Consider the following 478,686-nt stretch of genomic DNA (forward strand, 5'->3'; position numbering starts at 1 on the left):
CACAGCCAACATTGAACACAACGTGTAAAAAAAATTTGCAATTAAAAAGCAATTTTCCTTTCATACCTTGCATCATGATAAGACTGAACTACACTGCAAACAATGAAGCGTTAAACCAACACACCCAAGGTGTTAACATTACACCCTAGAAAATTAACACAAAAGGGTGTAAAAATATAAACAAAAGGTGTTTAAGAACACCCAATATGCGTTGAATAGCACCTAAAATTTAACACCAGTGTAAAATTCATAAACCCATCCATAATCTCTGTTTGGCTCACAAAATCTTCTCTCTAAAATTACTTTTAAGACCAAATCATCTGGGGATCAGGCTTTCCAAAAAGCTGCACCAACACATTGAAATGCTCTACCACTGACATTACAAAATATTACCCAGCTTGAGCATTCAAAGTACAATTAAAAACCAACCTCTTGTAGAATGTTTAACTTAGTTTGGTTCAATTGTTTAATCTTCTTTAATGTTAATAATGTATATTGCTAATTTTTAAATCTACAATTCTAATCACACTTCAGGCTTTCCTCATGCATAGATACCTGTAGGTGTTATGCATCTACTAAGAACTATACTATTATTATTATTATTTGGTGTTGCCCTCTATGTACAGCAATCCAACTCCACAATTTTTGCTGCATAATGACAGAAATAACACAGACCAAAAAACGGACGACTGTAATCTGTTAATGGGGATAATGCTCGATCTTCTCCAGAAGGTCGCGATAGAAAGTCAACATGACGAGTACAGAGCTTGTTTTAATTACAGACGGGAACTGGTGCATGAAAGGACCTAGCTCATACCAAGTCAGAATCCGACCGCCTTGCTTTTCAACGCTCATCAACCTAATGTACACCATGGATATGTAATGCAATTATTGAGGTATGTGTACTTTTGTGAATAAAGGTTAGATTCCATTTGTGACTGAATCTTTCATGGGCATATTCTGAAATGCAGAGTTAACCAATTAGAATTTGGTTTATTCATATTCTTGAAATGCGACTTCTTTCAGAGCTCAATTCCCAGCAAGAGTGATGTTTTGAAAATGTACTTTCTTGTAAAAAAATTGTAGCAACTAGTAAGAGTGATTCTTTACCTGTATATGCTCACTTGAAAAACGCAAACAATTCCAAAGAACTTATTCCAAAGAAAATATTTGGTAATTCATTTTGCAAGGTGACATTGGTTTTTCTTTCCATTTGAGCTGCTTGTGTCTATCCACTTTTTAGAATAAGGAATATATATCGATTGATTTATTTATTTATTTATTGTTTTCTTCTGCATCCATAAATACATTTTTCATAACATAATAAACATAATATGTTAGCATTTTTGGCATGAATTATAAATAAAAAGAGTACTAAAAAGATAATTCCAGACAAAAATGATTAACTATATGATATTCATAATTTGCAGGAGAAGGATTGTCATAATAATAATAATAATATAGGTATATTTACCCAGGAAAGCCGCTTCAGTTCCGAAAACTGTTCTCCCAGCGGGCCCTGCTATTATTATTACCCCGCTTTAGCTGGGCTGCCTAGGCGCTCAAAGCATTCAAGGAATTTCTTCCTACCGGGTACCCATTCATCTCACCTGGGTTGAGTGCAGCACAGTGTGGATAAATTTCTTGCTGAATCATAAGCAGATTGCTTGAAAAAAATGACAATTCAATTGCTTGAAAAAAATGACAATATATAGATATGGATTGCGATATGGAATCTCATGTTAGATCTGTTTTCTTCTTGAACACATCAAATGAGGTTCACCCAGAATCAAAAGCTATATGGTCAATTCCAGCGTAACGGACATGACATTCAGACAAATTTTTGTAATTCAAAGGTTTATACAGTAGAATAAGCTGTCTTGTGATAATTGTCACTAAGCTTATCAGACACATTTAAGTATCAGTTACATACACATAAAATTTCAAATCGTTTCATTGAACAGTTGCGGAGAAATTGCACTCTTTGTGAGCGTAACGGACATGACACGAAATGGACGAAGCATTTTTACCTCCTATTGCTTATCAAAATTCCTGTGAATTCTTAGATTGCATGCACCTGACGTTGGTGTTAATTTAACCTTAAGATCATGTTCTATCCATAAAATGGTGTTTAACAACAGTTTTGCAGTGCATTCTGTATTCCTAGCTCAAAATGTAGCGTAACGGACATGACACACGAAGCGTAACGGACATGACAGTTTCGTCCACTTTTTGTAAACGAAAGTAATTATTTTATTACAAGATATGGTACAAGTCTAATTGTTTACATGTTAAGGCTAGAGGTTAGAGACACATATCATAACTGGTAATCTGTAATATCTCCTATTATTTTGCAATTTGAGAGGGGGTCTTTTTGTACAATATTTATAAAACAAAAAAATATTTTTAAAAATGTTATTTTACACCGGTTAACAACAGTTAATGAGTATTTTCCAGTTACTACCATCCACCACACCTAATTAAAGGAGAAAAAGTGGATAGAAAAGATTATTTTTTATTCATGCCCTAATATTTGATAATATACTAGCGTAACGGACATGACACCCTTACGAAGTGAACTTCATCAGCACTTCTTAGTTTGAAAATGAAAGAAATATGAATAATGAATGTAATTACGTAACAGCAAAGTACCTTTACTAACACGCTAAAGAAAAATATGTAGATATTATTAGCAGGTATCATTAATTCAATAGCTATAGCCTAAGTGATAATTTTATATTGAATACAATGTTTATCATATCACTACGGCACACTGAGAAGACCAAATCTCATTTTTTTGTGAGAAGAAAACAAAATGTACCAGACCTGTATAAATCCAAGAAGAACATATTATGGAATGTATTTTATGATAAAGAACGTGTACTAGTATAAATGTGAGTTTTAAGATTACAAAAAATGGTATTAAAAAGTATTTTAATAAAAATTTAATAGCAGTACCTGGAAACCGGTCTTTCATTATCGATTATGAGTTGAACGATAATCGGAATGTTTGTAATAGCTTCTGAGATTTTTTTTCATTCAAAATAACTATCATCCTGAGTATAATCATCCTTTCATCAAATCTTGGATGTTCTAAATCTTATGATCTTGCTTGCTGACAAATGTGGCTGTATCTAATTTTGTTGTATTGTCCACGCTGCTTGCTTGTGTACAATTGAAGATAAATCATTCAAATCGTGATTATGGCTGACCAAAAATACTGTGATGACATAATTATTGATCGCGCCACATTCTTTCAACGGCTCCTTTGCTTTGTGATACTGCAAAGAAGTGCCACTGTAGATTCATGGATTCATAGAGCTACATCATGTAACACAGATATCCGAATACAAACTTGCTTTTAATTGTGAGCCCATGTCATCACTGAAGAAGTATATGTTGAGGTTGGTGAAAGTCAGATACTTTGAAGTAATATCATCAATGATCATGAATTCACAAGTTGGAGTTTTATCATGCTCCAAACTGTCAGTGCAAAAACCTTAAAGAGAATCAAATGTTTGTTCAAACACAAATGATGCAGATTGTGATCTGAGTATGTTGCCAGATCTAGCTGCATCTTATCCTAATATTATGTGGCATACCGTTAATTCTCAGAAAAATCTACCAGAACAAGAGCTGAACTTTCATCATTCACCAACTTCTAAAAATAGCTTGAATGACATGCAGATTCTAGGAAATATTACATTCAGCTATCCTCAAACAATTGAAACTGACCTCAGTCCGTGACACTGAGCCTAATATTTTGTTTTTGTGAATGATGCCATTTGCCATATACAAGGCGTCATGTCCGTTACGCGAATTGTCATGTCCGTTACGCAATTTTTATGAAAATGAGAAGTGGTAAGGGAAAATGATTGCTACACATGGTAGGGGGTTTAATTCTAACATAGAATCTGAATCTGCAGTATATTTAGACAAATTTCCTGTAAGCTGTGAAAACTTTAAGTGAAAAACGTAACGGACATGACACTGATAATGGTAAAGAAATCACACAAATCTGAAGACAGATTTCTCTAAAATTGATAAATGGCATAAAATTTAACGATTATTTTCTGTTGATTTAAACATTAATCAACTATTCAAAAGTTAAAAGAGACCTCTGGGACCTTGTTTGCTTTTAGTAGAGACAGAAAAGATGAATTGTTTAAAAATAGCCACATTTTTTGCATTTTGCAATTTACTATTCTATATTTTTGATGATGGAAAAAACTACAAAATTTTATCAATATTGCGATTTTTCTATTGGAAATTGAGACTTTAAAGATTACTTTTTAAGAAAATTTGACTGCTTAATTGAAATCTGAAACTTCATTTTTTCTGTAAAGTGAACATTTTCCATGGAATTGCCCATATGTAAAACTACTTGTTATTGCACAATAATAATTAATTAATCTCAAGATCAGGACAAGATTCTCATCATGATTAAACTGGGTCAGAAGTCATATTGGCAAAATGATGAAATTGTTAACCCACGGTTGGGGACATGGCCTGACATTTGAGATGTTGTCAAGAACCATTTTCATCTTGTGTGACCAACAGAGCAGGATCAAAAGGGTGAGGGTTGGATGAATAAAGATCAAAATAGTGTATGGTTAAATTGGGAAAATTTTGCGCTGAGCAAATGTTTATTGAGCAAAGTCCTATGGATATGAATAACTGTAATTATAATAATGATGATGATGATGATGATGATGATGGTGATGAAGATGATGATGATAATGGTGATGAAGATGATGATGATGATGATGATGATAATGGTGATGAAGATGATGATGATAATGGTGATGAAGATGATGATGATGATAATGGTGATGAAGATGATGATGATGATGACGATGATGATGGTTAGATGATAATGGTGATGAAGATGATGATGATGATGATGATAATGGTGATGAAGATGATGATGATGATGATGAAGATGATGATGATGATGATAATGGTGATGAAGATGATGATGATGATGATGATGATGATAATGATGATGAAGATGATGATGATGAGATGATAATGGTGATGAAGAAGGTGATGATGATGATGATAATGGTGATGATGATGGTGATGGTGATAGTGATGGTGATGGTGATGGTGATGATGATGATGATGAAGATGATGATGATGAAATGATAATGGTGATGAAGATGATGATGATGATGATAATGGTGATGAAGAAGATGATGATGATGATGATGATGATGATGATGATGGTGATGGTGATGGTGATGATGATGATGAAGATGATGATGATGATGATGATGATGATGACGATGATGATGATGATGACAATGGTGAAGAAGATGATGATCATAATGATGATGATAATAATAATATTTTATTTACCCATGGTAGCTACTTCAGTTATGAAACTGCTCTAGCAGCAGGCCCTTCATAATAATAAAAATAATAATAATAGGCATTTGTATAGCACCATCTATCTAGAAATATTCTATTCCGAGGCGCGATGTTATCATTATTATTACCCCGGCTTTAGCTCGAGCTGCCTTTCAGCGCTCATGTATTCAAGGAATTAATCCTGCCGGGTACCCATTCACCTCGCCTGGGTTGAGTGCAGCACAACTTCATAACAATATATGTCATCATCCCCTTCTACAACTTAAAACTGCCGAGCGACTAGCAAGAAGACGAAGGTCCATTTTCATTAAGAAAACAATAGAAAAGGGGAGAGAGAGGGAATAGGAGAAGCATAGAAAAGGGGTAGAGAGGTGGAGAGTGAGATAGCATGGAGGACAGAGAAAGAGGGTCAAAGACGGAGAGAGAGATTCAAAGAGGGACAGAGAGCAGAAAGAGGAAGAGAACAGAATATATATATATATAGAGAGAGAGAGAGAGGAAGATACAGAAAGACAAAGAGAGATATACATTAGGAACGGGTAGAGTGAAACAAAGGTGATATTAGGAAAGGAGAGATGTAGAGAGGACGCTGGAGATCTCATGACATAGAGAAAGAGAATAAAAGCATCATTTGGCTCCAATTGATATCGACTTACAAATCCTCACAACATCCAACACCAATCACGTGAAAGGTTGTCTCTTCTTTTATCACAATTTTTCCAAGTACTGAAGTCATGCAGAATTCAGGGTGCATGAACAATGGTTCTCTCTGAAGAAAGTAAATTTTGTCGGGGAAAATCCCTTTTGTCTCCAAAATTCCCAGTGTCTCATCCATCTTTATCTTCCATCCGGGGGGGGGGCACTTACATTGACGAGTGGATACCATGCGCGACCAAAAACACATGTAAAAGGATGTCTTTTTCAGGATAGGGCACGTTACGTACGTAACATAATAAGGGTGTCAAACACTAAAATAATGAAAAAGGTATCTATTTTTGCTAGGAAAGATACGTGTTTAGGGTCAAATTACATTGACGAGTGGATACCATGCGCGACCCAAAAAACACGTAAAAAGGATGTCTTTTTCAGGATAGGGCACGTTATGTACGTAACATAATAAGGGTGTCAAACACTAAAATAATGAAAAAGGTATCTATTTTTGCTAGGAAAGATACATGTTTAGGGTCAAATTTTCTAGGGTTTAACAAATTAAATGTTTTATAAAGGATGTACCTTTTGCCCCAGCAGTCAACAATACGTGTTTAGAGTAGGATTTATGATGATCTATTCACCTACAATGATGTAGGTGAAGGTAAAACCGTCGACCGATCGACGTCTGGAACAATTGAAATGTCACTGTACTTGTTTAGGGGTTCCATTCAAAGAATTCTTGCCAAGAGTATCGTTTTGTCTCTAATACTTGTTAAGGGTAGGGTTTTACACGCCAATACTTGTTAAAGGGTGCATTTTCAGCATATGGAAAATACCTGTTTAGGGTGCTTTTTGAGACCCCATGGTCGCGCATGGTATCCACTCGTGAATGGAAGTGGCCCCCTGGGTTTCCATCACCATATTCATGCACAGCGATTTGTGCCATAACAAACCTATAACTTTGTTTTCCCATTTAGGTACTTTTTTCTATACAGAAAATATTAGGGTTGCAAGTGATTTACAAGAAACCCTTTTCAAAATCATCAAATAAGGCATGGAAAGCATTTTTAGTTGCATAACTATATGCAAAGTACAAAAGAAAATAAAACTCTGAATGCCCATAGAGATATTCTTTTAGAAAATCATATTGAGATGTTCTGTGAAATGTGTAAAAACAAACATGCAAATCAAAACTGTCCCACAGATTTCCCATAGCAGACGACATCTTTGTTTATCCTTGGTTCTAAAATCAAGATATAACCAAATATGTTGTAGAAATTGGAGATGAGGAGGAATCCATTTCTGCTTCAGACAGCTGAAAAAGTATCTTGACCTGATCTTGAACTCTAAACTTGTTAAATTTAACAGGGGGACTCGTATCACATATCACCTAATACACAGACCTTCTAAATTGAATCTCCTTCCCTGACCATGTTGTGAAATCATTGCTGGTCTTTATCCCACTAAATGTAAGTGTCCAATCTCTCTTTACTGGTGATTTTTTTTCATTCTCACTCAATCTCTACCCCCCCCCCCCCCCCCACTTCCTCTCTTTGTATCTCATCCTCTCCCACTAATTCCCCCAACCCTTCATACCTCATAACTTTATAGTTTCTGCTATTTCATAAAAAATAACAAAGTGGCTTATTTCATTGCACCTAGTTGTAAAAACTTAATATAAGTCTACCGAACCTATCTGCTCAGTAACAAAAATATTGGAATAACTGATTTTTTTTTAATCATACTAAAAGTCACATGTGCTTGATAGTTGGAAATTATTGGCTGTCATCCTTAAGTGCATAAGGATTCTTGTAATCTTAATTTCTCTGACTTCCTAAATTTTGTATCCCTTTTTTATATTGGATGAGAGGAGAAATTAAAAAAACAGAAGCACCCTGGCTGTGATTTCAAAAGTTTTCTGTTTAAAGTGGGCTTCAGAATACTAGGTTAAACAAACAGAAATTACAATTTGTTATAGATCAAATTATTCTTTTGCACAGTAATGAAAAAATATTTAATTTTCAAGGCAATATTTCATAACTAAAATACAAAGAAAAATATCAAATAATAATAACAGCCAATTTTTATAGAGCATTTTTCCCAGGCTCAAAGCGCTTTACAGCGAATTATTACCCCAGTCATTGGATTAATTTCAATCCCACACAAAAAATGCACAATTTTCACTCCCTGGGGAGCATTCCTTGCATTCATTGCAGCCTTATGGTGCTGGCAAATTCAAATACCTACTATTAGTTATAATTATCACTTATAAGTTTGCTTCTAAAGACAATTTCCTAGTATATTAGCACATATTTTCAAATCAAAGGATGAACTATGTCAAAAACAATCTAACAAGGATGCAGACATGGATTCCATCTCCCTGGGAACGAGATGAAATAAAAATGTCATATTTCATGAACCCTTCCCTCGCTGGCTCAAAAACTGAGAACTTCACCCGTATTCAGCCGCATAACCCCTCTTGTTCCCCCCACAGGATTCATATTACACATAACAGTCTGCGTCCATAAATGACAGATGATTATTCAGAATCGCAAATGTCACATTACCATACGAGGACGTGTTCGATGATGAGCACAAATCCAAAGCAGGATGCACATCTGCAAATTACAAACCTGAAATCTGTAATGCATACCCAATTTGACCCAATCTTCTTCGTCTTTGCTTGAAAATTTCACGAGAACTGATTTTCGCATCATTAGCATGCGCTGCTGGAACCGACAGACGTGTGGTTTTTATTAAAGGTCCAGATATTTTCCACTCGCTGCCCTCCCGTTTTTCATCTCCAAAGCTTTTTATGTAAGCAGTTTACATCTATGTTTAAGCAAACCAGCAAGGCTTGAAATTCTTTTCATCAGGAGTGACAAAGAGCAGTGTCCAGTTTCTTGAAACGTCCAAGACTACCAGTTCTTCTAAGAACTATCCATCCATCTTTCCATCCATCCACCCACCAATCAATCCATCCTCCCATCCATTCATCTATCAACCCACCCATCCATCCCTGTCTCCCTCTCTCCTTCCTCCATCCATCCCCTATCTACCCTTCAATCCATCCATCCTTCTTATCCATCCATTCTTCCATCCATCCATTCATCTAGCAATCCATTCATCTAGCAATCCACCCATCCATCCCTGTCTCCCTCTCTCTATTCATCCATCTATCCACTATCTCTCTATCAATCCATCCATCCTTCTTATCCATCCATTCATCCATCCATCTATCAATCCACCCATCCATCCCCGTCTTCCTCTCCCTCCAATATCTCTCCATCAATGCATCCATCCTTCTTATCCATCCATTCATCTATCAATCCATCTATCCATTCCTGTCTCCCTAAAGATTTAACAGTCCTTTTCAGGACCATCTTACATGGCAAAACCAAAAACTTTGTCATCTAATCAATTAATGTTCTAAACCTTTTCAAACTATATCTATATTTGACAGACACTGCTGGCAAAAAAATCATGGAGAGAAAAATATTTTTAAAGGAGAATGAAACCTTTGGACCAAGATAGCTTGTGTGAAAACAGAAAAATCAAAGAAACAGATCAACAAAAGTTTGAGAAAAATCGGACAAATAATGAGAAAGTTATGAGCTTTTGAATATTGCGATCACTAATGCTATGGAAATCCTCACATTGGCAATGCGACAAAGATGTGTGATGTCACTCTTGAACAACTCTCTCCATTACTTTAGTATATATTTCACTTAAATTGCCTCTTTTATTACATCTATCAGTAGAACATGTATTCTTTCTATAGGAGGGCATGTAATACAGATTTTTAAAGAATACATCATGGATAAAGAGTTTGTATCACCATACGAAAAAGCAAAAAGACACATTTTCAGGGTATTTCATAGTCCATCAAAGGGAAAGTTGTTCATGTGTGACATCACACATCCTTGCCATGTTGCCAATGGGCGGATCTCCATAGCATTAGAGATTGCAATATTCAAATGCTCAAAACTTTCTCATTATTTGTCTGATTTTCTTCAAACATTCTTTGTTCTTATTCTTTGATTTTTCTGTTTCGACACAAGCCTACTTGTTCCAAAGGTTTCATTCCCCTTTAAATAAAATGTCCATGTTAATCGTTATAGATTTATCATGTTGTTGATATACACAATACAACCGATTCTCAAGGAATAAGGTCGTCTTTAACAGGCATGGAAATATTTGAAATTCATAGCATGCCGTATCTGTCGTCTTCTCAAATTAAAATTCAAATACAGTTGTCAGATTGGAATGAATCATCCTCGTTTAATGCGCTTATCCACCTACACTTAATTTAATTTTATCACAAGCGTGCATAATCAAGTATTCAGGTTTTTAAAAGGATTATTAAGAAAATGTACTTGAATTACCTTAAGTCTGCAATGAAGTGCTATAATTAGTGGTATTAAATGAACTCCACCTTTAAGAAAGTTGTAAAAGTAGCGGGCATGCTACTATATTTTATTTACCAATTTTACCAGGTTTAATCTGTATGCGAGGCAAGCAATGGTGCCGTATGATGATATAAGAACAAAATCATTATCAATCGGATCACTATCATCAATGATGGTGGTGGTGATTGTAGTGTTGTTGGTAGAAGTGGTGGTGTTGATGGATGTATTAGTAGTAGTAATAGTATAGTACTAGTAGTAGCAGTAGCAGTAGTAGTAGTAGTAGTAGTAGTGGTAGTAGTGGTAGTAGTGGTGGTGGTGGTTTTGGTGGTGGTGGTAGTAGTAGAAGTAGTAGTAGCAGTAGTAGTAGTAGTAGAAGAAGAAGTAGTAGAAGTAGTAGCAGTAGTAGCAGAAATAGAAGTAGTAGTAATAGAAGTAGTAATAGTAGTAGTAGCAGTAATGGTAGTAGTAGTAGTAGTAGTAGTAGTAGTAGTAGTAGTAGTAGTAGTAGTAGTAGTAGTAGTAGTAGTAGTAGAAGTAGTAGTAGTAGTAGTAGTAGTGATAGTGAGAGTTCAAAACTGAAATGAAGAAGCAACAAGAATACTATTCACAGCTGTTACATCATCTCAGTCTACAGTCAACAACCGTTTTCAGTACTGCCTTATTCTATCCTGCTCGTTATGGACAGTATTCTCACCATTCTGATCAGACAAGGGTTTAACCACATGTATTCATGTCACGCATGCTCTATTAAAATGCTATAACATACTTCCAGGAGGCTGGGGAGGAGGGTGACCGAAGCATGAAAAAATGCATCTCCTGTATGTATGATCTGAACATGAATGGTGAGTGTGGCGACCCCATGGGGAGAACATGGATGGACTAGGACTTTCATTCATATCATGAATTCACTCATTGTGTATCGAGTTAGAAGTGCTTGGGTGATAGCTATCGGTACCAAGTGATCGGTCTGATCCATCTATTCATCTATCATTCCATCCATCCATCAAATCCTCCCTCTGCCCGTCCGTCCATCCATCAACCCCTTCCTCCCTCTCTCCCTTCATCTATCCATCCATCCATCTATCCATCCACTTACCTATCCATCCATCCACTTACCTATCCATCAATCCATTCACCTATCAATCCACCATCCATCCTTCCCCGTCTCCCCCTCTCCCTTCCTCCATTCCGTCCACCTATCTTTCAATCAATCCATCCATTCTTCTTATCCATCCATCCTCCCATCCATCTATCAATCCACCCATCCATCCCTGTCTCCCTCTCTCCCTTCTTCCTTCCTCCATCCATCTATCTTTCCATCAATGCATCCATTCTTCTTATCCATCCATCCTCTCATCCATCCATCCATCTATCCACCCATCCATCCGTCTCTCTCTCCCTCCCACGATCCATCCACCTCGCTCTCCATCAATCTATCCATCCATCCATACACACATACATATATATATATATATATATATATGTATAAATATTCACATACCTACGAATATCCATATCAACCAATCTATTTGTTTGTCTCTATTCTTTCCGTCTACCAAATATATTACATCTTTGAATTACTTTCACTATCACCAATATTAATCAAAACATCTATGTATATTAATATAAATTTGTTGTTCCCATTCATTGTACGCAATGAGATTGTATACATCAATGTGTTCATATCTACTCAAGATATACTAAATTGTAAAAAATGCTTTCAGTTTTATCCAAAGCTGTTTACTACATCAACTTTACAGACAGTAGTTGTTCAAAAGTTTAAACATTCTTGCTTAATAATCTATCGCAAATTAAATATTGAAGAGTGAACTCGGTTGTTTATGATTTCAAACACTTTTTAAACTATTCATACAAAATTTAACAGTGTTTTTACTGTATATGTATGTGGTAGAAATATTGCATAAAAACATGCCATGCTCCATACTAGTTCTTTCTTCCTCCAAGCAACTTAACATATTTTGATTTTCTCACTCCCCTGAAAATTTTTGTTTCGATTTTATTACACCTCTGTCTTGTTAATATTCTCTCTTTCTAACTCCCCATCTCTTCAGGATTTTCACCTCTCTCTGTTAACCTCCTCTCCTCTTTCTCTCCCCCCCCCCCCCCACTTCATCTTTCTAACTCTATCTGCCTCTCTCCTCCCTTTCTCTAACTCTCTCTCACTTATACATACTCTCCCTATCTGCATCAATTTCTTTTTGGTGAACACTTTCCACCATCATACTCCATCAATATTTTTTGGTATACGCTGCTACGGGCCCGGTAGATTGCAAACATCATCGCGGTGAGCATAGTTCGACTTCAAATCCCTTACCCAAAGCAGCCACGAGAATGCTTTAACTTCTCTCGGTCTGATGAGCATAATTGAATTCCACCAAAATTGAAGAAACAGATTTGCTCGCTCAAATCTCTCACCCTCCCAGGCTGAATGTCAGTGCGGTTAAACTGTTTCGTCTGTTGAATCAAATCACCAGATACAAGCGTATGCTGCGATTAGCATTTAGATTGCTTGCACTCCGAAACCGGTTTGGTCACTCTAGATATTTTGCGTCGATGTAAGTAACACTTGATAGGGAGGTGATCTTTCAGGTTCATAAAACTCAGATGATTGAATATTGATCACACTTGTCACCTAATCTAAGGGTTCATGGTCTGAGTAAGTTTTTTTTTTTGGGGGGGGGTTGCCATACCATGGCAATGCAAGAACTCCGTTTGTAAGAAGTTGAACCATTTATTTCACAGCTGTGCCTCTGCTATAGAATTTTTAGAATTTTCACCATTCCTATTTTGTTGAATACCTACGCTATATTCTCCCCCACATATAGCTAGTATAATCTTCCAGATATAAAAAGGCATAATATTGGGGCTATTAATGCTATCAAGACTTGTTAACAAAGCACTTAGTACTTATCAATTGATCAACTCATCATTGATAATAAGTTATCTTGTATGGAATGCAGGCGGGGTGGAAGGGTTACACACCTCTCTATATTTTGAGAATCATTTCACATTCAAATTAAAATATAGCTACATCGAAGAGCAGCGCCATCAGAACCTCTCTAATGATATTCAAATTTGGTCTTAGCATCCTCCCTACTTCAGAATCCTTGATCAGCCACTGAGAGATCACGCATCAGAAGGAATTAAAATACTAGTAAGCTGTTTGATCATTCTTAAAACCTTGTGTTGCTTCTGACACATATATCAAGGATTGTTCGGGCTTCATTTCTTCAGTAATGAATTCGATTTCATAGAGAAATTCTCATGCCATCCATTTCATGATAAAGATATAGGTTTTGGTACAATTTGTGTAATCATATCTTGTTAAAACAGAGGCACGCCACATCCAGACAAGGGCCCCGGTACATGTTTGAGATTATGGAGGGGTGCAAAGGTGACAAAAATGTCCAAAGTTTTTGGACTTTGAAAATTTGTCAATATCATAAGTTTTCATTCCAGGTTTAATCTTTTTGTACATGTAGTGTTTTCCATTGATTATGCAAACATGAATTGCTATTGAATATCATAAACATTTCAAATTGTCAACATGTGGAGGATATCTAAATATTTGCCCCCCCAAAAAAAAATTATTGTGGGCTTACTGAGTTGATACCTCCATTGTATTGCTAAATTTTTGAAAATGTATTAATGCTTTTATCTTTGTAAATAAATGTTGAATTTAGTTGAATTTAAAAATTCTGGATAAACAACATATTTTTCAGTGTGAATATGCGCACAACCTAAATGCCCTATATTGGTGTTATCATCATTTTTATAATTATGGTATACTACATAGGCTGTCATATAATCAACATTGTCAACCGCTATGATGACCTTTTTGCGGTTATAGACGGAAAAATATTTCCAAGAAATTTGTTGTAGAAGGCAAATTGTCAGTAAAGCTGGCAACCTCTCCGAGGAAACAACGTTTAATATAACCTCAGGCCGTTATAAGTCAAGACTCCGAACATCAAATCAACGTTCATTAACAGTGCTCATCGTCTTTAAGCCTCGTCTAATACAATAGAGATTACCAGCCCTATGTTGATCCCACAGTGACCTTTATCTCAGGAGTATTCTATGTGAAGAAAAAAAAATAGTTTGGATAGCAATGAGTTCTTCATTTTATTTTTTTCTCATTGGAAATTGTTTTAAATTCAAAGTATTTTCATTCTAGAATTCAAGTGAGTTGAGTGCTAGTAAAAAGAAACTGAGGGCGTAATTCCTACTGTAATGCAATTAACTATTTTTTTTCCAAGGGCAGCTCACTTGTATGACTTTCTAGAAAGTAATAGTCATGCATGTATTCTCTTATCAGGACACCAAATTACAACAATTGCTCTCAATAGATGTAAAGTTTTGAACACACAAATGTTGGAAAAGGGCTAACAGCATTTTTTATTACCTTTAAAAAACAAATGCTGTCACCCCTCGGCCATTCTAAAGGGTGATGTTGTCCTTTCCACTCTATCATTTTCTAAAGTATTATTTCACTATTATGGTATATCATGTATTTAATGTTGGCTAAAAGAGGTGGAAAAGATGCCAATACTGATGGGCTTGCATTGGTTTCTAAATAGGCATTAAGGCTTGGAATCAAGCTACTCCAAGCAGTCTAAGAAAAGCTTGAATTCTGATCTCTCGATTGCCTGGAAAACAGATGGGTCAAGAAGTACACTTCACCTATGACTCTATACCATGAACCAACCTATTGATTAAAGTAGTAACCTTAGTCCCACACAGTCAGAAAAAAAGGCGGTTTAGAATTACCCGCTCACTGTATGCATGCTGGGGGTTTTAAGGAGATTGCTTTGAACGATGGCGTATCCTTTCCGGCCATAGATTTCTTTAAACTTTGATTTTCCACGCACAAAGCTTTCCCATCTACACTGGCCCATGTTTTCTGCATTCTGCGTCCTCCTGAACATTTTTTTGGGGGGGTTAGAGTTTTAAATGCATTTATCAACAATAAATCTGAGGATAAATCAAGTTAAGAGTGCAATAAACTAAGCAGAAAGCAACCCGAAAGGTTTTGAAATCAAGGATTTACTCAGTAAGTTGCTGATTCTCTTTAATATCATTTCTATCAATGTTCTTGTTCACCCCATTGTAAACATCAAATCAAAAATGCAATCAGCATCACAAGGGAATGGGCCATGTCGATTTACTAAGAGACTTTGGGAATACTGGACACAAGTCAATCATGAGTCCATGCACATGTAATAAGCTTTTAAACTAGATACCTGATTGCCTAATATCCCTTGTGCTTGGGAATCCTTTGAATAGTTGATGAGAACGACACACTGCACTCTAATTTCATTAAACTAATCACGCTAGCTGAGAGGACCATCAAGGGCCCTTCCCATCATCAAAATACTGGCTCACGCCGTACAGAAGCTTGGTTTCATTCACAAGTTTTGATCACTATGAGCAGAAATGGATGCAAGCTCAATTTCCACTGAGGAATCATCATTCTGAATTGAATACAAAACTCCCAAATACCCTAAGGCTTAAAAGTAACATAAATTGGGTTGAATCTGAAATAACGTCCCAAAGAAGCACTTTTACTTCGTTAAAGTGAAAATAAAAATCAACTAGTTTTCACAGTATTTCGTCTCCTGTCTGGCACAAGGGCATTAGGATTTATGCAAACAGTCATTCCCATTCCTGTTGGTCAGGCAGAAAGGCCTCAAAAGCTACGTAAATTTTGTGTAGTACCGCTTATACCAACACCCTTATTCTAGCTGCGCAGGAATTAAAATTCATTGCGTATGCACAACGTAACAACCTTTTGCAAGGCAGATAAAACATGCACAAAATATCTGTACTATCTAAATATATAAAAATAATATTCATTACATTCAATGCACTAAACATGTTCCTGTCTGGCAAACATGAAAGTTGTATGTCATTGAAAAATGTTGAAATTCCATTGCTTGATTACTATTAAACAGGAAAAAAACATCTTTTGGGGGAATTTATTTCAAAATTTCTGACATTAGACTACCATTCCAAGTTATGTAGCCAAGAAAGTTCATTGACACAACCGATGATACAGAGACTGAAGCTTTTGGTTTTTATCAGTATTTATACACGGTATTCTCAGGACGGTTCTTAACAATTAACATTTATTTTTGTATCATGTCCACTGCAACTGCAATGCATGCAGTCACACACATTGGCTGCAATGAATAATTCAAAATGGCTTGCCATCTCCAAGTCTATCTGATACATCAGTCAAACAGTCTCCCAAGGTGGCTGTTGCTAGGCAACCATCTCAGAACTCTTCAATGATGCATTCAGGAATGCCATGTCAATACAATGTAACTTACACCTTGCTCCTTCCTCACTCAAAATAATCTAATCTCGAACTGAGCGCTACAGGCATAATGTGAGAAAGTAAATCAAATTATAAAAAGGTCAAACATTATATTTTTTTTCATACCGAGATATAAGTTCAGACAGGACACCACCTTAGGAATTACAAAGCAGGGTGAACGAGAAATACGGATATAAAGAGAGAGGTTTGATGCAATTCGTGTCAGTTTTCAAACGTTCAACTTCACAATAAGTGATCATTATTGTGAATGAATTAATAAAGTTGTGATGACATGATTGTATCCTTGACCTTTCCATGTATTCAAGGAATTGACTTGAGGTTTCTTTCTTTTTTTCCTTTGGTGTGTGACAGCTTACATTTTATAGGAAAAAACATAACAAAATAGCTACTAATTCTCAAAAGAAAGATCTTTTTCTGGAAAAAGAAAATGTTTAATTTTACAAACTGACACATTAGTAATCAAGTATGCCCACTGTTAAAGCAAGGGTATCACCAAAAAATCCCATTGGTTAAGATAAAATGCATCACAATATAACCATATGCGACATCTGCGCTTACTAATTCAGGGATTGGGGGCTTAAACACTCGATTGATTGGCATGTGACAAATGAAATTGACAGACAATGGGTGAACGCGAACCTAAAAAATACTAGACTTGTTTCTTCAGACCCCAGTGTTGATAGCGTCCTCAAATCGTGCATGTTGATCAAAAAGAACAATATTTAGTCATTGAGAGTAGTAATAGGATGATAGGTACTCTTTTGCTTATATACTTTAGCAACATCGTAGGCAATAGGTAAAAGGGGTAGATTTCAGATTATGCACTATTTTCAAATTAGATACTTTGCATTAACAAAAAGTTAGTTTTAAATAATAGGAAGTACATGTTTGTTAATTAAGCTCGGAAATGATTATATCTGCTTCTTTTTAGCTTTAGAATGGGAGAAGTATGTATATGTCAGCATGATCTAAACTATCCATACTTTAATATCTAATTCAGATTTCAGTGGTGAGAGCTCGGACCACACGGGTCGTGTGGTCCAGTGGTTAGAGCATTGGACCCATAATCGCAAGGTTGTGAGTTCGAATCCCAACTCTGCCATTGTCTCCACTTTGATAAAAAGGCCCAAGCGTGATATCTGTCGTCTATTACGTCAGCCACTATGACTGATTAACCTAGACGTAAAATGTTTCCAAGGTAATTGGTTATATACCAGCTTGGCGTTTACCAGTAAAAAATGCTGCCCTGCCGAGTTCCTACGGGAGTTACCACCCTGGGTTACCGGGGTTGCCGGGTTAAATCACTTCGGCAAATAACAAGGAAAGACACAGTAACAGACATCTGTCAAGATATTCTGCAACCAAGATCATTCAGACCCTTACATTTCAATTGAAGATCTAAATATTTTTCATGGGCAATAAATCAAAGAAATTAAATGCATTATTAGATTATTTGATTCAAACAATCTACTGACTTATGAACCATTCCCATTTCACAGCTTAATTAATTAGGAGCTTAAGACATTTCATCCATGACATGTAATCTCCTGATTTGTGGGAAGCTAGCCTTACACATGTAGGAGAAGGAGAGCGCAGCATTCAAGGAGAGAAAATGACGTCATGACTAGGTTTTGAAAATACTATTATCTTTTTTTGCAAAGTAGTAATCCCAGATAAGGTTATCCTACATCATTTTGAGACACCCAGGAATATACAGCTGAAAATGCAATGAATTTCTTTTCAAGCAGCCGATTTCCTAAATTCATGATTTTCTGAATTCAAACAATGCTTTTGCACAGAGTTTCATAGTCCGAGGCAATTGATTAAACCATTTGAAGAGACACCATCAAAAGGAAACAAATGACTGAAGGAATAACAAAACAAACAGAAGGTCTGTAAACTGATATGTTGTGCAATAAAAACACAACTTCTGTGACATCACATATCCAAGCACTGTTGGCGGAGCTCTCCCAGTTCTGCGTTGCCTATGCCTCCTCCATGTAATTATAGACAAGGCAAGGAAGGAGATCTCGGGCTTTTATCTCAAAGTCCCCTCAATATCATTTCACATAAAGTTGGAAGTATTGAATTATCTAATAAATTGCACTTTGTGATTTCTTCCTACACAGCAAAACCCCTTACCCCTTTACACTTAAGTCAGACATAAGGTGGTTTCAAACCGCCTTGATCACAAGAATCCCCGTTAAATTACGAGAACTTTTTTGGCTAAAAATACCCATTAATTATTCCTGCATTCACACCGCCCCAAAACATACCTTTTTGGGATAAGTTCCCGAGGTTACGAGCATGTGCAGTATGGTCTGATAAGCAGGCAAGGCGTGAGATTCAAATTCACTAGCCCAGCAGCCACCCACGCCGCCACGCCCAACAACACGCTGGGCTAAAAGTTCCCGTAATTTGCTTTCACACTGCCAAAATACCTGCGACCTTGGAAAAATCCCCATGAAAGTTCTCGTAATTTCGCCAAGTACCTACTATTTAGCGGGTATTTTCTTTCGGGGATATTACGCGTAGTTTGCTTTCACATTACCAAAATACCTGGTATTTTCTGATCGGGGTAAATTTCCAGATCAGAGAATACCTGGAACTGACGAACTGCGAGGCGGTCTGAAACCACCTATAGCTAGCTATCTATTAAAAGTTTGAGAGAGTTTACGAGATGCCAGGAGAAGCCCACTTAAGCCTGGTGGTAAGAACTAGATCTTCTCAGAGGGGGTGCGGAATGCATTCTAACCCCTGGATGTGGGATGATTGTAACCACAGTATAGCATCCAAAGAATGCAGATTACCCATCGCACGGCGTGCCAACTTCCACATCCGTTAACAGAACGCACCCCCACCCCTGCTTCCCTCCACCCTCCTTCATCGGTTTCATTCTCCTCCTTCGTGGAATGTAAACACAGCATGTATGAAGAGATGATACAGTCTCACCAACGAAACAAGCTCTAGGGGGGTGTTTCACAAAGATTTAGGTATGACCTAGAGTTGCACTTAAATGCCCACGCATACGTGATATGCAACGCGCAATCTTCTTGATCAATACGCAGTAGTGGGCATCCTCCTTGCATGATCTGACCAATGCAGTCATTCATTTTATACCGCACGCAACTAGACATTTCAGTGGGACTCTTAAGTCATACTTAAATCTTTGTGAAACACTCTTTGCCATTATAGCAACTACCATGGTAACAGGGCTCAGCAGCCAATCAAAATCATGGTTACCATGGTAGTTGCCACAATTGCAAAGTTACATCAGTTGCAAGTCCTTTATGAAACGGTCCCAGAGCTATTTTGAATGCCACATTATCGGTTAGTTTGGAGTCACTTTCATGAGTGTGAATATAGAGCATTAAGAAGAGATACTGTGGTTATTATATAAGACAAGTATACTATACCAACTCATAAATCAGTCAACATATTATTTCAGGGTCTCTACAACTGGTAGCACCCTACCCCCTGAATCTTCTCCAAACCATGTCTAGGATATCTACATTCTACAGTGAGATTATCTGGCGACAGTGATAAAAATATGTTAATTTCTTCATTACGTGGAGCGTTGTGGCCCAGTGGATTAGTCTTCAGACTTTGAAACAAAGGGTCGTGGATTCGAATCCCAGCCATGGCGCAATTTCCTTCAGCAAGAAATTTATCCACATTGTGCTGCACTCAACCCAGGTGAGGTGAATGGGTACCCGGAAGGAAGAAATTCCTCGAATGCTCGAGCGCCCGATCAAGGTAGCCGTGCTAAAGCCGGGGTAATAATAGCAGGGCCCGCTGGGAGAACAGTTTTCGGAACTGAAGTGGCTACCCTGGGTAAATATGTCGCTATTATTATTATTATTATTTTAATTATATATCATTATTACTGTTGCCCCTTTCCTCGACTACCCCTTTAATGTTTCTCCTGGATTATCCATCCCCTTCCCTTTTCTTCTTCCTTCTACTGACTTAATTTTTCTCACTGTTATGGCAAAACAAACATGGATGGCAATTGGTGACTTAAGCACAGGAAACACTTAACTCTGTCCTTCTCTTTCAACATGGAGTGGGTGAAGCCTTATATACCAAAGAGATACCCCAGGCTCTACTCCTAGCTATGATGAGACAGTCTAGGTCCTGGGGCTCACAGCTGGAATGACTGGCTTCCAACACTTAATGGGATCACTACAAAAATACCAACATGCGGGACTGACATTGACAGGGTAGCTAGCTATAAATAGATATTTCTTGGTAATAGTCAAGCAGGACTGGTGTGTGTCATGATGGTAATACCATTTGAAATTCTATTCTAAAAGCTTTGGCATACCCCATCCCCCCCTTCCCTACAACTGGCTCTACATGTAATGTAACACATTGATAACCTTTTAATAGTAGAACTTATATCATTTTAATATTGATTTTTTTTAGCATAGAGTCATAGACCTATTCAAAACCATAAATCAGTCACGGCACCCCCCCCCCCCCCCCCCCGCTTGTAAACTAGTGACAATAATAGGATTTAATTTCCATCAACAGTGTCAGATACAACTCAAACCTAAACTAAAGCAGGGAGTTTTGCTATCAATACTAATTAACCCCGCCAATGTTAATGCTAAACAACCATGGAACAAACTTGAGAGAAATCCATGTTGATATATAGCGGACATCCATTGTTTACTCGTCTACACTCAATTTAAATATTTACAGATGGAACATCTGCTTATGTTTGAAGCGGAAGTATTTTCCCCCTCTCTCGGACCATGCAGGACAATTTAGAATCACCCATAAATTAGGCTCTGTTTACAGTGATGGGAGATTTGGAGCTACAAATGGGGTCATTAATTTACATTGGATATTTGGTACAAAACAGGAATATTGTTTGTTCAGCTACATTTTGCACTATCCTCCTCCATTCAGGCTCAGCATTTTATCCAATTATTCCATCAAAATATAAATAACTAAATAAACAAATAAAAAATAAATATTGTTCTCATCTTCAGAAGATATGAATACATTTAGTGGATCAGGGGGGTGTTTCACCAAGATTTAAGTATAACATAGAGTCGCACTTAAATGCCAACGCATATATGATATGCAACACGCAACCTTTTGATTAATATGCAGTAGTGCGCATCCTCTTGGCATGATCTGACCATTGCGGTCATGCATTTTATTAGGCACGCAACTAGGTATTTAAGTGCGGCTCTTAAGTCATACTTAAATCTTTGTGAAACTCCCCTACCTGGGTCTGATAAAAAGAAATGAATGAACACTAAACAGTAACTACTACTATTGATTAAGCATTTAAATAAGAAATTGGATGATTGCATACGTTGTAAGTATGTATAGACTATTTGGATTTTTTAAAAAAATGCTTGGGGTTTTCTAACCCAAATTTAATGATCATGATAATAATTGTTATATGTACATAGCACTTCGTACGTTGCTTTCTAAGCGCTTTACATTGTAATTTTTTTTATTAATAATTACCCAGGTCATAAGATCCATCACTGGTCCACACATAAAGTGCACCATCTCCACTCCCTGGGGAGTATCCTGGCTAGGCAAGCACACATGCCAATCTAATCATATTGACAATCACATCCCATTGGGTACCCATTTAACACCTGGGTGGAGAGTGACAAACGTGAATAAGTGCCTTGCCAAAGAACATTAGCGCCTGGTGCATGGGATTTGAACCCTCGTCCCTTGGTTAAGGAGTCAAGTGACTGAACCACGACACCTCCATGACATAATGAACATACTTAAAGGTCAAGTCCACCCCAGAAAATAGTTGATTTAAATAAATAGAGAAAAACAATCACGAATAATGCTGAAAACTTCATCAAAATCGGATGTAAATATGAAAGTTAGTAGTATGACATTTTAAAGTTTTGCTTATTTTTCACAAGACAGTTTTATGCTCAACTCAGTGATATGCAAATGAGAGAGTTGATGATGTTACTGACTCACTATTTCTTTTGTTTTTTATTGTTTGAATTATACAATATTTCAATTTTTACGAATTTGACAATTAGGACCCCTTGGCTTGCTTGAACCACAGAATATTAAAAGTAATGGAATTCCATGTGTTCAGGGAGGTATGAACTTTGTTTCACATGACAAAGACAAGAAAATCAAAATATTTCATATAATAAAATTCAAAAGAAATAGTGAGTGATGTCATCAGTTCCCTCATTTGCATAACCAACAGGATGTGCATATAACCGTTTTGTGAAATTAAGCAAAACTTTAAAATCTCATAACTTTCTTATCTTATATCCGATTTTGATGAAATTTTCAGTGTTATGCTTGTTGGATTTTTCTCTTTTTATTCAAAATGAAAATCGACATTTTGTTGGGGTGGACTTGTCCTTTAAGGGCTATCAGATTAGCATTCACATTAAACCACCTCAATGAAGCAGTCAATAAACTCCACACACGCAGGTAATGATCAGGGACTATAACGAGGTCATAGATGTTTCTCAAAAGCACCCGCCCTAGATTGCGCCAATTCCACCGGGCACCCCGACCTAATTTGCCCGTGATCATCTCGACTTGAACAAAGCCGGATTGGATTTATCACTCAAATATCACCTATTATTCCTCTTCTTTTACCAAAGTCTGACCTATTTGTGAAATGTCACAACTCCATGAGTAACACAGAGCTTGTGACTGGCCATTGCAACAACAACAACATCTGCATCCAGGCAGTCAGTCCCCCCACCCACCCCTCCCCCCCCCTCCCGAGAGAGAACAGACTTGCATTTTTGCATGTGACTTGCTTGGTTGTGGGCATATGTCAAACAAAATCAGCATGTTCAAAATGCAAGTATTTGAGAAGAATATATGTTGCTGACAGAATCTCTCAGCCACACAACTTGGGGTGACAGAGCCTTCCAAATCTCTGGACCAAAGCTGTGGAATAGCCTTCCCCAATTTATCAGGAGAGCAGAGACCCAATCAACTTTGGAGTCTTACCTGAAGACCTTTCTGTTCCCCACTCCAACATTTTTGCAAGAATAACTCAATTGTAGCATTACTAGGACTTGAACTGAACAGTACGACAATACGCCAGACGGTGGCCTGTACTTATAGAGAAGAATGATGGTCCTAAGCACTGTTTGAAGACATTGAAATTTGTGAGATATTTCCTATTTTTGAGCAAGCGCCATGAGCGCCCAGCTGAGGCAGATACCGGCGCTATACAAGAACATCATCATTTTATATATGATATTTACCACAGCTTCCAATATTAAAATTTTCTGTGCAAAAAATGCTTAATAGATAAGAGATTGTATAGCTGCAATTCATAGTCAGCCCATGGATCATATACATGTCAAGAGCTGTTTAAAATAACATGACCCTAACTATTCACGAAGGCCCTCAGTCAGATGGACTAGACCAGTAGTCAGCTGGGTGCAACTGATAAGTCTATCCACACTTTTGAAATATATTCTAGTCAGAAATAACTCTGTTCTAGTAAAATACGATTAGAAAATAGTCAAATATGACTAGAATAACAGTTGCACCCAGCTAACCCTATTAACTAGCCTTTTTGGACTAATTTGTTTTAAAAGTGGTCAATACTTGCAGAGGCGGAAAAGAAGTCTGCTACATCTTTATTTTGAGAATTACCCAAATAAGCATAATGTCACCTGCACCCATTTTTTCAAAATGTTTCTATCGCACTCACTTTGTCTTGAATTCCTGCATCCGTCACTGGCCGAGATTCATGTAAAAGAAATTAGTGTCGGTCAGGAGAGAACTCCATCGTAAACACATAAGATTTCACTTGTAACTGAATTGATATCAATCTCATCAACATGCAATATTTGGATACTTTCATTTGATTTGATGATGATTTGATTTGATTGATCATAAAGCCTTTTCTCATTTTAAAAGAAATATATACAAAACCATCAGACCTCATACATCTCTGATAGATAACGTCCTGAAAGAAACACTAGTTCCCTTGTCCTACCCATCCATCAGAGTGATGTGCCTATTCATGGTGATGATGATGGGGGCATAGGGTAGGGGACCAAGGAATGTTCGGTAGTATACAATCTGTCAACTCAAGTTATCCAATCTCGAGGAGCATGTCACACCTACTCAGGGGGAAGCAGTATTAGCAGAAATTGAACAGAATCAAATATGGTAGATTAGAGTCAGTAAAGCTACGTTGGCCTGTCATGAAGGCCTGTCACACCTATTCATATTCAGCAGAAAGACGTAACAGCAGGAATTAAACAGAATTAACATTGGTAGTTTACAGACATGTGCAACCCAGTTTAAGCTGTCATGAAAACATGGTCACACCCGTTCAAGAGCAACCAAAATGGGGGCACTTTCAAAATTTATGCAACTATTGGTAGAGAACTTTGAAAAAGCAGAAACATTTTAGATGTTGACAAGGCAACACCTTGATACTGAAGGCGGTGCTGCACCATCCCGAGTTTGCTCGATCTCGAGATTTTGGCCCGATCAGCCAATCTCGAGATTCAAGAAACCCCGTCTCCACCATCGCAAGAAGAGCGATTCCTGCTCAAGCAAGGCGTCGATGCATTATGGTCTGACGCCGTGAATAAATAATCCCGAGTACACCTACGAATTTGCAAATAATCCCAAGTTGACTTGGGATTGCAATCTCCAGATTAATCCTACGAACTAGTGCAATAATTGCATCTCCATTGCAAATAATCTCGAGATAATTTGCCGGATCAGAAATAGCGCGCTAATTTGACAACTCGGGATGGTGCAGACGGCCCTTGAGAGACTGACCTCTAGCATCTGATGGATGGTCTGCAGGCACTGACCTTGATAACAAAAGGGCCTTCACACAAGACTAGCACAAATGCAACATTCTGTTTCTGTATGCAACTCATTGGCAGGCAACTTAGGCTGCATACTCAGACCACTTTCCTTTTTATAGTGAAGGGTTTGTAAAGCAGACATGGTGACAACTTCATATTACAGATACTTTCTCTTCTTGAAAATTCCAGATTCTTCCTGGAATACAATCAAAATGTTCTGAACACTGTTAGAACACATTACCAGTATCCAATCTATATTCAGTATACTTTCTGAATTCTCCAGGAATGGCAATGGACCTTATTCTACTCCGAATTACACTTTTTAATGCACGTACAAAGTCTTCAGCATGTGCAAACATTCAGGCCATGCTCATGAATGCACTTGAACATTTGGAACATACTCAGAATGCAATATAAGTATTTCGAATGAACTTTAAAAAACTGGAATATCCAGGGTTGCTTTAAAACAGGAAGCTCATCATTTGAGGATATTTATATAATAAAAGGGTTTGTGCTCCTCAGTGATGGTACTGAGCATTCGTCAGCACAGAGGAAATAAAAAGCTCCTGACATACTTGAACAACCAATTTGAATAATCTTCTTTTTTTCTTTTTTCAACTTCAACATGTCCACAATAAAGAGATAAAACACATTTGGAGCATGCTAACCAGATGTTGCTTCCACAGAAAAGCATAAATCCTAGCTCTTAACAGACAAACCTTATCTAAACTGCTGTATATTCAATGAAGGAATCAGCATATCTGCTGCTAACTCTCTAAATTCTATATAAACTGAAAGTCAATCTAATAGACTGTGGTCAGGACAGGAACAACTCCAAAATTGGATCAAAAGTTTCCATTGAATATTATTAAATTCTTAATCTACTCAAACTAAGGATTTAGAGAGAAGTTTCTACCAACAGCATCAAGACTTTCAACTCTGTCCATCTTCTGGCTATATCTGCCTTTGCTGCGATGAGGGTATGTCATGAATGCAATGTCGGATCACTTTCTACAGTGGCAGTATAGGATGATACAGGTGTCAAAGAAAGTGAGAAGGGGAAGAAGAGATGGACAGTAATATGAGGAGAGGAGTGGGGGAAGGAAAGAGGGAAGATAAAAAGGGGGTGGCCGATGTACATGTAGACCAATCCATATCATGTGCCGTGTTTCATGATCATCTCTAACTGGAAAGTACTTCTGAAAAGAGATCATCTATGCACCGACATAGAAACACACCTTACACATCTTATAATTGATTGAAAATGCTTTTGATCCTCTTTGGAAGCACCCCCCTTAAGTTATGGCCACCATATAATTCAGTGTTATGAAGTCAATTTCATCTGTACAGAGTGCAGAGGAAATAATGGGTAACAAAGACTGACAACAAAAACAGCTGAACATAAGAAATAGAGGCAAACATTAAGTCATTTTTTTCTTAACTCATGAGATAGGAAATATTACATTCACAGGAAATCTGTAAGGCGTTATCATAGAGCAACAGATGGGCAAATTAATAGGAATTTAATTGTGTGCATATTCTATTCATGCAAGAGTCACACCTATGAATCCGACTCCAAACGGACCCATACCATTCGATATAATGTAAAAACTTTGATCAATCTAGAGTCGGTTTCATCGTTCTCACTGTAGCACCGCAGTGGACGCTTAGCCCATATTCTGAAGTCAGGTTTAACTTAGACCACGGTCTAACTCTGTGCTAAAATTATGGGAAGCCAAAAGTGTCAACATTTTCATTAAGTTGTATGTTTCTTACGTTTACTGTGCTCTTTCCTGATTCATCGATATTGAAGGCAATCATCTCTTTAAACTTCCTAGACAATTATGAATGATTTGAGAGCCAAATGAGCTGAAATATGATATCTCTAATGTTAGTGATTTATGTAACAATTGGCTATCCATACTTAAACCACAACTTTAAACCTGAGTTTTAAGTTAAACCCGACTTCAGAATATGGGCCCCTATGTCAATATTTTGTTATAATCTTCTCTTCATAGATACTAATCTGGAAAAAAAAATCAAATTTCCCAAACATGCTACATGTGAATGTGACTTTTTTATCATATGAAACTATAGAAATTTTAATAAATGAAGATATTTTGGAAGAGGAATTTTCCTCTAAGGGAAAGATTGGATAAAGATCACAGCACACATGACACGCATCCATCCGCTGAACCTGTAAGCCATCTCATTTGGTATTCACTTTCCGATGCGACTCACATTATGACTACTGAGTATCCTTCATGCATGCTTAAGAGTCATTCATGTAGCACATAGAGCAGAGTGATACGCTTTCCTCCCTCGCTATATATCTCCATTAGCAGCCGGATATCTCCCATATTGATGTCTCCCAGCAGAAGACCCCCCTCTGAAACACTGCAAGATTTAGACAGCACACATATATATTGACATTATACGAGCAGCAAAGTGCAGTGCTCTTTCCGGTGTCAAAAGTGCTAAACCCTGTCTAACATTATTTAGGAAAGTAAAAGCGTTCCCCTCTCCAGCACTGCAAGTTTTAGAGAAAGCATATATGCACTGGCGTAATATAGTGGCAAAGAAGTGCAGTGCTCTATCCAGTGTCTATGGTGCTAAAATCTGTATTACATTATTATTTAGGAAATCATAAGCATTCCCCTCCTCAACACTGCAAGTTTTACATATGAGGCATATATGCATTGACATTATAAGAGCAGCAAAAAGTGCAGTACCCGGTCCAGTACCCGGTCCAGTGCTTATGGTGTTAAACCCTGTCTTAAAGGAGAATGAAACCTTTGAAACAAGTAGGCGCATGTCAAAACAGAAAAATCAAAGAATAAGAACAAAGAAAGTTTGAGAAAAATCAGACAAATAATGAGAAAGTTATGAGAATTTGAATATTGCAATCACTAATGCTATGGAGATCCTCCAACTGGCAATGCGACAAGGATGTGTGATGTCACTTGTGAACAACTTTCCCTTTGATGGACCATAAAATACCCTCAAAATGTCTCTTTTTGCTTTTTCTCATGGTGATACAAACTCTTTATCCATGAAGTATTCTTTAAAAATCTGTATTACATGTTTCTGTTGTATTTTATTATATGAAATTAGGTTTATTCAAATTTTTCCTCTAAAAACTAGAAAAATTGAATTGACAACTGATTAGATATTTATTGCTGCAAATTATCTCATTATAAGGGAGACATATTATTCACACTAGTATGAAATAATGAAAAAAAAATATGATTTTATGTAATAACATAAGAAAACGGAATGTGGAGATGTGACATCATCAGCTCACTTAATGAATATTAATGACGACTGTTTTCACCAGCTATTGCAAAATTTTAAAATTCAATAACTTTTTTATTTGTTATCCGATTTTGATGAAATTTTTGGCATTTTGCTCAGTGAATTCTACTCTATTTATTAAGCTATGAATGCTTTCAGCCCAGACCATCTCTTTAATGTAAATAATCTTTTCTAATGTATCTACTAATTATTCATTTTCTCAATGGACAACTAAGTAATGTAGAAAAGGTCTGATTTCAAATGTCATTTAAATGAATGTAAGTATAATGACAATTATGTAGATGAGATGAAGGCACTGCCAGGGTATTTTGATGGGGTGGGGGTAAGATTATTACCTGAAAGCGATTTCATTTAATTTTCAATTATATAAAAATATAGATTAATTAATAGTTTTACACAATGCATACATCTCTTTTTATATACTTATTTCAATTTTTCTCTTTTTCTTCATTTTGCATTCCTTTCTACCCCTTTTTCCACCTCCCGCCAAATATAAAAGGGGCAGTTGCCTCCCCCCTCACTGTTACACAGCCTCTGATATAGGCTGCTAAATGTATTACAGCAAAACATCAGAGCATCTAACCCATTGATCAAACCATATCGAACCCTTTAACCTGGTAAGGATATGTTACCATGGCAACAGGATGTAAAAAAGCCATTCAAGCATGACATAATGAGCTTCATGCTGAGTTGGAGGAAGAAGAGTCAATAGTCACTATCTCCCGACAATTCCACAACCATTACACGGCAAAGGCTAGATACATAAGACGTCATTTCTGAAATATTTACGGCCGGGGGTTAGGCATTTTGGCCCGTTATGACAGTCAAAATGAAACGTTTAATGGGGCATGATTAAGTGGGTAGGCTGTGTGATGGTAAATACTTAGCAAGCTGTTAGTCTTATGCTAATTAAGGTCTACTGCTCACCCACGAGCAAATGAACCGCATCATGCTCTCATACATCACAAAACACAAATGTTGAACAGCTAGGGCATTTTTCATCAATGTATAGGGCGAGTGTCAGTACGCACTATTCGCACAAGAGAGCATCAAATTAACTTTCTTTGACATAAAGAAAATATATTTCTTTGGTTATTCTTAGTAATAGTGGAATTCTAAATTAATAATACTGGGATCAACATCGTGAAAATTTGAAATAACATAGGCCTACTTGCATGATCCTTTGTATATTTTGTTTATTTCAAAGTTTGTTGATTTTCGTTTGAACAAATATGTACATTACATTTCCGACAAGATTCTAGATTTGTAAGATTGTCTGACAAACTTATATATGGGAATCAAAAGTGTGTATGATATATTTTTAGGTAGATAATAAACCCAAAATACAGATCACATTATCATTCTATTATTTCATTATGAACTCTTCCTTTATTACTACGTTTTTTTATTTTTTGTCATTTTTTTCAATATTCTGATCTTATTAATCCCGTCCCCCTAAATATAACTATTCTGAATTCTCTAGAATAAAAACTAGGAGAGAAATTACCAACAATGCAAAATGAGCTACACCTGTTTTACCAAAGCTCATTGATTGAATCATCTAAAGTAGATATGAAGTAATTATAACACATAATACATAAACTGCAGTTTCTCTATCGAATGATGGTCTCATTCCATTATTTCATAATTTGGTTAAAAGTGGTTTACAAATTTGTCTCCTAATCCATGGAAATAAAGTACTCGGGGATAATAAGAACAAGAAATATATGAGGAAAATAATATCAACGATGGGAAAACCACAACATGGGCTTGCCATATATACAAGCATAACAATCTGTAGACTGGACTCCTGCTTCTTTGGTTTATTAGTGTGAATGTCAGAGTATACTCCTGGCACCTGCGTATGGTCAATTATGAATTCAAACTATTCAAACCATCATCGATTGATTGATGCAAGCCATACACTGAACATCTATAAACTAAGGTGGGCTGTAAAGAAAATACTCCTGAAGATGAAATGAATTGCCCCTAAAGCCGGGGTCCCTGGGTCAGAATTTGACGCCTCATGCAGGAGAGCAAATGAAAGAGGAGCAGAATCAATAATCAATCATTATTGAATGTGCAGAAATTTAGAATTTCACATCTAGGTCGTACTGATCGATCTTTGAGTCAGTATGGACAAGAGAAATAAGTTTGACTTTGAAGAAGCCACGAGGTGTAAAAAATAATATCTTAGTTCATGATGGCAAATTATGTAGAACAGTTTAATATTGACAACATTGACCTCAATAATTTCTTTGGTTACTCTCTTTGTACCTTTCTGTATAACATACAGATTATGAATATAATCTACAGTGTATGTTATTAATAATTAAAGAAATGTTTACTGTAAAATGGTAGCAAAATGAATTTCAACACTGTAGACAATAACATGAAATTAAATTGAATTGAATTGAAATTGCACATTAAAAAGAAAAGACATTCACCCATTTCCTTGACCCTGAAACTGCACACGTGCCCTTTCTACATAAGCCAATCGTTCTATCTAGTTAAGCCGTCAGTAGAGGTTATCCTGATCTATTTGGTTTGATTGGAGTCAGACTATTGACTCACATAGCATGCCTTATCTCCATCGGGATGCATGCCTTCAATGCCAGCACAGTAAACAGAGGATAAAGCACTCATTTTCACAGATAACTCCTGCATCAGCATCGTTTGATAGACGGAACTAGATACAGAGAAGGAACAGCTGGCCTGCCCTTTGAAGCAGAGCGTGAAATAGCAAGGAGCTTCAAAAACACTATTAATTTATTAGATCGAGGATATTAACCCAGAAAATGAAATTACAAAATAAAAATTATAATTTAGAAAGTACATTGTAAATACCAACAGAGAAGTTGAAGAGTGCTGGACTTAAATACCCACCTATTATACACTGTTTTCATATCTCTTCTTACCCCCCCCCACAGAAAATAGTAGCTTGGAGAAACATCTAACGAGCAGAAAGGGTAATATCAGGAGTAAAAAAAAACAATGAAAAATTCTTTTATCTATCTCTCCATCCCCCCCCCTCCCGTATTAAATATCAAAGACCTTTTCAGAATTCAAAATTTGATTTAACCATACATGTACATACTGCCACAAAACGGACATCATCCTAAACTTGACAGCTGTTTCCATTCATCTGCATGTAGACTTTAAAGGCTTTGCCCCACATAGCAATATAAACTAATTTCCATTAATGGGTTATTGCACTGCATACCTCATCAAGGTTAGGATACCAATAGCTTAAATGATCTCCATCACATTTGTCAATGGTCGTGCGCAGGTGTTGAAGGCGCTATAACCAATCAACGACCTCCCTATCACCGCCGTACTTCTTTCGCACTCATATTGCCTGGTGATGAGAACAACTCGTAGCATCACTGCCCCACCCCTCTCCCTTACCCCCCCTCCCCCTTCTCTTCTTCCATTCCTTATATCCTTATCGTTACGTATGCATGTACGGTCGCGGGTCAAATTCGCTCTTGCTTTTCAGGCAAAGAGCTCTTTGGTAAATGTCAAGCATTGTCCCTGTAAAAATGGAGAGCAAGGGCAAAAGGATGAATTTCAAGTCAAATTCCTCTCTGGGACATTTTTTCTTATCGTGTAGAAGGTAGGCCTACATTGATTTTATGCTTTAAGTAGGTCAGGTCCATGGATTAGAATAGTTCCACAAAACAGCAATCACCGCACTACAATGACTTACAACAGCAAGCCTATTGATAAATGAAAACACTTTCAGTATAAGAAAACAAGATAAATTCTTTATCATTTAAAGAATATATATATTGCTTTACACCTGGAATAGTATTGTGTGATTCTCAGAAAAGGATAAATCATCCCTTCAAAAACAATTATTTTACTGTAAAGCTCAGCTTAACAGCGTTTAGCTCGAATTCTGAAGAAAACTAGCTACACATGTATATAGAGACAGAACATGTAACTAGTAGCATGGGACAAATACAAACACCATATGCACCTAATTAGTGTGATCATTACCATACAGGCGACAACAAAACAACAACTTTTTCAAATTACAGTGAAAAGGGAAACAAACCTGCCGCAGCAAGGTATGCAAATGATAAAAGCTAACAGAGGACAAATCAACACCTCTCGATTCACAATGCCTGTCATGAAAGTTGTTATTTCAAAGTCCTTATTGAATTGGGCAATGATGCAGTAGATCGAGTGTATCCAAGGTTTGGTGCAGGCTCTATCAATTAACCTCTGGCCATCATATTACATACCCTAACTCAGCTTACATTTTGAGCTTGGTCTTTATCAAATCAAATGTGATTTGTAGGTTGAGGTGGGTTGTTTGGGTATATAATCAAATTCCTTCTGATGAATTCATTTTGACTTCATGAAATTATCTTTAAAAGGGCAAAAAATTTTGTCAAAATGGAAGTAAAAGAATGAACTTTCTTTTATTCAGCTGTTGTGAAAATCTTGGGTCTCATGAATTATCAACCAAAGGACTAATTACTTACATCGTCTTCTAAGAACTTTACAAAATAAGAACATATTAATATTTCTACAATAATCAAACTTATCACACAATGTTCTAGTGCACATCATCATAGGCGGCGGAGCAGAGGATTAGCTATTGTGTTTGGGGGGGACGCAACAATGGAAATCCTCTGCTCCGCCGCCAATGCACATCATTAAGAATGAACTTTGGACTATTACTCAATGCAAGGCCAGACATGTGTCTGAAGAAAAATAATTCAGGGTTTTTTTTTTACATCAAGTATTAAAAGGTAAAACTGTTGCCACTATTACAGTTTGGTTCATTTCTGAAATTTGAATATATTTTGGCAAAGCTATATAGGCCTAAATAAACACATGTACACCACTGTCTCTCCCCATCTACAATATTGTTTTTAGTAAACAGATATCAGATCATTGCCTGAAACAAGTCTGCACCCTCAATCTATTGCCCTAACTTGCCTCAGTACACGACAGACAATATTTGAAATCAGATGGCATGTTAACATCAATTTAGAGGCCTGCTAGGTTTCATTCACAGCCCTCTTTCCAATGAGAACTACATGGGCCCAGTGACATGAAGCTTAGAGATTGATCATAGGATTGATTTTACGATCAATCATACATAATAATCAATGCAATTACTCGCTGAAATCAGCCAAATTATCCGATTACTGGGCTCTATGTTACAGGGTCCTCGGGACCATTTCAGAAATAGTGGCATTCATCGCAACTCATATCTTTAAGCGCAGGTCCTCAAAACGCACGTTTGATTGGTAAAAAAATCAAGTTGTGTTTGATTTAGAGTTGCGTTTGATTGGAACTTTTTGTGCAACGGGCCCCGGTCTGCTACCTGGTCTCTGTCAATTTGTACTTGTATCAGATTCTGTCAACATATATTCATTCTACAAGGCTTGCTTACATATGAAACCTAAATTCCCTCCAATCCATTCCAACAGACTGCTGAATGTCATCAATGTTAAATTTGTACTTTGATCCAGTTTGCCCGCTGCTTGCTTGAACATTCTCTCTCAGGCACTCTGCCACCCCCCCCCCCCCTCTGATTCTGCCTCTCTTTCTCTCTCTCTCTCCCGGGGGGGACCACTTACATTGACGAGTGGATGCCATGCGCGACCAAAAATACATGTAAAAAGGATGTCTTTTTCAAGATAGGGCACGTTACCTACGTAACGTAATAAGGGTGTCAAAAACACTAAAATAATGAAAAAGGGTATCTATTTTCGCTAGGATAGCTATGTGTTTAGGGTCAAATTTGCAAGGGTGTAAAAAAAATTAAGACAAATGTTTTATAAAGGATGTACTTTTTGCCCAAAAGTGTTTATAGGGGTTTATTGCACAATTTGCGCGAGATGTGGGAGGTGGGGCTGTACTAAACCCAATGATATAGGTACCGAAGACCCACGTCCGTGACATAACAATAAAAATATTGCTGTACTTGTTTAGGGGGTCAATTCAGGGAATACTTGCCAAAAGTATCATTTTGTTTCCAACACTTGTTAAGGGTAGGATTTCACACACCAAAACTTGTTAAGGGGCGCATTTTCAGAATATTGGAAATACGTGCTTAGGGTGCTTTTCGAGACCCCATGGTCACGCATGGTATCCACTGGTCAATGGAAGTGGCCCCTCCTCTCTCTCTCTCTCTTCTTCTATCCTACACTCCCTCCTTCACTCTTTCTCAACCTCCACTTTCTCTTCTCTCTTTAATAACTAACATGTTCTTGATCCACCTCTGTTACAATATTTCATTTCTTTCTTTCAGAATTCAATCTCCTACTCTCCCCTATATTTTCTGAATATTTCCTTTTCTTCACTTTACCTATAAATCTGTGCTTACAAAATACATCTTTTGCAGCTAATCACAGCTCACCATTTAGCATCCATTGTCTCGTTCTGTTCATTCGTGTGATTCTACTCTAATGAGTGCATGTCGAAAAGCTTCAGTATGGCCGTTTTTAAGGCTACTTTACTAAAAGGCATCTTCATCTACTGCTTTCTTGTTATTTTGCCTTGATTTGTTGTACTCAATTTCTTCATTAATCTTACCATATCAATGTATGCCATTTGCATATTAATCATCACAAACAATCAACAATAATAACTTATAGAAAACTTTGCAATATGCATCCAAGGAGAGAGAGATAAAGGCAAAAGCATAAGACTTAGATACAAATCCTTTATATCACACTACTAAAACAACCTTCCAGAGCTCAAACACTTTAAAAAAAATAAAATTGATGATTGAAATATAAAGAAACAGCAATACATCAATAAAAGATGCCCATTTCATGCCAGAGGATAGTGTGTTTTAAGGAGACAAACAGGAGAAAATGTAAATAAATACAATGAGTATCAGATGAAGAAAGTTTTTAGATGCTGCGTGAAATGTCATGTCTAGTTAGAGGGGGTCATTAATGCACCTCTATTTGTAGCAAGAAGCGTACTTAGTGTGAAATGCATTCTCCGCCCCATTACCCCCATTCCTCCTCGCAGACCCCTCTAGCCCTCAGCCCATATTCCTGTAAAAATAGCTCCGAATCGAGGCAGGTACGGAAACCGGGGCTCGTTTAGAGTCTTAAGAGCTTCTCCTATTATTGTTTCTTCCAAACTAATTTCACGGTGCTAGCTACCTGACAGTCCCCCACCGATCCCCCATATCGGCTTGACCGAAGGGACATCTTGTAGAATCCCTGAGTAAATTACTCTCAGGCAATTAAATGCCAATTTGTCGGGGCGGGAAGCCTGATGGGTAAATCTTTTATGAGGGATGGGAAGAGGAGGGTAATGGGTAGGCAGTCAGGCGAGGGTCTGGGTAGCTGGCTGACCTTAGCGGTGTTAATAAGCTTCTAAACATGGATTCACGTCATCAATAATGTCGGTCTTGTAAAAAAAATAATAAAGCTGCAAAAGCCTGCAATACTAAATAACAAAAGAGAGGCCAAAACATTTTCATTAACACTCACTCTAAAATAGCAAACTAAAAATATACATGTAACTACCTCACAAAGATATGTACAAATCTTATGAAAACAAGGGTTGACATCTCGTGTTAAAAAAGGAAGATTTTCATTTTTATCGAATTTTATTTCTGAGAAAAGAAGAAATAGATTTCATATCTAAAATCAGTCAAAAATTGAAGGCAAAAAAATTGTCTCAAAGGTTTTTTTTTCAATCTACACGTTGCTGCAAAATTAGGTTCAAGAAACTAACATTTCAAATAATAACTACACTCATTATGCATGCTCTCTTGAAGGCTGATGAGGAGAAATATGCCCAGCTAAAGCTTGCAACAAATCATGAAAAAAAAGATGCAGTGAGAATAGAAAACAGCTAGAATAAAAACATCTGAAACAGAAAACAAACTACAATCTTGACAAAAGCAATGACAACAATTTGTTTGAATACTTTCAAGAAATCTATGGTGTAAATGTCAAAAGCTATATAAAACCATTTGACTATGTATATGACTTGAAATCACTCATCACTTAACAACTAAATAAAAAAAAGAAACTATTATTTTTTTACAATACATCTCCACTTCTGTCTTGCGTGAAATTTACATGTATGCGAGCCTTGTACAATTTTTGGATGAACAAGTATAAAAGACATCTAATTTTCCTCCTGCAACTGATGCGTGCCTAAAGTCTTTCAGATAAAAACCACTATACGTGGAATGAAATGAAGCATTTCCCTCTTCTGATAATGCATGTTACTTCCACCAAGAAGTTTCTATGACTGGACTTCCAACAGGCAACAAATTTATTCAAGCAGCTGTTCATTTCTAAAGAAGCACAAAAGAAAGAACGGCAGTTAAGACCTTTTTGATGTCCGCCTTCGAAGCCGCCAGTTTCAATAAAGAAATCCGAGGAGTGAAATTTAACAAATATCCATTTGGATCAATTTTCAATATTTTATATCAATAAACAAACAGAAATTTGTACGCATCACAAGACATCAATAACCAAGCACTATTACGCTGAGATATTTGCCCAGATTATATCAATTTACCTTTAATATGTGGAAAAAGTAAGGATTTGACCTTTACTGAAACCAGATTCTAACACTTTTCTGATCGTTTGTGGCAAATGAAAATTTCAAATGTGGTCAATGGAATATTGCCATTCATTATTGTATATGCCAGATGAGTGCCCGCGCATGCCCAGTCAAGGAAATTTGAGTCAAATTTCAGGATGTATTGCATAGTTTATTTTCGCATGCCTCCGAATTATGTACTACACATATAACCAGACCAGATGCGGCGAAAAAGTAATTATCATCACAATAGCATATTTCCCTTTATCAGTTTATATATGACCTATAGCTGCAGAGTCACGCAGGAATCATTTGTCTACACAATTGCAAGAGATGTTGAGCAAAGTGCATGCCTGACATACTTTCTGCTGGCGGTTTTTAACCTTGTTCAAAGGGATATTATTTGCTGTTACTCGATCTAATTTGAAACCTCCTTGCTTCCACCAAAGAAACACCAACTCAAAATCTATTCTGACTTCCCTTTCATTTGCACATTCCCTATGGTGCATTAAAAATTTCTTCTGAACAAAGGAATCACATGTACCATTCACAGACACAACAGTAGACCATACCTGGAGTATCATTTCTCATGCTTGAAATGTACTGTTCTTTCAAAAACTAGCTTTCAACCTTTTAAAAGACAGTACTTGCAGAAAGCATATTTATTTCAAATACAACCTATTTCCACTCACCGCCCTGAAATAGTTCTTTTGAGATAAATATATTTCATACGACAATTACCTAGAGAATTTACAGTGATGAGAATCAAGTTCTTGTTTTTTCTTCAAAATATATTGATGACAATTAAATGATAATTTTTCTTCTCCCACAAAACTCCCTGACAGTTGAGATTTTAACATGTATGATTTCTTTCAGAATTAAGCCATTTGAACAGAAATGTAGCTTTGTAATTGATGTAGAAATGGTACCACAACTGAAAGTAAACATTTTTCTCAAATATGCATGTTGCATCTGTGGACTTGAACACATACTATCTTCTTCAGCTTTGATCTTGCTGAAGTTTCATTGCAAAATGGATATGATTTGCTTATGCAAAATCAATTTTTCTACAAAATCTACAAAAGGTTATATCTTTTGTACAAATATAGCTGCATTTTATACCAATCGTTTATCTCTTACAGTTTCCGATGCAAATAATCTCTCAAGAGCAAATATCTAGAAGAATACAAAGATGCCATTATACTTTCCAGATGGGTGATTGATACTGAAAAACACCATTTAATTCCGGAATATATTTTGCATGATATCAGATACTAGATACAGAAGTTGTTATCATGATAAAAGTAGAGATTCTATATTCAAATCTTCATATCAGTGGAATTGATGAGCACAGTTTGACATTTATGAAAAGAAGAACGTCAATAATCCTTCTTTAAGAACCTTAAAATGAAAATGAGCAAACAGTTTTTTCTTCGATCATGCACAAACGATTCCATTCAAGGAACAACTCTCCTGTACATTTAGACATGATTCAGTTTGCATGTCTCTCACACTTCACTTCTTCAGTTATAAACAACAAGATATTCTCCTTCACAAACACGAGTACACCCCTCCTTTTTTTTGATAGATGAAACAACAAGGGAGCCTTGTAAGAAAATACATAGAATAAAACCATGCCTGGACAATAAGAAAGGGAAGGGCTGTCACAATTGTTGTCATGGAGGCATCGTCGCCATGGCGATATCTGCCTCGTTACCCTTGACGCATTAAGTGCACGTTTGTTTCAGCTAGCTTGTTAAAAAGAGTATCCCATGCCCTTTAGCAAGTAGTCCTGGTATGTTCATTTATAGTTGTGTGTGGTTTGGGGAAGGAAATAAAGCAGTTATTCCTTCTATATTCAATATCCAAGCACGAGGGTTTCGGTAAATTAATGTCAACATTTCCTCCCTTGAAGCAAATGTTCAACTATGTGATCGTGCATCTATGATACTCTCAACAGAACAAATGAAGAACTGGCGGTTGTATGCGAATGAGTATAAGAAAATAAATTACAAACTAAGTAAATATATAGCACTGCCTTGAATAAGAGATGCATTATTTGAAGTGATATTTCTATTCCAAAGTCAAAAAGCATGCATGTACTCAAAGCTTATGAAAGAAACCAACTAAGGTGTTAGCTGGTATAATGGAGACCCATGAAAACACAATGAATTTGATACTGGTGTAGTGTTGACACAATAGTCTAGTAAAATATCAGTAGACAGTGAGGTATTATATAACCTTAGAGTTGGTTTTTACAGATGCACTTATCAAGACCTAAAATCAGCTGTAGATATGAATGTGTTGGGTATCAGCATACAGGTGATTTAAATGGAAAATCTATTTTTATTGCTATTTGTATGCTCTTTTAAGCACTGTCAGTACTTAAAAATGGTGTGAAAGACAACAAAAACCCAATCTCAAAAATTTGAAATTTCAATAACAAACGTGAGAAATACAATAAATGCTGCACTTTATTCAAAACCCATGTCATTCTCACCAAACTTTGCATAGTTGTAGAGGAAGGTATACTTAACAGGTGTAAACATTGAAAATGGGGGTTAATGTGCTTGTTTTCAAACTATCAGCACTTTTATTAGAGCAGAGCATTGCTTGCAGTTAAAATATTAAATAAATGTTACATAACATGTCACTTTCTACACATCTGCTCTTAGATTGAACAGTTTTCTTGTCTAATTAATTGTTTGTCTGTTTATGTTTGATCATATGTTTTTATTTTTATTTTCTTATATTTGTACTTTCCTGGAATGATTTTCTATAATCTTATAAGATGCCTAATATCATCATAGCCATAAATATTCATCATTGCATTTTTTTTCTAAATCTAAAAAATAAGTACATCATTGTTAAATTAACAATTTTTCTATCAGAACAAAGCATTACTACATAGATTTACATTAAAAGTATGCACAGTATGGTATAAATTGAGATTCCTGCTTATGAAAAAAAAATCTGTTCCAATTCATGAATCCGTTTTTGTGAATAGGAACTAGACATTAACCTACATATCAAAACCACACAATACACATGCCCAATTACTGGAAATGACAATTTTTCCCCAACGAGGACTCTATCAAATTAATATTCAGTCATTTTGTATTTCATTATTTTGTCTGAGACTTAATTTCCCATCCAAATGCACTTTTTTCAATCAGAATGAATGCATTAACATTTCACAAGAAAAAGATATCTCTGCTGTTTCGAAAGCAGAAAGGGATGAAATTGCATTAATCATGAAAGTAACATTGAAAAAATAGATTATCACTGCAGTGAAAAAGAGAATGGTTTAATTCATCTGATATTTCTTTGAAATTTAATGCATTTCAATATCTTAAAAACTACCCTGAATTAATGCACATTGATTTCATGCTTTTAATATGCATTATTTTACAAAAAGAACCAAAATATGTATTATTATCATATGCTATAGTCTATGAGTTTCTGATATATCTTATTTCACTGTGCCTGATACTAGTAAAAAAAAGATTTCATCGATGAACTTATTACATAAACCATGGCTCCACTATTTACCTTAAAAAAGGAAGGAAAATTTTTAAAAAGTGAAAAGTAATACTCTTTCAACACTACATGAAAATATTGTGGGATATTCCTTCTAAGTGAGATATGATGGTTTTTGTTCTTATTATACCATTTACATGTATATGGTCAGTAATGGAGTACAAGTATCATTAACATATAAAGTTGCAATTATCCTCGTTTCTTACTTTGTGTATTCATGAAGAAATACATCTGACTCTTCAAAGTTGTTTGAAGTAGTTAAAATCACCAGAATAGCATGAATGATGGTCAATTTCCATACCCTGTACTTATACTCTCTACAGAGGTATTTTTTCTTCTTCATTTATACAAAAAATAAGGGCTTGAAACATTACCTAGTCAATTATCAAAGATTCCAAATATAATTTTGATTTAATCCAGGCTCGAAGCCCTCATGATTAGCAAGTTCTCAGAAGATAATGCTCCCGTGACATTTATCTATATTCTATGATGCTGGCGCCACTCTCAAGCATATGCATGTAGATCTATCAAAATTGCCCTTCTTGCTCCTTCATCACTGCTTTTCTCAACTCTCCATTCCTTTATGTTGCATAGAGATTCAAAAAGAAGAATAGTCTAGCTGTAGCCCAACAGAGATGATTGGTACAGGACAATATATAAAATTGGAGGGAATATGGAATTTCATATTGATCCCACAAACAAAAATGAGTAGAATAGATAACTTTTCAAGAGAACAGTTAAATGATATAAAAAATATAATTGTCACTGTTTACTACTGTTGGATTATTATACTAATAAAAACTTATAGTTTATTATTTTTCTTATTGATTTTTTTGTTAATATTGTAAATTGAGTACATGTGTGATTGTAATAAAGTGCATCTTCAACTAGCTATAAAAATCATGAATCATTGAATACATATTTTGCATTATAATACTTTCATTCATGTAAAATGCTGCAAGATGTAATTAATACGGCCTAAAATGTAGTTATAGCCAGTGGCGTACCTGGGATTTTCCACAGGGGGGCGGGGGCGAAACCGGTCGAAAAATTTGACAAGCAAAAAAAAAGAAAAAAAAGTTCTTCAAGCTCGTCAGGGGGGGGGCAAAATAGGTATTCAAGTTCGTCAGGGGGCAGGGATATGTCTTTTGTATGGGTTGTGACTCGTCAGGGGGGCAGACTGCCCCCTCTGCATAACCCCCCCCCTAGGTACGCTAGTGGTTATAGCACTATGATGTAAATATTGAGACTATTTCAAGTGCACTGTAAAAAAATACGAGTTAAATTTGAAAAGGAGTAAAATCTCTTAAAACTGAAAAGTAGTGTAGTGACTGCATTAATAGAAAATGTAACAGTCACTGGTACTCCTCTGCCCATTGTGTTTTAGAAAAAAAAAAAGATAAATCTGAATCTAAAACTGTTCGGCCAAAGTATGAGTATGAGAATGGAGTTAAGACCTTTTTGCAATGAACTGATAAAGTTTATAAAATATTAAAGAATTGAATGTACAAATTAATTCAGGAAAGTTACTATCAATCATCCGAGAATGCAACAATGCTGGATTAACCCTGTGGAGTCTCTGGTGTTGAATATTAACATTTGATGACGTAAATCACAAATGCATCAGCAATTTGCTTCTAAATAGAAATAATCCCAAGTGAATCAATCCACAATCTACTTGTAGATATACTTTAATTTGATTGAAATTCCATCAAAATTGTTGGAGATCCAATTTGTGAATTTTGATATGAAATGTACCAACCTGTCCATTAACCCCCACCCCCAAGATTAAATGATTACACAAAAATCTCTCTTTTGCCTTCAAATTCTGTATTTCATCATTTGACAAGAGCCAGAAAGACATATTAAGGGCTACTGAAGAAAAAAAAATCCTTCTATCTCTCAAGAATCAAATAGATCTCTTCCCTTCTTAATCATAGGCTTGACCACCGTAATCCACGCCCAAGGCACGATCTTACAAGATAAACTTCAGGTGCTACAAAATGGAGGCCAAATATGTATTATAGCTTTGGCTTGCCTGGAACCGATCAATTCCCCTTCGGCTGGGGCAGTCGGTCGGTAGATACACAATCATGGGCAGTGCCAACTGATTGATGAAAATGGGCATCGTTGGGACACGAAATGTTTGACGACATGTCTGCTTCTGTGCCGGGTTTGTTTGAAGGAGGGGATGGTTCGTTTGTCGCCCTCGTCCAGGCAAGAAGGTGGAGGGTATGACGCCAGCGCAAAAATGGATATCATGGGCCGACATCTTCTGTGCATAATGTGATGGGATATTGCCGGGTACACTGCACTCTTGCCCTACAGAAATCAACCTAAAAATGGCAAATCTACAGCTGCCACAGCTGTATTCAAAAGGATGCGTAAACACTGCCAAAATCACTCCTATTTTAACTAAAAATCTAGATTCTTGTTGTTTTCAGTAAATCCCATCAGTTATATTTCTAGATATGGTAAATCTTATAATTTAAAGAAAAATTGCACCAATGATATCCAAACAAATTTCTCAACTCTAATCATCATAAAATCACTATAATACTCACGAATTCCATAAAGCTACAATATTGATGGATAAAGAGTTCATACATTTCTAATTACAATCCATGTTTCTTAATATCAACAGGGGATAGGGATACAAATGAATTTGATTAACATTTAGCATAATGTTGCAAATTAGCCCCATCAACCTTGTAATCACTGCTAGAGTTAAGAGCAAATATCATCTACATCTCCCAGTTTAATTCATTCTCCAAAGATGAAAGAGGAAATTCTCAACGAATAACACTCAAGGGAGTTGTCAGTACAAAAACGAATGTCTACCAACGTGCCAAGCATCAATTAGAAAATAAACCTACTTAATTATATATTTGCTGATTCATCACCCAGATATTCCTCATCCTCTAGCCCTCCCCCCCCCTTATACTTTCATGACTCTCTCTTCAACACAAATGTAAGTCAAATATTTTCATTCCCACTCCTTACCTTTGAAATGTTATTCTCATTCGAATTCATATCAACTTTGATTCCCTTTATTTCAAGTTTATTTCCTATGTTGTCTGTCTGTCTTTCTCCATCTCCCCCTCCCCCATCTCTCTCCCTCATTCTCTCTCCATCTCTCTCTTATCATTCAGCACAGACAGACAGCTAATACCCCTGTGCATGCCAATAAAACGTCGTCAGGTGCGACAGACAGAGGGGAGGTAGAGGCTATAAGCACACGTGAATATGTTAATTGCATCTTGCTGCACTGTACATCATAATGCTTGTTTGCCTTCCTTTTTTCCCCTTTTAAAATCTCTCCCGACTCCAATATCACGGGTGTCTTATTGCACGAAACGCAGTGAAGACGACAGCACACGTTGGCACGGAGATTCTTCTTTTCATTACACCCATCTGGCTGCACTGATATGATCTCTGATATGTTCTTAGATTGCTAGTCTTCTTATTCTTATCCTACATCATGGTAAAACACATGTAACTATAATGTAATGGAAATTACAGTCTTAAATCAATATGATACAACATTTATATGTATAACACTCTGAAAAATGCTAATTCTCTCAAGTTAATATGAAAGATTTTTTTTTCCTGTTTATTTCATGTCAATTTTCATCATTCTGCCTTACAAATGTGTGTTTTATCATCTGTATTCATTTTTTCTCAAGGATAAACATTTTTAGAAGCACCAATAACAATTAAATTTTGGGAACATCCATCATGAGCTAGCTTTATATTCATAGTCAATGTTGTGCAACATTAATCATCGAGCATTCTCATTAATCAACTTAAATTAATTATCCTTGACTGCATTTTATTGACGCATTCTTTTTCCAGAAGAAAATCAAAGAAATTTCCTAATTCTTGATTTACCTCTCAAGATTTAAAACTCAAAACATTATGCCCATATACCTTCTCGTCATCTTGATTGTTGACTACATGTATATCAATTCCAAACAAATATGCAAATGCACCTGACACAAAATAAAGAGCAATTTTGTTTAAATTTTATTCAATAGTGGAAAAAATCATGTTAAACGCATGTATAGCCCAACTTTACCATCTCTAAATGTAAAGATTATTTCTTATATTCTGAAAGATGATTAAAAAATCACACACTGGCTGATCTGGGTCATGTTTCACGAAGCAATGAGTAACTATCATATTTGCTCTTAACCAATCACATGCAAGGATTTCAGTAGCTTATAACAGTTGCAAATGAATAATACACTTCATGAAATGCTTCTCAGGAATAGCTAACTTCATATCAGCAACCTTTGTCCCTATGGGATATTTAAAACATGAGTCAAAATCTTTATCTCTCTTGTGCCAATAATTAGCAATTTATTCTTTTGTCGCTGTTGACACAGTCACCATGGGTTTGAGAGATTATGTGATAATGACCTATAAGGATACATGCATAGAGACCAAGATATTATTCAATACATTTATTACAATGCATTCTAATCTGTGAAAATCTCATTTTCAGGAGGGCGGGTCTAAGAAAACTTGTGTGTGGGTGTGTACTTTAGATTATCTCAGAAAGAAGTATTGAACATGCATCACTGACAAATTTAAAGGTAAAAGTAATACATTTTCATGCTTGAAAAATAAGCTTCATGCAGCAAAACTCATCTCATCAGAATATGATATTGGATATTCTCCAATACAACCTCCCATTACTACCCTATACTTGGACTTTATTTCTTTCTAAATTAAATTTGTATGTCTTATGTTACTATTTATTTTCTTTAATTTTTCAGTTGTAAGATTATTATGAAATTACTTTTGTGAATACAGTATCCATGATTCAAATTCCCCTAAAAATATGTAATAAATTAGTTATTTGTTGATAAAAGACATTCTAAGTTTCATAAAGAATACTTAAGATGTTGATAAACCCTCCATATTAAAAGTATATTGACCTATTACTCTTGGTTGAAGTCGGTTCAAAGAAATACTTGTGTAACATAACATGATGACATGTAACAAGTCGTGTATTCCTGCAGCGGCCTTTATCCCGAGTCACATATTCAACATGCAAGATCGAAATATCTTATTGTTCAATATGATGTGTAGCATTCATTGGGCAGACAGACCATGCCGGATCCAATCTATGTCTTAATAGTTAGTGTGACACGTAGGGACAGATGGGCTTTGCAAGACAACCTCTCCCAGCTGTGCCTATACCATCAAAGACAAAGGAGATTTCCGTCCTTGAAGGCTCGGATCGTAATCACGCCTAGAATGCCGGATGCAGGATCAGAAGCGAAAGCGACGGTATGGAATAAACATGTGCGTGAGCTGCTCGCTGACTTAAGCGCTTAGTAATTCATCCTCAATGTTGAGGAGTTATACAAAGGATAATTTGATTAACTTTCGTTTTGCGATGTTCATTAAAAATAATTAGTCATTAAATGGCTTCATTTCGTATGGCGGAGTCATCAAGCTTTTACTTCTTCAGAATCTTCCTTCTCTACATACATGTGTATTTCAACCTAGGCCCCTAGCATCTGCATATATTCCCCATTATTATCTAAGGCCTTTTTGGGAGCAATCAAAATGTGTGTGTTGGTTTGCGTGATTTGCCGTGCAATATTACAGCGTCTTGTATGATGTGCCAAAATCTGACAAATTCCCCATAGGCTTATGCACAAAACTTGCTGAGCAATATTAGCCATATTGCATGATTTAACCAATGAATAATGATCATTAAAGATAATGATAATTATATTGGATGCCTTTTCTTCATGGGATACCTGACACATTCCACTCGTTAAGGGGATTGCACTCTTAGTTGGCTCATGCAACATTTCCTATAAACTCATTCACTATTCTGAGCAGTGCTTCCACTTTTAAAATGAAACTTCCTGGAATTTACTCTAAAAGTTCCTGGAATTTTACAAAATATCACAGAATTTTACAAATGTTCTCCAGTCTTCCATAGGATGTTACACTTCTCTTCTATACACAAAAGAGGGCCCAGTGCCATAATGAGCCAAAAGTTTTGAGGGGGAGAAATATAACGTATCATGCAAAATTTATTAAGAGTTGCGAGCGAGCCAAAATTTATGACATTTTTAATTACAAAGATCCAATTTTGTGATAGAGTTTGACATAATATTCAGAAAATAATTTCATTCCCAGAAATGATGACTTCCTGGAATTTCTCACTTCCTGGAATCGTCCTGGAAAATAGCAGAACTTCCCAGAATTTCCTGGATTCCGGGAAGAGTGAGGGTACCGATTCTGAGCCATCTTATATCACATAAAATTATAAATATCATTCCTGGGATGGTGTTAATTAAAAATTTTGCATCACCTGAGAACAGTTTGAGGGAATATAAAATCATGTGTTTGGATTCACGTGACTCTCGATAAAGCACTCTTTAACTCTCCTGCAAGTACCTACTCCACACATTACATGGGCCATGATTCCAACATCATGCCTCGGTTAAAAAGGGGGTGAGAGCTGGCAATAATTGGCCAAGGATGCTCTGTTCATTCCGCCACCCAGCCCCTCTACTACCAAGGGCAGGGGTAAATCAAGCTGAAAAATAGGTTCAGCTCCATATATGGGAAGACCAAGGGTGTGGGATAGTTTACCATCTAACCAGACAGCTGGTATTAACCCTTTTGCTGAGCACTGTAGTGCGGAAGGATTGACTGCACAATGTATACTTGCCACACTTGGTGCATAAGCATGTCTACACTAAGCAGCAAGAATGTTTGAGGAAGCTTTCTATCATTAACAGAACAATGAATGTAAATGATTAATTTGAAACAAAATCATCTGTCATTAGTGTAACAGAATTACTCTTCAAGTTCCAGTTCAAATCTATTTCTAAGAATTTTTTTTTCCTCTTCTTAAGCAATTATAACCAACACCTTCAACATCTGTTTTTTCTTTATTTCTTCTTGTACATCTTCTCTCACCCCTCATTATTCTAAAGCTTTATTACAATTTTTCATCCCTTTTTCCTAGATAGCTCTCTTCTGTCTACTATATCTTGTATGCCTTCATTTTTCCTTAATGTTCTATTCTAATACATTATTCTGCTTTATAAAGCACTCAACACATCAAAACATGTCCAAACGCTTTTACACATACTGGCCCCTGCCAGTGATCCTGGCAGACCCGCACACATTGAATGCACTTTCTTTACTCCCTGGGGAGCATTTCAACAAGAGCTTGAAGACTTCATTGCAAGGCATACTACACAGTCTTTCACATCCTATTGGAAACTCATTTAACACCTCCGTAGAGAGTGGCAAAATGTGGAACGACATGTTGCCAAATGGACGCTAGGCCATGGTGGGTTTTGAGCACATGACCCTCTGATCAGAAAAGAGACAGTAAAAACCCCTACACCACAACGTTTACTCTTAATATCTAAGTACCCCCTCCCCCTCTTTCATACAAATAGAAACTCTTTTTAAACCAAAGTATGACATTCCGCTTACCACCCAACAGATTACCAACAATCGTATATCTTCCGGGCTACAATCAATCATTTCTTAGGTATTTCCGTCCACGTGTCATGACTATCTAGAAGGGTCACTATTATGCTTTTCACACTGCACTTTTTTCCCCAGGAAATTGGTGGGGCTAAGGGGGGGGTCTTAGCCGGGTTAAGCTTAGCCCACTTCGTTTTCACACTACGTTTCAGCAGAGTGGGCTAGCACGGTAAATAGTAGAGTACTATCTGGCCCTGCAAAAAAGCAGGGTTAGCCAGCTTATTGTGGTGCTGGCACCACAATTGCTTTGCTTATAGATGAAGTGTGAAAACGAAACAGGGCTAAGGAAAGTGGGGCTAAGCATTAGCCAATCACAGAAGTCGAATTGCACGTTAATCACGCTCTGTATGGTAAAATCATCAATATTCATGAGCTGAGGGATAGTCCGGGGTTAAGGCATTAACCCCGGCTGAGCAGATAGTATGGGGTTAAGAAAGACAGTGTAAATCGAAAAAAAAGATAGTATGGGGTTAAGGATAGTCCGGGGTTACGGATAGTATGGGGTTAAGGAATGCAGTGTGAAAAGCATATCTGTGGTATCGGACTGTCAAAGAGGGAGACGGAATGGAAGTGTATTAATGAGATCCCATCTCAGTGTTGAGTACAGGGGTAAGAATTTCTGACCTCGATTGCTAAAACAGTAGAGCAGGATCGGTAGCAGGATTTCACTGGGTAAGCCATAGAGATTATGAATGGTGGTGGGAAGTGGAATGGCGTGAGGGGGAGGCAGGAAGCATAGACATGACAGTGTACTTTAATGGACACTGACAATGAATGACATTGCGGTGCTAGCACCACAATGGCATTGCTAAGAGATGCAGTGTGAAGTGAAACAGGGCTAAGGAAACGTGGTGCTAAGCATTAGCCAATCACAGACGTCAAAATTGCACGTAGTCACGCTCACCAATATTCATGAGTTGTGCGATAGTCCGGGGTTAAGGCGTTAACCCCGGCCAAGCAAATAGTACAGGGTAAAGAAAGACAGTGTGAAAGCAAAAAAAAAGATAGTATGGTGTTAAGGATAGTAGCAGTGTAAAAAGCATAGGAGACAATGTACATGTATGATCAAAACTAAAACTAGTGGAGAATACGAAGGGGATCGATGATGGCAAGGAGTAAAGTCTCTTTAGCTGGACCCAGAGGAAAAGCAGCTTATTGTTGATTGGGTAATCTATTGAAATATTGTAAACAAATAATTGAAAGCATGTTGAAGTTTGGTTGATTATGCTTTACATTTTCCATAAACTTCATCCCATGTTTGTGTTGGCTTAGTATCTAGAAATTCACAATACAAGAGACTCTTGTAAAATTACTCTTTGTTACATCTCTTGAATATTACAATACAAGATACTCTAGTAAAAAAATATTGCTCTTTAGAATATCATCTCTTCTCTAGTTTTATGAAACATTCTGCTAATTGGAGAGGAGCTCCCGATTAAGTTCATTATTCCTGGCTCCCTATCGGAGGCCTCCCCGTCATTCATATCAAATCAATGGCTTCCTGTCAGAAAGCAGCTCGTTTCCTGTCCCCCGGGGAAAGTCTCTGGTATTGAACAATGTGGATCACTTTGTTCATATCTTGACGAGATATCACCAGAGCGATCAGCTGCTTCTATCGTCCAGGACAGCTCAGAGAGACCCTTTTGTTTATGGCTCTATTTCTGGTGTCGTTTATGACACAAGACCTTGATCATAAACCAGTTTTACGGTACAACTGGTCGAAAGGAACCAACGGTAGAGCTGGGAAATGTGACAGCCTATCTACATTCTTTGTAGAGCTTTATGGCTTTTGTAAGCACTGAAAAGGCTTTAACCTACCGCATTATCACACCAATTAGAAACCATTGACAGAACACAGCATTGAATCCATTGCCTACTAAAACCTGATAGTACCTGTACAAGCCTATGGGAATTCAGGAATTTAGTAGTCAATAAGTTAACCAAGTACCGCAACAGTACAGACCTATATAGCTCTACAGCGCAATGATAACATTGATGTTTCCATTAAACAGCTATTATCTAACACAGACAAAAGCAAATCAATATTCTTTTGAGGAAGTTGCATTGCATATCATCAATATGAATATGTTCATCAGGTATGCTTGTTCATGGGAGAGTCACACACTTGAATGTTGTTGAACATTGTTGCCGTGCGATGAATCAAGTTCATTCAAACATTCCCTAATCAAGGCCAACAAAGAGTCAACGCAAAGATCAATATGTCTGTATGCTTGAATCGAGCCACAGAAAAAAAAATGAGCAGTAGCAGATCTAGGATTTCAAAAGAGGGGGTGCAAATGTCAAATTAGGAAATACAGGGGCACAGATTGCAGTTTTCTTTATTTTTTGTAACATATTCGATGGGCAATTTTCAAAGTAGAAAGGGGGAGTCCAACCCTTGCACCCTGCCTATATCCGCCATTGCCATACCTTTTGATCTACCTAGATGCCTGCTTTGGAATCTGGTGAAGCATTCTCCCTCAACCTAAAAAGGGGCCTGAAACTTCCTTGATGGAAAGTCAACTATTCTCCTCATCCATTACATGGATGATGTACTCTGGGATGCTCTCTGTTGCCATGGATACTGCCGTATAATCCCATCCTTGGAGGATGTGATACAGGAGCCAACTTGGAGACTTGTGAGAGATGTACGGAGATGGCGAAAGAGAGCACTGTCAGCTTTCTCCTATCTATATTCAGGATTAACATTCAACACACTGTCAGACCACATTAATATTTTGGATAGTACACTGCTTCTCCATTTTTCAAGGCTCCCCGACCACAGGGAAAGGAAAGAAGGCATTCTGATCATTCTCAGGAGTGATACTCTCTCTCCCTTTTCTTTTCTTTCTCTCTCTCTCTATCCTCCTATCATCACTTTTACCACTATCTCTGCTACAACTATCACTTGTGCTCTAATTATGCTATTACTACTACTATTACTACTACTATTTTACTCTTACTACTACTACTACTACTACTACTAATACTAATACTACTATTACTCCTACGACTGCTGCTACTCCTACTACTACTACGACTATTGCTACAACTACTAATACTTATACTACTACTACTATTACTACTACTACTACTATGACTACTGCTGCTGCTACTTCTACTACTACTACTATGACTATTGCTATGACTACTACTACTTATACTACTACTACTATTATTATTACTACTATTACTACTACTACTACAACTACTTCTACTACTACTAAAGCATTCCAAATTCTGATACTAGTACTATTACAATTAGATACTCATATAAAAATGTTCACAATTCTACCACCATGCCTCCAACCTAACCTATACTTCTAAGAACATTAATATTAGTTTAACTATTATACAGACACTTTTTATTTCATGGCTATTAGTATACATTACACTCAAATCATACCACAATAAAGCTGGGTACTTAACGCATGGCTATTGATTTCAATACAACCTGACAATAAAAATAATGATGAATGACAATAATCCACTCTGCATTTCTACTGGTACTTAGCTATTATAGAAAATTTTCTTTCATTTCAGGGTCACACCCGATAGTGCTAAAGATACGTTTACAAACTTTACATCACCTTCTACAAGAGTTTAAGCTCTCACTTATCATGATTCCTGTTTAAAGAAAGAATAGGTCACTATCTCAGTAATCTAATTGAATTCAACATAAAGCCAATGCCTATTTAGCTCTCAATTCCATCAACATACATTCACTCTAAATTGCATTGATTTGAAACACATCCAGATTGACTGTGGTCACGGATCAATTACATTCTAGATTTTATTTGAATCCTTGGATTATCATTCATCTCAAACTTTGATTTCAAATCCAAAGTTATAAATCCCTCCACTTTGCACAATTTAGTGCATTTCTGAACCTTAATGGGGAAGTTTAACCTGAAGAAAAGTTTGTCGGAAAAATAGCAGAAAAAATATAGGTGAAGGTGAGAGGAAATTCCATCAAAGAATAGAAAGATTATTAGAATTTTAGTTATTCATGCATTTTGTATTCCATAACATAGGGGGCAGCTGCTTGTTTATCACATCACAAATCCAAAACTTAAAATTCTAATAACTTTCTTAATCTTTAACGGATTTTGCTCAAACTTTAACCAATATTTTTTTTATTAATTTTTCTTCTATTTTTACAATAAACTTTCCTTCAGGTTGAACTTCTCCTTTAAAGAAGAATGTTGCTGCATTTTTTTTCAAATTTTGTATTTATATTCTTCTGACTCTAACAAGGGAGATAAAAAAATAAAGCATTGTGAAGCTATTTAAGAAAGCATAGAAAATACAGCAAAAGGATTAAACCTCTTTAATGTTAACTTCCAACTGAAAAGAGTGAGAAATGACACTCGTTTTTAGAGTGGGCTCTCAGCTGATTTATATATTCAACACCTCTTCTGCCTGGCCCCATCTATCAGAGACAAGGGGGGAAAATGTACTTTGGCCTTTAATTAAACCTCAACTACAAAACAAACGTGAATGGAATCATTTTTAGAAGTGATTACAGACTGCTATAGTCACAGCTATTGTAACTTGTCCTTGTGAAGCATACAAATTCTTTGCATGGACAAGAGCACATCGGACTAAAGACTCCATTAGAATGTAATATTAATGAGGGCTCAATGACCATATAACCTTTACCCAAAAGAAGACTCTTATATATATTTTACTGCAGGCCATACACTAATGGTGACATAATGGTCATGCATTTTACCTTAATACTGTTTATGATTTTTTGTCGCTGCTTCTCTCATCCAAGTCATTAATAATTCAGAATATTCTTCAATTATTAGTACCCCTCCCCCCCCCATAATAAAAAAGCAGAAATTCATAAAAGGAAAACTATAATAATATAGCATACATGTAGGAATACATCATAAATAGGACTATAGATTTCACCCACCAGACAGACCTCTATCACATTTATTTTTTGCTGCCAGCACCTTTGCAATAAAGCTTTCCATTTGCAGTTTATTTCCCTTGTGTAAACAGAATAGGTTTTGACTCATATGCCATAATAATAGCACTCTAGACCCACACCGAGGTGAAATGTATTAAAATGACTTCAATAGTTCATAAAACATCAGTTTCATTTGTTCTTGCTCTTCAAGTTTACAACCCATGTCAATAACTGTAGGGTTTGTTTAGTGGGTGAAGTGGAAATTGATAGGTATGAAACCTATTAATGGTTTCCTGAATTCTTTGAAGACCGTCGTTAATAAAAATTATCCAAAGTAACAGATATACAAATCCAAAAGTACTTACAAGTATAATGAAACTGAATGTATTCAAGCCTACAAATTCACAAATACATGTAAAGTCAATAATTTGTAGGGCCTACATGTATACAATTTGACTAGAAACCTACCCAAACATACCCATCATAATATTAAAAAGTCAAATGCCTCAATGGGGACTTTGGGATCAATTATTATCTACTTCCAAAATGACATGCAGTTTAATACATCGATCGGCATTGCCTCATTGCCAGCCGATATCCTTGGACTTGATTGCCCTTAGTAACTGGGCTGAGGGAGACAAACAAAAGCATAAATTTCTGTTTTCTAGAGAGTTAAAGCTGCCAGACTCCTTTTGAAGGGGGGGGGGTACAGAGCTCCCCCTACTTTCTTTCTCTCTCTCTTCTTTTAATACAAATTTGTCAACCTGACAGTATGCTTTTTCTCTGTCTATCAGTCACTGTCCCCCCCCCCCCCACCCTGCCCCGAATTTATCTCCCTTGATCTCTCACCCTCATTTTCTCACTAGATGCTTTTCTCTTTTTATTATTAAGGACAAGTCTACCCCAACAAAAAACTTGATTTGAATAAAAAGGGAAAAATTCAACCAGCATAACACTGAAAATTTCATCAAAATCGGATGTAAAATAAGAAAGTTATGGTATTTTAAAGTTTTGCTTCATTTCACAAAACAGTTTTATATATAAATATGAAATATTTTCATTTTGTCATCATTTTCATGTGAAATGAAGTTTCATTCCTCCCTGAACACATGTTAGAATTCCATTTTTTAACATTTTGTGCTTCAGGCAAGGAGGTTCTAATAGTCAAATTAGTAAAAATTGAAATATTGAATAACTCAAACAAAAAACAAAAGAAACAGTGAGTGAGTGAGTGACATCATCGACTCTCTCATTTGGATGTAACTGGATTGTTCATATAACTATTTAGTTAAAAATAAGCGAAACTTTGAAATGTCATAACTTTCTTATTTTACATCCGATTTTGATGAAATTTTCAGCATTGTGCTTGTCTGATTTTTCTCTATTGATTCAAATCAACATTTTTCTGAGGTGGACTTGACCTTTAAACAATATCTCATAGACATTTCCTTCTTATGTTGATCCAGCTGAATATTTTTTTTTACACATTTCATACCCATTCTGCACCACCTACATGTATAGAGAAAATGGTAAAATCTAATTCAGTAATAGGATGTGCACAAAGTCAGCTCATGCGATTAATATGAAGACAAACAACAATGAAATGGCAGTAACCTTCATGTTGATGTTGCTTACTGAACCATGGAATACAAATAATGATCTTTTTTTAACTTTTAGCCATATGCATCTATGCATCTATAGGCTATACAGTATATTATATCCTCATGGAATTGAATATTGCATTATCTCAAGAATTAATGACATATATGGTGGTGGAATAAATGAGTCACCCTATAGATGAATAGGCTTATCATTACATACTTTTATTATTAGGCTATGGAAATAGTATGATATTTCAAATATTGCATCTCGAGTATTATGCCTATCCAAACAATGAAAACATAAGATAGGTGAATGGGGGAATACCAAATGTAAATAGCTCATGAGAGATTATTGGGTAAAAATGCTCCATGAGGGTAATTACGTGTCCAACCAACATTGGGCATTTTTATTTATCCAGCATGATGAAAATTTTGCCGATTCTATAGTAATTGCTGTTCCTTTTTTAACCTTACTGGACAATAAGCTTCCTGCATATGGTAAAATACTGCCCCAAATTTGTTGGACACATATTGAGGACACCTCGTGCTGGTTAAAATTTTACTTAATACTTTTAGTGTTACAGGCCGACGTGTATATGTGGCGCTCTTTGATAGTGTTTATCTATGATAATCTACACAGTATTGTGATAATATACCCCAAAAATAGGCATCGTTATACTTAATATTCCAACAAAAAATGGACATTCTAAACATATTCTCAGCTACATGTATCTGTCACCGATCATTTGGTGCAAATATGGAGGCGGAATTCTCTCAACGCATAAGTTACCATTCATATCAATCTGTGCATATCAATTTCATTTAGATAATGGAGTGTATTCCCCGTGGTACTAACGATGAGAGAGCAAAAGTTTGAAAGATGGTGGTACATGTAGGACATATATTCTGATGAGCATCATGATATGAAGCACCAAAATAGTCCAGTCATGAACTATATATAGCCTTGAAGAGATGATGAAAGCTGATATCATAGAGATTAAAGACCTGTCAAAATAGTGAGTGAAATGCATTTCATACAGTCATGTCCGTCCTTTGATGTAACATCCCACCTCCTTTTATTCTGTATGGGTGATAGGAGTGGAACTGGTAGTGCAATATAAACTACACCCCTACTATCCCCACTCCCTTACCCCCCCCCCCCTCCTTGTCCCCCACTCTGTAATCTGAGCATTTGTCACTTGGTCTACACGCGGTAGGTCTACTTATCATTTGGCCTAATTTGCTATTGAGCCCATTCACCATTTTGCTGAAATCCAGAATAGGCTATCACTACATCTAACATCAACTTGGTCTGGCACAATTTAGTCTAAATGGTTTATAGAGGAAGTGTTTATAAACTAAATATTCATTGGAAAAAGTAAGAATGAAGTATACAAATTTAAAATAAAAACACTTGAACATTTCACTGAATGTGTATTTGACCAAGAGTTTCACAGACCAAATGGTAATTAGAGAAATTGACAGTAGACTAAAGAGGTTTAGATGGTGTGGTATTAGATCTGAGAAGTATATCACCTGCTTGAAGACCCAGAGAGAGTAAAATGGACTTGAAACAATACACCCGTGCTGTCCCCCCTTCCCCCATCCCCCACCGCCCTTCCCAGTAGCGTACCTATAGGATTTTCCACAGGGGGGGGCAAAATCGTCCGCCAAAAAAATTGACAAGCAAAAAAAAAAAGTCCTCAACAGGATATAAAGGACATTTCGCACCAGAAAAAAATTTTGACAAGCAAAAAGAAAAAAAAAAGGTCTTCAACTTCAGGAGGGGGACACTGGTGGCTTGTCAGGGATCAGCTGTGATTCATCAGGGGGGGGCAGGGATATGTCCCTTGCATTGGATGTGACTCATCAGGAGGGGCAGTCTGCCCCCCCCCCCATAGGAACGCTAGTGGCCCTCCCCTTCTCCTCCCCTGCATCCTTTCCGATCACCAAGGCTACAGAGATGAAGAGAAGAGCATCCCCGGCTCTTCCTTGATCTCTCCTCCCGCCTCCTGTCATGACCGGTCACACATCATCTTGGATTGCATAGATCTATGCAGATTAGAAAACCATCAAAAATACATGTCAGGGGACAAGCCCGACTGCACAGCAACTGCAGATGGACTGTTGATCACGCACACTTTCTCGGTGACATGAAAATTTCAAGCATATTCAGTTCTGTCCTGTATTTTTTATATATGTTCATATAGTAGTCCAGTATGGTCTCATCATCATGCACCCATCAGGACATTCTCACAGTTTCCCCACCACAGTTCCAGGCCTTCAATTTCAATATTCTTACAAGGGCAGGGGAAAATTCTAAATGGACATTCCTATTACATTACAGCAAAAAATACAAACTCATTTTCTAGGGCACAGTAAACTCTCCGAAGACAACAGGAGGGTATTCGTGACCAATAAGAGGACAGTTTAGGGCAAAGCAAACTTTTTAGGGCACATACATTTACACCACAAAATTTCCAAATGGAAATAAAATATAAAGGACAGATCAAATCTCCAAGGCCAATATAAGAGGAACATTGATGCCAATCAAAAAAGGTACCAAAGGCCAGGGCCGTCGACATATTCTTTCCAAAAGCCCCATTTGAGAATTAAATCAATTTATTGAAGATTCATTACCATGAAAGAAGTATGAAGCACTCTAGATCTAGTAAACACAGATCTACAACTCATGATACACTACCAATTGAAAGAATATGTTTTTTTATGACAAAGGAATCAATACACAGACAATATAGATTTCACATATCCATAGCAAGCTTGACACAACAGTTTTCCATGGAAATTGCGTGCAATACATATTGACTCAAACAGTTCATCGATTGCAGTCTTACACAATAAGCACCTCCAAAACAAGCTCAGTACAGCATACCTGTACCTAAACACGCTTTTCAATTCTATCAAATAGGATAGAGTAAACAAAATGGACAATAGTTTAGGTATCAACTGTATACATAATTTTGTTTATCTTCCTCATATGTAATTAACATTTTTCTTCCCCTTTCTGATTATTCTCTTCTCTCTTCTTCTCTTTGTCACTCTCTCCCCCTCCATTGTATTACCAATACTCGTTTGATTTATCAGCCTCAAAGTATTGCGTTGAAAAGTTCAAGTTCTACTCTAGACCCACTGCAAGCTTCATACCTCCTCCAGCTGTTCTTAATCAACTGAGCACCACCTCACTCCTCATTTGATCTCTATCTCATTTTTTCTGTTCTTAATTTGTCGTTCAGCAAATGTCTCTCTTCTTCTTTCACATCTCTATCTTAAATTTTCATAGCCCCCTACTGTCCCGTCTCCCTCTCTCCCCTCTCTCTTTTTCTTTCTCTCCATCCCTCTCCATCTTTCTCTATATTTTGTCTATATTTTGTCATTCAATCTCTCCTTATTCAATCTCTATCTCATTTTTTCGGTTCTTATTTTGTCATTCAGCAAATGTCTCTCTTCTTCTTTCACATCTCTATCTAAAATTTTCAAAGCCCCCTACTGTCCCGTCTCCCTCTGTCCTCTTTTTCAGACACACACTCACTCTTTCTCGCTCTCTCTCCCGCTCTCTCTCCATCTTTCTCCGTATTTTGTACAATTTTCAATCAAGCTCTCGATCATTCTTTACCTCTCATTCTCTCTTGCTCGATCCCGATTCTCTCTCCTTTCCTTCTCTTAATATGTATTTTGATGATATTTGCTCTAGTGTTATGTCCACAGCGTTGACGAGAAAGCAAGCAAATCGGTACTGACCAAGGTAGAACAAGCAATTAACATGTGAACCAAATGATCGTCGCTTCATCATTGCTTGCCTATGGGGAAAAGGCATGCACAGTGCGCAAGACCGAATTATAAACAGAAGAGCTGCTAAAATCAATCATTTGACCTTTTTAAAGTCTCATTTGCATGTATTCTGTAATGAGCTATAAAGAAATTCTGAATAGAAAACATAATCAGTCCTCATGACAAACAGTATGTCAACAAGATATATATATAGGCCTATATGGCATAATTTTTATAAATCGCCTGATTCACCATATAACATCACATCAAATCAAATCAATAGTGCTCCTGAGTGTGGGGAGTCTGGGGCTCGGTAAATGTAAGGTTAATTTCATACCTTCAATTATCAAAATACCATTTTTAATTAATTTTCACTCAGAGACAGCATGTGCGCATAACTAATTATCATTACGAAGCCTGGATATGCAGTGCACACAAACCATATATGCCAAACTTCCTCTCTACCAGTGACATAATGAGATGCGTCTCTTACACAATGGCAAACGGCTCCTGATCTTTCTCTACTGGGCAATATTTGTCATTTTCTAATTCATTTCGCAGACCTCAGGTCCTCGGCATTAATTGATCAAGCACACGATCTACGAGCGGTCAGGCGCACTGTTTCTGACCTCGTTCATTCCATGCCTTTCATTATATCATACCCTCCAAACCGTTTCAAGATCATTTACATTATGGGCCAATTTATGTCCGGCCTTGTTCATCTGATACCAATGGCATGGTTCTTGACGTTTTTGTGATCAATAACATCATCTCCACCAATGCCCCTTGGTAAAATTCAAGTTGCACTTCTAACATGCTTCAAGATCAAACATTATTGGAAATTTGTTATCGACCTCAAAAACGTTAATTGGTGTTCATCAATGCATTATCATGCGAACAACATACAGGACATTTTTCCGATATCTGTGTCAAAGTATGCAGCCTTTTCATAACCTGGGTAATGCTCGATTCTGGCTGAGCTGGTATCTTCCATGTCTTCCTTGATAATTTGAAATTGTGAAAATGAAAGCTGTGACACCCACCCCTTCCACCACCACTCCTTAGCCCCAATTCCACTACTGATAGAATGATGTGCATTCCTATAGAAATCTACAAATTGTAACAATAATGTTCTCTCTCTCTTTCCCTAAATGTATATGTCATTTTGGTGTTTATTCCACCATTGCTTACTATGAATATAAGCCATGGCATAATTTTGCATTATCCTTCAATATCTTCTAATTGGACATTGTTTTCAAGCTCTGAAAGATTACTATGATGATACATTCATGATATTCTCTGATTTATTGTGTACTAATTAATGATTTATATATGAATACAAAATAAGAATTGCAACAGTTTTCCTTGTAATTTTCTGTTAAAAAGCACATGCCAACATCCAGGACAAGTAACATAAAAAGCAACCTTTGCCATGGACCATACAGGCAGATGGGCTTATTGACTGTCGTGGTTATATATTGTGAACTTTGAACCATAAGTTCCATCATTAAACAACCCATTATTAGTGGGTTCCACTAATTAAAGCAATTCGGCTAGCACAGGACCCAACAATTGACATAGACACCACGAGGACAAATATATTTAATGGCAAAGGTATTCAGAATGGCAGTATGATTCCCATGACCGATTATCCATTCCTAGAGTATTACTAGGTAGATTATACCAAAGGTAGTGCTTTACAGACAAAGGGAGACTTTATTAATGATTGAAGTCCCTCGATAGCCTGGTATGTTAAAACCTAAGATAGTATATTCACAAGGTGCATTTGTAGTTAAAGACAGGAACTTGGATGAAGAAAAGCAATGGAAACCATCACAAAATAACACAAATTTTAAAAGCTTTACAATGAGGATGTGACTTCATCCCTTTGACAATGAAATATGACCTCATTAATTATTTCATATTGATCAGTATTACTTGATTTTTGCTGAACCATCATCTTTATGGTCTCTTTCAACCAACAATGGCTTTATTCTTTACTCTAAGATTGAGACATATGATCCATTTGACCAATTTTTTTTTACTTCAAAATTATTTTATATTCTTTGGCAATGCTAAAATCACATTGTGCAACCATGTAGACATGTAATCTACTATATCCAGGATGGATAAAATTGTGAAGAGAAATAGGTCATGATTAAAATGTTATGATCTCAAATATTCTTTCAAATTATATGGTTGCTATAAATATGGAAGAACACATTGTAGAAAATTAGAAATACAGTTTCAATCAATATGACATTTCTGTTGTTATTTCTTACTGGCACATTGAAAACTTAAACTAGAATTACAAAGCTTTGCCAAAAGAGACTAAGTACTAGTAAGTGGTCAAGACAGCTTATGTGCCATTCATCTGATTTCAACCAAATTTCAGAGCAAGTAATTAAAATGTTTAAAAAAAATCAGTATTCATTGCTCATCATTCCCATCTATTTCTCAAAATCAAAATCAAAATTGAATATAAACCATAAAGAAAGGGCATGGTCTAGATCATCATGAATAAGAGATCAGGGCCCTGTCTTACAAAGGGTTACGATTGATCCAATCAGTCGTGACTGGAAATCCATCATTGTCATACTTTTTCATACAGGAAATTTGCAAAATGTCCTTTGTAAGCAAAGGATAACACACCACATTGTCAAGAAATCAATGAATTTATAGATATACATTCATATCTAGATCATATTCATATTTTTGAACAAACATGCATTTTATATGTTGACTTTGCTGGCTTTCCATAGTTGTGATTGATCGGATTAATCACAACTCTTCGTAAGATGGGCTACAGAACTATGATTAATCTCAGACCATCTAAGACCATAAGGACACCAACTTCCTTTTGATTTCCCTCAGTGCCTCTCTCATAGGCAGTGGAGATTTGTTGCCCCGTTTTTATTTCTTCCATTTATAGAAATATACCTTATAATAAAAAAAGAAGAGGCCTTGTTCTAAAAAAAATATTGATATCATATCTAAGTTACGGACTATTTCTGCAACTTGTATACGATTTATTGGCCTATTATATTATTAAAGCTTTATTTCTTCTAAAATCAACATAAAAAAATAAAACATAAAATCAATTGGTACTAGGGTAAACCAGGTACGATTATTAAATTAATGCTATGTATTGATCTTTCTTATCATATTGTTGGATCTTGATTTCAAAATTTGGCATTGTTTGATAATAAAATAAAAATAGGCCACAGCACAGAGGGGGGGGGGGGAGAAATAACGAAGGGTGTTATGAATACAGCTTTCGTTTTGTGAGTCAAATATTCCTTTCTATGCTTGGCTGGACCTATAGAAATCTCAGTGAATGCAATTCATACATCGAATGAATATTTCAGAAGGAAGCAACCTGCAGTGTGTGTTGCAGAACATACTGAATTATGTCCTATACAGTGAGTTTACTATGGTGATGCACATTGACTTTTTAAACTGCTACTCGATATTAAGGAACTTGTACTGAAGGCAAATGCATTAATAGTTAGGTACAAAAAGTCTTTGTTTAACTGGAAACACAATAAAACATATGATGGTCCCATTGAAGTTAGAACTAAAAGAATAAAATGGAAAAGTAAGAAATGACTTAAGGGAGTTCAATTTTGAGAATACTTCCTGCAATTTACATAATTCAGGGTGCAATTATCTTGCAATTTTGTCAAGCGATTGTTGTGAAAATGAACATCATTTGTAAGAAATAAATAATTTGAAATAAATGTAATTTAGAGGACCACCTTTCCCTTTTTTTCCTTTTCTTGTTTGATAAATCCTTCCTCCTCTCCCACCTCCTATATCAGTTTCTCTTCCCGGCTTACCCCACCTCTCTCTCTCATTCTCTCAGAAAATGTTTTCCCCTCTCCTCTTTTCCTGTCTTATATAAATGTATTTCTGTACCATTTCTCTTCTATATGTCCACATTGTGCTGAACTCAACCCAGGTAAGGTACCGGTCATAATATTAATAGCCAATTTTTTTATACAGCGCTTTTCCTAGAATGGCTCAAAGCGCTTTACAGCATATCATTACCCCGGTCATTGGATTCATTTCAATCCTGCACGAAAAGTGCACAATTTCCACTCCCTGGGGAGCATTCCTTGCATTCATCGCAGCCTCATTATGGCGCTGGCAAATTCAAACATACAATATCTTTCGCATCCTACCGGGTTCCCATCTAGCACCTGGGTCGAGAGTGGCAAAGTGTGGATTAATGCCTTGCCAAAGGACGCTAGATCGCAGTGGGATTCGAACATATGGCTCTGTTTACAAGGCGAGAGTCAGAACCACTACACCACAGCTCTTCCACCGGTAGTAGGATTCCAGCAGGATTAATTCCCCAAATGAACTGAGCACCAGAACTAAGCAGCAGATCGAGCTAAAGTCAGGGTAATGATAGTTTCTTAGAATGAAAAAAATTAACATTTGCCTTTTCTTTGCTATTGTCCATTAAATCATGTAATTACTCTTTTGATATGGTCTGCCTATTAATCCAGTGTATACCCCATCTTGCATCCCAAGATGGACAATTCTCTCTACAACTGCAAGCTTATCTCCAACATCTCCAGCAATCAGCATACGTGTTACGTGATGGCTCCAAGTCCAGATTTCAAGCCGGCCCCCTAAATCGAGATATGTTTCAGTAGAGGAATGACACGCCAAGGTGGTGACTGAAGTCCTCAGTCCACACCACACGGCCATGCCAAGCACGCCAGTAATGGTCTACAAACAGTTCCCCTCCTATTCCTTTCACTAGATACCGACTTGGGTTTCGATATACCTGCTACAAATATAAATACAAATGAGGGCCAACCAGGTAAGGTACTGGCATGTTGCCGGGGAAGATCTCCTGCACATGTCTCCTCTCTGTATCAGTAAATTTGCATAGTCCAGTATGCTAATATTCATGTGGTAGAAATAGCTATCTAGAGAGCCAACAGCTATTAGTAATTCCAATGAGAAAATGGAGCTCTAAATCAGTTTAAGAAATTGTTTGTTGATGAAAAGATGCAATATGTAAATAAATGTTTGTAATATTCCTTTCTTGCTGTCCCTCTCATATTCAATCCAATGTTTATTTCTATTTGTTGTTGTTGTTGTTGTTTTTCTATTTTGTTAATATGATGCTTTGTATATGTTGTGTTTTTGTATGGATTTTTATGAGAAAATAAATTGAAATTGAAATTGAAATATTAATAACCAAAATATATTTGTACATTTTGCTGCAGAATCAACATCATTAGTAATAACATACAGAAAGATGACTTCATTGCAGTGCACCATAGGCCCTGCCTGTTGAACCTTAAACATTTTTGGAATAAATATCAAAACTCCACAATACTAATACTTCAAGCCTTTCAAGGGGTCAAATTAGATCAACAGAGTTTAATCAATTTACCGGTCATTCACTAAAAATAAGGCCTATACACATACATGTCCGCTACATGAGGTCAAATCCCATTTTAACCAGGTGCATCTTCAAGTATCATCAGATTCCAATTGGCCATGCCAATGGAAACTAAATACGCCTTATAACAAATGACCACTTAAAACTAGCAAAATTGCTCCTCCCAGTAAAATGAAAAAGGGACCAGCTGGTAATTCGACGACACAAAATCAATTTTAGATGCTGTAGACAAATTAAATTATCAGAAAAATGCATTCATTTCTCACTACGAAATGATTTCAGCTATTTGCGAACCCCCCCCCCCTCCCTCCTCCTCGTAGCATCAAAGAAGGCACATCCAGCTCTGAGCTAAGCATTGATCGTATGATCCCTCCTTTCACAAACCCCATCATATAGGGTCTTATATTCCAGGTTCGATTACCCCAAGTATGCTACAATGTGCCAGGCCAATGGTGGGTCATTTCCGATTTAGCGCACTATGCTTTCAGTGGGGACTATCTGATTATACTGGGGGCCCTGCACATAGATGATAGATACCTGTGAGAAGGGTCTAAAGAGCTAACCAAAATCGCAGGAAATATGTGAGGGGGATGGGTGACTTTGTCTGTGTGACAGACTAAATTCAGAGTTGCCAACCTGAACAAGAACATTTCAGTATTTTCAAGGATGAAAATCAGTATTTTGGTGTGGAAATTAGTATTTTCACAGGAATACCATAGGACAACACATAAACTGAAACTTTAAACATCAGTATTTTGCATGAAACCATCAGTATTCTTCTCTATTTTCAGTACTAAATACGGAAAATCAGTTCTACTTGGCAGCTCTGTAAATTGCCCCATCAAATTGTATGCTTTGGGGAAGGTCTTTTCAAAGGGTCCCAAAGATCTAAGATCTGCCATACACTGTCAACAGTATTTATTAAAATATTTAGAAAATCAATATTCTACATACAGCTAAATTGTAATAATTGCATTTATTGTATAAGTGCTCATTGCACACAAGTTTCCCTTAATTCAGCACTTGCTCCAATGTGAAGAGAAAAAAGGCCCCTAAAAATAACAAATATGTCCTATTCTGCTCAGCAAAGAAATACTAATTTCTTTGGGATGTGGTCTAGCTGCTGCTGTCAGTCCAAACTCTGGATGCCTGAAGTAATTAATGATTTCTCAACTGACCTAGCAACACAACAGGCTAATGATCATTTATTCATTTTCTTCCAGAAACCTCAACACCATGATTTGAACTAATGAACTAATATTGAAACTAATTCGGTAAATTTCAGATATGAAATAAATTCTGGTCAGTACTTGACCATATAACTAAGTTCAAATTGCATATGTCTTATTCATTCAAATCTTCAATATTCTTTGGCTGTTCACCGAGTAAGAGAAATAAAAACTGTGTAGTTCCCGATAATTATAGTGCAGGCTGACTAGAGCTCATTTTCAAGTTCATAATGAAAAAAAGTTTTTATTATTACAGAGGTCCTTCTTATTTCCTTTCAAATCACCTGTTGCATCTTAGATCTAATGAATGGCATGCACATTTAATCGTTTATTTCATATTGCAGCCAACTTATATATTCCTTCCATTTCTGTTCAATAATCGTTTAACTTGGACTTTCTTTCCTATAGAACCTGCCAATGACTTATTCTCAGAACATATGCTGTATTGAAACAGGAATGAGCAAGCATAAATGTCCATCCATGACAAGAACTAAAACACAAAGCAATGTCAATGTGTACCCCCTCCCTACCACTCATAATTTTCACAAAACCCACATTACATATTTCAATACAATCCCTCACACACATCCTAAACCTTGTTTTTCATCCCTCCTTTCCCTTCAACTACCCTCCCCCTCCTACCCCTCCTCCAGACAATTCCTAGCATGGACATTTTTCTAATTTTTCTGATTCCCCTCTAACCCGTTGCTTTACATATAACTTGATAGTACATGTATACAGAAATATAATACTTCTATCAGGAATGGGGGAGGTTAGAAGTCTGAGAACCTCCAACTTGCCTACATTTATTATATACTACCCTTTGTTTAAATATAAACAATATAAAAAGTGTATGATGGCATGCAATTATGAAGAAACTAAAGGTAAAAAACTACCTGTAAAACTAATTTCAAATATATGAAACACATGTTTTGAAAAGGATATGGCCAACAGATGAGCTGTATACACCAAAGCCTTGGGTACCAGGTCTGTTTGAAGCAATAGAAGATCTTGTCATAGAGTCCAGGAAACAGGACCCCATCTCCTCCATCGGCCTCTGTCTCGTCACTGATGGTTACCCCGTCCCTCTCCGTTCTAGGGGAATTGGAACTCTGGTCCTGGGAGCCCTTTTTGGTGCTCCCGTCTCGTTCCAAAATTTGCTCCTCCGGTGGGGTGCGAATTCGCACGTTTCCTCTGGATTCCTCGCTCATCTTGGATTTAGACTGTATACTTGCCAAGGAAAGAAGGAGTTTGTAAGGTAGATACAGCCAAAGACAAGTAAATACCACCAGGCTCAGGTCTTCTTCAAACTAGTAGTAGTACTGCTTGTCCATGTTTGTTCCAAAATCTGCTATGTCTACCTTCACAATTCTTCTGGTGATCGACCCTCACAAGATGAACCCAAGAATAGCAGAGATGAAATTTCTGAAATGATCCAAATTCATAACATTCCTCTCACTCGATTCATAAGCAAACCAATAGTCGGGTCCACAGGCAAACCAAGCGGTAGCGAGCGAGCTAGCGGAGGTCAAAAGAGTCAATTAAGTGATCGGATAAAATCAGTAGAAATGACAGCGTTCGCGTGCAGGGCGTGCGGTGGGAATTGGGTTGGTCATATTGCCATGCCTACGACCATGCATCCACCTGGGGAGAATATAGGCATCGAATAGATGAAGACCGCGCTGCTGCTAGCATCGTCACCGGCGAACCATCATTTCGGAAGTTGAAAATGATCATCACCTACTCAGATTGTCACAGGATTCTAATACGAAATTATAGTTTGAATGCAAATGTGTCAAATAAAAAAGAAATAATGCTGAATGATAATGCTAACGACGAGATTGGGAGAAACAGATCAACTTACGTGTGTACCGGTTGCATGCATTAATAATTGTCTCCAGTCGCCGATTATGCCGGGCGATTATGATACCGTCGCATTAAAATTATCCCTTGTAAAATTTTGATAAAGATATCGTAGTCCTGGATTTAAATGGAATTTAGAAAGGAAACAATCTTCATAAATGACCATGATATCCGGGCATGATTTCCATCCGTTCATTGCTCAAACAAAATACAAATTTGTTATGTCTTTTTCGCCGTCAGCAACTGATGACTGAAGCTCTGATTTACGAGTCATCCCTCTGCACACATGCACCGCGGACTAGACTCCAATACCAAAATCCACATCGTACCTCTCCAATCTCATCTGGTGCGACGGGCTGCATGATCACAATTATGCGTCAATGCGCTGCGTGAAGATGTTAGTTAATTCACGCACCAAGTGCATTGTGCCGCAATATTGCTTAAAACAAGAGAGGGGTTTTTTTTAGTACTTGCATTGAAGTTAGCATGAGAAAAATCAGGGGAAACAGTAGATATCGAAACTATACACCGAATATGAAGCGGAAACCTCTCACCATTTAGAAAGTTTCACCAGGGAGTTAACAGTTACTCCATGGTTTCACAATGATAAAATGGCCAATTAAATTTACCGTTTTTATTTATTTTGTTTCATTTGTTCTATTGAAATGGCCTATTTCAGTTTCGAACATGCAGGAATTGATAACAGGACGTTTTATCTGATATCATATTAGTCATGTTAGTTCTGATTTCTCTTCTTTTATTTCTTACGAAATAAGATCATTCGGATTTGTTTTTTTTTTTGGGGGGGGACTTGCTTCCTCCTTGATTTGTTTTTGCTCCGGTTTATTGTAAACGTGACGATTTAGCAGAAGGGTTAAAGGGGTGGTCCAGGCTGAAAGTATTTATAACTTAATGAATAGAGTAGAATTCACTGACCAAAATGCCGAAAATTTCGTCAAAATCGGACAACATAAATAGCGAAGTTAGTGAATTTTAAAATTTAGTAATATTTTGTAAAAACAATCGTCATGAATATTCATTAGGTGCTGGGCTGATGATGTCACAAGTTGTTATTTTGTATTTTATTATATGAAATTAGGTTTATTCAATTTTTTTCTTCCAAGAACTAGAAAAATTGGATTGACAACTGATTTAGTGCATTAGATATTTATTGCTGCAACTTATTTCATTATAAGGGAGACATATTATTGAATAATGAAAAAAATATGATTTCATGTAATACTAGTAACATAAGAAAACGGAAAGTGGAGATGTGACATCATCAGCTCGCCTAATGAATATTCATGACGACTGTTTTCACAAAATATTGCTAAACTTTAAACTTCAATAACTTTATTATTTGTTATCCAATTTTGACGAAATTTTCAGCGTTTTGGTCAGTGAATTCTACTCTATTCATTAAGCTATAAATACTTTCAGCCTGGACCACCCCCTTTAATCTGTTTGTCAATCGCCCAATCAGACATTGTCAGAGATTCGGAGACAAAGGCCCGTCTTTCAGACTGATAAGAAAACAGAAATTTATGGAATTACATCAAGACCCTAAAGAGGGTAAATTGTTATCAGGCCTAAAAAACTAGTTTACTGATTCCCGGAATAAGACTAGTTTATCCCAGGAAAACATCCCCTTTCCTATATCCAATGGCATACATAATACATGCCCCCCCCCCCTTCAAAAGTTACACGTCCAAGAAGAAAATAAAGAAAAGGAAAACGAAAGAGTGCAATACTGAACTTAAAAACTCTAACAACGGTCGAGAAAACGTCATACTTTATCATAGGGGAAAATTAATGTATTTCTGTTATTATTTTTTACAACTTCTGCAAGGAATAATATACATATATATTTATATAGTTACAATGACAAAATAATTCGTGTTAACCAGAATCATAGTCGTTATTTTGCATAGAAATACGAAACACTCTCGTAGATTATATTCAGGAAATTGCAGAATGCACTTTTGGAAGAGCCTTGGTGTAGTGGTCCTGACTCTCACCTTGTAATCAGAGGGTCGTGTGTTCGAAGCTCTGCTTTGTTATATCCCTCGCTTCGCTCGTGAAGCAGCCACCTGGGCCTCGATAAGAGGCTAACTTAGACCATGATACCTACATGTACCTAATGACATGAAATTGGATATTTGTCATTAGGCCTACTCCCCCCCCCCCTGTTTCGCTGTTACAAATTTCTTTTTTTTCCATTCTTCTTCTTCTCCTCTCCTCTCCTCCTCCTCTTCCTTTCCTCCTCCTTCTTCTTCTCCTCCTTCTCATTCTTCTTCTTCTCCTCCTCCTCTTCCTTCTTCTCCTTCTTCTTCTCCTTCTTCTCCTCCCTCTTCTTCTCCTTCTTCTTCTTATTATTATTGTTGTTGTTAATATTATATTATTATAAATATTACCTTTTTTCGCCCATCGTTGATTATTCACTTTTTAATCTAGAACACGAGAGGGCGGTAATCCAAATCAAAGTAAGATCGTATCTCTGTGATCAAAGTCAAAGAGCTTCGATCTCACACACAATAACCTCCCGAGTGGAAGCAGATACAGCAGAAGAATGAAAAATAATAAGTCCCATTTCGCCACGTGATTTTCGGACGACGCCACTTAAATAAGTAATACCTTGGTCACATTTGTTCTACGGCGGCCGTACGGCGAGTCGAAACCAGCCGTTTTAACATTTTTTGTACCAGCTACATGTCGGTGTTTATAATAAAAATGGATAAAACGACTGTTTCCGACTCGCCGTACGGCCGCCGTAGAGCAAATGTGACCATGGTATAAAAGACCTATAAAATGTGACGTCGTTTTTATCTTTCGAATCAATTAATAACAGGCATGATAGGGGTAAAATGAAAGCTTTTGGAGACCTTTTTATTGGGGGAGGCATTTCCCCCAGAATAGTTTTTTGGGGGAAATGTGCCCCCCCCCCCACGAAGTGACGCCCATGCCCGATGCATTTTTTCAGATATTTTATCTTCTTCAAGGATCGACCGAGGAGGGGCACTGATAAAATGTTAACTTAAACATAAAGAAATAGGAACCATTTAAATGGATGAAAACAAATAAGACATTCCAATGAGTGACAATATGCAAAGAAGGCGTTTACCGTTTACGCCATTTCTTGTCAATTGATATGACAAGGGAGAAATTGAGACACGACCCAGGTTATCTCTTTTAATCCTATTCTTTCTTCCTTTTCTCTGCCTTTATTCTTCCTTTTCTCTGCCTTTATTCTCCCTTCTATTATCCTATTCTCTATTCATTCGGACTTTACAATCACACTAACCCCCTAAAGTTCATCACTAGTAGGAAAGTCACACCATAGAAATTGATCTTAGATCGACCAAAACTATTGCATTATTTCGATTTATATTATTCGACTGATTTGTGGTTGGTTTGATTGATGTAACTGCAACAACAAGCACGTCAGAAGTCATTTCGCATAAAACAACCAGATAGAGCTGAGAAGTAAAGTATTCAAAATATGACCGGGTGATGATCATAATAGGGACCCAAAACACAAGACATCCATTAATCGGTATACGAATTAAATCACGCATGGATCGAGGTAGCTTTCGATTTATAAAGAAGAACAAAAGAATACTCATGCAGGTGGACTGTAGCATTTGGTAGCGACTTGTAATGCCGCCAATATCATGGGGAAAACTGAATAGTGAAATTGTGTTAAAATGATTTCCAATGTTTCCAATTTCACTTGATCACAAAATGTGCGTATTAAACACAGGACGAAATAATTTATATCTCAAAGCCTTATTATGTCCTGAAATTGGTCGAAAGGCAAAAGTAATTAACATTACAAAGGCATATTTCTTATTGTATCATCAAACGTGGCTAAAGATAAAATGAGTGAGTTGGTATTCCTTCTCCTTAACCTCCATGATTCACGCAACAACCAGGCACTGTCGTATAGATGGGCGGGGTGGCTGGGACACCCCTCCCCCCCAAAAAAAAAACGGGGGGAGGGGGAAAGGGGTGCTTTTTCGACTCGAGGAAGACATTGAAAAGAAATGAGAGATGGGAACTTCATTTAAAGCAAGTAGATTTTATTTTCCTCCCTCTGGACTATTCATCAACTTCATCCAAGACCGAATATTATCCCCTTCGATTTTGACTCATTATACGCCATTCCATTGACTATTATATTGCAGTTCAATTTGCATACATTCCATGTTGTCATATTAGCCGGCATATTAGGTAAACTTCGGGTACGACGACCTTTGTTTAGAAGCCTGGCTATTTGCATTTGTTTGGAAACAGGAACGAGGCTCACGATTGTCCATTTTTTTAGGCCGATCACCATTTTTTCCCCTGGAATGTTAGTTAAAATAGCTTGCATGTTCGCTGCCTTTTTAAATCGCGACTGGTGTTACTCGACTTGGGAAGGTTTTTAAGTTATTTCATCATGGCTGTATCTTCATACTTGATGCTGTTTGCGGTTATCTATTCCATCGTGTCTACATCATCACTCAAGACCAAGAAGGATGAGGTCATCAGAATCAAATCGAATCCCTACACGGATTTCAAACGGAAAGACGGTAAGATATTGGTTAAAATTAAATGTCGGTGCATGATATTTCAAAGAGTACTTGCAAACATTACTGATTGATTCGTTTTTAACTTTTAAGACTTAAGATCTCATAGTCATATCTTTTAAAATGAAAGTATTTTTGACAAGATACCGTATTCCCGAAAACGAAAATTACGAGACAGAAGAGAAGTGGGAACGGTGATCGCTTGGCATAAATTTGTAGGTAGGAAGGATGGATTTTATCAAATTTGTTCATGTTTCTTGATAAAAATTAGTGGAAATCATAAGCGAAAGGTATCAGGACATGAATAGTGGCTTCACGTAACTCAATCCCGTCACTTTGTCCTCTCTTCCTCCTACCAATCCTCATCCTCGATATAACTAATGTCCTGATCGTCATCATGCCCATTATCATCATTCCATCATCGTAATCATCAGCATCATAATAATCACCACCATCACCACCACCGTCATCATCACCATTATTGCCATCATCATCATCATCATCATCATCATCGTCGTCATCACCATTATCACTATCAACATCAACATCATCATCACCATCATTGTCATCACCATCTTTATCATCATTACCCTCTTCGTCATCATCATCATGAGGCGCGTTTCCAGCATCGAATCCTACAAAGCATTTCATGGGCCCAATTTCCTGGGGAAAAAATAATGACTCTATTATACACGCTTGTGCATGCATGGGCCCATACATTGCTTTGTCATAGTTGATGCTGGATAAGCTAGTGATCATCATCATTGTTACGATACTGCAACAAATAAAAAAAAAAATAAGTTTTAATTTTGTTTCCTTGTCTTTTATTACAAGAAATATAACAATCATAAACTAACAAAACATAAATAAATATTTATCTTACATCTCTTGAAGTGACAGTTCTGAATTTATCCCAAATGATAATATCCAGGTTGGCTTGGCTGGCAAAGGTTCCTTAAATTAATGTCGACAATGCTGGCGATGATGAAATTGATGTTGAAGCATCATCATCATCATCATCACTCTTTCTCTTCCTCTCTCCCCTTTTTTCATGATTTCTTAGTAAAAATGGGACCTTCGTCTTCTTGCTAGTCGCTCAGCAGTTTTAAGTTGTAGAAAGATATGACATATATTGTTATGAAGGGCCTGCTGCTAGAGCAATTTCATAACTGAGGTAGCTACCGTGGGTAAATAAAATATTATTATTATTATTATGATCATCATTATGATCATCATCATCACCATCATCATCACCATCATCACCATCATCATCACCATCACCATCATCATCACCACCATTATCATCATCATCATCAACAACATCATCATCATCAACAACATCATCATCATCACCACCATCATCATCACCACCATCACCATCATTATCATCATCATCATCGTTATCATCATCATCAGTGGCGGACCGTGACCCGGAGGAGACAAAGCATTGGGGGGGGGGCACAGTTTTGTTCACAGACAATGCAGTGCCCCCCCCAATGCTTTGTCTCGTCCGGGTCACGGTCCGCTACTGATCATCATCATCTGCTGCTGCTTTGGTTACTTCCAATCGCTTTAGGTTTAGGCTTAGTACTCTGTCTGTTTTTATCTTTTATTTTCCCTCAACACATCTGTCCTTTCTTGCGCCCAGAATGTCGTGCCTCATTTTCCATAGCCACTGCCGATATTTTGATTTAAAAAAATTGGTAATATCATCTTCAGGAATGAAGAAATCTTTCTCATTGTGTTGTGATGAGTATCGTCGGTACCTCCTTGAATGTTATACAGCACCCCCCCCCCCCCCCGAAAAAAAATAAAATAAAAAGATCACGATATCGCAGCAGCTGCACGAGTGTAACAGCTTATACTCACGGACTTATTTTGCCCAAGTAATTGTTTGAAGAACTTTCTTGTTAATATGAACATATATGATGACAGTTTCAGATATCAATTTGGAAGACGAGGTTATCGATATCGCTCTTGGAGACCAAAGGACAGAGGTTTGGTCAGAGATCGTTATGACACCGGAACTAAAAGCAAACAAGATGTCACTAAATAAAAAGGTAATCCTCATACAGGTTGGTATGGTTTGAGTCGTGGTTCGAAATACACGCATATAGTTGTGTTTGTTTGTGTGCTATATGTGTTATATTAGAGTGTAGGAAAACAAATTAAAACAACATTTGGGAAAAATCACTCTTCAACAAGGAAAAGGAGTTGTGACTTTCAAAATGGTGTCGTTTTGGAGCTTTGAAATATATTCTTTGCATACCATAATCATAACAACAACGGTACAATATTTAAACGAATTGACCGGTTGCCTCCTGAAGAATGTGACATTATTAATTTATGTTAATTATGATACAGCTAGGGCCATAGGTTTTGTAAGGGGACCGCCTGGTTCCATGATTCAATGCATAATTTAATGTGACAAGTGTTTTGAAGATACATGTATTATCACCCTTTGAAGACTACAAAGATGAATGATTAATCAAGGTCAGACCGATTTTCACTTTGTAGAGGTTTATCTTTATTTTATTTTATTTATTTATTTATTTAATTGTTTATTTATTAATTAATTAATTTATTAATTAATTAATTTATTTATTTATTTATCTATTTATCTGTTTATTCATCTATTTATTTATTTGTTTATTTTTATTAATTAATTTTTTTTTTTTGGGGGGGTCATCACATTTTTAGCATCTCTTCAATCTATCTCTTTTTTTGCTGTTCAATTCACAGCACAAACCTGCCAAAGAACGTAAAATGAAACTCCACGGGAAGAAAGGACGCCCTCTGGATAAGAAGCAGAAAGAAACACCTTTCGAGAAATATCTACCTAGAAGAAACTCCAAAGTTTGAAGGAGGATCAATTTTCATTGGAGAATCTTATCCTATCTTGCATTTGAAATAGCCCCAAATCTGTAACTAATAATGCATTCATGTAAAGTTGTTGTGAAGCCCATGAATAAGACTACACACAGCAAAAAATGTGGTGTTAACCGTGTACATAGAGGACCACACCAGTTATTTTACACCGGTGTTAAATTGGTGGTGTTAGTTTTACACCTATAGGTGTCATTACAACACCTATTGTTGTTACATTTACACTCTTTGGTGTTATATTCAATCTCTAGGGAGTTATTTTAGCATCTCAGGGTGTGGTCCTATATTAACACCAATTGGTGTCAGTTTTAACACCACAATTTTTACAGTGCACGTTTGCTTGCGTGGTATGTGGAACTTGTATGAGCAATTGTGGTATTCCAGGTTGTTCCCGGATGTCGTTACCATGCCAATCGATGACTTTTACTAGTCTGATTGGACACCCGTTATACCCATCCGTTATTCGAAGATTTACTACTTATATGGAATCTAATCATCAACCAAATTTAAGAAAAAAATGAAATAGACAACTACATCATTTTGCATTTTTTTGTTAAAAAAAAAAAAAGAATGATCAATCATTTTGTCTGTTGTATACACACACACATAGATCAGAAAAAAATTATCAAGTTTATATATACATACACAATTAGGGAGGGGGAGATTCACGTATACTTGAGTGGGGGGGGGCGGGCACTGAAAAAATTGTGAAAACAAAATAAGTATGACCGAAAAAAGGTAATCACTCCATTTATATTTCTCTTGACTCTTAAGACATTTATAAAAAAAAATTGTGTATTCCAAAATCGTCACTTTTTTCTCTCTATTGGTTCACCACTTACATGAAAGGGTGTCACATTTTGGGTTTTTCATCTTGGGGATCCCATTATCTTCCTTTTTTTGGGGGGGATCGGAGTGGCATTTTGAGTGCATTCGGGTAATATGTGTATTAAATAAAAAAAAAATCATAGTTCATCGAATACAGGCCTATGCCAAAGCGATTGCCCCTTTTAAGCATGCATACAGTCGTCAACATGATAGGTTTTTGCCCAATTATTTATCCCTTTACAATAATATTGCCCATAGTGTAAGTAAAATTGTCACAAACAATGATAATAGCTAATCCAACTGTCTAATTCGTTTGAATTCTGATGTATATTTCGTGAATAAAGTAATATACTCTTGTCATAAACTTGTGAATTGTATTGCTCTCTTGCTTGTATTGTGGTGTGGATGATAAAAGATCAATTTGTCACAAAACAAACAATATTGATCTGCGACTAAACATAGATTAAAAAAAGTAATTTACCCCTTAAATAAACTGGTGTACCCCCCTTTTTTAAGAAAAGAATTCTAGCAAAATACACTTTAAAGACACAAAAGGCGAAAAGGGTGGAAGGGGCTGACGAGAGACTGTTTTCCACACTGCAAAAACTCCGGTGTTGATTTAACACCAGCCCGGAATCTATATATGTCCACACCAGAGAAGTATATTAAAACTCCAGTTTAGAATCAAACCAATGCTGTTTTAATACTAATTGGTGTATACACACCTGGTCTTAGACCAAAATGAAACTGGTGTTGTTTAACACTTCTCTGGTGTGGACATATATATAGATTCCGGGCTGGTGTTAAATCAACACCAGAGTTTTTGCAGTGCACCCCTATCAAAAACGTTGTCACTCCTCATCCCTTCTAAAGGGCACTCTTATTCCTTCTTACCCTTTCATTTTTTTAAGAGTGGATTGGAGCTATACATGATATTATCTATAAACGAAATTCAGTCAGTGAAGCTCGGGTCAGCACAAATTGAATAGAAAATAATACATTACAATATTCATTAGATGATTTGTTGTATTATTGAGAGTGATTTCCAGCAATTCTTTTAGTTAATTTTCTTCTCAATAACCATGATATTAAAATTACCTTTGCCCCGCCTTTTCTGTTTATTGGCCAAACACCAAGAATATAATATTCAAGTTAATTCCTCATGGATCTGAAAATTCCAAATTTTGAATTGCTAAACAGTAGAAGTTTCCGTAGTCTTGTTTTGCAAAACAACATTATTAAATAGTCATATGCACATTGTTGTAGCGAGGAATATTTAATAACTTCCACTGCATGCAGGACTTAAAAAAGAAAAAGAAGACGATTGGCTCTTGCGATAAGCTGAAACTAGCATTTGATATTCATATTTGCTCACTCGTGCATGTCCCAACGGATATTTTTTTTATTCAAATTTTTGTTTGCACTGAAGTTATTGAGATTGGAACACATTAGTTTAGGCCCATACTGCACAAAAAAAGAAGAGCTTCATTTTAAAAGCTAAAAAAAAGCAACCATGGTAATTACGCCCTTTCTTGTTAGGGATATATTTGTTGTGTGTGTTTTGACTTAACCGTTGTAAGAGCTGAAATGCATTAAGAGTATATTTTTCGGGGGGGGGGGGGGCTGTAGGAGTCGACAGAATAAGCGAAGGGAGAGGGAAGGTCTCCCCATATAAAATGATGATAAACAAATTGAGAGGGAGAGAGAGAGAGAGGGGGGGGGCTGGGGTATATAATTTTGTGTAAAGGGCCTATAGGCCTACTTGAATATGTGTATCACGTTGTGAAAGTTTGGAAAGGTATAATGTTTTTAAATGCAATTAAACATAATTCTAGAATCAGTGGCGTTATGAACCAAATATTCTGAGGGTGACAACCATGCATATTATTACAGCGGATTGAGCAAAAGTTAAAGAAATAATCTAATCTAATTTTTGGATAGATTTTGACACAACATTCAAAAAATAGTATAATGTACATTTTACTCCTTCCCATCCGCGTACGGAGGGGCGGTATTTTAGTGCACAATCGTGACGACATTGCAGATTATTATAGCGGATTGAGCAAAAGTAAAAAAAATCATAATCTTATCTAAGTTTTGGATAGATTTAGACACAAAATTAAGAAAACAGTGTAAAGTACTTTTTTACTATTTCCGAACCGCGTATTTTTGAGGGGCAAATCAGTGCAAAATCATGCCAATCATGGTGCCCGACACTCAGTGCAAAGCGCGCTTCGCCTGCTCCCTATAGGGAGAGGGCGCAGGGAGGGGAGGGGGTCGATGTCTCATCAAAAAGAGTTTGATTGTGTCTCTAGTGTGCTTATCAGCTCAAATTCAATTGACTTGCTGTGATGAAAAAATATAGCTACTTGTTTAAAAAATAAATTATGAGCATCCAAAAATGAGAAAAGATTGAAAAATATGAAATAGCCCTTTTCCCGCGCAAAGCGCAGAAGCATCAACGTTTAAAAAAAAACTGAGAAAGAGAAAACGGCACTAATTGAGTGATCGAATTCAATTGACTTGCTGTGATGAAAAAATATACCTACTTGTTTCAAAAAGAAATTATGAGCATCAAAAAATGAGAAGATTGAAAAATATGAAATAGCACCTTTTCCCGCGCAAAGCGCGGAAGCATCAACGTTAAAAAAAACTGAGAAAGAGAAAAGGGCATTAATTGAGTGGTCGAAAATGCCATCTTTAGTCAGATGAGAGTAGCCAACTGAAAATCAAATTAACCACATTAATTATCTTTAACTCACGACGGGTTTGCGGGGAGAAATTAATCCTTTCCCGCGAATAAAGTTGAAGCTCTGAATTTTCTGAATTTCTCTGAAACCTTTGCCTGTTCCAATTCATTCGATTTTCGTAGATTATTACACTCAACTAAAAAGAAAAAAAAGAGCTCAAAATGGGGAAGGAGGTTTCTTTTTTTTTCCTTTCCCATGCACGCGAAGCATGGAATCCTCTGTGAATTATTAAAAAAGGTGTAATTTCGCTCATCTTATAAAGCGCTTCCTTTTGTAGTATACAAAGAAACTCGGCCCGTGGTCCAAGTTGTCCCCACCCCAAAATGAGAAATAAAATCATTATGAGCTGTAATCTTCTTTCGTCTTCTAACTTTGCTTTCGGTTGTTTTTCTCCCTTTTCCCCTAAATTCTTTTTTTCTTTTTAGGGACCCCCCTTTTTTTTTTTTGGGGGGGGGGGTGCCCCCATCGCCAACTATCTATGCGCCTGCTATTTCCCTTTCCTTTCCTTTCATTTTTTTTTTGGTGGTGAATCTTTTTTTTTTTAGAGGGGGGGGGCGGGGATAGTCCCTATATTATAAGCCCCCATTTGCGTCGCGCCTCGGAGATTGCCCAGCTGGAATGATGCAAGCTGGTAAAGTTTGCCGTGACTTGCAATTAGCGAGGGTAATAAAGCTTTATACCGCATCTACTGGAAAAATACAGTTGTTTCTGTAGTCAATTAAGTTTTCAGGTCTATCTTGTTGTCTTCCTAACTTGGATGAATTAAAAAAATAGGCGGCAAGCTGAACCCCCAGGCTAGGCTCTTTTCCTCTTCTGACTCGCGATCACGCCTCCTTCATTTAAATATTTGAGTCTCTCTTTTTATCCCGCTTTTCCCCTCTCTTTCTCCTTCTCTTACATTTATTTCATCAATCATTACGACATATTGTACCCCGATTGTACACAATAAACATGATAAGTCTGAACCCGGATTATGAATTAATTTGCAGGAGTTTCTGCATTTTATTAATAAATCAACAAATGAAAGTAGAATGATGCAATAACAATGACATAAATGAGTACACTTTGTATGACAATCGAAAATATAAATAATGAATAAGGCTGAAAAAATACATAAATGAAGGATGTAAAATAGTGAAGTGGGTAAAAATGCAGGGGGCAGCTATAATAAGCAGGTAACTGCTTGAAGCAATAGCAGCCATGAGGGAGTTCTACATGGGAACCGTAGTAGGTTATAAATAGAATTAGATAAAATGTCGCAAAAGAGAAAGTAGAAAAGTTTAGATATTTAGTGGGGAGAGACAAGATAATTTTTTTTAAAAGTGCGAGTGAGTGCTAGTGGGTGAGTGCAGGTGATGAAACAGCTATGAATCTTATTTTACTGTAGGCTTTATATCAGCCCTATTTCTATCATAATAATTAAAAGAGAGATGTTCCACCCAAGGCGAACCAATGTAAACAAAATGAAAATGAACAGTTACGAGACATCATGACACAAGTGCGATGAATTTGGCCCAGGCAATACAGAAGTACTCGAAGTTAGGCTGAAAATAAATACTGACATTTGGAAACCACAAGTGAGTAAGTTGGCCTATATGTTACACGTAATCATGGTAATTGCAATAATTAAGCCATCATTTATATTTTCTACTCGGAGTTGGTGAAGGATCAAGTACCGGTACATTTTCATTGGACCATTACAGGATTACAGCTAGCCAATCACAGATACATTTCCAGGCGCCTTGGAGCGAGCAAGCGCAAAATACTGAACGAAATTGGTTACTACCATACCACCAAGGAGCTCCTCCTTGGGCAGAAATGCGGAAAGAATTTTCTTTGAGAATAAAGCTAATTTATTATACGTTTGGTAAGTTCATGATCTGCTGCCGTTAATGTGAAATAAATTTGTTGTTCCCGTTTTCGCAGGTGAAATTCTAGCTAGATAGACTAGTCTACGGGAAATGTGTGTGTCCCACATGCTCACTTTCGAGTTTCGTGTCTGTTTTTTTATCGATCGTTTTTTAGTCTGACTCTGTTTATTCTTCTTTACTCTAGCTTCTTTTGGGTTAATATGCCTTCTTCAAGATTGAAGATTCTTGCAGATATGGTTGATGCAGCGTGTGTGAGTAGCTGGGTTCAGGTGCAGTGTGCGTATTTACAAGATGCAGTGTAGTGACATGACTCGGTCAACTTCAAAGTTTGAGTTTTGACTGTCTTTTTATCTGTTGATGTCCACAAATGAAGCGTTCATCAGTTGTATTCAAACGTGTAAATTGGGGTCTAACGTTAGATCTAAGTATACTTCAGAAATTTGGTAGTTCTGACTTCATGTTTACATTTATTACTTAATTTCTTCGGCCATATCGTGAATGCTGACTCCGGAGCCATAAAGTATACAGTACCTGAATTTCACTAAGCACGACTACGCCTCGTTGACTTTCAATAGATTTATTTCGTTCAATGCAAGCTCACTCGGCTTGCTCTCCGCGGACAAGACTCTCGCACGTGGGACAATTTCTCCGTTGACACGACATTGCATGATAACTCTCGCATCATCACACCCCCAAATCATAATGGATCATCCCAGATGATATGATATCATACACAGTCACACACAATAATTTTCAGCGTACTATTACTTTATCTTCCTTTTTGACTCCAGCGCGTGTTATCGCGTGGCCAAAACCCATAGACGGAGCCAAAAAGAACGATAAAACTAAGATTCTAGGTTTTATCCTCCTTTTTGGCTCCGTCTATGGGTTTTGGCCACGCGATAACACGCGATGGAGTCAAAAAGGAAGATAAATAATAAGCTTGTTGAAATTGTAGTGGATGGATAGCCAACTGTCTAAAAGTGGCAGAGTGGTTTTGAAGAGAAGGGAAAAGAGGGGTTGATGGAATATATACAGGTTAATTACCGTGCGTATCATTAAAAAAGTGGAGTCAAAAAGGAGGATAAAGATATAGACAGTTTGAATTGATTTATTTAGTGGATAGCCTACTGTCTAAAAGTGGCAGAGTGGTTTTGAAGAGAAGGGAAAAGAGGGGTTGATGGAATATATACAGGTTAATTACCGTCCGTATCGTTAAAAAAGTGGAGTCAAAAAGGAGGATAAAGATATAGACAGTTTGAATTGATTTATTTAGTGGATAGCCTACTGTCTAAAAGTGGCAGAGTGGTTTTGAAGAGAAGGGGTTGACGGAATAAACAGGTTAATTATCGTGCGTATCGTTAAAAAAGTGGAGTCAAAAAGGAGGATAAAGATAAAGACAGTTTGAATTGATTTATTTAGTGGATAGCCTACTGTCTAAAAGTGGCAGAGTGGTTTTGAAGAGAAGGGAAAAGAGGGGTTGATGGAATATATACAGGTTAATTCCCGTGCGTATCGTTAAAAAAGTGGAGTCAAAAAGGAGGATAAAGATAAAGACAGTTTGAATTGATTTAATTAGTGGATAGCCTACTGTCTAAAAGTGGCAGAGTGGTTTTGAAGAGAAGGGAAAAGAGGGGTTGATGGAATATATACAGGTTAATTCCCGTGCGTATCGTTAAAAAAGTGGAGTCAAAAAGGAGGATAAAGATAAAGACAGTTTGAATTGATTTAATTAGTGGATAGCCTACTGTCTAAAAGTGGCAGAGTGGTTTTGAAGAGAAGGGAAAAGAGGGGTTGATGGAATATATACAGGTTAATTACCGTCCGTATCGTTAAAAAAGTGGAGTCAAAAAGGAGGATAAAGATATAGACAGTTTGAATTGATTTATTTAGTGGATAGCCTACAGTCTAAAAGTGGCAGAGTGGTTTTGAAGAGAAGGGAAAAGAGGGGTTGATGGAATATATACAGGTTAATTACCGTGCGTATCGTTAAAAAAGTGGAGTCAAAAAGGAGGATAAAGATATAGACAGTTTGAATTGATTTATTTAGTGGATAGCCCACTGTCTAAAAGTGGCAGAGTGGTTTTGAAGAGAAGGGAAAAGAGGGGTTGATGGAATATATACAGGTTAATTCCCGTGCGTATCGTTAAAAAAGTGGAGTCAAAAAGGAGGATAAAGATAAAGACAGTTTGAATTGATTTAATTAGTGGATAGCCTACTGTCTAAAAGTGGCAGAGTGGTTTTGAAGAGAAGGGAAAAGAGGGGTTGATGGAATATATACAGGTTAATTACCGTCCGTATCGTTAAAAAAGTGGAGTCAAAAAGGAGGATAAAGATATAGACAGTTTGAATTGATTTATTTAGTGGATAGCCTACAGTCTAAAAGTGGCAGAGTGGTTTTGAAGAGAAGGGAAAAGAGGGGTTGATGGAATATATACAGGTTAATTACCGTGCGTATCGTTAAAAAAGTGGAGTCAAAAAGGAGGATAAAGATATAGACAGTTTGAAATGATTTATTTAGTGGATAGCCTACTGTCTAAAAGTGGCAGAGTGGTTTTGAAGAGAAGGGGTTGACGGAATAAACAGGTTAATTAATTATCGTGCGTATCGTTAAAAAAGTGGAGTCAAAAAGGAGGATAAAGATAAAGATAGTTTGAATTGATTTAATTAGTGGATAGCCTACTGTCTAAAAGTGGCAGAGTGGTTTTGAAGAGAAGGGAAAAGAGGGGTTGATGGAATATATACAGGTTAATTACCGTGCGTATCGTTAAAAAAGTGGAGTCAAAAAGGAGGATAAAGATATAGACAGTTTGAATTGATTTATTTAGTGGATAGCCTACTGTCTAAAAGTGGCAGAGTGGTTTTGAAGAGAAGGGAAAAGAGGGGTTGATGGAATATATACAGGTTAATTACCGTGCGTATCATTAAAAAAGTGGAGTCAAAAAGGAGGATAAAGATATAGACAGTTTGAATTGATTTATTTAGTGGATAGCCTACTGTCTAAAAGTGGCAGAGTGGTTTTGAAGAGGAGTTGACGGAATAAACAGGTTAATTATCGTGCGTATCGTTAAAAAAGTGGAGTCAAAAAGGAGGATAAAGATATAGACAGTTTGAATTGATTTATTTAGTGGATAGCCTACTGTCTAAAAGTGGCAGAGTGGTTTTGAAGAGAAGGGAAAAGAGGGGTTGATGGAATATATACAGGTTAATTACCGTGCGTATTTAGTTGGAAAAGTGGAGCCAAATAGAACGATAAATATATAGACAGTTGATATACTGTGACTTATAAAAAGTTGAAGAGTGAAGAAGAAAAAACGATGGGTTAATTAAATGACAGTGAAATTTCTATGAATAGTGGAGTAAAAATGTAAACTTGGCTTAATTATCGCTGACTAAATAAAATGTAAGATTGCATATGATAGGGTTATTTTATAATTCGATTTTTTTTCCCTTTCCTACATTTAAGATAGATTGTTAGTAGGTTAATAAAATTTGTGGCACTGACTAACTAAATAGGCCGATCATTTTATTCAGTCAGTCATGAGTCCTGACTTGGCTGACAAAATAAGACAGAACTATGAATTGGGAAGATCATCAATGTGATTTTTGCTGACTAAATAAATTTAGGACGATTTTGATTCTATCAACTTTTAGTAGACAACTGTAAATTCTGCTTTCTGTCAATCAACAGGTGTGCATGAGAAATTAACAAGCATGCATGTGGCACAAGCACTTCAAGCCGTGAAATTTACATGTCTATTGAATTAGGCATTCCTGCACACTTGTAATATACATATCATGTAAATATCATTTTGGGGAAGTAATTATTTTGTGAAAGCTGTGTATCGAGCTGCAGGGATTATTGATATTCATTTAGTTTGTTGAAAGTCAGGAATGATTTGACAAAGTGTGAGGTATATTCCCAAACACGAATTTTATTTTTAGTCAGTATTATCCCGTCAGTGAAAACAACGTTCTGAAAAAAAGAGCAGAATCAAACAAACAACTTTCCAATATGTTTTTCTTTATTTTAGTCCAAGCCAACACTCGAAAAGCGAAAAAGAAAATGAGATATTTGAGAGAGAGAGGATAAGTATAGCCTCGATCGTGCGCGGACGCACATATTTTGATCGTGAGCATATAGACTCTATGATCGTGAGCCAACTCGAGCGCGGATGGAACTTCAGACCCTTTGTCGAGACTATAGGCGTTGTAAGAAATTTTGGACCCCAGATCTTTTTTGTCTCCGGAGTCAGAAAGCACGATAATGCCATTTCTTCAATTAAGGAACGTTCACTCTGACAAAAAAAGTTCAAACAAAGCAAGTAGACTACAATTAGATCGAAGTATGAAAATGATGAATGTGTCTGTGAAGAGTTAGCAGATTCTTCATTCATTGGGGTTGGATCAGGCCCCCGAAGCTACCGCCATTTTGTTTAATCCATTAGAAGCTAAAATAAGCCCCCATTAATATTAATTTCGTACGATGCTCCCTCGTCAACTGTGGTTTTGTACGTGTATTAGACAATACGCACACCAGCGCAATGACAAAGGTCAACTTTGCAAATTTATTAATGTATTCATTTTGTTACGCGCTCGTGACGCGAAGGATTCAGCGAATCAAGCAAGCGCAAATCTGAGACGATACGTTGCGCTTTATAAAGTATCGATATCACAAGCGATATCACTTAAAAACAAAACAATGTTTGTATTGCGTCTTATAGGCCTATGCTAATTCTAAAAGGGAAGATGAGAAGAGTAGATCAAGTCGCGATTAGGTAAAAAGGTGGAGGTGGGTGGGGGCAAATCATGGTTATTACAATGATAGTATTCATTTTCACTGGTTGAGTATGAATACTGAAAAAAAAACCTTCACCACTAAAAGAGTCATTTCTTGTTACAAATTTAATTTGGAGAAGTAAAAAAAAAAATCTTCATGGATCCCCGTGCCTGCTTTCTTCTGGCGTCCTTTTCATAATGAATTACACTGAGCTATTTAAACATCGCTATTATTGTGATAACCGTGGGAACCTTGATTATGATTGGTATTCGTAGTTACCATACTTGTAACTCATGATGAAACGGGCCCCAGTTGATCATGCTCAATGTTTCCTGTCCCCTTTATTCTCTAGCATTTCTTACTCTGTTTTTTTTCCATTTAACCATTTTCCCACTCATGTTCTTTTGTGCCGCCTTTCTCCTACATATGAAGAGCTCACTTTTAAAAGGGGTTAGGTCCATTTTTAATCAAATTTGATTTTTATGTCTTAATTGATTTTTAGTAGCTCTATAAGATGATACCATAGAAAAGTTGAAATTCCCATAAAAAAGTAAACTAAGAAAAGAAAATTCACTTTTTTCAAAAGGGGTTAGGTCCATTCATAATTTTTCTGGAAAATAATATCTTAAAAAAATATGAAGATAAGTAGATTTCTTTTATACCCAATTTTGAATTTCTAATGGTAGGGTATCATGAAAATTCATTTTCGCATAAGAATATTGCAATATGGGAGAATAAAAAAAAAAGATTTTCTTGGAGTGGCCCTAGCCCCTTTTGCAACTTAACTTTTCATATATTTCCTTCTTATTTTCCCACTTGTTATCTGTCTCCTGGTTTCCAAAAATCTCGTCTTATTTCTCTTCCACCCCTTTTGTTCCTATTTCCAACACCAGCTCTCTCACCACGCCCTCTAAATTATCTCTTCATAATTATGTGCCCCTCCATTTCTTTCTCATCTCTTTTCAACCCACTTCTCATCACTCTTTCCCTCTCTCGATCTCCGTCTCACTTTGAATTTTGCCAATTCAAAATCCCTTTCATTTTAGCTCGGTACAAATACTATATGAACACAAATGAAAGACATGAAGGAATTTTCTGGTTAGTGGTGAATTTTATTAATTATCCAGAAAAAAAATCACATTATCAGAGGATTAAGCTTTACCTTTTTCTTAAGCGTATGTTAATAGTTTGAACCAAAATAAATATGTTTCTGTATGCTCGGGGGGGGGGGGGCACAATTCCCCCTACTTTTTGAAGCACTGAAAAGTGCCTTTTTATGCAAGAAAATGCCCCCTCACGAACTAATTAGTGCTCTTCCTTATATGCAATTTTTCACCCCAAAATGCCCCCCACGTGTTCTGTGCCCTTCCATCTGAGAGCCCGTTTCATGTAATACAAACTTACAAAGTGCCCCCTCGCCTTCTTGAAAGTGCCCTTTCTTGAATCACTGCCCCCTTTTACCCAAGAGCGCTTCTAAAGAATTTGTTCTGTGCCCCTTTCACTTGAGAAGGATCTGTTTTATGGTCACAATGACGAGTGCCCTTTGAAACAAGAAAACAATATTTTCATTTCTATAATATACTTCTGAAGGAAATCCTGTGTGCATTAAGTTTAATAATTCATGTGAGTGGGGTATATAAGCAGGTTCGTACAGATGGAGGGGGGGGGGCTTGAAGGACTCTTGCCCATAGGCGGTGGAAGCGGTGGGATAGGGGGACCTGCCCCCCCCTAAATTTGAGGTGGGGGACAGTCCCCCCTCCTAAATTTTTTGTTGAGAATCTTTTTTTTTGCTCGTCAATTTTTTTTCCTGCGTCCCCCCTAAATTCAGGTAGACCCCCCCCTTAAAATTGTTGTGCCCCCTAAAATTGTGGTTGACAACCTTTTTTTTTTGCTGGAAATTTTTGTGGTCCCTTCTAAGATTTAGGTGGATAAATTCAGGTGGACCCCCCTAAATTTTTTGCCTTCCGCCGCCAATGCTCTTGCCCCGCCAATGCTCTTGCCCCCCCCCCAAAAAAAAAATCACGACCAAGGGGAAAAAAAGAAAAAGGAAAGCAAAGGGTGAAATATATCATTTTGAATATTTTGTCGAAATCTATCACAAAATTGGATATTTGTTTTTAAAATGTCAAAATTTTGCTTGCTCGCAACTTCTTAAAAATTTCACATAAAACAGCATTTTCCCTGTGCCCCCCCCCACTTTCAAGCAACTTCAATCCGCTGCTCCTATTTGTATGTTTATAGCTTCTCTTTTTGCAACCAATTTTAATGAAAATCAATAAGAAATTTCATACGTCATGCATTTGGGTTGTGATAATAATTTTTTTTTTTTAATTGGACTTGGAAAAAAAAAACCTTTTCCATCTTCATCACGTGGTTCCTAAGTCTTCAATGTTGAATAGTTGGATTTCTTGAATGAAAACATCTGTTACACCAGTCCTGCAGATTGAAAAAAATAGAGAAAGAAAATCAATTAAATTGTCATGATTTATAAAACAAATGTTTTAAGAAAAGTGAGACTATGCATAGGTATATATGTTTCTTCAACACGTACCATAGGAAATCTTACTTCTAATTATAAAGTTGTACTTCTATAAAGCATATCACTTAAACATGTTCTCTGCAGTTTACATACCACTCTCCATTCTAACTACATGTACTCTTCGAAAAAATGACAGAGATTTCTTGTAAATATGAATATATAAATTAACATATGTAAATTATATGAATAGTCAGAATTAAAGTTGATATGTTTTGTTGCACAGAATATTTTGATCTGTAATTAAAAACGACACTAACTATAATCTAGAAACAAAATTGAAATGGGTTTTTTCAAAGGCAGGTCTATTTGTTGCCAAAAAAATGTGAACAACCTCCATTATCAAAAATAATCACTAACTAACTCACTCACTCACTCACTCACTCATATAACTGCAGCTGTAGTTTGTATTTCTCTCTGTGGTCCAGGCACTGTTCTATTAGGCCTACTTCACCAATTATTTATCATCATCAATCACCTCCATGGAAACTGTCAAATTGCATCATCCTATTAGACAAAATGTAAGACCAAAAAAAAAATCGTAAATCTACAAATATGAAATAGGAATATCACACTAAAGAATGAATAAAATGAATTTTATAAAATATAACTCATGAAAAATAAATATTGCTTTGTTTATAAACAAATATGAAATAAAAAGGCAATTTAATTACTAGTAGATCAAGGACATGTCCTAATTTTATAAATTTGCCCAAAGTACATAACTTTTGACATTGGTTCTACTTTAGACTCGAGAGCCTGTATATTTAAGAAGTGTATGTTCCGTACAGATCCTACCTCTTTGTGGCTCAGGTTATTTTTATTTAATGTAAACATGGTTAACATTCAATGCATGTAATGTATCTGTAATTTTGAATGGGTTAGTTTAACTTTTATACCTGGATGAGAATCTGCAAAATGATGCATGCACTTATGATCATCATCTTGAACCATATAGGTAGACCTCTATACTGTTTTTCTTGTCCTTCAAACTCAACCTGTTTTTCTTTTTCTTCAAACTCAACCTGTTTTTCTTTTTCTTCCCTGTTTTTCTTTTTCTTCAAACTCAACCTGTTTGTGAAAGAAAAGAGAGTACAATAATAAGAAGTGATATTTTTCATGGCCGTATGTATAGGGGAGGGATTTGGGTAAGAGATGAAATGTGAAAACCTTCATCAAAAAAAGAATTGCATGACATCCTTCAATTTTATTTTAGAAAATGCACAAAACGGCCATAGGTAATATTGGTTACTTCTGGCCCTCGCTTTCTGAATTTTAGGTTTCTCTAAATTTTTTCAAATGTCTGCCCTCCCCCCAAAAAGAAACATCTGCATCTTTTTATTTCCGAATCTTATTTCATTTGACTTTAACATAATTTCATCTCATGCACTAGGTCTAGATCTATTTGTAAGAAAGTATAGATCTAGTCCAAGACTCAGAGCTGTGCAACAGCATTCGCATATCTAAATTACTCGTAGGTCTAGATCTAGATAGTAACGATGGGCTCTCGATCTATCTAGACCTAGAAAGTAAAGCTTTGGTTCTAAACTGAGATCTAGGCCTATATGGATTTGATGTCTTTTATTCCTGGCTAAAAGTTTAAACTTCATTGCCATTATTGACCAAGATTAGATCTAGTCCTTGGTCCACTGACACTGACAGGCATACTCGTACATGTAAATGGAGTCGTTTAGGCCCAGACCTACTAGATCTAGGCCTAAATTACAGACCTAGATCATAAGCCCTGGGCCTGGGGTAAGTGTCGCGGGTTGGGAAAGTATAATTTAGATGACTCGATTTGAATTAGGCCTACGTTGGCCTAGAATTAGAAAGCATCAATGAATAAAAGTGAAGTACTGTAGGCCTAGATCTAAGTCTAAAATAACATTATTTTTAGAAGCAACAGTAACACTAGGCCTAGATCCTCTGTTAATCAAGTTAGAAATTAGATCTAACGTTAGGCCTATCTAGATCTAGGTCCTAGATCTAGCCTATTGATAATAAGACAAACATGCAGAGCAGCATATTATTTCGTATACAGGAATAACCATCGTTTCTGGGGATTTATTCAACAATTTCTGACATTTTTTTTACTATTCGTGAGTGAGCCAACACAGTTCAGCGGAACAACCAAAATAGAGAGACTGAAGCTTTTGGTCTAGGAGTCTAACTATAGACCCTATTTATAAATAACAATAAGTTATAAAATGGGTCGGGGCTAAATGAAGAAGCCTGAAGTTATGCAAAATAAATTTGATATCTGAAACTGAATTCTGAAAGTGAGGATTGACACAATGACAGGCAATATATCTTCATCCACACTCCACTTCACAGTTTATCCTGACTGGGTTTCGATCTACTGAAGATAGATGCATCTCTCCCTCTAGATCTAACGTTACAGTGTACAAAAAAAGCTTCATTCTTCTTGCTTTAGTTTAATCAATCGTGGGTTGGTCCTTGTTAATTGGAGGTGAACCAAACCGGCCCGAAATTCTCTCGATGCCCAATCGGCTAGAGCCCGTACAAAATACATGTGGTTAACACAGCGGCATAACCGTAACACTGCAAGCAACATACAGGCTGCACTGGGCGACGATGACAATCTAACTTCAATTTCAAAGACCAAATTCTGCTTTCCTTTAACAGAAGAATGATAGTAAACTCTCTAATTTGGTAGAGAAATAACCTAAGATCACAAAATACAGTGTGAAATTTGTAAATAGTCCACTGAATTCATGTGGTTATATCAATTTATACGTACTCACCGGAGTGTTCGTAGGTCCATTTTTGTGTGGAAAGAAAAGTTTCAGAATGAATAAATTAGATGACGTAATGAGGTCAAATGAATAATTACTTCTGTAACACGATACCACTAGTATCGATGACAAAGAATCGGGGAAATCGCGTATTAATGACGCTCTTAGCCAATGACAAGGCCGGAATATGAATATATTTACGCTCATGAATGTCAATGGGGGCTTATTTTTGTCTTCAAATGATCGCGGTAGGCGGAGTCTAATCTCATTTGTTTTGTGCTGAACGCGCGCGCAGCTTTCGGTCTAGTAATATATTATAAGGTCTTTGGGTTGGATACAAAAAGTGGAAAAGTTACAGCCTACAGGGAAAGTTCACCCTAATTTGTTCTAGAAATAGCAGAGAAAAAAATATTGGTGAAGGTTGAGGAAAATCTATTCAAGGACAAGTCCAAAAGAGAAAAAATCAAACAAGCAAAACATTGAAAACTTCATCAAAATCGGATGTAAAATAAGAAAGTTATGACATTTGTTTTGCTTACTTTCACAAAACAGTTATACACACATCCTGGTCGGTATGCAAATGAGGAGACTGATGACGTCATCCACTCACTATTTCTTTGTATTCTATTACATGAAATATTCTAATTTTCTCCTCATTGTCAAGTGAAACAACGCTTGTTTTCTCCATGAACAGATGGAACTAGCATTGCTTAAAACTATATGATCCAGTTAAGTTGGTCCCTATCTGCCTATTTTCAAATTTGTAAAAAATGAAATAATGTATAATTCAAATAATAAAAAAAGAAAAACAGTGAGTGACGGACATCATTGACCATAGTGTATTGGTTTTAACGTGCATGGGTTGACTCTCCTACACAAAGGACCAACATTTGTTTTCCAACTGCATTCACACCTGCACTGAATACAGTGGTGAGGCACGCTAACACACAACGCTATAGCATCAGACTTTTTTGTTCTAACCTACCTACTTTGGTTTACTTTGGTGTTTGAAGCTTCTGCTTATGTGCCCCTTGTTACTTGGTTAGATGGGGATTGTAGCCAGGGTTGTACTTAAGTGGATGTGATCTCCAGTGTTTCTCAAAGTTGATTCTTAAAGAGCTCTGTTTATGGTTGTGGCACTAATGGCATTAACTTGCTCACCCTTTCGGTACTTCCCGATCCTTTTTACTGCCATGAGGAAGCCTTTTTTTTTCTTCAAAATGCTAGTTGTCATCTTGAGCGGTACCTCACCTATAATTTCTTGCTTTTTATTAATGCTCAACTCATGATGATCTGGATTTTCTCCTCGAAGTAACATTACATTTCCACATTGAATTGCACTTTTCCAGGCTTTGGTGTAGTTCATCTTGTCTTGTTCAACTGATTTTTTCCTCCTTTCTGGGCAGGCTGTATTTCATGATAGCCAGCCTTGTTGTGCAGATGTCACGGATCTTCTTCTCTTGGCGGTTTTGTGTTGACTCGGTCACTCGGTAGCTGCCTCCATTCTGCACCCATAATCACTTTGTAATTGTAACACAATTCTTGGTTGGCAGGGATATTCTGAATTGCTTTTAGAAACAAATGTGTATTTTTGTTCACCATTTGTTGTTCCATTTATGCAGTTGTGGTGAAATCACTCGTCGTCTGCATATCTGATGATTCCAGAATCAGGATCAGAAGCATCAATGCCATAATCTTTGCCATTTTATCTATGAACATGCAGATACGTATCATCATCGATTCCTTCTAGATCCTTGCCCTCAAGGATCATCCCCCTGCAGCGCCCTATGAATTCTCCAGCTTCTTTTTTTTGTGTGTAAACTATCCCCTTGGAACTTCCTTGCTAACATACCTCACTTCTAAGTATGAAGCATCACTCTCCTTTAGGACTGCTTGTGGCAATCATTTTGGCCGTTTCCCATGTCCTGATCAACACTTGAACTATGGATGCCTCACATGGTTAGCAGGTTGCTTGTAGATCGTGGTGCCGGGTGCAGGAGCAGCTTCGGTTGCAGCATCGTTGGCATCTTGGGGTCTTCTCTATCTATCCAATACTTAGGTAGGTCTCTGACCTGGCACCAACGTCTGTGCGTGTAGTGTGATGCACGGGGTAGTGGGGGATGCGGGGGTGCAATTTTATGGAATTCATATCACATGACCAAGGCTAGGGGGAGCTGCGTTATACGTCACAAAAGTAATTAAAAAAAAATCCATGGAACTCTCTTAAACTTTACTGGATTTTTACCAAGATTTTATTGATATGTTTATTTTCCTTCTTATATTTCCAACCAAGGAATTAAGGCCAAGTTAATTCCTGATTTAATGCATTTCTCTATTCATAATATTTTTCTGCATTATACGTAGTCTAGATAGATCTACATGTAGATCAATCAAGTCATTTTTGTTTTCATTCCTTGCATTCTCAGAATGAAATCCAGTAGTCAAGAATGGAAGAAATCATTGCCAAGTTGGAGGTCTGCATGGCCACCCTAGACAAGATTGCTACCAAGTACGATTCCCAGGCAGAGAATGAAGAAAGAGGGCGTCCTTTACATACATCCATGGTCAGGGTCAACGGAAAGCCGATTCTTCCACCTCTGGTAAACACGCATAATTAAGTTCAGTCTTTGATTTCTTTTGGTGCAATCATCAACATGTATGAAGGGACAGTGATTTTCTGTAAATAGTGGTAAATCGAAACGAAAAATCTGTCTTGGTTCTTTACTTTTCATGTGAAAATACTTTAGATTTACCTTTGCAAAACGAAAATCGTGTTGTCGTTATGTAAAGTTTACATAGCAAAAACAGAATTTTTATTTTAGATCAAGTTTGAACGAAATTACGTTTTCATAAACGGGAAAGACAATATTTTAAATGGAAAACTGCTTTTGCTACTTCTTATGTATGCTGAAAAATTACTGTTTGTATTGATTATCAATCCATACATTAAACCTTGTATTGATTAATAATCAATACAGAATTTGTATTTTGTATTGGTTTATTTGTATCTTGTGTCAATTTGTTACTTTTGTAGATGACCCCAGACAAAAGGTCGGAGATGATACAGTACCAGGCACAGGCAATTGAAAGAGAAAGGGAACGACAGGAAAGACGGCGACAGCATCTGGTAGAGAGGGTGGAAACCATTGTAAATAGTTACGAGGTATGCAGTGTATTTGTATTGTACTGATAGATTCATACTGTATTATAAAACCATGATATGGATCCTAATCAAATGATTGGCTAAGATCTATCACATGACCTGTCATTTATTTCAGCTAACAGAAAAAAAAATTGCCAAGGACTTACCAGTCATACATGTAGTTTTAAGATGAGGATGGTTTAGCTCTTTGAGATGTGATAAGAATGAAAATGTGTTTCAGAAAGTGGGATGAGAACCAAACCACCAGTTCCTATATAAATCATGTACTTTAAATTTGTTCCAGACAGTACAGAGTCGTGGTAGAGATTTATCTGGCTCTAATCCAAATTGCTCGCTCTTTTTCCTCGGATCCTCATCACATCACTACCACAATGTATCTTCAAGGGGACTGACATCTTTCTTTTGTTTTTGGGCATATGCAAACATCGTTCATAGAATTAAAAGGATTATAATTTGGCCACTTACATGTATAATTTTATAATGGTATATCAGGCCCAAAAGATCAAATAAGAATACATGTAAAAATGACTGGTTACCTCATGTAAAGTCTGTGTACTTTGATTTTATTATAAGGTAGAATTGATTGTCTTCCTATCATCTTTCAGGATAGCAGGCAATCTTTGGGTAGCAAGGACAACAGTCCCCAGCAGGCAGCTACTGCAATACCAGACCAAACCATGCAAGTACTCGGCATGCAGTCGGTTGACTCGAAGCAAGTCCCGCATGGCATCGGCAACCCATCATACTCACCGCTCAAATACATGGAGATGGATGAAGAGGAGTGGAACGTAAGACCAGCCACGCCTTGGAGAAGAACAAAGCAAGCGAAGGCAAAGACGGTCATAGCAGCCAACTTTGATTCAAGAGGACACCAGCCCATCTCATCTACCATGAGGATGGACCACAGTCAGGATGTGAGAGGAACCACACCGGATGTTTCTGCCATCTCAGTGGCTTCCTCACAAGCTGGTAACTCATTGCCATTCAATTCCCTGATAGATGCCGTTGACCCTACCCTCACCAGGAGTGTGCAGCCTGTCCTGAAGGAAGTGTTATCATCCTCTCCTCCTGGGCTGGCAGATTTGAAAGCAGTGGCTACCGATGGAACTGCAGCACCCCGGCCAGTGGATGTCTCATCCAGTATCACTTCAGATGTGAACTCAAATGTAAAGAATGACCCTTCAGAACCTCAAGAGGTCACATCGTCTGAGAACTCTACTGTTCGGCCACCTGACACAAGTGCAGTTATCGACAGTGCTGTCATAAGTAGACTTAGTCCTATACCCAAGATGAATGCAGTGCAACCTTTGAGCACAGGGGTAACTGGTAGCACTGGAACTCAGTCGACAAATAGCAGCACCAATAGTGCATTGAACCAAACAGTCATTGACCTGTCTCAGATGTCACTGGCCCAAGGTCAGTCAACTTTGGAAAAAGCAGGGGACTCTCCCAAATCTGAGAAGAATAAATCAGATTCTCAGTCGCATTCATCAGCAGAAGCAAATTCTAAAGTAGAACCACCAAATGATGATATAAGCACTAAGGACGTAAACAATGTTGTCAGCAACACACAAGAGGATAATCATGTGGCAGGATATTTGAGTGATACAGAGTCATACATGAGCCTGCTGGGGGAGTATTCATTGCTACCAACACCAGGATCTAATAGGGGAACACCAGACCCTATTCCTACGAGAAATGCTAAAAAGGTCCCTTTCTTTGCAGATCCTACATCACCCGATGCAACTAATGTCAATCCTAAAGCAGAAGTGCCAGTAAGAACTAGTGAAATGATTGAGGAAAATAAGAATGGTCTTCCTGCTGCTGATGCCTCTGTTGATCCGTTGCAATCCCTAAAGTCTGTAGATGGTTCGGAATATTGTGGAAGCTCCTTGGGGACGTTGGGCCAGTCGGTCACCCTTCCCATCAGCCTCAGCGTGACATCTGAATCTACCCTTCATGGGGTCGAAGAAACATGGGACAGAACGAGCCAGGAGATGACTCCTACCGGGACAGAAGGAGCTGCGTCCATCGCCAGTGATGAACTGACAAATGCAGGAATGGTAAGAGCAGCACCTGTTGGTCAAGAAAGCAATGCTGCTGCTGCTGAGATCATCAAAGAGACAGTAGAGAAATCTGAAGAATCCGCAAGGCAACCAAGTCCAAGTGTAGGAAAGCCTTCTGCATTGCCATCGGGAAAGACTTTTTGTGATGAGAAAGAGAAAGGAGGGGTCAAAGTTGAGAGGTCAGGGGTTAAGATTGACAGTGACTTTCAAACACCACTCAGACACCATGCTAGGAAGTCCTCCTACACACTGGATTTTCCCTCACCTGCACTCCTAGACGCAGAGGCTCGTCACCAGGCTCCACACATAAGTGGACGGAACGTGAGCTATAATGAACCAGGCAGTAAGTCCAATGATGCCGATGAAGTTGCTGTAAAGAAGGCTGAGGCAGAAGAGATGACAGCAAGCGATGAAAAGCAGCCTTGTGATCTTTCATCAGAACTGAATGATCTCAAAATAGGTGAGGAAAGAAATCAAATGGATTGATTTATTCAAATATAATGATTGGTATTCACAAACTTTAACTATGGTTTAAAACCCAACCTCACATTGGAATTTTCATGCACCCTTTTATGGAATGCTAGGTTTTACCTACATACATATTCATAAAAAAGATATATGCCAAAATCTATTATGATAATTCCTTGAGTTTAAGTTTACACTTGTATTATTGCATGTGTTTCCTATTTACTGCAAAGTTAACATTTTGACACTTTCACTGCAGGGTAAGATTTATCTGGGGTATGTTTCTTGAAACAAATTGTCAGTGATTTTCAATTGACAAATTTTTCTCTGAGCCAGTAGAATGCAAGGAGTTTGATATCTTATAAAAAATAGTGCAAATCACTGACTGAAATGAAGTGAATATACTGGGTAATATTAATTTAGGATAATGATAATTATATGGGATGGCTTTTCATCATGGGATTCCAGAAATATTTTACAAGTTAAGTCCAATATTGCACTCATCTGCAATTCATGCAATGTTTCAGTAGTTATCCTATTCTAAGTTATCTAATAATATAATTTATTGAATTTAAGATGCTAAGGAGCTATATTTAGTAGCCAGCATAAAAAAAATTCTTGTAGTCTGCAAAGAGAAATGTCTGCCACTTCAGATTGGAAAACTTGCTACTCCTTGTTGATATCTTTCCTTTGACATCCTTGTTCAGATGATGTTACTGAGGCGAAGGTGCTATCTCTCCAGTTGTCGTGCCTGGAGCAGATGCAGCAACGTCTCCAGCGTCAGCATGAGGAGCAGATGAAGGAGCTGATGCTCCAGCAATCCCAGGAGATAGTTCTCCTTCAGAGTGAGATGGAGGGGATCAGGAGACAAGCTGCCCAGTCTGCTCTTGGACATGTACATGACCAAGATTCCAATGAGGTAAAGATCGTTGTTTTGAAGATGGACAGGGTATAAAGTTGTGTTGGAAAACCTCAACGAATAACAATGACGAAAGGTATCTCCTGATGAAAACCACAGCCAAGATACAGAACTATTGATTATAAATATACAATAGAAACAGATTTGAAATGTGTAGACTAGAAAATGTACTTATATTTGTTTTCATAGTTGTAACGGGATTGCAGATTAGCCATGGAATTTGTAGTGAAAGTGCTGTATCAGTTGAAATCTAGTAATTTTATATGATTGACTTGATGTTTTCAATATTTCCATAATGTCAACTCCTGCATTACTGCACTTAATGCACATGCAAACAACTTAAGAATTTTGAAAATAACAATTTTGTGCTCCTACATATGAATAAAATGGTGAAAATAACTGTATGCCATAATATTAGCTTATCCATATAACTGTTTTGACTTTAACAGAATTCTGAGAGCTACATGTCATGTCATGTCTTATTTTCTTTGATAGATTTTATTGATTTATTGTTTTTTTCCTTGAAATTTAATATCTGTTTTATTTTCTTTCATTTTATCAGACCCCCAACGAAGTCACAAATAAACCTGAAGAAATCAAGCAAGAGAGAGAAGATAAGTCGTCCAGTAAGGAAACTTCTCCCAACATAACATCAATCAAGACATCTCCTGACAAGAATGACAAGAGTGCTCAGGATCCTATGAGTCAGAGGAAGGGTCCACCTACCAGTCCCAACAGCAGGAAAAGACGCTTTGAGGAATCCTCGGAAGCTACCTTGGTGCAGGTTCCTCCCTCCTACATCAAGCAGTCCTCACTGGTAGGCAAGGGGTATGCCTCCCCTGGTTTCTTCTCGCCAGTTGGTGACAAGCCTCTTCTCAATGCCAAGAAGAAACTGACTCCTCAGGACAGTCTGGATTCCGATCATGGAGGATTGGTGGAAGTTCCGCCATCATACATCAGATCTGGTAGCTACCATAGACCTGTATCCAGAAGCCCTACCCATCAGAGAGCTTCAACCACACCCAAGGACACGACTGCAGCTTCTGCTCTTCTGGGTCCTTCAACCATCCCTGCAGAAGAGTCATCCACTGCCGACTCCTCGCGCCTTACAACTTGGGGCACTCCTGTCAGAGAAACCCATGACAGAGATTCCACCAGGCTGTCAACACAGCCATCTCCTGCAGAGGACACTCCTAAAGGTCCAGGCCATCTTCCTGGAGCTTCAGTGTCAGATCCTGTTTATGTGAACAGTCTTAGTGATTCTTTCTTTCTGAATGATGGACAGACTGGAGAAGCTCCAGATAGGAATCCTGACCACCACCAACAAACATCAAATTACTTCAGACCATGGGTAATTTTCCATTAAGATTCTCTGATATTTTATGTTTAAAATAGAGACAATGGACAGTGTCATATTTTACTGTTACCTTTCCAGTGTGGGTCGATGATTTTATTTTTTTAGTTTTTCATTTTCATTTTTATTTTCATTTTATTTTTTAGGGGGGGATTGTAAGTAACCTTATTCATAATTCTTTACTGACTTGCCTATATATGTGAATACTTGGATAGGTTTTATTTGCTTTGATCATGGACCTATCACAAATGGACATTCAACGAATCCCCTCCTTTCGACCAAAGACCGTCACTGCTAATCCTTTTATAAACAGAGCGCTGGCAGCTGACGCCCATCAAGCTGGTCGTAAAACACGCTATCACTGATGGACAGCAGAAATCAATTGTGCGCTGCTCCTACCCATTGCGATGTTGTTCGTTCACTTTATCAAAAGCAACGCACAGCAGCGAACGTTAGCGCTATGAAAATGATTGCAGAAACAAGAAAACAGGCGTGCATAAACATTTTTTACGTACATTGCAAATAACCGCACATGAAATGCATTGACATCACCTTGCAGATTAGTATATTTACGGCAAAAACGCAGTTGAAATTCGACGGAGAAATGTGCGGAAAAATGCATCTTTTTCGGACAATATTGATGTCGATAGTAACGCTTACTTTCGGTCAGAAGTTGATTTTCATTTGGGCGTAAGAGGATGGGCGAAATTTAATAGGATTTTTTGTGATGATCAGACGACATTTGCAAAATATTGACAGCGTGAAATAATATATTGAAAACCGGAAATAAATTGCGCATTGCATTATAGGTAATGCAGGGACTTTCCCTGATCGCAGGCAATCGAGCTTACATGACCGCATCTGGTCGAAAGAGGGCCAGAGATCGGGCAGTGACTATCAATGTCCGAGAAGGGATTGAGTAAACAACCGCCCCGGGCGCTCGTCGTAAAAAAAGCGCAAAGAGAAAGTAAACTGTGAGACAACAATTTTGACAGCTGGAAACAGGTGGTGGCCATAAAATGCTCTCGTTGAATGTCCATTCGTAATAGGTCCATGCTTTGATGAGATTAAGTTATTAAGAAGAACACCATAGATCCAGTTATGTACTGTTTAAGTTGCAATATCTCCTTCTGTATTCATGATACTGCCTTTGCTGCACAAGCAAAAGTCACAAAAATTAAGAAAAATAACAACTCTTGATTATTCTTTGTAAGTAAAAATTAACAAAAATATGAAAATATGTTGTGCTTCATTTTTATAGCTCATAAATCCAATAAAAAAATTTGCTCTGATAAATAATTGGCTAATGCATATAAAATGTATTATTATTTCTGTGAAGAAATTGTTCAATTTAGATGTTTTCCGTGTATCAACATTTGTTTTTACAGACTATCACTCCAAGTTTACAGATGGACAGCAGGTTTGACAAGATATCCGCAAGGGTCAAAGGTCATCTTACCCGTGCCCTCATGAGGACACCAAAGGTCAAAGCCTTGGTCAAAACCATCAAGGCAAGTACATATGGAGGATTTTGACGTGGAGGGCGCTATCATTACTTGATACATTTGTTGTTTTCCAGATTATTTGAAGCCTGAAATAGTTTGTTTAATAAATGAATGAATGTATTAATAGATGAATGAATAAATAAAAGAGAAATTAATAAGTGTCAATAAAAATAATTACATGAATAGATGGATAAATAGATGAGGGAATAAACTAGTATGGAATAAATGAATAAATAAGTACATGCAAAAATAATTCCATGAATAGATGGATCAATAGATAAATGAATTCATAAATTATGATACTTTACTAGATGTATACATATACAGAGCTGCCAAGTAGTACTGATTTTCAGTATTTAGTACTGAAAATAGAGAAGAATACTGATGGTTTCATGCAAAATACTGATTTCTTAAGTTTCAGTTTATGTGGTGTCCTATGGTATTCCTGTGAAAATACTAATTTCCTCACCAACATACTGATTTTCAGCCTTTAAAATACTGAAATATTCTTTTTTAGGTTGGAGGTTGGCAGCTCTGCATATACAACTAGATAAATCAATGACAAAATGATGGATGGATGATTTGAAATAAGTATAATGAAAACAAATTGATGACGAAAGTAATAATTAGTGGAAAACTGATGAATATAGGTTTTTATACTCCTCTCTTTGGATTTACCATCTCCAGGATACTCGAGTATTTCTGTACCAGTTTCAAGCCGAGACTCCTGTTAAGAGAGGAAAGTTATCTGAACAAGACATGAAGCTGGCTCATAGAGTTCTTGCACAGGTAAATGTTTCAATCTTTCTGTGATGTAAAAAAATTGGGTATACGAATATACGGCACAAGTTCATGATAATTCAATTTAGGTAAATCAAGAAAAATATACCATAATGATGTTCTGTATGTCAATTAAGGATTTTGTTCAGTTTTTCATCAACTTTGTGCCTATTTGGATGGAATTCCAGGATGTAAGTGACAATATATACATGATGATGTACATTAGTCAGCCCACCTGTGCGCTTTGAAACACCCGTATAAAGCACCCTATAAATGTAATTATTATTATTAATGAGCTCATGTATAAGCAGCAGTGTCTTAGATTCACTTTGGTTAAGAGTTGGAATAGGGTTGTTGTTCATATATTCATAAAATCAACTACAGTGTGTCGTTCTTTATCAAGATTGCTTTGTATTTCTTCTTTTTTCTAGCTGAGGGCAGCTCAATATGAACTGGATGATATCTTCCATGTGTTTCCTATCTCTCAGAGAATGGCCATATTAAGACACGCCAGAGAACAAGAGAGAGAAAACTACTTCAACAAGAAGGTACAGCTTCAGATGTAGGGGGTGTTACCATTAACATTTTTGCAATCATATTTTTGTGCAATCAATTGCATATATATATATATATCATTAATTTTGACTTTAGGGATTTATTATCATTGCAACTCAATCATACTTTCTATTGCAAAAAAAAAGTTGACCAGTAATCAATGTCAAATTTGCAATCGATTTCAAGACTCATTATTGATATAAGAACATAAAATTGAGGGCAAATTTCTTACAATGCTACCATTTGATGGTGTAATCTAAAAATATTTGCTGTCTTTTTGAAGCTGTTAAAAGGAATTAAGTTACAATTTAACAAAAGTCATTTAAATCTGAATGTTAATAAAATAAACAATATGTTGCCTCATGTATCGCCCACCAGGACTAATAGGCATGTTGTTTATAGTGAATATGGATTTTGAGAAAATGAATTTCAAGAAAATATATATTCATGAAAAGTGTTCAATTATAAGATTCAGCTCCATACAGCATCAACTCATAAAGCCAAACCCTTGTTGGAGAGGCAACCACACCAGCTCAGGGCTTTGCTGCTGTTGTAACAAATTCCCCGTTGAAGGAACCAAGAAATTTCATTCCCAAGCGCTATCAACCCTGAATCGCCCGATAAGCCCACTTATGTAAGATGTCTCCTCCGCAGCTAGGCAAGCCCGAGGGTTACTCCATAAACAACAGCTGTGATATTACATAAGAGCAGCTCTGCCTGAAGTAGGCCTTTCGGAATTGAATTATTGTATTTGATTGTTAATTTAGTTTTCAAAGGCATATTGTATTTTGAAATCCAATGTTATTTTGTTTTCAGTTCCGAACATAGAAAATCGGCCCCGAAAGATACGGAAACTATTTAAGAGAAATAAAAAGGACTGCATGCGATGTCAAGCAAGTTTGTTCGAATCGGCACGCTGCGTGTGTAATTGCAGTTTAGTTTTTGTCGGACCCATCGAGGTCAAGAAACACATGTTTAGATACTTAAATAACTGGCCCGGGGTAATTTAGGTTTTCCATGGTTCGTAACGGGGGTTTGCCTTCTCCAACGATGGTTTTGCCTCATGTGTTTTGAAATTGACTGGTTCCTTTGATAGTCATTTCATTCCGTGTAATTAATCAGCAGATGTTTTTCTTTTGTACACCAGAGTTTATTCTTATCACATGGCAATTTATTTTATGTAATTTGTCTCATGTCTGCGAGCTTTGCATGTGAAGTGATGAAATGGTATTCCTCACCTCAATTCCATCTTTGATCTTTGAAGGTTTCCATGGTGGAGAGAATAATGGAGTTTTTTTTTAAACGGTAAACACCATGTATGTAGTCCTGAAAAGGACCGTTTGTTATTCTTTCTTGAAAAAAGAATAACAAACTGTCAGTTTCAGGACTACATACATGGTGTTTACCATTTAAATAAAAAAAAGAAGAATCCTCCATAATTCCATCTTTGTTGGCAATTTTATTTGAAGGTTTCACCTCCATCTGCTGGCCAGAAATCCAAACTTTTATCAGCAGCTACCAAGAAAGCAATGGAGAGAAGGCAACAACAGGCAAAGTAAGTTAAACTGCAATCTGGGATAGAGAGGGAGGGGGGGGGGGTGGGGAGTACAAGGGACCCCATATGATTTTCTAAAGTACTACTAAAGAGAGAAAAATATGGGGGGGGGGAAGAGGAAGGAAAGAAATAAGAATGTAAAAGGAGAGGTCAGTGTCTATCAAGGGGACTTCAAGTATGTTAAATGAAAGACAATTTATTTACTGGCATAGCACTTGACTCGTTGCACAATCTTTTGAAAATATTTCTTTTCTTCTATTGAAGCCTCTCCCCCCCAAAAAATAAAAAAATTGCCGCCGTAATATACTGTGGTATGAAGGCCGATTCATCTATTCCAATAACTGCAGTTAATATTGTACTAGAATTCTGTCTTGTGATAAATCATAGGCATGATATGCATGTATTCTAAGAAAATATTCATTAGAGCAATTATTTAGTATAAATGATTATAAGGCATTTTGTTTAAATTTTTAGTAGGAAACATAATTAGTTTTGAAATATATGAATATAATGATTAAAATCAAGTTGCTTTTTAATGACAAGTGAAATTAATTTGCTGAAATAAGATAAAATTGGTTGTGATCTTTTAGTTTTAGCGTTTTTTTCATTTCATTTGATGTTTTAGAGAAGGTGATATCGTACAGAGTGGACCTAAGAGGCAGAAATTAGTCCCATCAAACCAAAGGCCTAAGAGTGCAGCTGAAACAAGGTATTCTTCTCCATATAACCACTTTCACAGCCTTATAATGATGATGATGATGATGATAATGATAATAATAAACAAAAACTAAATTAAACAACACTGTGCAAACCTTGCACATTGAGGATTTATTGCACAAAATGTTGAGGGGGAGGCATCTTTTAATGGTTCCATTACATTTGTTCCAGCGGCCATTGCACTGATTGGATGAATTTACCCGTTAAGGCAAACATAAATTTGAATCTTTGTCTTCACATTATTCTGAACCCAAAACTATATTTACAATCCTAACTCTAACCGTATGTCCTCTGAGATACGAAGACCGGACCGAATGTCCCAGGAGCAAATGTTGTGTCACTCTTTTAAGGTCTACCTGAACAACATTCTTCCTCAAGAACGGTTCAATGAACAGTTCCCTTGTAATTAAGTTATGGTCATTCTTTTCCATATCTTCCTTCTTGTGTGTGCAGAGTTCTTCGACCGCTTCAAAGCCAGAAGTCCCCTGCCAGACCAGCGACAGCTGCTCCTCCAAGGTAAGTTACATACTTATTTTTAAAAACCAAGTAGCAGGAAATCTGTCATTTTTGTCTCACCTGCGAAGCAAAGTGAGACTATAGGCGCCGCTTTTCCGACGGCGGCGGCGGCGGCGGCGGCGGCGGCGGCGACGGCGGCGGCGGCGGCGGCGTCAACATCAAATCTTAACCTGAGGTTAAGTTTTTGAAATGACATCATAACTTAGAAAGTATATGGACCTAGTTCATGAAACTTGGCCATAAGGTTAATCAAGTATTACTGAACATCCTATTAGAGTTTCATGTCACATGACCAAGGTCAAAGGTCATTTAGGGTCAATGAACTTAGACCATGTTGGAGGAATCAACATCGAAATCTTAACCTGTGGTTAAGTTTTTGAAATGTCATCATAACTTAGAAAATATATGGACCTAGTTCATGAAACTTGGACATAAGGTTAATCAAGTATCACTGAACATCCTGCATGAGTTTCACGTCACATGACCAAGGTCAAAGGTCATTTAGGGTCAATGAACTTTGGCCGAATTGGAGATATCTGTTGAATTCCCATCATAACTTTGAAAATTTATGGATCTGATTCATGAAACTTGGACATAATAGTAATCAAGCATCACTGAAAATTTTGTGCAAGTTTCAGGTCTCATGATTAAGGTCAAAGGTCATTAGGGTCAATGAACTTTGGCCGAATCGGGGGTATCTGTTGAATTACCATCATAACTTTGGAAGTTTATTGGGCTAGTTCATTAAACTTGGACATTAGAGTAATCAAGTATCACTGAACATCCTGTGCACATTTCAGGTCACATGACCAAGGTCAAAGGTCAATGAACTTTGGCCGAATTGGGTGTATCTGTTGATTTACCATCATAACTTTGAAAGTTTATGGATCTGATTCATGAAACTTGTACATAAGAGTAATCAAGTATCACTGAATATCCTGTTTGAGTTTCACGTCACATGATCATGGTCAAAGGTCATGTAAGGTCAATGAACTTTGGCCATGTTGGGGTTTTTTGGTGAATAACCATCATATCTCTGTAAGTTTATTGGTCTAGTTCATAAAAAGTGGACATAAGAGTAACCATGTATCACTGAACATCTTGTGCGAGTTAGAGTAGTATTCAAAGTCAGCACTGCTGCTATATTGAACTGCGTGATGCAGGTGAGACGGCCAGAGGCATTCCACTTGTTATGTTGTATCAGGCCATGCACAGGCCATCTGTATGTCATTCCTTTGCCAGAGTTGAAGCAATTTTAAGACCAGATTATGCAGAACTACGGTTATATATCTATATGTTGAATTTCTCGTTTGTCAAGATATATGAGGTCTCAATAGATTGGACTAGGGCAAAGGTAGATGTATTTTGAAAGGGTGCATAATAATAATGATATTGTACACCCGGATAGTGCCTTTGTACTGAACTAAAAAAATATTAGATGTTTGCACTCCGTCTTTAGGCCAAGCAACTTTAGTGCCTTATGCATGACCAAATACATTTGTTATTATTTACTATAAGCTAAATCAGTTCCTGCACGAGTTGAACACCTGACATTCCAATCGAAAGCTGAAAGTCAGAACCACTACACCACAGTGTTTTCAGATATTGAAAAAAATTTTTTTTTATCAATTTAGAAATATATGTAGAGAGTGTAGTAAGCAGTGAAAGGGAACTCGTGTTCTTACACTTTGTCAGTTATATGTTGTTTTTGTAAAATGTTGCCTTTGGGGATGCAACCGTGATTATGATTGCTGATATGGGCTTATTCAGGCTGGCACCTGACAGGCCAAATTGTCCATTTTTATTTTTTCGGCATTTAAGTAACATGGGTTGATTTGTTGTTATTTCCTCTTTTTGCCCCAGGACCTCTTCATTTTCTATCACCACAAAAAGCCAGAAAGGGAAGCCATCTGTACTGAGCAAACCTTTTCCAACCAAACCTGTCATGGTTTCCAGACATACTAGCAAGGCAACAAGGTCCCCTTCAAGGTCATCATCAAGGTCATCATCAAGGTCAGCTGTAAATAGACCAGGATCCACAAGACCTACTTCTAGACTATCTCTAGTGTCAACGGGTCAGGCCAAGACCAGCTCGGTAAGGCAGGGCAAGTCTCCAGCGAGAGCAGCTACTGGTACCGGTTCCCAGACCAAGACTAAGAGCGTCAGGAGATCGCTTTATCCTGCATCGGTTGGGACTGGTAAAAAGACTATGCAGCGTAAACAGACAGACACTAGAAAGCCGTAAAAGAATGGTGTGTAACATATTGATCACCCGCGATAGTTCGAAATCACATAGGGGCGATTCTATGCTAGAAAAATCAGCCATTTTCACAAAATTTTTCTAAACAGACGAGGAACTTCAGTTTGTTTTGTGATAATAATGAAGTACTACTGGGTAGTTGTATAATAAAATGACAAAAATATGTTGTCCATGGCTGAATTAGAGATGAAAACGTCATACGGGACATTTCTGATTCCCATACGACACAACATTTTCACCTGTTATTCACCCATAATCAAACATTTTTTGTTGGTAATCAGTTTTTCACATGACTACCCACTATAACCTTGTTATTGACAAAAAAAGTTTTATTGCTCAAGCAATTGGCTAAGAGACTAGAAATCGTTGTCTAAATGTCCCGTACGACACGTAAGGAATTGCCCATGGGATAGTTTGAAATCTCATGGGCTAGCTTTGCATCAAAAGGAGATGTTACCTATATGGACTAATGAAGATGAAATATATTTCCCTTTGGCACCCCATAAACTAATAGCTTACCGATTGATCGATGGGCTGGGACTTGCGCTTGATTTGATCAATCGCAATTATGGAAAGCCAGCAAAGTCAACATATAAAATGCACGTTTGCTCAAAAAATGTCTAGATATGAATGTATATCCATAAATTCATTGATTTCTTGACAGTTCGGTGTGTTCTTTTTTTGTTTACAAAGGACATTTTGCACATTTCCTGTATAAAAAATTATGACACTGATGGATATCCATAGAGTTACGATTGATTGGATCAATCGTAACTCTCTGTAAGACGGGGCCCTACTCATGGATCACATTGCTTATTGTGTATGATCAATCGTAAAAAGCAGCTCCACAATCAATTGCTATGCTTTATATTATCTGGACTTGAAACAAATTTTAACTGATTGAAATGAATAACAGGAAGACTGTTAACTGCTGTTATAGAGTATACCTTTCGAGATGGACCAAAAATATTTTGTTTGAATGTGGATATGTTTTAGTGTGCCTTATTTATTTAACTCTACCAGGAATAGAAGCTTTCTAATTATGATTGGCATAATTGGCATATTAATGATTAAAGCCCATTTACATCATTTGTTGTACAGTGAATCCTTAGGGATGTATCCTAATAATTAAAGCCTGACAAAAAAAATCACACTTAACTTGTCAGTATATGACACTTTACCACATTGGTCACGTCACACTCATGGGAAATGATTTACTACATATAGATAAATAAGTTTACGCATTTGCAAAAATGTGGAAAATTGTTATTGTCGTATTGCCCCAGATTTGTTGTGTTTGAGGTAAATACTTGTGAGAGAGACAACAAAAGTCATTTTTGTTTGTCATTTTGAACATAATATCTTAAATCCCAAACCTATAGTGAACTTTGATAAGATATGAAAGATTACAAATCCTTTTTAAGAGCCGTGTAAAGAGGAATAAGGAAATAAAGCTCTTATAGTTTGTATATATGTATATATATATAAATTATGTCCACAATATAACGCCAATCGTATAAAAATCACAATTTTTTATTCACTTAATCGAGCATACATTCCAAACAAATTTTTTTGCTTGATGCAATGTGCCGGATTTGTTCTGATGTGTTCATTAAGACCAAAAGTTTGCTGTTAATAAAACTGAAAAAGTGCATTCCAATGTTCCCTAATGAATTGTAGAGTATGATAAAGATTGGTATATGATCCTACATGTAGTTGGATGGTGTATATTCATGAATTGTACTTTATTCTTTGTATGGACATATATGTTACCTGCTATTCCTAGTTGTTTTTTTACAAAGCATTTGAGAAATATACTCTCCCCTTTCAAATGATTTCAATCATTTTATTAAATATAGAATATCTCAATGTTTGCAGATTTAATTGACAACAAGGAAGCATCTTTAAGAATCACAATAGGTTGTAAGAATGGCAGGGGAAAAATCAAACCATGCTTCAATTTAATATGAGCGAAAAAAAATTAAGATACTTCACATTTCTTATGACAAAATAGAAAAGAAATAGTGAGTGGGTGAGGCCATCAGTTCCCCCATTTGCATATGGACCAGGATGTGATTAAGTTTGTAAAATAAGAGAAACTTTAAAACATGACAACTCTCCTATTGTAAATCCAATTTTGATAAAATTTTCAGTGTTGTGCTACAGTAGTTCGATTTTTCTCTTTACATGCAAAGCAACTTTTTGCCAGGGTGTATTTCCCTCTACCATTAAGTGTTTTTAAGATGGAAAAGAAACGATAGTCTCAGTAGAATTAAATTGAAATTGTAATAAACAGCAAAACGAAAAGTAATATGTACATAAAAAGTATTCTCTCTTTTAGCATATAAAATATTTAAAATGGAAAGGTTGTTTAGAAGACCGTTACTTGTCATACGAAGTGTTTGGAACATAAGTAGTCAATATTTCAAAAGGTGAATATTATGGACTCCCATGCCCTTTTTACACAGGATTTTCTTAACCCCGGACTATCGCTAACCCCGTACTATCCTTAACCCCGTACTATTTTTTTTCCTTTTCACACATGCCAAATTGTTATTGCTAACCCCGGATAAGGAATGCTTGCTTTTCACACACGAAACTCGCTAACCCTGGACTAGTGGTTTTTGTCGATCATTCGTAGTACAAGTACTTCACTCGTACACTTTTTACACACGCTACAATTTCCTTAACCCCGTACTATAGGTGGGGCCAAATTGCCATTTAGCCCCACCTATAGTACGGGGTTAAGCTTAGCCCACTTTCGTTTTACACATGCGATCTTAACCCCGTACTATTGCTCTTAGCACCGCAATTGGTGGGATAACCCTGCTTTTTTGCAGGGCCAAATAATCCCGTACTATAGGTGGGGTTAGCCCACTTTGCAAAAATGCTGTGTAAAAAGAAAGTGGGCTAAGCTTAACCCCGTACTATAGGTGGGGCTAAATGGCAATTTAGCCCCACCTATAGTACGGGGTTAAGGAAATTTTAGCCTGTGTAAAAAGGGTACCAATGTAAACAGTTTTGTGTTTTACTACTACCACTGTGCAGTTGATCAGATCACATACAATGTATATTTGTACTTCTATAAATATCTGTAATTTTTGTACATTTTCAGCATTTTGTCATTTATTGATTTCATACATACCAGATTTATGATTTTTTTTTTGCAATCAGTACTTGCTTGACTATTCTATGAGAGGCTTATTCCACTTTCTGTTTACATCTCATAATACTGTATTCTGAGTGATGTGCCTTTTATATTTTTGTGCAATGAAAGTTTATGAAATTATGGGAAACATTTGTATGTCCTAGTACTGATTTATTTCATCATTTGTCATTTAATTCTACTCTGTCACTGCTAAATGATTAAAGGAGGTGAAAAAATGAGACTCAAGAAGCAGGAGGATAAGAATTCTTAATCAAGGGGAAGTTCATCTTGAAGTAAAGTTTTTTTGTAAAAATAGCCAAAAATATGATAAAAAATATTACTGAAGGTTTGAGAAAAATCCACCAAAGAATAAAAAAGTTATTAGAAGTTTTACTATTTGATTCGTGACGTCACATGTAAGCTGCTTTCCTACATATCAATGGTAAAAAAACCCAATGAAATATCATTTTCTCAGAAAATTTAAAAGAGATTTTACTGTTACTTCAGTATATCAATATACAAATCATTTCACTCCTGTTCCTACAAAGAAAACAAAAAAATAAGTCATCAAGTATCATTAAAAATTGAAATTTATGCATTTTATATTGCATAACATATGGGAAAGCTGCTTGTTTATGACGTCACAAATCCAAAACTTAAAATCCAATAACTTAATCTTTAATGGATTTTCCTCAAACCTTTAGTAATATTGTTTATAAATTTTTTTGCAAATTTTACAAAAAAAAAAATTCTGTGGGGTGAAACAAATGTGAAGGAAAAGGTGTGTGAGAGAGGGAGAGAGAAAGAGGTTAGAAATGTGGAGAGGGGGGGGGTATAGAAATAGGGTAAGGACAAGCAAAAAAAAAGTTTCCGCTACCAAATGAAAGTCATTTTGGTATTAAGAATTTTTTTAAAAAGCAAAAAAAAAAGGGTGTACTATAAAATAAAGGTAATAGGTAATTTGAGGTTGGCTTCAAGATGGAGATCTTTTTTTTTTACTTGGCAGCCCAAGGGGGTGGGGGAGATGTAAACCCCCTAACCCTCCCCCCGTAGATCCGCCACTGCATGACTTTCATGATGACATGGGTCAGAACATGCACAAGTCATGTGCTGACAAAAACATCCAGAACGAACATACACGTGTGAAGCGTGATATTACGTAACTTCACATACATGAAAAAATCCCATATAGTATTGCTTTTCAGACATTCAATCTTATGTCTCCTAATTAATAGTTCAATCTCAAAGATGCTTCTGTTAAAAACAGGATAGAGTGAACAAAAAATATTCAGGTTCGTGTAGTGATTATATATTCAGATGCGAATATTTGTGAAGTAATTAAAGTTTTTGACACGCGGCGAGTATTCTTTAAGATTAGGAAAATAGTGTTTGCAATTAATTAGAGACTCATCGCTATTAAAATAAAGCTAAGCAAGCCTGACTATTATTGCGTGTATACGGTACACAATCGCATCGCAGTGTGGTCTGCTAACGCCGTGATGCAAGGCTAGGGAAGTTTCTGAATTCCTGCCGATTCTGATGTGAATAAACACTAAATATTTCAATTTCCCATATTGAAAATAAATGGGCAGGAATGGCGGATGTACTATCAACAACGGTCGAGCCCAGGCGCCAGATCTCGAGTTTGATCTCAATTCTTCAGATAGCAGATTCTGGTAAGCAGTTGTTGCGGGGCTCTGGCATCTGCCGTCAAGGATATACGGTACATAACACAGGGAACTCCCGCCCGCGTAGCGGGCGGGAGTTCCCTGGGTTGCGGTAGTCTCCCCTGTGTGGCAGTGGCCAGTGCTTCCACTCTTCTTGGAATCTAGGAAATTCCAGAAAGTTTTGCTATTTTCCAGGATCATTCCAGGGGGGGGGGCACTTATATTGACAAGTGGATACCATGCACGACCAAAAAATAGGTAAAAAGGATTTCTTTTTCACGATAGGGCACGTTACATACGTATTGTGAAAGGGTGTGCTCTTTTCACCCGCCTGAACTCCCGAAAGAAAGAGCACACATACGTGGCGCCTTATACAGCAACGGCTACCCACGCCGTTTTATCAAGAACACTTTCAAGAAAAAACAAACACCAAGGGATCAGAAGGTTTTCAAGACTTGTACAGTCTTGCCATACATAGATGGCCTTTCACAACAACTTAAACGCCGATTAGAAGGTCACGGTATCCGAACGGTTTTCCGCTCGGACACCACCTTACGCAAACAGCTTGTACGCCCCAAAGACCCTATCCCTGATCACAGACGTGATGGCGTAGTATACAACATTCCTTGCCAGGGATGTGACGGGTCTTACATCGGAGAGACAGCCCGACCGATAGTTGAACGCATTTCTGAACACAAGCGCGATGTTCGGTTACAGCGAACCGACACATCCGCGGTGGCAGAACATGCTTGGGAGAAGCAACACCACCCAGATTGGGAGGGTGTACATTGCATTGCCAAAGAAAGACATTGGTATACATGCAGGATTAAGGAGGCTATTAGTATACGTCTTTGTCCTAACAACTTCAACAGAGACAGCGGGATCGACATCCCCGATTTCTGGATGCGAACCATCCGACAGCACAATACCCCCTTACCTGGCAGTGCACGCCGACCCGATCGTTCCCGGCCCCGATCGAGGGACCGCTCAGCCAGTCAACCCCCGCCCACGGGAAACTAGCGAGCCCGCCAATTTTGGTCTCATTTGCATATTGCCGACCCACGGCGTATTTGCATATAATTTGCATAACTCCTGACCAATCACACAACGGATCAGTGCCCACCTATTGTTCTCGCGCTTGTGCGTACGGTCTTGGAGATTAGTATAAATACAGTACGATATCGGACAATCCTTGTCACTTGATAAAGAGTTGCAGCGGCACTCGAAAGCTCGTGAACTTGTAAGCTAGTGAACACTTTTTGCGAGAGTGATCACGAATTTCCTAGAAAGCCAGTGAACACTTTTTGCGAGAGTGATCACGAATTTCCTTGTTGACCATAGTAGATTGTGAGACAAATGAATTCACTTATGTTGTCGAAAAGTTCTTGTGTAAAGTTACTCGAGATGATGCAGCAGTGCGCGCAGAGACGTGACGTCATATAGGCTATCGATAACACAATCGGTATTGTTCCTTTGAACCCAGCTTGGTGTTGGAGCTCGGTTCAGCAGCCTTTTCACGCTATCGAACACTGTTCTTCAAATCACCCAATATTGTGATTTGTCGTTGAGTCTGCTGTACGGCTTTGCAAAATTTATTTCTTCAAACTTTAGGCCAATATTTTTTTTTAAGCTGACCTTTTGTACTTAGTAAATCTCTCAATGTCCAAGTCATACTAGCAACTACAGTGTACAATACACTTTCTATTCATTATTAATTACACCCCGGTCTTGTCTCTCAGCTCATATATTGACCATGATCATTCCCTTTTCACGAAAAAGGGGTGTACATGTATCTTGATGTATGTTCACGAACATAAATTTACACATGTTTTTAAAGGGTCTTTTATATCAATGATGTACTTTATGAAAAAAAAATTGTGAATATGAATATAGATGTAATATTCTAAGTTATAATTTAACAGTTATAAATAAACAGACAAGAGGAATGCCTCTGGCAGCCTCGTCCAAGGGGGGGGGGGGCACTTACATTGATGAGTGGATGCCATGCGCGACCAAAAAACACGTAAAAAGGATGTCTTTTTCAAGATAGGGCATGTTACGTACGTAACGTGATAAGGGTGTCAAAAACACTAAAATAATGAAAAAGGATATCTATTTTGCTAGGAAAGTTACGTGTTTAGGGTCAGATTTGCGGGATGATAAACCAAAATTATTATTTTTTTTATAAAGGACGTCCTTTTGCCCCAAACATTACGTGTTTAGAGTCCGATTTGCGCGAGCTGTGGAAGGTGGGGGCCGTACTAAACCAAATGACGTGTAGAGGTAAAACCGACGACCGACGGACCGTGACATAACAATTAAATATCACTGTACATGTTCAGGGGTTCATTTTTTTTTTAGGGAATACTTGCCAATACTTGTTAAGGGTAGGGTTTCACATGCCTATACTAGTTAAAGGTGAAGTTCACCCTGACAAAAAGTTCATTGTAAAAATAGCAGAAAAAATAATAAAAAATATTGCTGAAGGTTGGAGAAAAATTCATCAAATAATTAAAAAGTTATTAGAATTTCTATTATTTGATTCGTGACGTCATATGCGAGCAGCATTCCTACATAGCAAATGGTAAAAAATTAATGAAATGTCATTTTCTCAGAAAATTGAAAATGGTTTTCACTGTACCTTTTGTATATCAATAGACAAAGCATTTCACATCCGATCATGAATAGAAAACAAAATTAATTCATCAGGAACCATCAAAAATGTGATATTCATGCATTTTATATGACATAACACATGGGGCAGCTGCTCGTTTATGACGTCACAAATCCAAAACTTTGAACTCTAATAACTTTCTTACTCTTTAACGGATTTCCTTCAAACCTTCACCAATATATTTTACTATTTTTTCTGCTATTTTTACAACAAAGTTTTCTTCAGGGTGAACTTCCCCTTTAACGCCTACATTTTCAGAATATGGAAAATACGTGTTTAGGGTGCTTTTTGCATGGTCGTGCATGGTATCCACACGTCAATGAAAGTGCCCCCCCCCCCCGGACGAGGCTGCCAGAGGCATTCCTCTTGTCTGTTTATAATTCTCATGCATGGAATGGGCTGATAATTTCAGGATATAACCTTTGTAGTTTTCTAAAGAATACATGATGCTGAATTTTTGAGAGATAGGGTGCTAGATGCCAAATGAAAATTCCAACAGCTAAAAAAGCGCCAAATTTTAATATTCTAAATCTAATGACACAAAAACTATTTTGATGTAAAATGATGGTCTATTATGGATTTGTATTATTGACCCTGTTCCAAAGCTTTAGATGGGTTAAAAAACAACAACAAAAAACAAAAGTTTAAACTAATAGAGGATATATGCTAAAATAAATACAGATTTTGAGTGCTTGAGTGCTTAAAGATAAATGAAAGTAGTTGCAGTAAACACTGATTTCACGAGAAAGTGTGTGAAACCAAGGTTAATTGTCACTATATCATTGAGGATCTAGATCTGGTACAGTTACATAAACTGAACTCTGTGAAATCTTGAAATCTACACTGAAAAATGTTCACACTGAAGATCACCAACACAGGTAAGCACACATGGGACAGTGTATTATTATTGCTTTGAATGTCGGCCCGACGCTGGACCCGAATCCTGTGCTTATTTGCTAATTTCTCAGCAATTACACAATTTCTTCCAGAATCCTTTGGGCTTTGGCACATATTTTTTATTTAACACAAACAGACACTTTGGTGGTCATTTCATTGTATTCTGTACGAACTCATTTTGAAATCCTTACCACAACTGGAATTTATCTTTAAGCTTTTGTGAATTAAAAAGCTAACCTCCAAGATACATGTTTAAAATGAAAGATAATTAATTAATGAATGTGATTTTTTTGTTATACTTTGGTTTCACTATTTTGTTTTAATGACTTTTTAAAAATGTATGTTGTGTGTTGCATGAACTCTACAAGGCTTTGGATAGTTGTATTTTTACATTACAGGAGGGTAATGCCCAATATGGCTAAAGCCTTTAAAGGAGAATGAAACCATGGGAACAAGATAGCTTGTGTGAAAACAGAAAAATCAGAGAAACAGATCAACAAAAGTTTGAGAAAAATCGGACAATAAATGAGAAAGTTATGAGCATTTAGATATTGCAATCACTAATGCTATGCGACAAGGATGTGTGATGTCACTGATGAACAACTCTCCCCATTACTTTACATGTAGTATATATTTCACTTGAATTGCCTCTTTTATCACATCTATCCAGAGATCATGTGTTCTTTCTACATGAGGGCATGTAATACATATTTTTTAAATATACATCATGGATAAAGAGATGTATCATCATAAGAAAAAGGAAAAAAGAGACATTTTGAGGGTATTTTATAGTCCACCAAAAGGAAAGTTGTTCATCAGTGACATCACACATCCTTGTCGCATTGCCAATGGGAGGATCTCCATAGCATTAGTGATTGCAATATTTAAATGCTCATAACTTTCTCATTTATTGTCCGATTTTTCTCAAACTTTCTTTATTCTTATTCTTTGATTTTTCTTTTTCTACACAAGCCTATTTGTTCCAAAGGTTTCATTCTCCTTTAAAAAAATGTCTCCCTTTTGTCTCTCGCTCTCCTTCAGGTTTTCCAACGGGAGCATTCTCACATAGTGTTGGCTTTGAGGCAGCCATGAAGCAAGGTCATATCTATGACCAACAGTCCTTCAAGAACTTCATCGTTGGGGCGATGGAAAATGCAGGTAATCGATACATCACTTCTTTCGCACTTTCCGCCAAGTATGATTTGTAATTTTTTTTATTGATTACAGTCAAACCTGTGTTAGTGGCCACCTGTCTATAGTGGCCACCTGCCTATAGTGACCACTAAAACCGATTCCCATGGAGGCAGATTGTGTGTATAAGAACCTGTCTATAGCAGCCACCTGTCTATAAAGGCCACATTTTGTGTTTCCCTTGGGTGGTCACTATAGACAGGTTTCACATCTCTTTATGTGCCTCTCTTGCATATCATTTTGTACCACTCAGTGAAACAGGCCTTTACAGTGCATATCAAAATGAAAGTAGACTCTAATCCACATTTAGACAGCTAATTAGAATGAATCATTGAATATTAATTTTTTCAAGCTTATGGAAGTCCAGCAACATACATCAGAAATTGGATTAGCCCTTTTTGACACGCACTGTGAGAGCTCTGAGAGTAGAGATTTTGATACTTCCATCATCAATTAAAAAAACCCAAGTTACCCCATTACAGATAATAACAAAATAATAATTTTAGATATCAAAGACATTTATTCTGTTGATACAATAATGTTGATACAATAAGGAAGTTCAGTCGAAGAAGGGGGGGGGGGGGACAAGCTAAAACCACACAACCATCAGAAAATGGTTTAGAAAACTAGCTCAGTATTCATGAATATATAATATTTCAAATGCAAGATGATCTTATAAATTCAAATGATAGATTTTACAATTTCAAAGCGATAATTACATGTAGATTATTTGTGTTGATATCCACAATTATCTGTTGTATTCGTATGTCAATATATTCTGTTCTCTTTTGTACTGATCAGGGTCATTTAGTCTACCGTTCGTCAGAGCTGGATATGAGATGAGTGAGAATATGACAGCAATCATCTCTTTGGATCGTTATTGTGATGCCTGTATTACCAATCATGTTGCTAGCAGGGCAAGCTCGCAACAGGTATTTTCAGTTTGTTTGGTTCTCGAGGATCTAGTGCTTTAAACTAAGTCTGAGTCAAAAAGGTTGATGCTGTTCAAACGACCATTAAATCCAATAATCCATATTTCTAATTGCTTTAAAAAGAGATCAGAAATAGAAATCCTCCAAAACTTCATTTTTCCAAATACAATGTAGATCGTGGTCATGGCAACTACTGAGCAGCACCAGATCGACGTTGCTCTATCCCTTAAATTGTTGAACACCAAACAGGGCAGCTGCAACTCCCATCTCTTAAAATTTTTGGGTCTGATGTGGCTGGGGTTGGAACTCCTAACCTCTTGGGGCAGGTAACACGAAACTTAGTAATCATCCTAGAACATTTTTCTAAGATTGATTGAATTGACTACAATGTATAATCAATCGTGAAAATCAAGCGTACATTCAATCGCTAACCTTTGTGTTTCCAGACCCTGATTATATTATGCTCTACCAACAGAGCCAACACACTGATACATGCAAAAGCACAATTGTGTTCCTATTTTGTCAACCGTTTCACCATATGGGGGAAAAAAACTTCCCAAAAAGTTGCTGAAATTTCACATTTCTCATCTTCACATCCATAAAATGCCCATCTATTTTCCATATATCTTTGCTTTTTTTTATTTAGTTGGAAGCTATAAAGAAAATGAAACATATTTCCTTCTTTCACGACTCAGTTGATGTCACATTTGGATCTGAATATTCTACATATTGATGTATATCATTATGAAATTTTGTGTCATTTTTATCTGAGTCACGGTGAATTCTCTTCTTTCAACAGGGAAGATCCCTCATATTAACATCTAGTGAAACATTTCCTGATCAGAGGATCAAAAACCTAATGGTAAGGAAATCAAATCAATAATGATCATAGCAACATAATAGGCCGACAATTACTTCCCGTTCCCAAGTGCATTGTTAATAAATATATTCTTATAACAGACAAAGTTGAAAGTAATGAAGAAATATGTAATGCTACTTATAACTCAGAAACAATTATTGCTTGTTCATACAGTTCATTGTAAAAACCAAGGGCAGTATTCTCCAAACATTAATTAAATTATAATGTTATGTGTTAGCTGTTGGGTGGGTGGGGATTTTTTTTACCTGATTGCTATTAAAGAAAGCATGAATGCTTGTAAGCAAGCAACCAGAGGACCGATGACTTAAGGTCCTCTGCGAAGGACCTGGTAATGAAGATTCGTGCCTTACCAAAGGGCACTAACGCACCAAGTGGAAATCGAATCCGGGTCACCGGAATACGAATCCCCCGCTCTACCGACTGAGCTATTGCGCCTGTTCCCCAAGACATGTTTTCATTACGACAAATGAAGGTTGTCCAGAATTATTCCTGTTTGTAACGAAATCAGGGTAAAAAATATAAGTATATGACCAATTCAATAAATTAACTAAATTCTTCATGTGTATAGTCTTTATGAATGATGAATAATCAGTGGCAGATCCGAGGTTCAAAATAAGAGGGGATGCAAGTAGTATATTTGGAAACAAATAGTAGACCGGCCAAAACGATTTTTTATACTTTGGACGGCAAAATTTGTTAATGCTTGCTAATGCTTGGCATCCCAGCTAAAAGTTTTGCAAAAATACCCAGGAATTGCGTACGGCCGGATGCCAAGCGCAATTTTGCGTGAAAGTGTCATTTTTAGCGTAAAATCTGAAGGACTGTCGAAAATCACGCATTTTGATATTTTGACGGATTATCATCATATCTTTTATTATCTTTGATATGAAATTATTTTTATTCAGAATTTCAAATTATAAGTCTACTAAATATGCATTTCAAATTTGAATATTACACACACACATATGGCACAGGGAAACATAAAACCGCGATTTCCTCGAAATAAAAGTTTGTGAAAACTATCAATAGTTTGAAGTTTTTTTACGCAACATAAATTCTTCGATTTAAATGCGTTTATCCATCGAATGTATAGTAAATGTCCTAGTGCCACAAATATTAAAAGAATTTTCAATTAAGATGGTAGATATCTCATTTTATGTTATCCGAAAGGAGACAATGTGCATTTTACCAGGTGCGCATTTTGAAAGAAAAACTGAAAATACCGTACATTATGTACATAATTACATGTATAAGTACATACTAAATCGAGTTTTTATTTACATATATAAGTCCATAATAAAGCGAGTTTTTAATTGGATAGCACAATTTGTCAATTCCTTGCATCCCAGCTAAAAATCTTGCGGAAATACTGAGGAATAGCGTACGGGCGGATGCCAAGTGCACTTTTGCGTGAAAGTATCATTTTTAGCGTAAAATCTGAAAGACTGTTGAAAATCACGCATTTCGATATTTTGACGGATAATCATCATATTTTTTATTATCTTTGATATGGAATTGTTTTTATTCAGAGTTTCAAATTATAAGTCTACTAAATATGCATTTCAAATTTGAATATTACACACACATATATGGCAATATGAAATATAAAATCGTGATTTACTCAAAATAAAGGTTTATAAAAATTATTAATGGTATAATGTTTGTGTTCCGCATCTCAATTTCGTCAAGATTTAGTGCTAACCGAATAAATACTTAATAATTGTTGTCATGTCACATATAGTGAAAACAAATACTGAAATAAGATGCAAGATATATATCATTTTATGTTATATATGCGAAATATAACAATGCACATTATTTTATCAGATGCGCATTTCTGATAAAAAAAACAGCGCACAATATTACATCGATATTGCACATTATCTTATATCAGTGCGATACTCCTCATATTATATAGGATTATGTTTGCTTTTGTAGAGTTCGATCTTCTTGCTATTTCCACGAATGAATTGGTGCTGAACTTAAATCTACCTGCGGCGATATTCAGAAATAGGTCTGATATTTAATTTGCCGTTACCATGGTAGCATTAATTTTACAGGAATATCTATATCCAAAATCAAAGAAAACATACATGTATGAATAAAGCGATTGAATTAGCATTTTTAAACCACTCTGTCAATCTACATTTTACTTCAGTTATTTGATTATCAAAGTATATTAAAAAAATGGCCGTTGCACGGCAGTACCTATTTTTTTGTCTCGCCGGCATAGCAGAGCAGGACTAAAGGAGCCACTTCTCCGGTGGAGGTGACGGTAGTTTTGATATAACAGCGTCATATCAACCTTGAAATCTTAACCAAAGTTACATTTTTCAAAATTTCATTATAACTTTGAACGTATAGAAAAAAAATTGATGACACTTTAATGTTCATGTATTACTGATCGTCTTGCAAAAGTTTTAGATCACATGATTAAGGTCAAAGGTCATTTAGAGTCACTGAACTTTGGCCATATGGGGGTATTTTTTTAAATGTCATCATAACTTGATTTTTATTGATCCAGTTAAAGATTACACTTGAACATAAGGGTATTAAAGTAATTGATCATTTTGCACATATTTCAGTTCACATGATCAAGGTCATACGTTATTTTGGTTCGATGAGCTATGGATGGCGTTTTATTTTATTATTAATTTCAGTTGTTTCCAATGTCCTGCTGCTATAATTTTATTATTTTTAAAATATGAATAATAAATGTTATTTGGTCTTTTGCATTGCAAATTATAACTGTCATTCAATTCATTTTACTTCATCAAAGTTTTTGCATTTGCTATTATCACAGGTCCATGTTGTTATATATTCTGGTCTAAGACGGGGGCCGGACAGCCCGACCCTGGGCAGCCCTGGACATACCAATGCCCTTTTGGGAAATGCAGTTGTACGACAATCTATATATTACAATATATGCGCTGGACGCTGGGCATAATTAGCCTTTAGATTTGTTTGTCATAATGGTCGTGCGACGGCATTTCCCAAAATGGCAATACACTGTGGTGAAATGAGCTTTAAGATTTGAAATGTGAACTTTAAATGTGAACTTTAAAGGACAAGTCCACCCCAACCATGCCAACATAAAATTGATTTGATTGAAAAGAGAAAAAAATCCAATAAGCATTACACTGAAAATTGACAGAGTGGTTTAAAAATGCTAATTCAATCGCTTTATTCATACATGTATGTTTTCTATGATTTTGGATATACATGTAGATATTCCTGTAAAATTAATGCTTCCATGGTAACGGCAAATTAAATATCAGACCTATTTCTGAAGATCGCCACAAGTAGATTTAAGTTCAGCACCAATTCATTCGTGGAAATATCAAGAAGATCGAACTCTACAAAAGCAAACATAATCCTATATAATATCATGACGAGTATCGCACTGATATAAGATATGTGCAATATCGATGTAATATTGTGCGCTGTTTATTTTTTTATCAGAAATGCGCGTCTGATAAAATAATGTGCATTGTTATATTTCGCATATATAACATAAAATGATATATATCTTGCATCTTATTTCAGTATTTGTTTTCACTATATGCATGGACCAGGTCCATGCTATATGTGACATGACAACAATTATTAAGTATTTATTCGGTAATAGCACTAAATCTTGACGAAATTGAGATGCGGAACACAAACATTATACCATTAATAATTTTTATAAACCTTTATTTTGAGTAAATCACGATTTTATATTTCATATTGCCATATATGTGTGTGTAATATTCAAATTTGAAATGCATATTTAGTAGACTTATAATTTGAAACTCTGAATAAAAACAATTCCATATCAAAGATAATAAAAAATATGATGATTATCCGTCAAAATATCGAAATGCGTGGTTTTCAACAGTCTTTCAGATTTTACGCTAAAAATGATACTTTCACGCAAAAGTGCACTTGGCATCCGCCCGTACGCTATTCCTCAGTATTTCCGCAAGACTTTTAGCTGGGATGCAAGGAATTGACAAATTGTGCTATCCAATTAAAAACTCGCTTTATTATGGACTTATATATGTAAATAAAAACTCGATTTAGTATGTACTTATACATGTAATTATGTACATAATGTACGGTATTTTCAGTTTTTCTTTCAAAATGCGCACCTGGTAAAATGCACATTGTCTCCTTTCGGATAACATAAAATGAGATATCTACCATCTTAATTGAAAATTCTTTTAATATTTGTGGCACTAGGACATTTACTATACATTCGATGGATAAACGCATTTAAATCGAAGAATTTATGTTGCGTAAAAAAACTTCAAACTATTGATAGTTTTCACAAACTTTTATTTCGAGGAAATCGCGGTTTTATGTTTCCATGTGCCATATGTGTGTGTGTAATATTCAAATTTGAAATGTATATTTAGTAGACTTATAATTTGAAATTCTGAATAAAAATAATTATATATCAAAGATAATAAAAAGTATGATGATAATCCGTCAAAATATCAAAATGCGTGATTTTCGACAGTCTTTCAGATTTTACGCTAAAAATGACACTTTCACGCAAAATTGCGCTTGGCATCCGCCCGTACGCTATTCCTGGGTATTTTTGCAAGACTATTAGCTGGGATGCCAAGCATTAACAAATTTTGCCGTCGAATCCTTATCTAGAGCACTTTTTGAGGTTTGGCCGGTCTACTAAAAGGGGAATGAGGGCAGAGAGCAATTTTTGTCTCACCTGCGAAGCAAAGTGAGACTATAGGCGCCGCTTTTCCGACGGCGGCGGCGTCAACATCAAATCTTAACCTGAGGTTAAGTTTTTGAAATGACGTCATAACTTAAAAAGTATATGGACCTAGTTAATAAAACTTGGCCATAAGGTTAATCAAGTATTACTGAACATCCTATTAGAGTTTCATGTCACATGACCAAGGTCAAAGGTCATTTAGGGTCAATGAACTTAGACCATGTTGGAGGAATCAACATCGAAATCTTAACCTGAGGTTAAGTTTTTGAAATGTCATCATAACTTATAAAATATATGGACCTAGTTCATGAAACTTGGACATAAGGTTAATCAAGTATCACTGAACATCCTGCATGAGTTTCACGTCACATGACCAAGGTCAAAGGTCATTTAGGGTCAATGAACTTTGGCCGAATTGGGGATATCTGTTGAATTCCCTTCATAACTTTGAAAGTTTATGGATCTGATTCATGAAACTTGGACATAATAGTAATCAAGCATCACTGAAAATTTTGTGCAAGTTTCAGGTCTCATGATTAAGGTCAAAGGTCATTTAGGGTCAATGAACTTTGGCCGAATCGGGAGTATCTGTTGAATTACCATCATAACTTTGAAAGTTTATTGGTCTAGTTCATTAAACTTGGACTTGGACATTAGAGTAATCAAGTATCACTGAACATCCTGTGCGCGTTTCAGGTCACATGACCAAGGTCAAAGGTCAAAGAACTTTTGCAGAATTGGGTTATCTGTTGAATTACCATCATAACTTTGAAAGTTTATGGATCTGATTCATGAAACTTGTACATAAGAGTAATCAAGTATCACTGAACATCCTGTTTGAGTTTCAGGTCACATGATCAAGGTCAAAGGTCATGTAAGGTCAATGAACTTTGGCCATGTTGGGGTTTTTTGTTGAATAACCATCATATCTCTGTAAGTTTATTGGTCTAGTTCATAAAAAGTGGACATAAGAGTAACCATGTATCACTGAACATCTTGTGCGAGTTAGAGTAGTATTCAAAGTCAGCACTGCTGCTATATTGAACTGCGTGATGCAGGTGAGACGGCCAGAGGCATTCCACTTGTTTAGATTAAATATTGATGTGTATGTTCCACTGGCAATTCTCAAAATAAAGGCAGGGGGAGGGGGATGCGCCAGTTGCATCCCTGCCTGGATCTGCAATGTAATGTAAAACACGATTCTATAGAAAATGTCTGAAGTGATATGCAAGCTTGGTCTTGAGTATTGGTCATTCAGAGCTGCCAACCAGTACGTTCTTGGCGTATTAGGTACGTTTTTGCAATCAAAATACGGTTTTGTTAAAAAAAAAAGATCCTAAGTCATCGAGAAAAATCATCTCTATATGTCTCTATTTCATAAAACTTACACAAATATCATTATTGGATCAATGTAATTTCAGGTAACTTTTTTTTCAATCATTTTTTGTTAAAACCAGGGTGAGATATACTCATCATGTTTCAATGTTTTTTTTTTTCCATCTGCAAGAGCAGTGGGCATTTTAGCATGCATGCTGCTTGCATTTTATTATGACATACAGTTTATATTTTATACAACAGAATACAATTTTTCATTCCCAGAGGTTGGCAGGCCTGCTCATTAATTGTTACTCATCTTTAATTGTAATTTTAATTATTTCTCCACAGAACTCGATTAGTGAACCTGGAATGAAGGGCCACCAGGCAGTTATGTTTGGCTGTCTGTGTGCCTATTTAGACATCCCTATCGGAGACTGTTTAGAAGTGTTCATCTTCAATATTCTCAAGATCCTTTGTGCGAGCGTGGTGAAGCTGGGGCACATTGGACCTTTACAGGTAAGTAGGAATCGGTAGGAACTGGTGTGTTGGCTCAGTTGTTGGAGCGTCCGTCTCACAACCTGGAGGTCGGGGGTTCAAACCCCGGCCGCGTCAGACCAAAATATGTTAAAAGATGGAAGTTGCTGCTACCCTGTTTGGCGTTCAACGATTAAAGGGATAGAGCCTCATCGATCTGGCGCTGCACAGCGGCTGCCAGGCCCACGATCAATTGGGCAACGCAAATTTTCGGAGTATTTTATTTCATGTCTATTTCGAACAATAAATTATGGATTTATTTATATGAGGGTGCTAGTCGATTTTATCCTCATCACAGTCTAAGGGCCTTTTCACACGTGAATCTCAAATCATTGTAATGATGATTGCAATTCGTCATTAGAATCATCGGTTCTTTCACATGCTCATTTGAATTTGATTTCCCAAGCGAAGGCGAAATGTGTCCTTGGTGACTTGTCAATAAAAGCACTGCCTCGCAAATACAAACTGTGATGAGTGCATGACAATTGCATTATTTATGGAAGTGCTTGAAAGGTCACGTAAGCTCCGCCCCCCAAAAGATGTGTTCGAGGTTGACCAAGCCTGTCACACGCAAAATTTGAACTGTAATTTGAGTGAAACTTAACTACAACTCACCTCCGGAGTAGAATTTGAATTCGTGATTGCGATTCTAATCATGTTTTAGTTTGGTTTCATAAAGGACACTCTTGAAAATCAAGGGTTGACAGGGAAGATAGAGGGTAAGAGGGGTAGAGGAGGAAACGGATAAATTGGATGACCAGTCTGAATGCATGGATTACAGAGAGAGGTGTGGATCAGCGGGAGGTAGAGCTGAATCAAACAGCCAGGAACAGCGATTTGTGGCATGCCATGATCGCCTGTCTCCGGATATGGCACTCGGAGAGCGAGAGAGAGTTATTAAGTGACAGTGGACTTGACTGCTCTCAAAACCAAGGCCTTGAGTCAGAACCGGGGTTGTTTCTGGGAAAGCTGGGACTCTACTTCCATCCAAAGTTTCAAAAGTACTAGTACTTCCAATTGCTCTATAACTAACATTCATACATGGATATTATGATCAATATCATCCTGAGCATTTTATATGCTTGGGCTGGTTTTATAATCATTCTAAATATCAATATTGATATATTTCTTGTTGTATTTTTTCTTCCTATTTTACTTCCAGGCCCAAAGGATTCAATATGAACATCAAAAGAACATTGCAAACATTGTAGACAGGTAAGTGTTTAAACTTTACCCTTTACAATATTTGGAAACATATTTGATATAAAGAAAAGTAGGAAATGAATCAATCTATTGAGATATTACAAAGGAAAATTTGTTGACACACTTTATTTTGAGTGTTTAAAATGATTTTTTTTATTACAATTGGGATATTTTGATGAAATTTGCAGTAGGTTCATTGAAGTAAAAATGATACCTAGAATAGATCGGCAGAATGGATTTCACTAACAAAAAGTTGGTCAGATCAAGCCTTGTAGAAAAAAAATGCAATTCTTTCTTTACAATTTAGGCTAGCTACATATGTATTTACAGAGAGTATTGAGACATTTTGAGCATTAATGACAAGTTTTGTGATCCTATACATGCACTGTAGGTCTCAATATCAGTTGTAAGATTTGCAACAATTCAATTTCAACTGATTGCTTTGCTATTTTTACAACTTTTATGATTGAAATTTACAACTGATTAGAAATTATTCCCTGTTACATCCCTTAGGAATCCTAGCTTTTTAATCATAATAAAGAATTAATCTATGCCATCTTAATACCAATCAGGTAGGAAATCTAAATCACACAATCCCAGCTTTTCAGTAGATCCCTCCCACTTGTCATCTTTGTCACCTTTCTATCCCTTGTTATTGTATGTCTCCCTCAAGGGGCTTTCACAATTGCTCTTGCTATCGTTTGCGATTATTTGGTCACAATATATGTTGTACACAATCGCAACGTTGGTAAGCAGTCGCACCACTGAATTGTGAAAGAGGCTTTGCAGTGCTTGTATACTGTTAATATTATATAATTTGTTAAAATTTTGTTATGAATATGAAATGTGAATAACTCAAATCAAATTAAAAATGAATGGAGAGTCAAAAGGGGCCTAAGCTTTCGATCCTAGCAGAATCTTCTTCGGAGGCAAAATGACAAACATATAAAGTGGAACAAACAGACATTCAACAGCAACGCTAGAAACAAGGAGACAAAAGGGGCATTAGTGAGAAGAGATGAATGAATGGGAAATAGTGTATTAAATTTTGTTGTTCATCTGGCATAAAATTGATTTTATGATTAAAAATTAGTTTTGTTCCATTGTTATTTTTCTTTGTGCCAGGAATCGTGATCGAGGCGTTGAGGAGAGCTGTATATCTTTCCCACTTGTTGACATTTTTCAGAATACCCATGATACGCTCTTCTCAAGGCTGTTCTGCTCATGATGCCATCGGATGACCCATGCTGCAGCTTAAGATAAATAGATGGTCCATGCTGCATATTTTTTTTGACCATTTTGTAAACACATTTCAGTTATTAGCTGCTGTACATTTATGTGTGTTGTTTCTGAAATAAATAAGTTATGAAGGTACATGTATTAAGAAAAAAGATGTCCCGTGCTGCAACTTAAGAAAAAATTTGGTCCATGCTGCATTTTTTTTGGCCATTTTGTAAACACATACATTTCAGCTATTAGCTGCTGTATGTGTATTGTTGTTTCTGAAAGTCATGAATATATTAAGAAAAAAGACGTTCCGTGCTGCTACTTCAGAAAAAAGATGGTCTATGCTGCAAATTTATTTGTTAATTTTTGACCATTTTGTAAACACATACGTTTCAGCCATTAGCTGCTGTATGTGTATTGTCGTTTCTGAAATAAATAAATCATGAATGTATTAAGAAAAAAAGATGTCCCATGCTGCAACTTAAGAAAAAAGATGGTCCATGCTGCAATTTTTTTTTGACCATTTTGTAAACACATACATTTCAGCTATTGGCTGATGTATGTGTATTGTCGTTTCTGAAATAAATAAATCATGAATGTATTAAGAAAAATGTCCCATGCTGCAACTTAAGAAAAAAAAGATGGTCCATGCTGCATTTTTTTTTTTGACCATCTTGTTAACACATTTCAGTTATTGGCTGCTGTATGCATATTGTTGTTTCTGAAATATATGTTTAAGAAAAAAGATGACCCATACTGCAACTTGAGACAAAAGCTGACCCATACTGCAACTTGAGACAAAAGCTGACCCATATTGCAACTTGAGACAAAAGCTGACCCATACTGCAACTTTAGAAGAAAAAAAAATGACCCATACTGCATTAATTTCTTCATTTTTGGTAATCTTGCATTAAGTAAAACACAAATAACTATTGAACAATGCTTGAAGTGTCATGCCAAAATTGTTGAATCTTTAATTTGCATGGAAAATTTTGTGGATAATTGACGTGAACTGCTAGTAGTCGTAAGCAGTATATAAGTTTGTCAGACTAGGTTGTGCCAATGTAGACAATGACACGAGTGGCATGCGTTTCATGACAAGTTCACGACTAGATTACTACAAGTTCATGACTAGTTCACAGAGAGGTTACATGTACTTGTTATTCCCACACCCCTTGGAACTGATCGCTAAAAGGAATATGCATGCGTAGTTTGGCAATTATGCACATGGATTCAAATTATCATGGAGTCTGATGTTATGCACTAATAGGAATGACAAAGTGCATTGACAGTGTGAACTATTCGCAAATACTTTGTGAACAGGTCAAGTTGTTGCACAAGGTTGTCATGTATATGGCGTGTACTAGTCGGGACTATGGCACAAACCACTGACGCACAACGTAACCTGCATTGTCACGATTTGGCAAGGTCGAATCGTACTAATGCGAAAACCAAAAACCCTGTTTCTCTTAATTATTTGTTTCGACATCCATTACAACTCATACCATAATACATTAAGTTACTAGGTCTGCATGAGAACAACTCAATCGCCCAAATTCACAAAGGTGGTTTTTAAAACCATTGGTTAAACCCATGGTTTATGCAGATTTCCTGTATGAATTACGCTTATTTATCACATATATTATTAAAATGTCCAATGCTGATGCACGCTTTTGTCAGTGCGCCAAATTGACGCCTGTTGTCATGGTTAAGTACGTTATTCAGGAGTCAACTGTGGACTCGTTAATTCAAAACAGTAGACTCCTGAATAAAATAACGTGGATAACCAATTACCATGGCAAGGGGCATTAATTTAGCGCACTAGACAAAAGTCTAAGTAAACTAGACCTCAGAATACGGACCAATGTGTTATAATTACTGATTGGCATGACCAAGAGAGGGCAGGAATGAATTGCATTTTCATTACAGGTAATTCCAAGAAAAATGAATATTTAGTAGTGTATGGTTGTCAATCAAAAAGCATCATTATAAGGTAATCAGGTATGTCATGTTGCCCCTGACGGTGGTCTGGGTTTTTAAATTCTGTGGTAGAGTATACCGGTACTTGGATGCCAGTGGCAAATGGTTTCTGGGCCTGAAAATATTTCGGAAGGTAAATTATGTGAAGTCCCTTTCGGCTGGGGTCAAGTTCTAGGGTTCTAAATGGTCTCAGATTCAATCTGAACCTATTTCAGGGATCTTTTCCCCAAAAGTTTTAATAGCTCAAATTTTGGAGTTATGTTGTAATGCTTAGACTTGCATGTACATGACATCATTCATAAGAAATAATGATGTCTTGATGAAGTTTACAAGAACATCATGACTGTACTCTGTAAAACTCTATTGCAGGGAAATGCTGCCACTAAAAATTTTGAATACACTGTATCGGACCTATGTAATTTCAACTCTGGTATCCCTTAGAATATCACAAAGCCCGCTTCCCCACAGTTTCTTTGAAATTTATCATTAAAGGTCAAGTCCACCTCAGAAAAATGTTGATTTGAATCAATAGAGAAAAATCAGACAAGCACAATGCTGAAGATTTCATCAAAATCGGATGTAAAATAAGAAAGTTATGACATTTCAAAGTTTCGCTTATTTTTAACAAAATAGTTATATGAACGAGCCAGTTACATCCAAATGAGAGAGTTGATGATGTCACTCACTCACTATTTCTTTTGTTTTTTATTGTTTGAATTATACAATATATCAATTTTTACGAATTTGACGATTAGGACCTCCTTGCCTGAGGCACAAAATGTTAAAATAATGGAATTCCACGTGTTCAGGGAGGAATGAAACTTCATTTCACATGACAATGACGAGAAAATCAAAATATTTCACATTTCACACTATAAATTACATATATTATTATTATTATTTCAAACAATAAAAAAACAAAATAAATAGTGAGTGAATGACATCGACTCTCTCATTTGGATGTAGCTGGCTCCTTCATATAACTGTTTTTGTGAAATGAAGCGAAATTTTGAAATGTCATAACTTTCTTATTTTACATCCGATTTTGATGAAATTTTCAGTGTTATGCTTGTTGAATTTTTCTCTTTTTATTCAAATCAAGTTTTTGTTGGGGTGGACTTGTCCTTTAACTCTGGTATCCCTTAGAGTATCACAGGGAAAGCAAAGCCCACTCCCCTACAATTTCTTTGAAATTTATCATTAAAGATCAACTATACAGATGGAAATGAATCCAGGGGCCCATCTTACAAAGAGTTGCAATTGATCCAATCAATTGCAATTATGGAAAGCCAGCAAAGTCAACATATAAAATTCCTGCTTGTTAAAAAAATTCTAGATATGAATGTATATCCATAAATTCATTGATTTCTTAACAATTTGGTGTGTTCTCCTTTGTTTACAGAGGACATTTTGCAAATTTCCTGTATAAAAAATTATGACACTAATGGATTTCCATGAGTTACGATTGATTGGATCAATCATAATGGAACAATCCTAACTTTTTGTAAGCCGGGGCCCTGGTTGGTACATGTGACTGTAATGAGAAACATTGCCATTTGCATTCTAAACACAGTACGTAAATGACAACTACTTATCATTCCAATTTGTTTTCAACATTTTAATGATTCTGTGCTTTTGAAAAGCCTATCAAATGATTGAAGACTGCTGCAAGTTTAATCTCGATTTTATTGACGATCGGACAATATAATATCCAACATGTGTAATCTACATCAAAACTATATGCATGTACATAACTTAATAAATACAGAAGATCCACTGGATATCAAGTATCACACTTTTTTTTTAAAAAAATCTATAAGAAATATTCAATATTTGAAGGAAATATTTTGAAAAAAAGAGAGAAAATATCTGATTGTTTAAAAATTGAGAAAGAAGACAAGGTTTAATAGGTGTATTGCAGAAAAGTCCACCCTGATGGGTGTTGAGATGGTTTCAACTCTGGCACAACTATAGTAAAGAGGCTTTTACATGATGTATGAGAGATTATAGAATTTTTCAGGTTTTATTTTGGAAAAATCAAATGGAATGAGCAGGTCTGCATTTGGCATCCATTAAATAGCCATTTCCAAATGGTTCAGTGCTTGCATATTTTTCTCTACAGGTGGTTACATAAATTGCATGACATATTGAGAAGCTGGTTATATGGAACATCATTAAATTGAAAAATATTGATTTCCAACAAACCACCTAATGATTAAGTACAGAAAAATACAGTTCTCACAAGCAATGGGCAAAGGGACCAGAGAAAAAAAATGTACCAATCAAATAGCAAATTCAGGAGAAATGAAAATATTTGGAAATTCGCAAGTCTTTTATTCTTTGATGGATTCTGCCTCAAGTGTAATTTAATTTTTCACCTTGTATCAAAATCAAATCAAAGTCGGGGTGGACTTTTATACAGAGTGGTATGAGGTATAGATGTAGGACCCTATCACAGTGGGATAAAGTAAAGAAAGGGGGGAGAGGGGGGGGGGGGAAGGGGGGAGACAGAGAGATGAATCCTTGCATAGAGAAAGAGATAGAGACAGAGTGATAAGAAGAGAGATGTGAGAAAGGAAAGAGTGCATAAGAAAATTAAGAAAAAAAAGGAAAAGGGAAAATACTAATCTTATAAAGAATCAAAGTATAAAAAGAGAAGTTTGTCTAGAATTGCATGATCCGTATATGTACACATGGTGCAACCGTATGAATATAATAATGTAATAATAATGTAATAATGGAATTCTACAAAAAAGAAACCAGTTTGTGTCAAATGTATGTGCATACAAATCAAAACACATAGATGTTAACAGCAAATGGGAGGATATTTCACACTTTTATACAATACTGTACAAACCTTGCATAAAATGTGTGAGAAGCTTTGTCTCACTTGTACCATTCGTGAATGTATCTACTGATAATGTACATACACAGACTGAAAAGTACTAGTGAAGCGGTAATTGTGCTCAAAAGTTAGTGAACCTCAATACAAAATGCAGTCCTTCATGCTTATTGTCATATGTATAAAGCGCTACAACTGTTCGGTGAGCCCAGAGAGACAAACTTTATTAAATGTAACAGTTTATAACCTGATTTCACAATCAAATATCTAAAATGTGACAGATCTTGAATGGTTGGAATACACATATATGTTCATTTTTTGTGAGGTTCACTAACTTTTGAGTACCAGTGTATGTAAATCAGTCGTCCCCATTAAACAACATTTTAATTATATAAACAAGGGGGGTGTTTCACAAAGATTTCAGTAAGACTTTGAGTCGCACTTAAATGCCTAGTTGCGCGAGGTATAAATGGCTTGACAGCATTGGTCAGATATATTCAAAGAGGACGCGCTCTACTGCGTATTGATCAATAAGTTTGCGCATTGCATTTCAGATACTCGTCGGCATTTAAGTACGACCTAAGTCATACGTAAATCTTGGTGAAACACCCCCCAGGAGAAGTAAATGAAGCAAAATCTAACTCTAAAATGCGAAAATATGGTTCGTGGTAACTATGACATGTTCTAGATTTCCAAGATCATTCTATCAAATATCTGTCATAATCACAAACAAATCAAATTATGTACAGTAAATTCACTTGCATGAAATACAACACTAAACTACAAAGAGCACAGCTCATGTGACTACTAAGGAAAAAAGGAAGAATGTATGCAACAATCTGTTCGGATTATGTACTGTTATCACAGTAGATGGCAATTACAACAAAATTAATCACTTCTTTGCCATATTTGTACATCTCAGGCACAAAAAATAAATCATGAAGCCACCTTATGTTAAGAAGATATTCATAGCTTCAAAATGTTCATGGATTTACATATTTTGGACTATAGCACACTGATCATCCCTTAAGAAACTATGATTGTCATTGATAAAAAAAAAAAAATCTTTTTTTAAAGGAAAAGACATAATTTTGATCCTTCAATAACTGCTTTCTAGGAATATGTTGGAGGAGGAATAAATGAGTTTCCTCTGAATTCCAATTTAACTGATCCAGAAATGTGTTAAGTTTGAAAACTACAATAAAATGTAGCCAAATACTACCTTTACAAACAAAATAAATAAATAAATTAAGGCATTATTGTAAACTATGTTTACAATAATAACATAAGAATAAAGTCTATAGTTTAAGCCTATTTGTCTAAAAGCCAACCGAAAGAATGTTCTAGCTTAAAATTCAGCTATTTTCAGCTACTATGAAAAACAAGTTTAGGATTTGTTTTTTCAAACATACTAACATGTTTTTATACTATATTTGTATTACTAATGTGAAAATAAAGTCCATATTGAAGTTTATTTATTTAAAAACTTTAAGGAGAAATGTTCTAGCTTAAACCCTATCTAGGCCGGGTTATTTTGGGAGATCACATGGCGGGGCCCAGGCCCCCCCTTGAGATCTCAGCCGTCGATCGCACCAAAATTGGCACCCAGGTTGTCTGAGACATGATCTAGAAAATTCTATATTAATTTATTTAATGCAAATTGCTGTTAATATGACTAATGGATGTGTAATTAGTATGCAATATCATACTTTTTCCTTCAACTCCCTATCAAAGCTCCACATGATCTAATTTTGTATGTAGAAACCCTATGCAGTGTTCTTTTTAGCAAATGTACATTACTAAAAAAATGCAATATCAGATCAATTTCCTATGCATTATATATTTTTTAGCAATTTGTTTTTTGGACCTTTTGTTTTTCATTGTTTTTTTAATGAACTTTGTCTGGGAGTCTTGAGATCATAATCAGCATAAAATAAATCTATATAGACCAGCAAAACTAAAAAATACCGGTAATCATACTTATACAATTTTTTGTTGTAAACACAATTTGCATTGACTCTGTACATGAAATCACATTTTTTGTCTGACACGTACTTACAAAATGTTGCGTTATTTCGGAACCGTATACCTGGGCGTCACACATTTTGTCTCAAAAGATGCGCAAGACTTGAAAGAAAAAATTCAGTGAGCGGCACGGCCAAAAAATTTTGTGCGGCAAAAATATTGCACGAATTGAGGAGCCTCCGAGGCCCTCCCAAACACCCGGCCTATATAGGTTTAAATGTCACGTTTTCAACTAGTTTGAACAACAAAAGATCGGGATTGCCTTGTTTTTACATTTTTTACAAAATGAATTAAAAATCCTTAAATCCATTAAGATTTATTTAGTAATTTTAGATTTGGCAAAAAGATTCCAAAGCATGCTTCATAACAGTGACTCGTAAATTAAAGTCACATGTCAATTAAGAGATATGATTAACAAAACTCAATGTTTAGACAATGTTATCTGTGAAAGATGAATGCGCATGTCTACAGTGAATCCCCAATATCAATAACTACTGCACATTCTCATACTAGCACCAAAAACTATGCAAATCAAAAAGGAAAGTGTACAACTAAACTACCCCAACATTATAGGAAAACACAAATTCAAATGAGTTCACAAACTGGAAGACTTCAAGAGCATTTCTGAGAAGATCCCTGAGAAGCATGGGCCATCTCGACCCGATGCTTTAAGCCTCGTTCAAACACAGTGGCCTGTATTCTGAAGTCAGGTTTAACTTAGACCACGGTCTAACTTTTTGCTAAAATTATGGGAAGCCAAATATGTCAAAATTATGTTTTCATTGAATGCTTCTAATGTTCACTGTGCTCTTTCCTAATTTTTTTTTCATGGTGAAGACAACTATCTTATTCATCCTTCCCAGACAATTAAGAATTATTTGAGACTAAAATGAGTAGATACATTCAACCTCTACTGTTACAGAATTATGCGACAAATGGCTTCCCATAGTTAAAGCACAACTTTAAACCAGAGTTAAAATCAAACCCGACTTCAGAATAAGGGCCGTAGAGACAAAACAATTTTGTATCATTTCAGATAATAGTAATCAAAATGACACAAATTATCCTTCCTTATTAATGCTAAATTGCGTTATAGTACACTTCAAGTCTTTTCAAACCATGCGTGAATGAGGCCTTTATACTCCTGATGTAGAAATGCACTTGAGGGACTTCCAGCAACAAAGCAGCGATCATTTATACCCGAATTCAAAATATTTCAGTACACAAACAAAATGGGAGTAAACTGTAAGCGATATACACACCAAGCACAAAATGCGTAATAGAAAGAGTAGGGATATATAAGGTTCACAACACTTTTGAATTCATAATTGGAAAGTAAATGTTGTCCCTGAGTAGGTGTGAGACCTTGGTCCCGACACCAATCTGGCTCACTGGCTGTCACATGGTACTATACTCAACTCTTATTAAAGGTAAGTGAGGTACGTGTTGGGTTTCCGCAAGGTTTGTGCACATTTTGTGGCATGTGTTAACTCTCTCTCTCTATATATATGTGGAGCGTTGTGGCCCAGTGGATTAGTCATTGGACTTTGAAACAGAGGGTCGTGGGTTCGAATCCCAGCCATGGCGTAATTTCCTTCAGCAAGAAACTGATCCGCAATGTGCTGCACTCAACCCAGGTGAGGTAAATGGGTACCGGTAGGAAGTAATTCCTTAAAAAGCTGTGTGCGCTATGAACGCCTAGCTTAGCCGGTTAATATAGGAGCGCCTTGAGCACCTAACAAGATGGATATGTGCGCAATATACATGTACATACCCTATATTATATTTCAACGTGATGTCCACAAAGGTGTTACAAGAATGCAGGACTATTTAAAATCATTAGTGATGAAAGTACATGTCATGACATATTCTTTGTACCTATTCCAAAATTTACACAATGTATCCTTTCATACACTATCATAAAATGTTTTATATCAAGGTATCTAAAGTGGTCTCGGGGAAATGCGGAAGTTACAAAACATGAATACCTATTTGTAGAATAGTTGAATATCCAGAGCTATAAGGTAAATCTGGTCTCTAAAAGAATATATATCAGTACAAAAGGTTCCTACATACATGTATGCATCATACAAGGAATTATCACATCAGTTGAATTCGTTAAGTATCATATCTTCAATGACAGTTCAAGTTCAAAATAAAGTTATGGGACCCTGTATCACAAATGTTATGCAATCAATTACAAAACGGCAATGACCAATCAAAATCTTTGTTACATGAGCGTCTTGTTCTGCATAACCACAATTCGCCAATCGGAAATGCTCTTCTGTGATAAATCACAAATCTTTGTGTTATAAGTTCTGAGTTTGCTCATGAACACACCATGATGCATAATGAAAAAAGATAACCATATGGTAATGATGCAACATTCGTCTGCAAATATGTATGTTAACATTATGAACTACACCATAAACAATAATGTAGATACAAGTACACTGTACATCACAATGCATTACATATACATAAAATCTGAATAGGTACATTTGTTGTACTTGCATAGCACATTGCCTAGGAGTAATGTAAGGTAAATAGTAAATTATCACATTCATATACAATCTGACATAGACACATTATACTTCACTCTTTGTTTATAGAAGAATATGTTTTATGAAGAATATTTAGTATGTACCATTTGAACATTTGTATACACTATGGAGCATTGGTCTCTATCTGTGATGTCATAATGGAAAGGCTTTCACGAGTTTGGGTCTTTGCTTGGCTATACATGTAACTGTCACAAACAATTAGGATTACTGGTAACCAAGTCATGTTACACATTTATGAATACATACACAGGAGGCAATCTGGTGAATGTAATAGACATGTAAATAGTCAAAATACAAGGAAATACTACGAATTACACACGAATTTGACAAGTAACATTCATACAAATAAAAGAGATCAGTCAGCACTGACTCTTAAATACATTTAACATAACAGTGGGTTTATATTTGTCATTATATTCCGCATACTAAGAATCTTGCTATATGACTGATCAGAAGTCGGTCACGTGATAAAGGGTAGTTTAAATCATCACTGGCAGTGATGGACCTTTATTTGTTTTGCTGATCATTTTCAGCCCTCAGGGTCATAACTCGTTATGGCTTAGTATCGAGCATGCACGAAATGAAGAGGTCATCGCCACTCATTTTTTTTGTCCATCTTTCTTCATCACCTGCAGTGACATGTAGATGGGCGCATGCAGTGTATATACGCGCTAGCAGTAAAGCTTTCCGCAAAATAAAAGTGCACTGTCCCTCGATTGTTTTGTTGTGACTGAAAAATTCCTTTTTGATGTCACAATAAATCTTGCTGGAGCTCAGTTTACATTTGTGCTAGAATTAAAACAAGCATAATCGTCTTGAAAGAAAACCGTGATCTAAAAAATCAGAATTCTTATTAAAGTGACGTATTGATATTGGTTTCTTCGTTGACAGTGGTTCCTGATGTGGAATATAAAGCATATAATCACCTCTTGATTTCAGGTGACAAGGCAAACTCACATCCTCGGCAAGCTGGAAGTACTAGCTATCTTTCCTCAGATTCGCTTCGGAAAGATAGCTCCATCCAGCTTGCCTCGAAAGTTATAGTTTGCCCATCACCTTCACCAACGGTCATTATTTGATCATTACATCTGGACGAAATTTGTAGGCAAGTAGATATATAAGAAATACAAGGGAAAACAGGGGAAATAATAGGTTTACAAATGAATATAACAAGCAACATTCATAAAGGCAATGTGATCGGTCATTATTGACCCTGATAACATTAAAAGAAACAATGGGTATATACTTCTCACTATTATACCTGAACGATTGTAGACATATATAGATAGTCAAAATACACTGGAGAACAGTATCGTTATAACTGAATATGACAAACAACATTCACCGTGTTTACACATTGACTCGGCTCGCGTGTTGAACACTGCGAAGAAGGGATCAGCGATCGCGTTCATACGTACATATAAAAAGGCGACTTCAACACGGCTCGCAGATCTCGAACGGAAGAAGAATTATGATGTCGCAAATTAAACAGGGGAAATTCACCGCCGGAAACGGATCTTGTCCGTGCGAACAACAACAATGCCAAAAGTGAAAGCGCGCGCAGTGACCTAGGTCAAGAGAGTTTGACACGGCTTCTGTTTACACACGAAAAAATTGCCGAGTCTGACTCGGGTCGCGGATTGAAACCTTCGATTTTGTAGGATCGATAAAGCCGTGTTCGACATGGCTCGCGGATCACTCTGATCGTGTTCACAAAACATGAAATTGCCGTGTTGAGCACGGCTCTCGTAATCAACCCCCGAGCCGAGTCGATGTGTAAACACGGTAATTGACACAGACAAAGTAATCAGTCATCATGGACACTGGTTATATCAAACGTGACAGTGGGTTATATATATTTGTCACTATTACACCTCTTTGGCTACCATCAGCTGCTTTGAGTCTATGCATTCTCATCATGAGTACATCAAAGTAGCACAAAAATATATATATAAAACTCTCATTCAAGGCAATAAAATTTTTCTTTCCGTGAATAACGATTGTTTTTTACGAGAAAGCACATGGATATGTTAATACTCTTCTTACGCACACAGTGAATATTGCTTTAATGATGATGTCAAGGATCTATGTGGTGTCATCTCGTCTCTTTGGCATATACTGTGATTATGCATTATTACATGAATCCACAGATATAATGATGTAAGAGTCAAAGTAGAGGCTATTTAGTGGCTACCCAGGCCATAATACAGTACGTGTATGTTGAAAAATAAACAATGTTACCTTCTAATTGAACAAGACTCAGATGTTGATAAAATCTAACAGTTACATTATAATCACTTTTGACATGGCAGACACGTTCAAGAATTAACAACAGAAAATATGTATGACTTTTAGATCATGCTACACACCTCTATTATTTTCTAAAAGTTGATTTAGAATATAGTAAATTTTACCTAAATGCTATTTCTTGAGCCAATTCCTGACTACTTTATAAACAAAAATTTCCATCGTTTTGCAATGTTCTTCATATCATTTTTTGAGCATTTTGACCTTTGACCTCTAAATGGGGGTGACAATATGGAAACTACTCTGATTACTACTAATAGAGTAATGGACAAGTATGTAATTATCATGTACACTGAAGGGATAGAACAATTTGTGGAGATGTGTCCACACTGTCGAAGTCAATTGGCATAAACCTAAAATACAGAAATATTACCACTGACAATTGCTATAATGCCTATTAACCCTTAACGTGCCATGAACACATATATATGTGCATCCACTGGAGTGCCACGAACACATTTTCGTGCAATGGTCATACAGCTATTGTTATGCTTATTGCATTTTGAGGAGTGCATTGCATGCATGAGTGATTCCATTGTTCAGTTCAGCTTATGGTCAAGAGGTTTAACATTAGTCTCAGGAGTGATTCCCTTTTTATATATAAATAAAACAATTAAATATAGACTCTGAAAAAATGGCACCCTCTGATTACAGTGAATGGCATATTAAGAATTCATGGATAAATGTAGCTCACATATGCATAGTGATTTTTTAAAATACTTTTAAATAGGGTAGAAAGAAGATGGTTTTAAGGAAAATAAAGGAAGATAAAATGTTACCAGCATAAAAGAAATTCAAAAATCTTTTAAAACTGACAGTACTGGAGTCATACATTCTTTTGTAAATTTAGATCAACTTGACTTACCAACATTACTGTCAATGTACGGGAAAAAAAAATCACATCAATGATTGAAACTATTGGAAAAAAAATGAATTCACACTTATCTACAAGAGTTGTTCATGAATTACTGAATAATCACACTAAAGATACTGTTGATCAATATTTTTTTTTTGAGTAGAACAAGGTTGATAAGGGTATGGCACACCTATTTCCATACACTTTTTATTTTTTACAGTTTTGAAAAGTTATCAATGCATGTTACTGGCGCAGGGGGGGGGGGGGGTAGTTGCATTAGATTAAGAAGTTTAAATTCTATTCAAATGCAGATTTCCTATCAATTCAAAATGACTAGAACTTGACATCAATGGCTTATTTACAGTTAAGATCAACAAAAGAATTGATCAAGTCTGCAAATTAATGCAAGAAGAGCTATGTCTTCTGCATGCAAGCACATCAAAAATTACTCTGACCTAATAATTCTTCTTACTTGACATAATCTACTTCACTAAACTTGGTCCCATGCTATCAAGTACACCTGACTAGCACAATAACCCCAAACAAGGCATTTGATCAGGTGACTGCAAGAAGGCCACAAGTACCAATACTGAAGATACAACCAACCTTCTTGCAGGCAGCTGATCATGTCCTGTCAGGGTACACCTATCACCACATTGTGGTGAAAGTAAAACAATAAATATATTTCCTTTTTCTAAAAAATATAAAACTCTTCTGATCTATCAACTGATGAAGGAAGCACTACACTTATCCTGATGATACGTTCTCACACTACCCCTCCTTCATTCAGTCCTACGATCTGTCCTACCTGAGACTGTGTTTTTGAAACACGAGCCATCGGTGGCAAGAAGACACTTGCGTGGCTACATCATCTGGATGTGAGTCACCGTCTCGCCTGCCTTGCCGAGCATCGAGCTCCATTGTGTTCTGGTTTGCAACTGCGCTTTCAGCACCAATTTACAACCACACAACACAAAGTACCCTGACCGTGCTTTGGAAGCACGGGCCAGGTTTGACGCTGGTTTTAGTGACTATGCCTTTTTAACATGAGTCACAAACCCGAGGGATTTTTTTTGACATAGTTAGCTTGTACCATCCGCTGTCCAAGACTGCAGCTATGCTCTTCGCATGAGACAACAGACATGGAGGCAAATGATCCAAGCTGGCTTCAAGCCGATCACTCCCAGCTTGGATTCACAAATCGGATCTCTTCGCTTTCCATCCAGCCCCTGAGGACGTCTTGCTCTGCGCCGAGCGGCTGACCTCCCACCTCTAAGTTGTCATGGTAGCTGAATAACGAGCAGGCGGTGAGCATGGGGTCCTTGTAGTACAGAGATTCAACTTTGTTTCCTGGGTTATCGCTGCGAGGTGAAAGGTAACATAGAAGGTAAAAGTAACAAAGAAATTGATAAAACCATATAAGACGAGGTGCAAGATTACCTGATGACACTTTGTCCTCTACTTTATCACAGCACGATGTACAGAAACACACAATCTTCCCGAATTTTTTTCCTTAATATTAGCATAATTCATGATTTACCTTTCACAACTGATTCCAATTTTTCTCCATGTTTCTTTCAATATACAACAGATTGAAATGTACGTGTAGAGAGCACATCGATCATGCCCGGTAACTCTATTGACATTTACTTATTTTATAGATTCATGAAACATGAATCACATCTGGCATTCCATACACAAATCACCTTTGAGGTCATACAGGTAATGTTGCTGACCCAACAGTAATGAGAGAGCATGTCATTAATCTCACCTGCAGAAATTCTTGGGTAGCATTCCATAGACTGTGATTGTTGAGCACATGTCTTTCATAGCCATCAAGGTGTACATGTGAGTTGAGAACTCGGAGCTTGATGTATGCCTGATGAAAGGAAGATAACAATATGACAGATTAAAATGACAGAACTTGGGCAATCTCATAGAAAATGTACAGAATTATTAATACATCTTGGAAAATTGCCTTTTTGGGGGCATTTTATCTGCAAAACAAAAGCTGAATTGAAGCAACTCCTACATCAGCTAAATATATTTACCTTTCATCTTCAAATAAGTGCTACTTCTGGTTTCACCTCATTTGCATAATAATAAACAAGGTGTTTTGTCTATAACTGATTGCAAGGTTGAATTCTACAACTGATTTCATTGAATATTGTGCATGATCAGATTTATTTAATCATACTTTTCTTCATCATTTGTTAATTCGTAGGAATATATATTCCTTTCATGTATTTTTTTTTTTCTGTGAACTTTGTATGTGTCAGTTCTCAGACAGTTTTTACAATGTTTTCATATAATTAACCTGAATTGAATTGATCAATCAGTATGTATTTTTGTAAATACCAATATGTTAGTACAATGAACTCATTTCAAAAGCAGAACATCTTAAGTTTAAACCTTGAGATACATGTAGCATATCCCCTCCTTACCCCTTCTCATCACTTTACTATGAATTTTGTTATGAATTGAATCGACGCGTTGATATGTAAATAATTATTATCTTTTGTTTTATGTTTGTTTATGTATACCGTAGTGTATTCATTTTATGTTGCCCTGTATTACGTTCGTCTAGAACTGATAACCTAGGACCATTATTGTTACCGATTCCTTTTTTATGAATAAAAGGTGATAAAAAAAAGAAGCCCTATAATCACAAAGCTCTATGCATCAGGGCCAATGTCTCACCTTGATTTGCCTGTATGCTTCAGAAGTTCAAAGTCAGTCTTGTCTTCCAGACCCTGACCAGCGTGATACATCTCAACCTCGGGTTTGGAAGACTTGATATGCTGCAGGTATTTCTGGAATTGATGGCTGGAGTAAACATGTTCTGGACCATGGAAGATGAGATGGGTGGCGCTAGGCTCGAGGGAGAGGAGTTTCTCTGCTTGGAAGGCTACATCAAAGAGGCTTTGATAACAAAATGAGAAGACGTATGTAATGTTAGGTCATAGCAGAGAGATGGGTTATTCCATTGGGTTTCAGCAACAAATAACAAGGTGTCCTAGCAACGGAGGGTGTCAACCATTTCATTTCATAATAAAGATAAAATCATATGTGGCTAAATGTTGATGAGTCAACGTGACGACAGTGTCTTACGATAGTCATTCCAGTTTACATTTGAAATCTTTTATGGCTTTGTTGCTGTTCAAATATCTTTTGAACCTGTCAAATGGATTTCACATTATTATTTCTCAGGTCTAAAATTTTCGTTTGAGAAGTAAACCTTATCGGGATGTCATTTTTTGTCATCATGATTATTGAGAGCTACTTACCCAGTGCTAACCTAAAAAAGGAGTACAGTTCTATTATCCCCCCAAAATTGCCCTATAATACGCAATGGAATGAGTCAGATACATGTATACATGTAATTGTAGAAAAGGGAGAAAAGCCAAGGAGGTGGATAAAGAGAAAGTGGGATAGATCAAGGAAGACAAGCGGGGAGAAAGCAAAAAGACAAAAAAATCTTTGCAGAGATCTTCATAAATGATATCCATTATCTTGCTCATTCCATGTACATACACTGCGCACGAGAGAGAAAAAAGGATTCTAAGTTACATTTATGACAATTACCATCATAAAATCTATTTAAAAAACATTTGATTACTAAAATAACATGCAAGTTTACAAGTGAACCAGCACAGAGTTTATTAGATTCCAATGTCAAAACCAAGTTGCAAAGAAATATTAGCCACGATTTGTTAAGGATACAAATACACACATGTACCTTGTGGGGAAAACTGATGGCATATTTGAGTTTCTTTTGAATTCTTTGAGAATTTTCTTTCACTAATCTACATAAAAGTAGATTCAGATTTACACACAAGTGGTGTTTATGCATATTGTTTTTGCCATGTCTCAGTACTTATGTTTATAATTCCTCATGCATGGACGATTCCCCATATGCTCTCAAATCAAAGAAGAGAATTCACTCTTACTGTGAGTGTCAAATTCATGATCAAAACATAAAATTCAATGACGGTGATTACTATTTCTGAAAAGTTTTTCCTATTTTTTCAGGGACATGTTGCATGCATGCATGTATGAAAAGGCAGAAACAGTTTGGCCAACAAAATAGACAATATATTAATTTACATTTAATATACAGACAAAGCGGTGACTATGTTTCACTATTCTGCTTTGAAGGTGAGACAAACATACTCCCGAGAAGTACAACAAATAATTGATTTCATGATTTTTACCACACCTGAAAATCCACACAGAAAGACTGAAGTAAAGCTGAACTTCAAACTTAACTCTCACCTTTAACCTAGTCCTCACATGATTAAAAAAAAACACATAAAAACAAAGATATCACAAACCCAGAGATGCCAACTGTTATGGAATATTCATCAGATAAAGAGATTACAATGTGAATAAGCAAACGGATGAACGAAATGTTATCTTGTGAGACAAAACAATTTTTTTTTCACACATCATTCAGTCGGGAAGTAAACATTGAATTCACACTAGAACACATCTCATTAATACTCCGTAAGGGTTGGCAAACCTAACCATAACATATTATCTCTTCGGAGTGATAGTATAGGGGCGAATGTCGGATTATGAAAGCCTTAAAGGTCAAGTCCACCCAGTAAAAAGTTGATTTGAATTAATAGAGAAAAATCAAACAAGCATAACGCTGAAAATTTCATCAAAATTTGATAAGAAATAAGAAAGTTATGGCATTTTAAACTTTTGCTTATTTTTCACAAAACAGTTATATGCACAACTCAATGACATGCAATTGAGGGAGTCGATGATGTCCCTCACTGTTTTGTTTGTTTTTTGTTCGAATTATACAATATTTCAATTTTTACAGATTTGACAATAAGGACTAACTTGACTGAACCATATAGTATTAAACAATGCAAATTCCATATGTTTAAGGAGAAATTAATTGTTGTTTCACTTGGCAATAAGGAGAAAATTTGAATATTTCATATTTCATATACTAAAATACAAAAGAAATAGTGAGCGGATGATGTCATCAGTCTCATTTGCATACAGACCAGGATGTGAATATAATTGTTTTGTGATATTGCAAAACTTTAAAATGTCATAACTTTCTTATTTCAAATCCAATTTTGATGAAATTTTCAGTAATATGCTTGTTGGATTTTTCTCTTTTGATTCAAATCAACTTTCAGTTGGAGTGAACTTGTCCTTTAAATCCCAAGACCCTTGTATGCCATTGAGTCATTGGCTCTTACCTGGAATATGAGATGACCCTAACAGTTGTTCTCCTCCCTACATCTCTCTCATATCCCATGGTCGGTGCATCATCCATTCTGAAGACACAGTCTGCTTGGTCAATCTCTCTCCCCAATGAACTCCGCCTCATTAGACCTGGAAACGAATGAATGAAAAAAATCATGAATAATAATAATTGGCATTTATATGGCACTTTTTCAATTTACGACTGTTTAAAGTGGTTCAAAATTATTATTACCCAGTCACTGGATCCATAGCATTTCACGCAGCCTGTTAGGTGCACACTTGCTAAACCAACCACAATGACAGTTGTTTCCTACCGGTACCCAATTAGCACCTGGGTGAGAGTGGCAATGTGTGGATTGATGCCTTGCCAAAGGGCGCTAGGCCATGGTGGGATTCGAACACACGACCCTCTGATTACAAAGCGCGAGTCAGAACCGCTACACCACGGCGCTTCCACGATGAAAACATTATTGCTATTTTCATTCCTCTGACAAATTATTTAACTTTCTAGTACTCTCACATTTGTTTTATTTGACACACATCTTGTACCTTCCTAATCATATACGCTATGAATATGCTGATATTGACTTTCATCAAGATTATATCCTTGAATAAAATATATTAGTACACACTCTATACAATGGAGTAAAAAAATTTAATGATTTTAATGGTGAAATGTGTATGGATATTTACTACAAGGATGCTTTCTTAATTTTTACTCAACCCGTCAGAGTGAAAGAGAGATTACATGTTTTATTCTTGTATTTCTTTTTCTAAAGCGGCAGTAACATCTGGATATTTTAGTCAGCGTTTGCCGGCATATGCACATGTATGACAAGCTGTTTCTCATAAATCACATTTTTTACATCAAGAAATGCCTTTTGTTCCCACTGAAATACTGAGATACCAATATCTTTACATCAATAAATCATTTTGTGTTATTTACAAAATGCAGTTCTTGAATCTTGATATCAAGAATGAAATTAAATGGTGAAAAGCACTTGTCACAAATATGTCAGCATATGCTGGCTAAAACAGGAACAGTAGCAATGTTCCATACAACTACTGCAGTTGTAACTTCTCGATTCGTTTTATAACAATTTCTTTTAAAGACATCATCATACAACGATAAGAATAGTAATTGTGTACATGTAGGCTACACAACAGAGCTGAGTGTTGTAATACAAATTCCCAGGGTCTCAAACAAGAAGAAGGCTATTTGGCTCATTGTTCATTAAATGTGTGCCTGATGATTCAGATGAAACAGGGCTTGAGGCAATTTTGTGGTTTTTTTGAAGAATTTCTGTTGATGAAATGCAAGCAATTTACTCAGATAGGTGACCAATTCTCATAAATAGAGGTCAAGGACAGAAATATTGTATTACAAACAAATCTAAATCTATAGGAAATTATTTGATATTCCACAATGATCAGGCCATTATGTGGTAGCACCTTGATGCATCCGTGAATGAAAATCACTAGACAGAAACGATATTGGGTCGTGAGGTCCAGTGGTTAGAGCATTGGACTCATAATCACAAGGTTGTGAGTTTGAAGCCCCACTCTGCCATTGTCTCCACTTTGATAAAAAGGCCCGAGTAATATCTGTCGTCTAGAAGGTCAGCCACTGTGACTGATTAATATAGACGTAAAATGTTTCCTAGGTAATTGGTTATAACCAGCTTGGCATTTACCAGCAAAATGCTGTCCTGTCGAGTTCCTACTGGAGTTACCATAAAACAGAACAGAAACATTTCTAGTCTGAGGAACAGGGAGGATAAATGCAACAATCAATAAATTTACTTTACTTGGTGTGTTGGAAGATCCCTGTAACCTGTACAATGAATTTAAATTATGGGTTTAAATCACTACCTTGTCAGAAATATTTGAAAAATGCTATGGCCATAACAGAGACTTATTGATAAATCACTCAATGTATCAGAAAGAGTTGCAATCAATCGCAACTCTAAAAATCAATCGCAACTCTAAAAATCAACTTGATTTTCAACCAATCAACAGTGCGCATTTGAGACTTGCGATTGATTTTTTTACTTTAGTTTAAACGCAACTCTTTCTGCAACGGACCCCAGGACAAGTATTTGTGATGGAACCACACTTGAAGTTTAGTTGTGCGTGTCAAAATGTTCATTTCTTTGGAATTTCTCTGAAGATTTTGGCATGAAGGTTGCAGAAGTTTATGAGGTTACTTTTCTCCACTCATTGTAACAGAATACGTTTTCAGGTGGCTTGTACAGTAAATTGCCACCAGTCTACATCTGGGTCCCGTAACACAAAGGTTAGCGATTGATCGTACGATTGATATTTACGATGATTGTACATTGTAATCAATGTAATCAATCGTAGAAAAAATGTTCTATGATCATTGCTAAGCTTTGTGTTACAGGCCCCTGGTCTACTATCAGCTTGTCTAAAACCATTTGGCCTAATCGCCATTATGCCCATTTACCATTTTGTCTAATGTCCAGTTGGGCATTTGACACAGGGCAAAAATAATAGATGAACTGAGTATCAAACTCTATGGCAGTTATTATTAAGTCAGGTTTAACTTAGATCATGGTCTAACGCTGTGCTAAAATTATGGGAAGCCAAAAGTGTCAAAATTTTTATTGAGTTGTATGTTCCCTATATTAATTGTGCTCTTCCCCGATTCAACAATGGTTAAGACAATCACCTTTTTATACTTCCTACACAATAATGAATGATATGAAAGCCAAATAAGCTGAAATATCTACTGTTAGTGATTTATGCAACAATTGGCTATCCATACTTAAACCACATCTTTAAACTTGACTTCAGAATACTGGCTTTTGAAAAGTAGACCAACTGCTTGTCGACCCAGCGTCTATTAACCATTTTGCGATGTGTACAGTACATTCAAACTGAACTCACATTACCATTCCTTACCCGAATTGGCAACTAGAGAACATGACCCACAATGAAGGTCAAGCTCACTTTCTTCACTAGACATTAAAGGGGTATAGTTTTTACTATCGACCGGTGATGGTTGGACATTACGTCTGAATCTCTCAATGGCTGAAGTGCGGGCTTGGAGTTTGTTTCTTCCTAGTAGGCGCCTCTTTTCGTAGCGAGCCTGGAATTAAAAATACAATCAATATATATACATTAAATATCAAACATTCATACAAGATACACACATTGTTTGTCTGTGTCTTTAGTAGAAAGCTTGGTACTTGGAAAATGGCATTTGCCCCCCCCCAAAAAAAAAAAAAAAATAAAGATAGTGCATTGAAATATATAATTTGATTCAATGTATTTGGTCCCTGATTTATAAAGAGTTGAAAAAAAGCCTCTTTGAGCTAATAACAAACAATAACAATAACCATTATGTATTATGAATTTTCACAATGGGGGAAACCAAATTAGATAACTGTTAGCACTTCAATCATTATATCATTTTGGGTGTTTTCCAGAGAACTGTACTATTCTTCAGAAAAAAAATCCCCAATCCTTTCTGTTTTTTACTTCACTCCTGGCTATGGAGATCCTGTGCCATACAGAAGACCCCTGGTTCTGTTTCCCCAGGTATCTTAATTACTGGCAGAATGTTGACCTCTGTTGCTAATATCAATCATAATCAAGACAAGGTCAATGTATGGTCTGACCAAATAATTCATGAGAACTGTACAGTAATACATGAAAACTGTTACATACAGTGCCGCTCACGGTAAACTTGACACTACGTCGCGGGAAAACGTGTAACGAGCGCGGGTAGTCATGAGCTAACCGCGTTCAACATGTAAGAGCGTTAGGCACACGGCCGGTGATTATTTCAATGGTCCATTTCATAAAGTGGAAGAGCGCCCCTACGCTGAACATTTGCGAGCTCAGGCTGTACTACTACGTGGTTAATTTTGCGCAATAAATTGATCGGCGCGCCTCAGCCGCGCCGCCGTGCCAATGCAAGCATTAAGCTAGCAAGCAAGGTGCAGTGCGCGGCATGCACCGGCGCGGCCGGGCATGCAAGAAGCAATGCCAGCATGATTCATTCTGCGAGTGCGGCCGGCGCTAGCTCCCTGCGATTACACTCCTTACTCTACCTTGTATTTTCTGACTTTATATTTTTTTGTAATATTCATTTAACCTTTCATGTTTCTTTGCGAAGATTTGTGATTTTTTGTTTTCTCCAGTTTTAGATTGAAACGTGATGACACTTGTTTGTGGCGGAATTTGGGTGAGTTTTACGGGGTTTGTTGACAGTGCAGGCCTGTGAGTGACAGTGGCTGACTGAGTGATTGAGTGCCGCTACGAGAGTGTTTGTAGGCTCCGGCCGGCCGTGCATGCCGCCCCCGTGTCTGCGGGCGGACCATAGAGTTATAGAGGCTCCGTTGAGTTTGGTATTGCCTGCTCCAGAGGCAGTGTACAACTGTTCGTGCATTGTACAAAGATCGTTGGTTTATATAACAAAAATCTTCATTTCCATTCTTAATATATTAATAACTTGAATAATCTAGGTCTAATTACATGTACATCTACATTGTACATGTATTTTATCTTTTGCTTCATGTACATGTAATTATTTATAGCATCTGCTTGAAAAAAATATTTTGCCATTATCAATCTTATTACTATTAGGCCTAAGTATCCATGTATTTTTATTTTTTATGTTCTGATTTGTATAGTTCTAGTGCTCTTGTACATGTATAAACAGCACCATGTACATGTATGTAGATCTCTAGATCTTACATGTATATGTAGTGGTACCATTCTTTGAACAATTTCCCAGGCAGTGAGCATTGTTGGTGATAAAAACGTTTGGTGGTCTATGACTGTAGTGTACATGTATTTTCTTTTAATATGTTCTGTGTGTTGAATGGTGTGTTTTTTTCATTCTAGTCTTCTGTCTCCCTGCATAATTATCCTTGCCCATTTTGGTCTTGATGGAATATATACATACACTGTATACCCTGGCTGTATATATTATATACCTATTTGCACCATGTAAAGAAAGTACAACTCACATTTACTAACATACATGTACATGTATTTTTTAACAATAAAACTGACTAACCTTTACCCCTAACTCTGGACTCATACATGTGTGGGTCAATCCACGTCAAATCAACCAATTTTCAGACAATTTGTCACCCGACCCCCTTCGATTTTCTTTAAACTCGCACCAAATGTTCCCCAAGTGTCTGACGGAAAAATCTGAAATATTTTGCCCCAAGGTCAAATGGTTGCTAAGATACGGCCTCCCTTAGAAACCAATGCGTGGCCAAACAACCAAGTTTAAAAAAAATTACTATTTTTGATTGACTGTTGCAACCAAGTTTGATGAGGTAGAGTTCTTATTTTCTGTAAATTGGAAGAACTTTTTAGTCTTAACATGCACAGTATATTACGGCACGGATCTGACCAGCCGTTATTGCTCACGAGGTCGCCGAAAATGGTGTTAAGCGTCCAATTCAGTGATTTTGGGTGCAATGTTTGGAAGCTCATAACTTCCAAATTCAATTAGCTTAGAGCCCAATATTATGCGTATTTGAAGACTATCACTTGCTCAACAGACATACAAAAAATTGGCCCAAACGTGCGCATTGTTTTCTTGTAGGGTGTTGGATTTTTCTAAAAGTTGCCAAGTTCAAGGTCACGGATCACCCCTCGTCCCAACGAGGAGCAACACCAATTTCTGTATACTGATAGACAAACCTATATTTTCATGGGATACTTAAATCTTTAATACGCCAGTATCTCATCGTTAATGGTTGTTTACACCGACTTTCACTTAAGTGTCATTTCAACACAAAATTTATGATTTTAAGCTGATAATTGTAATTCATGTTCCTTTCAGGTTGTTGTTTAATATCCAAATAATACATAAAATCACATCTTTATCTTTTGACCTTGAAATTGATCTAAAATTAGCTGAATATGCCTTGAAATAGTATTTTCAGCTATATACAGTTTTCAAACACTGTCAAATGAGCTGTAAGCTGTCACAGCGTTGGATTTTTGACCTTACAGACCCAAATTCATTCACTTGCTAAACCGTTGCTCATCAAAAAAAAGTCAATGACATCGTTTCTATCATTTATATTTTGATATACAAACATTTTAATGAATTTTAATCAACAAATTCCTGTGATCTTTACATACGCCTGTCCGACATGCTTTGCGCGCCGTATTTTAATTACTCTGATGTGCCATTTTTGAATAGCCCTTGTCTGCCGCTGGGGGAAGGGTTGATACCCCCTGTGATCTTGGTATTTGCCGGGGGGGGGGGGGTCACAGGGAAAACGGATACTTTAAACAAAGATATTTTTAAATTGCATGTGTACTTAACTACTCCCGATACTACTACCACCACTACTACTACTACTCATTCGACCACAACTACTTAAAAATTAGTTTTGCTTTCCCATAAAATGCATTTCGTTTATTTGACCTTTGAAGACGTAATTGAAGCCCTCAATATTACTCCAACATGGAATATCTATCTTTCTAATAGACGAAATTTGTCTAAATTACTCTCCTTCCCCCTCAAAAAAGTCAAAGGAGTTTGGGGCCATTAGATGGTTCATTACGTTACGAATATGTGAACACCAATTTGCAGGAGAGATAGTTTGATATAAAGCTTATATGCAGGTCCTGTCCTCCCCCCATAATCTCAAGTGGAGAGGGGGCGTCCCCCTAAAAAAAACTGTTGATAACCCTTTATCCCTATTTTTTTTTTACCTGTGTCCATCCCAAAATTTTAGGTGAACCCCCCTATGGGCTTCCGCCGCCAATCTTTACATGGCCTTGGCCTTTTACAATATTGTACGGGAGCAAATGACAATACATTATTTCATATAATTAGTCTCTAAATTCAGACCTATTTCGAACAGATAATTTGTGCTGAAACCCTGATGCACCAAAATACCTGACTGCAGATGGTCTAAGTTCATTGACCCTAAATGACCTTTGACCTTGGTCATGTGACATGAAACTCTAATAGGATGTTCAGTAATACTTGATTAACCTTATGGCCAAGTTTTATTAACTAGGTTCATATACTACTTTCTAAGTTATGACGTCATTTAAAAATTAACCTCAGGTTAAGATTTGATTAACTAGGTTCATATACTACTTTCTAAGTTATGACGTCATTTAAAAATGAACCTCAGGTTAAGATTTGATGTTGACGCCGTCGCCGTCGGAAAAGCGGCGCCCATAGTCTCACTCTGCTTCGCAGGTGAGACAAAAAATGGTCCACTGGTAAATCATCTGAAAGTGGCAAAAACAAATTGTCGCAACGGAATAAGAAATTTACTCAAAGGAAAAAAATGCTTAAACCCAAACTTCCAGCCCCCCCCCCCCCCCGGTATCTAAGGTGCGTCCCTCAGAAGAATCTGCTCTTCAGAAACACTTGTCAAGTCAACATATCAATAGTTTCTGCTCGTGCTTCGCGCTCGCATTTTATTTGAGCATATTCTTTTTGGGGGAGGGGGATTACTCAGTGTGTTCCTTATTTTAAAGGCGCTTAAACTCTCAAATTTTCATATCACATTAAAAAAAAAGTCAGCTTATAGGCTTCCCACTTGCATCAAGATATCAATCCTATTCATATTTACAGTAAGTATATAGAATGTTCCTGTTTTGGGGTCTAAACCTTTGAAAATAAGAATTTACGACCAAAACTAAGTGTTTAGAATGTCCGGTTTGTCAGGTCATGAAATCGAGTTTTCAAAGGAGGTAAATAAAAAAGGTAAATTGCCGATCTGTCCACTGCAACACATCTACTCACGTCCATTAATATTACTTCCAACAACCATTAGGCCTATATAGGTCAAATAACCATTATGTGCTATCAACACTTCGTCTAATCACCATTGCGTCTCATGACCAGTTGGTATAATACTCGTTTGATTTCCATTCGTTTTGCCCAATAAACACTTTAGACCAATTGGTATAAAGACTGAATGGCTTTTGGACCAACTGGTTATTAGACGAAATGGAAATTATACCATTCGGATATTGGACGAACTGATGGTAGAAAAATTTCTATTAGACGAGTTGGTAATTTGACGAATTAGTTGGACTAAATAAAAATTCCGTATATAGCGCCCCTCTTAGTATTATGAGCAGTGACCCTCTTTATTGATTATTCTTAGGAGTGGTGGCCCTCATGGTCGATTATAAATGATTCATTTTGCATTATGAATATCAGACCTTATTACTTATGCTCCTTATTACTATGACCCGCTTTCCCTTTTAAAATTGGGTTATAAAGTAACTTCCATGTTATGAATAGCTGACCCTTTGGCCATGCAGCGAGGCATTATACCGGCGGGCTATGCCCAATGAAAGTATTCTAACCTATATATGCGGGCAACGCAGGTACGGTTAGAGGATTTTGAAGAGGGTACTGCAATAGATGTTTAAGGTCAAGACCACCGAAGAAAAATGTTGATTTGAATAAATATAGAAAAATCAAACTAGCAAAACGCTGAAAATTTCATCAAAATATATGTTGAATAAGTTATGTCATTTTCAAGTTTCGCTTGTTTGTCACAAAAAAAATCATGAAAAAGTGATCATGCACAACTCAGTATACAAATGAGATATAGTCGATGATGTTCATCATTGTTTTTTGTTTGAATTATACAATATTTTATTTTAAAGCAGATTTGAAAATAAGGACCAACCTTATAGTATTAACAATGCTAACTCCACATCTTCAGAGAGGAATTTATTGTTTCAGTTGACAATGAGGAAAAGTAAAATATTTCAAATTTCATACAATGATAAACAAAAATAGTGAGTGGATGACGTCATCAGTCTTCTCATTTGCATATCGACCAAGATAATTGTTTTGTAAAATTAAGTGAAACTATAAAATGCCACAACTTTCTTTTTACATCCGACTTCAATGAAATTTTCTGTGCTATGCTTGTTTAAATTTTCTCTTTTTATTCATATCAACTTTTGTTGTGGTGGACTTGTCCTTTAGATAAAGATCATTTTTATTTTCGTCTCCCGAAAAAATCCCTTAAAAATGACAAGCTCAACAAAGAGAGAAGGGAGGGGCAACGTCCTCCGTCCCAAGTGAACGCAGTTTTGCACTCGAATGGGAGTATAATTTTTCCTTCAAAATTAAGGGGTGTGCCCCCCCCCCTTCCTTTGATCCATTCCTGCAATGGAATTTTTAATCTAGGGCAACAGAATGTGTAGAAAGAATAAAAAGTGACCTTGCAAAGGCCTGTCCGATGATTTTCACGATAGGCCTTCGTGTTGTTTCTTGTTTCTTACCTTATAATATCCAGTTTTTGTGGAATCTGTGCATGCCTGGTCAGTCCCCATCGTAGAACCAGGGACGTCCCTGGTCTCACGTCCCCGGTTAAGACAAAAAATTAATGATCCATCGTAGGGCCTGAGTTCAAGCCAAGTAGAGTTCTGGTAAATTACCTTAACAGTATACTTGGCGGAGGTCACTACCATTGGATAGTGAACAACATCCGCTATAAAATCATGGACAAGGCTTAGCTGTTTATCGCTGGTAGGCTGAAAATATTTAGATTTAGATGAGTAGAATAAAGTTCAGAGCAAAATGCTGAAAATTTCATTAGAATCGGATAACAAATAACTAAGTTATTGAACTTCAAAGATTTGCATTACCCCCCCCCCCCCGGTATTCTGGTGAACAGTTCTAGGCATGTCTTCATGAATATACAGATTATTACAAAATAAATGATACGGATAAAGTATGGTATTGGAAATAAAGATAGATGGAACAAAAAAGGGCAAGCAGAAAAGAAAAAGGGAAAAGTTCAAACTTCAAGTAAACAAAAATTCCAATCATCTAACAAAAATAATAATTTCATTTGGTGTTTTTTAAATGTATTTTTAAAATTTAAAAAATAAAATGTTTTAGAAATGAATAAAATTTCAAAGTGAAACATTATAGTTAAAATTAAAACTACATCGCGGCATCGCGTGCACACCAAGACTCAAAACGAAAGCTGAAACAACTAGATCTATAAAAACTCAAGAACTTGTTCCTCCGATTACATCTCCAAATCACTAATCTTAGAATCCATAGCATAATTATAACAATTTCCCGCCGATTTTGTGATTATTTTAGTGGAAAAACTGTTTATCATGTGAGACTGTTTCACCATTGAGAATTTGCTTCGATCCTACATGTCATAGCTAGTAGCCTGCCACACACAGGCAGGAGACCAGTTCGTTTGCAATGCATTGGGTTAGCAAGAAATCACCGCAGAACTTGCAAAAGTTTACAGTAAATGTCGATTTAATTGTTGTCCCTGCTTCGTCAGCTGTTGGTTATTTAATGAAAGTTCGTCACTTTTAAATGTATTAACTACATTTTGTTCAATATTGAAATACGGGACAAATAGGCGTCCCGGGAAGGGTTTGTCGGGACGCCGGACACAGGAGCAAAATACGGGACAATCCCGGAAAATACGGGACGTCTGGTCACCCTGATACGTGATTTGTTTGAATTGTTATTTTCTTTTTATTTTATTCATGTATAGAATTTCGTTTCCCCTCAGCTATTTTCTTTCCCGAACATTGAATATCATATTTGTGTTTTATTTATAGCAATTATATTTTTGTTTATGAATATGTAAAGATTCGCATATCTTGAATATTATATGATTGTTTCTTAACGTAAAGTCAATTCCTTCACCCAATATGATTTGCATTAGGATGGGAGGTTGGGTGTCCGGACACCTGACAAAAATGAAGACTTGTTTCTTTTTATCTCAAGAATAAGTCAAAAATAAAGGTTGAGTAGTGCTTATCTCCATAAATGTTTGTTCTCTATATTATTTTCTTACATTCTGTGTTTAAAAAAAATCGAAGACGTTGCTTGTAAACTTTTAAAAATTGTAAGGAAAAGTCATGTGTCCTGACACCCAACCTGTCCGGACACACAACCACTTGGTATACCTTTATTTTAAATGTATCGATCTTGAAGAAATATTACAATTGGATGAACCAATGTCTGATTACATTACGGAATTCAGTATTTTTCTTTCCTTTTTATATCGTTAATTTAGAAATCCTTAACCGAAGTATCTTATTTTTCTTTAATCATTTTTCAGAATCCGCTGGTATAGTACTATTCCCTCTCCTATATTTCCCAGAAATATATTTGCAAATTTATTTTTCTTTTCCGATGCATGTGTTTTTTCTTTCATTCACAAGGTAGGTCTTTGTTTTTCATTTTCAGTATTTTTTTCTCATTTCAAGTACCGTTTTTCGATCACTATTTTGGAATTGCTTTAAATTAAATTGTTTTATTTTACTTTAATATTCTCTCATAATTCGTATGCTTATTTTTATTTTTTATGTTTATTTTTCATCGTTTCAATTTTCACCTTCATGTTTTGTTATTTTTCTGCTTTTTTCACATGCGTGTGTTTTAGGCCTATCATTCATTTTAAACGCCTAGTATAATTGATTTACATTAATTTGTTCAGCAAATTTTTCGATCATTTGTGCTAGTGTGTAGTTTCAGTCATGTTTTTCTTTTATTTTGTTAATTGGAATGCCTTAAAAATGATATCATTTTATATTACTTTCAACTTTTCTCAAAGATTGCAGACATGGTTTACTCTTCCCAGGGCCCTGGGAACGATTTTTTTTATTGGGGCTGCTGAAGTAAATTTGACTTTCGAAATGTCACATTTCTTTCACTTTATACTTACCAGGGAGAGTTGTGTATAAAAAAATCAAATAATACACAAAGGAAAATCTTGTTTCAGCACCGGCACTCCTCTTCCCCCTTCCATGACTTCCTAATCATCATCATTCGATTTTCTTATTTTCTTTAATTCCGTATTTAAATGTTGTTCTTTTCAGCCTGCTGCATGTATTTTCCTATAATTCATTTTGAATTTCAATTGAATTATTAACTCATTGCAACCATAACAGTTGGATTATCATGATTATTGAGAATATAAAAATAGATATTGTACAATCAAAATCACAATTATATATCAAATAAATACTGAAAGACTAGTGGGAAATACGTATTACCATAATATGGTAATACGTATTTCCCACTAGTCTTTCAGTATTTATTTGATATATAATTGTGATTTTGATTGTACAATATCTATGATATTATCAAGATTAACAGGGAAATGATAGAAGAAAGACCAGGAAGCCGTACGTATTAAGGGGGAAAGGGGATATGAAGAAACAGGGAAGGGGGAAAATACAAATTGATGTACATAGAATATCTAAGGACCTGCATGACGGTGATTATATATTCCAAAAATTGACAAAATACTCACAGGAAACAGGAGGGGGAGGGGGGGGGGGGGGGGCAAACAACATGAACCGTGTTTCTTTATCAAAAAGCAGACTATTATGAGGTATGAATGGTTTATGATCAATGGTCAAACGAGATAGTTCATAGTAAATTTGGATAATGGATAGACACATAGGAAAGTGGAAAAGTGGGATAGAAAAAGAAGGATGAGAAATATGGAAAAGGGGAGAAGAGAAAGAAAAGGAAAAAGGAACGATAACGAAAAGATAGAAAGAGGTCGATTCAGAGAAATATAGGGAAACGAGAAAACGAGTTTAAAAAGTTGAAAGGGATAGAAAAAGAAAACAACGAAGGAAATTAAGGAGAATAATGAAGAAAGAAATGAGAACAAAAGGATAGTAAGAAAGAGAGGAGGAAAATTTAGAAATGTTCCTAGAAAACGCAAAAATATTGCACAGTCACTCTATATACCCCCCCCCCCCCCTCTCTCTCTCTAATACATTTTCAGCTAGTTAGAGTACGGCTGGGGTGTGTATATATATCGACGCAAAATTCTTAATATCCATCTATATATAATTCCACATTCCGTCATGAAAAAGAGAATCAATCATAGTAGGTTTGTGTCGAATGAAACAAAACAAAAATCAACATTTCGGACTATTCGGCCGATCGATCAGACCATAAATAAGCATAGCAAACATTTTAACAAAATATTAAATCATATCGAAGAAATGCATGCAAATGAAACAAAAGTAACAAAGCGTCACTCAAATATGACAGCAGCAGCTGGGGGGGGGGGGATACCCATTCCGTTGTGTCCGAAGTACGTCGTAAAGTCAGTCATAGAATTGATCATATTCTGTCAAATGAATCTAAAACTTTGAAATAATATTCAAAAGGCGACAAAACCCGAGTGATCATAATGAGGGGGGGGGGGGATCGAGTATCAACAACTTGAACCTGCGCGAGTGTGTTCCACATGCAATACTACTACTAGCATGACTAGCGTGACTAGTATGTATTACACGTATAGCGTTTTTTCTATCGAGTGTATCGTGTGTGTATGCATCTGGTATGCATCAAGCATGCGAAGCTGTGTATACGCGCTCTATCTATAAATAGAAAATATGAATACTAATTAGGTGAAATCGTATGCGCGTATTAGAATCTACACACCGTGTACGTGCATGCTATACATAGAAGTGCCATAGAGATATACATCTCTATGAGAAGTGCACAGACGTACGTAGATATACATGTAGCTAGATAGATGGAGGGGTTTGATTTTAGTGCCCATGCATGATTTGGGCATGGCCTGCGCTGCATGAATTCGCCCGAAATTTAATCATGTATTCTATTTTGTTACCCTCGTATACGTACACTACATTCCTAGTTTTGCAATGACCAAGATGTGCCATTTCATTATATAAGACCTTTGTTATATAATCGCCCTTTATTCTCTTCTTAACATTCATTGAACTCGCTAAATGCAAGTTTTATTACCCCTACAAACTGACACTAATTTGTGCATTCTGCTCGTGCTTCGCGCTCGCATTATTAATTTATTTGAACCTATTATTATTTTTGGGTAGGGGAGTTACTCAATGTTCCTTATTTTCATAATGACATAAAAAATTCGCCTTGGAGGCTTCCTACTTGATCAATAATTTATTTTCTTAGACTTCCTTTACTCTATACACATTTTGCCTCATTTATGTCAAATGTTTGCACCTTATTCATGTTTGCCTTTTTGCATGTGAATAAAAATGATTTTGAATTGATATTCCATTAATCAGGAATGTTGCACAAACAGTCCATCTACATCATCACTCCTATTTTGCATATACTTGGAAAATATGCCAAATGGTTAAGGGCAAACCCGCTATAATACTAATATTATCGCTGATATATTTAATGCTTAATATGAAACATAATTGTCTTCCATACTGCCTTATTTAGGCCCTATCTTTATTTGTATGCTTGTTATTGATTTTATTTTATTTTCGATTTTTGTGAGATCTCATTTCATACCATCATGCCATTATTACACCATCCAATATTGGTCTTCACTAAGACCCTACGATGGATCATTGATAACCAAGGCCCGTCGACGAAGGATCGTTGGTCTGAAGGCCTGACGAAGGATCAGATTGGTATTGATAAATTAAGTGCATGTATCCGATTGGGGGCTAGGGTGACATTTGTGTAATATTAGAATTCACGTACGTTTTAGGGGGCAAGATGGCATATAAAGGGCAAAATCTAGAAGCTTGGAGCGCGCGATCATGAACATCATCATGATCTATTAGTTAATAATAAATGATTCACGATCGACGGTAAATTATAATGGGGGGGGGGGGTATGATAACGCAGGCCTTCCTCCGTCCCCATTAGATCGAAGGGTCGCTAGTCGCAAAAGTACGGGGTCGTATTGCTATTAAAGGGATGGTCCGGGCTGAAAGTATGTATATCCTAATAAATAGATTAAAATTCACTGAGCAATATGCCTAAAATTTCATCAAAATCGGATAAAACAACAAAGTTATTGAATTTTAAAGTTTAATTATACGGGAGACATATTCACACAAGTAAATTCATTGATTATGCGCGGGATCATTGAAAACTCCGAGGAGAACGAAGTCTGCTAATACACCGAAGAAATGGAATTAAACAAAATAGATAAATGAATGACACTGACAGACGAAATAATACATGCCTTTAGCAGGGGCAGCGGGACGGATATCAAAGTGGGGGCCGAGGCAAGGGGGGGGGGGGGGGTCTGACCACGCAAAGAATCAATACTTTATGGACATTTTTACGTTTTTGTACACGGTTTCATAAAAAAAAGGGGGGCTGAAGCCATCGCCCCCCTCCTTTCGCGGCCCTTGTCTAATCAGTAAAATCAGAGTAATTACTGTAATTGTATCTGATGATAATGATTGTTGTAACTTGTAATTAAAGTTTGTCTCCGAGTCAGTAAATCTTGTCATTCTGGGGAATTCATTTATTATGCGCGGGATAATTGAAACTCCGAGTTGAACGAAGTTTGCAAATACGTCATAAACGAAGCAATGGAATTCTATAGACATTGAAGAACGAAACAATACATATCTCGTGTGATGATAATAATAGTAATAATTCCTGTAATTGTAATGATGATAATTATCTCTCTTAATCGAAGTTTGTAACCAACTTGGGAATTCTCGGGAATTCATTGTTTATGCGCGGGATCATTGAAATTTCCGAGGAGAACGAAGTCTGCTAATACACCACTAACAAAGAAATGGAATTAAACAAAATAGATAAATGTATGACACTGGCAGACGAAATAATTCATGCCTTTAGCAGGGGCAGCGGGACGGGTATCAAAGTGGGGGCCGAGGCAAAGGGGTGGGGGTCTGACCATGCAAAAAATCACAACTTCATGGACATTTTTACGTTTTTGTACACGGTTTACTAAAAACAAAGGGGCTGAAGCCATCGCCCCCCCCCCTTCCGCGCCCCTTGTCTTGTAATAAGAGTGATTACTGTAATTGTATCTGATGATAATGATTGTTGTAACTTGTAATCAAAGTTTGACTCCGAGTCAGTAGGAATTCATTTATTATGCGCGGGATAATTGAAAACTCCAAGTTGAACGAAGTTTGCAAATACGTAATAAACGAAGCAATTGAATGCTATAGACATTGAAGAACGAAACAATACATATCTCGTGTGATGATAATAATAGTAATAATTCCTGTAATTGTAATGATGATACTTATCTCTCTTAATCGAAGTTTGTAACCAACTTGGGAATTCTCGGGAATTCATTGTTTATGCGCGGGATCATTGAAATTTCCGAGGAGAACGAAGTCTGCTAATACACCACTAACGAAGAAATGGAATTAAACAAAATAGATAAATGTATGACACTGGCAGACGAAATAATTCATGCCTTTAGCAGGGGCAGCGGGACGGGTATCAAAGTGGGGGGCGAGGCAAAGGGGGGGGGGGTCTGACCATGCAAAAAATCACAACTTCATGGACATTTTTAGGTTTTTGTACACGATTTATTAAAAACAAAGGGGGCTCAAGCCATCTTCTCCCTACCCGTTCCGCGGCCCTTGTCTTGTAATAATCAAAATAAGAGTTATTACTGTAATTTTATCTGATGATAATGAATTGTAACTTGTAATCAAAATTTGTCTCCGAGTCATCTTGTCATTCTGGGGAATTAATTTATTAAGAGCGGGATATTTGAAAACTCCGAGTTGAACGAAGTTTGCAAATACGCAATAAACGACGCAATGGAATTCTATAGACATTGAAGAACGAAACAATATATCTCGTGTGATGATAATAATAGTAATAATTCCTGTAATTGTAATGATGATAATTATCTCTTTAAATCGAAGTTTGTCACCAACTCGGGAATTCTCGGGAATTCATTGATTATGCGCGGGATCATTGAAAACTCCGAGGAGAACGAAGTCTGCTAATACACCACTAATGAAGAAATGGAAATAAACAAAATAGATAAATGTACACGTATGACACTGACAGACGAAATAATTCATGCCTTTAGCAGGGGCAGCGGGATGGATATCATAGTGGGGGCAGAGGCAAAGGAGGTGGGGGGTCTGACCACGCAAAAAATCAATACTTTATGGACATTTTTACGTTTTTGTACACGGTTTACTAAAAACAAAGGGGGCTGAAGCCATCGCCCCCCCTTCCGCCCCCCTTGTCTTGTAGTAATTAAAATAAGAGTAATTATTGTAATTGTGTTTGATGATAATGATTGTTGTAACTTGTAATCAAAGTTTGACTCTGAGTCAGTGAATCTTGTCATTCTGGGGAATTCATTTATTATGCGCGGGATAATTGAAAACTCCAAGTTGAACGAAGTTTGCAAATACGCAATAAACGAAGCAATGGAACGCTATAGACATTGAAGAACGAAACAATACATATCTCGTGTGATAATAATAATAGTAATAGTTCCTGTAATTGTAATGATGATAATTATCTCTTTTAATCGAAGTTTGTAACCAACTTGGGAATTCTCGGGAATTCATTGTTTATGCGCGGGATCATTACAATTTGCGAGGAGAACGAAGTCTGCTAATACACCACTAACAAAGAAATGGAATTAAACAAAATAGATAAATGTATGACACTGGCAGACGAAATAATTCATGCCTTTAGCAGGGGCAGCGGGACGGGTATCAAAGTGGGGGCCGAGGCAAAGGGGTGGGGGTCTGACCATGCAAAAAATCACAACTTCATGGACATTTTTACGTTTTTGTACACGGTTTAATAAAAAAAAGGGGCTGAAGCCATCGCCCCCCTCCTTTCGCGGCCCTTGTCTAATCAGTAAAATCAGAGTAATTACTGTAATTGTATCTGATGATAATGATTGTTGTAACTTGTAATTAAAGTTTGTCTCCGAGTCAGTAAATCTTGTCATTCTGGGGAATTCATTTATTATGCGCGGGATAATTGAAACTCCGAGTTATACGAAGTTTGCAAATACGCAATAAACGAAGCAATGGAATTCTATAGACATTGAAGAACGAAACAATACATATCTCGTGTGATAATAATAGTAATAGTTCCTGTAATTGTAATGATGATAATTATCTCTTTTAATCGAAGTTTGTAACCAACTTGGGAATTCTCGGGAATTCATTGTTTATGCGCGGGATCATTGAAATTTCCGAGGAGAACGAAGTCTGCTAATACACCACTAACAAAGAAATGGAATTAAACAAAATAGATAAATGTATGACACTGGCAGACGAAATAATTCATGCCTTTAGCAGGGGCAGCGGGACGGGTATCAAAGTGGGGGCCGAGGCAAAGGGGTGGGGGTCTGACCATGCAAAAAATCACAACTTCATGGACATTTTTACGTTTTTGTACACGGTTTACTAAAAACAAAGGGGGCTGAAGCCATCGCCCCCCCTTCCGCGCCCCTTGTCTTGTAATAAGAGTGATTACTGTAATTGTATCTGATGATAATGATTGTTGTAACTTGTAATCAAAGTTTGACTCCGAGTCAGTAGGAATTCATTTATTATGCGCGGGATAATTGAAAACTCCAAGTTGAACGAAGTTTGCAAATACGTCATAAACGAAGCAATTGAATGCTATAGACATTGAAGAACGAAACAATACATATTTCGTGTGATGATAATAATAGTAATAATTCCTGTAATTGTAATGATGATACTTATCTCTCTTAATCGAAGTTTGTAACCAACTTGGGAATTCTCGGGAATTCATTGTTTATGCGCGGGATCATTGAAATTTCCGAGGAGAACGAAGTCTGCTAATACACCACTAACGAAGAATTGGAATTAAAATAAATAAATGTATGACACTGACAGACGAAATAATTCATGCCTTTAGCAGGGGCAGCGGGACGGGTATCAAAGTGGGGGGCGAGGCAAAGGGGGGGGGGGTCTGACCATGCAAAAAATCACAACTTCATGGACATTTTTAGGTTTTTGTACACGATTTATTAAAAACAAAGGGGGCTGAAGCCATCTTCTCCCTACCCGTTCCGCGGCCCTTGTCTTGTAATAATCAAAATAAGAGTTATTACTGTAATTTTATCTGATGATAATGAATTGTAACTTGTAATCAAAATTTGTCTCCGAGTCATCTTGTCATTCTGGGGAATTAATTTATTAAGAGCGGGATATTTGAAAACTCCGAGTTGAACGAAGTTTGCAAATACGCAATAAACGACGCAATGGAATTCTATAGACATTGAAGAACGAAACAATATATCTCGTGTGATGATAATAATAGTAATAATTCCTGTAATTGTAATGATGATAATTATCTCTTTAAATCGAAGTTTGTCACCAACTCGGGAATTCTCGGGAATTCATTGATTATGCGCGGGATCATTGAAAACTCCGAGGAGAACGAAGTCTGCTAATACACCACTAATGAAGAAATGGAAATAAACAAAATAGATAAATGTACACGTATGACACTGACAGACGAAATAATTCATGCCTTTAGCAGGGGCAGCGGGATGGATATCATAGTGGGGGCAGAGGCAAAGGAGGTGGGGGGTCTGACCACGCAAAAAATCAATACTTTATGGACATTTTTACGTTTTTGTACACGGTTTACTAAAAACAAAGGGGGCTGAAGCCATCGCCCCCCCTTCCGCCCCCCTTGTCTTGTAGTAATTAAAATAAGAGTAATTATTGTAATTGTGTTTGATGATAATGATTGTTGTAACTTGTAATCAAAGTTTGACTCTGAGTCAGTGAATCTTGTCATTCTGGGGAATTCATTTATTATGCGCGGGATAATTGAAAACTCCAAGTTGAACGAAGTTTGCAAATACGCAATAAACGAAGCAATGGAACGCTATAGACATTGAAGAACGAAACAATACATATCTCGTGTGATAATAATAATAGTAATAGTTCCTGTAATTGTAATGATGATAATTATCTCTTTAAATCGAAGTTTGTCACCAACTCGGGAATTCTCGGGAATTCATTGATTATGCGCGGGATCATTGAAAACTCCGAGGAGAACGAAGTCTGCTAATACACCACTAATGAAGAAATGGAAATAAACAAAATAGATAAATGTACACGTATGACACTGACAGACGAAATAATTCATGCCTTTAGCAGGGGCAGCGGGATGGATATCATAGTGGGGGCAGAGGCAAAGGAGGTGGGGGGTCTGACCACGCAAAAAATCAATACTTTATGGACATTTTTACGTTTTTGTACACGGTTTACTAAAAACAAAGGGGGCTGAAGCCATCGCCCCCCCTTCCGCCCCCCTTGTCTTGTAGTAATTAAAATAAGAGTAATTATTGTAATTGTGTTTGATGATAATGATTGTTGTAACTTGTAATCAAAGTTTGACTCTGAGTCAGTGAATCTTGTCATTCTGGGGAATTCATTTATTATGCGCGGGATAATTGAAAACTCCAAGTTGAACGAAGTTTGCAAATACGCAATAAACGAAGCAATGGAACGCTATAGACATTGAAGAACGAAACAATACATATCTCGTGTGATAATAATAATAGTAATAGTTCCTGTAATTGTAATGATGATAATTATCTCTTTTAATCGAAGTTTGTAACCAACTTGGGAATTCTCGGGAATTCATTGTTTATGCGCGGGATCATTACAATTTGCGAGGAGAACGAAGTCTGCTAATACACCACTAACAAAGAAATGGAATTAAACAAAATAGATAAATGTATGACACTGGCAGACGAAATAATTCATGCCTTTAGCAGGGGCAGCGGGACGGGTATCAAAGTGGGGGCCGAGGCAAAGGGGTGGGGGTCTGACCATGCAAAAAATCACAACTTCATGGACATTTTTACGTTTTTGTACACGGTTTACTAAAAACAAAGGGGGCTGAAGCCATCGCCCCCCCTTCCGCGCCCCTTGTCTTGTAATAAGAGTGATTACTGTAATTGTATCTGATGATAATGATTGTTGTAACTTGTAATCAAAGTTTGACTCCGAGTCAGTAGGAATTCATTTATTATGCGCGGGATAATTGAAAACTCCAAGTTGAACGAAGTTTGCAAATACGTCATAAACGAAGCAATTGAATGCTATAGACATTGAAGAACGAAACAATACATATTTCGTGTGATGATAATAATAGTAATAATTCCTGTAATTGTAATGATGATACTTATCTCTCTTAATCGAAGTTTGTAACCAACTTGGGAATTCTCGGGAATTCATTGTTTATGCGCGGGATCATTGAAATTTCCGAGGAGAACGAAGTCTGCTAATACACCACTAACAAAGAAATGGAATTAAACAAAATAGATAAATGTATGACACTGGCAGACGAAATAATTCATGCCTTTAGCAGGGGCAGCGGGACGGGTATCAAAGTGGGGGGCGAGGCAAGGGGGGGGGTCTGACCATGCAAAAAATCACAACTTCATGGACATTTTTAGGTTTTTGTACACGATTTATTAAAAACAAAGGGGGCTGAAGCCATCTTCTCCCTACCCGTTCCGCGGCCCTTGTCTTGTAATAATCAAAATAAGAGTTATTACTGTAATTTTATCTGATGATAATGATTATTGTAACTTGTAATCAAAATTTGTCTCCGAGTCATCTTGTCATTCTGGGGAATTAATTTATTAAGAGCGGGATATTTGAAAACTCCGAGTTGAACGAAGTTTGCAAATACGCAATAAACGACGCAATGGAATTCTATAGACATTGAAGAACGAAACAATATATCTCGTGTGATGATAATAATAGTAATAATTCCTGTAATTGTAATGATGATAATTATCTCTTTAAATCGAAGTTTGTCACCAACTCGGGAATTCTCGGGAATTCATTGATTATGCGCGGGATCATTGAAAACTCCGAGGAGAACGAAGTCTGCTAATACACCACTAATGAAGAAATGGAATTAAATAAAATAGATAAATGTATACGTATGACACTGACAGACGAAATAATTCATGCCTTTAGCAGGGGCAGCGGGATGGATATCAAAGTGGGGGCAGAGGCAAAGGGGGTGGGGGGTCTGACCACGCAAAAAATCAATACTTTATGGACATTTTAACGTTTTTGTACACGGTTTGCTAAAAACAGAGGGGCTGAAGCCATCGCCCCCCCTTCCGCGCCCCTTGTCTTGTAATAATTAAAATAAGAGTAATTACTGTAATTTATTGTATCTGATGATAATGATTGTTGTAACTTGTAATCAAAGTTTGACTCCGAGTCAGTAAATCTTGTCATTCTGGGGAATTCATTTATTATGCGCGGGATAATTGAAAACTCCAAGTTGAACGAAGTTTGCAAATACGCAATAAACGAAGCAATGGAATGCTATAGACATTGAAGAACGAAACAATACCGTAAGTAACGGTGTATTAACCGCACCTTTTTCTCGGCGGGATAAAAGCAAAAGTCGGGGGTGCGGTTTATACACGGTGACGGGTCTGAGCCAGCCCGCCGTAACCCCTCCCGTACATGTACGATGTCTGCCAGTTCACAACACATCGAGTGGCCGGGCGTAGCCGCCCAGGCAATGTCGTTTAGAGGGGTATGAGCCGCGGGTAATGGGAAGCGATTATTAAGATCTTAATTAAATGTTGTTCATAACAAACGCACCCACCTTCATGACACTAATTTTGACTTTATTCTCGATTCAAAGTAGTGAATTTCCCTGGCTAATTTAAAAGAGATGCCAAGCATACTCAGTAATATTTTGTCACTGCTGAGCGAGAGTGGAGTGAGCTGAGAGATTGCGTTGTAATGTGGTTATAGTGCGACTTAAGCTGGCGCTATTCAAAGTCCCGTTTCACGCCAGCTTGTTTTTTTCCTTCCTGTTTGCTTTTCATAAGATACCATGTAAACCACGCACGAGAGAGAAGGCACGAAGCCGTATAAAACAACTGGAAAAAATGTCAATTTCTTTGTTTCTTGAACCTTCCTGTAATCCCGTATCCAAAATTCATGCTAAGACATCAAATTTCTGAAAGTGATTGTGAGGGCAAGAATTGTGAATGTTTCTTCCTCCTACGCTGGAAAAGACACAGATCATAATTTGATAAGACGTACTGGCATGACTGGTACTGTATCGTAGTTTGCAATGTAATGGCAGTGCTGTGTGTGTGTGTACACTGTGAGGTGAGTGAGTGTGTAAGATGCCAATATTGGCGGGACCGTTCTTTCTTTCTAACATTTGTAGATAAATTGATCAAGAACAGCAGATTACTGCTTACCTGTAATCTCTTTGGATACTTTGAAATCTTAAAACTTAGATTTTGTTTCTTCATACCTCAAATATGCATGTTAATGTGAGAAATTTTTTTTTTTTTTTTTTTTTTTTTTTTAGTCCAAAGTTGGGGGTGCGGTTAATACACGGGTGCGGTTAATACACCGTTACTTACGGTACATATCTCGTGTGATAATAATAGTAATAATTCCTGTAATTGTAATGATGATAATTATCTCTCTTAATCGAAGTTTGTAACCAACTTGGGAATTCTCGGGAATTCATTGTTTATGCGCGGGATCATTGAAATTTCCGAGGAGAACGAAGTCTGCTATACACCACTAACAAAGAAATGGAATTAAACAAAATAGCTAAATGTATGACACTGGCAGACAAAATAATTCATGCCTTTTGCAGGGGCAGCGGGACGGGTATCAAAGTGGGGGCCGAGGCAAAGGGGGGGGGGGGGGTCTGACCATGCAAAAAATCACAACTTCATGGACATTTTAACGTTTTTGTACATGGTTTATTGAAAAAAAAAGGGGCTGAAGCCATCTTCTCCCTACCCGTTCCGCGGCCCTTGGCTTGTCTTGTAATAATCAAAATAAGAGTTATTACTGTAATTGTATCTGATAATGATTATCATGATTATTGTAACTTGTAATCAAAGTTTGTCTCCGAGTCATCTTGTCATTCTGGGGAATTTATTTATTAAGCGCGGGATATTTGAAAACTCCGAGTTGAACGAAGTTTGCAGATACGCAATAAACGACGGAATGGAATTCTATAGACATTGAAGAACGAAACAATACATATCTCGTGTGATGATATTAATAATAATTTCTGTATAAATTGTAATGGTTATAATTATCTCTTTAAATCGAAGTTTGTCACCAACTCGGGAATTCTCGGGAATTCATTGATAATTCGCGGGATCATTGGAAACTCCGAGGAGAACGAAGTCTGGAAACAGGCAATAAACGAAGAAGTGGAAGTCAAAAAATAATAAATACATGTACAGTATGAAATTGACAAATGGAATGATACATCATTCTCTCTAATAATAATAATAATAACAGTTAAATCTTGTGTCATGATCGGAAATTCATGTTATTGTATATACGTAGGATCATTGAAAACTTCTAGGGGAACGAAATAAGTCAATACACAATCATGAAAAAAGGGGAGAATGAAAGAAAGAATGAACAAAGAAAAGAAAAATAAGAAAGGGAAAATGAGAGTAAGAAAGAAAGGAAGAATTTAAACAAAAAAATGAAAAGGGAAGACAAGAAAACTATAAAAAGTAGGATGGACAGCCAAAAAGGCACCTACATGTCGGAAGGAAAGGGTGAAAGGAAGCAAGAAAGAGCTAAAATGGAATAGAGGGAGGAACGAAATGAAATAAGAAAAGAAAGGAAAATAAGGAATGAAACTAAGAACAAAAAGGGATGAAGGAACGAAAGAAACAAAAAAAAGATGATAAAGAGAGCTTGAAATAATTGAGAAAGAAAACGATGTAGGCCTAAGACTTTAACAAAAACATGAATCATGTATTTGTTCTCAAATGAAATTTTATGTATTTAAAAATGATTAAAAACTAAAATGTAAAAAAATGGGTAAAAGATTAATTGAAACATTGTCAAACTTGAAAAAAAGATGAATTCGCAGTATCATCATGGTGCCGCAATGATCATTCTAGTGACCATGAACATTTCAAGCCCGCATCATTCCCAACATGACTCAAAACAACGGCTGAAGCAACTATTTTTAAAACCCCAATAACTTGCACCTCCGATCACATTACCAAATCAATCATTTGAAAATGTATTATGATCATTAATCAACAATAAAAATAAAAGTTACATGAGAATCAAAAGTAATATTCAAAACAGCTAATAGATCATTACTTTCCGAAAAATGCAATGTCACTTGCATACATGAACACGTACAGTCACATACGATCAACACTGCGGTACCGCGTGCGCGCAAGGAAACGCCGGTAGAATTTACGAAATTTCAACGTAGCTGGCGCTATATGAAAATGTACGATGGCCTGTGGTGATCGAAGTTAAACGCGTACGCGCCCCCGCGATAAACCGCGATAAACCGTAGTGTCAAGTTTACCGTGAGCGGCACTGTAAGCCCCAGAAACCCTGGTGCCATTCTCTTCCCAGCTATCTTTGATAATCTTTGCAGTTTCCCCTTTTCTAGATTGCTAGAGCTCTATTATCTGCCAATTATGTCCTGTCCACAATTTTTCTCTTCACTCCTACCAGTACCACACTCTTTGTAAAAATAGAGAAGAACCTAGGTCCTAAATGTTTTCTCATGTGTCTTTTATAGTAATTGTTGGATGCCCTCTATTGTTGATATCAATCATCATCAAGACAAGGTCAATTAAGGTCTGACCAACTAGTTCCTGAGAACTGTTCACTTGTTCATAAAAAAATCCATTATGTAAGCCTAAAGAACTCCGGTGCCACTCTCCTTCCAGCTCTTTTAAATAATCTTAGCATTTTTTTCAGATTGCCCTTTATAATCTACCAATTATGTCCTCTCCACAATTCTTTCCTTTCTCTCTTTCAGTTCACCCCTATGAATACTCCATCCAACAAAGAAAAACCTTGTATCTAATTGTTTTCTCATGTAGGTGTCTCAATCATCTGCCAAATATTGTCCTCTTATATGCTTACATGTATATCAATAATGACAAGGTCAATTATGGTCTGACCACATAGTTCATGAGAACTGCTCACTAATTCAGTAAAACCACGATATAAGCCCAAAGAATCCTGATGCTAATTTCCTTTTTTGGGGGGTAAACTTTAAATGAAATGTTGCCCTCTATTATCCACCAATTATATCCTGTCCACATGGTTTGACTTTGTTCAGTGCTTACCTTCAAATCGATGGGCATGGCAGGCAGCTCATGTTGGATGTAATTAGGGCCAATGACCTTTTTCTCAGTGGGATAGCGTCTCTGTAACCTGACCCTGTGAGGGATTCTTGTAGCTGTGTCATTGGAAGACCCAAGATCAAGAAAGGCGAAGGGGATGCAACAACAAACGAGGACCGATACCGCTATGATCCATGCTGACTGGCGGGAGAATGTATCCGGCATGACTGGCATGAAACCTTGAATTGAATTGAATTGAAAGAAAACATCAATTAACAGGAGAAATTTTAAAACCAGCAGAGAAATTAATACATAAATGAATTTACAAAAAAAGGCAGCCTGAAGATTGTTTACAGAGCATACATGTAGTTTAATCTGGATTTTAGAAATTACTTTCACATGTCGGCCTATACCTACATGTATCAAGGCTAAACACAAATGTGATATGTTAGATACAGGTGTAGAGAGAGAGAAAGAGAGAAGGAATTGCACCGGCAGTCAAGATTAAAAGGGGCACTCCAGTCTGAAAATAATATTAGTTGAATTAAATCAAGTAAAAATTAAACAGGTTAAAACGAAAATCTGATCACAGTTGATGTTAAGTTTTGTATATTTTGGTTAAACAACTGCATGCATTTTTTTGTCAAACATACATACAGTCTGGCTTGACATCTTCTTAAAACAAATGTCTCTAGTGGATAAAAAGAAATCTGCATCAAATTACATTCAGGAGATGCATTTATAGGCACAGGAAAACTTAGAATTAGAAATCTAAAATGGACTCCATAACAAACTGCATCAAATTACATTCAGGAGATGAACAATGGGCACAGGTTAACTTAGAATTTGAAATCTAAAATGGGATCCATATTCAGATTTTTTTTTTCATTTTTCCCCAGTTTTAACAAGCATGAAGGAGAAATTCCTAGACCTGAAACACAAGGTGGTTTCAGACCGCCTCGAAGTTTGCCAGTTCCAGGTATTCTCTGATCGGAAAATTTACCCCGATCAGAAAATACCAGGTATTTTGTTAATGTGAAAGCAAACTACGCGTAATTTCCCCGAAAGAAAATACCTGCTAAATAGTAGGTACTTGGCGAAATTACGAGAACTTTCGTGGGGATTTTTCCAAGGTCGCAGGTATTTTGGCGATGTGAAGGCAAATTACGGGAACTTTTAGCCAAGCGTGTCGTTGGGCACGGCGGCGTGGGTGGCTGCTGGACTAGTGATTTTGAATCTCGCGCCTTGCCTGCTTATCAGACCATACTGCGCATGCTCGTAACTTCGGGAACTTATCCCGAAGGATGTGTTTTGGGGCGGTGTGAATGCAGGAATAATTAACGGGTATTTTTTATCCTTAAAAAGTTCTCGTAATTTAATGGGGATTCTTGTGATCGAGGCAGTTTGAAACCACCTAATGACTCTTTAACATCTACATGTCTCTGTAATAGCTCCATGATAAAATCAAAGACATTTGGATGTTGAGCATGAAGCCTTGGTGCACGTGCCTATACACCACATGCCTTCCACCAGGGGGGCAAAAGAACAGGCCACATGCTTTGGTGAGATAATTGACCATTTCCTCCCGGGACTATGACAAAGGCACAATGATATCCCAGGTATCCAACTACAGATTCTCTTCTAAGGATGCAGAATGATCAGACATGGAAAATCATTCTATTCTTTGTTTTTGTAACCGAGGGCAACTTGATTCTATAAAAAGATTTGTATTAGGAAAGCATGGGAGAGAGGAAGGGGGGGGGGGGGGTAGGTAATAGCCCTAGCCATTTTATGGTGTAACAACTTTTTTTCAAGTTTCCCTTTGATTGAATATTCATTAATGAAATTGAAAGTAGCAACTGTGCTTTACTGTAACCGCTGTTAAACCATGACACCCCCACCACTTCAGACATATATGTACATGTAGTTTGCACATTCACCAAATCATTGCTAAAAAAGGCTCTGATAATTGATTTAATAATCTGGTTCATTCTATTTGTGGGAATAAATGTAATGCAATTGAAGTTGTCATAAAAAAAAACCCTCATGAAATGTCTGGGTCTGAACACCCTTTACTCATGTCTTATTAATTGATAATGATACAGGCCAACATTTAGGGGAGATCACCCAAAGAGAGGCTTTGATGATTCGCATGACAAATGTAGTGACAAAGCAGAAAAGTTGATTACCGTAAGTAACGGTGTATTAACCGCACCCGTGTATAAACCGCACCCCCAACTTTGGACTAAAAAAAAAAAAAAAAAATTCTCATATTTACATGCTTATTTTAGGTACGAAGAAACAAAACTAAGTTTAAGATTTCAAAGTATCCAAAGAGATTACCGGTATGCGGAAATCTGCTGTTCTTGATCAATTCATCTACAAATATTAGAAAGAACAATCCCGACAATATTGGTAACTTATACACTCACCTCACAGTCACAGTGTACACACACACAGCACTGCCATCACATGTACATTGCAAACTACGAAACAGTACCAGTCATGCCAGTACATTTTATCAAATCATGATCTGTGTCTTTCCCAGCGTAGGAGGAAGAAACATTCACATTTCTTGCATCAAAATCTCACAATCAATTTCAGAAATTTGATGTCTTAGTATGAATTTTGGATACGGGATTACAGGAAGGTTAAAGAAACAAAGTAATTGACATTTTTTCCAGTTGTTTTTTACGGCTTTGTGCCGTCTCTCTTGTGCGTGGCTTACATGGTATCTTATGAAAAGCAAACAGGAAGGAAAAAAAACAAGCTGGCGCGAAACGGGACTTTGAATAGCGCCAGCTTAAGTCGCACTGTAACCATATCACAACGCAATCTCTAAGCTCACTCAACTCTCGCTCAGCGCAGCGGTGACAAAATATTACCGAGAATGCTTGGCGTCTCTTTTAACTTAGCCAGGGAACTTCACTTCTTTGAATCGAGAATAAAGTCAAAATTAGTGTCATGAAGGTGGGTGCGTTTGTTATGGACAATATTTAATTAATCGATTCCCATTACCCGCGGCTCATACCCCTCAAAATGACATTGCCTGGGCGGCTACGCCCGGCCACTCGATGTGTTGTGAACTGGCAGACATCGTACATGTACGGGAGGGGTTACGGCGGGCTGGCTCAGACCCGTCACTGTGTATAAACCGCACCCCCGACTTTTGCTACTATCCCGCCGAGAAAAAGGTGCGGTTAATACACCGTTACTTACGGTAATGATTAAAAGCATGCTGAAAACAGAAGGCTTGGTGAACGAAAAGCAAACTAGCCTACAGTCAGGTAACTCAGGTTTATACAAAATTATGAGGAAATCGAACAAATAATAAATGATACTTGTTATCAATGCAGAGGAAGGAAAGTACATGGCTTCTGACATCTGTAAACTATATTAAAACTGTATTAATTACCCAAACTATAAAATTTAAAATCAATTTACTACTCAATTTCAATGTTAAATATCAATTATCTGATTTGTATGTCTTATTCGCATGGAAAAGTGTTGTAGGTTACAGAAGCCAATGTTACATTGTACATCTTGGCGTACCCTAACATGCCCATCAACATGATACAATATACAGTGTGAACATTCATCCCGAAGCTGGATGGAAATTGAAGTAAAGACCAAGGGATTAGTGGAAGGGTTCATTCAGCTCAAGTTCACACTCACCAGCATTGATGTTAATCCTCGAGATCATAATTCCACCATACAGTCAACACTTGTACCGAAACTCACTTTCAGCACGTGCTCAACATACATGTACTCTCTCAACAAACACGTAGTACTTCAGTATTGCATCATGCCAATAATGAATGATGAAACATGTAATTTGATACGATGTGGTTTCAAGAAATAAAATCATCAAATAAAAAAAGAAGACGTTTACCGGTATTCGGTTTCAAGAAATAAAATCATCAAAAAAAAAAGAAGACGTTTATTCCAGCAAGATGGAGTTTTGCAAGTAGCATCCAATCCCTGTGATTCATCATTTTCTTTTTCCATAAATCTACTAGGCTAGCAAACATGGAAGGAGATTTTAAAATTTTGGGACACACTGTTTAGTGTTCAGTCAGTACAATCTTTGTCTGTTGCTTTATTGATATCAAATCAATATTCTTTCATATTTAATAAAGACAAGTGAGAAAAGTGTTTTGAGTTGTGAAAAAACCCCAACAAAACAATGATCTTTACAAGGATGCCAGTCAGGTCTAAACTGGGCCTGAAAAAAGTTATTCCCCTATTTACCATACTAGTGTTGTACAATATAAAGCAATCGCATAATAATGAGCAATAAGTTTTATTAAGGGGGCGAGATGTGGCATACCAGGCAAAATTTATAAAAAGTTGTGAGTGAGCAAAAATTAAAAAAATTAAATATTTTTTGAAAAATCCAAATTTGAAATATGCACAAAATAATACCCTATTTCACCCTCTTCTCTTTCCTTTTATTTTCTTGGTTGTGGATTTTTTTTTTTGGGGGGGGGGCAAGCGTCCCTCATCTGTATGCTACTGATAAAAAGTCTGAAAAGGCCCGAAGACTGGCATGAGAGTGATGAGAATCTGTCTTTGAATCTTTGTACATGTACTGTATATTACCATCATATCGACAAGCTGAACCAGTAGGTAGTGCTGCACCATCCCGAGTTTGCTCAATCTCGAGATTTTAGCCTGATTGGCCTGCTTTGCAATTAATCTCGAGATTAAAGAAACCCCGTCTCCAACATCCAAAGAAGAGCCATTCCTGATCGAGCAAGGTATCGATGCATTATGGTCTGATGCCGTGAATAAATAATCCTGAGTGCGTCTGTACCTTCGAATTAGCGCGATAATTCGTAAAATAGTGTGCTGTTTTGCAATTCATCCCAAGTGGACTTGGGATTGCAATCTCGAGATTAATCCTACGAACTAGCGCGATAACTGTGTCTCCATTGCAAATAATCTCGAGATTGTTCAGATCGGGATAATTTGCCGGATCAGAAATAGCGCACTAATTTGAAAACTTGGGATGGTGCAAACAGCCCTTGTGTGTTTTCTTTATAGAATGAATAGGAGGCTGCAAAAAGAGTATGGTCAGATGGCATCAAAGGGTCACATGGATCACATTCACACCTGGGAGGATTAGAATGAATCTCCTGGATCATATCCAAATGTATCACCATACAACGCTGTTCACCATCTCTTGTCAGGACACATCTGTCATCATGTTCTCAAACTTCAGGGCCCCGTCTTACAAAGAGTTACGATTGATCCAATCAATCTCAAGTATTGTATGGAAATCAATCCATATCATATTTTTTTTCTACAAGAAATTCCTACAATCTCCTTAATAGTAAAAAAAAAGATAATCACACCGATTGTTCAAGAGAAAGATGAATGTATGAATCATATCTAGAAATTATTTTGAACCAATTTGCATTTTAGATGATGATGTGGCTGGCCATCCACAGTTGTGGTTGATCAGATCAATCGCAATTCTTTGTAAGACAGGGAGTGTTTTCATGAAGCATCTGTTCAGTGGTTTGAATACAGAGACTGTAACACTGACACATCTGCTCTGGGCCAATCAGATGCAAGGATTTCAGTAGCTTATAACAGTAGTTGCTAATAATCAAGAAATGAAACCCCACACAATTTGGTACTGACAGCTGCCAGCAAAGTATTTTAATAGAATGGCTTCATATGGTAAAAATTTGCATTTTAAACTACCGGTATACTGTTCTTGAAGAATCTTCATTCTAAACATATTTTATACATTCAAGTAATCCATATTGGCTACTTCAATTTCTGAAAACCTGTAAATTCTGTTTACTAGGAACTTGAACTAAAAATTGATAACCCTCCCCCAAACCAACACATTTTTTGTCATAGAAAATATATTAATCATCAAAACATGTTTTGCTTTTATTTTCACACCCAAATTAAATAGCTCAAACAGATTTTCTGTAATAGATACTGGTAAACATAAAATCTCTGTCCCTTAATATACATGTACATGTACTTTACAAGCATTCAAATTTCAAAGCAGCAACAAGTATTACAAGGAATTGATATTCAAGCTTGGAATGCATGGCAGTGCAGTCGCTTGAAACCAGGCTAAGAAAGAACAAACACGCAGGCCTTCACTCATCATATGTCAAAGACTGCCCTTTCCATGGACATGCTGTAAGCATTGCATTACATCACGTCCAGAATCCCTTCTACTATACCTTGCTTGGATGATCAAACCATGGAGCTACATGTATTAATAGCTCTATGATCAAACATTGCATGTTGTAATGAAAAGCTGATGTTCAAACACTGTACATGTATATCAGCCAATAAAAAATAATACTGTGAGGTTTTATTACATATACATAAAAAGATTTCAGGAAATTAATAAAGAAAAGGACTATAAACAAAGGTTGTAAACTGTAAGTGAAGTCCTGAAATGAAGCACATTGTCACTATTATTTTGGTCTCTTCATTTGAAGAAAAAGTCCATTGTTAAAGGACAAGTCCACCCCAACAAAAACTTGATTTGAATAAAAAGAGAAAAATTCAACAAGCATAACACTGAAAATTTCATCAAAACTGGATGTAAAATAAGTTATGGCATTTTAAAGTTTTGCTTATTTTCAGCAAAATAGTTATATGAATGAGCCAGTTACATCCAAATGAGAGAGTTGATGACATCACTCACTCACTATTTCTTTTGTATTTTATTATATGAAATATTTTTATTTTCTCGTCATTGTCATGTGAAATGAAGTTTCATTCCTCCCTGAACACTTGGAATTCCATTATTTTAATATTTTGTGCTTCAGACAAGGAGGTCCTAATCGTCAAATTCGTAAAAATTGAAATATTGTATAATTCAAACAATAAAAAACAAAAGAAATAGTGAGTGAGTGACGTCATCGACTCTCTCATTTGGATGTAACTGGCTCGTTCATATAACTATTTTGTTGAAAATATTAAAGCGAAACTTTGAAATGTCATAACTTTCTTATTTTACATCCGATTTTGATGAAATTTTCAGCATTGTGCTTGTCTGATTTTTCTCTATTGATTTAAATCAACATTTTTCTGAGGTGGACTTGACCTTTAAATCCTTCGAAAGAATTCGGGACATCATGCAGTCATTATATTTGGATTGAAAGGCAGTACTTTACACATAGAGGGTGCCAATTTGCTTTTTAATAATCCGATACCAAAAAAATTCAAATTTTCAGAGAGTATCAAAGTCACTGTACATTGATTCAATGCAATACTACCCTGATCTTTTGACAGAATGTTATAATTCAATTCATTCAGACAAGTAGAATACATGTACATGTAAATATTTTTACATGATAGAACAAAAGGGGGGAAAATTATTTACATACATCTTCGAACCTATACTGAAAGTTTTTAATCAAGCTTTCATTTCCTCATTAATTTCTATTCAATATTTTACCGTGTTTACACATTAACTCGGCTCGCGTGTTGAATCCGCGAGTCGGGTTGAACACTGCGAAGAAGGGATCAGAGATCGCGTTCATACGTACATATGAAAAGGCGAGTTCAACACGGCTCACGGATCTCGAACGGAAGAAGAATTATGACGTCGCAAATTAAAGGCGGGAAATTCACCGCCGGAATCGAATCTTGTCCGTGCGAACAACAACAATGCCAAAAGTGAAAGCGCGCGCAGTGACCTAGGTCAAGAGAGTTTGACACGGCTTTCTGTTTACACACGAAAAAATTGCAGAGTCTGACTCGGGTCGCGGGTTGAAACCTTTGATTTTGTAGGATCGATAAAGCCGTGTTCGACACGGCTCGCGGATCACTGATCGCGTTTACACAGCATAAAATTGCTGTGTTGAGCACGGCTCTCGTGTTCAACCCCCGAGCCGATTCAATGTGTAAACACGGTATTAGAGGGTCAAAGAGTATGAAATATATTTTTATTGCAGCGTTAATGTGAGAAATATTTATGCATAGCTGCTCTATTGACTGCCACATTGAAGAACATGTGAAACTTCATCACTTCCTCGTTTACAATTGGTTTACGAATAGTACACTTTCACCTGTACAGATCTTATCTGCATGGGTTTCTTTACACAATTTACGACTGTTTCTGTCCAAACTAACTCATCAACAAACTGGATTTTCCTTCATTACACCAAGCTATGCCAGTAATTTGATCCTGCATGCTTTTTGGTGAAAACCCATACTATATTCAAATTACTTTTCAATATGCATTTGAAATATAAATTCTGAACTTACTGTATCTTGCAGGGTGCTACATAAGCACTTGCCTGATTGCCCATGGCAAGTAAAAGTTAGAGTTGGGCAAGTGTTTTGAAGTAAAGACCAAAACTTCTTGTCCGAATTTGGCAAGCAAAATTCTCACATTAGAATGACCAAAATTAGGGTCGATGATATGATATTGACCCTAATTTTGGTCATGGCAGGCAAGATAAAAATCACTTTGTGGAAAAAAATGCAATAACAAGGTAGATCAGTTCATGTCAAAAGAGAGAAAAAGGTCAATGGTTTATAAAAACGGCAAAACTTTCTTATTAAGAGGTAAAACCTATTTTTTCAAGGATTTTTTCGGGCATGTTAAAAAGATTTTTGGGCAAGTACAGACCAACTATTTAAAAAATATACTTGCCCGACCTGGCAAGTGCTTCTAAAGTTATGTAGCACCCTGTCTTGGTATTTGTTGTACATTAAAAAGATCTGGGGAGTATGCCATTCATGGAACAAAATCAGTCATTTTCACTGGCTATATGTTACAAGCTACTGAAATTCTTGCATCTGATTGGCTGATTGACTAGGAACAAAATCATTTATAGTGAAATCACATTGGTTGAAATTGCTCTATTTGGGGCTTTTTAAATGATTTTATTTTGAACCAGGAAACACTTAATGTCTATAAACTGCACAGAAATGGGTGCTGTGAGTACAGGTAAACAAATATGTAATTTGAGAGATTGCTTATTTCCTCTTTTGAATTGTACGCTGCAAGATCCTTTTTCTTTCAATTCCTGAATATTTATGTTGAGATTCATTAAAGAATATTATACTGTATCAAAATACAAATAACAAACCTCAGTGCACTTTGCATCTGATTACAAATAAAATGATATAATTTCAAATGAATGTTTCTACACTGATGAATAAAGTGCAAATAACTGAAAATTACAAATGAAATAAGATAATTTAAAACTACAAATTAAATAATGAAATTGAAAGCTACAAATGAAGAGAGATTTTATAAACTACAAATCTAATAAAATGATTCAAACTTAGAAACCACAAATGAAATAATCAAATGATTGAAAAAAAGGTGTGATTGGGTTTTAAAATGGAACACCCATAAAAACACTTTTCAATCGATTTCATAGATTTCCCTAGTTGCTTGCGTACAAACAGCCATTCATGGACATTCTGCATCAATTGATTTCATTTGTTCTTCACACCAAGAATCAACTAAACTTTATTTTGTCCATGAATCCACCAATTACAGGAAAAATACATGTAGGTGCTGGTATTTTATATGCATGAAGTTTGTGTCTCCGACTATACAATAAAAAAAAAGAGAATTGAAATGCAGAATGCAAAGAATGAATACATGTACAGGAACAATTGAGTGATAATTTTCACACCCCTATGCACCTGTTTACATTTCAGATTGATCAGGGAGTGTCCAGGCTCACACTATCAAACATCATGATCATCAAAACCCACTTTGCTACGTGCATCATGTTTGTACAACCACCTCATTTTCCCCCATCCAATCACAAAATACAGCGCATATCTAGTCTTGAGGACGCAATGATGATGATTTTTTTAAATAAGTCATATATTTCTTCATCATTGAAGAAATATATGACATATTTAAAAAAATCATCATCATTGCATCCTCAAGACTAGCGCATATCCATTTAAACTAAAAAAAGCAAACAATGAAAAAAAAACCCCATGCCATCCTCTATGTATGTAGTCTTTAGATAGGACATTCACAATGGAAACATATCAGACACTTAAAGGTCAAGTCCACCTCAGAAAAATGTTGATTTGAATCAATAGAGAAAAATCAGACAAACACAATGCTGAAGATTTCATCAAAATCGGATGTAAAATAAGAAAGTTATGACATTTCAAAGTTTCGCTTATTTTTAACAAAATAGTTATATGAACGAGCCAGTTACATCCAAATGAGAGTTGATGATATCACTCACTCACTATTTCTTTTGTTTTTTGTTTGAATTATACAATATTTCAATTTTTACGAATTTTGACGATTAGGACCTCCTTGCCTGAAGCACAAAATGTTAAAATAATGGAATTCCACGTGTTCAGGGAGGAATGAAACTTCATTTCACATGACAATGACGAGAAAATCAAAATATTTCATATTTCAAACAATAAAAAGGATCGAAATGTGGGGTAGGGTTGAATATCAAGGGGTTAATTGCCGTTTTGTAAATTGGTGAGGGGGAACTTGCATGTCTAGGATTGGATAGATCCCGACTGATTCAATTTTTAAAAAATAAAAATCTAACACTAAAAAGTAACAGCCATGCATTGGCAGGCATTTTGAAAAGTTATCTAGCAAAATCTCATCAATTTGTAGAACAAAATGTTAGGCAATATTATAGAGTACCAAATTGAATAATATTAAAACTAATGAATTCATAGTTTTTGTGTAATTCAAAGACAAAAGAGAAGGCTTAAAATTTAAAAGTATCAACACCCAACCCCCAATTGATCGCGATCCCTGCGGTACTATGCATCCCGCGTCTCGGGGACAACGGGGGCGGCGGAAGCGCAGGGTTACGGCTGCGTCCGCCAAGATCAAGACCCGGCGACAAGACAGGTAAAACAAGGTACTGCACTCTAGATCTTGTAATAAAAAAGAGATGACTTACCCGGTATATCCAAGCATATGAAATTTAAATGCCTATAGATCTAGGTCTAATTTGTTAGACTTCTAAAATTAGGCCGGTGATTCCTCATTCGTCCCAGCAGAGCAATGACCAAATTTCGAATTTTCTCACAGAACACGTGCGGAGTTGTTTAATTAAGTTACGCACCAATTCCCCCGAATAAAGTACCAACGCGCGCGCGGGACGCACGTGGGCTGGGGGGGGGGGGGGGGCGGAGATGGTCGTCTTGTCCCTCCAAATATACCACGACCAAGAAAAAAAAAATGAAAGAGAGAAGGGTGAAATAATAATATTCATTTTTAGAATATAAGGTCAAAAATTCTATCACAAAATTAGATTGAATTTTTTTTTCTTGCCAGCAACTTTTTATGAATTTTTAGCTCATTACGCCACTGCTATATATATATACATGTATATGAAATCATAAAAGCAGAAACGGAATCGGTCTATAAATATGACATTCAGCTCAACTAATCAACTTTTTCCCAACATAGTCACTTAAGTCACTTATACAGCTTTTGGTGTACAGGAGGCCTATACCTGCAATTTCCTAGTAGGCCTACATGTAGACAGTAAAAACATTGTTTAAAATTTCATACATTGCTGTTTACTATAAAATGAACATTATAGATGTTTAAGTTAAAAAAACATGCTCAATTTGAGAATTGATATCAACCTTTTAAAGATTTCAAACGATTGTTTAAACAATAAAAAAAAACCTGCTGTAGGTTCATGAAGTAAACACCTTTTTTACTGTGTAGGCCTTTCCTCTTCTTGCACACATAAGAAATAAGGCCATGCATGCCCTTCAAAGGGTTATTGCTATATGTACAATCTGGGATCCACTCTCTGTCCTTCCCCTAATTCTTTGCACAGTTACACTTTGTAATTCGGTAATTCCGAAGGTTCGTAATTCCGAAACACGTAAATTGCCTATACCTCGAGGTTCGTTAATCCAAAAACGTAAAAGGATTCATAATCCGAACATCTGTGGCGTTATTCCAAAGGTTCGATAATCCGAAAACGAAATAAGGTTCGATGTTCCGAAGGTTCGTTTGTCCGAAAACCTTCGGAATTTCGATCCTCACTTTGTTTTCGGACTAACGAACCTTCGGAAATACGAATCTTCGGAATAACGAACCTTCGGAATATCCGAACCTTCAGAATAACGAAGCTTTGGAATTATGAATGCATGCATCTTTGCACTGAAGGAAATACATCCTTCCTCTTACAACATTTTTCCACTTCAAAATACTGACAATCCCCCCTAAAAAAAAGATAAAAAGGCTAAAACTGAGAAAATATTGTTTATTAAGCTCTTGTCTATTTTCCCTAATCTAAGTTCTGAACTTACAGCAAGATTATTATAATCTCTCAGTTACCGCTTCTGCAAGGTCTAAAAAAGTCATTGTTAATTATTTGTTATGATTATGTATTTTTTTTACAAACCTACCCCTTTCAAAAGTTTTGATATAAATAAGTCACTTTTGTTTTATCATTTGTAGTAGGCTTCCCTTTTCCCCATAATTATAACTTAATAGTATCTTTTGTTTACTTAACTATTTCACCTTTTAAGTACTGGTATTTTAAGCATTTGTAGTTATACCTCTCACTCACATTTTCAACTTGTCTTTAGTGCATGGAAGTGTTCCTGCAAAAATGAAAATTGCTAAAGTTGTGCCTATGTATAAAAAAGGAAACCCTGTAGAAATGGGTAATTATAGACCCATTTCTCTACTCTCTGTATTCTCTAAAATCTTGGAAAAACTTGTATATATTAGATTGATTAAGTTTTTGAAGTCTTGTCAAGTTTTCTCAAGTTCCCAATTTGGTTTTCGTGAGAAGCACACAACTTATCATGCCATTCTATGCCTGTTAGATAAAATATCTTCTGCACTAGATAAACATCTTCACACGATTGGAATATACTTGGATTATTCCAAAGCTTTTGATACAGTGAACCATGATATATGTTGCACAAACTCTCCTATTATGGGGTAAGAGGGACTGCACTGGAATGGTTTAGAAGCTATCTTAATAACAGGCAACAATTTGTGCAGCTTAATGAAACGTCTTCATCTATGCGACCCGTCACATGCGGAGTACCTCAAGGCTCCCTTCTGGGTCCCTTGCTTTTTATTTTATATGTAAATGATTTTCCTAAATCTTCAGAGATGTTTTCTTTTTTGTTGTTTGCAGATGACACAAGTGTTTTCTGTTCTCACAGAAACTTAGAAACTCTTTTAGGTGTTGTTAATAGAGAGCTTGGTGTGCTGACGAAATGGATTCACGCAAATAAACTGTCCCTTAATTTATTGAAAACGAAATACTAGTATATGCTATTCAGTAACAGTAAAACAGTTATGCCCGCTAATGTAGTCTTTGATCAGGTAAATATTGAAAAGGTATCATCTATTAAATTTCTAGGTCTTTACATTGATGATAAGTTGTCTTGGAAGGCGCATGCATCCCATTTATGTAAAGTACTCTCCAGAAATGTTGGTGTAATTAACAAGCTGAAGTTTATATTCCCTAGGAGTGTACTTCGCACATGTACTCTTCCTTAATTTTGCCCTACCTAAATTACGGTGTGCTTGCCTGGGGAACCACAGCCAAATCTTACTTAGAAAAAATCCTGCTCATTCAGAAGAGAGCAGTGAGAATTATCTCGGCGGCTGATATGCGCGCTCACACTGATAAGCTTTTTTTTTCGAAAACAAAATGCTGAAGGTCCAAGATATATATCGTCTATATCTCGGATGCCTCATGTATCAGTTGGAGAAAGATGGTGTACCCATGGCTATAGCATCTATTTTTGTTAAGAATAACCAAATACACAAATACTCTACGAGGCAAGCTGCTTTATACCATGTATCATCAGTAAGAACTCAGCTCAGAATTAATTCACTTGCATATGCTGGACCAAAATATTGGAACTCTCTAGAAAATTCTATCAGGCAGTGTGTCAGCTTATCTGTTTTTAAACATAAACTAAAATTTTGTATATTGTACACCTACATTGAAACGTGACATTTCGTGCTGCATTATTGATATTATTTTCCTTTTCTTCTGTTTCTATATCCTACTACAAGTATATGGATTATTTATAGACTATTTTTTTTCTTTTCATGGATTTATATATGTAATGTAAATAATGTATAATTTTAGACTTATATATATATAACCTCTGTAGGCCTAAACTCCTCTTCAACTCTTGATTCCGAGTGTCTAACTAAAAAAATCCTCATAGCAATATTTAAGTATTAATGCTAGATCTGTTATTTATTCATTTATACTTACTACAGACAACTGGATTAGTACCCCCCCCGCCCCTGTTTTGTCGTGTGTACTTACCTTCCTCTACCCTACTCTAGTTAGCTGTTCTTTTTTATGTTATTACTGTATATACATGTATATATATATTTTTTTTTCTTGCTTCTTATCTGCTTTTTTTTCAATGCAGACGTTTAATTATATTGTATCATACATATTTTGTTGTTGTATCAAAGGTGATCTGTGCTTCACAAGCTTTGCTTCTATACAGACCACCTCTTTCCCATATTTTCGATATCTTTTTAGCTCATTGTCCATAAGCTTTTATTCCTGTTGTGTTTTTCTTTTAACCTTATTGATATCGTACATGTATGCATTGTATTTTGGTTGTGGAAAGAAATAAATGAACTTGAACTTGATGTGCAATTGAGTATACACATAAAGGAATTGCACAATATAAATGTACAATATCATCATTATTTTATGGAATTGATACGTCTATTTAATGTGGGGGGGGGGGGGTTAAAACACACACACACAACAAAATACTAAAATGGAATTTTCTTCATGTTTAACATGTTTAATCTTACATCAGAATGTCACAAAGGTTTAGTCTTGGAATCTAGAAGATGAAAAGCAACCAAATCCCCAAAGATGATTCAAAATATAATTATTCAAAATTTGTAATATTGCACAATAACAAAGGTTAACAAAAGTAACAATAAACATTTGGTTGGCTCCAGCACCTATGCACAGTTCATTCAAAAAGAAAATTTTGAAAAAAATAAAACAGTTCTTACAAAATTGAGATTTTGTGTCTCTTTTATAATCTCACATTAACAAAATTCTTGAAATGGTTTTGAACACAAATTATATCCTTGATGCCTTTGTTATATAAAACAATACAAAAATAAACAAAAGGACAATCAAACAAAAAAAAAATTTTTGGAAGCAATCTTCACTTGCTTAAAAACAAATAAAAAATATCCCATTCTCCCTCAACAAACACTATCAAACAAAATCTTGACATGATAACCAATTATTTTATGAATGATATTTATACACATTATAGAGTGTACTTATTGATAAAATAGACATTTATCCAAAGTCATGTAAACAGACACATGTAAGTGCTATTTTTTTATCAATCGGTTGGTCAGATTTTCAAAAACTATATTCTGTATGTCAATAGAGTCAGCAGGGGTAGATCCCAGACTTGCATATAAATTGAGATGAAAATGAAAACCTGGGCCCCATCTTACAAAGAGTTGTGACTGATCCAATCAATCGTAACTTTATGGAAATCCATCAGTGTCATAATTTTTTCTACAGGAAATTTGCAAAATGTAATTTGTAAACAAAGGAAAACACACCAAATTGTCAAGAAATCAATGAATTTTCGGATATACATTCACTGCCAGAATTAAAAAAAAATAATCATGCATTTTATATGTTGAATTTGCTGGCCGTCCATAGTTGCGACTGATCGGATCAATTGTAACTCTTTGTAAGACAGGGCACAGATGACAAATCCCAATTGTAGAAATGTTATAGTACTGTATTCCACACTCAACTGCCAGTGACTCAAGGGTGAAAGAATGTACAAATTAAGCTATGGACATTTGTGAACATCTATGGCCGGGTACCCTCATACTACATGACATATTTTTTCTATTATCGTTTTTCTTAATATCGAAATTCCCATTTATATCAGTTTTCTTGTAATAATCATCATTAATACAATTAAAATGATCATCAATATCACCACTAATATAATCATCATTATCATTGTATTTAGCAGGAAAACATACAATACAAGCAAACTAAATTGAAATTATCAATAACTGCAATTTATAAACAAAATACTTAGAAAATGGATGCCCTGGGCAGTGTTGCAAAGGCATTTTCTGAAAAGTCAAACCTACTACTTGATTTTTTTTCTGAAGATAAGTGAATTCACATTTTTCCTAATTATTGTAAAAGTTATTTTTTGTGAATAATATTTTCTGAAAACAAGTACACTCAGTGTCTACATTTTTGTATATCTAATGTAAAATATTGCAACTTTACCAATTAGTCACATATAGAGCTATCAAGCAATTTCATACATGTCGTTAAGGCTATTTCAACAACAATTTCTATTCTCTTAGCTGAATACTTGAGAAATACAATTTTTGTCAATGATAAATTTATAGTTGAGTAGTCACATGAAAATCTGAAAACCAATGAAAAGAAAACAACTTATTATGGGTGAATTAAAGGTGAAAATGTTATGTGTCGTACGGGCCTCAAAAGTATCATGCAAGACACCCAACATTTTCACCCCTATTTCACCCATGAACAACATTTTTATACTTGTTGTCATTGTTTCACATGACTACCAGGTAGTACTTTATTATTACCACATTACAAATTGAAGTTTCTAATTTGTTTGGACAGCACGATGATAAGTGTTGTGAAAATGGCAGATTTTTCTAGCATAGAATCGCCTATTAGTCCAACTTTGAGTCACACATTATTTTAATCAAAATCAATTATGTTCTCTTTTCTGAAGACCCAATATATTTCTCTCACATTATCTCGAAATGAACTGGATGGTGGCAGGCTCATTATGGGGGATTTCCCTGTAATTCAAGACAAGGTAAGCACTTAAAAGATATCATTATGTCCATAACAGTGAACAGGATGTGTGGAGAATGAAGGTTTCTATCTGGAGTTATCAACTTCCTATTATCACCCACACTAGTGGGAGAGTCAAGCTGCTTAAAATAATTATGATCTCTCATTCATCAAAAGTAACATTCTGTGGTAGGCAATAGGTTTCTCTTTGTAAAAAGTGTGTTATGAGTGCCCATTTGTAGAAATGATACATCATTACAGAGCTGAAAATGTTAACTTTATGAATTGATCCTTACCTCTTTGCCCATTTGTACGATACGAGTAACATACAGGGGGCTCCCAACTTCGACTCAAGTCACATTTCATTCACAATACACACAGAGTGTATTGTCTATTGTACTTACACACTATTGTACTTACTCACCTGAATGTGAGTTTTTCAGGATTGTAATGTACAAGATTGTCAAAATTGAATATAATATACAGATTGATCTCATGAAATGTCTGAAGCACATAAAGATGACATTCCAATGTATCAGGGAGCTATATAAATGTGGAATATTGTCATTATAATAGTTGAACACCCTGTTTATGTTATTTTTTTGTTTATGTTATTGTCATAAATGATTTTACCATCTTTTGTATATTCATATTTTGTTTATTCATAATTGTAAACTGCAAAAAAAAAAAACTACAGTTGTTATCATGCCTCAAATTGTGTTAAAGAATGGAATATGTGTCCTGCTGATATAAGAAATAGCAGTACCCTGTCTCGGTTTAGGAAATTATGTCATAAACATCTACTTGATAAATTTAAGACTAGTTGTTAGTTGCACCTGGGGGTGACATGTTTGGAGTGTGAATGTGTGTGTTTGTCTGTGTGAGTGTGTGAATGCTTGTGTGGGGTTATGTTCCTGTTGTGATCTTTAAATTCCTTGTAATTTTTATGATTTTTTTTTCTCATAATTGTTCTATATTTAAGTAAAATATCATATGCAGGGCCCCCTGATTTCAAGCTGTGCTTCTTTAGTGTCCCAAACCTGTCATTTTCATCAGTTCTTTGTAATGTAACCATTTTATTTTGTTTGTACTTTTGTACTTTTTTGTACTTTGTACTTGTTTTTGACTGGTTTGAATAAATTCAATTCAATTCAATTATTATTATTATTATTTCTGCACTATGCATAGTCCGTGAAGTCACTGATTTTAGCTGTTTTGCTCTGCCCGTTTGACTTCTTCTCCGGTGTCTGAAGATAGCGGGACGACATGACGTTCATCATGGGGTTAGATGGCGCCCCCATGTGGCTGACTTTGTCCTGGATGCGTATGATGTGCCGCAGTCTCTCGAGCCAGTTGGAGCAGTAGGCTTCGGCTGGACGGCTACGGTGGATCTGAGAAGCCAACTACAAGATTGATTAGAATATAAAAATATAGATTGTGTTGAGCAGTTCATATCACTACATTCAATTTAATTCAATTCAATTTTGGTTCAATTTATTTCAAGTTTGCACGAAAAGTTGATACATACAATTAGAGTGATGAAATAGGCATAGTACACACAGAATCACACAAAATATAGAGAATACAAATGTGTGGAAATTTAACAAAGGCTAACAGCCTATAATAATACTAATAATAATAATAACAGTCAGTTCTTGTATAGCGCATTACACATTGAATAATGTGTCTATGCGCTTCCAAAGGACTTAGATATTATTACAGGCATCAAAGGCAAATCCCAAACAGTTGTTAACAAATAAAAAGTGTTTAAAACAGAGCTAACCAAGACATTAAAAAATAAAGCTAACAACAAAACGGCTTATGAAACAATTCATGAGTTTGTAAGAAATTTTGTATATTTTTGTTTAAAGGAGTTGAGTGAAGGGCAAGATTTGAGACATTCAAGCAGTATATTTCATAAAGATACATCATGGGCCTGTAACATAACATTCAAGGATTGATTGTATAGTTGAACGCAATGATCAATAGCAATCAAACATAAAACTGATAGCCGAAACCCATTACACTTTATTATTGCTAGATGATATTGTATCATGTGGCAGCATTTAATCAATTTATTGCACTGTTTGTCTGGTTTTCCTTCCCTTTCCTTTCGAGGCCTTTATCAATTTCAAGCTCTAAGCTTAAGATGGAGGTCTCCTACATTCCAAAATGTATTATGTCAATATATATATATATATATATATATTAAGGAAATGGATGAAGAGAACAATGGTAGGCGTAGCTTAAATCAAGGTTCCCCAGAGCTATCTACCCTTTGGAAAAATTGGTGATGCCGAAAAAATGTCTCTGCCGGGAATCGAACCCGGGCCCCCAGCTTTGAACGCCGGTGCCTTAACCACTAGACCACAGAGACGGGTTAATGGTTAGGGCGAGCCAGATCCGATTGACCGTCAGATAGACAGATTTTCGACACTATACCAATTATATTTTCCTTTGTCGGGTGAAGGTGAGTTTTGAACAATGACAAGCCGCCATGCCTCAGCTGGATCGAAGCTATTGCTTTGATACAGTACACGTATGGGAGAAGAAATACAAATGTGTAAAGCTTTACATGTACAACAGCTTTTGGCAACTCTTTTTTATTTAAATATTGTAAGGAAATGGATGAAGAGAACAATGGTAGGCATAGCTTAAATCAAGGTTCCCCAGAGCTATCTACTTTACACATTTGTATTTCTTCTCCCATACGTGTACTGTATCAAAGCAATAGCTTCGATCCAGCTGAGGCATGGCGGCTTGTCATTGTTCAAAACTCACCTTCACCCGACAAAGGAAAATATAATTGGTATAGTGTCGAAAATCTGTCTATCTGACGGTCAATCGGATCTGGCTCGCCCTAACCATTAACCCGTCTCTGTGGTCTAGTGGTTAAGGCACCGGCGTTCAAAGCTGGGGGCCCGGGTTCGATTCCCGGCAGAGACATTTTTTCGGCATCACCAATTTTTCCAAAGGGTAGATAGCTCTGGGGAACCTTGATTTAAGCTACGCCTACCATTGTTCTCTTCATCCATTTCCTTACAATATTTAAATAAAAAAGAGTTGCCAAAAGCTGTTGTACATGTAAAGCTTTACACACACACATATATATATATATACATATTTTTTTCTGCTATTTGTTTTAATGATTAAAAAAGGAATTCATCAGGTATAAATACATTTCTTCAATAAGATTGGTAGAATGTATGTATGCATATGTCATTCATTATATCATTTGCCTATTGTTATGTCATGCTGAGAAAAATGATTACTCTTGTATATACTTTTGTTATTGGAATGTGGAAATAAATAAATCAAATTAAATATGATACTTTTCATTGCTATGATACTTCGTTCTGGTATTCAGTCGTCTCCTCTTCAAGAGAATGCTGTCTGTGGTGTACTTAACTGGTTCCAACTGTTACCACAAAGGGATGGGGTGCTAATGGGATAAAACAGGGGGGGGGGGTGAGGGCTGAAAGATTATTTTGATGGGGGGGGGGGTCATTTTTCCTCCATTTAAATTCATTAAAAATTCTGCCCCTATGTGGTACTAAACAATGAGTGCATGAGTAAAGTAAATGCATCCAACCCATTTCGAAAAACTCAAAACAATGTTATCAATCTTATCTTATCTTTGTTCTGTTTTGTTTTACCTTGAAGTTTGTTTCATGTTTGTTTTATTAATTTTGTTTTGGTTTTAAAGAAATTATTATTTTATCTCTATTTATTCTTTGGTACTTATTGCATCCATACCATATACTGCATTTCATTTTAACGATTGATATTTCTTGGGTATGTGCGTTTTAACAAGCCTTTTTTATGGCTTTTTTGTGCATGCCCAATTTCCATTCATTACTTTGTTCATCTGTATTTTTTGAATATGTGCCAACCATACTTTTATCATCACCACTATTTGTTTCAGTTATGTTCTGTTGATACATTTTGCTTTGTTTTATGTTATTTATATTTTCTTTGTGTATACATAATTTTTTTCTTTTTAATGAACTTGGAAATAAATACTGAATTGAAAAAAAAAATCTTGAATTGATTAAAGCTTACATTGGCATGAAGAGCCATCTGTCTGATAAGGAGAGCCGCTCGTTGATCAGACACCATCCAGGGGCCTCGTCTACCCAACATATGCTCCAACTCTGTTGAAGTGACAGATAAATCACATCAGTGACAAACAAAACACATTTCCCCCTTCCAGAGGATTCTTTATTTTGAAGAGAGATTGCAAGACAATTATACATGGACGGCTCTCATATAATAACCTGCTACTGAAATTGTGCACAAAAGTTAGTGAATCCCACCACAAAATGCACACCTTCATGCGGAGTGTTGAATGTAGACAACAGCAAAACGGTGAGCCCAGAGAAACAAACTATATTGAATCTAATATTCTTATCACCTGACTACACAATTATATATCTTAAACATGACAGAACTTGAACATTTTATTCTATATTCATTTTCAGGTGGGGTGCACTAACTTTTGAGAACCACTGTACAAGTGCATACACACATATTAACCGGTGTGTTGGCTCAGTTGGTAGAGCGTCCGTCTCACAACCGGGAGGTCGGGGGTTCAAACCCCCGCCACGTCAGACCAAAAGACGTAAAAAGATGGGAGTTGCTGCTACCCTGTTTGGCGTTCAACGATTAAAGGGATAGAGCCTCGTCGATCTGGCGCTGCACAGTGGCCGCCGGGCCCACGATCAATTGGGCAAAGCAAATTTTCGGAGTATTTCATTTCATGTCTATTTCGAACAATAAATTATGGATTTATATTGTAGATAAACGATATGACAAATATACTTTTACAAATCATAATGGTCTAGCGCACCAAAACATTTTAATTTGAAGACAAAAATCTTGTGACAAGTCTGTACACATACAGTGGCATGAAATGAATAATTATTACATATATCCAATTCAATTACTCATATTTGTGTCAAGGCACTTCCTACACTAACAAAAAAGACCTAAAAATGAGACCACTTCTTAATTTTATTTTTGTAAGACAAGGAATGTGAGGTTTCGAGGGCTACCAAACTTGTGCAACCCCCCCAAAAAAAAAAGAAAATTAAGATGGCAAAAAAGAATTTTGAATAAAATAAGAAGAACCTGTCAACACAAACCTTTAAACAGTTTAAACATGACCTGCCAACAGCAGGGAATGAGAAACTGTTTTCAGTTGCATATCCCCCAAACTTTAGTTTGAAACATTGAACCCCATGACCTCTGCCATTGGTCTGGTTACCTGGAATTACATTCATCCATACATGTCAATGAAATGCAAAGATTTTTCAAAACAAAATCATATATTTTATGAAACAATACAATGCCATGACTTGGTTGCAAAAACAATAATTTTGCAAAAATGTAATGGTTTGCAGCTCTGGGTTTTTCGTTCGTAATCCTCACCTGGTTTAGCTTGAATGGAGACTAGATTGCTATCATTGTCTAAAGGCTCCACGACAATCTCAGCAAAGTTGAACTGACCCTGTACAAGAAAGAAAGCAAGAGGTCTCGATCTGTTTTATCGGTTTCATCTGCCATGCATAACCGATCCATTAATTATTTGGTCTCTAATTATTAAAAGAGATGGTTTACTCATTCTATGAGTGCCAAATTTGAAATAAGGATTCATACAACTCCCAAGAATGTTCTGTAATCTGATTGGTCCATATCGGACCACATGATATTAAGCGAATTGCACTATTGCATCCAAAACGCACTATCCTGCACTCCGACGTCATACCAAAAGTACTATCCTGCACTCTGACGTCAGAGTGCAGGATGGTGCGAGGTCTGTAATTATCTAGAATTAAGATGAAATATAGCATTTGGGGCAACTCAGTAACATGGGGGTTGTATAAAAAAAAACAATGCATGCATTCTTGTGCATAGAGGACCTCAATAATGAACTCTGTGCTCGACTCGCCAAATGGATATACAGCAATCGGTCCTGCAGACCTCGGTGCGGTATATTCATTGGATCTTCTCGCACATCGTTCTTTATTTGGCCCTGCATACACGCACTTACATGCATTATTTGTATAATAGTTAACTGATAAGTTTGACAGATCTATTTTTTTTTTGGGGGGGGGATCTTATGTGATCTTCACTGGATACCCATTAGATCAAGGATCAAACATTCTTGTATAATCATTCAAATCTATACACGCTATTACCCCTTCAAGAACTCGTCCAAATCCATAAAACCCACGCAGAATCTCATTCTGATTCTAGAATTCTTCTGTCTGAAATTACAGTCAAGACCGAATCATAATAGGGGATCTGGCTTTCTTTTTCAATTGAAACATCTTGGGTATGCACGTTTTAACAAGCCTTTTTATGGTTTTTTTGTGCATGCCAAGCCTTGAAATAAGCACCTGTGAGCCGGGGGCAATTTTTTTTTAAATTGCCCCCGGCTCACGGGCTTTTTACAGGAACCGGGGGCAATTTTCTGGAACCAGGGGCAATTTAAAAAAAATATATATATAACGGTGAACCACGCCGCAAATTTGTTTATAGTATAAGCGCAGCTCCTGCAATTTTGTAATTAGTAAATGAATAGCATATGCTAAGTATTAGGCTTATTCAAACATTTAAGAAATCAGATTTAAATGTTTAAGTGTTTTGACACCCTCACTCCACATCCCCTTTACAACCACACACACATGGGCTTATTTATTTTTCGTCTTTAATGAATCATGATCAATGAACCCCCCCCAAAAAAAAAAATCTAAATAAATGAATAAAATAAAAATTAAAAAAGAGAGAGAGAGATGGAGAAAGAGAATTCAGATCAAATAATAAATTTAGAAAAAAAAAAAAAGTTTTTTTTATGGTTTGAATCATGGGAGTGGGTGAGTGTTTGTGTGTGATTGTGGCTGTGAGGTGCACTTGGATTGCATATAAATTATGTTAAAGAAATTAAGAAACGAAATCAATAAATAACTCTATTCAAATTCCAGCACATAGCCACAGGCTATGTACATGTATTGTAGGTTCCCGTACCTTAAGTTTTTCACAAGTTATTTGAAAACGCAGATCTCCACAGAAAATGCCTTTCATTCTGGGAGAGTCTGAATTCGGTGAAAATGTATTCATTAATAACTAAAATATTCATCACAATGAAGAAATCATAAAGTTTTTTGACAGTTTTCAAAAATTAACATGAAATCTAAACTCTATCTCAAACGGAAAATCACCATCACTTAGGCCATTACTGATAGAATTCTCACCCAGAGCTCTGGCAGACATAAGCTCAAAACTGGCTTGCTAACACCACACTCAAGTGCACGCGGCGTCCTCCTATTTTTTTTTAGATGGAGCCTTGTTAGATTATTTATTGTCTGATATTTACCCCTCTCCAGGAAAGAAATTAAAAAGCTACAATTCACAACTATAAGCTAAGTTATTTTGGATTATTAAGGCTCCGTTTTGACAAGCAAGGTCGGCGACTGTGAGGATAAAAGACTTGCACATCGTATGTGCTGTTAACAGGGATTTATCTCCTGTGCAATTCGAATTACTATATCACAGAATTGTGATATCCCGACTGGAAATGTGTGCATTAGAAATTGCACATGGTGAAGTATGGAAAAACCGCTACCGGAAGAACGCGCTTACATGTATTACAGGAAAAAAAAAAGACGGACGTAGCTCACTTTTTATGGTACAGAAAAAAAAACGCACTTGGCAATTTTAAACTGTGTTTATCGTAAATTGAAAGTTATTTGATTTTGGCTTTACAGATATTTAAATTACATGTATGATATGGCTTCATTGCTCACTCACGGCGGGCGCAATTACCTGGAAAATATTTGCGCCCGGTCGTCAAAATTTTGATGATTTTGGGGCTTCATGGGCGCAATTGATGGCGTTATGAGCGCGAATTTGCGCTCAGCGCCCACTTATTTCAAGGCTTGGTGCATGCTCCATTCCCATTCATCACTTTGTTTCATCTATACTTTTATAATTATGTGCCAACAATCATTTTATCATTACCCCTATTTGTTCTGGTTATGTTCTGTTGATACCTTTGCTTTTGTTTTGTTGTTATTCACATTTCTTTGTGTATATATAACTTTGTTCTTTTTAATCAATTTGGAAATATGTACTTGAATTGAAAGCTGCACCAGCACAATGGATTTATCTCCCATCAAGCTTTAATAAAGGAGAATGAAACCTTTGAAAACAAGATAGCTTGTGTGAAAACAGAAAAATCAAAGAAACAGATCAACAAAAGTATGAGGAAAATCAGACAAATAATGAGAAAGTTATGAGCATTTGAATATTGCAATCACTAATGCTATGGAGATCCTCCCATTGGCAATGCGACAAAGATGTGTGATGTCACTTGTGAACAACTCTCCCCATTACTTTAGTATATATTTCACTTACACTGCCTCTTTTATCACATCTATCAGTAGATCATGTGTTCTTTCTATAGGAGGGCATGCAATACAGATTTTTAAAGAATACATCAAGGATAAAGAGTTTGTATCACCATAAGAAAAAGCAAAAAGACATTTTGGGGTATTTTACAGTCTATCAATGGGAAAGTTGTTCACATGTGACATCACACATCCTTGTCGCATTGCCAATGGGAAGATCTCTGTGATTGCAATATTCAAGTGCTCATAACTTTCTCATTATTTGTCAGATTTTCCTTAAAATTTCTTCGTTCTTATTCTTTGATTTTTCTTTCTTGACACAAGCCTACTTGTTCAAAAGGTTTCATTCCCCTTTAAGAAATGTTGCCCAGCTTGACTAATTCAAAGTAGAAGTAAACACACACCTATTTCTCAATGCTTACATTAAGTTCCATCTATATTCAATATTCTATGTTTATAATGTATATTTACTGTCTGATTTTCAGTCATGATTTTTACCATATTTCCCGCTTTTCCTCATGCATGCAGACCCTCGGGTGTTACGCGATTACCAAAACTATAGTATTATCCTAATATTTCTATTATTTGACTGTTTTGATGTATATCCCTGAAATTGGAGTTTCCTTGCAGAATACACCATTATAAAATTGACAATTTTGTACCTTGATGGTCCCCAGTTTATAAGGCTGCCCACTCTCATTGTAGACGATGGACACAAAGTCATTGCCAATGTGAAGTTTCTTTCCGTTACACATGGGATCAGATTCCTTGTTAGGCATCAGAGTGGCAATGTGGAATATAACTGGATAATAAAAAAAAACGATTGATTTATTTCATTTCTTTTCTTTCCATTTTTCACATACAAATAAAAAATACATAAATGGAAACATGTAAATACAATTACAAACAAAAATGAACAAAAGTAATGACCTTACATTTGCAAATATTGGGTAATGTAAATTATACGAACAAATTACGATACTTATATCATCATTTTATAAGGAAAAGACAAATAAAGAAAAGGGAGTGGGGGATAATATCGCATCATAACATTATTTTTGTGTACACAGGCTGAAAGGAGTGCACCAATTTTATGGCTCTGCAACCCACAGAATTTTGAAGCATGTATGTACGCGATGGCTGTCATCAGAGTCAGTACTACAGAGGTTGCGGGAACAGTGGGATGCCTTGAAGATGTACTTTGGACAGGAAGCTGGGGCCCTATCTGACAAAGGGAAGCAAGATGATGCTAGAACCTCCAGCCATTCAAAGATACTGAAATCAAATAACTGCATGTACTTCTTCAGGCTCGGGCAGAAAGTAAATTCCTGCGAAACCAAAGGGGAATCCAGAGCAAAGAGTGAAAAAAAATCATCTTCAGAGAGAAAGACAAGTTCAAGTAACATGAGAAAAGGGAGTCAGGATGATGCTCAAGCTTCCAATCAGTCAAGAAACTGAAAGCTTGTACTACATCATCGGGTTGCTCGGGAAAGTCAAATCCTGCAGAATGAAAAGTGTCTTCCGAGAGAATGGCAAGCTCAGAAGTTCAAAGATTATTGCTTTGATGATGTGGAAGAGGTTCATCGTGGTGACGGATTAAGTAAAAGAGTAGTAATCAGTTGTCTCATGATGGATCAAACGTTGTTGGAGAGCGGCATTTCGTCTGCAAGTTGCTAGACTTCGTCAGGCAAAGAACAGACGATGCTGTGCATGGGTCGGCGAGGGGCTGGTGCGCCTGGCTGCACGAAATTGTCTGGTTCCACTCATGTGTGAGCCGCACTGTGATTGGCCGATGTTGCCGGTGCTTCGGTTTAAAAAATCAAGTCATTGGTAGCTAGTCAATTATATCAGGGTGTGGCATAACATAAAAAGATAGAGTTTAATTTATTGACATTTACTGTGAACCAGAATACACACTCGCAACTTGGGTAATCAACACCATACATTGATAAACATGCATCTATTTCAAAGTAGTTAAACACCGCATTACACACTGCAATTTTCATACGATCAAACTTGTACTCCTTCGTTAACCATTAACTAATAAAACTTTAGGGAATTTAGATAACGTATAGAGCAGCTACTTGCATATATGACGTAACAAATTCATATCATTTGATATTCACAACTCTCTAATTCATTGTTATTTTTTTTGTCTAAACCCTCACAAATATTTTTCTTGTGCTTTTATCATACACCTAGCATTTGTACATCTTGATGAGTTGATAGGGCCATTGTACTATACAATGTTGAAATTTGCATCAATCAGCATTAGAAACAAGACATAAGTTACAAGAAATTATATTTTGTACATATTTGTGGCATTAAAATTTTCATCCACTTAGTAGAAATGTGAACCAAAAGAATCAATGAATACCTTGCATGATGTCATCCTGCCACCAGTAGGTAAAGTTGCCATCAGAACCGCTTCTATCCAGTCCTCCGGTGTACACCTCATCAGGGTCAATGTCCTTGAGTGACACCAGTTGACCCAGCCCTCGTAGGAAGTTCATGTAGCGTGCTGATCCATACACGTTAGACAGGATGGCTGTCTCGTCGTTGGCCTGAGTAAAGAGGATTGAAAATGCAACAAGACATTGTTTAAAAAATCAACAACAATAACAATAGCAAGGCACTTAAGAATCAAGGAATTTCCTCCTACTGGATACCCATTTGCTATACCAAGGTGGAGAGTGGCAAATGTAGATAAACACCTTGCCAAAGGATGCAAATGTTGTAGGTGGGATTCAAAAACTCACCGTGCGGTTCATAGTGCAGAGACTTATCCACAACACATCTACAGTATTAAACTAACACTTAAAAACAAATTAACATTTGCGAAACTGAAATCTCAATACAGAAAAGCAACATATTGATTGCAACACAAACTTCTTTAAAAGTTTAATCTTTGAAAGAAGTTGATAAAATTGCAACTATTTCTGAGACAAAAAAATAATATAAATAAATAATAAATAACCTTATTACTATGGAGGTGGGGAGACTCACTTTATTTGGAAAGGTGAAAGATTTAAGAGCAGAAAAAGTTGAAACCAGGGCCCCCGTCTTACAAATAGTTACGAATGATCCAATCAACCACAACTATGGAAAGCCAGCAACATCAATACCTAAAATACATGTTTGCTCAAAATATTTTCTAGATAAGATGTATATTCATACATTCACTGTTTTCTTGACAATTCTGTATGCTTCTCTTTGTTTTCAAAGGACATAGGGCAAATTTCCGAAAAAAAAAATTATGACACTGATGGATTTCCATATATTTCAGATATTTCAGATTGATTGGATCAATAGTAACTCTTTTTAAGACGGGGGCCCAGATCAACCTGTCAAAAGCAGAAAAGGACTACTAACCTGTGACTCTCCTACATAGACCACACCTATTTTATGAGTGTCATAAGGAGGTATCCTGTCCAGTACCTTGACAGCTCTCTGACCAACCTGACACGAGAAAAAAAAGTAATATATAGTTTACAGAATGTCAATGACTCTGTTCACTTAAAGATGTGTATCTTATCTTTTCTAACAGTATTAGTTATTGCAAGGCTCCATATTAACTTTTTTCGGTGGTGGCCCGTTCGGGCCACCAAAACCTTCAAATAATTTTTTTTGGTGGCCCATTAGTAAAGTTTGGTGGCCCGAAAAATATAAAGAAAAACATTAATTAAAAATGAATAGGGCCTAAAACAAACTAAAATATTATGCAGTCACTACCACGTACCACTATTCTTTGTACATCTTGTATGTAAATCGTGCTTGCTGTTATACTACTTTGCTTATTTTGTGGTAATTCATAAAACCTAGATTATGCAGGCCCCAAATCCAGTTTATTTTCTCTTTTCCAGCATATTATAGCAGGAGAAAATCACAGAAAAATATGCTGCAGAATTAGAACAATGTGTAAAAGGGGGAAAAAAAATTTAGAAGAGTATATTGAAAAAAAGAAAACAAAAATTGTAAAAATGAATAAGTGAAATAAAACAAAAGAAAAAATGAAAGAAAAAACAAAGAATAGGAAAAAAAAATTGCGAAAAAAAACAAAGAAAATGTAAGAAAAATGAAGAAGAAAAAAATAATCAAAAAATGGGGAAAATTATTATTATTCAGCAGAAACATGTTCTTTAATCAGGCATGTTCAATGGGAAGGGGTATAAATGGTTTAATCACTGTAAAAAAAATGAAAGAAAAAAAAGAAAACGGCACAAGTTATCTGGAAAAAAATAGTGAGAAAATTCCTTCCCTATATTTGACAAAATGATGGAAAACATTCACATTTCATATCAATGAAATGCCTTCCCAAAGTATTTACTTCCTTAATAGTGGTTTAAGAAGTCATTTATAAACAAGAAAAAAAGAAGCTGTCTATTCATTTTTGGCTAGAACAGACACAGCGTCGAAATAAACCAAATATCAACATACATACAAATGCACATGTGGGATTGTGATGTACTCACCTATGTGTTTTATGTGTATAAATGCATTTGGAAATCGATCTTTTTGAGTCAAAAGAGAGGTCATAATTCCTCCTTTTAATGCTTGCAAATAATCAGGTTTCAGTAATATGGACTGTACAAGGGCATTTCATTGGTGTAAAATGTGACTTTGACGTAGATTTTCAAAGTTCTGGGGAAGATTTCTTAGCAGTAACATTTCGTATCGCAGCTCCCTTAGTTTGAATAGTCTGCAAGCGCACGGCTAGCTGCAGTGGTTTCATGCATGCAAAGCTCACCCAGACAGCCGGCTGTTACTGTATGCTAGCTGTAGGACTACATACTGTCATGACTATGCAATCTTTGTGTGTGTGTATTTGTGTGCAGATTAACAAAAAAGGCGCATGATGAAGTTTCTTGCAATTTGAACTGTAGTAAGTTTAGGGTTGCAAAGGACTGGAAACTTTCCGGAAATTTTGGAAAATTTCCATGGAAAATTTCGGGAATTTTCAGCTGCCGGGAATTTTGGGAATTTTCGGGAATTTTCATTTTTCACAAAAAGTGATAAATTCTGGTTTAAATACTAAATTATAAATTGATAACCTAAAATAGCATATTTTCCATGTGTATTTATACTATTCTTCATTCTTTAAATTGCCCATGGTATAAAATATTCATCAAACTACATAAATACATTATATATGTAAATGTAGTAACATAATGGAGCATTATGTACAAAATGAAGCTTTTCAATTCAACATGAAAAAAATAATACTTTGCATTACACTTTTTTTCATTTTTCTTTAAATGTCAATATTTTTTTATGTGAGAACCTGCCATTATATAATAGCATGTTATTAAGAGAACACTGCCCCCTACATGTAGCCTGCATGCACAGACCCTTATTGAAACTTTCATCCACAAGTGGGACTTCATATAAGACTAGCAGGAATACAACTTTCTGTTGAACAAAAGGACCTTCTGTACACAAGTCATTGGCAGAAACCTTAGGCTGCTGATTCAGACCACTTTCCTTGAGTTAAGGGTCTGAATGTGCAGCCTACTTATGCCTTGTGTACAGAAGGCCCTAACACTCAGGAAACAGCAAGATTTTATGTGCTAGTCTTTGCATGGAGACCCACTTTTTGATCAAAGTTTCAATCAGGGTCTGTGCCTGCAGCCCGGGGGGGCCACTTACATTGACGAGTGGATACCATGCGCGACCAAAAAAACACGTAAAAGGAATGTCTTGTTCACGATAGGGCACGTTACGTACGTAACGTGATAAGGGTGTCAAAACACAAAAATAATGAAAAAAGGGTATCTATTTCACTAGGAAAGTTGCGTGTTTATAGGGTCATATTTGCGGGGAAGATAAATGAAATTAAAATGTTTTATAAAGGATGTCCTTTTTGCCTCAACATTACGTGTTTAGAGTCCGATTTGCACGAGGTGTGGAAGGCAGGGTCGTACTAAACCTGTGACATACTTGTTTAGGGGTTCATTTCAGGAAATACTTGCCAAGAGAATCGTTTTGTTCCCAATACTTGTTTAGGGTAGGGTTTCACACGCCAATACTTGTTAAGGGGTGCATTTTCAGAATATGGAAAATACGTGTTTAGGGTGCTTTTCGAGACCCCATGGTCGCGCATGGTATCCACTTGTAAATGAAAGTGGCCCCCCGGGGCCTGCAGACTAGGTCTACACAGCAGACTAATCCCACCAGCAGCTATGGCACTGGTTTGAGTCTAAAAATGGGAAAATCAGGTCCAGGAACAAAAAACGTTATATTACTAATTTATTTGTGAGATGCCCCCCCCCCCCGAAAACATGGGGGGGGCAAGAAATAACATTATTATAATGGGTGACTTTGAAAACAAGATTAATAATTTTTAGCAAAGGGAGAAAAAATGCACTATTAAAGTTTGTTGACCTCAAATGAACTTTGACCTTGATTGAGATTGAGAAACTTGTTATCAATTTCATATCTTTTGTGACATTAAATGACAATTTCATATCAGTTTCATTTAATTTGATCTAGTATTTTAAAAATACTATGTTTATTTCTAAGAGGGCTAATTGAACTGAAGTTAACTTTAAGCTTGAGCCAGAAAACTATATACTCATCAATTTAACGCTACAAACTGCACAAAGTTCTCACTTCTGCTATGCAGAAATAAATGAGAAATAGATGATAATATAATAAAATGCTATTAATGCCATAATTATTATTAATAATGATTCTCATATCTGCAAAAAGATGAGAATATCTAAGAGGCATCATTGTAAAGCATTTGCAGTGTATATGTACTGCCATCGCACATGCCATTCAACCAGTAAAACAGTAAATCAACTTTTACATGAAATTCATTGAAATTCTGCCTTGTCTGACTGTCTTAGCATTTATATTTTGCATGAAAATTGCTGACAAAGCACAATCAAGCATCATCTGCCAGAACAATCCTTTCAACTCCTGTATATGAATATCAGAAAATTGCTACTTTTTGAAAATTTCCAACCTTTCTTGAAAATTCCCAACACATCTTGAAAATTCCCGAAAATTGCCGAAAATTCCCAAACTTCCCAATAAATTCCCGTTTATTCCCATGGAAAGTTTCCACTGCGAAAATTCCCGGGAATTTTGCAACCCTAAGTAAGTTGATAAATGCATGCAAAATCAGGAGAAAAATTGCGCTACTTTGAAAATTATTGGTTACCCGATTCGGGCCACCAAAACTTAACATTTTTTCAATAATGGTTGCCAGAGATGATTTTTTGGTGGCCCCGGGCCACTGCTAATGTCGAGCCTTGGAATTGGTTATTGGCACTCTTACACTCATCTGCAGTCTCTCATTCTTTCTTTTCTTGTGCGCCTCGGAATAGAACATTTCTAGATAGATGGCGCTATTTAAATGCCAATTATTATTATCATTATTATTATCTGTATACATAGCAGAATGGTAATCTACACTTGCTAAACCTGATCAGAGTGAATTACAAAATTTACAGAATTCTCCATATATTTTTTTTTCATACAAAAAGATATTTCCCTTTAAAATATCAGGTGGAGGATCTCACAAAACTTAGTGTCATGATTTGTAAGAATTTTTGACTATATGATAGTTGTTTCAATGATGTCGGCTGAGGACTTAATATGCATAATTACATGATGATAAAACCAGACATTTAAGGCCCCTCCTGGTTCAAACCTCCACCCCAGTTAATTGCACATGTACACACACAGAATATGATCCAATTATATAACTGCTGAATAATTAGTGCTTCAAAAACCTAGGAGGGTTAATTTAAAGGAGAATGAAACCTTTGGAACAAGATACCTGTAGCTTGTGTGAAAACAGAAAAATCAAAGAAACAGATCAACAAAATTTTGAGAAAAATCGGACAAATAATGAGAAAGTTATGAGCATTTGAATATTGCGATCATTGATGCTTTGGAGATCCTCAAATTGACAATGTGACAAAGATGTGTGATGTCACTTGTGAACAACTCTCCCCATTACTTTAGTATATATTTCACTTAAATTGCCTCTTTTATCACATCTATCCATAGATCATGTGTTCTTTCAAGAGGAGGGCATGTAATACAGATTTTTAAAGAATGCATCATGGATAAAGAGTTTGTATCACAATAACAAAAAGCAAAAAGAGGCATCTTGAGGGTATTTTATAGTCAATCAAAGGGAAAGTTGTTCACATGTGACATCACACATCCTTGTCGCATTGCCAATGGGAGGATCTCCATAGCCTTAGTGATTGCAATATTCAAATGCTCATACCTTTCTCACTATTTGTCAGATTTTTCTCAAACTTTCTATGTTCTTCTTTGATTTTTCTGTTTCGACACATGCCTACTTGTTCCAAAGGTTCCATTCCCCTTTAACGTTTTTTGTGTGTCTAAATTTACATCATTGTGCATTCAACTGAAGAGCCTTACCTGTGAGAGGGGTATAGCAATGGGTCTCTCAGCACCCTCAGTAAACAATGGAGAGAAATATACCTGAAGGAATACAAAGCTGAAAGAAACATATTTATATATAATTATAACTCAGGAGGCAGATTATAATAATGATATTAATATTCCGCATTTATAGAGCGATTAATACATTGGAACAACGTCTCTAAGCGCTTTACAGACATATTATTACCCTGGTCATCGGATCCTTGCATGCCCGCATATAATGTATGCACCTTCTCCACTCCCTGGGGAGCATTCCAACAAGAGTTCCAAGACTCAATTGCTAGGTATACTACATATAGGCTTTCACATCCTACCGGGTACCCATTTAACACCTGGGTGGAGAGTGGCAAAGTGTGGATTAACGCCTTGCAAAATTACGCTAGGCCATGGTGGGATTGGAACACACGACCCTCTGATTACAAGGCGAGAGTCAGAACCGGTACACCACTACGTTTCCACAAGCATTTAGGAAAACTTACTTTGCAAATCAAGCTGTGTGCGAATGTGTGCTTGGATGTAATCACGGTTCAGTTCAATTCAAATCATTTATTTCCACTTTCAAAACAATCTACAAACATATATCATACAGTGATCGGGCCATATAAAGCACAAAATGAAAGTTTACTCGAAATGACCCTTGACAGGAAATTACAAGTACAAAATTCAATCAGATATGATTATTCAGATAACTTGCATCTGGAACTGACCTTAAATGTCTTTCAAGCACCATTCTTAACACTCTTTAAATATCTGAAAGATTAATGCATATTAGATGCCTTAGTCAGGTTTCTAAGCCCCTCACTTTCATGTGTAATTTTGGCTTAGACCACTCGGCCATGGCAACTGCATGCTGCAAATCTTATTAATCATCGTTTGCTTTAAATGATTTTAAGACAGGTATATTATGATATTTCTTGTAATGTAGTCACACAACCTACCTAGGATTTATACCGGAGCGGAAGGTGTCACGTTGGGTAAACGATCCCCTATGCTTAGTGTCTGAGGTCCTGCGACTCCTGCTATCACCTTGCTGTCCTTTATGCCTATCTCGACGAACCATAATAGACACCGTGTGGCCTCTGGGACGTGAGGAATGCTGATTGTACTCCAAGTTTTTCCTAGATTGCTGCCTGCTCTCTTCTTTCACTGAATGAGGAACAACTGGCAAGGTTTGTGGCTTCTCTACTTTAGATTCCTGTTCACCCCCTGCAGTAGTCTTTGAGACAGTACTGTCGTCATGAGCTTCTGGAACAGTTGTGGCAGGGTTTTCAGGAGCAGTTGAGGATGCTGACTTTGGTGTGGCCTTTGTAGATGTTTCTTCAACCTCAATGTCCTTGTAGCTGATGTCCACAAACTCTGACGACCCACTCGTCTGCAGGAGTCCATCCACCTGGTCCCCGCCTTGGTCAGTCTTCTCTTCTCCAGCGGATGGCCAGAGGTCTGGTGGCACTTCCTGGGAGTAGCGCTTGGAGAGGAACGAAGGGTCTTTGTAGGACCCTGGCTTCTGAGCCGTATCTTCCAGGAAGGATCGTGCCACCGAGCGAGGGGAGAGGGTTGGTAGGTTGGTGGGCTCCCCCATCTTGATCAGGGCAGGTGAAGAGTTGGATCTCATCAACCTAAGCTTGGGCGAAGTACCCACATTTTCAAGGTCGTCTGGCTTTTCATCAAACTCCTTAAGCAATTCCCTGTACGAAGAATCCTGAAGGTGTACAAAGAGGATAAGTAGAATTTTAGCTACATGTGCAAGTTAATTTTCATTCCTTGTGAAATTGTACAGAAGGACGCAACTAACAATCCAAGGTGATGCATTGGCCGATCAAGGCAGGGGTGCACTGGGTACACACACCCTCTAAATTTTGAGAATTTGCAAATGGAACATGTATATTGATATACATGTTGCTGAAATTATGTAAATTGTGATCTGCACCCCAACTATTTTCAAATTTGCAATTTGAACTCCCTTTATATTTCAGTTCAAAATTCAGGATCTGCATTGGTATCGTCATCCAACCACACAAAGATATAGGAAATACATGTATGCAGATGCACATCAGCATAAGTCCTTGAAAATGGCTGTACTGTATGTTTAATAAGGGAATTTACATGCAAGTGTGATTTTTAGTAACACCTGTAACTCTTGTGAAAGACACCCCCTCTTCAAAAAATGATAGGTCTCCTTACCCTTTTCTCCCCCAGTTCCCTCTTCCTCATGGCACTGTAATCCTGGAGGAAACTTGGGGTCATGGGAGACAGCCCCATCTCTGTTCTAGGAAAACTCAACGAATCCATGTCAGATTGCAGACCTTTACAAAAGAAAGAGGGAAGTGATCAAACTGAAAAATGTAAATCTTTTTAAAGAGAAGATCTCTGGCGGTAGAAGAAAGTAAGAGGCATTCAGCCGACATGATAAATGCTGATTCTGTTGAAGACTTACAAAATAAGTATAGGAGTGCACTCAGTGACTGTATATGTTACATGAATTTTATATAGCCTACCAAAAGGTACTAAGTTCTGAATAACAAAATATTATCAATGAGAACTGTCAATGAGATAAAGAAAAACATTTCTCTTCAAAATTGTTCTTTTAACATAAATGTATATACAGTGCTTATAACATTTGCATGAAGCCCTATATTATTCTCTCATAATTGATAAACACCATGGATTTACTTTAAAATAAGCAAACAAGAGGAAAATATTAGTGTTGCATTAATCCTAAAAATTCCCATTTCCCAATGAGGCAATGTAAACAACAAGATGTGGCAAATCACAGAAAATCAAATCATGACTAAACAAAAGATGACAGTGATCAAAAGGAAACATAACAACTTGATGAAGTATAAAATAGAAAATATGTAATAATATGGACATGTGTATTAATATGTCATAAATACATTCATATAAAAACAAACAAAATATATGGCACAACTGAATAACTCAGGGCAATTGGCTCAATGGATTTATAATACACTGTCATGAAAGAAAAAAACTTAATATGGTAGCATGTAAAAATAACAGATCATTTACAGTCACAATGCAACTCTCCAATATGAGCCTTGCACATACATGTACATGTATGTTGCTGTATATTCACAATGATAGAGTACATTCTTCCCACAGGTTACATCAGAAGTGCACGACAAAACAACAACTTAATGCAATGTTTTATCCTAACCTTCTGAATTATTGGATTCTGGGTACCATTTTATAATGAATTGTTATTGTACCATATAACAACTTTATTGGCCAATCATATCAAATGATTTCAGTAGCTTTAAACTGTTAAATTTGTGAAATTGTTATAACAAGTTTTATAAAATGGTCCCAATGTTTATATGCAAAGTAGTTATAATACATGAAATGTGATACAAAAACATGGCACAGGTAATGACAAAACACATCACATGATCAAAACAAATATCAGCTTGATAGAATATGACATAAATTCTGCAAGTACATGTTTAAGAGGAATATATAGATTTTGGATTACAATGCAAAAATTATAAATTTCTGATATGAAGCATAAATTTAGACCAAATGAAAATATTAGTTGTGGCAATCTACTCATGACAAAAAAATTATTATAAGAGGTAACATTTTTTTGCATAATTTGTAAAAGTACATGTAGATAGAAATGAGTTTTAAAATAAACTAAACTTCCTTTATATTTGAACTTCTACTTTAAATAATTCTGTGTTAAAGTCTGTGTAAATTCTTGGTAAATATATTATGTGAATTACAATTGAGTATACAGTGTAATAAAGCCTTCCAATTTTGCAAAATTATAGCAGCAATTAAAACCTTTTTGAATGGTCGAATCTTTGTGATCCAGCACCTTTCCTCTGAAACGTTTTTTTTTTCAATAAAACTTAACATTTGAGTGATTGGATATATATCAGAAATCTACAGACAGGGATTGTCTCTGCAATTATCAGCCATTTCATGATTGTAAAGATGTTTTATATAAAAAAGAAAACAAAAATATCCAGATACATATATATTTTATTTTTTATTCGGCACCTGATCAAAATAAATGTTTTTTTAGTGCAAAATCACAAAATTCCTATGACAAACATTGTTATTTCATATCCTCCACATCATAACATGCTTCAGGACATACACACTCATATCATCTTTCAATGCATTGGTAAAGCAACAATCACTTTGGGGGTTTCACCAAATCTAAATATAGGATTAGAATTTCAAGCATATATTACTGTTTCTACCGATACCCCTTCAAAGGGCCCCTACAAGGCATTACTTTCATTAACACCATTTTTAATTCCAAAATGACTATACATACATGTACATATATCTTACTCGGCAATTTCTAGAGTTTGCAAAAAGAAAGAAAAAAAAAACTAGAGCAATGAAGCACTTCTAAAATGTAGAATAAAACCTTATTTTCAAGAAAAAGAGGGGGAAAAAAGGCATGGAACAGATGATAATGTTTACTTTTAATAACATGGGTGTAAGCTATATTCATAAGGAATTATTAATATGCATGATTAGAATGGCGAGAAGAAAGCAAAAAATAAGTGAAATAAAATAAGAGGGTTAATAAAACTCACAAAGAATATCAGAAAACAGATCCTCATCATCATTAAATGAGGGGCTGCTGAAATCCAACAAGGCTGCATGGAAATAGGCATAAATAAAGGGGAACACAATACAACAATAGTTACTGAGTTTAACAATTACATGGAGGTGTGCTATAAACAGAGGGGAATGGGGTAGACTGGTAATAATGGAAAATCAATGAGAATTTGGAACCCTATGATACATGTAGTATATAAAGATGGAACGGAATAAACCACAGATGCCGACTTCTGGTAATTAGAAAACTTAGTTTAATAGGGAGGATTACTTGGCAACTATAAAATTATGTGCATATACAGTGTGTATCAAAAAAAAAAGTTTATACTAAGAAAAAATCCTGTAAAATTATACATTTGTAATATCCTGAAGATTTTTCCGCATTCTAACTTTGGTACAGATCCACTAATAAGCAAATGGCGATATGTAAAAAATATTTCCCCTTGAGTGAGCACCACTTACTTTTGGAAAGTTAGTGAAAAATGTTTTGCGCAGAACTTTGGAATAGTTATGCAAATAAAAGTAGACCTTAATTATGAATACGCAGAATTAGCTAGTAAAATTGATTTGAAGATATCTTTTAATTACCTTTTTAAAACTTGTTTCCTTGCCCAAAACACTTCGAAGAGTGGATTGCGCCCCACCCCACTCCCCATACACCGAGGCCATCATGACGATATTTGCTTTACACTGAGCTGTGATTTACATGAAATGGCTTAGACTTGATTTTCATTTTGTTAATCATTGTCAAGCTTGGAAAAAGTGTGGAGAAAAAAGTATTAAAGGCAAAATGAAATGTAAACCCACTTTAAATGATAAAAATTTAGTCAAAAAATGCTGGAGATATCTGATAGAAACTTTTGTTCAGATTCAGTCCTTGGATCCAGCTGGCACAAGAAGGGTAAAGGTTGTGCTTGGTAAGTGTTGAAATTTCAATTTGGGTGGCAAAATTAATAATAATAATACGACGTTGCTTGTATAGCGCATATCACTACCGATGGACGTCTCTATGCGCTTAATAGAAAAATAGACAAAGAAGAGAGAGGATTAAAGCTATTGTTACAAAATGCTTGAATGTATCCGTATTATTTCAGTTGACTAAAAGTGCAAAGGAAATGTACGAGAAATGTTTTGCAGGGTAGTTTGATTTCGCCCTTTCCCCTTGACACAGCGTGAAACCGACCATTTCTGCACAAACAGATTTCTGCGAGCTTTACAAAAATGGACAGTGCTCACTCAAGTGTAACATTCTGTCAAAACTTTTACTTTCATTGGATAGATGAGACCCAAACCCAAGATTATATGTGAAAAAATTACCCACATGTTGTATATTCTTTAATTCCCAGGGCCTTTTCAAAGTGTAAATTTTTTGTTGATAAGCACTGTAGTATCATCTAGATCAAAGAGCGCTCTGGGTTGCTACTTGCAAATGCTCCTAGGAGCAATCTGTGCCTTAAGATGCAGTACCAGAACTTGACGTGTTATATAAATAATAACACTTAACAGAGTATTTGTATTGCGCACGTATCCACCTTGATAGACCAGGGGAGCGTTTCATGAAAGGACTTGTTGGACGTTCTATCCGACAAGTCCTGTTTTATCCGACAGTTACCATAGGAACATTGCCTCTCAGCCAATCAAAATCAAGGAAAGATGTCAGATCTGACAACTTGTCGGACAAACATCTTGATGAAACGGTCCCCTGTGCTCAATGCGCCCCTATATTACCCCAGCTCAGTCAGTCTACCAATTCTGGTGGTCACAGCTTTTCGAGGAATTACTTCCAACCAGTACCCATTAACCTCACCTGCGTTGAGTGCAGCACAATGTGGGTAAATTTCTTGATGAATGAAAACACACCATGGCTGGGAATCAAACCCACATCCCTTAGATTGAAAGACGAGAGTCTTAACCACTAGACCACGACGCCCCCTCCCTTTATCAAAGGTATAAGCAGTTCCAACTATTTCAATATATTACAGATTTTCCTTTTTTTCTTTAAAAATCTTCAAGAGGATTATTGTGGTGATAATAAGGGTTAGAGACAAGGCCATCTTTCTGGAGCGTTATGCTGGAATCAGAGGGTTGGCACCTCAGATAAACAAGTACATGTAGAACAGAGATTTCTACAGAAAGCCCTGTCAATGAACAAAAGAAAATCTAGCACCCAAGATAAAAAATAACAACTTGATTTCCTATGGAAAAAATAAGGGCATGGCATCAAAATGTGGGGAAAGCAAGTTGTAACCATATAGATTATTCCTGGCAGAGACATGTAGTTCTCCCTTTTCAAAAATTAACTAAAGAAATTGTGATATTTCTTAAAAACTGATAAGATTACTTTTATTGAAATCATGATTTATATTTGCCACTTGCTTTGTGTCTGAACTCTTGTTGAAAAAACATATCTTTCTTCTTTGTAGAAATACAATACAATCAGTTGCAAATCTATCAGCTTTTTAAAAATATTTACATTACTGTCACATGGGCACAGTAAGGAAACAAATATCAACAGGTTTGAAAATCTAGTATATACACTACAGGGAAAAAGAAACTTGGCATGATTTTGCGGGATGCGCATTTTCCCGTTAGGCACTTTTTGATCAAAACACGATGCAATCTCGAAGCAATCACGATGCAATCCCGTTATTTTTAGGACACTTCAAAATGGATAACGGGATTTTCAACCCGCAAGATCGATATTTCAACACGCTATCAACCCGATAGAAAATCCTTAATTCCCGATAGACAGCGGGCCACTGCTAGCGCGCGCATCAAACGCGTCCCCCGATAGAAATCCATGTGCGCAGCTCTTGACCGAGTGACCCAGTTATAGTTATAGTTACGTCTTTGGCTTAAAGGACGAGTAGATTCTCTTTCCAATGTTTATTTACGGTGCTAGCTCCATGATTTATTTTCCAGTGTTTGTTACCAATGACTTCTTCCGTTTAAAGGACGATTATATAATCCTTTTTTATCTTTCATTTTTATCTTTTCTGTAATTTTATAAAACTTTAATCAGGTACGTATTTCATTCAAACAACGAGTATTTTCATCATTTTCTGTTCATTACGTTTTTTTTTTTATTTCATCATGTCTTTTATAAAAGATTCGCTTTCCATCATTTACTGTTCATTGTTGTTGTTTTTAATCAGTAATAATTCGTTCATTTAAAGGACGAGTAGATTTGCTAACCATCATTTTGTGTTCATCAATTCTGTGTTTTTTTTTATTTCATCATCACGCTTTCCGCCATTTCCTGTTCATAAATTCTGTATTTCTTATTTTATCAGTTAGTCGTTCATTTAAAGAACGAGTAGATTTGCTTACCATCGTTTTTCTGTTCATTCTTTTTTCCCATTTAATCGGTCACGACTTTCATTCAAGGACGAGTATAATTCACTTTTGAGTTTTATTATGGAGTTATGAAATAGAGATTGTAACAGAATTAATCGTAGTTATAGAAATTTGAATAAAAACACAACCTTGAGATACGAAATCCATATTAAGAATGGAACAGAGATGACTATATTTGCTAACCATCATTTTTTTGTTCATCAATTCTTTGTTATTTTCATCACTTATGACTTTTCATCAAAGAAAATTTACTTTCCATAATTCCATTATTTTCTGTTCATTAATTTTTTTTTTATTATTATTTTATCAGTTACGTCTGCATACGTCGTTCATCTAAAGGACAAGTGAGATTCGTCTCCCATAATTTTCTGTTCGTCAGTTATGTGTATTTTTTTTAATTTCATCACTTATGTCTTTTATTCGAGGAAGATTTGCTTTCCATCATTTTCTGTTCAATGTTTTTTTTTAATCCGTAATACGTCGTTCATTTAAAGGACGAGAAGATTTACTAACCATCATTTTCTGTTCATCAATTCTGTTTTTTTTTATTTCATCACGTCTTTTGTTAAAAGATTCGCTTTCCGCCATTTTCTGTTCATAAATTCTGTATTTCTTATTTTATCAGTTACGTCGTTCATTTAAAGAGCGAGTAGATTTGCTTGCCGTCATTTTTCTGTTCATTCTCTTTTTTTTTCATTTCATCGGTTACAACGTTCATTTAAAGGACGAGTATTATTCAGTTTTGAGTTTTATTTATGGAGTTATGAAATAGAGATTTAGAATCAAGTTATTGTAACGGAATTAAACATATAGTTATACTTAAATAAAAAACAACCTTTGAGATACGAAATCCATATTAAGAATGGAACAGAGATGACTATATTTGCTAACCATCATGTTTTTGTTAATCAATTCTGTGTTATTTTCATCACTTACGACTTTAAATCAAAGAAGATTCACTTTCCATAATTCCATTATTTTCTGTTCATTAATTCTGTATTTTTTTTATTTTATCAGTTACGTCTGTAATACGTCGTTCATCTAAAGGACAAGTGAGATTCGTCTCCCATAATTTTCTGTTCGTCAATTATGTTTTTTTTTTTTATTTCATCACTTTTACGTCTTTTATTCGAGGAAGATTTGCTTTCCATCATTGTTCGTTGTTTTTTTAATCCGTAATACGTCGTTCATTTACAGGACGAGAAGATTTGCTCACAATCATTTTCTGTTCACCAATTCTTGTTTTTTTTTTATTTCATCACTTACGTCTTTTGTTAAAAGATCCGCTTTCCGCCATTTTCTGTTCATAAATTCTGTATTTCTTATTTTATCAGTTACGTCGTTCATTTAAAGAGCGAGTAGATTTGCTTGCCATCATTTTTCTGTTCATGCTTTTTTTCCATTTAATCGGTTACGACGTTCATTCAAAGGACGAGTATTATTCAGTTTTGAGTTTTTATCTATGGAGCTATGAATTAGAGATTTAGAATCAAGTTTGTAACGGAATTAATCATATAGTTATAGAATAACTTAAATAAAAAACACAACCTTTGAGATACGAAATCTATTAAGAATTGAACAGAGATGACTATATTGGCTAACCATCATTTTTTGTTTATCAATTCTGCATGTGTTTATTTTCATCACTATCGACTTTTAATCAAAGAAGATTCACTCTCAATCATTTTTCTGTTCAATTCTGTATTTTTATTTTATCAGTTACATCGTTCATTGCAAGAACAAATCTATTCCCTTTCCATCATTTTTTTAGTCCCCAAAATTATGTTTTTTAATTGTTTCATCAATTACGTATTTTATTCATAGAACCGCTTTCCATCATTTTTCTGTTCAACAATTCTGTATTTTTATTTTATCAGTTACATCGTTCATTCCAAGAACCAATAGATCCCCTTTCCATCATTTTTCTCTTCATCAATTGTTTTTTCATCAGTTATACGTCAAAGAACGAATAGATTCGCTTTCCATCATTTTTCTGTTCATCAGCAACTCTTTTTTTATATTTAATCAGTTACTTTGTTTATCTGAAGGAGGGATGGATTCGCATTTTCTGTTCATCAATTCTATGTTTGTTTTTTTCAGCTACACCTTTCATTCAAAGAAGATGAAGATTTGCCTGGCATCATTTTCTGTTCATCAATTCTGTTTTTTTAATCACTTGTATCCATGGTTCATTCAAAGAACGAGTAGTTTTATTTTCCATCATTTTTCTTTTCATCAAGACAGACATTGTACCTTAATTCCTAAGAGGATTTGAATAGTAAATGGAAATGTTCAAAACAAATTGTCAAAGCCTTCATTTGCTGAAAATAATAAATTGTTTAAAATAACGTGATAAGTAATTTTCCTATATTTCCAAATTTTCACAACATAATGAAGCACACTATCAGTAGATTTTATTTTCAAGAGGCCAAACATCTTTATGGAAAGAGGGGTGCGATATTCCAAAGCTGGTGTCATATCGTAAAAAAATTGTAATAGGCCTATCTGTATTTTGGTGTATTTTTTCGGGGGTGGAAGTCTGATTGATTTTAAAAATATTTATGTATTTGATATGATGAGTGTTAAGTCATATCCATTGGCATTGCGGCATAGACCCCAACCGCCCTTCAAAGCATTATCATATTTTGTGCGAATAAATCTTTCATCCACCCAACTAATGTATAGTGAGTGGAATATAATGTGTACAACTTGTTATAAAGTTTTGTATATTTTTCTAACAACTGCGGATCGAATGCTGAGAGAGAAGAATATTGGGGATAATGGGAAATAAAATGCAGAATCGTGTGCAGGACACGGAGAAGATGACAAAAAGGACAACTCCATATTCCTTATCAGTCCGACCGGGACATTCATGAAATTTTCTGTCCCTGATTTCTTTTACTTTTGACAGTCTGTGCACTGCAAAAACTGCGGTGTTAATTCAACACCAGTCTGGAATCTATATGACCACACTAGAGAGGTGTTAAAAAAACATTGGTTTGGTTTTGGACTAATTCCAAATATGCGTTTATACAACACCAATTATTATTAATAAATCATCGATTTGAATTAAAGCCGGTGTTGTTTCAACACTTCTTTCGTGTGGTCATATATTCCAGACTGTTGTTCAATAAACACCGCAGTTTTTGCAGTGTGGTCAGTTTATGAAAATGAAGTAAAACTTGAGAAAAAAGGGAATCGGACGTACAAAAAGGTTGATAATTTTTTGGAATTGTCCAAAAGGAAGGGAAATAAGAAAGGACCAGGTTCAGGACATGGCTAAGAAGTCGAAGAAAATTATAAGGAAAATAAAAAAAGGAATAAACTACAAAAGAGGAGGAAGAGAAGAGGAAGAAAATATTTCGCTCTGTGCAATCAAAATGAACGTCTCTTTTATTGCCGTAAACATGGTAAATGCGTTTGTTTCCGAACAATTTTGTTTTGGTGCCTTCTTCAAGATCTCAAGTCGTAACGAAACTCATTTGAAAAGAAAATATTTTAGAAAAGGCAAGTACAACTCGTATCTTTCAAATGTTAGGGATGATTTCACGTCGTATAACATATTTTTGTGATATTTTTACCTCACAACTCTTTACGAATACGAACCTTCAACAATTCTTAGATTATCATTTCTTATACCTCTTTACCATGCCGTGTGCTCCAAGATCCAATCGAATCTCGTATTATTTCAAAAGTGAAGTATCCGATTTTACGTTATAAATCATATCGATATGATATGATTTATACTTCAATACATTTTACGAATCCATATGTTGAAAACCAACAATATTTCTAGATTATTCATACTTTTTATCAAGCCAGGGCGCTCCAATATCCAAGCGAAACTCGTATCTTTCAAAAGCTAATAATGATTTTTTAACTCCAAATTCTTTACGAATATGTTAAGAACCTTCAACAATTTTACATTATCATTTTCATATAATTTGATCTGGCTATAAGATGCTCCAATATCCAAGCGAAACTCGTAGCTTTCGAAAGCTAAGAAAAATTATTTTACGTCATAGATTACAAAGTCATGGATATGATTACTTTCTTCCTTAAAACTTTTTACGAATAATTATGTCAAGAACCTTCAACAAAATTAATAGATTATCAATCATTTTCATACGCTTTAATCAGACCAAGGAGCTCCAATATCCAAGCGCAACTCCTATCTTTCAAATGCTGAGTATAATTTCATGTCATAAATCATAGCTGACATGATTACGTCATAACTCTTACGAATAAAGAACCATCAACAATTTATAGATTATATTTTGTACCTTTTTATCAGGGTATGTGCTCCAAGATCGAAGCGAAACTCATATATTTCGGAAGTAAATTTGAGTGATTTTACATCATGAATCATATCGATATGATTATATTTTAACCTCAAAACTCTTTACGAATTTGTTAAGAACTTACAATTATTTTTAGATCATCATTAATTTCAAGTCGTAAATGGGTGATTTCAAGTTCGGTGTTGACCTTTTTGGTGTTGGTGTATGGTCAATTTTTACACGATTATAACGCCAAACATAAAATGAAGATGGTCCCGAAAAGTCAATCACTAGTTGTTGAGATGACAATAATGTGATCTGAATCAGTTATGCAAACTTGAATAAGTTTTAGAGTTAGGGAAAGCAATCAAAATTTCAACACCATCAGGGCCGACACCGGACTTGAAATATCTCAATCAGATGATTTCCATTTCATAACTCTTTACAAATATGTTAAGGAACTTCAACCATTTTATAGATCATCATTTTATACCCATTTTTGTCACACCGGGATGTCTCTATTATTCCGAAAATGCGTCTTTAATATTTCTTATCGGAGAACATAAATTCTGTTCAAAATGTAAATGGACATTATCTGAAATTGTGAAAGCCTCAAGACAATCTTAAAACATGTCCCGCCTTATAATCATGAATAAGAAGGGTTTCCTCTTTACAAAAAAAAAACACATTCGGATATTCAATGAATGATCTGTGAACACGCAATATTCATGTCAGAGTAAAAATGAATTAGCAATGAAAGTCGTCAATACAGTTACATTTCCACTTCAATCCTTTTTGTTCAGTTTCGCGCAAGGGTGATCATTCCCTTTAAAATCATTTCCTGTTGTTGTCTCGCCTTTTAAAAGGTGCGCGCGCATGTCCTGAAACTAGCTTGCGCATACATCTATCGCGCAAAACGCGCGTCAAACCAACGGGATCTCGGTGGAAGCATGGAAATCACGTTAGAAGCGGGGATGAAAATCACGACCGCGCACGATAAAATCACGATCGAGCACGCTAGAATTTGCGTCTCACTTTTGAGTTTCCCGCTACAAATCCGTTCAAATCCCGTTAGACCATCCCGCACATTTGCTAGCGTGTTTCACGATCCCGAATGCCAAGTTTCTTTTTCCCTGTAGTGTATATACATGTATATATATATCACTCAAGTTATGATGCAAATATTCAACTAGGGCGATAACGATGATGCCATGCATGAGACAACTGATCAGTATGATCATACAGTGTGTAATTATGATTACAGGGCACAACAGCCTTAAATTCTTCATGGAGAAAGCCTGAATATACATTTACATGTAGAGGTTTACATACATCTATGATAGTTAGAAGCAATATCATGGAGAAATATTAACGAGAATCAAATCAAAGAGCTTCAATATGACACAGCCAAACTGTCCTCTTCTTAAAAAATATATTGCAATATAGAAACAGATTATGATTTATTCAATAGAAGATTAAATAACCATTCTTCAATCTTATATTTCTCCTATTCTTGGCTGAGGTTATAGTGAATGCATAGAAAATGCTTGCACAATATTGAGAAATATTAAAATGGAGTAAGTCAATATACAGTGTATTATAGATACTCATAATGTGGATTTTGATTTTGGTAAGGTCAACTGCCATTATGCTAAATGCATATTACCGTTTTGCCATTTTTAGCCATTTGTCTACATGTGATTTTTCAAAAAGGAAAAACAAGAATAAAATCATTTCTCTCTATTTAAAACTTTAATATGACAAAAGTCATGCAATAATATAGTCTTACCTCCATGACCGATGCTCTGCTTGTCATCATGGATGTCACCCTCCTCTTCTTCTTCTTCATCCAGAGAACACATCTCATCCTCGGACCCACTATCATCAGGCATCACCATGTCTGCATCAATGTCCAGGTCTCTGTTCCGTAGGAGCAACGCCGAGATATCGGCAAGAGGGAACTCGTGCGAGGAGGGGACAAGGGCGCCCCCGTTCTGGATGCGCATGATCCAGGAGGTGTTTCCCGTGGGACGTCTGACATGGATCTCTGCCCACCCCTGACACCAGCAGTTGCATTGGTAGATGGAGGCGGAGGAGACGCGGGAGGAGTACCGCGGCTTGAAGGTCAACTGATCTCCACTGTCTGCCATCCCATTTCCTGTCTGGTTGACCTTTGACCCCTGACTGATATCAGAACCTCCCTGTGTCACAGACACTGGCTTGACCGACCCTGGGGGAAAATACCGGTTTCTTTCTGGTGTGCTTTGGAACCCTGGCCTTTATCAGCTGCAAACATAACCTTGGAAGTCACCTTTGATGGATGACTGCTGTCTTCCTTCTTGGAATGGCCTGATTCGGACTGGCTTTCACCCGTTTTCTTCCCTTCAGATGATGGTCCATGAGATGTCTCAAAGGCACCAGCTACTGTCTTTGATCCCTGGCTGACATCAGGGACACCTGAAAACATCACCTTGGATGGTGGCTTATTTCCAGCAGCTGCTGCTGACGGATTCACCTTTGAACCTTGACCTTTATCACCTGTAAACGAGACTTTCGAGCCAGTTCTTGTGGAGAGACTACCATCACTTCCCTTGAGACTTTCTGCTGATGACCCGCGAGAGTTGTCCAACCCGCTGCTCGTGACCTCTTGGGTCACGGAGCTGAAGAGCGTCAGATGCTTCACTTCTTCTTGGTCCTCTGTTCGGGTGGCCTAAAAGGGAGAAACCAGATAACAGGTGAAAGGGCCAAAATGAAATAAATATGAAAACGTGATAATCCCACGACACATCAGACTTTCTCTCTTTTTATCTTTCTCTCATCTTATTGTGGGAGCATTGTTGTCTGGTAGTCTGACCCCTGTCATTCAATCAGAGGGTTGTGGGTTTGATTTCCAGCTACATGTATGATGTGTTTTCCTTTATATTACAGGGTCTACACTCTTCACTGGAAGAGAAATATCAATCTTTTTTGTTCTGTATTATAAAAAATTCATAAAAGTTTTATTCAACCCTAATTCCCAGATAATTTGTGTCCTGTCAGTGTAGGGGACCTCAAATCTTGGCTGTGTATCAGCAGAAATGACTTTGGTCATAAAAGAGTTTTAATCAAATTGAATGAACTAAAAGCAAAATTAATCACCCATTTATGAATATCCGCTGAAAACACATTTTGCATTGACTTTGTATATGAAATCCCAATTTCAAGGTATTTCTCATCGTACCAAGGCATCAATGGGGAAAGAGACTTGAAAGAAAATAATCATGAAATGATAAGGCGCATTCAAGCATCACAACTTTATCGCAAAAAGCAGGATGTTGATGATAAAGGTTGTAAAATCACTGTATCTTAAAACAATGTTTTCATTCCATCTCATAGTGAGCAAACGTCCATGAATACCTTTTTCTGCAGTGCGTTGCCACTGCTGTCTACCCGCTGCGTGTTACCAGACTTTGATCTCTGTCTCTTGAGTCTTCCGAACCCTGTACCCGAGGGGGAACTTGGTTGCTTCTGCTCCCTGTCGACCTTCTCATCGGCCACCTTCTGCATCCACTTCTCCGTCCCTTCCTCCGCCTTGTCCTGGGATGCTGTGGAGGTCGTCTCTATGTATTGCTGGATCAAGGAGTTGCACTTCTCGCACACCCCGTTGCGCTGCAGACGGGTGCTGCCTCCGCTGGTGGTGACAGTGATGACCTTGTTTCCGACGAGCCAGCTCTGACTTTGACCTCCAGCCAAGAGAAACTCTGAAACAGGTGACCTGAAAAGGATGGTGATTTGAAGAATAATTCAAAATAACTTTAAAACAAATCAATTAAACCTTACTTAATCAGCAAGACATCAACCACCACCTTCAGGGAAACAAAGACATACCTTTGTAAGAGCTTTTATTTCTTGTTTAAGTTTTGAACCTGTAATATATTTTTATTTTGGCACTTATTTGATCTGAGGCACCAAAGTAAGCTCGAATGCGTGCTAGAATAATCTTATGCTTTATTATTACTATTTCACTTAAGTTGTATAAATAAATTAAAGAAGAAGTCTGTATGATTTGAGGCTTGCACAACCGGTTCATTTGATCCCAATTCAATTTTACAAGTGCAGATACTTCAAACCTTTTTTTACACATATCACATGTGGGCAGTTTCATTAACAATTTGTGCCAAACCTCTAAATGTGGTACCTTCCCAAAATAATTTGTCTCTGTTCTCTAATTCATATGAAAAGTTGGAATCCTCTCAACTGCTTGAGAAGTTCATGAGTCAGTAAAAATTGAGCATTGTGGGTTCGAATCCCAGCCATGGCGTAATTTCCTTCGGCAAGAAATTTATCCACATTGTGCTGCACTCGACCCAGGTGAGGTGAATGGGTGCCCGGTAGGATTTATTCCTTGAATGCTTTAGCGCCTATATGGCCGCTCAGCTACAGCCGGGGTAATAATAATATACCAAGTATATTTCAGCACCTTGAGCACATAATCAATGTGGATTTGGTGCTTTAGAGATACTCTATATTATTATTAAAAAGGGCAGAATGACAGATGATAGAATTGCCTCTGTAATCACCAGTCAATAAGAAGTATAATACCAAGAGCATGGAAAAACAGATATCAGGGTTCCTGTCTTACAAAGAGTTACGATTGATCCAATTGATCGCAACTCTATGGAAATCCATCAAAGTCATAATTTTTTCTACAAGAAATTTGCAAAATGCCCGTTGTAAACAAAGGAGAACACACCAAATCAAGAAATCAATGAATTTATAGATATACATTCATATCTCGAAAAATTGTTGAAGAAACATGCATTTTATATGTTGACTTTGCTGGCTTTCCATAGTTGCGATTGATTGGATCAATCGTAACTCTTTGTAAGACAGGGCCCTGGATTCATAACAAATATCTTTCTTACCTCTTTGGATAGGTGGCTAATGTTGTGTAGGTATACCTAGCCATCATATCTAGGCATGTCTGGGTTAGGAGTTTGTTCAGCATGTCCAAAGCTTCTTCTGTTGAGACTGACTTTGAATTGCTTCCATCATCACCCCTTCCTTTGCCTTGATCATTCCTAACAAGACAGATAAACACAAAACATTCATTTGTGTTTCTTAAAGGACAAATCCACCCCAATAAAAACTTGATTTGAATAAAAAGAGAAAAATTCAACAAGCATAACACTGAAAATTTCATCAAAATCGGATGTAAAATAAGAAAGTTATGGCATTTTAAAGTTTCGCTTCATTTCACAACAGTTATATGCACATCTTGGTTGGTATGCAAATGAGGAACTGATGACATCACTCACTCACTATTTCTTTTGTATTTTATTATATGAAATATTGTTTATTTTCTCGTCATTGTCATGTGAAATGAAGTTTCATTCCTCCTTGAACAGGTGGAATTCCATTATTTTAACATTTTGTGCTTCAGGCAAAAGGAGGTCCTAATTGTCAAATTCATAAAAATTGAAATATTGTATAATTCAAACAATAAGAAGCGAAAGAAGTAGTGAGTGACATCATCGACTCTCTCATTTGGATGTAACCGGCTTGTTCATATATACGTGTAACTATTTTGTTACAAATAAGTGAAACTTTGAAATGTCATAACTTTCATATTTTACCACCGATTTTGATGAAATTTTCAACATTGTGCTTGTCTGATTTTTCTCTATTGATTTAAATCAACATTTTTCTGAGGTGGACTTGACATCTAAAAGCACAACCTGTACCGTAAGTAACGGTGTATTAACCGCACCTTTTTCTCGGCGGGATAGAAGCAAAAGTCGGGGGTGCGGTTTATACACGGTGACGGGTCTGAGCCAGCACGCCGTAACCCCTCCCGTACATGTACGATGTCTGCCAGTTCACAACACATCGAGTGGCCGGGCGTAGCCGCCCAGGCAATGTCGTTTAGAGGGGTATGAGCCACGGGTCATGGGAAGCGATTAAGATTTTAATTAAATATTGTCCATAACAACCGCACCCACCATCATAACACTAATTTTTACTTTATTCTCGATTCAAAGTAGTGAAGTTCCCTGGCTAAGTTAAAGCCTGTGTATAGCTTTGGTAAAGGGTCAATAATGTGATTGAAAATCGAATATCATCTAATATGACAGTCTTACTGAAGCGTAGAGACCGTTAGATATTTTTCCAACTGCACTTCTCTGAGAAAAGTTCAAATATTCAAATCTTGGATATATAGCGCCCTCTCTCGGCGATGCTTGTTTTAAATTTAAAAAATGGGCATTCAAGCACTTATCTTATAAATTTAGTGATTAGATATCCAAAAGTTACAGACAAAGAACATATCTTGAAAGTTTCAGCCCATTCCATGATTTGGAATAGGATTTAATTGAAAGACAAAAACACACAGATATTTTAATTTGATTGGGTGACCCGATCAAGTTAAATTTCCATGTAAAATCGCAAAATTTATCCTGTAAAACACATTTTCATTTCATATCCTCCACATCATAACTGTTATAGGGCATATCCATTCATATTAGCTAGCAATGAATTGGAATAGTGATAGGTGCATTTTGGTGGATTTACCATAAGTATACACAAGCTTTAAAAGAGACGCCAAGCATACTCAGTAATATTTTGTCACCGCTGAGCGAGAGTTGAGTGAGCTTAGGGATTGCATTGTAATATGGTTATAGTGCGACTTAAGCTGGCGCTATTCAAAGTCCCGTTTCGCGCCAGCTTGTTTTTTTTCCTTCCTGTTTGCTTTTCATAAGATAACATGTAAACCACGCACAAGAGAGACGGCACGAAGCCGTAAAAAACAACTGGAAAAAATGTCAATTTCTTTGTTTCTTGAACCTTCCTGTAATCCCGTATCTAAAATTCATGCTAAGACATCAAATTTCTGAAAGTGATTGTGAGGTTGTGATGCAAGAAATGTGAATGTTTCTTCCTCCTATGCTGGGAAAGACACAGATTTTAATTTGATAAGATGTACTGGCATGACTGGTACTGTATCATAGTTTGCAATGTAATGGCAGTGCTGTGTGTGTGTATACTGTGACTGTGAGGTGAGTGAGTGTGTAAGTGGCCAATATTGTCGGGACTGTTCTTTCTTTCTAACATTTGCAGATGAATTGATCAAGAACAGCAGATTTCCGCATACCTGTAATCTCTTTGGATACTTTGAAATCTTAAACTTAGTTTTTGTTTCTTCGTACCTCAAATAGCCATGTAAATGTGAGAAGAATTTTTTTGGTTTATTTTTAGTCCAAAGTTGGGGGTGCGGTTAATACACTGTTACTTACTGTATTCATAATGTTGGATTATAATTGTGGATTAGTCTTCTGACTTTCAAACAGAAGGTTGTGGGTTCGAATCCCAGCCATGGCGTAATTTCCTTCAGCAAGAAATTCATACACATTGTGCTGCACTCAACCCAGGTGAGGTGAATGGGTACCGGGCAGGAATTTATTCCTTGAAATGCGTGTGCGCTGTAATCTTAGTAATTACAGCTGCCAAGCTACAGCTGGGGTAATAATATCCCAATATTTTGGAAGTGCATAGAGACATTATTCATAATGTGATATGCGCTATACAAGTGTATATTATTATTATAATCATCAAAAGCCAACATTTTCTTAAGGATCAACAACTTACTTGCAAAGCTAAAGCCAGGGTAACAATAGCAGAGCTTTATATCCTCAGGGAAAAAGCACTTTATAAACACAGCTATTATCATTATTTTTCCACATATTTAAGAATGCTGTTACTAACTTGTTGGTTCTGTCTGTAAGACTGCTGCTTCTTCTAAGCTTGACGATGATCGGTGGCGAGCTGCTACCCTCAAAGTCCGGGACAGGTCTCAAGGCATTGGCTTGAAGACCCTGGTAAAAAAAAGGAAACCAATCAAACAAATATGAAAACCTACATACATGTACATGTAGTAAGCCATAATAAACCAAAAATTCAAAGCAAAATAGCTTTTTTAATACAAAAGTTTGTTCAGATTTATTTTTTAAGATTACAGAGGGAGGGGAAGGGGGTGAATAGAGAATACAAGAAATGTGTGTAATAACAATATGATACTTATAAGACTCCTGGTTTACTCTTTTTTTATAGTCCTTTAAAAAACATCATGATATGTATATCAATAATATTAATGAAATAATTATTAGAGGACACAAAAAATTAAAATGACAATGATAATTACAGCTGGATTTGGCAAGAGGATCTAATATCAAAATTGTTTTAATGTGCAATATGACCATCAGATTTAATGCTCCTGGTTCTTTGCAAAAGTCTTTTGCACATACACATTTGAGAATAAGTAGGTAGGGGCAAAGGGGAAGGAGGGGGATGGAATCTTACCCTTGTGATACAATTGACAAACTCTCTCCTGAATGGCAGGCGGCATTTGATGAACCACATAGCAATCACATGATGGGCGAGCGATACAACATACAAGGAAAACCTGCAATGAGACCACAGCTTCAATTACTGACACAACTATTTCAATTAACATTAAGGAGAAAAGAAAGTACTTGCAGCAAACAATTATTTAGTGAGAAAGTTTATAAAATCAAGGTTAATTGCCACAATATTATCATATATCTACATCTGGTACATTGAAATAAACTTATCCAGTTGCGACTACGTGTATGTGTATGATTTGCTCCTGTAACATCAGATGCGAGAGTTTGAAGCCCTTTACAAGAAATGTTCTCCACTTACTTGAATGGGTTGGTGTAATGAAGTGCCACTGCAAAGATACTCATGTATTCACTTTCAACAAAGTTAGCATACAGCTGAGGAAACCAGATTAAACCTGTAGATAAGAACAAAAAGGATTAAATTGTTAAAATATTCTAAACTCTAATCAGTATTCATATGACGTCACTAATGCTATAGGCCCGTATTCTGAAGTCGGGTTTAACTTAGACCACCATTTAAACTCTGTACTAAAATTATGGGAAGCCAAAAGTGTCAAATTTTTTATTAAGTTGTATGTTTCGTATTCTTACTGTGCTCTTTCCTGATTCATCGATGATGCAGACAATAATCTGTCTATACTTCCTAAACAATTATGAATGATTTGAGAGCCAAATGAGGTGAAATATAATATCTCTACTGTTAGTGATTTATGTAACAATTGGCTGTCCACACTTAAACCACAACCTTAAACCCGAGTTTAAGTTAAACCCTACTTCAGAATACGGGCCATAGGACCTGAATGGATTGCAATGGATACTACTGAATCACACAATGTCGGATACGGTCTGTCACTATCAATGTATACCACAATTTATTTACAATTCTGTAATATTTGGTTATGAATTTGCCTCATCATTACCACCTTAGGTCATTAAGCACAGGTACATCAATGTACACTCATGAACAAGCAGATAATGTAAGCTTTGTATCGAATACTAACTCAACCTATGTACAGATGCAAGTCATTTGCAACTTTAATAGAAAGTTGATATGAAAACGGCAAATTGAGCTTTACCACTAGTAGGAAATAATGCAGAATTACAACAAATAAATATAAATACGAAAGACATACATGTAGAAATCATGCTAACAATGAAAATGAGAAATGTACAGTCTTAACAGAGACATTAAACTTACTTAACATATCTAGAGGTTTAAAATTCATATATTTCAGATTTCAGTGACCATCTTCAAGGGCAACCTGAAAACATACCTGTATAAGAGTGTTTTTTGATAGACATTGACTTATTGTTCAGACGTGTATTATATGTAAATAGGTTTTGTTGTTTTGCTCCGAAGCGCCATGAGCATCTAATCAAGATGGAAAGTGCGCTATACAAATCTCATGTATTATTATTATATACATGATAAATGAGGGGTTCTACCAGAGACACTAAACTCACTCGAAAGGAACTCCAAGACGGGGATAGCCATGGTTGCAGTAGCGGACATCTGCGACATGACTAAGATGATCGAAGGCAACACCTTCAACATGGTGTCCTGCATCTCAATGACACACAAGGTCAAACCATCCACGCACTGCTGGGCACACTTCAGCTTCAGGCCGGCTTCAAAGCACTTGATCAGGAACACCTTGAAGTACAATGATCAGGGGTGTGAGTGGTCACGAATAAAAAAGATCTGAAAAAAGCTGAGGAGTGGTGAAAAAGTCTGAAATAGAACGAGCTCCCATTCTTTTTGTACAGAGGAAAGCCAAAAAAAAAGCTGAAGTTAAGCTGAAAATCAAAAAAAAAAATCTGAAATCAGATAAAAATCTGAACTCCCATACCCCTGAATGGTACTCATTATAAGCATACATATAAGCGCCATCTATCTAGATATATTACATTCAGAAGCCCACAAGAACATGAAAATGAGAGTTTGGATGAGTGTCAGAGTACCAAGAACTGATGATAGAAAAGATTAATCTTCTGTTTAGATTTTAAAAGTCTCTATTATAAATGATGTCATATATATAGCCCTTTGAACCCGAAAAGCCAGAAAACGGCTTCACCACGAAAGCGCATATATACCCTAAATGCTGGAAGACTGGCTTCAAGTCATGTGACTCGAAAACCAAGGGTTTTTACATGTCAGGTGACCCTTTCAAAATGACATCGTCTTGTAGATATTCAGTCAATAATACAGTATATGATATTGTCGATAAATGGCTTTCATTTATAAGGTTTTAGCATAAAAAAAGCCAAAATATACTAGCCTACCAAGGAGGCTCATGTGATAATACACGGCAAGTTTGTATATGGACTATTGTAAGCTATTGATGAATTTTACTGTCAAAGCAGTGACTTTGAGGCAAAATTCGAGATTATTGTTAGTACGGGAAGCTAAACATCAGCTGGGTCAGGTCGGGTACCAGTGGAGCAAGGTGCCGATGGTATGGCTGGGGCTTGAATCATGAGAATAGGAGATCATTGATTTCAAATGTCACGTATTTCTTCATTTCCCTGATAAGCTTGATATCTGCAATTAACTCAGGGTGAGGGTCACGACCGTCCGACATAATTCAGGGTTTAAAGGGTTAATAGTAGATTATTCCTAAGAGAAGTTACTGCGCTAGAACAAGCCCATTCACCAACTATGCTACTTGTGTTTTGGGATCTTTAGAAGATGCTGATCTGGTCTCGGGCTAAAAGCTGGTGCATAAGACATAAACATTTTGGCACCAAGCAATTTGAACACTTTCCATGTAAGAAGGATATTTTCAATCTTTGGGGTTGTAAGGGTTCATATCTACTATCAAACTGAACCTCTCGATGGCTCTGCTCGCAATCAAAGGGTAAACTTATGGTCCAACCACCTCCAGTCTGTGACGCACAAGCTTTCCTATGGACCTAGCAAGTCACTCCCCAATGCTCAAGTGAGAAATGGCCAACTTGGATATGTCTTAATTACCTATGGTCTGGAATAGGACGGTGCAAAGTCCCTATATGCAGAAATGGGGCTACAACGTAGATGGGGACACTGCTTGTAAGCGTGAGGGAGGATCAGACGATGCAACACCTTCTGGTCTGCCCCCTCCTACCTGAGCCATGCACTGCCGGAGATCTGGAGTCCTTAAACCCCAAAGCCAGATCTTGAACCCTCAACTGGACAGGTCTTGTGCAGTGACCCGAGAAGAATAAGAAACTGATGTAATTATGATTTGGTCCAACTGTCATTAAGGGGTAAGAACTGAGAATCATGGGACCCATTATTCAGTCCATTGACAGAGCCACTTCCCTGGGGGTGGGGGGGGGGGAGACATAAAATTATTGAAGAATCTCAAAAGTGAGGGAGCAAAGCAACCAAGCTTGTTATTGTGGTGCTTTTGCATTTTCTAAAGTGAAATTGAGGGATTTTGTGCATACTTTTGGTGAATTTTGTGAAAATGTTCAATAAATAAAAAATGTAAATTTTCATTATGATTATTATTATTATTTATTTATTTTTTTTTTTTTGGGGGGGCAACTACCCCCTACTCCTCCGCTGCATATGGCCATGGACCACTAGGCAATGACACCAGAGACCTGTTGCATAAAACTCTTTACCTGAGAAAACTCAGGTTGTTTTTACTGGAATTTTTGCCCTGTGTTAAAGTCAATGGCAGAAATCAGACTAACCTTAAGTTTTCAGTTTTTACCAGAGTTTTCTCAGGTAAAAAGTTTTATGCAACAGGCTCCTGCATTTATACATGTACCTTCTTCTGTTGATCAAGCAGCGTATGGTATGGCACCAGAGCAGTCAGGGCACTGTATATACCAGTATAGAAATCAATTCGGTTGAATCCCTCAGAGCGCTGTAAACGATTTATGTGACTTCGGTCTTCCACCTGTTGGCAAACAAGACACAAAAATATCATACAGCTATTGCCTTCTTAGAGGTTGAATATAACATTTATATCCCTGAAAGAGTAAGATTTTCCCCAGGGGATTATATTTTGCCTAGGATGCAGAGCATTCAGGGAAGATGTTTTCCCCCAAGGAGAAAACATAACTTCAAAAGGGAGTTTGGGAGTTACAGATCAAGAACCGCTAGTATGAACAAAGATAATAATAATAGGCATTTATATAGCGCCATCTATCTAGAAATATTATATTCCGAGGACCACAAGAAAAGAAAGAACAAGAAAGTTTGGATGAGTGTCAAAGTGCCAATAACTAATACTTTTAGAAAAGATAAGACTTTATTTTAGATTTGAAGGTCTCCAGTGATGGTACATGTATGATCCTTAAAAAAAACGGCAAAATATTCCAGAGAGAAGGTGCTGAGGCAGAGAAAGCTTGCACATCATATGCTACATGTGTCTTGGGAGTCTTAAGAAGTTGCAGGTGTGATGATCTTAGGCTACAAGCTGGTGTAAGATACCCTTACAGATAATATTTGTATAATGTCAATAGTATTACTAAATGTAAAAGTATCATTAAACTGAATTCAAATAAAAAGACCTTACCATGGAACAAAGGACTACACAGAGGTTCTCCATGTTAGCATTGGCAGCTAAGACCAGGTTCTTGTTTTGTAGAGCTTTGGTCAGACAGGGCAAGACCAGTGATAGAACCTTCCAATGGGTCTCCTTATTAGATTAAAACAAATTGAAAAAGAATATACAAAAGAATATATGACAGAATATATAAAATCTATGATTTAATTTTTATGAAATTTTACTAAACCAATTGTGATTATTTATTCCTTATATGCCGAAGCAGACTATTTTTATTTGACTCAGGTACTTTTCCTGCTAAGCCTCGACAATCGGCGGTGAGGCCCTTTTCAGATTTTTCTGCTTTGGAGCAAGAGATTCGCTTTTGTCATCTAGCAGTCATGGCAAAGCGTCTTTAGATGCGTCTTTTACAGTGCGCTTCCTCCATCTTCAGCGCATTGATTTCTTTGAAAGGTGAGTTTCACAATCCATAGGCCCATGAACATACATGTACGTGTTTTTCACAACTGTTGCAGAAAAGATTTTGAATTTTTTGGTCTCTTGATCAAGGCCATATCATGAGACTTACGAGTAGAAGGACATGTAGCATCAACTAATATGTAATCATTACCAATTAGCTATTGAGAAGAATTGTATGTTTTGACGGAAAAACGCAAACATTTCGGCTCGCTTGCTCCGCTCGCTCGTAATTATTCATGACATTTCTCAAGTTTCTAGTGTTCTGATCAAGGCCATATCCAGGCGTGTAGCCAGGGGGGGGCGGTCGCCCCCCCCCCAAACGTCCCCAAAAAGAAAAAAAAGAAGGGAAAAAAGGAGAGGAGAAAAGGAAAAGGGAAGGAAGGAAAGGGAAGAAAGGTAGCTTTGTGTTTTTTCTATTTATTCTTTATTTTTTTCTCAAAAGAGAAACTCCTTCACTCTTCTTGCTTTAAATTCATATATGAATTTTGCTTCCGCGCTGCGCGCGGTCAAATGACAATATTGAAGTTCTCCATTGTTCCCCCACCTTTTCTCTAACCCTGTTTTTCCACCTCAGCTATGTGCTTCTTGCCAGTTAAAGTTAAAATTGTATACATTAGGGCATGAATTTGAGTAAGGTTAGGCCGAAGAAAATGTATGAAGTTATCTTTTTTTTTTCAATTGATCGCGCAACTTCTGGTCTGGTCGGCTCCGAGTGGGTAAAATCTTTATATCAGTTTCTGCCGTCACCTCCATAAAGTCAGCTTCTCCCGCTTTTCAGCTCATTACTATAAACAACCATAATTTGGGGGCAAACAGGTTCCTAATTTAAAAAGAGGAAGGTATGGAATTCGTGTCGTATTAAATAAAAAAGTACAATATTTTTTTATCAAACTGTATTAAACTTCATGTCATTTCCCTGTATACATTCATCTCCTGTCCTGTTTTGCGCCCTCAGTTTGAAATTTTGAATGACACTTAAGTTTCTTTATATTCAAAATGAAGCGCTTCAGGATAAGTCAAAAAAATTAATCATCCTTTATTATATAGATAGATAATTTCAATAAATCACAGAAGTTTCAACTTTATGCGCACTATTTTCCTTGTAATGAAGTTCAATAATCTTAGAAAATCAATTGAATTAGAGACGATTGGGTATTAGAGATATCTACATTTGATGAAACGTCCGCCCTTTGAAATTTCAGAGTTTCATTGCTCATCGCGGGGAGGAATATCTTCCTCTACCAATCTTCTCCTCTGTTTTGCGAGTTAAAAATATGCACTGATGCTAAATATTGTTTGTAATCAAATCTGATCTTTCCAAAGAAAGTTTCAATATATCTTTGAGAATACCCTTTTCTCGGGACCCTTTTTATGGCAAGAAAAATTGATAAATCACTTTAGCTTCCGCGCTTCGCGCAGAGTTATTATCATTTTAATTTCCTCCATTGTACACCTCTTTTGTGCGTTTACAATCACTTTTGAAAACAAGGTTCAAAATCGCAATATAGTCAACCGAATTGGAGGTACTAGAGACAAGAGAAACGGCTCCTTTTCATTTTAATTTATGAAACACTAAAAGCTTCGCGCGGGAGGGGGAAACTCCCCCTCCCTGCACCCACCCCCTAGGGAGCGCGCTTTGCGCGCTCTGTAAGTGTTGGCACGCTTCGCGTGCATTTACCGCCCCCTCCAAAATGAAATCCTGGCTACGCGGTTGGCCATATCATGAGTGCTACGATCCGAAGGACATGTAGCATCGACTATGATACCAACAAACTATTGACAAAAAGGTTATGTTTTCAACGCAAAAACGAGAACATTTCTGCTCGCTCGCGGGTCATGACCGCACTGTTACATACCCATCCCCACTTAAATGTTATTGTCTTATTTGCAGCGCTGAAAAAAAAGGAAAAAAAAAAAATCATCACCTTCCCCCCCCGCTCATCACTTTTTAGAGACTGGGCGGGAGATTTTAAAAAAAAATCAGCTCGCCGGAAAACCCCCCCTTTCAAAAATCCTGCGTACGCGCCTGGTTGTAACTTTGCCATTATGGCAACTACCATGGTAACCTTGATTTTGATTGACTGCTGTGCCCAGTTGCCATGATAGTTGCCATAATGGCAAAGTTACAACAGTTGTAACTCTTTATGAAATGGGCCTTTGGTTTTTTATTTTATATTATGCCTAGTTTCATTCTTGTTCTGAAGACAAGGGGGGGGTTTCATCAACATTTTTGTCTAACAAGTTGCCAGATCTGACAACTTTTCTGGATTTTGATTGGCTGAGAAGCACTGTTACTATGGTAACTGTCGGATAAAATGGGAGTTGTCGGATAAAACGTCTGACAAGTCCTTTCATGAAACGCTCCCCAGATAGCCTGACTGTAATCTACCGATGGACATCACATATCTCTTACCTCTCTCAAGCATGTTGTGACGATCTTAAACGCTTGAACGAACGGGATGATTGTAGGTTTCAGATGCCTTTCACCCGGTGGTGGTGAACTGCATACCGGTGGAGACGTCTTCCCCGCTAATTCAGTTTCTAATCTGTGAAACCGAAAGAAGAAGTACCAAATACATCTCTATCTAAAGGCAAGGTACTACTGAGATTCTCAGTAACCTTTGGAGTTTACTTTGGGGAGAACAGACTGTTTATAAAACTGACTAGGTTTTTTTTGCAAAACATACAATGCAACAACCATGACATTCACATACATATTTCAAGATGTGTTAATTTGAAGTAAAATCCTGAACGTTCTTTAGGGTTATTGTATTTACAAAGTTGATATGGATAAAAACATCCCCCAAATCAATCAAATTCATGCAGATTTCTGTAACGGAAATATAATTCTTTTACATTTCTGCTGGGGACAAAATTAGTACGGTGATCGGAACAAAATTGATATAGTGTTTCCGGTCAATTTTACATCTTTACTCTTTAAAGCACTAAATAATGATTTTCAGGACTTCACTTTTAAGAGTCACATTATCAAGATATGACTGTATTTATTGTATGTATCATGTGATAATGAGTTTATAATTATTGTGTAATTATAATTGTGTATTAATTATAAGACTGTTCATATGTGTTATATGAAATGTTATTATTGCAAATGTATAACATTCTGTTATGTATTTGATTATTTCTATATGTATCATCTATGTTATTGTAGGTTCTATAATGTAGTAGTAAACATTCCAATGTTATGAATGAAATTCATAAGAAGGAAATATAAAGCTTCCGGTGGAAGGTTTTCCCAGTAATTATGACGATGGTCAAACGTCATACAGGTACCACTTGTGAGTCAGGTTTTCTTAGCATTTATCCCTGAATAGGAAGCCTCATGACCATAAAAGGAGAAAGGCCCAACATCAATGGGGTAAAACGTAAACATTTACCCGTGTCAGACACTTTCCAAGAAGAATCAGAGTTCTGGTTCTGACCATTTCCGGTGGTAGAGAGTAAATAGCTCTTAACCAATCAAATGCAAGGGACAGAATGAGTGACCCAGCATCAGCCAATGATATTTAGAGGGGCGTATACTTCAGAAAACTTTCCAAGAATATCAGAGTTCCAAACTCTTGACCATTAGGTCTATGGGATAAAATTATTATAAATTTAGCTAAAATTTGATTCTAAATCAGAAGCTGCTGTAATTCAACAGAGATACTACTTGTTAGAGATACTGCATAAAAGTATTACAGGTTTTCAACAGAATACTATATTCAGCTCTCGGTGAATACAACAAGGTGTTGTTAAGGACAACCTGATAGTCCGGGTCTTGGGATTCCACATTGGCAAAATTGGAATCGTTATAAATCAGTAACACCAACGAGAAGTTGTGAGTACACATTATTTTAATATTATAGCATTGTTAAAGTTATGCATTGTTATTGTATAATGTAAAGGATATAATATCATTCTGAGTTTTACTGTACAGAATATTGTTGTGATACCTTTCCATGTTACTACATGCATATTACATACCTATGTTTAATTATTATGTAAAGAATATTGTGTTAGCATCATTTACAATGTTGATTAATAATTATCATCATCTACTATAAGAAAGTGATGGATGTGAGGAAACATACTTTTGGAAAAGAATATATTCTAAATAAGATGTTTAACCTGTCAAGAAGATTTAACTTGATATATCTATAAATGTTTGGGGTTTTGAATAAATCACTAGAAATGGGTTATATTTATATATAATTTGACAAGGTGTTTAGATTTATGATCTGTAACTGGAGTTAAAGAGACGGGGACAGAATCATTGGTCTAGGTCTATATCCAGGAGACAGGAGCTGACGTCAGACAGATTGTCATCATCAGGGAACTCAAGTGTGAAACCAAGAATCAAAGAAGAAGAAGAAGAATAAGCTAAGCATCGTCATTATCATTGAATTGTAGAAATTGTTAATATTTCATATGTTTATACTTCGCTCATAATCTGTAACCCTTGTTAGAATAGTTTGTTGTACTAAAGGTTTTTCATAAACCTAATTACTGGTGTGAATTGGTATTCTGTTTAACAAGTTTATAAGAGTCTGTGGGGTGGAATAACACTGCAGTTAAAACGATCCCATCACAAGGTGGATCAAGTTCAAATTGAAAGTAGACCCTGTGACACACATACACTGGTAACGACTGAGATGTTACAGCTAAGTTTTTTAAAAGTCAATTCAATGCTAACTAACAATTTCAAATTAACAAGGAAAAAACATTTAAAGGGATGGTCTGGGCTGAAAGTATTTATAGTTTAATAGATAGAGTAGAATTCAATGAGCAAAATGCCAAAAATTTCATCAAAATCGGATAACAAATAACAAAGTTATTGAATTTGAAAATCTAGAAATATTTTGTGAAAACAGTGTTACAAATATTCATTAGTTGGGCTGACGCTGTCACATCCCCACTTGTTTTTTTGTATTTTATCATATATATTATACAAGGTTTATTCAAATTTTTCTCCAAGAACTAGAAAAATTGGATTGACAACTGATTTAGTGCATTAGATATTTATTGCTGCAACTTATTTCATTATAAGGGAGACATATTATTCACACAGGTATGAAATAATGAAAAATTATGATTTTATGTAAAAACATAAGAAAACAGAAAGTGGAGATGTGACATCATCAGCCCACCTAATGAATATTCATGACAAATATTTTCACGAAATATTGCTAAACTTTAAACTTCAATAACTTTATTATTTGTTATCCGATTTTGATGAAATTTTACGGCATTTTGCTCAGTGAATTCTACTTTATGTATTAAGATATAAATATTTTCAGCCTGGACCATCCCTTTAACCCTATCTAAGCCGGGGTATTTTGGGAGTTCATATGGCCAGGGGGGGGGGGCCTCCGAGGCCCCCCCAAGATCTCTGCCGTCAACCGCGCGTTCGCGCCGAAAATTGGCACGCGGGTTGCCTTGGACATAATCTACAAGATTGTATAGTAATTTATTTCATGCAAATAGCTGTTAAGTGATTATGCTAATTTACGCGAAATTAGTATACAAAATCACACTTTCCTCTAACTCCCTAAATAAAGATCCAAATGTACTAATAATTGGTATAGAAACTCTTTGTGGTGTTCTTTGCAAGTGTACATGAAAACAAGTGGAATGCCTCTGGCCGTCTCACCTGCATCACGCGGTTCAATATAGCAGCAGTGCTGACTTTGAATACTACTCTAACTCGCACAAGATGTTCAGTGATACATGGTTACTCTTATGTCCACTTTTTATGAACTAGACCAATAAACTTACAGAGATATGATGGTTATTCAACAAAAACCCCAACATGGCCAAAGTTCATTGACCTTACATGACCTTTGACCTTGATCATGTGACCTGAAACTCGCACAGGATGTTCAGTGATACTTGATTACTCTAATGTCCTAGTTTAATGAACTAGACCAATAAACTTTCAAAGTTATGATGGTAATTCAACAGATACCCCCGATTCGGCCAAAGTTCATTGACCCTAAATGACCTTTGACCTTAATCATGAGACCTGAAACTTGCACAAAATGTTCAGTGATGCTTGATTACTATTATGTTTAAGTTTCATGAATCAGATCCATAAACTTTCAAAGTTATGATGGGAATTCAACAGATATCCCCAATTCGGCCAAAGTTCATTGACCCTAAATGACCTTTGACCTTGGTCATGTGACGTGAAACTCATGCAGGATGTTTAATGATACTTGATTAACCTTATGTCCAAGTTTCATGAACTAGGTCCATATATTTTCTAAGTTATGATGACATTTCAAAAACTTAACCTCAGGTTAAGATTTCGATGTTGATTCCTCCAACATGGTCTAAGTTCATTGACCCTAAATGACCTTTGACCTTGGTCATGTGACATGAAACTCTTAGAGGATGTTCAGTAATACTTGATTAACCTTATGGCCAAGTTTTATTAACTAGGTCCATATACTTTCTAAGTTATGACGTCATTTCAAAAACTTAACCTCAGGTTAAGATTTGATGTTGACGCCGCCGTCGGAAAAGCGGCGCCTATAGTCTCACTCTGCTTCGCAGGTGAGACAAAAATTGCGATATCAAATCATTTTCTTATGTATTGTATTGTTTTTTGCAATTTCTTATGTATTTCTGTGTTTTTTTACCTTTTGTTTTTCATTGTTTTTTCAAGAAATTTGTTGGGGACTATTCTGTGATCATAAAAGCATAAAATAAATACATTAAGACCAGCAAAAAAAAAATAAAAAAATAATCATACATTTATGAATTTTGGTTGAAAACACAATTTGCATTGACTTTGTACACAAAATCACGTTTTTGAGCAATTTTGGTCTGACATGCATTTACGCAATGTTGCGTATTTTCAGAACCGCGTACCTGGGTGACGCAAAATTGGTCTCAAAGGAAGCACAAGACTTGAAAGTAAAAAGTCAGCGAGCAGCGCGGTAAAAAAATTTCGCACGGCGAAAATATCGCACGATTTGTTGAGGGGAGGGGAGAGCCCCCCCGGCCTAGATAGGGTTAAAGCAAGAAAATAGTGAAAATTTTTGTTCAATCTCACCGTGAATCACATAGAATATGAGGGCTGTATTTGTAGATTCCATTCTCTCCTGGAAAGCCCAGTCTACACATGCTATCTGCTCTTAGCTGAAGCAAGAACTCAAACACCTGTAAACATGGGTTTAAAAAGAAATGAATGAATAAATATATAGATATGCAAACAAATAAAATACATTAGAAAAAGTGATTAGTACCCCGATAGCTTCATAATGGCTATAGCTGATGAACATAATACAATGGCAATGCCATTACTGGGGCAACGCAGCTCCTGAAAAATCTGAAATATGTGTCTTCCACATCTTCATTCCCAGACTAATGTGCATGCTATCCACATAATAATAATAATAGTCAGTTCTTGTATAGTGCATAACACATTATGAATAACATCTCAATGAGCTTCCAAAGGACTTGACTATTATTACCCTGGCTATAGCTCAAGCAGCTTTTACGTGCTCGGCATTTCAAGGAATAAATTCCTGCCAGGTACCCATTCACCTCACCTGGGTTGAGTGCAGCACAATGTGGATTAATTTCTTGCTGAAGGAAACTATGCAATGGATGGGATTTGAATCCACGACCCTCTGTTTCAAAGTCCAGAGACTAATCCACTGGGCCACAACGCTCCACTGGCACATGAGCACTCATCAGAAACTGAAGAAGAAATTTGCTCCAAAGATCTTTTTCTGATTTAGTCATTGTCATAATATGCCATTACCATGACAATGAAATAACTTGCACATGAGAAATTTGTATCTTGCACATTTTCCCTCCAAGACGAAAGTCTGAGCTGATTCATAGGTCAATTGAGCCAAAATTGTTTGACGATTGACTAACCTCCAGAAATATACACTGATAATTCTGTTATATCCCCTCCATATACATGTACTGTAATAAAAGAATGACTAAAACAATAGAAAGATAAATGAATGAATTTCATATGACTAAAAAAATACATAAAATACAAATATGATTACTAAAATACATAGAAGTATAATAAATTGATTTTAAAAAGAGCAAAACAATATTAGTAATGACAGCCTAAGGTCAGGTTTCTTAGCTTATCAAGAAACAAAATTCCCTGATTTTTCACTGATGAAGTTTAAAAATTCCCTGATAATCATTTACACCCATTCCCAGTTTCGCATGTTTTCTACGTTGTTGCAGTGAATTACATGTATTTTCAGTATAAAAACAATAATGTAAAACTAATGTAGTACTGCCATAACCAGTCATTCAATGGATGTTGTTTTGATATAAAACAAAATATAACAGAATCTGACTGACTACCATGCTTTTGACTTTTGGGCTGATTTTCCCTCATTTGAGGCATTTTTGCTGAATTGATGTATTTTTTATCAAATTCCCTGACTTTTCAATGACTAGAAGTAAAATAACTTTCCCTGATGGGCTGATAACCCTGAAGCTTTATATTACTGGGCACCAAAGAGAGATAAAAAATAATACCTTGGCTCTGATGTTGCTTGCCATGTCAGAGTTGTATTTGTTTTCATATTGCTGCTTCATGTGGTTGCCTAGCAACTCGAATGCAAAAACAGCATGGGAGGAGGGAACACGATACATCTTGATCTGAGGGATAAGGAAAAAATACACGGTAGAGCAAAAGAAGTGATTGAAATATTTGCATAGAACTGTTTTATTATGATAAGTTTTATTCCCTTTTCTTAAAGGACAAGTCCACCCCAACAAAAACTTAATTTGAATAAAAAGAGAAAAATTCAACAAGCATAATACTGAAAATTTCATCAAAATCGGATGTAAAATAAGAAAGTTATGGCATTTCAAAGTTTCGCTTATTTTTAACACAATAGTTGTATGAACGAGCCAGTTACATCCAAATGAGAGAGTCGATGATGTCACTCACTCACTATTTCTTTTGTTTTTTATTGTTTGAAATATGAAATATATTGATTTTCTCATCATTGTCATGTGAAGTGAGGTTTCATTCCTCCCTGAACACGTGGAATTCCATTATTTTAACAATTTGTGCTTCAGGCAAGGTCCTAATTGTCAAATTCGTAAAAATTGAAATATTGTATAATTCAAACAATAAAAAACAAAAGAAACAGTGAGTGAGTGACATCATCGACTCTCTCATTTTGATGTAACTGGCTCGTTCATATAACTATTTTGTTAAAAATAAGCGAAACCTTGAAATGTCATATCTTTCTTATTTTACATCCGATTTTGATGAAATTTTCAGCATTGTGCTTGTCTGATTTTTCTGTATTGATTCAAATCAATATTTTTCTGAGGTGAACTTGACCTTTAAATAAAGGGGTAATCTGGGATAAAAATATTTGTATCTAAATAAATAAAGTAAATTCATAGAGCAAAATGCTGATTATTTCATCAAAATCAGATATCAATTAACAAAGTTAATGAATTTTAAAGTTTATCAATATTTTGTTGAAATAGCTTTATGCATGCCATCATGAATATTCATTAGGTGGGCTGATGATGTCACTTTCCCTTTTCTGCTATTACATGAGATCATAATTGTTTCATTTTCATACATGTGTAAATAATGTGTCTCCTTTATAATGAAAAAAATTTGCAGCAATGAATATCTAATGCACTAAATCAGTTGACAATCCAATTTTTTATGTTCTTGGTAGAAAAAAATTGGAATAAACCTAATTTCATACAATAAAATACAAAAGAACAAGTGGGGATATGACATCATCAATTTGCTCATTAAATATTCATGATGACATGCCAGGAACTGTTTCACAAGAATAATGAAAATATTTAAAATGCCATAACTTTGTTATTCCTTGTCCGATTTTGATCAAATTTTCAGTGTTTCGTTTGTCTGATTTTAATCTATGTGTTTAAATCATATTATTTTCAGCCCGGACCATCCCTTAAAAGGTTTTTAAAAGTACATTTCTGTTATTCATGAATATTTATATTGTAATACCACTAAGGTACACTTTTAACATCATTCAATATCAGTGCCATTCACTGTCTACAATCATTATTTTCACTTTTCATATCATTTCATTTTCCATAGCCTTCTCCTTATCATACTGATTATAATCATCAATGCTAACATCATCATCATCATCATAAGATCATACCATCATCATGATCATGATCATCTCATATATATCATATCACATCATATCATCATCATCATCATATCATCATCATCATCATCATCATCATATGCCATTATCATCATATCATCTCATCATCATCAGATCATATCATGATCATGATGATCATGATCATTATCATCTGATATATCATATCAAATCAAATCATATCATATCATCATCATCATCATATGCCATTATCATCATATCATCTCATCATCATCAGATCATATCATCATCATCATCATGATGGTCATATCATATCATATCATCATCATCATCATCATCATCATCCATTGCCACCACCACCAATTCTACGTTTACCAACATCACATTACCATCAGCCTCATCTCACACGTACTTGCTCACTCATCCAGGAAGACCGATAAAACCTACCTTAAAAAGCTCAAGCAGACCTGTGACGGCCGTCATCACATCCACCAAGTCTCTTTCCTCTTCTGAATGGGGTGTGTGATGCGAGGTATGATGAGACTCTGCCGATGCTGCTCCCCCTGCATGTGATCTCACATGCATGGTCTTCATCACAACCTGGAAGCAGCGAATAAAGAATGGGTGAATTCAAAATGCATAATGATTGGCTCAAGCTCAAAGATTTCAACACCAATAAAATACTTAATGTGAATCTTCATCTTGAAGTCTAAAATGTTTCATTTCTCAATTTATTAAACATATCAACACTGAGCTACAAACAAATACATAAACAACCAACCAACAAACCAACTTAACCAAATTTACAAAATATGGTACAAATTTTAAATTGAAACCTCAACACACAAAAATAAACATAAGGGAGACATATTGTTCACACAAGTATGAAATACTGACAGAAATATGATTTTATGTAATAACATTAGAAAACGGAAAGTGGAGATGTGACATCATCAGCCCATCTAATGAATATTCATGAGGACCATTTTCACAAAATATTGCTAAACTTTAAACTTCAACAATAACTTCATTATATGCTATCCGATTTTGATGAAATTTTTCGGCATTTTGCTCAGTTAATTCTACTCTATGTATTAAGATATAAATATTTTCAGCCTGGACCATCCCTTTAAAAAAAGTCTTGTAATGTTCGTTTTGATGGTTTGTCACGTTTGTAACTTTGTATATCAATATTGATTTTGTATAATTTTAATTTAAAAAAAAGGGAATTCAATCAATGAACAAAACAAATGTTCACATGATAGCATGTACATAGTTAAAAGAAAGCAAACCAGTGGTCCAAAAATAGACATACTGACCTTCTCTATGACGTCCAGTATGTCCAGACAAAAAGGACTTTGACAGACCTTGGCTGAGTCCATCAGCAGCTTGACCGCACAGTTTCTGACCACCGGGTCCCGGTCATCACAGATGGACTTGAGCTGTGGGAGAGCTACCATTTTAATCAGGTCATCCTGAGAAAAATGAGAAAAGAGATGGACAGTTTTAAGAGTCATAATAACAACAGTATATTTACCCAGGATAGCCACTTCAGTTCCGAAAACTGTTCTCTCAGCGGGCACTGCTATTATTATTACCCGGCTAAGCTAGGCTACCTATTCAGGTCCACATAGCTTTTTGAGGATCACTTCCTGCCGGTACCCATTTACCTCACCTGGGTCGAGTGCAGCACACTGTTAATTCCTTGCTGGAGGAAATTACGCCATGGCTGGGATTTGAAGCCACGAACCTCTGTTTCAAAGTCCGGAGATTAATCCACTGGGCCACAAGATCCACAATAATGACAATAATGGTGGTTTATCAAGCACTTAAGTCTGTTTAGTATGACACTCCCGGTACTACTGTACACGCACACACGTTTATGGTGGGAATCGAAGACGTGCTTTGCAAATAAAGTGTTTAATTAAATAACCAAGGAATGGAGCCTAGGAAACCGCTTCGTGGTTGAAATCAGAGGAGTGGGTGAAAGCGTGCATCATGGTCCATCGCTGTAGCTTTGTTTGTGTTCACTCACATGTAATTAGTACACATTGCGGCATTCATATTCTTTCTCAACTGAATATTATTGCATCATTGATGGTGGAACGTGCGTTGAAGTTGTAATTGGATTTTTTTGTATTTGTACACCTATTCACTTGCGAATATTTTTGCTTTGTCATACAATGGCTGTTTACTTCGTCTTCACGACGTAACATGGACAAAAAATTATTCATTACTTGTGTAGCTAAAGAAATTTTTTCATCCAGCTGTTGCGAGGGGTTGCGTTCCAGGCAAAAGTTCCAGGATGACCGAAAGCAAGAAAAGCGCAGGATAAAAAAATATATCTACCTCATACAGACTTCCGCTGGAGTGAAGTGTAGAGGATAAGACATTGAGCGCAGCCTCCCTGATGACCGTACGACTCTCGGACCTGAAGTAGCGATCAAGGAGCTTCAGAAGGTTTGGGATCCAATTCTCTTTGGTGGGATGGATGGCCAGGGCTCTGTAGCTTATTAGACACAGAACAGAACTATCCTGTAGAGGAGGCAGAGGAAGGAATGCATTGGAGAGCTAAATATATCTAAATTATATATCTTAATTATCATGATTGTTCAAATATCAAGTATTGGTTATTTACTTCATTCCTATTATGCTAGTGGTTGCAATAGTCTCTTAAACACTGTGTGATCAGAGCCCTGTTGTACAAAGAGTTACAATTGATATGATCAATCATAACTCTATGGAAAACCATCAGTGTCATAATTTTTTCTACAAATTTTTTTTTACAATGTCCTGTTTAAGCAAAGAGAAGCACAGTGAATTTTCAAGAAAACAATGAATGCATGAATATACATCACAGCTAGAAAATATTAACAAACATGCATAATCGATATTGACGTTGCTGGCCGTCCATAGTTGCGATTGATCGGATCAATCGTAACTCTTTCTACAACAGGGCCCAGATGCAACATGATTTTTTAATTAATGGCATTTTGCATTGAATATGAAAGTTCAACCAAGTAGAATTCATTTTATTTAAAGATTGGCATAATGTTAGGAATCATAAAATCGTAATTTAGCTTTGCAGCAAGCCCTGTGGCCAGAGTAAAGTCAAAATCAGCTTCAAGTCACGGCCAATATATATATCACCTTTATTCGCCAAATAATATACATGTTACATATATGTGGCACTTCTATAAAAAAAGAGAGAAAAAAATGTACACAATAAATCACAATTAATACAATATAGGGAGAGAAGATACATTAAATTGAAGCTAAGAAATACATAGGAATTCAATCAACTGACCCACTTCTTCCCTTGTTAACATGTTGCAGATACTTTCTTGATCTCTTACTGCTATAAGTTCTTTCAAAACATTCACATCCAGTTCTTTATAAGCTGGGACATCACAGTCCTTACTCTTATTACATTCACTGAGAAAATATTGCACCTCATTTAAATTATCACAAAAAGTTGAAAAAGGGTTCCTTTTGGCACATTTCAAAACCATTCTTATGAACCCTGAACAATTATGTTATTAAACTTTTGAAATCTATATCTTAAAGCATTCTCAAGAGGTTGACAATCAGACAGTAAAGCTACCAGATCACGATGAGTCATATTATTAATTCTCTAAATTTTTCTCAGAGCCTTCCTCCAACAGGTACATATGTTCAATACAGCTTTACTTCTTAATTGCCACAAGCATGCTCCATAGAAACTACAACAATATTGTTTGATGCCGTCATTATGATTTTGGAATTGAATTTGCTGCTATTCCTACAGGGAGGCTCCAACTCCGTCCCTCGGATAGGACGTTAAATGGAGGCCCCATGTAGAGGAGAGTCACCACCTTTGCACGTTAAGAACCCATTGCACTATTCGTATAAGAGTAGGGGGAAACCCTGGTGTAGTGGTCCACCTGCATTCCCCCCCCATCAGTTATATCGGGAGGAGAGACCTGCGGGTCACAGTGATTCAGTTCGCTTTTCGCCTCCCAGGCACAGGTGACGCCAAATAAAAATAATAACTAGACAGAAATGTCAATTTCTACCACTGTTTTGAACTCTGATCCCTGATATTTTATTGGTTGGATTGATCATTTAAAATGTTACATGTATTACAATTTCTTTGAAATTTGGATCGCAACGTATCGCATAGTGTGCGCTGGGCTTTACTTATATGTATCACTATATAAGATACATACTTATATACATCACTATATAAGATACATACTTATATACATCACTATATAAGATGCCCCATACAGATCTGGGGCCTGTTTAATGAAGCTGTCTGCAATGACTTTTCGTACAACTGATTACCCTATTCAACGTAAATAAAATAAAAGAAGTACGGCAAATGAATAGTACTTCAAGGCCCCAAACTGGCAGCCCCCCCCCATAAAAACTTCCTACAATTATGTTTGAATTACATGGAAGTAGGGAAACTGAAGAGCACTTACAGGCCTCAACCGTGCAAACTCTTCCACGATGGCAAAGAGTTGTTGCTGCGATCCATTAAAGATGTTCCTCTCGTAAAGTTTCTCCACCATCGTCAGAAGATCGTGGAGCTGGGTAGGTAGGTATTCATGATTCACCGCGTATTCCTAAAAAAAAAAAAAAAACCCAAAAGACAGACATGAATACTGCAAGTCAGAACCAGGGAGCCTGATGGAATATGGAAGCAAACATAATTATAAGTCAAATGGAAATAATGAAATTGGTAAAGTAGTTGGCAATTCCCTCAAACAATTAAAGCCATGACAATTTAGAAATAATTACAACTTCTTATAAGAGAAAGGAAACAGACACACACCAGCACAAGAAGGTTTCAATTATGGAATCGCCCTGTACATTCTTTCGTGACTTCTCTGAATCTTGTTGAAAAAATATTCAATTCAATTCAATTCAATTTATCTAGTAGGTAAAAAAAATCACATGAGTAGATATATACATTGTAAAATGCGAGGATCAAACACCCTAGGAAAGCCAGAGGCTTGAAAAGCAGGGGGATCCATGACAAATAGATTACAGTGATACAAATACAGCAAATAAATTATAGTAGGAATAAAATACACAGGAAATAGCAATTGAAATAATACATGAAACAAGTTACAATATTTACAATACATGAAAACAAGACAAAACAAAATACATGTATATCATATGACTGTTTGTTTAATTTTGGTTCAATTTAAAGGAATCACTTGTAAGTGTCAAGAAGATGCTGTTTAATTTTAGCCTTAAATGAGGTAACGGTGGTCATTCTTTTAAGTGGTGGGTTAAGACTGTTCCAAAATTGAGCCCCTTTGTGTTTAATAGAGTTCGTCTGTCGTAGTTTTAAGCAGGAATATAGCACAAATATATTGTTTCTCTGTCTTGTATAAACACTATGTTTTTTATATACTCATTTTTTTTATATGCTCATCAAGATAGCACACATATTTACCAACTTTTATATTTGAAAAAACAATTCTGTATCTTTTTGATGACATCACAAAGGACAATGGTCAAACATGTTTATATCTTGCATTTCATTTGGCTGAGCTACAGTTATCTCAGTGCTCATGAAATGTATATTCTGGCAAGGTAATCATTCCATTTGCCTGTGATTGTAATTATATTCTATTGCTTTGATATGACATTAATTCTGTTAACATATCGCAAGCAAGACACGGCAATGGATAAGATAAAATCAGTGACACAAATTACCTCAATATTCCTGAAGAGCTTTTCTATGATTCCTAAGATGATGTCCCAAGTGATTGCTTGGATGTCCATGCCATTCTTTTTGACCAATCTCTGAAGGGACAGGGTCACTTCATATGCTACCAAGACATGCTTACATGTCAGGGCCTGGAAGGGATGGAAGGAGACGAACGCAGAGGTAAGAGGGATAGTGGAAGCGCCGTGGTGTAGCGGTTCCGACTCTTGCCTTGTAATCAGAAGGTCGCTTGTTCGAATCCCACTACGGACTAGCGTCCTTTGGCAAGGCGTCAATCCACAATTTGCCACTCTCCACTCAGGAGTTAAATGGTTACCAGGTAGGATACGAAAGCCCATGTAGTATGCCTAGCAATTGGGTCCTGGAACTCTCGTTGGAGTGCTCCTAAGGGGGTGGAGAAGTGGCATACATTGTATGCGGGCATGCAAGGATCTGATGACCAGGGTAATAATAATCTGTAAAGCGCTTAGAGACGTCGTTCCGATCTGTTAAGCGCTGTATAAATGCGGAATATCATTTTCATTATTATAGTGGGAATTGAGGGAGAGTGAGAAATGAAGAAAGAACAGGAGAGAGGTAACAGAGGATGGAAGGGAAGAAGAGAAAAGGAGAGACAGAGGGAGTGATGACAACCTTCTTATAATGACAACTTGTCAGTCCTAACAACTTTCGTGAAATGGCCCCCCTAGGTCCGTTTCATGAAAGGTATCATAACTGACCGCTTGTGATTACCTGACGATTACCATGGCAAAAGTCAATAACCAGTGCTTTTCTGCAAACTGATATAGAACATTTAACTGGAATAGTCAGTGAACTGCGCCCTGGTCACAGAGTAAGCAGGAATAAGAAATATAGAAATTTCAAAGTCAGATCAATATACGAGGCCCATAGCACAAATTTCTGTGATTAATTGTGCAGTTGATCTGTATGCCTGATTACACACAATAATAATAATGATAGCTGGATTCATTACGATCTTATAACCTGAGGGTTATAACCCTCAACCCTCAGGTTATAAGCTCAGTGCTACAAGGAATAAATCCTGCTGGGTACCCATTCACTTCACCTGGGTCGAGTGCACCGCAGTGTGAATAAATTTCTTGCTGAAGGAAAACATGCCATGGCTAAGATTCGAACCCATGACCCTTTGTTTGAAAGGCAAGAGTCAGAACCACTAGACCATGACGTGCCTACGTTAATAATAAATGCAATCAAGGGCTAAATCCGGCCCTGCGATCAAGAATCAAGCCATTCAAGGCCCCGTAACTCGGGAAAAAGCTTGTCTATAACCATAAAGTGCATTATTGCTGCCATCTTTAAAAAGAGAGCTCTTAACCTGCTCTTATCGCTTCATTCATTTATCAATTATCTTAACTTAATGCCACTGTTTTCTTACCCTCTCAAATGATGGTAGGACTGAAGTGAAGTTGATGTGACGTAGAGACGGTACCTTCATTGAGCCCCAGCGTGCCATACCAACAAAGAACACTGCTCCCCGAAGCAGAACCACATCACTGATGTTATGACTGCAAAAGATTCAGAATTATACGAAATATAATTAATGGCTAATCTTTAAAATCTATGTTATCTATGTTAAAGTGTGTTTAAAATCCTATTCATGATTTCATCTTATTCTTGTTCTTATTCTGACAAGGTAATAATATCAGAGTCCTTTGGAAGCTCTTAAAGGCCAAGTCCACCCCAGAAACTTTTTGTTTGAATTGATATAGAAAAATCAAACAAACATAACGCTGCAAAATTTCATCGAAATCAGATGCAAAATAAGGAAGTTATGACATATTTAAGTTTCGCTATTTTTTCACAAAACAGTTCAATGCACAACTCAGCGATTTGTAAATGAGAAAGTCGATGATGTCCATTACTCACTATTTCTTGTTTTTTATTGTTTGAATAATACAATATTTTAATTTTTACAGATTTGACAATAAGGACCAACTTAACTTAACCATAAACTATTAAAATAATGGTAATTCCACATGTTCAGTGAGAAATAAAACTTTGTTTCACTTGACAAGGAGGAGAAAATGAGAATATTTCATATAATAAAATACAAAAGAAATAGTGAGTGGGTGACGTCATCTTTCTGCCAATTTGCATACCGACCAGGATGTGCATATAACTATTTTGTGAAATTAAGCGAAACTTAAAAATGTCAACTTTCTTATTTTACATCAGATTTTGATGAAATTTTCAGTGTTTTGCTTGTTGGATTTTTCTCCTTTTTTTCAAATCAATTTTTTGTTGGGGTGGACTTGTCCTTTAAGGACATTATAGCATATTGTGATAAACGCTATACAAGAACTGTTTATTATTATTATTTTTGTTAAATATTGATGTGGAAGAGGTTCATCGTGGTGAAGGATTGAGTAGAAGAAATAACCAGTTGTCTCACGATGTATCAAATGTAGTCGGAAAGCGACGTTTTGCCTGCAAGCTGCTAGACTTCGTCAGGCAATTGTAAAATATTGTTGGATGATTGCATGTATACATGCACCAAATTATGAATCTGCAAAACTTCAATATCTTCACGCAAATTTTTAATGAAATTTAACCCAATTTTCCAGAAAACTAAGTGGGTTTGTCTCACCTATCCTCCATTATACAGCACATAGTATAGATGGCACTGTGCCCTAGATGGGTGCCTAGAAGATTACGCATTAACTGAAAGAAAAAAAACATACGCCACATTTGTCTAATGAAATTCCATAATTTATTGTTCGAAATAGACAAGAAATGAAATAATCCGAAAAATTGCTTTGCCCAATTGATCGTGGGCCCGGCACTGTGCAGCGCCAGATTGACGAGGCTCTATCCCTTTCATCGTTGAACGCCTTACAGGGTAGCAGCAACTCCCATCTTTTAACGTTTTTTGGTCTTGACGTGGCCGGGGTTTGAACCCCTGACCTCCTGGTTGTGAGATGGACGCTCTACCAACTGAGCCAACACACCGGTCTAATACAAACATGGAAAGAACAAACCTACCATGTAAGAAATAACATACATCAATAAGTGGCTCTTCATTCTTAACATGGTAAATTGCCACTAGAAAATTTAATAAAAGAACTAAAGTTGTTAAATGATGCACCAAAACTCATACAACTGCTTTCTTGAACATACAGAACATTATAGAATTTCATAACATATTCAGATCCAATCGCATTAGAAGTATTATGTACATGTATACAAGCATAAATGTTTGTAGAAGATGACCAGTATTCCGGTACTTGAGGCCGAGGCCTTAGTCTCAGAGGTCTTAAGTTCTCGGTCTAGGGGCCTTGGACTCAGTGTAGGTCCTTGGATGAGGTCAGAATGAGGCACACACAAGGCCCAACAAGTATTTCAGAAATAAAGAGGGAGCAACAAGTTGGTAGATACATGTATAACTATTTTTTACAGGAAATCATTTGCAATATAGTGATCGTCAATCATATGGCCTTGTCCATGGAGGTCTTTGGTCTTGGCCCATGGCCTTCGACTCAGGGTAACGAGGCCAGCAAAAGACCAAGGAATATTTCAGAAATAAGAAGGTAATGATAAGTTAGAATAACTATTTTTTTGAGCTATCATTAGCACTACTGTGATCAAGCCTATCAATTGTTTTTAGGAAAATTATGTGGCCTGGGCAATGTCCTTGCCATCTAGTCCGTATTCTTGACTTTGGTCTCAAAGTTCCAAGGTAGGACCTTGGCCTCAAAGACATTCTGGCTTCAGCATTGCCCTTGGCATTATGGTGTAGCTCACAAGAATGCAAGTAACCCACCTTCCAACTAGACTGGCAGAATCGCTTGACACTGACGGTCCTACAGAGGGCAGTGATAAAGTGATATAAAGACTCGCTGGGCAGGCAGCTATAGCAGATAACAGCATCCAAGACGTGAAGTGCTTGTTCTATATCTTTCTCTTTCTCTGTCCTACTACAGATGGAACATGTATGCCTGAAAGAAAGTAGAGGAACATTCATCATCAGTCACAATCATCATCATACTACAATGCATACATGTAGTCTTCACCATCACCACCATCATCATCATCATCACCATCATCGCCTTCATCACACTATAGTAAACAAATATATCAGGCTTAGAGAAAGTATAGTGGAATTATTTATCCACGGTTGGTCTGGCAAGTACTATTTTTCCCGAGGGGCGAAGCCCCGAGCGAAATGTAGTTGTTTTGCCAGTCCAACTGAGGATTAATAATTCCCACTATGCTTTTGAATGAAACGCCTGATATATTATTTTGTTTTATATCCTACTTTTGATAATTTATAACCAAAATCTATGTGCTGAGCTTGCAAAGTCCGGTTACTTGAGTTGAATTACCTACTATTCTCTGAGCCATCGCGCTCAGCGGAACGCAAATTAGCGCCTGCACCGACTCATCACTGGACTTGCCCGGGGAGAGAGAGCGCGCTGGACAATACGCCCGAGAGTTTAGCTAGATATCTAGATTTGTGAAATAATGACGTCAGACCTCGATATATCCAAAAATATATCGAGGTCTGACGTCACGCAATATCATAGTTGAAATATATTCGGTCACAGAATGCTATTTGAACCAATCACTATACAGGAATCAATCTATGTACTAGGAAATAATCATCATCCTCATTCATTTAAATATCCAATGAGAACTTGATGATATTTTTGTGCAATGATGGCACTTCCTACCATCTTCCATTCTCAACTACATTGTAAGAGTTACTTTAATTCCATCAACAAGTTTATTGCGTATAAGATCCCCCCAAATTATTCAATATAAGGTTGCAAGAGAACGTTGTCTGTAAATAGCTAAAAATAGTAATTTGGTCTTCAAGAAGTAGATACTAAAAAAAATAATCTTATCTAAGAGAGCGATTCTTTTTCTTCATTTTAACAAAATTTGAAGTAGTGAAATTAGACAAAATAATTAGAAGACTTTGGTGAAAAGATTTTCCTCACACTGATAGGAAGTTTCACAGAGATTGCACTGTGAACTCCAAACTTTGTTTACTCCTTATTTTCAAAGCTCTCTCTGAATTTCTGCCACATTGAAGTAAGTACTTGTGTGGGGGTATTGTTGATCAATTATGATTTATTGTTGGTTTGGAGTGTCAGGACACAAATATGAAGACCTACAAACGAAAACGACAAATGAAAACTTACTGAACTAAACCAGCAATTATATGATCATCAAGGTAGCATGAATTATATTTGATGACATTCACCAAGACTTGAAGAAACTCAGCAGTTCTGCAGAAAAACAAATAAATTAGGTTATCAAAATTAATAAAACATAACTTTAAGACAAGCAAAATAAAACAAGTAAAAAAAAAGTTAATGGTGATATGACGCACACATGGGCATTTAAAATATGTGACAAGCGCAAAGCTCTTGTGCCTCCATTGTCTCTAACATCAAGAATTTAGAAATATGCATTGTTTAAAAAATGAGTTAGCATAATGAATTTGTAGTGGAAAGTTTGTTAAAATGCTTTCAAATTTTCTAGGATTGCACAAACAAAAAGTCACCTCTGCCTTCGGTATGACATCATATTGGTATCTAGTTATTTGCGTTTAAAGGAAAAGTCCATCCAAACAAAAACTTAATTTGAATAAAATGAGGAAAATTCAACAAGCATAACACTGAAAATTTCATCAAAATCTGATGTAAGATAAGAAAGTTATGATATTTTAAAGTTTCACTTCATTTCACACAACAGTTATATGCACATCTCGGTCAGTATGCAAATGAGGGAACTGATGACATCACTCACTCACTATGTCTTTTGTATTTTATTATATGTAATATGAAATATTTTGATTTTCTCGTCATTGTCATGTGAAATAAAGTTTCATTCCTCCCTGAACACGTGGAATTCCATTATTTGAACATTTTGTGCTTCAGGCAAGGAGGTCCTAATCATCAAATTCGTAAAAACTGAAATATTGTATAATTCAAACAATAAAAAACAAAAGAAATAGTGAGTGAGTGACATCATCGACTCTCTCATTTGGATGTAACTGGCTCGTTCATATAACTATTTTGTTAAAAATAAGCGAAAATTTGAAATGTCTTAACTTTATTTTACATCCGATTTTGATGAAATTTTCAGCATTGTGCTTGTCTGATTTTTCTCTATTGATTCAAATCAACATTTTTCTGAGGTGGACTTGACCTTTAAGTAATGCACAGCAAAACGCTTGCCATGGCCTTTTCTTTGTAAAAAATACATATTTTACATGGTATCTCATTCTTTAGGTGGTATGGGAATAGTGATGCACCAAAAAAATATAAGATTTCTGTTCTTGCACATTTGTGTGTGATTGTATCATTGTATAGAACATATTGTGTAGACTGTGAAACTTGAAATATTTTAATAAAATGTCATACGATGATTGCATGGCAGGTTTTTCAATGGATTATGAGACTCCTTTTGATAAGTTAAATGCCAATAAAACTACCACTATTTGTCATGACCTGTAACCCCACAAGTCTCAATAGACTGTGGAGCATTCAAATAAGGAAAAATTTGACATTCTATTTCTGAAAAAGGATAGGCAATTCAAATGATTAAAATATTCAAATATGATTCACGGTGTAATTCAGATATTGAAATAATATATTTGATGCATAGGGTCTACAATAATAAGTATTATACTTTGTGCATTCTAGAGTTTGCAGAATTAAATCAAAGGGTATTGGTTAATTCCAGGAATAAATGAAAGTGGGGGAAAGAATGGTAATTTGCAACATCGTACATGACCACAACAAAGCATAATGCATTAGATATTAAAGAGAGAAATAATTTTCAGGGGCCATGGAATGGTTTTGAATTGGGGGGGGGCTGATCATGCAAAAAATTACAATCGGAAGGTAAATTTTACGTTTTTTAGCACGGTTTAAAAAAAAGTGCCCCCCCTCCATTCCGTGGCCCCTGGTTTGGTGTAATACTCCAGGGGGGCGTTTCATGAAAGGACTTGTCAGACGTTTTATCCGACAAGTCGCATTTTATCCGACAGTTACCATAGTAACAGTACCTCTCAGCCAATCAACATCAGAGAAAGATGTCAGATCTGACAACTTGTCGGATGAAAATGTTGATGAAACACACTCCTGGATAGTACTCAAACCCTAAACCTTGAAGTGAGAACTAAACTGTCTCAACTCCACAATGACTAGAAGAGGAGTTCATACTCACTTTCCATAGCTGATGACATCTGGCATCCACAACACAAGAAAAGGTCCCATATCCTCCTCAAAATCTAACAGATTCTTGCCATTATCACTTAGAGCTCGCAGCATATCCAATCTAAAGATGAACAATGATTGAAGGAAAATGCAGGTTTGCCAGATTAATGTTAAAGTTGGATTGTAGTCAAATATTTCTAATTTTGCTAAAAAAGATTGTAAGGAAATGGAAGTACTGTTGAATAAACATCAAAACGAGATTGTTGTGGAACGTTGTGGCCCAGTGGATTAGTCTTCGGACTTTGAAACAGAGGGTCGTGGGTTCGAATCCCTGGGTTTGAATTTCCTTCAGCAAGAAATTCATCCACATTGTGCTGCACTCGACCCAGGTGAGGTGAATGGGTACCCGGTAGGAAGAAATTCCTCGAATGCTCGAGCACCAGATCAAGGTAGCCGTGCTAAAGCCGGGGTAATAATAGCAGGGCCAGCTGGGAGAACAGTTTTTGGAACAGAAGTGGCTACCCTGGGTAAATATGCCGCTATTATTATTATTGTCAATAATTTTCAATATTCTTATGATTTGCAAGTTTTAATAAAGAAAGACTGAATGAAAATGCTGACAGATGATCATGAACATTAGATCATTGTCAATGAATTTGAGCTTTATCTTCTCAGTGGACTCGTGTTCAAGAAAAATAGAGTAGTCTTTCTAGTAATTCTGTGCAACAGTGTTTATTCTCTTCAAAGAGCATTTGCTTTTTCATTTTCAATTGTGAAAGAGTACCTTTCTCACTCACCTCTGAGGTAGATCTTCAAAGATGTTGTGACTTTTGACCACTTGAAAGAAATGATATCTCATTTGACCAAGGAACTCAGACTGGATGAGAAAAAACACACAACACATAGAGAAAATAATATCATTTTGTATCACTCCTCTTATCCTTTACTTCCCTTTTTAAAAGAAAAAAAATCCTCTTCAGTTGGCGCAACAACCATGATACCAAAATCAGAGTTGTATCTTTCACAAAAGGAATTTCAAGAATGTCTTATCATCGCTAATCTTCACATTCATCATAGAAAATACAATGGGAAATGCTAGAAAGCTGCTGAGGATAAATGATAGCATATTTATCATGAGATTCAAAGGCAGTAGGCATCTTTCACACAATGAATATAATCTATGAAGAAAAAAATGCTTCCCAGATTTCGACATCACAGGCTCAAGTCTTAACATTTGGTCAAGGGTCCTGAAGGGTCAATAAAGAATTTTTTTTGTATAAAACAGTATCAAGATATTGGAATGATTTGCCACTTACACCTACTGGTAGACAGTCTCAATCATTAGGTTTCCTTACAGAGGGATAAAGACCATCATTTCGGTAGTTGTAGATAATTGAACACAATTCAATTCATTAAAATAGTTTGGGTCTAACAGATAAGTCATGATAATAATAATCCTAATGACTATAACATATCATTTTACTTGAATGTACCAGATAACAAAAGCCAATCAGGTAAAATACTTTCTAATCTATGCTTTTTATTCATGTAGGCACCATGCTCCTACAATCTGGAATTCATTTCCTACATCAATTTCATTTTATAACAGATTTAAACACAATCTAAAGCTATATTTGATCAAACGTGACTCTCGTTGAATTCTAAAGGATTTTTTTGGTCTCCTTTTTACTATCACCCCCCCTCTGCTTTCCATTCTCTCCTTCCCTTTTCATGTATGTTTGTTCTGGGTTTGTTTTGGTACACGATGCGATTCATTTTTATTTACTGAGTATTCACTGAATTTGTTCTCCGCTTTTATTAATTGATCAAATCTTATGTTATTAAGGGAACTGTCTTAACAAGACCTCTTTGGTCTTTTACAGCTATACCTTATTTCAATACTTTTTTTCTATTCAATATTCATTTATATACCATTGAATTACTTTATCATATCTTGAATTGCATTTTTTTATTATGTGTTGTTAAATGTTTTTAATATTGGAATTGAATAAAGTTGAATTGAATTGAATCTATTAAACATTACTTACAACAAACACAAAACAGCTATAAATCTTACATAAGGCAAATAACATGCAGAATGGTTTTCATTTTATGTTGAATCTCTCAAAAAAGAATAAACGAAATTCTTTGCTTACTGAGAACTAAGACTAAGATTCTATGATTATAAAAGATGAAAATAAAGATGTCTGACCTGACCGATGACCACACATTTGAGAAAATGAAGCACAAGATGACGATGATCAGCATTAACTTGAGCATCCAGCAGGTCTGATATAAGTACCCATATTGCTTCTATTCCATTCTAAAGAAGAAAGGATAGTGGACGTGAAAATGTTAAGAAATAAAATGTGGCACATGCATGTTTAAATTTTTTCATAAACTATTTCCTATATTTGCAGCTAAATGAAACAAATGCAAGTAATTAGGGGGAATTTCTTAGTTTCACTGATGAATCTGAACCGATCTCGTGGAAGTGAAAATGTTAATAAATATATGTTTAGGGCTTCTCCATAGACATGTAATTGCCTAAATCAAACAAACGCAAGCAATAAGAAAGAATGTCTTAATTTCTATGACCATATCTGATCCATTACACAAAAGAATGTTTTTATGCGGAAAAATGCAAACATCTTCAAACAATTGATTTAAAAAGTAAAGCAGACAGACATGAACAATTATTTGGTAATTTTCATCGCTAAGGAAAATAAAAATTAAATTAAAATCTGTTTCGATGAGACAAAAATGATGAGGGAAAAGTTAACTGTTTTCTTTTTGTAAAGGACAATTCCACCCCAACAAAAATTTGATTTGAATAAAAGGAGAAAACTCAAACAAGCATAACACTGAAGATTTCATCAAAATCAGATGTAAAATTAGAAAATTATGACATTTCAAAGCTTCACTTAGTTTCACAGAAACAGTTTTATGCCCATCCTGGTCAGTATGCAAACGAGAGGAAAGATGACATCATTTACTCAGTATTTCATTATGAAAAATGAAATATTTCAATTTTTTCCTCATTGACATTTGTGTGAAAATAAGTTTTATTACTACTTTAACATATAAATTATCATTGTTTTAACATTTTGTGGTTCAGTCAAGTTGGTCACTATTTTCAAAGCTATTAAAATTGAATTATTGAATATTCAAACAAAAACAAAAGAACAAATATTGAGTGAGGGACTTCATCAACTTTCTCATTTGCATATCACTGAATTGTGCAAATAACTTTAAAAAAAAAGCTACATTTTGAAAGGTCATAACTTTCTTATTTTACATCCGATTTTAATGAAATTTTCATGCTTGTTTGATTGTTCTCTATTGATTCAAATCAACATTTTTCTGGGGTGGACTTGACCTTTAATCCTTTTCTACTCATGAATGAAAACAAAATAAAAAAGAATCCATTAAACAAGAGGCATAAGATTGGACATTTAATACGATTTAATACTCACATCTTCTAACTTCTTTTCTCCAACAAGGGTGCTTAGGTGGTTGATGGCTTTCGTTCGGACATTCATAGGGCTCTCTCGACTCAATTCCTGGGAAGGAGATAGAACCTTTATTACCTGTTCTACTGGGATTTTTTAAAAGAATGTATGCTGTCTTCCTATTTAAGGTATTAAAGCTAACTTTAAGTACAGGTATAAAAATCTAATCTCAACAGGTGATGGCTGGAAGTAATCCTAAAGTGTTTTATATCTTACACCAAGAATGTCCAGAATGCTGATTTACATTAAAAAAAAGTCTAATTAAAATATTTCAGGCACACTTGAAATTATATTCATTTCATTAGGAAGGGCTTTTCCTGGTCTTGTTAACACATGAAACAACATGTGAGATCACACTATAAATCGATGGGCATTTTCCAGTAATTTGTCTGATCTTCATTTACTCTGTAATTGTATCATTTTCTGAAATATTATTTGGTAGATGTCATTTATTTATAGACTAGTTGTTATAATCCTGTGATCAGTTTATTCAATTCTGTGAACAATTCAATTTTCAGTTGTTACTAGTTACCAGAATTTATCTCTAAAGTTTACTTCTGTGTCAGCTTTTATATGTACACGCTGTATCAATGCAATGTTAAAGTCAATTTTCCCACGGGTTATCAGTGTCCATTGTGATTTAGTGAAAATCATTAGCCAGCCTGATTAATGGTGTAGTACTTAGGCATCTCTTAGTCTCGAAATGCACTGAAAAGACCTTCATTTAGTTTGCAAAACACATTGTCATTCACTCAAATTTAATTTCTGTTTTTCTCAACTAGAGCAAAATTGTCTTTAACTTCTTGTCACAAGAAGCACATCAGCAAATTGAGTACAAATTTGCAATTAATTGCCAGAGTTATGATCGATATGGGGACGTAAAACTGAATTGCAATTAATTGCAAGTTTCTTGCGATGCCCAATAAGTCTTTTTACACTTATACAGACATCAAGCGAGTAGCCTCCTACCTTCTTGAGCGAAGGGGTAATGAAGAACTCTCCTTTCTTGACTTGTCCATCTCCAGGGCTGGCTCCCTTCTGTCCCCGAATGCCGAAGAAACCTTGCATCCGCTGCCGCAAGGTCTCTTTAGGGGCTCGAGACATGATGGTGGTACTCTCAACTTCTGTGGATAGTAGTGAAGAAAATATTTGATTGATTTCCTTAAAATGGTTAATTGGGAAAAGCTATCGTTCACAGCCAGTTGGCTGCAGTCTAGTACAGTACAGACTCCAGAGTAACATAAATGCACACAGGTTAAAGGGGAATCCAGCCTTGGCCACAAAATGTTGTGTTAGGAAGAAGAAAAATGAATTAAACAGAATGGTGAAAGTTTGAAAGAAATCGGACAAGCAATAAGAAAGGAATAGCTGCTTTAAGATTGAAATCACTAATATTATGAAGATTTCAAATTGGCAACTGGGTAAGTAAATCATGACAAGTGGCAAGGACAACTTTCCCATAGGCCATGTACTTTATTATCAGGGATTTGTGGTTTTCTCCTAAGTACCCATTCCCCTGGGGCAGAAATCTAAATATAGCCCAGGTAGTATATTGTTTTATGTCCTCATGAAAGAATATGATTTTAAATAAAACTTTTAGGGAAAATTACATTTTAGCCATAATATGTATTGGAGTATATGGAAGAGTAGTCCTTGCCTTACATCACTATGACATCCCATATGCTGCCAATTTGAAGTCTCCATGGGTATAGTGATTACCAATATTTACAACTTTTAAAAATTCATAACTTTCTTGTTGCATGTCCAATATTGGTCGAACTTTCACCTAACAACTTGTCTGATTCTCCTTTTCCTTATAAAAACAAGTTTTTATTTGGGTTGGATTCCCCTTTAAATGCTCACAGATCTAGAGAAATATAGGTTTTTATTGGGTGATGTGTGTATCTGCATGCAGCACAATATCGCACTCGCACTGTTTGTGTCCAGGAATGGTAGTCGAATGTAACTCCTAGTACCAATGAGGTCAAAACGTCACATGATTGACCTCACAGGTGACAATAGCGCATATACGGATTGTGCATTTGTAGAAAGTCAGCACCTGTGGTTACACAAAATTACAACATGGCTTGTTGGTGGGGTAAATTGTATGGCATGTCTGGTGATTTTATTTATTTTTTCTTTTAATTTTAAACTTTTTTTGAGTGAAAATAGTCGTTGTTCATTGCAGTTTAGATATCACAAATTATATCAATGGGACAAATTTTGATTAAATATCTGTCACACGGGGGACCCACTGCCATTGACGGGTTGATACCATGCGCGACGATGGGGTCTCGAGGAGCACCCTAAACAAGTATTTTCCAAATTCTAAGAATGCACCCTTTACAAGAAGTGGCGAGTGAAACCCTACCCTTAACAAATATTGGAAACAAAATGATACCCTTGGCAAGGCAAGTATTCCCTGAATTGAAGCCCTAAACAAGTACAGTGATATTTTAGTTAATATGTGATCACGGACATTGGTTTTACCTTCACCTACGTTATTGTGTATACAGCCCAACATCATGCAAAACGGACTGTAAACACGTAGTGTCTCTTTTTTTTTAGTCTCTTTTACACCCTCGCAAATTTAACCCTAAACACGTAGCTTTCCTTGCAAAATAGATAGAGGTCTACCCTTTTTTTCATTATTTTTGACACCCTTATTACGTTACATACGTAACATGCCCTATCTTGAAAAAGACGCCCTTTTTGCGTGTTTTGGGGGTCATGCATGGTAATGGTATCCTCTTGTCAGTAAACTGTAACTTACTGTAAGTGCCCCCCCCCCCCAGCGCTTTCATCAACTCAACATAGACAAGGGCGGCAGCTCATTCAACTTCAAGTTCAAGGCCATTGACAGAACCTTCCAATCCTCATTCCGCCCTCTCTCACCCGATGCCTTTTTTTCCCAGGAGGGCCCTGCATCGTATACATCCAGATCCTGAACTGATAATAATTTTTTAAATGTGCGCAAATTATGGTCACCCCATCATACATAGCCAAGGCCTACACAGAAACAGACATCTGGGACCGAAGACGAAAATTATTTGCTATGATTGTCAACACCTTTAAATTTAATTTCACCTTCCTCGCATCAAATTAAATATTCTTTATATTACGCGGAGTTAGAAGAGAGGTAAATTATGTAAAAAAAAGTTTGGAAACACGTACGTACTTACCCTTTATTTGCTAAAAATGTCAACAATTTCCACCACACTGATGATACGCGCCGCGACGGAGCCCATATAGCTGGAGGTTCAGTCAGCTGACATCTCGTGTTTCTTTTTTCATTGCATATATCGCTACAATGCACATGCGCGCGCTGTCATATGAAACTTTTTTTTTTTTTGGGGGGGGGGGGGTGAGTCACCACAATATATACAGTAGGTCGCATGTCATAAGGTGGTCCAATTTTGCGAACAGTGTAAAAAAAATATATACTTTTTTATATGTTATAGCTATTACCATTCTCTAAATAATGAAAAAAAATTTAAGTTTCAAATACCTTTATTTTTATTACGTATATACATGTACGTCAATGTAAATACGAATTTTGAAATGTGTTTTTCTCAAATTGGACCTGCTGCACATAAAATGGTGTCAAAAGTTAATGCAACATTGGATCATCCTATAGTATTTTCCAGTTATAATCTTCTAACATCAGTAATTAAATCTGTAACAAAAATTGAATATTATTATCTATTATTGTATGCATATTTTTGCACTAATTAATTAACAATGTTCAATTTAACTTTTTTGCCGCCAAAATAGCTGTCACTGGATTCATAATTTTATGCTTGGCAAAATGACTACATCATGGGTAGAAATGTTTGTCGCAATGATACACAACATTTGTACTAAAAATTAAGACTACAAATTAGATAATTAACCAAATATCTCCAGCTTACTAATTGATTAGGTTTCTGATCACAAGTATTTCATTTCTGCATATTGAAAAAAAAAAATCGTCATTTTTTTTACATTTAGTTGTTCCCTGCTTTAAAATGCCCAGAAATATGGGGATAACTGTCATATTAATAATAATAATATGCAACATTTATATAGCGCTTAATGTTTCTAAGCGCTGCATACTATTACCCCGGCTTTAGCACGGCTACCCTGATCGGGCGCAACGAGCATTCCAAGGAATTTCTTCCTACCGGGTACCCATTTACTACACCTGGGTCGAGATTGGCAAATGTGGATAAACGCCTTGCCAAAGGACGCTTTTTAAAGTAAGTTACACATTATATATTACACATTAAAATAAGTTAAGTTTAATTATTATTCTATCATTCACCGCATCCACCGGCTCCGCCACCCCTGTTACTTCAAACTTAATGTGCTATAGTTTTTGTTCCTGATATCTAATTCATAATAATATATTTAGCCTATACTTCTAGCTTGAAAATGAGATCTTACTCAATAAATTTGGTCAAGAAACTGTGATGTAGCAACAATTTTTCCACGGCACCTTGTGGAAAACTGTTTATACGCCACCCTTTTTGCATACCCAACTTGTGAAATGCAACCACGGCAGTATAGCATTAAAAACAACAACAACTATAAACAGGCTTGCAAAAATGGGGTCCCCGCCATGTATAGAATGACGATAATAAAAAGTAATTGTACTATTTACACGATGAAAAACTGAAGAAGAAATCAGAATTTACTATTAGCACTAGTAAATAAGATATAGAGAAGATACAAGGAGAAGAAGAAGAAGAAGAAGAAGAAGAAGAAGAAGAGAAGGAGGAGGACTTTGACCCGGGCTTTGACTTTTCAAATTGAAACTTTATTTACAATCAAACTATAACATAATAATAAAATCAGAATAATATACTTCGTAAGTACAAAAAAGGACTCATATAAACAAACCAAGAAATAATGATAATAATAATAATATGAAGAAGAAGAAGGAGAAGAAAAGAAGAAGAAAAAGAAGAAGAAGAAGATGAAAGAAGAAGTCATAATTGAATACTTGCACTGTCGAAGCTAGTCTGCTGGGCAAACCCTTCACTCGAAATAAGGGTCTGAATGTGCAGCCTAATCATGCCTTGTGTACTGAAGGCTCTCTCGCAAGTTTTGTATGTGCTAGTCTTTGCGCGGAGGCACACTTGTTGATCAAAGTTCCAATCAGGGTCTGTGCCTGCAGACTATGTCGAAGCTGCGACTGACTATAACATCACGGTTTTTAATAGAGGTTTTATTTTTTTTCTAGCAATTAAAACAAAGCAAGAGAGAAAAGAGGAAGAAAAGGAAGATAATAGAAAAATGGGAACACTACAATAGGGACTATAGCTTGGGTTAAGGGGGAGTTCACTGTGATAAAAATGTTTATTGTAAAAATAGCAGGAAAAATTTTTGGTACATGTTTAAAGAAAATCAATTATTTTACAAAAGTTAGTTAGTTTTGCAGTTTCTTAATTTGTGATGTCATATGCGAGCAGTTTCCCCTTAGTAGAACAAAAGCAATGAAATCAAATTTTCTCATTCTTCACCTAGTGACCCTCCCCCCAAAAAAGAAGAAATGTGAAATGATAGAACTGTACAATGGCCCGTGTCACTTTATAATACCTCTAGTAATATTGTGCCCTCGGAGAGGACCTTAAGCCGTCGGTCCTCCGATTGCTTGCTTACAAGCATTCACGCTTTTTTAGCAATCAGGTAAAAAAAAAAAATCACCACCACTTACCATTTACCAAATTGAGCAAAATTACGTCATCTATAGGTCGCCTTGCTTTCTTATCTCCTGGCGTTATTGTGAGATCCGTGGATATGGCTCCTCTATTCAGTCACTCTAAAAATAATAATTAAAACCTTGAACACGTCACGAATTGAAAATACTCGTTTCTTTCATTCTCACGAAAACTTCGTCGTCTTTTCTTCAAAGGGTCGACCGCTCGACCCAATATTCTATTGCGCCAAGTCAGTCGTATAGACTTCGGGATTTGACATTCGACATCCTGGCATTAGACGCCAGAGAAAGGGAATACTAATTCATATTTACTATTAATTACTTGATTTAGCACAACGGATCGAACCAATGTTGGAGAATTGAAATGTAGCAAGATGGGTGTTTGGAACCACATAACTTTTCTTATATGCTTAGTGTCTTTATTTAGCACGGCGGCCGCACAATCGGGTATGTATAAGTGTCTTCTTAGAGAAATAAACACATTATTGGGGCATGATTTTTCGTATTGTAACTCATGTGTCATGTTCTGAAAGGTATATAATAAAAGAAGTGAATGGACGCAATATATATATATATATATATATATATATCCCCTATGACGATATTACATTTCGCGTGTTGGACATACATAAAATAAAATAGGCAAAGAGTTAATGCATTGTATTATTTCCAAGTTCAAATTTTCGACGTAAATCCCACGTCTTCTTCAGGGAAATATATATAATTATTTTCTTAAATATTCTAAATGATGGAAGGTAATTAGTATAAACAGGGGCGGCGGAACCGGGCAAGGGACACTTGCCCCCCCCCCCATTCCCCGTAAGAAAAAATTTCCTTTTTCCAAAATGGAAATTTGCCTTTGAATGAAATGTGCCCTTTTTCAAAACGAAATAACTTTTTGAAGTGAAACATAATACTTTTTGAATAAGAAAAATCACAAAATTTTTGTCTCGCCTTTTGCGCTCGCATCAATTATTGTTTAGTAGGGTACTCATCCTGTTTGTTGTTACACCAACAAGCTTAGAATGTCCAGTTTTCATCTTGAATTATCACAATTTTTAAGTTCGCGCATCGCGCTCGCATCATTCGTTCAACAGGTTCCCTTTTGTAGTCAGGCCTGTATTAAAAAGTTCAGCTCGCGCTTCGCGCTCGCGTTAACAGTTAATTAGATACACATTTTTTCATGATTACAAAACTTCTAGGAATGTTTAGCTTCATGTCTTATTATACATGAAATGTTGAAAAGTTTGAGCTCGCTTTTCGCGCTCGGGACATCCCACAAGGACGCCCTTTTAACAGTAATTAGCGTCATAATTGCCCCAAAAGCGAGTTTTATAACTTCAGATTTGTATATATTTTTGTCTTTTTTTCATAATTTACTTTTCATACATGACAAACAAAATATTTTTCCAAGAATTGAATGATTTCTTTGGACAGAGTAGAGTTTATTTCTATCTCAAAATAGTTGTGTGTCTTACAAGAATATAGCCATGTAGCCCTTTACCTCGGTGAAAGATGATGTAGACAAAGTGTTGTAAAATCTGGTGATCATATAGGAGTTAAGTAATGAACATGGGCTTGTGGCATCCAATACCTAAGGATAAATAATTTCAAATATTCTCATCTACGAGGGAACTGTCTTTATTGTAGCAATTGCAAACCTATAACATGATAAACACTTATAGTCAGATATGTCAGTCATTATTATATTGACTTATGTTCGTCACTAATAGTTTTGGGAGGTGCAGTGACCTGGGCCCTGTCTTACAAAGAGTTACGATTGATTCGATCAACCAACAACTATGGAAAGCCAACAACGTCAACATCTAAAATACATGTTTTTGAAAAATATTTTCTAGATGTGATGTATAATTATACATTCACTGTTCCTTAGATCAAATTCCACAATGTTGGTAAAGACGAAAGTGATGTTTAAAGGTGAGGAATAATTACAATCACTGTAATGAGATCAAATGTCAGTGAAAACAAAGTAGATGATGATGATAATAATAATAATAATGATGATGATAATTATAATAATGATAATGATAATAATAATAATAATAATAACAACGATAACAATATAGCTATATTTACCGAGGAAGCAACTTCAGTTCTGAAAATTGTTCTTCCAGTGGGCCCTGCTATTATTATTACCCTGGCTTTAGCAGGGCTACCTAGGCGCTCAAGCATTCAAGTAATTTCTTCCTACCGGGTACCCATTCGCCTCACCTGGGTAGAGTGCAGCACAATGTGGATAAATTTCTTGCTGAAGGAAATTACGCCATGGCTTGGATTCGATTCCGCGACCCCCTGTTTCAAAGTCAGAAGACTAATCCACTGGGCCACAAAGTTCCACATATGATAATAAGCAGTCGAGTTCAGCAATCCATCGGTTGAAAAAATGTTCTCTAGAACAGGTTGATAATCTTGATGAGAACTGAGAATTCCTTCTTCAAAAGAACTGCAAACAGTTCATTGGTGGTATGCAAGTAATTCCACATCCGAAGTCAATGTTTTATTCCACATAGAGGTGAACTATGCTCTGACGTGAAGACTGGCGTGAAACTCTGATCTGATGTCTTGAAGCATTTTTCAGCCTTTTTATATAAATTTACAGTATACGCTTCTAATATTGTCTTTGAAAAGAACACTCTGTTTCTTACTTGAACAGTCCAATCTTTCATGTTCTAGAAGACCCTTGAATGAACTCAGTATATTAGCAATGTGAACAACATAGCTAACCATATTGTCTCTTTTCCTCATGAGTACATAGCGTTCTGGAATATTCTTTAATCACATGCAATGGATATCCTCAGAGAAAAAAATAACTAAATGTGAATGAATGTAATTTCTCTTACAATAATTATATGTAATACTTTGCTATTTTCAGTTTTATGTAAATGATCTAGGTACTAGTTCCAAGTTATTCATACTGTCAGAGGCGTCGATCCTGGGGGGGGGGGGGGCGATCGCCCCACCAATGAAAATATTGGGGGGGCAAACATATCGTTTTGCCCCCCAATATTTCCGCATGTGCTAAAAATAAAATAAGATTTTAATGTTACACAGCAATCTGCAAGCGAGATTGAAATACACAACTCGTTCTTTGTCTAAAATCGTTCTCAAAATGTCCACTTTACAGATTGAAATATAAAAAAATTTCAGCTCGCGCTTCGCGCTCGCATCATTTCTGTAACAAAAAACCCATACTTTTCATGATTAAATAGGTGAATATGGTCCCGTTTTCAGTTCTAAGCCTCAAAAGAACGCCCACTTCGATTTTCAATAACGTTTTGTTGGATATATATATATATATTGTTCTTTATTAAAAACGTCCATTTTTTTTCAGTTCGAAATATCAAAATTTTCAGCTCCCGCTTCGCGCTCGCATTAATTTGTTGGTGAGATATGTGTGTGTATATATATATATATATATATATATATATATATGTATATATATATGTGTGTGTGTGTGTGTGTGTATATATATATATATATATACATATAAATGTACACACATATATATATATAGGCATGTGTGTGTGTGTTTGTTTGTTTTGTGTGATCGAGCGCCTTTGGAAAGTTGATTCATGCTTTTAATTGCCCCCCCAATATGAAAAATGGATCGACGCCCCTGCATACTGTCACACTGACAGTAACAGGATTGAGGTTCAATTCCTCAGCCATCGACCACTTTTATTCCCAAACAAATTAAGACATATCTGTATACGATATTCATGATATCTGCATCCTCCTAATCCAGCGGGCACCCACTTGATCAAAATTGTTCATCATACTCTCAAGCCTGTATTATCATCATGATCATGTTAATCCTCATATGTTTGAATTATATGTGCAATCGGATTCTGTTGGTTTTCCTTGTTGTTGTTGACAAATTATTGTTGACATCATGGGATAGTACGTTCCTCTTTTTTTATACATTTGGTTCGAAAAGAAACCCACGATTCAGGGCTAATACACCACATCTTTATATCTCTATAGTTCCTCGGAATGTCTTCTTCCAATACCATCCCCTGAACGAATTGACCGTATCCTGGACTCCACCTGTAAACCTGGATGGCATCACTGGGTACAGCCTGGTGTACACCGCCAACGGTAACCAGAAAGAGGTCACCATCGACGGTCCCGGAGCAACGACCACCACCGTCCAAGACAACGATCTCGCGGGCAACCCTCCCTTAATTGTGCTCCTGGCTCCGATGATGAACGGCAATGTTGATGGTGCTAATATTGTAAGGGCGACGACTCCAACAGAGCAAGGTAACGGAATGAATTTCCCACCCCTGACTTTACCCCATCCAAGTAGCTGGACAGGTCAACCATACACATTATTGCGGTTGTTCCAGATACATGGATTGGAATAGGTTGGAATCTACTAAAAGGGAAACTAAATAATCATATGATTTTGAGTGGCGCATATATATATCATAATATAAGACAACTGATGTTAATATATTGTATGTTTGTGGTTGACCTGCATCCAGAATAGAACCATGGACCTGGTATTATGATCTTCACGTTGAATTCAATTAAGAGACAATTAAAACGAAATATTGTTAAAAAACTAAATAAAAACAAGCCCCCCTACTATGGGTAGCCCACAAAATCAACAATGACAAGGCACTTATAATGTCTCTAACACTGTCTACCTGAAAATATTTTATTCCGAGGCGCAGAACAAACAAATAGAAATAAGAGATTTTGGATGAGTGTCATAGTGCAAAGAACTGATAATGCTGGAAAAGATTTTCTTGATGAAACGTAATACACTCTAAAAACACTGAGTAATATTTTACCCCAAACTGGGCTGTTTCAACGCAACATTGCGTGAAATTTACAAAATATTTGGTATTTTTTTACCCAACCAACATGCATGTTCCCATTTTACCGGGTAAACCTTTTTTTAGTAGGAATGTGGAAAAATAAGAGGAATATTAAATATCGGCATTTACAAATGATTCCAAGTACAAGATCTCCATAAAAATCACTATGCGAGTTGTAATATTATTAATAACATGAGAAATCCTCGTCGAGCAAGTTTCTGTTGGGTCAACTTTTTCATACTTCTCAAAGGGTCTGTATTCTTGACTGTCCTAAAATAAATGGAAAAGTAACGCCTTTCTCTGATTTGAAAGGCAGGGCGGTACTAGACATTCTGAATTGGACCTATAAATGAGGACATACTAATATCACACCTATATTTTGTTTGCAAACTTCATCAAGGCTACACACAAGTGCTTATTTTAACGTTAACAAAGAAATAATAACAAGTACGCTGTAGTGTCGAGAAGTCGAGACGTCTCTCTTTGTTACGAGGCGAATGGTAGCAAAACAGGGAATTCGGTAACTCATTGTTTCGTTCTTTTTAAAGATAATATTTGAAAAAATGGAATAAAAGAAACTAAACGACCACAAGAATTTTGACACTGGTTTTTCAAAGGTCAATTAGGCGTGTTATGAAACGCTTTGGAGTACTTTCCTTCTGTGTGAACTTACATTCACCAATTGCAAGGAGTTCCATGCTGAGGATACATATATAAATGCAAATAAAACAAAAAATATGCCAAGTATTGACAATGGCAATGTTTATAGCATTTTAAAACGATTTCTCAGTAATTAAATATCACCTATCACTCACAGCGATGCAACAATGTAGTTACGTCGTTACCACAGAAATCACATATGCCAACTCGTGTTCACAGAATCACATGTACCAAAAAAATGGATTGTACATGATACGAAAACAATTTTGAAAAGAAAATCATCTAGAACAGTATCTTTGGTTTGAAGAAAAGGTAAATGTGAAAAAACATGGAGATGGAGAAAAAAAGAGAGTTTACCAGAGAGTATATGAACGAAAAACCAAAGGCACAGAGATAAAGAAGAATGAGGGTAAAACAGATATAAAAGGATGAATGTGATATAAATAGTAATAACAATGATATAATAATAATAGTATTAATAATTCTATAATGGTGGTGATACTACTATTACGTCAAAAATGATAATAATTGGAACTTAGAGAGCGCAATCTATTGTATGAGGCGCACAAGAAAATGAAAAAAAGAGAGTTTGGATGAGCTTCTTAGTTCCAAAAACAGACAATAGAAAGAAAAGACTTCAGTTTAGATTTTAAAGACTTACATGATGACAGATTGCTAAAATTCAATTACCAGTTATTCCAAAGAGAAGGTGCTGTGGCAGAGAAAGCTCGACCACCACAGCCTTCTCATGAATTAGGATCTTTAGAAAAAGCTGGTGTGATGATCTCAGGCTTCATCTTTTACAAATAGGAAATGCTGTGATGACACCACGGTCATGAGAGTGAACTCTGATAACCGATCATGAACATGATGATGAAAAAATGGGTTATATCAGTAGCGGACCGTGACCCGAATGAGACAAATGATTGGAGGGGCACTGTATTCTTTGTGAATAATGCTGTGCCCATCCAATGCTTTGTCTCCTCCGGGTCACGGTCCGCCACTGGGTTATACGATGCACCTTCAGAAACTGACAGTCCGGGGAGTGTTTCATCAATATTTTTGTCTGACAAGTTATCAGATATGACAGCTTTCCTTGATGTTGATTGGCTAAGGAGCACTATTACTCTGGCAACTTTCGGATAAAATGGGACTTGTCGGATAAATCGTCCGACAAGTTCTTTCATGAAACGTTCCCCAGGGCTTCTTGACATAAAGCTAAGCAGTTGATCGTAAGGCTGATTTTTATGATTGACCATGCTTAATACTCAATGTAATCACCTGTAGAAAATCATTTTTTTAGCTATGTGCTATGGAGTTCAGGGGGAGAATTTTATTCCTGGGATTAACAATGAAATCGAAATGACTATTCTCGAACTCTTTATCATTCATGGTTTCTGGTGTAAGAAGGGTGCACAAATTCGGGACTTATGTTGCCGGCAATATTTTACATTACGGTGATTGTCTTTGTTGATTATCATCATATCACCACCAATCACCATTTTCATCATCATCATCATCTTCATCATTATCATCATCATCATCATCATCATCATCATCATCATCACCATCATCATCATTGGCATCATCATCATCAAGTATCATTTTCATTTTTTTGGAAAGAATATTATCATTGTTATACTATTTTCTAAATCATCATAGCTGTTATTATAGATTTTTTGTTCAATGACTACTATCCTGAAGCAAATAGGCATTTTAATTTGGGAGCGTAACATCTTTAAAAACTTAAATCACTGTCTTAAAGAATTCGGCGTTGTAGGGTTAAGATGAACAGAGAGTCCTTGCACACTCTTAAAAATATTGGGTAAAAATGCTCCATGATGGTAATTATGTATCCAACCAACATTGGGCATTTCTTTTGGGCATTATTATTTATCCAGTGTGATGAAAATTTGCTCATTCTAAAGTAATTTCTGCTTACTTTTTAACCATACTGGACAATATGCTTCCCGCATTGTGTAAAATACTGCCCAAAATTGGTTGGATACATAATTACCCTCGTGCTGGTTAAAATTTTGCCCAATATTTTTTACAGTGCACAGATACCTTGGAAAATATCACAGAAATTGATTAATCAACTTATTGATATCTTCGTACATAGACCAAGTCCTGCCACCTGCACCACAAGATGCAACAGTTCAGCGGACATCGATCAACAGCTACCAGCTGACATGGACTAATACGAATGGTAACAGCCCGGTGGCTATCGAGGGATACGTTATTTCGTTCGCACCAACGACACCAACTGGGACTGATTTCAGCAGTATAGAAGTGCCTCCCGACAGGAACGTGGAACAGATCCAGGGCCTCCAGCCAGACACAGACTACACGTTCTATCTGTATAGCCAGAACAATGGACTGAGATCTCGAGCGAACCTGACGACGCTACCTCCCGTAACCCAAGGTAATAGAACATGTAGTTCACCCCACTCACAATATTAAGGTACAAGGTAGTAAGATATCCCCCTTAAAGCATTTCTCTCCTCTTAAAGGACCAGTTAACCCCAACAAAAAGTTGTTTAGAATAGAAAGAGAAAATTCCCATGAAGCATAACACTGAAAATTTCACCAAAATCGGATGTAAAATATGAAAGTTTTAACATATTTAATTTTCGCTTCATTTCACAAAACGGTTAATGCACATCCAGGTCTGTAAGTAAATGAGGGGACTGATGGCGTCACTTACTCTCTATTCCTTTTGTATTTCATCATATGAAATATGAAATATTCTACCACTGACATTGTAAAGTGTAACCAAGTTTTGTAACTCTCTGAACATGTGGAATTATCATTGTTTTCGACATTTTATTGTTCAGCCGAGATGGTCCTTGTTTCAAATGTATAAATATTCAAATATTACTGGCCCTATAATTCAAAATATAAAAAAAATAAACAGTGAGTGAGGGACGTCATCGACTCTCTCATTTGCATATCATTGAGTTGTGTGTATAACAGTACCGTTTCGTTGAAAATGGTGAAAATTAAAAATGACATTACTTTTTTTTAGCATCCGATCATAATCAAATTTTCAACATTGTGCTTGTTTGATCTTTCTCTATTGATTAAAATCAACATTTTTCTTGGATGGACTTGATCTTTAAGTAATTCTGCACAGTTTATACAAGGTGGAATGGAATATTCAATGGAATGACGAGTTGGGATTATGTTCTGAAATATGGCCGAAGATTTGAACATCAATCTTTCCCAATTCATCCACTGTGCTTATTCCGATCTTTTGAACTGCATGACCATGATCATGATGATGAAAGAATGGGTTATACCAGTGGCGGACCGTGACCCGAATGAGACAAATGATTGAAGGGGCACTGTATTCTTTGTGAACAATGTTGTGCCCATCCAATGCTTTAATTTGTCTCCTCCGGGTCACGGTCCGCCACTGGGTTATACTACGCACCTTCAGAAACTGACAGTCCGGGGAGTGTTTCATATCTGACAACTTTCCTTGATGTTGATTGGCTAAGGAGCATTGTTACTATGGCAACTGTCGGATAAATCCATCCACTGTGCTTATTCCGATCTTTTTATGTATATTTTATTAAGAACTGCAGACCAGTGGATGATTACCATATTTCACATGAAAGGTGACGCGAACCATTCTTGAATACACGAAAGCAATGAGCTAGTTTTATAGCACGAAGTCCACAAGGTTGTTATCGATTTTGATTGTTGTTTTCCTCCAATTTCTAGATCTAAAGCCTCCTGAAAACTTTATCTTATACCAGCTGAGTCTTTCATCCATTTTGCTCCGATGGGACCCACCAGCTCCTCCTGATAATTCCTTTGAAGACTACGTGGTCGTATACCTTAATAACGATAATGGACAAGTGCTAGAAGAGATCCAATTGGATTCGACGATAACCAATTATGTTGTATCCAATCTTCAAGGAGACATTTCGTATATTTTCAGGGTTGTTACTCAAGCCGGTACTGCAAGAAGTGAAAGCAATGGATTCATTGCAAAGCCATTAGGTAAATTATTAAGATCATATTGGAGTGGAAGCACAAACACTTATGTCATGAAAACTGTAGGCATTTTTTAGAAATACAAAAAAGTTTTTTCTTTGTAATCTGAAAACTTACCAGAGGTTTGTCAGACCTAGCAACAACTGAAATTTGCAAATTGAATTCCACATGTGATGGTATAGGTCAGCAAGAAAGAAACAACGTGTGGTGCATATTTTTCTACAACATTGTCTAGAATAAGCTGATTTTGTTTGAGGATGTATGACACTTAAAATAAGGAGCCTTTGAGGAAAACATACAATTCTAAATTCCTATATAAATGAATGCTAATTAGTTTGTACATAGTGATGTTTAACATAAGTCCAGTGTGATAACAATTTGTGAACATATATCGCGGACAATGTTATAATGTGATTACCACTGTAGAAATGATCAAATTGAACAGATTGAAGGTGTTGGCCCCTATTCTGATATCAGGTTTAACTTAAACCTCGGTCTAACTCTGTGCTTAGATTACGAGGAGCCACAAATATATTGTATATTTTTTACGTTTACTCTTTTGTTTCTTTTTGCTTCCATAATGAAGAAAAATACTTCAGTTATCATTCCCAGACAATAATAAAAAATTTGAGTATCAAATGAATTAATTAATTGGATGTGTAGGGGAAGGCGGGGTAAGTTGTGACAGTTTTTGCTTTTTGCATGTTAGAATTGATATGATTAATAATCTTGTCGAAATAAGTACCTTGCCTTGAAATTTAATTCTTCTGAAATATTTTCCACCTATAAATAACTTTCTATCCCCACACTTAAAGTCATCGTGACCTTTGAAAAAAAACGATGTCCAATGGCTCAACTTGCCCCATATATGGGGTAAGTTTGAGCCCCCTTCTGGGGTAAGTTGAGCCACAAAAACTATGTACAAAATGTATGGGGGGAACCAGCATGTCAATTTTTTGTTTAAAGTCTTTTCACTTGCTAATTCTCTATAAATACTAACATCCTGTAAAAGGAAAAGAGCAGTCATGTAAATTTGCTCCTTTCAGCCTGCATTTCAATCGATTTTTATGGTTTGTTTGTTTTTTAAGATACATTACCATAGGAATTACCATGGCTCAACATGCCCCATGCTGTTTGGCTCAACTTACCCCAGTCCGTACTTAGTGCGATAATTTTGTATCCACACATTTATTATGCATCCATCATATAAAAGACTATGACAAGAATGAAGATCCATACCTGGACTAATAATGTTGTTATCATGTCTTTATTAGATTTAAAGACGTGTGTGTTTATAAAGCACTTATCTATTTCACACTCTTTTTTACTTTTTTGGCTGAAATTCATATTTTTCCCTCTAAAAATCTACTTTTTGTTTCAAAGTTGGAAACAATTTGGTGGGGTTAGGGGTTATGCTACGGGTCATCAATACATGACACCACCACAATGTCTGACTCATTCATTATTGGCCTGGGGCTGGTGGCTCAACTTGCCCCTATGCTCAACTTACCCCGCCTTCCCCTACTGTTAGGGATTTGTGTCTTAATTAGCTCTCCATAGTTAAACCACAACTTAAAAACCAGGGTTTAATGCAAACCTGAGTTCAGAATACGGGCCACCGTGTTCCACACTTCAAACACACTTTAAGACAATTGTGCTCTTTACAGCACGCAAGATTTGTCGAAAAGAACCTTGCTTAATCCTATCATGAAAAAGAAGAACATCGCGCCAGACATTTCACTATGGAGTAAACAACAACAACAACAACAACAACAATAACAACAAAAACAGATGAACCATGTCAACCAATGACCTTACAAAAAAAAGTTTAAGTACGTTAAAGTCCTAGAAGAAAATGAAGGAGAACTAAAACTCATTTTTATTACCATTGTTTCCAATTGATACTCCCTTTTTCAGATCCCTTTACAAACATTCAACCGATGGTCGGAGCAGTGACGGATCAAAAGATACAGTTGTCCTGGCAGAACCCCAACCTCAACAGGAACTTTGTTGTGCATCTTTTCAAAGACGACGGGACACAGGAGATCAACCAAACGCTGCCCAATCTGCAGAGTACTACGACTGTGATTCAAGATTTGATGTCTGATTCTACTTACGTCATTGTAGTTGAGGATTCCCTTACCTTGACTGTTCTGGGGGTAGTCCAGGCAATGACAAGTAAGAACCTTATACACCTGTCGTTTCTGTAATCATTGACTCAAAGTGTGATGTGCTAATCATAGAAATGCTTTGAGTAGACTTTTTATTAAAAAAATGAATCTCGTTTTCATCTTCATATTGCCACATGTGGTACTCCTATTGAAGATCTATGAATTCCCGCAAAGAAACTCTTTTTACGCAAATATTGGTCTCCTATCGTGTAAATCTAACATTGTTCTCTCCCCAATCAAAAAAACATGTATGTAAGAAAATGATATCATGTAAATCAGTAAATCAAACATCAGATTGATTTTTTTTAAACTGTCAAAGATGTCGTGATAACTATGTGGTTTTAACTATCAGGATATTTAAATACATGCATAAAATGCCTACCAATAAGGAGTTAATACTTTGTTAGTTACAATCAAAGTTGTTTACTGTCATGTAACGAATGTGCTTATCCTCCACAGATACACCACCTAACTCGGCTGTTACGGTGAACAGCAAGACTGCATCATCGGTTACACTATCCTGGATAGGGATTCCATTAGCCACCAACTATAGGATATCTTACATTAGTCAAGATAATACAGGGGCGGGTGTCATAAGCTCAACTACCCCAACTTCAGTAGTGACAGGTCTGCAACCTCAGATGACTTATACATTCTCTGTAGTAGCTACTGTAGGCACATCCGAAGTAAACGTAGGGTCAGTGACTGAAACTACAGGTAAGGCCCAACCTAAAAAGGTCATGCTAAGATTTCGTAACTACATACCAATTTTATAGAATAACGTAGATTTCAATTAGAGGTCGTTCCTTAGAAAACCTTTGTCAAATGTCCTTGTTTTGCCAGTCTGTTACAAGATAGAATCAACAAAGTTGAATGTTGAACTTATACATAATCATGAAAAATGAAATAAATGTTTTCGGGAAATAAAGAGGGACAGAAAGTACCTAAATCAGCTTTGACTATTGAAACGTATTTTTCTAGGTCTATTCCTATTTTCTTTGATGATGTGTATCGTATTCAAGAATACAATCACTCACTTTATTGACAAATCATTTTTACTCGAATCATAGCTTTGATATTTCCCATCTAAAGCAACCTCTCTTCAGGTCGAATCTTCTCGTCGAACATTGTTATTCAGTCTTGTGGATGTACTTTTCATCTTCTATACACCCAGATACCGTGTCGACTATGGCTGTGAACGCCACACCAGGGACTAATACCATTGACCTGTCATGGGCCAGCATTCCTAATACTGTTGTGTACCAAATCGTCTATCAGCCACTTGTTCCAGTTGGTATTGCCATAGAGAGAAACTCCTTCGAAAATTTCTTCACCTTAACTGACCTGCTCCCAGTGACGACGTATAACATTACGGTATATGCAGTCACAAGCAGCTTAGGCACGTCTGCCCTGGTGACAGTAGGGACAGTCGTTGCGTCAACGGTCACAGGTAAATGAAGCTAGATGATCCGGATCCATGTAGATCTCTGCACAATATCACTCCCATCAATAAGGGGATGATAGTGCTACTGTAAGCTTCTTGAACCTGGAACATTCGTGACCGAAAGCTTGTCTACAGAACCTCATATTATTACATGAATTAACAAAAGAGTAAAATATCTTCTAATTAATTTCTCCTATGACTGTAATTTCATGGACGTAAGGCAGTTAATTTTGATCGATATCGTAAGATAGTGTTTGTAGTCTACTTTAGAGAACTTCAGTAGGGGCCTATAAGCATGATAAGGTTGAGAGCTCGATGGTGTAACTTATGTTTAAATAAATCATGACATATTTTGGATCGTGTTGTTTTAAAATGCCTCAACACTGTTTTTTTTAATTTTCATTTCAGTTTTAAAACCACCAGAAAACTTTATTTTATACCAGCTGAGTGTTTCATCCGTTTTGCTCCGATGGGATCCACCGTCACCGCCTGACAATTCCTTCGGAAACTACGTGGTCGTATACTTCGACAGCGCTAATGGAGAAGCGCCACAAGAGATACAATTGGATTCGACGGTAACCAGTCATGTTTTGTCCAATCTTCGTGGAGACGCTTCATATATCTTTCAGGTCGTCACTCAGGCCGGTACCACAAGAAGTGAAAGCAACCCGTTCATTGGAAAAGCATTAGGTAATAATAACCCGGAGACCGAAACCGAGACCGATCCCACTACCCGATGAAATGACACGAGCCATCAATTTTCCCTGTTCGCCATGAAACCCTCTCGTGTTCGACTCGTTGTAGTGCACATTCTGCGTTTCTTTTTAATTGATGAAATTTCGTTGGAAAAAACATGGAGGTTTCAACTTTGCTTCTTTCTTTTGTATATGCATACACACACAAGCGTGCACACGCCAGGGCCCTGGGGATGCTAATTCGAAAGAAAAAAAAGTAAGGGTTTCGCTGCAAAAACGAAAGGGCATTTTGGTCCAGAGAAATTTGACGAGCCTAAAAAAAGTTTCACTACAAATTGAAGATCATTATAGTACGTCATTTTTGTTACATTTTCCACACCTACTAGAATTTCAGGGGGTGCTGCCTATGGAGAATAATACACGCAGCACCCTCTAAAAATGCATCCCAGCTTCCCAGGACCAATGCACAAACATGCAATCAGACATGCACGCAAATAATTAACAACGAGTTCCTGACAAAACTGAGAATTATCTATACTTTATTACATGTGGAAATCACAAATATGAAAAAAAATGACGTATCATATTAAAAGCTTGGAGACTTCTCATTTATTCGGTGCTGGTTCACGTCCGAGTGAGTTAAACAACTTAAGAAAATATATGAGGGACGGTATCTGAACCTAAGAAAAGGAATCCACAGGTCCCAAAAGTTCAATATCTGCTCTTAATATGATACTTATGATATCTCAATCAAAGAAAACTATTAAGGACAAAATATTCAAATTGATATCTTACATTAAATCACATTTCGTTTAGATCTTTCTGCAAACATTCAACTGATGGTCGGGGCAGTGACGGATCGGAAGGTAGAGTTGTCCTGGCAGAACCCCAACCTCAACAGGAACTTTGTTGTTCATCTTTTCAAAGACGACGGAACACAGGAGATTAACCAAACAGTGCCAAATCTGCCGAGTATTGCGACTGTGATTCAAGATTTGATGTCTGATTCTACTTACGTCATTGTAGTTGAGGATTCCCTTACCTTGACTGTTCTTGGATCATTGCAAGCGATGACAAGTAAGAACTGCACTAAAAAGTTTCATTAATCACTTTCTAAACCAAATCTTTATCAAATCCCAATGAGTACTCACAAAATAGAAATACATTTTTCAAAGGCTAGAACATTCACAATACAGCCTATTACTTCGTTTGTACCATAATGATGATTTTCCTATTGGCAAAGTCACTGAAACAAAACAATATTAATGGTTATATTGACAATGAAAATAATTATTATGGGCACAACACGTGGTGTCTTCAGAATTATTAAAATGGTCATATGTATTGAAACGAGATACTGATAACGTAAAGCAAAGAGGAGTAAAATAAGTGGAGGGAGGAGTAAAATAAGTGGAGGTAGGACTCCGTCCTAATGTACGGTGATTTCCAATTTGAACTCATGGGCAATTGAGTGTTTACTAATTAAAGATTTGTAAAAGGACCGCGTCTATTAATCATGTTGATTCAGAATAAGTTAAGGTAACGATTTCAACTTTCCACAGACGTGCAGCCCAACTCAAATGTTAGAGTGGACAGCAAGACTTCAACATCGGTAGTACTATCTTGGAATTTGATTCCATTTGCGACCAACTATCGGATATCTTACATCAGTCAAGACAATGCAGGGACGGGTGTCCTAAGCTCAACCATCCCCACATCCGTAGTGACTGGTTTGCAACCCCAGATGACTTATGCATTCTCTGTGGTAGCAACTGTAGGCACGTCCCGACTAAATGTAGGGACAGTCGCTGTAATCATAGGTAAGTCTGTTTGTGTTTGAGATTTAACACTTTGAATCTTCAAACAGCTTAGTGTAAAAAGGGCGGCGCATTACTAGTACCATACGTCTAAAAGCACTTGGCCAATATGATTCTGTTGCGGGCGACATATTTGACGTTCCCCTCAAGGTCAATTAATATTATATAATTATCTCAATTATCTCAGTATACGAACTAAATTGCATCGACGCGTTATATAGAACAATTTGCTTTACAAATTATATTTCTTTCAGATGTGCAGTCTAAAACTTTAGTATGTCGAAGTGGCAATTTAGAATGTACAATTCATGTTTGTCGTAGAGTAACAAAAAATATCTGTGATGCTGTACTACATGCGCACATGTATGCTTTTAAGCCTTCTACGTTTTTTTATCTTTATATTCGCCTGTCAGATGCAACATTATCTGGATCAGTAAATGTAAGCAACTTGACACCCACGACAGTTAGTCTTCAGTGGACTCTCTTCCCTGGTAATGTTATTTACGAGATTGTCTACACTGGACCAGACGGTAACCCGACAACAGTTTCATCTGTGTCAAATGGAGCCAGTCTTATCAACCTTAGTCCAGGCACTCCCTACAGTATTCGAGTACAGGTCAGAGACTCAACGGGAATAACTATCATAGGCACTACTTCTATCACGACGCCAGGTAAGGTTATCACTTCTTTCCGGGTGGGTGTAAAGCTGTTCGTAAAGTTACGCACAAATTTACGCACGACTGGAACATCATGTAAGGTGCTACGTGAGCTACAAAGGGATAGCGTGACACAAGAAAGGTCACCAGTCGTGCGTAAAGTCTTGCGTAACTTTACGAACAGCTTTATGAAACACTCACCAGGGGTGAATTGACGTAGATGTTCAGGCGTGATAACTAAGTCGATATAGGAGGGGTTTCAGATTCCGGCGATGCAGGTTTGATTCCCACTTTAGTGCACCAATGCCAGTTATTAGGCATTTATCCTCATTACCAGGTTTCTACGTCGGAGAGGTCCTTATATGCCTTCCTCTTACAGTAAGTTGCTTTCTTACAGGTATTAATGGTTTCGTAGCACTCAGATTGAAAAGATCCCAACTAACACCGCCACCTCCATCTATCAGAAGTTTTTTCTTTCAGATTTTAATTAATTAAAATAACGTCACACTGTTCCCAATAGTGACTTCTGATACGACACCACCAGCGGTAATGTGTCCGCCCGACGTTAATAGAGTGCTTGAGAGTGGAAACTCTGTTCTGATAGACGTGGGACAGCCGATAGTTAGTGACAACTCTGGATCTGTAGAATTAGTCAGTTCGACCCTACCAGCAGGAAATCAGTTCTCGATTGGAACAACCATGGTGACATTTACCTACAGAGATCCAGCTAACAACAGGGCATCTTGTTCCTTGTTTGTACTTATTTCACAAGGTAAGGGGATTAATAATAATAATATATACACAACAAAAAAAGTAAGTCCCCCCCTAAACAAACATCAATAATTTCCGAACCAATGGGAGTTTTTGATATATTTTTACATGAGCGTGTAGGTAATTTTATAAGCTACCCTCTGAGTAAACGTTGTGGACGTATCTTACGTCATGCTTCAGTGAGCACCGTCAGAAGGCAAAAATGTCACTTTTCAAAAGTCACAAGCAAAATATCATGACTTTGATTCCATTTTATTAGAACTAATTCCACATTCTCATCATGAAAAATAGTCAGAAGGCTTGTAAAAGGTACTTTCTAAAAGACAATACAACTTTTTAAACTAAATTTCACGGTTGAATAAACTCAAGTCCAAATTGGCTATAATTGGATTTTTACACATTTCTATCAATAAAAATGCTAGAATATGATGACAGTTATTTTGGGGAAGATTATCTTCAACAATATTCATCGTTTCACGGTTCAATGAACATTTATTGGAAACAAAAAATGCGATTTTAAAATATCGTAGGCAAGTATTGCTTTATTTTGGTAACTGAAAATGATCTTTTCTCAACTTTTTTGTTATGTTCATGACCAATTAACATGCTTCAATGATTCAAAGTTGTCAAATTAAACATTTACGCTTGAATGAACATGTGGAATGTGATTAGCTCTTTTTTACGTTATTGGAAAAAATGCAGTTTGTAACTATGGATATCTGTCACAAAACTCCTTGTACAGTTCATTTGATTTGATTTTTATGAAAATCCCGATGCTTAATGCATCAGTGAGCACACAATATTAGAAAATTATGCAAATGAGAAGAAAGTTCAAGGCCTTGGCCCCACTCTGTACCGTATCAAATGGTTATTTTGGTGTGCGCACCTTTTGGATAGTGTTACTCAGAAGCCATGTGCGAAGTTTCATGAAATAACTGTTAGCAGAAGTAACAAAAACCGTCCATGAAACAAACCCTCATTTCATATTTGTTAGAATTTTGACTTCCTCTCTCATAGACTTGTGTACATTATGGGTGCGTATGTTTAAGCATATGTAACCCCTTATTCAATATGGTGGAACTTTTTTTTAAGGCTGTCTTTAGCAATGTTGTTTGGCAGTAATGTTTATCAACCTATGGGCAGAATTCTGTGCAAAAATGAAATCGATTTGTTTAGTTATGGATGAGTGAGCACGCATCAAAGTGGGAAAATTGGTATTTTCAATGTCACAGACTCATTTTAAAGGGTAATAAAGTGAGTATTGGGGGCAAATTTGGTTTCAAATGTGTCTTTAATTGCTATTGTTTTTATCATCCATCATTTCTATCACCAAACACTTTCCGAACTTTAGCCATTTTCATGGTTGAGCGAGTACATTCGAAAACTTAGGAATGAATACACTATACTGCATAAATGTATTCTTTTCCTAACAATTTCTAAGGATCAGTTGAATGTATGGACAGATCAGTGGTGAATCCAGAATTTTAAATGGGGGAGGGGCCTATAATCGGGGGAGCCATCAACATTTTCAAATTTTAACATGATCTAACAAGTTGTAGAAGATACTACCACCCCCCCCCCTATGATGATACGTCACAATACAGGGGCCACAGAGCAGTTTTCAAAGTGGGGGGGGGGGGGGGGGGCTGACCATGCCAAAAATCACAATCGTATTACATTTTTGCACTTGCTTTTGGAAAAAAGTGGGGGGCTGAAGCCCCACAGCCCCCCCCCCGCTTCCGCGGCCCCTGCAATACATCATGCTCACTCAACCATGAACATACGATATCAAAATTTGGTCTGAAGTGGTTAAATGATGGATAGTAAAACAGCATAACACCATAAAATTTCCCTAAAAACAATTTTTGCCCAATATTTTTATTTGCACAATCTGAAAAACGACACTTGTGACTTTCAAAAATGGTCATTTTTAATTCAATCTTTAATTACTCATGCATGACTCAACCGATCAATCTCATTTTTCTCCAGGAGTTGCTTAATGAGTGTAGGAAACCACCCATGAAATATCATATCTCAAAATAATTTGGTTCAAAAGTTACAGCAATTTGATTTAGGGGGGACTTACTTTTTTTGTTGTGTATATTATAATGTAGGTATATTTAACCAGGGAAGCCACTTCAGTTCTGAAAATTGTTCTCCCAGCGCGCTTATGCTTACAGGATAGGGAAACCACTATTAAAGAAACCCGAAATTGCAAGCAGTTGTTATTTGTGGCACATGGAACATTAGACAAGCGTTTCGAACATGTTTTTTACACATTAACTCAAACTTAAGAAGGTTTATAGAATACATTCAGTCACGCTACACACACCCACACAGACATTATCTTCATGTATTCTCCAAATATTTCAAAGAAAGCTATTCATGGGGGGGGGGTACGTTGGTTAACTAGTCTGAAATGATAGTATCAAAATCGAAAGTAGTTTTACCTTGAAGACATGCAACCATATCCATCTAAAATGTACTTGTCAAACCAAACTTCTTATCCCTTGTACTTATCCAATGTTATGCTACATTCATACCAATTGAACCTACTTCAGATCGACGGATAATCAGTCATTGGTAATCGGGCGATATCTTATGTCAGTCAAAAGTCGGTTCTGCCGGTGTAATACACTTATTAATCAAAACTTTTACCTTAGTTTACATCGCAAAGTAATTCGAAAGGTAATCCAATGGTTGTATACCTTGTGATCGTTGGGGGAAAAACCAAGTCATATTAATTGACTCATCAGCGATATGGGTGGGATATATAATGACGATGCTCTAACCGCCTCAAAATCAATGCTGAAAATATCCTTCAAAAAGGTTCAATACAAATGGTCCTACGTTCCCGTAATCAATATTGAAGCTCAGACCCGAATTCAAAGACACAATCTTCAGACCATAAGAATACCTGACGAGCACCCAAATGTATTTAATGCGAATATCCAACTCAGCATCTTTGCAATTGAATAAATAAACATTATTTTTCTCTATGAAAATAGACAATGCGTTCAATACATTAAACATTATTTCGTCGATTTGTTTTAGTTCTATATCCAATTACCAAAACGGGATTATTAATTTCTGGTTTTGGAGAAAATGTCTTAAAACGCAACTGCTGTGCCAGGTCGCCGTATTTGTTGTTGATGAATGGTGATTCAACAAGTTTGTGTCCTCTTCACCAATTGTGCAGAGGTTTTACCGAGCTAGCTGATATGGATTCAAATCGATTATACAACTGACAAGAAACCTCCATATATAACTGTTTCTTGGAAATAAATTTCTTGGCATCTAAACAAATTTTGACATGCATATCAAAGAAAATAAATGGCAACCATTTAAAGCAGTCATATTCTCACAGTGGCGGACCGTGACCCGGAGGAGACAAAGCATGGGGGGGCACAGAATTGTTCACAGACAATGCAGTGCCCCCCCCCCCCAATGCTTAGTCTCCTCCGGGTCACGGTCCGCTACTGTATTCTCATATTTCTTCCAAGTTAATATATATTTTTTCTTCGCAGTAACACCAATCATTGTCAAGGAAGTGACGCCAACAACGGCTACGTTGTCTTGGACGACTGTGCCAGGTGTCATAGCGTATGACATAATATTTACTGGTCAGAACAACTTCCAGAGGTCTGTCACGTCACCAACAGAATGGGTCTTTATGGCAAATCTGTCGCCAGGACTCCCCTACAACGCCCGTGTGGTGGCGAACGTAGCCAGCCCAGGTGGACAAGTGGAAGTTGGAATGACATCATTCAACACAAGTAAGCCATTCATGTCGTGTCACTGACATTACGAGACATTACATCGGATGGGGAGGATTTAGTCTTTCGACAATTTATGGTGTTATTTGTCTTCTAATGTTATAAACGTGTGAGAAGAACTCGCTTTATTGAGACACAATACTCCCTACATTATTACAGTTCAGTGTGTTGCTTTGTCTTGTGATTTTTTTTGTTAGGAAAGAGAGCCAAAATGTGTTACTGTAACGAGATGCGTGTAAAAAAATGTATATTATAGAAGGCGATATTCATTAATGAGGATCAGGGTCATGATATATGCCTATTATTTTACTTTTGAAAAACAATAGATTGTCTACAAAGACATTGTCAAAGATAGGTAAATCATGTAATCATTCAACTTTTTTTTTCTCACAGGTCAACCAAATTCTGTTACAGTGACTGGTGTAACGACATCAACTGCCATTTTGTCATGGGATCCCCTTCCTGGTACGACTGTTTTTTATCAGATTATCTTCACAGGACCTGATGGTGTAATCCATACACATACTCTTCCGAATAATTTTATGAGTCTCACTGGTCTAAGTCCAGGCTTTGCTTACAACTTTCGAGTTCAGTCGGCTGTAGGTAACACTACCGTTGTAATAGGCACTGCGGCAGCAAATACAGGTAGGATGCCTGCTTGAATAAATGGCTATTCACAATTAAGTGATCATTTAAGTAGTTAAAAAATGCATTGATGTGCCATTTTCTTTATGAAGTTAAATGAACAGAATACTAATGCTGATTACCATTAACGTTGATGGACATATAGTAGAAACTGTGACACCAACGGCATAGGCATTAGGACTACACATTATATATTGATATTACATCATTTCATTACATATTTCGCTTTGGAAGAACACGGTGTATGGTTCTTTTCCTACATTGGACCTTCGATTAAAATTGAAATTTGAAGTAATATTTCCTTTCTTACGAAGTAATTTACAGCCATTCCACATAGAAAATGTTAAGAAATTGCAAGAGGACATCGTAAATAGATATTCGAAGTAGTAACTGTCCTCATTTGTACAAAACGTTCTATTTCACATCATTCAGAAATGAAATTGAATCTACCCACGCTTCAAGGGAAGTCACACCTTGACACTAAATTCGTTGACTAAAAGCAGAAAAAGTAGACAAAAAAAATTGAAATTTTGATGAAAATTTTGATGAAGGTTTGATGAAAATCCATCAAAGAATGACAAAGCATCTTAAATTTTGGTTTATGAAGTAAAAAACAAAGCAGCTTCTCTACATGTGGTGTGATATGAATTGCCCCAAAATGTCACTTTCTAACAAACTTGAAATATTTTTTGTGGTGTGGAAATACTATCAGACACATCATTTTCACCCCCTTCTATGAAATATGTTTTATTCATCTGTTTCAATAAGAAAAAGCACACGGGATTCTTAGGATTCTTGTTCCATGATGTATGACGTCACAAATTACTTGCACCAATGTTTTGCTTTGAATCTTCATGATGAACTTCCCCTTCAATGGAAGTAATTATTATTATTATTATTATTTTTGCTTTGAATCTTCATGATGAACTTCCCCTTCAATGGAAGTGTTCTCTCAAATCTTCATATCGATACCCTAGGACCGCTGATTCCCAGACCTGCACCCCGGGATGTCTACTTTCAGTCCCATGAGTTAAACTACTTCACAGTGTCCTGGACACCCGAGGACATCACCGACGTGACAGGTTATCTGGTAGCCTATGAAGCTGGTAGTGCTGGTTTCCAGGAGACAATTAATGATCCTACGGCCACCACGATAACCCTACAGGATGACACCCTTGGTGGCAACCCACCCAATGGGGTACTAATCGTTCCTTTCGTATCAGGAATGGTCAATACGCAATACATTGTACAAGGAAACGAGGCTCCCTTGCATGGTGAGTATCAACATATAGCCCTGTATTCTGAGGTCAGGTCAGGTGAGGTCAGTTGTGTGAAAAGCGCTGCATCATTTCAGTAATTATGTTTGCATCAATATGATTTCGTTTGTTCTCCTTTTCTTTCCTGTAATACGTGCATGTACGCATATAAGAATAAGTCAACCATAATTTCTTCATTTCCAAGGGGGATCCACACTTTACAAGCTTTGCTTTTTAGTGGATCCCTTTATTTCCATTTATGCTCTTATTATACTATTTTTTCTGTTTTACGAAGTAAGAATGCTCTATAAAATTGTACTTGATTTGTATTGCTTTATATTACTTTGTTTTATGTTTTGAATGGAAATGAAATAAAAGAATTGGACCCTTTGGAAAAATGTCTCTGCCGGGAATCGAACCCTGGCCCCCAGCTTTGAACGCCGGTGCCTTAACCACTAGACCACAGAGACGGGCTAGTGGCTAGGGCGACCCGATCCCATTGAATGTCTGATTTAAGCTACGCCTACCATTGTTCTCTTCATCCATTTCTTTACAATATTTGAATAAAAGAGTTGCCAAAGCTGTACACGTATAGCTTCACACATTTGTACACTTTCTCCCATACGTGTACTGTATCAAAGCAATAGCATTGATCCAGCAGAGGCATGGCGGCTTGTCATTGTTCAAAACCGACCTTCACCCGACAAAGGAAATCATAATTGGTATGGTGTCGAAGATCTGTCTATCTGACGGTAGGTTTATATAACTCTATGGTCAAAACGTCGTATCGCTCTGCTACAGTACACGCTTCCAATGGGATTTGGGCATTTTATTAAAAAAATTGTATGGCATCGTCGTGAAAATCCCATCATACCTCAGAAACTAAAATAAATTCCTGCCTAGAAATTCACTTATGAATAGAATAGGACTTGTACATTCATTTTCTGCAAAAATCTCAAAATCGATTTTCTGACCAAAATTGACTGATACGACGGTTCGGATGAACGCCGACGATATATAAATATGTGAGGTTATACATGTACAACAGCTTGGGCAACTCTTTTTGTTCAAATATAGTAAAAAAATGGATGAAGAGAACAATGGTAGGCCTTGGTTTGAGCTACGCCTACCATTGTTCTCTTCACCCATTTCCTTACTATATATATATGTATATATATATATATATATATATATATATATATATATATATATATATATATATATATATATATATATATATGTGTGTGTGTATATTAAAATATAGATTTTTGCTTGCCATAATTTTAGCACAGAGTAAGACCATGATCTCAGTTAAAACGGACTTCATAATATAAGCCTTAGTGTTAAACCTAGGTCATGGATACGAAAATACAAAGGCAGCGGAAGCGGGGGGGGGGGGAGTTAGGGCTCCTGGCCCCCGTAGATTTCTCTTGATAACTTTTTTTCGCTTTTCCAATTTCTTACTTGTGTCCATCCCTGAATTTCAGGTGGATCCCCTAATTTGTTTTGGCTTCCGTCGCTATTGCGAAAACATCAGCAAATATCGCAAAAATGTAGAATTCAATGAAATGAATGATAACTACTTAGATGAGGACATTGATCTTTACCTAGATGAAGAAAGGGATCAGTAGTAGTTTGAAATAATGAATTGTGACGTTCGTACGCTAATGTTTAACTGTATGGGTATGACATTATGGGTCGCTATTTCGAGATATTGAACAATAATATGTTACAAAGTCTCACAATTATTACAAACTGAAGTCATCTCTCTACTTTCTATTGCTTGTCAGTGCTGCCCCTTGAAGCTCCAACAAGCGCTACTGTTCAGAGAACGTCAGCGACCAGCTATGAGCTCAGATGGGTTAGCGCACCAGGTGTGGACGGTTACGTGATATCTTATGCAACAACGTTAATGAGAGACAACACCTCTAGTCGAGAAGTGCCTTTGGGCAGGACGTCCGAGCAAATCACAGGGTTACCACCGAACACAGACTTTACGTTCTATCTGTACAGTCAGAAAAACGGTCTTAGAAAACGTGCAGTTTTAACAATGGTTTCTCAAGGTATGTAATGTATATATCTCAGTACCACAGATATGATATTATCGAAATTCAAATGGGACTATTTATGGAAAACTTTCACTTCGGATATATATTCAAAGTATGCAGGAGATTCGTTTTTTAGCACACTTTGAGTTTTGTTGTATTACATGAACGTTCAAGGAATACATCCTTGATAATACTATATAACCCTATAGATAATCAGCTTATTTATTTCTGATCTGCATATATTAATGTATTAGACGACATTACGCTTACAAAATTGAAAAATCTGCATAGTCCTACAGTTAATATAATAATCAAAAGTTTCTCTTAATTAGTTTTTCGTCTGTTCCTTACAACTTTACAACGTATTTCAAATAACTTACAGCTTCTCTCCATCGCGATGGAGAGAGGCTGTAGGGAATTTTAAATACGACGGATGATGCATCGTCCAATTACCATGGTAGGTGTATCACATCGAATATTTCATTATATTTTTCCGATTCTTCATTCATAAGTTGTCATTAAATTCAACGGAGTTTCTGAAAAAACCTCAATTTTCTTCTTCCCAAGGTTCACCTGACACTACTCCGCCAACTGTGCTTTGTCCGTCTGATATCCTTCGAACAGTTCCACTGGGAAGTACATTTGCGATGGTAGCAGTGCCACTCCCTACTGTTACCGATGACTCCGGAATCTTCTTCTTCGTTAGTTCAACCGTACCAACTACAAATCAGTTCCCTCTTGGAACCACATCGGTCACATTTACCTACCGTGATCTCGCCTTCAATCAAGCTTCATGCACTTTGTCAATCTTCGTGTCAATAAGTAAGAAAGAACCTGCTACATGATTGTTTTAATTGCTGAAGGTATAAATGCGGGGTAATCAACAGACAGGGTTCGTGGGGTAGCCAATATTGGCGTCAACATTACGTGTTTAAACAGCGAAATGTTTCTGGTTTCCAATAAAGTTAGAACTTGACAATTAAAGGCAAACATAATGTTGTTAAAGATCTACACATGGTTACTCGACCCTATTAAACTAACTGTAGCCCTAAAACAAACTCTTTACAAGGCCGATAAAAACAACCATGATATCAAGGAAGTAATGAAAAAAAATACCCTTTTCTTTCGCCCAGGGCAAAGACGCCCATACACACCCTTACATACACGTACGCGCATTATCCCCACACACCCTCAAATACACCCACATACGCACCCCGGCACAAGCAAAACATGAGCGCCCACATGCACATTGTACTCACACAAACACACTCACACACACCCACACAAACACAAGTGATGTCACAAGGACATGGATCGTCAGTAGATGTGAACCGAGCATGCTCAGTGGGTACAACTAATCCTAGTTTGTAGCCTTACTAGTTTTAGTGGAGCTACTAGCTGGTATATCTTTTGCGAAAAGATGATTAATTCAACATCCCTACTAATTTGATCCTTACTAATTAGTAAGAGTGGGCTCATCAGTTAGCAGGGTTGTTATATTAGTCAATCTTCGGGAATACCGCCATTATAGGTCTGTAGATTCTTATTGTGAACATATTATTTTGATTTGCTCCAAGCGAAGTTTAAACACTCATATCGAAAACCCGCCTGAACAAACATAACGAACGAAAACGGCTTACAGTGGGCAGCATGGGTATAAGGGGGACTACTCATGCAGCTGGGTATTGATGTACGCGATATCAGATAGTGCCCCCCCACCCTCGCCATGCAATAACATTACAAAATTGTCAATAGTAAGGCGAGGGGGCGAAGCGACAGGGTTAAAAGATTTCAAATTCTAACTGTTTAAGAATTAATTTAGAACCATTTTATTTACCAATATAACTCCCAGGGCACGTGATATCGTTTAATTACACCAAGAGGAGAGGGGCCTGTCAATAAAAATATCTCAGATTATCCAATCTCAATGCAATTTCATTATCCATATGCCAGTTTGCGTAGCGACCGAGCGCGATAATAAATAAAACTCAAAATTCGAGAGGTCTCACTTTTCATAAATTTCAACCGAAGAAAATCGCATTTTTAGTAGTATTCTAAGGGTCACATAAATCCCATAACGCTATTGCTATGAAACGGGCACACATTCAGGAAGGTTCAAATTGCCTTTCGCTGACATTAATCCTGATTGACTGTTAACAAACTTCCTAGGTCATGATTTTCTAACAATGACCCGACGAGTCCGGAACTGACTGTCATTTTGAAAATGGGCGTTTTGATGAGAGGGTACTCTGTAGGAGGAGAGGGTAAATGGAATCAGCGACACAATTTTTGATAATGAAAATTATAACAGAATACAGCTTTAGTGATCCGACATTCTCTTTTAATGCTCGTATTGAATAATTCCTCCGTTTTTCTCCATCTTTCCCTTTTCACCTTTCTATTTAAACAGTTTTATGGGTACGGCTCCTACTCCAGTGCGCCCGGTATTGCTGCGGCTTTAATGAAAATCTTTTATAACGCACAATGTAATCACCTTAATGGCTTAGCGAGTATAAATGATGCAGTGAGAGCGGAAATCATCTTTATTTGATGATGGACACGATTATAATTTGATATCACGTAACGATACTGAATGACAAATGAAATTTAATATCCTCGACATGATGGATGTCGCCTGTATATGTGAACAAATGTTTGTTTCATTACTGGAGGCATACATCTTGATGACAATCACACAAATGTCATACGCGTGATATAATTTTCTATCAGGGGTCGTTTTAATAATAAAACTTGTGATATTAACAAATGTGCAATATTAAACACTTTAAAGCTACTGAAATTATTCAGTTTGATGACTGATTGACTGTTAACAAACTTCACTTGTGCATTTGTTATACAAATTGTGCATTTGTTATCAAAACAAGTGTTTACGAAATAGAACCCCGATCTAGTTTAGGCATAATGACTTACTTGCTCATTGTTTTGTTAAAAAAGTTAATTGACAATGTCCAAAGTTAACAACAGCAACAATAAATGCCTATCATTCATGTTATTTTGCTATTCTCTTCCATTTTCATCATATGTATTTAAACATGAAATGAACTAATAACCATCTGAGTATGTTCAGGGTACCAATGGGAGCTTATATTACGTGTATTTTATTTAAACACAAACGAGTACTACTTGACTTACGTTATATATATGACAATGCAAGATATCAGTTCATGACACCCCTTCAACGTCATGTATTATCACGAATGAAAAAGGAATTAAAACAGTCAAGGGAATGGAAATATTTGGAGAGATCAAAAAGATTTTGAATGACAAATGCTCCGAAATATACCTAAACAAGAATATTCTAATATATATATTTTTAACAAAAAACAGTAATGGAGCATCATGTAGGCCGAGCATTTGGCTTCTAGCAGTAATTCAAAGCTGAGCATTTGATCTATATTGTGAATTTGTAGGATTGATTGCAGTAATTACTATATATGCAATCAATCATTCTTGTTCTTTCGGGTGTAATACAGACATCTTGGTAGGGTATTCGTATTTTAATAATAGTAATAATAATAATGATAATAATAACAATATGCAATTTATTAGGCGCCATATCCATCTCGTTAAAGATGCTCAAGGCACACAAGTGAAGGGGGATCAAACAAAATGGAATAACAAAAAATTATTGAAAATATGAGGAATACTTTGTGCAGTACCGAAACACTAGTGCGTCATGCTGCATTGCCTACCATAAGTAATATACTGAGGTTACAGGTTTATGCACATATTACAGGTAAAACTTTCCTTGTACAGGTACAAACTAATTCCTTTTCCATCTAATGATGTGTGCTCCTAGGCACTTGTCATTGTCAACAGCTGGAAGGTTGACAGTATGATGAGTATAAGGCTAGTGGGTGACATATTTTCCCTTGTTGGCCATTTTCAGGATTTCACACTTCGATTTATTGAAAGGTGTCTGCCACGTGACCTCCCAATCTGTGGGTAGAGTAAACAGTCGTCGCCAAACGTCTGCCCCTCAGACTTGACACAGCTAGGCAGATCATTGATATACGCCAAGAAACGAAGTGGGCCAAGTACAATCCCTTGAGGTACGCCTGAGTTGATGGTAACTTGGAAAGAGGTGGTTCCTTCAAGCACGTTCTGTTGGACACGATCTTTAAGAAATTCTCTGATCCAACAAAATAAATTTCCTTGGATGTCACAGAAGGCTTGTTTTCTCAAGAGTCTTTTATGCCTTTGAAAAATAAAATAGTACGGCATCTATCTACTGTTTGACGTCGATCTCAATATTAGCAAGGTCGTTGATGGTCAGCACCTGTGACCGACCAGTCCCTAAATATGGTACTCATTGAGGGTCGGTGCTAAAATTAAAGGTAGCTAAGTAATGTAATTGTTATTTCTAAAGCTATTCTTGATTGATCAACTCTAGATATAGGTTTAAAATGATGTCAGTGTAATCCACCTTTTAACATTCCACCGTCCACCAGACTAACTGTTCATAATTCTTTTAGCCAAATTGATTTACATCGGAATAGGATGGCATTTTTTCAGTGTGTCCATTAGAGCTTTTCTGTAAGACCCCTTGAGCAATAATTCTATTACACTGCCAAGGGTCTGGCACAAAAATATCCACCACGCAAGCATTGACACCACGTAGTGGAAATTTAAACCGTTAGATGTCAAAATGCTCAATAAGGCGAAAGGAACCCCAGTTAGCACAAACCAACCAACAGTAACAAGGGTAACGAACAGCGCCCTCTTAATTAACCCGATCTTCACTAGGATGCCTTGTCCTTGTGGAAGATCAGGGGCTCCAACTAATTCCTGGACGTGGATCTTCTGGGCATGTCGATACGTGATAGACAACAACCAGACGTACACAAATATAATCATGGCACTTGGTATGAAAATAGCAGTTAGCATGAACGCAAATGTTGAGGATTCTCCTAATGCCTTTACATGGATGTAACACATGCCTTCCTCTGTCTGCAATATTTCAGAATCGAAGATGTTTAATGAAAAAATCACCATTGTTGTAAGCAACATCGTCCCAATCGTGCAAACCCATACCTTGACGTTGCTTATCCACGTCCCATATCTATAAGGCATGATGATGGACAAGAGACGATTTAGATGTTGGAGCAAGTGTAGTTGGATACTGTTTGTAGCAAACATCTGCGCAGTCCAACTGCTTACGCTGCAGAGAAAGTTTCTGAAACCCAAAGAGTGGCTTAATATTAAGGGAACCATGAATCCATAGCTCACTGCCAAAAGGGCATCGCAAAATGCTTTAACCTGTAATATTATTTTGTTTTTCGTTGGAATGTCCGTGAGCGATCGAATCGTCTTAAAGTGGGCAGCATTCAGACTGATTGATAGTACTGAGGTTACGGCAATGACAATGGCATACACAACTGCTGCGTAGAAAGGAACGATTTCGTCAGAGCCAGAGACGGTTGTTTCGTTCTTGCAAGAGTCGTTCCAATCCATCTTTGATATTGTCTCGGTGAAATAAATTTATAGAAACAACAATATCAATGCGGTTGTTTCACATCCTTCATAATTGTTGATACTGTTGCCAAACTTAAAAGCTGGATATCCACCGAGAGATAATGTCATTACAGGCCAAAGTGTAAGTTCCTTTAAAAAAAGTTGTTCTTTGTGGGCAGATTTAAAACAAATCAATTTCCAGGGCATTAAAAAATCGGACGAAATTTCGCATTCTTTAAAGAGGTTTGGACATCTTTCAAACAGCACATTTGTAACAGCGGTCAATTAACGTTTTGTAGATACTTGTAGTTCACAGGTTATCATGTAGGTCCTGAAGGGCTATGGATGGAGTTAAATCAGTCCTCGGCTTAATTCTTGCCAATTTCTAGTGTGTTTATATAATGTTTTAGACAATGGAAGTAATATCTGATATAATTCTGTAATCTACATGGCAAACGCATTCTTCCTTATATAGCGTATATGCTCAGCTTGACACAGAAATAGAATCAGTATTATTATGTCCTTATCGTTGGTCAGTTCATAGATTCCTTTTCCCATTCGGCAATAATTTGCCTGCTCTTTTGAGAAAGATAGGCGATTCATCTTCTGTAAAAGACAAACACAGTAGGCAGAAACGAATGAGCCAAGATTTGGAATGACTGGTGGATGTAATAACTGTGTACCTTCCAAAAGCAATTAAAGCTCTGACAAAGCAGTAAAGGTGTCCGTTGTATCGGCTGTCATTTTGCCAATCTCATATATGATGGGAATGAGAAAATATTCATTCTCTTTGGTAACAATGATAATAGGCAGTTTTCGATTTATGCGACCCCCCATGTCCACATACAAGATTAAGGAATGTTTGGAGCTCTGCGCATACGTGAAGTAATCTGCTACGAGCCCTCTCCTTCGCTGCCCATATTTGTGATTCGTTTTCAGGGTTTTGACGTTAGGTCTCACGGTGCTCGTATGAGCGCTAGTTCGTACACTATAACGTCATTCAAGCTAAGAAAGGTGGATGAGCTGAATTCAACATCCGAGTTTCAGTGATCCACAAGGGCTGAAAAACTAGAAATATATTTCTTGATACCGGCTTATGCCGAAAGGATGGGTGCTGTCGCGTTAGGGGGTGTTGACACTAACGCGAAGATTCGTCCAAAGCCCCCCCCCCCCGGTTTGGCCGAAAGGGTATATTGGGAGCGTTAGGGCGCGTCAGTGTCGACAACGCCCCCAAATGGCACAACCGGGGGGGGGGGGGGGCTTTTCCCGAACCTTCGCGTTCAGTACACTCAGCGGCTAATTGTGAAGGCGTACGGCCTACTACAGTACGGCCGGACGGCTAGCCAGGGCGGCAGGACGATGGCACGATCCGCTCATCGCTGCAGAAGCATATCTGAACAGTGGCGACAGATATGATCCGAGTTTAAAGAAGCTTAACTTACCTAGAATCAAAATGAATCGTTGAAATGTCTTAAGAACAGTGGCGTAACTACGGGGGGGGCATGGGGGGGAGCACGTGCCCCCCAATCGGCTGGCCCCCCCAAAAAAAAACAGGGGAAAGGGAGAAAAAGAGGGAGAAAGGAAGAGAAACGTAGTCGGAAAGAAGAAATGATCAATTTCATATTATATCATAATTATGTTATATTACTGTATATTACATAAACTTTTTTGTAATAACTTTATGAAACATGATTTCCTCAGGGCTCATGTCTTTTTTTCGGAATACTATAGTTTTCAAGTATATTAGAGAGATGTGACGTTGTCAAATCCAGTCAATATACACCAAATAGGTTTCCTCGCACTTTGAGCTATTATTGATGTATGTAGTGACATATGCTTCTTTTTCATGACTACTTAAAGTGATCGCCCCATTTTAAGGTCTTAATATAAAACATTTCCTGTCCCTTTTTCTGATCTGAATATCGAAAATTTTCAGCTCGCGCTTCGCGCTCGCATCATTTGGTTAGTGAAATACGTACTATGGTCTTAGTGAATTCCTACAAACAAGCCTTAGAATGTCCCTCTTCAGGTCTGAATTACTTATATTTTCAGCTCGCGCTTTGTGCTCGCAATATTTGATTAGTGAAATGCGTATGTGAATCATGATTACAATGATTGCAAGTGCTTCCTTTGTTTAGATATAATTCTATAAATTCTAAAAATCAGCAAGCGCTTGGCACTCGCATGAGATGAATATGGTGAGATATGTTAAAGTCCTTAAAATGTCCCTGTTTGGGGTCAATATATACAAAAATTCAAGCTTGTGCTCGAGCGCGCTCGTATTGTTTGTTTAGCGAGACAGGTATGTAACATGATAACAAAAATTTGCTTATAATGTCCCTTTCTAGGTCTAAATGTCAAAAATTTTCAGCTCGCGCTTCGCGCTCGCATGGTCAGTGAGATACATATCCGTTTAATGGCACTGTCCTTAAAATATCAGTATACCTGGCAACTGAGCGCGCTTTGCGCGCTCACTAGGTGACTCAAATTTTTTGATGGTGCCCCCCTCCAATGCCGTGACCCACGGTACGCTACTGCTTAAGAATATTTTCAAGCAAGTACTTGCATCACTTTTTCTTGAAAAATGCATGATTCTGCGGAAAAGGAAGTCAAGTTCGTCGTATCACCGTTTCGACATTATCGTCACCAGAGACAATGTAGCGCGGCGTGCGTTCGGGCAATACCAGGGGATGTATACTTAGAGAAGAAACGACCACGACATGGTTGCAATGCACAAATAGCTCAATTTGATGAGAGCGGCGCCTCGAAACCGGTGGTTGCAGGTTCGAACCCTCTCACTTCGATCGATGATTTTGTTTTTTATTTTCATATATTATTATAATTCATTATTATTATTGTCATTATTTTACATAATGTTGATGATGAAGATTATGATGATGATAATCATCTGTGATATTTTATTATTATAATGATCATTATTATCATCGTTCTTATATTTATTACTATTATTATTATTATTATTGTTATTGTCACTATCATTATTATTACTATTATTATTATTATTATTATTATTATCATTATTATTGTTATCGTTATTGTTATCATTATTATCATCATCATTAAGTATTATTTTTATCATTATTATAATTATCATTATTTTTTATTATTATTATGATCCTTAGGACTAGTAACATGTTAGTATTTGGATTAATTATTATAATTATTGTAATTAAAATAATTCCTTCGTTTTTTTTCTTTTCTTCTTCTGCTTCTTCTTTTTCTTCTTCTTCCTCTGCATCCCTCTTCCTCTCCATCATATTATCATAATTACTATCATTATAATTATTACTAAATTTGTATTTTTATAATTATCGGTGTCTGTGATTTTTTTTGTTATTGTTGTTCTTCATCATTATCGTATACCCCTTTTTTTCTTCGACTACTACTATTTCTATTTTTTTCTTTTTCTTCTTCTTCCCTCTTCGTCTCCTTCATATTATAATTATTTTTTACTATCATTATTAATCATTGTTGTTGGTGATATTATTTTTCTTGTTATTGTTGTTGTTCTTCATCATCATTATCTTATTCTCTTTCTCCTCCTCCTTCTTCTGCTGCTTCTTTTTCTTCTTATTGTTATTGTAATTATTATTATAATTATTATTAATATTACCGTTATTATTATTATCATTATTATTGGAATTATTATTACTATTATTGTTAGTATTATTATTATTATTATTAAAAACAAAATAAAACGCACCCTTGCGGCACTTCCGGGGGGGGGGCTTTGGGCGAATCTTCGCGTTTGACCCACATGCAAAAAATGGCGCTTTTGTAAATCCTGTCCCCAAAATTTTGCTAAGGCCCCTGACTAGAGGCACTTGTCATTGTCAACAGCTGGGAGGTTGACAGTATGATGAGTATAAGGCTAGTGGGTGACATATTTCCCCTTGTTGGCAATTCTCAGGACTTCACACTTCGATTGATTGAAAGATATCTGCCACGTGGCCTCCCAATCTGTGGGTAGAGTAAACAATCGTCGCCAAACGTCCGCACCTCAGACTTGACACAGCTAGGCAGATCATTGATATACGTCAAGAAACGAAGTGGGCCAAGTACAATCCCTTGAGATACACCCGAGATGATAGTAACTTGGAGAGAGGTAATTCCTTCAAGCACGATCTGTTGGACACGATCTTTAAAGAATTCTCTGATCCAACAAAGGAAATTTCCTTGGATGCCATAGAAGGCTTGTTTCCTCTAGAGTCTTTTATGCCTTTAAAACATGTAATAGTACGGCATCTATCTGCTGTTTGACGTCGATCTCTCTATTAGCAAGGTCGTGGATGGTCAGCAGCTGGGACTAACCAGTCCATAAATATGGTAGTCATTGAGGGTCAGCGCTAAAATTAAAGGTAGCTTTATAGTAATGTAATTGTTATTTCTGAAGCTTTTTCTTATAGATATAGGTTTAAAATGATTTCAGTGTAATCCATCTTTTAACATTCCACCGTCCACCACACTAATTGTTAATCATTCTTTTAGCCAAATTGACTTACATCGGAATAGGATGGCATTTTTCAGTGTGTCCATTAGAGCTTTTCTGTAAGACTCCTTGAGCATTAATTCTATCACACTCCCAAAGGTGTGGCACAAAAATATCCACCACGCAAGCATTGACACTGCGTAGTGGAAATTTAAGCCGTTAGATGTCAAAATGCTCCATATGGCGAAAGGAACCCCAGTTAGCACAAACCAACCAACAGTTACAAGTGTAACGAACAGCGCCCTCTTAATTGACCTGATCTTCAGTAGGATGCCTTGTCCTTGTGGAAGATCAGGGGCTCCAGCTAATTCCTGGGCGTGAATCTTCTGGGCATGTCGATACGTGATAGTCAATAACCAAACGTACACAAATACAATAATGGCACTTGGTATGAGTAAAGCATTTAGCATGAACGCAAATGCTGAGAATTCTCCTAATGCCTTTACATCGATGTAACACATGCCTACCTCTGTCTGCAATATTTCAGAATCGAAGATGTTTAATGAAAGAATCACCATTGTTGTAAGCAATATGGTCCCAATCGTGCAAACCCATACCTTGACATTGCTTATCCACGTCCCATATCTGTAAGGCATAATGATGCACAAGAGACGATTTAGATGTTGGAGCATGTGTAGTTGGATACTGTATGTAGCAAACATCTCAGCTGTCCAGCTGCTTACGCCGCAGAAAAAGTCTCTGAAACTCCAGGAGTGGCTGACTATTAAGGGGACCATGAATCCATAGCTCACTGCCAAAAGGACGTCGCAAAATGCTTTAACCTGTAACATTATTTCATTTGCCGTTGGTATGTCCGTGAGCGATCGAATCGTCTTAAAGTGGGCAGCATTAAGACTGATTGATAGTATTGAGGTTACGGCAATGAGAATGGCATACACAACTGATGCGTAAAAAGAAACGATTTCATCAGAGCCAGAGACGAATGTTTCGTTCTTGCAAGAGTCGTTCCAATCCATCTTTGATATCTCGGTGAAATTAATTCAAATAAACAATTTCAATGCGGTTGTTTCACATCTTGCATAATTGTTGATATTGTTGCCAAACTTAAGAGCTGGATATCCACCGAGAGATAATGTCATTACCGGCCAAAAGGTAAGTTCCTTTAACAATAAGTTGTCGTTTGTAAACAGATTGAAAACAAATCTATTTCCAGTTCATAACAAAATCTGACGAAAATCGCATTTTAAAAAGAGGTTTCAACATCTTTCAAACAGCACGCCTGTAACAGCGATCAATTAACATTTTGCAGATATTTGTAGTTCAGAGGTTATAATGTAGGTCCTGAAGGGCTAAAGATGGAGTTAAATCAGTCCTCGGCTTAATTCTTGCCAATATTTAGTGTGTTTACATGTTTTAGACAATGGAAGTAATATATGATATAATTCTGTATTATACATGGCAAACGCATTCTTCCTTATATAGCGTATGCTCAGCTTGACACAGAAATAGAATCAGTATTATGTCCTTATCGTTGATCAGTTCATAGATTCCTTTTCCCATTCGGCAATAATTTGCCTGCTCTTTTGAGACAGATATGCGATTCATGTTCTGTAAAAGACAAACACATTAGGCAGAAACGAATGAGCCAAGATGTGGAATGACGGGTGGATGTAATAACTGTGTACCTTCCAAAAGCAATTAAAGCTGTGACAAATCAGTAAAGGTGTCCGTTGTATCGGCTGTCATTTTGCCAATCTCATATATGATGGGAATGAGAAATATTCATTCTCTTTGGTAACAATGATAATAGGCAGTTTTCGATTTATGCGACCCCCCATGTCCACATACAAGATTAAGGAATGTTTGGAGCTCTGCGCATACGTGAAGTAATCTGCTACGAGCCCTCTCCTTCGCTGCCCATATTTGTGATTCGTTTTCAGGGTTTTGACGTTAGGTCTCACGGTGCTCGTATGAGCGCTAGTTCGTACACTATAACGTCATTCAAGCTAAGAAAGGTGGATGAGCTGAATTCAACATCCGAGTTTCAGTGATCCACAAGGGCTGAAAAACTAGAAATATATTTCTTGATACCGGCTCATGCCGAAAGGATGGGTGCTGTCGCGTTAGGGGGTGTTGACACTAACGCGAAGATTCGTCAAAGGCCCCCCCCCCCCCGGTTTGGCCGAAAGGGTATGTTGGCCCCCCATCATTTGGTTAGTGAAATACGTACTATGGTCTTAGTGAATTCCTACAAACAAGCCTTAGAATGTCCCTCTTCAGGTCTGAATTACTTATATTTTCAGCTCGCGCTTTGTGCTCGCAATATTTGATTAGTGAAATGCGTATGTGAATCATGATTACAATGATTGCAAGTGCTTCCTTTGTTTATAAATAATTCTATAAATTCTAAAAATCAGCAAGCGCTTGGCACTCGCATTAGATGAATATGGTGAGATATGTTAAAGTCCTTAAAATGTCCCTGTTTGGGGTCAATATATACAAAAATTCAAGCTTGTGCTCGATCGCGCTCGTATTGTTTGTTTAGCGAGACAGGTATGTAACATGATAACAAAAATCTGCTTATTATGTCCCTTTCTAGGTCTAAATGTCAAAAATTTTCAGCTCGCGCTTCGCGCTCGCATGGTCAGTGAGATACATATCCGTTTAATGGCACTGTCCTTAAAATATCAGTATACCTGGCAACTGAGCGCGCTTTGCGCGCTCACTAGGTGACTCAAATTTTTTGATGGTGCCTCCCCAATGCCGTGACCCAAGGTACGCTACTGCTTAAGAATATTTTCAAGCAAGTACTTGCATCACTCCTTCTTGAAAAATGCATGATTCTGCGGAAAAGGAAGTCAATTTCGTCGTATCACCGTTTCGACATTATCATCACCAGAGACAATGTAGCGCGGCGTGCGTTCGGGCATTGCGCAATACCAGGGGATGTATACTTAGAGAAGAAACGACCACGACATGGTTGCAATGCACAAATAGCTCAATTTGATGAGAGCGGCGCCTCGAAATCGGTGGTTGCAGGTTCGAACCCTCTCACTTCGATCGATGATTTTGTTTTTTATTTTCATTTATTATTATAATTCATTATTATTATTATTATCGTCATTATCTTATATTATGTTGATGATGAAGATTATGATGATGATAATCATCTGTGATATTTTATTATTATAATGATCATTATTATCATCGTTCTTATCTTTATTATTATTATTATTATTGTCACTATCATTATTATTACTATTATTATTAATATTATTATTATCATTATTATTCTTATCATTGTTATTATTATTATCATCATCATCATTAAGTATTATTTTTTATTATTATTATGATCCATAGGACTAGTAACATGTTAGTATTTGGATTAATTATTATAATTATTGTAATTAAAATAATTCCTTCGTTTTTTTCTTTTCTTCTTCTTCTGCTTCTTCTTCTTGTTTTTCTTCTTCCTCTGCATCCCTCTTCCCCTCCTTCATATTATTATAATTACTATCATTATAATTATTACTAAATTCGTATTTTTATAATTATCGGTGTCTGTGATATTTTTTTTGTTATTGTTGTTCTTCATCATTATCGTATACTCCTTCTTTTTCTTCGACTACTACTACTTCTACTTCTTCTTTTTCTTCTTCTTCTTCCCTCTTCGTCTCCTTCATATTATAATTATTTTTTTACTATCATTATTAATCATTGTTGTTGGTGATATTATTTTTCTTGTTATTGTTGTTGTTCTTCATCATCATTATCTTATTCTCCTTCTCCTTCTTCTTCTGCTTCTTTTTCTTCTTATTGTTATTGTAATTATTATTATAATTATTATCATTATTATTGTAATTATTATTATTATTATTGTTAGTATTATTATTATTATTATTAAAAACAAAATAAAACGCACCCTTTCGGCACTTCCGGGGGGGGGGGGCTTTGGACGAATGGATGCGTTCCAGTGAACGCGACGTGACGTAACGCTCCAAGCGCACCCTTTCGGCCAAGCCGGGGGGGGGGGGGGGCTTTGGACGAATCTTCGCGTTAATGTCAACACACCCTAACGCGACATCACCCACCCTTTCGGCATAAGCCCTTGATATCTGATTTTTCATTAAAGGTCAAGCCCACCTCAGAAAAATGTTGAATTGAATCAATAGAGAAAAATCAGACAAGCACAATGTTGAAAATTTCATCAAAATCAGATGTAAAATAAGAAAGTTATGACATTTCAAAGTTTCGCTTATTTTTAGCAAAATAGTTATATGAACGAGCCAATTACATCCAAATGAGAGACTTGATGATGTCACACACTATTTCTTTTGTGTTTTTTATTGTTTGAATTATAGAATATTTCAATTTTTACGAATTTGACGATTAGGACCTCTTTGCCTGAAGCACAAAATGTTAACATAATGGAATTCCACGTGTTCAGGGAGGAATGAAACTTCATTTCACATGACAATGACGGGAAAATCAAAATATTTCATATTTCATATAATAAAATACAAAAGAAATAGTGAGTGAGTGATGTCATCAGTTCCTCATTTGCATATACCGACCGAGATGTGCATATAACTGTTTTGTGAATTGAAGCGAAACTTTAAACGACCATAATTTTCTTATTTTACATCCGATTTTGATGAAATTTTCAGTGTAATGCTTGTTGAATTTTTCTCTTTTTATTCAAATCTAGTTTTTGCTGGGGTGGACTTGTCCTTTAAATTTCATGAGTCATGTTTCAGCCTCTAGAAAATAAGGTAGATAATTGATGCTCTAATTCAAAATGTTTTCCGGCTTTTGTGCCACTTTTGCACAACCCAGCTTCAAGGAATTCAGCCAGCGACAGCAGTCAGCGGCCATGACAGAATGACCCTGGGAGTGTTGTACATGACGATTTACTCCGTCGAGATCAGATGCGCTCATTTGCATCACTCCTAACACACGTATATTCATATTCGTATATATATTCGTATAAACATGATTGTAATCGAGTAATAACCATCTGCGTAGGTTCAGGGGAATTAATGGAATATTGGGCATATTTAATTCAGACTTACGTGAGTCCTACACAACTTCCCTTAATGTTTATAATATCATTAGTTAATTGAATGCCAAATACGATAACACTTTTACTATTTAGAGAGAAAAAAGGAATAAAAACAGTCAAGGGAATGAAAATATATAAGAGTAAATTCAAAAAGATTTAAAATGAAAATGCTTCAAAATGTGCGTGAATAAGAAAATTCCAATATTTACTCACACGAAAACAACAACAAGGCATTATGTAGGCTCACCCCTTCTACACCTTCCAGCAGTAACACAATACTTAGGTTTTGATCTCTACAGTAGTCTGAATATGATTGATTGTAGTTATTACTATATCCAATTAATCCTATAACCAGTACATAAACATGCCAACAAGCTGTGTGTTCCAGGGTACACATCGTACTACATGATACATGAAATATGCCCTATACCTCTTTGTGGGTGGGCGCTAAAATCGAGGATATATTTTCAATGGAGTTACTATTTTTAGAGCTATTATTCGTTTATCAAAACTTAAGATAGAGGTTTAAAATGATCTTGATTTAATTCACCATTCTTTTAAATTATTCTAACCCGGAAGAGGTTGGCACTTTTCAGTGTGTCCCTTAAAGCTTTTCTGTAAGACTCCTTAAGCAATAATTCAATCACATTTCCAAAGGTCTGACACAAAAACATCCACCATGCAAGCATTGATACCGTATAGTGAACGTTTAAGTCGCCTGCGTTCAAAATATGCCATATGCCTCGAGGAAACCCTGTGAAGGCAAACCAACCAACAGTTACTAGTGTAACGAACAGCGCCCTCTTAATTGACCTAATCTTCACAAGGATGCCTTGTCCTTGTGGAAGTTCAGGGGCTCCAACTAATTCCTGGGCGTGGATCTTCTGGGCATGTCGATACGTGATGGTCAATAACCAGACGTACACAAATATAATCATGACACTTGGTAAGAATACAGCATTTAGCATGAATGTAAATGCTGAGAATTCTCGTGTTGTCTTTAAATCGATGTAGCACATTCCTGCCTCCGTCTGCAATATTTCATAATCGAAGATCATTAATGAAAGAATCATTGTTGTTAGCAACATCGTCCCAATCGTGCAAACCCATACCTTGACATTGCTTATCCACGTCCCATATCTATAAGGCATGATGATGGACAAGAGACGATTTAGATGTTGGAGCATGTGTAGTTCGACACTGTATGAGGCAAACATCGCAGCAATCCAACTGCTTACGCTGCAGAGAAAGTTTCTGAAACCCAAAGAGTGGCTTACTATTGAAGGTACCATGAATCCAAAGCTCATTGCGAAAAGGGCATCGCAAAATGCTTTAACCTGTAATATTATTTTATTTGCCGTTGGAATGTCCGTGAGCGATCGAATCGTCTTGAAGTGGGCAGCATTGAGACTGATTGATATTACTGAGGTAACGGCAATGAGAATGGCATACACAACTGCTGCGTAGAAAGGAACGATTTCATCAGAGCCAGAGACGGTTGTTCCGTTCTTGGAAGAGTCGTTCCAATCCATCTTTGATTATTGTCTCGGTGAAATTAATTCATAGAAACAAAAATTTTAATGCGGTTGTTTCACATCTTGCATAGTTGTTGATATTGTTGCTTAACTTAAGAAATGGATAGCCACCGAGAGATAATGTCATTACCGGCCAAAAGGTAAGTTCCTTTAACAAAAGTTGTTTGAGGGCAGATCGAAAACAATTCTATTTCCAGGTCATAACAAAATCTGACGAAAATCGCATTCTTTAAAGAGGTTTGGACATCTTTCAAACAGCACATCTGTAACAGCGATCAATTAACATTTTGCAGATACTTGTAGTTCAGAGGTTATAATGTAGGTCCTGAAGGGCTATGGATGAAGTGAAATAAGTCCTCAGCTTATTTCTTGCCAATTCTAGTGTGTTTCTATGTTTTAGACAGTGGAAGTATAATTCTGTTATATACATGGTAAACGCATTCTTCCCTACATAGCGTATGCTCAGCTTGGCACAGAAATCGAATCGGTATTCTGTCCTTATCGTTGGCCAATTCATAGATTCCATTTCCCTTTCGGCAATAATTTGCCTGCCCTTTTGAGAAATATAGACGGTTCATCTTCTGCATAAAGACAAACACATGAGGCAGAAACGAATGAGCCAAATTAAGATTTGGAATGATGGGAGGATGTAATAACTGTCTGCCTTACAAAAGCAATTAAAGTTTTGACGATGCAATAAAGGTGCCCGTTGTATTGGCTGTCATTTTGCCAATCTCATGTATGTTTGAAATGAGAAAATGTTCAATTGTTTCGTAACAATGATAATAGGTATTTTTCGATTTATGCGACTTCTCATGTCGACATACGAGATTAAGAAATGTTTGGAGCTCTGCGCATTCGTGAAGTAGTCTGCTACGAGCCCTTTCATTCGGTTTTGACGTTTGGTCTCACGGTGCTCGTATGAGCGCTAGTCCGTACTTTATAATGTCATCCAAGCTAAGAAAATTGATGAGCTGAGATCAACATTCGAGTTTCAGCGATTCACAAGGGCTGGTAAACCAGAAACATATTTATTGATACCTGATTTTCCATGAAATTGTATGAGTCATGTTTCAGCCTCTACAAAATACGGTAGGTAAATGATGTTCTATTTCCAAATGATTTTCTGGCTTTTTTGCCACGTTTGCACAACCCAGCTTCAAAGACTTCAGCCTGCGACAGCGGTCAATGGCCATGGCAGAATGACCATGGGAGTGTTGAACATGGCGATAGCTTGCATCTCTCCTAAAACGCACGCATCTGTTCTTTTTTTTATCACGAGTTCCCAAACATGTAATCGAGTAATAGCCATCCGCGTAGGTTCAGGGAAATTAATAGAATATTAGGTATATTTAATTCAAACTTACGTCAGTCCTACACAGCTTCCATTAATTTTTGAAATATCATTAATTGAATGCAAAATACAATATCCCTTTATCGTTATAGAAACTATTTAGAAAAGAAAGGTATAACAGTCAAGGGAATAAAAATATATGAAGAGTTTAAAAAGGTTTAGAATGAAAATGCTTCCAAATGTACGTGAATAATAACATTCCAATATTTACATGAAAACAATAACAAGGCATTATTAAGGCCCAGCCCTTCTTCACCTTCCAGCAGTAACACAATGCTTAGGTTTTGATCTCTACAGTAGTCTGAATATGATTGATTGTAGTAATTACTCAATTAATACTATAACCAGTACATAAACATGCTAACAAGATGGGTGTTCCAGGATACACATCGTACTACATGATGCATTAGAAATATGCCCTATACCTCTTTGAGGGTCTGCTTAAATCGAGGGTATTTTTTAATGGAATTACTATTTTTAGAGTTATTGTTCGTTTATCAAAACTTAAGATAGTGGCTTAAAATGATCTTAATTTGATTCACCATTCAATTATTAGTCCTTCACCATTCTTTCAAATCATTCTACATCGGAAGGGGATGGCACTTTTCAGTGTGTCTCTTAAAGCTTTTCTGTAAGACTCTTTAAGCAATAACTCTATCACATTTCCAAAGGTCTGGCACAAAAACATCCACCATGCAAGCATTGATACCGTATAGTGGACGTTTAAGTCGCCTGCGTTCAAAATATGCCAGATGCCTAGAGGAAACCCAGTGAAGGCAAACCAACCAACAGTTACTAATGTAACGAACAGCGCCCTCTTAATTGACCTGATTTTCACTAGGATGCCTTGCCCTTGTGGAAGATCAGGGGCTCCAACTAATTCCTGGGCGTGGATCTTATGGGCATGTCGATACGTGATAGTCAACAACCAGACGTACACAAATATTACCACGGCACTTGGTACGAATAAAGCATTTAGCATAAACGCATATGCTGAAAATTCTCCTATTGCCTTTAAATCGATGTAACACATACCTGCCTCTGTCTGCACTATTTCAGAATCGAAGATGACAAATGAAATAATCAGTGTTGAAAGCAATATTATTCCAATCATGAAAACCCATATCTTGACGTTGCTTATCCATGCCCCATACCTGTAAGGCATGATGATGGACAAGAGACGATTTAGATGTTGGATCATGTGTAGTTCGACACTGTATGAGGCAAACATCGCAGCAATCCAACTGCTTACTGTGCAGAGAAAGTTTCTGAAACCCAAAGAGTGGCTTAATATCAAGGGAACCACGAATCCATAGCTCACTGCGAAAAGGATATCGCAAAATGCTTTAACCTGTAATATTATTTTGTTTTTCGTTGGAATATCCGTGAGCGATCGAATCGTCTTGAAGTGGGCAGCATTGAGACTGATTGATATTACTGAGGTAACGGCAATGAGAATGGCATACACAACTGCTGCGTAGAAAGGAACGATTTCATCAGAGCCAGAGACGGTTGTTTCGTTCTTGCAGGAGTCGTTCCAATCCATCTTGGATTATTGTCTCGGTGAAATAAATTCATAGAAACAATTTCAATGCGGTTGATTCCACCTCTTGCATAGGTGTTGATATTGATGCCAAACTTAAGAGCTGTTATCCACCAAGAGATGTCAATACCGGCCAAAATGTAAAGTTGTTGTATGTGGACAGATTGAATGAAAAAGTCCTCAGCTTGATTCTTGGCAATCTTTAGTGTGTTTTTATGATGTTTTAGACAGTGGAAGTAATATCTGATATTCTGTAATGTGCATTTCAGGTTAATGGTAAACGCATTCTTCCCTACATAGCGTATACTCAGCTTGGCACAGAAATAGAATCAGTCTTCTCATGTCCTTATCGTTGGCCAATTCATAGATTCCATTTCCCTTTCGGCAATAATGTGCCTATTCTTTCGATAAAGATAGACGGTTCATCTTCTGTATAAAGACAAACATATTAGGCAGAAACGAATGAGCCGAGATGTGGAATGATGGGCGGATGTAATAACTGTCTGCCTTACAAAAGCAATGACAGGTACTGACACAGAAATGAACGTACACCTTGCATCGGCTGTCATTTTACCAATCATATATTTTTTTTGGAAATGAGAAATAATCCAACTCTGTCGTAATAATTGGTTACGAACTTCTACAACTGCTTGGTCCATATGTATACGAAACCTAATTCTCAGTAGCTATATGATGAGTGAAACATCCGTACTCTCACAGTCATTCACTTTAATATTGGAATTATTTATTTACCAACACATCTAATCACACCAAAAATGAATCATCCATCGGTTGTTTTACATCATGGTCTCGACATGAGAATCGACACTAGCAAAATATTTTAAGATATATAAGAAAAACCCCTTCAATATGAATATAACAGAAACAATATCACTCACTCTATTAAAAACTTTATGGAATTTTGACTTTTGAACTGAACTTTTGAACTGAAAGTGTATTGTTTTGCCATCATTCGCTGTGAATTTTTGAACCTGTCAATAACTACACTCTTGCACTATTCCGCAGCGTCAACGGACACGATACCCCCAGTCGTCAGCTGTCCGCCGGACGTCACCGTGACAGTTCAGCTTGGATCAACGCAGTCTGAGGTGATTAATGTGGGAGAGCCCACCGTTAGTGACAACTCTGGAGTTGTTGTACTGGTCAACTCAACCTTGCCTGCCGAAAGTAGATTTCCGATTGGAACGACTGCCGTGGATTTCATCTACAGAGATCCAGCAAACAACCAGGCATCCTGTTCTTTATTGGTCTCTGTGGTAGAAGGTAAAATTTTTGAAAAGTTTGGGTGAGCAAGAATTCTATGTGAGAAAATGGCTGTTCAGATTTCTATGCCGTATCTTCTATCATATAATTTGACGCTGTAATCATATTTATACATCCTCATTCATGTCTCATTGGGATAAGGGAGTTATACATATAAACACGTCTCATTTCAAAAAGATTTGTGATATAAATAATAAATTACAATTAGTATAACAAGTTTAATATCAACCAATCAAATTGAATGATTTTACTAGCTTTAAACCTCTATTTCAAGCTTGTTATTATCATAAAAACTTTTACGAAACGTACTCCCGATATTTCTGGTATTTCATGGTAACAAAGATTATTGCATGAGACACTCGTATTTACGCTAAAATTATTGATGAGTTTATGCACGGACCTACTACCCTAGGTCCATGGTTGATGGAAGACTTTGTTTTTCTTAAGACCTCTTGCGAAAACATTGTATGTATTCAATTTTCATAGACTTGAGTGAATATTAAAAGAGGCTGATAATACATAGTGAAATTGACATTAAGCATTTTATTTGCAGCTATACCTGATATTTGCCGATGCTTTGGAGATTGGCCCCAACCTAATGTTTGTAAACTTTGTATAAATTTGTATGAAATGTGTTTGTATATATCTTTTCTCTCTTTTTCTGTTATTTACCCATATCTACCTTAACTTTTAGCTGTTATTTATCATTTCACGTACTAGATATGTTAAATGTATAAGTTATGTACCTGTTACTTACATCGAAACTGTACATTAAGTTTTATACCACTGCCCTGAATTGACAGTAATTCGTCATGACCTGGGCCTATCTTAATCTTTATCATGTTTTGTATTGACATTGTTAATTTCTTTCCTTCATTGTGATTTTAATAAAGTGATATCAAATCAAAATTACGTTGGCCAACTAAAATGTGCTTTACTATACAGTTCCCTACAAGTTAAAAGTCAACAACCAAATATATTATGAGCACAAATCAAATTTTCCATGCCCCAGTAGTCGGGAATCAAGAAAGAGTTGGCCTTAACTCGTAATCTTTTAAGGCACGGGTTTGTGAGAAAACCTTTTACTTCTCTACCTTTTCTTTAAATTTTCAGTTGATACTATACCGCCCGTCGTGATATGTCCAGGAACGTTTGTTGCAACAATCCCTGCAGGTGCAACTAGCGGGATAATAACTTTACCCAGTGCTACTGCAAATGATGTCGGCGGTAGTGTCACCCTTGTCAGTACCCAGCCAAATCCTACAAACCCGTTTCCACTAGGGACAACCAATGTGTCGTATACTTTCCGTGATCAGTTTGGAAATCGGGCATCTTGTTCGTTTGATGTCGTTGTATCCACTGGTAGGATTATTTAACTACATTTGTTAGATATGGTTGATGAACCATTTACGATGCCTCTGTCGGTTTTTGCTGAACGCCTTAATTTGTAAGCCTATTCAGATCAGGCGCGGATCCAGGGGGGGGGGGGGGGTGGGGGCTCGGAAAGTACCGGCGTACTCCGTAAATTTCGAAGAAAAAAAACAAGACGCACCATGTAAAAAATAGATTTTCACTTATTTGTCAAGCTTTTCGGAAGACAAAATTTTCTTTTCATTTGTGAGTGAGCACAACCAACCGGTTGATAATTAATACTTCCATCATTTTAATTTGATTTTAATATCGTTTCATAATCACATTATAATCAAATCCAAACTATAATAACAATGATTATATATTACTTTGTCCTTGATCTAAAGATACAGAAATACATCTGGAATAGATGCAGAGAAATTGTCATAATCTCTGGATATATCCTTTCATTCTGGCGTCGAATATTTGACATGGGAAATTCTATACCGTTTTTTCTCACAGGAACCACAGAAACCGGTGTGACTGTCACCTCTGTTACCGAGAATTCCATCTCAGTGTCCTGGCCTCAGGTTCCGAATAATTTGATTTATCAGATCTTGTACAGCGACTCCGATAGGACCCAGATAAACATTACGATGACAGAAAGCATAACATTGACAGACCTTCTAGAGGGCACATCATACAACATCACCGTTGTAGGTTTCAACAATTCAGGAAGAGTGGATGTTGGTTCCGTTATTGCGACCACAGGTAAGATTGATACGTTGGAGAAGGTCAAATTGACAACAGACCTTATCTTTTAACTTTGTTGTAGCGCCCCACGAATATTTTTCACAAATCTATGAATACTGTGCTAGTCTGAATAGGGCAAGGTATATCATACACTCTGTATTAACATTAATATATTATTGTCTAACTAACGAACCCCTTTAGCGACTAACCTCGTACAATTCAATTTCAAGCTTTTGAACTTTCATTACGTTAGGATTTGTCATCCCTTTTTGACCGAAGGACTAATGCACCTTTTGGATTTTTATCTTTAAACAAGTGCACAAATATTTACCAAATCATTTTTTGCATTTCTTTATATTTCAATTTAGGGCAAGAGAGCACTGGTAATTAAAAGCCTTTCCTCACGGGCTTTCCCCGACTTTCAGGTGTCTAGTCGGATACTGTGTAATACGTCTTCCATTGTCATTTTGTCATGCAAAAATTTAGCAATGCAGACCTTCCTTTGTTTAATCTGCTTTTGGATCTATCTAATATTTTGACGCTACTGACATGTCCATTTTCTTTCACAGCTATGATGACAAGCCTTACAGCATGTAGCAGCGGTCCTTGTAAAAACCTTGGGACATGTATCAATGTTCAACAAAATAGTTATGCATGCATTTGTCAAGAAGGCTATGTTGGAGACCAATGTGAATTATGTACGTATTTGTTTGAATACTATTTTTTATTGAAAAGAACGGTGTACATGACTGTATAGATGCTAATCATACCGAAAAATATTATCTGAAAACTGTCCCGTCAAGACGATACACCGCTAAGTCGAATTCCTGACGTCAATCTCTCTTAAAAAAATCAAACAACCCCCTCTCTTTGAATTAGTATTCATATATTATTCATAGCGTACATTTTTTTTAACATAAACCATCTTTACAGTGGATTATATTTTTGCATTTTGATTAAGGGTTTCTATTGATATGTCTTATTTCCAACTTTGGTTACTTAGAATTTACTTGGTTTTCATATTATTATTTGATGGAAAACACCAGGAGGAAATAGGTTAACGTGTTCAAGCTGAAAATACCACTCTGACTTATCAGTTATGCCTTTATAATTCATTATCTTCTACGTATTCATGAGGATAAGTTTGAATAAAAAAACCCTAAGTCAATATAATATATAGTCATCGTTGCGTATCATTTCACTCAATTATGATCATTGCTTGGATGTTATTATATTCGTCCTAATAATTTAGTATGGTGTATGCATTCATGAAGATTAGTTCTACTTTATTCACCGTTTGGTATTTTGTGGTAATTTGTTATCCGTCTATCCTGTAATGCGTTATCTTTATTAAACGAATAGATAATAATATTCCGCATTGATATAGCGCTTTACACATCGGAACGAGGTCTCTAAGCGCTTTACAGATATCTGATTACCCCGGTCATTGGATCCCTGCATGCCCGCATACAATTTATGCACCTTCTCCACTCCCTGGGGAGCATTTTAAGAAGAGTTCAAAGGCTCAATAAATTGTTCTTGTTATGAGAATATGATGATTCAACATGTTCGAAGTAAAATAACTTTTCAAAATCCAGTGATTAAGACCATTTACGATATAACCTCTCACCATTTGAAATGGCTCTTCACTATAAGATCTTTACGATACGATCTTTCATCTTTGGCATCTACAGTGGCGATTGTAGGCACACCTTTTTTCGTGTCCGATCGGGGGACAGACTTCGTAACGGTGACTTGGGAGGATGATCCTTCGCAGAGTATTGTGTCGTACATCCTTACTCTCTTTGATGCTTCTGGAACGGTAGAAGTGGTCCAGCAGCAGCTGGTTGCTCCTGAACCAACACTCACCTCTCAATTCACGGGACTTCAGCCGGCGACGAAGTATACCCTCGACGTTGATGTCATAGTCGGTTCGGTCAGGAACCAGTTCGTGTCAGGAACATTTTACACTCGTAAGTTAACAACACGTTCTGAATAAATAGGCTCGGCTGTGGTTTAATTGAACTAAACTACAGTTAGTTATTCTAGAATGCTTAGGATCCATTGATAAATTTATTTTTGGGAAAATATAAGCAAGGGAAATGAAATAGTTCAAAAGATTACTGAAAGAAAATTGCTATTTTTGATGAGTAGAGTTTATTACCCAGACGCCATCTAACAATGTTCATCTCGCACAGGACCGAAGCCGCCGGAGAACATCATCCTCTACACGTTAAGCGATGAAGCCTCTATTATTCGGTGGGATCCTCCATCTCCTCCTGACAATAACTTCGATGGCTATCTGGCCGCTTATCAGGACATTTCATCTGGCTTTATCAGTGCAGTCCCTTTGGCTTCTGCAGTCAGAAGTCATGTCTTTGACGGCCTCCAGATTGGTGTGGCATATGATTTCACAGTACTTACGACCGTCGGTCAAAATACAGCAAGTTCATTTACGACATTTCCTACTATTACACTTGGTGAGTAGTTTGCTGCCTCACTACTCCCCCTCTTTAAAATTATTGGAAACACCATGCAGGTTAACTTCTTCTAGCTCTCCCGCCTCCGGTTATGCTGAACTTTGATGTTCATCAATGCTCACGGCTACTAATATTCTTTTGCACTTGTCCAATAAATATATCGTAAAATGTATTCATATCGATGGACATTGTAAACAAGTTTATATTTTCTATAAAGCTTTTGAATGCAACACGTGTCTCTCAAAACCATGTCTAGAATGTGAATTCGAATGAGCAAAACTGTATCATGCGTTAAGTAGTACCATATGTCAAAGGAACTAAGCGTGTAAACCCCCATTCCACAGAGAAAAGACCTCTGAAAACAACCGAAGAAGAAATCGGCCACAAAGTTAGTGGAGTGCCTCTGACAGTCTCGCCTGCATTACGCAATTCAATATAGCAGCAATGCTGAGTTTGAAAACGACGAGAATATTGTTCACAAAAAACACCATTCACATATATACTATGTTCATTGACCCTAAATGACATTTGACCTAGATTGTGTGACTTAAAAGATTTGTGCAAGATGATCAGTGAGACTTGATTACTCCTGTGCCCACATTTCATGAACTATCCATAAATTTTCAAATTTATGAAGGCAATTCAACAAATATGTCAAAAATTTATTGACCTTATTACATGGCCTTTGACCTTAATCAGTAATACTTTATTACCCTCCTGTTCAAGTTTCATGAACTCGGTTCATATACCTTCTAAGTTATGACTTAAACAAACTTAAACTTAGGTTAAGATTTCAATGTTGGCGAGAAAAAAAAAAGCTTTTTCGTTTCTTGATCAGAAATCTAGTGAGACATGTTACTATGAGGTGTAGACATACTACGGACGGTGGTCTTGTATGACGGTGTGTATATTTATGATATTCATGTAGGTCTCACCTGTCATTTAAAAACCAGGAATATAAAAATCGGTTCCGAGTTCCTCATGAAATTTGAAACTAAAGGTAATATTAATCTTATCATTCCTGCAGGATCGCCGGCCAATGTCAGTATCAGGGCCGTGACGGCAGAACACGTAGAGGTCGCCTGGACTGTTCCACAAGTATATGCACAGTCTTACATGGTTCATCTGTTCAACGAAGGTGGTACAGAGGAACACTCCAGGACAGTCGGTGCTGAAAATACATCCGTGGTTTTCCAAAACCTGACGCCCAGTACCCTGTACCTGGCTGTAGTTGAGACGGTATCTGCGTCATCCAAACTGTCCTACGTGTCCGGGTGGGACCTAGCAAGAACAAGTAAGGTTGACACAGAGAGGGAAAAAATGGACTTCAAAGACCTCTGAAATTCTGTATAGAGGCCAAAGATATGAAAGTACAGAATAAGACGAAAATTCGAAGAGGCAGAGAAATTTCAAATCATCCGGCTGGACATACTCTGGATCGATAATCCACTTTAGCTGTTATCATAGAATGCAATGCCTTACTAACCTTGAAAAGTTTGACTATAATATTCTAAATAGTTATCACGTATAATATAATATAATATCTCAACGTATCAAATTGTTGATGACCCCGATGGTTGCATGAGCTACGTTGATATTATAATTGCTCTTATTTGTTTTCATTCTGCCCCTTTAAAAATCGCTAAGAATATCTAACTGGAGATCATTGATACCCTCCCTTTTTAGCGACAGACTCTTTGTCCAGTATTTTTTGTTAAAACATAATTGAATAAATTTAACATATGATCTTGCATTTGAGCAAATTATCATTTGTTCTTTGAGATCTCAAAAAGTATTCACTACTTTATCATGTTTATACCAAGAAGCACCGTTCTGTATCGATTAAACTATTTCTCTCTCTCTCTTACCAAGATATCCTGACTGCTTCGACTTTGGCCGTCGCTGAAATAGGTTCTACTTCAGCGACCCTTTCATGGATACCTATCCCTTCAGCTACCGGTTATGTAGTATCTTACATTAGTCAAGACCTTTCGGACACGGGGGTTGTCGAACTACCATCGCCATCGACCACAGCTACTGTGTCCGGCCTTCGACCAGAAACAATTTATACCTTTTCTGTGGTTGCAACTACTACCCCACCGACGGGTGTTGGTACCACCGTTGGTGTCACAAGTAAGAATTACTTAGATGGCCTTTAATATTATTTTACTGTAGGCATGTTGAGTATTAAAGTATGGTTGCACACCATTTAAGAAAAAGAAGAGATTTGTACTTCCTTAAATAGACGTATTCAATATTCGGTCAATCTTTCTTCCAAGTAAAATGTCTGTTTTATCCCTTTACCACAACATTGAAAGATCAACACTTTGATAACTTTGTGAGAGAGATATTAAAGTCACAGTCTTCGTGTGAGAAAAAAACTGTGCATTTATTTGTTGATGACTCCATTTTCAGTAATACCGAGCTCATAATTATAAATAAACTACACTTTCTCTGATACAATACATGCATTTCATCGACATTGCCGCCAATTTTATTTCAATAATGATATGGTCAAAGATTTTGTTCGATAGCGTGCGAACTCTCCGGATAATACAATTCCAGTGATTTACTAGAGATATGAACTGACGTAAAAAATATTCGAACTGCACGATATGAACCATTTCTTCTAACACATTTTATTCGTTTCGATCAACATTAAACGAAAATGATGATTATGATAATTATAATGATTATTATATTGATAAAAGAATTAACAATCATAACAATGATGTACGTAGTGACAAATAGTAACAATGGAATTGTAAATATCATTATCAGTATCGATTTTATCAACCCTTAATACAATTATTATCATCATTAGTTTTAATTGTTTTCATTATCATTTTTAATGACATTGGTACCTACGTCGTTATTATTATAATAATCATGGCTACTTTCATCACCTTACAAACTTGTTTATGTCCCTTGCAGACGTTTTGACGGAAGTGGTCGTTGATGCTGTAACTTTCAACACCATCTCGCTTTCTTGGACCAATATTCCCGATAGCAACTTTTACCAAATTGATTATCGAAACCTGGGTGGGGTTGTTAGACAGACCGCATCTCTTACAAACACTACAACCATCAACGGCCTGACCCCGTCTACATCCTATAACATTACGGTTGAATCTTTTTCATTCGGCGCCATTCGACAAGTTGTTGGATTTGTTGCAGTTTCCACGGGTAAAGGGTGATTTTTTTTTTCAAACAAGCATACCATTTAATTGTTTTTAAATTATAAACGTTTAAAAGACTGATTCCGAGACAAAATATGTGGCCAGAAGTGCACTTAATTGAGAAGATTTCGATGATCAATTCAGTTTTAATATCACAAAAGATGAAGGAGGGTACATTGACTTTTAAGTCGCCCAATCAGTAGTGGTAATGATCGCCAATCAGCACCATCATTCCTGAACCTCACCTCTCTCGTTATAATTAGTAATGTGGCTCAGTGGATAAATCTCTGGACTCTGAATCACAAGTCCTAAGGTTCGAATCCCAACGCTACATATGCATCATTTCGCAAGGCACGTATTTAACTTTGCCTCTCTCCAACGAGGTGTATTCTAGTTTAGTAAGGATTTCCTTGAATGCTCAAGCACCTGGGCTTCGCAACACGAAGATTTAGCGATCAATCGCTAAATGTAAATGGACTGACCAGTCAGGATCAATGTTACACGCGCATTTAGTTCAAAATACTGACAAGGGGCCAATCATAAGTGTTTTTTCATAGTTGCTATTCATCGCTAAGCTTTGTGTTACGGGGCCCCAGATCAGGGCAGTCGTGGTTAATTAATACACGATGCTCAGTAAAATTGTATTAAGCGTTATTTGCTCCGGTGACATTTGCTGCGCTATGATTTCCACCGCTATGAATTCCACACATTATTCGCATGATTAACTTGAAATCTGGATTTGATACTGTACCCTACCCTAAACCTAACCCTTTACCCAACATAAAACCCTATTGCAAACCCTACGTTATAGACGAAATAAAGCACGGAGCCATTGTCACAGGAGCAAATGTCATGTCATCGAATATTCAGTACATACATGTATATATTATACAGTGCGTCCCAGAAAAAACGAAACCGAGACTAAGCGATGATTTATCATAACTTAATCATAAATAAAATAGACAAATGACCTACCAATTTAAAGCTTAAAATCTCCTCTTTCATCTGATATTACTTAGATTATTTCTCATTCACGCATGAGTGAGCAAATGCAATTTGAAGAAAGGATATCAAAAACTCATTTGGCGGGGGATATCTGGGTTTCAAAAAGAAAACCACATTTTTGAAAAGTTCAATATCTCCTCTTTAATTTGATACCTAAATTACAGAAAATGGTCACGAAATAACAAAATTCTGGTCATTTGAAATAAGGCTTGAATTTCAATAATTGCATAAAATGAAGAGGTTCTCAAGGATGGCTTTCAAACTCTCTCGACAACTCTGTTTTGTTGACGATCAGCCATGCATTAAATCTTTTGTTCACCATGCGAAAGCTTCTGTGGGAAACCGGTGAAAACACGTTTATCTCATAAAATTATGGAAATACAAGCCTTATTTCAAATGAACAGAACTTTTTTATTTCTTGACCATTTTTTGTAATTTTGGTACCAAATTAAAGAGCAGATATTGAACTTTTCAGAAATGTGGTTTTCTTTTTGAAACCCAGATAACCCCCGCCAAATGAGTTTTGGTATCCTTTCTTCAAATTGTTTTTGCTCACTCATGCTTGAATAAGAAATTAGCTAAGTATATCATATGAAAGAGGAGATTCTAAGCTTTAAATTGGTAGGTCATTTGTCTATTCTATTTATGATTAAGTTATGATAAATGATTGCTAAATCTCGGTTTCGTTTATTCTGGGATGCACTGTATATACTAAACTTCACTGTCACTTGATGTATTATTACTGCAGAAATGGCATCAACGGCTGAAATTGTGAACATCACAGTCGACACAGTCGTCCTGACATGGGACCCACTCCCAGGAGCTCTGGTTTACATTGTCACCATTACCGATGGGATCAGTTCCAATGTCGAGCAGACGTTTGCCTCTCCGATCACGATATCAGGCCTTACGCATAATACCATGTACGAGTTCTCAGTAGTCGGTTACGGGCCGATGGGTGAGGTAAACCTAGGATCTGTATCGGGAAGTACAGGTAATTGCGACACTTAATGGCGTTTTAAGTCACCATGGCTTTGTTTCCACCAGAATTTTTTGGCTTACCATAACAACTTTAAGTATGGGGTATCATGAATTAAATTTATATTTTAAAAACTCCTCTGTCAAAAACAGGTTTAAACTGTCGAAACCACTTATTCAACATTGCCCTATTGCTCCAATGAATATTCCGAAACTGTTTGAACTGCGGAATTAAAGAATAAGAGGAATGGAACATAATTGCTTTAAAATGCTTTAAATAAACCTCATAATTGCCAGGACAACATTAAGTGAGTGAAACGTGAATGAAACCAAACTTGTTGACAATTCAAGTTCCTTAATAGGAATGTAGTACTATTGCTCAATATCTGAGAATAATTTGTTTCCGAATTAATTTCAAGAATACAGACATAAAGGAAGATAGGGCCATACTAAAAGCTACACTGTCAAAAACTGTGGTGTTAAAACTGACACCAATTGGTGTTAATAGAGGACCACACCCTGAGGTGTTAGAATTAAACCCTAAAGATTGAACATAACACCAAAGAGTGTTAATGTAACAACCAAAGGTGTTGTAATAACACCTATAGGTGTAAAACTAACACCACCGATTTAACACCAGTGTAAAATAACTGGTGTGGTCCTCTATGTACAACGGTTAACACCACAGTTTTTGCTGTGTACAGTCATACCAACAAAACCGACCAATGGTAGGTCATTGGTAATAATGTAAGAGTTTGGCCGGGGCGGATTTGGTTTCGCAGATGTGACTATAAGCACAAGAGAGTAGGGCTTGTTGTTGTTTTATTGTTGATTGTGTCATCTCTCTATGATAGCCTTTGATAACTGTGCCTCATAAAGAATGTATTTCGTATGTCATAACACAGAGACACAATGCATCATTTGTTTGATTGATAATTGTCATCTCTCTATGAAAGCCTTTGACAACTTTTTTTTTTGTGTATAATGACACAGAGGCACAATGCATCATTTGTTTTATCGTTGATCGCGTCATCTCTCTATGATAACGTTTGACAACTGTGCCTCATAAAGAATGTATTTCGTGTATAATAACACAGAGACACAATGCATTATTTGTTTTTATTGATGACTGTCATCTCTCTACGATAGCCTTTGATAACTGTGCATCATCCCCTTGTCAAAACGGAGGAGAGTGTGTCAATGTTTTGACGAGCTTCACCTGCCAATGTGGGCTTGGATACTTTGGAACCTTGTGTGAAATTGGTAAGATAATGATTTAATTTTCGTTCTGTTTCGATCTACATGTATTCATATTTTCTATAACAGAAACTTCTTACATGACTTGATAAATATACATTCTAGGAGTGATAATACTAGTAATAGTAGAGATTCAATGCAGTTTATAAATAACCCGTATTCAAATTACAGAACGTTCAGGGCAAATACTGCCATCTGATTGATAAGATATGAATCACGTGATGAATTGTAGATTTGTATAGATACGTAACAAATTCAATGTGGTGCCTTATGTATCGCTGATCTCGTAAGCTAATAGCTTTGGCATATCAAATAAAAAGACCCTCTTTTGTATAAATTTATAAAATAACAGTATTCCGTAATATGCTGTATCCTCGGTAACTTTCATTACACAGTGTAATGTTTTAGAAAAAAATCGTTACTCCACTGTTGCGAGTGGTGATTGGACGCCTGTGCACATGTTTGTTTCAGTTGATGACATGAATTACCCCTTGCCCGTCAAATCTCAGCTTTGTTTCGGAAACAAGAACCCCCTCTGAAATAATAGTTTTTCCCATTAAGAGTACTCTTTGATTACTATTATTGTATCTGTGCCAAAAGGTCTTAGCAGCCAGTTAAAGATTATCCTTCAAATTTTACTCCAACTGCACGCCCTGCTACAACGTTTATTTAACAAGCTCTGCTTCAAACAAGAGACATATTCCACAGTTTAACAAAAAATTATAAGACATGATGGGTTTGAGTTAAACTTTGTAATATGTGTCTTGTTTGATTGGTTAAAATAAACTTGAACTTGAATGGTTTCATGCAGCGAGATCCTGTTATATATTTTTTACACCAACAGCTTCAATCTTTTGATCATCGATCGGTTGTTCCGCTTAACTTGGTTGATAACAATGGTAGTCAAATGTCAGATTTTTAAAGATAAATTCCCCCGAAAGACGGTTATTTTTGTCTAGGAATTTTTATGAAATGATAGTTAGCTTTGACTTCGAAACCTGATAAGAACTTGATTTATTCCGAAAACCGCACCGGATTTAAGGCCTTGATTCTTAGTAAATATCGAGAAAATTCAAACTATCAATCTATAGAAATATCAAGAATGGTCTGCTTCAGTTTCATCTTCATTATTATTGTTATGATATATATTTATATACATCATTATTGCTATTTTCAATCGGACTTGAACTTGTTCTCCACAGCAATCCAATGCCCTATTCCTCCAATGTCAAACGCGCTCAACTCCTTCGACGGATCTTGTATTGGACCAGGGCTCATTGACAATGGTTATAGTTGTACATACCGATGTGCTCTTGGTTTCCTCATCAGAGGCGAACCGACAATAGCCTGTCAACTAAACGGAACACTTGATGGAACGTTTCCATTATGTGAAGGTATATGCTCAATGAATACACTTTATATCATCAAATAAATTTTAATTGTCATTATTTTTTGGTATATTTTTTTAGCACAAATATCAAACATCGCCCATGAGATTTTTACTCTTCCTTTCCAGATGCTTAAGATCATAACCTAGCTTTTCTCATTTGCCCTGAAAATCACTATCTTTCAATTCTTACCTTTATACGTTAGACCGTATGTATAGTATATACAGAAATTAATTATTTTGTTGATAGGTACTGCTTAGTGAATTGATGAATCTGAGTGAGGTTAAAATGCCTTATATTCATCTGCAATCATTCTGTTTTTGATGCAAGTGTATCATGTCTTTGCAAAGACAGATACAAACAATTACAGGGTAACACATTTGTTGAATATTTCCCGTAAATATCCCCGTGACCTGATTAAAAACAATGAATGATATTCCCATAAAATTGACTAGACTAACCGATGGTAAACTTAGACCATTAATAATAATCAATGGTCTTTCTATGCATCATTAACACATTTTTCATAAGTATTGAAAGGGAAAGTCTGGAATTTATAGGGTGGACTTGATGAGAAACGAGAATACATTGTACCAACCACACTCTAAAAAATGGAATGTTAAATCAACATTTAAAAGGTTGGAGGAGTGACAACCTTTTCCAAATGTTACATCCAACTTTGTATAAAGCTAAATCCAACATTTTAAGTGTTGGGTAGAACCATTTAAAGTGGTAAATGCAACATTTAGAAAATCTTGTCACTCCTCCAACCTTTCAAAATGTTGATTTAACATTCCATTTTTTAGAGTGCAATGCACTTAATTGTCATATTAGAGTTCATTGGCTTGAGGAGTGTGATATTCTAGATGACAGTTAACACAAATATTACTTTATTATCTTTTTTAATTATGTTTTTATTGAAATTACTTTATTATCTTGATATAGACGTGGATGAATGCAGGAACGGTTTAATGTGCGAGGATCCCAACAGCTTCTGTCTCAACAATATCGGTTCTTTCATGTGCAGCTGTAATGGGGGATTTCAACTCATGCCTGATGGCACTTGTCAAGGTAATAATGATAATAGTGATAATAATAATAATAATACGAGTAACAACGATAATAGTAATAATAGTAATAACTTGATATATTTAGCGTGAGGATAAAACACGTCATGGCTGGGATTCGAACCCACGACCTTCTGTTTGAAAGGCGAGAGTCAGAACCACTAGACCACGACGCACCCACAATAGTTTTTCTTTAAAATATGGTATTTTGGGAAGATTGTTCTCTTGAATATTAGTTCCATTAAGCCGTATGTAATTAAATGGGAAGTTCACCCAGAAGAGAAATATTGGTGAAGGCTTGAGGAAAATCCTATAAAAATTTTAAAAAGTTTTAAAAAAATTAAGTTTGGGATTTGGGACGTCATAAACAAATAGCTGCCCCCATTTGTTTAGGTAATATAAAATGCATGAATTTCACTTTTTTTATGGTTCCTGATGACATATTTTTGTTTTCTATTCATGATCAGCATAAATTAACATAAATATAATTGTGGTATTATCTTGGATGTAGAAAATATGATGCAATGCTTTTTTAAATAATGTGACCATAATCCTACACATAAAGATCAATATTCATATTACATTCAAAAGGTTACTTGATTAAGATATACATACGTCAAGTTTGTTATAAATTGCATATCATAAATTATTAGTTTTATGCGAATTGAGTTTACCTATGTAATACTAGTCATACAGCGATATTCAATGATGGTTTGTCGCTGTGTAATTCAAAAGTTGTGGTTAATGATTGTTTGACGGACAGAGTCTGCGACTATTTCCTGCACACCGGACCCCTGTGCGAACGGAGGTACTTGTGTGGCCGGGTTCAACCGTGTGACGTGTCTATGCAGACCAGGTTTCACAGGGCCAGCCTGTGAACAAAGTAAGAAATACGTTTCAACGCATCTATTTTCATCGGATTTCCCCTCTGTATAGACTAATAATTATAATAATAAATGCGATTTATTAGGCGCCATATTCATCTCGTAGAAGATGCTCAAGGCGCATAAGTGAAATGGGGAGCAAACAAGTAACCAAAAATCATTGATAAACTGAGTTAATGAGGTAGTTTTTTACTTAATATTGAATGATAAGACACACTTGCCCTCTCTTCCCCCAGTTTGTGTTCAGGGGCCCGTTGCAGAAATAGTTGCGTTTAAAGCAAATTAAAAAAATCAATCGCAAGACCAAAATGGTCACTGCTGATTGGCTGAAAATCAAGTTGCGCATGATTTTTAGAGTTGCGTTTGATTGCAACTCTTTCTTCAACGGGCCCCAGATCAGGTGATTGGGACAGACTTATTGAAATTTCTATCCGAATTAAGAAACGATTTGTGCAACGGTCCTGTAACAACAGATGATTTTTCAGATTTTACTTGAAATCCGAATTTATGTACTTAATTAAATCACTCTAATATAACAAAAGAATTTCTCAGAAACAGTCATATTACATGAAAACAAAAGAAAATAATATTTACATTGGTGCTAAAAAGTTAATAAACCCGACAACAAAATGCACTCCTTCATGCTTAGTGTCGAATGGAGACGACAACACCACTACAATTTTCGGCGAGCCGAGAGAAACAAACTTTGTTGAACGTAATATTTTATTACCCGACCTCTCAATTAAATGTAAAAAATGCATGGCAGAATTTTAGAACTTGAAATATGTTAATTTTCTGGTGAGGTTCACTCATTTTTTAGCTCATGCACTGTCTTTGCTAGTAAACCGTTCTCGGTATTCATTTAAGTATAATTTATATAATTTGGAGGGGAACTTAATTTTACCGTAACGTCATAAAACTACTTGAGCTCTAATGCACTCAACCCCCCAAAAAGTGATCATATTCTAATCATGATAATACTGCATGAGCATCGTAACAAAAATCATATGAGCTATATTTCAACTCTTTTTTGTATACTGTTTATGTATTTTTAAAAAGATTTATATTGTGCCGGCGTACAGTGTGGATCTTCTCAAGTTTGTGTGAATGAACAATGCACCTGTCTAGAAGGTTTTATCCTTCAGGGAGGATTGTGCCAGAGTAAGTATTTAACCATTATCGTAATAGTTAAGCAAATGAGTATTATCGTGCGGGAACATCACTTACTGATCTCAAGATATTCAGAAATACCTACTGATATAGACATGGTTCATGACTGAAATATTTGTCATGAATTTCGTAAGGTTCCAAGGCATATAAAATGATTATTTATTTCATTTATTTATTAGTCATATTTAGTCAGGTAAAAAAATATCAGCATTAAACTTTTTTCATCAATGACCTGATGAAAACATAGAGAACAACAAAAATCATCATAATTTATCATACATTGCAATAAAGTCGAAATCTGAGTCAAAGATAACAATGCTTGGTAACATAAACAAACATATATTTTTACTTAAATAATAACATAAATAAAACTGAAACATTTAAGTTATGAAAATGGAACAGTTACTAATTATAAAACTGCCAATCGTATAACTCAATCACTGAAGGAAAACAACCGTAATGATAGTAATGAAATAATTATGGCATTATATAAAACATATAGAAAATCGGGTGAAACAATAACAATAATGTATTAAAGTATGTCTAAAACTATAAAATATCAAAGGGTTACGATCATTACAAATAATAGCAACGTAACATAAATGTTAAAGAGGGATAAGGGAATTGTATATTACATTAAAGAAAATGATTCCCTATTAGAGTGGAATCTTCTCTTGCCGTCTTACTATAGTTGCGATGTAAAATGTTTACCATTTGGTATGGAACATGCAAGAGAAACATTTTGGTTTCTATTTTTTTCTTTCACACATCAAGTCCTATTGAACCATGATAAAAATGGTTACAATAACAAATAATTAGCGATAAAGTCAAACATTCAAACACACAAACATACACACCCTCACACACACTCGCACACCAACACACACACCAGCATATACAAACACACCCACACATGTACTGTACCATAATTGCAAAATTGAGGTGTGTGGAGCCTAAAATAAAACCAGAGTTTGCAACCGCTATGGGTAACTGGTCATTTTATAAAGGTAACTGATACTCATCGGGGCTTATAATGTCTGATGTTTCAGTTTATCGTTTGTTTTCTGTTCTTGAAATTGACAGGTCCTTGTTCTCCGCAATGTGATATCGAAACCGAGATCTGTGTATCTATAACTGGTGGAGGATTTCAGTGTGACTGCAGACCAGATCGAGAGAGGAGTTTCTGGACAGGTCTTTGTGTGCCAAGTAAGCTATAATAGAAGGGTGTAAGCAATTGACTCAATCGAACTCCAAATGCATGATCTTCAAAATCAAAGGCAGCATGATGTATTTCTTCAAGTTGGTTATTGATGATCACTGGGAATACCAATACCACCGTCTTCAGGGCTCCGTAACACAAAGGTTTGCGATGAATTGCAAATATGAAAGAACTGCACTGATTGGTTCCCGGTCAGCATTTTAAACAGAGCGCGCATGTAACGGTGATCTTGATTGGTCATTGGTATTTAGTGATTGACTGCAAACCTTCGTGTTAAGGGGCCCTTATAATACACAGATTTTTTAATACAAATATTTCTTTCTTTCAAAGTAAATTTCAACTGATCATATTTGTCAGATCTCAAATGATGAAATACTTTATCAGTAAATCGGAACTTCCTTACTCAACGACATTGGTCTGCAATGCGTCCACTCTAAAAAGTTTACCCAATATTGGGTAAAATGGGAACATGCATGTTGGTTGGGTAAAAAGATACTAAATACTTTGTAAATTTTACGCAATGTTGTATTGAAATTTACCCCTTAAACATGCATTTTGCCAAATATGGGGTAAAAAAATACCTAGCAAACATTGTATGTTCCCTTTCTACCCAATATTTGGTAAAATTTTAGTGTCTTTATAGAGTGTTCTTGTTAAAGATTGTCAAACTGTCAAAACTTGCGTAAAGGAATGCTTTGTGTCTAATCATGGCAGCATTACTATTTCTGCTATTTCTATTCTTTTTCTTCCTGAAACTGAAAGGAAGTCGAACTTTTTCCTCGGTGTTCACTATCGATGAGCTGGGTGGTTCTCCGGTGGACTTCAACCCATCCTTTGCTGATCCTACCAGTCTCGCTTTTCAGGAAGGTTCGGATGCTGTCACGGGTCTTGTAAGTTGATCATCCATTGCAAACAGAGGGGAAAATTCAGAATGAGTTACATCATTTGGGGTCATTCTAGTTGCAGTATTGAAATTGATTTTAGCGATGTTGATTGTTAAAAAAATACGAACTAAACTGAACAGCTAATAATGCTGAAGGATCCGAAAAAACAATAAGCTTTGCTTTTTATGCAGGTTCCCTCATATTTCACCATATTTTGAATTGTCTTTGGTTTCAAATCGCTGTATTATTTAATTTAGATGAATGCTGCCATGTCCTAATTTTCATACGATGTTATTTCTTCGGGTGTTATGAGGTTTTTGTACTATGTTCATAATTATGTGAAATATGATAAATAGAGTCAATATCAATACCAAGTTCACCGATGAGATGCTCTTTCATACGATATATTAGTTTACTATTAATGAGCACCACCCAGACACGTGATTAGTATCTCGCAAATGTTTCAATGTGGAGATTAAAGACTTTGTTTATAACATCGAAATTCTCGGATTTCCCCCTTTTAATTCCGCAGTTACCTCTAGCTTTTGAGGCTGCTGGAATGCCCGGTGTCATCGGCATAGAAGTTGGTGGGTTTTTCCAAGGCAGTCTGATGTGCGAGATAATTGTTTATGTGGGTAAAGAATTCGACGGCACTGAGATCGATCTGAAAAATGTTCTTATGCCAAATGTATCTTCAACTCGCTTCTCGGATGGTTCACACGAGATATTAATTCGACGAGACTCTGTCACTGTTCATGGTATGAACGTACTATTATGCGACCATTTCCACCTTTTTTTTAAGGAGGGGGGGGGGTCTTTTCAGTGATTTAGTTTAAAAAGTATGCACTTATGCATTCAAATCAATACATTTTTGTAAATTATTCGTATTTACTTAAAACCAAAGTTAAATTTTACATTTAAATGTTAAAATGATGACAATTATATTGAATTCTCTCCATAAGTCAAAGTGAATTATAATAAGTGAAAGAATTTGTTCACATGAATTATCCGGGAATAAAGTTATTCATAATTAAATGAACATAAACTGGATCGCTTGTTTTAATAAATGTACCCGGGTTTTTTTCTTGCACTGCATGCGTACGCTCTCAATTTATAGTAAAATACAGATCCTCAAAGCTGCTACGACATCAATTTTTCTCGACATGCTGTCAATTTCATTCCAGTTATTATTATAATTTTTTTTAACCTGAAAGATGAATTAGCCTACCATAACTGAAATTTGGATTTCTTCATACATTATTATGTTTATAGAAATTACCCACAGCGATCCATGCAGTATGCCAGAGTTAAACGACTGTTCCGTTAATGCTGTGTGTTTGAATGAAGATGAGAGGGCTTATATCTGCTTATGTATGGAAGGCTATAAGGACATGTTTCCGGAATCGCTACCTGGACGCTACTGCATGGAAGGTAATTATTTTTTTGTTAATTATTTAAGATGGGCTCATTACTTCACGTCTACCATAAATCAGATTCAAAAGCTTCACTCTAAGAAGAAGAAGAAGATAAAACTTTTTTCTCATCTCCATTATTTTTGTTTCATAATTGGACGGAACCCTTCTTACCATAGTTTTATTTGCACAAAGTTGTAAGTTATTGAATAAACAAACGTGGAGAGCATCAACAATTTGCAGTGTTGCTTTGTGTTCACGCCCTCTACGTTCGTTAGTATTTATATTTGATAGAAAAGAAATCATGATTGAAAGTTTGTTCTAATTGGTCTATTTAGTAATGAGGGTGCCGTGAACCACACCTTGGTGTCATATGCCGAGTAGGCCGCTTTCCCATGGTGCCATGGTATCACGGCGATTGTGGTGTTTATTCTTTTTTTTACATTCCTGCCAGACAAACGATTTTATGTCATGTTTACTACCAACTATAAAAAAAGAAGTTTTCGTAACCACTATACAGACGCCTTCTGGAACGCAGAGAATCTATTGCCATTCAGGACAAAGCAGTCTTTGTCGAAAATCGGTGAACCAAAACAGCAGTTTCGTCTTTGACTATTTCTTATGTTGTATATTGTTTGAATTTCATATCATTTTTTTTACAGATTTCACAATAAATAACAACTTGACTGAACCATATAGTATTAAACAACGCTAATTCCACATGTTTAGGGAGGAAATAATCGTTGTTTTAAATGACCATTATGAAAACTTAGAATATGTTATTTTTCATACAAAAAACAAACAAAAGAAATAGTAAGTGGATAGCGTCCTCAGCTTCCTCATTTGCATACCGACCAGGATGTGCATATAACGGTTTTGTGAAATTAAGCGAAACTTCAAAATGTCATAACTTTCTTATTTTACTTCCGATTTTGATGAAATTTTCAGTGTATGCTTGTTGGATTTTTTTCTTTTTGACCCTAATAATGTCGGCATTCACGAAACTAAATAAAAAATATATTTGATATTAATTATTTCCTAGATAAAACATCAACGACACCATCAGTAATAGACAAGGAACCAGGTAAAACACGAATTGTCATGTTTTTCGTTAGATTTCCACAGTGTATTTATACTTTTAGGATTAAAAGAAAAAACCCAAGCAGTCTGGTAAAGAAAAACAGGAGAGTTATGCTTACCGTTGGTATAACATTACGGTGATAAAACAATCGTGCAAATGTTCTCATGTGTTTTTTCTTAATTCATTTTTAACTACCTTAATCACATCGACATCCATGATACATACATGTACAAGGATTGGAGTTCGCTGCTAACTTTCACTCTTTAAATTCATGGTCAATTTGAACCGGCAGTTGAGCCATTGGCCCGTATTCTGAACTCGGGTTTAAATTAAATCATGGGTTTAAAGATTTAGTTTAAAGGGGAATGAAACCTTTGGAACAAATAGGCTTGTGTAGAAACAGGAAAATCAAAGCATAAGAATAAAGAAAGTTTGAGAAAAATCGGACAAATAGTGAGAAAGTTATGAGCATTTGAATATTGCAATCACTAATGCTATGGATATCCTCACATTGGCAATGCGACAAGGATGTGTGATGTCACTGATGAGCAACTTTCCCTTTGGTGGACTATAAAATACCCTCAAAATGTCTCTTTTTGCTTTTTCTTATGATGATACAAACTCTTTATCCATGATGTATTTTAAAAAAATATGTATTACATGCCCTCATGTAGAAAGAACAGTATGATTTATGGATAGATGTGATAAAAGAGGCAATTCAAGTGAAATATACAGTATACTAAAGTAATGTGGAGAGTTGTTCACAAGTGACATCACACATCTTTGTCGCATTGCCAATTTGCTATCTCTATAGCATTAGTGATCGCAATATTCAAATGCTCATAACTTTCTCATTATTTGTCCGATTTTTCTCAAACTTTCGTTGATCTGTTTCTTTGATTTTTCTGTTTTCACACAAGCTATCTTGTTCCAATGGTTTCATTCTCCTTTAATTACGGAGGGCCAGTTGGAGCACAAATCTCCAGTAGTACAATTGTACATATTTATTAACTCTTATGACTATCCAATCATTTTTAACTGTTTCAGAATGATAACTGAAATATTTTCTTCATTATGAAAGCAAAGGGAAACAAAGTAGTAAATATAAGAAATATACAATATAAACATATTTTCTTTTTTAGTTATTGGCTCTCCATGATTTAAACACAGAGTTAGACCATGGTCTAAGTTAGTTATATAGACTTGACTTCAAAATGACGGACCACTGGGTCCACATTACGTTCCAGATTAAATAAACAGAAATGAAATAAAACCATCTCTGGTAGGTCCATGATAAAACATACCATCCGAAGAAGAGGAGGCGGAGGGGGTCAGATGTGATCAAGAATTTACTGAACGCAAAGAGACACATCTCACCTTATCCCTTGGCATTGTTTACTCGTAACGGAGTGTGACTCCCAAACAGACTGATTTTCCGAGCAAATTTTATCGAGTTGGATTTTTTTCTTTAGGAATGTGTTTAAAAAACAATAAAAAAGTGAATAAACAATCTGAATCACTATTTAAATGAACATTTATATCAACTAATTTTCTTTAGTAGCTATAGCCTTTTTTATATTCAAACATTTTATGTTATTATTCAAATAATGAAACAGTTTTGTAATAACGCTTTTATGCTCTTTTCGTCCATCCCACCCACTCGTGACACCAGGAACTGGTTTTGATAAGAGGAATATTTTCATCGGTATAGTTTCAAGCGTTGCCATCGTAATCCTACTCGTCTTAATCGTGTTTTGCTTCAACCTTATTCGCATTCACCGTGAAGAATACAAGGTGAAGAAGCGAACTGCTGCACAAGAGAAGGCCATCGAAGTCAAAACTCCTGAGGTAATGAAACGCGACATTCTCTTTTGTGCCATATACTCATTTATAGCTTAAAATGATATCTTAGGTTTACGTTTAGGGTTGGATTGTCAGGAACATGAGTAATGAACTACTGTTATGAAGAATGACCTGGGGCCTGGTGCAAAAAAAGTTGCAATCGATCGCAACTCTAAAAATCATGCGCAACTTGATTTTCAACCAATCAACAGCGCGCATTTGGGATTAGCGACTGATTTTTTGGACTTGCGTTTAAACGCAACTCTTTCTGCAACAGACCCCAGATCTTTGTCTTTTAAGTTTCATAAAGCAAAAATAAGATATATCTTATATGTATGACAATTCAAGATAAAAATAGCACAATTAATGCTCAATTTACTCTCATTTACCATACTGACATAAGTCGCTCGTATTCTTGCCATTGATATTGACGTCATATTATTGTAATGTTTATTTACTCTATCATTTTTAGGTGATGATCCTTGAACGCTAGAACCACCTTTTTTGATAAATTTAATGGATTTTTTGTTAATTTACAGAAATGATGACAAATTATAACCCAACTTGTTTCAACCAATCGAATGCGCGCATTTGGGATTGCGGTTGACATTTCGACTTGCGTTTAAACGCCTTTCCGAAGAGTGCTTATCTGTGTTTCTCTTAATTTCTCGGTTTATTCTAGGACTTTGTCCAGTCATCAGTCCCCGATGTCTTCTTCAAGAAATCTAACTTGGACGATCACACCTATATCAATCCTAACCCACAACTAGATAAGCAGCATCCGTCTGCCTTTAACTTGGATGCAAAGAATCACGCTACGACTATTGACGAGCTTAAGGAGTAGTCAAAGACGGATCGTCACGAAATTGTCAACTGTTTTTTTTCAAGTTTTAATTATTCGAAATCAAATGGAATGAATTCATTTGATGATATGATCACAAACATGTTCATTCTCAAAAGAGTACTTTTTTGTCATAAAGTTTTAACTATTCGGAATCAAATGGAATAAATTTATTCAAAAATTTGATAAATCCTCTATTAAGCTGTGAATGTCTTGCTTCTTTCAGAAAAAAAGGTAGTTGGTAATTGGTTTAAATTTGCCCCTTCAAATGGCGGGAAGAGATATGATAATCTTAACTTAACCTATAAAGCTTTGCGCGTTAAATAATAGAGAAGATCCCACCCGCATTAGTATAGATATACACTGTATATATTCGATATAATGCCTTTTGTATAATATTAACCTTCAAATTTCTCTCTTCGTTGTATTTGACATTTCACATTACCTTTGTTTTATTTATCTGAAATGTACTTTTTGATAAATAAATCAGTGTAGACATGTAAGTATCGTTCCTTGAATTGCAGCAGTTTCGTTCTTTAGCGTAGTTAAATTACAGTAATTCATATAAAGTTATTTAAATTGTAGTTTGCATTCATTAGAAATTTTGTTATATAATATCAAGATGGTGACAAGCCTTTTTCATTCATCTGTTTGTGTTAAAATGTGTTCTCATCCAAGGAAATTACTACTGAAAGAAAAATATGCAAGAATTAATAATATTTTAATGGTGACTCTTGTATTATGCTTGTTGGATATGATAAGTTCACACGTACAACAAATAATTTGTTTATCTATCAGATTGCTTGAAATACGATTTGTATTAAAAGAAAAGAAAGAAAAGATATTTAATATTTTTATTGTATTGAAATACTCGTTGTGCGACTTATCAAAGGTGTACTCCAGGCTGAAAATATTATGACTTGAACAGATATTGAAAAAACAGACAGATACAAAATTGAAAAATTTCATGAAATTCGGACAAGGAATGACTAAGGTATGAAATTTTAAAGATTTGCATTATTTCGGTGAAACAGTTCTGAGCGTTTCTTCACAGACATTCAATGAGCAAACTGACGATGTCCATATCCCCACTCCTTCTTTGCATTTCATTATAATGTTATGAATTTTATTCAAATACTGTCCTCTGAGAATTGAAATAAATTGGATTGAAAACTGATTTAATACATTAAATATTCATTGCTACAACTTATTTTATTATAAGATACATATACCATGCCTACAGACCTGAACATATGAAAAAAGAGCAATAACATTATTACAGGAAAGTGGGGACATGAATTCATCAGCCCACCTAATGAATATTCATGACGGCGTGCACACTTAACTCTTTTCACAAAATAATGCAGATTTTCCCTTCAATAACTTTGCTATCTGTTATCAGATTTTGATGAAAGTTTCAGCATTTTACTTTGTGGTTTTTAAATCATATATTTGAATATGATTATTTTCAGCCTAGAGTGTCCCTTTATGATAATGTTATACGCCCGTTATTCCCGGGGTCTGCTATGCTACTTCAGGGCTTCCTTATTCCAATGTCACGTTATAAAAAAAAACAGGTTAATTGCATATACGAATATGTTCATCAGTCAATGCTTCCAATTGAGAATGTGTTTATGCGCGGGTATAAATTCTTATCGGGAATATTTTGAATCGTTCAGGCGTGAATCCTCTTTGGAAATGTGCATTGCATGGGTACTTATTAACATGTTAATATATATTTGTATCGTATGAGACACATAAATGTATAGCATTATACGTGTTATACATGTTATAAGGTACTAGTGGTGGATCTAAAGGGGTGGGGAGGGGGTTTAACTCTCTTGGGCTCCCTAAGAGGAGAAAAAGAAAAGGGAGGGAGTTTCGGATGTACAAAATGGGGAGGGGGGGGGGGTGGTAACCCAAATGCCTATATGAGGGAGTGATGTGATTCGTTACTATCAGTACACGTGTTTCATACAATTACTATATAAAGCTATCAAGTAATGAACATACTTATAATCATACAGCAATACATCTACCTCCCCACTTCATCGCTTTTTCTTTACAAGTATTAGAATCTTAATTACGATAAATGAAATAAAATAAAATAAAATCTAGTTTATATGAACAGTAACGAACGGAAAATCATTCGCAAATTTGCTATTTTGGCGCCAATGCACTTGTGCGAATTAACTTCACCGTACTTCGTAATGAAGTTTGCACGCATAATCTCATACGTGCACATGATTTTCTTACATGAAATAAACAATATTTCCTGTCATAATGTCAAATACATACTAAGGGCAACTAAACAACTAATCTCTTTTTCTCTTTACTCAGCTTCTTTGGGTAAAATCATCCTAAGATGCATTTTTTGAAGGATTTTTTTTCCCAAGAAACAACTTTACCAGTTCTTTAGCGGAATCCGCCATCTTGCTTGTGTGCACTTTTGCACACAGTGCTATGTCAGGCATGGTGAAACTCACACAAAAGTCCCACTCGTTTTACTTGATTACTTGAAATGAACTTGCAAAATCGAGCGTAGTCATTTGCTTCATACGTAATGTTTGATTAAATTAATCTCCAACTAGTGTGAATGAACAAGGTAATCCGATTTTAAGGCCAAACATACAAAGATTACCGAGATTTACTTCTTAATTCGACGTAAACTTGAACAAGAAACTCATCAGCTTTCCTCGCATCACTTATTACTTAAAACATTAATGTTCAAGACATGACACAGGTTCATTTTTAAAAATTCTTTAAAAAAAAGTTTTGCTATTCAAGAAAGTGGAGTTGCTCTGACTTTTACCTTCTGTTAAATCTCAATATTGATATTTTTTCCATAGTAGCCGTTATAGCAAGGGTTTTATCAGGCCTTTTTAGACGATATGGAAAGAGCAGGGGCCGAGGGTGTGGATTCAGGCATTTGCCGGGGTCGCCCCCCTCATTCCAGTAGAAACTGGAAGAAAATGAATCGAAGTGAAAACGAAAGAGAATAAGAATAAAAAAGGACGCCTCTGAAAATGGAAAGAACAGGCCGTACCAGAATAGTCATGTAAACACCCCCTTCAACTGATATAAAGATGAAAAACAGAGGAATGAGAAAACGGCCTTGCCCCAAGTTTGTTGCTTCACAACTCCCATGGACTTGGCCAGGGAGGACTATCGTTTTGTTACCATTGTTACTGGGGGTGTTGTGACAATGTCAAACACCCCCAGTAACAATCAGACGCAATAAGTATTTCAACCAATGAAGTACGGGCATGAGGGACTAGTGCTTGATGATTTGAATTGCGATCAGACGCATGTTTTCTGCAACTAAACCCTGCATGCCTGGATATGACCTTCAGTTATTCTTTGGAACAAAATCATAAAAAAGCAGAGGTGGACAATGAATTCGTTTTAAAGTGCGAAAATCAACTAGGTATACGAAATAATAACTTCAAGGAAAAAAATTATTTTCACAGTTGTGTTGAAGTGTTTTCTTCTCTTCAAGAAGGACACATCAAGTTTGATATGATGAGCCAATATTTGTTCATCATTCCCAATAATGAACACAATGTCCACGCACGTTGTGATGCTACATTCAAGGTTTTTTTTTTTACCGTTCTCCACAAGTGAGCTTGACAGCCTGCTTCAGCTGTACTTCTGTCATGTCTGAGGAAAAAAAAATATTTTTTATAATGGAAAATGCCGTTTTAAACCAAGAATGAAATGTGGCCTGCTTCAAAATGAAATGCCCTTTTGGAAGCCAAAAAAAAGATACATTTTAGATTAGAAAATCTCAAAATTTTGGCTCGCGCTTCACATTCGCATCAATTATTGTGTAGTATGGTACTCATCATGTTCATGGTTGCAAAAATGCTTAGAATGTCAAGATTCGAGGTTGGAATATAACAAATCTTGGGCTCGCGTTTCGATCTCGAATCGATAAGTGTGTAATAAAATATAGCGCTTTCAATAACTCGCTGATCCGGACCAGTTTCGGGCTAAGTCGTACAATTTTGAGTTTATGGATAGCGGGCTACTTCAGATATTTTGACGCTACCTTTATCAGCTCCAGACTAGCGCCAGGCCCGCGTGACGAGTTTTTTTCCTGCTGTAGTTAAAGGTCAAGTCCACCTCAGAAAAATGATGATTTGAATCAATAGAGAAAAATCAGACAAGAACAATGCTGAAAATTTCATCAAATTCGGATGTAAAATAAGAAAGTTATGACATTTGAAAGTTTCGCTTATTTTTAACAAAATGGTTACTTGAACAAGCCAGTTACATCCAAATGAGAGAGTCGATGATGTCACTCACTCACTATTTATTTTGTTTTATATTGTTTGAATTATACAATATTTTAATTTCTACGAATTTGACGATTAGGACCTCCTTGCCTGAAACACAAAATGTTAAAATGATGGAATTCCACGTGTTCAGGGAGGGATGAAACTTCATTTCACATGACAATGACGAGAAAATCAAAATATTTCATATTTCATATAATAAAATACAAAAGAAATAGTGAGTGATGTCATCAGTTCCCTCATTTGCATATCGACCGAGATGTGCATATAACTGTTTTGTGAAATAAAGCGAAACTTTAAAATGCCATAACTTTCTTATTTTACATCCGATTTTGATGAAATTTTAAGTGTTATGCTTGTTGATTTTTTCTCTTTATTCAAATGAAATTTTGTTGGGGTGGACTTGTCCTTTAATGAGCGCAATGGTGCGGACTGCTTTTAGCGCTAGACTGGTGCGGAAGCAAAATATTATATATTACTGAAAACGTATTCTGTTCCTGGTTACAAAAAATGCTTAGAATTTCCAATTTTCAGGTTGGATTATCACAAGCTTGCAGTAGATATTGTATCATTTTTTAAGTCAATTCAAATAAACATTTATTTTCTTCCATTTCACAAATTTCTATATTTTTCGGAAGCATAAATACATACAAAATTCAATTTGCCATGACGAATTTAAGTAAGTACATAATAGTCTTATAGAAGAAGGCGTACACCCTAAAAGCAAAGGCTTGCGGCGTGATATACGCCTATATACATAAATACATGTACAATATAGTAAACAATACAAAGAAAAGACGAAAAGCTAGAAAATAACAGGAAAGAGAAGAGAAAGAAAGGTAACGAGATGTGAGACGTGAGCGGGGAGGTTGGCATGAATTGCTAAATAAATAGAGCGCTCTACAAACGAATTAGTGGGGGCAAAATATAAATGCGGCAACAACAATTATATGGTTCATATTATCATGTTAAAAGGAAACGAAAGATGAAAGATATTCACATATAGGATGACAATTTTTTTTTCATTTTATGTAGTCGGGAATTTCGTTCCATACTATTTGGGCCAGTACAACGAATCTTGTGTTGGACGATTACTTTTCTATGTTTTGGAATAAATATTTGATTATTTGAGCGGGTATCAACATGATGCATACGTCAACGAATCACGAATTATTTGTGAACTTTGAGAATTTAATTACCTGACCTGTATAGAAAATTACATTGTTGAAGTTTGTTGATGTCGTCTAATTTCAACAATTTTAGGGAATGAAACAAAGTTGTAGTATTTGCCAGTGGTTTCTAGTCGTCTGAAGAAATAATACGTATAATTTTTATTTTGAATGGAACATATTAATGGCTTTGGTATGTGTTAGCCGAGACCGAATCACAGTAATAAAAATATTCTAAGATTAAAGAGCAAAACTGTACGCAATAAAGTTTTAAGTAAGTGAAATTTTAGGCGATATATTATTCCAATATTTTTTTAATATCTTGTTCCAACATCAAATATCCTCTTCATGAGATACTAGATGCAATCCTCAGACCTCGACAGGTTTTTTTTCTGGTCAGTATATTAAACAGTAAAGCTCGCACTTCGCACTCGTTAATTCCTTAGTTAGATACACATCTTTTTAATGATTACAACAACTGCTCACAATGTTTGATTTTTAAGTCTTTATTACATGAAATGTCCATTGAAAGTTTGGGCTTGTGATTCGCGCTCGCAACATCTCGCAAGGATGCACTTTTATCAGTAATTAGCGCTATAATTCACCCAAAAGCGTGTTTTACAACTTCAAATTTGAAAAATGAAAAAAAAACCACTCGATCGCTACGCTCACTCGCGGCAAAAATAAAACCTACGTTATATGTCAGCAATAAAAAAATTAATTCAAAAAGGCTTTGCCCAACTTAATTACTACAAAACACAAAACTACTTCACGCAGATGATAATCTCATGTATGGTGAAAATACTCGTTTACACAAAAATGCCCATTTCGACATCTAAATGTCATTTTGGCTTTGCCCCTTAAAAAAAGACCCGATGTTCCGCTGCCCCTGACTGAGTTATCCAGAGGTTTCTACATTTCGTATATATGACTTTTTTCTTTCTAAATGTTGACTTTTGATATGATTACATTAAAACAACAAAGACTGTATGTTTTTAAAACCGTTAATTTTTTTTAATGGTTGCATGTCGTTAGAAACTCAATAACACCCACAAACACCCACCAACACACCCTCACAACTCCTCACACAACTACACATGCATATCCATGCCGTACCCACACAATATCTATCGTTTCATATTGTTGTTGTGGCGTCAACTCAGACGTAAGATACATGCCAAGTACTATCTATCTAACACACAATCTTTTATAACAAAACTTATCGTACCTTCAATGAGTTATACTTTATTTTTTGTTCAAATGTGTTTTTTTTTCTTCTGCAATTATTTTTTTTCTGGATTAAAGATAAAGCATTAATCTCGTCATTCATCATCATCATCATCTTTTTTTTTTTTTTTTTTTTTTGGGGGGGGTGTTTAAAGCAGCTCTTTCTTATATTCTATGACTACTTTAGGAAGGTCAACTCATTACTTGATAAAATGGAATTTGATATATTTCACACGTATTTCAATGTTTTTGAATTTACGTTGACATTTATAGATCGTTGCTTTGTTCCAAGTTTTCAATTCTTTGTGAAGATCGATTTTGTCTTGTATACACAATGTTGTACACCCTGTGAACGAATGGGACAGATTTCTCACGAAATTTCCATCTCTGGTCGTTTGTTTATTTTTTCACTTCTTTGTTCTTTGAATAAAGAATTCAACCTTTAGATAAGTATACAGCCTCCCATTCACACGGTTACCTCGAGGGGGAATCCCCGTTATTGGTTTCTTATACAAAACTAGTGTGGTTAGATGACATCATTTGTTTTGCCGTGAGAGGACCGATATACTTATTTCATGAGATTTCACATCAGGACTGCAGGCGCCTCTCTGTCCATTCCATTATTTCCAAGGTAAGTTTTTAATGGGTACAAGGTATTGTTGCCTTTTCACGTTTTAGTGTCACTTTGACCTAGTTTTCATACCAAACAGGTGTTAAATAGAAAATAAAACGTCCTTCATGTTCTTCTTGGCAGTCCTAAACAAACCGCCCTCAGAAGAAATATCACAATAGAGGTTTTTTTTATCGAGATCCTTCAAATTTGATCTGAATTGCAACCTAAACTGCCTTGAATGCCAAAGCATGGGCCTACAAGGGTCCATGACCAAAGTCGTTGCTGTTCTAGTTGCTCTATAATGTTTTTGTGGTACACACATCATATTTTGAGGCTACTCTAAAACTGATACCGACCAGAGGATGATGGCATCAAAGTTGATTTCACATGGGCCAATGGTCGTAGTCTTCATCATATTATCTATATGCAAAGGCTCTGCTTCTCAGACGGGTATGTAGATCAGAATCCAAATCCTGTATATATATATATATATATTATATAAATAGTGTACAATCTGTTGTACAATATACTGGATTATATGTACGACAAATATAAAATTATCCCGAGTGCAGGTTTATTCCACCGAGGCCGAAGGCCGAGGTGAAATAGGCTTGCACGAGGGATAATTTTATATTTGGAGTTCATATAGTCCAGTAATATTGTATGATAGAACGTTCACTATTTATTATAGTAAATAGATCCCTCAATCTAAGCCCCCCATCATGGATTTTGCCATCCAAAAATCGAAAGTTATATTGTACATATGTACAATATAACTTTTTGAAGGGAGGTCACGTGGTACAAATCCAACCAATCACAGCTCGTATTTTACTACCACTATTTACTATATATATATATATATATATATATATATATATATTGTAAAGAAATGGATGAAGAGAACAATGGTAGGCGTAGCTTAAATCAAGGTTCCCCAGAGCTATCTACCCTTTGGAAAAATTGGTGATGCCGAAAAAATGTCTCTGCCGGGAATCGAACCCGGGCCCCCAGCTTTGAACACCACAGAGACGGTTAGTAGCTAGGGCGAGCCCGATCCGATTGACCGTCAGATAGACAGATTTTCGACACTATACCAATTCCTTTGTCGGGTGAAGGTGAGTTTTGAACAATGACAAGCCGCCATGCCTCAGCTGGATCAAAGCTATTGCTTCGATACAGTACACATATGGGAGAAGAAATACAAATGTGTAAAGTTATACATGTACAACAGCTTTTGGCAACTCTTTTTTATTTAAATATTGTAAAGAAATGGATGAAGAGAACAATGGTAGGCGTAGCTTAAATCAAGGTTCCCCAGAGCTATCTACCCTTTGGAAAAATTGGTGATGCCGAAAAAATGCCTCTGCCGGGAATCGAACCCGGGCCCCCAGCTTTGAACGCCGGTGCCTTAACCACTAGACCACAGAGACGGTTAGTAGCTAGGGCGAGCCCGATCCGATTGACCGTCAGATAGACAGATTTTCGACACTATACCAATTCCTTTGTCGGGTGAAGGTGAGTTTTGAACAATGACAAGCCGCCATGCCTCAGCTGGATCAAAGCTATTGCTTCGATACAGTACACATATGGGAGAAGAAATACAAATGTGTAAAGTTATACATGTACAACAGCTTTTGGCAACTCTTTTTTATTTAAATATTGTAAAGAAATGGATGAAGAGAACAATGGTAGGCGTAGCTTAAATCAGAGGCGTCGATCCTGGGGGGCAGGGGGGGGGGGCGATCGCCCCACCAATGAAAATATTGGGGGGGGGGGGGCAAACATATCATTTTGCCCCCCCCCCCCAATAATTCCGGATATGCCCCCCAAAAAACAAGATTGTAATGTTCAGCAAGCGAGATTGAGATACACAACTCGTTCTTTATTTAAAATCGTGCCCCAAATGTCCGCTTTTTTAATTGGAATATAAAAATTTTCATCTCGCGCTTCGCGCTCGCATCATTTCTTTAGCAAAAACCCATACTTTTCATGATTAAATAGGTGAATGTAAATGTCCCGTTTTCAGTTCTAAGCCTCACTAAAAGAACTCTTGCTTCGATTTGCAATCATCTTTTTTTTTATATATATCTTGTTCTTATAAAAAACGTTCATTAAACTGTCATTGTTTCAGATGTGAATATCAAAATTTTCAGCTCGCGCTTCGCGCTCGCATCTATTCTTCTTTTAGATACCAATCTTAATCATTGGTACCAAAAATGCTTAGAATATCAAGCTTTCAGGTCACAATATAAAGAAATTTCAGCTCACTCTCGGCACTCATACTATCTGTGTAGTGAGATATTATATCATTCTCATGAGTTACTACAAACAGTCCTGAACACGCACGCTTTTCCTGTCAGTATAAAAAAATCAGCTCGCGCTTCGCGCTCACATTATTTTTTTGGGTGAGATACGTGTCTCTGTTCACGAGTCATATATATATATATATATATATATATATATATACATATATATATGTGTGTGTGTGTGTGTGTGTGTGGGTTTTGTACGATCGACCGCCTTTGGAACGTTAATGATTTTGCCCCCCCCCATCTGAAAAATGGATCGACGCCCCTGGCTTAAATCAAGGTTCCCCAGAGCTATCTACCCTTTGGAAAAATTGGTGTTGCCGAAAAAATGTCTCTGCCGGGAATCGAACCCGGGCCCCCAGCTTTGAACGCCGGTGCCTTAACCACTAGACCACAGAGACGGTTAGTAGCTAGGGCGAGCCCGATCCGATTGACCGTCAGATAGACAGATTTTCGACCCTATACCAATTCCTTTGTCGGGTGAAGGTGAGTTTTGAACAATGCTTGTCATTGTTCAAAAGGCTTGTCATTGTTCAAAACTCACCTTCACCCGACAAAGTTTGTTAACGAGGTAAAGAAATATTTTTTGTCCGAGAAAGTGGTATCTTTTTTTTTTAGACATAGCTGTCATTTTCCAATCTTTAAGACATAATAACAATTTATTAGGAAGAGAATAGTCATTAAAGTTAAAAATCACAATGTGTTTTACCACTTTCGTCCATTTAAAGAGATACCGGTTAGGTAGTGGCTACATTTTAACTATTAAAGTAGAAATTAATGTATAGTTCTACAGTTAGGGTGGTGCCACAACAACCTTAACGATCCCCATAATAATAGCAAGTGGAAAATATATTGTAAATGAGTAAAGCTTTGTCATGATTTATTATATATGGGGCTATAATGTTTAAATTTGACTGTTAAAAATCTTGCAAAAATCTGTTAACTGCATAAACGTTGATAATGAAAAACAAAATGTTACAATTTCATGTGTTACAAATGCCCCATAGCCGTGATAACTTGGATGAAGCGGTTGGTCCTTTTGACCCTGACCCATTGCATGCTTCAACAAGCCCTAGATTTAAATGTTATTCATGTCTTTACCTGATAATGATATGATTGTCTACTAAAAAGAAGTTAGGTCTATATCTTTAAATGTTTGAAGATTACTGATCTATTATCTTACCATGAGTAATTCTAGGTTCCCTTTGCATAAAGGCTTGTTATATGATACCAATTCAATTCACTGCCTGACACTAGTCGTATATCTATAGAAGATATGAAGCAAGTCATTTTATCAATCATTCCGTTTATATCAGAACACAGTACCCAGAAGGTAGAAATTCCTTGCATGCTCAAGAAATATTCATCGCTTAGAAACATTTTATTAAAGGTCAAGTCCACCCCAGGAAAATACTGACTTGAATAAATAGAGAAAAATCAAACTAGCATAGTGCTGAAAATCAAATGGGATGTAAAATAAGAAAGTTTTGACATTTTAAATTTTCGCTTATTTTTTTTCACAAAACAGTGATATGCACAGCTAGGTGAGTCAGTCGATGATGTCCATCACTGACTATTTCTTTTGTTGTTTTTATTGTTTGAATTATGCAATATTTAATTTTTTTATCGATTTGACAATAAGGGCAAACTTGACTGAACCATATAGTATTAAACAATGCTGATTCCACATGTTCAGGGACAAATCAATCATTGTATCACTTGACAATGAGAAGAAAATTATAATATTTCATATTTCATGTAATAAAATACGCAAAAAAATAGTGAGTGGATGACGTCAGAGTCTTTTCATTTGCACATACCAGCCAGGATGTGCATATAAATATTTTGTGAAATTAAGCGAAACTTTAAATCATAATTTTCGATTTTGATCCGATTTTATTGAAATTTTCAGTGTTATGCTTGTTGGATTTTTCTCTTTATTCAAATCAACTTTTTGTTGGGGGTAGACTTGTCCTTTAAGCGCTGTATATATGTTGCATATATTCTGGTACTACTCCTGATAAAAGAAAGAGTAGTCATGTTGTCCTAACTTAGAAAGTAGATCGGCCTATTTCATGAACATTTTAAATGAGGCTAATCAAGTAGCAGGCTACTGATCATCTTGCATTAGTGTTAGTCACAGGATCAAGGTGAAAGGAGATTAAGGTCAATGACCTTTGCCATGTTGGGGGTATCAAGATGATATCTTCATGTTAAATTTGAACATGGAAAGTATATGGACATATTTCATGAAACATGGACGTAAGGATAATCAAGTATCACTGACTATCTGAAGTGAGTTGCAGGTCAAGTTAATGATTAAGGTTATATAGGGTACGTTAATTTTGACAAACTCTTTCTAGTTACTCTTACAGTGTATTAAAACTCGTGTCTTAGTTATGACGTAAAAACTGATCGTACTTAATGTATGTACATTAAACGAATTCTTTGAGATATCACTTTTCTAACCAATAAAAGTTATTTCCATATAGTTGTAATATTTTGTCATTAGTAACTTGGGAATATTTTTTTTTATTCTCAAGAGCGCTCAAATCTGTAATTTTTTTGCATTTTTGTTTTGCCCCTCTATTGGTCGAAAGTAAAATTACAAGAAAATTATACAATCTCTTTTTTTAATAAAAAAAAGAATTTGAAAAATTCAATAAGCTTCAGAGCCAAGTTATAAGATGAATAGTTGTACTGGAAACCGACAGTGTAACAAAAAAAAATCAAGCATTTATATAAAAGAACAAGGGAAAATAAGCCAAACACTGCCAACCCTTATTTCCCCCACACAGGGAGTCCTATTTAGAGAACAAGGTACTATTATAGCTTTAGTTCATTGAATTAGTGGTATGGAGGTAAAGTTTATACCAACATGCTTTATTGTAGGCCTATTTGATATTTATGTGTTTTTTTTCTTTCCAGCACCAACCAATGCGGTTTACCAGGTTAACCAGAATTCCTTCACTGTATCATGGTCACCCCCATCAAACCCGCCATTCCAGCCGACTGGTTATCTAGTACAATATAGAGTAGGTGGAGTGGATGGAGGAGATTTTACAGCAAGTGACGTAACAACCATTACATTCCAAGGCACTGCTCCTGATGCTAACAGCGTCTTGGTTGCTACTTTGTTTACTGGTTTTAAGGAGCTTGGTGCTGAGGACATCGCTTCGGCTGTTGAGATTCAGCAGGGTAGGATATAATTTATATATTTTTAAGGGGCTATCTCTTTTTTCCACATTGTGGCAATTTAGGAATTTTGGGGGCTATTTCATTTATTTTAAGAGACACTTTAGTGAAAAATAAACAGGTATGTAACATAAGCATATCAATCTGCCAAAGTTGAATTATTGATTTTCTACACAATCTTGAATATTGTTCATGATTGTTTGCGACAGATCTTGGGGCGACTCTAGATTGAAACGTAGCTTTAAAGCATGCGTTTCAGGGCCAAAATCGCCCATTGCCACATGTATTTTTTTTTATATACGCTGCTCTTTGGTGTAACTTCCCTGAATATGGATAGGCTGATCAAGGTCATGAAGTCTGGGGGCATTGTGGTCTAGTGGTTACTACTCTTGTCATTGGGTCAGAGGGACATGGTTTCAAAATCCAGCCATGGTGTGTTTCCTTCAGCAAGAAATGTACCCACATGGTGCTGCACTCAACCCAGATGAGGTTAATGGGTAGCCAGCAGGATTAATTCCGTTAATACACTGAGCGCTGAAAGGCAGCTCGAGCTAAAGCCCACATCACACTTATTCGGAATCAACAGGGATCAAGCAGAAGCTGGCCGAAAAATATATTTTAAAAAATCTATAAATTTTTTGGAGGAACTTATGAATTCACCAACCTGACCAAGCCGGAGAAATTCAGTAAATCGACCAGGTGAATCATCATACACTAGTCAAAATGAACTGCAATGGAGTCAGACTGATAATTCGTGCTACATTCTTGGACATTCTTAGGCGCATTCTAAATATTCTGACTGCATTGTGAGTGCATTCGAAATATTTTTGTCATTTCGTTTGTCTGTCCCGAAGGTTTTAGTCATGTTCAAAACATTCGAGGGGTATTTTCGAACGGTGTTCGAAGTAGATGTAAAAGACCAACTGGTGGTCTAACAATAGTCCTTTCATTCCGGCAAATTCCGCCTGATTCGGAATACGTGTGATGGGGGCTTTAAGCCGACGTAATAATAATAATAAAAATGCACCTTGAAAGATATTGCTTCTAGATAGATGGCGCTATGTAAATACCTATTATTATTTTCAATATTATGAAAACTGCCAGAAAAGTGATCTTTGCCCGTAACTCCATTGGAAGATATAGCTTACAAAACAGTCTTGGAGTTGGACAAGCTGCATAGTATCACCAGAGACGATGCCCACCCCCTACATGAATTTGGAGTTTTCAGTAGGCCCGGGCGGATCCGGTTACCAAGAAACGGACCAGCAGGTTTAAAAGAGAAGGTCTTTTCTCACGAATGCAATGATTCCGTACAATGCTGATTACGATTTCTTATTTCTCAGATAATACTCGCGGCACTCTCAGTCATTGTAATAAGATTTGACTCTACAGTTGCACAAATTTATTATCCTATACCTTACAAGTCCTTTTACGAATACCTCACAAACATCAAGAGTGGTTTGTATGAGCGCGGTAAGAATGTCTGTACTCCAGGCGTTCTTCGAATGCCGCAAGAGCCATCTATGACCAACTTAAGGAAATATTTCTTACACTATTATCATAATAATTTAAGGATTCTATAAAGTATTGGCCCTCGAACCTACAAATCTTGCATGATTCTTAAATGTTCTTATCGCGTTGGTCAAGGCCCCTTTCGACGAGATGGTTTCCTAAGATGTTGAAAATAAATCTTGGACAAGACCAACTGTAAACTTACAAACAATCTGCGAGGATTGGTTTTATAATGCATTCTTGAGAAAATCTTACAAAATTATCCAAAAACTTGTACAGTATTTGTAGCAAAGGTTTTGAAGCCAGATATTTTTGTGACCAAGACAGTTTATATTACCAGGCATGCAGGCTGATAGTATGGACTGAGGGTCTTGAGTTCCAATCCTGACTGTGTGATATATAAATCAGACTAACCAGAAACTTGTACGAATGTCCATTTCACATTTTTTCCCCTTCATATTGCTGTTCCCTTATAGTACCGGACTCCTCATATTATCAGATTCACTTGTTGAACTTCATCACTTTATCCTGGTCAACCCCGCAAAACCCGACAGGAGTATTCGGGTATCTGGTGGGATATTCAGTAGGCGGAGTGGCCAATGGCGAGACCATCTTAGACAATATAGTGACAACGATTACATTTCAAGACAACAACTTACAGGGTAGAAGTGATATTGATCCGAATAGTGCATTCGTTGCCCATTTGGATTCTAATCAAGTTGAAATTCCAAACACTCGGTCTGTGGCCTCACTGCCCCCTCAGAATGGTGAGTACAATCTGCGTACAATAGCAATTCAATATGGCATTAACATGAAATACATAAAAATTGATACAATTTGACATTGTCTAATGAACCACATGATAAAAAAGTAAGAGAATAAAGGCAGAAGGTATATATGAAGGTTTATATGAAGCCTCGTAAAGAAAAGTTGATGAATAATTGTTACACTGGGAGTTTATTCAAATAGAAAAAATCAACTCAACATTGGGCTCAGTAGGTACCCCCCCGACCCAGCTCAAACAGTAGCTCAGTTGGTAGCTGATTTAGGACCCTGTTGCATAAAAGTTACTATTATTATGACTTTGCCTTCCAGTGGTAACTACCATGGTAACATGACCCAACAGCCAATCAAAATCAAGTATTTTATGAAAGATACCATTGGATGGCAAAGATACTATAATATTGAATTTTATGTAACGGGGGCCCAGGAGCTGAAGCTGTAGCACTGTCTTTTAATAGCTCAAACAATAATTCAGTTTGTAGCTCAGAAGGTAACCCAACATTATTGATAGCCAATTGGTAACTCTGTTGATTTTCGTTGTGTTGGTAGCTGAGCCCAGCCAGTCCAGTAGCTCAGACATTAGTTCCGTAGATAGTTCAGTCAGAAGCTCAATTGGTAACTCATCTTTGAAACAATAGGGTGCACAAAATAAAGACAAAGGGGATAGAGAAAATGAATGAGTTGTATATCACTATCACTTTTGCATTATTTCCTTCATATATCAGTTCGGTTTTTTTTTACTCCAATACTATCTTCAGACTTCACAAACAAGATTCACATATTACAAATGATACAAGATTGAAGATTCAACTACAATAAAGTACATTGTGGTACTTTATTGTAGTTGAATCTTCAATCTTGTATGCATTTCTAATATGTGAATCTTGTTTTTGAAGTCTGAAGATAGCAGTGGAGTAAAAAAACTGAACTGATATATGAAGGAAATAATGCAAAGGAGTTTATCTTATTCATTTAACACCTGGCTTGGTGCAGGCATACAATACAAAAATGCAAAAATGACTATACGATTGTGATCTTTTGCATGGTCAGCCCCCCACTTTGAAAACCGTTCCACGGCCCCTGCATAACTTTCTTTTATCCACGCTTTATGTCTAAGAGTTATCCTTGCACCTGTATTCATGTAACCAGAGGCGTCGATCCTGGGGGGGGGGTTGATCGCCCCACCAATGAAAATATTGGGGAGGAAACATTTCGTTTTGCCCCCCAAAGTCCGCATGTGCAAAAAATAAAATATGATTGTAATTTTACACAGAAATCAGCAAGTGAGATTGAGATATACACAACTCATTCTTTATGTAAAATCGTGCTCAAAATGCCCGCTTTTGAGATTGGAATATAACAATTTTCAGCTCGCGCTTTCGCGTGAATCATTTCTGTAGCAAAAACCTTTACTTTTCATGATTAAATGGGTGAATAGAATGTCCCGCATTCAGTTTTAAACCCCAAAAGAACTTCGATTTGCAATAATCTTTTGTTGGATCATATTTTATTTATTTTGTTCTTCATTAAAAACGTCCATTAAACTCAATTTTTTCAGATCGAAATATCAAAATTTTCAGCTCGCGCTTTGCGCTCGCATGATTCTTTGTTTTTAGATACCCATCTTAATCATTGGTACAAATTGCTTAGAATATAAAACTTTCAGGTGTCAGCTCGCTCTCGGCACTCGCATTATCTAGAGTGAGATATTTTTATGTATTCTCCTCATGAATTACTACAGACAGTCCTAAACAGGCACATTTTTCCTGTTATCAAGTCAGTATATTACAAAATTTCAGCTCGCGCTTCGCGCTCGCATTAAATTGTTGGTCAGATATATATATATATATGTGTGTGTGTGTGTGTTTGTTTTGCCTTTGGAAAGTTGATTCATGATTTTTGCCCCCCCCCCATCTGAAAAATGGATCGACGCCCCTGCATATCACTACATATCTCAGTTGGCTGCTTAGTCTGTAGCTCAGTCGATAGTCCAGTCTGTAGCTCTGCATCGATAGCTCACTCAACTCATTTTATGTTGGGAGAACAAATATCTTATTTTGTCTGCTATCTGCCCCCCAAAAAATCAGATAATCATAGGGTAATTTTAAGAAGTTGTTCTAATTCAACATTTTGTTCCCTTCCTTATATTTCTTAAAATTTTCTTTGCAGTGATACCTTCTCCTCCCGTGTCCGCTACCATACAACGGACATCCGACACGAGTTATACTATATCCTGGTCTAGCCCGGGGAACGTCGATGGTTATGTCATCTCATACGCCGATGGTGCAGTAGTCAATTCTATAGAGCTACCTGCAGATAGGACATCCGAACAGGTCCAGAATCTTCAACCCAATACAGATTACACATTTAACTTGTACAGTCAACGGAATGGTATCAGAGCTCAAGCTAGTCTCACTGAACTTCCCCCTGTGGTAACACCAAAAGGTACCTAATACGCATCAGGTTAAGTGTTCTCTTTCCTGTAAAGCAGAGCGAGACTATATAGGTGCCGCTTTTTCGACGGCGGCGGTGGCAGCAGCATCATCATCAAAATTAAAAACCAAGGATAAGTTTTTGAAATGCCATCATCATCATGGAGCTAGTTCATGAAACCAGATTAACAATTTGTAGCTGTTGCTAATAAAGGAAAATTAACCTATGAGTATTCTTATTTTATGCCAAACTCTTTAAAACTAAGGAAAAAGAAATGTTATTAGTGTCATGTTGATCATCTGAACTGTTCATTTAAATAATAAAATAATAATAATAACGTTTTATTTACCCAGGGTAGCCACTTCAGTTAGGAAACTGCTCTATCAGCGGGCCCTGCATAACATTATATGTTATTATTACCCTTCTCCAATCTAAATGCTGAGCGCCTAGCAAGAAGGCAGAAGGTCCCATTTTTATAAGTCTTTGGTATGACTCGGCCGAGGATCGAACCCACGACCTCCCGTTCATGAGGCGAACGCTCTACCACTGAGCCACCATGTCCGGTTATAGTGTTATTCTGGATTCAGTTATAGTGTATTCTGGATTAATTGAAATTTGATATAGATTTTCATGCTTTGTGGGGGCGCACTTACTAAAGGCAGGTCACTTCTGGACTATGGGGCCAATGATGACAGCACACTAATTTCTTTGGTCCTGGACTATGCTCACTATGACCGGCCATCCAATTCCAAGCTCTTTGATTTTGGCAGCAAGATCCCAGTGTCGCACTTGCATATACCTTAATAGAGATGTGTTGGTGTGTTCTTGAACTAAACATTATTATGAAATGATGAAAATGATGAAAATCCATATTTTATTGTTCAAAATAGACATGAAACGAAATACTCCGAAAATTTGCATTGCCCAGTTGATCGTGGCCCGGCAGTTCGCTGTGCAGCGCCAGATCAACGAGGCTCTTTCCCTTGAATGCCAAACAGGGTAGCAGCAACTCCCATCTTTTCCTTCGCAATAATTCCATCATTGCACTGTTATTGTGTTCTCCTGTACCTTGAATACAAATAGGATGTTATTATGTTTGTTTGTAGGTTACCAGTATCAACACTTTATGTTAGAAAGCAAAAATTTTAAGAAAATGTGTAAAAAATTAATCCCTTCTTCCATTTTGAGTCAAGGCACAAGATTGTGCTCCCTCACAGATGTTTTGGAACATTATACCCGTGTGAGTACAAAATTACTTGATACCTCACAAATCCCAAATTGAAGAAAAATATATGTCATTTACGCATAATTAAAGACCTGAAAGAGTATGTTCTCCCAAATAATTTGATACCATATTTATGTGGTAGGCCTATGTCTTAGCGCTTGGATGATCGGTAGGTTTTCTTTGCAGTGATGTAAATTGTAATTTGTGCCAAAGTATAAGGCATGACTGCAATGAATGAATCCAGATATCAATAATGTCATAATCCTACATGGGTTGCATTAAAATCCATTTCAAAACACCTTTTCAATGATTTACAGTATGATTGTTTAATTAACACCTTTCTTACTGTCAATTCTCAAGTTAGATTCATTGAAAGGATTTGCAAATATGTTTACTATCTCAAGTAGTTTTTTATGACATCCTTGGCATCTGGATTCGTTCATTGCTGTCATGTCTTACGTTTGGTGCAAATCAACATTTACATCACTGCAAATAACACCTACTTGGTATCCCAGCGTGAAGACATACCACATAAATATGTATGAAATTATTATGGAGAAATTACTCTTTCCAGTCATATATAATGATCATGTATTCATGACACATTTTTCCTTACATGGGGAATGTGAAGTGTTTTTTGACTCACACAGTAGTTTGCTGACCTTTGACCTCAGAAAAATATCTATTTCAAACTTCTAATATTTTACTTCTTTATTGAATAAATATAGACAACACTATTTTCACCATCGATGACCGTGGTGAGGATTTAATCAACATTGTCTGGGACCATGACCCTACACAAGGCATTATATCATATCACCCGACTCTCCTTCAAAATGATGGTGTCACCCTAGTACAAGATGGAGGACTTATTGGTGCCCCAGCAGGAGCTGCACCTCTTACACATCGATTCACTGGACTGGACCCGGGAACACAGTACACCGTTGATATTAACATTGTGTCGAGTGCAAATCCAACTACTGAAATTGACTTTGCAAGTGATTTGGCTTATACACGTAAGCACAATTATTTCTGAATGTTGACTTTACCATAGTGTTTTTACCATTATAGATGAAAGTTGGTTGTCTGGGAAGTCAATGATTTTTTTTCTGGAAATATCTTTCAAGCTTCCATTAAATTACAAATAATTTTGGAAGCTAGATCTTTTACAGACAAAATGTACAAAATATTTGGTTCAGAGTGCAGGAGTGTTGAAGGGGTAAAAATAACAAAATCATTGTTTTGCCCAAATCATACTTTGGGACAATAAAAATATATATATAATATAATTGATACCGATATGGCAGTGGAAAGCAAGTTTCAGTCCTTCAGGAATTAGAATTATCTAAGGGCTATTTCTCAATGATTTCCCCTTTCACATAGAGTAAATATCACTTCGGCTGCTTTGGGGGTGATTCAAGGATGACTTAGAAATGCCAAATTGGACTGAGGACAAAAATGTGAAAACTCACCCATTACCCTTGGGGAAGGGGGAATTGCATATAAATTATTGTGATTATTGAGGGATGACAATATTTTTTCTGTGGTACACTGCATAGATGTAACTGCAAGGGTTTATAAATGAATAGGATTATATTAATCTTCTTAAATACCTCTATCATATAGGATGGGGGGGGGGGGGGGAGGGGTGTCCGGACACTTTATATTTTTGAAGCCTTCTTTTTTGTCTTTGGATTGCACTTAAGATATAAATTCAATGGTTGTAATCATCTTCTATTTTGTTCTCTACAGTATTTCTTAACATTTTATACTTAAAATTGATGAAACTGTGCTTGTAATTTTTTCCAAATGACTTTCTGAAATTGATTGTCGGGACATACAACTGGTTATATTCTCTGAAGCACACTTGATTGGACTAAAATGTTTTGTGTACTTTATGAAATTCAATTAAATTCTAACTTGATCGTTTTGGGGATTTTCTTCTTTAGGACCTAAACCACCAAACAACGTACTCCTGTATCCGCTCAGCCCAACTACCATCTTGTTTACATGGGAACGTCCCCTTCCACCAAATGACTTCTTTATTGACTACTTGGTGTCTGCTTCCAATGTGAATCTGGATTTTTCTGTGCAGAATGTCCTACCCCAAGGTGCTACCAGTAATGCTATACGTGGTCTTCAACCAGCTACTAGCTATGACTTGAGCGTTCTTACCAATATTGAACCTGTTACAAGCAACTTCCCTGGATTCACCGTTGTGCCACCAAGTAAGAGCATTAGGAGATTTTTCTTATTATTGTTTGAATTAAAAAAATTGGGGGAAAAACTATCTATATGTAACCAGCCACCCCAAAACCTACAATAAGTCACCCAAAATTCCTTTTGAGATTTTTTTGTTTGAAAAAGCACTCCCTAATCTTTATAATGATGTCTAACTTGTCAAAATTGATCAACAATTACCTTCACAAGTGCTTGATTGAACGCAGGGGAAATTCAGTGAGAGCTTCGAAGAATAAGTCTTGAGAAAACAAGGTTTGAAGCTCTGGGTTCACTCAAGCATGAGACGTGCAATCTATGCGATCTTGTTGGAAAAATGTTGCCAAAAACTTCTTTTATCTTTTCTTTTATACAACTTTAGAACTTCAGTTTCAGTTTGGTTTAAATTGTCTCGCCCACTATAGGTGAATTCGAGACTTAGGGATCCAAATGTCGTCCGTCCGTCACAAATCTAATGCCACATAACTCCACAACCATAAGTTGCTTTTCAACCAAACTTGGATGGTAGATGGACTTGGGGCACCTGCATCTTATGCTGCAGTTGGAGGTCACATGGTAAGGTCAAAGGTCATTTTCAGGTCAACGTTAAAGTTTACATGCAAGACTCTCTTATGACACCTAACTCCGCAACCGTAGGTCGCTTTTCAACCAAACTTGAATGGTAGATGGACTTTGGGGACCTGCATGATATGCTGCAGTCGGAGGTCACATCGTAAGGTCAAAGGTCATTTTCAGGTCAACGTTAAAGTTTACATGCAAGACTCTCTTATGACACCTAACTCTGCAACCGTAAGTTGCTTTTCAACCAAACTTGGATGGTAGATGGACTTGGGGGACCTGCATGTTAGGCTGCAGTCGGAGGTCACATGGTAAGGTCAAAGGTCATTTTCAGGTCAACGTTAAAGTTTACATGCAAGACTCTCTTATGACACCTAACTCTGCAACCGTAAGTCACTTTTCAACCAAACTTGGATGGTGGATGGACTTGGGGGACCTGCATGTTATGCTGCAGTCGGAGGTCACACAATAAGGTCAAAGGTCATTTTCAGGTCAACCTTACCTAACTCCTCAACCGTAAGGTGCTTTTCAACCAAACTTGGATGGTGGATGGACTTGGGGGACCTGCATGTTATGCTGCAGTCGGAGGTCACACAATAAGGTCAAAGGTCATTTTCAGGTCAACCTTACCTAACTCCGCAACCGTAAGGTGCTTTTCAACCAAACTTGGATGGTAGATTGACTTGGGGGACCTGCATGTTATGCTGCAGTCGGAGGTCACATGATAAGGTCAAAGGTCATTTTCAGGTCAACATTAAAATTTACGTGCAAGCCTCTTAAGGCAAGTGTTATTCCATCCCAGTCATATTACAATGAAGTTTCGATACAATTCTGTTGCATGCCCTCGCGAATCACGATATTTCTGGTTATTTTCATACGTGGGCGAGACACAAAATCGCTTTTGCCTTGTTTTTATATCTCATAAAATATCAAATACAATGTAACGTCCATCAAAAGACAGTAAATCATTGATAATAAAATAATACAATACATCACCATTATTCATAATAAATAAGACAAATGTTATGCAATTGAACGTTCAGATTGGAAACAGATATATCAATAAGATGAGGATATGAAGGGCAATCTATTAAACAGCAGAGCTGATAGTTTCCCTATTAATAAAATTATAAGTAGTTGTCAACTTGTTTTATATCAATATGTTCCAAGAAAAGAAAGAGGAAAAAAACGAAAGGAGGAGTGATAAAAAAAAACAGTGGGAGGTGGACTGAAAATATTTAAGAGGAACACTTCAAATTTTCATTGCATGAAGAAAAAGTCTTGTTCTTTCAGATAGATTAATATTCTAATTTTTGCTTTATAGAGACCAAATTACTATTTTTGCAATTTACAGAGAACCTTCCCTGGACACTTATTGTTGGTTTTGTTGTGGATGGTCGCATAATTTTCAAATAATGGAAGTTTTTACGGTAAACACCATGTATGTAGTCCTGAAAAGTACTGCTTGTTATTCTTTCTTGATTGTATGTTAGCTCTAAAAAGAATTGTTAACGACGTTTCAAACAGCGTGTTCTGGTCGTCATCAGGAATGATGATCCACTTGAAAACTCGGGTACATAACCAGGTCAGTTATAAAGAAGTAATTAAGGTTGAGCCAATAGGAAAGCAGGAACGAAGAGGTAATTACAGATTAACCAATAGTAAAGCAGGAGGATGGTGATTGGTCGATTTCAAATAGGCTTGTGGGAGCTGCTGGAAGACACTGGTACCCCAATAGCTGGGGACAATGATTCAAAGTGGTGATCCTGATAATGTATTATCCTTTGAATTTCTTATAGGACTTTATTGAACCAGGGGGGTGTTTCACAAAAAGTTAAGTGTGACTTAAAGTCATGCTTAAATTCTGGCGCATACTTAATATGCAACAAACAATCTTATTGACTAATACGCAATATCGCGCACCCTCCTGGCATGACCTGACCGGTGCGGTCATGCCTTTTTTTACCACACTCAATATTTAGGTGCGACTCTAATTCATACTTAAATCTTTGTGAAACACCCCCTGGAATGATTTCTTCTTTTTTACAATTGTAAAAAAGAAGTGTAACTATGGTAACTGATAAAGCACGTTTTCCATAGTTTTACCAAATTCTTCATCACTTTCAACATTACTATTATCTTTAGTAGGAGTACGGTAATAGAATAAATTTTTACTATCAAAGGAATTTTCTCTATGACTTTTTAAATCTTCAAGGATGCAACATGGATGAGATCCATGATGCCTAATTTATATTTTCCCAGCATTTTTTGAGTGAATACAGAGTTAACTGGGTAATTAAACAGAAATGTTGGAAAAAATATCTCTATTTATCGAGCCCCTTTTACACCTTCAAAGATGCAACACTGATCTTTACTGATTGAGATCCGTGATGATCTGGGGGGGGGGGATTTTCTTACCATTGCTGCCGGAGTGAATAATAGCATAACTGGGTACGGACATGGTGAACATAGGGAAAATTACGGTGTCTGCAATGATAAACAGTGTAGGAATGATCTTGCTTGATAAGACAAAAGAAGAGGTACCATGAGATCAAGCATGCTGAATGCTTTTGCAATGTGTGCGCTGGCCTGTGATACGATTGCACGGAGATGGGATCGGTAACTTTTTTGCAGTCGGATCTTAATGCAATCGTATCTTACTATCACGTACAGTAGTGTGCACTTGACCTTAGTCTGAATAGTTGCCAAACACGGATACGAAAAAAATCGAGGCTATCAGAAATACATATATATTTTTGTTTCATTTAATGGCCTGACATGTTATTGGCTGATTCATGGTAGAAATCCATGTGAAAATACCAGAATTGGGAAAGAATACATTTAGATTATCCACATAAATTCATGGTTGTGTTATACTTGCTCAATTGATCTTAAACCATTCTTTCACTAATATTCAGAAACTTCTGCATATTGTAATGAAATGACAGAAATAAATAAACATTAGAAGCCGAAATAATGACCCTTTTGTGTATGTCACGTATCCCAAAATTTATTTTTTCAGTTTCCTACAGATAGCACCTGCAGAATTTCCCCGGGCTCTGCTTGTTGTTATCCTCTTCGTCAATATTAAAGGGGAATGAAACCCTTGGAAAAAATGGGTTTGTGTGGAAAGAGAAAAATCAAATAATAAGATCAAAGAAAGTTGGAGGAAGATCAGACAAATAATGAGTGAGTTATGAGCATTTGAATATTGTGATTTAATACTAATGTATGGAGATCCTCACATTGGCAATGCGACAGATATGTGTGATGTCACATGTGAACAACTTTCCCTTTGATGGACTATAGAATACCCCCAAAATGTCTCATTTTGCTCTTTCTTATGGTGATACAACCTCTTTATCCATAATATATCCTTTGCAAATCTGTATTACAAACCCTCTTTTAGAAAGAATTAATGATCTACTGGTAGATGTGATAAAAGAGGCATTTTAAGTGAAATATATTCAAAACCGATGGGAAAGTTGTTCACATGTGATATCACACATCTTTGTCGCATTGCCAATGGGAAGATTTTCATTACAATAATAATCTAAACTTCAAATGCTCATAATTTTCTTATTATTCATTCATTTGTTCTCAAACTTTTGTTGATCTGTTTCTTTGATTTTTCTGTTTTTACACAAGCTATCTTGTTTCAATGGTTTCACTTTCCTTTAACCCATTGGAGACTGCATAGTTTAGGTTTAACATGTGTTTTCTGTACTCCTCCATCCCTTATATATGCAAGGGGTTAATATGCATTGCATTAACATCATTATCATAATCATCATTTTTAAAAATTTTGTTCATGATTTGTTCATAATCCATACAGCTGCTGTTGCTGGAACTGTGAATATTGGGGCTGTTACAGCTCAAGAACTGGAGGTACTCTGGTCGACTGATGGCATCGCTGCCAACTCCTTCAGGGTTCTTCTGTTCAGTGAGGATGGCTTACAGCAATTTGAACAAAGTGTTCCAGCTGGAACCACATCTGTATTATTTGAGAACTTGACACCGGAAACCCCGTACATTGCTGTTGTTGAAGCTATCATTAGAGATGTACTGACAAATACAGATCAAGCTTCTGTTGTTGGATCAGATGAAGCAACAACCAGTAAGAATTGTAGATTCAGATTCAGATCTATTTCATTGATCCATATAAAAAATTATAGAAAATTTGCCCTCCACTGGCAGTACTAAAGACATATAGATAAAAAAAATCAAACATTGAAAGAAAATAAAGATCAACATATATTAAACAAATATATCAGGCTTTGAGAAAGTATAGTGGAATTATTTATCGGAGGTTGGTCTAGCAATTACTATTTTTCCCGAAATAGTAGTTTTGCCAGTCCAACCGAGGATTAATAATTTCCATTATGCTTTTCAATGTAATGCCTGATATATTTGTTTTATATCCTACTCTTAACCAAATTTTTAACCAAAATCTATGCACTGAGCTTCCAAAGTCTGGTTGCTTGCCTCGAATTACCTGCTTTTCTTAGAGCCACCGCGCTCAGCAGAATGCAGATTAGTGCCTGCGCCGACGCATCACGGGAGTTGCCCGGGAGAGAGAGCTCGCTGGCCGAGAGTTCGCTGAATATCCAGTTTTCTGAAATAATGGTATAGTGAAAAATATATTGAGGTCTGACGTCACGCAACATCATAGTTGAAATATATTTGGTCACATGATGCTATTCAAACCAATCACTATACAGGATTCAATCTATCTAGGATATAATACTTGATAGTTGCGCTGTAATCCTTTTGGCGGCTCATACAGCTAGCTATACAAGGATGATGAATGAAGTGAGCCACTGGAAGCCACCGGTAGGCATAGCTATTCATATGCACAGAAGAACATGCTATGCCGAGTGTGAGTAGAAAAAAACCCCAATCCACTGAATTGAAAACATATGGTAGTCAATACAACATAAAAGGAAATTATAAAATAAATTACACTTTAGAATCCTTTCTAGGAGTTACAGTGATGAAAACATTAAAATGGTGGTAATTTCTTTGCTTTAATGATGACCTACATGAAAAAAATCATAATTTATTGTTCAAAATAGACATGAAATGAAATACTCCGAAAGTTTGCTTTGCCCAATTGATCGTGGGCCCGGCAGCCACTGTGCAGCGCCAGATCGACGAGGCTCTATCCCTTTAATCGTTGAACGCCAAACAGGGTAGCAGCAACTCCCATCTTTTAACGTCTTTTGGGCTGACGGGCCCGGTGTTTGAACCCCCGCCTCCCGGTTGTGAGACGAACGCTCTACCAACTGAGCCAACACACCGGTTATGCTATACCTACATCGTTGTAATATCCACCTTGTCTAACATCACTTAGTGTATATGATTAGTTGAGCTGTTTATGAACCAAATTATCATGTGACAAAATGCAAAATACTACTAATCAAACTTGATGGAAATTATAGACCCTCTATCTGAATTAGCCTAAATGATAGTTAAACCACCATATTATTCAACCAAGTGATGGTGGGACCACAATAAGTATACTGGTCAAGTAGTTTTAGCCATGATGGAGTTAGAATCAAGACAATCTGAGGTTTTTACCGTCTGTTTTGACCGAGTGAAAATAAACCTTCTTCCATGCCCTTTTAGTGAAAAAAGGAATTAAAAAGAATTTGTTCCAAATTTATTCAAACATCAAATGTAATCATACATGTTAAAAGGGTTGTTGTTGGGTATGAGTATTTTAGACAATTGCTCTCATTGTGCCCATGCATTTCTTTCACTTTTAGCTCCTTTTATTGTTTGCTGAAGCATGAGCAATATTCTGTCATATTCACTATGTGAGAGAAAATAATATTTCCACTACCCTGAAGAAAAGTGTTAAATATGCACTATAGGGGGGGGGGGGATATTTTCATAAACTGAAGAATTGATGGTAGTTGGTAAATGAAATACCACTTGCCTTTCTACATTTTCTTTCTTAAAATGGTTCTTATTTTAGTCATACAAACCTGTGTCTCGGAATAGTTCAATAGAGATCAATTTATAGCAAAGGTCATATTTACTATAGAAGCTGGTGCATATTATCAAAGGGACGTTACACTTGACAGCCATGAGCATTATGTACTTTACCCGGGTGTAACAATCATTTACCAGTATTGTCTCTGATAGAAATGTTATTATATCTTAAGGCTGGTATTCTTAAATCATGTTTAAAGGACAAGTCTACCCCAATAAAAACTTGGTTTGAATAAAAAGAAAAAATCAACAAACACGGCACTGAAAATTTCATCAAAATCGGTTGTAAAATAAGAAAGTTATGATATTTTAAAGTTTTGCTTAAATTCACAAAATAGTTATATGCACATCCTGGTCAGTATGCAAATGAGCAGAGTGATGATGTCATCCACCTACTATTTCTTTTGTATATCATTATATGAAATAAGAAACATTCTGATTTTCTCCTCATCATGTGAAACAAAATTTTATTCTCCCCTGAACATGTGCAATTACCAATACTTTAACAGTTTGTGGTTAAATCAAGTTGGTCCCAATTGTCAAATCTGAAAAAATTGAAATATTGTGTAATTCAAACAATAAAAAACAAAAGAAATAATGAATGAGTGACATCATCAACTCTCTCATTTGCACATCAATGAGTTGTGCATATAACTGTTTTGTGAAAAATAAGCGAAACTTATAAATGTGAAAGCTTTCTTATTTTACATCCGTTTTTGATGAAATTGTCATTGTTATGTTCTTTTGATTTTTCTCTATCCATTGTAATCATCAATTTTCTGGGGTGGACTTGACCTTTAACTTAGACCATGGTCTGTGCTAAAATTATTGAAAGCCAAAAGTGTCAAAGATTTTAGAAAGTTGTATGTTTCTTATGTTCACATGCTCCTTTCCGATTCATCGATGGTGAAGACAATCATCTATTAACTTTTTATACTACTTACACATCCGCTGCATTTTATTTCAATTTCTTTTATATTTCTGCCATTTTTATTTTCTTATTATTGCTTATATTGTAATTTAAATTCTTTTTACTCCTTTGTTGTATACTTGTATATAGGCCTATGTTTGTATGTTTTTTTTTAAAGGATGTCAAATAAATGAATTGAATTATGTTTATGTAACATTTGGCTATCCGTACTTAAACCACAACTTAAAACCGGAGTTTAAGTTAAACCAGACTTCAGCATACAGGCCTAAGTAAACTAAGCTTTTGTATCTGTTAAAGTAAATTATGAAACACTGACTGTGGATCATTTCAGATAGCCTACCAGGTACTAGCAGCGTTACTGTGGACAGCACAACTGGAAATTCAGCAACGCTCTCATGGACTTTTAACCAGGCAGCCACAGACTACTTAATCTCTTACATCAGTGCCGATGGTTCGCATACTGGTTCCTTTAACCCAGACGGGAACGGCAACACAGCTGTCGTTGTGCCTGGGCTTCAACCACAGACAACATACACATTCTCAGTGCAAGGAACAGACGGCACAAATACGTTTAACGTCGGATCAGCTGTAGGTACAACAGGTAGGTCATCCCAAACACAAAATTAATGAAGTTACTGAGTTTTGGTGTGCTTAAGAGTGCAACTGTGTGGGGGTGGGTGTGTGTGTGTGTGAGGTTGGGTTAGTGTTGGGTTGAGAGTTGTATGCTGCTTGATAATTGCATGATACAGCTATTAATTAGAATGGAATATCATAATATCAATACAGATTGTCGTTGTAAGGCATTCTATGAGGTCAGGTGAAACACAAAAATTCAGTAATAAAATTGACGGGAAGCCATCAATCTCAAAATGAAGAGGATGGTCAGGGGGATTTCCTAGGCCTCTCTGATAGCTCTTTGTTCGTAGATTTCTTTTGTATTTCTTTCTCTTTAGAAAGTATGTCCATCTAGGTTACATGTACATATAAAACTACATTTTACTCTTTGATCTACATTGTTGAGTTTAGTTGGATCGAGACTTATTTTTATCTTGCAATGTTTTTACCAGGTTTGGATACGACGGTAACATTGGATTCAGTTACAGATAGCACGGTTACACTTTCCTGGACAGCCATAGATGGTAGTACTTTCTACCAGGTTTTATACAGGCCTACTGGCTCAACTCAACCGGAACAACAAATGATAGTTTCTAATGGACCACAAAACACCCAAACCACACTAACTGGACTCACACCAGCTACAATGTATGATATTCGAGTTGTGGCTTTCCCGGGTGGTGGACCATTGGAAGTTGGAAGCATCACGCCAACAACAGGTCTGTACACAATTTATCTTCAATCATGACCCTTGTAAATCTGAAGGCTATGTCGATGGTTCTTAGTAGTGTTATGCAGCCCAAAATGGTACCAAAGTCTGAAACCATGTGTTTAACATTTGATAGAGTATTATCTTATATACAGAAATAAATTTTCATAAAGTTCAGAAATAGTCCCGTTGCCTATTGCAATTTTTTTGTACTTTTGTCGTCATTCTCATTTTCTTATGCGCTTTGATGACTCAATCATATTCTTTTTTGAATGTAATAAACCCTGTACTCATCTGGTGTTGAAAAGGAAAAAAAAAGTTGTTTGGATTATCTCTTGAATGTTTAGGTCAATTCAAATAATGTAAATGAGTGCAGGTAAAGGCCAATTAATATGATATAAATTTAAATTGTAGGTATTCTGAATGAGGTTATTGTGGATTCGGTAACACCAAACACAATAGCTCTCCGCTGGACGAATTTGCCAGACAACATTAATTATGAGATAACCTACACTGCACCAGATGGAACACAACGAGTGGTTTCCTCAGGCACCAACCCCAACATCATCCTTACTGGACTTATTCCTGCCACTCAGTATGATATCTCAGTACGTTCAACATCTAACCAAGGACAGCAATCAGCCGTTGGTACCACTACTGCTACTACTGGTAAATATTCCATAAATCCATAATGAAAACTCACTGGAAATGCATTCAAGATGAAATTTCATCTATTATGATTAGTATGATTCAGCCACTATCAACACGATTCGCTCTGAAACACATAACGGATGGTCCATCTGTCACATGACATCTGCATATGAGTAAGGATCAGAGTTGCGGCATTGCGGGAATGGTAATAATTGTCACTATATAGCAAACCCCTTATGTCCGTATGTGTGTGCTGACATCAACAACTCTGACGTCTGCAAGTCATATATTAGGTCATCATATCTTCATATCGTGACTTTTCCAGCCAATCGGAGACATACTCTGCAACGCACTGTGCACAGGGAACCGTGTTAGAGTATATAGATTTTTTTTTACGTTTGCTCATTCTCCTGAAGACAACAATAACACATTTTTTCAAAATGTGGTTCTTTTCAAGAACAACACACTCAAGAATACATGGTTTACCATGAAAATGCTGCACTCTTTCTGCTTCACCATGAAAACCTCCAGAAGTTACAGATATGTATGCTAATGCATCTTGGTGATCTTGTTTTTTGCAGTTCCAACACAAGTTACAATAACTGAAACAACTCCAAATTCAATCAGCGCAAGTTGGACAGAGATAACAGACGCCTTGACATACCGCATAGACTTTGTCAGTGCCGATGGCCTACACACTGGGTCTATCAATTCACCTGTACCGCCGGCAGTTATTGATAGTCTACAACCAGGTACAATGTACACAATAACTGTTCTTGGTACTACAGTGGATGGACAGACCATCCCAATTGGTTCAGCTTCTGCTACAACAGGTTGGTATATTTAGCTTGTCTACATACCGGAGAAAGATTGTAAATAGCTTTTATGAATATTTAGACCTTCCCATATTTGCATTACTACTTTGATTAATCATGTTATTAATATGAATATATATTCCTTGTCTTCATCACCTTAAATATACATTTTTTTCAATTCATGTTTATTTTTCTCTCTGCGTAAGATGAACATATGATAAAATGCATGAGGAAGAAAGAATACATATCATCAAAGACATAATAAGTTTACAAGAAAAAAAAGCATTGAGAGGTAAGCAGCCAAGAAGGACAAAATTTCCATATAATACGTCCAACCCAAATTAATTTACAATTTCGTGCTTGATTGAAATGAATCCAATGACCGGGGTAATAATATGCTTTAACGCGCTTTGGGCCATTCTGTGAAAAGCGCTTTATAAAAACTGGCTATTATTATTATTATTAATATCAATAGTTACAAAATATATTGAACAAGTAGAAAACATTAAAAAGACATAGAGACACAAGTGGTATGATTTAAATTATTTATAAAAATATTTACGAATGGGTTCAATTATCATTAATATATTTCTAAAGTTATGTTTGGAAATATGAAATGAACAAGAAATTTTCAAATTAACTGGCAAAGAATTCCAAAATACTGGGCCACAGAAGAAAATAGATTTATGTAAAAGGCAAGTTCTTATTTTATGAAATATCTTATTGGAAGTGAAAAGTGAAATAGAGAGAAATTTCTTCTCTGTTAAAAATAAAGATTTTTGAATTAAGACAAGATAAAAATGATGCTTCTAAAGTTTTTTGTCTTAAGTTTGTTTAAGTTCTTACAATTATCTGTTCTTCCAGGTATTGGCACGTCAGTCAATGTGGGCCCAGTTACATCAAGCACAATTGCCCTGGACTGGACCCTTATCCCTGATACCAATACTTATCAGGTAGCTTACACTGGACCAGATGGACAAGTGCAGCAGGCTTTGTCAACCACCCCTGACACCATCCTTACCGGACTAAATCCTGTATCTCAGTATGACATCACAGTGAGGGCTATTACTAACGGTGGACAACTGGTAGATGTTGGCATTACAACTGCCACTACAGGTGCACTTTTCATTTATATCTGCATGAATTCTTGCGATAACCCAAGTATATATATCTGCATGTAATTTGATGAATTGATTAAATTAGAAATATGAAATTAAAGACAAAGTTCATATGAATTGGCTACTTGCTTCCCCCCTCCCACCTCAGTGTAAAAGCCTGGTCTGAAAAAGCCCACTTAAATAGAATTAGTGTAATTTTTTTCTGAAGGTCATGGTTTTTAGTTCAAGATTAAAAGAAATAGTCCTTAAATATTGCTGTTGCTATAGGTATTGACACTTCGGTCACTGTGGGTGCTGTTACACCAAACACCGTAGACATCAGCTGGACACCTGTCCCTGGTACCAATATATATCAGATAATATACACTGGACCAGACGGGCAGCAGCAACTAGGGCAGGTTCTTCATCCCACCACTGATTTCACCCTTACTGGACTTACTCCTGCATCTCAGTATGACATCACTGTAAGGGCATTTAACACTGATGCTGGACAACAAACAGATATTGGCACTGCTACTGCAACTACAGGTACACATTCACGTATTGGTCTTAATTACAAAAAAACAACAACTTAAAGTTCATTGTTTTGGGGGGTTAACTAGGCACTTCTTGATTTTACAAAAAGCATCAGCGTGAGGGTGCAAGTGTGTCAGGGTGGGTGTGTATGTGTAAGATTGGGTTAGTGTGTGTGATTGAGAGTTGTATGCTGCTTGATAATTGCATGATACAGCTATTAATTAGAATGGAATATTATAATATCAATATGGATTGTCGTTGTAAGGCATTCTATGAGGGCAGGTGAAACACAAAGTTTCAATAATGAAATTAACGGGAAGCAATCAATCTCAAAGAAGAAAGAGGTGGTCAGAGGGATTTCCTAGGCTTCTCTGATAGATCTTTGCAGATTACTCTCTCTCTCTTCAGAAAGTATGTCGATCATCAAGGTTATATATGAAACTACATTTTACTTTCTGCTCCACCATTGTAGAGTTTAGTTAGATGGAGACTTATTTTTATCTTGCAATGTTTTTACCAGGTATGGATACGACGGTAATATTGGATTCAGTTACGGAGAACACGGTTACACTTTCCTGGACGGCGATAGATGGTAGTACTTTCTACCAGGTCTTATATAGGCCTACTGGCTCGACTCAACCTGAACATCAAATGATAGTTTCTAATGGACCACTAAACACCCAAACCACACTAACTGGACTCACACCAGCTACAATGTATGATATTCGAGTTGTGGCTTTCCCGGGAGGTGGACCATTGGAAGTTGGAAGCATCACGCCAACAACAGGTCTGTACACAATTTATCTTCAATCACAACATTCAGCCCTTTATTTTTCTTTGAAAATGTGAAGGCAATGTAGATGGTTCTTGGTAGTGTTATGCAGCTTTAAATCGTACCAAAGCCTGAAACCATGTGTTTTTAATATTTGATTATTATTATCTTATATACAGAAATCCTTTTCCCTAAAGTACAGAAATAGTCTCGTTGCATAATATGTAAATTATTACAATTTTTATACAAATACATGTTTATGTAAAACATCCTTCATATTTCATTTTATAGTAATCAGTATGCCTTACATATTTTATAAAGAAAATTTCTAGTTATGAAAATGATGTGCAGCCAAGATCAAATATTAGTTATGTCTATGACTAACGAGAATTAAACACCTAATCAAAGTCTCACTTGATTGTCTAGTTGTCTCAGGTCATTGACAATGCTATATGTATCTCTCTCAACATGCTCAGTCTTGATCACAACGATGATCCATCTAACACTAGTCCAGGGGCTTGTCTTACAAAGAGTTGCTATTGATCCAATCAACCACGACTATGAAAAACCAGCAACCCCAAGATCTAAAATGCATATGTCTGTTAAAAACGTTTTATGAATAGGTATATTCATGCATGCTTCATTATCGTGACCTTCCAGTGAGCTTCGTTTAGTTTGGAAAGGAATATTGAGGAAATTACCTGGATGAAAACTTATGATATTGGTGGATTGCCATAGTTGAGGTTGATCAGATCAATCACAGCTCTTTGTGAGATGGGACCCAGGAGCTAATTTCTTTAAAGGACAAGTCCACCCCAACAAAAACTTGATTTGAATAAAAAGAGAAAAAATCAACAAGCATAACACTGAAAATTTCATCAAAATCGGATGTATAATAAGAAAGTTATCACATCTTTAAAGTTTCGCTTCATTTCACAAAACAGTTATATGAACGAGCCAGTTACATCCAAATGAGAGAGTCAATGATGTCACTCACTCACTATTTCTTTTGTTTTTTATTGTTTGAAATATGAAATATTTTGATTTTCTTGTCATTGTCATGTGAAATGAAGTTTCTTTCCTCCCTGAACACGTGGAATTCCATTATTTTAACATTTTGTGCTTCAGGCAAGGAGGTCCTAATCATCAAATTCATAAAAATTGAAATATTGTGTAATCCAAACAATAAAAAAACAAAAGAAATATTGAGTGAGTGACATCATCGACTCTTTCATTTGGATGTAACTGGCTCGTTCATATAACTATTTTGTTAAGAATAAGCGAAACTTTGAAATGTCATAACTTTCTTATTTTACATCCGATTTTGATGAAATCTTCAGCATTGTGCTTGTCTGATTTTTCTCTATTGATTCAAATCAACATTTTTCTGAGGTGGACTTGACCTTTAATAGCAGATTTTTGTGTCCTTGAGACATTTACCAGGCTAAATGTTGGCTTGTCTACCATTTTCAACCTTCTGAGGCTTTTCATGACCAATTCAAGAGTGGGAGTGATAAGAGGCCAACTCCAGTCTGATGGGGAGGGATGGGAAAGTCCGTTGGCTCTCACTATCCATATAGGATACTCGACAGTTTCTGATTTCATCTCATCGATGAGCGGTACCCTCAAGACTTTGCTGGAGAGTTAGATGAACACATCATCTGTGTCATCTGCTTACATTGTTTTTAATCATTTTTGAATTTGTATAATTTCATTGTCTTCATTCTGATTTTCTCATGCCCTTTGATGACTCACTCATATTCTTTTTTTATTGTAATTAACCCTTTATCAATCTGGTGTTGAAAACGAAAAAAAAAAGGTTGGCGCGATTATCTCTTCAATGTTTAGGTCAATTCAAATAATTTGATGAGCGCAGGTGAATGACAAATAAACATGATATGAATTTAAATTGTAGGTATTCTGAATGAGGTTATTGTGGATTCGGTAACACCAAACACGATAGCTCTCCGCTGGACAAATTTGCCAGACAACATAAATTATGAGATAACCTACACTGCACCAGGTGGAACACAACAAGTGGTTTCCTCAGGCACCAGCCCCAACATCATCCTTACTGGACTTACTCCTGCCACTCAGTATGATATCTCAGTACGTTCAACATCTAACCAAGGACAGCAATCAGCCATTGGTACCACTACCGCTACTACAGGTAAATATTCCCTAAATAATAGTTACTAAATCCAGAGGAAAAAATCACAAAAATGCATTCCAGAAGAAATTTTATCTCGTATGATAAGTATGATTCATCCACTATCAACATGATGGACTCTCTGAAAGACATAATGGATGGTCCATCTGTCACATGACATCCACACATGACATCTACACATGAGTGAATGACACAGTTGTCGGCCGCAGGAGTGGTAATCGCTTTTATTGTATATAGCAAACCCCTTATGTCCTTATTTGTGTACTGACATTCACAACTCTGGCATCTGAAACACTGTCACTTACGTCCTCATATATTGGTATCATGTGACTTTTCCAGCCAATCAGAGACATATACTCTGCAACGCACAGGGAACCCTGTTAGAATGTACGGCTTCTTTTTTGTTTGCTCATTCTCATGAAGGCAACAAGAACGCATTTCTCAAAATATCGAGTTTAGGTGGTCCTTTTCAGGACCAACACATGCCCATTCAAGATTACATGGTTTGCTGTCAAACGGCTACACTCTTTCTTGCTACACCCTGAAAACCTTCAGAAGTTCTAGTTATGTATGCTAATGCATCCCGGTGATCTTGTTTTTTGCAGTTCCAACACAAGTTACAATAACTGAAACAACTCCAAATTCAATCAGCGCAAGTTGGACAGAGATAACAAATGCCTTGACATACCGCATAGACTTTGTCAGCACTGATGGCCTACACACTGGATCTATCAATTCACCTGTACCCCCGGCAGTTATTGATAGTCTTCAACCAGGTACAACGTACACAATAACTGTTCTTGGTACTACAGTGGATGGACAGACCATCCCAATTGGTTCAGCTTCTTCTACAACAGGTTGGTATGTTTAGCCTGTCTGCATATCGGATAAAGATTGTAAATAGCTGTTATGAATATTTAGACCATCCTATATTTGCAGTACCACTTTTAATAATCATGTTATTGATATCTGTATTCCTTGTCTTCATCACTTTAAATATATTTGTTTGTTTCAATTCAAGTTTATTTTCCTCTCTGCGTAAGATGAACATATGATAAAATACATGAGGAAGAAAGAATACATAACATCAAATACATATAAGTTTACAAAAAAAGCTTTGAGAGGCAAGCAGCCAAGAAGCAGAAAATTTCCCTATATAATAAATCTGACCCAAATTACTTTAAAAGAACAATTATTGACAATATCAATAGTTGAAAAACATATAAAGCAATTAGAAAAAAAATGTTATTTGAATTATATATAAAAAAATGTTTACAAATGGGTTTATCATCATTAAGATATTTATAAAGTTAAGTTTCAAAATATTAAATGAACAAGACATTTTAAAATTAAACAGCTAAGAATTCCAAAGTACTGGGCCACGAAAGAAAATAGATTTTAGCAAAAGGCAAGTTCTTGTTTTAGGAAATATCTTTTGGAAGTGAAAAGTGAAATAGAAAGAAATTTCCTCTCTGTTTAAAGATAAAGATTTTGAATGAAGAAAAAAACCTGTTTATTCTTTGACAAGATAAAAATTGAAAGCTTTGAAAGTGTTTTGTCTCCAGTTTGATTTTTTCTTGAAGTCCTTACAATTATCTGTTACTCCAGGTATTGGCATTTCAGTCAATGTGGGCCCAGTTACATCAAGCACAATTGCCCTGGACTGGACCCCTATCCCTGATACCAATACTTATCAGGTAATTTACACTGGACCAGATGGGCAACAGCTGCAGGATTTTCCGACCACCCCTGACACCATCCTTACTGGACTAAATCCTGTATCTCAGTATGACATCACAGTGAGGGCTATTACTAACAGTGGACAACTGGTAGATGTTGGCACTACAACTGCCACTACAGGTGAACTTTTCATTTATATCTGCATGAATTCTTGAGATAACCCAACTGTATATCTGCATGTAATTTGATGAATTGATTAAATTAGAAATATGAAATATAGACAAAGTTCATATTAATTGGCTACTTGCTTCCCCCCTCCCTCCCACCTGTAAAAGCCTGGTCTGAAAAAGCCCAGGCTTTTTAAATAGAGTTAGTGTAATTTTTTTCTGAAGGTCATGGTTTTCAGCTCAAAATTAAATAAATAGTCCTTAAATATTGCTGTTGCTATAGGTATTGACACTTCAGTTACTGTGGGTGCTGTTACACCAAACACCGTAGACATCACCTGGACACCTGTCCCTGGTACCAATATCTATCAGATAATATACACTGGACCAGACGGGCAGCAGCAACTAGGGCAGGTTCTTCATCCCACCACTGATTTCACCCTTACTGGACTTACTCCTGCATCTCAGTATGACATCACTGTAAGGGCATTTAACACTGATGCTGGACAACAGACAGATATTGGCACTGCCACTGCAACTACAGGTACACATAATATCTTTCAGTTTCACGTTCTGTTCTCAATGACAAAAAAAAAATACTTCTCTTTTTCTTTAATTACGCAATTATTGATTTTGCAAAAAGCATTAGCTTTCAGCATTATATACATATATATTATGGATGTGGTGATTTTTTACCTGATTGCTAAGAAAGCATGAATGCTTGTAAGCAAGCAACCAGAGGACCGATGGCTTAAAGTCCCCTCCGAAGGACCTGGTACTGAGGATTAATGCCTTATCAAAGGGCACTAGCGCACCTAGTGGGAATCAAGCCAGGGTCACCAGAATACGAATCCCCCGCTCTACCGACTGAGCTATCGCGCCTCCTTATGTATACATATGATACATTATATATATATATATATATATATATATATATATATATATATATATATATATATATATATATATATATATATATACAGTGCTTCCCACAAAAAACGAAACCCAGATTTATCGATGATTTATAATTTAATCACAAATACTAATAGACCAATGACCTACCATTGTAAAGCTTAGAATCTCCTCTTTCATCTGAAATTACTTAGATTATTTCTCATTCACGCATGAGTGAGCAAAACCAATTTGAAAAGGGGATACCAACAAGTCACTTGGCGGGCTGTATCTGGGTTTCAAAAAGAAAACCACATTTTCAAAAAGTTCAATATCTGCTCTTTAATTTGATACCTCAATTACAGAAAGTGGTCAAGAAATAAGAAAGTTCTGGTTATTTGAAACAAGGCTTAATTTTCTATATTTCATAATATAAAGAGGTTTTACAGGCTAGCGTTCAAACTCACTCGACACTCCAGTTTTGTTGACGATCAGCCATGCATTAAGTCTTTTGTTACCGTGCGATAGCTCCTGTGGGAAACCGGCAAAAACACGTTTATTTAATGAAATTATGGAATTACAAGCACTATTTCGAGGGATCATAACTTTTTAAGTTCTTGATCATTTTCTGTGATTAAGGTATCAAATAAAAGAGCAGATATTGAACCAGTTTTAGTCATGTGACTTTTCTTTTTGAAATTCAGATACCCCCCCGCCAAATGAGTTTTTGGCATCCTTTCTTTGAATTGTTTTTGCTCACTCATGCGTGAATGAGGAATAATCTAAGTAGTATCAGATGAAAGAGGAGATTCTAAGGTTTACGTTGGCAGGTCATTTGTTTATTGTATTTGTGATTAAGTTATGATCTATCTTTTTAAATGTTATCAATCAAAGAATCATCTGATCAGTGCAAAGCTGAGAGACACTGACAGACTGACTTTGTAAAGTACAGATTTACCCCGCTCCCCGAGTTGATATGCATTTAACCTTATGTATAGGGTGTAGGAGTTTGATAATGGTTCAAATGTCAACCATGTTATAATTTGAGATATTTTTTATTTGTTTGTTCAGTATTAACCATTGAGAGGTTATGCACATTGCCTTTTCTCACAGATACACTGCTTAATCTGGTTGCCAGTGCTCAAAACATCCAAACAACAAGCTTCGACATCTTGTGGGAAGACAGACCCGAATTCACTTATACTAGCTACATTGCGACAGTCAGTGAAGTAGGGGGTACTTTTTCAGTACAACTTCCAGCCACTGCGAATCGTGATGGTAGAAATATAGTAGTCAATGCTGCGGGCCTTACACCCGGCACAGAATACGATGTTAACATCCAAGGTGTGACCAGTACTGGAGTGCGTGAGGATCAAGTCAATTTCAATGTTTTCACAAGTAAGATGATGGCTTAACTGTTTTAAGCCTTTTCATACACTATTTTTCCAAAGATATAAGCAGTTATAGGCCTCAATTATAAGTTCACAGTTAAACACATCTTTAGGTGAAACGAGCTACCAATAATGGTTTGCCTCTAAATCTATTCTTTATGCAGTCATGAGAATATTATAGGGTGGAGAAATTGAAGTGATTTTCTTCAGAAAATTCGATTTTAGATTTATTTTAGACGTAATTCCATGTAAGAGTTATTTTCCTGGGTGAGAAATAAAAGCAATTTAAACCATGATCTGTCACTGGAATTATACCCCCTCCCATTGCTGTTCATGTCCTTATACTCAACACATACACTGTACATGTACATGCCTTCATGTCATGAGTGGGGATCATGGGGGGGGGTGTTGATTGTGGGTTCTATGGTTCCATAGGGCTGGAAAATTTCCATGGATAATTACAGGAATTTTTACTTGCCGGGAATTTGGGGAATTTTTGGGAATTTTAATTTTTTCACAAAAACTCATCAATTGTTTTTTTTAATATGAACTAATAAATTGATATCCTAAAGTATTATATTTTCAATTCGTATAAAACTATTCTTCGTTCTTTAAATGCCCTGGGTATCAAATATTCTTCATACTGTACGTAAGTACATTATACATACATGTGTATGTTTTATGTACATGTGTTCATTACTCCTTTACTGCAAATGTATCATGATGGAGAATAATGTACAAAATGAAGCTTCTTTTCAATTCAACATAAAAAATAAAACCTCACACATACACTATTTTTCATTTTTCTGTAAATATCAAGGGTTTTACATGTAAGAACCTGCCTTCCATTTACATGTACATGTACCATTACATAATAAACTGTAAATAGAACATTTCCTTCTACTGTGTAATCTCCAGGTACAGACCCATATTTAATCTTTGATACATAAGTTGGACTTCACAGAAGACTAGCACAAATGCAACTTTATATTAATCACAAGGGACCTCCTGTATGCAAGTCATTGGCAGGGGACTTTTCCTCGAATGTAGGGTTTACACAGCAGACTAATCCCCAGGAGCTATGGTCTCACAGGCCTAATTCATTCCCCATAGACTCATGTGTTAAATTGGCACTTTAAAAAATTCATAAAAAATAAGGATGAAATTCGGGGGTCAAATGTTTACTACCAGTGGATAGGATTTATATCTGGCAATCCATATCTGACCAGAAAAGGGTCCCTCGACCGGCTCATTTTAAAAATAAATTGGCGTGTTTGAAGACACCGTCGGGGGGAGCAGATTCATCAACTCAAACAGCAAAATAGCCGTAATCCTTCCGCCAGTCAAAATATAGTCCAAAATTGGGGATATTTCTTCCCAATTAGGGAAAAGGAAGTTCAGTAATTACCAAAAATAGAATCAGTGTTAGATGGACAATCATATGCATACACTTTGTCAATCAGCCATATCAAAATAAAAAAAATAGCAATGGGTTGGCTCGAATGAATATCTAGGGCCTGCCACTAGTGATTAGGCCCGTGAGACCCGATGGCACTGGCTTGTGTGTTTGATGGAAAAACTCAGGTGCAGGAACCAACCATGGTTACTTATACCGTGTTTACACATTGACTCGGCTCGGGTGTTGAATCCGCGAGCCGGATTGAACACTGCGAAGAAGGGATCAGAGATCGCGTTTATACGTACATATAAAAAGGCAAGTTCAACACGGCTCGCGGATCTCGAACGGAAGAATTATGACGTCGCAAATTAAACGCGGGAAATTCACCGCCGGAATCGAATCTTGTCCGTGCGAACAACAACAATGCCAAAAGTGAAAGCGCGCGCAGTGACCTGGTCAAGAGAGTTCGACACGGCTTTCTGTTTAGGCGGCTTGTCAAAGGTGTGCGTGCGTTTTTACCTTTATATTCTGCGGCGAACCCGCTCAGCGTGCCATTGTCCATTTTTCTTTCCTACGGGTCAGTGCTCTTGCCATTTAAGACGACAGCGTTCCCTTTTGCAGCGAAAACGGAAGCGTGCGCTTTTATCTTTTCTTTTGACACCCCCCGGTTGACTCTCCGATAAGATGTTTCTGCATGAGCGCCCTCTATGTCCACGATATCGACGTCTTAGGCAAACTATTTAACGAGCGATCTCTAGTCACTGATCTGGATATCGTTGTGTCCTTGTATCGGTGTGCGTAGTTCAGTGGGGTATACATTTTCAAAAGTTACGCTTTCACATTGTTTTGATAATTTTTCGTTTCGGGTTTCAGTATATGACAAAATTCAATAAGATTTAGATTTCATTTCTTTAAAAGAACAATTAAGCTTTAGCCCTTTAGCACGAGCATGTTGTTTTATTTTGAAGAACATACCGTTAAGAAATTGAATTTCTGAAAGTAAGTGTTCAGGCGAGGGTAAGATTTTTTTCATCACACTGAGCCCGCACAGTCAGCATTGTCGGGTGAAAAGGAAAGATATGGAATTGACCTTAACATCTTTATAAAAAAATGCAAAACCCCACGCAAAAGATGCAATATAAATCATACCTGGGTCCCAAAATGATGGCGTTTAAAGCAATACACTGAAACGCTACTGTGAAAAAAAAACACTAAAAACATAAAATGCCAACGTTTTTTGGTGGAAAAAGGGCTGAAAACTAAGGGCAGCGTTGAAATTCAAATTTGAGCTTAACATAGGTCTATGTTTAATTTAGCCCTCTTGTCAATTTGTTTTTGCTGTGAAATGTCCTTATTTTGAGGACTCTTTTGGGGCGATTTTGCCCCCCCCCCTTGTGGAAAATCCTAGGTACGCCACTGCATTTGTTTAAACATTTGAATTCTAGAAACTTATATATTCACACATAATACAGATGCCGTGCAAAACAAACGAATAAAATATAATTTATTTGAACTTTAAAAATAAAATGGATGCTCAAGCTGTCATATCGGTCATTGTAGCTTAAATGCACAATCCTTGAATTTCATTGCCCGAAATTCAGAACAAAAGGTACTTTCGTTACTTTTTAAAACCATTACAAACATCTTTACCTTCGAACGAAATCAAAAGCACTTAAAAATGAATATTGAAATTATCAAAGTTGAGGTAGTCTTGACCATGAATAGAGTTGAGTGTTTATAAAGGAATTATAGCGTCTTCTATTAATCACATTCTACACTTTAATGACCGATGAAAAATATCGCGTGAATGAAAATGCAAATTAACACATTTAAGTGACTCCGACATGATATTGGACAGGAAAATCTATAAAATCTTTTTACCTGGGATCCGTCTTTATTCTCTTATATAAATTTCCCCTGTGATCTAGAGTGCTCTGTGACCTAGTGTTCTTGATTACCATCCTGGAGCCACATAACCGAAGGGGGGTCTGGGGCTGAGGCCTCAACAAGTACCATGATTTTATGCATGGTGACCCCACCCCTTCAAACCAGTCCGCTGGGGGGAGGGGACTTAATTATTTCTTTCAATGTTCCTGTTCTACTTATAATATTCAATTTTGTCAACTTAATTCTGATGGTTCCTTTTTCATCCAACTTTATTTCTTCCTTTGAATTTTTCTAAAACTTTTCTATACCTATTCTTTTTTAACCTTCACGTTTGACTTGAACAATACGTGTATATTGCCGTTGGTTTCTTCTTCCTATCAAATATTTAAATTAATCTGCAATGTGTGTATGTCAAATTATTGCGAATTAGATTCCCAGTGTCTAAGGTAAACATAATTTACCGACGTAAAGTTAGTAATACGAAAGCCTCTTTGGCCTAGTTTCCCTTCCAACTTTGTACTTCACCTGTTAATCGTATAGCTGCATTCTGTATAGCTTGCATATTTAAATATGCACCAAACAATAAATTAACGTACATAAAATGGTAATACCTCGGTCACATTTGCTCTACGGCGGCCATACAGCGAGTCGAAAACAGCCGTTTTATTCATTTTATTAAAACCTATATTTAGCAGGTCCAAAAACTGTTAAAATGACTGTTTTCGACTCGCCTTAGAACAAATGTGACCGAGGTATTTAGCATACTAGATCAACAAGAATGGAGTGCATGCTGGTGCGGATCCTGCCGGAGTAACACAATACAATCAGCGCCGTATTTATTTTGAACAATAGTTGGGCTCTCAAAAGTATTGTGTTCTATTTTGTGACCTATAGAAGTCAGTGGGTCTATACGGGGGTGTATATTCTGCACATCAGAGGGTACAGTTATGTAGTGAATCCGGGGGGGGGGGGGGTGATCATCCGGTCCGTGTGCCCCCCCCCCTTTGAGAGCCTTTATCAAATTTGTTAATGTAAATATGCCATTTTTACACAAGTGTGCCCCCTTTATTTGAAACTCACAACATGTATTTTAATGAGAACATGTCGTTCATACACAAATGAGGACCTTCACTTTAGCCTGGTAAACAGAGAGTTGGTAGGCAATAAATATAACTCAAATGTTCACATTAAGAGTAGACCTATAAAGAGGGAAGTTACTTGGTTAATCAAAAATGTGTTGATAAAATATCAGTCGAACGTTATGTTATAATCTGCTTCGCCAAATAGGTTCGCCAAATAGGTTTTATGTAATATTGCTCTTTATAAAGGCAAGCATTAAACTACATTAAATGTCGAAATGTTAAGAAATATAATGGAAACCATATCAAAATGCACATTACGAAAAGAAACAAAATCAAGGTTCTAGTATGGGGACAAAACGAGAACAAGAAAACTACCCATTTGATGCTCATTTTAATTCCCCGAAAGCCGGACGTTGAAAATGACATGGGCCAGCGCATTGCAAGCTGTATTTAACGGCTTAATTACCCCATTGACAAGGTAGATTTAAATTACCCCATTCTTGATTGGGGAGATTAACGTATATTCTTGAACATAGAGGTGGTCTGACGGGTTGCGGATTTCAATAGAAAGATGACCTCTTGATTGGTCGGGGTATGTCAAGGGGAGATTATCACTTTGTCAGCGCGGGTGACTGTCTTGATACTTTGATGTTCCCCGATGTGCCTTCTATTCGAAAACCGTGTTTGCAACTAATCCCAATTATGAGACTATTTGGAATCAAAATGAGAGCCTAACTGCACCCTTTTTATAGATTTCGTTTGAAAATAAAATACTTACGTTTAAGGTAAAATTGGAATATGAGAAGGCGCTTCATAATATGTAAACCAAATAGTGTCACTTTTAAGCTTTATTCTTTTAAATCAAATGTAAAAATATATGTAAAATAATCTCGCAAGCCTAATCTAAATAGTGCGAGCACGAAGCGCGCGCTAATTTTTTATTTTTTATTTCATGTATTTTGTCCTAAAATAGCATTCTGGCAATGCTTGTGATCCTAAACGAGATGAATGAATTTAGTACGCATTGATCGTTCTGATAAAAAAGAATCTGTTAACGGCTACTTTTAATTATCTGTAAATGAAAACGTTACATATTTCAACAATCAAATAATGCGAGCGCGAAGCGTGAGCTGAAAATATTTACTTTTCTACCTGAAGAATAGAAGTTCTAAGCAATCTTTGTAATCATGAAAAAGGTAAATACATAACTAAGCAAGCGAAGCGAGCGCGAGGAAATTTGAGATTTGTAGAATTGTGAGTGGATATGGATCACAGTTAAAAAGGAACATATATGATTCATTATTATTACTTTGAGTTTTGACATAGGGCCGGGATATTCGAAGAACAATATTCCATCATGTGAAAATTATGACTGTCTTCCTATTTCTCTTCTTGATATTCCATTGTGAAAAAGGGACAATTTATCAATAAATTAATTCATTAATCTAATAAGCCTAATCAGAGCGCGAAATCTGTCAATATTATATATTTAAAGCACTTTTGTAATTATGAATAAGATGCCTGAGTTGATATATTTTTAACAATCAATGTGCGCGCAAATCGCCAGCCGAAAATTGTTGATAAACTGTCATAAAATTGAGATTTTAATTAGTTTGTAATATAATTAATATTGAAATTTTCATAACTCACCAATCAATATGCGAGCGTGCAGCGCTAGCTAATATGTTTTACAATCTGACATGAATAGGGATATTCTGATAACTAAATATAATCTATGTCTTTCAGGATCATGATAACGCGTTTCAAGTTATACATGGTTCATTGCCGGAAATATACCAATCATCTTCGTTTGTTAATGTTTAATCATCAACATTATCACTGATGTTATTATTCGTATTATCATGTCCATTAATATCACTTCAAAGTTCTAATTACCACCATCATCATCACTGTTATCATCACCATTCATTCATTATCTATTTCCAATCGTTCTCCAGTATCAATTTTATAGTTTATATAATCCCAGGTGAGGTGAATGGGTACCCGGTAGGAAGAAATTCCTCGAATGCTCGAGCGCCCGATCAAGGTAGCCGTGCTAAAGCCGGGGTAATAGTAGCAGGGCCCTCTGGGAGAACAGTTTTCGGAACTGAAGTGGCTACCCTGGGTAAATATGCCGCTATTATTATTATTATTATTATTATTATTAAAAAATGAAAGATAATGGTAATGATTATGGTGATGTTGGTAATCATGAACATTAGATCCGTTTTGTGAGATAATTTATGCGATTTTACACGCTAATCGCTACTCGATGATGGTGAAAGAAATCTTTTAAATAGCACAACAGAAGTCGGGGCGGTAGTTACTGCATACACATATTTTAATACACTACGTTATTACAAAAGATTCCCCATCGGGCGGGCCAACGGTCTTTTGAAGTAGGTTTATCTATTGAAATTACGACAATAATCACGGCAGCGGATATGGGGAATTCAAGACTGTGAGCTTCTAGCTCTCCCATTGTTTTCTGTGGCGAACCCGCTGAGCATGCTATTGTCAATGATTCTCTACTATACGGGTGACTGATCTTGCTTTTTCATGATCATAGGCCAGGGCAATGACTAAGAACAGTTCGATGAGTATCAATGCCAAGCAATCCTGAAAGGTCAATAATGTTCAATTCTCTATATGGAGAAGCTTATATCATGGCCCTATTTGCTTTTGCTTTTAGGCCAGTAAGTGTACTAACTAATATTAATAATAAATAATCACATTCCATCTATTTTAGAGCAATGACCTAATGCTAATATCACTCTACATATTTCCCTGCAGCTTACGGCACCATAATTTATCTTCACCCGTGAATTACCGAATTTTGAAGCTTAAATTATTGAACATAATGGCATCCTAGTATTGTAATGATGTAATCACTGCAAGTGCAATATAAATAAAAACATTAATTTAATTCTACTCACATTGATTTTACTTTAGAACAAACTCACCCCCTCTTCTACTTCTTCTGTTTCTCCGTCGTTATTCTTCTTTTCCACCTTATCATTCTTCTTGTTCTCATCCTTCACTCCCTTCTTCATCTACTCTTCTTACTCCTCCTTTTTTAAATCTTTTTTTCTTCTTCTTCATATCCTTTGTCGTCTTTCATTATTCTTTTTTCTCCACCTCATCCTTTCCTGCTGCTTCTTTCTTTTCCTTCCTCCCTCTCTTCTTGTTGTTCTTCTGCCCACGTACCTGCCCTTCTTATACGTCTCCTACTGCTTTTCCTTCGTCCTTCTTCTTTTTCTTCTTGCGTCTCCTTTTTTTTTCTCTATCTTCCTTTTCCTCTCCGTATCCTTTCTCATCTCTCATTATTAATCTCATCCCTTTTTACTGCTCCTCCATTCTACATGTACGTCTGCTTCTCCTTGGTAATTCTTCTTCTCCTCCTCCTTCTCCCACCCCATCGATTTATGATGATAAAATTATAATGAAATAATAGAAATGTTAACGAAGATAATACTTATAATAGAGAAATGAAGATGATTGCGATAGTAACAGCGGTGATGACGATATCGATAACTATGGGAGGATAAGACCATGTACAGCACAACGTATCAGGCGCAATTTCAAATATGATTACATGACGATTTCGATACGAAATATTCATCATAAATCTAGACCTAGTACATTAATATACACTTATCTTTGTAGAATAATGAAATCGCCGCTCAATATCGATAATTCTGATGATCACTAAAACAGAAAAGCATACGTGGGACAGTGTATTATAACATTGCCTCGAAAAATACCTGACATTTGATGGAATTCTGTGCTTATATCGCTCATTTCTCAGCACTTTTACGACTTTCTTTCACAGGGCTATTTGGCAAATATTTTTCATTTATACAAACACTTCGTTGGTAAATTTCATTGGATTCTGATCGAACAAATTTTCAGATCGTTACCACAGTTGGTATTTATCTTCAATTCCGAACATTACGTTTAATACGTTAAACCAATTAAATGAAGTTATACTTTAGTCTGTTATATGTTGTTTTTATGTTGTACTCTCATACCCCGAGAGGGGATCGATAGGGTGAATAAAATGTAAATCTAAATCAGGGGCGGATCCAGCCTCCGCCAATAGGGGGGGGGGGTGATTTTTTTTCACCCATATTTTCCCCGATCGGCCGCCCAAGGTTGATATTTAATTATTTCTTTGAATTGGTTGTCCCAGTGGCGTAGTGATTATTAAAATTATTTAATAAGTCTTCGCATAATCTTATTCACTCGCCTTCCTCCTCTTATGTTTTCCTCTTCTTTTTTTCTCCTCTCTTTTTTCTTTCTTTCCCTCTTTTTGTGCTCCGGTAATAGGGGGGGGGGCTTTGTAAATGTAGATCCAACCAAGAATCGGATCTATACAACATAATGTCTAAAGGTCAGGGGAGGATCCATGACAGGGGGAAAAAAGGTTCCGCTTTTAGGGGGGGGCACTCTTCTGTTTTGGCTGCATTTTGCATTACAAATTCTAATTGTGCCTCTCATAATGGAAGGGGGCAAGGGCGGCTCCCCCCTAAATCCCCAGTGATAGAAGGGTACAGGAAGTTTGAGGATGCTGATTCATTCATGGCATACAATTTTCGAAATAGACGACCACAATTTCGTAAATATCCAGTCCACGCGCATGCGTACTCTCATTCCGAAGACGCAAGTCATAAAATAATTTCACCCCCACCTGATCACGGTTTCTGCGAGGACACAACTCTGCTTTCTCATGAATATTGATTTCGATGCAGAGGCAGAAATCGGGAGAACCCCTCTCAAATTTCCGAGTTTTTCCACTCTTTCAACTGTATTTCCTCCATTTTTTTCACCCTTCCTCTTATTCCATCCCAATATTATTTTCTTATTTCTCTCTGTTTCCCCTCCCTTTTCTCTCCCTTTGACCTCTTAGTTTCTTTTTCCTCTTTTCACAATCCCTTTTGGTCCCGTTTCTTTAAAACATGGAGATAAAGAAAATTAAGAGACAATATGTTATCCTGGGGAAATGGTTGCCCGTCAAAAATATGAAAAAACTATTTAAAACAGTTTCTAATAAATCTTTGTAAATCTTTTATCTTTCTATGCCTAATAGAGCTAAGCTGTTCCGGTCATATTTATCTTATCATTCTATTTCCTTCTGTTTTTTTTTTTTGGGGGGGGGCGTTCTCGACACCTGTTTGAGATGCGAGTAATAATTAATATTCCAAATCGACGTGAATTCTACGAATGGCTTGGGCCTACGAAACGAAAATATGTGGAATCTTATTTTCCCACCTAAAACATGAATTGACTGTCTTCCAATTGCAAAAAAGAGGTTTTCATGGTTATTGCAGCAAATTCGAAAGATCAGTAACGATTTTTGACACATGCGTGATTTTTTTTAAGCTACCGTGGCTTTATGAATGCACCCGATAGATGCGAACCACAGTTCAGAACAGTGACCCGAACTCTCGATCCGACAGTCAATATGAACATGATGAAGGCACACATTTGTTTTGGTCGTAGAGGGAGCTATTTAGAATAGATTCTTCGGCCTTTCGACAGAAATTAAGACTTGCAGGAAAGACGAACAAAAGAACGGTGGCATTAAAGGGCCTTTGATGGCGGCCGTTCCTTTGAAGTCAAGGGAACGTTGGGCGGGAAAGCCGAAGCGAAAACCCGGATGCGGGAAGAACGATGAAGAACGGTGCATGGACTTTTGACAAGCTACCTTACACACGAAAAAATTGCCGAGTCTGACTCGGCTCGCGGGTTGAAACCTACGATTTTGGCAGATCAAAAAAGCCGTTTCGACACGGCTCGCGGATCACACTGATCGCGTTCACACAGCATAAAATTGCCGTGTTGAGCACGGCTCGCGTGTCGAACCCCCGAGCCGTGTCACTGTGTAAACACGGTATTATTGATTTCTGAGATACCCCCCTCCACCCCACATACCTCCTTCCAAAAAAGGGGTGGGAAGAAAGAAAAATGGCAGTTTTGCCTGCATTATGCAATTTCATATAGCAGCCGTCCTGACTTTGAAAACAACCAAGATTAGTAATTTTTCACAAAGGGAGAAAAAAAAACCATGCACTACGTTTGTTGACCTTATGGCTTTTACCTTGATTGAGAAAATGTCTCGTATTTGTTTCATTTAATTTCCTCTAGTATTTTGGAAAAAATGAACAAAATATTTATTCCTAACAGGATAAATTGAATAAAATAACCTTTGAGCTTGAATCAGCAGTCTGTAATTATACTCATCAAATTAACGCCACAAACAGCACTAAGCTCTCACTTCAGCTATGAAGAAATAAATGAGAAAAGATAATGTTAATGAAATAATAATAATGGTAATGCAACAATAATTAATAAAGATTCTCATCATTTGCAACAAGAACAGAATATTAAGTATGCCTCATATTTCCCTTGTGTAAAGCATGTGTAGTGTACTGCCATCATACATTGCATTGAGCCAGTAATAGAGTAAATCAACTTTGACATGGAATTCATTAAAATTCTGCCCTTTTTAGCATAATGTTCGGTTTGGTGCTTGCTGACAAAGCACAATCAAGCATCATCGGCCAGGGTACTCCTTTCGATTCTTGTATACAAAAATAATTTAGTTACTTTTTTAAAATTCCCGACATTTCTTGAAAATTTCTGAAAATTCCTAAAAAATATTTCACCATTGAAAATATCCAATGCGAAAATACCCGGGAATCTTGGAACCCGAGTGGGGGTACCTCTCGAATTTCAAATTTTGTACTGCAGCCTATGGGAAAGGGTCGTCTCCCCCTCTAGGAATCAAAATCCTTCGAAATTGCTTTGCATGCTACCTATTTGTACTGCAGCCTATGGGAGAGGGTCATCTCCCCCTCTAGGAATAAAATCCTTCGAAATTGCTTTGCATGCTACCTATTTGTACTGCAGCCTATGGGAAAGGGTCATCTCCCCCTCTAGGAATAAAATCCTTCGAAATTGCTTTGCATGGTACCTATTTGTACTGCAGCCTATGGGAGAGGGTCATCTCCCCCTCTAGGAATCAAAATCCTTCGAAATTGCTTTGCATGCTACCTATTTGTACTGCAGCCTATGGGAGAGGGTCATCTCCCCCTCTAGGAATAAAATCCTTCGAAATTGCTTTGCATGCTACCTATTTGTACAGCAGCCGATGGGAAAGGGATCGTCTCCCCCCTCTAGGAATCAAAATCCTTCGAAATTGCTTTGCATGCTATGTATTTGTACTGCAGCCTATTGGAGAGGGTCGTCTCCCCCTCTAGGAATAAAATCCTTCGAAATTGCTTTGCATGCTACCTATTTGTACTGCAGCCTATGGGAGAGGGTCATCTCTCCCTCTAGGAATCAAAATCCATCAAAATTGCTTTGCATGCTGCTTATTTTCTGTTGATATAATCATCCGTAGATACTTTAATGGTTATGTCTCTATCTCATATGACAACAGGACCAAATCCACCCATCGATGGTCGCTTCACCGAGATAAATGGAATGACAGTACTACTTGAGTGGAATCCACCTGCTGATGGGAGAATAGATGGGTATGTAGTGATACATGGTGCAGAAACCCAGGATCCAACTACTTTGACCCAGGTAAGGGCACTCACATGGACGTTGGATAAAACTGCTTTCACCAGCTTGGCATTTGTTGCAGATCTTATGCACTACCCTACCTTTCGACCTCATATTTTCTGATATAGCTCAATTCAATCTTGTAATTTCATTCTTGAACATTTGAAGAGAAATAAATTCTTCATCAATCAATCAATGAATCTTGATGGTTCAAGTGAATTTCCTAAAACCTAAATCAACTTTTGACGAAAATAGTACACTTTGTATTCAGGTGTGTGTTACCTTTAAATGATGGGAATATAAATGAGAATCTGAGTTGTGGGTAAAGTAATTCATAATTTCCAAACAGCTTTATAAAACATCACTCTGTTAATGAGATGAACAAATAATCTGCAGGTCAGATATAATTCATAAAGATTTTTTCTAATTAAATGTACAGTGGGGCGGTGTGGCCCAGTGGATAAGTCTTCTGACTTTGAAACAGGGTCGTGGGTTCGAATCCCAGTCATGGCGTAATTTCCTTCAGCAATAAATGTATCCACACCATGCTGCACTCGACCCAGGTGAGGTGAATGGGTACCCGGCAGGATTAATTCCTTGAATGCATGAGCGCTGAAAGGCAGCTCGAGCTAAAGCCGGGGTAATAATAATAATAGTAACAATGCACCTCGGAATAGAATATTTCTAGATAGATTGCGCTATATAAATGCCTATGTTATTATTATAATTATTCAAACAGGCAATTATCCCAGTTGGTCAAACGGCATACGCAATCTCAGGACTCAATCCTATCATACCCTCTACCATAGGACTGGTATCATATCGGCATTCAACTGATACATTCAGTGATTTTGCTGAGCTTCTTCAGCAACAAAATTCTAACTTGGAAATAAATAGAGGTGAGTTCCAAGATACCGAGCCATTCTTGTTTCCCCAGTTACCTTTATTCAAGGTAGTCAGTGATTTAAAATCTGCCAGTTATAATATATAATAACAAAATTCAGTTTCTCTTCTTTATTTTGATACCAAGTGAGATCTGAATAGTTCATGCATATGTGATAAAGAAGAGTTTCAGAATTCAGCATTAACACAGTGCCCCATGTCTTTCTAGATACACTATTTTTACCAATAACAGATTACAACCTTTTAAAAATTCTTCTCACAGGTGGATAACCATTGCGCAAGTAGACCATGTAGGAATGATGGACAGTGTGTTATTGTATCAGAAAGCATATTCTGATGTGATTGCATCAGTGGTGTCTTTCAGATATGCCACTATTGCTACCAACAACTGATTTACTTTTTCCATTCTCCTTACAGGTGATAACCCATGCGCAAGTAGACCATGTAGGAATGATGGACAGTGTTTTGGTGTATCAGGAGGCAGTTTCAGATGTGAATGCATCAGTGGTTTCAGTGGTACTACCTGTGAAGTAAACACAGGTAATAATAATCTTATTCTTAAAATCATATTCGTGAAAGTAGGGAGTGAATTCAAATGAAATATATTTTCTTTGATATTGATAAAGCGTTGTCCCTCTTCTCTTTATAGTGGTCTCGTGGTTTGCTACAAAATACATAAATCATAAGAATAATTGAACAACTCAGTAAGTAAAAATGATGATTTAGATTGATAATTGATGATTGAAGATTATCCAGATTTGATTAAGGGGCTTAGGAAATTCCCAATTTGTTGAAACCTGTGCTTGAAATGGCAAAGAGAAAGAGTAGTACCTCATTACCAATTATCCAGTTAAGCATAAATTTTTGCACAACTGAGGAGCGGCTCTATGAAAGTTAAATTAACACTTGACGGATCGTAAATTTTACCAATTGACACTGTAGAGGAGATTAGCAGGGAATGTTTCACAAAGACTTGAATTCAACATAGAGTCATTCTTAAATCCTGATAGGCACACGCACCCTAATTGATTAATACCAGTAGCGTGCATCTCCTTTAGCATGATTTGACCAATGCAGTGATGCTTTTTATACTACTTGCAGCTGGGAACTTATACTTGCAGCTGGGAACTTAGGTGCAACACTTAACTCTTCATGAAAAAACGCCTCGATAATAATTAATGTTCTTGATATTTATTCCCTTCAAGATGAATGTAACAGCTTTCCTTGTCAAAATGGAGGGACCTGTACTGATCTTCAAAATGGTTATATCTGTCGCTGCCTTGCAGGAATAACTGGCACAAACTGTGAGCTAAGTATGTAAACACAAATATTTTTTATCAATTGTTGCTTAAAGTGTGAGTTGTAATGTGGTATATTTCGATAATTCCTGTTAGAGGTAATTTGATTGATGTTCAGAACAAAAAGTATGAAGATCAAGAGGCTAATATAATTTTTCTAAATATTTTCAGCATACTCGTCTTCTAAATGTAACTAGCTATCAATATTCATTTGTGATTTCCCTTAATGGATTGTTTCTTCATTCTTAGGACCCCAGCCCTGCGCCAACAATCCTTGTTTAAATGGTGCGACCTGTGTGGAAGTATTTACAACCTTTTCATGCTCTTGTCTTGCTGGCTTTACTGGCACGTTGTGTGAAACAGGTAAGTCATACATGTTTACAGTACTCCTCCAAAATAATCGTGGAATAGGGGTATAACCATTAAATAAACTCCAAATGCTTTAACAGCCCTAAATTCAAATGTTATGGCGATAACCATGATTTGCGACTTGATACCCGCCTTTCCTCGTCAAACAAACCATTGGCAGTCTGGAGATAATTATTGATACCGATGTTTTTTCTTTAATCATTGTCTTTATTTTGAATTTGTTTAAGTTTGAGGCCCTATTGTTTGTTTTATTGTTTGATAGTGTCTTACTTATTCCTATGGGGTGAGGTTTCACAAAACTATGGTATTGTCAACTAACAAATGTAATGGAATTACATCTTTGCTATCCTCAGAGAATAGAACCTAATTGTGTTATCTGGAAGAGCCATGGTGTATTGGTTCTGACTCTCGCCTTGTAAACAGAGGGTTTTGTGTTCGAATCCCACAGCGTGCGGGATCGAAATGAATCCAATGACCGGGGTAATAATAATATGATGTAATGCGCTTTGAGCCATTCTGGGAAAAGCGCTATATAAAAATGGGCTATTATTGTTATTATTATTATTATTATCTGCCTGATTACTTAAACATTTTGATGGTTGCAGTTATATTCATCGTATTTATATATAGTCATGATGCGCAAAGTGTACCAGATGCTTTTGAGTTATATAACCAATGAAATGTGGTGTGTTATAGCTACATTTATATCAAAAAATAATAAAGGACCAGTACAAACTTTGCTTCTGGTGAAGTCACTTGCCTGTATTCTGAAGTTGGGTTTGATTTAAATAAAATCTTGTCTTAAGTTTTGGTTTAATTTTTGAAAGCCAATTGTGACAAATCTTCAACAGTGGTTCAATTCACCAGCTCACCTGACTTATCCTGACTTATGAATCATTCTTAACTGTCTAGGTAGGATAAATAAGATAGTTGTCATCACCATAAGAAAATTAGGAAAGACCACAGTATTACAAAAAAATGTACATCGTACATTATCACAGGGTTAGACCATGTTCTACGATAAACCCAACTTTAGAATACGGGCCAATAAGACTAAAGCTTAAGCAGTGGTTATTAGTCTCCTGCATACTTCTTTGTTTATATTGATATCTTGATTTATATGAATATATATATTATATATTAAGAAAATAACCTGTGATCATCCTTGACCAATCCTAACCATGACATTCTTTTGTTCAAACATTATGATTACCAAGATTATTGTATTGTCATATTCCAATTGCATTGTTGGTGACTCAACGAAAGGAATTTTTAGACAGTGAATGTAGATATTGGTGAAAAAAAAACACAATTCAAACTTACTTCACAGATATCGATGACTGTGCACCAATCAACCCCTGTCTCAATGGTGGCACCTGTGTAGATGCAGTCAACAGTTTCATGTGTAGATGCCAAACTGGTTTCTCGGGCACTAACTGTGAAATAGGTAATACAAAAAATTCATATATTTATGAATAACAGACTATTTTTTCAAAGAATGAAACCTTTAGGTTATTAATGGAAAATTTTAAAAGGAATTTCACATCACTGACAGTTGAGATTGTTTATGTGTATATGCATGGTTGCGAGAGTGCATTTAAGTGTGCACGGATGCATGCCATAATGCCCTGCTTCATTTACCCAAATACTCCGGGGGGGGGGGGGGGGGGGGTGGAGGCACTATGGGCCCCTGTCCAATTTTTTTTCTGTACTTCCTAACGCCTCATTACTTCAAAAACGAAAATTTCATGTCATTTTTCTGATCTTTTCCGCACATTTTGATACCAAATTTATGGCAATCGAACCTACCGTTCGGGTGTAAGATTATGTTTACCAAACACATGTCACAGAAATTTCGCTATTTCTCTATATGACTGTGTATATTACCCTATATAGACAAAGTCAGGAGCTTTTCCAATTTATGTAAATACTGTTCTAGTATCATCCTTTCAAATAGTGTAAATGATTACCACACCCAACCTCACACACCCTCACCCACATTCACACACATCCACACCCCGCACATACGCATCTGAAAACGCTTGATGAAAAACAAAAAAATGCATAAGAAAATTGAAAAAAAAAACAATACACCACATAAGAAATGATTACCACAACCTTTTTTTCTTTCAAGAATTGATGAGGGAGTTATGAAAGACATTTGTACCAAAAATTGTTATTCCTGAGGCTTTACATGTATTCAGTGTGAAATACCAAATGTATGACTTCTCGCATAAATTAGCATGAATTAATTAATTAAAAAAAAACAGGACTTCCGTAAATTTAGCTATACAATTTTGTTAGGTTACATAATTCTTGACCATTTTGCAAAATTTTGAGGCAATCGGGCGACCCTTGGACAAGATCTTTGGAGGGGGGGGGGTATAATGACCCTCCTTGTAAAAACAAGCTTTGAAATGCCCTGGGAGTATGAGAGTTAGAGGATTAGCCTTTCAAGGTTCAATGCCCACATTTGAAAGCAGATAGATTATTTTAGTTTGGTTTCCTTTCATTTTGCAGGGTAATTACTTGATATTGGGATAATATGTAAATGAATAAACAATGAATTAATGTCTGATTTAAAATGGAATGAGTGATTTACAACAAATTTTATAAAATGCATATATTTGATATGCATACATGTATCGATATCGTTTATTATAGATATAGATGAATGCAATCCTGATCCTTGTCAGAACGGTGTGTGTGTTACAATTGCACCGGGATCCCCCTTCACATGCGTTTGTAATCAAGGCTTCACCGGGCAGAATTGTGAGACTGGTAAGCTTCATATGTTCTACTTCCTATATGTTTTGTACAGAAGCAGTTCAGGCTTGTGAGAAAATAGTATCATGACAGCTTCAAAGTATCACATATTAAGATGTATAGTATTCAAATAGTTCTTGATGAGTTTATTACACATTTAAAGTCAAAAGTAAGTATTGGTAACATAAGAATCGCAAAAAGAATGATCGCTCACTAAAACTCTCTTCCAATGTTGACTGAGAGTGAACACAAAGGAGATAAAAAGAAATAAAAACCCAAGGAGGGAATCAATCTTATTGGAACAATAAAAAATATAAATTAATCAAAATCTGTTATAGAAAGATAATGATAATAATATGTTAAACTAATATATCACTTATATTAAAAGAAATCAATCTCTAAGTGCTTTGCACAAAACAGATAGGTACAAAGAATTATGGAATGACATAAACATAGAAGTCCACAATATATCAATGTTCAATAAAAGTTTATTTCATTGTGAAGAGGTGACATTTAAGTCGATTTTGAATGATTCAGCTGTGGTCTTAGTTCTGATGTGCAGTAGAAAAGCATTCCAAAGTGTAGGTGCAGTGAAGGCAAATTTCCTAGAACCATAGTGCTTGGTACATGCAGATAAGATCCGGAAGAGTAGGTGATTTTGTGAATGAATGGTACCAGATGGTGATACCATTGAATTAGTCCTGAAATGTATGATTGTGCAAATTCATGTTGAGCCTTGTACAAGTGATGAGAGGTGTCTTAAGTTATATTCGTTTATCAACCTGGGGTGGTTTTCTGGAACACTGTCATCACTTTTGTCATTTCTCTCTGAGATGTGACAACGCTATTATTGTCACAAAGTGGTATTCTGAACATTGTCTTTTTAGTCCAGTCAATCTAGCCAGAAGAGGGGGTTAACCCACCACTAATTGCAACACGAGATATTCCGCTGAAATGTTTTTGAAGAACGTCCCCTAAACAACATACTAAAAGTCCCCCAAAATCCAAGTAGTGGAAATTTATGAAATTTGCATATTATGCAAATTAGCCATAAATATTTAGAAAAAAGAAGGGAAATTATTCAAAGATTACGTATTAAGTGCCCAAAACAATTTAATTTGAATGAAAATTCGTGAAAAAAATCTGAATTTTTTAAAATTACAAGTGCAAAAAATTCTACCGCATTTGCATTTTATGCAAATAAGCATCCTTATATGGAAAAAATGTCAAGATATCGTGATTTTTCTCATAATATAGACTGCTTGAAAACATTTCAATAATGTTGACATTTAAATGCTACTATCAGTAAGAATAAGAATTTGTCCCAATGCCTGAAAATTAATTTTCATTTTCTGCAAATTAGCCATTCAAAATAGAAAATAAGGAAAATAATCCAAAGATTACACATTAAATGTCCACAGCAAGTAATTTGAACAAAAGTTCATGATGAATGAATAAGATTGTTGTCTTTATTTACAAAAGCTAGCAAATCTGTCTCATTTGCATACATGTATTATGCAAATAAGTATACTTATTAGGAAAATGTCAAGAAATTTTGATTTTTCTCACTTTGACTGCAGTGAAACATTTCATTTTTTTCAAATTAATCTGCTGCTATCACTAAGCATTAAAATTTATCCAAATATAATTTATATTCAAGGAAAAATACTGGAAATATGTTCTTCGCTTCCTAAAGCCGCGTTGTTAGTCTGACAAGATGATGGGATAGGCAAGAAAAAATCACAGTATTTGAATTGTTGTGTAGTTTGTTAGAGCTAACAACCCTTTCTTATATGGATGGGAATGACTTAGACTTTCTTGAAATTTCACCATATAAAGGGAGGCCAGGAAAAAACAAATTTACATGTATGGCAGGTAAGATCTGATGAGCAGTCTGATTAAGAAGTGTATCAGAGATTCCCTCTGGCCTAGTAGCTTCATGCAGGTTGTTTCCTTTGATAATTTCTTCTGTGGTTTGGCTGCACCTGCTTGACTAAACAATATGTTATCTGGCAATGTCAGGGTCAGGAAGGGGTCCCAGGACTTGTAGAGCAATGTCATCATCATCATGATCAGTGATGAATAATAAGACTTAAAATAATAATGCTATTCCAATGTAGTCATAGCACATGATATTAAGGGCTCCCAACATGCTAATTGTTACAGCGTGGATCATTGTCATTCCGGTCAACAAATTATGTATTATGGGATTGTCTTCAAACCTCATAGTCCTCTTTAATGCAATGTAGCAATTCTGAGCTTTACCTTACTGATGATTTTGGAGCTCTAACATGCCCAAGCCTTCCTAACCTTTCTCTAAAACTCTTGACATCTTCCAACACAACATATGTCCATTGTCTCATTGAAGCACCGTGTGTCGGAAGAAGAAATGGGTAACGGTTTGGTTCTTGTTAAAGTCCTCTTGATTGGCATTCAATCTCCTATGCTCGACATGTCGGATTTCAGTACAGAGAGTTGTATGATTGTCTAAAGTACATCTGCATGAAATTTTCAAGCAGTCAATGAGAGAGAAATCACAATATCTTGACATTTTTTTCTCCATATGACGTTAATAAAACCAAAAAATGCTCAATGGTGCCCAGGTGGCATCGTCAGACTCTTGAGGTAGACACCCCATACTACATGTACAACTTCCAGCAAAAAAATTGCAGTCATACCCAACTTGACAATCATGCAATAATTTTGATCATATCTACCCGACTATATCTTTTGCTTGTATTTGAGATTATTCGCATTTATGAAATGCATATTTTGGTGCATGCTAAAGAGAAGAGACACAATTTATGAAGATTTTATGACAAAGGTTATGACATCTACCAGAATATGGATTATGTTATATCTCTGAGAAAAGACAAAATATGGAGAAAAAACAACCGCCCCAGGAGCTAATGGAGATTGTGCAGACTTGATGACGTAGGTGCTGTACATCTGGTGCGTGTAGTCAATACCTGCTGGGATATTCTGAATTCTCTGTAGCCGGGAAAATAATAGAGTTTGAAAAGCCTTGAAAAAACTTTCTGCAGGGATCCTCAAATGAGCAAAAATGCTTTAAAATGGCTTATATTCTGGACAACTTTCCCTTTGTTATGTGCACAAATTTTCAGATTTCCATTATTTGAAAGATAGTTTTGTAGATTTGAGGATCCCTCTAGAAATTACATAAATACTCTTCAGACTTCTATAATTCTCTTATTTTATAACCAATTCTGCTAAATCTACTTTTATATTGATCATCTCATTTTACTCTTCTCAAATTAATTCTTGGATTTTTGTTTCATTTAAGAGTACCCCACTGTATCCATACAATTGATTGATCACATATGCCTTGAATGTGACATAAAACCACAGTGTGGACAGTAAACACAGCCACAAAAACGCAAAACAAAAATGTTAAACATCCTTTTATTGATAAATTACTTCGATTATTTACTTATGATGAATTGATATGAAATGAAAAAAAAACTTTGCCAGAGAAAATAAAAGATACACGTAAATATAAAAAAGAATAATTCCAATATCTATAGTGTATTTGAAGACCCCTTAGTCCCAGTACACTACAATCAATTCATGTAATATTCCACAGTTTGTGACAGTAGTCAAATACATGAACAGTATATCAATGGGAAATTGATAATTTAAAAAGAAATAATTTGTAAGGTCATGCAAGATAATAATAATGCAACAGATATTAGACATATTCTTTGAAATTATATGCAGATGTTTTTTATCCTCTGAAATAATACTGGTGCTTTCTTTACATTAATTCTATTTGCAACATTTATTCTTCCTTACTTAGAAATTAATGAATGTAATTCGATGCCCTGTCTCAATGGCGGTACCTGTATAGATGCTCTGTTAAGCTATACGTGCAGGTGTGCACTTGGTTTCACCGGAGTAAACTGCGAATCTCGTAAGTTGATCAGTGTTTTTAGTTTCATATATAATTAGACCACTGGATCATTGCCATTTGATTCAGCCAGATTTTCTTTAATTTCTCCATCAATGCTTTCTTGAAATATCTAAAAAGGTTGATGATACTTTGGAAACAATAGAATCATTGCAGAGATTACTTTTGCTTTCTTTTCTGGTCAACTTCTAATCAATGTATGATGTATTTTCTCCTCCAAACCAGTTCATGTCCCTAGTGGATCACACCGTGTGATATAATTACATCCTAGAGTTTGAACATAACACCAAATTGTGTAAAAGAAATAAGCAGAGGTATTTAACTGAAACTAATACCCATGAGTGTTGAAGTAACACCACAAATTTAACACCTAAAATGACCTGTTGTGTCTGTATGTACATCTACACCAGTCGTCATTAAAATTTTTGCTGTGTATTTTTTCTTTTTCAAAAGAAACTGACGAGTGTTCCAGTCAACCTTGTCTCAATGGAGGAACTTGTGTGGATGGTGTAAACTCATACGAGTGTAGATGTCCAATGGCCTTTGGTGGGATAAACTGTGAAACAGGTCAGAGCCAGACTTATATATTATAATATATTGAGTCATGGTAAACATTCCTATTGAGCCATGTTTGAAGCTACCAGCAAAACTAGTTTAGGCCTCTGAAACTGAATATTTTCTTTCAGAAAATTATTCTTCCCTGGTTTAGTACAGACATACATGCCATACAAAGTGCAGTTTGGGAATTTGTAATGATTCCTTTTCACTGCCACTTTTTGATGATATGATGAATACATGACTTGCTTTGTGTGAGTACCCAAAAAGTATGGAGTCAAAATAAGTATTTTTTTTTAGAATTGAAACTGAGCAAACCTATCCCAGGTTTTTAGGCATACTTCAAGAAAGGTTTGGTTCTCATATTTAACATCTGGTCCACTGTGCTCCTTGAACTGAATTATGAAATATTCAAGTGGAAAACCTTATTCATTTCCTGGTTTTCCTATGAAATGGCATTGAACATCAGAGAAACTTAATTCCTTTGGACTCTTCTGCTCCCCTTTAGCAACAGAAACTGTTTGTCTCAAGTAAGTCATCTGTTTAAACTAAGCTATGAGAGGCTCTGTGGTATAATATATCAGCAAATTGTTTCTGTATATATCTATTGGTATCATCATGATGATCATTACACTATTCAAAATATCAATTCAATAATCTAATAGCATTATGTATCAACACCTATTTAGAGATTTATCAGTATTTTCCTTGTAATATTCATCGTCATATGTCTCACTATCATCACTTATTCCACGATTGGATCACTAATGCAGATATCAATGAATGCTTATCGGGACCATGCATGAATGGTGCCACTTGCTTTGATCAACTGGGGTTCTTCCGATGTCAGTGTCCTACAGGGTACGAGGGACCAACATGCACTACGGGTAAGTCAGTCCCACAAGCCTTCATATGTATGTGGTTGAAAGGTGTTCAAATCCTGGAAATAAGGCCAAAAGTCCATTCCCCCCAACAACAAAAAAAATCATTCTGTACTTAATACTTTAGGCATCATAGAAAAAAGAAAATGCAAGCATGAATTGAAATGCAAGGCCATCAAATGCTTTGGGTAGCATGCAGATATATAAAATAGTGAAACTGAAAAAGAATAACAGTCTCAAAGTAACTATTACTCTAAGCATCATCTAACTTGTGTATTTATAGATTAACTCTCGGAACCTGAATGAATAATGGCTGCGAAACCCTCATCATGGTATGACCATCTTTCTTGGAATATTTCATGTCGTAAAAGGACATATGTTTATGCCAGTTTTTTTTTTCAATGTGACTGAATTGGTTCGTAGATATTAATCAAATGTATGCTATAATTGTGCAAGGCCCTCAATTTTGGTATTTTCTAATTAAAGACATGAATGAATGAACAAATCAATAATAATTGTGCAATATCACTTATCAGATACTGATTAATGGTTTGTACTGCTTTTGTGCTACATATTTGTTTCAAATAACGCTGAAAATAACGATAAACATTTTCAATTTCTAAAATTTCTTTGAATCACAGTTTTTGACACAAAAAATAGAAATCAAAATTATCACCCAGCAAAACCAAATTCATGAATCTTAACAAATCAGAATACATTTCTTCAATATGAAAAAAAAAATTGTTGTTCATTGGATGTCTTTCGTGTGTATTGTAGATTGGTCTTAATGTACATGTAAATACATGCATTTTAAGTAACTATATTTATTTTCGATTCAATTTGATTCAATTTAGTTTTCATTCTTCAACATATTACAAATAATTACAAAGTAAATTAATTCAATTTAAATAAAGCATGAACAAAATTCAAATTGAGTAAATGATATACATATTCAATAAGTGATTCAAGTATAAATTAACATGCATGATTTTATGTGGAACCTGAATGAATCAAATCAATCAAATGGATGATGTGTTCCAGTTTGTATCATCCGTTAATTTTTGTGTGTTTTCTATCCAGACATCATTGAATGTGCAAGTACTCCATGTCAGAATGGCGGAACATGTCTGGACTTCCCAGGGTTATACATTTGTAACTGTGTCCAAGGTTTCTCTGGTATACACTGTGAAATAAGTAAGTATTCACAAAGGGCATGAAGCCTCAAGCCTCACCGCAATTGTTAATTCATTATCATTTCCCCAATACGCACATGACACACAGAAGATATCAATTGTTGCTCACTGTTTGCGAAATTTTTTTATCTGTGTATTATTAAAATATTACTGTATTCTTTGCTTCCACTTATATTTATTGGCTATTCAAGTACCGCTAATATCAGTCATATCAACACACAATGGATATCTTCATTTTCTTCAACAGACGATGACGATTGTCGAAATAACCCTTGCCTGAATGGAGCTACTTGTATAGATGGAGCGCAGTCTTTCACCTGCATTTGCCCATCAGGGTTTTCGGGAACGACGTGTGCTATGCGTGAGTTGATGAATATCAGAAGCCTGTTTCTTTAAGAACTTACGATTCTAGTAACATTGCCATGGTGGTAACTGCTATGATAACATGTCTCCAGCAGTCAATGAGTAAAAAAGCTTTCCATGGTAATCACCCTTATGGCAAAGTTTAAAGGTTAACTTCACCCCAGAAAAAAGTTAATTTGAATAAAAAGAGAAAAAAACAATCCAGCATAACACTGAATACTTCATCAAAATCAAATGTGAAATATGGAAGCTATGACATTTTAAAGTTTTCTTAACTTTTCAAAATACAGTTACATGCACAAGTCAGTGATATGCAGATGAGAGAATTGATGATGTCCCCACTCACTATTTCTTTTGTTTCTTGTTTGAATTATACAATATTTCAATTTTCATAGATTTGACAATTAAGGACCCTCTTGTTTGAACCACAAAATGTTAAACCAATGGTATATAGGCCTGCACATGTTCAGAAAGGAATGAAACTTTGTTTCACATGACAATGAGGGGAGAATTAGAATATTTAATATTCCATATAATAAAATCCAAAAAAATAGTGAGTGGATGAGGCCATCAGCCCCCTCATTTGCATACTGACCAGGATGTGCATATAACTATTTTGTGAAATTAAGCAAAACTTCAAAACCTCAATAGCTTTCTTATTTTACATCTGATTTTGATGAAATTTTCACTGTTGTTGCTCGTTGGATTTTTCTCTTTTTATTTGAACCAGCTTTTTATAGAGGTGGACTTATACCTTAAACATCATAATCTGTATGAAACAAGACCCTGGTTTCTGATAAACAGTTGCTTGTAATTGAAAGTTAAAAAAAATTTAAGTGTGTGATCCATATTACATGCCTTTTTGAAGTCTATTAATCTTTATAAGACCGGGTTACATACATTACATTTCAAAAATAAAAATGGCATATGTAATAAATGATGAATTAAATTTCTGTGTACTTGTATGCGTTTTCTTCCATTTATTAATGCCAAGGTATGTGACTGGGTGTTTTTCAATGATCAGATTTTCAGTCTTAAAGTTTTTTACATTTAATTTGTCAATATTTACTTCATCAAAATCTCTGTGTATAAGTGTTGAAAATGTGTCCCCCCTACTACTGGGATTCCTGCTTATGCGAGTTTGAAACAATTTTGAAGTCAATATTTTCTTTACCAGAATCTCTTCTTGATTAGTGATTTTTTTTAATTATTAAATTATATTTACAAGTTTTATACATATTTGGCAATATTTTCTTTATCAATTCTATTCATTATGTTGTTTTGTTTTTTTAATCTTAAAATTATGTTGTGAAGTTTTAATTAATTATCTCATACGCAGAATTGGACGCATGTAACCCACCACCTTGTCAGAATGGAGGAACGTGTATCAATCTTTTCCCATCATTCCAGTGTGTTTGCCCTGCTGGCTTCACTGGAACAAACTGTGAAAGAAGTAGGATATTTCTTTAACATAATACTGTTGTTCATTAGAAGTCAGACAAAGCAATATTTGATTTGAGAGTGATTATCAAATTTATCATACAATGATATATACATTATTTAGAATAAAGCAAGTGTTTGAAGTAATCAGCTCCACACCAGGGGGCCGTTTCATAAAGCTGTTCGTAAGTTAAGAGCGACTTTAAGAACGACTGGTGATCATTTCTTACGCCCTAAGCTATCACAATGAACACTGAATGGTGCAAATTTACCACAAGAAAGGGTCACCAGTCGTTCTTAGAGTCGTTCTTAACTTACGAACAGCTTTATGAAACACCCACCAGGATTCCTTTGTGTTTTCATCCTAATTCTCATGAAATATTAAGTGTTATTTGTTGTATTTTTATCCTCCTGCTTCCATCTAACACATAAACTTTGAATTTGATTCAAGTATGCGTAATATGAATCATGATCTAATTATAGATTTTCAAGGTCAAAAGTCAAAGATCATCAAGGTCATTACATACATTGAAATATCTTATCATGATGGTGGAAGAAGCAATTGAGGGATCTTTAAGCCTTAGCAGATGCATAGTATTCAAACGGACAATCAATTCTTCTTACATCACAATTTGCTTGAAGACTTGTTTCCAATTTTCTTTGAACAGATATTGATGAGTGTCTTAGCTTTCCCTGTGCAAATGGAGGAACTTGTAATGATGGTATCAATCAGTACGTGTGTTCATGTACTGCTTCTTTCCAGGGTCCTAGATGCCAAATAGGTGAGTAAAAACTGAGTATACTCTTGGGGGCCCATAGAATAAAGAGTTACAACTATTGCAACTTTGCCATCATGGCAACTATTCTGGAAATCTTGATTGTGATTGGCTGTTGATACATGTTCCCTGGGTTGTTGCAAAGTGACATTAGTGGTTACTCTTTATCGAACAGGCCCTTATTTCTTGTTAGGTGGTCTGTCTTTGACAGACCACTATTCACCATGTCATTCGTTACGTCAGATAAAGCGGAGGACAACCCCTTTCTTCTCCATATAAACATTCGCAGTGCAAGCAAAAATTTTGATAAACTTAAGTTATTTCTAGATAACAACCAGTTTCCGCAATCGTCATTCATTGGTTTAATTGAAACGTGGTTCTCGGACAATCCATGTTCCCTCTTCTCACTCCCCAATTCTGATTTGATTGTTAATAATAGAACACGAAGACCAGGGGGTGGTGTCGCACTTTACATACCGCAACAATACGATTATACTCCTATAGCTAACATGACAATATCTAACAATGTTTTAGAAACACTTTTTGTTGAAATCATAAATCCGATGGGTAAAAACTTTATGCTAGGTGTATTCTATAGACCTCCACATTCAAATGCAAATGCTTTTTTAGAAAAACTGAATGAAATTCTACTAAATCCTCTTTTGAAAAATAAAGATTGTTTTTTTATGGGTGACTTCAATATCAACTTAGTAAATTGCAACTCTAATAGCACCTCGCAAGAGTTTCTTGAAATGTTTCTATCACATTCTTTTTTACCCCTTATAACTAAGCCGACAAGATTGGCGAATAACTCGGCCACTATAATAGACAACATTTTCAGTAATACAATTCGACAAAATCATGAAGCTGGTATTATTTTTAGTGATATCTCCAACCACTTTCCAATTTTTGCCAAATTATCTACTAATAAAAGTCTCCATGAAGAAACATTTAATCCTTCATTCCGAAAGATAACTGACGACAACTTAACCAGTTTGATTAATGATTTAAACATAACAGACTGGTCTACTGTATATGACTCCTCGGACGCTGACGATGCATACAACTGTTTTATTACCTTACTAACTTCTTCTCTAGATACACATGTTCCCTTTACAACTAACAGAAGATCAAATTATAAAAAGATCCCTATCCACCCTTGGATTACTTAATCACTTTTAAGATCCATCAACCGCAAGAACAATTTATATTACAAATACATAACTAAACCAAGTGATACATCTCGCTACAAGTACACTTCATATAAAAACACTCTCACATCTTTACTTCGTATTGCAAAAAAAGAATATTACAGTTCTCGATTGATTGATTGATAACGAATTTATTCATTCCAAAATTTTAACAGTTACAAAGTAAAGCAAAATATAATATAACATTTTGAAATGAAATAGGAACCTTCTGGAAACCAAAGCTTGTGATCGAAGGTATCCTTCAATAAATAAGTCATATTAATGCAAAAACAATATATATCTATATATAATATACAAATCATATCGTTCTTGTTGAAGTTCAAAATATATATAATATACAAGTCGTCATATCTTTCTTGTAAAAACTATATGTAAATCCTTGTTAAATATGTATATTTTTACATATTCTTTCAAGTAGAAGATAAACAAGGCTGGATTATATTACAAGATATGAAGAAAAGTGAAAAGGACACACAAGACAAAACCGTTGCGAAAACAGGACGTGACAGAACGGTTCAAGAACAAGACATGACAAAAAGCTAAACCAAAACAAGACAGACGAAATATTACAAGAACAGACAAATAAAAAAAGACAACAACAACAAAGGACAAAAACGAGTAAAAGAAAAACAAAAAACAAATCTGCACAGGTAGAGCGAATGAAAGGAGACAGGAAAAGAAGCGAAATAAAGGCAGGGGGGGGGGGGACAGAAGATCCATAAGATATCCTAAGTATGATGAATGATGTGAGTGTTATAGTTATTGGTTAGTTTTTTTTAAGTGCTCTATTGAAGCTATGAATGGTTGGCTTATTTTGTAAAGTTTGCGGAAGTGAATTCCAAAGTTTGATACCAGAAGATATGAACAGTTTGTTTGTTAATAATGTCCTTGTTCTAGGTAAATGGAAAAGTCCAGCAGATCTTGTAGGGTAGTGATGTACATTGATATTTCGTGTGAACATAGAATAAAATACGTCTGGTAGTTCATCTTTACTAAGGTTGAACATAAAAGATCCAAGATTATAATGGTAAAGATCATGTATCTTAAGAATTCCATGAGTTTTAAAAAGCACATTCGTATGTGCCCGATAATGAGAATGGCAAATAACGCGCAAAGCTTTTTTCTGAAGTAGTAAAAGTCTATTCAAATGAAAATCAGCACAACTCCCCCATGCAATAATACAAAAGTTCAAATGCGGGAGTATCAGCGTAGAGTATAAGTTTAATAATATACGAGTCGGGAAATAGAATTTAACTTTATAATTCCAATATTTCTTGAAATTATTTTGCATGTGTTATCTATATGTTCTTTCCATGACAGTCTGTCGTCGATAGTTACTCCTAGAAATTACGTACTTAATACTCTTTGAATATTAATATTATCAAAAGTAATGTTACCTGGGAGTTCATCAATGATATTGCTGAAGAGCATGTAATTTGTTTTAGTGAGATTAAGCGATAATTTGTTGGCTTTGATCCACTCTGAGACTAGTTTTAATTCTTATTGAGTGTGTCAAGTAAATGTTTGGGGTCCTTATGGGAAAAAAAATATATTTTAGTCGTCGGCAAAAAAATGATAAAGTACTTGATGATTTATAAAAATCATTAATGTAGACCAGAAAAAGAAGCGGACCCAAGATTGAGCCTTGAGGGACTCCACATGAGATAGATTTTGGAGGAGAATTTACATTTGCTATGGAAACTTATTGCTTCTGAGGTAGTTCCTGAACCACTCCAAGGCTATCCCTCTGATTCCATAATAATTAAGCTTGTATCAAAGGATATCATGGTTGATTGTGTCGAAAGCCTTGGAGAAGTCCAGGAACACCCCAACAGTATGCTCATACTTGTCAATTCCATTGGCAATCCAATTAATCATTGCTAACAGGGCATGAGAAGTACTATGTTTTTCCCGAAAACCAAACTGCAGGGGATAAAACAATTTATGTATTTTAAGAAACTTTGTCGTGTGTACAAAAATTACTTTTTCCAAAACCTTAGAAAGGCATGTCAATAATGATATATGGGGTTAATTTCCCAACACGGAGTTGTCGCCTTTTTTAAAAACAGGGATTACTCGGGCTTGTTTCAATGATGAAGGTACAACTCCTGTAGAAAGAGACAAATTAAGATATAAGTCAAATGTTTAATAATATGTATCAGGTTTCTTTTCAGGAGAATGTTACTTATATCGTCACATCCTGAACTCATTTTATTCTTTAGTCCAGAAATTATATCAGCTAGTTCATTTACGTCTGTTGGTGTGAAATATATCGAATTTGGATTAGGGACATTAAGAAAAGATGTGAAGTGTTTAGAAGAGGCAGGGATAGTGCTGGCAAGATTTTGGCCTACGGATGCAAAATAGTCATTAAAAACATTTGCCAAGGCAAGGGGATCCTCTACCAGTTCACCATCAACATTTATTTTCGCGGGCGTAGACATTTTGAAGCTACCTTGTATAACGTTTTTTATAACTTTCCATGTATTGTTGACATCGTTTCTATAGAGGTCAAATTGATTATGAAAATAATTCTTTTTACATCTTCTTAGTATACCTGTCAGAATATATTTGTAGTCAGTGTACTTTTTTCTATTACCGTCGCAAGGCTTTGAAATAGTTTTCAAGTAAAGGTTGTTCTTTCTGTTTATTGAGCGCAAAATGCTAGGTGTGATCCATGGGGAGCTTGGAACCTTTTTGTAATTAGACCGTTTGAATCGCACCACGGGAAATGAGCTTTTCATTACTTGATTCATTTTATTCATAAAAGCGTCAAATGCATCCTCGGCATTTTGAATACTGTAAATTCCTGACCAGTCAACATTTCCTATCTCTTCATTGAACAGATTCATATTATTTTCAGAAAAATCACGTCGAGTATTATGATCAAGTTTGTGTTCAGTGGTGTTGGTATCTAGTTTAAAATGCGAAAATATGGGAAAATGGTCCGACAAATCAGAAAGAATTATTCCTGTAGAGAGGGTACTTCTGGTATTTGTAAATATATTGTCAATGAGAGTGGCCGATGTACCTGCAATTCGAGTTGGCTTGGTTATCAAAGGAAGGAAACCTGCTGTCATTATTACATCCGAAAAAGTTTGAACAAAAGTATCAGTATCCCATTTTGGTAAGTCAATATTGAAATCGCCGAGTAAAGAACATGTTTTATTGACCATCTCATGGAGTGCCAATATGCCATGGAATGTGTTTAAAAAGTCATCATGGGAGGAGTTAGGCGGTCTGTAAATCGTTCCAACAAGAATATTTTTGTCGTTGGGCATAAGAATTTCAACAAAAAGTGTTTCAATAGCATCATTCATTAAAGTAAGATCAGGCCTTAACCTGTAATCGAATTGTTGGGATACGAGAAGAGCAACGCCTCCACCTGATTTCCCTATTCCATTATTTGTGACCAAAGGATAGTTGAGTACAGTGTGAAAACCACGTTTCTGACATACCTATCACAGAACAAAAGAGCTTAGAATTCAATTAAAGGGAACGAAGTGATTCAAAATTTTTGTTGGCACTGCGAATGTTGCAATGTAGCATTAGAAAGTTACTGTTGTCAAGTTGTTTCGACGCTATCTGTTTATCAGTAAAATAGAGCGAGGGGGTATGCTGATACGTATTATCATTAGGATCAGAAAGAGAATCAAGATTAGCTTGTGCATTCAGAGTTTGAGCTACGGAGTCATGAAAAACAGAATGTTTACATTCATCAAACTTCGAATTAAAGGCAGCCTGGAAAGTATCGTGTAATTCATCATTATCTATATCAGAAATGGGAAATTTGTGTTTACAGCCATCACAAAGGATGTCCTTGGGATCTCCTGAGATAGGGAGGAGTATGCAGATCTATACAAAAATGATATGAAGAACTAATGGAAAATCATCAATGGGGCATTAAACAATAAAAAGAGGAGTTCTACAATTACAAAAATAAAATCAAACAAAACAATCACTGATGACAATAATATAATAGCAAGAGAGTTTAATTCATATTTTTCACAAGTTGGCAACAATTTAGCAAGCAAAATTCCTCAAACTAACAAACCTTACAATAATTTTCTCGACAACCCAAACTCCATATTTTTTAATCCCACAAGTTCAAGAGAAATTATAAATATTGTTAACAGTCTGCAGTCCAAAAAGTGCCCGGGATTTGACGGTATTTCCAACTTCCTACTTAAGAAAATTATTTTGGCTATCGTCGATCCTTTGGTGCATGTTTTTAATATTTCTTTGAACACAGGAAGGGTACCCAATCTTATGAAAATCGCAAAAGTAGTCCCTCTTTTTAAAAAAGGAGATAATCAGCTCGTCTCCAACTACCGTCCCATATCATTGCTCACCTCGTTATCAAAAATTCTTGAAAAACTTGTCCATACACAAACCTTTTCGGACTTTCAGTTTGGGTTTCGCGAAAATCACAGCACCTCGCATGCAATTTTATCTTTCATTAACAAAATCACTACTTCCACTGATAAAGGTTGTCATACTGTCGGTATTTTCCTGGACTTCTCCAAGGCCTTCGACACCATTAACCACGAAATCCTTCTGCATAAACTATCTCATTACGGTATTAGGGGGAAGGCCTTGGAGTGGTTCAAGAGCTACCTTACAGATAGGACTCAGTTTGTATCAATAAATAATCACAATTCATCCAACCTTCCAATTACATGCGGGGTACCACAGGGTAGCTTACTAGGCCCTCTTCTTTTTATCACATACATCAATGACATCCACAAAACTTCAAATTTACTTTCATTCATACTCTTTGCCGATGATTCCAACATTTTCTTTTCTCATGATAACATAAACCAACTTATTAGGATCGTTAACTCTGAACTCATGCATGTGACTGAATGGATCAAGGCAAATAAACTCTCACTTAACTTACAAAATACCAATTACATGTTATTTAGTAATAGAGTAAATAGTTTGCCTGGCAATCTCATTTTTGAAAACACTGTCCTTGAAAATGTTTCTGAAACAAAATTCTTGGGTGTACTTATTGATAATAAATTGTCATGGAAACCACACATCGATAATATATGCAAAACAATTTCAAGAAATATTGGAATTATCAACAAGCTCAAATTTTTTCTTCCATCTCGTACACTACTTACATTATATCACACCTTAATATTACCATACATTAATTACGGTATTTTGGCATGGGGTTGTGCAATTCAAACACAATTATATAGGATACTTTCGTTACAGAAAAAAGCACTTAGGAAAATATTTCATACACATTTCAGATGTCACACAGATAAATTATTTTTTGAAAACAAAATCCTTAAATTTAATGATATATATCTGTTCCAACTCGGCCAATTTATGTACAAACTAAATAAAGATGATCTCCCCGCAATTTTTTCAATTATGTTCTGCAAAAACTCCTCTGTACACGATTATCCTACAAGACAACGAAACTCTTATCACCTACCTCCAACCCGAACTTTACTTGCAAAAAATTCTTTTGTTTTTCTGGTCCCGTATATTGGAATTCCTTGCCCAACGCCTTTAAGGAATCCCCAAGCATCACAATTTTTAAACATAACCTTAAAAAGATGCTTATTTGCCAATACTTTACACAAACAAGTCAATCTACCACATAACCAAAACCATATCCATTTTTTTCCCCTCCCATCATACAACTTGCCTGCCGACCTGTTTCCGCACCTGCCATGCTCCTCTTTGCACCTCCAATTGTACCTGCACCCCCTCTCTCCCTATATTTGCCTCTCTGTTCTTCCCTCATAATCACAATTATTGTAACCATGTTGTTATTTTTATTATTTTTATTGTTATTACTATTATCATTTATTCTAATTTGGTTCACTCTTTCGTTGTTACCTTCAGTATTTTGTATAGTCTCCTTTTAAACTGTCTTCCGTCTCTCCTTTATACTATAGTTTTGTAATATACGTATTGAAACTAAGTTACGGGGGCTTGCCTCCCATACAAGCTTCGCTTTTCTTGGCAAGCCCCTCCGTTCTGTTTTGTATAGTTATTATAGTCAAAGTTACTTTAGTTTGCATTAATTCTCATTGTTTATACCTTATTTCGATTGATGTGTATTATTTGATTTTGTTGTGCTTTGTGATCGGAAAATGAATAAAATCTAAATCTAAAGGTCATGACGCGCGCGTACGTGCATGTTAAAGTTTTAAAATGCTCAAAATCACTTTTTGACCAAAGTAGAGTACGTTTCAGGTCATTCTAAGCATTTTAAAATTTTGCGTGCGCGCACACATGCGCTCGCGTTTCCGCACGTAACGCCTTAAAGCAACACAGAAACACCGTTTTTTTTACATCATTGCATTGATAATAAAATTTTCAACAATTTGATACCTTGATCAACCTTCTAAGACCATTAATAACGAAATTAACACCCGTTAAATTTGCAGCACGTGTGCGCGCGAGCTCTCACTACAGGCCATATATGGGCAAAAACATGCCTATTGAAAATTCACTGTAGCTCTTTAAATAGTCCATTGACCCCCATTTTTTTTCATATATCGATAGAGTATGAGTTGTAGATTTGATTTCATGTCATCAATGTCCCTAAATTATATCACGACGTCATCAAAATGGCACCTAAACTAAAAATTTCATTTTTTCAAAAATGACATCAAATTTATGCAAATTGGGTTGTAACTTTTCAAATATAGATAGTTTTTCTCCCAGATTTTGATATGTTGTAGTTTAGAATGTACTCTTTCTCCTTAATACGCATAAATTTTCGTTTTGAGAAATGCATCATTGCGTAAAACAGCAATGAAAAGAGGCATGTCATTTTTCCTCATTTTGCGTGGAATCTCTATGGGAAATGACTTTTTGTCAAAACTAGATTCGACATTCCTCTATTTCGTGAGCCATATCTCCATGTTTTCTTGTCAGTTTTCTCTGAGCTTTTAGTATGTTGTAGCTGAGATTCGAAGCTTCCGGAATGTGCCCTTTATTTTTTGATCAGATGCCGGAATCATGCCCGTTTTTTCACTTGTAAAATTGGACTTGTAATTCTCAAAATTGCTTACGTGTATTCTTTATGGGGAATATTGTGGCTCAATGGATAACGCATTTGACTTGCTTTCTAAAGGGCGCAGGTTCGAGTCCTGGGGTAAACAAAATTTTTTTTTCAATTTTTTTTCTTTTTACCATCTCGTACATGTACATGATCCCTCATGATAATTTAATGGTATAAAAGTTAAAATTTAGCAACATAAAACAGATTTTAATTCCTTTTTTTCAATCACATGTATTGTCATACATCAAAGAGACCCTTTTCACAGTAATTTATCATCTCCCGTCTTTCACAAGTATTCCATCCTTAATGAGCATTGCGTTGCCATCATGAAGATCATATTGATATGCATGAACATGGTAATAGTAATCACGATGGCGAGAATAAAGACAGACCACCTAATTCGTCCGCATGACGAATTAAAATCTAATTCTTTTTCAACTTTTTCATTTGATTTCTCGTGTTAATATTATTGCATTGACGCCCAATGGCGACAATGCATTGTTCTTGTTCCATATTCCTATTCCGTAATCTTCTTCTTTGCATTGACGCCCAATGGCGACAATGCATTGTTCTTGTTCCATATTCCTATTCCGTAATCTTCTTCTTCTTCCACCAAAATCCCATTTTGTTTAACACATGGTTTTGTTAGCTCTACCCTGGCTCTGTCCTTTATCCAAATTCATCCAAATTTGGTAGACATGTTGTCCAGCATCCCTAGTTGTGCCTATCGTCTTCCATTTTCAAAAATCACTCATGCATGACCATCCAGGCGCCATTTTGTCCATTTCAAGTCCATTTGCATACCATTCTTCATTCTTTCATATCACAGTTATCCTGCATGCTAAAGACTTCTAACAAATTGCTATAGATAGTCCAAGAGTTGCTCCGTCATCATCAACTTGACCTTCAAAATGCCATCTTCATGCCTTAAATTCAAATCCGAAATAGCCTTCCTTCAAAAACTTCATATTTATTAAAATGTAAAGTCAAAAAATCGTAAAATGGCCATAATTTTCTTGTTTTTATTCATTTCGAGCTCATATATTCAGGAGTTGATTACAGTACCTTATCATACATACTACTCAGTTTTCACGCATCACTGATTTTTCGTCATTGAAATAGCGCCCTCTAAATTTTAAAAAACACTTACCTTTGAATGCTCCTCATTGCGTCATGTATGGGCAAACCCGTACCCTTTTTTGAATTTAGGGTCTTCAAGATATGATCTTTCATGCCATTAAAAAAAATATATACCTTACAACTGACGAAATATCTGAAAAATGCTCCCGAAAATCAGCAAAATACCCCAAAATGCACTTTAATGCCAGCACAACTTCAACTTGCTCTTATTTCCTTATTATTGAAGCTTATTCTTTCTAACTTGGCTGATATGAGTATTGATATATACTTCAACCGTTCGTCAACCTTTTGTAACAGAAACTGACAAAAATCTGACGCCAGCTTCAAATTATTGTGCAAAACCTTCATTTTTAATGTCTTTCTTAATATGGCATTTACTTCCGGTCTATTGCCTGCGCACAAATAAAAGTGGTATCAATGTCACCGCATTGGAATACTCTTTCCAGTGATACCAAATACGACATAGGTTACAACAGAAAATTTCAAGATAAGTCAATCTGAACACATGGTATACTGCTCACTATGTACACATTATCAACAACAGAATTGTACACAGTGTCTATTGCATCGGTTTCGCGCAAAAACGAACTGAACGTACTATGGCACGCCATTTGTCCAATAAGGCGATAAACTCAGTTTATGCATGCACATCGTTCTAATATGTACTTAACACTGGGTTACATTGATGAATTGTCAGCAAATTTGTATTTCTATTACTCTCTCTGCGTCTTTCTCTTTCTTCAGCGGCCACATGGTCTAAAAATGGACGAAATTTGTTTTACTCGAGAATGTAATTTCCTATGAAAAGCAAAATCTGCCAAAATCCAATTTGATTAACATGTAATTTTTGTTAGTCCTCTCCTGCCTCCGTTTCTCATCCAAATTCATTCTGATTTGGTAGACATACTGTCCATAATTAGGGACCATAACCTTTAGAAATAGCGCCTTCTATTGCAAAGTCTTGAAATAGTTAAATTGCCATAACTTCCTTGTTTGAATTTATTTTGGTCTCATGTTTTCAGGGTTTGCCAATCATTTCACATACTCCAACTGTGTTTTACGCATCAGGGATCAGGTTACACTTCGTAATTCCGAAGGTTCTTTATTCCGAAGGTTCGTAATTCCGAAACACGTAAATTGCCTATACCTCGATGTTCGTTAATCCGAAAACGAAAAAGGGTTCGTTAATCCGAACATTTGTGGCGTAATTCCGACGGTTCGTTATTCCGAAGGTTCGATAATCCGAAAACGTAATAAGGTTCGTTGTTCCGAAGGTTCGTTAATCCGAAAACGAAATAAGGTTCGTTGTTCCGAAGGTTCGTTAATCCGAAAACGAAATAAGGTTCGTTAATCCGAAAACAAAATAAGGTTCGTTAATCCGAAGGTTCGTTAATCCGAAAACGAAATAAGGTTCGTTAATCCGAAAACGAAATAAGGTTCGTTAATCCGAAAACAAAATAAGGTTCGTTAATCCGAAAAATGAAAACCGGGAAAGCAGAGGCAGAGGCAAGGAGGAGGGGGCGGGGGACACTGTTGCCGTTCAATTGTTATGAGGATGGGAAGGCAAGGGCGGCCGAACGAATTTTCGTTTGGGGGGTAAAGCCAAAAAAATGAAACTCATACGTCAAAATTGACATTTTCACCTTAAGATTATCATCTGCTTGAAGTCATTGTGTGTTTGATAGTGATTAAGTAGAGAAAAACCTTTTTTTGAAGTGATTTCTTATTAAGGCAAAACGTATATTTTTCGGGAGAGAGTATAATGAGCGAGCGGCTTGGTAAAACAAATTCAAAGGTGAAGTTGTAAAAATTTTTTGGGGTCAATTATTCTTAAAATGGCATTATTGTGAGGTGTTGCGAGCGTGAATCACAAGCTAAAACTTTAGGGTTTTCAATAAAAAATGAAAATAAGTTTTTAAAAATCCGAGCAGATTTCTGCTGTCATTAAACAGATGTGCATCTAACTAAAAAAATAACACGAGCGCAAAACGCGAGCTTAAACATACTGACCAGAAAAGGAACCTGTTAAAGAAAACATTTAGTGAAAATTTGCAATATTCCAGCCTGAAAACTTAAATTGTATACTTTAAAAAGAGTATTTTATTTCGAAAAACACGAAAAACGGCATATTTATTTTTGAAAAAGGAACTTTCCCATTTTGGAAAATATTAATTTCCCTGTTTTTTATTTCATTTTGGGGGGGGGGAAGTGCCCCCTGCCTCCCTCCCGGCGGATCCAACTATCGTCAAATAGGGGGGGGGCAATTTTTTTCCAGCCATATTTTCCTCGATCGGCAGCTTAAAGTTGATTTTTGTTTGTTTCTTTGAAAGGGTAGTCCTCACAGTCAATAATTAGCTTTATACTTATAAAATAAAGTAAATATGTAATAACATGATAAACCCTTTTTAAATAATGCGAGCGCGAGCTATATTTTTTTAATATGATGGGCAATATGTTTGTGATCTTCAAAACGAGATGCCTATGTAACTAAATTTAGATAATAACTGCGAGCAAGAAGCGCAAACAGACATTTTGAATATATAAGCTCTGACCTGATCTAAAGGGGACATTTTAAGAAATTTTTGCAGTTAGCCATGAAGACGATGCGTGTTTCAACCAGTGGCGGTTAGAAAGATACACATTTTTCTCACGATTACAAAAAATGCTCAGAATGTTTAAGTTCACGTCTTGTTACATGAAATGTCTACTAGTTTGAGCTTGCGATTCGCGCTTTCAACATCTCACAAGGATCATTATTAGTATTATTTTTATTTTTATTACCAGCAGAAGCTGTTATAAAAAATGACATACCCTCCAATACAAATTATATTATCTATGGTTACTCGCACGCGACCAACACACTTGATCCCTGCATCTGCTTAGGCAGCAATTGCTCAGATAAAATCGAAATTAGCCTATGCTTGATCAGGGCGCCTATTCTTAATGAAATACATGCTTTTGGCCACAACACACGCATGTATCATCGATCGTTATTACTATCATTGCAGAATATCGTGTAATCTTGTAATGACAACACCGTTTTTGTTACCAAACTGAATAATTTTCATTTTCGGAAATACGAACCTTATTTAATTTTCGGATTAACGAACCTTATTTCGTTTTCGGATTAACGAACCTTCGGAATTACGAACCTTATTTCGTTTTCGGATTAACGAACCTTATTTCGTTTTCGGATTAACGAACCTTATTTCGTTTTCGGATTAACGAACCTTCGGAATTACGAACCTTATTTCGTTTTCGGATTGACGAACCTTCGGAATTACGAACCTTATTTCGTTTTCGGATTGACGAACCTTCGGAATTACGAACCTTCGGAAATACGAATCTTCGGAATAACCGAACCTTCGGAATTACGAAGCTTCGGAATTACGAATGTATGCGCAGGGATCATTCCTTTAAGAAATAGCGCCCTCTAATATTTTGAGAATGTATATCATCTAGAGTTTTCTCTTGATCTCCTGTTTCTTGTCCTCTATTAAATCAGAGGCGTCAATGCATGCACATCGTTCTGAAACGATTGCATTACGAAGCTTCGGAATTACGAATGTATGCGCAGGGATCATTCCTTTAAGAAATAGCGCCCTCTAATATTTTGAGAATGTATATCATCTAGAGTTTTCTCTTGATCTCCTCCTGTTTCTTGTCCTCTATTAAATCAGAGGCGTCAATGCATGCACATCGTTCTGAAACGATTGCAGTTCTAGTCTTTGCATTGACGCCCAATGGCGACAATGCATTGTTCTTGTTCCATATTCCTATTCCGTAATCTTCTTCTTCCACCAAAATCCCATTTGTTTAACACATGGTTTTGTTAGCTCTACCCTGACTCCGTCCCTCATCCAAATTCATCCAAATTTGGTAGACATATTGTCCAGCATCCCTAGTTGTGCCTCTCGTCTTCCATTTTCCAAAATCACTCATGCATGACCATCCAAGCGCCATTTTGTCCATTTCAAGTCCAATTGCATACCATTCTTCATTCTTTCATATCTCAATTATCCTGCATGCTACAGACTTCCAACAAATTGCTATAGATAGTCCAAGAATCTCTCTATCATCTGCGACGCATAATCTGACCTTCAAAATGCCATCTTCATGTCCTAAATTCAAATCCGAAATAGCCTTCCTTCAAAAACGTCATATTTATTGAAATGTAAAGTTAAAAAAATCGTAAAATGCCCATAACTTTCTTGTTTTTGATTCATTTTGAACTCATTATTTCAGGAATTGATTACGGTATCATAACATACAAGCTACTGAGTTTTCACGCATCATTGACCTTCCGTCATCGAAATAGCGCCCTCTAAAGTTTCAAAAACGCTTACCTTTGAATGCTCCTCATTGCGTCATGCGTGGCCAAACCCGTACCCTTTTTTTGAATTTAGGGTCTTCAAGATATGCCCTGTCATGCCATTTAAAAAACTATATACCTTACAACTGACGAAATATCTCAAAAATGCTCCCGAAAATCAGCAAAATACCCCAAAAGGCACTTTAATGCCAGCACAACTTCAACTTGCTCTTATTTCCTTATTATTGAAGCTTATTCTTTCTAACTTGGCAGATCTGAGTATTGATATATACTTCAACAGTTCGTTAATGTTTTGTAACAGAAACTAACAAATTGCTGACGTCAGCTTCAAATTATTGTGCAAAACCTTCATTTTTAATGTCTTTCTTTATATGGCATTATTTCCGGTCTATTGCCTGCGCACAAATAAAAGTGGTATGAATGTAACCGATTGGAATACTCTTTCCAGTGATACCAAATACGACATAGGTTACAACAGAAAATTTCAAGATAAGTCGATCTGAACACATGGTATACTGCTCACTATGTACACATTATCAACAAAAGAATTGTACACAGTGTCTATTGCATTGATAAACTCAGTTCATGCATGCACATCGTTCTGATATGTACTTAACACTGGGTTACGTTAATGAATTGTCAGTGAATTTGTATGCTTTAATATTTCTATTACTCTCTCTACGTCTTTATCTCTCTCTCTCTTTGTTCAGCAGCCACATGGTCTAAAAATGGACGAAATCTGTTTCACTCGAGAATGTAACTTCCTATGGAAGGCAAAATCTGCCAAAATCCAATTTGATTAACATGTAATTTTTGTTAGTCTTCGCCTGCCTCCGTTTCTCATCCAAATTCATTTTCATTTGATAGACATATTGTCCATAATTAGTGACCATAGCTTCAAATTATTGTGCAAAACCTTCATTTTTAATGTCTTTCTTTATATGGCATTTACTTCCGGTCTATTGCCTGCGCACAAATAAAAGTGGTATCAATGTCACCGCATTGGAATACTCTTTCCAGTGATACCAAATACGACATAGGTTACAACAGAAAATTTCAAGATAAGTCAATCTGAACACATGGTATACTGCTCACTATGTACACATTATCAACAACAGAATTGTACACAGTGTCTATTGCATCGGTTTCGCGCAAAAACGAACTGAACGTACCATGGCACGCCATTTGTCCAACAAGGCGATAAACTCAGTTTATGCATGCACATCGTTCTGATATGTACTTAACACTGGGTTACGTTGATGAATTGTCAGCAAATTTGTATTTCTATTACTCTCTCTGCGTCTTTCTCTCTCTCTCTTTGTTCAGCGGCCACATGGTCTAAAAATGGACGAAATTTGTTTGACTCGAGAATGTAATTTCCTATGAAAAGCAAAATCTGCCAAAATCCAATTTGATTAACATGTAATTTTTGTTAGTCCTCTCCTGCCTCCGTTTCTCATCCAAAATCATTCTGATTTGGTAGACATACTGTCCATAATTAGGGACCATAACCTTTAGAAATAGCGCCTTCTATTGCAAAGTCTTGAAATAGTTAAATTGCCATAACTTCCTTGTTTGAATTTATTTTGGTCTCATGTTTTCAGGGTTTGCCAATTGTATCATTTCACATACTCCAACTGTGTTTTACGCATCAGTGCTCATTCCTTTAAGAAATAGTGCCCCCTAATATTTTGAGAATGTGTATCATCTAGAGTTTTCTCTTGATCTCCTCCTGTTTCTTGCCCTCTATTAATCAGAGGCGTCAATGCATGCACATCGTTCTGAAACGATTGCAGTTCTAGTTTTGTCATTATTATTGATATAGCTTTCAATTATTTCAAATGATTGCACTAATACCCACATGTAGTTGTGTTGATGCTTTAGTAACTGCGGATAAATAATTTCACACATGAAGTATCCGGATGAAATGGACTTATTATTATTATTACTATCATCATTGCTATCATTATTACTTGTATCATCATTTATACAGTATCAATATTTATGTTATCAATGTTATGATAAATATGACTAGTGTTAATGCTATTTTGATTTTAATCATTGTTTATTCACACAGGAAGAAACATACCAATTACTTACACCCCAACGTCCACTACACTTACTTTTGACTGGCCTGCACACCCTGGAGTCGTTCAATACCGGATATCTCTCCAAAATCTAGATGGGAGCCCAGCTGCTCCTCCCCAAACAGTTTTCCAGACAACCGCATCATTCTCTGGTCTTGACCCCACCACAACGTACATAGTTTCTCTAGAAACAACTGCAGACGGTGTAGACTACAACCTCAGTCAAGATTTTGGTACAACAGATACACGTGAGTTTCCCGTCTTTGGTAAAGCAGCAGATTTAAAATGAAAAAAAGAAACTTAGATGATTGTTAAAAAGGTTGCAGAATGGATAACTTGGTACATAATAAGATTCCATCTCCCTTTAGTATTGGAATTGGTTTCTATCATGAGATAGATAGATGATAGATAAATGGTTTATTAATGAAAATCAAGACATTATCGCGGCTAAGGCCAAATTGCGATGTATTTACAAGGCGATAGTGACACAAAAAGAATATTCAAACAGTAACACAGATAATTACAAAATAAATACATATAAAGTATGGTATTGAAACTAATTGTGTTGTGGAATCCTAGAAAGAAATATCAACTGAAAATTTAGATGAATAAACCTTTATTTACCATTTCAAACATAGTTCACTTACTATATCGGCTTAGCAAACCTTTAATTGTCAATAGTCATTTGCTTGCAGTCCCAGATATGCTTTGTTTATATCAGTGAGTGAATCGAGCCCATTGACCATGTCATTGTGGGTGCGTCGTGGTCTAGTGGTTCTGACTCTCGCCTTTGAAACAGAGGGTCGTGTGTTCGAATCGTAGCCATGGCATGTTTTCCTTCAGCAAGAAATTCATCCACACTGTGCTGCACTCGACCCAGGTGAGGTGAATGGGTACCCGGCAGGAGTAATTCCTTGCATGCACTGAGCGCCGGTGATGGTAGCTCGAGCTAAAGCCGGGGTAATAATAGCAGCACTTTGTATCCTCTGGCAAAAAGCGCTTTATAAATCCAGCTATTATTATTATTATTATTATTATTTAGAATTTAGGGAATTGTCACCGAAATGCCCCTTAAAAGGACATGAGGAGAATTAAAAATCCCAATGTTATGATAATTAACATCACATTCATCACAAGAGTGATCACTGTCAGAAATTGTCTATGATGGAATTTATTTTGAGTGAGTGCTGCAAGTGAAAGAGAAAAAAAGAATCATTGAATACCAGATTAGCTTAAAAACACTAGTCAACTCTAAAGTCTTTAAGATTGCGATGCTGGTTTTGACCATTGTGAAATGATATTCAGCTTAGATTTACGCAGGTAGGTGTTTCACAAAGCTGTTTGTAAGATACGATTAACTTTATGCACGACTGGTGTTCCCTTCTTGTACTATGTGATATCCCTATGTAATTGATTTCTGACCTAATAACATGTTCCAGTCGTGGTTAAAGTCGTTTGCAACTTTACAAACAGCTTTATGAAACACCCACCTGTTACACATAACCTTTTTTTTTTTTAACGTTGGGTGTTTGCTAAAGCTATTAGTAAGATAAGAGCAACTTTAAGAACGACTGGTGATCCTTTCTTGTGGTAAATGGTATGTTCATTAGCGATGGTTTAGTGTGTAAGAAAGGTTCACCAGTCATTCTTAAAGTTGCTCTTAACTTACAAACAGCTTTATGAAACATACCCCTAATGGTTTTTTCTTGCTCTTTGCAGCACCATGTGATGTTGCTCGTTGTTTCTTCGGAGGGACGTGTCGGGAAGATAGCACAGCAACGCGTGGTTATACCTGTGATTGTACAACTGGGTACACTGGTGACAACTGTGAACAAAGTACGTAAAATGTTTATTAATTTATTAATGTATTTATTTATAAATAAATCTGTATTTGTTTACTGGTTATTTATTAATCTAAATTTATCATTTGATTTATTTATTCATTTATTTATTGATTTGGTCATTCTTTTATTGATTGATTGATTGATTGATTTATTGATTGATTTATTGATTGATTCATTGATTGACTTATGTTTCCTAGGTAATTGGTGATATGCCAGCTTGGCTTTTATCAGCAAAACGCTGTCCTGAAGAGTTCTACGGGAGTTACCAAGATATTAATGTATTCTTGGCTACCACTTATACTTTTTGGCTATTCAAGTACCGCTAATATCAGTCATATCAACACACGATGGATATCTTCATTTTCTTCAACAGACGATGACGATTGTCGAAATAACCCTTGCCTGAATGGAGCTACTTGTATAGATGGAGCGCAGTCTTTCACCTGCATTTGCCCATCAGGGTTTTCGGGAACGACGTGTGCTATGCGTGAGTTGATGAATGTCAGAAGCCTGTTTCATTAAGAACTTACGATTCTAGAAACATTGCCATGGTGGTAACTGCTATGATAACATGTCGCCAGCATTCAATCAATAAAAAAATTCCATGGTAATTACCCTTCATGCAAAGTTTAAAGGTCAAGTCCACCCCAGAAAAAAAATTATCAAAATCAAATGTACATAAGGAAGTTATGACATTTTAAAGTTTTCCTTATTTTTCCAAATACAGTTAAATGCACAAGTCAGTGATATGCAAATGAAAGAGCTGATGATGTCCCTCACTCACTATTTTTTGTTTCTTATTGTTTGAATTATACAATATTTCAATTTTCATAGATTTGACAATAAGGACCCTCTTGTTTAAACCACAAAATGATAAAAAAATGGTATATAGGCCTGTACATGCTCAGGAAGGAACTTCGTTTCACATGACAATGAGGGGAAAATTAGAATATATCATATTCATGTAATAAAATTCAAAAGAAATAGTGAGTGGACAATGTTTTCTTATTTTACATCCAATTTTGATTACATTTTCAGTGTTATTCTTTTGGATTTTTCTCTTTATTCAGACCAACTTTTTGTTGGGGTGAACTTGTCCTTTAACCATAATGGTCTTTATGAAACAGGGTCCTGGTTTCTGATAAACAGTGCTCATAATTGTAAGATTTCAAAAAAGACAATATGTATGATCCATATTAAATGCTTCTTTGAAGTCTATTAATCTCCTTAATACTGGGTTACATGCATTACCTTTCGACAATAAAAATGGAATATAGTGTGAAAGTTCTGTGTACTTGTAAGCATTTTCTTCAGTTTATTAATGCCAAGGCATGTGTTTTTTTTAAATGATCAGATTTTCTGTCTTGAAGTTTTTAACATTTTATTTGTCAATATTAACTTCATTGAAATCTCTGTGGATTAGTGACAAGTTGTGTTATGGTGCAGTCGCATGTCACATGATAAGGTTAAAGGTCATTTTGAGGTGAACGTTAAAGATTACATTCAGGTCAACGTTGAAGTTATGTGCAAGACTCTCTTATTTTGACACATAACTCTGCAACCATAAGTTACTTATCACCCAAACTTGGGTTGTTGATGAACTTACGAGACCTGCATGTTGTGTTGCAGTCAGAGGTCACATGGTAAGGTCAAAGGTCATTTTCAGGTCAACGTTAAAGTTTACGTGCAAGACTCTTATGACACATAACTCCGCAACTGTAAGTCACTTTTAAATCAAACTAGCGTTGTATAGGAACTTAAAAGACCCGCATACATTCGTAATTCCGAAGCTTCGTTATTCCGAAGGTTCCATTATTCAGAAAGTTCATATTTCCGAAGGTTCGTAAGTCCGAAAACGAAATGAGGTTTGTAATTCCGAAGGTTCGTTAGTCTGAAAAGAAAGTGAGGTTCGTAATTCCAAATATTCGTTAATCCGAAAACGTAATGATTAACGAACCTTCAGAACAACAAACCTTATTGCGTTTTCAGATTAACAAACCTTCGGAACAATGAACCTTATTTCGTCTTCGGACTAACGAACCTTCAGATCATCGAACCTTATTTCGTTTTCGGATTATCGAACCTTCGGAACAATACCACAAATGTTCGGATTAACGAACCCTTTTCCGTTTTCGGATTAATGAACATCGAGGTATAGGCAATTTGCGTGTTTCGGAATTACGAATCTTCGGAATTACAAAGTGTAACCAAAACCTGCATGCTGCAGTCGGAGGTCACTTGGTAAGGTCAAAGGTCATTTTGTAGTCAACGTTAAAAGTTTACGTGCAAGACTCTCTTGTGACAAAGTTAATTTACAATGAACTTTTCGTACAATCCTGTTGCGTTCCATCGGAAATCGCGAAATTTCTGGTTATTTTCACTATCGGGCAAGACACAACATCGCTTATGCCTTTTTTGATAATGAAATCAAGTTTTGAAGTTTCAAACGTTTTTACCCCAATTTTTGATTCATCAAATCTCTGTTGATTCATGATATTAAAGTTATATTTTTTGGTTGAGAATATGTAAATTAAGTCTTGAAGTTTGAAATCTTTACCTCAATATTTTCTTTATCAAATGGCTACTACTAAGTGATATTGTTTTGATGTAAATGATTAATTTGTGTTTTCAAGTTTGAAAAAGTTTTGACGTCAATATTTTTTTTTGCCGAATTCTCTGTTGATTAGCATGATTTTTTTTTTTTTAATCATTAAACTATATTTATAAGTTTTGAACATTTTTGTCAATATTTTATTTATCTATATTCTGGTGTTTTTTGTTAAAAGTCTTAAAATCATATCGTGAAGTTTTAAACATTTTTGTCATCAATATTTTCTTGATATCTTATACACAGAATTGGACACCTGTAACCCACCACCCTGTCAGAATGGAGGAACATGTATCAATCTTTTCCCGTCATTCCAGTGTGTTTGCCCTGCTGGCTTTACTGGAGCAAACTGTGAAACAAGTAGGATATTTATTTAACGCAATACTTTTCAATAGAAGTCAGACAAAGCAATATTGATTTGAGAGTAATTATCAAATTTATCATACAATTCTGATTTTATCATGCCCTTTGATGATTCGCTCATATTCTTTTCTTGAACGTATAAAACCCTTTCCTCATCCGGTTTTGAAAATACCGGATGGTGAAAGACAAATGAAAATGATATGAATTTAAATTGTAGGTATTCTGAATGACGTTATTGTGGATTCGGTAACACCAAACGCGATAGCTCTCCGCTGGATAAATTTGCCAGACAACATAAATTATGAGATAACCTACACTGCACCAGATGGAACACAACAAGTTATTTCCTCAGGCACCAGCCCCAACATCATCCTTACTGGACTTACTCCTGCCACTCAGTATGACATCTCAGTACGTTCAACATCTAACCAAGGACAGCAATCAGCCATTGGTACCATTACCGCTACTACAGGTAAATATTCCGTAAATAATGGTTATTAAATCCATAGGAAAAACTCACTGGAAATGCATTCAAGAATAAATTACATCTAGTATGATTATTATGATTCACGCACTATCAACAGGAATGGCTCTCTGAAACACATAATGGATGGTCCATCTGTCACATGACATCGACACATGAGTTAGGGACATAGTTGCGGCATTGCGGGAATGGTAATAATTTTCACTGTACAGCAAACCCTTATGTCCGTTTGTGTGTACTGGCATCCACAACTCTGATGTCTGCAACTCATATATTATGTCCTCATATATTTGTGTCTGGACTTTTCCAGCAAATCGGAGACATATACTCTGCAACACACTGTGCACAGGGAACCGTGTTAGAGTATACAGATTCTTTTTACGTTTGCTCATTCTCTGGTAGACAACAAGAACATATTATTCGAAATATTGCGTTTTAGGTGTTTATTTTCAGGACCAACACATGCCCACTCAAGAATACATGATTTACTGTGAAAATGCAATCTTTCTGATTCATCATGGAAAGCTTCAGAAGTTACAGATATGTATGCTAATGCATCTTGGTGATCTTATTTTTGCAGTTCCAACACATGTTACAATAACTGAAACAACTCCAAATTCAATCAGCGCAAGTTGGACAGAGATAACAGACGCCTTGACATACCGCATAGACTTTGTCAGTGCTGATGGCCTACACACTGGATCTATCAATTCACCTGTACCCCCGGCAGTTATTGATAGTCTACAACCAGGTACAACGTACACAATAACTGTTCTTGGTACTACAGTGGAAGGACAGACCATCCCAATTGGTTCAGCTTCTGCTACAATAGGTTGGTATGTTTAACTTGTCTACATACTGGAGAAAGATTGTAAATAGCTGTTATTATAATATATAGACCTTCCCATATTTGCATTACTACTTTGATTAATCATGTTATTGATATCTGTATTCCTTGTCCTCATCACTTTAAAAATATTTGTTTGTTTCAATTCAAGTTTATTTTCCTCTCTGCGTAAGATGAACATATGATCAAATACATGAGGAAGAAAGAATACATAACATCAAATATATATAAGTTTACAAAAAAAGCTTTGAGAGGCAAGCAGCCAGGAAGGAGAATTTTTTTTCTATAATAAATCTGACCCAAATTACTTTTAAAAGAGCAATTATTGACAATATCAATAGTTACAAAATATATCAAGCAATTAGAAAAAAACTTTAAAAAGACTTAGAGACACAAGTGGTATGATATAAATTATATATCAAAAATATTTACAAATGGGTTTATCATCATTAAGATATTTATAAAGTTAAGTTTCAAAATATTAAATGAGCAAGACATTTTCAAATTAAACAGCAAAGAATTCCAAAGTACTGGGCCACAAAAGAAAAATAAATTTTAGCGAAAGGCAAGTTCTTATTTTAGGAAATATCTTATTGGAAGTGAAAAATGAAATAGAAAGAAATTTCCTCTCTGTTTAAAGATATTGAATGAAAGCTTTTTAATAAAGAAAAAAAACCTGTTTATTCTTTCACAAAATAAAAATTATGCTTCGAAAGTGTTTTGTCTTCAGTTTGATTTTTTTCTTAAAGTCCTTACAATTATCTGTTACTCCAGGTATTGGCACTTCAGTTAATTTGGGCCCAGTTACATCAAGCACAATTGCCCTGGACTGGACCCCTATCCCCGATACCATTACTTATCATGTAATTTACACTGGACCAGATGGGCAAGCGCTGCAGGATTTTCCGACCACCCCTGACACCATCCTTACCGGACTAAATCCTTTATCTCAGTATGACATCACAGTGAAGGCTATTACTAACAGTGGACAACTGGTAGATGTTGGCACTACAACTGCCACTACAGGTGCACTTTTCATTTATATATCTGCATGAATTCTTGAGATAACCCAACTGTATATATCTGCATGTGATTTGATGATCTTGATTAAATTAGAAATATGAAATATAGACAAAGTTCATATTAATTGGCTACTTTCTCCCCCTCCACCTGTAGAAGCCTGATCTGAAAATCCCAGTTAAAATAGAGTTTATGTAATATTTTTTTCTAAGGGTCTTTGTTTTCAGCTCAAGATTAAAAAAAATAGTCCTTAAATATTGCTGTTGTTATAGGCATTGACACTTCAGTCATTGTGGGTCCTGTTACACCAAGCACCATAGACATCAGCTGGACACCTGTCCCTGGCACCAATATCTATCAGATAATATACACTGGACCAGACAGGCAGCAGCAACTGGGGCAGGTTCTTCATCCAACCACTGATTTCTGGATTTCAACGTTCGAAACGTACTTGTTAACAACTGGTTTGGATTCTGCCCCGTCTGAGTGGAGAAAAGCCATCCTCGCCCACTGCTTAGGCGCAGAACGTCAGCGGATTCTCGATCAACTCGCACGGGACAGTGATGAGTACCTGAGAAAATAAGTGATGCTATTGAGGTGCTTGCAAGTACTTTGGTCCTAAGAAGGGTGTGATTAAAGAGCGCTATGATTTCAGGAAAAGGGCCCAAGGTAATGGAGAGCCCATCAAGCAATACATAGCAGCGTTGCAGCAATTGTATCTACCTGTAAGTTTGGGTCATTAGGGACCAACTTATTTGAGGAAAAGAGTACACCACGTATTAGAGAAAGACTATTAATGGAGAATGATGATTTGACTCTAGGGAAGGCTGTAATTGTTGCAGAGAATGTTGAATATGCTCTTCTTGATTCTTAAACATTGAGTCGGACTAGTCAGGATAATGTTTCGGCAACACAGCCTGAAGCACAAATTTAGGGTGTTCTCAAAAACCTGCAGTGCTCAGAGTGTAGAAGGGTACACCCAAAGGACAGCTCATGGAAAAGAGTGCAGAGCTTGTTCGAAGTTGAATCCCTTCAAAAAGATGTGTTGCTCGAAGGGCAAGAGTGTTTGTCATGTTGAGCAAGTTTCCAGTACATCATCTGAGCAAGGAGATATCACCTCTCTCCTTGATCTGAGCATGAACATCCAGCTTTCGTGTACTCTGTTGGGAATGGTGGTGATTTCAAGGACTGTGAGATTGAGGTGAATGGCGCACCACTCAATTTCTTCATTGATGTTGGATCGACTGTCAATATCATCAATAATGTGATATATAAGCGTTACTTTGCTATAGTTCCTATAACATGAGCACCTGTCAACTTGATTTCATACCCTGACAAGTCGATTCCTGTTGAAGGTTGTGTATAGCTACCAGCCGCTACAAGGACAAGATTGCCGATAACTGTCTGCTCTACATCGCGAAGGGTGAGAGTCTCCTATGCGTTGACTTATTTGACATGCTGGGATTCCGTCTCTGTGATCCCTCAGGCGAGCAAGTCAACATCAACTCTGACGTGTCAGAGTACGCATCCCTGTTTGAAAACTTTGGAGTCGACAGGGTACTGCCATGCACCAAGGGTAGACCAAGCCAGTTATATTGCCAGGCATGCTGGCTTGATAGTAAAGCACCAAACTCATGCACTGAGGGTCTTGAGTTCTAATCCTGACTGTGTCATATATAAATTAGACTAACCAGACACTTGTACGAATTTCCATTTCACATTTGTTTTTTTTTTTTGTTGTTCCTATTGCTGTTCCCTTATAGCACTGGACTCCTCATATTATCAGATTCACTTGTTGAACTTCATCACTTTATCCTGGTCAACCCCGCAAAACCCAACAGGAGTGTTCGGGTATCTGGTGGGATATTCGGTAGGCGGAGTGGCCAATGGCGGGACCATCTTAGACAATACAGTGACAACGATTACATTTCAAGACAACAACTTACAGGGTAGAAGTGATGTTGATCCGAACAGTGCATTCGTTGCCCATTTGGATTCTAATCAAGTTGAAATTCCAAACACTCGGTCTGTGGCGTCACTGCCCCCTCAGAGTGGTGAGTACAACCTGAGTACAATAGTAATTCAATATGGAATCAATATTGCATAAAAAAATCGATATAATTTGACATTGTCTAATGGACCAAATTATAAAAAGGTAAGAGAATAAAGGCAGAAAGTCTGGAAGAATAAATGAAATGAGCGGTAGCAGTGATGTGTACAAATAAAACGAAGATTATCAAAAGTTAGTCTGATAAAGAGAATAATCCGGATAAAATAAAAGGATAAGATATAGCTTAATACCAAAAATTTTTTTTTTAAAGTTAGGCCTACATAATTAAAATGCCTAACTGTGGGATCAGGTGATCAGCCGGTTATCAATAAACGGTTTATCAGAAGCCTCATAAAGAAAAGTTGATGAATAGTTGTTACACTGGGAGTTTAATCAAATAGAAAAATCAACTCAACATTGGGCTCAGTAGGTAGCCCAGACCCACCCCCCGACCCAGCTCATTCAGAAGCTCAGTTGGTAGCTGATTTAGGGCCCTGTTGCATAAAAGTAACTATTACGAAGACCTTGCCTTCCAATGGTAACTACCATGGTAACATGACCCAACAGCCAATCAAAATCAAGTATATTATGAAAGATACCATTGGATGGCAAAGATACTAAATATTAAATTTTATGTAACGGGGGCCCAGGAGCTGACGCTGTAGCACTGTCTTTTAATAGCTCAAACAATAATTCAGTTTGTAGCTTAGAAGGTAACCCAATATTATTGATAGCCAATTGGTAACTCTCTTGATTTTCGTTGTGTTGGTAGCTGAGCTCAGCCAGTCCAGTAGCTCAGTCATTAGTTCCGTAGACAGTTCAGTCAGAAGCTCAATTGGTAACTCATCTTTGAAACAATAGGGTGCACAAAATAAAGACAAAGGGGATAGAGAAAATGAATGAGTTGTATATCACTATCACTTTTGTATAATTTCCTTCATATATCAGTTCAGTATTTTTTTTTACTCCAATACTGTCTTCAGACTTCACAAATTAAAAATGCATACAAGATTGAAGATCCAGCTACAATAAAGAACATTGTGGTACATGTACCCACAGTCTTAATTATGAAGGGTCCTTTCCAGAACACACTCTATAAGCCAACCAATGAATTTTTCCAATTCATTTAACACCTGGCCTGGTGCAGGCATATCAGGCTTACCTGTATTGAACTTAACATTTTTTGAGGCTCTATGTCTAAGGGTTATGCTAGCTTCTGTATTCATATACCTACATATCTCAGTTGGCCGCAGAGTCTGTAGATCAGTGGATACTGCAGTCTGAACTAGAAGAAGAGCTCTGCATCGATAGCTCAGTCGACTCATTTTATGCTGGGAAACAAGGATCTTATCATATCTGCTCCCAAAATCGGATATTCATCTTAAGAAGTTGTTCTAATTCAACATTTTGTTTCCTTCCTTATATTTCCTAACATTTTCTTTGCAGTGATACCCTCTCCTCCCGTGTTTGCTACCATACAACGGACATCCGACACAAGTTATACTATATCGTGGTCTAGCCCGGGGAACGTCGATGGATATGTCATCTCATACGCCGATGGTGCAGTAGTCAATTCTATAGAGCTACCTGCAGATAGGACATCCGAACAGGTCCAGAATCTTCAACCCAATACGGATTGCACATTTAACTTGTACAGTCAACGGAATGGCATCAGAGCTCAAGCTAGTCTCACTGTACCACCTCCTCTGGTATCACAAACAGGTAATACTCTTCAGTTTCATTGTCTTGCCTGCAAACCAAAGCGAGACTGTCAGTAGGCGCTTCTTTTTACAATGACGGTGGTGGCAGCAGCGTCATATCATTGAAATTTTAACCAAGGTTAAGTTTTTGAAATGTCATCATAACTAAGAAAGTAGATGGACCTATTTCATGAAATTTCATCAGGCTACTTCATCTTGCATTAGTGACACGTCACATGATCAAGTTGAAAGGAGTTTATTAAGGTCAATAATGAACTTTGCCATGTTGGGGGTATCAAGATGAAATCTTCATGTTAAGTTTTAACATGGAAACTTCATGAAACATGGACGTAAGGATAATCAAGTATCACTGACTATCTGATGTGAGTTGCAGGTCAAGTTAATGATTAAGGTTATAGGGTATGTTAATTTTGACAAAGTCTTACTTGTTACTCTTGCAGTGTATTAAAACTCATGTCTTAGTTGTGACGTAATAACTGATCGTACTTACTGTTTGCCTTAATGGTTTATCAATATAGTTTTTATATAGGTTATATTTCTTCACAAAGATCGCATTCACTGTAAAAAATATTGGGTAAAATTTTAACAAGTACAAGGGTATTTGAGTGTCCAACCGATATGGAGCAGTATTTTACCCAATGCGTGAAGCAAATTGTCCAGTAAGGTTTAAAATAAGCAGCAATTACTTAAGAATGGGCAAAATTTTCATCACACTGGATAAATAAAAATGCCGAAAAAGAAATGTCCAATGTTGGTTGGACACATAAAAAGTTACAATTACCCTTGTGTCATGGAGTATTTTTACCCAACATTCTTTTTAGAGTTTTAAGTAAGATACCTTGTCGAAAGTCAGAACCTTGTCTTTCATGCGGGAATCCCAGAAGTGGCCCTATTCTCACACTTCATCATGGACAATACAATGGGAAATTCCGGGAAAACCCCCCCATAGATCTAGCGTCTTCACAGTGGAATTCCTGCTAAAAGACGCTGCACAGGCTTTTTGACAAGGTACCTAAAAATGGTATTGTGTTTTTATGCCTCTGTCCACCATGGATAATTGCTATAAATATCGAAATCAAATGTGCCTGAAATATTTTGTCACGATTGTGGTCACTGACGTTTTATATTAACTTGTAGATGATGGAACCATCTGAATTGTATACACAGTTAGACTGATAAATAGGTCTATTTCTGTCAGGGATATATTACGCCGCTGCTCAGACTTCGTCTGGCTCCGCAGCAACCCCTCTGTCAATACAAAAAAATCAGAAAATGTTGAAAAACTCCTCCGAAACAGCAGATTTATCAGTCTAACACAGTATATATGCTGTATATGCCTACAGATTAACAGTTGGACTGCAATGTACAATTCGTCGTAAAAATCAAGCGTATGATCAATCGATAACCTTTGTGGGACCCTGGTATTGTTTGAATTTTAAGCAAAAATGTTTTGAAACTGCTATAACTGTGTTCAATGTCTAATATCCATTGCTTAAAAATAATATTGAACAATGTTGTTTAAATTGTCAACATTTGTTTAAAGTAACCACTTAAAGAACAGTCAGTGGTGAATGGTTTATGTAATACCGTGGAGTAAATCACTGCAACCACCCTGCCTATGGGGAATCTACATATAATATATATATATATATGCAAGTACGTACACACTACACGTTAAACAAATCCTTTGGTCACTTTAATTGTAACCAATAATACTTATTTCCATTTAGTTGTGATTTATTTTCTCTAGTAACTTGGGAATCATTATTTTTTCTTCTCAAGAGCGCTCAAATCTGAAATTTTGAGCATCTTAGTTAGGCCCTCTATTAATTGAAAGCAAAATTTCAAGAAAATTTTCAACTTATGATCTCTTTATTTTATTTAAAAAAAAATATAATTTGATTTTAAAAAATCAAACTTCAGAGCCAAGGTATAAGATGAATAGTTGTACAGGAAACCAAAAGTGTAAAAACAAAAATATAGCATTTGTCCTGAAGAACAAGGGAAAATAAGCCAAACACTGCCAACCTTTATTTCCCCCACACAGGGAAACCTTTTCAGAGAACAAGGTACATGTACTTATTATTACTTAGTTCATCGAATAAATGGTATGGAGGTAAAGTTTATACCAACATGCTTTATTGTAGGCCTATTTGATATTTATGTTTTTTTTTTGTTTCCAGCACCAACCAATGCGGTTTACCAGGTTAACCAGAATTCCTTCACTGTATCATGGTCACCGCCATCAAACCCGCCATTCCAGCCGACTGGTTATCTAGTACAATATAGAGTAGGTGGAGTGGATGGAGGAGATTTTACAGCAAGCGACGTAACAACCATTACATTCCAAGGCACTGCTCCTGATGCTAACAGTGTCTTGGTTGCTACTTTGTTTACTGGTTTTAAGGAGCTTGGTGCTGAGGATATCGCTTCAGCTGTTGAGATTCAAAGTAGGTTTGTTTTCTTAACTGATGCAAGTGTCACAGGAGAAAATATTTGGGTTAACTCTATAATATACCCCTTGTGTTCAATTGAGAATGTATACTATTTGGAAAGTTTAAATCGTTTGCTGATTGAATATTTCCTGAACTTTCTCATAAATCCTAGGAAATCTTATGAAGATGATGAAAAAAGGTGTAGCTAACATTTATACTTCTTTATTTACAAAACACTTGGGCGGAGATGTGCAACATAGTGTTATTTAAGGTGGAGGGTTGCACAACATCCTGGCACAACACGGTTGGTGCTCTTATCTGTTTCAGATAGGACAAAAATGGGTTACTTTTTAGGGTTTAGTGTGTACAGTTTGTTAGTTATTATTTTGTTAATTTGGCCTAGACCACCTGCAAAATTATCTCCAAACACTGATTTTGAATGGCATTCTTACAAAATGGTCTAAAAATTGTACACCGTTTGTGTAGCAGCTCTTACACTGTTAAAAATAAAACTGTAAAATACAGTGATTATTACTGGCAGCTGGGACTCACAAAGAGTATGAACTGTTGAATTAGGATGGGCTGTAAAAATGCTAAAATACTGGATAACAAAACAACCCCACCATTTTAACATTCATTCAACATGAAAATCACCAAGACACGAACACTATTTATACGATAGATGCATTGCAATAAACGTAAAAACATGATAGTTTGTATTTTTATAAAGATGATTAGGTTTTACTTTGTCTTACATTTTTCTTGTAATTCTATGTTACATATCACTGCATACATACGTTTGGTTTGTTAAATCACTGTGTCATTTGTTTTGAAGGTAAACATCCTGTAAATGTACGATCTTGCTTTGTAGAATTACTACCGGGAGTATTTTTAACAGTGTAATAATGACCGAGCCATTGATATAGCACCAGCTACATGGATTGAGGGTCATGGGTTCCAACCCTGACCACGTCACATAAATGACAAAGTTTGTATCCTTAGACTTTTTGTTAACAAATTAACCAGACACTGGTACGAATGTCCATTTAACATTTCTTTGTTTCTGTTTCTTCCTATTGCTGTTCCCTTATAGCAAGTACAGACTCGTCATACTATCAGATTCACTTGTTGAACTACATCACTTTATCCTGGTCAACCCCACAAAACCCGACAGGAGTATTTGGGTATCTGGTAGGATATTCGGTAGGCGGAGTGGCCAATGGCGAGACCATCTTAGACAATACAGTGACAACGATTACATTTCAAGACAACAACTTACAGGGTAGAAGTGATATTGATCCGAATAGTGCATTCGTTGCCCATTTGGATTTTAATCAAGCTGAAATTCCAAACACTCGGTCTGTGGCGTCTCTGCCTCCTCAGAATGGTGAGTGCAATGTGATTTTAAAATGTACCCATTTTAAAAACAATGGTAACTCTATGGAATTAACATTGACTAAATAAAATGAAAAAAGAGAGGAACAGAATGATAAAAAAGGGTAAGAAAATAAAGAAAAAGAGTAGAAAAGAATAAATGAGATAGCACTGGCAGTGATATGTAGAAATAAAAAAATGATTATCAAAAGTTAGTCTGATAAAGAGAATAACCTGGATGAAATAGAAGATATATGATTTACTTTTCCAATGTTCTAAAACATTTGTTAAAATTTAGGACTACATGAGGCTGTGGAATCAGGTGATCAACTGGTAATTAATCGATGGTTAATCAGAAGCCTTGAAAAGAAAAGTTGATGAATAATCATTGCACCAGGAGTTTAACCAAATAGACAAATCCAATCAACATTGGGCTCAGTAGGTAGTCCGGACCCACACCCCCCCTCCGGACCGAGCTCAATCAGTAGCTCAGTTGTTAGCTTATTTAGGGCCCAGTTGGATAAAAGTGGTAACAATGGCAACATAACCCAACAACCAATCAAAATCAAGGATTTTATGAAAGATACCACTGGATGGCAAATATATTACAATAGTAAATTGCATGCAATGGGGCCCAAGAGCTCAACCTGTAGCTCAGTCATTAGATAGCTCAGACAATAGTTCAGTGTGCAGCTCAGATGGTATTCAATATTATCGATAGCCTATTGGCTTCATTGTTATCTGTGGTTAGCCAGTAGCTCAGTTGATAGTTCTGTAGATAGTTCAGTCGGTAGCTCAATTCGTAACTTGGCAACTTATTTAGTGTTTCAGTTGGTCGCTGAGTCTGGAGCGCAGTTGATAGTTCAGTCTGTAGTTCCATTGGTAGCTCAGCTCATTTGATTTCTCAGCTTTAGCACGGTTGTCGGCTCAGTTGGCAGCTCATACTTAGATAGATCACTTGAGTTTGTAGCTCATACTTTATAGGCTAAGCCAGTTTCCCAGTTGGTAGATGTGTTGGGAGAACAAGGTTCTCATTTCACCTGCCACAAAAATCAGATAATATGGTAATTTTAAGAAGTTCTATTATAACATTTTGTTTCCTTTCCATTTTATTTCTTAAAATTTAATTTGCAGTGATACCCTCTCCTCCTGTGTCTGCTACCATACAACGGACATCCGACACAAGTTATACTATATCCTGGTCTAGCCCGGGGAACGTCGATGGTTATGTCATCTCATACGCTGATGGTGCAGTGGTCAATTCTCTAGAGCTACCAGCAGATAGGACATCCGAACAGGTCCAGAATCTTCAACCCAATACGGATTACACATTTAACTTGTACAGTCAACGGAATGGTATCAGAGCTCAAGCTAGTCTCACTGAAGTTCCCCCTGTGGTAACACCGCCAGGTAATACTCTTCAGGTTTAGTGTACTCTTTCTTACCTGTGAACCAGAGCGAGACTATAGGTGCAAATTTTCCGACAGCGGCGGTGGCAGCAGCATCATCATCAAAATTAAAAACCAAGGATAAGTTTTTGAAATGTCATCATGGAGCTAGTTCATAAAACTTGGACTTGTTCAGATTAACAATTTGTAGCTGTTGCTAATAAAGGAAAATTAACCTATTAGTATTCCAAAGATTTATTTGAGCAATTTTATTTTATTCCAAACTCTTTAAAACTAAGGAAAAAGAAATGTTATTAGTGTCATGTTGTTGATCATCTGAACTGTTCAGTTTGAGTGTATTCTGGATCAATTGAAATTTGAAACAGAATTTTCATGCTTTGTGGGGGCGCACTTACTTTAATAAGGCTTGTCACTTCTGGATTATGGGGCCAACGATGACAGCACACCAATGTCTTTGGTCCTGGACTATGTTCACAAGTATGACCTGCCATCCAATACCAAGCTCTTATTTTGACAGCAAGATCCCAGCGTTGCACTTGCATATACCTTAATAGAGATACACCATGTATGTTGGTGTGTCCTTGAACTCAACATGATGAAATGATGAAAATGATGAAAATCCATATTTTATTGTTCAAAGTAGACATGAAATGAAATACTCTGAAAATTTGCTTTGCACAGTTGATCGTGGTCCCGGCAGCCGCTGTGCAGTGCCGGATCAAAGAGGCTCTATCTCTTTAATTGTTGAATGCCAAACATGGTAGCAGCAACTCCCATCTTTTCCATCGTAATAATTCCATCCTTGTGCTATTATTGTGTTCTCCTTTACTCGGAATACAAATAGAATGTTATTATGATTGTTGGAAAGCAAATATTAAAAGAAAATGGATAAAAATCAAGGCACAAATACGCCAAAAGATCAGTCTTTTTGCTCCCTCACCGATGTTTTGGAACATTATACCCGTGTGAGTAAAAAAAATACTCGACACCTCAAAAATTTTAAAATTGAGGAAAAAATATTTCATGAACCCATGTTTATCATATATCAACTGAAAGAGTATGTTCTCCAAGATAATTTGATACCATGTTTATGTGGTAGGCCTATGTGTTAATGCTCGGGTTTCTTTGCAGTGATGTAAATTTTAATTTGTGCCAAGTAAGGCATGACGGCAATGAATGAATCCAGATGTCAGTGGTGTCATAATCCTACAAGGGCTGCATTAAAATCCATTTCAAAACACCTTTTCAATGATTTACATTATGATTGTTTAATTAACACCTTTCTTACTGTCAATTCTCAAGTTAGATTCATTGAAAGGAATTTGCAAATATGTTTACTAACTCAAGTAGTTTTTTATGACATCCTTGGCATCTGGATTCATTCATTGCTGTCATGTCTTACTTTTGGCGCAAATCAACATTTACATCACTGCAAATAATACCTACTTGGTATCCCAGCGTGAAGACATACCACATAAATATGAATGAAATTATTATGGAGAAATTACTCTTTCCAGTCATATATAATGATCATGCATTCATGACACATTTTTCCTTACATGGGGAATGTGAAGTGTTTTTTGACTCACACAGTAGTTTGCTGACCTTTGACCTCAGAAAAATATCTATTTCAAACTTCTAATATTTTACTTCTTTATTGAATAAATATAGACAACACTATTTTCACCATCGATGACCGTGGTGAGGATTTCATCAACATTGTCTGGGACCATGACCCTACACAAGGCATTATATCATATCACCCGACTCTGCTTCGAAATGATGGTGTCACCCTAGTACAAGATGGAGGACTTATTGCTGCCCCAGCAGGAGCTGCACCTCTTACACATCGATTCACTGGACTGGACCCGGGAACACAGTACACCGTTGACATTAACATCGTGGCGAGTGCAAATCCAAATACTGAAATCGATTTTGCAAGTGATTTGGCTTTTACACGTAAGCACGACTCTTTCTGAATGTTGACTTAATTGCCTTTACCATAGAGTTTTAACCATTAATGGTGATAGCTGGTTGTCTGGGAAGTCAATGATTTTTTTCTGGAAATATCTTTCAAGCTTCCATTAAATTACAAATAATTTTGGAAGCTAGATCTTTTACAGACAAAATATTTGGTCAGAGTGCAGGAGTGTTGAAGGGGTAAAAAATAACAAAAACATTGTTTTGCCAAAATCATGCTCTGGGGCAATAAATATATTTATATATAATATAATTGATACCGATATGGCAGTGGAAAGCAAGTTTCAGTCCTTCAGGAATTAGAATTATCTAAGGGCTATTTCTCAATGATTCCCCCTTTCACATAGAGTAAATATCACTTCGGCTGCTTTGGGGGTGATTCAAGGATGACTTTGAAATGCCAAATTGGACTGAGGACAAAAATGTGAACACTCACCCATTACCCTTGGGGAAGGGGAAATTGCATATAAATTATTGTGATTATTGAGGGATGACAATATTTTTTTTCTGTGGTACACTGCATAGATGTAACTGCAAGGGTTTATAAATGAATAGGATTATATTAATCTTATTAAATACCTCTATCATATAGGATGGGGGGGTGTCCGGACACTTTATATTTTTGAAGCCTTTTTTTGTCTTTGGATTACACTTAAGATATAAATTCAATAGTTGTAATCGTCTTCTATTTTGTTCTCTACAGTATTTCTTAACATTTTATACTAAAAATTGATGAAACTGTGCTTGTAATTTTTTCCTAATGACTTTCTGAAATTAATTGTCGGGACACACAACAACTAGTTATATTCTCTGAAGCACACTTAATTGGACTAAAATGTTTTGTGTACTTTATGAAATTCAATTAAATTCTAACTTGATCGTTTTGGGGATTTTCTTCTTTAGGACCTAAACCACCAAACAACGTACTCCTGTATCCGCTCAGCCCAACTACCATCTTGTTTACATGGGAACGTCCCCTTCCACCAAATGACTTCTTTATTGACTACTTGGTGTCTGCTTCCAATGTGAATCTGGGTTTTTCTGTGCAGAATGTCCTACCCCAAGGAGCTACCAGTAATGCTATACGTGGTGTTCAACCAGCTACTAGCTATGACTTGAGCGTTCTTACCAATATTGAACCTGTTACAAGCAACTTCCTTGGATTCACCGTTGTGCCGCCAAGTAAGAGCGTTAGGAGATTTTTCTTATTATTGTTTGAATTTAAAAAAATGGGGGAAAAACTATCTATATGTATATAACCAGCCATCCCGAAACCTAAAATAAGTCATCCAAAATTCCTTTTGAGATTTTTTGTTTGTTTGAAAAAGCACTCCCTAATTTTTACAATGATGTCTAACTTGTCAAAATTGATCAACAATTACCTTCACAAGTGCTTGATTGAATGCAGGGGAAATTCAGCGAGAGCTTCGAAGAATAAGTCTTGAGAAATCAAGGTTTGAAGCTCTGGGTTCACTCAAGCATGAGACGTGCACGTGCAATCTATGCGATCTTGTTGGAAAAATGGTGCCAAAAACTTCTTTTATCTTTTCCTTTATACAACTTTAGAACTTCAGTTTCAGTTTGGTTTATTGTCTCGCCCACCAGAGGTGAAGGCGAGACTTAGTGATCCAAATGTTGTCCGTCGTCCCTCCGTCACAACTCTAATGACACATAACTCCACAACCGTAAGTCGCTTTTCAACCAAACTTGGATGGTAGATGGACTTGGGGGACCTGCATGATTTACTATCAATAACTGGGATATACCCATTTGATTTGCTAGTTCATTACAATGAACTTGCGTGCAGAATATAGAGTACACAACTTTTCCAGCGCGCGCGCTGCATCTCCCTACCAACGCACTATCCCAAGATCATCGCGCAATTTGGCGCACATTTCCTCTTTTACTTTCGCCTGCGGTCGAGTTCAGTCGCAAGCTAAGTACACTGTCAAAATTGCAATTCTGTTTTCCGTTTGGATACTTTATTGTGCAATTCTTCCCTTATTTCAATCTTATTTTCTCTCATCTAAGATTGTTGTAAGATTATCCCGTCGCGCGGAGCTTCCGTGATATTTATTTCACGTTTCTTGTTCCTCTTCGTGAGTTTGTTTTTTTAAGATACGTTTCTCAACAGGCGGGTTGTCTTCACTTTTCCGCCCCATAGCTCCGCGCCTTCCTGCGTGTCGCGGGCGTTGTCTTCGCTCCTTTTTAATTCCTTTAATTCTTTTTATTCACTGACTTCTTCGTTTATACGACTCGTCGTGAATTTAATTGATTTATTTCTCCACAGATAGGTTCTGTAGGACGTCAGGAGCGTCGTATTTCAGCCTCGTTTCAAGTTCTTTGTCTCTTATTTCGAGTTAGTTGATTGTTCTTTTGTTTCAATCAATCCTTTGTTCTTGTGTTTATTAATTGAATTAATTAGTTAATTAATTAATTAATTATTCGATTAATTTAAAAAAAAAAAAGAAAAGAAAATTTTTTTTCTGATCTTGTCTTAAAGATTTTTTCTTTTCTTTTCCTTCACAGGAATACTTAGAAATTTTTTTCTAGGAAGCCGTCTCCTGTCAGCGTTCGTCGCCTTTGGCTCGGCCTTCCTTCTCGGGAAAGCTATTTTTGTTTTTCCCCCCTTCCTTTTCAGGTCAGCTGCCGGTCTCCGGACTTATAATTTTTGTTCTTAAACTTCTTGTTTAAAAAAAAAAAAAAAAGGGAATCTTGTTTCCTTTTTTATCCTTAGCTGATCCTCACCTCAAGAAAAATTATTTTTTCTTTTGAACAGGTGGACACAAAAAAAAAAAACTTCGTGTTTTCTTTTTTTTAGATGCTTCCCCCCTTCCTTCTTTTCAGAATTTTGGCGGAAGCACCTTCTTGTTGTGGTAATCAAATAATTAATTAATTAATTAATTTTTATAACGGACTTCAGGAACAGTGTCTCATAATAATTCTTTAATTATTACTGTTTCCTTTGTTCTGGGATTTTACTTTGTATCATCCTTGTGAGATTTGTTTTTGTCTCTCAAAAGTCCGCTTTTTGAGGTCCTTGACTTCTGGTATGGGGTTTATTACCCCCCTACCCCCTTGCTTCTTCTCTGTTTTTTTTATCTTACTACTAGATCACCCTACGGCAATAATCTTCCTGAAGAGCCTCAGGCGACTGCTGTTTCGGGGCCCGACACCGGGGTCTTATCCCCCACCACAGGTAGTATAGATAACGAGAACAGAGTCAGAGCCCCGTGGGCTCTCAAAGGGGTGGAACCGTGGACGCGCGTTCACGTGCCCCGCTTAATAAGGGTGGAACCGTGGATTTGCGACCACGTGCCCGCACGGTGATGGCCAAGGCTTCCGTCCCGGAACCTGAACCTTATCGGGGAGCGTCGCACTAGTACAGAAAACGGCGACTCCTCTAGGGCTGTCAGACCCACCGGCCATCGGGTCACCTAAAGTCCGGGGGGAGAGCATGGGTTTCTCCACCCGGCAAAGATTGGCTCGATGCCGTGTAAGACCCCTCTAGGGAGCGTCGGCAAAGGGCTACCAGCCCCTAGTCGGAAGAGGCACCTGAGTCCGACCGTGTCGGACTCTCAATTCAATCTGACACCGTCAGATTCGGCCGACGCCTCCTCTCGCTCGGCTAGCTCTCCCCGTGGGAGAGCTAAGGAGAGGAAGACAGGCGCAGTCCAGCCTCTTGTCCCTTCTTCCGCTCCGGCGCCGGAGCAACCGAAGAAGAAGAAAAGAAGAAGAGGAGAACCACAGACGTAAGCCCCGCTCCGTCGGGCGGTCTGTCCTCTGATTCTTTTGATGGCCAGGCCTCTCAGCTTCTCAAGCTACTCCAGAGTGCCCTTCAACACTGCGGGTTTTTACCCCCAGGCTTGCCTGCTTCAGCCGACGGTACTACCAACCGAGCGGATCAAGCAGACACCGGCCATCCAACACACCGAGGTGCCTCTAGCGATTCTCACGAACCGCCGGCCCTCAAACAAAATGGCCAGGCGTCGTAACCTCCTGTTACAACAAAACGCCCTCGAGTATCACGGATCTTTATCCTCATACTCCCTGTCAGCTAAAACCGCCGTGTCCAGCACCGGGCAGGTCAAGCAGACAGTCGCCATCTCACACCTCGGAGAGTCACCGGCAATACCATGATTCGCCGGCTCACGCACCTGCAAGGGAAATTCCCGCTAATACACAGGTGCTATCGACATACGGGCGTCGCCCGCCATTATGTCACCAGACTCCCGATCATTGTACCCTCTTCTGCCCCCCGGCGGGGGCCGCATAGAAGAGGAAGAAGAAGAAGAAATTCTAGGTCGCTAACCCCGCTGTGCGGGCAGACCTTTCTTTCTGATTCTTGTGCCGACGGCCAGGCGTCGTAACTTCATGTTACAACAGAACGCCCTCGAGCACCACGGATCTTCATCCTAATGCTCTCTGTCAGCTAAAACCGCCGTGTCGAGCACCAGGCAGGTCAAGCAGACAGTCGCCGTCTCGCACCTCGGAGAGTCACCGGCAATATCATGATTCGCCGGCTCACGCACCTGCAAGGGAAATTCCCGCTAATACACAGGTGCTATCGACATACGGGCGTCGCCAGACTCCCGATGATTGTACCCTCTTCTGCCCCCCAGCGGGGGCCGCGCAGAAGAGGAAGAAGAAATTCTAGGTCGCTAATCCCGCTTTGCGGGCAGACCTTTCTTTCTGATTCTTGTGCCGATGGCCAGGTGTCGTAACTTCATGTTACAACAAAACGCCCTCGAGCATCAGGGATCTTTATCCTCATGCTCCCTGTCAGCTAAAACCGCCGTGTCGAGCACCGGGCAGGTTAAGCAGACATTCGCCATCTTGCACCTCGGAGAGTCACCGGCGATTTCATGATTCGCCGGCTCACGCACGTGCAAGGGAAATCCCCGCTAATACACAGGTGCTATCGACATACGGGCATCGCCCTCCATTATGTCACCAGACTCCCGATAATTGTGGGTCAGGCGTCGCAACTCTCATGCGGTTTCATACTCCCATGAGCAGTGCGGGTTATTCACCCACGCTTCATATCAGCTTCAGCCGCCTTGCTAAGCACTGGGCGGTTCAAGCAATCACCTGTCCTCTCACACCGAGCATTTATTGAAACGCTGTTCACCTACACGGTAACCCCCGTTTCTATGCAGGTGCTTCCGACATACGGCTTTCAGGCATCAACATGTCGGCAAGCTCTCGGTGACCGACGGCTGGACGTTGCATCCGTTCAGGTTGCATCTATGCGTCCCCGAACATTACGGGTTCTTACCCTTGTGTTCTCCGTCATTATAAGACCGCCGCGGTCTTATTGCCGGTGTCGGGTATTGATCGGATTGAGATTCCTCTCGCCAACCCGACCTCCGGGGAACCATCGGCGAGTTTTACCTGCATGGGTATTCCCCCTTATTATGCAGGTACTCCCGAATTCGCCCTCTACGTCAAGCTCACGTACGGCGACGGCTCTTTCAGCGGTAACTCTCTCCATTCTACCCCCTAAGCGGGCCTGTAGATTGGAGGTAAGAATCTCTTACATACCGCATGCCGCACTTCTCTCGTGAGAATGTTTGGCTGCTTTTGAGAGGGCAACCTATCACGCCCGCGGACCGTCCGCCCAGGCGACGGGACCGTCGGTTTCTGGCCTGAACCTCACTTTCTATTCGAAAGTAAGGGTGCCCTGTCTTACTTAGCTCCTACTCTTGTAAGGTTAGAGTCAGGGCTAGTACAGACACCCGTCCTCCAGCGATCGCCGCTGTAGAGAGGGCGACTCCGATATGAGCACCATCACCGCTCAGCGGTATGTCTCACTATCTCGTAGCTCTCCGAGCTTATGAGTATGTATATCGGATCTGAATGTCACGGCGATTAAAAGTTCTCCTGTGCTTAATAATCGCTATGCCTTCACCACCCGGTGCATTTTGGTTTTTTTAACCTATTTGTCTCGTATTCGGGCGGCTCGTACGAGCCCTGCCCGAGCTGCCATCACCGGTCGTCCCCCCGGACACCGCCGGCAGCACCCGCACCGAATACCTGGAGGGAATCAGCTTTTCATATGCTAGATATCCCTCCTGTTGACATTCACAGCTGTTCCCCGAGTCTTTCCCGGTCGGGTAAGCATCATCTCGGAGGAAAGAAACCGCCGTACATCTCATGAGATTGTTGGCTATGTACGTGCGTTCAAGCTTGTTTAAAGCCCCAGGACTCTCTGTCGGCATTCTATGCCTACTTTCTGGGCACACCCACCGTGCCGGGTCGGCGAGTTTACACCAAACTGTACACCGCCAGACCATCGGTCGAGCTCTAACAGTCTATCTTATAGACTGCCCTCTATGTGGGTCAAGCTTGCGGGCGTCTCCGCCGTTTCCTCCTTGTGTGGAGTGGTCTACGGTGGATGTTTTTACCGTGCCCGTTTGTCGAATCGTCTTCTTATTTAGAAGCTTTTTCCCTCGGCACACTCGAGTCGCCTCGCATGCTACTTTCATCCTCCTTCCATGCAATGCATGTGGCCATGGTCACCGCGCGACCGAGGATGATGTAACCGTGGATGGATGTATGCTTATGCCTACCTAACCACGATCACTACGACCCGCTTTCTCTCGGGCCGACTGTGGATGAGTCTCTCCATGTAAGTGATTTATTTCACTGGAGCTCTTCTTTTAGAAACTTAGATTCTCATCCCCCGCTGCTTAGGGCGTCATTTTTGCCGCCCCCCCGCAGCTTTTCGGAACTCCTTATCTTACCGATATCGGACTGTTCCACGCTGCCGCAACCGGCGCCGGCGGTGCTTGCTCTTACGATCACCTGAGAAACCAGGCCTTGTGGCTGTTTTCATAAACAACTGGTTCTCACCGCAGACTGAAGGAAATTTTTGTGATTACTTTCCTCAAGTCTCCTTACTCCTTCGCTTGTTTCTTCAAGCGAGGACATCGACACTCTTAGCCAGTTTCCGTCCCTAACTTGATAGGACAGGGACGTTGCTACCTCATTCGATTCCGTTGGGAACGTAACTGTTGAGGTATCATATCTGGCGATGTCTGTTCGTTTAGAGCATCTCTTGATTGTCGTTTACACGTAAGATCATGACAGAGACTTTTTCGCCAGCTCCCAGTCTGGCGTACGCTTGCTGCTGCTAGGGATTCCCCCGCCCAGCGGACATCCATCGCAGCCTAGCCTTACGGGCTCTCTCGGCGATTGTGGCTTGAGCCAAGCCACCTCTTCCACCGCGGGCGCTGCACCCTCAGGCGGGTGCTTCAATCAGTACGGGAGAAAGGGGATCCTGAGTTCTCTCTCGATCACTCGGTCTATCACACTTGTTTCGTCGTGATGTGTACCGCGCTGTTTCTCTGACACGCCCGGTTGAGCTGTTTTGACCAGACTGCTCCTTTCTACATAGGCAGCAGGTCCGCGGCATTTCTTATTAACAGGATGGCACTTAGTCGCTTTCTCGACTCTTGACTCCCTTACGAGTGTTTTTTTTCTTAAACCCTACTCTCCGTCGTTCCTGGTCCCTTTCGGACCGCTAGAAACGTTCTGCCACAGCTCTCTATCAGAATTCTGCAGATGTTCTGCCCTCACGCATTTGAGACAGATATCGAATTCTGGGCGCTTTCTCCCACGCGGAGGCTTCTGAGATATCTCGCCTTCTCAGATTGATCGATTGATCACTTACTGAGCCTTAAAAGCTTCAGTTTTCCGATCACGATTCTTGTTGAAATTTTTAACAAAATCGGAATCTTACGATCTAGTCAGCTGGTGATGTTGTTCTCCTGACACTAGGCCGAGGGCCCATGATACTTAGTATCATTCTTCTTGGGCTCTTTCTTGGAATCGTCGTTCACGACTTCTTGAGGACCGCCTCTTGACGCTCCTCTTTCCTTCACTCCTTGTTCTTAAGGACTTCTTCACATGAGGCTTTATTTGCCTCCCCTGTCCTTAAGGCAACGGCCTTCGTGTCTTCATCTCCCTATTTTTACGCACTTCTTAGTCTAGACATGCCTCCCTTCACGTTGAATCCGTGTTGGTCTAGCAAATCAAATGGGTATATCCCAGTTATTGATAGTAAATTATGAAAATACTTACCATGATTTTCTTGTTTACGAGATAACTGGATATACCCATTTGAACCCTCCCTCCTGCCCCTCGCCTTGTGTGACAACATGTCTTGCCCGCAGGCTCATGAGAGGAAATGGGCGCCAAATTGCGCGATGATCTTGGGATAGTGCGTTGGTAGGGAGATGCAGCGCGCGCGCAGGAAAAGTTGTGTACTCTATATTCGGCACGCAAGTTCATTGTAATGAACTAGCAAATCAAATGGGTTTATCCAGTTATCTCGTAAATAAGAAAATCATGGTAAGTATTTTCATAATATGCTGCAGTCGGAGGTCACATGGTAAGGTCAAAGGTCATTTTCAGGTCAATGTTAAAGTTTACATGCAAGACTCTTATGACACCTAACTCCGCAACCGTAGGTCGCTTTTCAACCAAACTTGGATGGTAGATGGAATTTGGGGACCTGCATGATATGCTGCAGTCGGAGGTCACATCGTAAGGTCAAAGGTCATTTTCAGGTCAATGTTAAAGTTTACATGCAAGCTACTCTCTTATGACACCTAACTCTGCAACCGTAAGTCGCTTTTCAACCAAACTTAGATGGTTGATGGACTTGGGGGACCTGCATGTTTTGCTGTAGTCGGAGGTCACACGATAAGGTCAAAGGTCATTTTCAGGTCAACCTTACCTAACTCCGCAACCGTAAGGTGCTTTTCAACCAAACTTGGATGGTAGATGGACTTGGGGGACCTGCATGACATGCTGCAGTCGGAGGTCACACGATAAGGTCAAAGGTCATTTTCAGGTCAAGCTTACCTAACTCCGCAACTGTAAGGTGCTTTTCAACCAAACTTAGATGGTTAATGGACTTGGGGGACCTGCATGTTATGCTGTAGTCGGAGGTCACACGATAAGGTCAAAGGTCATTTTCAGGTCAACCTTACCTAACTCCGCAACCGTAAGGTGCTTTTCAACCAAACTTGGATGGTAGATTGACTTGGGGGACCTGCATGTTATGCTGCAGTCGGAGATCACATGATAAGGTCAAAGGTCCTTTTCAGGTCAACATTAAAATTTACGTGCAAGGCTCTTAAGGCAAGTCTTGTTCCATCCCAGTCATATTACAATGAAATTTCGATGCAATTCTGTTGCATGCCCTCGCGAATCCCGATATTTCTGGTTATTTTCATACATGGGCGAGACACAAAATCGCTTTTGCCTTGTTTTTATATCTCATAAAATATCAAATACAATGTAACGTCCATCAAAAGACAGTAAATCATTGATAATAAAATAATACAATACATCACCATTATTCATAATAAATAAGACAAATGTTATGCAATTGAACGTTCAGATTGGAAACAGATATATCAATAAGATGAGGATATGAAGGGCAATCTATTAAAAAGCAGAGCTGATAGTTTCCCTATTAATAAAATTATAAGTAGTTGTCAACTTGTTTTATATCAATATGTTACAAGAAAAGAAAAAACAGAAAAAAAACGAAAGGAGGAGTGAAAAAAAACCCCAAAAACAGTGGGAGGTGGACTGAAAATATTTAAGAGGATCACTTCAAATTTTCACTGCATGAAGAAAAAGTCTTGTTCTTTCAGATAGATTAATATTCTAATTTTTGCTTTAAAGAGACCAAATTACTATTTTGGCGATTTACAGAGAACCTTCCCTGGACACTTATTGTTGGTATTGTTGTGGATGGTCGCATAATTTTCAAATAATGGAAGTTTTTACGGTAAACACCATGTATGTAGTCCTGAAAAGGACTGCTTGTTATTCTTTCTTGATTGTATGTTAGCTCTAAAAAGAACCCTTAACGATGTTTCAAACAGTGTGTTCTGGTCGTCATCAGGAATGATGATCCACTTGAAAACTCGGGTACATAACCAGGTCAGTTATAAAGAAGTAATTAAGGTTGAGCCAATAGGAAAGCAGGAACGAAGAGGTAATTACAGATTAACCAATAGGAAAGCAGGAGGATGGTGATTGGTCGATTTCAAATAGGCTTGTGAGAGCTGCTGGAAGACACTGGTACCCTAATAGCTGGGGACAATGATTCAAAGAGGTGATGCTGATAATATCCTTTGAATTTCTTATAGGACTTTATTGAACCAGGGGGGTGTTTCACAAAAAGTTAAGTGTGACTTAAAGTCATGCTTAAATTCTGGCGCATACTTAATATGCAACAAACAATCTTATTGACTAATACGCAATATCACGCACCCTCATGGCATGACCTGACCGGTGCGGTCATGCCTTTTTTTTTACTGCAATCAATATTTAAGTGCGACTCTAATAAGCATGTTTTACAAAGTTTTACCAAATTCTTCATCACTTTCAACATTACTATTATCTTTAGTAAGAGTAATAGAATAAATTTTTATTATCAAAGGGATTTTCTCTATGACTTTTTTAAATCTTCAAGGATGCAACATGGATGAGATCCATGATGCCTAATTTATATTTTCCCAGCATTTCCTGAGTGAATACGGAGTTAACTGGGTAATTAAACAGAAATGTAGGAAAAATATCTCTATTTATCAAGCCCCTTTTACACCTTCAAAGATGCAACACTGATCTTTACTGATTGAGATCCGTGATGATCTGGGGGGGGGTAAATATTTACTCACCATTGCTGCCGGAGTGAATAATAACATAACTGGGTACAGACATGGTGAACATAGGGAAAATTACGCTGTCTGCAATGATAAACAGTGTAGGAATGATCTTGCTTGATAAGACAAAAGAAGAGGTACCATGAGATCAAGCGTGCTGAAAAGCATTTGCAATGTGTGCGCTGGCCTGTGATACGATTGCACTGAGATGGGATTGGTAACTTTTTTTTTGCAGTCGGATCTTAATGCAATCGTATCTTACTATCACGTACAGTAGTGTGCGCTTGACCTTCGTCTGAATAGTTGCTAAACACGGATACGAAAAAAAATCGAGGCTATCAGAAATATATATATATATATTTGTTTCATTTAATGGCCTGACATGTTATTGGCTGATTCATGGTAGAAATCCATGTGAAAATACCAGAATCGGGAAAGAATACATTTAGATTATCCACATAAATTCACGGTTGTGTTATACTTGCTCAATTGATCTTAAACCATTCTTTCACTAATATTCAGAAACTTCTGCATATTGTAATGAAATGACTGAAATAAATAAACATTAGAAGCAGAAATAATGACCATTTTGTGTATGTCACGTATCCCAAAATTTATTTTTTCAGTTTCCTACAGATAGCACCTGCAGAATTTCCCCGGGCTCTGCTTGTTGTTATCCTCTTCGTCAATATTAAAGGGGAATGAAACCCTTGGAAAAAATGGGTTTGTGTGGAAAGAGAAAATCAAATAATAAGATCAAAGAAAGTTGGAGGAAAGTTCAGACAAATAATGAGAAAGTTATGAGCATTTGAATATTGTGATTACTAATGTATGGAGATCCTCACATTGGCAATGCGACAGATATATGTGATGTCACATGTGAACAACTTTCCCTTTGATGGACTATATAATACCCCCAAAATGTCTCTTTTTGCTCTTTCTTATGGTGATACAACCTCTTTATCCATAATTTATCCTTTGCAAATCTGTATTACAAACCCTCTTTTAGAAAGAATTAATGATCTTCTGGTAGATGTGATAAAAGAGGCATTTTAAGTGAAATATATTCAAAACCGATGGGAAAGTTGTTCACATGTGATATCACACATCTTTGTCACATTGCCAATGGGAGGATTTACATTACAATAATGATCTAAACTTCAAATGCTCATAATTTTCTTATTATTCATTCATTTTTTCTCAAACTTTTGTTGATCTGTTTCTTTGATTTTTCTGTTTTTACACAAGCTATCTTGTTTCAAAGGTTTCACTTTCCTTTAACCCATTGCAGACTGCATAGTTTAGGTTTAACATGTGTTTTCTGTACTCCTCCATCCCTTATATATGCAAGGGGTTAATATGCATTGCATTAACATCATTATCATAATCATCATTTTTAAAAATTTTGTTCATGATTTGTTCATAATCCATACAGCTGCTGTTGCTGGAACTGTGAATATTGGGGCTGTTACAGCTCAAGAACTGGAGGTACTCTGGTCGACTGATGGCATCGCTGCCGACTCCTTCAGGGTTCTTCTGTTCAGTGAGGATGGCTTACAGCAATTTGAACAAAGTGTTCCAACTGGAACCACATCTGTATTATTTGAGAACTTGACACCAGAAACCCCGTACTTTGCTGTTGTTGAAGCTATCGTTAGAGATGTACTGACAAATACAGATCAAGCTTCTGTTGTTGGATCAGATGAAGCAACAACCAGTAAGAATTGTAGATTCAGATTCAGATCTATTTCATTGATCCATATAAAAAAATTATAGAAAATTTGCCCTCCACTGGCAGTACTAAAGACATATAGATAAAAAAATCAAACATTGAAAGAAAATAAAGATCAACATATATTAAACAAATATATCAGGCTTTGAGAAAGTATAGTGGAATTATTTATCCGAGGTTGGTCTGGCAATTACTATTTTTCCCGATATAGTAATTTTGCCAGTCCAACCTAGGATTAATAATTTCCATTATGCTTTTGAATGTAATGCCTGATATATTTGTTTTATATCCTACTCTTAACCAAATTTTTAACCAAAATCTATGCGCTGAGCTTCCAAAGTCTGGTTGCTTGCCTCGAATTACCTGCTTTTCTTAGAGCCACCGCGCTCAGCGGAATGCAGATTAGTGCCTGCGCCGACGCATCACGGGACTTGCCTGGGAGAGAGAGCTCGCTGGCCGAGAGTTTCGCTGAATATCCAGTTTTCTGAAATAATGGTATAGCGAAAAATATATTGAGGTCTGACGTCACGCAACATCATAGTTGAAATATATTTGGTCACATGATGCTATTCAAACCAATCACTATACAGGATTCAATCTATCTAGGATATAATACTTGATAGTTGCGCTGTAATCCTTTTGGCGGCTCATACAGCTAGCTATACAGGGATGATGAATGAAGTGAGCCACTGGAAGCCACCGGTAGGCATAGCTATTCATATGCACAGTAGAACATGCTATGCCGAGTGTGAGTAAAAAAAACCCCCAATCCACTGAATTGAAAACATATGGTAGTCAATAAAACATAAAAGGAAATTATGAAATAAATTACACTTTAGAATGCTTTCTAGGAGTTACAGTAATGAAAACAATAAAATGGTGGTAATTTCTTTGCTTTAATGATGACCTACATGAAAAAAAATCCATAATTTATTGTTCAAAATAGACATGAAATGAAATACTCCGAAAGTTTGCTTTGCCCAATTGATCGTGGGCCCGGCAGCCACTGTGCAGCGCCAGATCGACGAGGCTCTATCCCTTTAATCGTTGAACGCCAAACAGGGTAGCAGCAACTCCCATCTTTAACGTCTTTTGGTCTGACGGGGCCGGGGTTTGAACCCCCGCCTCCCGGTTGTGAGACGAACGTTCTACCAACTGAGCCAACACACCGGTTATGCTATACCTACATCGTTGTAATATCCACCTTGTCTAACATCACTTAGTGTATTTGATTAGTTGAGCTGTTTATGAACCAAATCATCATGTGACAAAATGCAAAACACTACTAATTAAACTTGATGGAAATTATAGACCCTCTATCTGAATTAGCCTAAGTGATAGTTACACCACCATAATATTCAACCAATTAAGTGATGGTGGGACCACAATAAGTATGTTGGTCAAGTAGTTTTAGCCATGATGGAGTTAGAATCAAGACAATCTGAGGTTTTTACCGTCTGTTTTGACTGAGTGAAAATAAACCTCCCATGCCCTTTTAGAAAGAAAAGGAATTTAAAAAAAATTGTTCCAAATTTAATTAAACATCAAATGTAATCATACATGTTAAAAGGGTTGTTGTTGGGTATGAATATTTTAGACAATTGCTCTCATTGTGCCCATGCATTTCATTTTAGCTCCTTTTATTGTTTGCTGAAGCATGAGCAATATTCTGTCATATTCACTATTATAGAGAAAATATATATATTTCTACTACCCTGAAGAAAATTGTTAAATATACACTATAGGGGGGGGGGAATATTTTCATAAACTGAAGAATTGATGGTAGTTGGTATATGAAACCAATACCACTTGCCTTCCTACATTTTCTTTCTTAAAATGGTTCTTATTTTAGTCATACGAACCTGTGTCTCGGAATAGTTCAATAAAGATCAATTTATAGCAAAGGACATATTTACTATAGAAGCCGGTGCATATTATCAAAGGGACGTTACATTTGACAGCCATGAGCATTATGTACTTTACCCGGGTGTAATAATCATTTACCAGTATTGTCTCTGAGAGAAACGCTATTAAATCTTAAGGCTGGTATTCTTAAATCATGTTTAAAGGACAAGTCCACCCCAATAAAAACTTGGTTTGAATAAAAAGAAAAAAAATCAACAAACACGGCACTGAAAATTTCATCAAAATAAGAAAGTTATAATATATTTTAAAGTTTTGCTTAATTTCACAAAATAGTTATATGCACATCCTGGTCAGTATGCAAATGAGCAGAGTGATGATGTCATCCACCTACTATTTCTTTTGTGTATCATTATATGAAATAAGAAACATTCTATTTTCTCCTCATCATCATGTGAAACAAAATTTTATTCTCCCCTGAACATGTGCAATTACCAATACTTTAACAGTTTGTGGTTAAATCAAGTTGGTCCCAATTCTCAAATCTGAAAGAATTGAAATATTGTGTAATTCAAACAATAAAAAACAAAAGAAATAGTGAGTGACATCATCAACTCTCTCATTTGCACATCAATGAGTTGTGCATATAACTGTTTTGTGAAAAATAAGCGAATCTTATAAATGTGATAGCTTTCTTATTTTGCATCCGATTTTGATGAAATTTTCATTGTTATGTTCTTTTGATTTTTCTCTATCCATTGTAATCATCAATTTTCTGGGGTGGACTTGACCTTTAACTTAGACCATGGTCTGTCCTAAAATTATTGGAAGCCAAAAGTGTCAAAGATTTTAGAAAGTTGTTTGTTTCTTATGGTCACATGCTCCTTTCCGATTCATCGATGGTGAAGACAATCATCTATATATACTTCTTACACAATTGTGTTTATGTAACATTTGGCTATGACCGAGCCATTGATATAGCACCAGCCACATGGATTGAGGGTCATGGGTTCCAACCCTGACCACGTCACATAAATGACAAAGTTTGTATCCTTAGACTTTTTGTTAACAAATTAACCAGACACTGGTACGAATGTCCATTTAACATTTCTTTGTTTCTGTTTCTTCCTATTGCTGTTCCCTTATAGCAAGTACAGACTCGTCATACTATCAGATTCACTTGTTGAACTACATCACTTTATCCTGGTCAACCCCACAAAACCCGACAGGAGTATTTGGGTATCTGGTAGGATATTCGGTAGGCGGAGTGGCCAATGGCGAGACCATCTTAGACAATACAGTGACAACGATTACATTTCAAGACAACAACTTACAGGGTAGAAGTGATATTGATCCGAATAGTGCATTCGTTGCCCATTTGGATTTTAATCAAGCTGAAATTCCAAACACTCGGTCTGTGGCGTCTCTGCCTCCTCAGAATGGTGAGTGCAATGTGATTTTAAAATGTACCCATTTTAAAAACAATGGTAACTCTATGGAATTAACATTGACTAAATAAAATGAAAAAAAGACAGGAACAGAATGATAAAAAATGGTAAGAAAATAAAGAAAAAAGAGTAGAAAAGAATAAATGAGATTGCACTGGCAGTGATATGTAGAAATAAAAAAATGATTATCAAAAGTTAGTCTGATAAAGAGAATAACCTGGATGAAATAGAAGATATATGATTTACTTTTCCAATGTTCTAAAACATTTGTTTAAATTTAGGACTACATGAGGCTGTGGAATCAGGTGATCAACTGGTAATTAATCGATGGTTAATCAGAAGCCTTGAAAAGAAAAGTTGATGAATAATCATTGCACCAGGAGTTTAAATAGACAAATCAACTCAACATTGGGCTCAGTAGGTAGTCCGGACCCACACCCCCCTCCGCACCCAGCTCAATCAGTAGCTCAGTTGTTAGCTCATTTAGGGCCCAGTTGGATGAAAGTGGTAACAATGGCAACATAACCCAACAGCCAATCAAAATCAAGGATTTTATGAAAGATACCACTGGATGGCAAATATATTACAATAGTAAATTGCATGCAATGGGGCCCAGGAGCTCAACCTGTAGCTCAGTCGTTAGATAGCTCAGACAACAGTTCAGTGTGCAGCTCAGATGGTATTCAATATTATCGATAGCCAATTGGCTTCATTGTTATCTGTGGTTAGCCAGTAGCTCAGTTGATAGTTCTGTAGATAGTTCAGTCGGTAGCTCAATTCGTAACTTGGCAACTTATTTAGTGTTTCAGTTGGTCGCTGAGTCTGGAGCGCAGTTGATAGTTCAGTCTGTAGTTTCATTGATAGCTCAGCTCATTTGATTTCTCAGCTATAGCACGGTTGTCGGCTCAGTTGGCAGCTCATACTTAGATAGATCACTTGATTTTGTAACTCATACTTTATAGGCTAAGCCAGTTTCCCAGTTGGTAGATGTGTTGGGAGAACAAGGTTCTCATTTCACCTGCCAAAAAATATCAGATAATATGGTAATTTTAAGAAGTTCTATTATAACATTTTGTTTCCTTTCCATTTTATTTCTTAAAATTTAATTTGCAGTGATACCCTCTCCTCCTGTGTCTGCTACCATACAACGGACATCCGACACAAGTTATACTATATCCTGGTCTAGCCCGGGGAACGTCGATGGATATGTCATCTCATACGCCGATGGTGCAGTGGTCAATTCTCTAGAGCTACCAGCAGATAGGACATCCGAACAGGTCCAGAATCTTCAACCCAATACGGATTACACATTTAACTTGTACAGTCAACGGAATGGTATCAGAGCTCAAGCTAGTCTCACTGAAGTTCCCCCTGTGGTAACACCGCCAGGTAATACTCTTCAGGTTTAGTGTACTCTTTCTTACCTGTGAACCAGAGCGAGACTATAGGTGCAAATTTTCCGACAGCGGCGGTGGCAGCAGCATCATCATCAAAATTAAAAACCAAGGATAAGTTTTTGAAATGTCATCATGGAGCTAGTTCATAAAACTTGGACTTGTTCAGATTAACAATTTGTAGCTGTTGCTAATAAAGGAAAATTAACCTATTAGTATTCCAAAGATTTATTTGAGCAATTTTATTTTATTCCAAACTCTTTAAAACTAAGGAAAAAGAAATGTTATTAGTGTCATGTTGTTGATCATCTGAACTGTTCAGTTTGAGTGTATCCTGGATCTATTAAAATTTGAAACAGAATTTTCATGCTTTGTGGGGGCGCACTTCCTTTAATAAGGCTTGTCACTTCTGGATTATGGGGCCAACGATGACAGCACACCAATGTCTTTGGTCTTGGACTATGTTCACTAGTATGACCTGCCATCCAATACCAAGCTCTTATTTTGACAGCAAGATCCCAGCGTTGCACTTGCATATACCTTAATAGAGATACACATGTATGTTGGTGTGTCCTTGAACTCAACATGATGAAATGATGAAAATGATGAAAATCCATATTTTATTGTTCAAAGTAGACATGAAATGAAATACTCTGAAAATTTGCTTTGCACAGTTGATCGTGGTCCCGGCAGCCGCTGTGCAGTGCCGGATCAAAGAGGCTCTATCTCTTTAATTGTTGAATGCCAAACATGGTAGCAGCAACTCCCATCGTTTCCATCGTAATAATTCCATCCTTGTGCTATTATTGTGTTCTCCTTTACTCGGAATACAAATAGAATGTTATTATGGTTGTTGGAAAGCAAATATTAAAAGAAAATGGATAAGAATCAAGGCACAAATACGCCAAAAGATCAGTCTTTTTGCTCCCTCACAGATGTTTTGGAACATTATACCCGTGTGAGTAAAAAAATATTCGACACCTCGAAAATTCAAAATTTGAGGAAAAAATATTTCATGAACGCATGATTATCATATATCACCTGAAAGAGTATGTTCTCCAAGATAATTTGATACCATATTTATGTGGTAGGCCTATGTGTTAATGCTCGGGTTTCTTTGCAGTGATGTAAATTTTAATTTGTGCCAAGTAAGGCATGACTGCAATGAATGAATCCAGATGTCAGTGGTGTCATAATCCTACAAGGGTTGCATTAAAATCCATTTCAAAACACCTTTTCAATGATTTACAGTATGATTGTTTAATTAACACCTTTCTTACTGTCAATTCTCAAGTTAGATTCATTGAAATGAATTTGCAAATATGTTTACTAACTCAAGTAGTTTTTTATGACATCCTTGGCATCTGGATTCATTCATTTCTGTCATGTCTTACTTTTGGCGCAAATCAACATTTACATCACTGCAGATAATACGTACTTGGTATCCTAGCTGAAGACATACCCCATAAATATGTATGAAATTATTATGGAGAAATTACTCTTTCCAGTCATATATAATGATCATGCATTCATGACACATTTTTCCTTACATGGGGAATGTGAAGTGTTTTTTGACTCACACAGTAGTTTGCTGACCTTTGACCTCAGAAAAAAATCTATTTCAAACTTCTAATATTTTACTTCTTTATTGAATAAATATAGACAACACTATTTTCACCATCGATGACCGTGGTGAGGATTTCATGAACATTGTCTGGGACCATGACCCTACACAAGGCATTATATCATATCACCCGACTCTCCTTCAAAATGATGGTGTCACCCTAGTACAAGATGGAGGACTTATTGGTGCCCCAGCAGGAGCTGCACCTCTTACACATCGATTCACTGGACTGGACCCGGGAACACAGTACACCGTTGATATTAACATCGTGGCGAGTGCAAATCCAAATACTGAAATTGACTTTGCAAGTGATTTGGCTTTTACACGTAAGCACGACTCTTTCTGAATGTTGACTTAATTGCCTTCAGAGTTTTAACCATTAATGGTGATAGCTGGTTGTCTGGGAAGTCAATGATTTTTTTTCTGGAAATATCTTTCAAGCTTCCATTAAATTACAAATGATTTGGAAGCTAGATCTTTTACAGACAAAATACTTGGCAGAGTGCAGGAGTGTTGAAGGGGTAAAAAATAACAAAAACATTGTTTTGCTAAAATCATGCTATGGGACAATAAATATATATATATAATATAATTGATACCGATATGGCAGTGGAAAGCAAGTTTCAGTTCTTCAAATTCAAATTCAAATTCAATTCGGTTTTATTAAAAAATACACATCAAAAAGTCCGAGGACTAACAATGTGAGTTTACATTTTGAAAAATACATAACAAAGAAATAAATAAATACATAACATGCAGTGACCATTAAAGAAGAAAAAACATTATGTTTAAAATGCAATAATAGTATAAAAAGAGATAGAATGAGGAGTTGCATGTAATAGGACAGATTTAATTTGTGTATATATAAAAAAAAAAACAGGTGAGGAGCAAGAAAGGGGAGCAAGAATGGCAAGAGTGAGCATGTGAAAAGGTGAGAATAGAGAGGGGGTGTACCAAAAGATGAAGAGGGAAAAAAGTAATAAAGGAGGAGAACAAGAAAGACCCACAAGTAAACAATGAATTGCAGATTACAAATATAAGAATTATGTGAGAAAAAAAGAAAATGACATGATGGCAATCATAATAGACGAGAGAGTGGGAAAGAGCAACAAGGAGGGGGAGAGAGAAGGAGGGAGAAAGACAGAAAGAGAGAAATAGAAAGGTCAGACATAGCCAGAATCTGAAAGGACATCATATCTAATAATAAGTTCAATAAGTAAACTAGATATACATAGAAAAAAAAGGTAAGCATCAATAATAATGAATACTGGTCAGACACCATATGAAATGGAGAAATACAAAAATAAAACATTAATAATTTGCAATACTGATTCACAAAACAATGCTGTCCAAAGTGAAAGAGGCAAGTGCGAGTTTACTGCATTGATGAAAGGAAAAAAAGAAAAGGACAAATAAGCAAGAGAGCAAAAAGACAGAGAAAGAGATAAAAAGGAGAAAAATAAGGGAGAGAGAGAGAGGAAAAGACAAAGTACATCGCATGCAGTTAGGGAATATTGCACGACAAAGTACATGCCATGTTAAAATGCAATCATAAAACTTATACTTGAGAAATAACTGTTTTTTTTTAATTTCATTGTGAATACATTTGGGCAAACATTACAATAAAATCACCATCATCCCCAGGATGAGCAAACCGACAAGTATATGTGTAGATAGAGCTTTCAGAATATTTATATAAATGTGGCAGATAACAGTGTGATGAAATCACAGAAGAGAAGTTATAGAAAAGTGAAAAAAGGGGAAGAGATCAAAGGAACAAGGAAAAAGAGAGGAAAGTGATAGAGGAGAGAGAAAGAAAACATCACAAAGGAGTATTGCCCCGGGGGGGGCACTCGACCAGAAAAGTGGTGGGGGTGTGCCGCGGGCGAGACAAAAAACGGGGGCCTCGGAGCGGGCTAATTGTAAAAAGGAGGGTCCTCGGAACGGGCTTCGGAACTACAAATGTTTGTGAAAACGGGGGTCCTTGGAACGAGTCGCCTGCATGTGAATGCGCAATTGCATCCCCATGGAACGGGCATACGTGCATACAGCTAGCACGGCGGCACGGGCGCCGGATGCGCTAGCACATAGGCAATGGTCGGACATCGCTCAGCGGCCGCTTTTCACCAAAATTGCGGCTCATTGTAGCAGATCAATGCGACCGGAACGGCGTAACAGAAAATATGCGAAGCTTTGGAGCGGATTTCTTTCTTCGCTTTTCACGATAAGAAGAAAATGCTATGCCTTGGAGCGGCTTTCTCTGTTCTTTTTCTCAATAAGACAAAAATGCTATGCCTTGGAACGGAAATTTGAGTGTAAAAATGGGGCCATCTGTCCCTCCGCGGCACATACCCACTATGCATTATATACTGAGTGCCCCCCCCCCGAGTATTGCACATCAGATGAGAGAAAAAGAATTTATGCATACAGATATAGTCTTAGATTAACCATACTCAATGGGCTATCAGAAATGAAAATGTAACTGGATAAATTTCACACAGTAAATTAAATTCACTGACTGTTTAAAGTTCGAATGAAATAAGGAATGGGGGAATTCCAATATGTGTCAGTTCTCATCCTGGGAAGGGATAGTGCAGATGCATTCCTCAGAGTATGACCACAGTCACTACCTCTATCTGCAGGAAGGCGATGTCGATGCATCTTAGATTTGAGAAGAGATTGAGCAAATTTAAGTGAAAGGGTAGAGCGTCTTTCTTCTAGAGAGGTTACATTGAATTCTGAGAGCAATTGATCATACGGCTTAATCACTATGAGATCCCCGGCCAAAATCTCTCCATACTCTCTCGTTATTAACTCATCAATGTCACGAATGGCCTCCAATTCGACTAATTTTCTACTTGGCCAAAATCACTCGTTTTTATCTCGTCAGGGTGAAAGGGGGTAGTTGTAAAAAAGTTGGAAAAAGGATATATTTGAGATTTTTCATACATCGTTGAGCCAATGGCGAAGGTCAGAGAACTTCAATTCCTCTCAAATTTTGACAACGGTCGTAAACCATTGCTGAATCACTAGAAACCGTCTCGATTTAATGTCCCTTTTTACGAGCGGCCGAAGGGCGCTCACTCCCCAGATAGGTCATCAAATAGTCTGTATATTCATACATTGGATTGGATATGATAATGGCATCGACCAACATGGCCAGCATTTTCTATTCTGCAAGTAATATAGTTAATGAATTAACAATGAAATGAATCAATGTATCATATACTTTAATTCATTTTTCCACCAACACCATTGTTTATTGTTTTTTTATCTGACATTCCCACCAATTTGGTCTGGACAAACAACTGTACGTAGACTATGAAGTCTGGCCCCGATATAAATAGAAGGTCATTGGTCTGGGTGAAGTATAGAAATTAGCTAATCATGATTATTTCCCTATCACATTTACATGATATCGACTAAACATGTAAAAAAATGAATAGAGTATGAAATTTCATGTTAAAACAAACTTTAAACGAAGGAAATTGATGCACGAGAAGTCGACTTTCTGCACATGGAACATAGCCTCATGTCAAGACTTTTGGTATCGGTTTATTATTTTATTCTTTTGGTGGCAGCCCCATAATAAGGCTATTTCTGGTGCCTTCTGAGCTGTCTCCTCATTTCACAAATCATTTCGATTTCTTGAGTATCTCTCGCATGAAGAAATATTAAGCTTACCAACTAAAACTTTTAAAGCAATTTCCGCCAACATCTAAATAATTCTGGCACTATGGTGGTTGTAGCAGGGTTTTTTTTCAATAAACCTCGCCTGAATTGAATTAAATCAGTGGCGTAATGACCCCCCCCCCCCAAAAAAAAATAATAATAATAAATGAGGGAGCTGTATAGCTTTTCGGGTATATTTATGAAAAAGATTTCAACATTTCAAAACAAATTTACGATATTGTGATAAATGTTGGCATAATACTCAAATAATAAATTTGACACTTCTCTATTTTTTCATTCTTAATCGTGATTTTAATTTCTTTTGGGGTTGGGGGTAAAGCGCCCCAAGTAGGGGGTGGGGCATCTGTGCGCCACTGAAATGATAAAGCTTTAAAGGGGAATCCAACCCAAATAAAAACTTGTTTTTATAAGGAAAAGAAAAATCAGACAAGTTGATAGGTGAAAGTTTGAACAATATTGGACAAACAAAAAGAAAGATATGAATTTTTAAAAGTTGTAAATATTGGTAATCACTATACCCATGGAGATTTCAAATTGGCCGCATATGGGAATCTATGGGATGTCATAGTGATGTAAGGCAAGGACTACTCTTCCATGTTCTCCAATACATATTATGGCTAAAATGTCATTTTTCCCAAAAGTTTTATTTCAAATTATATTTTTCTTTCATGAGGACATAAAACAATATACTACATGGGTTATATCTAGATTACTGCCCCAGGGGAATGGGTACTTAGGAGAAAACCACAAATCCCTGATAATAAAGTACATGGCCTATGGGAAAGTTGTCCTTGCCCCTTGTCATAATTTACTTACCCAGTTGCCAATTTGAAATCTACATAGTATTAGTGATCTCAATTTTAAAGCAGCTATAACTTTCTTATTGCTTGTCCAATTTCTTTCAAACTTTCACCATTCTGTTTAATTCATTTTTCTCCTTCCCAACACAACATTTTATGGCCAAGGCTGGATTTCCCTTTAAGTTGAGCTCCCCCACCAAACTTCGAGGAAAAGGGGCCCAACTGCATAAGGCTCTAAAATACCATAAACACGATTCCACCTATTATAATGATCATGGTACTGCATCCGTATTCATTGAAAATATTACGCAAGCTTTGTTTTCAAGAAAAAAAATAATAAAAATGATTTTTAAATCATTATTGATTTACTTATTTATTCAATCATTTATCTATTTTCATGTACAATGAAAATGTTCAGGACAGGCCTAACGGAAGAGCTGTTTTGATTAAATGCAGAGACGCAGTCATGTGAAAATTACATTTATTTCTTGACGTTTGTTTAGAGAACCTCTATTCGTATGCTTATAGTATGCAAATATATTTCTTTCAGGAAGGATTTCCCTTAAATTAATACAATATTAGGTCTATAGGATATATATATATATATATATATATATATATATATATAGGTATATTCTCAAGCATCAATGCGCTCCGCTGGTCATGCATTCTATATTTGTACAGGTCTAGAATTCACTGCTAGAAAAAATAGAAGAAGTTCCTGCAGCAGAGTCTCGAGAACACCTGTAATCTTACCGAATTGCGTAATCTTACAGGAAATTGGTATTTGATGTATGGAATCTTACAAATTTCCTTGAATAAAACACCCTTTTCCCCCTTTTTAAACAGACCTGTTCTGTTAAATTGCAGAAAAATACTTGTTTCATAAATTTACAGAATGATTATTACGCAATTCGGTAAGATTACAGGTGTTCTCGAGACTCTGCTGCAGGAACTTCTTTTATTTTTTCTAACAGTGTTGGTATACATTAAATTGTCATCGCCATGAGAGTCATGTACAGACGCTGGCGCAAAAGCATATTGAAATTCCTCAGTTTATTTTTTCATTGGGTAACTCCCGCCACCACTTATGGCAGTTACACTATACGGGCGAAATTTTGAGTTATTGTATATCCTTGGTTTCGCCATGGACACATCCGTTGAGAATACACGCATGTATGTGAAAGAGGATAGAGAAAGGGAGAGATGCGTGATTGATTCAATCCATATGTTGGCATTTCATTGTAAGTTTGTGCTCCAACTCTTGGAGCTTGGAGTGTGGTAATATCTGTTAATAGCTCTATGGTAATATTGATAGAGAAAGTCATTAAACTTCTGTTTATTCTAGTGTAGATCTAAACACTTCGTTTTGTCCAATATAAAACAGATAGACAAACAATCAAAGTAGACACACTGGCGTGAATGTAAGCGGTGGTGTCATACCCTGTCATCTTTGTGGAGGCGGATGATATTTTTTACAAAAAAAGTCCTATCCCATACTGCAAGGCAATCAAGAGTATATGATGAGATTACATTGATCAAATCAACCCGTTAATGACACATTACGTTTGGACAATATTTCCCATATAATTATCTTTGCAAAGTATCCAATATATATGGTGACTGCATCATTTTTGAATATAAGTTTAAAATCTGTCCTATAAATTTTTATTTTAATCATCCTGCTATTTCCACGTATTTATATAAGCCTGTTGTGGCCTGTGGTGGATTATAATTATTTCATAAGGCATCCTAGATAATGACAACAACCAATTTGACCAGCAATAACTATTCTGAAATTAAATATGCAGTTTTTAAATTAGCAATTAAATGAAGCAAAGTGTAATAAATATAACACCAACACCAACGCCATTGTTTTTGTTTTGTTTAACTGACATTCCCTCCCGACTGGTCTGGACAAACAAGAGCGACTGAAATCTGGTCCAATTAGAAGGTCATTGGACTAGGTGAAGTACAGATGGCTAATCTATTTCCATTGCTCATTTACACGATTTCGAAAAAAAATATGCAAAAATGAATAAAATATGAAATTTTATGTTTAGATAAACTTTGAACAAGAAAATTGACAAGTAAGCTTTTCTCCACATTGAGCATAGCCTCATGCCAATACATTTGATATAGATTCATTATTTTGTTCTTTTGGTGGCAGCACCAATAAGGCTTCTCTGTATTCTATGCCTTCTCCTCGTTTATAGTATTAAGCAAACATATTCGTTTTTATTCATTTTTATCTATATTTTTAATTGCACACATTTTATCTCTCTTCTTTATCATTTACTATTGTGAATATAAATCATTTTTAATTCTCAATTCATTTTTCAATGGGTACTCCAATCTGAACAATATTTACATCTAAATGAAGAGTATAATTCACAGAGCAAAATGCTGAAAATTTAATCAAAATCGGATTAAGAATAACGAAGTGATTGAATTTCAACTTTTATCAATATTTTGTGAAAATAGTTATCTGCACGTTTAATATTCATTAGGTGGGCTGATGATGTCACATCCCCATTGTCTTTTTTTAAATGTTATTACATTAAATCAATACGTGTAAATGATGTGTTTCCCTTTTAATGAATTCAGTTGAAGCAATGAATATCTGATGCACTTAATATGTTGTCAATGCATTTTTTTCAGTTCTTGCTTGAAAAAGAATGTATAAAGCTAATTTCATATAATTAAATACAAAAGAACAAGTGGAGATATGACTTCACCTTGCTCACTGAATATTCATAAAGACATGCCTAGAACTGTTTCACCAAAATAATTCAAATCTTTAAAATGCCGAAACTATTCCTTATCCCATTCGGATCCAATGTATTGTTTGCCTGATTTTTATTTATCTCTTTAAATTATATTATTTTCAGCCCGGCTGGAGTACCCCTTTAATTGAATTGAATAAGTGGCATAATGAGCCATTTTTTGTAAGGGCTGGATATTATACTATAGTAAAGTATTTATTTTCCGTATATTAAAAAAATGCAAAACGGATGGATAGCCCATTTTCAGTTTAGTCTACATGACTATACTGTTCTTTCATGGGTCCATATATACAAAGAAAAAAGTAAACACATATGGAACATATACGGTAAATCAAACAGAATAACAAAAGTGACATGATATATGTTGTTATAAGAAAAGATCATAAAATTAAATAGTTTGGCAAGAATTTACACTAAATATTTTATAAAATTGAATGAATTAGGCTGATACCACGTTATTGAAAAGGCGTTCACAAGGAGCAAGGAATAATAAAATAGGTACAATGATTCAAAATGAATATGTAATTATTGGAAACTGTCATCATAACACACAATTCTGGTGCACGCATACAATTTTAAGAGGACAAACAATATAAGAGTGTAAAAATATTAAAAGGAATTCAGGATAAAACTACAGATTGCATTGAGACAACATCAATATAAATATATAAAAACATGTATATACACTAATTGGAATCATATGAGGGGTAAAAAATAAAAAGTGAAAAGGATCATGGCTTATTAGACAACATTTATGAAAAGTTGTCAGCGTGCAAGCAAAAATTCTGACATAAGTATTTTGATAAATTTTGACATATTCAGAAAATGTATTTCACCTTTCTCTCTTTTCAATTTCTTTTTTTCTTGGTCGTGATTTTTTTAGTCAGGAGCAAGCGCCCCAAGGCCAAGTTCTCCATATGCACGCCACTGAGTTGAATAAAGTTTATGTTGACTCCCCCCCCCCCACCCGCCTTCATGGAAAAGGGACCAACGCTCAAAAACATCAAAATTATGAATCCTCCTGATATCATACTGCTCGCGCATATTCATTCATTCAATTGTATTTACTCTTATTTACAATGGCAATTTACAGGATTTATTAGGCAACAGGCCTAATAAACGAGCTGCTTTAATTTATGAGACGCCAATCATGTGAAAATTACATTATTATGTTGACGTATGTTTCGAAAACACATATATATTGTATGTGGTTATAATATAAAAATTTACTTTTCCTTCGGGACGAATACAATTTATAGGGAAAAGGTATACTCACAAACATCCACGTGTTCTGCTGGTCATTCATGCTACTGGTGGACAATTCGTCGCCATGATATATATCACAATATTAATGTACAGAAGCCTGCGCGAAAGCATATTCCCTCAGAGTTTCCCAGTGAGATAGTTCCCGCCACCACTGACAGTCACGTTACGCGCGAAAGTTATATCCGCGCATCCCGGGGTTATATCCCTGGGTGAGCTGGGTTCACCGTATAAAATGTGTTTAGAGGATGGAGAGCCAGAGAGAGAGAGAAAGCATGATGGATTGTTCAATGAAAATATTAATCCATATATTGTTCACATTGTTGTAAGTTTGTGCCAGATGATCCAACCATCTTGGAGGATGGCAATATCCATATAGAGGAAAGTCATTCGTCTATAGATCTGGACGTCTTTATTTTGTCCAATATATGGTCCACGGTATGACCATAGACCAATAAATCATAATACAAATGTTCATTTCATCTACTTCAGACCTTGTAGTTTGAGCTAGGGGTTAAACCCTTGACCCATGGAGCTATTAGCCCCATTCTCAACCACTGCCAGGAGGACTGGACATGACTTGTGTCATGCAGAACATGGATATATAACTTCCACATCCAAGTAGGCAATATATGCAAGCATTGCCCGCCAGTAATAGTATTTTCATTAGAGATAATCAATACGCACCTTGTGAAGAGAAATGTACTTAAAAGAAAAAATATTAATTGATTAATGTTCAAATAATAACGCGTGAATTCATAATTTAATGCACTCAAAATGTTTTATTTTGCCTATTATTTTGCATTCTAAAAACGAAAAGTTCCTCTGCGGTCTTTCCGCTTTTGCAGTCAATCATGATATAATATTTTTTTTGTTTCTAATTCATTTTATCTCGATTTTTAAGTATACATATTTTTTTTATTTATTGTGAATATCAATCATTTCAGATTCTCATTATTCATATGTTACTGTGTACATAATATTGTGCACAATTAAGTCTATGACCGCAATCATGTTTCTTATTATCATTAACGGCTCCGTATATGAACTGTATGATTTCATTAACTTTAATCATGTTAATAATATAACTTTGATCATGAACCGAACCATCCTGACATTCACTGGCGTGGATGTTAGCGGTGTGTGTGGAAGCGAGTGACATATTCTTTTCTTCTTTTTTTTAATACTTCAAAACAGTTAAGTGTATATATATGATCAATGTCATTAATGAAACACTTATACGATAGGACAACAACATTTCCGACATATCTCTACAATTTTATTCATTTTATAGGGTAATTACATCATCTCTGCGTAGTTTTAAAGATTGTTCAAACTCTGTCCTTTTCGCAATATTTTCCTTTTCATTTTAATCATCGTGATATTTCCAAGTTTTTTGTTTGAAGTTGTGGCCTGTAATGGCATAATCATTTCATAAGACATCCCTATACCCGATAACCATCGTCTAAATATCTCACCTCTAAAAAGTTAGGAAACTAGTTTTCATTTCAATTTTAGTTTTATTTTATTGTTCACATGGAAATTTGTTCTGCTCATTATATTAACATTTTTAATAATTACCTAATACTTAAATGATTCGACTTCAAAGAGCAATTTCTTTTTGTTTTTTATCCTTATTTGCCAACTGTGATGTAACAACTAATTTATATTTCGTTTTCCTATTCTTATTAGAGTTCAAGTCCACCTCAGAGCAATGTTGATTTGAATCAATAGAGAAAGATCAGACAAGCACAATGCTGAAAATGTTATCAAAATCGGATGTAAAATAAGAAAGTAATGACATTTCAAAGTTTCGCTTATTTTTAACAAAATAGTTATATGAACGAGCCAGTTACATCCAAATGAGAGAGTCGATGATGTCACTCACCCACTATTTATTTATTTTGTTTTATTGTTTCAATTATACAATATTTCACTTTTTACGAATTTGACGATTAGGACCTCCTTACCTGACGCACACAATGTTAAAATAATGGAACTCCACGTGTTCAGGTAGGAATAAAACTTCATTCACATGACAATGATGAGAAAATAAAAAATATTTCATATTTCATATAACAAAATACAAAAGAAATAGTGAGTGAGTGATGTCATCAGTTCTTTATTTGCTTACCGACCGAGATGTGCATATAGGCCTAACTGATTTGTAAAATGAAGCGAAACTTTAAAATGTCATAACTTTCTTATTACATCCGATTTTGATCAAATATTCAGTGTTATGTTTGTTGAATTTTTTCTCTTTTTATTCAAATCAAGTTTTTGTTGGGGTGGACTTGTCCTTTAAGTTTTCGTTCTTCTTGCACTTACTTTCTTCTGTAATAATATGAACATTACTTTCTAAGCAATCTTCAAGGCTCACTCACTACGCTCGCTTACATACCCCTTGAACGACGTTTTAGATACTATTCTGCCTTTAGCTGCTAAAGATCTAATTTCCATAGCAATAGCCATCTGGAAAAAAAAATCGAGAGAGGCCTTATCTGTTAACACGATATTAAATTCAGAAATGGTAGTATTATTGTTCACGGAGCCCCATATGCGTGTGATAAATACTGTAAACTACACATTACTTGAAATATGGTTTGGACAACATAATTCTGTCCTTTGATGTAGTAATAATTGAAAACTGTTTCACTCGCCTAGTTCCCACATTGATTTATATCATTTACGCCATCAAATAAATAAAGGCACAATCTATCTGGGTCGAGGGGGGAGGAAACTTTCCATCTCCTGCGATCAAACGAAGTCGGGAAACTCTTTCATGAAATTTGTAGACGTGTTTCGTAAACAATAAAATCTTGCTAGAAGTCAGTGCTAACAATAATGGAACCCCGCCTTGACCCCCTGACCCATGGTCTGCACGCTTTATGGTAGGTCTAGTATTAATAGCTCTATGGTCTGAGGCATTTATACTTTCTGGCAGGAGACGATTTTTTTACATGCTATACATGCATGGAGGGAAGGAGAGGGGGTGCAAATGGAGCTTCAAAGCTTACCACTTAATATTATACATCTCTTTCGGAACATAGCCCCTTGATTGTTATACCAGTGAGAAGAAAACAAAATAAAAAGAAAGTTGCATAACATACGAGAGAGGCAAAATAATTTTTCTATTAAAAAAATACTCCCTGCTAACATAAATAATTGTTTATAGCCTAAATAATTCGTAAAAAATATTTTTAGCCAACACGCCAAATTTAGACTCTAAAATAGTATATTTTGCTTTAGAATTCAAGGATGAGACCCCCCCCCCCCACTTCGGATCGTCGGGTGTGCCAAAAATGTGGCAGCCAAAAGGCATATGCAGCGTGCAACGATCTTTGGTCGATATCATGGTGCGTGTGCTTATCTGATTTATTTTTACATGAGTCATGGCAGGCATAACTTTAACATAGGGGCAATGATTTTCTTTTCTTCAGCTGATTTTGTTTTCTGTTATGTTGTCAATTACAGCTGAGATTCCGAAAAAAATATACGGTAATCAAATGTAGACCGTGAGTGTAACCCCGGGGAGTGTAACCCATCAGTATGTCAGTGATCTTATAAATTTGCAAGGAATCCTGTCCTCCTAGCGCCGAACAGTATTGGATTAAACGAAATAATTAGAAGTACAGCAATCACACCACATTGGTTTGCATAGCTTAATACAGTTAGCATTTAAAAACAATCAACAGGAACCATGATCGTAATATTAAGGCTGTGTGAAACATTTTAAGCCAGAATACTATATTTCCTACGTTTTTCAGTTTCATTTTTCATCACAGCTATAAACGTTGTATCGATATTTTTTGTTGCTTCCCAAACTTTCTGTTGGCCAAGAATTATTCATTATCGTCACAGTTATTATCATTGTGTTGTTGAATAACTATCATTGTTTTCTCGTACAAGATATATTATTCCAGAGGTCTTTTTTTAATTTACTTAATCTACTGATGGGTTACTTTTCTGTACATTGTTAATCCATAGATCTGTAATTAAACTTTTATAAAGGTGCACCCCCGCACGGACCTCAACATTTCTTAACTACAAAATATGAAGACTGGATTCCCCTTAAGCCCGCGGTGCAAAACGATTCGTAGCGATCCGAAAAGCAAATAAATTGTAATAACATTTGATGCAAATTTTATTAACATTACATCCAATAAAATCTTAGCGTTCAAAGTAGTGGTAATGAAATCGAAATTCTATCTTGTTCGAGCCTTTGAGTACGAGAACAAATTTATTTTGATAATGAAATTCATCCCTATAACCTCTAAATTATTGATTGTCCTACATAGTAAAAAAAATATATACAATGCTGTTTACTATACGAACCTTACAGTAATTGTGTAAAATGATTAAACAAGGGTTAGTGTTTTACTCTTAAGCAACAAAGTTTAATTTTCAATATCTTATCTTCAATAAATTAAACAGGATTGTTTAAATGGTTAAACAAATACTGCAAGGTTCATATAGTAAACAGCGTTGCATAAAGTCTTAAAACATACCCTTGTTTACTTTTGATAAGTTTTCAATTTGATAATGTTCTAATAGCGTCCCTTTTCCTTTTGCACAAGTTTTCCTACTACATGTATAAAGATTCTGGAAACACACATTTTAAATTACTAAATATCATATCGAGCCTCGAGGAAAACGAGGCTGTTGCTAAAATCAAATGATAAGCTATGTACATTAGTTTCATGTCAAAGCTTTGTGAGTGCAGTGAGTGCCATTTCGGGAAAAAATGTGCCCTTAACCCTCCCCCTTTTCAACTTCGCTCCACCACCCCTGGAATTCTGTGAGCTCTTATTAAGCCATACGGGCCAAATATGACTTTCCTTGTCTGATGACAGTTCACCGTTGATTTCCTTCAATTTAAAGGTATACACATATGCAAAATGTTAGGAAAAATACTGTCCACACAAAAATTGATTTGAAATTTTTATCCAACTCTGGGTAGTTTTCAAACAAAGCACACATTATTGGTTTAAAACTACCCAGAATTTGATAAAGTTTTAACCAATTGTTGTGTGGACTGTATGTTGCCAAACAGTTTTGAGAGTGGGTTTTACAACACTTCTCAAACGCATGGTTTGACCGATGTAGATTACTGAAATTAAATTGTTAAATGCTGTAATTTGAATTAAATCATCTTGATCCATATCCCGTTATTGTATACCAATGCAGATTTTCTCTTGAATATGATCGACTGTATTTTGTTTAAATAATAATAATAACACATTGATATAAAGTCATTTTATATATACTATTTAATTTGTATTCAACTTTGATCCTGCCTCATTTAAACTATGGTATAACAGCATGGGGGAATTGTGCTGACTGCCTCCTGAACAGAGTTTTACTTTTGCAGAAAAAGGCTATTCGTATTATTTGTCATGCTGATTTTCGTTCACACACTGACGAACTTTTCTATAAATATAATATTTTAAAGATTGGTGACTTGTATACAATCTCGGAAAACTCATGTATAGTTTAGATAAAAATGAACTTCCAAATATTTTTTATTCTATGTTTACTAAAAATGTCGAAATTCATCATTATCCTACTAGGTCTGCCGGGCTCTTTCATCCACCAAGAGCTAGAACAATCCTCTTGAATAAAACATTTATTTTTACAGGTATCAAACTATGGAACTCCCTTATAGAATCATTACGTAACAAACCAACACATTTAAGTTTCGGTCGAGGGTTGAAGAAAATTTTTATCCTTCAGTATAAACCCCAGAACTCAAACATTTCTGTGTAAGCAGCTACCACCTCTTTTGTTCTTCTTCCCTTCTTATTTTCTTCCTTCTTATCTTTCTCCCTCTCCTCTCACATTTCTTTTTTCTCTCTCTCTTCCTGTCATCTTTATGTCTAGTTCTATTGCTTTTATAATCTTTCTGTCCGTCTATGTTTTGTAGTGTGTTTTGTTATGTTTCTTTTCCTTTTTTCTGCTGTCTTGTCCTGTTCTGTTTTGTTTTTGTTTGTGTGTGTGTGTGCCATTTTGTTTCTTTTCCTTTTTTTTGCTGTCTTGTCCTGTTTTGTTTTTTGTTTGTGTGTGTGCCGTTTTTGTTTTTGTCTTTGTTTTGTTTTTAGTATTCGTCCTCTCTTGTCCAAGTGATTGTCTGTTCAAACACTCCTGAACTTAGGTTTTTTTATTTATACAGCAGGGGCACGATATAACATTTTTTTCTGTTAATTGTAACTTATTTAGTAAACATAAAAAGCTTGACCCCACTGGTATTCTTTTTCATTGTACAAACCTTTTTAATTTACGAATTGAATTTCATCGATCAAAGATATACTTTAACTATTTATTGCAGGGAACCCATACTAACAAGCTTTGCTTTCCAGTGGGTTCCCTTTTTTCATTTCTGTATATGATATTTTTGTGTTATGCTTTACATTGTAACTTTTGTTAAATTTGGAATGAAAAAGAATAAATGCAATCAATCAATCATTTTTCGGTGCTCTTCCCACCAATTATTACCACTGCAACTTGGCTGTTATAGAGCTGTGGGATAACTTTGTATTCTTGATATTAAACAGATCATACTGGTGGAATTTTTTTAAAAATATATCTTACCAACCACCAAAAAATACAAATTTCACAAATACAAATTCAATTTAAAAGGCTTCGGTTCATAAATAACTCCATCTGTATGGTGATGTGTTGTTCTAATAGGGAATACACGACTATGTTTGTGTTCTCTTTAATCCGTTTCAATTATGCAAATTAACTTTTAATGGATGTCATGTAAATTGTATAATATCCAGTTATCTCTATAATTCATATAAACAATCTTCACTTGATTTTTCTGTAAAATGTGCAAAGAATTCTAAATCATGTCAAGCCTGGCAATTCCAGCCTGCTGCTTCTACGGCTACGCCTGGCACATCCCGCCTTGAGTTCCGGGGGAATTACAGTCCGGGTCGGGCATCATTCCTGCTGGATATTTTGAAAGATTTTATGCCATACGTAATATTTATGTTTTCTCCTTGTTTTCGATAAGATCCGTATAATTGTCCCGTTAACAATATAATCAAATGTCATTTCAACAGAGTTTTCGTTAAATTTGCTCCTCTGAAATTACATGCAACATGTTTGGGCCTATAAAATGAGGTCATTTTGAAAGCTGTAAAGAAAATCAACCTTTCTCCAGCTTCTTAATCAAAGCACTCGCTATTCGATAAAAAGAAATTTTACAAGGCTGATTTTTTTTATGCTGACTAATTAGACATATCAATAATTTATTTCATTATTTGCATGATTTTATTTGCATTTGATGATTTTTAAACAAATATTTCTGTTTTGAAATTTTACGCCCTCTATGGTTGAACATTGATTCAGTATGAATATTATAGAATTATTGTAACAGTTTTCTTTCTTAAAATAGTTTAAAAGTAACATGATTTTATACCATAATACAATGATATTATAGTGCATTCCTTTCCCATCTTTTTAAGACTGGATTCAATGTATAAAAACTTCTGAAATATGGTCATTTTGTGATGTTTGAAGTCAAAAGGCCTACTTTTTTCCATTACATTATGCATGTACTGGTAAAAGGGCGAATGGGATGTTTTTCCTTGTCTGATTATACTTCACTGTTGCTTTCTTTAAATTTACAGGTTCACACATGTACTGTAGTATAAACTTCTCAAACACACCCATGCATCAAACCAAAGTTTGACAGACTTCCCAAATGAAATTGTAAAATGCTATCATTATTTTGAATAAAAGTTAATAATCTTGATCCATATCCCCGTTATGGCATCGACCAGATCTTCTTTTGAATAGGACTGTATTTTTTATAATAATAACTAAAAATACACTCTTAAACTGTTGGGTAACAAACTGTCCACACAACAATTATTAAAAAAAATCAAATTTTGGGTAATTTTCAACCAGTACTGTAGTTTCACCCAAAGCACACATTATTGGTTTAAAACTACACAAAATTGAATTTTTTTTAAACCAATTATCGTTGTGTGGACAGCATGTTGCCAAACATTTTAGGATTGTGGGAAACATTCTAAATATCATATATTGCCAACCACCAACAATGTTTGACAACTGTTCGCTATTCAGGAACACCTTTCACAAATACAAATTTAATTTAAAAGGCTTTGGTTCATTTAAAATAACTCCATCTGTATGACTGAATCTCTGATATATCGAGATCTTACATCAATACATTTATATATATCTGTTTTATTTCTTAGATAGCCCTTAGCCTACACTTTGAGAACCACCTAAATGGAAGGGTCACGGTGATGTGTTGTTCTGATAGGGAATTACACGACTATGTTTGTGTTCTCTTGAATCTGTTTCAATGAATATGCAAATTAACTTTTAATGGATGTCATGTAAATTGTATAATATCCAGTTATCTCTATAATTCATATAAACAATCTTCACTTGATTTTTCTGTAAAATGTGCAAAGAATTCTAAATCATGTCAAGCCTGGCAATTCCAGCCTGCTGCTTCTACGGCTACGCCTGACACATCCCGCCTTGAGTTCCGGGGGAATTACAGTCCGGGTCGGGCATCATTCCTGCTGGATATTTTGAAAGATTTTATGCCATACGTAATATTTATGTTTTCTCCTTGTTTTCGATAAGATCCGTATGATTGTCCCGTTTAACAATATAATCAAATGTCATTTCAACAGGGTTTTCGTTAAATTTGCTCCTCTGAAATTACATGCAACATATCCAGGCCTGTATGAAAATGAGGTTATTTGAAAGCTGTAAGAAAATTAACCTTTCCCCAGCTTCTATATCAAAGTATTCGCTATTCGATAAAAACAAATCGTGCAAGGTTGATTTGTTATTCTTATTGATTAGACAAATCAATAAATTATTTCATAATTTGTATGATTTTATTTGCATTTACTGATTTTTAAACAAATATGTCTGTTTTGAAATTTTACACATTCTATGGTTAAACATTGATTCAGTATGAATAAAATTGAAAGTAATATGCCTTTATACCATAATGCAATGATATTATAGTGTATTCCTTTTCCATCTTTTTAAGACCGAATACAATATATAAGAACTTCTGAAATATGGTCATTTTGTGATGTTTGAAGTCAAAGGCCTATACATTTTTCATTATAATTATGCATGTACTGGTAAAAGAGCGATGATGTTTTTCCTTGTCTAATTATACTTCACTAGTGCCTTCGTTCAATTTACAAGTTCACACATGTACAGTATATACACTTCTCAAACACGTAAAATGCATGCATTCAATCCAAAGTTTGACAGATTTCCCAAATGAAATTGTAAATTGCTATAATTTGAATAAAAGTTAATAATCTTGATCCATATCCCCATTATACAGCAGTATCAACCATATCTTCTTTTGAATAAGACTGTATTTTTTGTAATAATAACTAAAAATACGCTCGTAAAATGTTGGGTAACAAACTGTCCACACAATTGGCCAACAATAGTTTTCAACCGGTACTGTAGTTTTCACCCCAAAACTACACAATATTTAATACAGTTTTAACCAATTGTTGTGTTTCCAAACATTTTAGGAGTGTGGGAAACATTCTAGAATAACATGTCTTGCCAACCACCAACAATGTTTGCCGACTGTTTGCTATTCAGACCCACCTTTCGCAAATTTGAATTCATTTAAAAGGCTTTCCGTTCAATTGAAATAACACCATCTGTATGACTGAATCTCTGAATTTATCGAGATCTGCACATCCATCTCCTGTCTGTTTTGAATATCACTGAAGTTTTTTAACCAAGTTATATAGAGGTTATTTCCAAGCCTCGCCTACACTCTAAATTACAGGGATTTAAAATAAGTCCACATGGACTGTAGTTAGGGACCAATCGAATTCCGGATTTAGTTTGAATCCTTAAGATTCATTTCTAAATCTCGAAAGATTTAAATTTAAATCATTTGAGATTTAAATTTAAGTCTTTGTGATTAAAACTAAGTCCAAAAATCGATTGGTCCCTAACTACAGTCCATCTGGACTTAATATTTTAAATCCCTGTAATTTAGAGTGTACATGGAAAAGTAAAAGTCCCGCATCTAGCTTGCAGCATGTATATGCCTTTCATAATCATGTTGAGCTCTTTTTTCTTCGTACTCGAGTTATATAAAGAATATCAAAACTAGAGCAGGTTAAAGTTTCAGAAAAAGTTCTAAAATTCAGAGCTTCAACGCCATTCGCGGGAAGGAGTATTTGCTCCCTTTGCACATTTTACAGACAGATCAAGTGAATATTATTTATATGAATCACTGAGATATAAACTGGATAGTATACAATTTGCATAACATCCATTAAAAGTTAATTTGCGTATTTGAATCGGATTAAAGAAAAAAATGAACACAGTCGTTCACCCAAAGCACACATTATTGGTTTAAAACTACACAAAATTGGAAAAAAAGTTTTAACCAGTTATTGTTGTGTGGACAGCATGTTGCCAAACATTTTAGGATTGTGGGAAACATTCTATATATCATATCTTGCCAACCACCAACAATGTTTGACAACTGTTTGCTATTCAGGCCCACCTTTCACAAATGTGAATTCATTTAAAAGGCTTTCGGTTCAATAATTAAAATAACTCCATCTGCATGATCTGTATATCACTGAATCTCTGAATTTATCGAGATCTTACATTTGAGAAACCCTATACTTTGGAAGTGTGTCACGGTGATGTGTTGTTCTGATAGGGAATTACACGACTTTGATTGTTTCCTATTTTAATCCGTTTCAAATATGCAAATTAACTTTTAATGGATGTCATGCAAATTGCATAATATCCAGTTATCTCTGTAATTCATGTAGATAATCTTCACTTGATCTGTCTGTAAAATGTGCATTGGGAGCAAATACTCCTTCCCGCGAATGGCGTTGAAGCTCTGAATTTTAGAACTTTCTCTGAAACTCTAACCTGCTCTATAGTTTTGATATTTTTATAAATTTATAACTCGATTACGAAGAAAAAAAAGAGCTCAACATAATAATGAACGGCATGATGCAAGCTAGATGCTGGACTTTTACTTTTCCATGCAGGCGAGGCATGGAAACCTCTGTAACTATAATTAAAACACTATTCAAAACAGACAGGAGATGGATGTGCAGCGATATAAAAAGTTTCATCACATATACATTTTCATGTAGCATGACACGAATTAAATGCCTCCGCCCCTGTGAGCAGATACTTTGCTCAAAAATTGCTTGCTGAAAAGCGGAAGAAATAGTATTTTGGAACTCGGGGAGTGACGGAAGTGTTAATCCGCTCCGAACAGAAGAGCCGAAATTTTGTGTATTTATGTGCAATGAAAAAAATACTTTTCATACCCTTACATCGTGTATACTTTACAATTTCTGGCAAGATAGGGGAAAACTGAGTAGAAAAAAGGTGTGGGAACTAATGGAAACCAAAATTTATATGGAGAGAGAGAAGAATATAGGTTTTATTCTTTGGACAGAAAGAAAAAAACACAAAGCCATATAGAGGACTGTGTATTAAACGTTTGTTCTATCATGTGCAAAGGGACCGTGTTCATTATTAGCTGCCATGGCATTTGAAGCTTCATATCCCATGCAGAGCAACAAATAGACAAGGTTCTTATTCCCCGGTCTTATTCGCGTTTCACTGTTCATTTGAAATCATGATCATGTTCACAACTTTTACTATACATGGTGATCGGTCCAAACACACCCATCTTACGAGACGGTGGCACCTTAGTCTACATGCAGACCCACATCTGCACCTCAGCTGATTCAACGAGTCTGCACAGCAGACTAGGTCTACTGAGGCTGCAGAAGATGGATGAGGCTGCAGAAGATGGATGAAATGGCTCGCTTCGCTCGCCCTTTCAGACTGGTTTGCTTCGCAAACCAGTAGCAGATCCCACCTCACGAGCTATTCAGAGTCTGCATAGCAGACTAGTGGCACCTTTGTTTTCCCTCTGAAGTACCCATAAAAAGGCTAAGGGTTAAGGTCGAGAATAGTTTACCTACATCATGGACCCTACCACGTAATAGGTCCATGATGTGACCATAGAGCAATACATTGGGAACAACTTAAAGGTCTAGTCCACCTAAAAAATAGTGTAATTTGAATCAAAGAAAAATCAGACAAGAATAATGCTGACAATTACATCAAAATCGGATGTAGAATGAGAAAGTGGGGACATTTTAAAGTTTCGTTTATTTTTCACAAAATATAGTTATAGGGCCTATGCACAATTTAGTCACATGCAAATGACAAAATCGATGATGTCCCTCACCCTCACTCACCACTTCTATTGTGTTTTATTGTTTGAAATCTACAATATTTCAATCTTTACAGATTTGACAATAGCTCTATGCTGTGACTAACAATTATTTACCATGTCATTACCGAGTCATAAAAGGTTTATTGTTTGAACATGTTTCTTAATAAGAATAAACAAATCAATCACTCATTTCATCATTTCGATAATTTTATTTCCATTTATTGAAAGACGTTCAAGTGCTAATTGATGCCTCTCCATAGCCATAAGACACAATATGAACAGGCGCGATTCTAGACGAAAGTGTTTTTTTTTATTTGGTGAGGGGGGAGGGGGGCGCTTAGTTGGGAAAATTTTGACGTTGGTTTACTCATTACACTGAAAATGACCTACTGCTGCTAGCCTTATACTGACCAAGAAGCTGTACACCCCCTCCATTAAAATATTTGTAATATGCGAGGGAGCGTAGCGACCGACAGACGAAAAAAAATCAAACTTTCAAAATGCTTGAGAACACCCTAATGGGTGTTAGGGCATTAAACGATAGGGGAGGGGGGGGGGGGCTGGGATTCATGGGACTGGTACGTTCAGGATTTTTTTTAAGAGCGATATTCTCATATTTTAGAGCCCTTAAATGCAAAAAAATGTATTATAGAGAATAAAGCAAGATATTGGGTTTTAATGTCAATGACACCCTTTTATTACGAGGGAATGTGGTGACCAGGTAGAAACATTTTGAAGTGAAACCTTAATTGCATTTGGAGCACTTTATGAACATCCGAATACATCTGCAACATCGTTAAGTTACTTAATTGGATACTCAGCATGTATACAGGCTGCAAATGAATGCACCCCAATAATCACTGCCTTGTATATACATAAGTCAACACGATCGAGTATTGTAGAAAATAGAATCAAATCATTCTACATGTTATGATGTTGCTTCTATCAGGAGGCCGCGCGATCTCGTGAGACCGCGACGTTTGTAGAACGAGCTGACAAAGGTGTGAACATATAGGTATATTACAGGCAAAAATAAGTATGTCCCACTGTTTTTTCGCATGTTAATATAATAACAAACCATGGTTTTTCATTTGCTTTCCTCGGATGAATAAAAGTTTTGGCATTGAAGATTATAGCTCTTTATTTTCAATTAGTCTCAAGCCAATTGCCAACTCGTCTATCATAATTATGATTTACCATCAGCCTTTCCACTATCCACATGGTCTAATTGCCAATGTATCCACTCACCATATTAACCAGTTGGTTAAAAAGCCTGTAGTATTTTCAAAATCTTATCGCTTTCCATTTCTCAAATTTGCCCATCATCTTCGAGAGGACATCACCCTTGGATACAGGTTACCTCCACTCCTTAGCAATAAACATGCCAACAAGTGGTGACTCTCAAACACCGCACACTCACCTGTGACTCATAAATTCTCTGAATTGGTACCCCCTCTCTCTCTCTCTCTCTCTCTTTGTTTACATTCTCCATCTCATTTGGGATGAAAAGTATTCCATGTACATGTACTTTCTTTTCTGGCACACTTCTCAAGGTTTCCTACTTTCGTAAACACGTGTTTTGAGAACGTCGTCAAATTACTTTATACCCCAGGCTTTATATTATGTGGACTTCCATCATCTCACTTGGAGCGAACTTCATCCACTTCATCTCACATACCAGTTATCGTACTACCCCTTTTCTCCGTCATTTCACTCAGAGAAAAATCCCAAATACCGCTTGTGCTAGTCAAGTTATTTTTTGGTAATCTGTGTGATCTTGTGTATATTTTATACACGTATAAATACAAATACTGGGATCGTGCAATAATAATTGGACACATTGAAGAATTGTCTGTCGGATTTCTCTACACGACGCATAAAGTCGGTAAGTGGAGATTGGCTTCCATTTCCGCTTCAAGCCAATTTCCATATAGCACTTGGACTAAATAGTTATCGGCTTGGCCTTTAAAAGTCAAGGACACTTTCCCCTCAGTACACCGTTATTCAAAAGCAGAACTGAACCAAATAAATATCAAGATTGCTTTCGTGATTCCGACCTTGTTCCAACCACATACATTAAAAATTGTGCCACGCCCATCCACACCCTTTCGATCGGTCACTCTGCCAGCAGCCACTGCCCTGCAAATATGGTCAGTCCAGCATTCAGTGACTACTAAGTACTGAAGCTAATGAAATATGGAGAATAATACCAACCACGTTCCGCCAAAAGAGGCAAAAACAGTGCAATGCCCTGCCAAAGGAAAACTTATCCGGCACGGTAAGTGGACCAGTTATCATCATATTTTATGTTTGGGTGTGCGTATGGGTGTATGTGCGCGGGTGGTATGCCTTTAAAAGAAAACTTGCAAATTAACTACAAATAACAAAGCAGGAACTAGGGACATGTACATAATGGTGTAAAAAGACATAAAATATTGGAGAAGTGGATGATTGTAACAGAGTAATTCTCCCGGAGACGCTACACATAAATTGTTATATTCCTTTACTGGCATACCTTGGGTTGCGGCATTGAAGGGGGGGGGGGGGACCGGCAAAAATTCCAGGTATTTACTTTGACTGACCTATTAGGGACAGTGCCATTGAACGGATATGTATCTCACTCATCAAATAATGCGAGCGTGATGCGCAATCTCAAGTTTTGATATTCAGACCTAAAAAGGGACATTACAGCAATTTTTGTAATCACGATACGTACCTGTTTAGCTAAACAAATAATGCAAGCGCGAAACGCGACCTGACATTTTCGTGTATGACCCCAAACAGAGACATTTGAGGAATACAGTTTAGGAATCCATTAAGAATATATAGGCCTACTGTATATCTAACCATAGCCATCTTATGCGAGTGCCAAGACCAAAAAAGGAAAGAGATAAGGGTGAAGTATGATATTTTATTTTCTGAATATTATGTCAAAATCTATCACAAAATTTGATCTTTTTTGTTTGCTCGCTTTGCTCCATCGCAACTTTTTTTTAAAGATAATTTCTTTCCGATGTACGCCATATCTGACCCCCTCAAAAATTTTGCCTCATTAAAGGGGATCGAAGTTCACCCTGAAGAAAACTTTGTTGTAAAAATAGTAAAAAATATTGGTGAAGGTTTGAGGAAAATCCGTTAAAGAGTATAAGAAAGTTATTAGATTTCACAATTTTGGATTTGTGACGTCATAAACGAGCAGCTGCCCCATGTGTTATATAATATAAAATGTATGAATTTCAAATTTTGTATGGTTCATGATGACTTAATTTTGTTTTCTTTTCATGATCGGGTGTGAAATGATTTGTCTATTGATATACAAAAGTTACAGTGAAAACCATTTTCAATTTTCTGAGAAAATGGCATTTCATTGATTTTTTACCATTCGCTATGTAGGAATGCTGCTCGCATATGACGTCACAAATCAAATAATTGAAATTCTAATAACTTTTTAATTATTTGATGATTTTTTTCTCAAACCTTCGGCAATATTTTTTATCATTTTTTCTGCTATTTTTACAATAAACTTTTTGTCAGGGTGAACTTCCCCTTTAAACCACTGCCCGTTCATACCATGATATGACTGGTAAATTTTTGCCCCCCCCCCCCCCACCAACGACGCCTGTTACGCCCCTGCACACAATGACCTAAATAGTTTGCAGGCACAGACCCTGATTGAAACTGATCAACAGGTGTGTCTCCACGCAAAGACTAGCAAATACAAAACTTTCTGTTTCACACAAGGCATATAGGCTGCAAGTCAGACCCTTTACTCGAGTAAGGGTTTGCACAGCAGACTATGTCTTAAAGGGCTTACACGTGATGAGATTTATCTTTACCTGGTTTTTTTTTTGTAGAATCTGATCTAAAGTGGGCATGTTGAACATGTTGAAGGTCGCACGCGCCCGATGATGTCGCTAATCACGGACCCTACTAGTATTTCAGGGGAATCCAACCCAAATACAAACGGTTTTGACTTTAAGAAAAAGAAAAATCAGACAAGTTGAAAGGGGAAAGTTGAATAGCGGACAAAGTGCTTCTCTAACTCCTTTACACCATTCTGTTTTATTTATTTTGCCCTTTCTACCACGACATTTTATGATCAACGCTGGATTCCCCTGTCCATATTCAGGGGGGGGGGGATATAGTCCCTCCATACTTACAAATGTTGGTGTATATGTAATAAACACACTCACACAAATCACACACTCAAATGGACCCCGCCCCCACATACAAATTATTTGACCCTGGGATTTGACCTATATTCATCGTCAGTTCTACTCAAATCTCATCGCGTAATATTCGTAATATTAGTGCAACATAATGTTGAATTATTAATTTTTACCATGGATCATAGGCGGCGGAAGCGGGGGGGGGGACGTGTCCCCCCTAAATTTGAGGAGGGGGGGACGGTCCCCCCTAAATTTGTCGTTGATGACCTTTTTTTTTTTTTTTTTTTTTGCTTGTCAATTTATTTCCCTACATCCCCCCTAAAATTTTTGGGTTGAGAACCTTTTTTTTTTTTGCTTGTCAAAAAATTTCGGCTTGTCCCCTCCTAAAATTTTTGGCTTCCGCCGCCAATGCCATGGATCCTATAGAACCATGATTTTACAAAAAGAAACCTCTGCAGATTATAAGTATGTTTAATTTTAGACATTCCCTAGACAGTCTCTTTTATTCAAACATCCTTTATCGATCGAATCTTGCCATATATACTCGGGTATAACCACCAAGAATTACCCTACTTAAAGGAATGGTCCGGGCTGAAAATATTTATATCTAACTAAATAAAGTGAAATTTTCAGTGCAATATGCTGAATATTTCATCAAAATCGGATAACAAATAACGAAGTTATTGAATTTTGAAGTTTATCAATATTTTGTGAAAACAGTTATATGCACATCGTCATGGGGTGGCCGATGATGTCACATCCCCACTTTCCCTTTTCCTTGTGTTATTACATGAGATCATAAGTGTTTCATTTTTCCATGCAGGTGTAAATGATGCATGTCTCTCATTTATGATAAAATAAGTTGCGGCAGTAAATAACTACATGTAATGAATTTAATCGGTTGTCCATCCAATTGTTTTAGTTCATGTTAGAAAATTTTTGAATAAACCTGATTTCATATAATAAAATTCAAAAGAAGAAGTGGGGATATGACATCATCAGCTTACCGAATGTTATAAAGACATGCCTAGAACTGTTTCACTGGAATAATGCAAATCTTTAAAATTCAATAACTTCGTTATTGTTATCCGATTTTGATGAAATTTTCAGCATTTTGCTTTGTGAATTTTACTTTATTTTTCAAGATATAAATATCTCCAGTCTGGATCATCCCTTTAACAATTTATTTTGAGAAAAAGTGTCGCCTGCCTCCAAAGAACTCTTACAACATTTACGTAGGACCCGTTTATACTCACTACGCCCCAATGCTTCCTGTCAATAGAACTAGCTTGTAGCTTGATCGTGCCCCCTTGATTAGATGCCTCCATTATTGTTGTTTCCTTCTTCTGTTGTATCATTTTCTCTCTTTTATTGAAGCCCCACCCCATTTATCCATGGCCATCTGCTAAAAAATTTCGTCCGTTTTATATTTGCGTTCATTTTGAGTGTTATAAGCCTCTCGCTCCTTTGCTGTTGATCTCATTTTAAACGCATTCATTCAATATGTCATATATGCCTAATTTCAGAATTGTTTAGTTTATCCATAGAGCTATTAACAGAAGGAGATCTGACTCTCTCAAACGCTTTGCCCCATGCGTGGCACCGCTAATCCCCTCTCAGCAGGGTCCCTCACGGCGCACTACAGAGGCCGCTCGTAAATCAGATAAGGAAAGTTGATCGACGCGATCAACAGCTCGGGTTTGCGCTTGCGCAGTAGTGTTTTCACCCATAATGCATTTCACATCGGCTTCACGAATTTTATGCAAACATGGCGGCTCACGATTTCGAACGTCGTGATTTCGAAGACGAAAATCTGATTTTGGAACCAGCTGAAAGCAGGCCTGACCAGATTTCACAAAAAGAAATACGGGACAATCGACAAAGTACGCTGCATGAGCGGATCGACCGAGCCAGGTCTTAAAAAAAGATCAACAAAGGAGGCTACACGGTGTTCGACTTGGGGAAAAATGTACAGAATTGGAAGGTGGGGGGGGGGGGGTGAACGAAAGAATGAAGGAGGGAATGAAAAGGTGTAAGAAAAGAGTTGAATTGAGAACGGATACAAAGAAAAAAATGAAGGGGAAAATGAAGGAAAAAATAAAGAAAAAAAGGAATGTTAGTATAAAATGATGAAAGATAGAATAAAAGAAAAAATGTTTCCGTCATTATTTGAAATGAATTTAGAAGGAAAGAAAAAGAAAAGAAGGAAGGGAAGATGTGTGAAAGAAAACATAAGGGAGAGAAATAAAAGAAGCAAGAAAAAAGGATGAGGAAAGAAAGAACGAATAAAAGAAAAAATGCTTCCTTTATTCTTTGAAAGAAAGAAAGACGGGACAATCAACAAAAAAGATCAAAAAGATACACAATGTTAGACATGTGAAAAATATAAAGAATTGAAAGGGAGGGTAAATGAAGGAGAGAAAGAAAAGACAAAAGAAAAGGAAAGGAAAAATGAACTGAAGGGGAAAATGAAAAGAAAAACATTAAAGAAAATTAGAATAAAAGAAGGATGAAAGAAAGAATAAGAGAGAAAAAAGGTTTCCGTCATTCTTTGAATATAGAAAGACAAAAAAAAAGGAAGGGAAGATGAATAGATGTGTGAAAGACAAAATAAAGAAGAGAAAGGAAAAAAGAAAGTGAGAAAAAGGGGAGGAAAGAAAGAATGAAGGAAAGAAATATTTTCCTTCATTCTTTGGAAGAAAGAAACAAAGAAGAAAATAGGAAGGGAGGAAGGAAGGGAAAGAAATAATAAGGGAAAAGAATTGGAGGGAAAAATAAAATAAAGAATGAAAGAAAGGAGAAAAGAGAGGGAGGAAAGAATGAAGAGATGAGAGAATGACAAAAAGAGAAAATAATGGAAGGAGAGAACGAAAAAGGGGAGAGGAAGTGAGAAGGAAGCAAAGAAAAGTTTAAGGAAAGAAAGAATGAATGAATTCAGGAAATAAGGAATGGAAATTTGATAAAGAAAAGTAACAGAAAGAAGGAAAGAAAGACAAATGAACAGAGAGAGAAAGGTTCAGGAAAAAAAGATCGGAAATAAAGATAGATGGAACAAAAAAGGGCAAGCAGGAAGGATATAAGGATGAACAAAGAATGATACAAAAGAAAAAGGAAAAAAGTTCAAACTTCAAGCAAACAAAAAAATCAAGTCATCTAACAAAAATCATAATGAAGTTTGGTGTTTTTTAATATATTTTCAGAATTTTGAAAAACTAACATTATTTAGAAATGAGTAAAATTTTAAAGTGAAACATTGTCAAACTTAAAAATTAGATGAAACAGCGGCATCATACACAACAAGACTCAAAACGAAAGCTGAAACAACAAGATCTAGTTATGAAAACTAAATAATTGTTCCACCGATTATATCTCCAAATTAGTTTCATTGTTATCTCTGCTTCGTCATCTGTTGGTTATTTGATGAAAAAAATCACCACTTTTAAATGCAATAACTACATTTTGTTCAATATTCTTAAATACGGGACAAAAAGGCGTCCCGGGAAGGGTTTGTCGGGACGCCGGGACAAAGGAGCAAAATACGGGACAATCCCGGGAAATACGGGACGTCTGGTCACCCTGGAAGGGAGGGAGGGAAATAAAGAAAAAAGGACACAGATTAGAAGGAAAAATAGAATAAAGAATGAAAGAAAGGATGAAAGAGAGGGAGGAAAAATTAAGGAGAGAATTTAAAAAAAGAAAATAATGGAAGGATCGAGAAAGAATGAAAAGAAAAGGGAGAGGAAGCAAAGAAAAGTGGAAAGAAAAAATGAAGGAAAAAAGGAAATTTAAAATAGGACGGAGAGTAAGACAAACAAGGAAAGAAAGAAAAATGAACAGAGAGAGAAGATCAGGAAAGAAAGATAGGATGGAATAAAAAAAGGGGCAAAGAGGAAGGATAGAATGATGCCAGGAAAAGGATATGAAAGAAAGAAAAAAAGTACAATCTTAAACAAACAAAAAATCTCCTAATCTAACAAAAATCATAATGATATTCAATGTTTCTTAATATATCTAGAACAGAAAGAGAATGTTTTAGAAATGAGGGGGGGGGGGTCAGGCGTCCGGACACTTTATATTTTGGAAGCCTTTTTTTTTCTTTAGATTAAACTAAAGATATGAATTCAATAGTTGTAATCATCTTTTATTTTGTTCTCTAAAATCATTTTAAATCATGATTATTTTTGGTCCTAAAAATTGTAAAACTTCGCTTGTAATTTTTTTTCCAAATGACTTTGTAACTTAAAATGAATCGTCCTGACATAGAAATGGGTATACTTCTTTGTGGTCCCAAACATGTTGTTTTTAATTTCTTTATTATGTAGAATAACAATTTTTATACTTTGTTCTCCTTTTTACTGGTTTGTAAATTAAATCTGTTCGCTCCGCGGCCCCTGCTATTTTCCAAAAACGATACAGAGACAAGAGCTGAGCGAGCACGGCTCCCGTCATTCATTACACTCACTTTCAACTTACACAAATAGGAATGCGTGGGGCACCGGAGGGT

At 36.5% G+C, this 478,686-nt stretch overlaps 8 protein-coding genes and 1 non-coding gene across 10 annotated transcripts; 7 read left to right on the forward strand and 2 right to left on the reverse strand.

Moving 5' to 3' along the window:
• Nucleotides 1-71,645: 71,645 nt before the first annotated feature.
• On the forward strand, nucleotides 71,646-75,354 carry LOC121423307. 2 transcript variants are annotated; one of them, XM_041618651.1, is made up of 3 exons: nucleotides 71,646-71,944; nucleotides 73,883-74,001; nucleotides 74,684-75,354. In XM_041618651.1, exons 1-3 carry the CDS (start codon nucleotides 71,812-71,814, stop codon nucleotides 74,801-74,803), a joined length of 372 nt encoding a protein of 123 aa, XP_041474585.1. In that variant the 5' UTR covers nucleotides 71,646-71,811; the 3' UTR covers nucleotides 74,804-75,354. The 2 variants fall into 2 exon arrangements, with proteins under 2 accessions (XP_041474585.1, XP_041474584.1); XM_041618650.1 differs by having other exon boundaries at nucleotides 71,654-71,944; nucleotides 73,877-74,001.
• Nucleotides 75,355-80,186: 4,832 nt separating this feature from the next.
• On the forward strand, nucleotides 80,187-106,814 carry LOC121422392. The gene is made up of 13 exons (XM_041617400.1): nucleotides 80,187-80,272; nucleotides 92,775-92,948; nucleotides 93,383-93,511; nucleotides 94,117-96,037; nucleotides 96,750-96,961; nucleotides 97,524-98,312; nucleotides 99,704-99,826; nucleotides 100,508-100,609; nucleotides 101,032-101,148; nucleotides 102,625-102,710; nucleotides 103,336-103,419; nucleotides 103,881-103,943; nucleotides 105,807-106,814. The coding sequence occupies exons 2-13, from the start codon at nucleotides 92,796-92,798 to the stop codon at nucleotides 106,186-106,188; spliced, it is 4,161 nt and encodes a 1,386-aa protein (XP_041473334.1). The 5' UTR covers nucleotides 80,187-80,272; nucleotides 92,775-92,795; the 3' UTR covers nucleotides 106,189-106,814.
• A 3,979-nt stretch (nucleotides 106,815-110,793) lies between these two features.
• Nucleotides 110,794-127,446, forward strand: LOC121422871 (urease accessory protein F-like). The gene is made up of 7 exons (XM_041618097.1): nucleotides 110,794-111,027; nucleotides 115,631-115,747; nucleotides 116,582-116,712; nucleotides 117,512-117,574; nucleotides 123,981-124,148; nucleotides 125,329-125,381; nucleotides 126,495-127,446. The coding sequence occupies exons 1-7, from the start codon at nucleotides 110,946-110,948 to the stop codon at nucleotides 126,595-126,597; spliced, it is 717 nt and encodes a 238-aa protein (XP_041474031.1). The 5' UTR covers nucleotides 110,794-110,945; the 3' UTR covers nucleotides 126,598-127,446.
• An 11,584-nt stretch (nucleotides 127,447-139,030) lies between these two features.
• Nucleotides 139,031-181,377, reverse strand: LOC121422371 (alpha-N-acetyl-neuraminyl-2,3-beta-galactosyl-1,3-N-acetyl-galactosaminide alpha-2,6-sialyltransferase-like). The gene is made up of 7 exons (XM_041617367.1): nucleotides 181,217-181,377; nucleotides 170,313-170,548; nucleotides 147,328-147,514; nucleotides 144,396-144,531; nucleotides 141,871-142,092; nucleotides 140,942-141,049; nucleotides 139,031-140,531 (listed from the first exon to the last, which is right to left on the reverse strand). The coding sequence occupies exons 2-7, from the start codon at nucleotides 170,541-170,543 to the stop codon at nucleotides 140,348-140,350; spliced, it is 1,068 nt and encodes a 355-aa protein (XP_041473301.1). The 5' UTR covers nucleotides 170,544-170,548; nucleotides 181,217-181,377; the 3' UTR covers nucleotides 139,031-140,347.
• Nucleotides 181,378-185,952: 4,575 nt separating this feature from the next.
• LOC121423311 (tuberin-like) lies at nucleotides 185,953-259,403 on the reverse strand. The gene is given in 38 exon segments (XM_041618657.1): nucleotides 185,953-188,529; nucleotides 191,189-191,280; nucleotides 192,557-192,635; nucleotides 196,200-196,339; nucleotides 197,915-198,101; nucleotides 198,910-198,996; nucleotides 203,941-204,019; nucleotides 204,903-205,663; nucleotides 206,146-206,267; nucleotides 208,536-208,598; nucleotides 217,987-218,439; nucleotides 218,442-218,907; nucleotides 219,594-219,951; nucleotides 221,102-221,257; nucleotides 223,938-224,047; nucleotides 224,532-224,634; nucleotides 224,895-224,988; nucleotides 226,058-226,247; nucleotides 228,352-228,483; nucleotides 229,105-229,227; nucleotides 231,968-232,100; nucleotides 236,615-236,721; nucleotides 238,078-238,200; nucleotides 240,129-240,281; nucleotides 241,001-241,156; nucleotides 242,031-242,216; nucleotides 244,148-244,291; nucleotides 245,397-245,540; nucleotides 246,806-246,935; nucleotides 248,018-248,091; nucleotides 249,191-249,365; nucleotides 250,575-250,661; nucleotides 252,610-252,720; nucleotides 253,397-253,476; nucleotides 254,812-254,922; nucleotides 256,076-256,162; nucleotides 257,081-257,235; nucleotides 259,294-259,403. Coding segments are annotated over 37 exon segments (6,156 nt in total). The 5' UTR covers nucleotides 257,216-257,235; nucleotides 259,294-259,403; the 3' UTR covers nucleotides 185,953-188,304.
• On the forward strand, nucleotides 191,664-191,736 carry TRNAV-CAC. Its single transcript has one exon. It is a non-coding gene; the product is annotated as a tRNA-Val (tRNA).
• A 2,560-nt stretch (nucleotides 259,404-261,963) lies between the features above and the next one.
• Nucleotides 261,964-275,679, forward strand: LOC121422614 (tenascin-R-like). Its single transcript, XM_041617771.1, has 8 exons — nucleotides 261,964-262,259; nucleotides 265,818-266,096; nucleotides 269,442-269,744; nucleotides 271,049-271,330; nucleotides 273,242-273,502; nucleotides 273,955-274,212; nucleotides 274,670-274,945; nucleotides 275,348-275,679. Exons 1-8 carry the CDS (start codon nucleotides 262,187-262,189, stop codon nucleotides 275,677-275,679), a joined length of 2,064 nt encoding a protein of 687 aa, XP_041473705.1. The 5' UTR covers nucleotides 261,964-262,186.
• A 782-nt stretch (nucleotides 275,680-276,461) lies between these two features.
• LOC121423182 (fibronectin-like) lies at nucleotides 276,462-330,157 on the forward strand. The gene is made up of 31 exons (XM_041618498.1): nucleotides 276,462-276,711; nucleotides 277,197-277,454; nucleotides 277,865-278,122; nucleotides 278,628-278,879; nucleotides 282,406-282,654; nucleotides 283,048-283,299; nucleotides 284,277-284,573; nucleotides 286,346-286,618; nucleotides 287,171-287,425; nucleotides 307,073-307,330; nucleotides 308,444-308,692; nucleotides 309,203-309,451; nucleotides 310,003-310,131; nucleotides 311,128-311,406; nucleotides 311,632-311,913; nucleotides 312,941-313,207; nucleotides 313,786-314,046; nucleotides 314,848-315,099; nucleotides 316,846-317,091; nucleotides 318,225-318,338; nucleotides 319,535-319,726; nucleotides 320,666-320,791; nucleotides 321,551-321,670; nucleotides 322,731-322,832; nucleotides 323,925-324,047; nucleotides 324,823-324,950; nucleotides 325,477-325,702; nucleotides 326,217-326,375; nucleotides 327,399-327,440; nucleotides 329,110-329,285; nucleotides 329,962-330,157. The coding sequence occupies exons 1-31, from the start codon at nucleotides 276,474-276,476 to the stop codon at nucleotides 330,121-330,123; spliced, it is 6,474 nt and encodes a 2,157-aa protein (XP_041474432.1). The 5' UTR covers nucleotides 276,462-276,473; the 3' UTR covers nucleotides 330,124-330,157.
• A 7,508-nt stretch (nucleotides 330,158-337,665) lies between these two features.
• On the forward strand, nucleotides 337,666-449,766 carry LOC121422615. The gene is made up of 46 exons (XM_041617772.1): nucleotides 337,666-337,877; nucleotides 342,665-342,934; nucleotides 344,920-345,225; nucleotides 347,339-347,671; nucleotides 349,613-349,900; nucleotides 350,834-351,112; nucleotides 355,516-355,797; nucleotides 358,940-359,209; nucleotides 359,676-359,942; nucleotides 360,347-360,601; nucleotides 361,165-361,416; nucleotides 362,263-362,514; nucleotides 362,784-363,044; nucleotides 369,826-370,110; nucleotides 381,916-382,061; nucleotides 382,780-382,939; nucleotides 383,361-383,483; nucleotides 384,149-384,256; nucleotides 384,491-384,604; nucleotides 385,941-386,057; nucleotides 387,275-387,391; nucleotides 391,194-391,307; nucleotides 391,758-391,871; nucleotides 392,633-392,746; nucleotides 393,821-393,934; nucleotides 394,181-394,294; nucleotides 395,636-395,749; nucleotides 396,405-396,518; nucleotides 412,310-412,567; nucleotides 414,039-414,155; nucleotides 414,537-414,650; nucleotides 417,018-417,131; nucleotides 417,352-417,606; nucleotides 418,199-418,450; nucleotides 419,240-419,491; nucleotides 421,249-421,539; nucleotides 422,982-423,257; nucleotides 425,440-425,706; nucleotides 426,785-427,078; nucleotides 428,200-428,475; nucleotides 430,146-430,433; nucleotides 431,358-431,636; nucleotides 442,578-442,859; nucleotides 445,886-446,179; nucleotides 447,299-447,574; nucleotides 449,242-449,766. Exons 1-46 carry the CDS (start codon nucleotides 337,790-337,792, stop codon nucleotides 449,547-449,549), a joined length of 9,864 nt encoding a protein of 3,287 aa, XP_041473706.1. The 5' UTR covers nucleotides 337,666-337,789; the 3' UTR covers nucleotides 449,550-449,766.
• Nucleotides 449,767-478,686: the final 28,920 nt, after the last annotated feature.

The sequence above is a fragment of the Lytechinus variegatus genome, chromosome 10, assembly GCF_018143015.1.
Source record: "Lytechinus variegatus isolate NC3 chromosome 10, Lvar_3.0, whole genome shotgun sequence".
Lineage (NCBI taxonomy): Eukaryota > Metazoa > Echinodermata > Echinoidea > Temnopleuroida > Toxopneustidae > Lytechinus > Lytechinus variegatus.

What these genes read in the sequence shown, in the direction of transcription:
- LOC121423307 (XM_041618650.1), top strand. Translation starts at nt 71,812, where the DNA reads ATGGCTGTATCTTCATACTTGATGCTGTTTGCGGTTATCTATTCCATC. An exon ending in GGATTTCAAACGGAAAGACG is followed by an intron (nt 71,945 to 73,876) that starts GTAAGATATTGG and finishes ATATGATGACAG; the next exon opens with TTTCAGATATCAATTTGGAA. An exon ending in AGATGTCACTAAATAAAAAG is followed by an intron (nt 74,002 to 74,683) that starts GTAATCCTCATA and finishes TTCAATTCACAG; the next exon opens with CACAAACCTGCCAAAGAACG.
- LOC121422392 (XM_041617400.1), top strand. Translation starts at nt 92,796, where the DNA reads ATGGAAGAAATCATTGCCAAGTTGGAGGTCTGCATGGCCACCCTAGAC. An exon ending in CCTTGGTCAAAACCATCAAG is followed by an intron (nt 99,827 to 100,507) that starts GCAAGTACATAT and finishes TACCATCTCCAG; the next exon opens with GATACTCGAGTATTTCTGTA. An exon ending in AAGAGTGCAGCTGAAACAAG is followed by an intron (nt 103,420 to 103,880) that starts GTATTCTTCTCC and finishes TTGTGTGTGCAG; the next exon opens with AGTTCTTCGACCGCTTCAAA.
- LOC121422871 (XM_041618097.1), top strand. Translation starts at nt 110,946, where the DNA reads ATGGCGGATGTACTATCAACAACGGTCGAGCCCAGGCGCCAGATCTCG. An exon ending in TCTTCAGATAGCAGATTCTG is followed by an intron (nt 111,028 to 115,630) that starts GTAAGCAGTTGT and finishes GCTCTCCTTCAG; the next exon opens with GTTTTCCAACGGGAGCATTC. An exon ending in GGCACATTGGACCTTTACAG is followed by an intron (nt 124,149 to 125,328) that starts GTAAGTAGGAAT and finishes TTTTACTTCCAG; the next exon opens with GCCCAAAGGATTCAATATGA.
- LOC121422371 (XM_041617367.1), bottom strand. Translation starts at nt 170,543, where the DNA reads ATGCCAGTCATGCCGGATACATTCTCCCGCCAGTCAGCATGGATCATA. An exon ending in AGGGTCATCTCATATTCCAG is followed by an intron (nt 142,093 to 144,395) that starts GTAAGAGCCAAT and finishes TTGTTATCAAAG; the next exon opens with CCTCTTTGATGTAGCCTTCC. An exon ending in CTACCCAAGAATTTCTGCAG is followed by an intron (nt 140,532 to 140,941) that starts GTGAGATTAATG and finishes TTCACCTCGCAG; the next exon opens with CGATAACCCAGGAAACAAAG.
- LOC121422614 (XM_041617771.1), top strand. Translation starts at nt 262,187, where the DNA reads ATGGGTGTTTGGAACCACATAACTTTTCTTATATGCTTAGTGTCTTTA. An exon ending in GCTACCTCCCGTAACCCAAG is followed by an intron (nt 269,745 to 271,048) that starts GTAATAGAACAT and finishes TCCAATTTCTAG; the next exon opens with ATCTAAAGCCTCCTGAAAAC. An exon ending in GTCAGTGACTGAAACTACAG is followed by an intron (nt 274,213 to 274,669) that starts GTAAGGCCCAAC and finishes CTATACACCCAG; the next exon opens with ATACCGTGTCGACTATGGCT.
- LOC121423182 (XM_041618498.1), top strand. Translation starts at nt 276,474, where the DNA reads ATGGTCGGGGCAGTGACGGATCGGAAGGTAGAGTTGTCCTGGCAGAAC. An exon ending in TGGAGACCAATGTGAATTAT is followed by an intron (nt 310,132 to 311,127) that starts GTACGTATTTGT and finishes TGGCATCTACAG; the next exon opens with TGGCGATTGTAGGCACACCT. An exon ending in ATCTGTATCGGGAAGTACAG is followed by an intron (nt 317,092 to 318,224) that starts GTAATTGCGACA and finishes TCTCTACGATAG; the next exon opens with CCTTTGATAACTGTGCATCA.
- LOC121422615 (XM_041617772.1), top strand. Translation starts at nt 337,790, where the DNA reads ATGATGGCATCAAAGTTGATTTCACATGGGCCAATGGTCGTAGTCTTC. An exon ending in AAGCATCACGCCAACAACAG is followed by an intron (nt 359,943 to 360,346) that starts GTCTGTACACAA and finishes TTTAAATTGTAG; the next exon opens with GTATTCTGAATGAGGTTATT. An exon ending in GTCTCTGCCTCCTCAGAATG is followed by an intron (nt 427,079 to 428,199) that starts GTGAGTGCAATG and finishes TTTAATTTGCAG; the next exon opens with TGATACCCTCTCCTCCTGTG.